Source organism: Schistocerca piceifrons, chromosome 3 (genome assembly GCF_021461385.2).
Source record: "Schistocerca piceifrons isolate TAMUIC-IGC-003096 chromosome 3, iqSchPice1.1, whole genome shotgun sequence".
Classification (NCBI taxonomy): Eukaryota; Metazoa; Arthropoda; class Insecta; order Orthoptera; family Acrididae; genus Schistocerca; species Schistocerca piceifrons.
The window spans coordinates 487,799,922-488,376,637 of record NC_060140.1 but is presented as its reverse complement, the minus strand read 5'-3'; the positions used below and the strand labels follow the sequence as shown (position 1 = coordinate 488,376,637).

Genomic DNA, 576,716 nt, shown 5'->3' with positions numbered 1-576,716 from the left:
TTTTGTTGTAATTTCTCTGCAATACCTGTCAAAAGCTCACCCTCAAAGTATGCTAGCTGGATTGGATAATAAAGCATAGTAAGCACACTATGCTTTTCTCTCTTTCCGTTTACGGATACCCAGACTGCTTTTTTATTTTCTGCATTGTATATTATTTTGTCATTAAAGAACTTTGTTTGCTGCAGTCAACACACACTTACAAATTATTTTATACTTGCAATAGAAATTTAGTGACTCTGGCTCACAGCACATGCATAGAACTGACATAAGAGGGTAATTCCGAAAGTTACACATTGTTATGGCAGGCCAATGAACTGTTAACTGAATGGTGCACTAAACTTCAAAGTGACATAGATATACGACACTATTTTCCAACATAGTCACAAAGTCTGCAGCTTGTGGTGTAGGGGCTAGTGTTGTTGTCTTTGGGCCATGGGGTCCCGGGTTCAGCTCCCAGCTGAGTTGGGGATTTTCTCTGCCCGGGGACTGGGTGTTTGTGTTGTCCTCATCATTTTGCCATCATTGTCATTTGTGAGGGCGACTAGATTGGATTGTGAAAAAGGAAATGGACTGTGTAAAAATTGGGACTTTGTACGGGTGTTGATGACCGCACAGTTGAGCACTGCACAAACCAATAATAATAATAATAATAATAATAATCAGATCCATGTAATAATAAAAAATAACAGGATACCCCAGTCAGAATTAGAAAACATCAAACAACAAGTACAACAAATACTGGAACAAAATAATGTGCAATCAGAAGAAGAAGAAAATACAGTAATGGACTCGAACATCCCAGAGCAAACAAACAAAGACCAACACGCATCAATTAAACAATCAGAGGAAAACGAAATCTTAAGACAGCCACCAGAACAAGCACAAATAGAACACGAAGAGACACACGTGTTAGATATAGAAGAGAAATTTCAGCTGACATATATAGAATACAAAGACACAAATACAGACATCAGACCATTTTTGCATAGACCGCCAAATAACCCACAAGTCGAAACAATAATAAAAACTATCAACACAATCGTACACAACAAAATAAATGAAAATACAACTATGGAAGAGTTACAACTACTGGTTTATATAGGAGCACTCACTACACTAAATATACACACTAGGCAGAGATCAGAACCAACCAACACACAGAAGAAACCCACAAAACCAGCATGGCAACACAGGCTACAGATCAGAATAGAAAAACTGAGAAAAGACATCAGACAGCTAACACAATTTATAAGAAATGAAATATCAGACAAAAAACGAAAAAGGTTAGGTAAAATCTCACAACAAGAAGCGATAGAGCAATTACATGAAAAGAAGCAGAAATTACAAGCATTGGCCAAACGACTTAAAAAAGTGAAAACAGAAGGAAACAAAACCAAACCTTCAACACAAACCAAAAGAGATTTTACCAGACAATAGATAACACACAGATTAAAATAGACAATCCACCAAACATAACAGACATGGAACACTTCTGGAGCAACATATGGTCAAACCCGGCACAACATAACAGACATGCAAGGTGGATACAAGCAGAAACAGACACATACAAGATGATACCACAAATGCCTGAAGTGATAATTTTGCAACATGAAGTCACCCGAGCAATTAATTCTACACACAATTGGAAAGCCCCTGGAAATGATAAAATAGCAAATTACTGGCTAAAGAAGTTCACCTCAACACATTCACATCGAACTAAATTATTTAACAGTTACATTGCAGACCCATACACACACACATACACATCCCTGATACACTTACACATGGAATAACTTATCTGAAACCTAAAGATCAAGCAGACACAGCAAACCCAGCTAAATATCGCCCCATAACATGCCTACCAACAATCTACAAAATATTAACTTCAGTCATTACACAGAAATTAATGACACATACAACACAGAACAAAATTATAAATGAAGAACAAAAAGGCTGCTGCAAAGGAGCACGAGGATGTAAAGAGCAACTGATAATAGATACAGAGGTGACATATCAAGCTAAAACTAAACAAAGGTCGCTACACTACGCATACATTGATTACCAAAAAGCCTTTGATAGTGTACCCCACTCATGGTTACTACAGATATTGGAAATATACAAAGTAGATCCTAAATTGATACAGTTTCTAAACATAGTAATGAAAAACTGGAAAACCACACTTAATATTCCAACAAATTCAGATAACATCACATCACAGCCAATACAGATTAAGCGTGGAATATACCAAGGAGACTCATTAAGTCCTTACTGTTTCTGTCTTGCTCTGAACCCACTATCCAACATGCTAAATAATACAAATTATGGATATAATATTACTGGAACATACCCACACAAAATCACACATTTGCTATACATGGATGATCTAAAACTACTGGCAGCAACCAATCAACAACTCGACCAATTACTAAAGATAACAGAAGTATTCAGCAATGATATAAATATGGCTTTTGGAACAGACAAATGTAAGAAAAATAGCATAGTCAAGGGAAAACACACTAAACAAGAAGATTACATATTGAATAACCACAGTGACTCCATAGAAGCGATGGAAAAAACCGATGCCTATAAATATCTAGGATACAGACAAAAAATAGGAATAGATAATACAAATATTAAAGAAGAACTAAAAGAAAATATAGACAAAGGCTAACAAAAATACTGAAAACAGAATTGACAGCAAGAAACAAGACAAAAGCTATAAATACTTATGCTATACCGATATTGACCTACTCATTTGGTGTAGTGAAATGGAGTAACACAGACCTAGAAGCACTCAATACACTTACACGTTCACAATGCCACAAATATAGAATACATCACATACATTCAGCAACAGAAAGATTCACATTAAGCAGAAAGGATGGAGGAAGGGGATTCATCGACATAAAAAACCTACATTATGGACAGGTAGACAATTTAAGAAAATTCTTTCTAGAACGAGCAGAAACTAGCAAAATACACAAAGCAATCACTCATATAAATACATCGGCTACACCACTGCAATTTCATAACCACCTTTACAACCCTTTAGATCACGTAACATCAACAGATACGAAGAAAGTAAATTGGAAAAAGAAAACACTACATGACAAGCACCCATATCATCTAACACAGCCACACATCGATCAAGACGCATCCAACACATGGCTAAGAAAAGGCAATATATACAGTGAGACAGAAGGATTCATGATTGCAATACAGGATCAAACAATAAACGCCAGATATTACAGCAAGCATATTTTTAAAGATCCCAATACCACAACAGATAAATGCAGACTTTGCAAACAACAAATAGAAACAGTAGATCACATCACAAGTGGATGTACAATACTAGCAAATACAGAATACCCCAGAAGACATGACAATGTAGCAAAAATAATACATCAACAGCTTGCCTTACAACATAAACTTATAAAGCAACACGTTCCCACATACAAGTATGCACCACAAAATGTACTGGAGAATGATGAATACAAATTATACTGGAACAGAACCATTACAACAGATAAAACAACACCACATAACAAACCTGACATCATACTCACCAATAAAAAGAAGAAATTAACACAACTAATCGAAATATCCATACCCAATACAACAAATATACAAAAGAAAACAGGAGAAAAAATTGAAAAATACATCCAACTGGCTGAGGAAGTCAAGGACATGTGGCATCAGAATAAAGTTGACATTATACCAATTATACTATCAACTACAGGAGTCATACCACACAATATCCACCAGTACATCAATACAATACAGCTACATCCAAACTTATATATACAATTACAGAAATCCGTAATTATTGATACATGTTCAATTACCCGAAAGTACAGTTAAAAGGAAGTGACGCTTGATCAAGGTCCGCGTCACGTCCCATTTTTAACCAGACTTAACGTCTGAGAAAGTAAAGAAATAATAATAATAATAATAATAATAATAATAATAATAATAATAATAATTGTCACCATGTCTCTAGGGTGGGGGATGGGGAGAATGTTCTACCAATCATTTAGTTCTTCTTGTTCATGAATCTATTACAGAACTGCTGTGTGAATGTTCTCATCATTGGAAAATCTCTCCCACTAGATGTTCTTTCAGCTTGCCAAAAAGGTGGAAACTGCTTGGTGCACAGTCTGGATTGTATGATGGGTCAACATTGCTGCCAAGGCTGGACATAACATTTTGTTTGCTCCATATACCACCAGGATTTTATGGTGGTTCAGTGCCCAATTGAGACTTTTTACCTCCCCAAGAATCACATAGTCTCACGAACTTCAAGTTTGGAGTGAATTTCCAATTGCTGCTGCACCATTTCACTCAACTCTAATGCACTGTTCATATGTACTGCAGCAGAACTCTCTGCAGGAAACCGGAACATGTACTCTCTTCTGACAATGCACCAGTGTTGTTGTGCAGTCATCTTAGCATGGGATGACGTGTGACTTACTTACAGAAGTCCCTACATACTTACAAGCTTCGGAGGAATTTCTAATATCTGCTGTTAACAGTTTGTTTTTGTGGTACAGTGCTGCTGATAAACTCTCGCCAAAAAAGATTTTGTTAGTTTTTATTGTTGAGACTTTATTTAGAATTTCTGTAAATGGCATTGACACTACAGCTAGGCGATCTCATGATTAGTTTCTCCAGAGTGTCGAGTCCTGTTAATTAAATAGCTGATACTGATTTAAATTGTGTTCCTTATGTTATATAACTGCATATTCATCCCTCCTTCGATGAAGTCTTGTGGTAAGTTTGCCCCCAAGTGCTCAGGGACAAAAACTACAGTAAAATCCAAAGATTGAAGTTCAACTTCAAATTGCTGTATTTAGCTTCGGGTCTGTTGGACCTATCTCCTTCATTATGTGGTATAATGTCATGCACACATAAGCATGAAGAGAACAGAATGCAAACAATATTTCTTTGCACCTATATTATTTTTATGGAATGAGTGGTCTGATGACATACTAATCTATATATATATATATCAACAACCTGCAATCAAACTGTTGCATTTCCACCGGTAAGTAATACTGGGCATCTCACAAACTTAACGTACTTTCATCAAAACATACTATGAACAAAAATAATTAAGGATTAACCATATATTGTAGGCTTCAATTAACCTTGAGCTGGTGTTCCTTTGTACAAAGTAAGCCAACCACAAATAACATTGTCTTGTACCATTCCATTGTTGCTTTACAACTGCAAGCCCATACCTATCCCTTCATTATTGCTTCAGCTAACCCAATGCTAAGTTGTGCTGGTGGATGTCCATGTGAGCAGCAGTAATATAAAATAAAACAGCATGCTAGGTGAGAAAAAAATATATGATCTGTGCAAGAAAATGACCCAGATTCCAAGCCAGCAGCAACTTTTTCACCATGTGTCAATTGTATTAGAGACAATCTGACACATGGTTGGCTATAATCTGATGCAACTGCGCAGTTTAATGCTTAGTGTGTGTGATCACTGTGGAGTAAGACTTGTACATGGCATCGGAGAGGTATAATGAAAGTTTCTTTTACTATTTTTTAATTAAACAGTGATTCATCTCCTTAATGAAAGTTTGTTTTATTGTTTTTAAACTGTGATTTTGCTCATTCGTATTTACCTTGGTAACATGAAGACAGCTGTTTAAATGTGTAAAAGTGTGCCATGCGCCTGCTTGTGTTACAAAAATCGGTGTGCCCACTCAAAGGTTAATCCTTAATTTTTTTTATTCATAGTATGTTTTGATGAAGGTATGTTAAGTTTGTGAGATGTCCAGCATTACTTACATGAATGAAAAATGCTTGCAGTCTTTGTTCCCACAGTGACCTGTAGAACATCTGCAAGAGAGGAGGTGGTAAAGTGAACAGAAATACATGGCTTTATCGAAAAATTAAAGGTCATGAGTTTTGACTTAGCTGTGCCACCACTTGTTAATATGTAGGTGCTTGAAGAGCGTTGGATGGGCTACCATAGTTTATGGAAGGAAAAGTTGTGTGTAATATGCGACATGACAGACTTTGTGATGGAAAAAAATATGGTAAATTGGAGTAATAGACATAATAGACTGGAACATGTTTGCTTTTATAATAAAGGTAGTAGCAATGTAGGGGCACAGTTGACATGAAATGACAGGTTGTTTGGGGGAGGAGCCAAACAGAAGGGTCATTCGTCCCATCGGGTTAGGGAAGGATGGGGAAGGAAGTCAGCCATGCCCTTTTGAAGGAACCATCCTGACATTTGCCTGAAGTGATTTAGGGAAATCATGGCAAACCTAAATCTGGATGGCCGGACATGGGTTTCAACAGTCATCCTCCCGAATGAGAGTTCAGTATGCTAACCACTGTGCCACCTCACTTGGTGAAATGACTGGTGCACAGCATTAAGTGGAAGTGAATGACGCACAGTAGAAAAATTGCAAAAGAAGTTAACTGAAGTTTCGTTTTTGTAGTACTGAAGGTACAATAAAAATGTTTTTGCAGAATTGGTGAAAACACTAACTGGAAGAGGGGATAAGATGATGGGACATTTAAGATGTCAGTAAATAACATCTATAGTACCAGAGTAACCAAAGAGGCAAAATTGTTGGGGAGGACACAGATACAGAATATAAAATTTGTACCAAAACCAGGATTCAAATCTGGGACTCCTGATTACTGGGCAGATGTGCTAACTTCCGTGTCACCCTGGCACAGTGGCTTTGCACAACTGCATGGACTACTGTACCATGCCTCTCTCCTCAATCCAGTCCTTGGATAAACCTTTTCAGTGCTATACCTGTGCTTAAATCAGTTAACAATAGAAGGTTGGGTATTGAAGCAACATGCAAGTTCAGAATTTTATGACTGTCATAGATGTCACTGGACCTGCAATGGTATTCATCTAATAAACAATGCCTCAGTGCAATTCGTACAAGTTGGATCTCCCAGCTACCTCTTGCACTTGCAGCATCAACTGCAGCCGTACTGTCAATAAATGCTGAAGATGCTGTTGTTAATAATGTACAGGGAACGTCTATGGATAGCAGCACTAAGATGAAAGCAAAGGAAATTGTAGTTGCTTTGTTTTCCTTGTGTTGCTGTGGTTTTTGTAAATTGCCCAGATTTTTAAGCACCAAATGGCATTGAAAGTCAAAGAATCTGAGAGTGCAATAGGTGTGCAACACCATATTAATGTGGAAATCGTATTGTTCGTAAAGTATAAGTTTTGAAAAATTTCTTGTAAGCTACTCAAAACAGTTTAGCACTACAAGCATATTTGTGACACATGTGGGTGTAGATTCAAGAGGTGCAGGGTATAAAAGTACAACCTTTAAAAAACTTCAGTGTAAAATTTTTCATCATTATTCTGGCTGCAATGTTACTGGGGTGATCGTGTTAAAGCTTGCCACAATCTGATGGTAGCCCTTGTGTAGTCACTCAGTAGGTGAGGAAGGTTTGTTTAGAAATGTGCTGCAAGCATCAACATGCCCTAAGCATGCCAAATTAGATTCATGTTGGCAGGTACTGCAATCCAGTCCATTCCATTCCTTTCAGTTGATTCCTGCCTGCTGGAGGAATCTGTTGAGAGATAGAGATGATGTGCTCTGCACTATTTTGAAAGGAGGATACACTGCCAAAATGTTGCAATAGGTTGGAAGATTGTCCCAATACTGCACAGCTCTCAAATTACCCTTAGTTGTTAAGAGGCGTCCAATGTCCACATATAATACTGGACGAAAAATTGGTTGGCTGACCTTCCTGCCAAGAGCCTGGGACCAAATGTCATAAGATGTGCATTGGTACTTGGTAGACTAAACACCATTCTATGGAGATCACCAAGCAGCAGACAGGTCCTGCACTCATCAGAGAAAAACTGATGCAGTTGATCCAGATTTCATTCCAGTATTCCCTCGGCCATTTTCTTCATGCACTTTGTTTGTGGCATGCGCCCAGAGGCCAAAATCATCTAGTGGAGACTGTTGCTTACTGTTTGGGTCAATACATTCCTGCCATTTGCCTTCAGAAAGGCAGCGTGCAGTTCTATAAAGTTCTGCTTGGGGCACCTATGGGCCTTAATTTGTAGGTAGCAATCATCAGCTGGTGTTGTTGACTGGGAGAAGACCACTAAAAGGCAGATTTACAGTGTTTTGTGTCGCAGGATACTGGTTGAGTGTTTGAGTGATATTGTTGCGGTATAAGGGGAATTTCCCATGCGGACAATCCTTCTTATCATAAAGTTACGGTGTGCACACAATCTAAGCTCATAATGGTCCTTAGAGGCATCTTGACAGACTGATGGTACATGAGCTGCATGGTCTATCACAGTTGGAGAGACAGCACATACTGCTGAACTGCACTGTGAGTACTGGTTCACTTTCACCTCCATTCCACAGTTGTCTGTATGTAGTGATTTGCTGTGATCAACAGCGCTGAGAAAGAATTTCTTATCAGTAAAACACGAACTACACAAGTTGTGGAGTGTGCAAAACTTCCTAGCAGTTTATTGTGATGATTATCTTATCAAAGGGGACAGCTTTCACTTTTTTTATATGAGATATGGTATCTATGGAAATTTTACCAAAGTTGTTAAACTGACATTCAGTTGATGTTTGCAAATTTAGCTGTTGAATATGAAAACTGTTGGATTTGGCAAGTTGCATGAGCTTTGTTGAAGTGAATTACCATTTACTATCTGGTGTAACAAGTTTCTTGTTTGATATTTACATATGAAAATTAGGGTACATCTTATCCAGTTGCTGTCACTTATTTTTTCCTACTCTTTTAATTTAGTTCATACCTTCTTGGTTGCAAAAACAATCAGAACTGTGATGTAAAATATTACACGTTATTGCTTTACTTTCTTCTTGTTTGTTTTAGGCTCCCAGAAGTCGCCACGTTCAAAGCGGCAAAGAACTACTTCACTGTCACAGTCGTCAAAGAAAACGGCATCTGAATCAATACTTCGCAGTCATAGGCGCACTATTTACACTGCAGGCCGGCCACCATGGTACAACTCAGCTGGTCAGCAAGTAGAACCCTTTGTGATTGGTAAGAAATGATGATTAATGTTAGAACTTTGATGGTTTTTAACAAGTACACTATCTGACAAACAGTGTCTGGACACCTGTCAGTGGACATTAATATGGGATGTGTCCACATTTTGCATTCATACGCTCCAGTTTCTCATGCATGTGACCGAAAAGTAGTAGAATGAAATTTTTGTATAAATTAGGAATTGTCATATTCTTCCATAGTTTGTGTGATGTCCCATTTCGTCTCCTTCCTCATTCTAACAAACAGTCTTGTCATCACTAATTCTGTAACTATTGCTACCACTGTCAAAACTCATTCTCCGGTTAACTTCACTAACCCTGCCACAATCACCAGTTTATTTATCCAGTGATTATTCTCCGGTTAGGCGTTATTACGTGTTCGTACAATGCGTTTTCCGCACTACTCCCAGAATGGAACTTAAGCGGCTGGTAATCTGGGACAACTGGCCCTGTCTCATGTAGTGATCTGACCAAAAAATTTCTGTCAGAATTTCACTTTCTTGGTTGCACCGAGAAGATAATACATAATCTTTTTTTACCTGTTACTCCTGTTAGTCATTTATTTCCACTCTGGTAGTCTGAATCTACGATTTTGCTAGTAATTATAAATAACGCTGAACATTCGCAAACCGAATCAACCACATAAACAAGCAGCACTTGGCAGTCACTGGTTCAGCTTTATTCCGCTCTATAGCCGCATCCCGTTTTGTCTGCAGGAAAGTTTATTTCTAGATGTGATGAGCATTCCCCTGGCAGAGACATCACGTACACTATGCACACATTCACAAAAATCAACTTATAATTCATTCAGAAATTAACTTAGAATGTGTTCAAAAACCAGCAGGGGTGCATTTCAAAATCATATGAATAAGAGAGAGACCGACGTGCGCTGGAAAGGTGCTTTGTGAAACAAGTTTCTTTCCCCCCCTCCTTCTTGTCAGGAATATGAATATGTCCTCTCCTCCCGAGATTGCCACCCAGTTCAGATACCCTGGTTTGCCCCCTCTCCCCACTAGATCCGGCCTGCTGCACACGTGTGAATCTGGCAGCTTGGGCGCGCCAGTACAATTATTCCGGGTACCATGTGGCTGGTTGCTGCTACTGCTGCTTACACAGCCAACAGCCACATTTCTGTACCCAGAAGTGGGAGAAGGTACTACTCATACGCAACTCAACTGCGCGTGTGCATGAGCCCGCTTGTAACTGATTAAATGAGTCTAATGTAAACAGTTGTGACGTCAACACTCGTCAAAGGTAATCTGTTGTTATGAAGCATTGCATAGTTTTCCGAAAGCCTTTGACACATTTTGCTGTTGGTAGACGCTTGTACGAGCACTGTGTTATTTTATATGGCGCATTTCCTTTGCAATTTAAGTTTTATTTTCATTTTTTCCTCTCGATGTTTTAATGCTGCAGTATTATTCTGCAATAGCGGGATACAGTAATATCCTATGTTAGAGTAACAGTTCTTACCAGTCAAAATTACAAAAATTTAACTGGAAACTAAAACAACAAAAAATTCCCGAATTTCTAAAAAATCCTGGATTTTTCCCAGTTTTCTCGCAGATGAAAAAATCCCGTGTTTTTCCTGGATCTCCTAGTTGTCTGGGTTGTATACACCCTGAGTAATGACAGACAGGCACCATCGAGCATTGTGAAGGATGGTTATAAAAAATTTAAAAACACATGAAATCAGTGGAAGGAATCGCTCATGCCACTGAAGTGGCACCAGTAGACTACCTAGCACAGTCACTGTGTAGCATAGGGAATTAGAAAAGAATGGGGTACAATGTTCGAGCAGTCCCTCTACAAGTCTCTGTAGCCAACACTAAGTGATGCTTGAGATGTGTAAACAGCACTACACAGTGGATGATGGAAATGAGTGATTTGGAGTGATGTAGCATACCATACCCTGAGGCAATCTGATGAAAGGGTTTGGGTTTGACAAAAGCCTGGAGAGCATACCTGCTGTGTGTGATATGGAGGTGGTGGTGTTACAGTAAGGGGATGTTTCTTTCAGTTAGGGCACGGTTCTCTTACTGTACTTAAGAAAAGACAGTATCTGGAAGGATATGAACATGTTTTACAACATTGTTTACCACATACAGTAGAGGTACAGTTCAGAGATGATGACGGTATTAGTGTGACTATGCACTCTATCGAAGCAGCATAAGAGAGCTAATTGTTTGTGGACTTAACTTTTTTGAAATGGTGTGCCTGCTCTGAGCCCTGACCTGATCCCAGTGGAACACCGCTGGGACGAGTTAGAATGTTTACTTCATACCAAGCCCCAGCATCCAACATGATTATCTTTTCTGGTTTCAGTTCTTGAAGGATAAGCTACCATTCCTTCAGACATTCAGACCCCTCATTGGAAATGTCGCCAGCAGAATTTGAATGTGCAGACCAGAACGTGTGTTTTAGAAACTAATTTTTTTTCTTACCTCACTCATAACAAGTCATTGTGCTCAGTGCTGAGTGTCATGACCCCATGAATCAAGTATCTCCATCCCAAATGGTTACCAGCTTCTCATAGGGCCTCTTGAAGAGGTAGACTGGAAATCATCTTGATTTGATACATCCAACTGCTTGCTTGTTACTCTTTCCCTCAGCCTCTTGTGCTCGATCTTCCCTTCCATGATTATTTTCTCTAGATTTTCTCCATCTCTTCTCGTAATACGGCCAAAGAATTGGATAATTTTTTGGCTGGCGCAAAGAAAAGAAAGGCACGTAGCGATATTGAGTTGCTCAATAATGGAGACATTTGTTCTTCTTTTGGTCCAGTTTGTGTGCAGCCCTCTGCACCACCACAAAGGCTTAAATGAAGCAATGCACTGCTTGTCTCTGGCCATCTTTCGTAACCATAAAAGATGAAAGAAAACATGAGTGTTTCAGTGAATCAGACTAAAATAATAATAGTGAATTTCTGGATGCATTTCACCCTTCCCATTTAAGGCATCTACAGTATTTTTCTGTGATAGCATAGTGTTTACTCATATTACTTATGAATTTGAAACAGTTCATTCCATAATTTTTACATAAATCAAATGTTAGAGCTACTTTCCACCTGTTCTAAGAATTTTCACATTTCTACTCATTTGATCGTAGGCTAAGAGGTGCGCTTCCATTTCACTTCTGGAAATTTTCAGTTTTTTTATTTTTGTCACTTTTACATTATATTTTCTGCACGACTGATTAAAAGCTTCTAATTATTTTCAGGTATTTGTGGTGGGACTGCTTCAGGAAAAACAACTGTGGCAACAAAAATTATAGAGTCATTAGATATTCCTTGGGTCACACTACTTAGCATGGATTCTTTTTATAAAGTAAGTATTGTCAGTTGAAATTTATTGGTGCATTAAAAAATGAAAACTACTTAAACTTTTAAATTAACTTGTTTTATGTTTAATAGGTTTTAAATGAGAAACAGCATGAACAAGCAGCCAGAAATGAATATAATTTTGACCATCCTGATGCGTTTGACTTTGAGCTATTGATAAACACACTGCAACGATTAAAAGTGGGAAAGAAGGTGGAAGTTCCTATTTATAATTTTGTAACACATTCGAGAGAGAATAGAACGGTGAGTAAACTGAAATGAATAGTACTGTCTCTTTGTATGACAGTGGAGCTCAGATATAAGAACAGAAAACCTTGGTCACATTAGCTTTTAGAGCACTAGCTCGTATTCTGTAAGAACTCAAATTACTTCAACAGCTGCTTCACTGCGCAGTCTGTTTGGATACTACCTTCCAGCACAAGTTTCTTTGAACCATGCAGATGGGAACTCTTGAAGCACATCTTGTGCTCTCGCACTCCTCCTATCCTAAATCTGTGCTAACTTGTCCTCACTGTACCTTCTCTCTTCTTTCCACACCATTCCTTCATCTGTATCATGCTCTGCCTTCTTCCAGCACTCCCCTTTCGCTCACTCCTCCCCCCTTTGTGGGCATTCTCCCCCCTCTTCTTCCTTTCTCTTTCCTCATCTTCACTTTTCTCTCTTCTCTCCCCCCTCTTAATCTCCTTCCCCCTCCCCCTCCCATCTTCATACATCTCTTTTTGGCTACCCTCTGTACTCCTTCCATCATATTGTGCAGCTGCTGAGTCACCTGGCATAAGACCTCATTCTTACCCACTACCCCCTCCTTGCATCCTTCTCTATTTCCTCCTCACCTTCGTCAACTTGGTTAGCAGCTTTCAATAACTGATATCAGTAATCGGTCTTAATGCGTGCGTGCGTGCGTGTGTGTGTGTGTGTGTGTGTGTGTGTGTGTGTGTGTGTTTCATGTTAGAAAAAGAAAGTGATAAAAAGTGTATGTGAAAGCTATTCTTCTGTTGAGTGTTTCTGTGCTTCATAAATTAATCTGTTACAGGTGAGTGGTTGCCTATCCCTTATTTTACATACCACTAGATAAATGTGTGAGAAGAGTACATAGAATGGGTTTATTCACCCATAAGCACTTAGTATTTATGGACACAGTTAACATGATGCTATTGAGACAAGATCAGTTATGTTTGTGAAATGTCTTTGGGATGCCAGTAATAGTGATAATGATGCTAAAGTGCTAACTTATGGTATTAAGGTGACAAGCAAAGTGGCAGAAAATTACATGAATGTCCAATGGAACTGCACACAATACATTTTCTTTTTCAGTTCACAAATATAATCTGGACTGTAGGATGCTCTCTTTCGCCTGTCTGTCCAGTAATGTAATATGCACAGAAGAGTGGCTACACCAACAGCAACAGTTTAAATGAACACGCATAAAGTGTTGTAAAAGCTTGGTTTAACAGTTTGAAAGATGTTTTCCATGATCTGACTTTGAAATCTTCATCTGAAACACTTGTTGAAGAGCTGGTGAAAGGATAAGTGGATTAAAGGTCAAATGTGTGAACATGTTGATGCAGCAGACTAGTAGGTATATGTAGAAGTTGGATGTATGTAAAGAATATGAAAAAAAGTCACTGATTTTTATTTTCAGTTGAATTTAAATTATAGTACATGGTGGACATTGGATTTATGCAAAGGTTTGTAGTAATTTTTGGCCTTGATGAAAGCTCTTATTTGAGATTAAGGACCAGGAATTGATCATGAATAAATACGCACCTGCATTATGTATTACTCTGACAGTGCTGGAGGAGCTCCTACGTTTTGTGTCTGAAGAAAATTTCTGGTTTGTAGTTGAATCTTTTCAAGCCAAGATTGGAAATCATTTACAGTTTTAGAAGCACTTCAGAGTCAATGATTAGGAAAGGGACAGATGTCCGATACTGTAAGATTAGAAGAATATCGAATAAACATTTAAATTCTTTTTGCCATTTGAGCATATCCAGGAAACCCTACCGTAAGCTGCATACCAAGATTTTAGAGGGGATGAAATTGCACATCAAAAATAATAGGAAAAGTATAGATTACTACTCACCAAAAAGAGATGTTGAATTGCAGACTGCACAACGAAAAGACTGCTATAATTTAAGCATTTTGACCAAAAAGCCTTCTTTGGAAATAAACGGACATTCTCACAAACACAACTGATACACACATGACCATCTCCGGCTACTGTGGCCAGACTGCAGACTACAGCTGAGCCTGACAGGAACAGCAATCTGGTATGATTGGTGGGGGTAAGTAGTAGCCTGGGGTGGGGAGTGGGAGGATACCAGGGTAGGGGCACAGGAAGGCATAGTGTGTTTTTGGGAGTGTGGAGGACTTAGTGTGCTTTTGGGAGCATGCAGACGTGTTGGGGGCAGGCTAGGGCTGTAGAGCTGCTAGGTGCTGTCAGTTGGGAGGTTTGGGGAATGGAAAAAGATAGGAGTAGAAAAGATAAGGACTACTGTGTGTATTGGCATAATGGAGGATATTGTGTAGCTCTTTAATGGGGGAGGGAAGGAGATAGGTAGATGGACAGGTACTAGCCAAGGTTGAGGCCAAGGGGTTATGGCAAAGTGGGATATGTAAGTCTGCAGTCAAAGTGGGATATATTGCGGGCAGTTCAAAGAAGCTCGTGTTTGTTGGAAGGATCCAGATGGTGTAAGCTGTGAAGTAATCATTGAAGTGCGTCAGTGGCCAGTCAAGAAGAGAGACAGCATGTTAGTTGTCATATTCACTTAAAGCAGCACAGTGGTTGTGACTTAGTTTGTACCTCACATGGCTGCCTTCACAGGTAGCCCTGCCCTTGATGGGACAGGAGATGCCTGTGACCAGACTACAGTAGATAGTTGTAGGAGGCTGTACGGAACAGTTCATGCATGCAGGGATATGAGTAATGAGGCAAGAGGTTGAGCACAGGTTAGAGTAGGGATGGATGAAGACGTTGCCTAGGTTTGGTGGACAGCACAATACCATTGTGGGAGGCGTATTCCTCATTTCAGGACACAATTAGAGGTAGTTGAAACTCTGGCAAAAAATGTGGTTCAGTTGCTCCAGTCATTATTGCTAATGAGTTAAGAGAGGAGTGCTCGTTTGTGGCCTGACAGTGGATATGTGGGAGGTGGTAACTGTTAATGTATGAGTCCGAGAGGGCAATTTTGTTCTGTGAAGGCCTCTGTGAGACCTTATCATAATTGGATAGGGACTGCTTGTCGCGACAGATACAGTGACTGCAGATGTCAAGGCTGTATGGAAAGGACTTCATAGTATGCAGTGGATGGTAGCTGTCAAAGTGGAGATATTAGTTGTGGTTGGTAGGTTTCATATGGATGGAGGAACTGATGTAGCCATCCTTGTAGAGGTCATCATCGAGGAGCTGGCTTGTTTGGACAAGGGCGTGTGAAGCAAATGGAGAAAAAGTTGTTGTTCTGGAGGAATGTGGATATGGTGTCATCAACTTAATTGGGATGAGGATTTTGTTGGTCATGGTGACCGGGAAGGATGTCATAGTTTTGGAGGCAGTTGGTCAGGTAGCATAGTGTTAAATAGCGGCAACACCATGGGCGTTGATGATGTTAGTGTAGAGGAAGTGGCCTAAACAGTGATGGTGATTATCTGGTAAAGAAACAGAAAATGTGGAGAAAATGGTTAGTGTCTCTTGTTTAGGAGGGTATGTTGTGGGTAACACGATGAAGATGTTTGTCAACGAGAGCAGAGATTGTCTCAGTGGGAGAACAGCAGCCGGCCACAATGAGGCATCCTGGGTGTTTAGGTTTAAGGAAGCATGTAGAAGGTAGAAGTGCGGGGAGTGGTAGGGGTGAGGAGGGAAAATCCAGCAACTAGAGCAGCATCCATAATTCAGAATGGAACTGTGACAGTTTTTGGTATGGCTTCAGTGTTCAATTTCCTTTATGTGATCTGTATACCTCTTGTATATATCAGCAGCTTATTAAAGATTTGTGAAAGTCGCCTTTTCATGATGTTTCCTGAGATGGACACAGCTGTGCTCCAGCAATCTTCACAGAACTTCATCTCCTTGTGCATGTATGGGTGCTGAAAGAGTGTTAATTGCTTTTTACTTGCGTGATGTACGTAATTGAGCTTTAAATTTTCTATATATATCAACATAATCTCCTATACTAACTGGGTTGACAGATCATCTTAAACATAGCTTTAGCAAAAGCAAGAAAAGAAATTTTTAAAATAAGCCAGCTTGACAGTAATTTTTTTTGGCATCCCTTGTAACGAAGACCTTTCCTTTTTTTCTCATTTTCTTTTGAAACACCTTCAAAACATGACGCCAAGGGACAAGTAACCCCATACTGCAGACAGACTCGTGCAGTTAGAAGTTATAGGTTCAAGCTGCCACCCCATCTGCACATATTGTTATAATATCCCCTGCAGAGGGCATTCCAACACATCTTCCATCATGGAGGAGGTTGAAAGTGGGACATTTTAAAAATATCATGTCACACTTCGTATTCCTGCTGCTATGACAAAATATGCCATTTAATGCACCTTAAGCAACTAAGTACAACAACTTGGAACATGGTGATTTTAACCCTTTGACTGCTGGAGACATAACATCTGCTTGACACAAGGTGTGGTCTGTGGCATAATGCGGCTACCTGTGCTAACTGCCTGTTCCGCGCTGCCTCGCTTGCCCATGCTGAATATGTCTGGAGTGACTAAGACTCCAGGCGAAGCACTATTCCCTCTCACAACTGATACGGAATAATGCTCTCACTACATAGTATGTATTACTGCAGATGTATTACTGCACAATCAAACTGAATTGTTAAAACTTATTTTCCGTCACTAAGAATTATGACAACAGGTTGGCAGCTTTACATCAGATCCCTTTTTGCTCAATCATGGGCCACCTCTTGGGATTCTAACCCCATGTCTGATAGATTTCATACAATCCAGGAGACTCCCACCAGGTGGTGTTCTTTCCTCTGCCTCTCCAAGTGGGAATCTGCCATCTTCATATTGACCATTTGTAGTTGGGGGGGGGGGGTGTCCATGTTTTGCTGGACTGCCCCATGTTTTGCTGGACTGCCCCTACCTTCTGGCTCTTCACACTAAATTTGCCCTCCCACCTTCCTTGTCCCTGGTGTTAGTGGACGACTTCTACATGGTTACTTCTGTTCTCGGTTTTCTTTGTAGAAGAAGGTTTAAGTCCTTGAATTGGAGTCCTTCATTTAGTGTTTTGTCTGGTCTTTTGTGCAGTTTTGTTTCACCTTTTCCTGTGTCTTCTTCCTCTGGTGTTGTCCCCATTGTGTTGAGATCATAGATTTTTGCTTGGGGATTGGGCTGTGCTGGTTTCCCAACACACAGTGTTTCTGGGGCACCTCTGTTTTCACTATTTCCCTCTATCCCTATTTTGTTCTTTCCTCTTCCTGATGCCCCGACATTCCTTTTACCTCTTTGTTTTCCTACTTTCCCTTCCTCTTGACTGGACTGCACTGTTTGTGTTGCCCCTCCCTCGGTTTTTGTCACCTTAAATTATGGAACTGATGACCTCGCTGTTTGGTCCCCCCCCCCCCCTCCCCCCCAACCAACCATCTCGTACATTGACATCATTTTTATTTGTGTTGAGAGAGCTAGTAGACTGTGTTGTGTGTCAAATTAAAAAAAATATATACAAAATATAAAAAATTTATCTTACTCATTTCTTGTAACTTGTTGCTCAATATTTTCCATGTGTGTGCCCCATGACTTGCCAGATATATGGTATGCAAGCTTCACTTCATTTAGGTGCAGGTGATCCAAATAGCAGTAGGTATTTTGCTCTTCCATCGTCTTATCTTTGTGTTCATTCACTTTTCTTTCTTCTGGACCTCCATTCTTCCAATTTCTTTGTGCTTCTTTTAATTCTTTTCTTTTCCTGTATCTATGTTATTACTCATCTCTGGTGTCTTCTTCGTATCCTAGTGTTCTTTTTTTTCCCTCCTTTACTCTACTTGTCATCTGTTTTTTTTTTCGTTTTCTTCTTCCACACTTTGTAATTGATTCAGTTTATTAGCTCGGGCATCAGGGATGAGATGTACATTGGCATTCCTTCTATTAACAATGTGTTGCCATTCCTTCTATTAACAATGTGTAATACGTTGTCGGAAGGACTGTCTGAAGTGTTTGACACTCGTAATTCTCAAGTCAACTGCAGCTCATTTGGTCTAAGGAAAATATTATCTGATACAAAATAGTTCAATTAATGACCCACACTTGACATTCGTATACCTTAAGTATTCTCTGATTGTTTGGAAAGACAATGGAATGTTCTCAAAAATTCAGAAAGGCCACTGTCATACTTGCAGACTATGTTGTTCTTGTTAACGTATCTTCCAGGTTACTCAGTTTGTTGTCAAACCACTGCCTATTTCTCTTGCCCTATCATCTTCATTTGTAATAATAACTTAACTGTACATCTTCATCTCTCTCGTTCTACACCACCTCACTGCCTGGCCATTAAAAAGTGATTTCATCTCAATTATACATTTGCTTTAAACTATGCTTCTGGAACTCGATCTTGCCTTTGCTTTTAGTCATTATCATCTGTTGAGGAACTATACTTTCGAACTAAAGTAAATCCTTGTGTATGTCATCATGGCTATTGTCTGATGTAGACTATGAAGTCTGGTTTGATCAGATTTCATGCCATATATATATATATATATATATATATATATATATATATATATATATATATATATATATATATACAAAGATGAGGTGACTTACCGAACAAAAACGCTGGCAGGTCGATAGACACACAAACATACACACAAAATTCAAGCTTTCGCAACAAATTGTTGCCTCATCAGGAAAGAGGGAAGGAGAGGGGAAGACGAAAGGAAGTGGGTTTTAAAGGAGAGGGTAAGGAGTCATTCCAATCCCGGGAGCGGAAAGACTTACCTTAGGGGGAAAAAAGGACAGGTATACACTCGCACACACGCACATATCCATCCACACATACAGACACAAGCAGACATTTAAATATGTCTGCTTGTGTCTGTATGTGTGGATGGATATGTGCGTGTGTGCGAGTGTATACCTGTCCTTTTTTCCCCCTAAGGTAAGTCTTTCCGCTCCCGGGATTGGAATGACTCCTTACCCTCTCCTTTAAAACCCACTTCCTTTCGTCTTCCCCTCTCCTTCCCTCTTTCCTGATGAGGCAACAATTTGTTGCGAAAGCTTGAATTTTGTGTGTATGTTTGTGTTTGTTTGTGTGTCTATCGACCTGCCAGCGTTTTTGTTCGGTAAGTCACCTCATCTTTGTATTTATATATAATTTTTCCCACGTGGAATGTTTCCTTCCATATTTTATATATATATATATATATATATATATATATAAAAAAAACAAAGATGATGTGACTTACCAAATGAAAGTGCTGGCAGGTCGACAGACACACAAACATACACACAAAATTCAAGCTTTCGCAACAAACTGTTGCCTCATCAAGAAAGAGGGAAGGAGAGGGAAAGACGAAAGGATGTGGGTTTTAAGGGAGAGGGTAAGGAGTCATTCCAATCCCGGGAGCGGAAAGACTTACCGTAGGGGGAAGAAAGGACGGGTACACACTCTCGCTCGCGCGCGCGCTCGCGCACACACACATCCATCCACACATATACAGACACAAGCAGACATATTTAAATATGTGTGTGTGTGCGCGCGAGTGTATACCCGTCCTTTTTTCCCCCTAAGGTAAGTCTTTCCGCTCCCGGGATTGGAATGACTCCTTACCCTCTCCCTTAAAACCCACATCCTTTCGTCTTTCCCTCTCCTTCCCTCCCTCCTGACGAGGCAACCGTTGGTCGCGAAAGCTAGAATTTTGTGTGTATGTTTGTGTTTGTTTGTGTGTCTGTCGACCTGCCAGCACTTTCATTTGGTAAGTCACATCATCTTTGTTTTTTTATATATATATATATATATATATATATATATATATATATATATATATATATATAATGGAAGGAAACATTCCACGTGGGAAAAATTATATATAAAAACAAAGATGAGGTGACTTACCGAACAAAAGCACTGGCAGGTCGATAGACACACAAACAAACACAAACATACACACAAAATTCAAGCTTTCGCAACAAACTGTTGCCTCATCAGGAAAGAGGGAAGGAGAGGGGAAGACGAAAGGAAGTGGGTTTTAAGGGAGAGGGTAAGGAGTCATTCCAATCCCGGGAGCGGAAAGACTTACCTTAGGGGGAAAAAAGGACAGGTATACACTCGCACACACGCACATATCCATCCACACATACAGACACAAGCAGACATATTTAAAGACAAACTCTTTGTCATTAAATATGTCTGCTTGTGTCTGTATGTGTGGATGGATATGTGCGAGTGTATACCTGTCCTTTTTCCCCCCTAAGGTAAGTCTTTCCGCTCCCGGGATTGGAATGACTCCTTACCCTCTCCCTTAAAACCCACTTCCTTTCGTCTTCCCCTCTCCTTCCCTCTTTCCTGATGAGGCAACAGTTTGTTGCGAAAGCTTGAATTTTGTGTGTCTATCGACCTGCCAGCGCTTTTGTTCGGTAAGTCACCTCATCTTTGTTTTTTTATATATATATATATATATATATATATATATATATACACACACACACACACACTCACACACAGAACAGTAAACTTGTTTGCTTCCCCTTTTTCCAATATTTGTCATTGAGGCAGTCACACTTGAAATGATTATATTCCCTGTATCTACCTACTCCAGCATTTGGTGTGGAACTTTACCACTCATGACCAAGAGATTGGTTTATCTGGCAGTCAATAAGTCTCTAATCTCTAGATAAAGCCATTGCCAGATTTTCTGACAGCTAAGACATTTGTGACATCAAATACTTTCTCTGTTACTGGATCTTTCAGGTGTACATTATTGTCCTAATGATTTTTAAAATGTGTTGAACATGTTTTTGCGACATGAATACTGAGCTAGATTTTACATTTACATCACTCCAATTGGTTAGTTCAGAACCACTTTCAAAGTCTTCATAGTTATTTTACTCTTCTGCAGCATTGACTCCACACACATTCTCATCTTCTCACAGGTATAAGTAAATCTTCATTTTCTAGGTCAGCAAACAACCGGAAGGCACTGTAAAGCTGCTTTACAATTACTACAGTCTGAATGTTATCAAGTGCCTTGGAAGCTTTGAAACAAGTACACATTAAAGTAATCTGTATGAAGCATGTTCAGAATGTGTACTAGATATTTTTTTAGAAAAAGTGCATTTGAAAAAAATTACAGAATGTTGTTGATGCACTTGTTGACTATTTTTCCACATAATTGACACCATTCAGTGCAGTTGATGAGCCATTGCACAAGATTTTTTATTCGCTGTAAAGAACTCTCCTGCCAGCTCATTTTCCATTTCAGAACCTCTGCAGTACGTGCTAGTCAATTGAAAATTTAATTCCACTCATGTGTGCATTCATGGTGGTGAGAAGATTATAATCTGAAGATGCCAAGTCAGGGGAATATGGGGGTGGTTCAAAATATTCCAACCAAATGAGCCTAAGAGTGTATTAGTGGCTAAGGACGGGTGTTGTCGTGCAACAAGCACACTCCTCTCATCAGCATTCCCCTCCTTTAGTTTTGAATGTTCCTTTTTTTCATTTTCTCACAACATTGCTGTCATTGATGGACTCCCCACGAGGAAGAAATTTGAACAAAATGATGCCATTTCAGTACTCAAAACATTGATGCTTTGATTCTTTTGCCCGAAATTGTGGTTTGGAATCGTTGCCTTCCAACTCAAGTCACTCAAGGAACCCTTGGGTGCTGTTGACCTGGTTTTGTGTGTTAGTTAGTTAGTTGGTTGTGTGTTCCATTGATCAGTCGCACGGTACGGTAGCCATTATGATGGGGAATGTGTCAAGTGCACAAGAAATGCACATATGAAACAAGATTTTTTAATATGTGTATATTACAATACAGAGTTAAGGATTAATATTTCTATTATTTACCCCATTACCTTAAATGGCACAAAATGCATATACTATATTTATAGATTTATTTATTCCTATTCAAGAATTCATCTATAGTATAGGAGTTGTCAAGGAGATGTGATTTCAATTTATTTTTGAAGCTATTACTGCGGTCTGTCAGACATTTTATTTCATCTGGTAATTTGTTGAAAATTTTTATAATAGCATATTTTACCCCTTTCTGTGCCAAAGATAGGTTGAGTGAAGGATAGTGGTAGTCTTTCTTTTTTCTGGTATTAATCATGAATGTTACTGTTGTTTTTAAACTGATCCATGTTGTTGAGAACAGATTTCATTGGACTGCTGTCAACTGTTTTGGGACTTACCTTGTGTACAGTTTTCAGCAGCCCAGTGTTTCTGTGAGTGTCTCGTATGAGAGAGTCCGGAAGTGTTCTGGAAAAATCACAGAAATTTTGTGCACTGTCAATCAATGGTCTTCATCAACAGTTTCCTATTCCCCCCCACCCCACCACCAATTCAGCAGTCAAAATGGAAAGTCTTCCACTTCTGTGTTAGTCATGAACATTTGTTCTGTCTCCACTAAACTCCCTGCTCCACCTACACACACTCATTCTGCTCATAGTTTTGATTAGTGAAAAAATTTCAGTGAGTGTTATTCCTTCCAGATGTGGAAAGCGGATAACAACACTTGCCTCATGCTTCATGGGGTTTGTAATTGAAATCTTTCATGCAATGGAGACTGCTACGTGAGTTTATGTACTACCATGTTGCTGCTATGCTTGCTCTGGTCAGGGAACCCTGTCTTCTACACAGTTTTGCCAGCCCTCTAAAAACAAAAAATCAGTCAGTTACGCCCACAGTACTCTTACTTTCTGAACATACCTTGTAACTGTGCAACTGGTTGATGACATTGAGAGTGCAATGTCATGGTTTTCAGTAAGACCTTACTTTTCCAATGGCAAGTCCTTTCAGACATTGTGCAGTCTGATGCTGCGAACTGTGGATGCTGCTGTGCTATATCTGTGACTTCAGAAATCTGATCCATTAGTATCTTCTAAAGCCCTCCATCTTTTTCCTACAGATTCAGCAGCTTTTATACCAATAGGACTTGTTTATCATCCTGATTTTTCCAGTTCTCTGTTTTCTCCATCAGGATATACTGCTGCAGCTCATTTTGAGGCGATCATTTATCCACCGTCTTTTGGTAACTTTGTTTTTGTTCTTGCATTTGCTGTTTAAAGTTCTGCAATTCCTTGGCAGTCTCTTATGAATCCTTACTAATTCCCTTAGCTCCTGTTTCTGTTGCAAAATTTTAGCTCCTGATGGCTATCCTTATTCAGTTCCTCTAATTCCTATTTCTTTACAACTTTCTGCTGCTACTCTTCTTGTTTGTGGTAGAATGCCATCATTGGTTCCTTACAAATGTGCTATGTCCTTTGCATCTTATTGTTGTTTATAGTTTCTTTGTTGAGCTTGTTTCTTGGCTGCCCATCCCACTCATTGTGATAATTTTGTGCCCTTCTTCCAGTCTTAGATTAGACATAAATATGAAAAAAATTGTTTTTTCTGGATTTATTATTACCTGGTTATTTTCACCTTTGTGAACTCTGCTTTAATCTTCACTGCTTACTAATCTGCATCCTAATTGTCCTTGTGAAGATTTCCTACAAATCTTGGGGAATTGTACAGTAGAAAGTTCTAGTCATAATGTGCTGCAAGCATTACTGCCTCAACATACTCCACTTAGTCATTGTTGTTATTATCCATAGATGTGCCAGTTTCAGGCATAAGTTGTCTGGTGACGTTGACTGCTGGTAACATCTGTCATAGCATCACTCTAGATATACCCAGAGTAATTAGGGTCTCTTGTTGGTTGGAACTGTTGATGAAAATTCTGCTGTCTCAGTTAATGAAACACACCTGTTTCAAAGCTCCTGTGATCAACTAGCATAAACTGAAAACTGTGGTGCACATGCATAGTTTCTCATCTCTGTCCCAACTATCTATCTGCTGTGGCATTAAAAGGGAGCTGAGTTGTTGTTTGAAAGCAATTGATACCAGTGCCCAGGTTGATGCTGTGTTCTTTGATCTTCAGAAGGCATTCAGAACATTTCCACAGTGCCACCTAGTGAACAAAATATGTGTATTGAATATTAGACCCATTGTGTGGCTAGATGAAAAGTTTGTAGCAAACAGAACACAGTGTGTTATTCTCAATGGAGAGATCTTCCACCAGAACAGTGGCCATTCTGATCCAGCCATCTCTTCAGACAGGAATCGAAAGTTCAGTGGGAACATTTACAGCCCTACTGTTTTATCTACCCTGGCTACTCCGTGGGAAGAGAGACAAGCCAGGTGTTTGGGAGAAAAACAATTTATTCGATACTTTATATGTACTCGAACCGATCTGATACTTTCACTGCGATAAAGCCATAATTTTTTGTGGGGCATATCGAAGAAAAATTTGGAGGAATTGAGTCATTAGGAATACTGTCCTATAGATCACTGTTGATTAAAGCCTTGTCTGCTGCACAACCTACATCTCTTCACACATGTGACGGTCTGGGAGACAAGATACTAGTGAGAATTGCCCAACACAAAACTTTGACTGTGGTCCAAGGAATCATATTCAACTGAGAGCTTATGCTCCAGACGAGAAGCTATAGGCTAATTGTGAGTGATGAGGCACACATTTTGTTAGGTGCATTCAAAAAGGTAGCTACAGACACTTTTATCTTAGCATTTGTCCTACCGTAAAAAGTTAAGTCGTGGTGTACAGTTGTGACAAGAAACCTTGGGTCCCGCTGCCCTTGAGGTACTTTTGACACTTGTGCTTAGGTCGTATGTCATCTCGTAGCACAGTGGACCCAAAAATGGGTAAGCGCAGATAACCACTCGTTGCGAACAACTACCTTTGTGTGTTAAGATTGCATGGAACAGCACCTCCATGTTCACCAATTTGCCTAGTCTTAACACTTTTGAGCACCTGTCATCTACTGAGACTGTAAAAACCTACATCCTGTTGATATGATGTCCAATTATGTGAAAATCACAGCCATCATTCCCACTACCTCAACTTTTATGAAACCATTTCTCCCAACATCTTCCTCTTTTGAGCTTCCTGTGGCACTGTCTTTCGGAACCACTTCTCACACCTTGCCAGAGGAGCAACTTCCTCCTCCATTGTATACCAGTAACAGGGCTCCCTCTTGGGATCCCATGAACCCACAGGTCAGAGGCCCGATGCCAGTCTATGGCTGAAGAGCCTGTCTCACTCTTCGTACATCCCCACACTCATCTCAGATAGGCCACTGCCAGAATGCTGGCCACCAAAGGCTGCAAAGGACAACAAGAAGAAGAAGAATTGGGATAAGGCTACTCAGAGGCACCAGGACACCCCACACCGTTGGATTCCGAACCAATGCTCATTAATGTACTTCCACTGCACTGGTGGCAGATAGTGATCCTGGTGGGACCACTCCTCCTGGTCCCTTTATGCTTAACCTGGACACCAATAACAGGATCATTCAGTGAAACTGTAATGTGTATTACCTTCACCTGCTAGAACTATAACACTTTATTTCCGCCTCTCAGCAATTTGCATTGCTCTACAAGAAATGTCTTCACTGATGACCATTCCTCAACACTCTGTGGTTATTGTGCATTCTGTCTGAACCATGCTGGTCCTGAGAGGGCATGTGGAGGGAACTGTACATAGATTCACATAGATGGGGCTTTTAAGTGGATACCGTGTTGGAAGCAACAATGGTGCTAGTGCAGGTGACCTCAGCAGTGTTTACACACCTCCAGGCAGGCAACTTACTTACCTTCAGTTGATCACCTTAATCCAAAAATCCAATAATTTTGTCCCCATTTTCTCCTACGTTTGGCTTTCAGTGCATCTACCCCTGTGGGGAGAATATCACTTTCTGGTTGGTGCCTTCTACAAGGATACAGGGTACTTATAAATGGTGGAAAAATCGAATTTTTTATGACTTCATTAAATTCTATGGTCTTTCCTGATTACATTGATATATACATTATAGGGTTTCAATAGGAAAAATTACATATATATACCAAATTTTAAGGTTACGGTCATGTATGCCACCACACCCCCCTTTATTTCTGTTACACAGACCAGTATTATTTCAAAAAGAACTGTGAACTTTCTATTTCCAGTGATTATACATGTGATACGTTGTATATGTTGGTCACAGTGCAGGTTTCTAGTGTCTGTAAATGATTATTTTTGCTAGTATTTACTTTTGTTCTACTGAAGCAGTTTGTTCATGTGTTACTGAATGTATGTTGCCCAAGTGCTACATATATTTGTGGAAGTACATATCCTTTGGTGTGCAATAAATACAAACTACGCCATGCATCAAGAAATTCAATAAAAGGAAATTCTGTGGTAACCAGTTCACAAACAAAGCAAGCCACACTTTTGAAAGTAACCCATGTATCAGGTCTTCAGGGAAGAAACTCCCACATGGTACGTCTCCTGGAGATTGAAATTTTTTTGTTAACAGTGACGCTGTTTGTAGTGGATTTGTTTTTGTTGATGTGGGCATCTTATCTTTGATAAAGGAAGTGGCGAAATGTAAACAATGTGATGGTGTAGGCTGTCTGGAAATGACTGAAAAACAAAGTAGCGGGAAGGGTTTAGCATCAAAATTAGTTGTTCTGTGTAGATCCTGCAGTAAATCTACCTCAAAAATGACTTCGAACGTAATTCGTATGATGTGAATTTGAAGTTAGTGTATGGAGTGCGTGCAATAGAAAAAGGAAAAACGGCTGCTCAAATGTTTTGTGGTTTGATGGACCTTCCTCCTCCTCCTCCTCCTCCTCCTCCTCCCCAGTAGGTTCAGCAAGTACATATACATACTTTTAGGTGCCTTGATGGTTGTGTCTAAAGAGTCTATGAAATGTGCAGTAGAAGAAACTGTAAGTATTCGTGGAACCAGGGACATTGCTGTTGCACTTGATGGGACATGGCAACATTGATGACATCGATCCTTGAATGGTGCTACTTCTCTGGAGAATGGAAAAGTTGTTGATGTTGAGTGCTTATCTAAGTACTGCCACACCTGCCATGGTAACGCTGAAGGACATATTGAACATCGGTGTTCTAAGAATTATGATTACAGTGGAGGTATGGAGTCTGATGGAGCTCTACAAATATTTCAGGTTATAATGTTAGATATAAGAATTACCTAGGCGATGGGGACTCTAAAGCTTTCACTAAAATTAATGAGATCAAAGTTTATGGTGATACCTTGGTAACAAAACTGGAGTGTTGTGGACATGTGCAAAAGAAGATGGGTGCTAGTTTGAGGAAGCTACGAAGAGAAATGAAAAGGGGAAGCTATGAAGAGAAATGAAAGGAAGAATGCTACCTGATGGAAAATCTGCCTGGCTGAGGCAGATTGACAAACTGAAATAACCTCCTTCAGACTTATTATGGACTGACGAAGAGGAACTGCACCTCTGAATGATGATACAGCAATGAGAAAAGCTGTATGGGCCATCTACTTTCATAAGTTGTCCACAGATTACCACCCTGTTCACGGACTTCGCCCTAAAGGAGCAAAAGAAAGTGGTCAAATATACTATTATAAGCATTCTCTTCCTGAGCCTGTTATGAATGAAATAAAACCAATTTTTAGAGAGCTGAGTGACTGTTTTGCTCATAAATGTCTTCATGCAGCCACTCAGAATACAAATGAAAGTTTCAACCACTACACATGGGGAAGATTACCCAAGAATGTTTTTGTAGGACTAAATACATTAAAAGTTGATGCACTAGTTGCAGTGATATGTTTCAATGATGGAATGATAGGAAGGTTGGAAGTCCTGAGAAATTTAGGCATAAAATGTGGCTCTAATATGGAAGATAAATTGCTTGCATGTGACAGACAATAGGTGCATGAAGCTGAAAGATTTGCTCTTAAAGTTACTAAAGAAGCAAGAAATGCTAAAAGGAATGCCAAGAGGAAGCTTGAAGATGAAGTAGTGCTGCGGGATGAAGACTATGCTTCAGGAATGTTCTGAGGCACAGTTTAATTGGCCTCATATCTTCATTCGCAATTTTGAGAGATTTGTATTCAGAGACAAATATTTCGTAAAGTTTATAAAGCATTGCTCTGATTTTATTTCTGTAACTTGAAATAGTCCGTACCTATGTAATAGACCTACGCTTTATTGCAGAATCAACTAAATTATAGAAAAAATACAATTTTTATTAGAAAAAATTATAAAAATTAAAATGTAAGATGTGATTTTTTTTTTTTTTGTTCTTTTAATGTACATAATAGGTGGAATTAAATAGGTCAAGTACCTCAGCCATCATGTCATGCATATCTGGTAAAAATTTGGTCTCTTTCAAATGTATAACATTGGAATAAATGGTACCTAAATTTGAGGAAGCATTTTGGAAAAAACATTGCATCAATTTCTTTGTAAATTATCAACCCTAAGCAGGTTCAAAAATATTCAAAATACTTGTAATTTGTTTAGAAAGTGTGCTGCATTACCTGATGTAAACAGAAAATCTGTGAAACATTTGCATTAAAAACATATACATTATAAACAGTGCCTGAAAGAAATAGGTGTTGGTTTTTATATAACATTGAGCCAGAAAAGTACCCTGTATCCTTAACTGACTTCTTACTGCCCATAATCTGTGTTTCCTCAATAGTGATACTGGAGTGTTTGTTGGTGACTGGTGACTGCTGTATTTAGGCAATGTGGCAATGCTTTCCATGCTTGAGGAACATATGTTCTAGAGCTATTATTCCATGCAGCTGCACCTAACATCGCTACCCTAACTGTCTAGTATTAGATTGGTGGAGATATTGAGCCTTGCAAATCTTGTGATTTACCTCGAGGTCCAGCTATGCTGTGCCCCATTCTTCCTTGGCATCGGACTTCTTTCTTCCATGTAGATTTCTGTAAGTGAAGTGGCTAAAAAACAAAACATTGCTTCTCTACTTAAATAAAGTTTAGCACTTAACTTTATATATTGTCACAAACTTTCACAAAAGATTACATGTTAAATGGGAACCAACTAATATTACTGTCTCAAAGACTTCTTGTTAAGGTTCTGTGAATAGTGTGCAACAACAATTGCTTATGTACATCATATTTGTCTTCCTTGGTGCTGGAAATCTGCCATGATACCAGAGCTCCTGTTTTGTGCTCCATGGAGATTGCAAATGCTTTCCAGCAGGTAGACTCCGTACCTGTTGAGTAATACAATCCTATAGTATGTGGCTCGATGTTTACAAACTAATTGTGCATTGAAGGCTCTCTTTCGAGGGATCCAGTACTCTTTTCCTCTTATTTTGAAGGTGCACTTGGTGTGATATACCTCTCCTTTCCGCTAAAGTGGTTGGGGTCCTCCTTTCCTTGGTTTCACCTGGACCTGACATAAGCTCCCTTCTTTATGGATTACCTACCTATAACTCCCAATTTAAAGTACCTCCCCTCCTTTTCTACTCAGAGTACTTCAGTGCTTTTCCCCTTTAGTTTACCTCTTCTTAAGGCTGCATCCTCTGTGAAAATCCAGCTGTCTACTACTTTTCAAACACGAGTTCTCCAGTCTATTTTCCTCCCTCCAAACCTCCTATTCCTTCTTAGTTTTGGCTTGTCATTTCTGTATCAAGCTTATTTGTAGGACACCCTGTCCTATTCCTCCCTCCCCTTGAAACAGCAACAAGCCAAGCAGAATAATACCCACAAATCACAGTCTGTAGATATGTGTGTGTGCACGTGATGTTTAGTACACACAAATCTCTCATCTCCCCTGTAAAAGCTAAAAACAAATCCACTCGTAACACATCAGATTACTACAAAAGTTAACATAATTGCTAAGGGATGTCCTCGATAACAATGACATCATGTCATAAGAACAGTTCATTTTTTCATCATATGTGAAATATCCCCAGTGCAATCATACTGTTGTAGGTTGTAAATTCTCTATATAGACTATAAAAAGAATGGATCCTGTGATAGGACGTTTGCATGTGGAAAGAGGGAAGAGAGATTTGGTACTCCTGATTGAGAAGTAAGAAAAGGGGATAGACAGGTATGTTAGGATCAAAGAAGAAAAGACAGTAACCCCTAGATGGATTCCCTTACCACCCCTACCCCAGAGACACCATCTGGTAAGGTACTTCACTGAGACACTGAAGGGAGAAATTGTTCGGCATGCCCTACAGAACGGACTTGCGACTTGCCACAGCTTCACTATCCCAGAAACCCCAAAAATTGATCCTAACAAACCCCTATGAAATGCAATGGAATATGGAAGTACATTCAAATCTTAAATGGTCAGTATAATTTCTGTAGTCAGTTTACTCATCAATCAATACCTAATAGGTGATATCACTACCCGTGATTAACCTCCCGTAAAAAAATTCACATACAAATGCAACCCCTGTTTTTACCATATGATTGTAAGTAATATGCTTCTTTGGTCAGCAATCTTACACTAAAGGAATACTTAACAGCCGATTAAATAACAGTTGACATTATTTATTTACACATTTTCACCATTAAGAACGATCTATGTTGTTACTGTATTTCCTTGACAAGTTTAATTTGTCGTCGTCTTACAATGCTTCTAACATATCAATATTATATTATCCCTTTTCTTGAGCGGCTCTGGATTGACCAAGAAAACTGGTTCGGGTCGTGGTACATTTAAAAATTAGTAAGGACCACTATGTCAAGGTAAAACTTGTGTATGCCTTTCTTCAGATTTGAGCTTTGGTGTACTTCCTTAATTAGTACCAAGATGGGCACATCAAAGGTATGTGTCATATCTTTTTCATTATATTTACGTGGTCGAGTATCTGCTGCTTCTGGTAAATTTTCTTTTACAACATCGCTTAAGTTGTCTCTGTGTATATTATCATCGTCTGGTCATTTAGATAATTTAAACAGTGGCTCGCCTATGAATTTACCTCTTATTATTTCGATGGGAGATAAACTAGTAGATAAATGTGGAATTTCATAAAGTGTTGTTTGGAATTTTGGTATTTTTTGTGCCCAAGTTGTATGTCTGTCTGAATAGTAGGTCCTACATAACCTACAGATTTTTTTCGTGATACATTAACAAGGGGTAGTTTGTGGACTGTGTTTCAAGATAACAATGTGTCTTAACGTTTTCCCATGCTAAAAGCAAGGCTTTACTCACAAACTGTCAACAATCTGTGGCTTTCTTACCCACTAGACATCTAACCACCATCTCTGTGTTGGATTGCGTAATAGGATAGAGTTTAACATATTTAGACCAACACTCCACTAATACGAATATTTAAGTTAGCCCCTTTACTTGTTGGTAATTAGCCAAAGAAATCAGCAGCTGTGAGGTCATGTAATTCTTTAGGTATTGTTCGGTATAATTTAAACATTATTTCTTGATTGTTGGCTTTCATCTTTTGGCGAGTTTCACATGTATGTATTACAGAAAGTACTTTCTTACTTAAGTTCTTAAAGAAGTAAAATTTTACCATATGTTGGACACATTTTGGTATCGCAAATTGTGTCCGTACCCTTGATGAATAAATGTAATTAAAGTTCTACAGTTTTCAGTACACACAGTCTCCCTTCGTCTAATTTTCTTTACTCTCCAAAACAAATCCACCTGTCTAGAATCTTTCCAATCTTGTGGTAATGAACTGGAAAACACTTGCAGGAAGTACATTGGATGTACTTCCCCATCTATTTTAAACTTTGGAAAATGCTTATAAGAGTTCATTCCAATTCCCAACTGTAACTCGTCTAATAGTGCTGTTACTTCTAAAGATTTACCTTTAACTTGACCTTCTATTAATTCCCATCTAGTTTTTGCCAATTTGTCCCATAGTCTTTTAAACTAATTGGTGGTGTTAGTGACTTCCTCCTGGCCATTTCCTGAAGTATGTGAAGTCTTCTGAAATTTGTGATCTAACAGTGCTGATAAATTTGCCTCCAAACCTGAATGTATATCATGCAAAGATATGGAATCTCTTGTCACTTCTCTGTTCTAAAATGTCTATGCGCATTTGTGTATCTGACATCTGATCTTTTACCAACTTACATTCTGTTTGTGCAAAGTTACATAAACTATCTACGTTTGTATGTAAATCTTTAGTACGTTCATGTATCTCTTCCCAAACGAAGTCACATTGTTTCAAGACTTTGGTGTGTGTTTCATCTCTTTAACATGTTGAGGCTTTGATATTGCTTATGTCCTAAATGCACCTCTAATGCTTCATGAGTGTCTCTAATCTGAGTTTCTAATTCTTTCCATTACGTGCTTGTGAGTGTCTTTAATCTGAGTTTCTAATTCTTGTCTGTCTATTTTGGTTTTCCATTACTTGCTCATCATTGTCCTTAATCTGATTTTCTAAGAGTGAAAACTTTTCGTCCAGTCTTTTTAGTAACATTTCCATATTAACTTCTGTTGGCATTTTCCTTGTTATCACTGGCATAAACAAACACTTAAATATTACCGAATTACTGCACTACACCCACAAAAACAATTTTGAAGTGATATATTGGTGTAGCTCACTGTAGTCATACTGTGTGCTGGCAATGGTCTGGTCATCGATGATTGTGTGATGATGATGATGATGATGCAGTGGTTTAGAGCACATGCTGGGGTCGCTGTGGTGCAGACAGCATGCTGGTGTCATGATGGTGTAGACTGCACTCTGGCAGTGGATCAGTCGTCGATGGCTGCATGCTGGCTGGATGTCGCTGCTTGTGTGCTCGCTTTTGATGTATCATGTAAGGCTGCATGTGTTGTCAATTTAGATGGATGCTCTTAGCCTAGGTGCATAGATGGTGCTGTTTAAGCTTCCTGTTGCCCTTGGAAACACTTCTCTTTGCTGATTTGTTATGGAATTGTGTCCTTTCTGTCTGTTATTTGTCACTTTCCACTTACAACCGTATGGTTGCCATGTGGTATGTTTATTAGTGGCTGATGACTGCTGTATTTAGCTAGTATGGCGATGTTTTGAATGCTTGACTAGCGTAGCGTTTGTTATAGACCTATTACTTTATGCAGCTACACCTAACACTACCGCCTTATCACTCCCTTATTAGATTGGTGTAGATGTTCAACCTTGCAACTCTTGTGAGTCACCTCAGAGTCCAGCTATATTGTGCCCTGTTGTTCCTCAGCATCAAACTTCCTTCTTCTGTGCAGCTCTCTGTAAGTGAAATGGCTAAAAAACAAAACACTGCTTCTTTATTTAAATAAAGTGTAGATTGGTTCCAGTTAACTCTGTATATTGTCACAAACTTTCACAAAAGGTTACACTCTACATGCAAACAAACTAATATTACTGTCTCAAAGACTTGTCGTTAACATTTTATAAGCAGTAGATAATAACAATCTTCCACGATACTAGAGCTGCTTCATTCCTCTGTGCTCCATGGAGTTTACAAATGCTCTCCAGCAGGTAGATTCCACACCTATTGAGTAATACTTTCCTGTAGCACGTGGCCCAATGCTTACAAACTAATTGCGATCATGCATATCTTTTCTCTGAGCTCTATATTTGATGTAAGTGATGCATACCCTTCTGTGAATGTGATGGATCACTAAAATGCTACTACCCACATCAGTGCAGCCCATGATGCCTTTATAGCTATCAATCTAATGATCTCTTACCCAGTCTTGTGGCTTCACTGCATTGGTTGCTACCTGACGATCTTCGCAGTCTGACAGTGACCATTTTCGGGTGATCGTGTCACTTCCTTACCATCGCCAGATGGACCAACTAGTGCATTGGTTGCTTCAAACAGCCAACTGGCAATTTTGTGCCTCTGCTGTTACCTTTGTCCCTGTCAGATTGTGTCAAGTTGTGCAAGACATCTCCAATGCAGTCATCCATGCCGCTGGAACAGCTGTTCCCCTTTCTACAGGTCCCTTCCGTTGCTGGAAAGTTCTGTGTGGGGACCAAGATCTTGCAATAGCTGTTCAGGATCACCGAAGAGCCCTGCAATGTTTTAAGTGACGTTCTTCACAGACAAACCTTCTCACTTTCAAGTGACTTCATTCCTCCCTGGAAACGTATGCCTGTTCATTGCAGGTGTGGCCCAAGCTGTGTAGTCTTCTGGGTCTATAACTATCCACAACTGTTGGGGGTCTTGTCCTTCAGGGTGGTCTTTGTGCTGCTTTGTGTGTCGTTTCTTGCTGAACATGTTGTGACCCTCTTGGCAACCACATTGGCATCCTCTTCTTATACGACTACCTTTCTACTACAGAAATGACAAGTTGAAGACTTCCCCCTATGTTTCATTGACCACTATGGCAAATCGTATAATACACCTTTCACTGACTAAGAATTGTTTCAGGCTCTTGCCTTGTCTCATGATACAACCTCTAATTTAATTCATAATATGATGATTCAACACCTGAATGCAACTCCAAGGTTACACCAATTGAATGTCTTCAACCGTATTTGGCTCGAAAATGTCTTGCCTTCACAGTGGTGAGATAATATCGTTGTCCCAATCCTTAAGCCAGGAAGAAACTCCGCATCTCTCAACAGCTACTTAGCAATTAGCCTCACCAATGTTGTCTGCAAACTTCTTGAAAGGATGGTTCCCTGCTGACTATGTTGGCTTATTGAGTTCAGAGGCCTTTTGTCACCCTATCATTGTGGTTTCTGGGAGGGACAATCCATAGCTGTCCATCTAGCTTGGTTGGAAAAAGCAATCCGACAGGCTTTTTCTAAATGTCAACATCTTATTGCTGTCTCTTTTGACCTACATAACACATATGACTCTGCTTCACACCATTACATTTTACCTACCCTCCAGGACTGAGTCTTTCGAGGCTCCCTTTTTTATTCATCAGTTTTTTTTAGCCCACTGTTTGTTGTGGATCCAAGCTCGTACTTCACTCAGCTCTCCACAGGTCTCAGAGCACTCTGTCTTGAGTCACTCTCTTCCTCATCACCATCAGTGGGCTAGTATCTCTGTTGGACTGCTGATAACCCCTGCACAATATCCCAATGATTTTTGCATTTGGTACAACTCCCACTCATTAACCTCAGCTAAACACCACCTCCAAGGTGCCCCCTGACAGACCTCTGTATGGACCCTTTCCCACGGTTCCCTGAAAAATTGCAGGTCATGCATTTCTGGCATTTGACCACCATCCATCTTGACCCAGACTTGTACATGGGTACCCAGCACTTGGAAGGAAAGGTGTTGCAGAATCTCACTTTTGGGCCTTCTTTTCAACAAAATGCTCCGTTAGTTGCCCCATATTTGTCAGCTAAAGACTAGTTGCCTGTGGAAGCTTAGTACCCTTGCGCTCCACTCTCAAACCTCTTGGGGTGCAGATTGTGCTGCTCTTCTCCTTATTCACCGGGTCCTGGTCTCATCATGGCTTTAGTATGGTTGCCAGGTTTGTGTCTCAGTAGCATCCTCGACTCTGAAGTAGTTAGACCCACTCCATCTTTGTAGCATGAGACTGACCACTAGTGCTTTCTGGGTTTGTACCATGAATATCATCCTTGCTGAAGCTGGAATCTTCCCTTTCAGTTCCAGTGGCACCATGTTAGTCTCCTGTGCAATTGCCATTTGACAATTTCCTGATCATCCAATGTATCCCCTTTTTACATATGTGGTACCTCTGCCAGTATCTCCACCTCTCCTCCCGGGAATGTACTCCCAATGTTTCCTTGTGCAACCCTCCTACCCCTTCTCTCACCAAGGTTGTTGCCGTAGCCATGAATTAGACACTTTATATCAAGGTCTTGAAGTCTGTTGCCCTTAATGATGTTTTGGCATTTGTAACAATCAATTCTTCAGGAATTCCAGTATGCTACCATCTTTTACACACATGGATCAAAAACCTCGAATGAGACAGGATATGTTTTTATATCCCCTGTTGGTCAGTGACACTGTCAGTTGCCAGGGTCTTGTTTCTTTACAGTGGAGCTGATTCTCATTAAGAGAGCCCTACACTTTATTTAATAAACATCTGTTGACTGCAATTTAATATGTAGTAGTTCAGTGACCACTCTTCAGGCCGTTGGCTGGTGAAAATGTTATTCCCCAGCGGTATCTGCTATTAAAGACCTTCTTGCAGAACTTAGTCATAATGACTATTCACTTGTCTCCATGCGCACGGAGTCATGTAGGTATTGCAGGGAATGAATTGGCTGACCATTTGAATGGAGGAGTGATTACTCACACCACATGTGCTTCACTGGTACGAGGTGCAGATTGACGGTGCAATAAAAGACCTCTGCTCACTCAGAGATGAAATGACATGTTGTTGGCTAATGCCCCCTTTAACGAACTCTGTGCTATCAAGGAGACTACTGCTGCATGTGCTCATCCTTCTGTTCCTCCTGGAAGGAATTCATTGACCTATGTCACCTCTACATTGTTCTTATCAGGCTAACCCACAGTTATATTTTACATAATGTTTTACGTAACGGGCCATCTCCACATTGTAGTTATGGAGCTGTACAGGCAGTAGCTCAGATCCTGGTGGAGTGCCCACTTCTTGTGGCCCTCCATGCAGAGCATGGCCTTCAGACTACTTTGCCTCAAATGTTCATGGACAGTTGAGCTGGACATCAGTTTTCATGTAAAAGTGGTTTTTATTTTTGGATATAATTTAAGCTAAATTTGGGGCAGTGCCGAGATATTTGGAATTAGGGTGTCTCAAGCTGCATGCTGTGTCTGGGGACCCTCACCCCTACCACCTTGACCAGGTGACTCAGCCTTCTGTTTTAATTGCTTTTCAGTGTGGTTTGTCTCATTTTCTGCTGCACCCTATTTCCTATTTTAGAGCTAACCATTTTGATTTAGCAGTAGTATAACAATATTCATGTTTTCAATTCTTTTTTGCTTTTGTTGCAGAAAACAATGTATGGTGCAAATGTGATCATATTTGAAGGAATTTTAACATTCTACAATGCAGAAGTTTTGAAGGTTAGTGTTTTACATTGCTATTGTATTTCATATTTTTTGTTCCACTTTTGTAATCTGTGAGATTTTGAATAATGCAATAGTAATACATTACCATATGAACTATCTGTGCACTTCTTTATTTAGTAATTTTGTAGGGTTTAAAGGAGGACAAATTTCTCTTTTATATGTGTGTTATGTGAATTTACCACAGAAAAATTTGTAGAATTTTGATTTTGTATGTACTTTTGATGCATTCTGTGCTTGTATGATTGAAGAGACAGATATACCAATACTAAACTGCATTGTGATTTTACGTCATTGCATTGGGGGCATAACAATGGGAATAATTTAACTGGAAGTATGATGTCCTTAATATTACTTATTGTTAGTTCTATTCAGTTGTTCCTCCCTTCTGTACAACGGGCAGTTGTGGATGATATCTAGTTCATGAGGTACATTTGTACTTTCGAATTTTATGCTATTACAGTGAAAGCCCACATTTGCACTTTTCAAGAGATGAGAAAAATGGTGTAAAGTGCGGGTAAATGTAAAATGTGTGAAATAATGTTGTATCTATTAAAAGTTACATATAGGATCTCCCTTGCATTTTTGTACTTTGTGACATATATGTACATAATAAGAACCAAAATATTTATCAAAGACTTGTTTATTATCTAATAATAATTTAGTATCTAATAAAAACCTCCAATGTAACTGGAACTGATAACTGTCTGGCAAGTAGAAACATTTGACTTAATACATCAAAATTGATGTTTTTGGAAAGCCTGCAACTGTCATTCAGTAAGCAGATAATGAAATATTGCATCCGTTGTGTACTTTTTCATGCTTAGCATGACATTGTTTAGAGAATTTGTTCTTGTTGTCAGCTGCAAATATTTGCTTGAGTATTTTATGTGGTGGTTGCTTATGTGTTGTTCTGTGTCTTTGTGGTACTGTAATCATCATTTTGAGGTTATCAGGTGCCATGCCCCTGAATTATATAGAAAACCACACACGCAAAATATCACTCAGTTTGTGAAACATCGTGAAAAAATACTTAAGTATTTGTACTCGGCAATGACTAAATTCTCGGAATGCATGTTGCTAAGCGTGAAAAAATACGTAACTGGTGCAGTGTTTAAGCCAAAAACATATGTCTCAGAGTGAGCAAATGTGTTGATAGCGCTCAAAGTGGCTAGACAATGAAACACATTAAATTTGGTGTGAATAACATATTGTTGTGATCACAATAATTACGAAGGTGCGCAGGCGCAATGGAGACAGTTGGAAAATGGTTGAGATTGGTCGTGATACCTCTATTCGAATGTACCTAGTTACTCCCATCAGCCACCACACTGAATAGCACTTGGCGGCGGCAGCAGCAGCAGCAGGAGATAAAGCATGAATTCTTCAGGCTTTTACCTATTTACCGGTTCAGTTCTGCTGGGTAGAGTGCCGTGGTAACAATTGTAAATACTATTTGATGGCTAGCACCATTCACTGTAATTTAACATCAGTTACGTAAGTTGTTTTTTCCATGAAAATGTATTCATGAAGTGTAAATTGCGGGAAGATATAAGTGTGGTGACACAAAATTGGGTGCAAATTAACATTGTGAACATAGGAAATTGATGGGAACTATGTCATTACCCACGGGAAAACATTAATTCCATGAATGTAAAAGTGGGGTTTTACTGTACTTGAAATCCTCGTCATATATTTGGTCCTTGACAAATGTAAACTTTCTTATGCAAAATGTGACTTTTATCTTTCAAAGTAATCCATATATGTTAAAAATGCCATGACACATTCTGGTTTGGATTCAGAGTTAAGCTGTAGGTTCATCTGTGACTGCTTGCAGGAAAGCTAGAGTATCCCACATTCTATAGGAGTTAGCTTGCGAACCAATTTCATAATATCTACAATACATAGATATTGGATAATCCATTCAGCTGTTTTCTTGATGGGATTTAACTTGTTTGCCTGATTCCAAATTATACAATTTCATCTTCACATGTGCTTTTGGCAGTGATCTTGTGCTGAAAGTTTGAAGTACCTAAAGTGATTCAAAAACTTAATTTTTTAAACTTTGGTTGCTGTGTGTTTGCCCTTCATATTGGGTACTCACAAAAATGACCAATTTTATGCTTACAGTAGCGTATTGATTATCCTTGTGATTGCTTTTGGATCACTTTATATACTCTCTTTATTGGTTAAGTGTGACTGCCACAAGCATGTGGAAAGATGAAATTGATCATGTGAATTAAATACAATCAATAAAATTACTGAATGGATTATATAAAAATGGCATGTTAATGAAATATGTCTGAAAACCCCTATGTTTTATCAATGAATGTGAATCTCATGAAGATAATAGCTTCCCCCACTCCCCATGAATGCAAAGAGGTCGTAGATTTTTGTGACTGGTTGCATGTTCCACTGTTCAGATTTCCCAATGAAACAATCCTCTGCCCATCCTGCCATCCACACCTGTATACATTGTGTTATTTCACATGTCGTGCCACAATACTGTACCTGAGAGTCACACTATGTGATCAAAAGTATCCAGACACCTAGCTGAAAATGACTTAAAAGTTCCTGCGCCCTCCATCGGTAATGCCGGAATTCAGTATGGTGTTGGCCCACCCTTAGCCTTGATGACAGCTTCCACTCTTGCAGGCATACGTTCAGTCAGGTGCTGGAAAGTTTCTTGGGGAATGGCAGCCCATTTTTCATGGAGTGCTGCGCTGAGGAGAGGTACCGATGACTGTCAGTGAGGCTGGCACAAAGTCGGTGTTCCAAAGCATTCCAAAGGTGTTCTACAAGATTCAGGTCAGGATACTGCAGGCCAGTCCATTACACAGATGTTACTGTTGTGTAACCACTGCACCACAGGCCGTGCATTATGAACAGGTGTTTGATTGTGTTGAAAGATACAATCGCCATACCCGAATTGCTCTTCAACAGTGGGAAGCAAGAAGGTGCTTAAAACGTCAATGTAGGCTTGTGCTGTGATAGCACTATGTAAAACAACAAGGAGTGCAAGCCCCTCCATGAAAAACATGACCACACCATAATACCACTACCACCACCTTCAAATTTTACTGTTGGCACTACAAAAGCTGGCAGACGACGTTCACCAGGCATTTTCCATCTCCACACCCTGTCATCGGATCGCCACATTGTGTACCGTGATTAGTCAGTCCACACTAAGTTTTTCCACTGTTCAGTTGTCCAATGTTTATGCTCCTTACACCAGGCGAGTCATCATTTGGCATTTGCTGACATGATGTGTGGCTTATGAGCAGCTGCTCGACCATAAAATCAGTTTTCTCACTTCCCACCTAACTGTCATAGTACTTGCAATGGATCCTGATGCAGTTTGGAATTCCTGTGTGATCATCTGGATAAATGTCTGCCCATTACACATTACGACCCTCTTCAACCGTCAGTGGTCTCTGTCAGTTATCATATGAGGTTGGCTTGTACGCTTTTGTGCTTCACGTTTCCACTTCACTATCACATCGGAAACAGTGGATCTAGGGATGTTTAGGAATGTGCAAATCTCACGTACAGAAGCATGCCACAAGTGGCACCCAATCACCTGACCACATTTGAAGTCTGTGACTTCCGCGGAGCACCCCATTCTGCTCTCTCATTATGTCTAATGACTACTGAGGTCGCTGATACGGAGTACCTGGTAGTAGGTGGCAGCACAATGCAGCTAATATGAAAAACATGTTTTTGGAGGTGTCCGGATACTTTTGATGGTTTCTGAAGGTAAAATTTGTCACTTCAAAAATGTGGAATAATTCAAAGATATAAGAACTGTGATCAGTGAAACAAACAACTGTTGTATGGTTTATATTGAATTCAGCAGACTGTGTTTTTGTCGTTTGGCCTGGTATTAGTTGATGCAGGACTTGCCTTGTTATTCCTGTGCTTACTCATTGCCAGCAAATGTGCTGTGGTGATAAAAAAATTGTTGAATGGTTTATTACTAGCTTCTGATTAGCATTTCTTATGACCAAATAAAATGGTTGTGGTTGAATGTCCAACTCTACTTACTTCAACCTGTTCAAAATTTGAGCTACTTCTGATCTGCAATAGCATGCAAAACGTTCTTGGCCAGAATTGCTTTTCCATGTCTGCTAGGACCATAATTTACTGTTCATTAAAATATTAAGAATTTTTAGTTCTTTTGAGTGAACATCCTGCTATAAAAAAGACAAAATAAGGAAAGGAACTGTCAAGTATGTCCAAATTCTTAAAGTATAATTTATTATCATACAGTCTCATGAATTATTGTTTTCATTTAACATGATCTCTTTTACAGTTGCTAGACATGAAAATTTTTGTGGATACTGATGCTGATGTTCGGTTAGCGCGACGATTACGTCGGGATATTTCACAAAGGGGCCGTGATCTCGAAGGTGTTCTTAAGCAGTACTGCAATCTTGTGCAGCCTGCATTCTTCCATTACATAGCACCTTCCATGGTGCATGCAGATATTATTGTTCCTCGTGGTGGTGACAACCAAGTAGCAATTGAGCTCATAGTTCAACATGTCCATACTCAGCTTCAGCTTGTAAGTAGAACATATTTGTTTACTGGTATTCACACTACTACTTACTGTCAAATTTTCTGTTGTTACAATGTTGCAGAAAGGAGTGAGAACCATACCTAAGTACAGTTATTGAAGTTCAGCAGAATGTTAGATTAGCTTTAGTGCACAGATAACTTGTTCTCTTAGTAAGAATTAATTTTCTCTCTGTCTGTCTGTCTGTCTCTGTGCGTGCGTGCATGTGTGATATCAAATCATAAAAAAGCAATTGTAAATCAATGCATCGACAATAGTATCACATACGTTCAAATATATATCAGGAATTGTCTGATTGTGGATGTACATAAACATTCAGGAGACCTTTTACATTTTGAAAACGAATTGCATTGAAGGAAAGGTTGGATTTTGCTAATGTGACAAATCATCAGTTTGGAAGTTTGTGTTTTTTACTCTGGACAATCATGCAACATCTGAAACTAAGGCTGATGTAAAGACCGTGAAAAGGTCGTGTATGTTGTAACATAAATTGCAGATGTTTATTTTTCACATGCAGGTATCTGTAGAATTGTATTCTGTCAAGCAGCAGCAACTGTATTGCACTCAAAGTAACAGTTAAAAAGTTCATGAACTTTTATGCTGGAATCTTACCTAATGGTATGGCTCATTATGCTTCCTATTGTAGCTAATCACAGTAAAGGCCACCCCTCATCATGAGGGTGCCAGATCAAGTTAGTTACGTGAGCAAATTCTGCTGTGTTGTCAGTGATTGTCGTTTGTCAGCGCTGTGCTAATGAGGAGAGCAGAAACTTTTGAAATGTGCAAGGGAACAATGTGGAAAACCAACACTGAGCATTACTGGCATACGGAGAGCTATGTTACAATAATTCTACAAATTTGTGTGCTGAGAAAATGTTGAACTCTTTGAGAGTTGTAAGTACCCACATAGTGGTAGCCCCTGACTAAGCAGGGAATACACTATTGCTGCCTGAGCTGGTACCTCCCACAGCACCCTGAGGATTAGGTGCCTGGTTTAATGCCCTTTCTCTCAGTATATTCAGAAGTTACCCAAATTTTCAGTTCTAAATTGGAATCTTCTCAATTAATAAATAAGATTGTTGAAAGCCTGGTAGGCTTTAGAGCAGGAAACGAAACATTAATTGTGTAACTTCAAGAACACATAAAATAAGGGAATGGCAACAGCAACAACTCATCTATTGCGGACTGATGCGCAAAATGCAGAAACAGACAATGGAAAATAGTATTCACTGTTGTCTTCCTTAAGCCTACTATGAGTGAGTGGGTTACCTTTGCCTTATTTTTTGTATTTTTTCATCCATTTTGTAACTTGAAGAATCGATGTTGATGACAGTAACTGACGACAATTGTCATTCTTCTTCATTGAGAAAGTGCTAGTCCAACTTTTTGGACTATTTTATTTTTTTATGTGAAAGTGGTGTATTTAAAAATAATTTTGGACACCCAAGATTCATATTTTTTCATTTATTAATAATTTTCCATTCCAACATGCCAACAAGTGTTGGTACTTAAATGCTTACTGAAACTACCACCAATGTAATGCGTAGCAACTGCTTCATAGCAACACTCATTGGTGCGGTACCCATTCTTATATGGTTATTGACAATGGCAACTTCTTACAATATTGTAATTATAATTTCGTATGATTTGCAATGGAGATTATTTGATGTAAATGGTGAAATATATTCAATGGAAACTAGTAACATATTTCAAATAAATTTTTGTTGTAAAATACAAAGCTTTCCTATACTAAATTTCATAATGGATAGTTTTTAATAAGTAATGTTAAAGATTTCATTAATGTAAATTGAGCATTTTAGTTCCCCACAATAGTAACAACTGAAATGTTAAAAAGTTCTGTCATTTTATACAGGGTACTTAGTTCTGTAGAAAACTAACATGGTGTTAAATGTTTGGATGTTGAGCACTTGACTGGATCATTTAACTGTTTTCTACTGTAGATTATATGTTGCTACAAATGTTTCTGAACAATGTTTAGTGAAAATTGAAACCACACGATTGTAAATACGCAGCTAAGAAAGTAAAATTATAGTGTATTGTGTCCCTCACCTAAAGCATGTACCAAAAATTTCTATTTGAAACTCTAGTTCTTCATATTATACTGTCAGTTTGGGGGCTCTGGGACTCCTAGCAGTAGCCATCAAACCAGGTGATCATTGCTCCAGCTGGATTGTGCCCATTGGGATAGCATCCATCTGGAGTAGTGTTATCATGATGCATATCTGACACAGTGGAAAATACCTAGATAATCAGCCAGTGGCCAGAGGCTCTGGAAGTCTCTTCAGAAAGACCAAAATTTCTTCAGTGCAAATCATCATCTTTCCTTCATTGGTCACACTAAGAGATAAAAGCAAAACCGGATGAACAGCTGAAATGTACACCACTCACTCACTGGTTTGCACCCACACAACAGGCGGCTCATTTCTATCTACTGAGCCAGTGTTTTTTGTTGAGAATATTGAAAATTTGTGAGGATAAATCTCTTCACTTTCCAAATTATGAAATAGTTCTCTTAATTAAAACGCTGTATCCTACCTATTCCCAGGTGCTGCTCACTTCTAAGAGACTTGGTGATGCGTTTGTTACTGTCACACCCCATGAGAACCTAAACATGCTAAAAGATTTAACTTTTCACTGCACTTAATTCTGCAGATGGATGAAGAACCATGAGAACCCACAGAGAAATGTGAGAAACATAGATTCACCCTGGAATGTCCAGTGTCTGTGTCTAGGGGATTAACTTCCTGAGAAAGTTAAGATTGTGGTCTCCCACTGAGATGACGCTGTATTTCCCACTCTCGATGTGATGCTTCACATGCCAACACATTGGGTGTATGTCTTTTTGTTGTATGTGTGACGCAAATTGTGAACACTATGGTCAGCAATGTGATGAAAATGTACTACCACCTGTTCATGTCAGGTGGTGGAAGTGACCACCATCCCCAAGTCCTGAAGCGTGATACCCTAATTATGAAATACTAAAATCCATAAATGCAAGGTCTCCGATTGTCACTTGAATTTTGAAGCTATGAAAAAGTACCATTGTTTCTATCATGTTCCGTGATACTGACTGCTGCAGCTACAATGGCCACGCCAGTGGCAGTACCTAGATGTCAACCTGTGGTAGTCATGCAACTATATTAGACCCTAGGGGAGATAACACTCCCCTCTTGTGGTTCCTGCAGCACCAACTTTTGGGACCTCGACTCCTTGCACCTAGTAGAAGTGATATCCTCCTCCAGTTTCTGATGACAGGTTTCCCTTTCAGGAACCCTTTCCCAAGAAATTGATAGACCATTGACATGATACCAGCTGGGAAGCAGGAGGAGTCACAAACTGCCTGTCTTAGGTCTGCCTACTTCTATTCAGTTCCTCCTATCGCAGCAGATATATCCTTGCAAGAGTCTGACCATCGTAAGTACTCAAGGAGAAAAAGAAAAAAAACTCAGGAGGAGGCTATTCTGGAAGCACTAGATCTCCCTCATGCTGTAGGTCTCTGAACCGATGTTCCTTGATATTATTCCACCTCCAACGGTGACAGAGAATGATGCTGGGGCATGCATGAAGTGAAGTGTCATCTTGGACACCTCGCACCTAACCAGGGCGACCTTACATGCTATTTCAATGGGACTGCAGTGGATAACACTGTTATCCACCAACACTATAACTTATAATGTCTTCTTCAGTGACCTGTGTTGCTACCAAAAGAAATACATTTCACCGATCGTTCAGTCTCTGTGATTACTGTGTATTCTGTTGGAACTGTAATGGCACTGGCACTGAGAGAGTGTGGAGAGATCAGTACATTGGTTCACACAGATGTCATCAGTGAATGGATTCCCCTCTGTATCGCATTGGAAGCAATAGCAGTGAAAGTGCAAACGACCCCAGCAGAAGACCATTGTAGCTTTTATTTACCCCCAGGAAGGGCATTTATTTACCTTGAGATGTCCACGTTGACCCAACAACTACTTTGGGATTTCAGTACACACCATTCCATGGTGGAGTGCCATATCGCCTGTTAGGGGCCTTCCAGTTGACAAATTTCTTTACAGTCCTGATCTGTCCCTCTGTGGGGCAACCTCCTTAGTTCTGTGGGGCAACCTCCTTAGTCTGCTGGGACATCAAGCTCAATTACTGTACCAGGTTTTCTTCTTCGCAGTGGTATTTTTATCAGTGTGTTAGTTATTGCTAAACACCTCATGACCGCTTTGCATAGGTGTTGGTATCTTCTTCTTGTCCGTCTATCAGACTATCTTTTGAGTGCTTAAAAGAAAAGTTGGACATACCCTATTCTTTATCCCCATCCCTGTAGTCCTCAATTAATTATAAACATTTATCACTGGAAGCTGCTTCAGGCTATTGACTTGTTGCATAAGGTTCCTGGCCCTGCATTTAGTCGTAATCAGATTATCCAACATCTGACTGTTACTCAGAGGCTCTATCTACTGATCTCCAATTATATTTGGCTCAAAGGCATTTTCCCTTCACAAAGGAGAGATAGTGTCATTATCTCAATCCTTGAGCTAGACAAAAATCCGACAGCTACACACACACACACACATTAGCCTCACCAACTTGCTTTACAAACTACTTGAAAGGATGGCAGCAAGAGAGCTATGCTGGGTTCAAGAAACATTAGACCTCTCTTCCCCATTATCAGTGTAGTTTTTTTGGAGGGGGGGGGGGGGGGGGATGATGATCTACATCTAGCAATTTAAAAATGTCGTGATTGCTACCATGAACTGCTGATACAATCTTTATTTAAATAACCAGTTCTGGTCGACTGACAATCAGGTTCTTGTATACCGAGCTTAACTATGCCTACATCTTGTTATGTTGAGAATAATCATCACACAGGATTTTGCTAAATTTCAACAACATTGCAGTTTTGATCTACGTAAGTCATATGACACCGCTTGGCACAGTCATTCTTACCTATCCTCCATGACTGGGACTTTTGAGGCTCCCTACAAAATTTTGTTCATCTGTTTTTATCACATCTATTATTTAGTGCCAGAGTTCATACATTGCTCAGCTCCCATGGATCCAGGAGAATGGCACTTTTCGAGACTCCATGCTGAATGTAAAGCTTTCTAATTGTCATCAACAAACTAGTGATCTTTGTCAGAATAATAGTTACTCTCATGCTATATGTGTTTGGTATAGCTTCAAATCTGTAGCCTTTGCTGAAAACCAGCTTCAAGGAGCCATCCAAAGAGTCTCTGCCTGGACCCTTTCCCATGGCTTCCACTTCTCTTCCAGGAAACCATGAGTTGCACATTTCTGTTGTAACATAGTTCATCCTGACCCAGCTTGGCTACCCAAATCTTGGATGTTGTTGCACAGTCCTGATTTATGGTGCTTGCCTTCTATAAAAATGTACCATGGCTGCCCCATGTTCCTCGACTGAACACTAGCTGTGTGTGAAAGCTTAACTCTTTCTGCTTCCTCACCCACGCCTCTTGAGAAGGGGCTCATGCTACTGTGCTCCATATTGAATGGAGACTGGTCCCATCCAGACTGGACTATAGTTGCCAGTTTTATGGCTGAGTGACACCTGTGGCTTTGAAATTTTTGGACCTAATACATGGCTGTGTAATAAGATTGGCTCAGCACCTATTGGACATAGTCCAGTGGACAGTGTCCTTGCTGAAGTGAGGATCATATCACTTCATTTCAGATGCTGTCAGCTCTTGCTCTTTTATGCAAGTACCATACAACAATTTTGTAATCATCCAACTTAAAAATATTTTTTTGTACAAGGGCATAGACCCCAATACTAATCCTGCGGTGGGATTAGTTGTTGGAATGTGCCACGAGACCATCTGCCAAAGACCCCCCACCCCTACTTTTTCTCTCTTTCATTATGACCCAGACCATGAATTAGGACCAATATATTTAAAGGCTCTAAAAGTTTCAGTTGCCCCAATTGCCTTTGGCATCTTGCTCTGTAAATTAATCCGGAGTATTAGGGGTGCTTCTGTCATTTGCAATGATGGCCCTAAAACCAATCAATTGGATGGGATATACTTTTCAATCTCCTGCCAGTCAGGAACGTTCGCTGCTAGGAACACGTGGTGTTTTTATAGTGGGGCTGATTGTCATTAAGAGCCCTCAACCACATACTAATTTGCAGTGACTCAATGAATAGTCTCCAGGCTGTTAATCAATGTTACAATTCTCATTTCAGCCTGTGATATTTGCAAATAATAATCTTTATCTGGTTTCCATCTTATTACCTGCTCAACTGTCTTCCTCTGGGTCCCAAGTCATGTGGGTATCTCGGTGAATGAACTGTCCAAACATTTGGCCAGAGAAGAAATTACTCGCCCAAAATTCACTTTGACGATTCCAAGTACAGATTTGCTGGTGCAAAAAAGACCTCCACTCATTCAGAAATAGAACATTTGGTGCATCACTGCCCTCTATTAAATACTGCCCTCAGGGGCTCATCATATGTTTGCTGAGTAAGGATTGGTGACACCGGGTTTCCTGACTTGGGGACTGATAAGTGCTGCCAGTCTTCTGTTACCATAAGCTATGTGCATGCATCAGCGACCACTGTATGGTGCGGCAGTGGAACATTGTGTGCCACAGGGAATGGAGATCTTGGCTTAGACTGCCTGGATAACGAGGATGGTAAAAACCTTTATAAAAACCCTTCAATCTCAAGGTGTGCTGCATGTTGATGAGATGCATGGCTGTTGAGGTGGAACAGCTGTTAGTGGGCAATCTCAGGGGAACCTGCTGCACCTCAGTTGTATAAGGCTTACTCAGGCATGCAGGACTCGGTCTGAGTGGACCCTTGTTTCCCTAGCTGCTCGTGAGACTGAGATGGAACCCTCGAAATCATCATCTCCTCTTCCCAGTGGGCACCGTGTATCGCCTGGGAGAATTCACACCCAACCCTCCAAACAAATGAGGGAGGCTAGCCCTCTTGGTAACATGCATCTCTTGAATTTTAGTAACAGGGCTTAAGGATTCATAAATCAAATTGTGTTTTTGGCCACGAGAGGAAGGAGGGGACGTTCAAAAAAGTATATCCATAAAGGTGTGGAAGGACTTGCTGGAACCCTGAAGTCTATTAAGCGGACGTGAAATAGTTCCCTACTGGTTGAGACTAACAAGGCAAAGCAGGTGCAACTACTTATGAAGCCAGAAAAATTGGGGGGAATATGATGTAACTGTTGAACTGCATAACTCCCTTAACTCTAGAAGGGTGTGGTCACATACCGTGACATTGCGGAGATCCACATAGGGGAACTTAAATAGGAATGGGTATTACAGAGGATAGTGGACATAGAGCAAAGGATGCATAGGAATAATGGAGAAATTGAGAAGACCTTCATTGTGACTTTTAATTCTCCTACGTTGCGTGACCACATCATGGCAGGTTTCCTCCGACTTAGGGTTAGGTACATAAGGCCTAACCCTAAGTGGTGCTGCAAATGCCAGAGTTTTGGTCACACAACGCTGAGTTGCGGGGGTGAAGTGACTGGTGGGAAATGTGGAAAGGTAGCCCATGAAGCTGGGATTGACTGTCCATCTCCAGCAGTCTGCGTTAACCGCTCTGGGAGCTGCCCAGTCTGGAGCTGAGACTGCCCTGTTTTTGCAGAGGAATAAAAAATTCAGGACCTAAGTCACCCAGCTGATCTTCTAGGCTGAAGCCAAAAACTTCCCGTCTTTACCACTTCTTATGCTTCCATGGTACAGAAGCCTGTTCCTGCCTCAACACAGACATTGTCCAGTGTACCACCATCTATTATCAGCACCTGTGTACTTGGATGTGTACATGCCTAGGCAAAACGAGTAAGGATAAAGCAGTCCAAGCAGCTGCCACAGAAAAGACCAGCAACAGTTCTACAGTGAGTGTCAAGAAGGCACACTAAAAGCAGAGTGCCTCTCAAGACCCCTTTTTCCCTTCATCCTCGAAGGGACAGAGTGCAGGGAAAGGTTCATGACGTTTGTGTCAAAAGCTGTCCTGAACCCTGTCAGATGTCATTCTTTCATGTCTGACTGATGACGAGGACATCATGGAGTTAGATGCCTTAGCTCCAGGAGCCCCTCCACTCCCCTCGCTCTACAAGTGCTTCACCTTCACGGTGCAAAGATAAGGCTAAATTAAAACCACATCGATGAAATGGCTCCCATCCTACAGTGGAACTCGCAGGGGTTTAGAGTGCATGTGGAGGAACTCTGTCTCTTATCTCAGGGTAGACCACTGTCTGTATCTCCAAGAGACTCATTTCCATCAATCATACACCCCTGAGCTGCGAGGCTATGTACCCCACAAAAAGGACTACCTGAGTGGAGAGAGAGCTAGAGGAGGTGTAGGTATTTTCGTCAGTACCGATTACCACTCCTCGCCTCTCTCACGTACAACAACTTTACAAGCAGTTGCTGTATCACTGCTTGTGCGCCATCCATTGACAATGTGTTCCCTTTACTTACCCCCACATGATGTGCTTGATGAAGAGGCCCTAACTGACCTTATTACACAGCTCCCCCTCCCCTCTCTGTTAATTTTAATGCACACAATGTGCTTTGGGGCTCTGCAACTACCTGCCCCAGGGGTAGAGCAATTGAGAGGCTTCTCATGTCACCATGCCCATACTTACTAATTGCGGGACAGAGCACTCACTTCTGCACAGCAACTGGGTCGTTCTCTGCAATTGATCCCTCACTTTGCTCTCCAGCCCTTGCTCACACTGCTCATTGGGAAGTGGTCTAGGACTTGCATGTAAGTAATTATGTCCCAATCTGGCTTCATCTGCCAGATGGCTTGGAATCCGAAAGGAAACTGCTGTGATGTATGCTCCATAGAGCCGACATGATACTTTATAGCCAGTTAGCCCAGTTCGAACATTGTGTGAATGTCGAGGCATGGGTGGATCGTATTACCAAAATGATCCAACATGCTGCCTGCAGTATCCATTCCACAGTCCACATAACAGAAGAGTCAACGTGTCCCTTGATGGAGTGCCGAATGCTGCTCTGCAATCAGGACCAGGTGTGTGGCTCTGCGTAGGTTCAAGTGTCAGCCAACTGCAGAGAATCTTTCAGCCTTTTGGGTGATGAGGTCAAAGTGTTTCCAAATTATTCGAGAGAGCAAGAAGAGGTCATAGCAACAGTACCTGAACACCATTAGTCATTCCACAAAAATTTCTGTTGTGTGGGAGACCATCAGGAGAATTTCTGGGAGAGGAGGGAGGGGGGAGTGGGGTCACTTCAATCCCTGGTTGCTCCCTCACCACCTAGCTCAGGAGCACTGTCCCCCCAACCATCGGGGACACCAGTCCCCACTTCTCAGCCAGAGAAGCATAAGTCCTCTTAGGCTCCTCTTGCTAGGAAGGGGTCCCTTGGGTCTCTACCTTCCCAGGTGTCTTGCTAGTGGGAGAGATGACACCTGCCAGTGGCTGAAGTGCCCTAAAGCAGCTGGTTGTAGGGCCTATGATCATCCTCAGTCCTGAAGACTGAATCAGTGAAGCCCTCCCAGCCGGAGAAACCCAAAGATAAGCGAGAGAAATCCAGGAAGAAGACCTCAAAGACCAAGGGAATTATGATGACACACACACACACACACACACACACACACACACACCACCCCTACCTACAAGCTCTGCGTCTGAGGATGAAGTGAAGATTCTGGCATCCACTGAGGACCTAGATCTTGCCAGACCCTCAGACATAATGGATATTGCCTGTTCAGGAGATAAGTCAGTGGCAGCAGATGAACCTGACTGAGTAAACGCCTTCCCAGTCTCACGATCACGTCATCCTCCAGAGGAATTGCGGCAGTTTTTTTCCACCACCTGGCTGAGCTACGGCAACTGTTAAGTTTACACCTGCTTTCTGCATTGCCCTCCAGGAATCCTGGTTCCCAGCAATGTGCACCCCTGCTCTATGCAGCTACAGAGGATATTACAAGAAATGTAGCGAATATAATAGTGTCAGGTGGAATTTGCGTTTGAGCTGAACTCGGTAGGTAGTGAACTTGCGCCCCTTCAAACTCCTCTTGAAGCTGTGGCTGCCAGCATACAGACGACGCAGAAAATAACTGTCTGCAACGTTTATCTCCCTCCAGATGGAGCAGTACCCCTGAACGTATTGGCTGCACTGATTGATAAACTCCCTAAACCTCTCCTACATTGAGGAGATTTTAACTCGAGCTCTGTCTCTTTAATACTTGAGCTGCCACACATTTCAGTGTGGCTCATGGTAGGTACTCAGCCATTGATTTACCAATTTGCAGCCCAGGACTGCTTCCATCTGTCCACTGGAGAGCACATGACGACCTGTGTGGTAGTGACCACTTCTCCATCTTCCTGTCACTCCCCTGGCTTCATGCCAATGGATGCCTACCGGGATCGGATTTCAACAAGGCAGACTGGGTAGCATTCATCTCTGCTGTCACCGTGGAATCTCCTTCACCTGGTGCCATCAGTGTTGTGATTGAGCAGTTCACCACAACGATAATTTCTGTGGCGATCCCTCGTTCTCTAGAGTGCCCTGGCGAAAGACAGTCTCTTGGTGGTCACTGGAAGTTGCTAAGGCAATTAAAAAGTGTTGGCAAGCTCTACAGCAACATAAGTGGCACCCTTCCGTAGAGCACCTAATAACCTTTAAGTGGCTCTGTGCCCTCATTCACCTGCTTATAAAACGAAGGAAACAGGAGTGTGGCGAGAGACATGTCGACCATTGGGTGCCATACGTCACCTCCCCAAGTCTGGACAAAGATCAGACTTCTTTTTGGGTACCAGATCCCAACAAGTGTCTCTGGAGTTAACATCAATGGCGTGCTCTCTACCGACGCAAATGCGATTGCTTTGCTAAGCACAACGCTTGAGCCTCTGAATTGGGGAACTACCCCCTCTCCCCCCCAACCCCCTGGCCTTTTGCGCCCTCAAATGGCGGATGGAAAGTCCTCTTTCACTAGAAGCCACAGTGAACCCTATAACACCTCATTTACAGAGTGGGAGGTCCTCAGTGCCCTTGCGCATTGCCACAACACAGCCCATGGTCTGTATCGCATCCACAGTCTGATGGTTAAACATCTCTTGTCTGACTACACGCGATATCTCCTCGTCATCTTCAACCGGATCTGGTGCGATAGCGTCTTTCCATCGCAATGGTGGGAGAGACCATCATTCCAGTGCTAAAACCCAGTAAAAATCTGTGTGATATGGATAGCTATCGGCCCATCAGCGTCACCAACATTCTCTGTAAGCTGCTGGAATGTATGGTGTGTTGGCGGTTGGGTTGGGACCCAAAGTCATGTGGCCTACTGACTCCATGTCAGTGCGGCTTCCGCCAGGGTCGCTCTACCACTGATAATCTGGTGTCCCTAGAGTCTGCCATCTGAACAGATGCCAACACCTGGTTGCCATCTTTTTTGACTTGCGTAAAGCATCCGACATGGCCTGGTGACATCATGTTCTTGCCACATTCTATGAGTGAAGTCTCCGGGCCCCGCTATAGATTTTTATCCAAAACTTCCTTTCGCTGCGTACTTTCTGTGTCCAAGTTGGTGCCTTCCATATTTCCCCCGTATTCAGGAGAATGACATCCCGCAGGGCTCCGTATTGAGTGTTTCTCTACTTTTAGTGGCCATTAGCAGCCTAGCAGCAGCTGTAGGGCCGTCGGTCATCGCTTCTCTGTCTGTATGCGGATGACTTCTGCATTTTGTATTGCTCCTCCAGTACTAGAGTTGCTGAGTGGCACCTACAGGGAGCTGTCCACAAGGTGCAGTCATGGGCTCTAGCCCGCGGCCTCCAGTTTCCAGGCGTGAAGTCGTGTGTCATGCACTTCTGTAGGGGTCATGCCATTCATCTGGAACCTGAACTTTATCTTAACGATGATACACTCACTGTAGTGAGACATATTAATTATTAGGACTGGCTTTTGACACCCGATTGACTTGGCTTCCTCTCCTTCACCTGCTTAAGTGGGAGTGCTGGCAGATCCTCTGTGCTCTCCACTGCCTGAGCAACAGCAACTGGGGTGCAGGTCGCTCTAAGCTGCTGCAGCTCTACAGAGCCCTTGTTCAATCCCACCTTGACTATGGGAATCTGGTTTACGGTTCAGCGGCGCCCTCAGCGTTGTGTTTTCTTGACCCAGTGCAACACTGTGGCATTCGCCTAGCAATGGTAGCCTTTAGAATGGGTCCGGTGACCAGTGTCCTGGTGGAGGCCGGAGTCCCTCCATTGCCAATCCGATGTGTGCAACGGCTCGCCAGTTACTTTGCACACATTCGTAGTTCTCCTGAGCATCCGAATTACTGTCTCCTTTTGCCACCTGTGGCAGTTGATCTCCTGCATTGGCGGCCTGGGTCAGGGTTCAAGATTGCAGTTCGCGTGCGATCCCTTCTCTCCGAACTCTGTTACCATCTCTACTTGAGGTCCCTTCACATACACCTCCGCCGAAGCTTGATCTAGAAGTTTTGCATGGCCCTAAGGACTCTGTCAACCCCACCACTCTCCACTGTCACTTCCTCTCAATTCCTTACATGTTCTGGCCTCTGAAGTTGTTTACACCGACAGCTTGATGGCTGACGGTAATGTTGGCTTCGCCTGTGTCCGCAGAGGCCCAATTGAACAGCATTCCTTGCCCGCTGGATGCAGTGTATTCACTACAGAGCTTGTGGCCATATCTTGTGCCTTTCAGTACATCTGTTCCTGTTCTGGTGAGTCGTTTCTTCTCTGTTCTGACTCCCTTAGCAACTTACAAGCTATCGACCATTAGCAACTTACAAGCTATCGACCAGTGCTACCTTTGCCATCCTTTGGTAGTGAACATCCAGGAGTCCATCTCTGCTTTGGAACAGTCCAGTTGTTCAGTGGTATTTGTCTGGACCCTCAGAACATGTTGGAATCCTGGGCAATGAAATTGCTGACAGGCTGGCCAAACAGGCTAAGCAGAAACCACTCCTGAAGATAGCATCTCTGAAACTGAATTGCGTTCTGTCTTATGCCGCAAGTTTTTTCGACTTTGGGAGATGAAGTGGCATAACAGTATGCTCAACAAACTGCGTGTCATTAAGGAGACTGCGAATGTGTGAAAGGTTTCCCTGTTGGCTCCTCACAGGGAATCAGTTGCCCTTTGTTGGCTCCGTGTTGGCCATACGTGGTGAACGCATGGTCACCTCCTTCGTCACGAGGACCCACCTCAGTGTTACTGTGGCTCCCAGCTGACAGCCGTCCACCTCTTGGTGGACTGCCCACTTTTAGCCGCTCTGTGGCAGACTTTTAGCCGCTCTGTGGCAGACTTTTAACTTTCCCAGCACCCTACCTTTGGTGTTGGGTGGCAATGCCTCAACAGCAGCTTCAGTTTTATGTTTTATTCGTGAGGTTGGGTTTTACCATTTGATCTGAGTTTTAGCGCATGTCCTTTGCCCCTCTGTGTCCTCCACCCTAGTGTTTTTAGAGTGGAAGTTTTAATGTGTTGCAGAGTGGCTGGCTTCTCCATTTTATTTTCGTGATCGGCCAGCCATGGTCATCTGCTCTCTCGTTTCAATCCCTTCTACCTGTTTCTTGCATCTCTCCTGTAGTTTTCTTGTCCTGTTTTGTCCATTGTATTGTTTGTTGTCCTTCTGTCATTCTTCTGGTTCTTCCTTTCTCCTGTTATTGTGCCGTACTTTGTCTTGTTTTCTTCTTTCCTTGGGTAATTGTTCTACTGGGAACAAGGGACCGATGACCTATGTTTGATCTCTCCCCCTTTTAAACTAACCAACCAACCACCTCTGAAGATTACAACTGTCCATTTTCCATATGGGTGCTGGATTCTGCATTGTTTGGGGCTCATGACACATCCCCTGGTCAAGACAGGATCCATTACAGTATGCAGTGGCACCTCACAAAGCGAAACAAAGATATCCTCCTCACAATTTTTAATGCCATTTTGGGCGTGAGGTCACTTAACGAACTTGTGGTGTGAGGCAATTTTAATTCCTCTTAAAATCTGGGGAAGACTGTACATGCGAAACTAGTTACTGTAGTGTTGCCCTCACTAGCTGCATGGGGAAGACCTTGGAGTGGATGGTAAACTGCCACCTCACCTGGATCTTTGAATTCAGGCAACTCAGGCTTTCAGTGTGGGTTCAGAGGTATTGCTCGACCTTTGATAACCTTGCCCTCCTAGAGACAGCTATAGAACATGTTTTCCTATGCTGACATCACCTTCTAGGAATTTTTTTTTACATTGAGAAGGCCTGTGATACTACATGGAGGCATCATATTCTGGAGCAGCTTTTCGAATGAGGTTTTCATGTTTGTCATCCTGTTTTTATGAAGTCCTTCCTCTCACCACGATATTTGATACTGAGTCAGTGATATCCTGTCTGATGCTTTGAGTGGGAGAATGGTGTCCCTCAAGGTAGTGTCCTGAGTGTGACTGTCTTTGCTATATCATTAAATCTGTAGTGAAAAGTCCTGTCTGTGTTTTGCTCTTCTTCAAGCCTCACAATGACAGCAGATGAGTTACAACTAACTCTTTAACATTTGGATTAATGGTCGCAGAAGAGTGGTTTTTAAGTTTTCTACTGTGTTCTTTTCAACCATTCTCATTACATTTTTAAACTGAGTTGAGGATGAGAGGCACTGTCCTTACTGTGAAAGACACAGTGAGGTTTCTGGGCCTCATATTTGACTCTAAGCTTATGTGGTTACCATCTGAAAAAAGGTCACTTTAGGCTTTAAGTATTTTAAAATGTCTTAGCCACAGTACATGGGGAGCAGACAGGACTTGTCTGCTCCGGTTTCACAGGTCATTTGTGCAATATCAGCTCTATTATGAGTGCATGGTGTATGGGTCTGCGAGACCCTCTTATTCAAAGATGTTGGCTGTGGTGCACCATGAAGGGATTTGGTTGGCCACTGTGTCATTCAGAACAAGTCCCATGGCAAGCCTCTGTGCAGAGGCTGGTGAACCGCCACATCACTTCAGGCAATGAATACGTATGGTGCACCAGGCGTATAAACACTGTCCACACCATACACACCCACCTACCATACAGTTGCTCGGCCTCCACTGGAAAGGCTTTTTCATAACAAGCAATGAGGCCCTATGTGATTTGTGCACAGGATTGCCTTCTAGAGATGGGTGAGGCTGGTCTTCATGTTTTACATCGAGGTGGGAGCAGATTTCCACCTTGGCTTCTCCGGACACCCTTGACGAATTTTAAGAAAGATCGTACGTCTGATTTTACATTTCAATCTCCGTTTTTTTAATATTGTAGATATACATCACAGTTTCACAATAGTGTCCACCGATGGTTCCAAGCAAGGAAATTCCCGTGGCTACTCTTTCGTGTTCCTTGACCATGTCACCAGGATTCGCCTTCATGATGAGCCTACTGTTTCCTCAGCGGAGCTCCAAGCGATCCCGAAGGCACTGGAGCAGATGTTTCATATTCGGGGCAAACGGTTACTCATTTGTTCCAATTCCCTTAGTGTCTTACCATCGTTACAGAACTTGTACCCAGCTGAGGAGTTCGTCCGGCTGATATATGACCAACTGTACTTACTCCAACAGCAGAGTAAGCAGGTGTTGTTCAGCTGGGTGCCAGGTCATATAGGGATGTGGGGAAATGAACAGGTAGATCGGGCTGCCAAGGAGGCCTGCAGAGGATAGGTTGTAGCATAGTGTCCTATTCCCTTGCAAGTTGTCGTTTCTGCACTACACAGAAAGTGCATGCAGTTGTGGAATGAGGAATGGCTGGCAGTGATGGGGCATTGCCCTCTCACACTTAGATTTATACTACGGCAAGAGGATCCCCCGTTTTGTGATGCTTGTGGTGTGCATATCTCTATTGGTCATATTTTAATGGGGTGCATTTTATATCGTGATGCAAGGGCAGAAGCAAATATTGGTGGGATCTGCTCTCTATTTTAGCTGATGATGTGATGAGTGTGAATAAGGTTTTAATGTTTTGTGATATGTCTAGACTCTGGCCTAAACTTTCAGGCTGGAGGTTGTAGTGTGTTCCAGAGTAGCTGTCTTTTTTTTTTGGTCAGCCAGCCATGTCCATCTGCTATATTATTTTAGCTCCTTATAGCACTTTCTTCCTATGTTGTCCCTCCCAGGAGGTCCACAGCTCTTTTATGGTATGTGCGTGGTGAGCACGGTGCCCTGAACTAGTGCAGCTCTTTTTCCTATCCAGGCTGCATACCTTCCCTTTGCACATCCCTCCCTGTCCCTGATCCTTCCCGCCCGTCTTCCCCTTCTCCCTCTCTTTGGGAGTACGTTTTGTGCCTATGTCTGGAGACAGATGTTTGTGACTGTTAGATGTGGTTTCTCTTCTTTTATCTCTTTACTGGAAAGTCTCTATCCTTACTTTGACCGAGCGAGGTGGCGCAGTGGTTAGCACACTGGACTCGCATTCGGGAGGACGACGGTTCAATCCCGCGTCCGGCCATCCTGATTTAGGTATTCCGTGATTTCCCTAAATCGCTTCAGGCAAATGCCGGGATGGTTCCTCAGAAAGGGCACGGCCGATTTCCTTCCCCATCCTTCCGTAATCCGAGCTTGTGCTCCGTCTCTAATGACCTCGTTGTCGACGGGACGTTAAACAGTAATCTCCTCCTCCTATCCTTACTTTGTCCTTCTCTTTTCCGTGATTCTTCTCTTTACCTTTTCCTCCACTGTGGCATTTGAGAATTCTTCTCTCCTTTCCTTTCCTTTTCTTTGTTCCTCCCTTTTCCTTTTCCTTCCTCCTGTGTGTGTCTGAAGGCTGACCCATGCGTTACCACTCATAGCTGGTGGTGGGATAACGTGTAAGTCCCCGCCCCAGGTAGACAAATAGGACACTTATGTACCCCCTGGTAAAGGCCAGGTCCAGGGAGGGGTGGTGACCCGAGCTAGTACCTTCCAAACGTGCCGATTGGTCCCTCCATCCGTTTCTCAGGAGGTGTGACCTGAGGTGTGGACAGTTACCTAAGTTGGGAGTGCCCTCAGAGAGGGCCCCCACTAGGAAGGAGCGCACGATCGGATATGCTGGTAATCTTGGGGGATATTTTCACAATTGTTTCTTTAAATTCTACAACTTCTGCCCACAAGAGAAAGCTAGACAAGTCTCAGCCATGGACAATTCTTCTGTCAGTGCCATAGTTCCTAGTTGTTTCTTGGTCTGACAAAGGTCAAGACTTCTCCACAGTCAACCCTTTCATTATTTAGAAAGGTGTCGATGCAATTGCTGGTCCTGTAAATTCTTGTTCCTGGTTACGAAATGGCACCTCGTTAGAAACACAGTGCCCTCCAGGCACACAAATTGCTTCGAACTACACTGCTACATACCTTCCCTGTCCGGGTGGAAGTGCACCGTACTTTAAATTCATTGTGCAGGATAGTTTATACGAGATCACTTGGTGGATTATCCTAGAGGATATTGAAAATTACCTGTCTGATCAGGACGTCATGGCCATTCATAGTCATGAAAAAGGTTGAAAAGAATTGGTACCGACCCACACTCTTCTTGACATTTGGCTGAGTTCAACTTCCATTGAACATTGAAGTGGGATATGATATAATTTCAGTTCGTCTTTACATTCCCAACCCTACACGTTGCTATCGGTGTCAGCATTTTAATCGTACCAGCCAGTCGTGTTCCAATACGGCCAAATGCGTTACCTGTGGCAGGGATGCCCATGAGGGTGATTGTCCACCTCCATTCCCTTGTGATCTCACCCTTTGTGCCACAGTTGTCAGATCGGCCAGACTAAAGATCACCTGTTCAACCTCCCCACTGTCACCTGCTCACTCTTAGGCTCAACCTTCATTGGCTCGTGCTAAATCATGGGCCCCAAAATCCAACGCCTGGACTTCCAAAAAAGAGATTACTCGTGAAAATTTTTTACATACCCAGACCTCTCAACCATCGACTCCTCCCTCATCTCAACGTCCTGCTTCCAAGAAGGCTCATAAGAAACAGTTTCTCTCCTTCTCCACCATGGTGTGTCACTTCTACAGCATCACACAGTGGTAGCCACCCCCGGCTGTCTTCCATGTCGCCGAGATGCATCGATGGCAGCCGATCAACCAGCCGATCACTGGTGGTAGGATCTGCCCCTGAACAGCCTATGGATCAGGATCTTCTGCCCTTGGCTGAACGCTGTTCCACGCAATTGGCCGCCACCTGTCAGTGGTCGTTGAGTTGGCGGCAGCCGTAGTGAGATTATCTATTGGAATAGCTGTGGAACTCGCTCCAATTGGGGTGAATTGTTGATCCTCTTAAGATCCTTCTCCCTGGTGGTCTTCTGTCTTCAGGAAACAAAGCTACATCCACATGTTTGCTTTGTCTTCCCTCATTTCCAATCAGTCTGTTTTGACCTCCCCTCTGTTGATGGAGCTCCGGCACATGGGGAACTTATGATTCTTCTTCATGATAATATCCATCATCACCCAATCCCCTTAAACAGTTGCTTCCAAGCTGTTGCTGTAAGTCTTTCTCCTTCTGGATACAACTTCTCTCTGTACCATATACATTCCATCGTCCACAACAATGGCAAGAGCCAATCTCCTTCATCTCCTTGGTCAGCACCCACCCCCCTATTTGCTTGTTGGGGTCCCCTATTGATTGACATCTTCCACCAAGCAGATCTTGTTTGCCTCAACACTAGGGAACCTAGTTTTTTTGTCTGGCTTCACATCAACCTACTCTCATTTGGACCTTCTGGTCGGTGCTGTTCAGCTAGTTCGGCACTTTTAATGGTTTGCTCTTGCTGGCATACACTCAAGTGACGATTTTGCACATGTCCCTAGATTAGAGCACACAACTACCATACATGTGCCCAAGACGCTGGCAATTTGCCCAAACTGATTGGACACTTTTGTCTTCTCTAGCAACATTTGATGACAGTCAGTTTCCTAGCATAAATGATCAGGTCAATCATGTTGCGGAAATTATTGTTACAGCCACAGAACGTTCAATACCTTGTACCTGCCCTTTGTCCCAGAACCCACCAGTTCCTTGATGGAACGAGGTGTGCCATGACGCAATATCTGAGTAGAGATGTGCTCATAGTGTTTCCCACCATCATCTTACGTTGCTAGTTGTATCTGCTATAAGCAGTCACATGCGTGTTGCCGTTGCATCATCCGCGATAGCAAGAAGGCAGGCTGGGACTTCTTTACCAGCTCCTTTAGCACATTCACTCCCTCGTCTGTAGGTTGGAGTCGAACTCTGTGGTTATCTGGCACATCTAGTTTCTCCCCCGATCTCTGGGCTAACTGTCACGCTAGATACCTTAGTGGATCGAGTTGCAATTTATAACTCATTGGGTTAACACTTGGCTGACATTTTGAGCTCTTCAACTTGCCCACGACTCTTTCACCTGCAGAAACGAGCAGCAGAAGTACGACCTCTTGCTTTCCCCTCTCAAAATTGCCAATGCTATAGTATCGTTTTTTCCATGCAATAACTCCAACACGCACTCTCTTCCTCTCGCTCTTCTGCCCCAGGAACGGATGCCATCCACATCCAAATGTTGCTGCATTTATCAGACCATAGTCCGCAGTATCTCCTTCACCTTTATAATCGAATCTGGACTGACAGTACCTTTCCCAGAAGATAGGAAAACCTGGAAAGGACAAATGTCTCCCCTCTAGCTATCATCCCATCTCTCTCAAAAGTAATGTATGTAAGGTTTTGGAGTGCATGATAAGTTGCTATTTAGGCTGGTGGCTGGGGCCCGAAACCTTTCAACTCCTGCCCAATGCGTATTCCAAAAACATTGTTCTGCATTTGACCATTTTGTTGCTCTCTCCACTTGTATCATGAACAATTTTCTCAGGAAATGCCAAATGGTAGCTATGTTTTTTGATCTGGAGAGGGCATACGATACCTGTTGGAGGACCGGCATCCACCGCACACTGTTCTCTTGGGGCTTTCGAGGTCGGCTAACCCTTTTCAGCCATGAATTTATGATAGAGCATACATTTAAGGTGCGGGTGAACACTACTTTCTCCCGTACTTTCACCCAAGAAAACGGGGTGCGCCAGGTTTCCATGGTAAGTGTTGTACTGTTTGCCACTGCCATAAATCCAATTATGAATTGTCTCCTTCCTGATGTCTCAGGCTCCCTCTTTGTCAATGATTTTACAATCTACTGCAGATCTCAAAGGACCAGCCTTCTTGAATGATGTCTTAAAGGATGTCTCAATTGCCTCGACTCGTGGAGCATCGAAACCGGCTTCAGATTTTCTTCCAGTACGACCGTCTGTATAAATTTTTGGTGTTGTATGGAGTTTTATCCACCTTGCCTACATCTAAACCCTCTTGACCTTCCATTCATGGATGCTGCCAAATTCTTGTGACTTATGTTTGACAGAAAACTGTTCTGGTCTTCCCATGTTTCATATCTTTCGGCTCACTGTCTGCGATCCCTCAACACCCTCTGTGTTCTGAGTGGTGCCTCCTGGGAAGCAGACAGAGTGGTCCTCCTCCACCTATATCGCTCCTTAGTCTACTCGAAATTGGACTATGGAAGCATAATCTACTCCTCTACATGGCCATCTATTCTTCGGCGTCTAGACCCTGTCCACCACTATGGATTGTGTTTAGAGTCTGGAGCTTTTTGCACCAGACCCGTGGAGAGCCTTTATGCTGAGACTGCTGAAGCCCCACTGTCCAATTGGCGAGCTGTCCTTTTTGAGTTGTTACGCTAGTCATCTATCTTCCATGCCTGCTCATCCGACCCATGCCCTTTTTTTCAACGCCGCCTTGAATTTAGGGTATGCAGGCTGCCCTTCCTCTCTACTACCACCGGGAGGCTGCTTCCGTCAACTGCTACGTTCCCCTTCCTTCCAATCCCCTAAAACTTTCTTGACAAAAGGGGGATTGGTGCCACCTTGGCTTCGCCCCTGGACCTGCCTTCTCGGTGATCTTTGCCAGCTTCTCAAGGAGAGTACACCCCTCTCCCCCATAGTTTATCGTAGGACATTTGCTGTTCTATGCGCCTAAGTGGTGGATGCCACATTTATTTATGCTGACAGCTCAGAGACCACCTGCAGTGTTGGGAGTGCCTATATTGTTGGCGACACCCCTATTGGATTTTAGCTTCGTGACCAATGTTTTGGTTTTGCTGCAGAGCTTTATGCTGTTCTCCACGCTGTCCAATACATCCTTCACCATAAGCTGATACTGTATATTATATGCTTGAAATCGCTCAGCTCTCTTCTAAACATCCAAGCTCTTTATGCCGTACACCCTCTGGTCCACTGGATTCAGGACTGCCTCCACGTGCTCCTCTTGAGCGGTGTCTCTGTGGCATTCCTCTGAAACCCAGGGCATGTTGGTATCCACGGAAATTAGGCAGCCTATATAGTGGCAATGGCTGCAGTCTCCCTTCCTCGGCTCGCTGTTCGCATGGTTCCCTTTGCTGATCTCCAGAGTGTTTTATGCTGCCATGTTGCTCTTTTATCACACAAGCATTGGTCTGCACTTCCCGATAATAAATTACGGGACAGAAAACCTCTTTCCTGTGCTTGGACATCTTCCTCCCGGTCTCGGCGTCGGGAGGAGGTAATTTTAACTAGACTCTGGATTGGGCACTATGTTTGTAGCCACTAACATCTTTTAAGTGGTGATCCTCCTCCGCTTTGTCCCCACTGCTCTCAACTGTGGACAGTGAGACACCTTTTACTTCAGTGCCCTTAATTTAATCTGCTGTGCTCCCATTTACAGCTGTTGCCTGATATACAGGGTGAGTCAGCTAACATTACCGCTGGATATATTTCGTAAACCACATCAAATACTGACGAATCGATTCCACAGACCGAACGTGAGGAGAGGGGCTAGTGTAATTGGTTAATACAAACCATAAAAAAAAAATGCACGGAAGTATGCTTTTTAACACAAACCTATGTTTTTTTAAATGGAACCCTGTTAGTTTTGTTAGCACATCTGAACGTATAAACAAATACGTAATCAGTGCAGTTTGTTGCATTGTAAAATGTTAATTAAATCCGGAGATATTGTAACCTAAAGTTGACGCTTGAGTACCACTCCTCCGCTGTTCGATTGTGTGTATCGGAGAGCACCGAATTACGTAGGGATCCAAAGGGAACGGTGATGGACCTTAGGTACAGAAGAGACTGGAACAGTACATTATGTCCACATGCTAACACCTTGTTATTGGTCTTTTTCACTGACGCACAAATACATTACCATGAGGGGTGAGATACACGCACACACGTGGTTTCCGTTTTCAATTACGGAGTGGAATAGAGTGTGTCCCGACATGTCAGGCCAATAGATGTTCAACGTGGTGGCCATCATTTGTTGCACACAATTGCAATCTCTGGCGTAATGAATGTCGTACACGCCGCAGTACATCTGGTGTAATGTCGCCGCAGGTTGCTGCAATACGTTGTTTCATATCCTCTGGGGCTGTAGGCACATCACGGTACACGTTCTCCTTTAACGTACCCCACAGAAAGAAGTCCAGAGGTGTAAGATCAGGAGAACGGGCTGGCCAATTTATACGTCCTCCACGTCCTATGAAATGCCCGTCGAACATCCTGTCAAGGGTCAGCCTAGTGTTAATTGCGGAATGTGCAGGTGCACCATCATGCTGATACCACATACGTCGAGGCGTTTCCAGTGGGACATTTTCGAGCAACATTGGCAGATCATTCTGTAGAAACGCGATGTATGTTGCAGCTGTTTGGGCCCCTGCAATGAAGTGAGGACCAATGAGGTGGTCGCCTATGATTCCGCACCATACATTTACAGTCCACAGTCACTGTCGCTCTACCTGTCTGAGCCAGCGAGGATTGTCCACGGACCAGTAATGCATGTTCCGTAGATTCACTGTCCTGTGGTTTGTGAAACCCGCTTCATCGGTAAACAGGTAGAATTGCAACGCATTCTCTGTTAATGCCCATTGACAGAATTGCACTCGATGATTAAAGTCATCACCATGTAATTGCTGATGTAGCGACACATGAAACGGGTGAAAGCGGTGACGATGCAGTATGCACATGACACTACTTTGACTCAGTCCACCGGGTCTCGCAATGTCCCGTGTACTCGTGTGTGGGTTCATGGCAACAGCAGCTAACACACCAACGGCACCCGCTTCTCCTGTGATGGGCCTGTTACGGACCCGTTTGCGTGCTACGACCATACCTGTTGCATACAGTTGGCGGTAGATGTTTTGCAATGTGCGGCACGTTGGATGCTCTCTGTCCGGGTACCGTTCTGCATACACCCTGCAGGCTTCAGCTGCATTTCGTCGACACTCGCCATAGATGAGTATCATCTCCGCCTTTTCAGAGTTCGAATACACCATGGTCACAGTTCCTACAACACTACACTATCACAGACGTCTGGTAACACGGTGTACTACAGTTGGTCTGCGTGCGGAGACGAATGCAGAATAACAATAGCAGCAAGCGCAACATGCGGACATTGCGACAGCTAGACCAAACCACAACAGTGCACTACAGCCACACTTGTAAACACGGTTGTCATCGTAAACATGTCCCTGCAGATGCAGCTCGCCGACCGTGGCCCGTGTTTGTTACAACACGCAACTGAACGTCTTGAGGTTTCAAGCGTCAACTTTAGGTTACAATTTCTCCGGATGTAATTAACATTTTACAATGCAACAAACGGCACTGATTACGTATTTGTTTGTATGTTCAGATGTGCTAACAAAACTAACGTAGTTCCATTTAAAAAAACATAGGTTTGTGTTAAGAAACATACTTCCGTGTGTTTTTGTATGGTTTGTATTAAACAATTACACTAGCCCCTCTCCTCATGTTTGTTCTGTGGAATCGGTTCGTCAGTATTTAATGTGGTATACGAAATATATCCAGCAGTAACGTTAGGTGACTCACCCTGTATATTCCCTTTTAGCAGATGACATGTGCTCAGCTGATTGCATACTTGAGTTTGTGTCAGTGAGATGACATCAATATTCAAAGCTCTTTTTGGGAAAACAACCCCCCTTAAATCGCAGTTTTCTAAGATTTTCTTCCGTTTTTAGTTTCTCTCCTCCTTGAGTTTCACTCCCATTGCTGGTGATTTAAATTTTGGTGTTTTGCCCTTCACTAAGCCGCAGAACTGGTGCTGACCGTAGCAGTTTCGTGCCCTAGAACCGTATCCTAAAAATAATTCCTATGTCATTAATGTTTTACTATTGACACAATAATTTGTTCCGTGGTTCTGTGCGGGCATGCACATAGTTTTCCCAACTTTTGCTACCTGTCTTTTATGTGCTGTTTTAGCTTCATGTTTTGTGTATTTTACTGACACGCGTCTCAATCTGTTTTCACGCAGTCGCTAAAGACCTTGTCGTCGTGCACCCATACAAACATGTCCACTGTCCTTTATTAAATACTGCAACAACAAGAAGATTACTTGGCATTCCTCCTTCCTTTCCTCATGGAAGGAATCCACTATCCTACATCACCTCCATGTAAGTTGAACTAGATTTGCCTATACTTTAATTTTATGTAATGCACTGCCCCAACAATGTGGTTGTGGAGCTTTATACGCATTATCCCACATACAGGTGGGTATACCCCATCTTTCTGGCTCTTCATTCAAAGCTTGCTCTTCTGAATGCTTTGGCTCTAATATTGACAGACAACATACAAAGAGTTGAAATAAATAAAAATGGTCTGTGATGTTATCATGATGAAATCCTGGCCTACATTATGTTTTGATTAATTCAGACCATTTTATGTAGGTGATGCAATTTTAATAATGGTCAGTGTACTCTAGCATAAGGAATGTTGCAGCATTGCAGCACAGTGCATTCTCTTTTCCAAGATTAAGGGGAAAACTTAGAAAGGGAATGAGTAGTATGTTGAACAACTCCAACATAGTAGATGAGTAAACATTTAGTCTTCCTGCTTTTAGACAAAAAGTTTCTGCATTTTTGTGATTCAATCTTTTCAAATGTAATTATATTCTAATATGTTTCAGAGAGGATTCAAAGTAAGAGAACAGCTGGCACATTCATACATTGGACAGCCACTTCCAGAATCTGTTTTCTTGCTTCCTTCAACACCGCAGGTGAAAGGATTGCATACATTTATTCGTAATAAAGACACACCAAGGGATGAATTTATATTTTATTCAAAGAGGCTAATTCGTCTTGTCATCGAATTTGCATTGTCACTGCTACCATTTAAGGTAAGAAAATGAGAGTTGTGAAATAACATCTTATAATGTGATGCTAAACAGAGGACTTCTGTTTTCACTCCAAATGTGTAAATGTAGGAAACGCCGCAGTTTTCATGGCACTAGTAGAAAAAACTGAGCACAACACATACATAGCAATGAAACATTTACAAAACAAACGTAAGCACAAGATAATGAAACTAACAGTAAAAAAAGACGCAAAAATACATTTACATTTTAAATGTGAAACCACATGAACACCAACACTCATTTCATCCATGCTTAGTTAACCTAACAGAGACAGAACTACACGAAAACGAAAAAATGCTCTTGGAAAAAGGTTTGAAACACTGCACCAATAGCAAGGTAAACAATCAATACATAGAAAATCTCATAGTAGAAACCGAACACATCCTCACACGTGAAGAACAACAAAATAATTGTGAAATAAACATAGGACTGACAAGAGAACTAGTAAAAGAAGAAATAAAAGGCGTAATAAAACAAACACAGCAGATACACAATAAGAACAACCAAACAGAAGCAGCTACCATGAAAAGGTTAAAACAAAAGTTAACAAACAACAACGTATTAATAACAAGAGCAGACAAGGGAAATGTAACAGTACTCATGGATAAAGAGCAATACATCACAAAAACCAAGGAATACATGAACACCAACGCAATACAAAAACTGAAGTCAGATCCAACTACACGATTCCAGGCAAATGTGAAACGAACACTGAAAAACATTGAACACACACTCACAGACAAACAAAAATACTACTTAACACAGAAAAACCCACAAGCACCAACACTCCGCAGTCAACCGAAAGTACATAAAGACGGAATGCCAATGAGACCTGTTATCAACTTCAAGAAAGCCCCAACATACCACATAGCCAAACACCTCCAAAAGTTAGTTACAGAACACTATAAAGTAGAAAACAACAGAACAGTGATAAACACAGGAAACCTAATAGAAAATATACAGAACATACAGGTACCACACACAGCATCACTGATTTCATTCGATATAGAAAATATGTATTCCTCCATCCCTATCACAGAAACAATAGAAATCATAGAACAAAATCTCTCATCCCACAGCAACCTCACCACAGACGCAATAAAAGAAATAACAGATATGCTCAGACTGACAACTGAACAAAACTACTTTCAGTTTGAGGAAGAATATTATCTACAAACTGATGGACTGCCCATGGGATCCCCAATATCAGGAACACTAGCAAACATTTTCATCAGTCACCTTGAAAATCAGATATTTGATAAGATAACCACAAATGAAAGTTTCAAAATCATATATTGGTACAGATACGTGGATGACATTATTTGTTTGGTAGACGAGCCAAGTGAAAAAATAGATGAACTCCATTCAGAAATAAACAAAGCTCATAAGAACATAAAATTCACACTTGAAAAAGAAAAAGAAAATCAAATAAATTTTCTTGACATTACAATTAAAAAAGAAAATGGAAAACATACATTTAACATCTTTAGAAAACCAACAGCCACGGACACAATAATACATTCCACATCCAACCACCCCCAAAGCCAGAAATTTGCAGCACTAAGACACATGTTACATAGATTAAACAGAATCCCACTCAGTAAGAGAAACTATGAACAAGAAATGAACACGATCATACAAATAGCTAGGAACAACGGGTATGACACACATGTGGTACACAGGCTCAATCAAAAAATAAAAACACAAATAAAAAACAAACACAACATTTCCACAATACAAAAGAACTCACAAGCTGAAAACTTACAAACACACTCAACAAACACACACAATGACAACACCACACAGAAAAGAACCAGATGGTACACCATGACCTACACACATAAACTAACACACAGAGTTGCAAACATCCTAAAGAGACAGGGCTTCAAAATAGCATATAAGCCTGGGCAAACCCTTCAATCACACCTAAGCCAGCCAGCTACCAAGAGGGACAAATTCCAACAATCAGGAATATATAAACTTGAATGTCAAAGTTGTGATGCTGTATACATAGGCATGACATGCAGGAATTTTGAAACAAGATACAAAGAACATATCAGATGTTGGAAGTATGAAACAAACCATTCCACATTTGCAGAGCATTTAAAACACTACAACCATCATCCTACAAACATGGAACAAGAAATGAAAATAATGAGAATAAGCAACCATGACAAACATCTTATACAAATGCAAGAAAACTTCCACATCCAGAAAGCCATAGCAGAAAACAAACATGTGATAAATGAACAAACACACATCAGCACAGGCTCCTTACTACACTTAATAAAGGAAATGATAACATAAAAAAAAGTATATAACACCAAAATACACACACACACACACACACACACACACACACACACACACACACACACACACACACAGCCCCCCGTGAAAAAAAAAAATTATATATATATATATATATATAAAACAAAGATGAGGTGACTTACCGAACGAAAGCGCTGGCAGGTCGATAGACACACAAACAAACACAAACATACACACAAAATTCAAGCTTTCGCCACGTGGAATGTTTCCTTCTATTATAATGATATATATATATATATCACATACACAGGACATAAACAAAAATAAATAATTAAATACAATAAAATTAAATTAAATTAATATGACACCAAAAAACACACACACACACACACACACACACACACACACACACACACACACACATATACACAAGCGCACACACACACACACACACACACACACACATATACACAAGCGCACACACAAATGCATGCACGAACAGACCACAGATACTTCGATAGTTACACTCATAAGTTTGGCAGTAATATTCGATCTTTGGCAAAAACATTTGACAGTCGGCAACAGAAACCAAAACATTGCATTAAAAAAAGCGTTCAGTGCATAGTGCTGTGGAATGCAGAAAAAACAGCAAATTGACGCTCAAAGGAAGAAGAACAAGACCAAAAATGCAACAGGAGCATAATATGTAAGAAACTGTCTACGCAACCTGTAAGTACAGTTCAAAACATTACTACTTAATAGGAAATACCAACCACCAGAACTGTTTATAACCTATAGGCACAGTGACAAAAATGTAAATAAAATAGCTAACATATGTACATATTACAGGCCACTGATGATGCCTTGCAGAAAATAAAGGCGAAACGCGTATGGCACTAAAATTGTGTTTTATTCAGTTGCTGTCAGACGGTCCATAAGTGAAAATCATCAACATACCGTAGTTTTTTTTTCTGTAGTCTATGGCATGCAGTCACAAACAATGTGAGAGGATTCTTTTGCAAGAAGTGTTGTGCTGTGGTGAATAAAGTGTTGTGCTGTGGTGAATAAAGTGTTGTGCTGTGGTGAATAAAGTGTTGTGCTGTGGTGAATAAAGTGTTGTGCTGTGGTGAATATTTCACTTGATATTGGACACATCAGAACAAACTAAGATCTGTCGTTTGTTTAGTTTTCTAGAGCATACGTTCTGAGTAACTAGAAAATAATGTGGGAGAAGGTAGCAAAACTTTGTTGATCTATGTTGTGTGTCAACTGGGAATAAGTATAATGGGTTAATCGAACATGCTTATTGGCATGTGTAGAATAAACTGTAAACAGAGAGAAGTTGTGTGTGATATTGTGGTGACTGTTATTGGTGCGTGTGAAGGAAATTGTGTGGGATTTATTTTAACTGGTGAGCATAGTGCTACCTTACACAGGAGGCAAGGAGATAATTACCCACATCCCAGAGGGCAAGAATACATGCCTGTCACTAATTGTTGTGCAAATAGGGGGGTGCAAACACTTAAATCTTTCCATGTGAGCTCTTATTTTGTTGATGATCATTTTTGCCTACGTAATGGGATGTAAACAAAATATGTTGATTGAAATTTCGTGAAAAGATATCATCACAATGAAAAAGACATTGTTTTAATGACTGCCACCCAATTCATATATCATTTGTTACTCCCCCTCCCCACCATATTGCACTAATACAAAATGAGCTGCCCTTCTTTGAACTTTTTCAGTGTCCTCCATCAATCAAGGGTCCTATATCATGCAGCAATATTTCAGAAGAGGACAGACAAGCATAATGTAGGTAGTATGTTTAGAAGATCTGTTGCCTCTAAGTGTTCTGCCAATAAAATTGCCTTAGATTTGTCTTCCCCACATTATCTGTGTGATCATTCCAATTTCAGCTCTTCGTAATTGTAATCCGTAGTATCCAGTTGAACTGATAATCTTTAGGTTTGTGTTGTTTATTGTGTAATCAAACATTAATGGATTCCTTTCAATACTCATGTGGATGACTTCACATTTTTCATTATTTAGAGTCAGTTGCTGTTTTGTGCACCATATAGATATCTTGTCCAAATCATTTTGAAATTGATTTTGATCTTCTGACGACTTTACTAGACAGTAAATGACATTGTCTGCTAACTCATTTATATTGATTAGGAGTAGCAGAGGCCCTATAACACTTCCTTGGGAACACCAGATATCATTTCTGTTTTACTCGATGATCTTACATTGGTTTCTATGAACTCTGACCCCTCTGACAGGAAATCACAAATCTGAGACAGTACTCCATAGAGATGCAATTTGATTAGGAGTCGCTTGTGAGGAACTGTCAGAAAGCACCTGGAAATCTAAAAATATGGAATCAATTTCAGATCTCTTGTCAATAGCACTCAGTGCATGGTGTGAATAAATAGCTTTTGTTGTGCTTCACAAGAAAGATATTACTGAATCTGCATTGACTATTTGTTAATAAATCATTTTCTTCAAGGTAATTCATAATGTTTGAACACAGTATACATATTCCAAAAGCCTACTGCAAATTGACATCAGTGATATGGGCCTTTAATTAAATGGATTACTCCCATTTCTTTTCTTGAGTATTCGTATGAGGTGTGTAACCTTCCACTCTTGAAGTGTGGATCTTTCGTCAGTTTAGTTGTTCTCTTGGCAGTTAAGCAAGGAGTCTTCCATTGCCGTACTCTGAAAGGAACTTAATTGGTATAAAATCTGGACCAGAAGACTTACCTTCATTGAGTGATTTAAGTTGCTTCACAACACCAAGGATATCTAGTTCTAAGTTACTTATATTGGCAGCTGTTTTTGATTTGAATTCTGGAATATTTAGTTATAAATACAAATTATTGGTAATATAATATAAAGGAGTCAATAAAAAAATCAACCAACCAAGTGGCAGCAGTGGCACACACACACACACACACACACACACACACACACACACACACACACACACACACAACTGACCGAGTGGGAGTGTTTGCACGCGTGCCCCCTAAATTCTACGTGCACAAAAGTTATTACCCTGTTAAAGCAAATTTACTAGAAAAGCGTTAAATTTATGGCCTGGTATTAAATAAGTGTTTCGTTTATCTTATTGGCTCCTGAATTATTTGGAAGTTTTCTTGTCGTGTTAGATGGTTTCTATTACTAAATATGACTATTTTCCTGTCTGTTCCTATAGTGGTAGAGTGGAGGGAAAATTCCCAATTCAGAGGACAATCACACACACACACACACACACACACTCTGCACGCAAACAAAAATTAGCTGTGGAAGGATATTTAAACTAATGAAGCATGTAGTTAAGTAGCAACTGCTCTAGTGCCATGTAAACAGTACCTCATTAAACAACAAATATACATCTAGTCGTCCGCAGCTCGTGGTCGTGCGGTAGCATTCTCGCTTCCCACGCCTGGGTTCCCGGGTTCAATTCCCGGTGGGGTCAGGGATTTTCTCTGCCTCGTGATGACTGGGTGTTGTGTGATGTCCTTAGGTTAGTTAGATTTAAGTAGTTCTAAGTTCTAGGGGACTGATGACCATAGATGTTAAGTCCCATAGTGCTCAGAGCCATTTGAACCATTTGAACAGCCAGTCACCACAGTACTAGTTTGTGCCAATTTTCCATTACAACACTCATTTCGAACATGTACTGGAGGTGAAAGTGAAACAGTGTGGTCGTAAGCATGCTGACATATTGTGCAAGTCGTTCTATCAGAATAGTGACTGTTATGCTACAAAATGTATCCTGATGCACATTTTAATGACCTTTCGGCTGCTAGAACTGTATTATCGTACAGAAAAAAAAAAGAAAACTGCAAAAACGACAGAAAATAAGGGCATAAGACAGTTCCGTAGATCTTATTCATCTGTGTGAGACTTCTACATCTACTATATTTACATATATACTCCACAAGTCACTGCACAGTGCATAACAGAAGGGTACTTCAAGCAAATTTAGCAAATTGTCATACTTCAGTTATGTATGGAGAAGGGAAACCGATCGTCTATATGCTCTCATTCCGATGTTCCTGTGGGATACATGAGGGTGGTTTGAAAAGTTCTTGGAATGAGATAGAAAAGAGTACTTACATCACTGAATTTGTTTTATTTTTCAATGTAGTCTCATTGTAGATTAATACACTTAGTCCAACAATGTTCCAGTCCCTTGATCTCATCTTGAAAATGAGTTTTCTCCAGACCTGCAAAGTAGTTGTCAACTCTGTCTATCAATTCTTTGCTTGAATTTAATCTTCATCCACCAAGAAAAATTTTCAGTTTTGGGAAGAGATGGAAGTCTGATTGGAGTCATATCAGGTGAATAATGTGGGTGTGGCAACAATTCATACTTTAGTTTGTGTAATTTGCCATGGAGATGGCACATGTGTGCAGGCGCACATTGTCTTGATGGAAGATGACCTTTTTCCTCACTAAACCTGGCCTTTTTTCGTGTATCTTTTGGTGCAATTCGTCTAGGAGGTTAGGATAGTATATTCCAGTAATTTTTTGCCCAGTGGGGAGATAATCTTCAAACAGAACCCCTTCACATCCCAGAACACCAGAACATTTGATGCTATGACCTTTCCAGCCAAAGGCATTGTCTTTGCTTTCTTTGGTGGCGGAGAATCAGCATGTTCCCGCTGCTTTGACTGTTATTTTGTCCCTGGGGTATAGTAGTGTACCAAAGTTTCATCTGTGGTCACTGAGTGGTGCAAAAAATCTTGTTCCTTTCTGCTAAAATGGGCCAAATATTGTTCTGATACGTCAATTCTCATGCGTTTTTGATCCTGCATCAAGAGTCGCAGCACCCATCTTTCAGATAATTTTTTTCATTTCTGATTCTTCAGTTAAAATGTGATATACCCTTTCAGATGACATTGACAAGCATGAGGAATTTCACACTCTTTCAATCAGTGATCCTCCATGATCATTTTGTGCACTTTTGCAATGATTTCTGGAGTAGCGACATCTTGGCCGACCACTGCGCAGATCACCATCTAAGCTCTCCTGACCAAATTTAAATTCATTTGTCCACTTGGCAACAGATGAATATGAAGGAGCAGAGTCCTCAGTGTATTCTGGAAAATTGGCTAAATGTCCTTTGCTTTCATACCTTTCTTTACGAAGTACTTAATCAATACTAGAATCTAGATCCCCCCCCCCCCCAATCTTCTCAAATCACTATGCAGGAACAACAACAGAGCCACATCACCGCCACAGCTCTCTCCCAAGGGCACTGATGTGGCACGTGTTTCCAGGCAACAGACCAATGAATTCACGTGAACAACTTGTTGCGCTAATGTCATTTACTCATATTTGCTGGTTATCAACACCCAGAGTGGTGGAACATTACTGAATGTAGTCAGGAGTGTATTATAGGAACTCTAGTGCTGCTGTCTTCAATTTTTCAAGGGGTTTTTGTTTCAGGCCCCTTGTAGTGCTGTTTCATCAAAGACGAACTATAACAACTTGCATTTTTACTGAACTTTACCACTTGGGATTTAATCCTTTTTTATGTTTTATTTTTTTAAAAAAAGGGTGGAGATGCCTGAATGTTCTTTCAGGGACAGTAGTGGAAGAAATTGAAACTAGCATTCTGCTGCTAGTTAGGAAAAATAACCAATTGTGATTGGGTATGCCATCACATGTTAATTTGCTGCTGATAAAATATACATAGGTTTATTAGTTTTAGAATTTTGTATGAATTCTGAGGCCAACTTTAAGTGATTATAGAGAAATATACCCTAAATAGTGGTTGGTGAGTTTAATTGATTTGACTGAATTCAAAATCTGGTAGTGAAATAAAATTTTACTCTTTGCATTTCAGGAGCATATAGTTGAGACACCACAAGGAACACAATATACTGGTAAAAAGAGTGCTACTGAAAAGATATGTGGAGTATCGATTTTGAGAGCTGGTGAAACGATGGAACAAGCCGTCTGTGATGTTTGTAAAGACATTCGAATAGGAAAAATACTGATACAGACAAATCTGAACACTGGAGAACCTGAGGTTTGTGTTAAAATTACGTGTGTTGGGTTCTTAAAAATATGTTGTTTAATGAAATGCATGTTCTTGGGATAACATTACATGGCATGCTCTTATATACACTATGTGATCAAAAGTATCCGGACACCTGACTTAAAAGTTTGTGATGCCCTCCATCGGTAATGCTGGAATTCAGTATGGTGTTGGCCCACTCTTAGCCTTGATGACAGCTTCCACTCTCACAGGCATACGTTCAATCAGGTGCTGGGAGGTTTCTTGGGGAACGGCAGCCCATTCTTCACAGAGAGCTGCACTGAGGAGAGGTATCAGTGTCGGTCGGTGACGCCTGGCGTGAAGTCAGCGTCCCAAAACAACCCAAAGGTATTCTGTAGGATTCTGGTCAGGACTCTGTGGAGGCCAGACCATTACAGGAATGTTATTGTCGTATAACAACTCCGCCACAGGCTGTGCATTATGAACAGGTGTTCGATCGTGTCGAGAGATGCAATCACCATCCCCGAATTGCTCTTCAACAGTGGTAAGCAAGAAGGTGCATAAAACATCAATGTAGGCCTGTGCTGTGATAGTGCCACACAAAACAACAAGGGGTGCAAGTCCCTTCCATAAAAAACACGACCACGCCTTAATACCACCACAGCCTCCGAATTATACTGTTGGCACTACACACGTTGGCAGATGACATTCACTGGACATTTGCCACACCCACACCCTACCATCGAATCACCACATTGTGTACTGTGATTGGTCACTCCACACAACAGTTTTTCCACTGTTCAGTCGTCCAATGTTTACGCTCCTTACACCAAGCGAGACATTGTTTTGCGTTTACCAATGTGATGTGTGGCTTACGAGTAACAGCTCAACCATAAAATCCAAGTTCTCTCACCTCCCGCCTAACTAGTCATAGTACATGCAATGGATCCTGATGCAGTTTGGAATTCCTGTGTGATGGTCTGGGTAGATGTCTGCCTATTATACACTACGACCCTCTTCAACTGTCGGCGGTTGGTCAGTCAACAGACGAGGTCGACCTGTAAGCTTTTGTGCTGTACATGTCCCCTCCCATTTCCACTTTACTATCAAATTGGAAACAGTGGACGTAGGGATGTTTAGGAGTGTGGAAATCTCATGTACAGACGTATGACACAAGTGAAACCCAGGTACCTGATTACGTTTGAAGTCTGTGAGATCCACAGAGCACCCCGTCTGCTCTCTCACGATGTCTCATGACTACTGAGGTTGCTGATATGGAGTGCCTGGCAGTAGGTGGCAGCATGATGCAACTAATATGAAAAACGTATGTTTTTGGGGGTGTCCGGATGTTTCGCATCACATAGTGTATGATGATCTTTTTACTTTCATTTGATTCACATCCAAATGCATTTCACAGTGGAACATAGATTATGAATTTGGTTATAACACATGTTTCTTGGTTTTATGATGACACACATGGAAAAACCTAGTCTTGTTCTTTCACTGTTGCCATTTGTCATTGTTGGTGGTTTGAACATGTTGCTCATAGGTTCTGTTATCACCTTCTGGACTTTCAAAATGATATTAACACTATGCCATCCAGTGACACCACAGTGGTGTCGTGCGCGAAATAGTGGTAAATGGCCGACGAAACAACAGTGGTGTCATCTGCATAGTATCGCGCAGTGGCTGGTGACAGCACGTTAGTATCTTTTGCATTTTGTTGGTGTTTTGTTTAGGTAGCAATAAGTTACCCACATCAACAAGTGTTTTCTTTTTATAAGTACTTGTGCCCTTTCATCATGGCGGACGAAAGAGACAATAGGATTATTTATGATGAATGTGCGGACGTCTTGTCTGATGTTCTGGACGACTTGGCCGATTGGGAAGAAGACATTGCATATTAAAAAAAAAAAAGAAAGTGAAGCAGAATCATAGGAAGATAGTGAAATACGTCCAAGAAGAATTCGGCGAACGCTATGATTGCCAACTGATTCGGCTGAATCAGACGAAGAAGACAGTGCACAGTGGTCGGACTTTGATTTACTGAGGACCAATAATAAATTTGAAGGATCCCCAAGTCCAAACATATTTCCCAAAGATACAGTGTCGAGGGTATATTGTATGATTATATATTGGGAACAATCTCATTGAATATATTAGCAACGAAACCAAAAAGTACTACAGTCAAAATTGCAGTAGAAGGAAACTGGATTATAAAAATACCAAATTTCCCGATGTTACTGGACCCGAACTTAGAAAATGGTTTGGGCTTGCTATCCTTATGGGAATTGTAAAAAAAAAAAAAAAAAAAAAAAAAAAAAAAAAAAAAAAAAAAAAAAAAAAAAAAAAAAGGAAGGAGCAAGGATCAATGCTTATTGGCCAACGAATCCGTTGATAGACACAGCTATATTTGGCAAAAAGATGTCCCGCAACCAATTCAGACAAATATTCCACAAGATTTTGGGATTGCAGCCGGATCTCATTGACTTCTTTCCACGATATTTCGGCTGACAACCTTACAGCCATCTTCAGGCGAGTGTTTGACACTGGAGATTGCTAGTGCAAGTCGCACTATTTATACGTAAAAGTGCCGCAAGACGCGCATGCGCCAGTTACTGTAGCATGCGCGCCGCCTGTCGATTCCAAGGCCCTCTACAATATTACTGCATCTATGGAGTGCAAACGAATGCGCGAAACAAGTAAAACATGCACGCAGACGTGTCCAAAACAATAAAATGCAAAAAGTGCAGCCTTATTACTGGCTGCACTTCACAACTTGTGGGATTTTCAATTGTGGCACGCATTTAAAACTTTTTTTAATTTTTTATTTTTTTTTTTTATTTTGTGAAATAGTGGGAACAACACGGACTTCATGCTGGCATGGCTTGATGCCAACTGAACAGACAAATGCACAGACAACAATATGGCTGCACTAGTTGTGCCCAGTGTTGTTTCAGATGTTTGTGTAAATCACTTTACAGGATCAATAATTGATAATTGGATCTTAGATAATAAAGTAATATCACATTAGTATTGTCTTGTGGAAAAAGTCCAGCAACAAACATTTCTGCACGTAGTTCATTCTCCAGTCTTACGTGTTGCTATAGAGCAAATGTGAGGTGCTGCGGGAAGGCAAGTTGCTGCACATAAACCCCCTGCCTGTACTGTCTTATGCTATGAGCTATGCAAAAAGAAAGCAGTCACTTCCTCTGAAATTAACACAGCCATGACTGTTGTTGCACATACCTGTGTATTGGCTAAAGGTAAAAACCACTAGAACTGCCATTACATTTGTTATACTGAACACATGGCCAGTGTTTCAAACATTTATTATTCTGAACAGAATTTCTTATTTTGGATTCTTAATTTCTTTTTTCTTCACATTAAACGTACATTTTATTTTGTCTTTATACAAACTAGAATGTATGTGATTAGTGTATCATCTTTTTGGGAAGATGGAGTTCAGATTTATTGAATAAAACATGTTTGGATCTGTTGACTTTTGATACTGTAGTTATTTGTAGCTTAACCTAGACCAGTGAAGGGGGCAAAAGGCATGTCAACTTTTATTTTTGCAATAACTAATTCAGTTTTTAACATTTGGCCACAAAACCTTCCAGAACATTTCCTCCTTTTTACAGTAGTGTACTACAGTTTGCTGAATTTTTATGATTTCTTGAATGATGTGTGCATTGTCAGAAAAGTTTCCATGCTGAAAATTGTATCATAAATTTCAGACGTATTATGTATGTGTTTGTTGCTCACCTCATCAGAAAATGTTTTTTGCCTGTACAGGCATTATTATTTATGTTATCAGTGTGATCTTGCTAATGAAGAGATTTTTGGATTTTGGAGAACTCGCATACTGAATTGGAAAGTGGCTTACGGGGTTCATATGATTTTTCTACCAAAGGCAACTGAAAAAGATAGCCAGATTGATGAAGTGTTACCTTCAGTAGATGGCTCCCCATCTGAATCCTTTGAAGAGCCAGCAGGTGCAATAGTGAAAATGGAATGGAATGGTAGATTGTTGACATGCTGTTGCCTTGAGAAGGGGTGATTTGAACATACTGAAGAAAAGGGCCTACTGCATACTCCTACCACAAAGTGCAGATCACTACATCATCGGTGCCTGTGGACTTCTGTCTTATGAGTTAGTGTTGTACATTCCAAAAGATACATGTAACAATACTTGTTTATTTAGTTGTTCGGCATTTACAAAGGCAATCATCACACAATTATTTGTGTGTGTGTGTGTGTGTGTGTGTGTGTGTGTGTGTGTGTGTGTGTCCTTGGCCTCCCTCACACTTCATACACATGTAAATGATCCATTGGCTAGATTTAACCTCACACACATTCAGGGTTGTCTGATAGACTCCATTTGTTCATCAGTTGTTTACATCTATGAACACCTGTTCTGACACAGTTCAAAGTATTCCATGATTTCCAAAAAGGGTTGGATCCATTGATCATCTTGTGGGGATTGTCCACCAAATTTGGTTCCACTTACAGCCATAGTTCTTTCCAAGCTGTCGTAGAGTTGAAGTCTTGCAGTTCTTTGCCGATTTTCCATGAAAGTGATCTGAATTTGTCTTTTTGTAAGTACTGCATCTTGGTGTATAGGGAATTATAGGTTGTATCACCCACACTGTAGATAAGGCTAGTACTGAAATCATCAATGTGCTAGCTCCACAACCCCATGCCGTTCCAGTCTGTTATGACGGAATAGCATTATGGGATTTTTATGTCTGTTTTCTATCTTCTAGATGCGAGTTATACATTAGAATGCAATCTGATTTCATTCTTATGTCTTATGCATTGGTCATTCATAGAGAGCTGCGGTTTTGTTTCTGTGTGTCTATTGTTCAGGTGTATTATGGCTCTGGTCATTTTGGTAGGGTTTGGATGTAAATGCACTTGGAGTGGTAGGTGTTCCATACTTCTAGGTCTGCATTCAATATTTTGTCAAGATCGTCAAAGTTTTTACTTTGATGATTGATGGCAGGGTCATGTGCATATGACAATTTGTGTAATTTGGTTCTTACATATGAGCAATATATAGATAAAAATGAATGGGTGCTAATGCCGAACCCTGTGGCTCGCCATTAGTCAGAGCTTTGTTTTATGAAGTAAAATATTGATTGTTATGTCTCTGTAACACATTTTTGAGTAACATTTCATTCTTACTGCATTTATTTAACTTAAGCAGTAGCCCCTCGATCCATAATCAGGGTTATATGCCCAGGACAACTGTCCCAGGAAAACCACAGAAATTTTTAAAATTCCACAAATTTTTCATTGTTTTAGTTTTCAGTGGAATTTTTGCAACTTCCACTGGTAAGAACTAATACCCTAACAAAGAATTTAACTTTAGCCTGCTACTGCAGAATAATACTTCAGCAATAAAACATAATGAGGAAATAACATCAAAGTCACAAAGAAAGTGTGCCATTTATGACGACAAAACACAGTCCACACAGAAGTGTCTTTCAAAGCAAAATATGTCGAAGACTTAAGGAAGAAGACTATTTAATACTTCGTAACAACAAACTGCTTTCAGAGTTCTATGCCAGTGTATAAAACCTTTACCATTCAAAGGATTGACAAGTTTTACAGCTCCAGAGGGAAGTCTCTGTCAGATGACAAGGGAAAAGTGTGTTTTCACGTGGGAAAAAGTGCATTTGTAACTGGGAAATGTGGGGAAAAATACTTTCCTCCTCCCCCCTCCTCCTCCCCCCTCCCCTGCATACATACCATGATAATGTGTCATAAGCTGGTGTAAGATCTAAGAGAACCAGGCCTTTGAAGGATAACACTTGATCACAATTTCCACCTGCTCAAAAACCCTCTTTATGTGGGGAGGTTGGCTTCCATATATGGAGTTAATCCCGTCCATAATATTCTCTTGAATATTTCATAGGAAGTGCATCGTAGGCTGTTAGTCTTCTTGGGTTTCAGCACTTGGATGCCTTTTACTTCTTTCCGGGTATTAGGGAGGGCTCCCTTTCTGATGCATTCCCTGCAGAGTTTGGCCACCCACCTTCTTCCTAAAATTGCCAGTTCCTTCATGAATTCTAGCAGGATTTCATTAAGTTAGGCTGCTTTTCCTGTGTTCTTTTGCTTCAAGGCCTCGGTAATAGCTTCCATTTCCACCTCTTTCACAGTGCCCATATTGGTTGGATTATTAAGCAGTATACTGTTCAGGTGTTTGGAAATTCTTCTTTTCAGCTGATTTAAGTGGGATTGTAGAAGTCTGTTTCAGGACAGCTGCTATTTCAGGCGACTAGAGCCAAGGATCGGCTGTGAGGTTCCATGGCACTGCCTAATTTCCACAGCAGGCCCAAGATCTTTCTGCTGGAATGCATAAAATTTAGGCTATCCATTGCCTTCTTCCACCTGCTTCTGCATTCTTCATTCATAACATTGACCAGTTGTTCTACGGTCTTGTGATCCTTGCTCTTCCAAAGTGCACATTAGTATTTCACACTCTTCCCTCCAGCAGGGGTGTATTCCTTTCTAACCTCATGAAGAACAGCATTTAGGGCCACTTTGTGTACCAGATTTGTGAATCTTGTGTAGTTCTCAGGTGTCGTTGGCATTAGATGTATCGTCTTCTCAATGTAGGTTTGATATTTATTCCAGTGTGTGTGATTGGGGGGGGGGGGGGGGGGGTCTGGCTTTTATGTTAGAGATTGATTGCCCAAGCTCTAAAATTACCAAGAGGTGTTGGCTCCTTGGGAATGCCTTGATGATCCTTGTAGCTTGCATGGGGTGGCTCTGCAAATGGCAAAGGTAAGATCAGGTATCAAAGTTGTGCCTCACACATTTGATTTAAAGGTCACTCCATCCTTGTGTTTGAACAGGAGGTGTAGATTCTGGTTGTCTGCCCAGTCAGTTAATGTAATGCCTACAGCTGTAGATCTTGGATAGCCCCATCTAGTGTAGTGAGAATTAAAATCGCTGGTGTACACTGCCGGGTGTTAAGCCTTGGATAAAACACGTGAGGGTCATTTCTGTGGTGGAGGTTTATAAACATTACAGTGTGTCAGCCATACCATTTTTTTATGTATCAAATGCTCTGCTGGTGTCACTTTTGTGTCTAAATTTTCTAGGAGTGTGTTCTTCGCTGGGATGGTCATACCATGCTTATCAGGATCAAATGCTTGGAATGAAATAAAAAATATCGCTTGTACCATATCATTGAAGAAATTTGAGACAATGATTGGCATCCTGTATGCCAGAGGTGCCTTTTGGGCTAAAGGCATTTCCTTGCGTGACATTTCATCACATTCTTGAGGACCTAATTTTATCAGGGATACAATGACAACAGACAGAGCTTGTGAAGATATCAGATTCCACTGTTTTGATGAAATGTTGTTCCGAGCTGTGGTGCTCTAGTACATTTGCAATGGCTTCCTTTATATTGGTAATGAAAGAGGCCTACCTCATGACCAGCCATTAGAAGAGTACATAATTCCTTATCTGATGGAGCCATCTATAAATCAAGAAGAGAATGTGGGAATGTGACAACAGATAACTTCACATCTCTTCAGCTAGCCAGAAACTTCAACAGAAGAAAACATTGTTAATGAAACAATGAGAGAGATTTGTCCAAAAGTCCCCAAGTGGATGAAGAGCGACAATTCTGACTTATATTCCATCATAATCTTGAAAAAGACTGGTAAACCTGTATGCATCCCCACAGTGCTGCCGGTGAAAAAGAATAAGGCTGTCATTATTCTGGCACACTTCATCCTGAAGTAGCAGTCAGTGAATAAGGAAAGAAGAAACCAGGAACTGTTAATTTTTATCATGTTACAAAGTATGGTGTACACATCATTCAAATGATTCACAAATATTCAGTTAAGGTCAGGATGTGTACAACCTGGGAATTTTTTCATCCAGGAGAAAACCGGGAAAAACCTGAGAATTTTATAGAATTCTGGGAATTTTTTGTTGTTTTAGTTTGCAGTTAAATTTTTGTAATTTTGACTGGTAAGAATCGATACTCTAACAAAGGATATTACTGTTCCCACTACTGCAGAATAATACTGCAACAATGAAATGTGAATGAGAAAAAAACGAAAGTAAAACATAAATTGCAAAGGAAATGTGCCATATACAACAGAAAAACACAGTGCTCATACAAATGTTTGCCAACAGCAAAGCGTGTTAAAAGGCTTTACGAAGACTATGCAATGCTTGATAACAACAAATTGCCTCTGATGAGCGTGATGTCACAATGGTTTACATTAGATTAGTCTTAGCAGTTACGAGCGGGCTCGTGCACATGCGCAGTTGAGTGGCGTATGTGTAGTACCTTCTCCTGTTTCTGGCTGCAGAAATGTCTCTGATGGCTGTGTAAGAAGTTGCAGCCAGCAGCTAGATGCTACCGGGGAAAATTTTACTGCCACGCCCAAGATGCCAGATTCATGCATGCGCAGCAGGCCCGGATCTATGAGGGAGGGTGGGGGCACCAAATTTATATTCTTGAGGAGGAAAAAAAGCTTGATTCACAAAGCACTTAGCATCCAGCCCATGTTGGTCTATAGATTACTCATATGATTTTGATTCGCATCCCTGTTGATTTTTGAACACACCCTATAAGTTAATTTCTGAATGAATAATAAGCCGTGCGGGGTAGTAGCCGTGTGGGGTCTGAGGCGACTTGCCATGGTTCGCGCGGCTCCCCCTGTCGGAGGTTTGGATCCTTCCTCTGATACGGATGTATGTGTTGTCCTTAGCGTAAGTTAGTTTAAGTTAGGTTAAAGTAGTGTGTAAGCCTAGTTACCGACGACATGAGCAGTTTGGTCCCATAGTAAAAGAAAAGAAAAAAAATCATAAGTTGAGTTTTGAATGCGTCCATAATGTACATGATGTCTGTCAGGGGAATCCTTGTTGCATCTAGAAATAAACTTTCTGCAGGCAAAAGGGCATCGGGGTATACAAGCTGAGTAGAGTAAAGCCGAACAAGTGAACGCCAATCGCTGTCTGATTATGTTGTTTGGGTTTTGCGAATGATCAGCGCTCTTATAATTACTAGGGAAATTCATAGAGTCAGACTACCAGAGTGGAAATAAATGACTAATAGGAATAACAAGTAAGAAAGATTATGTATTATCTTCTCGGTGTATCCAGGAAAATGAAATTTTGTCAGAAAATGTTTGGGCAGATCGCTACACTAGTAAGCGCCAGTTGTACAGTCCCCTTCTAGCAGCCGTGTAAGTTCTGTTCTGGAAGTAATGCGGAAAATGGTTTGAACGAACATAACGCCTAACTGGAGATTAATCAGGGATAACTAAACCGGTGATTCTGGCAGGGTTAGTGGAGTTAACTGGTGAATAAGTTTTGACAAAGGCAGAAATAGTTCCAGAATTAGTGATGACAACACTGTTTATTAGAACGAGGAAGGAGAGGAAATGGGGACATCACACAAATTATGGAAGAGTGTGACGATTCTAAATTTATATAAAAATCTCGTACTACTACTTTTCGATCTCGTGCTCGAGAAACTGGAGCATATGAATGAAATGTGAAACTATTTTCTAACATAAAGCTTTTTGGTTGTAGTAGGCCTAATAGGCATTTTACGTTGGTCTTCGTGAATTATATTCTGTCGTGTTATAAAAATGACCATTTGTGCCAAAATAGTCTCATTTATTTTGTGTGTCTTACAATTTCTGCAGTGTTAGAAAGGCCTATTTTTTTTTCCAGCAGACAGTGACAAAATAGACGTAAGCATATCAAGAAACCATACCAGTCTTGGATACTATTTGTATTAACAGCTTACGCAGTATTAGACAACAATATTTCGATTTTTCATGTAGCAAAATGTTTGATGAAGTTTGATGAGGTAATAGGTCCTTTCACAGAAAGGAAAGCACGCCATGTAAAGCTGTAGCAAGATAAGAAAGAAAACAATGCTAGGAGCTAAGGGTTGAAGAAATGTGTACTGTATTGCTTGCCTCTTGTCTCCACTGGTTTTATGTATCCTATATTTAACAAAGTTATAAGCTAACAGGCAATAAAGAGTGCAAATTTTCTGAAGAGTTCTTGTTCTCCCGATTACACATAATCCCATCCAGTAGTAATTGCGAGATTTTTTTAAGAGGGGCAAGATGTCGAACCAGGCAACTGGGAGCAGGAGAGGCAGCACAGGACATTTTAATTTCTACTGTTGTGAATATAGTTTGATGGCATCCAGTACAAAATATACATGTTTCAATTCCATGGAGCGAAATAGTGACGTCGATAAAAGAATGCTGTGTGAAGCGGGGCGGTATTGCACTCTGGCACACTAAAGACCAAATAACATGTCTTACATTTCCTCAAACATATATGTTTTGTGTATCAGACTCTTCAGAAAGATGTGTGCTACAAAATGAACATAGTTTTGAAAATTCGATTTTTTAAAATTTTTGACGTGTATCAAACACGATGGAGGGGGGGGCTGGGAAGGGGGTCACCACAATCTTAGTATTCCCCTGGCTTGGAAATATCGTAGATCCGAGGCTGATGATGCGCAGAGCAGTCTGAGTTGTAGTGGGGAAGTGCGTAGTCTCCGTGTGACCCGTGTTTACATTTAGTGATTTTGCTGTTTCCTCTTCGTTTACTGCTCTCATGTCAAATGAAAACAAAATGGATTTCTGTGGCCGGGAATTAAAATATGTTCAGATAATTACGGAAGGCTAATATACGTTATTAGCTCCAGATTTTATTTTATTTCCACTTTTCTGACAGCCATGCATTAATCGCCTTGTAGAATGATGTAGTTATTTTTATTTTTGTCAGTTTTCTAAAGAAATTTGGTTTTTATTAATCTTTTACTCTGAGGCAGTCGATGTGTTTGAAACAGTGTTTAGTTCCACACTATTGGCTAATTTCAACTGCTCGCTGCATTTCAAGTGCACATTTTCATCTTCTAGCATGTATGGCATTATGCCATAATAAAGAATCAAAAATAAATTAATACAGTACTGGTACTCAAAGAAAATAGGTCGAGGCCTACTTCATTGGGAATCTGGACTTAAGAATGTGCTCTTTAAGTATGCACTTTACATGTGCAATTTTAATATGGTTCACGAAATTCCGATGCTCTTGGAGTATCCTCTGAGGTCTCTTTTCTTTTATGACATAATGTAAGATCTTTTAATGTTTTACACGTATGAACATATGGGCTTCCTGCGTCATAGCAACTGCCAAAGCATGGTGGCGCCTGTTATCTGGCGCTCTGACGACTACTGAAATGAGCCTATTTCTAACAGGTCGCCGGAAAATATTGTGAATGAATGTTGGTTTGAAAAGTGTTATTTTCAAAGTAAATTTCCTTTTACGCAAGTTGAACTACGTGCGAGAATGTATGATGAATTTCTTAAATCACAGTGCATTTGATGACTAGCCATTTAGAAGCATTTCGAACCCAGAAGATCAGACACTCATATAGTTATTAGGAGCAAATTGATGTAGTGCTATGGGAAGCTCTCTCCCCTCTGCAGCAGCTAATTTATTTATGGAAAACTTTGAGAACAAGTCACTGGACTCTGCTAAAAATTTTACTGGCACATTTGTGTGATATATCCTAAAGTGTAACATGCGCAACAAATTTCAACTTTATATGTGAAAGCTTTGCTTCTCTTGCAGCTTATTAACCTTAGAGACCAATATGATATGTGAAAGCTTTGCTTTTCTTGTAGCAACACTATGCATATTAATTTAAAACATTAACATTTCCTGTTTGTGTATCCGTGCTACTTAACAGTGATGTTACTATTAGCTGACTAGATCACGTGTCTAGTGGTCTGAATAACCACTGTCATCGGCTGGCGCGATCACGTGTCATGGGCTATAACTGGCTTACAAAAGCGCATCGCAATCTCGATTACAATGGTTCGGAAAGTAACATGCGGTGTTTGGTGGAATTCGAATTTATACTTTCGTAATACGAAAATATGCAGCGTACATGTTGCTGCACATCAAAAATCTTTCCAAGGAGATGCCCAATGCATATCTTTTTATAATATCCTAGACATGTCAGCAATAAAGGTATGAATATTCTGCAATCAAATAACTAAGAATAAGCTGCAGGGAAGTGTTCATTCTTCATCTAGTAAATGAACTCATAAATGGGAAGCAACAAAGAGCAAGAGGACAACAAGAAAGCTAATCAAATGAAGGGCCAAATGTAGAACTGAACGAATCAGTAAAGCAACAGAAGTGCCAGGGCAAATGTGTGCAAAGGATTAAGATGGACGACGACATTGAGAAATGGGAAAAGTTGCCTGCAGAGAATGAGTATGAAAAGTGTTAATAATCTGCACAAAGTTAGATTTCAGTGTTAAGAAAAAGCAACTGAAGTAAATAAAGAAATGTTGGGAACTTCAGAACTTGGGCACACATCTGAGTGGTCATGTGAAGTTTTGTATGCAAAGCAGCAATCTAAAAATGTTAGAACTTTGACGTAAAGCTTTATTGAAATGTGTACTTATCATACAGATGAGTGGAAAAAATGCGTGTATCATGTTACAGATTTTAATGCAGATCTCATTAGGGCTCAAACGAGCCCTTCCCACTGTTAGAGGTCTACCACATTTTCCACTTTTCTGTTGTTAACTACAGTAATGTTTTCTACCTATTCCAAACTACAAATTTGAATACATATTTTACATTGGTATGTGTATTGTTTATGATGTAGTTGAGAAATATGTATGTGTATTTCTGAATTTGGAAAACATGGTTAAGAAATGAAAATCAGAACCCATGTTTTTGTTTGATTTTTTTCTATATGTAGGTGTTCATTAAAGATGTTGTTTCCCCTGTTTAATTATACATTTTCAGTTTGCGTGAAAGTGGAAAATGTTGCAGCATGTGCACCAATGAACTGTGTTGCATATTTGGAAGAAGTCACTCAGATTAATAAATCTGCTTGCAGTTTGATGATAGGTTTGATTTGAATGGATTATTTCCAATGTGCCTTATCTATTGGACCAGCTCGTTTCCATTCATCTTAGCACCAATTTATGCAGAGTTCTCTTTTTTTACCAGTTGTACTATCTGAGACTTCCAAAGGATATAAAGGATTACAAAGTAATATTAATGGATGCCACAGTAGCTACAGGTGCAGCAGCTATGATGGCGATCAGAGTTCTTCTGGATCATGATGTTCCTGAAGAAAATATCCTCCTGGTGTCATTGCTGATGGCAGAATCAGGTAGCATTTACAGTAACCATTGAAGTATTTTAGTGAAATGATTAGGCTGTATTTATTACATTTTCAGTAAGCTCATTTAAATTAAACACTGGTGTACACCGCCAAAAAAGTTTGCATTTAAGGTAGTCCAATAGTTGTGGTAAAATTTTCTTTCAGAAATATTGGCTGAAAATTAATGTCTCTGTAGAAGTCAATTTAATAACGCAGGAAAAAAAATGCATGGATATTTAGCTTGTGACTGTTATGTAGTAAGGGTAAGGGTATACTAGTCATTATAGTGTCTTTTAATCATGACTGTCTGCAGCTTGACATGCTTTCTTTATGGTAAGTAGCGATCTATCTTTTCCTACATTGTTGATATAGTAGTAATTATTTACTTTCGTCGTCTCTTAAGTAGCATGCTTTACTTTTTGATTCTGTTGCTAAATGATTCGCCGCTGTTATTTGTTAGAAGAATACTCAAATGAAACAAACAATGTGTGCAGAAGAAAAGTGTCTTTGACCTTCGTAACTGTCCAAGATCAAGACTTCCACCCTGTACTAGTTTCATGATTCAGTGCATGTCCTACCTTATTTGCTTATCTGGTTTTGAAGATTATATAAGGCAGTGTCCCTTACTCCATCTTTTGTGTATGCTGTAGCTGACATGGTTTATTTACTGAGATCTAATTTATCCTTAGCTTTACATTTAATTCTTCTCCTGTGTTTAGGATGCTATCTTAAAGATGATCTTTTGACAGTCCTTAGGAACTCCAAAATTTTAACAGCGGAAATTTTGTTCTTATTTTTGGAATGGTCAAAGTTCCAGAACCATATGACAATGTTGAAAATGCTGTAACTTAATAGAAATTGATTTGCGTGTTTCTGATTTTGTGCTATAATGTTTCTATTATTGTTCAAATAGTGAAGAGTCCAGAATGTAATAACAATATGGAAAGGATAGATCCCTCCTTACCACATAGAGGGGACGCTGAATCACAAACAGGCACAATGAAAAGGCCTGCTAAACATTTAAGCTTTCAAAAACAAAAGGTCCTGTGAAGTGGTTAACAACTTATACACACACGACCACTGTCTCCAGATGCTGGGTGGGACCCAACTGCGAACTGCTGTGTTGCCTGATGAGGGCAGTAATTTGAGAGAGTGGGGTGGTGGTGGTGGTGGTGGTGGTGGTAAGGAGGCAGCATTGGGCAGGCAGGCAGGGATAGCTGAAGAGGCTGTGCTGCCTTTGGGGTCATGTAGGGACACAGTGCGGACAGGATGGGCTGCTAGTTGCAGAGTTGTGGGGCTATGCACTCACTCTATGCCCTGCAAATCTCCATCATATTTGAGCATTCTGCCGTGTTTCACATGTGCAAAACTGAGTGATACCTGTGGTATTCTGTGAGTTTTGTCTTAATAGCTGAAACCCCTAGACAACATTTTGTGTTTCACAAACAGACGAGAAACCTTATTTTTAAACTGCTGCTGTTCTTAAAATGTACAGCAGATTCAGATGAATTGGCCTGCAGGCTTGCCAAGAGGCAGGAATGCAGTGCAGTGGTCTGTGGTGATATTGATTTACGAGCTGTCAGGCGCATTGTGCAGGAGGCCAAATTGTCTCGGCAGGCAATTGGAAAAGAGAAGTTTGTCTCCAGGAAAGAAACATAGCATGCCTAGGTGGGTAATAGGAATCAGCGACTTCAGTTGAGAGGAGAGTTCACTATGACAGTGAAATTGCTCGCTGTTATGCCTGTAGCAGCTGGGTTTGAAGGCAGTGCAATATCAGTGCAGAAAATATTGGAAAACATCAAATTTAAACATGTAAAATCCAGTGACTGATGCTGCTCCTGGGATGACATTTCTAAGAACAATGCGTGAAGGTGAAGTATTATTAGGGTGAGACTTGGGAAAATTAAATCCACACTAGAAATTGTCTTTGGCAAACAGATGGACAAGGCAGCTTGAAATTCTTGTGGAAAGAAAGTAAACTAATATTCAGAGCAAAATCAAAAACAATCTCTACCATGCCAAAATGAATGGAGAAGAAACATGTTGAGAATGGTTTCAGAATCAGCTGTTGCCTTATTTGGATCCAGGCTGTGTCATTATGGTCAGTGCAAGCTATCACTCTGTAGTTCTTGCCAGGTCTCCCACTACAAAAATAAGAAAAGGTGATATAATTTCATGACAGGGCAGTAATGACATATCACATATTGAAACACAAACAAGAGCAGAGCTGCTGGACCTCGTGAAGATTTCAAAAGGCAGTGGTAAACGATACAAAATTGATTTCATAGCTCTGAAACATGGTAACAAAATGAGAGGAGTACCTCCTCATTATTGCCATTATAATCCTGCACACCATTGGAGATAAATGACAGATAGAAATTCTACGTTTAAAGTAGTTGACACTGTAAAACTGATCCATGAGGCAGTAGACAAAATCCCCATTGCTAGTTGGGAAGCTTGAGTACGTAAGTGACAATCAACAGGAAGAAGATTATTGAAAAGAAGTTGTTCCAGAGAAATAATGCAATTGATAATCATTAGTCTGGCATTCACATGTGACGATTCGAGTTCTGAAAGCAGTGACTATGAAAGATCAGAATAAAAAGATAGTGAGTAAACTAAATTTATTTTCTAATTTCCATGGAACATTTACTTTCTTGATGAAATCAAATAATTTCTGATATAGGCCACAGTTGGACACTGAAATGAATTCAGTGATGGAGTGAAAATTTGTTCCAGATCGGGACTTAAACCTGGATTTCCCACATCACACTAGTGGTCGCCTAACTGCTTCAGCTATCCCAAATTCCCAACCTGTTGCGCCCCCCCCCCCCCCCTCCCCCGTCCATCATACTCATTGCTCACTGCATCATGCCGGGTTCCAGCAAGAGTTCAGAAGAGTGTGTGCATCTACACTGAAGTTATCTGAATAGCCGTGTCCCACTTTCTAAAGAACAGACACCATTCTTGATCACTCAGCTGCATGTATACAGAACACACACCACACATGTGTAAATATATATGGCTTGATGGCCATTAAGATTGTTCCGGTGCAGATGCACTCTGTTGCCTGAACTGTTGCGAGAATCCAGCGTGATGCAGCAAGTACTGTTTACATTGGAGAGGGCACACTATGTAAATAATGTGTGACAAGTTGGGAATTTGGGTGATATGGAAAGCATGCTCAGTGGTTGAAATGACTGCAGCCTTAAAGCGGGAAATCCGGGTGAGAGGCCAGGTCTGGCACAAATTTTCACTTGTCACCATTGAATTCACTACAGTGCCCAATTGTGGACAATGTCAGAATTTATTCCATTTCATCATGTATACATATGGCTGAGGGATCAGTAATGGTGTCTGTTCTTTCAGACATGTCTGAAAGAACATACCAATTAATCTGTGCAGTAGAGAAGTTCAGTGCATGATATGTTTTGTAACAGGGATTTTATTTTACTTATTTCACTATTCTCTCTGCCAATATAATGTCGTTTAAAATGCTATTTGTTGTGCTGTGGATATTTTAAATTCTTTTCTCATTTTGGTAATAAAATAAGGGGCAACAGATGGTGTGATTCAGTCCGTAAGGTGCAGTTTATAATAGAATCCATTCTGTAGTGCAAGACTGTATCGCTGGTTTTTCTTCATGTCTTCATGGCTGGGAAAGTTTAAATATGTGTACTGCTGGAGTGGAAGCAGAGAAGAGGTGACACACATTAGTGAACATTGAGGCCAGGTGGTTTTAGGGAAATAAGATATATTGCAGGGAGAGTTGCTGCCTGCGCAGTTCAGAAAAGCTGGTTGTGGTAGGAAGAATCCAGATGGTGAGTGCTGTGAACTAGCCATTGAAGTGCAGCACATGTATTGGGTGGCATGTTCAGCAACTGCATGGTCCAGTTGTCTCTAGGCCTCAGTTTCCTATGCACAGACAGCTCGTTATGCATCGTGCCCATGTAGAAAGTGACACAATTGTTGCAGCATAGTTTGTAGATCACGTGTCTACTTTCACAAATAGTTCTGCCTTTGATAGGGTAGTAGAGGCTTGTGATAAGACTTCAGTAGGTGGCAGTGGAAGGGTGTATGGGACAGGTCTTGCATCTAAGTTTATTGCAGAGCCATGGACCAAGGGGTTGGAAGCAGAGATTGATAAGGATATTTGATAGGTTCATTGGGCGGTAGTATATTACCAGGTGTACCGTTATGAAATGAGCGAGTTGTGAAAATGAAACACTAATTTTGAATTGAAAAGAAAAAACATTTTATTTAAAGTACTGACCATTGCTTTCTATACATTTTGACCACCTTTCTGGCAGTTCGTGGACACCATGCCAATAGAAATGTTAGTCTTTTGAAGCAAACCAATCAGACACGCAATTTTCGACTTCTTCGTAGAAATTGAAGTGTTCTTCAGCCAATTCATGTCCCATTGATGAAAACAAATGGTAGTCGGAAGGGGCCAAGTCTGGTGAATACGGCGGGTGGGGTAGCAGCTCCCAGCCAAGTGTTTTGATTGTATCCTGAACCAGTTTTGCTTTGTGTGCAGGTACATTGTCGTGTAAAAAAAAAATTACTTTGCCATGTCTTCTGGCCCATTCTGGTCTTTTTTCGATCAATGCATAGTTCAAATTGATCATTTGCTGTCTGTAGTGATTAGTATTCACAGTTTCACCGGGTTTTAGAAGCTCATGATACACCACACCTTTCTGATCCCACCAAACACAGAGCATTGTCTTCTCGCCGAATCGATCTGGTTTTGCAGTCGATGTTGATGGTCGTCCTGGATTAACCCATAATTTTTCCCGTTTAGGATTCTTAAAATAAATCCATTTTTCATCGCCAGTAACAATTCGATGCAAAGTTGATTTTCTTTCATGTCTTTGAAACAAAATTTGACAAATGGTTTTTCGGTTTTCCATCTGTCTTTCATTCAGCTCATGTGGCACTCATTTTCCACACTTTTAGATCTTTCCCATAGCTTTCAAATGGTCAGAAATTGTTTGTTGTGCAACATTTAGCATTGCTGCCATTTGCTTGTGACTCAAAGTATCATCTTCATCCAATATTGCTTGCAATTTGGCATCTTCGAACTTTTTCGGTGGTCTTCCACGTTCTTAATTTCTTACATCCAAATCATTATTTCTGAACCGTTGAAGCCATCTTTTGCATGTTGCTTCTGATAGAGCATGATCGCCGTATGCCTCGACAAGTATTCGATGCGACTCTGCAGCACTTTTTTTCAAATGAAAACAAAAAATTAATGCTTTCCACAAATCATCACCTTCTGGTACAAAATTCGACATTAACACGATGAAAACATATGATGTTGTTTGTTCCTTGACTTGATGTATACTAAATATCTTTGACAGATGTCATACCAACCAAGCAAAAAAAAAATTAAGGCTCGTTCACAACAAATGTTCCCTATCGACTCGTATGTATCTTAATGCTCATTTCATACTGGTACACCTGGTATATTAAGAGGGGTGGAAAGGATAGTGGACAGGATATTCCTCATTTCAGGGCGTGACAAGAGGTAGTCAAAACCCTGGCAGAGAATGTGATTCAGTTTCTGCAGATATGATTGGTACTGTGTCTTGAGAAGAGTGCTCTTTCGTGGTTGGACAGTGGGTATGTTGGATGTGGTAGGTGACCAGAAAGACAAGGCATAGCAGCCCGGTTTTTGGACAAGCTTGGGAGGACAATTTTGGCCTATGAAGGCCTCTGTGGACCCTTGGCATATTTGGAGAGGGACTACTTGTCACTACGAAAGTGACAGCCTTGAGTGACTAAGCGGCATGGAAGTACAGACACAGTGGTCGTGTGTGCGTGTACGTGTGTGCATGCACGCGTGCGTGCGTGCGTGATGTAGAATGTTTGTAGATTGTCTTCTGAATACTTAAAAACTTACGGTCTCCCTGCTTCATCAAGATTACTTTGACACAATTTTCACATTGTTGTTGTTCAGTGTAAATTATTTACAGCTTAAATGTGATGTTAAAACAGATGACATAAACATCTTAAAGTGTACATTGTAACAGTTTTAATGTTGTATTTGTTGTTACAGGTGTTCATTCTATAGCATATGCGTTCCCCCATGTCCGTATAGTCACCTCTGCTTTGGATAAAGAAATTAATGAAAAATTTTATGTTGTTCCTGGTATTGGCAATTTTGGTGACCGTTATTTTGGAACTGAGCCATCAGAGGAGGCTTTCTGATACTGTGTATGAAATTGTTGCAGTTTGAAATAAACAGTATTTCTGTAACAGTCAGCGACAAATAGTTAACTGCAACAAAAGAAAACGTGCTCTCCAGAATTGTTCAGTGGAGCAGTGTTTAATGATACAGGGTTTTTGTAATTGTTTTCAGTACTTAATTATGCTTTTATCATGGAAGTGAGAAGCTGTGTGTGTGTGTGTGTGTGTGTGTGTGTGTGTGTGTGTGTCGTGTAATTAGATGTTATGTTACTGGTTATTTTGTCCCTCACCGTGCTTTCACCTGTGTATAATATCATTATTTATTTATTTACTTTCTAAAAGAAAATGGAATGAATTTTGCAATGTCAATTTGTTGTTCAAATGTGTACAAATATGCAATGCGGTGTTGCCAAGTGAATCGTGTGCCTGTTGAGGGGAACACAGTGCCATGTTATACTGTGGTATGAAATATTGGAAGCTATTTTGGTACTTGGCATAGGGCAGAAATATAATAGTGACAATAATCTTTAGTAGTTGGCATTTTTTCTGCTTCCCTATAAAGAAAGCCAATGTGTAAGAAACACAGACAGCTTAGGATTAAATGCTGAACACCTCAATTTATTTGAAAAAGCAAAATCTTCATTTGCAATACTACTGTACAAGCAGTTACTTTACTGTTCAATCACTCTTTATTGTGTTGGATACGTACATTTCTAGTTTGTCACAACTAGCTGTATATACTCTGCAGAAATGTTTGATCACTTATTCCAGGCACACTCTTTGCTTGATGGGGCTGGCACTGCATCTTTTTGACACTGAGTCAAATCCTAAAAATGTGAAAAGTGGTTTTTTATTAAGGGCAGTGTTTCTGTTGAATAAAGAAGTATTGTTACTACATTTTCAAATTTAAAATTTATTTAGCATGTACAAAGCATTTTATTTCCTCTTCATTATAGAGGGAACTTAACTTCTAGTAAGATAACTTTTTGTTCAATATTAATTGATGTATTTTGTCTGACAGATAAAGTGAAGGTTTTTTTTTTAATGTATGATTGCATCAAGAATAGAGCCATCCTTAAAGAACATAGAAGACATAAAGGAGTTGAACATTACATTCAGTTCTGTTAGTGATACCACCTCCTCCTCCTCCTACTACTACTACTACTACTACTACTACTACTTTATCATTAGGAATTTGTCCCCCCCCCCCCCCCTCCCCCGCACCAAAAAAAAAAAATTAATTGCGTGTAATACTGTTGATTCCGCATCACAAGAAATTTCTATTTGTACGTACTTTACTGACCTGAATACTCTGCTGCTTTCGCGAACAACAGTTCTATCACAGTTGATATTAAATTCAAACAATGTGAAAGATGTAATTGCTTGTATATGCAATTACCACATATTTTATACTCAGTTATTCTATCATTATAAAACAGCCAAAAGGCAACTACCCTCTATAGCAGAATGACATGATGCACTATTGTCGTTGTTTTAAGTATAGCGTTTGTTTAAATGCCATTGTCATGGCCCTCACTAGTTCCTCACGATTATGGGTTTTATTACAATTATGTTAAATGCTAATATCAGATATTCTTGTTACAGTTTCCTAGTTTTAGAAAATGTTATTGTAAAAACTGCTGAGTGTAGTAGAGGTCTGCAAATTGGACATTTTGCTCACTCTTACTAGCTTAAGTGCACTGCGCTCATGCATGGCGTGTGCAAGTAGGAATGCTTGGACCAAGCAGGCTATGGTTGAACAAGGCACAATGGGAAGGAGAAGGCAGAAGCCCCCTGGTTTGGTGCACTCACCGATTTGCGTGTCTGGAGGTTGGTGTTGCTTCCGACATACTCCCACCAGATAATGGAATTAAACTCACATTAACTTCGGCGATGCAGTAGACGTGTACTGCTGCATAGTAGTGTCTAATCATGACATTGGTCCATAAGAGAAAATAGCGTGTTTTAAAGAATAATAAAAATTTGGAAAGAGTTTAAAGTTTCACCAGACAGCTGAGTAAATATCAACTTTTGTAATCGTGGTCACACACAGAATGAAAAATCATATTGCTGTCTTTCACAATGACGTCTGCTTTATCGATTCAAAATTATGTATGTGAATTTTATCACGTAATCATTTGAAAATCTAGCAGGAACAAAATTGTCTCCTAATTATATTCCGTTAGTGTTGCAGTTTCAAAGAACTGTCTGGATATCATCTATTTGTTTCCAGTCAAGTCTCCTTTGTCTGCTTCGTCTGTCTGAGATATATATTTACAGATATCACACAGACAGAGTAAGATTACTGTCATATTATAATTCTGTTCTAGCTTACCTGAATTAATATTTCATCACAAATTTGACACTCTTATGTTTCAAAGGTGTTTTAATTTATTTAAATTTGGTTGTTAATGCTTTGATTGTTAATTGGTTGAGGCCTGTTTAGTAGAAGGTAGGTTTGGGATGGTCTTGCAGAAGTATTCTTTATCAGATAAACTACAGTTATCTGAGCTTCTGTATATAATCGTATTCTATAAGTCCACAAATAATCCAGCTAGTTTTTTCAAGATAATCTCAGGGCTTGGAAAAACTCAGACACAAATGTTGTTATTATTCATAAACTTTCTTAACATGCCTCAAGCACGGTTGTAATTGAAATTATTTGCATGATGCATAAGCAAATGGGGTACTCAGTCCAGCTAAAATTAAAGTATTGTTATGCAACTTATTGAGGTACACGCCTTTCTGTCAGGACTACACTTTAGTTGAAATGAAATAAATTAATGCAGCAGTGCTCCTCTGCAACGTGATGCTGTGAAAGAAAATCTGTAAATTGAAATGCTCTTATTGCGGCTGTTAGCCACAGAAACGGGTCAAGATTGTTTTTCTTCTCTGCAGTGCTAAAAGCTGAAATCTTAAAGGATTTGACACGGGGAGTGCTAATCTTATAGATAAAATGTGTTGTCATTTAACAATAATAATATACATTCTGAAAATGACTGAATGAAACATTAGTACTTTATCAACGGATCTGAATACAGAGCTGTTCATCAAATGGTGGTCACAAAAGAAGGAAGATGAAGAATATTATCTTTATACCAAGGAGGACAAAGATTATACCCTAGGCTAGGACATCGCATATATTCTTTTTTTAAACATTATCCTTTTTTCCTCCACACGAATAATTAAAGAAATAATTTTCTAATAAAATTATGGGTAAACACACAGAATTTAACATCCCATCTCTGCCAGAAATGGACACAATGTTTTAATAATCTGAAGAGCCACCAGATAAATGTTACTATTCTGTGCATCATCCAAATTTAGACTTTCTCCTGTGTGAGAAGGAGATAGAACTCTTTCAGCACTCGTAGTTTCTATAGTTATCAGACGAGAATATGGCAGTTCTATTGTACTGCCAGAATACCAATGACATGGGAAATAGTGTTCTGCAATTAAGTGAAAATTTCATTTTATGCACATGCAGCGTGTATTGTACAAGGAAATTGGGTCTGCAGTAATTTAAATGTGCCTCGGTGTCTACCAGCAATGCATTAGTGTCTTTTCTTTTTTTATACACCTCTAATAAAACAAACTGAATTGTTGGATACCTCTTGCCTTCACACCATAATCCTGTAGCAGGCAACTTAGTGGTGATCAGGTAACTAGTGGAAACCATGGAATTCTCAAACGAGTGTGAAGAAAGTAGAATGTAATAATATAATGAAAAGGATAGTTGCTATTCACTATATAGTGGAGATGCCAAGTCAGAGATGAATGACAAAAAGGCTGTCACAAAACAAGCTTTTGGCCAACTAGGCCCTTTCTCCAAAAATACATGCACACGTAAATGCAACTCTCTCTCACACATGACTGCAGTCTTTGTCAGCTGAAGCCATTTGCTGTGCCTATCTGTGCCTCAGCATCTCCGCTGTATGGTGAATAGCATTGTCTTTCCTTTTGGCGGTATATACTACAGTGAAACATACATGCTTGTAGCAAATGATATTCTCATGGAAAACATATGTAGGCATTGGTGTGCAACTTTGCTAAAGATTTGTTTTTTAATTTGAACAAGGCTTCTAGTGAGTGTGGATGAGCAAGAAACTCTTTAAGTGCGTGTGCTGGGAACAACTTTTGATATTTCACTAAATGTTGATTGTGACAATAATAGTACACACACAAACACTGGATAGGATTAAGAAAATGCACTTTAATTAAGTTGACTCCAGTGAAAGTGTAGTATATGTTACTCTTTCAGTTGGGGAAGACGGAGGAGCCTGATTTCACTTTTTCTTGTTCAGAAGTCATCTGTTCATGTATTGATATGTTAAGATGTTTGTTTTATCCACTGTTGACTATTTATTATTGTAATTAAACTATAAGGACATGGGAAAAATTTTAATACATTTGCAAGACAAGTGCATCATACCAGTCAGTAAAATTCAGTATGTGACAGCTGTCACACGTAAATGAATTTTTAATAAACCATTATGAATGTTTCATACTTCCATGATTCATATTAGAATTGAGCTATAAAGTTACTCTTTACAACAAACTGCACCAGAGTTATTTTTGTGATATTTTTTCTGCAAGAGATGTAATTTAAAATTTATGTAAGAGGTATTTGATACTGCATATAGCTCATAGACTTGAGAGGTCAGCAGCATTAGCGGATCGCGGAGAACTAAAACACAGAGATTTTCATGAGATAGCCCACTGTGCTAGTATGTTCATTATAGGATATACGGTTTTGTCAATATTGTTCCGATAAAAGTAGTAATTCATTGGTACATTTGTTTCAGAAAATTATTGTTGGTTTAGTTATAAATATTGTGTGGCAGCCACAGTTGCTTCTGATTAGTGAGCTTCCACTAAAAAGAATGGTAGTGTAACAATATTTAATATGAACAGTATACCACAAAATGTATCACAATTTTAAATGTTGTGATGTGTACTTGAATAAGAGGTATAACTTTCATGAGCCATTGCAGTTTAGGTGGAGAAAATGCTCTTATCAGAACACTACTTTTTATCTGAATTTTGTTTGCAAATGCAGTTACATCATAAATAGTTCATAAAAGTAATCTATATTGGTGCTCACTATTGAAGGATTGGTGTTATTGTAAAATTGATTGTAATTGCCCACTGTTTTCGCTGTAGTGCTGAACAGTTATATGTAACCTCTGTGTGTGGTGGTTTACATTTAACTGCTCCAAGTATTAATATCTTAACTGCAAATTGTCAGTTTAACAGAAGCAGCAAAAAAGTTTAAATAAACAGTATAAATCGAAATTTATTTCAATTTCATTGAAATCTCTTAGATTAACAGTTACAAATAGAGGTTTAAATGTCCTATACTAATGTTCTCTACCGGTTTTGAAAAATGGACTTTGCAGACAGTGTTTCTCTGTAGAAAATTCTGCAGTATATTTCTATTGTAAGTTGCACAACAATAGCTTTTTGATAACAGAAACTGACAAAATAATGTATTATGTCCTTTTGCACTTTTCATAAGAAATCCTCATTCATCAACACTTGATACATCATCTGTAGGTAGAGAGGAAAATGTGATACGCGTGTTTGACAATGTCATTGTATGATAGCTGCCTTCCTCTAGATTGCTTATGGACAAATATACACTTTCCTTTCACCTGGTAATTGTACGTTAAGTACACTTTGTATGATCATCCTTCTAAGGCAGCAATTTCCTGTACTTTACTCCACATGACCTTATTTTTACTGGTGTCACACATCCACTGTTGCTTGTGCACAACTTTCTTGAAGTTGTGTATTAAGCCCTGACCTGTTTTGTTAACTGTGTATTGTTTACCAATGACCTTACTCCTTATAATTAAAGTGATCAACTGATCCAGAATGTACACAGATAGGTTCTTCTTTGGCTCAGTGTGTGCATTGAGTAACCCTAATTTTGGGAGTGCCCCTGTTCTCAAAGCAATGTGTGATTCATGTTACAAAGTTATTGATGCAGTGGCGAATATTGAAAATAGGAATCTGTTTGTATTTTCCCTCCACAGCTATCTGAGTAGAGTTTTAATATTTTGCTACCTTTATCAGCTTGCAACTATAAGAAATGGTAGACAACTGGCTCTTTCATTTAGACTATGATGGCTAATGGCCTCATGCCAAACATAGCATTGCCGTTCCTTGTTTTCCATGTCATATACCATGACACTGAATGTGGAATATTTTCTTTTGTAGTAATAAAGGCTCGCATCACACAGAGTACTGGCCAACGTATTCTGCAGATCGAAACATGCACTGATAATGAACTGTCTAAGATTGAAGTCATTTCATCTTTTTCTTTCAGTTCCTTGTCAATAGCTTTATTTGCATTGTGAGAGGGATACTTGTTTCCCAACTTTGCTTTCTCCTTTCCAGAAGAACTAGTGTAAAGTTTGCATATTTCACTCTTAACCTTTTTAAGCTGAAAGAGTGAAAAATTATATAGTTGGTTGAATATATCAGTATATTGCATTAATGTGGCAGGATTCAAGGAGACTTACTTACATTCCTTGATTCATTCCTGGTACATTCTGTGCATATTTGCAATGCTCACTTTGGCATCAAGGTATCTGCTGCATGTTTCTTTCCTTGTGTGATGTAATTCTACACAATGAATGCTGCTGTATTTATATGCTCTTGCACTGTCTACTTTGTCAGATTGTTTTGTTTTCCACTTTTGGAATGCTTTCCCCTCATATCAGGTAACAAAATTCCATGTGCTCCCACTTTTTTCATTGTAATACTCACCAACATATCTGTAATAGAGTGGATATGCAGCTTTCCTTGGTTTGAGAACCATGCTAATTATCGTTAATGTTCTAATTGAGTACATAATTAGTTAAGAACTTAATCATTGATACCAACAATAAAAGTAGTAGACTTGGAACCTGTTCATACAGCAGATTATTTGTTATTATTATTATATGTGAAATCACCGGTTACACTCTTACTTAGGACCATGTTTACCGTAAGTATAGCTATTATTGGCTACAATCAATCTTAGATGAGAATGCTTTTAACTTAATATGAATAAACGTATCCATTGTTAATGAAACAGTTATTTATGAGATAATTACCTATCCTACTGAATATCCCATAGTGGTGACCCTGCAAAAATGAAGGAAAACATTGTGGAATCCAGGATGGAATGTAACAATATTATGAAAAGTTTGGCTTCAGCTGCCTGCCTGCCTGTCTGTGTGTGTGTGTGTGTGTGTGTGTGTGTGTGTGCGCGTGTGTGCTTGTTGGCCAAAAGCTCATTTTCTGACGATATTTTTATTGTATCTATCTGCGACTCGGCATCTCCGCTGTATGATGAATACCAACTATCTGTTTTCTGAAGACAACATGGTGCTTAATTACTGAACAATTCCAGGCTGTGATCCCATACCCAATATGACTGATTTTAACAGTACCATTACCTATGCTAAAATATTAAGTGTTATATATTGTATCAATGCATTTTCCCTAATTCCCATGGCTCCATGCACTATCAAACGGCAGTGATCATACCATTCAACTTGTTACTGTAAAATTTTACACATATGGCCAAAGAAAGACCACCAAAACTTTGCAACAATTTATGCACGAGTTGCTTTGTGAATTACCATTTGTATTCTGCTACATAAATGACATTCTAGTAGTCTCCACTTTAGCAGAACAGCAGGTCAGACACCTGTGACAATGTTTATGCTGCCAATAAGAATATGGCATAATCGTTATCACAAATTGCACATTGGGGAGGCATTACCAACATCACTTTCCTAATTTAGGGCTGACTGCACCACGTGTCAATTAAAAAGCAAGTCTCAGGGATCCCTTAACCATGATTAAAGCTTAATTGTGATATCTCTCTCTCTCTCTCTCTCTCTCTCTCTCTCTCTCTCTCTCTCTCTCTCTCTCTCTCTCTCTCTCTCCCCCCCCCCCCCCCTCTCTCTCTCTCTCTCTCCCCCCCCCCCCCCCCTCTCTCTCTCTCTCTCTCTCTCTCTCTCTCTCTCTCTCTCTCTCTCTCTCTCTCTCTCTCTCCCTCTCCCCCCCCCCCCAACACCCCCACCTCACCCCATTAGCAGAATGCATTCAGCTGGCTGGGAATTTGACCGTGGTTAACTTGGTGTGTTACAAAGGAAGGCACCCATTAGACATGTAGAGTTAATGGTGAGTGCTGTCTGTGGTACATACCTCTAACCACCTTGGTATTTACATGCAGTTTATAGTAAGTATGGAAAGCAAGAAAAAGAGACCGAATTTCTCAAATTTTGAAATTGATGTCTTTTTAGAGCTTTGTTGTTTTTAAAAAAGATGGATGTAGGGTTGGGGAGAAACTGGAGTTATCGTAAAATACAGTAATACAGTTTAATTCCCTTCCAGGCCACCCAGTAGCAACGTTCTGTATTATTAAATTTTGATCACTGATGGTTTGGCAGGTAAATGGAAAAATATTATTTTCTTTTGCGGATAAGATCTGCATTGTGTCTCAGAGGAGCGTGAATCCTTAGGTGAATATAATCCCCTGTACCAATGACTGCAGGAAATCCACCCAGTATGCTGAAACCATCATTCATGGAGTTTAATGCTGCTTGAGAAGAAAACTTTGTGAACTGTGGAGACATTGTGTATATGACCCTCGAAATATCACAGGTAATTCTTTGCACTGTTGTACTATGTACATTAGCACGGTCACCAATAACTGTATTAAATGTTTTAGTTGCCTGTGCTCCTAATGTCATCAGGAGTCAGATCTTTTGTGAGACAGGGTTCTACCAATAAGTACAAAATTCCAACCTCTCATTGATGTCTAATAAACACCACTAAATCTCTCTTCCAATTTTGTGTCCCGATATTCTGTGAAAGGATTTCCCCTTTCCACAAGTACACCAATATGGTTGTCATTTTAACCACGATCAATTAAAAATTAATGAACCTCTGACGTTGGTCAGCTGTAACCTTGCTTAACTCCCTCATTTAACCAAGGCTGGCGTAGTTGAATTTGGTGTTAACCACGATTGAATGCCAACTTAACTGCAGTTAACTTTTGATTAACACTGGTGTAGTCAGCCCTTAGGTGGTGTCCAGGAGCCACTCATTACACTACTCACCGGTAAATATACTACAGGAAATTGTAAAATACCATGGAGTCCAGCTTTCCAAGATCTCAAAAAAACGATGGCAAACAGCTGCTGCCCGCATTCTTTCCTAAAAACTTATGGCACAGCTGCAAAAACAGGGTGCTATTGATCATGAGTAGTGTGTTATCTACTCATCTTTCGAGCTTTTCTGGCCATCTGTTGAAGGGAGATAAAAGCCACTAGCAGCTACCTTTCAGCAAGGCACAAACCTCTGTTTACCACATCAATGCAGGCATGCGGAGTATATAGCACAGTTCATAACTGATGTGGACCTCATAGCAGGCAAGAACAACCTCGTTGCTGACTGCTTCTCTTGGATCTGTGACAGGTGCTACCTAAGCTAGGGGAAGATTCTATTTTGCACCATCTTATACAGGAGCAGCAAGCAGCATTGTAGATGAGATGAGTATTAACTACTAATGTGCTGGCCATATTTACTGTGATTTAGTAAAAGTGTTGAGTGGTACTTAAGATAGGTGAATAAATTAGTGAAACCAATGTGAAGTGAAGTAGAAATCAGAAAATAAATGGAAAACTTAGTTTAGAATTATTACATACTGGCAAACAGCGGGCAGAGCAGCAGTGACAGAAGAGCCAATGACCGTGAAGTCAGCACGTTCCGGAGAAGCCATCGCCCTCCCCACATAAGCGGACGCTGTCGATTCACGATTCAGCTTACGTGTTTCTCAATTGTCACATGTGATCAAAGGCCCTCGCCTACATTCCAAGAGCCAATGACCGACGTTTAGAAGATTCTTCGAGAAGCTTTTCAATGTGACAGAAGAGGCAATGACCGTGAATTCATTCACCTCCAGTGAACTGAAGTGAATAAATACGCGAAGCGCAGTGGGCCCGACAAGAGTAGTAGTTTTCAGTTCAGTTTCGGTGCTGAAGACCGTCATGCAGGAAGAGACTACATCATACACAGAAGCACAAAGTCCGCTGCTGCGATGGAATAGCAAGCCGCAGCCTTGCCGCCAGAGGACAGAAGTTAAAAGGTATTTGAAGGCTGATTTTTACGTACCCGGGTGACTCGTGAGGACAGGAAGGAGACGGCCTCACATCAGCAGTCACCTGTGAGCTGGGATGAAGATCGGACAGCCAAAGACTGGCAAGCTGGAGTCCGTTGTTTGAGTCCGGGACACTGGACTTCCCCCGCCGCGCCGCTCCGCTGGCCGACGCACAACACTGACACACGTGGCCGCATAGAGAAGAGAAACATTGGGACGCCACATCCAAGGTATCACCGTCCAATTCACGACTTTGTTCTCAATAATTAAACGGGCCACAGCACACTGTGCATCTCCAGTCAACTGGGCGAAACGGCGACATGAGATACACATCGCCATGTGTAATCAGACGACGACGCTGCCGCAGCAGAAGGCTTTGCGAACGACACAGCTGCCGCTCTCCGAGCCAGAACATCCAGTAAGGAAACAGTTGTACAAAACTTTCAGTAAAAGTTATCTTATGTAAAAATGCTGTTTCATTCTACCTCATACCCGAGCCAAGGAAGAACCCACTCTGCGCACATGTTGTTAAGAGAGAAAAATTAATTTATTTAGTATTTTCACCCTGACATAATGCTTTAGAATCAAATGCCCTTTGCAGTAATGCTCATCCTGACAAGTGACTAGCATCAAAAGAGAAAACCCAGTTACATTTAGTATCAGAAGTGTTACAAAGGGGAAGCAGTGACCCTACGAACCAGAACATCACCATGTTTTCATTGCACTGCATAACCTAGTCCACCCAGGAATTGAAGCCACAGCCAAGTTTGTCTCCAACAGTCCTGTGGCCTAAAGTACAAAAAGACTGTCACATGTGGGCATATGCAGCGTAACAAGATTGGCATGCACGTTTGTGTTGATCGCTCGCTTCCTAAAGTCAACAGCAAGATTTCTGTGTTATACGTGGACATTTTGGGCCCACTACCATACTCTTCATGGAAACCATTGGATAGCCAAGTTTTCCGCAGACTACTTCTACTGTGCAGCTGTCACCACCTCCGCCCACAGTATAACCTGCCATTCCACCAGCAACAGAATGGTAGTGATTACATTGGTTGCTCAAAATTGCCCCTCTGCCCTTGGTCCTACTCAAATTGCGAATGATAGTGAAGGAAGACTTACAATGCTTCAGGTCTTATTGGTCTCTGCTGAGCAGCTGCAAGTTCCAGCAGATTTTATCCCACTATCTTCCTTGCAGCTAGCTGTCCCTGAGCTATGTACACAGGGTGTGCAACAATTCTGTACCAGAATGGGGAACATCCAGCCTATAAACCCTGTCAGACTTGGAGATGGAGGTTTTTGTGCAAAAAGATCTGCAGGAAAGTTCTCGTGTGTGGCTTAGGGATGATGTGCTGCATCCACCACTCGTTTTGATGTGCTCTGGACTTACAGGGTAATATCAAGAGAAAGTCACAATTTTAAAATTGACAAATGGGAGACAGTTTTAATAGTGGCTCACTACATACACCTATGAGGTTATGTTTGTTCCTCAGACCACAACACTGCACTCCAGTGTTTGAAGCTGACACTTCCGCAGATAGCTTAGCTCAACCCCTGGCACCAACGGAACCTTCAGAAAAGGAGCTGTCTATTATCTGCACTATTGTGAAAACTGGCAGACAAGTCAAGTGCCAGTTCCCCCATGCACTAGGGCACGTGGTGGTTATTATTATTATTATTATTATTATTATTAAAAAGGTGTGACTGATATGGTGGCATCATGGATTGACTTCAGTGGTACTGACCCCGAGTGAGCGAGCTTGTCTTTGCTTCACTCTGCATGTGTTACATACAGTTTCTCTCTCCATGAGAGTATCTAGTTATTCATAATGAAATTACTTACTGTGCTGAATTTCCTGTACTGTATTCTAGCTGAGACTGAACAAGCAAAACATAACATTTGCGTGGAAGAATAACTGTGTGTCTACCTGTTTTGTGAGGTCAAGGAAATTGCCGCCTTGCTAGCTGATAGAGATAGTGTGATTGTAGTATCAAATACTGAAGATTACCAACACAAATTCTTACTGCTACTCAGTGATGAGACATGACCCTGTTCAGAGAGAGGGAGCCTCTTTAAGGAGTCTGTTATGCCAGATGAGGTTAAATTGATGCATGCCACCCAACTACCCAGGTTAGATGGCATACTCAAGATTAGTGAAGCCCGACACTGTCAGGAAGGAGACAGCAATCCCAAAATAATTTATTAAATAAAAAAAATTAACATAAAAAGCTTTTAATGCCTGTACTGCTTGTTTCGTTAAATAATTAAAGCATGAGGACTAGTTTTTGTTGCTTTCTACAGCCCTCTTCAGATCTGTAAACAAGTTGAGAAAACGTAGCCTAAGAAAATTTTATACAATAAAGTAGGATGCAAAACAGTGTATAACAGCTGAATAAAATATGTAAGGAGAGGCAACTCCAGCAGTAAAAGTGAACATGTAACAAATCTACCTTGCTGTTACTACTTTTAAAATGACTTACCATTCAAATCATACTCCCCCCCCCCCCCCCCCCCAAGGGGAGCTCATATCTCTTTTGTGAGTACATGCTTAGCCACCATGGGGCCCCAGCCCATGCAGTGCTACTTTCCTTTCTGAGATGCAAGCTATCTTCTTCCCATTCCTCTCTGCATTCCCATGGAACAGTTTTCTTGGTGCTGACTGTGCTTGGATCAAGTTTGTGTTTTGGAAACTTTTGTTCTTACTTTCCCGGCCTTCTAAAGCTTTTTGTTATAAATCATATAGTCCCCTTCTTGGGCTTGATTTGCTAGTCCTTTTCTAAATTTTACAGAACTGTGGATCATGTGGGGAAGACCACCTATCCAACTTTTGGGCCTTTCTGCCTTTCTTTCTTTCTTTCTTTCTTTCTTTCTTTCTTTGCACCCTACTTTCTGGCAACAGTACAATGCCCAAAACCCGGAAACTCCACATGCATGCCAAGGAGTATGTACCCATCATGGCTGGGGGATAGGGACTCTGAGCAACAGTTCACTGGCTGCTGTGGTCGGGTGGCCCTCATAGTGAGAGCCCCCATTCAGAATGGGTGGTACTATGGCAGAAGATTTTCCAATGAAGTGAATTAAACTTTCTTCTGCTGGTGGCTACGTGGCTCCAGTAGTCTCTTCTGGAGCTGACATATTATATTATGGAGAGGTATGACCCCAAAATGTTCCCTTCCCTGGCTACACCAGGGGAGGAACATAGGGGACAAAGAAAACACAAGAATTACTCCCACTAATACTTGGTTTGTTCTAGGGTAGGCAGGGATTCCTCTTTGACTACAAAGTGATTGTTCTTCATCGAACACCGTAAAGACAGGTTTGGGGAAGAGACAGTGATTTCAAAAATGAAAAGTGGCTCTGTTCTGCATAAAATGGCCTCTCCTGCTCAGTCACAGTCACTGCTTGCTTGCTTGTGATAAGCTGGATGACATTTCTGCCAGTGTAACCCACCTAAAAATGTGAATACGGTGAAGAGTATTTTTTCCACAGAGATCTCCTTTCACAAACTGATGCCAAGTTTCTAGCTAATTTGAAGTAACGATGTGTGCATTTTGTGTCATGCTCAGTGGGTACCAAATGACAACAGAGTGGGTACTGGAGCCTTCTTGTTGACCTTTGACAAGGTGACTCGTTGCCTGATAAGGTCAAGGTGACTGAGTACACTGTGAAATAAAGCTGTGTGTTCCTTCTTCCACGCGATGCTACAAATGCATGCGGTTTGGACACGTATTTGTGTTTTAACACCAGTCCTGTTTGTAAGGATTATGGCAGTCAGTTGCACAAGAATGCTCCTTGTGCCTCCCCTCATCTGTGTCAACTGTGAGGAGCACCGTTCCCCCTATGTTTACCAGACTGTATCATTTTCAAATGAGAAAAGAAAATCCAAGAATACAAAATCTTATAGGTGTCTCACATACAAAAAGAGGCCAAGAAGAAATATGATTGCCTACATCCTACACATACAATGATGTCTTATGCTACTGCTACGATGATGTCATCATCTTGAGTGACTTTTCCATCACTTTCTGTGTCTTCTAAGTCTGGCCTTTGGGGCCAATTGAGTACACCTGCCCCTCTAGTGGTTGGGGGTCCTCCTCCTCCTGCTTCCCCCAAAGCCCCTTTGGGAGTATAGACTCATTTGCCAGGCTCATCAGTCCGCAACCCCCACCTGAGAAGCAATAACCTCCTCCAGCACTTCTTATCAGAAAGGGATGCTCCATGCACAGGACATTGCTGACCTGCAACCTGATGCCAGCCAGGGGCTGAAGGAGCTACAGATTGCAGTTCATAGACTTATTCATCTATTCCAGAATCTGGGGCAGACAAGCCTTTGCAGAAGTCTAAATTTTCCAAAGACAAATAATAGTCCTCCAAAAAAAGAGGGAGATTCTGGTGGCCTCCTTGCTGCCAGACCCCACATGTACCCCCTCTGCATCCAAGGCAGTGTTCCAGGTGGCCCCTCTGGCCCTGAAACCCTCATGCACCCTGATTTGGAACAAATGTGTGTTGATAATCTTCACAACCAGTAGCAGCAGGCGGCCCTGACACATGACCTGCCTCCTTGTTCCCTTCACGCCCCCACAGGAAACCGATAGCATGATCCTCCAGTGGAACTGTTGCAGCTTTTTCTGCCACTTGGCTTAACTACGACATCTATTGTGCCTTTCCTCTGTTGTTTTTTTTCGCCCTACTGGAAACTTGTGTCCCTGCAATGTGGACACCTACCGTCCATGGCTATTGGAGCTAGGAATCACACTGACCATGAAAGAGCATTGGTTGGTGTTTGCACATACTTTCGTACTCCGTCTACAGCAAACAAATGTCACTCAATACGTCCTAGGAGGCTGTGGCTGTTCACATGAAGACATCTCTGGGATTTACCATCTATAATGTGTATCTCCCTTCTGATGATGAAGTGTCCCAGAATGCATTGTCTGCACTGCTCCTCTGCTCCCACCACCCTTCCTAATACTGGGTGACTTCAGTGGCCACAACCCTTTGTGGTGTGGAACTATGACCAATGGCCATAGCAAAGCTGTCGAAAAATTGCTCACAGAGCTCAATCTTTGCCTCTTCAATACTGGAGGTATCACACACTTTGGTGTGGCATATGTGTCTTTATTTGGCCATTGCTCTTTCCATTTGCAGCCCAGGTCTTCTCCCATCCATTCATTGGAGAGTCCGTGATGACGTTTGTGACAGTGATAACATTCTGATTGTTTCGGCCCTCCTTTGGTGGCCTTGCCTGGGCATCCACCCAGATGGACTCACTCTCCAAAGGTGACTGGGATGCTTTCACCACTGTCATTGCCCTTCACAACCCACCACATGTAGCTACTAATGTGATTGTCCAGCCCCCAAATGCAGCAATTCTTTCAGCAGCTGACACTTCCTTGGGATCCCCCTTTGAAAGACAATGCTGTGGTGGAACCCCCCCCCCCCCCCCCCTACCTTGCACAAAAAAAAAAAAAAAAAATTGCCATGGCCATTATAGATTGCAGACAGTTTCTACAATGCCATAAGAGATGTATACCAATGGAGCACCTCGTTGCCTTCATATGGCTACGTGCCCACGTCCACCACCTCATAAAATAACTGAAAGGAGAATGCTGGGCACGGTATGTTTCTACCATTGGACCACTGGTGATGTCTACACTGATTCAACTCTGTTGCCAAACATATTGTTCCCCAGAGGGTGCACAATTCTTTTATGAGTTAGTGTGTGATGCCCACGGGCCCCCCAATCTGTTGCAGCCCATTCTCCCTTCTTGGGCTGCATTTCCTTCCCCGTGCCCCTCCCTTCCCATCTTCTCTCCTTCCCCGCAGTCTCCTTCTTCCTCTCTCGGTGTTTATACTTATGTCAACCTGGCTATCCACCTGGTTTCCTGTTTTTCTTACAGTTTTGTTCCTCATGCCTTTTATCTTTCATCCTTCTTCTATCTATCTAATCTAACCTATCTATCTAATCTATCTATCTAATCTAACTTCAAGTGGTAACAGATTATTGAATGCTTCTTCTTATGATCCTGAAGCCTTCCCTTCCCTTCCCTTCCCTGGCTACACTCTGGGAGGAGGGCTAGGACTGCCTAGGTGAGGTGAAACACTTTCCCCACTACCTGCTCTGTATTAGGTCAGACGGGGACACATTCATGACAAAGCCTTTTATTTTTTTTGGTGGAAAATATGAAAGGCAAGTTTGGCAAAGTGGAATCCCGCAGTAAGATGCAGTCAGGTTCCCTGTTGATTAAAACTACTTCTGCCATCAATCTGCAGCGCTTTGTGCTTGTGATCATCTTAGAGATGTGGTGTCCATTACACTTCACTAGTCTCTGAATGTGGTTCAGGAAGTTATTTTTCATAGGGAACTCGTACTTTATCAATTCAATACCAGCACCTTCATTTTGGCTTCTGAGGGAGATACCCTCGCAGAGATGGTGAAGGTTATGTGTTACTGGTGTCATGTGAAGCCATACATCCTGCTCCCCTTGTGATGCTTTTGGTGCCTGTGTGTTGGGCACGTGTCTTCCAGAAGATACAAGAGTCCTTGTATCATTTGTCTTATACTGAGGCTTGTCAGAAATTTGACTGACTTCTTGTTGTGTCGATGGCTTCTACTTTTGCCCTTTTTACATCTTATCCCCCACCTACCCCTTCCTAACCACAGTCATGTCCCCCTCTCCTCTCCCACTCCCCTATGGTTCCCACGCCCTCCCCTCCAGGTGCCGCTCCCCCTCCCCAGTGGAAGAAGTGCGCCCTTGTTCGGTGCCTGCCAGTGATGAGACTTCCTCCCGGGACCACTCCCCCCCCCCCCCCCCCCAGCGTCTTTCAGGCTGGAGGCCTTCTACCACAACTTGGCCACGGGACACACAGTCTGTGCGTCTCAAGGTAGCCCACTTTCTTTCGGTTCTGGATCTTGCAGACGCCTGCTCTCCCTCTGTGCCCTCCCTTCCTCAACCTATGAAAGGAAGAAGAAGAAACGTAAGTCTCTGGACAAGGATCCCCGCCCCCTCCATCCCCCTGATGCCCCCACAATCCCCCTGATGCCCCCACAGATGTGCTGTCTCCCTCCTCACAACCTGAGTCTGACATTTTGTATATGGGTATCACCCCATCCTTGTTGGTGACGGATAGTGACCTGGCGCCTTGACTGGCTCAAGCACTTTTGCCTTCCATCTGGATATCCACTCCGTGCTTATTCACTGGAACTGTAATGGGCACTATCGTCACCTCCCAGAGTCGCAATCTCATATTTTCTTTTACTCAGCAGCTTGTGTCATTTTTGAGAAATTTAATTTTACTGATGATGATCACTTACTGACCCTTCATGGGTTTTGGGCTTTGTTGCTACTGGGTCAGTCCTTTGACGGTTTCCAGTGGTGTCTGTGCATTGGTCTGTATGGATATTGTTTGTACGTGGATCCTTCTCCGTACCTCATTGGAAGCAGTTACCATCTGGGTCCACTTGGACTCTGTGGTCATGGTTTGCAGTCTCTTATCTCCCTCCTGACAGACCACCTACATCTGCTGGCCTAACTGCCTTCCTTCGGCATCTCCCCCTTCCCTTCCTCCTCCTTGGAGAATTAAATGCCCACCACCCTTTGTGGAGCAGCACTTTTTCACCTAGTCCGGTGCTCCTCATTGACCATTTTCTAACGGACGATGACCTGTGCCTTCTTAATGATGGTTCCCATAATCATTATAGTTTCACACATGACACTTTCTCTGTCATTGATCTTTTGATCTCTTCCCGTCCCCTTCTTCCTTCCATACAGTGGTTGCCAAACAATAACCTCTGTGATAATGATCATTTTCCATTGATTCCCTTGCTCCCTTCTAGCGTCCTGAAGCCCAGGTTACCCCATTAGGCTTTCCATCATGCTGATTGGCCTCTATACCTCCCAGATCATTTTTCCACCCTGGTTATCAGGTTGCATTGATGAAGTCATCTGTGAGTTATCCAATAAGATAATCTACACTGGTGGTTTTGACGTGCCCCACTTTACAGGCCTCGTTCACCATCAACCAGTTCCTTGGTGAAGTACGGTCATTGTCAGTGCTATCTGTGATCGGTGTTGCACCTTGCAATATCTTAAGTGGCACTCATCCTCCTGTTGTCTTATTACCTTTAAACATCTTCCCACCAAACCCCATTACTTAATTAAATAGAACAACAGGTGCATTGGGAGCACTTTGTCTCATCTCTAGGCTCGTATGTCCCTTCATCATGCATGTGGGCTACACTCCGCACCCTGTATGGTTGTCAGTGGCAGCTTCCATTCCAGGCCTTGCCCTTCCAGGTGACCTTGTACAGATCGATCAGTTCTTGTGGAATACCTTGCGACCCATTTTGCGATGGCATCATCATCAGCCTCCTATCCAGCTGCCTTCCTCCTCTGGAAACATCAGGCTCATGCGCCCCCCTTATATCTTACCCCTCATCAGCCAAAATTCCGCAGTGGACGTTTTACTGAATGAGTGCTTCCTCTGGCCCTCTCTTCTTTCCACGATTCAGCTCCTGTCCCTGATTCCATCCATAACCAATTGCTTCAACATCTCAATGCTCCACAATGACAATATCTTCTCCAGGTGTTTAACCATGTCTGGCATCAAGGCACTTTCCCTTCTCAGTGGAGGAACAGTATTGCTGTTCCTGTCCTTAGGTCTGCCAAGTATCTGTCATCCCTTGATAGTTAATGATCAGTCAGCTTGACCAGTGTCCCCTAAAGTTACTAGAATAGTTGGTGGCTTGTCGGCTCAGTTGGGTCCTCGAATCTTGGTTCCTTTTATCTGCTTACCAGTGCAGCGTTCAGGTGAGACAGTCTCCAATCAATCAACTGCTTCCATTGGAAACTGCAGTTTGGCAGGCCTTTTCTGAGCACCACTATCTTGTTGCTGTTTTCTTCTCCCTTAGAAACTGCAGTTTGGCAGGCCTTTTCTCAGTGCCACTGTCTTATCATGTGACCTTCATAAGGGCTACAACACAGCTTGGCACCATGGCGTGCTCCTTATGCTCAGAGTGTGGTCTTCGGGACCCCCTCTGATTTTCATTCACGAGTTTCTGTCATATCAGTCATTCAGAGTGTGGTTTGGTCCTGTTCTTAGCTTTCCATGGACCCAGGAGTATGGCATTCCACAGGGCTCTATATTAAACACCCTTTTTCTTGTCACCGTTAATGGACTTGTAGCCACTGTTGGACCATTGGTCACACCTGCTTTGTATGTGGATGATTTCTGTATTTGGACTACCTCCTACTCGGTGCCCATTGCAGAATGACAGTTCTAGGGTGCCATCTGATCCGCTTCTATATGGAAAGTCTGACATAGTTTTCAATTCTCTCCCCTTAAGTCAGGGTGGTGAATTTCTGTTGCTGTACTACAGTCCATTCTGATCCGGAGCTCTATCTCAGTGCCCAACACCTAACCAAGGTCCCCCAGTTCCATTTCTTGGGTCTTCTTGTTTGGTAACAATCTTACTTAGCTGCTCCATAGGTATCATCTGAAGGTTGGCTGTTTTCGGAAAGTCAGTGTTCTCCACTTCCTTGCCCACACCTCTTTTATCATGGATCATTCGAACCTTCTCTGTTTTTACCGGACATTAGTTCCATCTCATCTGGACTATGGTTGTCAAGTTTATGGGTCAGCTGCTCCTTCCACACTGCTCCTCTTGGACCCGGTTCACCACTTTGGTATCTGCGTAGCCATCGTTGCCTTTCACACTAGCTCTGTCTTCTGATTGACGCTTGGGTCCCTCCCCTTTCAGTTTGGCAGTCCCAGCTTTTGGTTTCTATCCAGTTGTCTCCTGCTCACCCTTCATATTCTATTCTTTTCACAGCTTCAGGCCATCACCCACCCCCAGGTGGGTCTATCAGATGGTTTCTGCCTTGCTGCTCTCCACCGTCACTTCCATCTCCCCTCCTTGTTCTCTTCCAAATGTTCTCTCTTGACCAACCCCCATAGGTTAATTCCTCTGCCCCGGATTTGGGTGGATCTCTTCTGGGATCCAAAAGGCTCCATCGCTCCAATGATGTTCTGTTGTTTGTTCTGAATACTCTTACGGGAGTTTTAGGGCGCCATTGTGTTTTACACTGATGGCTCTAAATCCACCTGTCATACGGGATATACCTCAATGCCTTCTGTTGGCACGGGACACCATCACTTGTGTCCCATGTGTGGGCTGTTTCCTATGGAACTGTTAGCCACCCATCAGGCCCTCTGCCGTATTAAACAGTCCTTCCTCACATGAGTTTTGTTATGTACAGACCCAACGAGTGGCCTTCAGGCTATTGCCACCCCTTCATCTCTGCCCTCCACGACCTAGTCACTGGTATTGGCCGTGCTGCTTGTTCAATCGGTTTCCTTTGGGCTCCTGGTCATGTTCGTATCCCAGGTAATGAACTTCCTGATTGTCTGGCTGGGGGGAGGGGAGGAGGCAGGGTGGTCATCTACCTACTGTTCTCCATGTGTGTCCCCTCCCGGGCAGATTTGCTGCTTTATGTCAAATTCGTTTTTGCTGAGTCGTGGACAGACAGGTGGGAGGCTATCCCCCTGTCTAATAAACTTTCCACAATCAAGGAGACACCCACCACATGGTGTTCTTTTCTCTGCCTCTTCCAGTCATCCTCTGTCACCCTTGTATTGGCCGTGCTATGTTGAACTAAGGTTTTTTACTCTGCAATGAGCTGCTCCCACTTTGTAATTGTGGGGCTCCCCTGACAGTGATACACGTTTTGCTGGATTTCCTTGAATTTTGAACTTTTGCACTAAATATGACCTCCCACCTTCCTTGTCTTAGATGTTAGCGGACGACCCTCACATGGTTACTTCTATCCTCAGTGCTCTTCATGAAAGTGGTTTGTACTCTCGGGTGTAAGTTATTGAATATCCCTCTGGAATGTGAATCCCTCAGTTAGTATAGGCATTGGTTATGGAGGCCTTGACCGTACTCCATATTGACCAGGTTTTTTCCACCTTTTCCCTACATTTTATCTAGTCTGTTGTGCTGTTTTGTTTCACATTTTCTTGCATCTTCTTCCCCTAGTGTTGCCCCAGTTGTATCATGATAATTGTATGGTGTGGGTGACGGTTCGGGTTGTTGGTGGTGGTGCTGGTGCCCCATCATGTGTAGCATTTCTGGGGCACCCCTGCTCTCCTCCTTTCCATCTACTCCCATCCTGTTCCTTCCTCTTCTTGCTGCCCTGACATTCCTTTTCCCTCCTTGTTTGCATGTTGTCCCTTCCCCTTGACTGGACTTTGCTGTTTGTGTTGTTCTTTCCTTGATTTCTGCCATCCTAGATCAAGGGCTGATGAGCTCGCTGTTTGGTCCCCTCCCCCAAATCAACCAACCAACCAAACATTTTTCTTTTACTTATGCTTGAGCCTCTACATCTGAAAGTCACCAGTGTGCATTTTGTGTCCTCAAACAGTGTGTAGAGCAATTTCCTTCAACATTTACTGCACATCACCTGGAACATTATAATGCTATGTGAGTGGGAATTTCTCATTGCCCTAGCCTTTTGCCCCAACACGGCTCCAGGGCCAGACCATATACACAGCTTAGTGCTGAAAAACGTTATCAGTGGATTGGCAATATCACATACTTGTCATTTTCAATTGTTTCTCGAATGGGGTAGATTACCGTCTCAATGGTGAGAAACTGTGATATCCCATTACTAAACTACATGAACACCCCCTTGGGATGGACAGTTATGACCCAACTGGCCTCACTAACATTCTCTCCAAGTTTCTTGAATGTATGGCGAGCCGATAACTGTGTTTGTACCTTGTATCTTAATGTCTTTTTGCTCCATTTCAGGGCGATTTTCACCAAGACCTTTCTATTGCTGACAGTTTGGTCTGCCTGGAGTCTGCTATTCATTCAGCTTTTGCCCAGTGTCAACATTTTATCGCTGGCTTTTTCAACTTGCGTACAGTTTGTCACCCACAAGGCTTCAGTGCATTCTCATTTACCCACCATGAGTGGGATCTCTGTGGCCAGATCCCAATTTTTGTCCACAACTTCTTGTCTAGCCGTACATTCTGGGTTCAAGTTGGTGCTTCTCGCAGTACTTCCCATCTACATGACAATGGGGTCCCACAGGGCTCTGTAGTGAGTATGCCCATTTATCTAGTGTCTAGCTTCACCTGTGCCGTCTACTGTGTTACCCTCCCTGACAACTTTTGAATTTACTGTTGCTCCTCAACTCTAAGTATTGCTGAACACTGACTGTAAGGTCCCTTGGGAAAGACACAGCTGTGGGCTCTCAACCATGTCTTCCAGTTTCCTGGTGCCAAGATGTGGGTCATGCACTTCTCTCACCATCGTACTGTACGTCCCCAAGCAGATCAAATTCTCGAAGACCAAATTCTCAGTGCGGTGGGGTCTTATAGTTTTGTGGGATTGGTTGCCGATGCCCAGTTGACGTGGCTTCCCTATCTTTGCCAACTGAAGTGAGTGTGCTGGCCATGCCTTAATACTCTTTAATGTCTCAGTAACACCAGCTAGGATACAGAGCTCTACATTTTTGTGGCTCTACAAAGCTCTGACTGGTAGCCTGACATATGGCGTAGCCTGACATATGCCTCAGCATCACTTTCAGCATTGCAAACACTGAACTCCATACACCATTGTGGGATCTGACTTGTGACAGATGCCTTTCAGACCAGCCCTGTGAACAGCCTACTCGTGGAGTCTGGCATTCATCTCCAACAGATCAAGTGCCAACAACTGCTGCTCAGCTATGCAATACACATTTGTTGCTCCTATGAGCATCCAAACTACTGTGTCTTTTTTCCTGGTATGGAGATCTACCTGCCACAACAGAGACACGGTCTGGAGTGGAGTCATGATCGCAGTTCACATGTAGAGTATCGATTCTGAGCTCCACCTTCCCATGTTGTTGCCTCTTGTCAGGGAGAAATCACGAGCACCCCCATGGTGTGCATCTTGTCTCGGATCTGCCTCAACATCTCCTTTGAACTGAAATACTCAATAGACCTTATGGTTTTTCACCGCCTGTTCTTGGAAATTTTAAAACATTTCTGGATTCTGGCATGGTATACACTGACATGATTGATGAACGAACCAGTTTTGCTTACATTCATGCAACATGCATTGAACTATGCTTCCTGGTGAATGGATGCAATGTATTCACTCCAGAATTAATGGCCATTGCTCGAGATGTCAGCCACCTTCACTCTTGGACTGTTGAGTTATTCTTAATTGTCAGTGATTCCTTAAGTAATCTACATATACATATATACTCTGCTAGCCACCAAGCAGTGTGTGGCAGAGGGCACTATTCACACACCAAAGTCATATTCCCCTCCCCCTCTGTTCCACTTGCGGATTGCACAAGGGAAAAATGACTATCTGAACGCCTCATTACAAGCACTAATTTCCCTTATCTTTGAATGGTGATCATTGCACGATATGAAAGTTGGTGGTAATAATATATGCTCTCCATCCTCGGTGAAGATTGGATTTTGGAATTTAGTGAGCAGCCCCTTCCATTTAGCGCGTCATCTATCTGCAAGTGTGTCAAACTTTCTATGAGATATGTAACGCTTTCGAGATGGCTAACTGTACCAGTCTAGAATCTTGCTGCTCTTCTTTGGACCTTCTCAATATCTTTACTCTGAACCAACTGGTAAGGTTCCCATACAGACGAACGAAAGTATTGTAAGCAATTTCCTTTGTTGAAGGACTGCATTGCTTCAGGATTCTACCTATAAACCGCAATCTAGAGTTCGCCTTACCCGTTACTTGTGTAATCTGATCATTCCATTTGAGATCATTTCAAATAGTCACACCCAGATATTTGACGGATGTTACCGCTTCCAAAGACTGGACATTTATTTTGTACTCGTACATTAATGGGGATTTTTGCTTTGTTATATGCAGTAGGTTCCACTTACTAATATTGAGAGATAACTGCCAGTCATTATACCACGCATTTATTTTCTGCAAATCCTCATTGATTTGTTTACAACTTTCGTGTGATACTACTTTCCTGTAGACTACAGCATCATCGGCAAACAGTCTAATGCCGCTGTCAATACAATCAACCAGATCGTTTATGTAAATTGTAAAAAGCAGCGGACCTATTACGCTGCCCTGAGGCACACCTGATGTTAATCTTGTTTCTGTTGACATCTCCCCATTCAGGACGACATACTGCTATCTGCCTGTTAAAAAAACTTTCTATCCAACCGTGTATGTCATCGGATAGACCGTAAGCACACACTTTTTGGAGCAAGTGACAGTGCAGAACAGAGTCAAACGCCTTTTGAAAGTCGAGGAATATGGCATCAACTAGGGAGCTGGTATCTAGAGTCTTTTGTATATCATGCACAAGGAGGGCCAACTGTGTCTCACATGACTGCTGTTTCCTAAAACTGTGCTGGTTTCTGCAGATGAGCTTCTCAGAGTCTAGAAAGGTCATTATGTCTGAACACAAAATATGTTCCATAATTCTACAACAAATCGATGTCAGTGAAATTGGCCGGTAATTATGTGCATCCGATTTTCTACCATTTTTATAGATTGCTATGAGCTGGGCATTCTTCCAGCTCCATGGAACTTTCCGCTCTTCCAGTGATCTTTGGTAGATGATGGATAAGAATGGTGCTATATTTGTAGCATAGTCAACATACTGTCTGGGCCAGATGCCTTCCTGGCAACTACGGATATTAACTGTTTTACAATCCCAAATACACTAAACACTATGTCAGCCATCCTTGCATTTGTTAAATAATTGAAAGGGGGAATGATGCTGCAGTCCTCTACCGTAAACGAGTTTTTGAAAGCTAGATTTAGAATTTCGACCTTCTGTTTATCACCGTCCGTTCATTACCCACACTGTCAGCAAGAGAATATATGGAATTATTTGTAGCATTCATAGATTTTATGTATGACCAAAATTTTTTGGGCTTATTTTTAAAATCTGCAGATAAAATATTGCTTTCAAATTCATTAAAAGAATCTCTCATTGACCTTTTGAGAGATGCTTTCATTTCACATAATTTCTGTTTGTCAGCAGGGCAGTGACTACGTTTAAAATGACTGTGCAAAATTCTCTGCTTTCTCAGCAACTTCCTAATATGTTTGTTGAACCAAGATGAACCCTTTCCCTCCGCTATATTTTTGCTAGGCACATATTTCTCTAGCATGTAGTGGACAGTACCTTTAAATTCCGATCAAAGATGCTCAATATCTTTGTGTCCTGTGGTGAATGCTTGGAGCTGACTATGAAGATATTCATTAATGACACTTTTATTTGCCTTCCCAAACAAGAAAACTCTACACTGTTTCTTTGATTTTTTTTGCAGCTTCCACTGACATAGAAGCCACAATGACATTATGGTCACTAATACTTTCTTCTAGATTAACTTCCTCAAAAAGATCAGGTCTATTTTTTGCCAAGATATCTAGTATGTTCCCATCTTGAGTTGGTTTTCTAACCAATTGCTCAAGGTTGTATGTTGAGAGCACTCCTAGAACAACTTCACACACCTCTTTGCTTGTGCCCCCTGTGATTATTATGTAATTTTCCCAGTCTATGGACACCAGATTAGTGTCTCCACCTATAACTAATGGATAATTTGGATATTTATTTCCTGTGTTCTCAAGACTTTCCCTGACATTTGTTGTGGATGCTGTTGGTCTATAAAAACATCATAATACAATGGTCACTCCTTGTCTGATTGACAGCTTTATCCAGAGTATTTTACAGTCCGACCCAGTATCGATCAAACTTTAGGCTGTCGAGCAGTGTTACCCTTGACCCCCATTGTTTGTGACTAACCAGAATCTCCTGTACGAACTTCACAGTGCTGAACAGGTGGTGATATTCATATGGACCCCTGGTCACATTGGGATCCCAGGGAATAAACATGCTGATCAACTAGCCAAGTTGGCTAACAGGACGATGACTTTGGAGATGGGGGTACCAGAACTGGACCTCAGTTGACTTTATGCTGACAGTTGTGGAGACTTGGAATGCTGATGGTATGACCTGGTTTCTCTCAATAAACTGCAAACCATAAAGGAGACCACTGCCATGAGGCAATCTTCCCTTTGTGCTTCTTGTAGGGAATCTGTTGGCTTCGCATTGGCCGCACTTGGGTGACCCACAACCATATACATTGATGTGAGGATCCGCCCCACTGTGAGTCTGGTACCCATCTCACAGTGGCCCATATTCTACTGGACTGCCTTAATTTTGCCACCTTATTGGGAAACCTTAAAGTTGCTGACACGCTCCCCCTGATGCTAGTAGACGACATCAAAGCAGCTGATTTGGTTTTATGTTTTACCTGTGAAAATGGATTTTACTCCTCTCTGTGACATAGGGAACATTAGCCTTGTCTGCCACATGAGGCATTGGAGGAGTGCCCCATCACCTGCTCTGACTCAAGGGGCCATTGGTTGCCCTCATTCGGTGGTCTGGCCTGGCTGCTGCCCTTCCCACAATTTTAATTCTTCTTATTCTTTTACATTTGTTTTTGGATGACAGACTCATCATTGTTCTCTTTCCTGAGATTTTATCTTGTCTGTGTAGCTAGTTTTCTTGTGTCTAACAGAGGATGTGAAAGCACAGGTTGAATCCAGAGAATGTGTCTCCAGTCGCATAATGTGTCCCAGGGCCTCTAGCTGCTTTCTGGGTGGGGCAACTCTTCAACCTTCAACCTTTTGCCCCTCTCTCACTTCTACTTGTTTCTGTCCTTGGTTTTCCTCATTTTCAGGTACAGTCGAGTCCTCTGTGATTTATCTTTTGTGCCCTTCCTCTCTGGAAACTGTTCCTACCTTGACACGAAAATAATTAAGGGACTGATGACCATGTGGTATTGTCCCTTTAATACTATCAATACATCCATCCATTATTGAAATCATACAACAAGAGTTGAATGTGCATTAAAAAGCATCATCATTAGCTTGAGGCATGTAATAATATGCATTTGTATTATGAGCCAACAAGACTGTGACAGTATGTAATTAAAAGATTCATTGTGAGCGAGCCAGTTTGTAAACCTAATGAAAAAATTTAAGACCAAAAGTCTTAAAAAGCATATACCTAAACCCAAGTAATTTTAAAATAATGAAAATAACAGGAGATGAAGTTACAATTACAGGAGGAGGAAAGGTGTGTTATATATTTAACTGGCAATGTGCCATATGTAAAAGACAAATCCTACGTAACTATCAAATGATAAAAAACATCAAGTTAAAGTGTAGTGCTTGTAATATCAACCCCATACCATAATCTGGGAATATGCAGGTAATAAAGAAGGAAAAATGCCAGTTGTTCAAAAATGTGGTGCAAGAATAATATGTGGTGTTCACCCACAATCATCTTGGAGACATCTGTTTAAGGAGTGTGGCACTTTCACCCCTGCTTCACAGTATATTTGAGGTGCTCTGGGCTAGATAATGGTAAGCCACAAAATGAGCAAAATGGACATTTTTACATTTTTTGTATTTGCTAGAGATGTCAAGCCACTGGTGGAGTAGTATTTGAATAAATCAAGAGATGGCAGCACACACTTGTTGTTTTGTATTGTGCCAAGACACAGCACACCATATTTTTGCTTTAGTATGGTAACTCACAGCCAAGACGGTGACTTGTTTGGATCAGGAAATACATTGTGGAACTGATAGTGGAGCACATGATTTTGAGAGTGAATCTTCATGGTCTGACAGTGTTGCAGATGTGGATTATCAGCCAGATACATGTGATATCTCATCAACATCAGAGGTAAGCATCACAAACTGTAATTATGTGGCATTCCATATTATATCATGTGGCAAAGCGCGTTATCATGGCAGTGGCACCGTGAACTGCGGGACACTTGCTAAGATACTTACATAGAGGCCATTAAACATAAATGATTGTCATACTTGCGATGGGTATCACTAGGTGCCTGCTGTAGGGTTTGTTGTGGCTTGTCTTTATAAAACTGTTAAATTTCTGTATTGTTGTAGGGGTTACTGTAGGTTGCCACTATACAGCTGTTAAATTTCAGTATTGTTCAGTGTAGATACATAGGATCATACTATTAGCAACTTTTGCATTCTTTTTGTCTTCCGTAAGGAGGGAGGCTTCACACCTGTAGTTAGAGAGGTGCCCATCTCCCCTGCTAAGGATGGAAGGTGTTGATGGCGACAGTGGACACCAGAGTCGTGTAAAAGCACTAAACATAAAAACCAGTGTAATCTAGTATATACTAAAACATAGCTATTAAACAGAATCAAAGAATATTAGAAAAATGATATAATTTTACTTAGATAATACCAATTATTATTATTGTTATTTTGGAGATCCAGAAGAGAATAATATTATTGTAAGTAACGCAATTTTTTCATAAACAAGTTGCAACATCAACACCATTTTTATTTTTAAGCATCAAGAGTATACGAGTGATCCAACCAAAAGAAAAGTAGCCGCCAGAGAAATGGAACCTCCATGTGACTGCCATTGGAAATGCATGACAAAGATAGAAGCAACTTCCATGATATTCCATGACTTCTGGGATGTAGGGAATTTTGATGCACAAAACAACTATTGTACATCTTTTCATGTGTCTCAATGGCACCTCTAAAATGCTCATACCCGAGAAAAAGGAAAAAAGAGCAGCCTTTTCGAAAGATAATTGGTACGTACTCTATTAAGATTCAAGGCGAAGTCATCAGTGTCTGTAAGAAGGCATATCTCTCTGTTCGTGGACTACACAGATCAAGAGGAAGAGTGCAAACATCTTATAGCAACTAGGTTGTGGTAAAGAGTTTTTAAAGAAAGATCAAATGGGGTACCATAAAAATCACCAGAGATATCCAGCTGAAGTGACAGAAGATGATCTCGAGCATGTATGAAGCTTACCCACTTACTTATTATGACCTTAACATCAAAATATCGTAGACCTATTACGATACAGCATAAGAAACTATCTGACCTCATGGACCTGCTTCCCTATACATCTGTGGTGCATCGTGGATATAATTTATCCCTGACACACTACCAAGTCACAGAGCAAGTTAATGAACCAGAAGTAATTGATGACAGTGTCTTAGATTATACTGAGAGTGACAAGAATTGTGATCAGTGAATCCAAATGTTGACACTCAAACTTTGGTGGTATACAATGATAAGCCAAAAAATTATATGTATTCCCTATACTTAATATTGTTTTTCCATTAAGTGCAGTAATTAAAAAAAGTGTCCTATTTCATATGAGAGAAATACCTTAATGTATGTAGTATCTCATAATGCAATAAACATGTCTCTTATGTTCAACACCTGATTTGATAAATTTTCTGAACTTTCAAATGTCTCTCATGTAAAATTTACTTAATGTGGTTTACCATTATCCAGCCCCAAGTGCCTCATTTATTTTTTCATGAAGTTTGTTGTAAATAATCCACTCCATTTGAAAAAGAACAATGATGTGCATAATTACAATACTAGAAGGAAAAATGGTGTTAATCAATCCTCATTAAGGTTGTCGTTGGCACTAAAATGAGTGCACAATGCTCAAACAAAATTTGTTGATCACTTACCTAGGGATATAAAATGCCTGATAGACACCAAAGTAGAATTTGAAAATAAACTGAAAAAAGTTTCTCCTTGACAACTCCTATTTCATAGAAGAATCAGTATTATTGTAACATGTAAAAGGTGGTAAGTAAGAATTACTATCTCACATCTGTATACTGAAATAAATAAAATGAAATAAAAAATTGAAAAAAGAACTCATAAAATTTCAGGATGTAACCATACTCACAGATTAATTTTCATTGTAATGTAAAATGATTCATCCACATCATTATGATTTATTATGAAAAAGATCCATGGAACACAAAACTAACATTAGTAAAAATTGCATCAATTGCTCATTTTTGCAACTGTGCAGCATGTAATATAGAGAGAAGAGTATACGCAATGGTAACAAAAATTGTCAGCTGTCCCTTCATTGTGAACATAGAGTACAACAGTGTATATGTAACATTAGAGAGAAATACCGTCCCCAAGCTTTAAAAGGAATGATCCAGCAGAATGTATTAAATAATCATCCTTATAAAATGTGCAGAAACTGAAGACTAAAAGTAAACTGCCAATCAACCTAGCAAGACACTTCAAAACTAACTGAGATATGGAAGGGCTCCTGCTGGTTAATGGGAACAAGGCTAATATTAATAACTCTGTATCATTAATTAATACTATATGTCCAAAAATCAATTTCACATTTTAAACAAAACAGGAGTGTGCAGTCAGTTACTTAGAATATACTATTACCAGGCAAAACAACAAGCAGATATTTGGTTGTTGTTGTTGTTGTTGTTGTGGTCTTCAGTCCTGAGACTGGTTTGATGCAGCTCTCCATGCCACTCTATCCTGTGCAAGCTTTTTCATCTCCCAGTACCTACTGCAACCTACATCCTTCAAGAATCTGCTTAGTGTATTCATCTCTTGGTCTCCCTCTACGATTTTTACCCTCCACGCTGCCCTCCAATACTAAATTGGTGATCCCTTGATGCCTCAGAACATGTCCTACCAACCGATCCCTTCTTCTGGTCAAGTTGTGCCACAAACTTCTCTTCTCCCCAATCCTATTCAATACTTCCTCATTAGTTATGTGATCTACCCATCTAATCTTCAGCATTCTTCTGTAGCACCACATTTCGAAAGCTTCTATTCTCTTCTTGTCCAAACTATTTATCGTCCATGTTTCACTTCCATACATGGCTACACTCCATACGAATACTTTCAGAAATGACTTCCTGACACTTAAATCAATACTGGATGTTAACAAATTTCTCTTCTTCAGAAACGCTTTCCTTGCCATTGCCAGCCTACATTTTATATCCTCTCTACTTCGACCATCATCAGTTATTTTGCTCCCCAAATAGCAAAACTCCTTTACTACTTTAAGTGCCTCATTTCCTAATCTAATTCCCTCAGCATCACCCGACTTAATTCGACTACATTCCATTATCCTTGTTTTGCTTTTGTTGATGTTCATCTTATATCCTCCTTTCAAGACACTGTCCATTCCATTCAACTGCTCTTCCAAGTCCTTTGCTGTCTCTGACAGAATTACAATGTCATCGGCGAACCTCAAAGTTTTTATTTCTTCTCCATGAATTTTAATACCTACCCCGAATTTTTCTTTTGTTTCCTTTACTGCTTGCTCAATATACAGATTGAATAACATCGGGGAGAGGCTACAACCCTGTCTTACTCCCTTCCCAACCACTGCTTCCCTTTCATGTCCCTCGACTCTTATAACTGCCATCTGGTTTCTGTACAAATTGTAAATAGCCTTTCGCTCCCTGTATTTTACCCCTGCCACCTTCAGAATTTGAAAGAGAGTATTCCAGTCAACATTGTCAAAAGCTTTCTCTAAGTCTACAAATGCTAGAAACGTAGGTTTGCCTTTCCTTAATCTTTCTTCTAAGATAAGTCGTAAGGTCAGTATTGCCTCACGTGTTCCAGTGTTTCTACGGAATCCAAACTGATCTTCCCCGAGGTTGGCTTCTACTAGTTTTTCCATTCGTCTGTAAAGAATTCGTGTTAGTATTTTGCAGCTGTGACTTATTAAGCTGATAGTTCGAGATATTTGGTATCTACAGGAAGTGGCATTAATAATTACATCAGTAAGTTTCCTGTAGATATTTGGTATCTACAGGAAACTTACTGATGTAATTATTAATGCCACTTGTCACAGACAGTGGTATAAAATGTCTTCATTCCAGTCCATGATTCATTGTCTATTGTGGCTTCCTTTACAACAATGTGGATAAAGAAATTGCCATCCTTAAGAAAATTTCAGTGGCCAATGGCTATAAAACATCTGACATCGTGAATTGTTCAGTAAGATAAAAAGACAAAAAATGTCAGGTCACAATAAGAACTTCTCTAAAGTCAATAACAAAGTAAAGTTAAATTTATGGCTATGAACTACACTGAAGAGCCAAAGAAACTGGTACACCTGCCTAATATGGTGTAGGGCCCCAGTGAGCACACAGAAGTGCTGCAACATGACGTGGCATGGACTCGACTAATGTCTGAAGTAGTGCTGGAGGGAACTGACACCATGAATCCTGCAGGGCTCTCACATAAATCCGTAAGAATATACGGGGTGGATATCTCTTCTGAACGGCACATTGCAAGGCATCCCAGATATGCTCATTAATGTTCGTGTCTGGGGAGTTGGTGTCCAGCAGAAGTGTTTACACTCATAAGAGTGTTCCTGGAGCCACTCTTTTGCAATTCTGGATGTGTGGGGTGTTGCTTTGTCCTGCTGGAATTTCCCAAGTCTGTCGGAATGCACAATGGACGTGAATGAGTGCAGGTGATCAGACAGGATGCTTACATATGTGTCACCTGTCAGAGTCATGTCTAGACATATCAGGTGTCCCATATCATTCCAACTGCACATGCCCCACACCATTACAGAGCCTCCATGAGCTTGAACAGTCCCCTGCTGCCGTGCAGGGTCCATGGATTCATGAGGTTGTCTCCATACCCATACACGTCCAACCGCTTGATACAATTTGAAACGTGATGTGTCCAACCAGGCAACACATTTCCAGTCATCGACAGTTCAATGTCAGTGTTGATGAGCCCAGGTGAGGTGTAAAGCTTTGTGTTGTGCAGTCATCAAGGGAACACGTGTGGGCCTCTGGCTCCAAAAGCTCATATGGGTGATGTGTCATTGAATGGTTTGCATGCTGACACTTGTCGATGGCCCAGCACTGAAATGTGCAGCAATTCCCAGAAGGACTGCACTTCTGTCACAATGAACAGTTTTCCTCAGTTGTCAATGGTCCCATTCTTGCAGGATCTTTTTCCGAACACAGCTGGAGATTTGATGTTTTACTGGATTCCTGATATTCACGGTACACTTGTGAAATGGTTGTATGGGAAAATCCCCACTTCATCCCTACCTCAGAGATGCTGTGTCCCATCAGTCATGTGCTGACTATAACACTGTGTTCAACTCACTTAAATCTTGATAAGCTGTCGTAGCACTAGTAACCAATCTAACAACTACACCAAACACTTCTTGTCTTACATAGGCATTGCTGACCACAGGACCTTATTCTGCCTGTTTACATATCTCTGTATTTGAATACACATGACTATACCAATTTCTTTTACACTTCGGTGTATAATGGTTATGTGTCATAAAAAACTGAGCGATGCTTCTGCAAGACAGTTGTTGGGACTGGTATACAAACTACTAAGTTGTGTGACACCAGATGGGCCCAAAGCTCAATAAGTTCCATAAACCAGGTGTTCAGTTGCAGTGACTGTGCCGGCTATTATGCAGACCGGATTGGCTGCTTTTTTGATATCGTTTTAGGAAGCGTAACTATTCTCAAAATAAAACAGCTTTTGGTTTACACATTAGCACTGGAAGACATACGGTGCAGGATGTTGATCAATGGCTAGAAATATTACATTGTGCTCCAAACGGAAGAAAACTTGATTTGCTCAAAGAATTGGAAATTTATTCCAGTATGTACAACGCTGCTGATAAGGTTTTGAATGAGCAAATGGAGTTCAGCCAGAACTATTTTTTTAGTGTTTTTGGTGAAATGTTGTAAAGAATTTAGTCATTACTAATCTACAACTGCACATCTTCTGGCCTGGACTGTGAGTACGTTGCAGCCAACAGCCATCTAGCGACACTTTCCTGTAAGGGTGATAGCAAAACGAATCCTGTTTTATGCAAGGTGGTGCCTATCATCATCAGCTGTCATCTAATTTTGAAAGATATTTTTACCTTTCATTGTTAAATTTTATGAAAAATAACATTGTAATGCCTGCTATTTATAGCCTTATGACTGTTTGGGTATTTTGCTTTATACACACAACAACAAAAATTTTGCATCACCTTGGTTCCGAGAGTTCTGGAACCTGTACAGAAAATTGGAATAGAGATCATCATAAACATCATTTTGGCCCTTTTATTGCTCAACCAGATGTTGCTTGTTGTACTACCATAAAGCGCGACCTTCAGTGGTGGTGGTCCACATTGCTGTACACACTGGTACCTCTAAAACCCAGTAGCACATCCTCTAGCATTGATGCAATCCTGTATTCATTGTGGCATACTATCCACAAGTTCATCAAGACACTTTTGGTCTATATTGTCCCACTACTCAATGGCAGTTCGGTGTAGATCCCTCAGAGTGGTTGGTGGGGCATGCCATTCATAAATAGCCCTTTTATACTATCCCAGGCATTTTCGATAGGGTTCATGTCTGGAGATCATGCTGGCCACTCTAGTCGAGTGATGTCGTTATCCTGAAGTAAGTCAGTCACAAGATGTGCACGATGGGGGCGCAAATTGTCATCCATGAAGATGAATGCCGCGCCAATTTGCTGCCGATATGGTTGCACTATCGGTTGGAGGATGGCATTCATGTATCATACAGCCGTTATGGCATCTTCCATGACCACCAGCGGCATACATTGGCCCCACATAATGCCACCCCAAAACAGCAGGGAACCTCCACCTTGCTGCACTCCCTGGACAGTGTATGTAGGTATCCAGCCTGACCGAGTTGCCTCTAAACACATCTCCGACGATTGTCTGATTGAAGGCATATGTGACACTCATCGGTGATGCCAATCCTGAGCGGTCCATTCAGTGTGTTGTTGGGCCCATCTGTACTGTGCTGCATGGTGTCATGGTTACTAAGATGGACCTCATCATAGTTGTCGGGAATGAAGTTGCGCATCATGCAGCCTATTGCGCACGGTTTGAGTTGTAACATGACATCCTGTGGCTGCAGGAAAAGCATTACTCAACATGGTGGCGTTGCTGTCAGTGTTCCTCCAAGCCATAATCCATAGGTAATGGTCATACACTACAGTAGTAGCCCTTGGGCGGCCTGAGTGAGGCATGTCTTCGAAAGTTGCAGTCTCTCTGGGTCTCCTCCATGTCCGAACAACAACGCTTTGGTTCACTCCGAGACGCCTGGACACTTCCCTTGTTGAGAGCCCTTCCTGGCACAGAATAACAATGCAGATGTGATCAAACCACGTTATTGACCATCTAGGCATGGTTGAACTACAGACAACACAAGCAGTGTACCTCCTTCCTGGCGGAATGGCGGGAACTGTTCGGCTGTCGGACCCACTCTGTCTAATAGGCGCTCCTCATGCATGGCTGTTTACATCTTTTGGCTGGTTTAGTGATATCTCTGAACAATCAAAGGGACTGTGTCTGTATTACAATATCCATAGTCAACGTCTGTCTTCAGGAGTTCTGGGAACCGGGGTGATGCAAAACTTTTTTGATGTGTGTATATACACTTGTATTTCATTAGTGGTGATTCAGTCTCTGGTTTTTTAATAATTATTCCCTTGTGGTATTGCGTTAAGTATACATTAAATATTAATTCATTTTTATTTGTCATTACTGTGTTCTTTTGTGCGAACATTGCGCATATGATACAATCTGTTATTCATCGTGTCAACCTTTGTAAATGCAAACTCTCCTATGCCACATATCAGCCTTGTGGGCTAATTTGGTTGGCCAGCAGGAACCCTTGCATAATTCAGATAGTTTTGATGTGTCTTGCCAGGATGGTTGGGCTTGTAGCATTTTACTTTTAATCTTCAGTTTGTGCAAATTGTGTAAGGATGACTACTTTATATGCCATCATGGAGCTCTACTTTTTAAGCCAGGGTATAGCATTTCTCTTTAATTTCATGACTGTCTTCACATAGCTTCATTTATAAAATTACAAATTTTAAAAAAATGCACCATGAAGCAATTATCTGAATGAGATTGAAATCAGTAGATGTGATGTAAATGTGCAGACAAACAAATGATTACAATTTCAGAAATATTAGATGATTTATTAAAGAGAATAAGTTCACAATTAGAGCAAGTCAATAATGCATTGGTCCACCTCTGGCCATCATGAAACCAGCGATGCACCATGAGTCCTGCATCAAGAGGTTCGAAGCTAACTAGAATAATTCATGTGACCCATGGAGGGGTAATCCAGAACCAGTATTTTCCATACCAATATCCAAGCACAATAGCGGTAACAAGAAAATAATGTACGTAAATTTATGAATGTTAAATGCTGACTATATGTATTAAATATTGAAGGTCTGTCTATATTTGAGCCAGTTAAAGTTTACTCAGGATAAGTGTACCTCCCAATTTTTTTCAATCATTCTTCCAAAATTTTAGTCCCCCCACTCCTATCCAGTGGAGACCATTCAAAGGATGGTACCGAGCATAATATGAACAGACCTTTCAATTGTTGAGAAAAAAAAAAAAAAAATTTCAGACAAATGATCCATTTTATCGTTTCAAGAAATTAAAAAGGCCTTTGCTGCATTTGTTACATCTCTGTGAGATTGAAACTATTAACAACTTGAAGAAGCAAATTAAAAATTAAATGCTGCCTACAAATGAGACATGCAGGGAATGCAGATTTCAGCAGTTAAGGTAGGAAGCTGCTATGCTGTATGCTTATATGGCTGTACTTGGCATCGTCTCCCTTGCAGTAGATAATCTCTTTTCCTTCCAATTAATATCCTTCATGGAAAATGCATTTCTCTATAAAAGACAAAGATCTGTTTAAAGTCTACATTAAGGTGCAAAATAATTCTTTCAAATTCTGTTAGGCTGTATCAATAGGACTGTATCAGAGAATAATTAGGCCCATTAATGAAAACGCACATAAAACTGGTTTAATTGAAAGGTACAGATACTAACAAATTTCATGTTTAAAATTCTTTTCTTTTCATAATTTTGTTAAACACTGTTCACAATGAAGTCAAAGGAAATGGCCATTGTTGAAAATTCGTTGCAAAATGCAATATGCCAAGATTGTGGAAATCCAAACTTGACAACAGTTGAGGTAACACACCAACTTGTGAGCTGGCCAATGGCTACCAAAACAACCAGGTTGGCGTCCCATTATTAAAAAATGATGACACTGGTAATATAACTAGTTATGATGCCACTTTTATGATGCTCGATGAGACAGTTTCTCAGGGCTCACCGGGAAACATTTTCTCAAATAGTGAAACTGAAGCGTGTGACAGCAAAAATTCTTTCAATTATTTGCTCACGATGTTGCGAATGCAAGCACGTGAAATAGTTCACAAAAGCAATGCAAATATTAGTGAGGCACACACTTTGACACAGCTCATGCAACTAATAACACAATGGTTTGCACATCAAAACCCGTCATTTAACGATTTCAAGAGTAGTGTTAGTCAACAGTTCAGTGAGGTGAGCAAAACTATAACCACTGAATTATCTGGTAAGTTCACAGTGCTCGGTAATCAACTAAAGCAAGAAATAATTACTGACATGTCCTGCAATATAAATACATTAATGGAAAAGGTAACATGCGTAGACTATAAACAGGAACAACTTGCATGTGAGTTACAAAACCTTAGTGAAGCATATTCTCAAATTCAGGAGACACTACTCCAAGTGGATGCATTGGTAAAAAAAATGACGAATGCAGTCAGCGAACTGCAAGATGTATGCAAAAACCTAACTTCAGAAATACACAAGTTGAGTCTAAGAGTAGATCAGCTAAGTTTAGTCAGAATTTGCCAAAAAACACAGAGATAACTTATGTGCAGATGTAAAGGAAATAACTGAAAAAGCTGAAGCCGGGATGCTGGATAAGGACAGCATCCTTGCTGAAGAGGTAGTGTCAGAATGCAAAATTTATGTACATACTGTAGAAGAAGCTCTAAAAGAGAAGGAAAATCAACTTATAGCTAAAATAGACTCGGGTTTAAAGGAAGCAGAGTAAAGGTTATGAGGCAGTGTTGCTAAAACTACTGACATTACAAAACAACATATGGCAGTAAACAAACCTATGCTCTTAGAGTAGTTAGATACCTTCGCTGGTTACCCACAATATGGGGATAGCCTGTCAAAGGAAAATATCAAAGGCTCCACAATGCAACAACACTTGCCAGCAGTTGCACCTGTCGGGCAAGTGCAGTTGCCATGCGCTACCCCCCACAAGTCAACATAAACACACATGTCCCTGACAGCACGGCATGTTTGTCAACATTACTTGCAATGAGAGATTACGTAGGCATCGACTATTCCCGATATTTACTTCTGAAGGGAAAAGAGCACACCCTATGGTCTTTATCTGAGCATTTTTAAATGTTTTACCTCTTATCTGGACTGAAGCCCAGAAAATTAGATTTGTTGTTGGATACATAGGGTGATGTTCTGCTATGGGCTATGGACATGGTGGAATGTTATCACTATTATGAACAGTTTGAGAGAGCATTTCTGGATAAGTATTGGTCCGAGGCCATACAAGAGAGGCTCAGACGTGAGGTCTTCAACCCAACTCTGTTCAACAGCAAGTAGGGAAGCCTAAGGGGCTATTTTGAAAAATATTTGAATACAAATAGATACTGGACAAACCCAGTATATGAAGTAGATGTATATAAAGTACAAGTGCTGAAAATTTTAAAGAGCCGTATTCCTGCCCACACTAGGGAAAAACGCATTGCAATCCTGGAACATGACACCAAATACTTTCTATCTGTACTGGACTCAATAGATTTCATATAAGAAGAGAGACCAGTACAACAGAGGCCTGTTAATAAGCTGATAGTGACACAGAGGTTTATGGACCAACAAGTAAACAACAGATTCATAGTACCACACAGATGGCAACCTTACCCCACACAGACCTATGATAATGGTAACGGTGATCACAACAGCAATGGAGAAAGCTGTAAATACAAAGGTGAATATAAAAGAAATGGCAAAAAATTTAGGAAACACAATTGCAATGGGTGAGTAGCATATGGCCAGCCTGTAGAATATGTACAGACTCAAGCTACCGGCAATAATCAACTGATCGATTGGCAAATGCTAAACCATAACAGACAACTGATTAACCCACAGACAGCAGAATTTGGCCAGCAAAGTAACTTACATATGCCGAATATCACACAGAGGCAAAGAAAATTTCAGTCGAGAGCCTCTCAGGACAATAATTGGCGTAACCAAACACCAAGGGTCAACACAGTGGAAGTTACACCTAATCTAGAGACTGATGCCACCATGATACAGGAAAACTTAAACCGGTCACAGTAGGCCCCCGTTCTGTGACCTTGGAGGGGAGTTGGGGAACGAGCTTGATCAAGACTTGATTCATCAGATACAATCACGGTAATGATATGAGAGATGATCTGTATCAAGGTAATGACAGAGAGCAAGGTGCAAGCTATTAAAGCCAAAATATTTGACCTTGATATACCCATTGTGCTTGACACTGAGGCTATGACTAATTTGGTGTCACAGGGATTTTTTCAAGAAATGAAGAAACATGGATGTATACCTACACTGCCAGTGCAAAGTTGCAAGGGACAAACTACCACCGGCCAGAAATCGAAAGGAGTCAAGATACAACCCTTAATTCCCGTGCTATTAGGACAGTTTTCTGTATGATCCAATTTTTTGATAGTAGATACATTTAGGACATACCAAGTGCAAATTTATATAGGAAAAGGCCAATGTCATTTCACTGTAAATATCCAATTATTTATAATAGACCTGATCAGGGGAAGTACTAATAGATGTAAAACTGAAGTTATTCACGACCTTGAAGTTCAATTGGTAAATTCCATAGATATGTTTGTCAACACATACAGTAACAAACAGTTGTCAGCAGAAGAAATAAACATCGGCACAATAAGCATAAAGGTAAGTGAAACAAAAAGTGCTTGTCTAAGGAACAGGAAGCGGAACTTAGGCTTGTGATACTTGCTTACGTATAGGTATTTGAAAAAATACCAGGTATTATTAAGGATTTTGTATACAAAATGGAAGTGTATCCGCATGAAACTTTTTGTTCTACCTCATACTCTATACCATGGACAAAGAGGGAAGCAGTAAGAAAAGAGATTAACAGGATGCTTGAATGGAACATAATACAACCATCATTTTCCCCTTATTGTAGTACTATCTTGGCTGTGAGTAAGCCAGATGGCAAGGTGTGCTTGGCCCTCGATGCATGTAACATTAATAAGATTATTGTACCAGTCCGAACATGTCCAGATAATTTAGAGGAATAGCTTATGAAATTTCATAATGTTAAATTTTTTACTATAATCAACCTCCAGTCTTCATACTGTCAAATAAAACTACATGAAGGAAGTTGGAAGTATACTGCTTTTGTATGTGGGGGCAGGAGATTTGAATTTCAAGTATTACCATTTGGATTGAATTTAAGTGCAGGTGTATTTATCTCTGCGCTTGACACAGAGGTAGGGGCGAAACTTTTGAGTAAGGTAACAGTGTACTTGGACAACCTTTTAGTCACTACATCCACCTGCGTAGAAGATTTAAGATTAATTGAACAAGTATTGAGCCATTTTTCTGAATATGGAGGAACAGCAAATCTCAAGAAATCTAATTTCGGACAAGAAAAGGAAAATTTTTAGGAGACATACTCTCTTCAGAAGGCATTCTGCCATATCCTAAAAAACTTGATGCGATTAGGAACTGTCCTATTCTGCAAAACAAGAAACAATTAAAGGCATACTTAGGCCTAGTGTCATTTTTCAGGAAAGTCATCCCTAACCAACTTATGAAGAGTGAAGAGTGATGCTTCACTCAATCTTCTCTGGAAAAACAGCATGGGACAAGCAATGTCAGACCGATTTTGAAAACATTAAGTGAGCCTTATTAAAAGCTTGTATTTTATCTCAACCATACATGAAAAAAGATTTTTGTTTATGCACTGATGCATCTTCTCATGGTCTGGGTGCATGCCTTTTTCATATGGTAGAAGAAGAATGAAATCTCATCCCTAAAGTAATTAGCTTCACCAGTTGCACCTTATCCAAAGCTGAATGCTCATCTTCAGCCATGGAGTTAGAGGGTTTGGCTGTAATTTGGTCCTTTAAAAAGTTTGAATATTTCCTTTGGGGTAAACACACAAAAGTGTACCATGACCATCATTCCCTGTTATTTTTGTTAACTTGTAAGTTGCTCCACCGACGAACAGCCAGATGGTGTATGTATCTTCAAGAATTCGACTTTCAAATAGTATACATAAAAGGAAATCAAAACATAATAGCTGATGCTCTTTCCCAGTTACCACAAGGCTTAGAGGAATTCAATGATCTTTTAGAGCGGGAAGGTGAAATGAGAGCTATGTTGATGGAGGACAAAACGCTCCGACCATACTATGTCCACATGTGTAAATAAATCGAGCAATTACAGCAGGAAAACTCACACTGGAGTATTGTAAGAGCAAAACTGACACACAATGGTGATGAAGAATTAAAAAGGTTTTTTAATATTCACAAAGGTGTTCGTTCCACAGGGACCCTCCCAAACCAGAACAGTGGCGCATGTGTTTGCCAGAGGAATATGTAGATGATTTTATCTTATACACACACAATACTTGGGGCCATTATGGCACTGCAAAAGGCACTGATAAAGTAGCTAAATATTGTTATTTCCCCAATCTTAGACGAAGAGTACCACAGGGGGTAAGAAAGTGTATTCTTTGCCAGAAAGCAAAACATTCTAACATCTGCAAACAGATAGAACTACATCCCATTGTGGCTAAGAAACCTCTAGAAAAGGTATCGATAGATGTGGCTGGACCCTATCCCAGTGGTATAGGGGAAGTAAAATATATAGTAGGCCTGTATGATATTTTCACTAAATACGTAAAACTGTATGCTATACATAAAGTTACAACCTGTTCAATTATAAGACGAATTGAAGAGGACTATTTTGCAAGAGTAGGAAAACCAGAAGTCATGTTAACAGAAAATGCCTCATATTTTGTGGGATGCAAATGGAAAGAGTTTGTAGATTCCAACTGAATCAATAACATTTTAGTATCTAAATTTCACCCCGAAGTACTCTCCATAGAAAGGGTGTTTATGGAATTCAACAGGTTTGTGAGGACCAGTATACCTCGTAAACATACCAAGTGGATTGAATGTGTCACTCCTTTCTTGCAAGTTGTTAACAACTTTCCCCATACATAAAATGGATTTACACCAAGTGAGCTTATGTTCAATTGCAAAAAGGCAGACAAATGGAAAAAAAAACATTTACCCAAGATACCATACCAGAATTATCATTGGATGATAAAATATGGCAAGCAGTAGGTTAGTGAAGTTAACCACCGGATAAGTTTTGATAGTGGCAGGAATAATTACAGAATTAGTGATGACAAGATTGTTTGTTAGAAGGAGATGAAATGGAGAAATCACACAAATTATATAGAAAAATTTGACAATTCCAAATCTATATAAAAATTTTGTACTACTACTACTACTACTACTACCACCACCACCACCACCACCACCACCACCACCACTACTACTTTTCAGTCTCATGCTTGAGAAAGTAACGTGTATGAATGAGATGTGACATTATTTCCTAATGTAAAACTTTTCACTTGCACTAAACCTAAGAGGTACTTGATGTTGGCACTTTGTGAATTATACTCTGTCATGTTATTTAAGTAAATGAGGTAGATAAAAATGATTATTTGTACCAAAACAGTCTAGCTTATTTGGCAATTGCCGCAATATTAGAAAGACATATTTCATTTCATTTCATCTAGCAGACAGTGACAAAACAGATGTAATCAAATCAAGAAACCACACGCGTTTTGGGTACTATTCATATTAACAGCTTTTTCAGTATTAGACAATGACATTTTGATTTTTCTTGTAGCAAAACATTTAATGAACTCCGATGAGGAAATAGATTATTTTGCAGAAAGGAAAGCACACCATGTAAAGCTGTAGCAAGATTAGAGAGACGAAAATGCCGGGACCCAAGGATTGAAGAAATATGTACTGTCTTGCTTGTCTCTTGTCTTTACTGCTTTTATGTTTCCTATATTTGATTTTGTGTCACACAAAAGAGAAAGTTATTAGCTTTAAACACTCAAGTGTGTGTGGGGGGAGGGGGTCGCCACTGAGAAATATCATAGATGTGGGCTGAGGGCTGTTACTGTACATATTTTCTTTGGGCGTGTGGGCTTGGAAGGTATTGTATTTTTGTTTGAACCAAAATTTATGGAACTGTCAGAGTTATTACCTGTTTCTTCTAACCTTTATGCAATTTCTAATGAAATGTGTACATCATTCAAATGAATTTCCAAGAAGTTAACAAATAAAAAACACATGTGTAGGTCTTCAAAAGTAGGTGGTTTTGATTGCATTCCATGTTCTTCATATTTTACCTTTGCAAGGTTTAAAACATTATTGGATTCCACATTGCTGGGAAACAATGGAACTTGCATGGAGGTAGATGCTATTAGCAAGTATATACAAAGAAACACACAGAAAACTATTTCATTTTCATCTTCGTTATCAACACTTAGTAATATCACAAAGGGAACTGCTAGTTGTTATGGATAATAAACGGGTTGTGAATTCTAGTGAACAGTAACAGTGAACAACTGTAGAGACAAACTATCAATGAAAACTAAAATTCGCTTTACATAACAGTGAACAACTGTAGAGACAAACTATCAATGAAAACTAAAATTTGCTTTACAAATTACGGTTGCATCATGCCGTGTTACATGTTTACCAATGGGTTAGCAACCAAGGATATGTGCCTGCTGTGTTGTGCATGTGCAGCTCCAACTATGGTAGTGGTGAACAATTTTCCAGCCACCTGGTGAGCTATGAATTTAGTGACAGCTAAAATTTTGATACTGTGTTTCTTTTTCTGTATTCTTCCTCTATGAAAAATTTCAAGGCTGGTTCCAACATTTCGGATTGAACCATTTCCTTGAGAGAAGTGTCAAATTTTTACACAACCATAGATCTTAGTATTTGACAAAAATTTCAACTTGATATTTCCACTCGTTCCTGAGAAAAAGGGGTATTAACATATGTACAGACAGACAGATAGACAACAAAGTGATCCTGTAAGGTTCGTGTTTTGTACTGATTGAGATACAGGCCTCTTAAAAATGAAAAAGAATTATGTATCTGTAATTTACAATGTTGTGCTGTAGCACTGACGTACGTTTGTATTTGAGAGCTAAGTATATATGCATCTGTATCTGTGACAACAATAAATTGTGTTGCACTGACAAAGGTTTTCTCCTACCCAATGCTGGTAGTTCCTATAAAAAATGAAATAGTTTTTAACATAATATGAAAATTCAGTTGAAGTATTTCTGTACAGTAACGGCTTTCAGCCCTAGATCTATGATATTTCTGAAACCAGGACAAAAACTTGATAGTGCCCCCTTCCTCCCCTCCCCCCCCCCCTCCCCTGCCCCCCACCCCTCCTGAGGAAATGTAAGACATGTTATTCGGTCTTAAGAGTGCCAAAGTGCAGTGGCACACCTCTTCGCACAGCATTCTTGTATCACGTGTCACTATATTTTGCTCTGTGGAATTCAAATGTGTGTATTTTGTCATGGAAGCCATCAACCTACATTCAGGTCAGTGGAAATTAAAATGTCATGTGGTGCTCTCTTGCTCCCAGACAGCTAGTTTGACATCCTACCCCCCCCCCCCCCCCCCCTTAAAAAATTAATCCTGGGAGGGGTTATTTCTGACTGGGAGAATAAGAACTCTTCAGAAAGTTTGCACTCTTTATTGCCTATTAGCTAATATCTTTCTCTTTTGTGTGACATAAAATCAAATATAGGAAACATAAAAGCAGTAATGACAAGAGACAAGCAAGAGCTTAAACAAGGTACCAATATTGTAAAGGAATCTGAAATGGTTGCAGAAATCTTCAACAGGCACTTTTTGTCAGCAGCAGAGAAGACAGGCTGTAAAGGTTCTGTGGATGAGTCATTGGCTCTTCTACAGAAAGCTGTCAGTAATAGACCCCCAGAGGTATCCTTATCTCATGTTACAGTAAAGAGATTGAAAGAATTATTACCTCATTAAAAATAAAAAGTCTGTAGGTGTGGACAGTATTTCCTGTAAAATATTGAAATGTTGCTATCAATATACAAGTCCAGTCTTATGCAACATATTCAATGCTTTGCTTCAAGAAGGAATTGTCCCTGACAGGCTAAAACTAGCTGTAGTGAAACCACTTTTCAGAAAAGGTGAGAAAGACATGTTATAAATCATTGCCCAGTCTCTCTTTAACAATCTTTTCAAAAATTCTTGAAAAACTGATGCACAGGTTGACTGTCAATCATCTCGGCTTCCACAACATCCTAAACAAAAGTCAGTTTGGTTTTTGTTATATCCTAGCCAGTAATGCCACCCGAGCCCGCTGCCAAAAGGTTGGCAGCATCAAAGTCCGGACACCGTCCGCATAAGCAGCGCCAGCGAGACAGGAAATCGCTGCAAGCCTGCGCGCGCCACCGCTGGCTTCTGGCTTCTTAAGCGCTGGAGTCGCGAGCGCTAGGACAGTTCTGTATTCGCCGCTCAGTTGTATACTTGCCACCGAATTGCGTACTTGCTAGTCAGTTGTGTGTTCATCGCAGCAGAGTTGTTGTTTGTCGTCAGCCGACGCTGACCTAGCCGCTCCGACTCGAACTAGACAGATTTCTGTAGACACGAGTTCACTATTGTGTTTCTGTATCTTCGTCAATAAAGATAAGTACCGACTTTTATTTAATCAGAGTGTTTGGGTTTTCATCTTTCTGTTCACTGTTCCAGCGGACCGGTCGGCCCGCTATTAAAAGTGTGGCGGTGACTTCGTAAGCCGTTTCTACCGCGAATTGTTTGTCGCTACGAACACCGCCACAAAAGTTTTCATGTCGGTCTTTGTACAGAACAAGCAATATTCTCTTTCACCAATCAAGTTCTGGAAGCCATGAACAAAAAGATGTCTCCAGTAGGTATTTTTTGTGACCTCTCTAAAGTCTTTGATTGTGTAAACCATCTTAATTCTTTTGAAAAAAACAGAATATTATGGTTTGGGTGGTACTGTTGGTTCGTGACTCCAGTCATCCCTAAAGGACCGAAAGCAGACTGTAATGCTGAATGGCACATCTGGAGAACCTGCCTCATCTGAGTGAAGCACAGTAAGTTGTGGTGTGCCACAAGGCTCTGTTTTGGGTCCACTGCTGTTTCTCATCTTCATTAATGATCTCCCGCTTTGTTCTGAAACAAAGAGTAAATTTACAGATGACACTACGATTCTGATTGATGATTTTACAGACAACAGTCTTGAACAAACTACAAACAAAGTTTTCAATGATATAGTAAAAAAACCCTTTGTATGAGATACCATACTCCCAAAGAAATCTGGAAGAAATTAACATAAAGTGTAGAGATCAAGCAATACAAAAAGTTGAGGTTACAAAATTCCTGGGTGCTTATATAGACAGCAAATGTAATTAGTTGACACACATTCTTCATCTTTACAAAACACTTAGCTCAGCAATATTCGCACTGCGGGTAATTGCTTCAGTGGCTGATGCAGATACCATTAAGGCTTCTTACTTCAGCTATTTTCATTTATTAATGTCATATGCTATTATATTCTGGGGGAACCAACCTCTTGCAAAGAAAATTTTCACTGCACAAAAAAAAAAGCCATCAGAATAATGAGTGGTGCCCATCACATACACTCTTGTAGATGCTTGTTTCGAAAGATGGGGATCCTTACCACTACCTCACAGTGTATCTTTTCTTTGTTGATCTTCGTCTGTAATAACCCTTCTATCTACAAAGATAACAGCCAATTTCATGACTATAATACAAGGACCAAAAACTGTCTGCACATGGAATTGAAAAGTCTCGCTATGGTTCAAAAAGGAGCTTACTACTCCAGTATTAAGCTGTTTAATGCTCTCCCACCACACATCAAATGCCTTAACGATAGATTGGCAGCATTCAAACAAACTCTCAAGGAGTACCTGATGGAGAAATCTTTTTATAAAATTGATGAATATGTGAAAGAAAATGTATATAATCACTAAACTTGCAAGTGTTGTATAAATAGTGTAATTAATTTTGTTTTGAATAGGCATATGAAAATTGTTTATTGGTATTTCTGTATTTCCCTTGCAATAGTGAACTTATCTTGATTCCTGTATATATTACTCATCCTTAACATGTGAAACCAAGACTTTCTGTTAGTTGAATGTGCTGTTGTTTAGTTGGTATCTTATTTACATTGTATCTTTTTGTTGCATTTATGTAAGATATATTTCAGGTGTGTACAATCAAACACATGCCATATCATATATATATTACTTATCCTTAATATGTGAAAAACAATTTTCTCTTTATTGATTGTGCTGTTGTCTATTGATTTTATTTACATTTTATCTTTATTGTATGTATTTATACAAGTTATGCTTGAACTATGTACAATTTGACACGTTCCATATACTTGTGATTCACTCGCTTCCAGGATCTACAGAACATGAAATAAATAAATAAAAAATAAATAAATAAAGATGGTACATATTTCTCCAATCCTCGGGTCTCGGCTTTTCCTTCTCTCTAATGTTGTTACAGCTTTACATGGTCTGCTTTCCTTTCTGTGAAAGAATCTATTTCCTCATCAAAATTCATTAAATGTTTTGCTACATGAAAACTCAAAATGTCATGGTCTAATACTGAAAAAGCTGTCAATACGAATATTACACAAAACGGGTGTGGTTTCTTGATTTGATTACGTCTGTTTTGTCACTGTCTGCTAGATGGAAGAAAGTATGTCTTTCTAATATTGTACAATTGCCAAATAAGCTAGACTGTTTTGGCACAAATGATCATTTTTATCTACTTCATTTACTTAAATAACGTGACAGAGTATAATTCACAAAGTACCAACATCAAATACCTCTTAGGTTTAGTACAAGCAAAAAGTTTTACATTAGGAAATAATGTCACATCTCATTCATATACATCACCTTCTCAAGCATGAGACTGAAAAGTAGTAGTAGTAGTGGTGGTGGTGGTAGTAGTAGTAGTAGTAGTAGTATGAAATTTTTATATAAATTTGGAATTGTCATATTTTTCTGTATAATTTGTGTGATTTCTCCATTTCATCTCCGTCTAACAAACAATCTTGTCAGCACTAATTCTGTAACTATTCCTGCTGCTATCAAAACTTATCCAGTGATTAACTTCACTAACCTGCCAGAATCACCAGTTTAGTTATCCCACATTTATTACATGTTTGTACAATGCATTTTCTGTGCTATTTTGAGACTAGAATTAAACAGCTGCTAACCAGGAACTGTACAACTGGCCCTTAATAATGTAGCGATCTGGAAAAAAATTTCTGTCACAATTTCATTTTCTTGGATACACCAAGAGGATAAAGTGTAATCTTTCTTAGCTGTTACTCCTTTTAGTCATTTATTTCCATTCTGGTAGACTGTACCTACAGATTTCACTGGTAATTATAACAATGATTGTCATTTGCACACCCAATTAACCACATAAACAAACAGCAATTGATGCTCATGCATTTGGCTTTATTCAGCTCAGCTTGTACAGCCCTGTCCCATTTTTATTTCTAGATGTGACAGGGATTCCCCTGGCAGACACCATGTACACTATGCACACAGTTTCAAAAACCAACTTATGATTTGTTCAGAAATCAGCTCAGAATATCTTCAAAAATGCTCAAAAACCAATAGGGATAAATTTGAAAATCATGTAACCAATCTACAGACCAACATGCACTGGATGCTAGGTGCTTTGTGAAAATGGTTTCTTTTTATTTTATTTTATTTTTTTTTTTTTTCTTCAAGAAAATGAGTTTGGTGACTCTTCAAATTGTTGCCTGGGGTGGAAACCCTGTTTTGCCCCCCGCCTCCTAGATCTATGCCTGACAGCTATCAGTGACAAATGAAAGAAAAGGAAAGAGAAAGCACTTGAAAGTTAAGCAGTGTGCAAGGCCAGTTTCATTTCATAAAATCTTAATGTAAATTATATGAATGGAAGAAAAATTTACACACATTATGAAATATGTACCAAAATGAAACTCACAAAATTGTGAAAGAAAAACAACTCAGAAATTTAGAACTGTTCATGATAGTCAGTTTGCCATCAGTGATGGAGATCTATGAGACTGTGTTCTCTGGTTACACAGACTCAGGAAAATATACAGAAAAGGGAGTCGCAAAATTATGAAGTTTATGTAAAGTAAATGTGTAGATACGTCATTAAAAGGTAATACTGTAGAGAAATCCGTAGTTGGTGTGAAGTTGAAGCTTCTTGTTATCCCTTAAAATGCTGCATATAAAGACAATCAGTCAGGTTTTGTGTGAGATCCAAATGCATACTGCAGAAGACTGAGTTACTTGTGCAGTTGACGAATGCTATGACACATCCATATACAACAATGACAGTGACAAGTATCAGTGGGTTAATGTTTCTACAACTTTATACATGTCTTTATGACCCTCAAGGCAAATTAGGACCAAAAATTAAAAAAAAAGGATTGTTTGGTTGCAAAAATCTAGTAATTTTGTAGCAAAATCTAGAAAAAATGGAGAGAATAATTTTCAATATTGCAGCCAAAACATCTTCTTACCATTTACAAAAATTAATCAATTGCTGTTGTTGGATTCTTGGCTGGGACATGACACCTTTATCTTTAGGAGGATGACTAAAAGACCGTTAATATAATTTGGATTCCATTCAGAACTAAAAGTGTGATTCAGTCTCTTGGTAAAGAAATGTTTCCACAATGTAAGGATTTTTAGAAAATTATCAGATACATATAATTTCCAATAGTATTTTTACACATCAGTCATTTGTACATTGTCAGTTTGCATCACTATGTTTAATGAATTTAATGAAGCATGCCTAGTACGCAGTACTATATATGCAGAATGGCTGTGACCATTTCTTACTTCATCCCAGTTCTGTCTAAATAAAACTCATAATTGCAGTGAAGTGACTGAACGCATTAATTTTTATTTTATGAGGCGTGCCAGATATAAGGAAAATGTTTGTTTTCATCATCCAATAGACATTTTACATTTTTGTGATGACTGTAGGAAACAAACAAGCAACTGTTACATTGTTAGTAAAATGTGCATTATCGAAAAATGATCACAAGGACTGTGCTACAGCAAATGTTATAAAATATTTCTGGTCAAAAATTAAAGTTCTGATTCGTGGAAGTCTTCTGTAATATAGCATCATACACTGTCTTGGTTTTCTAGTCACTTGTGTAACAATTGGACCTGCAACAGTTTAGATGTGGATATAAAATGCAAATTATTCAAAAAATTTATGATTTGATCGTTTTTGGTATGGTTTAAGTGCTCAAAATTCATGTGCAAGCACTTCGGACTTAGCGATGTGTGGCGCTTCATCCTCATGTCATGGCTTCATCTGCTTACTTGCTGACTTGTGTGCTAGGTAAGAAGGGCTGTACAAGCCACTGTTATAAGCAGTTCTTTGTATGGCAAAAATGAGTAACTTCAACATTTTTTTTAAGTACTTGCAGTGCACCTTAGCAGCTAAAATTCTGGCAGTGCATTTATTTTAGTATATTCTTCCTGTGAGAAAAATTTCAGGGTAGGTTTTAATATATCAGATTGGGCCATTCCCTCATGAGTTGATGCAGTCAAAAGATATGGCCATCTATGTCACATATTTTGATACTTGCAAACTTACTCATCAAAACCTATACTGAAAATGATTAAGTTTGTACAGTCCTACTTTCACTTGTCTGTTTTTTCTTTTTTTTTACTGCAATGAATTTTTACTATTCCCAATAGTTAATGGTCTTAACATGAAACAGACATTTATTAAATACATTCTCATATGTTATTGTATCACACAAATAAAATCATTTAGATTCACATAAACTCTTTAACATACATTACATTACTGTTGTGGCTTCTCACAAGTATTTGCTTATAGGAAAGTACAACAGTGTGAAAGCTTCCAGTACCTTTTCACAGTACAATAGTGGCACCTGGATTCCAACCAGACTGAAGTAGTGTTGGTGGCACAGTGCTACTTATAGTTAAATTATCTCCTGGCACCGTTTATGGTCTTTGATGCTCATACATTTGTCAGTGGGCATATGTGAAGCATACTGCTCTGATATGCTTTGAAGCAAATGCACTAGAATCCACCAAGTTCAAGCCAATATTTTTCTGTTGATACGTAGATGACACTTGGTGGTGTGGTCACATGGAACAGAAGAACTTGAAGAGCCTCTGGAACATGTAAGCTCTATCTGTACTAATATAAAATTCATTTTGGAACTTGAAAAAGAGAGCCAGCTGCCATTTCTTGATGTGTTAAGATGAAAATGGAATGATCCCTGGATAAAAGTGTGTCCAGAAAACCCACACATTCTGACCTGTGTCTCCACATCTCAAGTCACATCATCTGCACCAAGAAATTCCATGCTAAAAGCACTGTTCCAGGTATCCCACACACTGACAGACAAGGTAGCCTCCCCCATGAGTTATAACATATACAGATAATGATCCAAAGGAATGGACATTCTGATGGACAAACTGAATGGACTTTGCAGTCATAGTCAACAACAAATGAGGAAGACAGTGATACTGAGAAAGAAAGAGACAAGTGAAGACTCATTTATGTCCCTTTTTTGGCCCAATCTTCAAAAAGTTTGATAGATTTCAAAGGAAACATGGCACCCTTTGTAATTTGTTCTCATCAACAAAGATGTTGTTGTTGTTGTGGTCTTCAGTCCTGAGACTGGTTTGATGCAGCTCTCCATGCTACTCTATCCTGTGCAAGCTTTTTCATCTCCCAGTACCTACTGCAACCTACATCCTTCTGAATCTGCTTAGTGTATTCATCTCTTGGTCTCCCTCTACGATTTTTACCCTCCACGCTGCCCTCCAATACTAAATTGGTGATCCCTTGATGCCTCAGAACATGTCCTACCAACCGATCCCTTCTTCTGGTCAAGTTGTGCCACAAACTTCTCTTCTCCCCAATCCTATTCAATACTTCCTCATTAGTTATGTGATCTACCCATCTAATCTTCAGCATTCTTCTGTAGCACCACATTTCGAAAGCTTCTATTCTCTTCTTGTCCAAACTATTTATCGTCCATGTTTCACTTCCATACATGGCTACACTCCATACGAATACTTTCAGAAATGACTTCCTGACACTTAAATCAATACTGGATGTTAACAAATTTCTCTTCTTCAGAAACGCTTTCCTTGCCATTGCCAGCCTACATTTTATATCCTCTCTACTTCGACCATCATCAGTTATTTTGCTCCCCAAATAGCAAAACTCCTTTACTACTTTAAGTGCCTCATTTCCTAATCTAATTCCCTCAGCATCACCCGACTTAATTCGACTACATTCCATTATCCTTGTTTTGCTTTTGTTGATGTTCATCTTATATCCTCCTTTCAAGACACTGTCCATTCCATTCAACTGCTCTTCCAAGTCCTTTGCTGTCTCTGACAGAATTACAATGTCATCGGCGAACCTCAAAGTTTTTATTTCTTCTCCATGAATTTTAATACCTACCCCGAATTTTTCTTTTGTTTCCTTTACTGCTTGCTCAATATACAGATTGAATAACATCGGGGAGAGGCTACAACCCTGTCTTACTCCCTTCCCAACCACTGCTTCCCTTTCATGTCCCTCGACTCTTATAACTGCCATCTGGTTTCTGTACAAATTGTAAATAGCCTTTCGCTCCCTGTATTTTACCCCTGCCAAAACAAAAATGAGAATGAGCAAAACCAATAATCTGCAACCTGAGTTTCTCCCAGCATACAAAATTTTCAAATAACTTAATGGAATGCAACTGGTTGACATCATTAAAAACCGCTGATATTTCAATAGATGACTACAAGGTCATTTTCAAGGCAAAGCTGCAGCATTAAGAACTGTGCAAGGGAACCTCAGTTTGCGGAGCATTTTATTTATTGTATGGCAATACAGACACATAAGAAACAAACAGAGAAATCAATAATATAACAAACGTTAATAATTGCAAACCAACATTACTAATATAACAAAGTTTACAGATTATAAACAAACATCAAGGCTATTAATATAATCTATTGACTCTGGAGTTGCGAGCAGGAAGTCGTCGGAGCTGCCATTATAGGCTCTTCTGGAACACTCTTCAACAATGTGGCTGATGGTCTGACTTTCTCTGCAGTCACACTGAGGGGATGGTATTTTACCCCATTTATACAGGGAGTAGGCACATCTGCCATGACGAGTTCTAATCCTATTTAGAGTGGACCACGTTTTGCGTGGTAGGTCAAAACCAGGTGGCTTTTGTGTGACGCAAGGCATGTTATGATTTTGCCATGCATTCCATTTTTCAGACCATGCGTTTGTGATACTGAAACCTTCTTGTACACAGTTCCTTGCTGTTCTTGTTGGCGGGGTCCTAGATCAAAGCCTATTAGTGTTTGCAGCCTCAATGTCTTGGTGGATTGGCAGGTCTTGATTTCCCATGATGTTTTTGTATTCACACGTACAAGGGCGTCAGTACGTCGCAGGTGTGGCGGCGGGATGTGGCTTCATATTGGGAGCCATTGCGACGGGGTGGGTTTAATTACTCCAGAAATCATCCTTAGAGCGTTATGCAACTGGACATCCACCTTTTTTACATGTGGGCTGTTTAGCCAAATCGGAGCACAGTATTCAGCAGCCGAGAATACAATTGCTAAAGCAGAGGTGGGGAGAGTGGAGGCCGTTGCTCCCCAGGTAGTACCACAGAGCTTTTGAATAATGTTGTTTCTTGTCTTTAATTTTTCGGCAGTCTTTGTTAGGTGCTCTTTAAAAGATAGTGTTCTGTCGGGCGTCATGCCCAAGTACTTCGGAGTTTTATTATGCCTGAGAACGGTGTTTTCAAATCGAATGTTGAGTTCCTTTCCAGCGAGTATGTTGTTCAGATGGAAGCAACTAACCTCTGTTTTGGAAGCATTTGGTTGACGTCTCCACTTACGGAAATATTTACCCATTATCTTCAGGTCTTTCGTTAGGATATCCTCAGATGCTTCAATTGTGCTACATCTTGTAGCAAGGGCCCAATTGTCAGCATACCTGAACTTTCTTGATTGTGTTTCCAGCAGGTCTGCAATATAGAGGCTAAACAGCAGTGGTGCAAGCACTGATCCTTGTGGTAAGCCATTCTTTAGTTTTTTGATGGAGCTGTAGTCAGTGTCCATACTTATTTGGAATGCCCTATCATTGAGCATGCTGTCTATTAAGCGTGCTATAGATTTGCAAGGAATTACTCGAAGAATTTTGTACATGATGCCTTCTCTTCACACAGTGTCGTAAGCTGCTGAGAGGTCAATAAAGGCGACTGATGTTTTCAGTTTTCTCTGGAATCCCACCTCAATGTAAGCAGTGAGTGACAACACCTGATCAGTACAACTTCTTCCTGGCCAAAAGCCTGCCTGTTCAACTGGGATCGACCTGAACAATTCTGGGCTAATTCTGTTATATATAAGCCTCTCTAGTAATTTGTAAATTACAGACAGCAGGGCAATTAGTCTGCAGCTTTTTGGGTTGTCAGCTGGCTTCCCAGGCTTTAGAGTAGCTATTACCTTAGATCGTTTGAGTTCTTGAGGGATATTGCCAGTTTGCATTATGTTTGTGAAAAATTGAGCCAGCCATACTTTTGTATAATTGCCACAGTTTATTATGAATTCAGGGTGAACTTTGTCGAAACCTGGTGCCTTTGTTGGTTTGACATCTTTCAGAGCTTTTTCTATGTCTTTGCTAGAGAAAGGGCGAGAGTGATCAGTTTCTGTGGCTTCATGTTTTAAGATTTTGAGTTCTCGCTTCACTTGGATTGTATGAGTTTTATCCTTTAGTGTCCTAGACGTGTTAACTAGATGTGCAGCTATGGCATTTGGTCTTACAGCTGTTTTTTGTTGTTGTGCTAGTGGGCTGCTACCTAGTTTTCTCAGCAGTGACCATGCTTGCCTGCTAGAAGTTTGGAAATTGAGGCTTTCTACAGTTTCCGTCCACTTTTGTCTTCTGGCAGCATCCAAGCTGTGAAGCAGTTCATCCGCTATTTCCTGATCTCTGGATTCAAGTAAGCTCTGGCGTAGTTCTTCGCTGGTTTGGGACCATCCAGGGATGAATTCTTTGTGGTACCCTCTTGGTATGTGCTTCTTGGCCGTGCTTATCATGGCACTAACAAATCTTTGGTAATTTTTGCTAGTAGGTGGTATCCATCCCAAACATTTGTCCAGATCTGTGGAGAAACCAGTCCAATTGGCTTTTTTAAAATTCCATCATGGGCGAGGAATAGAGATAATTAGGGGAATTTGAGTTCCTACCTCTATTATGATTGGACGGTGTTGATTGTGTGGAAAGTCGGACAAAGCTCTACGCGAGGCCAAGAGAGGTTGGTCTCTGTTGTTGCACAAGACAAAACACAGGTCAGGGTTGTATTCCTGTCTCCAGGCAGCTGATCTAAACGTAAATCGATCCTTAGCATCGAATACATGGTATAAGTATTCATCTTTGGCCCATTTTCCTTGTGCTTCTCCATTTGCTTCATTGTCTTTATACTTCCACTGTCCATGATGACTATTGAAATCCCCAATGTATGCAGTAGGATGTGGCTGAGTTTGAAGAATGTGGGCTGGCCAAGGTGTAGCAGGTGGCTTATAAATATTGGAGACAGTAATGCTTCCAATTTTTGTGACAACATTATGAATGTCTTCGTTGGTGGATGTAGAAATTAGGAAACTGTTTTCAATATCTTGTTTGACATATGTGGCTACTCCATAAGACCTATGATAGGTCACTCCCAACAGTTCATAGCCTGGTATTTTGCCCCTTTTATTTAGTTGTTGTACTGTATCACAATGAGTTTCCTGTATAGCAAACAAGTCAATGTTGTCATTTTTAATAGTTTTGATAGAAACTGGCACTTAGCATAGCTTATGCCTTCTATGTTTATGTGACAAATTCGAACCATGGGTCCGAGTTTCCTGGTCAGAGGGACCTGAGAAGGGCCATTTGGTTTGTCTGGTGACGTAACTCTTACTGAAAGTGTCTTATAGTCAGGAGATCCTCAGATTATCTGACTGCCAGTATGTGCTAGTTCATTTAGCGTTACCCGAGGTGCACGTGTAGTGTTACACTACGGACGCAAACTAGCTTTGTGGAGCAATTCTTGGAAGATACACACTCTCTCTCTCTTTCTCTCTCTGTAAACACTAGCAGCACCATACAGTTGAAATGACCAATGCAAGAAGTTATAAATGGTGAAAATTACTAAACAATGGGTGATGTAACATTAATTCTGTACTTCTGTTTTTTGACATGGGGAGGAGCATCATTACATGCTGGATTTAAGCAAAAACCTCCACCTCTATTTACAAGGTTACTTGCTAATTTAATCTCAACTGCTTCCTTAATTACACTATCCCAATCGCTGGATGAACATGCCAGAATCCCTGTGTTGTTACATTTCATAGGATGATCAGTGCCAAGATGATGTTCTGCAATAGCCAGTTTGCTCGGTTGTTGTAAGCATGTGTGATGCTTATGTTCAGTACACTGGTCCTCCATGGACCTGATAATCTGATAAATATATGACTTACCACAACTGAAAATATGCAATAGACATCTGCCTTATGCAAACCAAGATCATCCTTAAAGAAACCTAAAAGGACCCTAATCTTAGATAGACATCAGAAAACGTATTTGACATCATATTTCTGTAAAATATGACCAATGACTCCCTTCTAAGACAGAAAGCCTATAGACATGGGTGCCAACTCAGTATTATCAACACTCACCCAGAGCATGGTTGGTCAATAGTGCAATGCACACCTGATCTGTCTTTCACCATATCCATTCTGATGGAAGGTGATGTCAAGATGGGGTAACAGCTGACAAAATCTTAGGGTCTGAAATGATGTGGGTGCTGTGAACCAAGGTATGAAGTACCTCTTCCCACTGAGCCAGAGGGTGACAACTATCAGCCTGCAGATACAAATCATTGGGAGTAGACTTTCCATCAACAGCATTTCCCAACATACTGTCAACCTTACTCCTCACCAACACATCATTGAAGGATGGCAGCCACCCTTTTCCGTCCCCCTCATGAAATGAATTTTTTGGTGAATTGAATTCAGGTGTTCCACTCAGGGAGTCACACCTAGTGATACGTGGCTGGCGACCACGGGGCCCCGAGCTGAGTCCTGGCATTGCTTCCACTTACTTATGCCAGGCTCCTCACTCTTATCTTTCCTATGTGGCCACCCTAGGCCAGCTCTTGTTCTTTTCCGACCCTGACGCTATTAGGTTTCGAGGGCTAGGGGTCTTTCATTTTCCAACCTATACTTCTCGTGCAGTGTCTGACCCGGAGCGGGCGGCTGCAAAAGGCGTCTGTATCCCATGTTAGGGGCGGCCTCCAGAACTGCGGAAGGCAACGGAATACCACTGCAGATTATCTTCCCTGCATAATGCAGTCTCCATTTTATGCACAAAAAATGGCTTCCTCTCATGTTAAATCAGTGTCCGGAGGTAAAATAGTCCCCCATTCGGATCTCCGGGGGGGACAACTTGAAAGGAGGCAAAAAATCAAAACGAGAATTGGTACCTGGAATGTCAGAACTCTGCTACAAGCAGGAAAACTTGAAAACCTTAAAAGAGAGATGGAAAAGAATCATATGGACCTCGTAGGAGTTGCTGAAGTAAGATGGAATGGACATGGAGAGTTGCAGTCAGATGAATATGTATTCTACTATTCAGGAGGAGAAGTAAAAGGAATTAATGGAGTAGGAATGATTATGACAAAGGAATTGGCTAAATGTGTGGAATATATAGACTATGCAAATGACCGGGTTATTGGTGTAAGGCTGAAAGGAGCACAAAAAGATTTACTGATTGTCCAGGTGTATATGCCAACTTCAGAACATGATGACCAAATTGTAGAGGAAACATACAATGTAATAGAGAGAATAATGGACGAAAATAAAAAATGCTGCAAAATAGTAATGGGAGACTGGAACGCCATTGTGGGAGAAGGGAAAGAGGGAAACATAGTAGGCAGTCATGGTATTGGAAAGAGAAATGACAGAGGTGAATGGTTAATTGACTTCTGCAGGGAAAGGCAGCTGATAGTGGCAAACACATGGTTCAAGAACCATAAGAGGAGGCTCTACACTTGGAAATCACCAGGGGATAAATATAGAAACCAAATCGATTTTATACTGGTAGAAGAAAGATACAGGAATGGAATCAAGAAGGTGCACACATTACCAGGTGCAGATATTAATAGTGACCACAACTTACTTATGGCAGAAATAGAAATAAGAATGAAAAAACTGAAAAAGGCGACAATGGTGAAGAAATGGGATCTAGAGAAGATAAGGTCCAACAAAGAACAAATTACAGAAATGCTGTCTCGGGACTTTCTAATCACATTACGAGACAAAGAAGCACCTGATAATGCCAATGAGTACTGGAATATGCTGAAAGAAGGAATCATTAAAGCAGGACAGCAAAATATAGGATATGTAAAAGGGAAAAGGTAAAAAAAACCATGGGTCACACAAGAAATGATTTCCAAGATGGAGGAGAGAAGAAAATTGAAAAACAAGAACACTGAAGATGCAAGAAAGATATACCGAAGGTTAAATAACGAACTGCGAAGAGAAACAGAGCAGGCTAGGAAAAAATGGCTAAAAGAGGAATGTCATGAAATTGAAGAACTGGATAGGAAAGGAAGATACGACTTACTATACAACAGAGTGAAGACTATGACATGGGAACAAAACAGAGCAGGAAGTGCTACTATGGAAATTTTGAGTAAAGACGAAGAGGTAGTGTATAAAGATCATGACGATGTCCTCCAGAGATGGGAAGAATATATAAAAGAGCTATATGACACAAATAGCAAACCAGAAACTCTAGAACTTGAACCACACAACAGTGTAAGTGATGAAGAGAAAGGACCGACCATCATAATGGAAGAAGTAAAGTCTGCCATTGATGCAATGAAAAATGGCAAAGCAGTAGGTACAGATACAATACCGGGAGAAATACTAAAATGCTTGAACCACAATGGAATAAGAGAAATATTGAGGTTATGTAATAAAATATATGACAGTGGTGAATGGCCTGAGGACTTTTTGACAACAGTAATGATTCCATTGCCGAAAAAACAAGGAACCAAGAAATGCAGCAAGCACAGGACAATCAGCCTCATTTCACATGCAGCCAAAGTGATGTTAAGAATAATTAATAAAAGACTTGAAAAAGTAATAGAGGAGAATCTCGGCGAGGAGCAGTTTGGCTTTAGACGGAATACGGGCACCAGAGATGCAATAGGGCTCCTACGAATCTTGGGAGAAAGGTTTATTGAAAAAGGAAGAGACCTATATATGTGCTTCATCGATTTAGAAAAGGCATTTGACAATGTGGTTTGGGACAAGCTGGCGACTATTATGAGGGAAAAGAGAGTAGACTGGAAAACCAGAAGACTTATAAACTCATTGTACCTTAATCAAAAAGTTTCAGTTAAAGTGAGAGGAGGAAGTACAAACTGGATCAGACTAGGGAAAGGAGTAAGACAAGGATGCTGTTTATCACCTACTCTTTTCAACCTGTACTTGGAAAATATGATTGACCAATGCTCATTAGATGACAAAGGAGTAGAAATTGGAGGAAGAAGAGTAGGGTGCTTGAGATTTGCTGATGACATGGTCCTTCTAGCCACAGGGGAAAAAGAATTACAGGATTTGGTGGACACCATTGCAACTAACGGAAAAAAATATGGAATGAAAATTAACACAAATAAAACAAAAGTATTGGCAATAGGAGGAAATAAGGAAATAAAAATTGTGCTGAATGGAGAAACACTAGAACAGGTGCAAAATTTTAAGTATCTTGGAAGCAGGATAGACACCGACTGGAAGTGCACCACAGAAATTAAAACAAGGATAGCATTGGCAAAAGAGGCGTTTTATAAGAAAAGGAGAATCTTCTGCAGCGGTATGGACAGAGAACTCAGAAAGAGACTCATAAAATGTCTTGTATGGAGTGTTCTTCTATATGGTGCTGAAACATGGACTATGAGGAAAAAAGACAGAGAAAGGCTGGAGGCTTTTGAGATCTGGACATGGCGGAAGATGGAAGGAATAAGTTGGATGGACAGAGTAAAAAATGAAGAGGTACTGAGAAGAGTGGGAGAGAAAAGGCAGTTACTAGATGTAATAAAGAGAAGAAAAAGAAATTGGATTGGGCATATATTAAGAAAGAATGACGGACTGATAAAAACAGTTTTAGAAGGTTATGTAGAAGGGAAAAGGAAGTGAGGAAGGAAGAGATTCCAGATACTGGATGACATGATGGACGGTACAACATACAGCAGCCTTAAGAAGGAAGCAATGGATCGCAGAAAATGGAGAGGCAAAGGACCTGCTAATATAGCAGATAACTGATGATGATGTTCTAAAAGGTCGTTCAAATTCTCGGAGCCATGAGGACAAACAACAAAAATTTCATCTACATAACTGGAAAAAATGCAGGTTTCAAAGCTGCTGACTGCAAGGCAAGTTTCTCAAATTTGTCAAAAAATAGAGGGACAGAGGTAATGCTGCCTAACTTATTTAGCAGTTTGCACTATCAACAAGTTCTGTTCTGGCCTTGGGCATCTTTGGTTGTGTTCATAGTGTGTGTGTGTGTGTGTGTGTGTGTGTGTGTGTGTGTGTGTGTGTGTGTGTGTGTGTGTGTTTGTGTATCTTTCAGAACTGCTTTGCAAACCAAGGTTTTAAATTCACTTGCACAGCACTTACTTGCTGCAGTTTTGCCATGAAAATGTCAGGGTGGCACCTATTGAACTATCAGCATTTGTTGACATTGGCTGGATTCCTGTAAATTATTTGGACAAAGACCATAGTTTGGTTGGAGTCCACGCAGCAAGTATGCATAATAAACATGGCTTGCAGCACCTGAAGATGATGACTGTTAGTCAATACTTCATGCAGAAAAACTGACTCAACAATTTGGGTGAACACCCAAAAGCTGTGAGATCAGCACAGCAGAATGCTATGCAGGAGTCTGGGTTAGATTCCTGGGCAGGTTGGAGATGTTTCTTCTCCTCTCAGGGACTGGTTGTTATGCTGTCTTCACCATCATTTCATCCTCATTGACAAGCAAGTCACATCAGCTAAGTGCAAGTGGCATCAACTAAAAAGACTTGCACCAGACAACTAGTGTTCCATGACAGGAAGTCCTAGCCACACATATCATCAGTCTTGCTGAGGGAACATAAGAGGCCAGGAAGTTGTGATTTTTTACAAACCTGACATTTCTAAACTGAGCAAAGTTTGGATTTTTTTTTCAAAAACTGACAGCTCTTAAACTGGAATTAATACACAGAGGTCTGATATTTAGATATCTATCCTACAATTACTGATTTGTAATTTTCAACTTTCAAAGTTTTACAACAGGGGTATCACAGCATAAACAAAGTAATTCAGTTTATCTTAATGATATTTCTGCTCAATTTTCTGCCTCCCTAATACATTCTTTCCACTGTAGATTTGCATCAAGAAAACTCTTAAAGAACTGTCGAACAATGTTGGATCAGAACATTGTATTCCGTGAATGAAAACTTATAAAATGTTAACACAATCAGTGATGTGATTTTGTCGGTATGTTGTAGTTAGTCTCTGAATTGTTGTGTAAGACATCACTTTCGGTAAAGCGATGTGTTAACCATTGTCCATGTAAATCTATGAATTATGATCATCACAGTGAAAGTATTTGTCATTAGATAATTAGTTTAGAATTACAAACTGTTTGGAAGTTTGTTATTGTTAGTTCGTGTGCTCCAGCCCAGTAGATAGCATATGTCTTCATGGCAGGATAATGAGGGCAGTTTTGTTAAATGTTGCAGTACCTGCTGGTCTGGCATTTATTGTGTGCTATCATGTCCTAGCTCAGAGAAGTGGGGTGCGCCATCAAGAAAACATGCATGCTAGAGTATGGTGCTGATTGTCAGTGGGCGATGGGGAGAGGGGTCAGGAGGGGAGGGGAGAGGAGGGAAGGGAAGGGGTGGAGAGGAGAGGGCTTGGAAAGGGTTGAGAGGGGAGGGGAGGGGAGGAGGAAGTCTAATTCTATAGATCACTGCGTACAGAATTGTTATCTGTGAACGTCGCACAAAATTAATGTCAGTTCAATGTATGCTAACAAAATGTATAAGAAGTGTTACTTTACATACAATATTGTAACTTAAGACACAGTCCATTTGTAACTGTATTGAGAAGAGGAACTTTCAATTATTCAGCTTGAAATTTAAGCTTTGATAACAGTTTGTGAATGCCAGTACAAAACAGCTGAAATGTTCAAGAAGTCCACATCAATAATAACTAAACATTTTGTCTGGGTAATATTTCAAGAGGTAGCATTTCAGAGTTTGAGAGCAACAATTTTCAAAATCTGAACATATACACACTAATATAGAGACTGGAGTCATGTCAGAGTATACTTTGGTCTGATAAAACTGTTAATAAACTAATATTCAGCTGCATGATATGCTGGTAAATGGAAACATGAGTCTGTACTGTAAGAGTGGAGTTCATTCTAAACAAAAAAAGAATTATGTAAGTTACTAACTACCAAAATAAAAACCACAATCTTCACTAGAACTCTGATATAGAGGTGGAAGTTTGATTACAGTGTCAATATTGGTGATTAACTGAAACAAAAGGCAGTATGCACTAAAAGGCTGGAAAAGCCTACACATACTGTTTCACTTTAAGTGCTTTTTTTCTAGTACAGGCTTAGCTCCAGCCTTCCTTTTTTTTGAGGTAACATCATCATCTTGTAAATGCTTTATCACCTAATGTTGAGAAAGAAATAAAGTCTACAATAATGTTCATATAATATTATTCATAGAACAAAGATGTTTTATGGAAATAATTATGTAAATATATACTGCAGCTAACACCAAGTTGAAACAGAGTTTTTGGATGCAAAATTCTGTTTCTGATAAGATTATATTGAAAACCATATATCACAGCTACATAAAGTGCCCTTGAAAAAACATTAATCAATCAGTTAACAAGCACATATTTCATACTTCATGAAGGAAATTTCATGCAAGTAATGCACATTGGAAAAGTAGGTATAAAAAGGTTGTGTTAATAGGTTTTGTAGAAACAATAATGGTATCAAATTATTTGCATGATAAACAGTGGACTTTTTTTTAGGATGTCAGAGAGTTTTGTCATTGCAAGTGTTTTTAATAAACTATGCAAATGGCAATTTTTGGGGAAATATTGTTTATTTGTGTTTTTCTGAACAAATTGTGATACTTTGATATGATTTGTAACATTAGAGTGTCACATTTTATCAGTATCACAAAAATTCAGCTTACAAGCTGGATAAAATGACTCATCTTGAGAAACTTTTGATTTGTGCAAATGGAAAGTCATAACTTTGAGGTTTGCTGATGACATTGTAATTGTGTCAGAGACAGCAAAGGACCTGGAAGAGCATTTGAACAGAATGGACAATGTCTTTATAGGGGGGTACAAGATGAACATCGACAAAAGCAAAATGTGGGTAATCGAATGTAGTCAAATTAAATAAGGTGATGTTGCAGGAATTAGCTTAGGAAATGAGACACTTAAAGTAGTAGATGAGTTTTGCTATTTAGGGAGCAAAATAAATGATGATGGTTGAAGTAGACTGGATGTGGCAAGGAAAGTGTTTCTGAAGAAGAGAAATTTGTTAACTTCCAGTGTAGATTTAAGTGTCAGGAAGTCTTTCCTGGAAGTATTTGTATGGAGTGTAGCCCTGTATGGAAGTGAAACGTGGATGATAAATAGTTTAGACAAGAAGAGAATAGAAGCTTTCGAAATGTGGTTCTACAGAAGAATGCTGAAGATTGGATGGGTAGATCATGTAACTAGAGGTACTGAATAGAACTGGGGAGAAGAGGAATTTGTGGCACAACTTGACTAGAAGAAGGGATCACCAATTTAGTACTGGAGGGCAGTGTGGAGGGTAAAAATCATAGAGGGAGACAAAGAGATGAATACAGAAAGCAGATTCAGAAGGACGTAGGTTGCAGTAGGTACTTGGTGATGAAAAAGCTTGCACAGTATAGAGTAGCATGGAGAGCTGCATCAAACCAGTCTTTGGACTGAAGACCACAACAACAACAACAATAACAACAACATGACATAGGTGAAACTGATAGAAGTTATGTTAGTTTTCAGTTCAACTGTACAGTAGCATTATGTATTATGATAAAAGTGAAACAATTAAAGAGGAATAATAATAACAGTGTATCCCTCAGTACAACCATTCTGGTTTATGCAGAGAAAACTTCTAGTACCAAAAATGAGTTTCTACTGAATTTTAAAAACCTTCCTCCAGAACAGAAGCTGTAACAAGATGCAATAAAGCTTGCTTCTTCTCCAAAATTGAAGATGATTAAAAAATATTTGTTTTTATATTTCAAACAATTTTGACAAAGTGAGTTATTTGAGTCTTTTCTCCTCTTCCTCTTCATTCTCGAGATTTGATGTTTTGGATACATACATGCAGTTATAAAACTACTATTACTGTTGTGGCTACAACTAGAAAATTTTATACACTCTCAATGCATGTTTGTTTACCAAGGAAAACATGATATGTTGTGTCATTGTTGGCTAGATCACTGAAGATCTGCTTCATGTTACAGAAAAATTCATCAACAATAAAACTAAAAACTGATATTGTTAGTTATCTCTTCCTTACTTAAAAATATGAAGTATACAGTGTTATTTAGGTTTTCAAAAACTTGTGCTAGAAATTCATGTGCATGTTGCTGGAAAGGTTTAGAATGTATATTCAATTTTAGAATGTCTTCATGAATGAGAAGGTCTAATAATCACATCTGTTTTTTTTCTTAGTTGAAAGGACTGGATACACTGTAGCTAACATTGCCAGAGAATAGGTCCCCATGACTAAGCTCACATATTGCCTTTCACAGTTCATCAGTAATATGTCACATTTGAAGCTGAAGTACTTGCTTCTTGAGTTGCTTCTTCAAATGTAGTGGAACTGACATATTGCCTGTTGGCTTTTGTCATTGAATCTTCCACCACCAACGATAGAGACATGGACCCTCAGCAAGGTCAGTCACTCATATTGATATAGTGTCAGAACAATCTTTAAACAAATGTCGGCTGAAGATCCCGAGACAGAATCCAACAATCGGTATGTTAGTAAGTGGCCATAAAAGCCTTAACAATTTTGCACAAGGATTCTTCTATCCAAAGGCACCCATGTACAGTGGCATGGGGGAGGGGGGCGGGGGGGACTGACCCACCTAGCTCTCAGGGGTAGGTAAAATATAGTACAGTCAGCTGTGATAGCTTTGTCATTTCCTTCATAATCATCATGCATTGTGTGTGGGTTGTCCAGGAGGAGTCATACAAGTAGGTGGCTTGGATCTTCTTCAGCCTTGCAGTCGCAAGAGGTGTCTGTGCTTGCTGGAAGGATTCCCCATTTCTTCAGGTTGTTCTTGCATCGGGGAATGCCCACTCATAGGTGGTTGAGGGGCCTCCATACAGGGTATTGTAGGTTTGTGCCAGGAGCTAGTTCTTCTTTTGGTGATACGTCTACAGGCAGTGAGCTCTTCCATGGTGCAAGACAAATTGCCTTTGGTGCTTCCTCCAGTGGCACAGTCCCAGCAAGGAAACTCTTGTGGGATTTAAGGTGGAATCTTTCTGCCTGATGACCATACAGAGGATGTTGTGGTCATTCTCCTGCTTTGTTCTCTCATTGTCTGAAGCAGTGGCCCTCCGGATACTGGGTAGGGCTACTCCAATAATCGGGTACATTGGCTTCAAGCATCCTGAGATGATCCTTGCAGTATCATTGTCCGCAATATCAACTTGCTTAACAAGAACTGAAGCGTTACACACAGAAGCAGCATACACAGCAGCTGATACACAAAGCACAAGTGCAGAAGTCCTTAGGAGCTGCAGGTTGGCTCCCCAGCTGCTGCCAATCAGCTTCTTAAGTATCCTATTGTGAGCAAAGACTTTCTGTTTCACGTTTAGACATTACTGCCTGTACATTAGAGCCCTGTCCAGTGTGACACCTAGGTAGACTGGTGTTGAGCAGTGTTTCAGTTGCTCTCCTCACCATGTGAGGTCCTGCTTCTGCTATGCTTTCCTGTTTTGTAAGTGGAAGGCAGTCACTTGAGTTTTACTGGGATAGGGCCTCAGGTGGTTGGTATAATAGTACTTGGAGAGTTCATCCATTGCTAGAGACAGTTTTCCGTCTACTTCTTTGAAGGTTGACCCCTGAGCAGCTACTGCTGTTTCATCAGTGTAGATGAAGAGCCTAGTACTTGGTATTGGTTGATCATTTGGTAGATATTGTACAGTGCTGAAGTAAGCACACTGCCTTGGGGGAGAACATTCTATTGCATTCACCATCTACTCCTCTTACCCTGTAATGAAACTTGGCATCTTCTGTTCCAAAGGAAGGTGCTAATAAGGGATGTTAGTTGGTAGTCCTTAGTAAGGTCATACACTTTCTTTAACAGTTTCCTATGATTCACAGTGTCGTATGCAGCAGTCAGATCAACAAAAGTGACTCCAGTAATCTCACCACTCTCAAAACCATCCTCGATGTTTTGGGTTAGATTCAAGATCTGAGTGCAGCATGATTTGCCAGCACGAAATCCTGCTTCTTGTGGGATAAACTTCTCTTTGAGGGTGATGTGTATAAAAGAGACAGGTCAAAAATTTTTTGAATTGTTTGGTTCCTTCTCAGGCTTAAGTATTACAAAGAATCTGAATCTGAATCTGAACCTGATGTGTATAAAAGAGAGACAGGTCAAAAATTTTTTGAATTGTTTGGTTCCTTCTCAGGCTTAAGTATTACAATGACTCGAGACTTCTGCCACATTTTGGGGATGTGTAGTTTGGTGAAACATGTGTTCATTAGGCTTAGTAGCCACTCTATAATTTTACAGCCAAAGTTCTTTATCTAACTCTAAGGTCATCGACATCTGCAGCCTTATGCATCTTCAAACTGGAGATGGCAGCTTCATGTTCAGCCTTGGAGAAAGGATACCTAAGAAAATAATGCTCTGTTTCTGGGTCACGCTGAAGAGCTTCTTTGGGCATCCTTCCTTTTATTTTGCCATTCTGCAGGAGCTGGGTTGCCACTTTATCAGGAATCACACTCATAAAATTGTCTTGTGATTTTACAGGGTTGCCACTCAGGTTTCTAAGCAGTTTCCAGGCTTGTCTACTGTCCTGTGTCATGCCGAGGTTCTTACCAGATTACTCCACTTGACCTTGTGAGTTGTTGAAATGGCTTGCAGCAATATTTCACTAGCTTGAATTATTTCTTCTGCTACTGGACCCTCTTCACAGAGAGTCTGGTATTTTTCTAACAACAATTTGCCATCACTGGACATGCCTGGAACATAATGAGTTCTGCATCCTCTCAGAATAGTTTTCCTCGAAACTTGTTGGACGCATTTGATGAAGGTTTTGTACATTTCAGGTTGTGCTGGAATGTTTATCACTTTTGAGTCAAGCTCTTCACTGAACTTCTGCAAGTCAGCCTTCTTGAAGTTAAACCTCCTCTTGAATGGTACCTCTTCAGGTGCCACTATAGGATTCAAATTGCATATGACAGGTCTATGTTGGGTATGTTGGGTACAGAGGATGGGCTCTCCTATAGTCTTCATACATTGTACAGCTACCTTTGAAGAAACAAAGATGTTGTCTGGATTGTAGCCTCTTTTCCACTTGCCACTGTTAAAAGAAGGTAGGAGCTTTGGATCACGGATCAGATGTAGGTCATGAGCCTCAGCCCATGTTTCTAGACTCATTGTGTTTGTGTTGGTATCTAGGTATCCCCATGATGCAGCAGACCTCAGCAGTTACGGTGGCTAGGACAGTTGCAAAGTCTAAGAGAAAGAAGAAGGTTCTGCTGTTAGGTAGTTCTCATGGTAGAGGTGTAGGCCACCAGTTGCAGGAAGTTTTGGGGAGTGAGTACCAGGTCACCAGCATTGTGAAGCCTAATGCAGGGTTGGCTCAGGTGACTTTTAACATAGGGGGGTTATGTAGGGATTTTACTAAAGAGGATCAGGTAGTGATTGTGGGTGGGGCTGGTAATAGTATTGGTAGGGATGGGGAGTATGACATAGATGGTGACCTGGAAAAGATAGCCACTCAGACTGGCAACACGAATGTGCATTTCGTGGAACTGTTTCAGCGTCATGATCGGCCTCATCTTAATACAGCCGTCAGGCGTAATAACATGAGACTTGGGGGTGCGCTGATGACAGAAAGCATGGGTCACATTTCAGTGTCGGTGGAGTCTATCAGTAGGATGGGTTTCACCAGACATGGCCTGCACCTCAACAGGTATGGGAAGGGGAGGTTGGCAAAACTTATAGGTGACAGCATAGGTGGGGGTGGTGGGATCACTCATGGGAAAATACCGGTAGTTGTGGGTGTTAGAGCTGTACCTTTTTTAGATTGAAGTCAGCTGATAGGTATTCCTGCTTAAGGGAAGTCTCTCTAACAAAGAAACCACTTTCTACAAAGCATGGGTATCCAATTAATGAGGGAATTAGTATATTTCATCAAAATATACAAGGTATTAGAGATAAAGTTAGTGAACTGCTTATAGATGTTGACTCTGAAATTATTGGTATATCTGAACACTTCTTAAATAAGGAGATAATTCAGAGGCTTCCTTTACCAGGATACAGGTTGGCTGTCAGCTTTTCTAGGAGCTCTTTGCGGTGTGGGGGAGTAGCCATGTATGTGAAAAACGGTATCCCATTTGAGTCAATTGATGTTTCAAAGTACTGCACTGAAAAGGTGTTTGAATGTTGTGCAGGTGTGGTTAAATTTAGTGGAGCTAAACTTCTTACTGTTGTTATTTATAGATCCCCAGACTCCGATTTCACAACATTTTTGCTAAAGCTAGAGGAGGTTCTTGGCTCACTTTATAGGAAATACAAGAAGTTAGTTATATGTGGTGACTTCAATATTAATTGTATAAGTGATTGTGCAAGGAAAAGGATGCTGGTAGACCTCCTTAATTCATATAATCTTATGCAAACCGTATTCTTTCCAACGAGAGTACAAGGGAACAGTAGAACAACCATAGACAATATTTTTGTTCATTCGTCATTATTAGAAGGGCATTCTGTTAGCAAAAAGGTGAATGGCCTTTCAGATCATGATGCACAAATTTTAAGTCTAAAAGATTTTTGTGCTGCAACACATGTTAAATATAGTTACCAACTTTTTAGGAAAGCTGATCCAGTTGCTGTACAGACTTTTGTAAACCTAATCAAGGAACAAGAGTGGCAAGATGTTTATAGTGCTGATACAGTAGATGATAAATATAATGCCTTCCTCAAAACTTTTCTCGTGCTCTTTGAAAGTTGCTTTCCATTAGAACGTTCAAAACAGGGTACTAGCACAAACAGGCAGCCTGGGTGGCTGACTAAAGGGATAAGAATATCTTGTAGAACAAAGTGGCAATTATATCAAAACGTTAGAAACAGTCAAAATCTAAATGCAGCAGCCCATTACAAACAGTATTGTAAGGTGCTTAAAAAAGTTATTAGGAAGGCAAAAAGTATGTGGTATGCAGATAGAATAGCTAAGTCTCAGGATAAAATTAAAACCATATGGTCAGTCGTAAAGGAAGTGGCTGGTCTGCAGAGACAGGTCGAGAATATAGAATCAGTGCGTAGTGGGGATGTCCGTGTTACTGATAAGTCGCATATATGTACAGTACTTAATAATCACTTTCTGAATATAGCAGGTGAACTAAATAGAAACCTAGTCCCAACAGGGAATCATATAGCGCTCTTAGAAAAAAGTGTTCCGAGACTGTTACCTGAAATGCTCCTCCATAATCCTGACAAGAGGGAGGTTGAGTTAATAATTAAATCACTAAAGACCAAAAACTCTCATGGATATGATGGGGTATCTATCAGAATACTGAAGTATTGTTCCACGTATGTTAGCTCAGTACTTAGCCATATCTGTAACTTTTCCTTTAGGAGTGGTCGGTTTCCTGACCGATTAAAGTACTCGGTAGTGAAGCCACTTTATAAAAAGGGAGACAGGGATAATGTTGACAATTATATACCTATTTCTATGCCATTGGTGTTTGCTAAAGTTATCGAGAGGGTTGTATATACAAGGTTACTGCAGCATTTAAATTCACATAATTTGCTGTCAAATGTACAGTTTGGTTTTAGAAATGGCTTAACAACTGAAAATGCTATAGTCTCTTTTCTCTGTGAGGTTTTGGACGGATTAAATAAAAGGTTGCAAACGTTAGGTGTTTTCTTTGATTTAACGAAGGCTTTTGACTGTGTTGACCACAAAATATTACTGCAGAAGTTGGAACATTATGGAGTAAGGGGAGTAGCTTACAATTGGTTCGCCTCCTACTTTAAGAACAGAAAGCAGAAGGTAATCCTCCGCAATATTGAGAGTGGTAATGATGTTCAGACCCAATGGGGCATTGTTAAATGGGGCGTTCCCCAAGGGTCGGTGCTGGGGCGACTGCTGTTTCTTATTTATGTAAATGATATGCCTTCTAGTATTACAGGTGATTCAAAAATATTTCTGTTTGCTGATGACACCACCTTGGTAGTGAAGGATCTTGTGTGTAATATTGAAACATTATCAAATAATGTAGTTCATGATATAAGTTTGTGGCTTGTGGAAAATAATTTGATGCTAAATCACAGTAAGACTCAGTATTTACAGTTTCTAACCCACAATTCAACAAGAACTGACATTTTAATCAGACAGAATGGGCATGTTATAAGCGAGACGGAACAGTTCAAGTTCCTAGGCGTACGGATAGATAGTAAGCTGTTGTGGAAAGCCCATGTTCAGGATCTTGTTCAGAAACTAAATGCCGCTTTATTTACCATTAGAACAGTATCTGAAATAAGTGACATTTCAACACAAAAAGTAGTATACTTCGCATATTTTCATACGCTTATGTCATATGGTATTATTTTTTGGGGTAATTCTTCTGATTCAAAAAGGGTATTTTTGGCTCAAAAACGGGCTGTTCGAGCTATGTATGGTGTAAGTTCGAAAACCTCTTGTCGACCCCTATTCAATAGTCTGGGAATTTTGACATTGCCCTCACAGTATGTATTTTCTTTAATGTCATTTGTTGTTAGCAATATTAGCTTATTCCCAAGAGTTAGCAGCTTTCACTCAGTTAATACTAGGCAGAAATCAAATCTGCATGTGGAATGCACTTCCTTGACTCTTGTGCAGAAAGGAGTGCAGTATTCTGCTACATCCATTTTCAATAAGCTACCACAAGAACTCAAAAATCTTAGCAGTAGCCCAAACACTTTTAAGTCCAAACTGAAGAGTTTCCTCATGGCTCACTCCTTCTATTCTGTCGAGGAGCTCCTGGAAGAGCTAAAAAATTAAGCAAATTCCAGTGTTACATTCTTGATTTTCTTTATTTAAACTAACGACTTGTCACCTGAATATGTTTCTTATATTTCATTTTATCTGTTTCTACAATCGTGTTATAATTTCATGTATTGACTCGTTCCATGACCATGGAGACTTCTCCTAAATGTGGTCCCACGGAACAATAAATAAATAAATAAATAAAATAAAAAATGTGCTTCCGCAATTGAAATCGCCTATGACAAAGCCCACGTCCTGATTGTTGAAGTTGGCTGGTGTTTTAAAGCTGAAATTGGCATCGGGTAGTTTGTAGACAGATGTTACACATAAGAATGGAGTTCGCACTGTGAGGAGCTCGACGTTGTTGTCTTCAGTCAGTGAGGCTGATGTGATATTCATGTTAGGTCTGGCAAAGATGGGACTGACGGATTTTAGTACTTCCCCTGTATGTTTCCTGGACTAACAGAATATCACAAGTGTATTTTTGACATAAATTTGCTACTAAAACTTCTTTCTCTTGGGAGAATCCCTCAGTGTTTATGGAAATAAAACCAAATGGTCTTGAGAAAGACTGGTCGGAATGCAGTCCATTTGAATGGAGACAGGTTGTGAAAGGATCTGCTGTCAGTGTGCTTCCTAGCATATCCTAACATTGCCCAGGGTACACCCGATTGCTACTCATTTCTTGTTCTTCTCTTATTGCAATCTTCATGGTGGTTTCTTTCATGTACCCCCATGCTCCCTAAGTGAGCAATACATAGGGGATTGTAGTATATTCCTAGGGTAATCATTTGAAGTTGGTTCTTGAGACTTTGTTAATAGACTTTCTTGGAATGGTTTATGTCTATCTTCAAGAGTCTTCCAGTTCAGTTCATTCAGTATCTCTGTGACAATCTCCCATGTATTAAACAAACCTAGGACCATTCATGCTGCCCTTCTCTATATAGATCCAATATCTCCTATTAGTGCTATCTGGTATGGTTCCCAACATCCTAGAACCAGTAACACCAGCGATTTGTAAGCAGTCTCCGTTGCAGACTGATTGTACTTCCCCTGTATACTACCAATAAACCAAAATCTTCCACCTGCTTTACCCATGACTGAACCTATGTGATCAGTCCAGTCCATATACCTACAAAGTGTTACACCCAGGTATTTGTATGAGTTGGTCAATTCCAACAGTGACTCATTGATTTATAGTCATGGGATACTACTTTTTTTGTTTTGTGAAATGCAAAATTTTAAATTTCTGAACATTTAGATCAAGTTGCCAATCTCTGCACCACATTGGAATCTTATCAAGATCTGACTGAATATTTATGATGCTTCTTTCAGATAGCACTTCATTATAGATAACTGCATCATCTGCAGAAAGCCTGATTGTACTAATAATATTGTCTGCAAGGTCATTAATACACAATATGAAAAGCGAGGGTCCCAACACCCTTCTCTGGGGCACACCCTAAGTTACTTCTACATCTGACAATAACTCTCCATCAAAGATAACATGCTGTGTCCTCCCAACCAAAATATCATCAATCCAGTCATAAATTTCATTTGATACCCCTTATGATCATACATTTGACAATAAACATAGGTGTGGTACTGAGTCAAATGCATTGAGGTAATCAAGGAATACTGCACCTACCTGACTGCCTTGATCCAAAGCTTTCAGTTGTCATGTGAGAAAAGTGCAAGTTGAGGCGCACATGATCAATGTTTTTGAAATCCATTCTGGTTGGCACTGAGAAATTCATTCTGTTCAAGATACCTCATTATGTTTGAGCTTAGCTTCTTCCTATTTTCAAGCTTGATCTGTGTTCAGTTTTTGATGGACTACCCACTGGGACATCTTACCATTAAATCTCAGGGGGGTGTGATGGGGAGTTTCCCTTCTATGAAGAAAAATAAGAAGACTATCACTAGTGAGCTAAATAAGTAATTACAAAAGTTCAAAAGAGTCTTCAGTAGATTAAGCCAGGATATACACTTACAGCAACAGTGAAAGTAGCTCCAACAATTGCCTCACAGGTTGCTACAAAGACTACCGTAGGAAAAAACCGGCTCAACAGTCAGTGCATAATATCCCATCCCCAAACTCAGTTAAATGTTACCTTTCATTCTAATATGTTCTGCTTTATTGGCACTGGAAGGTTTAGCTGGAGCATCAGCCATGAGTTAGAAAAACTGTTAATGATGCCAAAATGGCTCATAATGAGTTTTTATTTATTTATTTATTTATTGTTCCGTGGGACCAAATTAAGGAGAAGTCTCCATGGTCATGGAACGAGTCAATACATGAAATTATAACACGATATTAGAAACAGATAAAATGAAATATAAAAAAACATATTCAGGTGACAAGTCGTACGTTTAAATGAAGAAAATCAACAATGTAACACTGGAATTTGCTTAATTTTTTAGCTCTTCCAGGAGCTCCTCGACAGAATAGAAGGAGTGAGCCATGAGGAAACTCTTCAGTTTAGACTTAAAAGAGTTTGGGCTACTGCTAAGATTTTTGAGTTCTTGTGGTAGCTTATTGAAAATGGATGCAGCCGAATACTGCACTCCTTTCTGCACAAGAGTCAAGGAAGTGCATTCTACATGCAGATTTGATTTCTGCCTAGTGTTAACTGAGTGGAAGCTGCTAACTCTTGGGAATAGGCTAATATTGCTAACAACAAATGACATTAAAGAAAATATATACTGTGAGGGCAATGTCAGAATTCCCAGATTTTTGAATAGGGGTCGACAAGACGTTCTCGAACTTACACTACATATAGCTCGAACAGCCCATTTTTGAGCCAAAAATACCCTTTTTGAATCAGAAGAATTACCCCAAAAAATAATACCATACGACATAAGCGTATGAAAATATGCGAAGTAGACTACTTTTCGTGTTGAAGTGTCACTTATTTCAGATACTGTTCTAATGGTAAATAAAGCAGCATTTAGCTTCTGAACAAGATCCTAGACATGGGCTTTCCACAATAGCTTACTATCTATCCGAACGCCTAGGAACTTGAACTGTTCCATCTCGCTTATAATATGCCTATTCTGTCTGATCAAAATATCGGTTCTTGTTGAATTGTGAGTTAGAAACTGTAAAAACTGAGTCTTACTGTGATTTAGCATCAAATTATTTTCCACAAGCCACGAACTTATTTCATGAACTACATTATTTGTTACTGTTTCAATATTATACACAAGATCCTTCACTATCAAGCTGGTGTCATCGGCAAACAGAAATATTTTTGAATCACCTGTAATACCAGAAGGCATATCATTTATATAAATAAGAAACAGCAGTGGCCCCAGCACCGACCCTTGGGGAACGCCCCACTTAACAGTGCCCCATTGGGACTGAACATCACTACCACTCTCAATATTGTGGAGAATTACCCTTTGCTTTCTGTTCTTAAAGTAAGAGGTGAACCAATTGTAGGCTACTCCCCTTACTCCATAATGGTCCAACTTCTGCAGTAATATTTTGTGGTCAACACAGTCAAAAGCCTTCATTAAATCAAAGAAAACACCTAGTGTTCACAACCTTTTATTTAATCCGTCCAAAACCTCACAGAGAAAAGAGAATATAGCATTTTCAGTTGTTAAACCATTTCTAAAACCAAACTGAACATTTGACAGCAAATTATGTGAATTTAAATGCTCCAGTAACCTCGTATATACAACCTTCTCGATAACTTTAGCAAACACTTATGGCATAGAAATAGGTCTAAAATTGTCAACATTATCAATGTCTCCCTTTTTATAAAGTGGCTTCACTACCGAGTACTTTAATCGGTCAGGAAACCGACCACTCCTAAAGGAAAAGTTACAGATATGGCTGAGAACTGGGCTAACATACATGGAACAATACTTCAGTATTCTGCTAGATACCCCGTCATATCCATGAGAGTTCTTGGTCTTTAGTGATTTAATTATTAACTCAATCTCCCTCTTGTCAGTATCATAGAGGAGCATTTCAGGTAACAGTCTCGGAACACTTTTTGTAAAAGTGCTATATGATTCCCTGTTGGGACTAGGTTTCTATTTAGTTCACCTGCTATATTCAGAAAATGATTATTAAATACTGTACATATATGCGACTTATCAGTAACACGGACATTCCCACTACGCACTGATTCTATGTCCTCGACCTGTCTCTGCAGACCAGCAACTTCCTTTACGACTGACCATATGGTTTTAATTTTATCCTGAGACTTAGCTATTCTATTTGCATACCACATACTTTTTGCCTTTCTAATAACATTTTTAAGCACCTTACAATACTGTTTGTAATGGGCTGCTGCATTTAGATTTTGACTGTTTCTAACGTTTTGATGTAATTGCCACTTTGTTCTACAAGATATTCGTATCCCTCTAGTCAGCCACCCAGGCTGCCTGTTTGTGCTAGTACCCTGTTTTAAACGTTCTAATGGAAAGCAACTTTCAAAGAGCATGAGAAAAGTCTTGAGAAAAGCATTATATTTATCGTCTACTGTATCAGCGCTATAAACATCTTGCCACTCTTGTTCCTTTATAAGGTTTACAAAGGTCTCTACAGCAACTGGATCAGCTTTCCTCAACAGCTGATGACTATATTTAACATGTGTTGCAGCACAAAAATCTTTTAGACTTAAAATTTGTGCATCATGATCTGAAAGGCCATTCACCTTTTTGCTAACAGTATGCCCTTCTAGTAATGAGGAATGAACAAAAATGTTGTCTATGGTTGTTCTACTGTTCCCTTGCACTCTCGTTGGAAAGAATACAGTTTGCATAAGATTATATGAATTAAAGAGGTCTACCAGCATCCTCTTCCTTGCACAATCACTTATACAATTAATATTGAAGTCACCACATATAACTAACTTTTTGTATTTCCTATAAAGTGAACCAAGAACCTCCTCTAGCTTTAACAAAAATGTTGTGAAATCAGAGTCTGGGGATCTATAAATAACAACAGTTAGAAGTTTAGCTCCGTTAAATTTAACCACACCTACACAACATTCAAACACTTTTTCAGTGCAGTACTTTGAAACATCAATTGACTCAAATGGGATGCCGTTTTTCACATACATGGCTACTCCCCCACACCGCAAAGAGCTCCTCGAAAAGCTGCCAGCCAACCTGTATCCCGGTAAAGGAAGCCTCTGAATTACGTCCATATTTAAGAAGTGTTCAGATATACCAATAATTTCAGAGTCAACATCTATAAGCAGTTCACTAACTTTATCTCTAATACCTTGTATATTTTGATGAAATATACTAATTCCCTCATTACTCGGATACCTAAGCTTTGTCAAAAGTGATTCCCTTGTTAGAAAGACTTCCCTTAAGCAGGAATACCTTTCAGCTGACTTCAATCTAAAAAAGGTGCAGCTCTAACACCCACTACTGCAGGAATTTTCCCATGAGTGATCCCACCAACCTCACCTATGCTGTCACCTATAAGCTTTGCCAACCTCCCCTTCCCATACCTGTTGAGGTGCAGGCCATGTCTAGTGAAACCCGTCCTGCTGATAGACTCCACCAACACCACTGAAATGTGACCCATGCTTTCTGTCATCAGCGCACCCCCAAGTCTCATGTTATTACGCCTGACGGCTGTATTAAGATGAGGCAGATCGTGATGCTGAAACAGTTCTACGAAATGCACATTTGTGTTGCCAGTCTGAGTGGCTATCTTTTCCAGGTCGCCATCTATGTTATACTCCCCATCCCTACCAATACTATTACCAGCCCCACCCACAATCACTACCTGATCCTCTTTAGTAAAATCCCTACATAACTCCCCTATGTTAACAATCACCTGAGCCAGCCCTGCATTAGGCTTCACAATGCTGGTGACCTGGTACTCACTCCCCAGCACTTCCTGCAACTGCTGGCCTACACCTCTGCCATGAGAACTACCTAACAGCAGAACCTTCTTCTTCCTCTTCGACTTTGCAACTGTTCTAGGCACAGTAACTACTGAGGTCTGCTGCATACTTCCTACATCTACAGCTACTAGAGAATCGTCTCCACTAGACTCTGACAGTTGGTCATATCTATTGTAAACACCAATAGTAAAACTATCTGAAAATCTTCTTCTCCTAGCAGATCTCCTGCCAACAGCCAGCTCCCATTCCCCAACCCCCTTCTCCCTCCTCATCCTATCTAGCTCCTCCTGTGCGTTTTTCAACTGCACCTGAAGGGCACAGATCTTACGCTCCTGCTCCTCTATCAACTTACTCTTGCTACATAACCTGCAGTTCCAGGAGAGGATCTCACCAGAATGCCCACTGGCTTCCCCACTGCATTCCCCCCAGTGAAAATACTTCGAACAAGTCTCACACCACAATCCACTACTCACGAACCTACGGCAAAGCCCACACTTCTCACTCATGGTAAAATTTTACTTTTTCTAAGTTCCGCTACTACAATAAGAAGATGTTAAAAACCTGACTACAATAATCACAAACTTACTCTACAAGGGAAGTAACTACTATTATTAACAGTATTAATAAACAACAAATGTGAATATAACAAAAGACTAATACAGAAAGAGAATCAAACGTCTAATGACACAGTAACAAAGCTGAAAACAGTTCCCAAAAGGTTCTTCTGAAATTATTTCACCAGAAAACACCAAGGACACCAGTTGAAGACTACTAAAGTTCCTAAATAAACCACTATACACAAACAATTAATTAGTACTTAGCTTTCAATGCGCCGCTACAGCTGCAACTCATCAGCGCGGAATGTAAACACAGGCAAGAGGTTAAGTTGCTCGATACGAAACACTCACAAATATCAGGTCACAACACAAGAAAGGCAGAGGTGAATGAAGAAACCACTAATACGCCACTAATACGTCACTTATATAGTAAATATTATCACAAAAACCGTTAAAATATGTATCTGAAACCTAAAAATATACGAAAACTTAAGAGAGCGATCTCACACGCAGTCACTCGCTTAGATGAAAGGCAGTGTCAGAATGAAGTAACTCAGTCAGTGGCACTTTGTGACGGACAAGGTCTGTATGTGGGACCTTTCAGAAGGAATTCCATCTGCTTAGCTGACTGGTGACATGCTTGCCTCCCATGCAGTGGGCCGGGGTTTGATTCCCAGACAGGTTGGAGATTTTCTCTGCTTGTCCTCATCATCATTTCTCTGCCTGTCCTCATCATCATTTCATCCTCATCACCGGCATGTGAGTTGCCCAATGTGGCATCGACTGAAATAAGACTTGCACTTAGTGGCCGAACTTCCCCGGATGGAGACTCCCAGCCAGCAATGCCATATGAATATTATTAATTTCATTTTTTCAGAAGAAAGCAGGTTTGGTTTGTCTCTTACAATTACAACTGGAGTGAAGTGGAAAAGCAGCTTCTTGAATAGTCTTCCTACAAAAGCACTTACCAACACTGCCATAATTTATTATGCTAAAAAATTAGGACTACCTCATTTTCTTGTAGTGTTTATAAGAGATACTTCACTGTGTAGCTAGCATAGAAAAAAATAAAGAGTGCATAATTTCATGACTTTTTCCATTATTAATGTAATGAAAATTGTATACATGTAGGTGCAAACTGAGCAATATTGATAACAGTTATGAAAATTACTATGGAAGGATTAAAGAGAAAAGATTTGCTATTGAAGACACACCCACAAGTTTCAAATAAGAACACTTCAGTGATGTGAAAATTCTAAATATATGTATTTCCATAAATCGTGTTGTTTGATACAACTGTATTCTACACAAAAATTAGAAGTAAAGAACTCCCATTGCTCCACATGTTTGATGCAAATTGCACATTTGCAATTGATATTTCATTTGCTATCTATTAGTGATGACAGACACTGTGTAATTCATGTTATGCTACAATTTTTCATATGATCACTATTGTTCATTTAAATTAACTTGGTGATTGATACTTAAGTAAGCAAAATTGCGATGGCAGTCCATAACCAATTACAACTTCCTTTAATCTTACATACTAATATGTTACCTCTTCTTCAAGGTTATACAGGTTGTTCAGAAATTACCATTACATACTTCTAGGACTTGTAGTGAGCAGTGAGTACAGCACATTTTGAATAGGAACCCATGCCGGAAACATCATCCATCGATGCTACAGAGCATCCAAGTTATAGGTTCCAGCACCTGTAGATGTATGTATATACTGGGTTATTCTGTGATGATGTCACAAATGATGTAAGATGTGGAGAAGGATAAAATTATCAATTTGAGGCAAGAGTCCCTGCACTGGAAATGAATGAGTTGAAAGTTATATACAAAAACCATTGTGATACATCTGACAGTGGAAGAGATGTATCAGTACTGTTGTTGCAAAGACTGTAGGGTAGGCAACTTTCAGAGGAAAAATTTCCAATAAATATCGGTTCCGAAATGTATACCAGAGGAGCTATGAACACTTGTTCATCTTTGCTACTGTGAAACACATCTCCTTTAGTCAACAAGTTGTCATAACTCTTAAGGTATGCATTTTAGAGCCCATGTTTACTGGACATTTTTTTCCTTGTTTTGGTCCATACTACCAACTCTGAAAGCTGTCACCCTACAACCTTAGCAACAACAGTACCGGTACATGTACTCCACTGTCAGAGGTGTCAGAATGGTTTTTGCTTATAAATTTTGACTTGTTCATTTCCAGTACAGTGACCCATTTCTCAAATTGGTGCATTTGTCCTCCTCCATCATCCTAGGAAGTTTGTAATATCATCACGGATTCACCCAGTACATACATGCGATTACAGGCACTGGCGTCTTTAACTTCGAGGCTCTGCAGCATTGTTGGATGACGTTTCTGGACATGGGTTCCTATTGAAAATATTAAGTACTCACTCCCTTCTACAAGGTCTAGAAGTTTGTAACAGAAATTTCTGAACACCTGGTATATGGCCCTGAAAAAAAGCAAAATAAAAAAAAAGAACAGCATCACTGTACTCCACTCTGTGTGGAAATGTACTTCCTAGCTCCAGTCCACTATACTTCCACTATCAATCACTAAGTTACTTTCAGATTTTTGTACACAAGGTATTGTATTCTACTATTTCATTACATTGTCAGTGTGTTATTTTGCTTTTGTTTTCAAAAAGTGACAGCAACTGCACATTTATTTTCATGAGACTAAGATTTATAAATTGTCCTGTAGCTGACATTCCAGTAACATCTGTATGATGTTTGTTAGTGAGCCACAAAGTTAATTTTTACTGATTTAATTTTATTTAGCTAAGTTTTCTTAAACATCAAGATAGAGAACTAGTAAAAAGAAGAAACAAGCTTGTGATTTTATAAATCTATATTGCTAACATCATAACTGCTATATGAAACTACACGTATCTGTTGAAAACAGCTTCCCAGTGCTCTGTCCTTCCAGATGTAAACACTGTTTCACCATGAGTTTTCCGAGCCTGATCTTCACAGTCTTCAAGAGTAGCTTCACCACTTGCTATGCGACTCCCAAATCCCGTATGAAAACTCAGGTATCTTTGCTGTAAATTAAATAAATTTTAATAAGTGCAGTTAAGCAGCTACATAAATTAACTTTGTAACTAAAGGATTGATCTTTGTGAAAATACACTCCTGGAAATGGAAAAAAGAACACATTGACACCGGTGTGTCAGACCCACCATACTTGCTCCGGACACTGCGAGAGGGCTGTACAAGCAATGATCACACGCACGGCACAGCGGACACACCAGGAACCGCGGTGTTGGCCGTCGAATGGCGCTAGCTGCGCAGCATTTGTGCACCGCCGCCGTCAGTGTCAGCCAGTTTGCCGTGGCATACGGAGCTCCATCGAAGTCTTTAACACTGGTAGCATGCCGCGACAGCGTGGACGTGAACCGTATGTGCAGTTGACGGACTTTGAGCGAGGGCGTATAGTGGGCATGCGGGAGGCCGGGTGGACGTACCGCCGAATTGCTCAACACGTGGGGCGTGAGGTCTCCACAGTACATCGATGTTGTCGCCAGTGGTCGGCGGAAGGTGCACGTGCCCGTCGACCTGGGACCGGACCGCAGCGACGCACGGATGCACGCCAAGACCGTAGGATCCTACGCAGTGCCGTAGGGGACCGCACCGCCACTTCCCAGCAAATTAGGGACACTGTTGCTCCTGGGGTATCGTCGAGGACCATTCGCAACCGTCTCCATGAAGCTGGGCTACGGTCCCGCACACCGTTAGGCCGTCTTCCGCTCACACCCCAACATCGTGCAGCCCGCCTCCAGTGGTGTCGCGACAGGCGTGAATGGAGGGACGAATGGAGACGTGTCGTCTTCAGCGATGAGAGTCGCTTCTGCCTTGGTGCCAATGATGGTCGTATGCGTGTTTGGCGCCGTGCAGGTGAGCGCCACAATCTGGACTGCATACGACCGAGGCACACAGGGCCAACACCCGGCATCATGGTGTGGGGAGCGATCTCCTATACTGGCCGTACACCACTGGTGATCGTCGAGGGGACACTGAATAGTGCACGGTACATCCAAACCGTCATCGAACCCATCGTTCTACCATTCCTAGACCGGCAAGGGAACTTCCTGTTCCAACAGGACAATGCACGTCCGCATGTATCCCGTGCCACCCAACGTGCTCTGGAAGGTGTAAGTCAACTACCCTGGCCAGCAAGATCTCCGGATCTGTCCCCCATTGAGCATGTTTGGGACTGGATGAAGCGTCGTCTCACGCGGTCTGCACGTCCAGCACGAGCGCTGGTCCAACTGAGGCGCCAGGTGGAAATGGCATGGCAAGCCGTTCCACAGGACTACATCCAGCATCTCTACGATCGTCTCCATGGGAGAATAGCAGCCTGCATTGCTGCGAAAGATGGATATACACTGTACTAGTGCCGACATTGTGCATGCTCTGTTGCCTGTGTCTATGTGCCTGTGGTTCTGTCAGTGTGATCATGTGATGTATCTGACCCCAGGAATGTGTCAATAAAGTTTTCCCTTCCTGGGACAATGAATTCACGGTGTTCTTATTTCAATTTCCAGGAGTGTATCACATAAAATTAAAACAATATCAACTTTTAGGTTATTGTAACTCTAAAACACATTAAATGTTCCTAAATGTACTTGATTAATGCTGTGTTAGAAAAACTTTTGGCAATCACATGCACATACTATTTAAAGATTGCATATTTGCGCCACTCTTATTGCTGGAAGATTTTACACTGCACGTGAATTGTGGCATTTCTTACATTTCAATCTATAAAGCTTGAACTGCTTTCAAGTGTCAATTCTGAAGTGTTAAACCAAACAACAAACACAGAAATTGGTATCATTCAATTGCTACCAGCATCAAAGGCTATTGCAGTCTAGGAATGACATGTTTGTCATACTGACTAGTGATCATTCAGTTTATGAGCAAAAATGAACAAATTATTGAATACTCCACTGAACTTCAGAAAGAGCCACACTATATCATTTCCTAGGCATCGTTTCAATGAAAATATTTGTGACAAAGATGTGAGCTAACAAATAAGAGCTAACAAATAAGAAAGAACTGCAGCAGGACAAACTAACAAAAATGTTATTACAAAGTAGAATGTCTATAATTAAACTTTTAAAAATTTATTCTTAGTGAGAAAGCAGACAGAAAACAGTAGGGTATTCTGCCAGGGGTATTCTGGGGAAAAGCGGACAAATCAAGAGGCTAATATAAATTAAGAACAGCTTGCTTGTAAGAGCAAGCAGCCATTTCCCACTTCTGGAGCCAAGAGGCTGGAAGATGACATGTATGGTGAATCAGTTATGGGTGTCACTGCTGTTATGTTAAGTTATATGATGAGAAGCAACTTTCCATCTCATAATACTGAAAAAGACAGTTTGCTATTCACCACATAGAGGAGGCATTGAGTGACAGGAAGGTGCATTGAATAAACATTTCCAATATTATTTAGCTACTGTACCCAGTTCTTTGTCAGATGAAGATTAAACACACACAGGGTACAGAAGATGCATGGGGCAGAGGGAGGGGGGGAGGGAGGGGGGTGTTAGCGGAATAGAGCTGGGGAAAGATGCTAGTGCTGTCTGTGGAGTGCGCAGAGATATGGGAGGAGGGTTGGGGACAGGATAGTGAACTGCACTGTGCAACATCAGTGTGCTTAGAGGGGGGAGGTGGGAGCAAAGAGGAGAGGAGAGCTGAGAAGTATAAAATGGGAAAGGACTCTGCAGCTGTACTGGAGGGATAAAGATGTGTGCAGGACCCTAGCAGGGAAGCAGATGAGGCAGGTGGAGGTCAGGGACTGGGGAGGTTTGAGACCAAAAGAGATATGGGAATGAAGGATACATTGCAAGTAGAGTTCCCACCTGCACATATAAAAAAAACTGATGTTAGTCAGAGGAATTGAAATGGTTCAGGCTGTGAAGCAGTCATTGAATGCAAGCACATAATTTTGGGCTGCATGTCCAGTCACTCAGTGCAAGTACTGTGGGTCATTCAATGTTGGCATGATCACCAACAAGCTGTCTGTCAACATGACTAGCCACCACTAAATTGTGGCTAAGTTGTGCTTGACTTTAATGACTACTTCACAACCTGTTCCATGTGGATTCCTGTTCCATGTGGATTCCTCACACCAAGACTGGTTTATCTGAAATGGCCATGTGGGAACATATTCATGATTCCCTTATCTCCCCGTCCTCAAACGTCACTATAGTCTGATCCAGTAATGATGGCAGTTTGCACATGTCAAGGCACAGATGGGGATGGCATTATTGATGATTCCAAGTGACAGTTGCAGTATGCATGTGTGCATGCTTTCCACTTGAATGAAGTGTATATCCTGCAAATGATGTCCCTTACTTGCTTATGCAGAATTTATCACTTACCTCCACCATTGGCGATAACAACTCGCAACAAATGAAATAGAAATTCACTAAACAACTTGCTATAGTCGCATTTAATGCTTGCATTAACTACAGCGTTCAGAGCAGAGTGCTCAGAACACTATTGAATGTTTATTGGCTGTCGGAGTATGCGTGATGTAAGTGTGCAGAACAAGACTAAACTCAACCACCATCATTCATGAGGTGTCATAGTCCCTGTCCTCCATGTGTCTCATCCTCTTCCCTCCTCCTCCTTCCTCATGCCTCCTACATCTACCCCTATCCACCCCAGCTCAGATGCAGCTGCAGTCAAGGTCATCACCGAGCCTTAGCAGCTGGAGATGAAAGTGGCCATGTGTGTGTGATTTATGATTCTGTGAATGTGTGTTTGTTTTGTCTATGTCTGACAAGGGACTTAGTCTGATAGCTAAATAATATCAGCAGCCTTTACTCAGTGTTCCACCTGCCAATGAAAAGTCCATATAGTAAGTAGCAATCCATGATTTCATATTGAAGTCATGGATATAAGGAGAAAAATTAGAGATTTCAGAGTCCAAGTATATTGTGCAAGTTTGGTGTATAGCAGAAGGTTCTTTTGTAGGGGATAATCATATTTGTGACATTTCAATATGATGTAGAAATTGTCAACTTATTTCTAAGAATAAAATATTTTCTCAGAGAAAATGTTACCACATGAATTTCTTGTAGTTATACTTTCATTAATCAAGGTTTTCAACAATTTGTTAAGGAGTAGTGACTGTGATATGATTCTTCTATGTTCTGTGGAGTATATGCTATATTATTAGAAGGAAAAATGATTTTATGTTGTGTTTTAATTTGTCAACACTTTCACACAGCAAGTTCTAAATAAGGAAATTTGGCAAATAACTGAGTTTTGGCATTTAGTATTACAATTTCTAAAGGCTACATGTTCTGTTTGTAATTTTATATATTGCTATAAGTTATCAGAAATAATGGCATTAATTTTAAGAAAATAGCAGTAGGAAAATGTGCTTTACCTGCAAATTCTTGTTAAACAAGCCATCTTCAACTATTTTCACAGCATTTCGTAAACCTCTTGCCAATCTGTCTATTTGTTGAACGTATGCTACGAAGAGGTCTTTCGTTTCAGTTGATTCACGGGCCAGAGAAACTCCAATATTGAGGCCACCAGGCTGTATTCCTCCCTTGACAATAAATAAATGACTAAAATAGGGTTACAAATAAATCAACACAAAAGTTACATGCATTTGTCAATGGCATCCAGGCTACACAGTGCTACTCCTTCTTGAAAAACACTAAGACTATTCTGATTTCATCTTTTTGACAAATTCTGTTCTCTCTGGAATCAGTGTTAATGATAAGAGCAGTCCTGTAGTGATGAACCGATAGTTTTTTGTGTCTGTCTTCCTTGCTCATTGTTATTTTCTATTACACAAGTAAAGTGAAAATAGCTCTCTGTCTCTGATAATTGTATTTATTGACAAGTGATGTCGTAAGTGATCTTCTACTTCAAAATATAAAAATTATTGGTATTTGATTGTCAAGTTAAAGCAGATGCAGGTAATCTCTTACAATCACTGGATTTCTTTGCAAACTGCCTATATTAATTCCAGGTGGTTTTAACTTTAGCTTATGTTAGTTGTATCACATCACACTTGACCTATAAAGTAGAAGAGGCTGTGATACATAGTTTCTGATCATCAAATGCTACACAATTAACTTTACTGTTAATTGTTATTTTTCAAATGTTGGACTTGGAGGCTGGCATGTTTCATTTCACAGAAATGGTAATTTTCATTCCTTTCATTGTATTTGACCCTCTTCTGATGAAAAATTAAACTGCTGCTTCACTGTTCAAATAACTTATGGGACTGCAGCTGGGTAATGATCCAGTAAGTTATTTGATCTTTCAATATGCCAAAAGAAGCTCAAGTTCCAATTGCTTAAATACATTTAACATGGATTTTTGACAGTCAGCTGGAACATACACTGAAGTACTTGCTTTAGGAAATATTTTTTTCTAGTTCGTATACAGAAAGAGTCAGATATCTGTCTTAAACTTGGAGGTGTTTTTATTGCTGATGACTGGAGAGAACACAGTTCATTGACATACATTTTCATAACTATATCTTTTGAAATATGATTTACACTCTTATATCTTCAATACTGCTTGTCTGTGTAGTAGAAAGCAATTAGTCGTTGGTTATATAGTACTGAAATGTATAATACCAGGCCCTTTTAAAATAAAGAAGTGACAAAATCAATTACATAAGAGAAAAAATTGAATTTTTGAACAAAATTGTACACTGGGCAGTATGATAAAAAAATCTCCTACCCATGTTTGTAACAGATGAAGACGTATGTTTCATTGCTTGTACATTTTTGTGTAAATTATGGAATGTTACTTAATTAATTTGACACTAAATTTTAAAGAGGTATATCAATCAACAAAGACAGAAGGATAATAATTACTAAATTAAGAAACTGCCATCAATTAACAACAGGAAAGAAATATTTCACCAGCTTTAATCCTTTCTCTGTAAAAAAATTATCCCTTCTATATCCTCAGTTTACTAGACCTCCAATGTATTTATTAATTACACTTTCTTCACTTTTATTCTGAGGTGTCCACCTAAAAAGATGGTAAAAATGTGGACTTTGCACAAGCAGTCACTGCTGTGATGTGTAGTAATCTTCAGAAGATATCATTCTTCCCATACTCCTTTCTTAAGAATGGGGAGAAACCTTAATATATGACACAATATAAAAATATCCTCTACCATGCACTTCATAGTACTGCAAAGCACGTATGCAGATATAGTGATTAGATTCAATGAAGTCCTACTTATAGCTCTGTTTATTTGACCTGTTGTGTTAGTTTGTCATGGTAACCAGATTTCTGATACTTGAAATGTTGCTGTTTCTTGCCTATTACTTTATCGTTATGAGCTGAGCTTTCAGAGGATAGGGACTGATGACTACAATGTAATGTATGTGTAAGCTGATGGATGAGATATGGATCACAGCATTCTCTGCTTGTCTAAACACATGAGTCACTTCACACTTGTTTTATTTCATGCGAAATTCTCCAGAATGAGTGTCCTGGTTCTGATGTATGTACCTTCCAGTTTCTATAAGATTATTTCACAATGGAATCAGTTTATCTTTCAGTCAGACCATATATTTTCTGTCATCAGTCTTCTGACTGGTTTGATGTAGCCTGCCATGATTTCCTATCGTGTGCCAAACTCTTCATCTAAAAGTAGCACCGACATCCAATGTGCTCAGTTATTTGCTCTACATATTCTAATATTTGTCTTTCCCTATATTTTTTGCCCTCTGCAGATCCCTGTAGTACCATGGAACTCACACCCAGGTGTTTTTAGATGTCAGATGTTAGTGTTTTCTGTTATAGCTTTCCTTGTTGATTCTGTGAAGAACCTCCTCATTTCTTATCTTATGAGTTGATTTAATTTGCAGTATCCTTCTGTACACCAAATCTGAAACACTTTGATTCTCTTCTTTTCCAGTTTTCCATCAACACATGAATCACTTACATACCACACTGTACTGCAGATATACGTCCCCAGAATTTTTTTTTTTTTCAAATTAATGCCTATGTTTGCGACTAGGTGGGCATCTTTTAATGAGGAATGTTATCTTTGCCTGTGTTAGTCTCTTCTTATAGCCTCCTTGCTTGACCTGTCATGCAATATTTTACTTCTCAGATAGCAGGATAGCTTGTGATCGTCTATGGTATGGTTTGCAGTTTTGATGCTGAGTTCGTTGTTAATCTCGTTTCCAAGCCTATATCCCCCAGTAATGCTGCCTTCTGTTACTTTCCCTACTACAGCATTCCAGTCCCCCATGATCATTAAATTTTCATCTGTCTTTTTACACTACTGGCCATTAAAATTGCTACACCAAGAAGAAATGCAGATGATAAACAGGTATTCATTGGACAAATATGTTATATTAGAACAATTACATTTTCATGCAATTTGGGTGCATAGATCCTGAGAAATCAGTACCCAGAACAACTATCTCTGACTGTAATAACGGCCCTGATATGCCTGGGAATTGATTCAAACAGAGCTTGGAAGGCATGTACAGGTACAGCTGCCCATGCAGCTTCAACACGATACCACAGTTAATCAGGAGTAGTGACTGGCGTATTGTGATGAACATGTTGCTCAACCACCATTGACCAGACATTTTCAGTTGGTGAGAGATCTGGAGAATATGCTGGCCAGGGCAGCAGTCGAACATTTTCTGTATCCAGAAAGGCCCGTACAGGAACTGCAACATGCGGTCATGCATTATCCTGCTGAAATGTAGGGTTTCGCAGAGATCGAATGAAGGGTAGAGCCACGGGTTGTAACACATCTGAAATGTAATGAACACTGTTCAAAGTGCCATCAATGCGAACAAGAGGTGTCCTAGACGTGTAACCAATGGCACCCCATACCATCACACCAGGTGATACGCCAGTATGGCGATGACAAATACACGCTTCCAATGAGCGTTCACCATGATGTCACCAAACACGGATGTGACCATCATGATGCTGTAAACAGAACCTGGATTCATCTGAAAAAATGACGTTTTGCCATTCGTGCACCCAGGTTCGTTGTTGAGTACACTGTCGCAGGTGCTCCTGTCTGTGATGCAGCGACAAGGGTAACCGCAGCCATCGTCTCCGAGCTGATAGTCCATGCTGCTGCAAATGTTGTCAAACTGTTTGTGCAGATGGTTGTTGTCTTGCAAACATCCCCATCTGTTGACTCACGGATCGAGACGTGGCTGCATGATCCATTACAGCCATGCGGGTAAGATGCCTGTCATCTTGACTGCAAGTAATACGAGGCCACTAGGATCCAGCACGGCATTCCATATTACACTTCTGAGCCCACCAATTCCATGTTCTGCTAACAGTCATTGGATCTCGACTAACACAAGCAGCAATGTCGCAATACGATAAACCACAATCGTGATAGGGTACAATCCAACCTTTATCAAAGTTGGAAATGTGATGGTACGCATTTCTCCTCCTTATACGAGGCATCACAACAACGTTTCACTGGGCAACGCTGGTCAACTGCTGTTTGTGTATGAGAAATAGGTTGGAAACTTTCCTCATGTCAGCACGTTGTATGTGTTGCCACCGGCGCCAACCTTGCATGAATGCTTTGAAAAGCTAATCATTCGCATATCACAGCATCTTCTTCCTGTCAGTTAAATTCTGCGTCTGTAGCACATCATCTTCATGGTGTGGCACTTTTAATGGTCATTAGTGTAATTGCTCGTTCAATACCTCTGTATACCCTTTCTATCTCATCATCTTCTGCTTGTGATGTCAGAAAGGATACCTCAATAGTATTTATTGGTGTTCATTTGTTTTTTATTCTAACAATAATAACCCTATCACTGAAATGTTTACAGTAATTCATTCCCAGATACAGCTATAAAGACATTTTACTTCACTTAGTTATCTCTATTCAAAACTCAATGTTTTGTATATGAATGTCACTCTTTCTGCACTTACAGTTCTCCAGTTATAAACATCACATTTTTATGGAAATGTTGAACTGTTATTTTTCATAACTGTGTATCATTTACGTTTAAGAGAATACAAAAATCTCAGACATACCTGTTCAATCACAGTTTTGAAGAGTAATGTGGCTTCAGAAATATCTGAAAGGTGTTTCAAGTTTGTTGCATCGATTGAACCCAGAAATCCATACCTATAATTAATAAGGTAAATTAATTATTTTGTATAATTAGCATCCTATTTTCAAACCATTACCAAATCAGAAATAACTGAGTGGCAATTAGCAAAACGAAAGTAGTAAAGCAGATGATGGTTTTAGTTCACTATTAAGGGTTGTATACAGCAGGTATACTGAAGATTCCCATTTGTACATAAAAACTGCTAACTTTAATGAGAGATATATTGAGAAAGAGCTGAATCACATGTCCTAAAATCCTTTCATCAGTGAATCACTGTGCATTATTATGACATTCATGGGCTGTTTGGAACTGGGAGGGCTGGAATCAAGGGCTGAGATCAATGTTGAGGCTGAGCAAGGCAAACTCTTTCGATGGTTATTAAGTTGATATTACGGGAGAGGAGCATAGTGAAATAGTGAAGTAAGGCAAGCTCTATTACAGCTGTCAGACACTTCTTACATAAACCACAAGCTTGCAGTATGAGAACCACAATAGTTCATTACAATAACGGTGCATCCACTGTTGACGTGGAAGAAGGATACATTAGGGTCCATTGCACAGTGTGAATAGAATTTGTTGCAGTCACCATGAGCTGTTATCATGGGGAGGGGGTGTCTTAAAGAAGAAGGATGACACACACACTTAACCAAACACTGAGGGAACCTCAAAGAAGTTTGGTTACTTTGCTCCCATTGGATTCTGTCCTTGTGTACCAGCATCTTCTGGCATTCTACATTTTGCATTTAGACACACATTGATTTAGCGTGTGCATGAGTGTCATGGAGATGCTTGCAAGACTCCAATATCAGATGCTGCAAGAGATATTTACTATTAAAAATTCTGAGAGTGTACACGTTGGATTGCATATACAGTGATTTGGATAAATAACCATTATTGTTATTGTTGTTGTTGTGGCCTTCATTCCAGAGACTGGTTTCATGCAGGTCTCCAAGCTACTCTACCCTGTGCAAGGTTCTTCAGCTCCAAATAACTACTGCAACCTACATCATTTCTGAATGTGCTTACTGTATTCATATCTTGGTCTCCCTCTATGATTTTTACCCCAACAGTCCCCTCCAGTTCTAAATTAGTGATCCCTTGATATCTCAGACTGTGTGTTACCGCTCCCTTCTTTTAGTCAAATTGTGTCACAAATTTCTTATCTCCCCAATTCTGTTCTGTATCTCCCATTAGTTACATGCTCTACCAATCTAATCTTCAGCATTCTTCAATAGCACCACATTTTGAAAGTTTTTATTCTGTTCTCGTCTAAGCTATATATCATCCACATTTCCATACATGGCTACACTCCAGACAAATATCTTCAGAAGTGACTTCCTAACACTTAAATCTATATTCGACTGTGAAAGATCTCTTTTCTTCTGAAATGATTCTGTTTCCATTGCCCATCTAAATTTAATATCCTCCCTACTTTGACAATCATCAGTTACTTTGCTACCAAAACAGCAGAACTTGCCTACTACTTAAACGGTCCCATTTCCCAATCTAATTCCCTCAGCATCACTGATTTAATTCAACTATGTTCCATTATCCTTATTTTGCTTTGTTGATGTTCATCCTATATTCTCCTTTCAAGACACTGTCCATTCCATTCAACTGCTGTCTAAGCCCTGACAGAATTACAGCTTCAGCAAATCTCAAAGTTTTTTATTTCTTCTCCTTGAATTTTAATTCCTAGTCCAAATTTTTCTTTGATTTCCTTTACTGCTTGCTCAGTGATAACATCATGGATAAGCTACACCCCTGTCTCACTCCCTTCTCAACCACTGCTTCTCTTTTATTCCCCTCTACTCTAACAACTGCCACCTGGTATCTGTACAAATTGTAAACAGCCTTTCATTCCCTGTAATTTACTCTGCTATTTTCAGAATTTCAAAGAGAGTATTCCAGTCAACATTGTCAAAAGCTTTATCTAAGTCTACAAATGCTATTAATGTAGGTTTGCCTTTTCACAGCCTATTGTCTATGATAGTATTGCCACATGTATTCCTACATTTCTCCAGAATCCAAACCGATCTTCTCCAAGGTCTGCTTCTACCAGTTTTCCTATTCTTCTGTTAAGAATTCATGTTAGCATTTTGTGACCGTAACTTAGTAAACTGATAATTTGGCAATATTCAGACTGTCAGCACCTGCTTTCTTTGGAAATGGAATTATTACATTTTTCTTGAAGTCTGAGGATATTTCACTAGTCATGTACATATTGCCCCCACCCCCTTCCCCCATGAACTGCGGTGGGGGGAGGGGGGGGGGGGAGGGGGCAGGGGGGGCACTTGCGTGCCTCAGCGATACAGATAGCCGTACTGTAGGTGCAACCACAGCAGAGGTTATCTGCTGAGAGGCCAAAAAAGCATGTGGTTCCTGAAGAGGGGCAGCAGCCTTTCCAGTAGTTGCAGGGGCAACGGTCTGGATGATTGACTGATCTGGCCTTGTAACATTAACCCAAACAGCCTTCCTGTGATGGTTCTGTGAATGGCTGAAAGCAAGGGGAAACTACAGCCGTAATTTTTCCCGAGGGCATGCAGCTCTTTACTGTGTGGTTAAATGATAATGGCATCATCTTGGCTAAAATATTCCAGAGGTAAAATAGTCCCCCATTCGGATTCCCGGGTGGGGACTACTCAGGAGGACGTCATGTGAGATCCCTTAATTGGGCAGATAGGTTAGAAAATTTAAAAAGGGAAATTAGTGAATTTCAGTGGCAGAAAGGTGGAAGGAGTATACGGTGGGTCTATACAAGGGTGATGTACTTGGGGGCAATATTATGGAAATGGAAGAGGACATAGATGAATATGAAATGGGAGATATGATACTGCATGAAGAATTTGACAGAGCACTGAAACACCTAAGTCAAGACAAGGTTCAGGGAGTAGACAACATTCCATTAGAACTGCTGATATCCTTGAGATAACCAGCCACAACAAAAATCTACCACCTGGTTAGCAAGACGTGTGGATCGTGAAGTACCCTCAGACTTCAAGAAGAATATAATAATTCCAATCCCAAAGAAAGTAGGTGTTGATAGGCGTGAAAATGATTGAACTATTGGTTTAATAAGTCATGGCTGCAGAATACTAACACAAAGTCTTTACAGATGAATGGAAAAACTGGTAGAAGCCGACGTTGGCGAAGATCAGTTTGGTTTCCGTAGATGTGTTGGAACACATGAGGCAATACTGACCCTATGACTTATCTCAGAAGATAGATTAAGGGAAGACAAACTTACATTTCTAGAATTTGTAGACACTGACTGGAGCACTCTCTTTTAAATTCTGAAGGTGGTAGGGGTCAAATCCAGAGAGTGAAAGGTTATTTACAATTTGTACAGAAACCAGAAGGCATTTACAAGAATCAAGGGGCACAAAAGGGAAGCAGTGGTTGAGGAGGGAGTGATACAGGGTTGTAACCTATCCACAATGTTATTCAATCAGTATACTTAGCAAGCAGTAAAGGACTTGGAAGAGCAGTTAAGTGGAACGCACAGTGTCTTGAAAGGAAGATATAAGATGAACATCAACAAAAGCAAAATGAGGATAATGGAGTGTGGTCGAATTAGATCAGATGATGCTGAGGGAATTAGGTTAGGAAATGAGACACTTAAAGTAGTAGATGAGTTTTGCTATTTGGGGAGCAAAATAACTGATGATGGTCAAAGTAGAGAGAATATAAAATGTAGTCTGGCAATGGTGAGGAAAGAGTTTATGAAGAAGAGAATTTTGTTAACATCGAATATAGATTTAAGTGTCAGAAAGTCTTTTCTGAAAGTATTTGTATGGAGTGTAGCCATGTATGGAAGTGAAACATGGACAATAAATAGTTTAGACAAGAAGAGAATAGAAGCTTCTGAAATGTGGTGCTACAGAAGAATGCTGAAGATTAGATGGGTAGGTCATGCAACTAGTGAGGAGACACTGAATAGAATTGGGGAGAAGAGGAGTTTGTGGCACAACTTGACTAAAAGAAGAAGGGATTGGTTGGTAGGACACATTGTGAGGCACAAAGGGATCAGCAGTTTAGTATTGAAGGGAAGCATGGAGGGTAAAAATCATAGAGGGAGACCAAGAGATGAAAATGCATATCAGATTCAGAAGGATGTAGGTTGCAGCAGTTACTTGGAGATGAAGAACCTTGCACAGGATAGAGTAGCATGGAGAGCTGCATCAAACCAATCTCTGGACTAAATACCACAACAACAACAACATACATCTCACACACCAGATAGAATATTTTGTTATGACTGGGTGTCCCAAGCTATCAGTAGTTCTGACAGAATGTCAACTACTCCAGGAGCTTGTTTGGACTTCAGTCTGTTCAGTGCTCTGTCAGTTTCTTCTTGTATTATCATATCTCCTGTCTCATATTCACCTACATCCTCTTCCATTTCTATCAGATTGCCTTCAAGCCCCTCTCCCTTGTATAGACACTCTATGTATTCCTTCCACCTTTCATCTTTCCCTTCTTTGCATAGTACTGGTTTTCCATCTCAGCTCTTGATGATCATACAGTTGCTCCTCTTTTCTTCAAAAGCCTCTTTAATTTTCCTGTGGGTGGTACCTGTCTTTCCCCTAGTGAAATATGCTTCTAAATCCTTACATTTGTCCTCTAGCCACTTCTGGTTAGCCATTCTGCATTTCCTATCAATATCATTTCTTAGATGTTTGTATTCCATTTCACCTGCTTCATTTGCTTCATTGGTATGCTTTTTCCTTTCATCAGTTAAATTCTGTATATCCTGTGATATCCAAGGATTTCTATTAGGCCTTGTCTTTTTACCTACTGGATCCTCTGCTGCCTTCACTATTTTAACTCTCAAGGCTACCCATTTATCTTCTACTGTATTCTTTTCCTCTGTTCTACTCAATCATTGTCTAATGCTTCCTCTGAAACTCTCAGCAGCCTCTGGTTCTTTCAACGTATCCAGGTCCCATCTCCTTAATTTCCTACCTTTTTGTGATTTATTCAGTTTTAATCTATAGTTCAGAACCAATAAATTGTGGCCACTAGAAATGTCCTACAATTTAAAATTTGGTCCAAAATCTCTGTCTTAACATTATATAATCAATCTGAATCCTTCCAGTGTCTCCAGGTCTCTTCCACTCATACAACCTCCTTTCCTGGTTCTTAAACCAAGTGTTAGCAATCATAAAATTATGCTCTGTACAAAATTATACCAGGCTGCCTCTTCTTTCATTCCTTTCTCCCAGTTCATATACACGTACCATTTTTCCTTCTCTTTGTTTTCCTACTATTGAATTCGAGTCTTTTGTCAGAATTAAATTTTTGTCTCCCTAACTATCTTAATAATTTTTTTTACCTCATCATACATTTATTCAATCTATTCATCATCTCCACAGTCAATTGGCATATAAACTTGTACTTCTGTGGTGAATGTGATTTTGGTATCTATCTTGGCTATGATAATGCATCTACTATACTGTTCATGATAGCTTACATGCATTCTTGTTTTCTTATTCTTTCTTAAAACTACTCCTGCATTACCCCTATTGGATTTTGTATTTTCAACCTGTAGACACCTGAGCAGAAGTCCTGTTCTTCATGCCAATGCACTTCTCTAATTCATGTACATCTAACTTCAATGTACCTATTTCTTTTTTATCAAAATATATTGTTGTACAAGGAGATGTTACTGTATATTATCATTCTTAATAAAGTTTTTTTAAATTCCTTATCTCTCTTGTTTTATTTCTTATCTCCTTTCAAAATCCTTATCTATAAACAAAATCAGCTACTGAAGCATCTTTCTCTTCTGTGGGTTGCAGGGGTCCCGACCCCTGGGGAGGTGGGTGGGTTATTTCTATGGCTGTGTGCGCCGCCCAATTAAGGGATCTAGCATTCCACCTTCCAACCCATAGAACACCAGTTTTGTTTCTCCTGATGACAACATTCTCCTGAGTAGTCCCCACCCCGAGGTTCAAATGGTGCACTATTTTATCTCCAGAATTTGTTACCCAAGAGGATCCCTTCACCTTTTAATCATACAGTAGAGCTGCATGCCCTTGGAAAAAATTGCTGCAGTAGTTTCCCTTGCTTTCAGCCATTTGCAGCACCAGCTCAGCAAGGCCATTTTGGTAGATGTTACAAGCCAGTCAATCATGCAGGCCCCCTGCAACTACTGGAAAGGCTGCTGTCCCTCTTCTGGAACTACACGTTTGTCTGTCTTTTCAACAGATAACCATCTGTTGCAGTTGTACCTACAGTATGGCTATTTGTATTTCTGAGGCACCAACAGCGAAGTCCATTGTTCATTACCACATATAAAGAAGGGGACTGCAGATGATTCCAGCTCACACAGTCACAAATATGTGAAATATCTTATGTAACAAATTTTTAAAATGAAAATCATAAAAAAAAATGAGCTACACACATTCAATAACAAGTTTTCAGTCACATTCAATAACAAGTATCTTTAGGAATCTTATGTAGTTCTCACTATATTGCTCTTTTAGGCATCATGAAGAAAAATTGGATTAAATTTAGCTCATAAAAAAGCATCTCAATAGTCAGTCTTGTCATGCATCTCTGTAAATATAATGTAAAAATTCATTAATATATTGTACAATCAATCCTGTTATCTGCCATGTAATCTATAGTTATTTGTAGAGTATATATAGATATGTTCTGAAGCACTACATGAGCACATAGATATGTGAGCATATAAAAATATATTCTACTGTAGATGCTACATGGCTAGGTACCTTCTGAAATTCTGTATGTTGTTACAAGCTTCAAAGCTTTGTTATGTGTGAACTCTCTAGACAGAACTATTCAGCTGTATGACTTCTCAGTTAAACAATACAAACTCCAGGTTCAAATATCAAAAATGTAAGGAGAAGGTCAAAATGACACATTAATTTGTAGACAGGCACAATTAAAATTCCATTCTGGTCCAAGCTGCTGGAGATGACAGACATGTGTGTGTAAGGTGTGATTGCTTATGTGAATGAATGTGTGTGTTTCTCTTTCCTGTCTACAACTTACTGTGTCATCCTTACGGTAAGTAGCAATCCATCTTTCTCTTAAATTGTTGACTATTCAGTTACACAGAATGCATAATTAAACAGGAATAGAGAAAGAATTCTACTTTCATAATCAAATATTGACCAGGTAATGAGATATAAAGATCAAGTTTAAAATACTGGAAGATAGATTCACGAAAAAGACAAATAACTATAACTGATGCAAACCACATATTTCATTTTTTGGAAAATGAGAAGACAGTTCATAGAACAATAAACACTCAAAATTTAATACATAGCACCTTGAGCTGAATGAACAAATGCAAACCTTAGAAAGAGTGGGTAATATGAGGCCAAGGCAAAAAGTCACTTAGCCTGGCAATTTATGCTATGCTTTTTGGGAACACTTATTTTTCAAGGTAGGTCCATTTTAGGTCTTATTTTTCCAGTGTGTAAATTCCATCCTTGAAGTACAGTTCTGGAATTTCTATAAAGTATCCTATATTTATTGGGCTCAAAATGTTTTACAGCCACAAATTTTTTATATATGGAAGTCACATGGTGCCAAATCCGGTGAACAGAGTGAGTATTCTGACAATTTCTACTTAATTCCCTTCAGTTTTCCAACAGTCAAATCACTTTTGTGGGCTGGTGTATTGTCCTACTGAAATACGAGTTTCTGATTTTGCAACCGGTTTCTCTTATCATTTGTTGTAGCATCTAGTTGGTTCAGAAGATTTTGAAGATTTGCCAGTTAGCGGTTTACTCTTTGCAAAACATTCAATATGAATAATTCTGTTTGCATCCCAGGAAACACTGGTAGGTGACATCAATTTCAGCTTTATTGGTGCAAAGCCACTGGATTCCACATAGAACTTTCATTAAAGTTTCATTTCTAGCATGAAGTTGAGTAATTGCATCTCACTCACTCAACCAAATTAGTTTGTGCAATCAGTTAAACCATCTTGTAGATGTATGAGACAATTGCTGACTCATTTTCTCAAAGTTAATTCTTCATGTAAAATGATCTCAACCTTTTGCATCTCACTCACTCAACCAAATTCGTTTGTGCAATCAGTTAAACCATCTTGTAGATGTATGAGACAATTGCTGACTCATTTTCTCAAAGTTAATTCTTTATGTAAAATGATCTCAACCTTTTCTTTTGATATGCATATGTTATCAGTCATTTCATACATCTTTAACTGCTTTTATTGAAAAAAAGAGTACTTCTATGAGCTTCATTTCTACCATTCAATCATATGACTATTCTATATTTTTTAACTAGCCCTGAAATTATACTGATCTGTCACAGAAGAGAGGGAGGGTATATGTGAGACACTATTTATGGATTTTGGATCTCACTGATTGTTAGTATCCTGCTGAAAATTGGCGACAAGCATATGGGAGCAATGTTTTTCTGTCATCGGCCACACAGTTACAAAGCCAGTCCTGATTCTTCTGTTTGTTAACACAGTTGCAGGGGTGATCCATGAGGTCATTGCCCAGCAACCACTCACGACATGCCATACACATATTATGTGACCCCAATCACACACAGTGTTTGTGCTCTGGTAGGTGGCACTATCAGGTACTTCAGTATTTTATATTATCGGATGGTAGCACATCCAGGAGGATTTTAATGAAAATAGATGCTGCAATTATTAATTTGCAGTCACATTTGCTTAATTATTAATTCTTAAGATAGCACTGAGTGCTGTAAATAATTCAAGAGGATCAAGTTTTTTAAGCTCTGTCCGCTGAAAGTTAAATAACATAATGCAATTACACAGTAATTACACAGCTTCAGTTACAAATGAGTTCTTCAAATTGTCACAGGAAAGTAATGCAAAAATAAACAAATGTTGAACACTTACGCTGCTGCCATAAAAAGCTGATCTCCTGGGGGCACACTGAGCTTATAATGTCGGTCTAAATTATAATGTTTTAGGAAACTCAGTGCACTTGTGATGCTATGTATGTAGTTGTGTTGAAGAAAATTATCATGGTTTTTACTATTATCATAATTATAGCATGGTTCCAAAAGCAACTGCCCTCTATATCCAAGTCTTTCTTTATAATCTGGAAAATTAAGCATGGTAGGTTAACTTACTGCTACTGAATACTTAGAGCAATGGGGAAAAAAAAATAAAAAATAAAAATAGAGAGGTTTTATAATATTGCTTTCATGTCACCTAATCTAAGGTATATAGCCATAGAGTCACCAGATTCTTAAAAATGTATTAGTCTCCCAATTAACATAGCTGCTTCTGAATATATCATTACCCATTATTCAACAGAATTATTTTTCAAACCATACTTTCAGCAAGCAAATAACAACATCTGACATTGTGGGCCTGGCTTTTGTATAAAATATCACACTGAAATATTCAGAACAAAATAAAATAAAGATAAATCTACTTTTCTCAATGATACATTTGTCTCTCTTTGTCATAGGGGATAGGATTCTCACTGATCATAAAACAGCAGATGAAAAATGTTACAACTATAATGAATAGTATGAACTCTCAGATTCAGGAGATTTTAGAGAGTTCATTCCCTGTCAGTAGTAGTGAAGATCAATGAAAAAGTGCAATTTTATTGAAGAGGAGACAATATAAGGTAATATTGGACATTTTGCAAGAAGAAACCAAGAGAAGGCAGCAAAATTAGGTCCATACAGTTGGCAATGATTATTATCAAAAGTAAGATGGTATGCTCACACAGTATTGGAAAATTATGGTAGCAGTGTGGTTGGACAACACTCTGTGTGTGTGTGTGTGTGTGTGTGTGTGTGTGTGTGTGTGTGTGTGTGTGTTAGCTTCCATGAAAACTAAGTGATTCCTTTCTTTGAAATTTAAGTAGTTTTCCACATTTTAGGTGCCTGGCTGCTGCTCCTCATCTCCTGTATTTATTGTCCAATGATCTAAAGTCTTATAGACAGTACAATTGTATCTTTCCTATTGCAGAAGAGACCAATGAGAAGTTTGAAACATTGTCTTAACACTATAGAATCATATTACAGTCCCATTACTGATGTTAGTTATACAGGATGTTTCTGGAGGGATCATAAATATTGTTCAAAAATGTGCTGTAATAATAATATGTGGTGCTCACCGATGATCATCTTCTAGACACATGTTTAAGGAGTTAGGCATTGTGACTACTGCTTCACAGTATATTTACTCTCTCGTGTAGTTTGTTGGAAATAATAATTAGGCATTTTGACTAATACATTGCTTTGCAGTATATTTTTTCCCCTCATGAAGTTTGTTGTAACTAATCCACTACAGTTCAAAAGGAACAATGATGTACATGACTACAAAACCAGAAGAGCAAATGGCATTCATTACTCCACATTAAGGTTGTCTTTAGCACCAGAAAGGGTTGCACAATGCTACCACCAAAATTTCTGATAACATACCCAATTATATGTCTGAGAGACAGCAAAGTTAAATTTGAAAACAAACTGAAAAAGTTTCTCCTTGACAACTCCTTCTACTGTATAGAACAATTTCTAATTTTGTAATGTGTAAAAGGTGATGGGTAGGAATTTTTATTTTACAACAGTACTATAATAATAATTTATAGATGATCAAATGTAGTTATATTTACATATCAGTGCATAATGTGAATGCAAAATGATTTGTTCTGCATCAATATGATTAGTAATACAAATTATTAATAGAATATGAAACTAACTTACTAGCTAACTAATAGATTCATTTGAATAAAACATTCCATATAACACATGCTCAATTTTTCTTTGTTACAGAGATACAGCTGGTTACAGAGATAAGTTATCATTTCACATATTGATACTCCGGTTGCTATAGAGTATATATCAAACATAATTTTTGTTTTAAAGTTCATGTTGTTACATGTGTTGGCCAGTCCACTGCATCTTTTGATTGTGCTGCACATAATCAAATTCTGAGTCTGGTAATATGGTATTTGTGTACAGTTTTGTAATGGAAACACTGTTGCCGTTGCTTGTAGAGAATGCAGCAGATTGTTTCATAACCACAGAGTACCAGGTTCAAGGGTGTTTACTCATGAATGAATTGAATTGAATTGAAAACTGTGTAAGACAGTTGTAGTGTCCAGGAGTTATATTTCATCTGAGGGAGCAAATGACCAGAGTGGGGGTAAATTGGAAGACACTATTCACTTGGTAGAAAATAGTCCTTCAACAAGCGCACACAGAATTTCTATACCTATCAGTATATACTTGGGCTTTATAATTATCATCCTGGATACACCACCTTCAAGGAGGAGATAAAGCTAGATGAATGGAATTTTGTTGTTGAATAATTGGAGGTTGCCAAGAAATCCCATTGCCACTTTCACCCATGATGGTATCAGTATCACTCATAACTTACATCATCAGTCTGATGGAAACCCATATGCCTTTGTGGAGACACATTTTCAAGGACACTTCTCTGTACATGTGTGGTGTGGTATGATGGATAATCAGTTTATTGGGTCTGTTGTGTTACTGCATCATCTTACAGGGCTCTGTTATGTAGAGTTTTTTTGAAAACGAGTTTGCAGCATTATTGGAAGAGGTTCCTTTGGCTACAAGGATGGAGATATTCTTCCAGCATGATAGGACCCCTGTACATTCTAGTCATCAGTTGACACATCATCACACTTCCCTGGGGCACTTCTGGTGATACCTTTGTTTTCAAAACACTCACTGTTGAGGACAATGTACTGAGTTCTATTATTTACAAAATCCTTAAAGCCACTCACATATCTGGGAACTTATTACACCGAGCAAGGTGGCGCAGTGGTAGCACACTGGACTCGCATTCGGGAGGACGACGGTTCAATCCCGCGTCTGGCCATCCTGATTTAGGTTTTCCGTGATTTCCCTAAATTGCTCCAGGCAAATGCTGGGATGGTTCCTTTGAAAGGGCACGGCTGACTTCCTTCCCCATCCTTCCCTAATCTGATGAGACCGATGACCTCGCTGTTTGGTCTCTTCCCACAACCAACCACCACCACCACCAACTTATTACATATGCTCAGACTTCCATTAACAGTCTGCAGTGGGGCACTGTGTCAAACACTTTCTGGAAATTTAGAAATATGGAATCCGGCTGGTGCCCTTCATCCATGATTCGCAGGGTATCATATCAGAAAACCAGTGTTTTTTTTTTTCCTATTGCTCAGTGCAGTTTCCCTTTGATAAATAATGCTTTATACAGTGTAAGTAATGTAACAAGACGATGTTATTTGGAGTCATGGTCCAATTGGTTTATGGTAACCTTTACAGTGAATTAAAAAAAAAAATTATCACGTTGGGGATTTTCTGCAGTTCACAGCTATGGCTGTGTAGCCACAATGTTATTCTTTTTATTTACTTTTTTTAGATGAAATTCAGAGAGAATTCAGCTCAAGTTTCTACAAGTTAATGAAACAAAACTGTTAACAGAAAAATTTTCACCTGGCTACTAAAGAATCCAGTGTCCCTTTCAGGAATGCAATGGAGTTAAAGGAAGATGAAGACATGATTGTTGAAAATGAAGATGATGCTGATGATTGTGGTGATCATGATATTCTGAAATAATTCCATGTGAATATGAGAAGTATTCAGTCTTTTCTTCAGAAGTTCAATGAAGTTGGAGTAAGTTGAAGACATGACTTGCAAAGATGAAGATGATGCTTATGATTGTGACAAAGGTTGATAACCTATAAGCTGATTGATTACAGCACAGATATCATAGGACACAATTACCAGTTACCAACACAATGCTGATGTGATACACATACAGTAAATTTGTGCACTGCAAGTGATGCTAATTGTGTTGAAAACCATGATGAAAATTAATACATAGTACTAGTCCAAGTGTACTGCAAAACCACAAAAATGTATTACTTTGTGAAACACTGTTGTCCAAAGTCATTTGGGAATGTTTTAGGAGAAGCTCAGAGTAAAGCTGGCATTACAAGATTGAGTAGTTGTTATCATGCAATGAAAATAATTTATTTAATCTGAGAAAAATCTATGCAGTTACAGACATCTTTGTGCTTAAAATTTTCTGTAAGAGACAGTTTGACTACATGAAAGAGTTTATAATATGTTATACCCTATTGCTGAAGCTCTGAATATACTGTGAGATGGAAAATGTGTAATTTATATGGACTTTTAGTACCATCCTTTATGGCTCTATTTAAATTTTATGAAAATTGGAGATCAGTTCCCTTAAATACTGCAGAGCAATGGAAAATTCCCACCAAGAAAGCTCTTTTTACATCAAAGGTGTAAGTATAGGTGGGTATACAGCAAATTACAGGAAGAAAATAAATGGAAAAGTAAAATTTGGTCTGGACTGATTTTGAATAACAACATGAAGTTTTCAGAACTAAGCTTCCTACAAGCCTGAGAATGAAAATGTACAATTTAGTGTGTAAAACTAGTTTTGACTTGTGGTAGTGAGATATGGACATTTAAACACTAAAAAAAGTTGAATGTTGGTGTGTGAACAATGGATAAGTGGGTTTGCTAGTACAGACTGTAAAACAAATACATGGATCAGGGAAAAAACTAGAGTGGGAGATATAAGTGTAATGAAAATGAAATGCAGGTGTGCAAAAACATAAACCAGGTCAATGATTGGTAGACAGGCCAAGGAAGTTCTTAGCAGAATTCCAAGAGACACAAAAAGGCTGAGCTGATAATGAAACAAAAGGTGGGTTGATTACTTATGACAACATATAGGAGCCACATAGATGATTATATACAAAACTTGGATGGCATGGAGAGGTCTGGAGAAGGCCTTTATCCAGCAGTGGATGTCAAATCACTGCTGCTGCTGTTGCTTCTGTTGATGTTGTTAATGATGATGATGATAATGATGATGATTATGGGGCTATGAACAGGTAAACTTAAATCATGTTTATGTTAAATTCTTACCTTCCTCTGTTTCTTTAAACAAAGTCAAGGTATAAAAATAACTAGGTTTATCATAATAACACATATGCAAATCTCAAGCATATGGAAATATTTTCAGGCATATAGAAAAACAATGAAACAAAAAAAGTGTTTCAACAGTGAACAACAAACAGTTCAGAAAGTGTTATGTCTCTTGGGCCCCGTGATTAAGAAACAGAGATAAATTTTAATATATTTTATGGCTTTTCAGTGTCTCTCTCATTCTTTCTTTCCATCTTTGCTCTGCAGGAGAGGAATTATAGGCTGTGAAACCTTGACATTTGAAATTCATCCAAAAATTCCTGCTGCTTCCTCTGAATTTACATTTTTATTTATATTAGAAAAATTGAAAGTGTGGACAGCTGGTGCAATTATATGAATAGATAAATCATTCACGTTTAAGTAAATGATTGCCTTTTCTGAAGATTCCTACCCCCACTATGTGTTAGAACATCAATGGAATGCTTCTTCTCTTCATTGTCAGAAGAGAGTACTCAGCAGCACGATTGTTGTTCTGCACACACACACACACTCTTTTCTATCTCTTAGGTAATATCTTATCCATATGACTATTTTTATCAAATGCCTTCAATAACAGTTAATGTCTCCCCATACCATTTTGTCACTGATTAGAGAGGTGTTGAGCAGGAGACAGGTATATACAGAGTGTCCCAGGAGGGATGATCAGTATTTAGTGATATGACAGGAACAATTTTTTGAAGCAAAGAAGTCTAGTAAATGTGGGTTCTAAAGTGTAAACCATAAGAGCTGTGAGCAATTCTTCATCTTTGATACAGTGAAACAAATGTGTCAAAGTGCAAGCTCATTGCTTTCCGTATTTTTGGAGGAGATAGTATGCACCAAACCAAGAAACAATTGTCTAGTAAACATGAGTTCTAAAATGAATACATTAAGAGCTATGAGCACTTGTTCTGTAGAAGAGGTGTACAGGGTGCGGCAGTCAAATGTGCATTCATTATTAGTGCGTGGAAGCGTTGGAAGTAGTCGGGGGTGAGTAACCAAGGTCACCACATTGCATTCCCTAACACAAAGCATTTCAGTAGCCATGGATCAGTGGACTAAGCAACAACAGTCATTTGCAGTGAAAGCATTCTACCAAAGTGGTAGTTATGTAGCCACTCAGCATCATTTCCGGGTGCATTTTCAAATTAATAATAAAAGGCCGATGCCTTCAGTTAACTCAATAAAAACTTGGGTTGAAAACTCTGAAAACGTCAGTGAAACAAGAAGGAAAAGAGGTAGCAAAGAGAAGACAGTGCAGACTCCCAAGAATGTGGAATGTGTAAGTATTGCTGTGGGAAGAAGCCCCTAGAGATCAGCATGCAGACAGAGTTTTGCACTTGGAATTTCTGACAGGACTGTCCAAAGGATTTTGAGGTTAGAATTACATCACTACTCATACAAAATCCAGGTGATTAACTCTTTGAATAATAACGACTCTTCTATTCAGTAAGTAATAATGTATCCTCATGCAGACATTCGTATCAACCTATCCACTTCTCATTTACGAACCTAACAGAAACTTACAAATTACTGATGGTTACCTGCTAAAAGTGATGTTTAAATGACTGTGAGTGATGCAGTTATCCAGAAAATTTTACAGTCTGATTGATGTTTGGTTACAATAAGATTACTAACAGGCTCTAATTATACTATGAAATTAGTTGCCAAAAATTATATTTAATCCTCATATTCATAGTTCAAATGGCTGACATTTGCAACTAAGCTAAGAGGATAGACTGCTACCAGAGGAAGCACTGAGTAGCACACAATGAAGAAAGTCTGCTGGATATTACTAGCAATCAGTTTAATTTCTTGAATGGTCTTGTGTCTTTGAGTTGTGCTTGCTTGTGCTGTCTACTTTAAAAGAAGGCCTTTTGGCTGAAAGGTCACTTGTTTAGCAGTCTTTTTGTTGTGTCTGTCTGTGACTCAACATCTCCACTATGATGAGTAGCAATCTACCCTTTTCATAATATTGTCATTATTCCACACTGGGTTTTCAACTGTTAGATTAATTACTCCATCATATTACAATAAAACACACACACATTCACACAGGTATGGTTTGGAAGATACTAGAGCAAGAAAGTAATACAATATATTACATCATACTTGCCTACAATCATCTTCAAAACACGTGAATAGATGCGTAGTTCACGAGGAATGTCTGTGTTCAGTATGCTACTATATCCCTCATAAAACCCCTTGAAAAGAAAATTTTCTGCACCCAACTTATGTGCAATATCAAGAGCTTTCTTGAGTTGTGCTCCTGCATAGCCAGTTATGTAAGCCTCTGGGCTTGTGACAGCTCCACTCACATATCTGAAACACAGAGTGTGCCATATATAATGTAATGTTAACTGTCGTTATGGTTATTCCTTCAGGCCCACTGTTTTCACTTATTATCAGAAGTTCAAATTAACTACAAAATGAGGTGTATGTCATACATATTCATTTGTTTCCACTTGTTTTTATCTACCTGATCTTACACACCTAGTTCCATAGGACCACACTGAGGAGCAAACCTCCATGGTCATGGAATGAGTCAGTGCATGAAAATAACAACAGAAGTTAATAACAGATAAAATAAAATTTACACAAATCCTACACAAACAATGAGCTGCAGAGTATATATTAGCATAATCAACAATGTAACACAGAAAGTGTTTATTGGATTTTTTCCTAGTATTAACTAAATGAAAGCTGCCAATTCTTGGGAATAAGTTCACATTGTCAACAAAATTTAACATCAAAGAAAATCTTTCAGAATAAAATGCATAAGTGTGTTACATAATTGGTTTCAAAAGATTAATGTGCCATCTTCAGAAGTCTAAAAAATTTGGGATATTACAAATCATTAGAATTGGGCCATGTATGTATGTAAAGAATAAGAAGCAGATTACAGAAACTTACTTAATATTAGTTTAGTCAAGTTCTATTGATTTACAACATTCCAAATTTTATGGATTACTGACAACAACAGATTAAGATGTTGAAACTGATAAACCGAAACAATTTCCTAGCTGTGCAACTGGTAATTGAATTTTATTCTTATGTACAACAGCTACCAAGAAAATGACAGCTAGGTATGAAATCATTAAAGAAAATACAGCATGATTTATAGAGTGCTGAAATTATATCTTAGATTTGTCTTTTTTATTTACAGCATTTGAACCATTAATTCTAGTAAAAAGTAGTTTAAGAAAAGGTTGTTGGAAATCTGTAGTTCAACATTCCAGACTTAATAGTTTATTCACAAACAAAAGTTTTAAAAGAAATATCAGATTGTATGCCAGAGAGGCAACAAGAAGAAACAACTATTTAGGGATTCATGTGAACTCACCATCCCTAATCATAACACCCTTTTCACTTCTACTAATATTTTTTATGTATGGGAAGCTGCATAAAACAAAATAATGACATTCTTATATGCTCTGATTACAATCAATACAGCATATAGGTAAAGAAGCATGTTAACTTATTAAACCTTTAAACCTTTGCATGAACTTGGTTTTTTTAATTAAGTGATCTCACCTGCAATTGGTCCTGAGGTCAGCAGCAACCCAAAGTGGTCTTATACCAGTACGCTGTTGTAGATCAAGTATAACTTGAGTGGACTCATCTATGAAATGATGTGTTTCTTCAAGAGTGTCTCCTTCTGGAGCAATATCAGTATCATACAGTGTCCAATATTTAACACCTAAATCAATAAGATTGAATTATTTACATATAATTCTTTGTTGTAGTATAATAATAACTCCCTCAGTAGAAACAGCAATTCAGACCTTACCAAGTTTGGAATAAAGCTCAAAGGCTGCCTTCAAACGCCGCTTGTAATTTTCTTCTGTATGAGACCCATCATCCCATGATTTACAGAGTGTTGAATTTAAGGGGTAATCTCCACCTATAATGCAAGACTTTGTCAGCATTCACTGTAATAACATTTGAACCAAACACAAAAAATATTCGAATAAAAATTACAGGTCTCCCAAAAGGTCTAGTAGGAAAGTGGCAATTTTTACAACATATCCCATGTAAAATCTTACTGGAATTTGTTCAAGGCATAGTGCTTGTTTACTTTAAGTAGTCTTAATTGTTTTTCAGTCCTGAGTGAGCCCATATCAATATCTTACATTTCTGAATATGTGCAATTGCCAAATATTAGTACGGCAGTATCCTGATGTGTATTGTGCATTTTTAAATGCTGAATTTAATATTTCGGTATTCTATATTTTGTCATTAGTTTCAATATCAAATTGATCAACAAGAGATTAAATGGAACATTTGGATTTGATATCGACTTTACATGTTACCAGAACTTCCAAGAATTTTAAGAGAGATCCTTCACCAGGATCTTACTGCAAAAATTATTGCAAGTTTCAAGCATGGCCCTTCTTACAGATGCAGTAGTTGCCAATGAGTCTTCTCTATCAGTTTTCCTGCAGTATCTTTTGTAGTTAATGTGTTGTTGTCTCCTGATTTGCAACATTCTCGAAATCAGTCCATTAAACCAAGGTGAGTCCTTGCTGTCCTTACTTAGTTTAGTTGTTATGTATTTATCTAGAACACAGTTTGCAACATTTTTGAGCTGTAATCACAATTATTCTGCTGCTCACCACAAACAGGAGGTGTTTAGTAGCAGACACCCACATTGGAAAAAGATTGATAGCTATTAAGAGCCTGAATTAAGCCATTTATCGGAAACAGTTCAAACACACTAACCCACACATGTACAACTTGTACACCAAGGCCACGGTCATTCTGGCCGCAAAGGTAATCTTTTTTTTTTTCATTTTACCAATCTGTCTCTCAATGTCTCCTCTATGTGGTGAGTAGCAGTCTATCCATTTCATTCAATAAAACACAAGTGGTGCACTAGCTTCCTTGATGACCTTTCTACCTTTAGTGACTATGCTCGTGTAATAGCATCATCTATATCTCTGATTTGTGACACTCTAGAAAATATCAAGTTTGTCTGTAGCAATGTAGCATCCTGCGGTCAGCAAGAAAGAACTAACAGTCAATTTGAACACACTTTATTATAATTAAAGAAAAATGCCTTCTTGGCATACACTAAGTTTTGAACACAAGAACAACCAGAAAATCCCACAACTCTTGTAGCGGCAAACCAGATAAGGAAACAAGACAATGGAAGAAAATACTGACCAAAATCTACTTTACAAAATACAACATGCTACTACAATGCTATGATGAGTGAATAGAATGCTAGAGCCAGCATAAGTACTGGCCAGAGCTGTTCCTAGCAGTTGATAAACACTGCCGGTCTGATGGTCTATGCATGCTTATAAAGCCAGGTCTGCAGAGTGTTACATGAGTCATACGAGTTCTGATTGATGGAACACTGTCACATGGTGTTTGGTGAAGTAGTTCCGTGTTTATTTGCAAAGTCTGTTATTGTTTCTGTCTTTCTGCCTGCTGGTTATGTTTCTCTCTGTGCTCCTGAAAGGGGTTTGGCAACCCATCTTACGTGTCAGCTGTGTTGGCCCTCTAACTAATAAGAGGCCGCTACAACAAGGAAAGTCTAAAATATTTCTTTTGCATGGTGGTTGTCAAACTAGTTCTTCTAGGCATTTGTCTGCAATCTATTCACTTATACTTCACAAGACTGCTTGTTCATACCAGTGATAACATGTAACTTTTCCAGCTAACACTCTTGTATTCCCTGCTAATGGTGACACAGGCTCAGACTCCAGTATTGATACAGATACCACATTATCACTGACCTATGTCACAGTCCATGCTAGGCTGCACTCACAAGAAAATGCAGCCCATACCAGGGGATGCTCACAGTATGTTCAGTGGAGTTCTCAGTTATGGCACATGGACTATATTTATGGACCCACATAGACCATACCAGGCATTTCATATTGTCTAGCAGTACTGATTGCGAAGAGCCGCTAAACTTAGATTCTACCATATTGGTACATGGAAAGAGTTTGTTCATTCTGTATGATGACTTGGCTGTGGAGTCCTGAACTTTCAAGTTAAAATTTCTGGGCATCATCAACATACCGTAGTAAAATTTCTGGCTCTGGCCTTGCTGTACTGGACTTTGATTTGGTACAAACAGGTTAAGATCTATTTTACTCATTGTATTTTGTTTTAGCTGTGAATAACTCAGAATATAAATCAAGTCTGTGTTAAATACTTCAGATACTCGGCACATTAAAGTCTCTACATTGTGCTACAATATGATGGTATTATTAAGTTTATGCTTCCTTTTGGTGACCCCTCTATCAATGTATCTTACTTTTACGGATGGTAGAACATGTCAGATTATTAATCTAAATCGATCAACCATTGTTATGCTTGTCAGTACTCAGTCATACTCATTCTGGACCTTGCTAGACCCAATTTTTCTTCTTGTAACTATAAGAACTTGTGTCAGATACTTAACTTCAAATCCTGCAGTCTAATCTATCTTTCTGCTATAAATTCCATCTGCTGTCAAAAATTTCCCTACACTCTACTTTGTGTTTCAACCAACTCTTAGTTTCCAATATTTTGGCACGGGAAAGGGGTAGAGAGGGTGGGAGGAATCAACTGCATTTCACATGTACTCTGGTGCCTGAGAGGCTATTTCTAACATACAGTGCACTCTTGACTTACAAGAGGACATTACGGACTGGCACTCTTCAAATGCCTTTATACTTACAGGATTTGAAGTTAAGTATCTTGACACAAGTTCCCAACATCAATACATGATTTCAGAGTGCTGTTAAGTATAAAACATTTGCAGCTTATTAACACATTTGTTGGTTGCCAAGTGCTTAGTGTAAAAGCTTGTAGGTGTATCTACATCTACATCTACATCTACGTCTACATCCATACTCCACAAACCACCTGACGGTGTGTGGTGGGGGGTACTTTGAGTACCTCTATCAGTTCTCCCTTCTATTCCAGTCTCGTATTGTTCATGGAAAGAAAGATTGTGAAGTCGGTATTTCAAATCTTGACTGTGACAATACTTTTTTACTTTTATTAAAAAAACTTATATTTGTTAACAAACAGAATTGTTAATTAGCAAGTACTGAATCATAATTCTTCAGTAATTACTAATCACAGTAAAATGGCAGTATTCACAATCAATTGAAACTTGGTGCATAAATGCAAAAAGTCATACATAAAATCAAATAATTTTTATGTCTAGAAACTGAACTGCATTACTGATGAATGTATTTTTTTTACATGTAACAGTAAGGCATTTTGCATATCTGTATCAAATATTAATTTACAATTTTTGCACGAGCAGCAGTTTAAAAAATTTTTTGTCAAATATATTACAATAAATTCATTTTGCAAAAAATGTACAACCCATTGAAATTTCAAACTGATGATGCTTTTTTAGAATATAAATGAGCTAACTCTATCAGCAGACCAATATTTGTCATCAGGAATTATGACATCCTCTCACACATTTATGCCATGTAGTTTCATTTTGGGACCAAGTTAGTTTAAGCAGACAATACTCCAATACAAAATGTGCCCTATCCAAAGGAACAATCCTGGCATTTGTCTGGAGTGACTGAGGGAAATAATGGAAAACCTAATTATGGATGGCTAGATGAAGATCTGAACCATCATCCTCCTGAATGAAGTCCAGTGTGCTAACCACTGCACCTTCTTGCTCAGTGTTAATAGTAGTAGCAATAATATTAGTTGTTTGCTTTTTTTTATCTTTTGTCTGAAAATTATTTTGATGGTGTTCTCTCTCCTACTATATCCTATGCAAACATCTTCATCTGTGTACAGAAATTGCAGTCTACACCACTTGAAGCTGTTCACTGCAATCAAGCCACTCTCTCTAAATTTGAGATTAGATGCCACTAATTTGAAAACAAGCTCTTGCTTGCTCAGTTTTATTAAATAGCTGCTGTTCATCTTGCAGTGACTGCTTAATATTTTTCTCCTCTATAAATTTAGTCCTATAAGAATGATTGTATCCTTTTGCCAGTCATCACAGACATAGCTGAAATTATACAAAATGGAAACTTGATTCCATTGATGTTATTCAAAGAAAATAATTACCTGTATTTGTAACTGCAGAGGATTTTTTACAATAAATTACTGCTTGCCAAGTAGTTTCACAGTGATCACCATCATATGCCATGCAGCTAAAAGGAATCTAGATAATCAAATAATTTGTAGAAGAAGTTGATAATGAGGTATGATTCCTACAAAAAATTCCACTCTGAATTCTAGATAAGAAGGTGAAGTCTACATGAAAATATTTTTTGTGACTTTCATTGTGGTTGTTCAACTTATAGTTTAGCTCAAAATGTTTTTTTATCATCAGCTAAAAAACTGATCAAAGAGTGAATATAACGAGAAGTGATCATAAGAATTTCCAGAACCTTAAAGAGACCTCTACAACAGTTTGGGTTATCTACTCTAAGTAATGGCTTATTCAGTACTGTGACAAAAGAAGATGACAGCACCAGACTGATTGTGAAGCTCTCATGACCGGAACTTCCACCTGTGAACAGAACTATCAGAAAACCTAGACATATTATCATAGCAGGCTGGGATGGAAGAAGCAATTTGATTATTAGTTGTATGATAATGTACAAACACATTGGAGGAAGAATAAGAGATGTAAAAATCATAGCAACAGAATCATTGGATAATGATCAAAGGTTCTTTATAGCTGATCTGAAGGAAAAAATGACAATCACAACCTGTTCAAAAAGTATGACTAAGATAAAAGAATGGATACTAAAGGAAGCAGAAATGAAGAACATCTATCAGTCTGATAACAGCAAAGTTACCAACAAATGAAACAGGAAGTGCAAATGAAGAGTGGGGAGCATTTAAGACAAGATTAATTAACTGCACTGTACAAGTCTGTGGCAGAACAAATGGTAAAGTAAAACAGAAGGAAACCAACTGGTGGAATGATAGATGAAAGGAAGCTATTAAAAAAATGGAACATAGCAAAGAAAATTAAAGTGTGCAGAAACAAAAAGAAACCCATGGAATCAGGTCAGTACATACTGAAGTACTACCCACATTGGACCAGGTATATAGGTAGAACAGACTTAAGGTCAAAAGTTTGTGAAGGAAGAAAAGGAGAGGAGTAGGGAAATATTCACCCAAAGACTAGAGGAGGTCAGCAGTTGAAACAAAAATATGCTACAGGGATTGGTAAAAGGTGGAAGATGAGATAGAGAAGCTATAGTACAAGATGCAGAAAGGATCAGAGAGGAATGAAAAGATACTTCAAAACTTTACTGAATGGCAAGAAAATGATAAAAGAGGAACAGGAAATCAATAATGTACTAGAACCTGAAATGGAACAATTGCCTATTATGTAGGCAGAGATGTAGAATGCCTTGAAGCAGATGAAAGGAGGCAAGTCAGCTGGGCCAGACGAATTGACAGCAGACTGATAAAGGCTGCAGGCATCCAAGGAATACAATGTTTACATCAAACACTGGGAGTCTTGGGAGGGAAATAAAGATGACTGGAAGAAGGCAATTATAATACCACTGTTAAAGAAAGAAGCTAGGAGAATGTTCTAATTATAGAGGAATCAGCCTGTTATCTTACTGTCTTAAGAAGTTGGAAAAGATTATTCAGAGAAGATTAAGATCATTGCCAGAAAACCAGTTTGAAGGGGAACAACATGGAGTCAGAACAGGCAGAGGAACAACAAACCTCATATTTCCCTAAGACAGTTAAAGGAAAAGGATTGGGAAGGGAGTAAAGATCTCATAATTGTTTTTCTGGTTTTGGAAAAAGCATATGACAGTGTGCCAAGGTGAGCAATCTGGGAGTGTTCAGGAAAACTAATGGTTCCAAACTCCTTAATAAGGAGAGTGCAAACGCTATATGAAGGCTGCAAAAGTTGTGTGCCAGTGGATAATGGCAGGTCATTCAGGACACAGAGATAAGTGCTATAGGGTAGTGTTCTTCCCCCTGTTACTTTTTATTGCATTTATGGATGTGATTGTAAAAGAAATCAAGGTGATAGGAAATGGTGATATCAGAGTCTTAGTCTTTGGTGATGTAGCTGTTTTTGGGGAAATGGAACTAGAGGTACAGAGAAGATTGGATGAATGAAACTCCAAGTTCAATGAGTACCGGTTGACAGTAAGCAAGAGCAAACCTGTAGCAATGATGATGATCAGTACATCTGCCCAGAGCAGCCTGATGCTAGATGAAGAGAAAATTGAATGTGTGGAAGCTTTCAATTACCAGGAAAGTACAATATCAAGGAATGTAACTACCAGACCATAAGTGTACAACAGAGTAACAACGGAATCTATTTTTTTTTATGAGATGCAGAACCTTGTGTGAGACAAGGGTGTTCCTATGAGAACCAAACAAACCATGTTTAAAACATATGTCCTGCTGATGATTACATACAGCTTGGAGTGGTGCATAATCAGAAAGGCAGATACAAGCAAGTTACAAGCATGCAACATGAAGTTTCTGTGGTTAGCCTTGCAGAAGACTAAACAAGATAAATTTAGGAATGAAGACATCAGAGGACAGGTGCAAGTAGAATCCATCATTGACTGAGTGCTGCATGACTCAACTGGTTTGGACACGTGAAGAGGATGACGCATACAATAGTCTGTAATGAGAAGGGGGCTAGATCTTTATTTTTGATGTTTTTGAAGATGGATGACAACTTGTAAGTAGCCATACTAAAGTTCCAATTATGACCCCATTGAAAACCTGTGTAATACTGATTTTTAAATAATTTTCTTGAAAGAAAAACTCCTGGCTACACCAGTTTTCTCTTTCCCCAGGAGCTGGGGGAGGGGGCGGGGGGGGGGGGGGGGGGATCCCCACACTTGCCCCCAGGTATGGGTGTCTTTAGAATGAATGATAACTGCTTGCCAAAATAATACTTGCATACTTGTATAGAAATGTGCAGGAAAAAAGACCCATAGGACAATCCATAAAAAAATGGCTAGCTCACATTAAGGAAAATTTGTAGACTAGAGGAAAGAACTGGGAAACAATATCAAGACAAGAAGAGTATCAAGACCAGCCAAAATGAAGGCAAATTGTTCTTAAATATCTCACTCGGCTCACTGGAAGGATACAAATATGATGACTATTACAGCAGCAGTTCACTACTTCACTACTTTCTCAGGTGTGATTCACATGTAACTATTGGTAATTTAATCTTCCAGCAGAATTTTCCAAGTGTACAGCATTTTTGTAAAACTGAAACTGTCTTGACATTTTAAAATATTTTGACTCATTTTCACCTTTCTTTTGTAATCTACACAAAGTAAATAAAAAGAGTTGCTATTGTTTATAACACCATAAGCACACACAAGGAACACTTCCAAAAAAAAAAAAAAACACCACTGCATTTATTATAAGATGCATAAGAGAAGCTTCAATGTAGTTTAAAGCATTATGTTAATAACATGGGTGCAAGCATATACTGTGATGGGCTGAGATGTTCCCATTTTGTAGAATATCAGCTAAAATAGGGATTATTTGTTTGGATGACATATATTTGTGAAGGCAGATAATAAGATACAATCTTTTCTTGTGTCTCATCTTACAGGATATGTATTACACTTACAACAATTTAATTACTTGCATGTGACGGAAAATTATCAATGTGCAGAGTAGTGCATATAACCAAAGGTAGGAAAAACTGCAATGAGCTCTGCAGTGTCACCAATTTAGCTGTCTTTGTCAACAACTCTATCACTCCATCATCACACTAGCCACTGTCTCTTAAAAACTGACTGGTAATGCTGGGATATGCTTCTTGTAGAGACTAAGATTATGCTTCTTATGCACTCTTGAAAAAGTGATATGCAAACAAGCAAGGTAGGTAGTATTCATATGTAACACTAGGTTTGTTTCCTTAATGTGACCTGCAATAAATGTCATTACATAATTGCTGTCACTAAAAAAAGTAACTGTTCAACAGCAGCTATGAAGTGACCATGACACATATGAACAGCAAAATGCCCAATTAGCTGACATGTCACTTTGTAGAATCCGTGTTACTACTAAGCAGATTTCCCTTAACCACCTTTGTCTCAAAGTGTGGGATTAGATTGATTAATACCCTTATAAAAGATTAAAAATTCATTGCAGTAAGTGTATTCAGAATACAGTCAACAAAAATCTATTTCCACCCTTAAAAATGGTTTGGCAAAACTCTGGTAAAATTCATATTATTCTTATCTTCAGAGGATGAGTATGAATAAATAAAGAACTATGGAACAGTGATACCTAGGATATACAGTACCAGTAGTTATGTAGAGGTCAGAATAGTATCCCATATTATGATATGAAAATCGTTAACAATCTCCCATCATCTTCTACAAATTACTCCATTATTTATGTTTAAGTATTGAAGATTCCTGTGTACTACACGTCAAGTAGAAATGCTCAATGTATTAGACTAATATTTTTAGAGAATGTAGAATCAGTTTACTCATGTAGATACTAACAGAATCGTGGAAAGTAAACAGAGAAAGCATTACCTTTTTCACACTAGCAGGTTTCCATTAACCACTCTATGTTAAGTTTGATCCAAGAAAACACAAATAACTAAAAACAGTTAAAAATAATTATTTAGTAATGCAGTTTCTGACAGATGCTTCTCTTAATTAATATATACTCAGTACACATCAATGAAGGTTATCCTTTATCATGAGCTCCTACGTAAAGGACAAATTAATCAATCATACTTTACTGCTATTTATCTGGGTACCCACATTGACAAAGCATGCTGTATATTATTGTATTTGTTGTCACTTGTATGCAAACATCAATACTCTTTTTTAACAGATACTTGCCTGAATGGCAGAATGCATTTCTGAATGAAATACATGGCCGAAGCCAATCTTCCATAGCTCTCCCATGAATTCGCTCAGCGGCATTATAATACTGATATGTAAGTGTATCTTCATATGCAGCATCTGCATGAAACTCTACTCGATTCAACCCTGTAAAATCAAGTGTAATGTGACATGTAGACATCTGATACATGACTAATAAAAGAAAACAACACAACTACACATATAAGTCATCATCTCCAATGAATGAAAATTAGTTAATTGAAGTTATTTATAATGTTAAACCAGATATAACAATACAACATAGGGTTAAGCTAAGCAGGCAAGTAATTGAATTTATGGTTCAAGAACTGTCCAGAGGTACAATCATATCCTCCATGTTATACTTTATACGAGAGGACTTCAGTAGGTAAGCTACACATGTTACACCATGCTACGGCCACTGCACAATGAGAGTGCTGCATTGTCAGAAGAGATTACATGTTTAGGGTTTCCTCCACAGACAATTCTGCTGCAGTATGGATAACAGAAGCATCACAGTGTGGGAATGAAATACCATAGCAACTGGAAACATAATAAAAAGTTGAAGTATGCAGGATAGTACAATTCTTGTAAACAAAATGTCTAAATTGCACATAGATTCACCATGAAATTATTGCAGTATGTGGATCAATTACAATGTCATGTTCATAGTGACAACAATCTGACCGAAGGTACACTGGCATGGGATATGCTGATTGGGAAGGAAGCTATCAGTGTCCATCACAGATGACAACATCCAGGCAGTTGAGGAACTGATTTGTGACACTCTCAGATTTCCTGACAATGAGGGTGTCCACACAGTGGCTCTCAAATGACTCCATGACAATGGAGTGAGTGTCTATTGTTGAGGAATTGAATGATTGATAGAACATTCTGACCATTGTTTGCAGAGATGATGACAATGCTGAAAAATAGTGTCATGTATCTGTGCCATTTAGAAGTGCAGTGGAGTATTAAATGAAAGTTACTTGGCCTGCCATAAAATGTGTAACTTATTTTTTTAACTTGTAGTTGTTATTTCATTGTTACTATCATTACCTGCATACTGTGTGCTTTCTTACTCACAATTTGAAGAAACTTTACCACTCCTTTAGTATAAGTGTGAATATTTAAAATGGAACTGTATTTTTAAGTTTTATTTTTCAGCTTTGTTTCAGTAATTTTGGTTTCAGGCTTAGTATGTGCCCACCCTTCCTCTGTCAATATTATAAAACTAAACAGCTTATGAACATTAAATAAGTGATTCATAGAGTTTGGTGAACCTGTCCATAAAAGACGACGTCTACTGACATACACACACTTGTATATCACATTCTGAAATTACCAGCCTTCAGAGATGTAACTTAAGGAATTATGCTGAAGCACATGGTACAGAGACTTCAATGTTAATTTAAATGATCACATATTACAACAACTGAGAGCAAATATTTGCTTATCACTTTGACTAGACCTACCATGATAACAGCTATTACCCTAATGAAGTCTACAAATAGGTCCAATATGTTTCATTAAACAGCTTCATACATCTAAGAGTAGGTGTTTTTTGTAGTATTTAATTTTCAAGGAAACAAAAATGGCTAATTTTTTCTGACAAATCAAAATATAAAAGAAAAAAGACAATTTGGAAGAATGTTTTTGCTTAAAATGGCATAAATTTCAATGATAAAAACAAGTAATTAATAGGGGCAATTTCTTGGTTTATTTGTTCTACTTTGGTGCTAATAATGAAGCACAAAAATGAAAACAAAATAGCAGTCAGGAACATTTGTCTGACCAATACAACTGAAACCGAATCTAAAAGAGGATGCTTATAGCTATGAAACAGCACATCCACTAAAAAGAGAACATGACTTTCAATTTGCTATCAAACAGTTGATAGATTGTAATAAAATGGTGTGATATTGTTGAAAAAAGATGAATAATTGCATAATAATATTAAAAAACAAAAAGTTGTTAAGAGAGACAGAGAGAGAGAGAGAGAGAGAGAGAGAGAGAGAGAGCGAGAGGCACACATTAGTTTGAAGAAGGATTCTTACCGGGAAAGTAGTCATTGGCCTCCAAGTTTCGAGCTGTTTCTCGACTGTTGATTGTCTTCTGGCGCTTGTTTGTGCTTTGTGCGTACATTGCTAAGGCTTGCTTCCTACTGAGGCGAGTAGCAGGAGAATGAATGCATAATCTCTCGCCTGGAGGAACCTGAGAAACTTGATCCTAGGTCTCAGGTGTCGAGAGGTATCACCCCATTGTCATGGATATCGTCTTTCTCCACACTCTGTAAACAGTATCAAAAGAGACATGTTGTATAAAGATAGTTTACTCCAGTATTTTAATGTGATTTTGAGTTCTGTATAACAAGAATAATAAATTAGAATTCAATGGAAGGGGAGAGAGAAAAGGGGGGGGGGGGGGGGGGAGTCCCTTAACTTGTGTTTTCTTTCGACGTAATTAATATGATGCCAATTAAGTACCGCTAAATTTTGTCTGCCATATTAGTAAATAAACAAACAAACTGAATTAAATTTACCTTCTCTGTGTATTCTGGATATTTGGAAATTCACAAGAGCAATAACTAAGTACTTCCACCTTTACTTTGAAATGTGTCTTCAGAATACTAAAATCAAGCACTTTGAATCCAGCTTCTTCCATTAAACATATAAAGCTGCAATGTAAAACAATGGAAAAAGTTACGGAATGGGATCTTCTTGAGACATGATTTCTATGAAATAAAGACAGTAATCTTGACACTGTCAAAAATTCTGCAAAATATAAATGCATACAAATGAGATATACAGTTGTTTAGTGTGCTGACTGCAACAATTTATCTGTGTGACTTGTATATCATTGCTGATGGTAAACATTGCAACCCATTACAGGAAACTAGCATCAGAAATTTTACAAACAATTTTTTAATCAAATGAGCATCATCTTTCTTCTACCATCTGGTAGTATGGATATTCCAAAATTCCTATGAGAGACTTGTGTGAACAGTGGTATCTTGTGAACCACATCATCACTTTTCTCTATCATTATTAATTCACCCTCATTATGTGTCCAACCACACAAAGATTACTCATAATTACGTCATGTACTTTCACTTGCAATATTATTACTGTTGAATTCCATGCACAAGACTGTTGTTTGCCTTTCTACAACATAGCTTTATTTTACTTATTCATTTCCAGTCTAGTTTTCTTGATAATTTTCACAGTCTTATTGAAACATGCTAAAATGGTAATCACAGGTTGCAAAATAAAAATTCATATACTGTACATCACGTTCCTTTATCTTTAAGAGGTGATACCAGTCCTGTTAACGAGTGCCTATGTCACACCTATTCAAGATGATCTGGTGAGTCCAAGGTGTCAAGAAATCACCACTATGCTCACATATGTACTCTTCATAAAATTTGGGATATTTTCTTCATAAAAAAAAAATGCATTACAGTTTAGAAGGTTACTTAGTGATTGTGGTTGTATCTGTTTTCAACAGAAGCCTCTTCCTCATTTCACGCTTTTTCACAAAATCATCCATGTTGACAGTAGTGTAGCCTGTAATACCTGTTCCTTGCCAGTCTAATTTAAGAAGAATGAAAGATACATACAATGTAAGTGATGTTGGTTTTACAATACAATGAAAAAAATGAATATATAAAATACCTAAATTAAATTTTGTTTAATCAAAATTACTAACTTAATTTTAGATAAGTTTTCAAAAAGCTGCTTAGTTACTGCAGGGAACGTCATGACAGGTGTGGTACTACACCGAAATTATGTTAACTAAGCTTGAAGTGATTGGGGTATATGACCCACCAAATCTACATCTACATCTACATCTGCATTTATACTCTGCAAGCCACACAACGGTGTGTGGTGGAGGGCACTTTACATGCCACTGTCATTACCTCCCTTTCCTGTTACAGTCACGTATGGTTCGCAGGAAGAACGACTGCCGGAAAGCCTCCGTGTGTGCTCGAATCTCTCTAATTTTACATTCATGATCTCTTCGGGAGGTATAAGTAGGCAGAAGCAATATATTCAATACCTCATCCAGAAATGCACCCTCTCAAAGCCTGGACAGCAAGCTACACCGCGATGCAGAGTGCCTCTCTTGCAGAGTCTGCCACTAGAGTTTGCTAAACATCTCTGTAACACTATCACGCTTACCAAATAACCCTGTGATGAAACGCACCGCTCTTCTTTGGATCTTCTCTATCTTTCTGTCAACCTGGCCTGGTATGGATCCCATACTGATGAGCAATACTCAAGTATAGGTCGAACAAGTGTTTTGTAAGCCACCTCCTTTGTTGATGGACTACATTTTCTAAGAACTCTCCCAATTAATCTCAACCTGGTACCCGCCTTACCAACAATTAATTTTATATGATCATCCCACTTCAAATCATTCCGTATGCATACTCCCAGATATTTTACAGAATTAACTGCTACCAGTGTTTGTTCTGCTATCATATAATCATACAATAAAGGATCCTTCTTTCTATGTATTCGCAATACATTACATTTGTCTATGTTAAGGGTCAGTTGCCACTACCTGCACCAAGTGCCTATCTGCTGCAGATCTTCCTGCATTTTGCTGCAATTTTCTAATGCTGCAACTTCTCTGTATACTACAGCATCATCCGCGAAAAGCCGCATACAGATGTAATGTGCTTTATGGATAGACTTAGTAGGGTAGCTGGCCAGACTGGTCCCAATGATCTTGCTATATTTTACACAGACACAAATTTAAATAGTATAGTAAACTGGAAGCTCACATAACCTTCTAAAAATAGTAAACTCAGACACTAGTGTAATGGACACATGCTCCACTGGAATACATTATGCTACAATCAGCTGAAATGTTATAGATAAGATAAATTAGTATGTTAGATTTTCTTTATTGTTACCAATTTTGTCAGGTGATAAGAATAAATTTCAGCTATGCCAAAAAATACCAAAGGTTGTTCTGAAGAAGTAAACTTTCAATAGACCAAATTATAATGCCTTTAAATGCAAACCAGCAGAGAAGAATTGAGTTTGAGGATCTGACAACAAATGGAATAAGTTCTGTTCATGGTCCTGTCAGAGTAATCCAAAAGGTAGTTAAACACTGCCAAAGTGGAAATAATCCCAGACTGAAACTGCCACCAAATCAGATGAGGCTCGTTTAGAGTACACATTATCTAAACCTGCTTTATAAAGCTGCTGTTCTACAAATTTTAAGGAAAAATACAACTAGGCAAAGAAAACTTCTAAAACTTAAATTGTTAATCTTTGAAGCAGGCTAACAACATAAATAAAGTGTCTTGGGAGGTCTCAAGATAATGATCATGGAATCATTCAGCAGAAGACACGATGGTAACATCGTGAAAAACCAAAAGACTACATGTAATATTTTAAATAGCTATTTCAATACCCTTATTGACCAACCAAACCATATTATAGATGCAGTTCAGGCCAAGTTTGAATTTACGGAGGTATATGAGTTTTGTGTTGTCTTGTTGTCACTGTTGGCTTCTTCCACGGGAAGCAAGGAGAAGATGTTGTTTGGTGGCCAGTATCATCTTTCTGTAACACAACTGCATGCATGTATTAATAGGGTTCTTTATTCATAAGAACAAGAAGTTACTTAATTTAAGATGGTTCAGGTGTTGTGGTACAAGCCCTTCCATAATAGTCCATGTTAGCCCTGCTGCTGGTGAAGTACAAGTCCACTATGTACACTACTCTGGTTGCTGTGTGCTGCCTGAGACTGAGACTCTGTCTGAAACTGCAAGTAGCTATATTGGTGGCTGAGAGGGCATTGGCGGCACATTTCTTGCAAGTCTGTCTTTGGCCTCTATCAATCTTCTCGCAACCTCTTTGCCACCTGGTGTGCTGGTTACAGCTCATGCCAGCACATTCCTCCTCTCTGAAATGCAGCACTGTTATCATGTAGAGAGCCTAGGAATGACAACAGGAAGGGAGGCAGAACATTGGATGAAGAGATGAGCTGGGTGCCATTTCTGTGGAAGACGGTGTACTACTGACCATACCCTGCCATCTGGCTTGCGAGGTAATAGGAATATGCTCTGGAAAACTGCTGCCAGGACACATATCCCGGCCTGAGGGGCTGTCATGGGGTGATGACGGCAACGGTGATGGCGATTGCGAGTCCAGGTCCATTGGGTCAGTGAACGGGGATGGCAGGGGTGAGGGTGCATCATCCATCTGCTCCTCCTGGGGTGGGCGGATGTGTCTGCAAAGGTCGTGTGGTCCTGTGAGGCCGAGAATCTGGGGGAATAAAAGCAGCAGAATCACGGGGCAAATGTCATGCATGAATTTGGTTCTGTTGGTACCACTGCAGACCATTAGGACCTGCAATCAAATATGTAGAAGAGCCAATATGTTCCTGGATGATGCCTCTTTCCCAGCACCCATAGTTGCTGTAAACCCTGAAAAGAACAAGATCACATGGCACAAAGTGATAACTTGCATGCCATTGGTGGCGCCAGATGCTGCAGTGGGTGTAGCAAGTGGAGCAGTGACTGATGCCGGGGGTCATGCAGAAGTTCTGCCGGTAATGGTCTGTCTCATGGGTGGGAGCGATGGGAGGTGAGAAAGAGTTGCAGCACCTGTTCCCATGTGTGGGTGATGTGAAGCTTGGCAATGTGTTGTTTGAAAGTGCGTACAAAGTGTTCTGCTTATCCGTTGGACTGCAGGTGAAACGGAGCACTTGTTAAATGACAGATACCATTGCACTCACAAAACTGTTCAAAATCACGTGAAGTGAACTGTAGTCCATTGTCTGACACAAGTACTTCCGGCAAACCTTTTATGCAAAATATGGAGGATGGTGCTTGAATGATGTTATGTGATGTGGTAGAATCACTAGGCACTGCACATGGGAACTTGCTAAAAGACTCTACCCCTCTGAGCCAACGAGTGTTCCAAAATGGTCCTGCAAAGTCAATGTGCACTCGTCACCATGGCAATTGAACCTTAGGCCAAGCTGGGAAAGTCTTTGGAGGAGTTAATTGGTTTTCCGTGCATGCAAAATACTGTGCCATTATCTGTTCAGTGTGGGCATCGCACTAAGTGTTTAGTGTGAACAATTCCTTGGCGGAGCAATTGCAACACAGCCTTCTGCAACACTTTGGGAATAAGCTCACACGATTGTTCACTGTCATTTTGAACTAGAATCATACCCTGTTGTACTGAAAGGTTATGCTGATGAGCAACTGAGTTCTGGATATTGTTCAATGAATGAGCCCAAGTCATGTGAATGTAATGCAACAAAATCTTGAGATCTGAGTCTGCTTCCATGGCCTGTGCTATTTTTCTGTAGTGCAAGGGAAAAGATTCCAGCAATTCAGAATCCTGTTCATCAATTTGGCAACAAGATGTGGCAGAAGCATCAAAATCAAAATCTGGGCCAATCAGAAGGCGAGATAGGGCTTCTGCATTGCCATGCTTTGCTGTAGGTGTGTATGTAATTTCATAATGATACTGTGAAAGAAGCAAAGCCAATCATTGCAATTTTTGAACAATGCATGTAGGAACTTGTTTGACAGATGAAACAAGGACTGCAAAGGCTTGTGATCTATCGTTAAATAGAACTTGCAACCATACAAATAGTGATGACATTTTGTCACACCATATACAATAACTAGAGCCTCTTTTTCAGTCTGAGAATAATTGCACTGAGTTTGGGTTAGCAACTTTGAGGCAAAAGCAATAGGTCTGTCTTGTGCATCAATTCTATGTGAAAGCACAGCACTGATTCCATAGAAAGAAGTGTCAACTTGCAAAACTACTGGCTTGGCAGGATCAAAATGTATTCAACATCTGTCATTGAGCAAGGCATTTTTGTGTTTCTGAAATGCATCTTGACAGTCTTTAGCCCACAAAAAAGATACATTTTGACAATGCAAGTGATGCAATGGAGCCGCGGTCTGAGAGGCAATCGGTATGAATCGAATGTAGTACATCATCTTGCCTAATACTGACAGCAGTTCAGATACATTGCAAGGAACAGGCAGGTCACAGATTGCAAGCAAATGAGATTGGAGGGGGTACACACCCTGACTGTTTACCACATGACCGAATTACTGTAGTTCAGTTTGAAAAAAGTCACACTTTTCCAGACGACACTTAAGTTCTGCTTCTGACAACACTCGAAAAAGAGTATGCAAATTGGCAATGTGTTCCTCAAGAGTATGACCTGAAATGACAATATTGTCAAGGTAGTTTGACCAGACGACACTTAAGTTCTGCTTCTGACAACACTCGAAAAAGAGTATGCAAATTGGCAATGTGTTCCTCAAGACTATGACCTGAGATGACAATATTGTCAAGGTAGTTTGAATAAAACGGCACTTTTACAGTCAGCTGTTCCAAATAACATTGAAAAATGGTGGGTGCAGAAGCACTGCTGAAGGGAAAACACAAATACTTGAACAATCCTAAGCATTTATTTACAAAAAAAACTTTCTGTGATTCTTCATCAAGTGGAATTTGCAAGTAGGCATTATTTATTTATTTATTTATGCATTTATTTTTCCTGGCAAGATTAGGGCCTTCAGGCCCTCTCTTACACCTAACCAGGCATACTCAGATTCAACAAATTTCAGTTTCTACAGAACATTAAGGACATATAACATGTTAAACAGTATTAATGTTAAAGAAAAAAAAATAGAGATTATAAAAGTAGTACAATGATAATTATAACAATCAAAAAATAATTATAACAATCAAGAATAATAATAATAATAATAATAATAGTAATGACTATGTATATGAAAGTAAACATATTTTTCGTTTATGAATGTCAGTCCTATTGCTAGTTGGGAATTTTCTCGTTATATTCTTGCAGCTTGTGAGTTATTCTCATCAAGCAGAGACATAAGATGATAGAATGGGGTGAAAGAGATATAGAAGAGGTAGATAGGTTAGAGGAAGAGAAATAGAATGGTGAAATTCGAAGCTATGATGGAGAGGAGAAAGAAAGAGATGAGAGGGGCACAACAATGGTGGCTATACCGTCCCTAATATGTAAGTCTTGAGTTCCCTCTTGTGGTTCTGGATAAGACGCAGATCACAGGGGAGTGCGTTCCATAGTCGTATGGCTAAGATGGAGAATGACACGGAGAAAGATTTTGTGTTATATAAAGGTACAGCCAAGATGCTAGACGTATCCGATCTGGTATTGCGGTTGGGAATGATGATAGGTGTTTAATGTGAGAAGATAAGTATTGGGGGCACCAGTGGCTAAGAAACTGATGAAGTAATCACATCATGTGGAGATCGCATGCCTCATGTGGGCATATCCAACCTTGCTGGGAGTATGAAGGACTGATATGATCATACAACCGTATATTGCATACGTATCTAACGCAAGCATTCATCACTAGCTTGAGGCATCTCGAATTTTCACTATTTGTGCCGTGTTGAACTACATCACAGTAGTAAAGATTAGGCAAGACTAGTGTTTGGACTAATTTTTGTTTAACATGGGTTGGAAATATTTTTCTAAATTTTTTAATTGCATGTAGGGAGGAGAGCGATTTCTGGCAAGCTGTGACTGTTTGTTCTTCCCAGTTTAGGTGTTCATCCAAGATTATTCCAAGGTCTTTTACTGTTTTTTTGGTATGGAAGTTGGGTACCATTGAGGAGTATTTGAGGGACTGTTTTGCGAAAGTACCGGCTTATTAACTTTGGATGAGATATAAGTATGACCTGGGATTTCTTGGGGTTTAGTTTCAGACCTAGGTTCTGTGCTCATCGAGAAACAGAGCAAAGATCTGCGTTCATACTCGCTACTGCGTCAGCAATGTTCTTGGGGCTTGCACTTATGTACAGTTGGATGTCGTCAGCATATAGATGGTAGTTGCAGGAGTGAATCACTGAAGAAAGTTCATTAATGTACAGTGAGAAGAGTAATGGACCAAGGACGGAGCCTTGGGGAACTCCAGAGCGCACATTTTTCCATGATGACTTTTCCGACCCACAAATGACTTGTTGACTTCTGTTTTTGAGGTAGCTGTCGAACCAGTGTATTGCACTGTTTGAGAAATTCAGCTGCTTCATTTTAATTAGTAATATATCAAAGTCAACTGTATCAAAAGCCTTGCTAAAGTCAAGCAGTGTTAGGATGGTAGCTTCACGTCTGTCCATAGCATGTTTAATTTCATCAGTTACTTTGATTAATGCAGTTGCTGTACTATGGTGCTTTCGAAAGCCTGACTGATATTTGTTGTGGATGTTATGAGTTTTGAGGTAATCCGTCAGCTGTTCATGGACGATGTATTCTAGGGCTTTAGATATTGCAGGTAGTATGCTAACCGGCCTGTAGTCACCTGGCGACTTAGGGTTGTCAGTCTTGGGTATAGGTTGAATTAAACTTTGCTTCCACTCAGTAGGATATGTACTACTGACAAGAGACAGGTTGAAGTTTATGCAAATCTATCTTAGAAAAGTAACATCCTGCACCAAGCCTGTCCATGAGTTCTCCAGGGTGAGGTAACAGATAAGTGTCACTACTGTCTGTGGGTTGACTGTAGACTTGAAGTCAACACAAATGCAAATGTGACCAGAAGGCTTAGGCAACAAAACAAGAGGACTTGCCCATTAACTAGCTTGAATCAAAGCAATTACACCATCATATTGCAATTCTTTCAATTCACTGGCTACTTTGTCTCTCAAAGCAATTGGATTGGGGCAGGCCTAAAAAACTTAGGTTGTGCATTGTCTTTCAATGTAACATTTACAACAAAACTATTAGCCTTTCCCATTCCTCCTGAAAATAGTTCAGGAAATTCTTCAAGCAATCTAGTGACATTGTCTTTTGGATCACAAGCCGATATGGAAAGTACATTGTCTTGGATGCTAAGGCCAAACAAATCAAAGGCATCTAAACGGAATATGTTCTCACTGTCTCTTGATTTCAACACAGTAAAATTCACTGTCCTAGAGTGATATTTCTAAGTGGCAGGCAAATCAGGCTCTCCAAGCACTGAAATTTCCTGTCCATTGTAAGCAGTGAGCTGCTTGTCAGATTAAGAAAGGTGTGGTGAGACTAACTTTTTGTACATGGCACAATTAAGCAAAGCTACTGAGGCACCTGTGCCTAACTGAAAGTTCACACAATGCCCAAAAATTCGTAATGAGACAAATAATGTGTCAGAACATAATTGCATAGCACTAGGGTGAGAAGAAGGCACAGCCTTAATCTTACTTTTGTCAGAACCTGTTGTAGGTTTGGAAAACACAGGATTCACTGCATGTGCAGGAGCCTGCCTTTACTTGGAATGAGCAAAATTGGCGTTTTTGTGGTCTTTCAAACAAACTGCTTGGACATGGTCTTTTTTTTCCACATGTGTAACATATTGCATTACATGATGGGCAATCCTGTCTTTTATGGCAGCAAAACATCTAGGGCAAGACTTCACTAAGTTCACATGTTTGTTTACCTGTTATGTGGCTATTCACGTGACTGTGTATGCGCTTCTTGTTGTGGTTACTTGTGGTGGTCATGAGCAAGAGGTGACTTGACATGACAAATCGGGGCCTAGTTGAAGTTATCGGTCGCTATGACACCTGAATCATATTGCTCTAAGATTTGCAATACTTGAGGAAATAATGGCTCAGAGTACTTTAAGATCTGTTCCTATATTCTGCTATCAGGATCATTGAATTCTATTGCATCCCTTATCATTGATTCACTGTAAAAGTAGCCACAACTACACTTCCTAGTCATGCCCGTTAACTCTGTATACCACTGATGATACGTCTGTTCTGACTTTTTCTTCAAGCAAAAGAACTTATATCTGGCTGCAGCCACTTGCCCTTGCTGGTCATAGTACTTGGTTAATCCAGTGATTACTTCATCATAACTGAGTTCATCAGGAGATGAAGCTGGAAATAGTTTTTTTATTGACCTAAACACTGGGGACCCCAAAATCAAGAGAAAGTATTGTAGCTTTACTGTATCTTGAACTTGATGAGCTTCACAATTTGCTTGGAACTGTGTCAGGTATTATGTGATACATGGTTTATTCATCTCACTATGTACAATTTTCGGATCATTTGATTTGATGTACAGGAGACATGTCAAGGTTTACAAAAGAAACTTTTTTCACTTTTTTGAGAGAAATACAAAAGTTTACTATATTTTACATTTCTAAGTTACAGCTACACATGTACATAAAATAATACATGTAATACAATCCCTGAGTTGTTAAATTGCCAGAATGGTGGTATGCCGGTCAGTGGCACTTGTTGGGCTATGGTTGGTCTGTTGTTGTTGTGCAGCTGATTGAGCTTGTGTAGCCAGAAGCTGTTGTACTGTCAGCAAGGTAGCAAGTTTTTGGTTCTGGAACTGAAAAGCTTTCATTAGATCGATCATATTGGCCCTCTGTGGCTGTGGCACGGGGGCAGGGGGTGGAGGGGGTGAGGTAGCCATGATTTACACAAATACGTTATAGCAAAAAGAAAGCAAAGCCTCTAAAAGAGAAATCTGATTAGTTCTGTGGGTCCCCTCCTGAAATACATGCAAGAACACAAGAAATTAGCAATTAGAAACGAACGCCCTTGCAAGCTGAAACAGAAGAGAAGCAAGCAAAACCTGCACTGAATTATTCTCATCACCATTTTTTGTGCCATCTCATTGTCACTGTAGGCTTGTTTGAAGGGTAGCAAGAAGAGGATGTTGATTGGTGGCCAGTATCCTCTTTCTGTAACACAACTGCATGTATGTATTAATAGGGTTCTTTATTCATACGAACAAGACATTACTTAACTTAAGGCAGTCCAGGTGTTGTGGTACAAACTCTTTCGGAATAGTCCACATTAGCCTCACTGCTGGTGATGTACAAGTCGCTATGTACACTACTCTGGTCACTATGTGCTGCCTGAGACTGAGACTCTGTGTGCAACTACAAGTGACTGGGCTGCGACTGAAGACTTGAATTGGTGACTCACTGGATGACTGACCAACTGGATTTGACTGGGCCCTCCGGCCCACTGCACCAATCTCAATACTGGCAGCTGAGAGGGCGTTGGCGGTGCATTTCTAGTGCGTCTGTCTTTGGCCTCTATCAATCTTCTCACAACCTCTTTGCCACCTGGTGTGCTGGCGACAGATTACACCAGCACAATGAGCAGGAAGTTTTCAATGTAATATGTATTGTAAAGAAAAAGACTTTTGTCTGGATGGGATGGCATTCCAGTGCAATAATTAAAGTGTACGTAAAAGTAATCTCAAAATATTTTACCTATATGTTTAATTATAGCATGAGAGAAACCATGTATCCATCCGACCTTAAAATGAGTATTGTGAAACCAAAAAGAGAAGCAAGGAAGATGTCTCCAACTACAGAGCATTTTCACAAAACACAAACTGCTTATAGAGTATCAGCAAGGTTTTAGAAAAGTGCTGAACTTGACAATGACAATTACACAGTTCTTCCATGAAATGTACTGTCTGTTGGGCCAGAGGATGCAAACTACAGCTATATTTTTAGACCTGGCAAAAGCATTTGACGTAGTATACGATAGGTTACTTATAAAAAAACTAACATCATATCGTTTTGGGGGTCCTCCTCTGCATCTTATAATAACATACCTCTTAAATCATAAGCAGTGCACTGAACTTATAAACAAATTAGATTAAAAAATTGTAAACTTTCAATCCACCACTGAAACTGTAATACGAGGTATACCTCATGGCTCAATGCTTGATCCCTTTCTCTTTCTCATATATATTAATGACACAGTACAAACTATTAACTCACCCTTTATAAGTTACAATGATACCTCAGTCTTATTCTATGGTAGAGAATACAAGGAGCTAGAATTTTTGCTACTAGCGGGCTAACAAAATTAATGAAATATTTCAATGACCAGAACATCAACGTAAATGTCACCAAATCTCAGTTATTGGCATTTAAACAAACAGTTATTACCACACCATTGTAAATAATGTATGTAACATCTCAGCATCAGAAACTGGCAGCCGTAAATTTCGGAGTGTGTATGTCGCTGAAAATCTGGGATGAACAAACGTCAGCCATGAACATAAGAAAGTCAGTAGTGGCTGACACCTCCTTAGCCACATGCCAAAGACAGTTCCATTAAAAATAGTTCACTATGGAACAGTTTATCCTTTTCTTAACTATGGGACTGAATTATGAGGCTGTGCAGCTAATGTCTGCTTAAATGCTATGTCTGCTAAAAAGAATATTACTGTTACAGAAATGAGCAATATTGTGAAATGTTTGTACAACACAAATACTTAACAATATATTCTTTACATATATTTCAATTAATTACATTTTGTACAAGCCAACCAACTGAAAGCATCAAGTGCAGTGATGTACATGTTCACAACATCAAAATATAATTACCGTCAGAAAGGAAGAAAATCAAAACACACAGATCAAAGCCCATACATCAGTATTTGATCTGGTTCAGCAACCTACTGTACCATTGAATCCTGAGATCAAATCACATGAGCTGTCTTATGATCAGCTTGAAAATAAATTAGCACAGTATTTTGATTCTCAAATTCATGTGGCCACTGCCTGCCACAAGTTCTTTAGTCAGCACAAAAAAAATGGTTAAACCTACCAGCAATGGATAATGCAGTTACAGAGTCTTTCTCAGAACATCTACATCTACATCTATACTCTGCAAACCACCATGAAGTGCATGGCAGAGGGTATGTACCTTTGTACCGGTTATAAGGGTTTCTTCCTGTTCCATTCATGTATGGAGTACGGGAAGAATGATTGGTTGAATGCCTCTGTGGTCACACGAGTGATTTGCAAGAAACCTCTTCTGTAGACTGATTGCACTTCCCCAGTATTCTACCAATAAGCCAAAGCCTGCCACCTTCTTTACCCATGACTGACCCTATGTGATCATTCCATTTCACATTCCTACTGGGTGTTACACTCAGGTATTTGTATGAGTTGGCCAATTCAAGCAGTGACTCATTGATATTATAGTCATAGGATACTACATTTTTTCATTTTGTGAAGTGCAGAACTTTACATTTCTGAACATTCAGAACAGGTTTCAAATCTGTGCACCTTACTGAAAGCTCATCAAGATCTGACTGAATATTTATGCAACTTCTCTCATATAGTACTTTATTATAGACAACATCACCATCTTCTAAAACCTGATTTTACTATTAATATTGTCTTCAAGGTCATTAATATACAACAGAACAGCAGGATTCCAAACAGACTTCCCTGGGGCACACCCAAAATTACTTCTACATCTAATGATGACTCTCCATCCAAGATAACATGTTGTGCCCTCCCAACCAAAAAGTCCTATTATTTTCAGTGCACCAGTTCCAACTGTAAACAACTGTAGGGTGATTCTTTGGTGAGAGATATGATACTAGTCTATTCACACAATGAGACTCTCAAAAATAATTTCAAACTCAATGACTCCTCATTGTAAGTGTGTCTTCCACTCATCCAATCATTTGAGCAAACAACCTTACAGGACCCTTCGCAGGTGCTCTCCTCCCAGCAATCTTGCAAGACCTAGGCCCATCCCTGCTGTGCTGGAACCACAGCTTCTCCCAACAACACTTCCCACCCTCAGCAAGTTTCAGGATGCTGCTGTATGAGGAAGTTGCAATCCTGTAGTAATTGTTTTGTTACTCACCAATGGCAACAGTGCTATTATCAGAACAAAATGTACATTTTGTGGTAAATTGGGCCACAAGGAAGTAGAATGTCACTCTGATAGAAAGATGAATCTGGATAGCATGTGCCTCATTGTCATGGACTCTGATTCAGAAGCTGATAAACTGGATTCAGGTTCAGACACGTTAAGCATTCAAACAGTGTTACCTACTTTGCCTCAGCTACTGACATTGGAAGCGCTGATTAACAAAATTCCAGTCACATTACAAAATGACACAGAATCTTCCACAACAATCATTAATTTGGCAACTTACAGGCAGCTTGGGTCACTGCCATTTCAACTGTTTGCCAATCAGCTGAAGAGTTATAGTGAAATTGACCTGATGGGTCAAACTGTATGGATAATTCCAAGTGTTGCAAGATGAGTGGCCCTTATAATGTTGGTGAATAGTTTATGGGCTACTCGAACTGTTGTAGTTCAGAAACCTGATGAGAAGTGTGGAGATTGCAAGTCAACAGTGAATTCACAGTCAGTATTTGACACTTACCCCATTCCATAGGTGGAGGATATCATGTCTAAATTTGCTGGAGGTACCAATTTTTGAAAATCGATCCCCAGAAGGCATATTTACATATTTACAGTTATTGTTGGACATGAAGTCCAAATGCACCTTGGTGATCAACACACCATTTGTACAGTTTCAGTACAACTACCTGCCTTTCAGAACCAGTGTCCAGCTACCTTATAATGTTGCCTGGAGCAGCTAACTCAAGAGGTCCCCAGAACTGCCAATTTACTTAGATAAAGCACTTTTCAGGGTATGAATACCACGGGCTTTGCAACGAATTTGGAAGCTCTCTTCTGTGTTTTGGGAACAGTCAGCCTGTGTTGTGACTCGCCGATCATTCAAAGTGCTGCCGCGCAATTACGCACATCCTCTATGTGCGGCGCTGTCTGCCAGCCATGCAGCTGCTGCACCACCTAAGCGGCCAGCCGAGCAGCGGCCGCTAGACTGAGACTCAGTGCTTATTCGAACGCTAACGTGTTCACATGTCAACTTACTCCGTAACTTATATGTGTTGATGTGTCGTTCCTAAGTATATGTGTTAAACTTGAAGTTCTAACAATTGGCGACGAGGTAGTGGATTCTTCCTTTTCACCATTGACTCACAGGGTTCCATGGCTACTGTCGAGCAACTCTTGCAAAATATCCTTGAACAGCAAATGCTTCTAACAGCGGCGATTTGCGATTTCGTCGCGGCATCAAATGCGGGGCATTTCTCATCGTTGGCTGTACCTCCTTTTCCTCCTTACGATGAGACGGCGGAAGACTGGTCTGATTATGAAAAACGTCTTCGACAGCACTTCTTGGCATTTCATGTCACGGACGAACAACCATGTAAGTCTCTGTTCCTTTCCTGGATTTCACCTCAAATGTATTGGTTGTTGTCACAATTGGCTCCTTTGAAGGATCCTGCATCTTTGTCCTTTGCTGAAATGTGCTCACTTCTGTCTGTCTATTTTCAAAAGCAAACTCATGTGGTAGCCTCTCGTGTTGCCTTTTATCATTGTCAAAAACAACCAAATCAATCCTATCACGTTTGGGCTGCTGAACTTCAAGGCCTCAGTCGAAAGTGTCAATTTGTTACTGACGTTCACAAAGAATCCTATGCTGATTCCATGGTACGGGATGCTATTATCTGGTCAGCACCCGACAAAGAAGTTTGGCAACATGCCCTTCAGTTGGCGAATCCGACTCAAGATGAAGTTCTCTCCATTGCGCAGTCTTTCGAAATTTCTCGCGCTGCTGGGGTGCAAATAGAAGTGTGGGGTGATGTCGGGGAAATACAACCTCTGTGCGCTGTTGACGACGCGTGCGGCACGTCCCCGCCGACCGACGTGGCCGCAGTGCGCTCCCACGCGCAGCCTCGGCCTAGCCGTAAACAACCCATTAAGAAACTGCAGCAAAATCCCCCGGCAACTTCCTTCATGTCCGCGGTGTTTTACGAAACATTCACGCGAGGATTGTCCCCAACGTTGGGCTGTGTGTCACAATTGCAAAAAGAAAGGTCATGTGTCTTCCGTTTGTAAATCCGACCGCATACATGATGTTCATGAACATGACGCTGATTCTGATTCTGTGTTGTCTGTCAATTGCACTTCTTCCCTTTCAGGGAAGTTATTCCTCACTGTCTAAATCCTTGGTCGAGATGTTCGCATGCAAGTGGATACCAGTTCTGCTGCCACTATAATTAATTCTCAGATGTATCTTCAGCTGGGTTCTCCACTCCTGTCCCCTGTCACTCGGCAATTACGGACGAACAATAAACAGAAGATTTCTCTCTTGGGACAGCTTAATGCTGACGTATCTTACAAATCCGTCGTTCGCACTGTTCCCATATTTGTGGTCGACCAGAGCAACGAAGAAAATCTTTTTGGTTTCGATGCCTTTCGTGTTTTTGGGTTCTCCATAGATGACTCTGTCAATATTGTCTCTGACGCTATTCCTTATGCTCAACTGGATTCCTTGTCGACGACATTTTCGTCCCTTTTTTCTCTTGGGTTAGGCCGTGCAAACGACTTTGAAGCTCATATCAAGCTCAAACCCACTGCTTGGCCTAAGTTTGTTCGGGCTCGGCCCATTCCTGTGGCCCTTCGTGATTGGGTAAAACGGGAGTTGGATCGTCTCACTACTTCAGGGGTCTTGCTTCCTGTCACTTCCAGTGAGTGGTCCTCTCCTGTCGTTGTAGTTGTTAAGCCCAATGGTGATATTCGTCTCTGTGGCGATTTCAAAGCCACTGTAAATGCTCAATGCCTCATCGACGCTTACCCTATGCCCCGTCCTGAAGAACTGTTCGCTACACTCGCTGGAGGACAGTATTTTTCTAAACTTGACCTGTCAGAAGCTTATCATCAACTTCCTCTTGACGCTGCTTCCCGGCAGTTTCTGGTCCTTAACACGCCTTTTGGCCTCTATCAATACCAACGCTTGCCATTCGGGGTTGCGAGCGCCCCTGCTCTCTTTCAGCGATTCTTGGAACAGTTATTGCTCCCTGTCCCTGGATGTATCAATTACATGGACGACATTGTTGTCACTGGCTCCACCACTGAAGAACATCTTCAAAATCTCTGCACACTTTTTAATGTCTTACAGACTGCCGGTCTTAAGTGTAATCTTCAGAAATCACAATTTTTTCAGGCCTCTATCACGTACTTGGGGTTTCAACTCTCTCGGGATGGTATTCGTCCGCTTCAACAAACTGTCGCTGCGATCGATGCCCTTCCTCGCCCTACATCTGTTAAGGAACTGCAGGCCTTCTTGGGGAAAATAGCACACTATCACAAGTTTTTACCGTCTGCGGCGTCGGTGGCACAGCCGTTGCATCGCCTGTTGCATAAAAACGTGCCTTTTCACTGGTCCGCTTCATGTGACGTGGCTTTCCAGAAATTAAAGACTATGCTGAAACAGGCCCCATCCCTGGCTACTTATCGACCTGGCCAACATCTTGTTCTTGCCACAGACGCCTCTCAAAACGGGGTTGGGGCAGTCCTTGCGCACCGTTTTTCTGACGGTTCGGAACAACCCATTGCTTATGCCTCCAAAACGCTCACGGATGCCCAACAAGCATATTCTCAAATTGAGAAAGAAGCTTTGGCCATCATTTATGCTCTTCATAAGTTTGGTGTTTTTCTCTATGGCTCAAAATTTCATCTTGTTACGGATCACAAACCACTTGTTTCCTTGTTTCATCCATCAACGTCACTTCCCGACAAGGCTGCACACCGCCTCCAGTGTTGGGCTCTTTACTTGTCCAGTTTCAATAATGAGATTCATTTCCTGCCAACGGCTCGACATGCAAATGCTGATGCTTTGCCTCGCCTTCCCATGGGTCCTGATCAGGCATTCGATAAGGACGAACTTTTGTATTTCCACCTGGAGGTTGCCGAGCAGTGGGTTGTGGACGGGTTCCCCATCACTGGGGACAGGCTGGCGGCTGCTATGGCTTCTGACCCTACCCTCTCCCGGGTTTTACGCTGTATTCAGAAGGGTTGGCCAGATCGCCCGTCCGCTAAGACTTCTGATCCGTTGCGGAACTACTACACTTTGCGCTACCGCCTCACGGCTAGGGATGGTGTTATCCTCCTCTCCACTGACAATGCTTCGCCGCGTGTTGTGGTCCCTGCATCTTTGCGTGCTTCGGTCTTGCGCCTCCTTCACCAGGGGCACTGGGGTGTGTCTCGCACAAAATCTCTGGCGCGCCGTCATGTGTACTGGCCTGGCATCGACTCTGAAATAGCACACATGGTCGCTGCCTGCGGCCCTTGTGCGTCACAGGCCGCTGCCCCGAAGTCATCTTTGTCAGTGTGGCCTTCGCCTGAGAAGCCCTGGGAGCGCATTCATGCTGATTTTGCAGGACCCTTTTTAGGTACTTATTCGCTCCTCGTAATTCACGCCTACTCTAACTTTCCTTTTATTGTCCGTTGCACGTCACCTACCACCGCGGCAACCACCAGTGCTCTCGCCCGCATTTTTTCTTTGGAAGGCCTCCCCTCTACTCTTGTTACTGATAATGGTCTGCAATTTGCCTCTTCCGACTTTGCGGATTTTTGTGCTCGTCATGGCGTTACACATGTCACGGCCCCGCCGTTCCATCCACAATCCAACGGTGAGGCTGAACGACTGGTCCGCACATTTAAGGCTCAGATGCGGAAACTTCTGACTTCTTCTGCTGCTGCTGATGATGCGCTTCTCCAGTTCCTGGCGTCTTACCGTTTCACCCCCATGGGCAATCACAGCCCGGCTGAGCTCTTACATGGCCGACAGCCCCGCATGCTACTTCATCTTCTGCGGCTTCCCACCTCACGGCCGCGGGTGCCTTCACTTGGCCGGTTCACCGCCGACGACCTCGTCTGGGTACGGGGATATGGCAGGCGGCCAAAATGGAGCCCGGGCCGCATCTTAAGACACCGTGGCAGACGCCTGTATGAAAGCCAGATGGACACGGGTGTTGCAGTGCGTCATTTGGACCAGCTTCGGCCTCGGGTGCCAGCAATGCCTATTCCGAATGCCACCACACCACCTTTGGCTTTACCTGATGCTCGGGATCTTGGCATCTCTCAATACTCACTACACAGCCCTCTCACCGTCATCGTGATGCCAGCACCAGAACGGACGCCACCAGGAGACGTGCCCATGCAGGAACCAGAGGACCATCCTTTGTCAGAGTACATCTACTCGCCTCCTCCTCCAACGGACGCTGACACATCGCCCATGTCTCCTGTCATATCAACTGGACTTGCCGCAATGGGCAGATTGGTGCATGGGGCCCCAGCAGATTCGACCCCTACGTCTCCTGTCAGCTCGACCCGTTATCATCGGGGACACTTCTGTCCGTACGGGAAGCCTCCTCCTCGAGACTTTACGGCGAGTCAAACAACGCCTATGGATGTTAGCCATCTCCAGGACACCTCCATCAAGACCAGTGCAACAATTTCAAAGGGGGGAAAAGTGTTGTGACTCACCGATCATTCAAAGTGCCGCCGCGCAATTACGCACGTCCTCTACGTGCGGCGCTGTCTGCCAGGCATGCAGCAGCTGCGCCACCTAAGCGGCCAGCCGAGCAGCGGCCGCTAGACTGAGACTCAGTGCTTATTCAAACGCTAACGTGTTCACATGTCAACTTACTCTGTAACTTATATGTGTTGATGTGTCGTTCCTAAATATATGTGTTAAACTTGAAGTTCTAACAGCCTGAAATGCATCAATGATAAGTGCACATCTTTTGTACGTAAGCCATATATATAGCACTTCTGGGATCCAGCCAACACCACACCATGTGGAGGCTAGCCAAAAGTAGCTGGCACCATACAATGCCAAACAGTCAAACGTCAGTACTGGGACACCTCAGTTACTACTGCAAGTTTATCCCCCACACCACTGCTATTGCAGAACCCCTGCACAATCTTCTCTAAAAAGCCAGACTGTGATGTTCCGTTACTTCTTTACCAAGATGTTGGGTGGCGATGTATAGTCTGATCAGGAGCTACAACTTACCATTATTTAATCTTGCTCACCTAATTATTTCTGCACACTCAACAACAGGTTCTGATCAAACTTCATTTCTCAAAGTGCTGCAGTTACTGCTGGAAGTTAAGAGTAAAAATCTAAAATCTGATTCTTTAAATAAATAAGATGCTTCCCATTAACAACATGTAGTATATTGTACTCTTGTTCACAATGACTATGTACTACAAGCTTTTTTTTTATTATTTGGAACTTCACAATTATATTGATAAGTACTAAATCCAAAAAGGTCTGTGTTAGTTAACAGATTCCAATTGAGTGAGCATATGACAAATTTTCTCTTGTTGCCATGATATCAGAGGCATTGTCACAGCTCCTCTTCCTCCACAGTTTGCACCACGTCTCCAAGACTGGAGCCAACAACATGGAATAAACTGACCAACCAGCAGGTACCATGAATGAGGTATGAGGTTTATCATTATCATGGTTTGCAGATATTCTGCATCCATACATTTCACAAAACATGTGCATAAATAAATCAGACATCCAAACAGTAGGCTATACTAATTCATTACAAAAATAAACTTTTATATTGGTGATCATCATTTTTCAGTTCAGAAGATGCTTGTGCACCACATCACTTCACCAAAGTGATATATTACACTCCAGATTTCTTTCCTTAGGTGAGTCACCACTACTGTAAAATACCAACCAAACAGTAAACATTTAAAGTTCAAAAATAGTTTTAAACTGATCAATTATAAGAATCAATATCTTGTGTCTATTTGATGTATAATCACAGTTCTATTTGCATCTCATTTATAATGAATATTCTTATTCATGTTTATTATATGTTGAATGCCCCACAATAAATTAAAAACCATCAATCATGGACACGTACATGCCTCAACTTGTCTTTGATTCAGTTTCTTAACATTTCTATCAGGAAATCATTCTTTAATGATAGATATGGGCCCTCAGATAACAAATATTTATTACTAATATGGACCATTAAACTGATTTACAATATTTCTTTGTTTTGTCTCGTGAACTGCTCATTACCAGGGCCTACAGTCCAGTAGCAATTTAGTCTTATCGTCTATATTTCATCTAATCAAATATGTTTCTTCCATAACTCAGGCTTTTCCGGCCATGCTTATCTCTTTTTTGGAAACTGCTGGACTGTGCTACACTTCAAATTAAATCAATTCCATGGACTAAATTACCCAAAACCTCCAGAAGAAAATTCTTATCAAACCACCTCCAACAAAAATAGATGTTCCTTGTGGAAGAATATATGAGACTCTACACAACTTACAAAGTTATACTAGGGTACTGCCCTGTGCAGCTGTTACAGAGAACACCACATCATTTGTTGTGAGTCCAGTTCCCTCATTAAAAACTTTCAGCACTAACTGCCATGGAACCTGACAAGTTACATATTTTGTAAAATCAACAAGCATTCTATAGTCAGTTACATATTTTTCCAAACCAGAAGAATAGCATACAAAGCTTAGATATTTGCCTCTTTATTGTGTTATCTTTAAATTAGCATATGGAACAGAATAACAAACTCAGGTAAATTCATCTACTTTGCTACTTTGGAGGAACCTTGAAATTAACAGTACCAACTTATGTAGTAACTATACACATACTATTGACCAACTACATTGATAATAAAAGGAATGCAGACTACTTGGACTGTATTCTCATTCTCAAAACATGCTGAGGCTGTGGACCACCACCAAAATAAAATTTTAAGAACATCAAGATTCTCTTTCCTCAGAAAGATCTTCTTTACACAGTCTTTTAATTTTCCACAGTGGCAGGGTCCCTATTTATGTATTCTCCTTTTTCTCTCAGGTATGGGCTATCCTTTTCCTCTAGGTCCACCTGAAGCCCATACATATATAGATTAAGGTAGAATATCATGTTGACAGCATTTACAACTCTACCTTCTCCTTCTATACATATATAACAAGGTAACCTATTCATACCACAGCCTGTATTCATACCTGGTTTTCAATCTGTGTTATGTACTGTATTTATTTTACTCCTCTGTACATATCACTCACTCCTGTAACCCTGAATGCTCTCCTGTTATATGTTTCAACAAATGCCCTCCTGTTATGTGGTTCAACAATCATACCTGGATATTTGCCTGTCATGTTTAGATTTCATGGCTGAGTGTATGTCCCCCTTTATTCCCCCTTCCAAAAATGACAAACCAAACACCAAGCTTTTCTTTTTTTTTTTTTAAGAAAAAAAACCAACCTCCAGGACTGTTGAGAGTAATTAAAGTTCTAAAGAAGATAGGAGAAAAGTTACTCTACATGAATCTAAAGTTCAAAAAACATAGCAGACAACTCAATACTTAGTAGGCATCAATCTGTTAAATTCACTCAGAATGTGTATTTACCTGTGGCATGTTTCTTATGTATTTTTTGATAATGTCTATATTATGTTCCATTGTCATACCCTGCCCCAGCTCCAGAACTTTTCTGAACACCATACTACATATTAAATAAAATAAATTAACAGCACAGCTGTATTGCCTCATATGTACAGTAATAAGGTAATAAAACCACAAACACAACTAAATAAACTGTAAAATCTTGTTAACTAAGTGGATGTTTCCATAGTCTTGCATCAGGTTATGCAAGAGAGACACCACAGTAGTGATGCTCTAGGATGCTTCAGTGTTCTTCTTCTGCATACCAGTGTAGGTGTGTGCACAGAAACAGCTATGTAAAAAAATCCATTTAGGTCATATGGGTGAGTTGCATTTGTGTGAGAGTAAATGTGTAAGTTGTCGGATTCTGACGAAGATCTATTCGGGCAAAAGCTTCATAGCTTACTTCTTTGACAGTCGTTTCTTTGTGCCTATCTGTGACTCAGTATCTCCACCATTTGATGAGTAGTAATCTATCCTTTTCATAATAAGTAAAAATCCAGGCAATACTCATGTTTATTTATACATACAAGATGACTTGTACAAGAATCATGATCCAATTTAAAGTTCTAACATCACATATTTTAGTGTTCATGTGGCTTCTGCATTCATTGTATCAATACCTGCTCAGATTTTGACATATAGTAAAATTTCAAACATTTGTGATAGCCACAATAAACAGTAGGCATATCTTCATTCAAAACAGTAATTCTCTAATTTTGTTGCATAATTACTTGAGAAATAGGTAATTTTGGGAATTTTTGGATGCTTGCACAACTATATTTTTGTAAGTTACCAATAAAAGTGTTTTGTATATGTAACTTATTTCACAGAAAATCAGCATTTGTGGTTCACAGTTACTACCAAAGAATAAATCATCCCTGAATTTCATTGTATATCAAAGCAAATAACTGTGTGCTTTTGAGAATTTTCAGAAACTACCATTATCCTTTGCATAATCTGCAAGTAATTTGTAGTAAATCGACATTTGTGATTTAGTTATAACTAACATATTGTGCTACATCTAGTTTTACCTTAAAGAGGAGTAGCCCTGTATATTATCTACATTTGTCATAAATTAACTATGTTTCTGAGTTTGCTAACAGCTATGGTTAACCCCCAAACATTTTAGGAACCTAGTAATTTTTACCACAGGTTTTTATGTTGCCTTAATAGAAATCTCATTTTGTGTATTTGCTTCATTTCTTATAGGGAATTAGCAACATCCTAGCTCTACAGATTAAAAGATAATCAGTGTACTTAACATAAAGTTATTTGTTCATGGCCTTGTAATACATTGCACCAGCCAAACTGGTGCCTCTCTGTGAATTCTGTTCTCAAACATAGGATGAGTTGGTGGACCTTGGTAAGGAGCTGGAAATCACCCTGACTGCTGTCAAGCAGTTGGCAGCTGCTGTGAATTGCTGTGTTGGAAGAGCTCCTGATAATCATGTGCCTGTGATATCAGTACCAGAGGTACCTCAAGTTCTTTACGCTCCTGTGGATCCTGTCTTCTCTGCAGAAAGTACGGGATCTGTCATTACTTGTCCACTTGACTTCATGTGGTGCGTCAATCTAGGCATCATGTACAGGATGGACGAGGACCAGGGAGGACTCTGGGTGTTGTACTGATCCCCTAACCAACATGTTTGAGGTGCTGTCTTTCACTGAAACTGATCCTGTGGGACTCATTTCACCTGTTTGGGGAAACCTGTTTTTTCTGGTGCCAGGCAAACAAAAAAGGGTTGGGGTCTCCTATCATTGGCAGTTCAAACATACAGTGAATGATGGTACCCCTTATGGGAAATGGCATCAAGGAACACAAAAAGACACCATGTGCACTCAGTGTGCACACCTGGGGACCTCATTCAACATGTTGAAGCAGCTATTCAGCAGCCACTGAGAGAACAGGATGCAACCAACTACAGATTGTGGCACAGGTCGGAACAAATGATACCTGTTGTCTGGGCTTCTAAGTCATTTTTGGGTCATTCCAGCAACTAACAGAGAAGTTTGAGAAGACCAGCCTTGTGCGTGGAGTCCCAATGAAGCTCACAATTTGCAGCATTGTCTCCAGAACCGATTGTTGCCCTTTGGTTTTGAATCAAGTGGGTTTTGAAGCAGAGACTTCTGTAACAAGGCAGGCTGCACCTTCCTGGACTTGTGCCTTAGTGCTGAGACTTGCGGGGTCCCCCTAAATGGGTCAGGTGTGCACTACACATCAGAGCCTCCTACTCACATAGCTGATTGTGCTGGAGTGCATGTAAGGTTCTTTAGATTAGGTGACTCTCCATTCAATCCAGGTAATGATAGTGTTAGGATACCCAGAAGTATCAGTGTAAAATAAAAACAAAAAAAAATAAAAATGCTTCTCACAAGGGAGAATATCAAAATCCTAGTGAACCACAACAAAGTGCCAGAGTTTGAAGTACTCCTGAAAAACTGTGAAGCTCGCATGATATTAGGTACAGGAAGCTGCTTCAAACTTGAAATTGAGAGCAGTGAGATTTTTGAGGAAATTTTAACTGTATATCAAAAGGATAGAAACTGAATCTGCATGTGTGATTTTTTGGCTAGATTCACTATCAGGGGTGGGGATAAAATGATAATTGGAACCTTCTATCACCCACCAAACGCATCTCCTGATGCAACCAAGAACTTAGAGAAAACCTCACTTCACTTAAGAGTAAGTTCCACAGTCGTAATATAATGATCAGTAGAGACTTTAATCATCAATTAATTGGGAAAATTACAGTTTTGTTAGTGGTGGGCATAATAAGATATCCTGTAAAACATTACTAAATGCCTTCTCTAAACTCTAACTAGGATAGGTAGTAAGGAACACTCCTCATGATGAAAAAATATTGGATCTAATGGCAACAGATAGACCACACCTCTTTGAGGATGTCCACATCGAAATTGGTATCAGTGACCATGATGCGGTTGTGGCAAGCATGATTACCAAAGTACAAAGGACAACTAAAACAAGCAGAAAGATATACACTAATTAGCCAGAACATTATGACCACCTACCTAAAAGCTGGTGTGCTCATCTTTGTCACAGATTAAAGCAGTGACACATCATCACATAGAAGCAATGAGGCCTTGGTAGGCCACTGGAGGGAGTTGGGACCATGGCACCACATCTGCACACACAAGTCACATTATTACCATAAATTCTGGGGACGGCGGCAATGAGCTCTGACACCACATTCAATCACATCCCAGATGTGTTTGATTGGATTCAGATCTGGCAAGTTGGGGGGGGGGGGGGGGGGGGCGGCGGCAGAACATCAATTGTAACTCACCACTATATTCCTTGAACAACTCCATCACACTTCTGGCCTTGTGACGTGGGACATTATATTGTTGAAAAATGCCACTGCAGTTGGGAAACATGATCATCATGAAGGGGTGTATGAAGTTTGCAACCAGTGTACAATACTACTTGACATCATGGTGTCTTGCGTGAGCTCCACTTGACTAATGGATGCCCACACGAATGTTTCCCAGAGCATAATAGAGCTGTTGCCAGCTTGTCTTTTTTTCCACAGTACGGATGTCAAGGAGCTGCTCGCCTGGAAGACAATGAATCTGTCCCCTCTCATCAGCATGATGAAGAAGTTATCAGGATTCATCAGACCATGCAACACTCTGCCACTGTGCCAGTGTCCAGTGCCAATGGTCACATGCTCATTTCAGTTGGAATTGCCTATGTCATGGGGTTAACATTGGCACATGCATGGATTGTTGGCTGTGAAGACCCTTTGTTAGTAGTGTTCAGTGCACTATGTGTTTAGACACACTTGCACTCTGCCCAGCGTTAAAGTCTGATGTTGGTTCTGCCATAGTTCACCACCTATCCTGTTTTACCAGTCTGCCCAGCCAACGTCAGACATCTTTAATGAGGGGTTGCCGCCCAACTCCACGACATCTATGCATGGTTTTTCCATGTGTTGAAGACACTCACCACAGCACTCTTTGAACACTGAAGTTGTGCAGTTTCTGAAATGTTCATGCCAAGCCACCAGGTCATCACAATCTGCTCTCGGTCAAACTCAAAATGATCATGCCAAGCCTCCAGGCCATTACAATCTGCCCTCAGTTAAACTCAGATAGATCGTGCACATTCGCCATTCTACACATGGACAGTGTATTCACTGGTACTACATGCTCCATGCATGTTTATGACTAGCAGTCATTTCTCTCCAGGTGATGCTGCTTTTGCATGGGTGGGTTTATATCAATAGAAAATGATCATGCCAAGCCTCCAGGCCATTACAATCTGCCCTCAGTTTAACTCAGATAGATCGTGCACATTCGCCATTCTACACATGGACAGTATATTCACTGGTACTACATGCTCCATGCATGTTTATGACTAGCAGTCATTTCTCTCCAGGTGATGCTGCTTTTGCATGGGTGGGTTTATATCAATAGTAGGTCACTGGTTATAATGTTCTGGTTGACCAGTGTATATATTCAGTAAATTAGATAAAAAAAATCATAGTGTCACATCTCAATGAGGAACTTGAAACTTTCAGCATAGAGCAGGAGCATTTAGAGGAACTATGGCTCAAGTTTAAAAGAATAATCAAGTGTGCACTGGATAGATATGTACCCAGTATACCTGTTCATAATGGGAGGGATCCCCACAGTATACAGTCACAGAGTTATAGATAGAGGGATGTTGAACAAAATGTGTTTGGCTGTCAAGAAAGCAACACCTGTTGGATTCAATAACTATGATAGCAGAATGTTTTCAAATGATACTTCACAAAACCCAAAGAAATCCTGGCCATTTGTAAAGGGTGTTAGTGGCATCAAAGTTATTGTCCAGTCCTTAGTGAATGAGATAGGAACTGAAATTGAAGATAGCAAAGCAAAATCTGAAATACTTAACTCCATTTTCAAATGTTCATTTACAATGGAAAACCCAGAAAAATTGCCCCAATTTAATCCTCATACCACAGAAAAGATGAATGAAGTAAGTATTAGTGTCAGCGGTGTTGAGAAACAGCTAAAAGTGTTAAAATTGACCAAAGCTCCAGGGCCTGATGAAATCTGTCAGATTCTATACTGAAATTGTGGTTGAGTTAGCCCCTCTTCTAAATATAATCTATTGCAGGTCCCTCAAACCAAAAACTGTGCCCAGTTCTTGGGAAAAAAAACATAGATCACACCCATCTACAAGAAGGTTAGTAGAAGTGATCCACAAAACTACCAACGAATATCTTTGTCATCGATTTGTTGTAGAATCTTGGAACATATTCTGAGCTCAAACATAATGAGGTATCCTGAACAGAATGACCTCCTCGATGCCAACCAGCACGGATTTTGAAAACATCAATCATGTGAAATCCAACTTGCACTTTTCTCACATGACATACTGAAAGCTTTTGATCAAGGCAGTCAGGTAGAGGCAGTATTTCTTGAGTTCCACACCTATGCTTATTGTCAAAAGTATGATCAAAAGGGGTATCAAGTGAAATTTATGACTGAATTGAGGACTTTTTGGTAGGAAGGATGCAGCATGTTATTGTTATCTACATCCACATCTACAGAGATACTTCACTCACAAATAGAGCGAAGAAAAAACAAGTGTCTATATGTCCCCATATAAGCCCTAATTTCTCATATTTTATCTTCGTGGTTCTTGTGTGAAATGTATGTTTGCAGGAGAGAATCATTGGTAGAGAGCTTCAAATGTCATTTCTCTAAATTTTCTCAACAGTGTTTCTCAAAAAGAACATTGCCTTCCCTCCAGGGATTCCCATTTGAGTTCCTGAAGCATCTCCATAATACTTATGTGTTGTTTGAACCAGCTCGTAACAAAGCTAGCAGACTGCCTCTGAATTGCTTTGATGTCTTCCTTCAATCTGACCTGGTACAGATCCCAGGTACTCAAACAGTACTCAAGAATAGGTCACACCAGTGTCCTATATGCAGTCTCCTTTACAGGTGAACCACTCTTTTCTAAAATTCTCCCAATAAACCCAAGTCAACCATTTGCCTTCTCTGCCACACTTCTCACATGCTCATCCCATTTCATGTTGCTTTGCATCATTGTGCCCAGATATTTAAATGACTTGACTGTATCAAGCAGGATACTAGTGATACTGCAGCCAAACATGACAGGTTTGTTCCTTCTACTCATCTTCATTAACTTACATTTTTCTACATTTAGAGCTAGCTGCCATCCATCACACCAACTGGAAATTTTGTCTAAGCCATATTGCATCTTCCTACAGTCACTCAACTTTGACACCTTACCATAAACCACAGCATCATCAGCAAACCACAGATTGTTGCCCAACATGTCCACTAAATCATTTATGTATATAGGATGGAGAGCCATCATCAGATGTAGAAGTAACTTCAGGTGTGCCCCAAGGAAGTGTGTTGGGACCCTTGCTGTTCATGTTGCATATTAATAACACTGCAGACAATATTAATAGTAAAACCAGGATTTCTGCAGATGATGTATTTATCTATAATGAAGTACTATCTGAGAGTAGCTGCATAAATATTCAGCCAGACCTTGATAAGATTTCAACAATGTGTAGAGATTGGCAACTTGCTCTAAATGTTCATAAATGTAAAATTTTGCACTTCCAAAAATGAAAAAAATGTCATATCCTATGATTATAATACCAATGAGTCACTGTTGGAATCAGCCAACTCATAAAAATACATGGGTGTGTCACTTTGTACAAATATGATATGGAACGATCACATTGGACAGTCATGGGCAAAGCAGGTGGCAGACGTTGGTTTATTGGTAGAATACTGGGGAAATGCAATCAGTCTACAAAGAAGAGTGCTTACAAATTACTCATGCAACTGGTTTTAGAATATTGCTCAAGTGTGTGAGACCTGTGCCAAATAGCACTAACAGAGGATACTGAGAGAAGGGCAGCATGAATGGTCACAGGTTTGGTTGATCTGTGAGAGAGCATCACAGAGATAGTGAAGGAACTGAACTGGAAGTCTCTTGAGGACAGATGTAAACTATCCCGAGAAAGTATTTAATAAAGTTGCAAGAACAGACTTAAAATGATGAATCTATGAATGTACTACAACACCCTACATATTGCTCACATAGGTGTAGAGAGGATAAGATTAGAATAATTACTGTACACTTAGAGACATTCAGATAATCATCCTTCCACACTCCATGCATGAATGGAACAGGAAGAAACCCCAATAACTAGTGCAATGGAACGTATTCTTTGCCACACACTACACAGTAGTTTGCAGAGTATAGGTGTAGATGTCTCTAGACCAAGTACTATGCCCGCCTTCAGGGTGAGGAATGTAAATTGCTCTTAAATCTATCCCCCAACTATTATTATAATACTGTGGGTCAAGAAGCTTAAGTTTCAAGTATTCTTGAGTACTAGGAGACCAGTACTTTTTGAAACTTCCATCAAACCAGGACATAAATTCTTTGGCATGAGCAGTTCCTCAATCCACCACATCACGCTCTAAATTACTTAGTCTGAAATCAATCATCTTTGAATCATCCTATTGTTTGGGTAAATATTTAGTAAATACCCCTAGAAAATACATGGGGTGAACATCCTTTTCTGGCTTAAATATAGTAAATTGTTTCAATAGACAAGTTCCATTTTCTAGCTGCAATTCTTCTATTATCTCAGTTGACAGTCCACTATTTCCAATAAACTTTTTTTAATTTTATACCTCCTTAGTCTTATTTAATTCTACCCCTATTTTCTGTAGTTCACTCTTCATTCTGTTTGTTTCTGTGTTAGAATGAGGTGTATCTATTGATGTCTCAAACTTTTCCATACTAAATCAAACAGACAATCCTCTGTTAATGTGGATAGTGTTGTCTGCACTTGTGATACTAATGTATCTGTTGTTTTTACTTCATTTTTTAATTCTGCTACTGCTACTGCTACTGTACTAGCAGTTAATTTTCTTATGTGATTACTAAGTTGAGAGCTAACTGTTCCGATACCATGCCGGCATATCTGCATCAATTTTTTTTTGTCAGCATGAGTATGCAATGTCTACAATAGCACATTTTTAATTAAACTCAGCTTAATTTTATAATAAGGCTAACTATGCTGCTGTGGTATGCTCACAAACTCTGGTTGCAAAACTACTTGCAGTTCATCCCACAACACAAACACTACCACAACAAAAAAATTTTTAAAACTAACCAACTCAAATTTGATACAGGTCACCAGAATTTTGCCACAACTAGATGCTGGCAGGAAGCTGGAAGCTGGACTAGTACGATGCCATGTTGCATTGCCAAAATTGAGTGTGCCACAGATACTGCTGTCTCTGCTGGCTGACAAGACATAGCTGCGATCAGTGATGACTGTTGTAGAGTCATCTTGTAATTAATATAACTGAATCCCTCTGTAGTCATAGTCAAAAATCTTCCAACTCATAGAGTCGTTGGTTTCTTCTCCATCATAACTGTACTTGACGGGTTTAATAGCTATTTATTGGTTACTCAACCTCTTCAAAATTGTTAATTCATAGTGTTATCAATTGATTTTGCATTGCAGTGTAATCCTGGCTTTGTTGCTATGGACAACAGATATCACTCCATATCCTGGCTTGCAGATATGCTGCCATTTCATAACAAATGTGCATAAATAACATATGCATCCAAACAGTAGATTATACTAATTCATTATGAAAATAAACTTTTTATGGCTGCAATCAGTATTTGTCAGTTTGGAAAATGCTTGTGCAACATATTACTTCACCAAAATGATATGTTACAGTACAAATCGCCAAAAAGCTTTCCAAGACCTGAAGCTGACTCCTCTACAACCATCATATTTAATGGCACATTGTGGCAGCAGTGCATAAGACTGTGGCCTCAGGGTGGCTCTCTCACATAAGGTACATGTAGTAGAACATACTTGACACCAGCACAGCACAATGCTAGTCATTGAAAGGAAGGCCCCAGTCATTATTTTTGCCTTAAAAATGTTTTGTGTGTATGTATAAGACTAGTGATTTCTTCTCCTCACCAATCACAAACATTTGTTGACCTTGTCTAGTGCCAGAGTGGCCACATCCATCAAAATGGCAACACAACCACAGCATTTGGTCATGTTTTTATCTGGATATATTTATGATATTCAGTGCTAAAGAAACTGGTATAAGCATGTGTATTCAAATACAGTGATATGCAAACAGGCAGAATATGGCACTGCGATCAGCAGTGCCTATACTTGCAACGTGCTCTTCGGGAGAGATCTCCACCCCCACATGCTTTTCTGAAAACTCTGCAGTGCCTCATTTCAAACTTACTCCATCAAGGTCATTGGCATGCAGTAACCACAGCCTGCAAACACATTTTCTGGAGAGGTACTGATAAAGATGTAGAATGTATGCTTTCAACTTGCCAGCAGTACCAGTGCAATCAAGCAGTTCCAGCACGTAAATATTCGCCATAGCCTCCAGCAACACACTCGAAGTCCAGACTCCATTTATACTTCGTAGACCCATTCATGAGATAATATTGACTTACCTACACAATGAACCATGGACCTTGTCATTGGTGGGAGGCTTGCATGCCTCAGGAGTGCAGATATCTGTACCGTAGGTGCAACCACAACAGAGGGGTATCTGTTGAGAGGCCAGACAAATGTGTGGTTCCTGAAGAGGGGCAGCAGCCTTTTCAATAGTTGCACAGTCTGGATGATTGTCTGATCTGGCCTCTTAACATTAACCAAAACGGCCTTGCTGCGCTGGAACTGTTGACAGCTGAAAGCAAGGGGAAACTGTAGCCATAATTTTGAGGGCATGCAGCTTTACTGTATGGTTAAATGATGATTGCTTTGTCTTGGGTAAAATATTCTGGAGGTTAAATAATCCCCCATTTGGATCCAGGTGGGGACTGCTCAGGAGGATGTTGTTATCAGGAGAAAGAAAACCGACATTCTACAGAGCAGAGTGTGGATTGTTAGATCCCTTAATTGGGTAGGTAGGTTAGAAAATTTAAAAAGGGAAATGTATAGGTTAAAGTTAGATGTAGTGGGAATTAGTGAAGTTCAGTGGCAGGAGAAACAAGACTTCCACTCAGGTGAATACAGGGTTATGAATACAAAATCAAATAGGAGTAATGGTTTAATAATGAATAAAAAGATAGGAGGCAGGTAAGCTACAACAAACAGCATAGTGAACGCATTATTGTGACCAAGATAGACACGAAGCCCACGCCTGTCACAGTAGTACAAGTTTACATGACAACTAGCTACACAGATGACGAAGAGATTGAAGAAATGTATGATGAGATAAGATAAATTATTTAGATAGTGAAGGGAGAACAAAATTTAATAGTCATGAGGGACTGGAATTCGATAGTAGGAAAAGGAAGAGAAGGAAAAGTAGTAGGTGAATATGGAATGGGGTAAGGAATGAAAGAGGAACCTCCCTGGTAGAATTTTGCACAGAGAATAACTTAATCGTAGCTGACACTTGGTTTAGGAATTATGAAAGAAGGTTGTATACATAGAAGAGGGCTGGAGACATTGAAAGGTTTCAGATAGATTATGCAATGGTAAGACAGAGATTTAGGAACCAGGTTTTAAACTGCAAGACATTTCCAGGGGCAGATGTGGCCTCTGGCCACAATCTATTGGTTATGAAGAAACTGCAAAAAGACTGGAATTTAAAGAGATGGGACCTGGATAAACTGAAAAAAAAAACAAGAGGTTATAGAGAGTTTCAGAGAGATTATTAGGGAACGATTGACAAGAATGTGGGACAGAAATACAGTAGAAGAAGAACGGATAGCTCTGAGAAGTGAAATAGTGAAGGCAGCAGAGGATCAAGTAGGTAAAAAGGCGACGGCCGGTAGAAATCCTTGGGTAACAGAAGAGATAGTGAATTTAATTGATGAAAGGAGAAAATATAAAAATGCGGTAAATGAAGCAGGCAGAAAGGAATATAAACGTCTCAAAAATGTGATAGAAAGGAAGTGGAAAATGGCTAAGCAAGGATGGCTAGAGGACAAATGTAAGGATGTAGAGGCGTATATCACTAGGAGTAAGACAGATACTGCCTACAGGAAAATTAAAGAGACCTTTGGAGAAAAGAGAACCACTTGTATGAATATCAAGTGCTCAGATGGGAAACCACTTCTTAACAAAGAAGGGAAAGCAGAAAGGTGGAAGGAGTACACAGAAGGTCTATACAAGGGTGATGTACTTGAGGGAAATGGAAGAGGGCGTAGATGAAGATGAAATGGGAGATATGATACTGCATCAAGAATTTGACAGAGCACAGAAAGACCTAAGTCAACGCAAGGTCCAGGGAGTAGACAACATTCTATTAGAACTACTGACGGCATTGGGAGAGCCAGCCCAGACAAAACTCTACCATCTGGTGAGCAAGATGTATGAGATAGATGAAATACTCTCAGAAGTCAAGAAGAATAAAATTATTCCAATCCCAAAGAAAGCAGGTGTTGACTGGTGTAAAAATGCCCAAACTATCAGTTTAATAAGTCACAGCTGCAAAATACTAACACAAATTCTTTACAGACGAATGGAAAGACTGGTAGAAGCCAACCTCAGGGAAGATCAGTTTGGATTCCATAGAAATATTGGAACACGTGAGGCAATACTGACTCTACGAATTATCTTAGAAGATAGATTAAGGAAAAGCAAACCTACATTTCTAGCATTTGTAGATTTAGAGAAAGCTTTTGACAATGTTGACTGGAATACTCTCTTTCAAATTCTGAAGATGGCAGGGGTACAATACAGGGAGTGTAAGGCTATTTATGATTTGTACAGAAACCAGATGGCAGTTATAAGAGTCTAGGGGCATGAAAGAGAAGCAGTGGTTGGGAATGGAGTGAGGCAGGGTTGTAGCCTATCCCCAATGTTATTCAGTCTGTCTATTGAACAAGCAGTAAAGGAAACTTTGAGGTTTGCCGATGACACTGTAATTCTGTCGGAGACAGCAAAGGACATGGAAGAGCAGTTGAATGGAATGGACAGTGCCTCAAAAGGAGGATATAATCAACAAAAGTAAATCAAGGATAGTGGAATGTACTCAAATTAAATCAGGTGATGCTGAGAGAATTAGATTAGGAAATGAGACAATTAAAGTAGTAGATGAGTTTTGGTATTTGGTTAGCAAAATAACTGATGATGGTCGAAGTAGAGAGGATATAAAATATAGACTGGTAATGTCAAGGAAAGCGTTTCTGAAGAAGAGAAGTTTGTTAACATTGTGTAGAGATTTAAGTGTCAGGAAGTCTTTTCTGAAAGTATTGATATGGAATATAGCCATGCATGGAAGTGAAACATAAATAGTTTAGATAAGAAGAGAATAGAAGCTTCCAAAATGTGGTGCTACAGAAGAATGCTGAAGATTAGATAGGTAGATCACGTAACTAATGAGGAGGTACTGAACAGAATTGGGGAGAAGAGGAATTTGTGGCACAACTTGACTAGAGAAAGGGATCAGTTGGTAGGACATGTTCTGAGGCATCAAGGGATCACCAATTTAGTATTGGAGGGCAGCGTGGAGGGTAAAAATCATAGAGGGAGACCAAGAGATGAATACACTAAGCGGATTCAGAAGGATATAGGTTGCAGTAATTACTTGGTGATGAAGAAGCTTGCATAGGATAGAATAGCATGGAGAGCTGCACCAAACCAGTCTCTGGACTGAAGTGCACAACAACAACACATCTCACAATAACTCTACAACATCAGCCGAGACCAGCTAAGCACTGGCTAGGATTTTTGTCATTGAAGGCCTTCCCGAAATGATTGTTACCAATTATGAACCTCAGATTACATATCTGGAATTACACTGATTTTGTGAATCAACGCCTATTCATCTTGTGCAAACAGCCCTGTTTCATTCATCATCCAGTGGTAAAGTGTAACACTTCATCAGAACCTTCAAATCCCAAATCACGAAATTTGCAGTACGACTGCAACATTGTTCATGTTCCCACAGAGTCCTTGCCAGTATATTGATCAACTTAATAGGATGGAAAAGCTATATGGCTGCCCTTGGTGCTTCCAGCTCTCTATATTGAAACCATTAGCCCATAACAAATCTTTCCCACGGCCGTATTACCATTACTATTGAAAACACAAGGAGGTGTGGGCAATGGTTTTTTATTGGGATGGGTGTCAATGGTGCCAATCATGCGTCACCTGTCTCCTGGGCAGAGCTATGGTGATGGCCAAGCTGCTGTCATTGTTCCTTAACTATATTAATCAGCTTTGACCTCACAGGTAAAATGGTTCTACTGACTTCTCCACCACTATCTCTGTTCAGGTCCTCTAACATCCAGTGTTTGAGCTGGAGCATCCACACTTGAAGCAGCAAATCTTCTGGAATGGGAGACTGCCAGTCAGCACAACACCATCATTCAAGACAGTGCATTGGCTGCTGCCAACACCTCTCATTGTCACAGACATTGATGGCGAGGGCTCTGGGACTTTGCTTCCAATGTTGACTTCTCCAAACTCCATCACATCAAGAAATGCAAATGTCTTTCCTCCAGGGTGGAGGGGAATGCAGTGTTGGGACACATAACCCAGCAGCATAACAGGCCAATGCAGCATAACAGGCCAATGCAGAGGGTAGCCAAAGCAACCACCTGCTGCACTGTATCTATAAATAATAAACAGAAACAGTCCCAAATGACAACAGCAAAAACGACGTGTTTTCATAGGCAACTCTGGCAACTGTGACTGATAGCGCCAGTTCTGCCAACAAGCAGCATCAACTTCATGACAAGGAGGTTGTGACGATTACATCCACAATGTCATGCACCCACAAGTACGCCATGCTGTGTATCTCTAGAGACACAACATTTAGGTCGCTGTATGGCAACATCAAAGCCAGTTGAAGCTGACACATCATCCTGGACACCATCACCTTTGAAGGTTTCTATGAACCATCAGCTGTCTGCTATGAGCCATATGCACAGACCTTGTCCTCTCAGGACTCTGGTGGTTGGACTTGGTATCCAACAGTTTATAGACTTTTGTGACTATGGTTTGCAGACAGCCATACTAAATCTGGTCTTTCTGGACATGGAATGTATGCTGTTAGCACTCACAGTGATTGCGGTCCACTTTGGACATATAGTTCCAATTTGTCATCAATCATCTCACTACTAAGACAGTATTCAGAATGCTTTTCAACTCCAGAAGTTTCTGTAGTGTTCCATTGACCAAATAACTGCAGCAGTTGTGGATTTATGAGGAGTTCTCTTTTATGTTATAGCAAATAAAGTGTTTCTTGTTTTGTGTCTACCTGGGAGGTTTTTCTTGCTTAGTGAGCCCTTGTAATGTCAGTGTAGGCAGCACTTCTCTTTTCCATTGTCACACCTGCTCTGCATTTCTCTTCTAGCTATTACTGGTTTGCCAACTTGCACATCAAGCAGTCTCAGTTTTTAGACATTTATATTTCCTTTTGTCAACTTCATTTTTATATTTTCTTCTTTCACCAAATAAATTCAATATTTTGTACATTATCTAAGGATTTCTATTTCTATTGCCTATTTGATCCTTTATTGTTTCAGCATTTCATCTCTGTAAGCTACCCATTCATCTTTTATTTTATTCCTTTCCCCTGTTCCAGTCAAAAGTGTTCTAATGCTGCTTTTGAAACTCTCAAGAACCTCTGATTCTTTAAACTTATTCAAGTCCTATCTCCTCAGTTTCCAAACCTTTCTGTAAAATAACAAATAGTAAATTTTGGCCAGAGTCCACATCTGCTCCTAGAAATAGTTTGCATCTTAAAATCTTGTATCTAAATTTTTATCTTGAAATAAAAAATAAAGAAGAAATTAAGGAAGCATGCTAATGAGGAGGTACAGAATAGAACTGGGGAGAAACGAAATTTTTGCACAGATTGATTAAAAGAAGAGATCGGTTGATAGGACACATTCTGAGACAACAAGGGGTCATCAGGTTTCATATTGGAGAGAAGTGTAAGGGATTAAAATTGTAGAGGGAGACCAAGGGATGAATACAGTAAACAGGTTCCAATGGATGTAGGTTGCAATAGTTATTCACAAATGAAGATGCTTGTACAGGATAGAGTAACATGGAGTGCTGGCACAAACCAGACTTCCAACTGAAGACCACGACAGCAATAAAAGCAAAAATTCTGTTAACTTCACTTTTGATTGCCAAAGTTCAAATAACAGCAAACATAAAGAGTGGAGTTTTATTTTGGCAAGAAATTTGTGTTTAATGTGACAATTCAAACATTTGCATGACATGAAGTTTCATTTCTTGATGACAGGAAATAGTGACACTGCCTTCAGAACATGAAAAAAGATTGAAGTCAAAAGAAATTTAGGACATGCCTGAAGTGGATGAATATTTAGTAGAAACCACACCAGATTTCACCTGAAGTGCTTCAGTTAAACCACCTAAAAGTTAAATTTGGTTGGCTAGGAAAGAATTTGAGTAACTCTTTCTGAATATGAGCACTGCATCAACCAGTGCACCACCTTGGTTCATGAGCAGAAACAATAAGTCAGTTAAATTTCTGCGAGTGCTCAGTAAATAGCCACATATTCATATTATTTAGCTTATTTATTCATTATTTACTTCTACCAATCACAAATAAAAAAAATCTCCACACCGAAGAAATTGCGTGATAAAAACGAAAGTTGGTAGGCATGTTTCTACATCTGAAAGATGATGTCTATTGCTAGTAGCACCACTAAGAAGATGCAAACTAGGTTTGCTTTAAGTATCTACTATAACGGTCATCAGTGTTTGTTAGCTTTGAGCTTGGACATAGTTATCTGATGTTAGCCAAGAAAGCCTTTAAGACAATGAAGATGCCATTATCAACAGCTCACTGAGTTTGAACCTGGTCGTGTAACATGACTAAGAGAAGCTGGACATTCCCTCCATGATACTGCAGAAAGACTTGGCAGGAATGTAGCCACTGTATATGGTTGCTGGCAGTGGTGCTCATGGGAAGGTACAGTCACAAGAACACCAGGCTTCAGGTGCTCACAAGGCACTACTGGGAAGGATGACCATCATGTTCAGTGTATGGGTGTGGCACAATGTACTGTGTCTCCAGCAAGTCAAGCAGCAGTTGGCACCACAGTGACACAACAGACTGTCACATATCAGTTATTTCAAGGATAGCCCCAAATCAGTTGCCTTGTAGAATGGATTCCACTGACTTCAAACAACTGCCATTTGTGATTTCAGTGGTGTCAAGTGAGAGGCTGAGTGGCAATCTATTGGGTTTTCTGATGAAAGCTGGTTCTGCCTCAGAGCCAGTGATGGCCATGTGTTAGTTAGAAAGAGGCCAGGTGAGTGCCTGCAACCAGCTTGTTTGTGGCCTAGAGACACTAGACCTACACCTGAAGTTATGGTCTGGGGGCAATTTTTTATGACAGCAAGAGGACTCTCATGGTTATCCCACGTACCTTGACAGCAAATTTGTATGTCAGTCTGGTGACTGTGATACCATTCATGATCACCATTCCAGGAGGTGTTTTCTAAAAGGATAATGCTCACCCACATACCACTGTTGTAACCCAAAACATTCTACAGAGTGACAACATGTTGCCTTGGCCAGCTTGATCACCAGATCTGTCTCCAATCAAGCACATATGGGATGTCATCAGACAACAATCTCAGATTCATCCACAAACAGCATTAACTGTCCTTGAATTGACTGACAAAGTGCAACACGCGTGGAAGTCCATCTCACAAACTGACATATGACACCTGTACGGCACAATGCATGCCCATTTGCATGCTTAAATTCAACATTCTGGCAGTTACACCAGTTATTAATGTAGAAGCACTTCACATCTGCAATGACTTTTCTCATCCTTACATTAACCTGTGATCTTGCAATGTTAGTCACTTAAATATGTTACCTAGAAAAACGTATCCCTGAAATTTAATTACTTTGTGTTAATCAAACAATGGAAAATCCAGGAGGGAAAGTAACAATATTATGAGAGGGAAAGCCACTACTCACCATATAGCAAAGATGCTGAGTTGCAGATAGGCACAACAAAGAAATTTTCACACTTAAAGCTTTTGGCCAATGGCCTTTGTCAACAACAGACACACATACGCACACACCCTCACGCAAACACAACTCTCACACACGACTGCAGTCCCAGGCAACTGAAACCACATTGGCATTCTTTTTCTTGTTGATTCACTAAGCTGTGTCACTATTTGATAGTTTATTACAAGCAACATCATTTATTTTTTGCAGTGATTTGGTTTTTATGGAGTCTCCTGTGATTGGCAAGTCATGAGGGTTGGAACTTTAATAGCGGCAACTATTTATTTACAGCTCGTACAAAATAGATACGCGTTTCAAAGTTTTACTGATCTTCAAAGTAGTCACCAGCATTGTGTATAACCCATTGCCAGTGATGTGGAAGTCGTAGGATACTCTTAGCAGTGCCAGTTGTGTCGACAGTTTGAGCGGCGCGGTCTATTGACCCATGAATTTGTAGCAGTTCTGAAGCAAATGCCGTGAAGTGTTTCCTTCAGTTCAGAAATCAAATTGAACTTACAAGGGCTTAAGTCAGGGTAGTGCAGTAAGTGGTATAGCACTTAGCACCTCCATCAGTCAAACAAATTAGTAACAGCTTGCGCTGTATGTGCTTGAGCATTGTGCTCCAAAATGATAGTCAAGTCCTGCAGAACTTCTGTAGAGCGATGTGTGCAGAGTCATCATTCTTGTAATACAGCATCCTGCATTGAGACAGTCATGGTGAACATCGCAGATGTGAAAGGAGGAAACACCATGTACACGGCATGTTTATATCAATTTCAATGGGTCGTGTGCATGACAGGTGTTTTCATTTACACATTCTGACACATACAGCGTCATCTATTGATCAATTTTCACATTTTTTTTCCCTTCTGCCATACTTTTTCCCCCTTCTCCGATAATATTCTGTTGCAATTTGATGTCATTCTGACCAGTGGTGATATTTCTACAGCATTTTGAAAGTTTAACTTTAATTATAATCACCTTGTAAATGAACATATGTGATGGGTGGCATGCTCCACAGATCTTTACCAAAATAAACTGGTGAGGTATATTTGATATTCCTGCAGGAATTTCCAGCATGATATGCAATAAATTTGGTTTCAGCATACCACTCTGCAATTATGAGGTCATCAGTGCCAAACATTTAAAACAACAAAAAAAGTTCAAAAGAAAAAATTGTTTGACCCTACTAGTCATTGGACTTAACACTGCAAAAATTTTTCTGTGACACCACAAAAAGGTGAAATTTACAACACATACGATACTTGAATGAATTTAGATAAAGAAGATGCAATGTTTGCAATGAGGCTTTTTAATATTTTTAATGGGCTAGCAAAAACTGCAGCAACTACTAGAATTGCATAAAGGTGAATATGGAAGTTAATAGGAATATAAAAAAAGGGAGGAAGGTTTATCTGTTTAGCAAGAGTAATAGAAGGCAGATTTCAGACTACCTAACAGATCAAAACGAAAATTTCTGTTCCGACACTGACAATGTTGAGTGTTTATGGAAAAAGTTCAAGGCAATTGTAAAATGCATTTTAGACAGGTACGTGCCGAGTAAAATTGTGAGGGACGGGAAAAACCCACCGTGGTACAACAACAAAGTTAGGAAACTACTGCGAAAGCAAAGAGAGCTCCACTCCAAGTTTAAATGCAGCCAAAACCTCTCAGACAAACAGAACCTAAACTATGTCAAAGTCAGTGTAAGGAGGGCTATGCGTGAAGCGTTCAGTGAATTCGAAAGTAAAATTCTATGTACCGACTTGACACAAAATCCTAGGAAGTTCTGGTCTTACGTTAAATCAGTAAGTGGCTTGAAACAGCATATCCAGACACTCTGGGATGATGATGGCATTGAAACAGAGGATGACATGCGTAAAGCTGAAATACTAAACATGTTTTTCCAAAGCTGTTTCACAGAGGAAGACCGCACTGCAGTTCCTTCTCTAAATCCTCGCACAAACAAAAAAATGGCTGACATCGAAATAAGTGTCCAAGGAATAGAAAAGCAACTGGAATCACTCAACAGAGGAAAGTCCACTGGACCTGACGGGATACCAATTCGATTCTACACAGAGTACGCGAAAGAACTTGCCCCCTTCTAACAGCTGTGTACCGCAAGTCTCTAGAGGAATGGAAGGTTCCAGATGATTGGAAAAGAGCACAGGTAGTCCCAGTCTTCAAGAAGGGTCATCGAGCAGATGCGCAAAACTATAGACCTATATCTCTGACGTCAATCTGTTGAAGAATTTTAGAACATGTTTTTTGCTCGAGTATCGTGTCATTTTAGGAAACCCAGAATCTACTCTGTAGGAATCAACATGGATTCCAGAATCAGCGATTGTGTGAGACCCAACTCGCTTTATTTGTTCATGAGACCCAGAAAATATTAGATACAGGCTTCCAGGTAGATGCTATTTTCCTTGACTTCCAGAAGGCATTCGATACAGTTCCGCACTGTCGCCTGATAAACAAAGTAAGAGCCTACAGAATATCAGACCAGCTGTGGGGCTGGATTGAAGAGTTTTTAGCAAACAGAACACAGAATGTTGTTCTCAATGGAGAGGCGTCTACAGACGTTAAAGTAACCTCTGGCGTGCCACAGGGAAGTGTTATGGGACCATTGCTTTTCACAATATATATAAACGACCTAGTAGATAGTGTCGGAAGTTCCATGCGGATTTTCGCGGATGATGTTGTAGTATACAGAGAAGTTGCAGCATTAGAAAATTGTAGCGAAATGCAGGAAGATCTGCAGCGGATAGGCACTTGGTGCAGAGAGTGGCAACTGACCCTTAACATAGACAAATGTAATGTATTGCGAATACATAGAAAGAAGGATCCTTTATTGTATGATTATATGATAGCGGAACAAACACTGGTAGCAGTTACTTCTGTAAAATATCTGGGAGTATGCGTGCAGAACGATTAGAAGTGGAATGACCATATAAAATTAATTGTTGGTAAGCCGGGTACCAGGTTGAGATTCATTGGGAGAGTCCTTAGAAAATGTAGTCCATCAACAAAGGAGGTGGCTTACAAAACACTCGTTTGACCTATACTTGAGTATTGCTCATCAGTGTGGGATCCGTACCAGATCGGGTTGACGGAGGAGATAGAGAAGATCCAAAGAAGAGCGGCGCGTTTCGTCACAGGGTTATTTGGTAACCGTGATAGCGTTATGGAGATGTTTAGCAAACTCAAGTGGCAGACTCTGCAAGAGAGGCGCTCTGCATCATGGTGTAGCTTGCTCGCCAGGTTTCGAGAGGGTGCGTTTCTGGATGAGGTATCGAATATATTGCTTCCCCCTACTTATACCTCCCGAGGAGATCACGAATGTAGAATTAGAGAGATTCGAGTGCGCACGGAGGCTTTCAGACAGTCGTTCTTCCCGCGAACCATACACGACTGGAACAGAAAAGGGAGGTAATGACAGTGGCACGTAAAGTGCCCTCCGCCACACACTGCTGGGTGGCTTGCGGAGTATAAATGTGCATGTATTGTCATAGTTTCATATCCAATGACTCAGCTCCTCATCCTTTACAAGCACAATACAAAAATGTTTTAAATTAGAATCAAAACTCACATCCCACAGCAGAACTGATAGCTTCATCTAATTATGTTTTAATTTTTTTAAAACTTATGTACATTGCATTTTCTTACAAATGTTGTACTTTCAGTATACATTGCTTGTCTTAGAATTTTCTAATCCCTATTTTAATTCTTTATGTTAATTCATATATCCTCCTTTTTCATTTGACAATACATTATTATTTTTGGTTTTATTTCCCTCTTCAGTATTTTTCTGTAATCCATGACAACATTCTTTTCATTCTGTCTTTCCTCTTAGGTCCTGCTGATAGCGACACCATTGCAGATGGAACACTGGTTTAGCTGTAAAAGAGTGTGGTAGGACATTGGCATAGGCTTGATGAAGGAACAACCCCAGAATGTATCTGCATGGAACCAGGAAAATCTCAGGTAGCCTAGACTGGGAGGGCTGGACAGGGATCTAAACCAAACTTCTTTGGTTGGTTGGTTGATTTGGGGAAGGAGACAGCCAGGTCATTGGCTCCATCAGATTAGGGAAGGATGGGGAAGGAAGTTGGCTGTGCATTTTCGAAGGAACCATCCCAGCATTAGCCTGAAGCCCTTCAGGGAAATCACAGAAAACCTAAATCAGGATGGCCAGACATAGGTTTCAACCATCATCCTCCCGAATGTGGATCCAGTGTGCTAACCACAGCACCATCTTGCTCGATACACTCCTTTTGGATAAGAGTTCATTCTCAACAAATTTAACACTTTGATTGATATTATTTTCTAAAACAAGTTTTCATTTCCATAAAGTAATACGCAAAAATAAGTTTTCACTATCGTTAAATAATTCTGTTCAGTGTGCTAAATTTCTCCTGCTGTTTGTTTTCATCTTCAGTATCAATGTGTGATTTAAAAAAATGCTATTATTAACTAGATTAAAGATCAAAAAATCACCCATGGCATCCAAATTATCCAGTGGCAAGATTAAAAGCAACACAGAAAGTAAAAAAATGACTTTTGCTCTTTAGCAATTAAAGAAGAAATTTTGATGGCCCTTAGTAGTAATTTAAATTTAGGAATAAAAATATGTGCATATGGACTGGAAAAGTTCTAAACAACATCACTCACACACACACACACACACACACACACACACACACACACACACACAGTCAGAGAGAGAGAGAGCTTAATACAGTAAATTCATAACAAATGTTATGCATGGGATACACAACAGAACAAACCCAGCAAAATTATACAGCTATATACTGGCCATGTACAAGTTTTTCCTGTAAAAATGACTGATTATATCTATTTCAGATTTCCTCTATAGTATAGAAGGAGTTGTTAAGGAGAAATAGCTTTAGTTTACAACTGAAAACATTTCTGTCTGACATTTTATTTTCATTTACTCATCAAGTGGCAGCAGGAGAACACACACATAAAACAGGTAATTTGTACGAAACTTTCGGAGCCAGTGGCTCCTTCTTCTCGCAGAAGAGTTGAAGGGGAAGGAAGAGGGGTGAAGGAAAAGGACTGGTGAGGTTTAGGAAAAGACGTACAGTTTGGGAAAGTCTAAAAGAACCCTGGGTCATGGGGGACTTACTGGACGAGATGAGAGGGAAAGACTGATTGTTGGGGACTGCACTGGGCAAGATTTGAAAACCTGAGAGCTTAAAGGTGATAGACAGGGTAATATGCAAGACAGAGATTAGTACTAAACCATCGTGCATGAGTCAATAAGAGTAAAAAGCTAAGTGCATTTTGCCCCTGTCAAACCACAGATTCATTAAAGGATAATACAGATCATTTTTATTTTTAGTGTAGTGCTCATAAATGTACCTGTTACTCTCAAACTCAGATGGATTGTTGATAGTAAATTTCATAAGATGCTTGAAGAAATGATAGCAATATGTATGTAAGTGAACCCTAAACATAATTCTAATTACTTTCCTTTGGGCAATGAATACTTTTTGCCTGATCTAAGAGTTACCCACAATACTACACAGTAAATCAGTGAATGAAAACATACCAAATATGTTAACTTACCAACTTTTATACCCCAAAGCTGGCATTTATTCTTATGGCAATGCAGTCATACCTAAATGTTCTAACAGGTGTACTGTTTATAGGGTGTCTCTCCTAAGAGTCATCAGGCACATTTCCTCTGGCATTTTGACAGACATTTGCAATTTCTTTTTTGCAACATGTAGCTGGATTCAGCCCAAACAAAGACTGCTTATCACATCTTTAACGCATCTCCCAGTGCCTATGGAAAGCATTGGTTTGTTTCCCATTACAAACAATTTTTTTTTAAGTTTAATTTGATATGTCCAATCAACAGAATGGTCCCAAATTAGTATACTGTGATATTTCTTTTATTGGTGTGCCTTAACTGGGACAGTAAAACAAGGAGAATAAGCAGCAACAGAACCATCCTTGCCTGCACTGAATGTAACTGCCGTGCAGAAGTGCTGCTCAAACGCTGCTGGACTACTCATTAGTCTTAGTATTTTACTGCTCGTGTTAATACATATCAACAGAATGTACAATGCACTAGACTAATTTGGGACCACTCCATTGAATGGGCATGTAAAGGTCCACTTTCAAAATTGTGTTGTTTGTAGTGGGAAATAAACCGACACTTTCCATCGATGCCAAATGGCGTATGAAAGATGTGCTGAGCGGAATTTTTTCTGCAAAAACAAAATTGCAAAACACCAAAATTTCGAAACACCAGAGAAAATGGGCCTGACACCCCACAGGATAGACACACAGTATACTAAGTATAATGTAATACGGTTTTCCAGTTTACATTTTCATGAATATGCTCACCTAAGAACTAGAAGCTTTTTACCCCGTTTATTATTTCTTGTTTATGTTTTAGGCTAATAGAAGTTGGGATGTTTTCTTACAATACAAAATTGAATGAGCTATTTAGAAGCAACTCATTTGTCCAAAACAAGAAAGTAACTTCAACAAAAACATTATTTAATGTTTTCTCTGTAGATGTTTCTTTGCTTGGCTTCACAGCAGTGCTCATATCATCTGCAAAGAGGGCTAGTTCTGCCACTGATTCCAGTAAAATGGCATATCATTGACATGAAGAAAGAACGGTAGCGGGTTAATGATTGAACACCATGGGACTCCAACTGTAATTTCTCTCCATGCAGATGACGTGACAATCCTCTTGCTATTACTTGAATAGTCTAAGGTCAGTTTCTGCATACTGCTTCTTAAATAAGAACTAAATCAAGTATGTACTGAAATATGTTTTTCATAAAACCTTAACGTCTCTAATATAATATTATGAATGACACAATCAGATGCCTTCAATAAACCTCAGAAGCTCCCAAATGGTGATATTGTACTATTTAAAGGTGCTCAGTAAAAGTATAAATAGGTGAGTAGTCGAGAAGCCCTTTTGAAATCTGAACTGTGATTGGCTAAGTATTCTATTACCACACAGATGCGTGACAACCCCTAAAAATATTACCTACTCAAAAATTTTAGAAAATTATGTAAGGAGGGACATGAGTGGTAGTTACCGACATCTGTGGAGTCAGCCTTTTTATATTTATTCCCGCTACTTCAGTTTTCACAACCAACTACCATCCCACAATTAACCAAAAGCTTTAGTGATTTTTATTTACCTCTGTGGAAAATGGATCTCAACTGCTGCACCCACTTTTAGAATTTTATTGCGTCTTGTGTCTTCTAAGTTGACCAAAATTCAGCTGATTTATTTCTGTGCTTGCCTATTCTACCTACTTTTTGTCCTTGTCTATTGAAATTTTGAGACTTTTAATCCATAATTCCCTTATCTGAATCTACTGAAAGCCATTTAATGGTTTTGTATTGTTAAATCTCCATTTATTTTCAAATTATTTGATAAATTTAAGCATAGCAATGAGTAAGTTTTGCATAATTTTCTTATTCCCTAAGGAGTAACAATTATTTGTTATAACTGTTTTCTCCAATGGATGAGATGAATTTACAGTTTCACTGAAATCCATAAAAACATTAAAATTTTACAGTATAAAGAAAGTGTTTCAGTACAGAATGTAGTACAGTAGTTATAATACATCTGGGAAAGTAAACAAAATAATTAAAATTAGAAAGTGGAACCAAAATAAAACATGAAACCTGCATTAAGAAATAACAGTACAGATAAGGTAGCTGAGTTTGCCTCAGAAAAATAAACATAGGAAGTACTGTAATAATGAAATAAATCACCCGACCTAAACATTTCAGGAATGTGCCATTCCCTGAAAATATGAGAATGTATATGCCATGCATACAAGTCAATAATAACAAAATATTACTGTGATAACAAGGGTACTTCAGGAGATGATGATGATGAAATTGCTATACTTAAAGAGTTCTTCTGGTTTCAAGTTTCAAGAATCAGGAAGAGGTAGCACATGTAATTTGATATACGAATGTTGTGCACTTAAAAATGTATTAAAATATTTAATAATTTTGGACAGTACAAGCCTACAACACCTTATGTTACTTCAATATACAAGGACTCTAGTGATGGTTTGGGATGATGAATTAAATTACAATATAACATGTAATCTTTCAGAAGAATACAATCTCACATACCACAATCATAGCATAATTACAAAACACACATCACTGATGAACATTTCAAGGATCTTTCAAAAGTATGAAAGTGTGAAGTGTTTCAGACTGTGGAGCGTATATTGTAACTGAAGCTTTGTTCTTTGTTTTGCTCCTACCATGTAAGATGATCATAAGTAACATAATATCCAGCCTGGCACATGATACTTAATATCCAGCCTGGCACATGATACTTGCACGCACGCACGAAGGCTTGTGTGACCTGTCCCCCTTCCCCCTCACCACAGGGCTGCAAGCGTGTGCATGCGCACACACATGCACGTGCGCAAGTGCGCCCCCTCTCACCCCTCCACACACACACACACACACACACACACACACACACACACAGAGAGAGAGAGAGAGAGAGAGAGAGAGAGAGAGAGAGAGAGAGAGATGTACATCTAACAGGTACACATATTATACATTGCAAGTCAGGTAACAATTGGAATTTATTTGTGTCACCAAATCCCAAAAAAACTTATAATGCAGTTGGAAGATTTGCACCTACATTACAAGCTTGAAAAAATTTTCTGTCAGAATCTAATACTTCACTCAGAAATTATTACATGTGCCTCAACAAACAAATGTGAAATGAAATTAAATAAGAATTTTGCTCGTGACTTCAAAACTACTCATTGTTATTTTAGTGCACATACTATTGAGTTGGAACAGGATTGTGGATAATTGTTTCAATAAAACAGAAATAAAAGGAAGACTAAATTACTTAAAATAATATAGTTATTGTAACTCATTCACAGATATTAATGAAATAATCAGCAATCTTGTTTTTATGCATACTTTCCAAGTCATGGTCAACTGAGAGCAAGCAATGTGTTCCATGTATAAAAATATGAAAACTACCCATTCAAACATGTAAGCATTTGGGGTTTGTCCTTGTGAGCCAAAAATTGAAAATGGCGAATCTTTCTAAGTAAAAGTGGAGAAATAAATCACGTACAAAAAGTAGCTAAACTGTAAATAAAACAACCAGAAATTGTATGGAAAATTACACGAACAAAAATCTTTACTGCAAAGTTCAGAATAAGAAATGAATACAGACATTTCAAAGCAAAAACATCATAGCTAGCTGTGAAAAATGACCAATTAAATAATAAGGACAACCTGGAAAAGAATGTGTACAGCAAGAGATTGATAAAATATGTGCATAAAAAGGGCCCATGAAGCCTCTTAAGTGGTGCTGGTAGTGTTAAATATGCTTATTACCATTAAAAATAAGTGTTGTACTATCGTCACAGTCTCTTTTGAATGGTGAGGAGGATATCAAAAATGTGAAGTGAAACGAACAGTATGGGAACTGAAGAACACTCAGGTTCCTATTTGGGTGGGGCCAAAGATGAAGCTGACTATGCGATCTGAGGGGTGTTTTGGTGAGCCTTTATAATAAGATTTTTTCTTCCAGTTATACTGTAGGTACAGTTCTATGATAAACATAAAATCGTTGCTCTATTAATAAATCAAATTTTTCCATCATTTTTAATTTGTCCTACTTTTTAATGATTTTCATATAATATTACCAATTCACTCCTGTGCTAATTGTGTATTAAAAAACTACTTTGAAGTTAAAACATATTTCTCTACATTTTAGCCTATAAATTACTGCACAACTAGAAAAATTTCATCAAACTGTTGTTATTACATTATAGGCCTTCTCATATCAAGTTACCAATGTCGCATATGTAGATAAAATGGCAATCTTACTACCAAAAAATTTTAACAACTCTACAGTTAAGGGCATTTATCTTTTAAGCAAACAGTCAATGTCACTTAAAATGATCAGTGTTCAGGTAATCAAATTTTTTCATGCTATGTTACGTGCTGTTGGTCCACAGTGATGGTGAGAAAATTTTACATCTGATTTGCTGTATAGTAGTCTACTAGTAGCCACCCACTCCCAATTCTTTAAAGTATCAAACTCCCATGAATAAAACAACTTCAAATGGAATGACTGGAAATGAGTTAGTGTGTTAAATATTTGATATTCAGCCTGTAAGTGAGAAAAAGTTTAGAATACATTTGAAATTATATTTAAGGTTTGTTGGAAGTCACTAGGTGTTCTCATTATCAAATGCTGGACGACTATAGTCTGGATAATTTGCAATCTGTTTTAAGTAAACCCACGTGTTTTAAGTTTGTCAATGTTTATGATGTCATATATACCAAACTGTGTGTTGTACAATATTCTCATAATTCTGCAGGGATAATGCCTGCAGAATGTGTTGTGAATAAAGTTAGGAGTCAAGAAGTAATAGATTAAAATGCCATGACCGATTTTGAAGTTATAATGTATGAACAGTGAAAATGTAACAACCAATAGACTTTTTTGCTTTCCTTATTTTGGGTTAGGTGTCAGTGAGAAAAAATTTCATACATGTTTGAATTATGTGAAAAGTTTGTTGGAAGTTGCTAAGTGCTCTCGTTCTCAAATACTAGATGAATATGCAAGGTGAGTGAGCATTGAGAGTTATGCTGCCGCAAGACAAATATCCCAGTTTCTAACTGTAATACTTGTCTTACTGTGCTAAACATTTAAAATAAGATTATTCTTCTTAATGAGTAGATGATGACAACATTTTAAATTTTTGTCAATAACTTCACAAAATACTGAAAGCCAAATTTTTGTTGCCCCTGGAAGCCATTATAAAGGCAACCTGCAACTGCGATTGTGCACATTGGACAGGGTTAGCCATTTAGTACTACAGATATTTAAGGAATGCTCTCTGGCACTTCACTTAATTGAGTCAATCCAATGAAACCATGTACTATCTCTTATTTCCTATTTTCCTCCACAGGGTGCTACAGCTAATTCTTATTGAGAGAGAGAGAGAGAGAGAGAGAGAGAGAGAGAGAGAGAGAGAGAGAGAGAGAGAACAGACGGCCGAGATGTTTCGTGTCATTCTCTCACAAAACCTGGCAACCCTTTAAGGCTATTGACGAACAAATGAGAGAGGAGTATAGCATTTTCCTTCTGTTGCTGTTGTTGTTTTTATCCTGTGCATGCCTCTTCGTCTCCTAATAAGTATTGCAACTAACATGCTTCTGAATCTACTTACTATATTCATCTCTTGGTCTCCTCCTACAATATCCTACACTTCGTTCCAGTACTAAAGTGGTGACCCCTTGATGTCTCAGAATGTCTCTCATCAACCAGTCCATCCTGATAGTCAATTGTACCACAAATTTCTTGTCTCCTCAAGTCTGTTCAGTACCCCCTCATTAGTTGTGGAATCTACCGATCTAATCTTCTGCATTCATCAGAAACAGTGCATTTCAGAAACTTCAATTTTCTTTTTGTCGATACTGTTAATCACTCATGTTTCACTTCCATTCATGGCTACAATTCATACCAATACTTTCAGAAAGACTTCCTGACGCTTAAAACTATATTTGATGTTAACTACTTTTTCTTCTTTGCCACTGCCAATTTACATTTTATATCCTCTCTATTTTGGTCATCATCAACTATTTGTTGCCCAAATAACAAAACTCATCCACTGCTTTAAGCATCTCGTTTCCTAATCTAATTCTCTTGAGATCACCTGCTTTAATCCAACTACATTCCATTATCCTTGTTTTGTTTTGTTTATGTTCATCTTATATCCCTCTTTCAAGATAATGTCCATTCCGTTCAGCTGATCTTCCAAATACTTTCCTGTGTCTAACACAATTACAATTCCATTTGCAACCTCCAAGTTTTTCTTTCTTCTTCCTGGACTTTCATTCCCACTCAACATTTTTCTTTGGTTTCCTTTACTGCTTGTTCCATGTAGATATTGAATAACATTGGGGATAGGCTATAGCCCTGTCTCACTCCCTTCTTAACCAATACTTCCCTTTCATGCCCCTTGCCTCTTATAACTGCTGTCCGATTTCTGTGCAAATTGCAAACAACCTTTCACTTTCTGTATTTTATTCTGCTACCTTCATAATTTCAAACAGAATATTTCAGTCACCATTGTCAAAAGCATTCTATAAGTCTACAAATGTTATAAATGTAAGTTTGCCTTTCCTTAACCTGTCTTCTAAGAGAACTCATAGGGTCAGCATTGCCTTGCCTTCTTCTAGGAAGGCAAAATCATACAAATCAACTACCTTGCAGTCCCTTTGCTACTAATACTTAGAGTGGCCACTTATTGGACCACAGAGTGACAACAATCTCTCCAAGATTTAATGTTTAAATTACAAACAAGATGATCAAAAGTGAAGGTTACAAAATCCATTCGATGAATATATATACAAAGACCAAACTCGGCAACAATTGTTTTTGTTCTATTATTCATTATGACTATATCTGTCCTATCTGAGGTTTTTGTTGATCATTTTCAATATGACATAATGTTCCCCGTTGCATAAGCAATGTGGATTTCACTTCAGACTTTCTCCAGCTCATTGGCATGGAAAGACCAGCACAGTCAGTAAGAAATGAAAATTATACCTGGCTTCACTTCTTAATATGTGAGGAAGATTGGAGATACGATTTGCTTAGAATGTTTATGGTTTAGGCACAACAAGAAGACAATCCTTTCACAGGTCAACAACAAAATGGAGGAAACAATTCAGTTCCTTGTTTTAAAAATGTTACATGTGGCTTGTCCCTGCATTTGTCCACGTCCTTCTCACTGGCATCCAAATCTGTCTGATCTATCATGACTGTTGCTATTATTTTTCCCACTGCTTCCCCATAAATGAAATCTTGATCCTAAAACCTCAAGGTTCTAGTTTCAACATTTTTCCTGCTGTAGCTCTTGACAAAATTTAAATGTTTTGATAATGATTGTGCCTAATGTTACTTCAGCATGCAATATTAAAATTAAAACCAAAATTAGGGGACAGACTAAATTATAAAGTTGTCTTTTATTACCTGATTCAGTGAGATTACAACATATTGTCATATTTCACATAACAACAAAGCACCATGCTTATCACTGATGGAACAATCAACAAAACCAAACTTTCGCAAAGCAAACCTTTTCCCAAACTGGAAGCATCAACGACACACAGCAACAAGTGTTTCGAGAGACACAGGGTATGCAACAATGTATATACTATTGTCATGTCCTTCTAAAATCAAGTTTAGAGCATTCTGTGACACATCAACTTTATCACATTCATAATGATACAGTTCAATTTTTTCTCCTTTCTGAATGGAAGATCCAACTTCAGTTTGTTACATTACAGATGTCCAAATAGGTAGGGCAGAAGCCTTTTGTTTGTCAATTCTGACATGTAGCCAATGGCAGATAGTCATATTTGTGGAACATGTCAACATAACAAGCATATCCCACACAATTCCTCTACAGACTAGGAGGAGAAAAACATTTAATCTACATTTGAAAACATTTCTGCTACCTGTCAGACATTTTATTTCTGTGATTAGATTGTCCATCAGTTTTATAGCCTGCATATCTCGCCCCTTTCTGTGACTAAGTTGGACTCATTACATGGTAACAAACAGCATTTTTACTTTTGTTGTAGTTCTTGTGACCAACTCCGTTACTCTCAAACTCAGATGGAAATGTTGATTATAAATTTCATAAGTGAATAAATTTCCTACAAGGTTGTGTTTAATGCTCACAGTATCTAGATACTATATCTGAAAGAAGTACATAAAAAAACCTCATACATAATTCTAATTACTTTCTTTTGTGCAATTAATACTCTTAGCCTACGTGAGGAATTACCACAAAGTATTATCCCGTAAGACATCAGTTAATGAAAATATGCAAACTGTATTAACTTGTTGACTTAAGTTGGAAATTACATTAAAAGTAGCTGAACCTAGAAATTTGAACAGGTCTATTACATGGTTTTATCAAATTAGGTGTTCATCGATATACACACGTAAGCAGAATTTTCTACCCTGTTTTTCACATCTTCCTGTTTTTAATAGGACAAGGGATTTTTTGACTCTACAAAATGGGATGAGCTGTGTTTTTTCAAAGTTTAAAGCTATCCTGTTTGTGTGAAACCAGTCGGTAACTTCCACAAAAATGTCACTTGACTATTTTCTCTGCTGTTGCTTATTTGCTTACCCTTAGAACAATGCTTTTATAATTTGCAAACAGAACTGAATCTGTCTCCTGATTCAAATAAAATGACAGATCATTAAAATAAAGCACGAACAGCAATGGGCCAGTGATCAAACCCTGTGGGACTCCCACTGTAATTTCTACATTTCTACTCATCCAGATGATGCAGCATCCCTCTTTGTATTGGCATGCCAATCTACGGTAAGTTCCCTCATCCTACTTACTAAATAAGTACTAAACCTGGCATGTGCTGAATTACATATTCCATAAAAACGTAATTTCAGAAAGGGTTGAACACACATCAAGCATGAAAATTATGCAGCTATCTTCAAATAACTATTACACACTTTACAGCAACAAAAATAATTTTTTAAAAGTGTAAGAAAATATAAGTAATTTAATAGATAACTATTCCTTTCTTCACTCCCTTTTAGTTTTCTACACATTTCATTTTCTGACTGCTTTATTTTTCACTGTTCCCCTCCCACCTCTATCACATACAATGCACTTAGCTTTTCACTCTTATTAATTGAAGCACAATGTTTTAGCACTAATCTCCCTCTCTTGTATATTACCCTACCTTCGACCATTATGCTCTACAGTTTACAAATCCCATCTGGTGCAGTCGCCAACAATCAGTTTTTGCCTCTCATCCCATCTGGAAAATTCTCCCTAATTTGGGGTTCTGGGTAACATTTCTGAACTCTAACCCTTTTCCTAAACCTAACAAGTCCTATTCCTTCACCCCTCTTCCCTCTCCTTCAACCCTTCTGCCAAAAGAAGGAAAGGTTGCAAACTATAATGCCTTTTATATGTGTGTTCTCCTGACAGAGTAGATTATCTATCTAACTTATGTTACAAACTTTAGTTACAAAGACTTAAAAAACATTTTAAACTGAATGACACTAACTGCTGTGCAGAATCGTCTTCACTTTAAAGAAGTCATGACATGATTGTGTGAAATTTGACTTTCTCTTCAATTGTGTGACATAGGAAGATATTGACATACTATGAAACTGACAAAAAGAAGTTTTCATTCTATAAATGAGTGTTTTCCAAAACTGAAATCATTTACTGCTTTAAAAAAAAAAAAAACTGCTTAAAATGCTCGAATTGGGACTTAATAGCAATCAATTAGCTCGTGAGGTAACTGCAAGAAAGCTGTTCAGATGTCTAACACTTTATTTATTCTTAGTTGCGCAGTTAATATCATTAAAGAAGAAATCTTTCGTACACTACTTGAAGACATAAAAATGGATTACAATTATGATTTCTGAGGTATTTACAGCAGACTGATGGAAGATGTTAGTCAGACAACTCTATTTTTATGGTCAACATTTTGTTGAATGACGCAGCAGTTCTCGTCAGTCCATGTGAGTCATGGTATTTGATACAGGAAGAAAGTCTGCGCTTGGCAAGGATGAAGAAGGATAAGGAAATCAGCTGTTTTCCTTCCAAAGCAAGTGTCCAATCATTCATCTTATTCAAGTTAAGGAAATCACACAAAACTTACATCAGGTTTGTTGAACAGTGCTTTGAACTCTGCCATTGATGAATATGAATCCAGTGTGCTAACTACTCACTCAGTTACTGTGGTTACTCCAGTCAGTCTGGTGGACCACTTTATGTCACCTACAGAAACTGGAGAGAGAAATAGAATTTCAACTTATAGGAAAACATACTGCTGTATCGATCATTATTTGCCCACACTTTGAGATCTGATTGTAGTAACATTCTGGTTCTATATGGTGCCCATATGAAATCCATGCAGCATACAACTTAAGATAAACTAAACTGGAGTTATTTAAACTCACTGATTGCATAAAAAAATAACAACGTTATTCAGACATACAAATATTTCTGTCAAGTATTTTAGCAATTCAGAAAGTAAGTTACTTTTTTAAATTGTATGCTAATAACACTTTATTGCAAACAGCACTATAAAACAATATGAGGCCTACATCTACATCTACAGCTACATGATTACTCTGCTATTCACAGTAAAGTGCCTGACAGAGGGTTCAATGAACCACCTTCAAGCTGTCTTTCTACCGTTCCACTCTCGAACGGCACGCGGGAAAAACGAGCACTTCAATTCCGTGCAGGTCCTGATTTCTCTTATTTTATCATGATGATCATTTCTTCCTACGTAGGTGGGTGCCAACAGAATGTTTTCGCAATTGGAGGAGAAAACTGGTGATTGAAATTTCATGAGAAGATCTCGTCACAACGAAAAACGCCTTTGTTTTACTGATTGCCACTCCAATTCACGTATAATGTCTGTGACACTATCTCCCCTATTTCGTGATAGTACAAAATGAGCTCCCCTTCTTTGTATTTTTTCAGTCCCACCTGATGTGGATCCCACACCGCACAGCAATACTCCAGAATGGGGTGGACAAGCATAGTGTAAGCAGTCTCTTTACTAGACCTGTTGCACCTTCTAAGTGTTCTGCCAATGAATTGCAGTCTTTGGTTTGCTCTACCCACAATATTATCTATGTGATCATTCCAATTTAGGGTATTTGTAATTTTAATCCCTAAGTATTTAGCTGAATTTACAGCCTTCAGATTTGTGTGATTTATCGCGTAATCGAAATTTAGCTGATTTCTTTTAGTACTCATGTGAATAACTTCACACTTTTCTTTATTCAGGGTCAATTACCACTTTTCACACCATACAGATACCTTATCTAAATCATTTTGCAAGTCGTTTTGATCATCTGATGACTTTACAAGATGGTAAATGACAGCATCACCTGCAAACAATTTCTCCTATGTCGTTAATATAGACCAGGAACAATAGAGGGCCTGTAACACTTCCTTGGGGAACACCGGATATTACTTATGTTTCACTCGGTGACTTTCCGTCTATTACCATGAACTGTGACCTTTCTGACAGGAAATCACGAATCCAGTCGCACAACTAAGGCGATACTCAGTAGGCACGCAGTTTGGTTAGAAGATGCTTGTGAGGAACGGTGTCAAAAACCTTCTGGAAATCTAAAAATATGGAATCAGTTTGACATCCCCTGTCGATAGCACTTATTACTTCATGAATATGAAGAGCTAGTTGTGTTTCACAAGAATGATATTTTCTGAATCCATGCTGACTGTGTGTCAATAAATCATTTTCTTCGAGGCACTTCATAATGTTCGAATACAATATATGTTCCAAAACCCTACTGCAAATCAATGTTAATGATATAGGCCTGTAATTCAGCGGATTACTCCTACTTCCCGTTTCGGGTATCGGCGTGACTTGAGCAATTTTCCTCTTTAGGTGTGGATCTTTCTGTGAGCAATTGGTTGTATATAATTGCTAAATATGGAACTATTTTATCAGCATACTCTGAGAGGAACCTGACTGGTATACAATCTGGACCGGAGGCCTTGTCTTTATTAAGCGATTTAAGCTGCTTTGTTACACCGAGGATATCTACTTCTATGTTTCTCATCTTGGTAGTTGTTCTTGATTGGAATTCAGGAATATTTACTTTGTCTTCTTTGGTGAAGGAGTTTAATAACTCTGCTTTAGTAGCACTGTCATCAGTGACTTCACCGTTGATATCACGCAGTGAAGGTATTGATTGCGTCTTGCCACTGGTGTGCTTTATGTATGACCAGAATCTCTTTGTGTTTTCAGCCAGATTCCGAGACAGAATTTCATTGTGGAAATTATTAAAAGCATCTCGCATTGCAGTACGCACTATATTTCGAACTTCTGTAAAACTTTGCCAATCTTGGGGATTTTGTGTTTTTAAAATTTGGCATGCTTTTTTTCGTTGCTTCTGCAACAATCTGACCTGTTTTGTGTACCATGGGGGATCAATACCATCACTTATTAATTTATGTACTATATATCTCTCAATTGTTGTTGATACTATCTCTTTGAAAACATTCCACAACTTCTCTACACTTACATGAGCAGATAGGAAGCAGTGAAGACTGTCTCTTAAAAAGGTGTTAAGAGCATTTTTATCAGCTTTTTTAAATAGATATACTTTGCGTTTCTTTTTGATGGTTGTAGGTGTTACGGTATTCAGCCTACCAGCAACTGCCTTGTGATTGCTAATCCCTGTATTCGTCACAATACTCACTATTTGTCCCGGCTTATTTGTTGCTGAAAGGTCAAGTATGCTTTCGCAACCATTTACGCTTTGAGTGGGCTCATGAACTAATTGTTCAAAATAATTTTCTGAGAAAGCACTCAGTACAATTTCGGATGATGTTTTATGCCTGCCACCAGCTTTAAACATATAATTTTTCCAGCATATCGAGGGTAGATTGAAGTCACCACCGACTATAATTGTATGAGTGGGGTACTTATTTGAAATGAGAGTCAAGTTTTCTTTGAACTATTCAGCAACTATATCTTCTCCATCCAACGATCCAATTAATAGTTTAGTCCGATTGTCAGGTATAACCTCTACCCATACTATTTCACACGAACTACCTACTTCAATTTAGCTACAAGGCAAACTATCTCTGACAGCAATAAATACTCCACCACAAACTGTATTTAATCTATCCTTTCTGAAATAATTTCGGTTGAACTTATTTCTGGCTTTAGCCAACTCTCTGTACCTACAACTATTCGAGCTTCAGTGCTTTCTATTAGGGCTTGGAGCTCTGGTTCTTTCCCAACACAGCTATGACAATTTACAACTACAATACCAATCGTTTCTACAACTACCTTACTGTGGTTCCCGGAGACCCTCTAACCTAAAAAAACCGCCCAGTACCTTCCATACAGCCCCTGCTATCCGTGTAGCCGCCTCCTGTGTGTAGTGGACTCCTGACCTATTAAGCAGAACCCGGAAACCCACCACTCGATGGCGCAAGTCAAGGAATCTGCAGCCTACATGGTCTTAGAACTGCCTGAGCCTCTGATTCAGACCCTCCACTCAGCTCTGCACCAAAGGACCACAGTCGGTTCTATCAACAATGCTGCAGATGATGAGCTCCACCTGAATCTCGGAAGCAAGACTGGCAGTCTTTACCATTTCCACTAGCCACCCGAAACCATACAGAATCTGCTCCAATTCAAAGTGACACACACCATGTCATTGGTACCGACGTGAGCCACTACCTGCAGCTGACTACATCCTGTACTCTTCATGGCATCCGGAAGCACCCTTTCCACATCTGGAATGACTCGCTCTGGAATGCACACGAAGTGCACACTGGCTTCCTTCCCCTCCTTGGCAGCCATGTTCCTAAGAGGCCACATTACGCGCCTAACGTTGGAGCTCTCAATTACCAGCAAACCCGCCCTCTGTGAATGCCCAGACCTTGGGGAGCGAGAAGCTTCCTCTGGAAGAGGGTGGACGACTGCATCCAGCTCAGAGACATGGTGAGCCATAGATAACGCTGAAACCTGTTCGTCAAACAAACCGAGGAGGCCCTATGATTGGCGCCTCGCCAAGTTTTTCGCTGCCTGCCAGACTTTGGAATGATCTCCCACTCGACCACAGGTGAGGGGTCAACCTCAGTACAGGCAGTACCCGAGGCGGTCACGGCAGTGGACCGATTGGACACGTGGGACGTGCTCGACATCTCACGCATCCCCGCATTCAATCGCCCACAGTGACGCCCCTTGGCAGCAGCCTCACACACTACTCACGAGGTGCCTCCCAGTTCCGAGCATCAATGCCAAATTGCACTCACACAGCTGGGACTAACTTCTACTTTCCCAAAGTGTCCATCAGCATTCTGTATGCATCCATTTATAGTATTGCCATATGCCACAGTGAGCACATCAACCATGGACTACATTGCTTCTGCAAAGTATGGCCACAGTTGGAAACCATGCCACCAAGAGGCACAGAAGGAGATGCACAGCTGACATTAGCCGCAGTTCCTGCAGTTGTTATGGAGCCCTGTTCCTTACTGAACCTACTACAGTACCGTCCCTTCTACAAACACATCTGATGTCTTACAGTGACTTCAATTTCAACACAACAGTCACTATTTATAGAGCAATAACAACAGTTAATTGTTAGGGTCTACAAATTAACTTCAGTCCAAATGACTAACTCACAGAACACCAGAGACAGAAAAGTTATTTAGATTAAATTGTATTAGGTATACAACATCTTGAAGTGCCATCCATGAAGCTGTCAATAAAGTTAAGTACATTTATTGTAACTGTTCAATGTAATAAATGATATCTATCCTTTTAGATTGTGTTGCCACTTTTATTTTCTAGTGCTGCCCTTTCAAGCAAATGTATGTTCAGACATTTGCAAGCACACATATACTGCCAGCTTGCAGTGAACTAAAGTAGGAAATATGTTTTCTGCTGCCATGGATGTTGGGCTAGATTAACAATGGCATTATTTACAACATCTGCACAGTAAAATAATTGCAAAATTTCCTGCAGATGGAAATCTGTGTGAGACAAAAATGTACTCAGTTAAACAAACCTGTAAGTTGAATTTCTGGTTGTACTTCTCAGAGTTCACCCACAACTGCAGCTACAACCCCAGCTTTTCAACCTGCAAGGCTGGTAGAATCTATGAGGTCATGTGCAAGGCTTCAATAAACAAATGTGTGTGTGTGTGTGTGTGTGTGTGTGTGTGTGTGTGTGTGTGTGTGTTTGTGTGTTTCACAATGCACATAAGGAACATTTGACTTCTTTGATTAACACTTCTGTGGTAGTTGTGCATCTTCAGGATGCTAGTTGCATAAATTCAACCTTCTGCTACAAAAGCTATTTTCTCCCTGAATACGCCTCATTCTATACATATAAATTAATGATTCACAAATCTGATATCATGCACAGCAGCGTCAACTGACTTTTAATAGTCAATCAGGACATTATTTTTGTTTAATAGGAGGTTCTGGGGCTGTCACAAGTATACTATACGTAGAAAAATAAAATATTTAAATATCTTTAGAATATTTTTGTTGTTATAAGTGTATATCTCCTGTCAACGGTATCTGTTAAACACCAAGACCTCACTGGAGTAATATCAAAGACTGTGAGGGAGAATAAACAGGAAAATTCTTTTGTACTTAAAATTACACATATGATACCGTTTTATCTACTGTATTTTGATTGGAATATTCTACTGGGGAACCAATTACACAGGCTATGATATAAATATACAGATACTATAAAATGCTTTGGATTGATGTTTATTTTAAAGTCATTTACAATGTAAACCACATCATCCTTGCCACAATTGCTAAAATGACAAACAACAGTGTGTAAGGTAATAAGTTATTAAGATCCTTAGGCACTTTCTCACTAGAACAGTTATGCTTCACATGTGCAGAAGTGAAAATTTCTTCTACTGCATCTTCAAAAGGTTCTGCTATCATGCTATGCTTAGTTGTTGAAATAATCTTCACGGTTATCACCTTTCCAAGAAGTTCAGGTCGCTTGGGCACCAAAACCTACAATAAATAATAAAAAAAAGTATACATAATACTTTTTCCCATGTCTTTTTGTTTACTGGATCTGCTTGATACACAAATGAGTGTATCTACTGTCATACACCTTTGTACAAATCTGTTACTCTACAGACCATATTTGTATATTTAAATTACCATATTCAATACTCTATAAATATCAGAGTACACCTGCTACTAACATCCCTCCTCTATCAAAATTAAGTAGAGACTTTTGTGATTATATCTATATTTAGCTAGGCATATTCTGTACATGAAATATAACTGTATGTATTATTTAGAGTAAGTGTCCATTTGTAAAAGGCACAACAATGTATATGACACACTTCATGACTATTACTTACTTAAATGGCGTACACATAAACATATCTTCTGGTAAACCTTCCGGGATGTAAGGTCGTGGTCCATGAAACTCTTCAGCTCCTAACATTTTGTCAAGAGCTGCGCTGGACATCTTCAGAGGGGTGTTTCTGTGGTGTCACCGCCAGACACCACACTTGCTAGGTGGTAGCTTTTAAATCGGCCGCGGTCCGGTAGTATAAGTTGGACCCGCGTGTCGCCACTGTCAGTGATCGCAGACCGAGCGCCACCACACGGCAGGTCTAGAGAGACGTACTAGCACTCGCCCCAGTTGTACAGCCGACGTTCATAGCAATGGTTCATTGGCAAATACGCTCTCATTTGCCGAGACGATAGTTAGCATAGCCTTCAGCTACATTTGCTACGACCTAGCAAGGCGCCGTATTCAATTGATGATTAATATTATGAAGCATGTACCGTAACAAGAGATGTTCTACAATTATGGATTAAAGTTAAGTATTCCAGAAGCTACATACTTTTCTTTATAGCATTCATTACGTATCCTGTTTCAGACCTCATGCCAGCCTGCGTGAGTTTAAGCGCGTGCCTTTCGGCTTCCTCTCATTGTGTCTAGGCTGTCTTGTCTAGACACAACAGTTTCTCCTCCGGTGAGTCTTGCCGACTGACGGGTCGGACGTCTGAGAGCGACTTATATATCGTAGAAAGTGGGTGTGACCAGAGTTGCACGTGATGTGCAGAGATAATCTTTGTCAGAGATAAAACTTAACTATCGATCATAATCTCGCCACGGATAAAACTGTCTAGCAATTCTGTAGTGCTACTGTCCAAATATCACTAAGTTTCATGGTCTCTTCTTTCCGATTAAAATTATCCCTATGTTTATGTATTTCAAGTTTCATGGACCACGACCTTAAATTCCGGAAGGTTTACCAGAAGATATGTCATCCGGTCGTGAAAGCCTTCATAGTACACATAAACAACTGACTGTTTCCCTTCATCTGTGTGAAGTGTACATTCTTGGCTGTTTGTTGTATGGTTTCCATACGGAGAAATAGTGTTAAGTGGGACTGAAGACAAAGAATTCTAGCACACAACTGTTGAGGCTCTCTTGGGCATTTGTTGATATATGGCCTGTTGGCTTTTCTGTTTCGATCTTCAGCTGACATTAGTTTAATGATTATTCTGTGGTATTGCCAGCACAATTAGCTGGTATTCTCAAAGATTCACTTTCACTTGCTGGTAGTGCTCAGTCCACCACCAATAATGGAGAGGTGTATCTTTGAGAATAGCAGCCACTTGTGCTGGTGAAATGTCAAAAAAGTCATTAAACTAATGTCAGCAGAAGATACCAAGTTCAAAATTATTTGGGTACAATGCATGAGAGAGACCGGGGGGATCAATATATAATGGCAATTAGGATTAATACTTAAAGAAGGGTGCAATTGAAAGAGCATTCCATCTGGTGAAAATGTTGCACCATAGTTCAATAATCTTTTGCAATAAATTCAATATTTCAACTTGAATTGCTACGGACAACAGAAATTTGAAGATATTTAAATAATAATAATAATAATAATAATAATAGAGCATTAAAGCAAGAAACAAGTGATGAAAGCACTTACTTGTTAAGCTAAGTACGTGCAGCAGAATGGAAAGATTGAATGAAACACACGAGTAAATAATATCTTTCATAAAATTAAGAGACAGAAAATACAGCAATAGTAGTTGAGCACAAAGTTGTGCCCACACTAGAACACACATCTGTAAACCTAAATTGTGCCATCTGAGTACACATTCCGGGGACTGCCACTGCCTATTCAGCTGGCACAATGCAGCTGTACAGGTGTGTGTGTGTGTGTGTGTGTGTGTGTAAAAAGGGGGGGGAGGGGGCACTGTAGCTTTAAAAACATATTCATTCAAAAGCTAGATTCTTATCTGTGTGCCAGTCAAAAAATTCAATGCTTACGTTTACTCCTAAATTACCTACTTTCTGCCAGCACTTGCCATCCATATTTAAATCAAAAATATATAAAAATAAAATGAAATAATAAATAAAAGGCGATGGAAATGCAGTAGAAAAAGTAAATAACAATACAAAAACATAGGTAAATTGATAGATAATATGGAATATCAAAGAAGAAAAGTAATGGGGAATGCAGCAAGAAGTAATTAGATATTTAGGACTTTTACTAAATAAGGAGAGCAAAGGGGGGATAGAGGTTGGGGGGAAGAAGGATTGAACCATCAATTCCACCTCTAAACATATACCCTTTCCTGTTCCATTCGCAAATGGATTGAGGGCAAAACGACTGTCTATACATGTCTGTACAAGCCCTAATTTCTCTTATCTTGTCTTTGCAGTCCTTGGGTGAAATATACATTGGCAGAAGTGGAATCATTCTGCAGTCAGCTGTAAATGCCAGTTCCCTAAATTTTCTTCATAATATTTCACAAATGATCACCATCTTCCCTTCAGGGCTTCCCATTTGAGTTCATGGATCATCTCCATAATAGTAGCATGTTGATTAACCTACCAGCAATAAAACTAGCACCAGCTTCTGAACTACTACCATTGGTGGGGGTCCCAAACGCTTGAGCAATACTGAAGAATGAGTCCCACTAGTGTTCTATACGTGGTATCCTTTGTACATGTGGTACACTTTACCAAAATTCTCACAATAAACCACTTTTGACAGTAAATGTCATTTGGACTGAGGCAAATGTGTTTCAGAAGCAGTGGCGGCTGCTGTGTAAGAGCACAAGAATACCCTAACTTTTGACACCTTGAAGATTTATTTGTTATTTTTCTTTGAATGCTGTTAAACATAAGACAGATGCTGCAGTCTGAAAGATACGACAGTTAAATCTACCACACCACTGCTCTTCTAGACTCTGTGAAACTTGGCAACACGACTGTGAACACGCCTTCAATTATGCACGTTTTAAGGAGCTTTTGCACATGCGTGACTTGCATGGGCAAAATACATACAGATTTGATAAACAACGTGCATGTGTCATGCTGTGCACATCTAGCCCTTGCTGGTTAACTAGAAGTTTAAATCAGTGCCACCCCAGTGGTGTAGCACATGCAGCAGATTTTTATCCTCATTTGTTTGGCATAAATCCTGCTAGATGATAGCACACTCCTCAGATATGCTAATTCACTCACTATATAGTAACAGTAGATAGGACATCAGTATATGTTGAAGTTGTACTGACAATAAACCTATTTTGTGGGTTTGTGAATGAGGTATTGCATATGAAGTTATGAATTTAGTCATACAGTAATCCGTTCAAGGCATTGATAATCATAAGGGCCTAATGCACGTCACCATCATTTGTGAGTTTGTAGCATTTACTCATGCTTCTGAAATCTGTTGATATTAAGGTGAATAAGGTTTATCTGTGCTGTAGGCATATGAAAATTTACAAAGAGCTGTGTCACTGGTTTCTCTGATATTCGCTTAAATGTGGGATTGAGGGTAGTGTGCGTTAGGCTCTTACGAATCTCAACACCTCACTTGTATTTTAGTCAAGTGACCATGCTGGTAGACATTACTACTTGAGTTTAACCATTTCCACAAATAGTAGTTTGTGTTTGGAATTTGTTGTTTATTGTGTGGGAATCGTCTTTCATGTGCAGCGTGAACACAAACTATGTTGAATCTATTTTAAATGCTAACAGAAAAGTGAAGCTGTGAGTACGGGTCATGAGTGGTGCTTGGGTAGCTCAGCCGGTAGAGCAACTGGACACAAAAGGCTAAGGCCCTGAGTTCAAGTCTTGATCCAGCACACAGCTATAATCCGCCAAGTTTCATGTCAGTGCACACTCCACTGCAGAGTGAAAATCTCATTCTGGGAACAGAAAAGTAAATTACCAGCAAAAGTTGGCCACAAAGGAACTAGGTTCTCCAAGAACAAACCCTTTGTTTAAGAGAGTGACTACATCAAATAAGTGTGACTACAATCAAACATTTGACAAGGAAGTGTACAGCTAGCACAAGTTGTTCTGTGGATGCAGTGCAAGAATATCTGGTTTTCAGCCCAGAAGTAAATTCGTGAACTAATAAATTTGTTACGGATCTTGTCCATGTGTCTCAAAAAATGGAAAAGCACAAAAACTCTCATTTATGCAGAAATGTGAAATGGAGAACTGCAAAATCTCACACATTATTTCGTTATCGCCCTAAACTGTACTTAATTATGTACAAAACAACAAAAATCCACAAGAGCAATTCTTTCTTTCATCATGTAAGTTATGCGTCTTCTTCTTCTTCTTATTATTATTGTTATTATTATTGGCAGTGCCTGTAGTTGTATAAACTTGTTGATAAGCATAACTGTTATAATGCAGATGCTATTTCATGTTCTCAAAATTGTCTGAATCAAAAAATTGTGAACACCCAGAATGTATAATCATGAGGAATCACTGTTCAGAAGTCAAGAAGCACTGCATCTATATGCCTGTCTTGATACATGGCTTTCAGGATGTCATGTGAGGTAAGCACACGTTGGACTTCACATGATTTTTTGGACTCCGTGCTGACTGGCACAGAGGAGGTCATTCTGTTCGAGATACCTCATTATATTTGAGCTCAGAATATGTTTTAAGACTCTACAACACCTGGATGTCAAGTATATTATAAGGTAGTGTTGTGGATGATTTCCTCTGGCCTTCTTGTACAGGTTTTTTTCTTTGACGGTCTTCAGTAGGTTATTTTTAAAAGTGGGGCTAACTCAGCCACAAATTCAGTAGACATTCCGTTGGGCCCTGGAACTTCGTTCAATTTTAATTTCAGGTGCTTCTCAGTGCCACTGACACTGGTACATACTTCACTCATCTTTGCATAATGATAGCCAAACACATTCAGCATATCTATATCTACAGCAATTTGGTTTGTTTCACATCTATCATGCAGTAGTATTTGTTTCTTTAGAAGTTTCTTTGCAGCGAGTCCTATCATGAACGCTTCTATCCAACTTGAGCCATAGTTCCTCTACATGCTCCTATCCTAAGCTCAATGTTTCAAGTTCCTCAATAGGATATGATGCTACTGCCTCTTTAATCTTAAATCTTTCTACTTGTTGCTCTCTGTATTTTGGAAACTACTGTTACCACAAGTGTTTCATGATCACTGTTTCAATATGTACATCCTCAAACACGTCAGGCCTATTTGCTGCCATTAGACTGAATATACTTACATCGTGAATTAGGTTCCAAACTATCTCTTCTAGGTGGTTTTAGAGAAGGTATTTAGTAATGTTTCACAGGATGTTTTGTCATGCCAATCACTAACAAAACTGTAATTATGACAGTTTATTGTCAGGTGATTGTTGTCTCCTCTGATTATTACAGTATGACTGGGTAACTTGTGTACTAGTGAAGTGACGTTTTCTGTACAGTTTTCGGTTACATCAGGGAGTGAGTCTGGTGGCCGATAAAAGGATCAAATCATACATTTATGCTAACCCTTAATACAGAGCCTTACCCAAACTATATCGCATGTAGCTTCAACTTCTGTCTCAGTGGATGTGAGTGGCTTGTCTACCGTGACAAATATACCACCAACATTTCCCATTAGCCTACACTTTCCACGCATGCATAATTTTCCCCACAAATATCACTTTTATATAAGAAGTTAGTTTTACACTAGGAGAAACCTGGCAAACAGGACAACAACTAGACAGGAGAAACAGCTGTTGGACAACATGTGTTATGAAAGAAGTTCTGCATCTTTTTTCAAACAAATGTTGGCATTTCTGAGACTGAGGGTACCGATGAAATAAAGTTAACTTGTGAAATCATTAACTAAACTGTGGGTCTGAAAGTGATCAGTCTTGCTACTGATGCTCTATTAGTTTCATGTAGAAAAGTGCAGTTAACCATTTGGTGAATGGGTAACAGACGCTGAAAGACAGGGTCACTTATAAGAATGAAATTTTATCAGAAGCAAAATTATGCAAGAAATATTGTGTAATACACTAAAAGATTATAAAACATCAATGCTATCAAACTCCTACATGATCAAATAAGTAAAGGATTTACAGACAACGAGTCTGTAATGTCCCTACCAGTCAATCAAGGACATAAATAAGATTGGAACAAGACAAATTCAATAGGAGCATACTTTGAGAGTAACAATGTTATTAAAACAATCTTGTTCACAGCCAGGTAACAGTGGAGTCAGAAGACAAATTTCATAGGAATGTAATGAAATTCCACAAAATCATAGGAATATAAAATGTGAATATAACGATCAGCAATGATTATGTGAGGAAAATATTTAAAGAGGATGGAAATGGTAGTAAATGAGGAAATAATGCAACAGATAATTTTATTTAAATATTTGGGCTGCATTATAAATATTAACGGGGTTAACTCTGATCTAGAAGACAATATCCTTATATACAAGAAACTCAAAAGGTCCATTAATAAACACTTTGGCAAGCACATAAGTAATGATTTCAAAACCACAATGTATGCCATTATCTCTAAACCTATTCTGTTTTATGGAAGTGAGAAGAGGCACATTAAGGCACCAACGTATGAGAAGGACAAAAACACTAGCAATGAGAGTATGTCTTATAACAGACCAAGTGAGTAACTTTATGAAACAAAATTACAAGTAATGATACCTAATGGGAATTCAGTGTTAACAGAATGACAAGTTAAGAACACAATTACTGACGGTAATGACATTCTAATTTGTAACAGATAACCCAAAGCAAGATGAGATGTTGACTGACTACAAATAAGATGTAGCCAGCAGTTACATCAGTTTTAGAATGGGTTTCTTTTATCCAATCTTGTATGATGTAAGAATAAAATTTTAAAAAAACTGTGAGAAAGGCCCATGCTCAGTTAACGACTTGATGCACATGAAAGCCAGAATACATCTTGTTAACATTCATCGTCCCTGTCTCTTCCTGATAGTGTATTTTACAGAATTGGGATGTTTAATAATCAGAAACAAACAAAAATTTGGTTCAGTGCTTAAAAGATGATCAGTAGTGTAATTACAATGTGCCATTACAGATCTTACTTTCTCTAACCTGAACCCATAAATATTTGACTACAGGGTTCACATTATTTTTGACATCCGTGTGCATTAACTTCAGGGTAGTGTCACATTTTTTCCTCCCTTACACAAAATGGACCAATGGAGAGCACTGCTACAGATGAGATCTGAAAGTCATGATAGTCAAAATACAGTGCAAAAGGAAAGCAGTCACTTAGTCAAGAAGGCTGTGGCCATAAACTGATATGGAGGTACACACAGAAAGAGGGGAAGTTTTATAAGCTTCTCTCATTTGTTCCTTGGGGTAAGTTTGGTAATTTCTCACCTTACATCTCCTAGATACATTCATTTTTCATCTTTTTCTAACATCTAGAAAGTGAACTTTTTGTTTCCGTCTAAATAATCTACTTGTACCTATGAGACTTTGTGTCATTATATCAAGAACATCAAAGGAAAAAGTATGGATCTGACTAGAGATCCTGCTTCTTCTACTTCTCGTTGCATTTGGATTTTATGAAACTAATTGTAAAAACAAAAGTAAAGTCTCATCTTCATTATCAGCAGCAGCAGCAGCAGCAGGAGGAGGAGGAGGAGGAGGAGGAGGAGGATACTAAAATTTTGGTAATGAATGATGTACTATTAGTTTGAAACAAAAAACATTTGCAGAAAATAATACCTGCTCATAAGCTTTGGTGTGACCTACGTAATGCTTCATATCATGAGACAGTTCTGTAACAAGAACTTTGCATATCTCTCCACATCTCCCTTCATATGGGAAGTACGATTGAAAAAGCTCTGACAACTGTTTTGTTCTTTTTTTAACCTGTGAAAGAATGCAAAAATTCAATGACTCATTAATTAAAAAGAAACAGACATCAGAATAAGAAACAAGGTCCAACAGGTGCAAGAGATTCCTAAGGCCAAGATAAATTAAATCACTTCACTGTGCAAGAACTGTAAGTGCGCCGTACACCATGGGTATTACTACTGAAACACAAATATGGATAGCAAATAACAAAATTTTATTTATAGTGCATATACAGTATAGTGGCATAGACAATAAAATATGTATTATGGAAAGGACAGACTGCCACCTACCACATAGAGGCAGTGATGGGTTGCATATAGGCACAATGAAAAAGACTGCTTAAATATTAAAGCTTTTGAACTAAGTCCTTCTTCTGTAGTAGAAAACATGCTCGCACTTCACGGGCACAGCTCGCACACACATGGCCATTGTCTCAGGGTGCTTGAGCCCAACTGTGGCTGTGTCTGATGGAGCAGCAATCTGCTGGGAAGGGTAATGAGCTTAATGAGGGGACATGAGGCACTGATGTAGAAAGTGGCACAATTGGTAGACCACATAGCTTCTTTCGCAGGTGGCCCCGCCTTCGATGGGGTAGGAAACTGTGACAGATCTGCAGTAGGTGGTAGCAGGATGATGTATGGGTCAGGTCTTGTGTCTGGGTCTATGGGAGGCATATGAAACATAAGACAAGGGGCTGGGAACAGGGGTGAAGTAGGGATGGACAAAGATATTGGGTAGGTCTGTTGGGTGGCGGAATAGCATTGTGGAAGGGGTGGAGAGGATAGTGCACAGCAGAATAACAGGTAGTTGAAACCACAAAGGAGAATGTGATTCAGTTGGTCCAGTCCTTGGTAGTACTCAGACATGAGAGGAGTGCTCCTTTGTTTTCAGACAGTGGGTACGTGGGATGTGACTGCTGGAAAGACAAGGCACATGAGATCTGTTTGTGTACTGGGTTGAGGGGGCAATTTCAATCTATAAAGGCCTCCGCAAGACCTTGGCATATTTAGAGAGGGACTGCTCATCACTACAGATGTGACAACCTTGTGTGCCTAGGCTGCGTGGAAGGGACTTCTTGGTATGGAATGAGTGACAGCTGTCAAAGAGGAGGTATTATTCATGGTTGGTAGGTTTTACATGGATGGAGGTACTGATATAGCCATCCTTGACGTAGACATCAACATCAAGGAAGGTGGCTTGATGGCTTGAGGGGAGCAGGTGAAGCAAATTGGGGAGAAGATGATTAGGTTCTGGAAGAATGTGGACAGGGTGTCCTCACCCTTGGTCCAAATCAGTCTGTGACTCAATGTCTCCACTATGAGATGAGTAGCAATCAGTCCTTTCTGTATTGCTGTTATTCCATCCTGGACCTCTGCTTGATTAAATATGTAAGTGATAAGGAGGTACAAAGGATGCAAGATTTAGTTACAGAGCTGCCACCACCGGTAGCAGAAACGAATTCAAGCAGGCTGGGCATCGAGTCAAACTGAATTTGGATGACTGATGAATCATTCCATGCTGCTTCAACTCTCTATCAGAGTTCATTAAACACTGTGGTTAATGGGTGTTAGTGTGCCAGTCTCTCAGTAACCCACGAGATGTCTTCAACAGGTGGGAAATCTAGAGAATGTGCTGGTTCGGGCAACCATCTAACACACTGGATACTAAGGTAAGTCAGGACAGTAAGAGCAGTGTGCAGTCTTGCATTACTTTATTGAAATATGACATCATGGCAACCTCAAAGATAGGGCACAGTCATCAGCTTTAACATGTCAGAAAGTAATGCTGCAGTCCACATTACAAGCTACAAGAAACTGAGGTAGCTGTGTTGTGTTCTCAATGGCACCCTATACTATCACACCAGGCATTGGGCCCAGGTGATGACGACAAAAGCTATTTGTGAATGGGCAAATCCATTGTTATTCTGACCACAGAACTGGGATTGAAAAGGCAATGTGCTGCCACTGCGGTGTCAATGTTATTTTGGGCACACCATTGTTGGTGTGCCTCTTTCAGCTGCTATCTCAAGGAAAGTCCCAACAATGGCCGCAGTGCAGGCTGTCTGTGGTGTTCAAAGAGACATCACCCTGTCCATAGAGATACAACTATCTTACTGCAAACAACCCCATTACCTCACTTGAAGTGAGGGTGTACAATTCTGAACCAGTGAGCAAACAATGTGTCTGCCTTCTCGGGCAATAGTCACGAGGGGCCACTGTGACCCTGCTGGACTTTAAGAATGGCTCTTTTGAATCCACTGATTCCATATTAGGACAACAGTTGTGGAATCCTGACTAATGCGAACAGCCATACTGCATAATGATAAACTATAGTCTCCTTAGGCCTCTATCCTGCCTCCTTAGGGCTCTATTTTGCCACTGTTAAACTCAGACGCATGCTAGTAGACATTTACCCTTCTTACAGGAGGCATAACATTATCTTCGCACAAACAACCAACAATGACATCTGATTTCTGAATGAGAAATCCAAAGTATAATCATTCCTTACATACAAAACATAGTTGAAATTACTCCTGCCTACTGAAATCTTAATCATTTGCATTTCTGAGCAAGCACTAAAACTCAAGCAATTGTGATGTCTGTTGCATACCACTGCCATAGCTGAGAAAATTTAATGACCAGAAGCGTATAATTGAAAGCTTACCTCGTGTGGTGGAATCCTGCGCATTCGTGCGGCAGGTGTTCCAGGACGGGGGAAAAACTGATTTATGAACAGACTAGGAAACTTGTATTTTTTACATAAATCAACTGTTTCTTGAAAATCATCATCTGTTTCTGTTGGAAAGCCACAAATTATATCTGTTGCAATTGTAACACCAGGAACTCTGAAAATTTGTAATAATAAAGGCAAAATAAGAACATTTTTATTTTTGCACAATGTTATTATATTGTATTGTTATACAAAACTATATTCCAAACAGCCTTCCACAAAATTTGGAGGTGGGTGACACAATGTATGAAAGCAGAGCAAAAAAAGGGACATATGCTGTTACAAAGTACTCTCCCAGAGCATAAAAACTAAGAACCCCCTGTAGCTTCCTGCTAACACCATTGTGCAGATGACGTCCTGAAATGTTAGGTAATTCTATGCAAAGAAATGTTTTTTGTATTAAAATTTGTTTAGTACCCTCAGGAACTAAAGAATAATTTAGTGGATGCACTTTATTAATTAGAAAATCTGAAACGTTCATAAAAATACAAAATAAAATGAAAGGGTACTATATATAATTGCAAACAATAAGTAGGAGAAAGGTAAATAGAAAAAGAAGCTGTGCAAATAAGTATAACAGTATTAAACCAGAAATAATCGTAAAGAGAAAATACTGACTTGAATCAAGTTTTCAGCAGAGAATTACAATCTTGTGCTGATCTGAATGGGCCATCACTGTGCTATCTTTGTAATCAACTGGTGACTCAAAGTATATTTTCTGACAATCTTAAATATGTAATAGTGACACTCATTCACAAAAGTAGTGATAAGAAAACTATTTCTTGTTACACACCAGTATCATTCCTTTCTGTTTTTCAGAACTTTGGAGTCCTATCTTTGTAACAGAAGGCAGGTCACACCAGAAAACTAAATTCAGGAGGAAGGAACATAAGATGCTCTGTCTCACAAGGTTTGATACTGTGTCTGCTGCTGTGTTTAAAACGATTTTTCAATAACTTTAAATGACAGTTCAAAAACTGAAATGTATATACATTTATCAGACACAGCTCACACGATAGGTTTCACAGTGAATAGCATAAGTCTTTATCTCACAAAGATTAATGTTTTGTATTTTCAAAGAACCAAAAATAACCTATTGGTACAAGAAGCAGATACTGATGAGCTTGCCTTATATTTAGATTTATTAGGGACCAGATGGATGGCAAGTTTATCTTTTTGTAATGGAATTTATTGGCCATCAGCTTACATTATACAGCCAGTCTACTTACAACACACAGCTATTGATAGGACATAGAGTGTTACAGATAGACAAATACCCTATAACCAGTATAAAACCAAATGTTATATAATACTTTTGTGTAGATCACTGTCAATGATATGTTGGTCTTAAGATGCAGCAACAATGAATCTGTACATTGCATGGGAAAGTCTATGAGTCTGTGTTGCTAAAAAAAGCTGTCACATGTGCTTCACATGTTCATGTAGGACTGTAATACTTCCGTGTAGTCTGGTGATTGGTGTCCGTTTCTTCTCCACATAAGCAGAAAAAAGTCTCTATAATGATATTTACATAAATATCTGTATTTAAATTCGAGTCTGACTGTTAGGGAGGTGAGGTGGCTAGGCACTGAACTGATATAAGATTTCACGGGATAGAGGACTGGCAGCTGAATTGCTGAATATTTATTGCCATTGTATCTCACTGTTTCTTCCTACTTCTTTTGCCAGTATTCTCTCATGCATCTACATAGGATATATCAGTAATCAGGACTTGAGATTGCAGTCTAGGCAGTAAGTCCTATAAAAACAGTTCCTTTGGCCAAACGGTTGACAGCTTCATTGCCTGTGATCCCGTAGTGTGATTCCATCCAAGCGAAATTAACAGAATAGCCTCTATAATGCATCAGTTCCAACACTTCAAAAATACTGTACACAATGGGAGTTTTTAGTCAAATAGGTTCTAAAACTGTTTAAGTACTGCTGTAGCAGCTAAAGAAGCAATGAGTAGAAAATATGCTGTCATCTGCAAGCAGAAATGAAATGCTTCTAGTATAACAATTTCTCTGGTCATGATACTTCCCTCTGTTGGGAATGTGAATAGCCCAGAATTCTGAAAATATGGTATGCAGAATGCATTTCCATTAGTCATTGGTTTTGGAGATATCAGTATACACACATCAAAAAAAGTTTTGCATCACGTCCATTCCGAGAGTTCCAGAACCTGTACAGAAAATTGGAATAGAGATCAACATAAACATCATTTCCGCCTTTTTTACTGCTCATGAAAACCACATATTGTATGTTGCACCACCATACAGCGAGACCTTCATAGGTGGTGGTCTAGACTGCTGTACATGCTGGTACTTCTAATATACAGTAGCACGTCCTCTTTCATTGATGCATGCCTATTTTCATTGTGACATATTATACACAAGTTCATCAAGGCACTGTTGGTCCAGATTGAACCACTCCTCAACGGCGATTCGACACGTGTCCCTCAGAGTGGTTGGTGGGTCACGTTGTGATACAATATCTACAGTCAACATCTGTCTTCAGGAGTTCTGGAACTAGAGTAATGCAAAATTTTTTTTGATGTGTGTAGACATACATTGCGCCTGAATACTGTCTTAAAAACTGAAACAAAGTTTTATTGTTAACATGAGCCTCATTGTCAAAGGTAATACCAGATACTAAATTCACTGTAAATTTCAGTGGGAATGTGACACTAAAATTATTTAGTGTAGGTGCTCTAATGATCTTCCTTGAAATCTCCGGAGTATCTAAATACTCTTGGACTAGGAGAGGAAGACGTCTAGTGATCCGGAAGTGTCCAGTTAAACACTGCATGGTTACATTTGAGGTGATTGATTTCAGATTACTTCCTTTTAAGAAGAAATCTGGAGCAGAGAACCACCAGTGTAGATGGATTGGAGGTTCATGTGCTTCACCAAGAGTACATTGGTAGGGTGGCACTCAGCACTTCATGTTACCATTCATTTATTGTGTTGAGGTAATTGTCAGTTGCAGTTCCATAACAACCACTCCCATAATCAATAATTGGACATACCATTGTATGGTAAAGTGCCAACATTCAAGTCCCACCCGAGTCCTGTCATAGCTCTAATTATGCTGCGAGATATCTCGCATTTCTTAGCCACATATTTTGTGTGCTCCATCTAGGTAAGCATATGGTCCCAGATGTTTGACTACAATCTTTGAAGGAAAGATGTACGAGGCTACATCTATTACCGCTAGCAGATTCAGTCTGTGCCTTGACTACAATACTGCATTTCATTTAGCTATGGATACATCCAGACTGTTTCTCGTGAGCCACTGTTGGAATGCAAATATTGGTGGTTATAATTAAACTTTCCCTACTTAGCACATTATGACATGGAAACTAATTACCGTACAAGTACCAATCTTGGTACCATTAATGTCAAGGACATTGGGAAGACAAATAAAGTAGAATCAATTCAATTGAAACACTTTTAATGTGCTGCTACGGTACACCATACCATTACATACTGGTATCACTACCACTACAAAAGGGGCTAAAATGGCGCACATCAATGTCCAGAAGAGTCTGAAAGTGCAGGATTGCATTCTGCACAGTAGAACGAAGCATGTCCGTAGGTATACTGGCTACACCTCTTGATATGTTGCACTTCAGATCAGCACATGTGTGAATGTTACTCTGGTAAACCCTGTCCTTTAGGCAGCCCCACAAACAGAAATCACAGGGAGTGAGATCAGGTTATTGTGCTGGCCAACATTTGGAAACAATAGGCTGACAATTCAATCACTTCCAAATGTGTTTCCGAGAAGCGGGTGAACTTCATGAGCAATGTGTGGTGGGGCCCCATCTTGCATGAAAACTGTTGAGCTCCAATGCATCTCTCTCCTGTAGGGCAGATATGACAAGCTGGTGAAGCATATCGCAGGAATGGTGGCCAGACACACTGCACATCTGTGGTTGTTGACCACCAACCTGTTAAAAAAAGAATGGGCCAATGACGGATGTAGGCATGAAGCCACACCATATGGTGCCATGTTCACCATACAAAGGAACGTCATGCACAGTGACTGGAGGTGGAGACCTCATACTCAGCAGTTCTGTGTGTTCACCTCACCCATCACAGAAAAATGAACTTTGTCTGTCCATCCATATAACAGCCCTCATCAATTTCAATCTTTGCAAGAAAGTGGAGAGCAAAGTCAACACATTGTTGTGGGTCCCATGGTGCAAGCTGCTGTACAATATGGATCGTGTATGGATACCATTTGAAAATGATTTGAAGCGCCTTCTGTACAGTGATCCATGGGATGTTTAACTGTCGTGACACAGCATTGTCTGCCATAGCAACAGCGATTTCATCAACCACTTGTGGTGCAACCGGTCATTGGCCTCTTCCCAGAGCAATGTCCAGTTCTCCAGTTGATTCAAACTTCGTCATGCTCCAAATAGCAGATGGAGTAACAGGACTCTTCCATAATCCTTTCAGCCGGCAAAATTCTCGAAGTGCAGCTGCAACATTACTGCTGTTTTGATAATAGAGCTCCATCAATAATAATGGCCTGCTCCTTTGTCCAAGCTCATGTTGATGTGTCAACAAGTGCACTGCGAATGGTCAGATGCGTGAGAATATTAATTACAATCACTGATCACGGCAGCTGGTGGCCATAATTGGAACTGGACAGTGACACTGTGATGCATGGAAATCTTGCACCCCATACTCTCATCATTAATGCTGTCAAGTTTGGTACTCATATAGTTATCATCTTTCATGTTACAATGTGTTAAATACAGAAAGTTTAATTAAAACCACACGGTATTGTGATTGTCAGTTGTAACTTGCAGCCTTTCGAGAGGTACTTTACATGTAAATACATATATCATATCTGTATCGCAAAACTTTCACCATCTACAGGAATATCCTAAGCATGTCAATGGTGTAGCTATAAGGTGGATGAGGTGCCAACACAGATCCTAGTGGCAATCCAATACTCGTAGTTTACAGTCCTATTGTTTGTAAGACTAATGGCAGTCGATTAAAGAGAGAGAGAACAGGTGTTTTTTAAATGTGTTGGGTATGCCTTGTTCCTTTAGTTTTGTGCTACCACTGGGAGTATTATGTTATCATAGGTGCTGCTTGGATCCTGAAATAAAGTCAACAGATACACATTTCAGTTGAAGCAGAGTTGTATGTCACTAACCAGATGTAAGACATTATCTTCAATAGCTTTCAGGAGGGGGGGGGGGGGGGGGGGGGGGGGGGGGGGGGGGGAACTTGATTGCTAGGGAACACGTCATAGCATACCAACCATCTCTCTGACCCAAATCTGACCATGCTTTCCACCTGTTTGTAGAGATATTACAGTAATGCTATTGGTCAGTCAGATTCCCTGGTTTGAGTGCAGGTGTCATCCTGCTGTCTTTATGGGATCAATGTTGAAATGTTCAGAAGACATTTTATTGTAAATATGGGGTAGGTATTGTTGTCCCTCATATCATAAAAGGTAGTGTTTTGTAGTGACTATTATCTGGACCGATGGCAGTATTTTTAGCAGAGGAGAAAGCTCTCTCCAGCTCGACCACTGAGAATGGCTGTAGAAGAGGGTGACTGTCATTGGGATTCAGATCCTCTGTACTAAGCGGGTGCTTGACTGGGAAGAGGGGATCTGTTTTAATGGTGGGGTATCTACGATTTCTTAAACCTACTTTACGTGTGCTAAATATAAACAGCTCAGTTTGGCATGTTTCGCACTTAGAAGACCTCACATACTCCTAATTTGAAGAAAAGTGTGTTGGCTTATTTGAAATTCTTTTCATTGTTTCTTACATAGCTACCTTTTAGAAAAGAAGAGTTTATTCAGCAAAATAAATGTGGGTGCATGCTCATCACCTACAATTTCTTTTCACACATTACAAAGTTAGAAATTATTATACAGAATAGAAGGAGTTGTCAAGGAGAAAGTTTTACAGTCTGTTTTCAAACGAATTTCCAAAAATTATCCGATAATGTAGATACAGGGATCAATGAGTCCCATTAGCTGAAAATAAACTGAAGTGCTTGGAGGAATAAAGTGTTGACCATCAATTTAACGAGAATTAATTCACTCAAATTATCTATTGAGGTGTAATATACCACTTAAGTGAAGTGATGAGCTGTACAATGTTTACAGCAATGATGATCGGCAAACATGCAATTAATTTTTATTACTTTATTTACTAACTTTTTACGTATCTACTGCATGGAGATTTTGTGTTATCTGTGCTTGTAACAGAGTGTGGATGGACACAGTGTTTCTTCAAGATGGGTGACATTGGCAGTTTGGTCACACTTAGTGGCACCTACTGGTTTGGGGTTGGTTGGGTTGTTTGGGGGAAGAGACCAAACTGCGGGGTCATCGGTCTCATGGGGTTAGGGAAGGACGCGGAAGGAAGTCGGCCATGCCCTTTCAAAGGAACCATCCCGGCATTTGCCTGGAGCGATTTAGGGAAATCACGGAAAACCTAAATCGGGATGGCCGGACGCGGGATTGAACCGTCGTCCTCCTGAATGCGAGTCCAGTGTGCTAACCACTGCGCCACCTCACTCGGTGGCACCTACTGGTTTGGTGACTACTTCATGACCTGCGCCGCTGCCCCAGTGACACACTGTGCTCCATGGAACAGCGCACACAATGACAACGAACTACATCATGAAGGAAATGGAAGAGAAGTCAGTCTGCATCAATGTCTTAACAGAGAGTTGGATCTGAACTGCCTATCAATTTGTATTACTGGGTATAATAGCCAAATCATAATCACAGAAGGTTATTGTATGGGATGTTTTGACTTTGTATGAGCTGGAAGAACATATGTATGTCTTCAAAGAGTGACTTCTGTTACTTAGTAGCTTACTGGAAATAAATAAGCACAATTCCATTTCCAGAACAGGTCAAACTGCACAGTAGATGGATTCCCTAGAAAGAAGATAGTGAGAGGGGAGATGTACTCTGAAAAAGTAAGTCAGTAATTTCAATTAATACGCCAACCCCCCCCCCACCCCCCCCACCCACCCACCCAGTTCCCAAAGCAACCATCAAATACAGCAGGGAACATACCACATACCACTATTGTTTTTTCAAATAGACCACCATTAATTACAAGTTGTTCCACTACAATACATTATCTGATATGTAAACTACTATGTCTTATTGTATTTACGTTCTCGTCTTTCTATTTAGCCAAATATTATAACATGCAGTACCAAAAAATGTGCTTTTGTGTGTTAACCCTTTCTTCTGCTGACCCCATTAATTAGCAAGCCTCTATTGTTACAAATGCTGTTAACTGTTGTTCTATGACTACTAACGATGTAATCATATATACTAGTGACACAATTAATAATTAATGCTGTTTGTATGAGCTGGTTTGGTCAGAATGCATGTAACTTCTTGTTCCACTTTTCTGAAAATAGTCTTTCTTGAGATCTAGGTACTTCTCTTGTCCTGAAATTCAATGTTTTTTAATCCAACTGAACATACATATTAACTGTTTGTGTCCTCCACTATACTCAGTTCAATAGTTATGGGAAACATTGTAGACAGCATTGCTTGAGATATCCATGGAGACCTATTAGCACCTTGAGTCACCTGCAGTACATAACATTTATTGAAGTCAGTACCCTAATTTAATTACTGAAAAAGATTGACTAAATATCCATTTAGATGTCACCAAGGTTATTGATGAGTAAGGTGCAAGACACGGGATTTTTAAAATGCACAAAAAAATCATAATAAAAATATAAATTAAACATGCTGCACAAAATTACATATAACAAATATGCTCTTGTACTGTGTATTAAAAACAAGCTTTATAACACACCTTTCAGAGAGAAAGTCTACAACCTTCTCAAAATCAGCTCTGCAATATTCCCGTTTCATGTCACTTAGTACTGAATCACTTCCTGATTGTACAGGTACATGAAGAAAGCTGTATACTCTTGGATGATTCAGAATATTTGCTATTTCCTAGGAAACAGATATATACTTATAATATATACACACAAATCATATCGTTCAAGTAGCAACTAAAATGCATCTTATCTAACATTAAGGTACTATATTTTCCTTTTAGTATGAAGCTGTTTATTAATTTTTTTCTTTTCAGTTTTAAATCTCTTTCCAATCTCATACCTTGTTGTGATCAAGTTATTAAATACAAATATATTAAACAAACAAAAACTTGTAACACAATATATTCAGAGAAAAATGCATAGTTGTGTACAACTGTTAACATATGTCCCATAAAGCTCCAGTATAGCTTTAATAAATTTGCAATGTGGGAATGACAATTTTATTTGAAATCTGGAATCTTATGGACAATGGGGTACTTCTCATTGACTGTGTTCTTTCATCCCCTTTTCTGTTATGTACCACCTGCTAACACAAAGATGTTGCTCTGATTGAAGCACAGAGAGTATTCATTTCTGCCTTTTGCCTTTTTATAATAATAAACGAATGAAAGAAATAAAAATTTACTTTGTGAAAGGAGTAATACAATTATTTTTAATTACCTCCAAATGCTCCAGGATGTAAGGAGGATTTGTCATACCAACACGCATCATACAACCTTGTGGAACGATTTCTACTAATTGCCATAACAGCTCCGGCAGGCTGGATCCAATGTCTCTACCATAAGTGCCAGTATCTTCAGAAGTAAGCCATAGTTCACACACACCTTCACTGAATGACTGCACTGCACGGGCAACAATTTCATCTAGAAAGCAGTGACACAATGCAAAGGTAATAAAATTTTATGAAATGTGTTACCCCTTTAACAGGCATTTTGATATTCAAAGGTGTATGCAACATGAACATGATTTGTTTTAAATCAATTAAGCGAAAAAAGTAGAAGATAGGCTGTTTACAACTTTAAAAATGGAGCAAACTATAATTACATAATATTATTTTTCAAAGTGATACACTTACTTTGAGATGTGGTAAACATATTTTATCAGTACTTTTTATTGGTGGCATAGATTTGAATAACCACAGGAATGTAGAATTTTTATGCAAAGCAACATTCAGAAGGCAATTGAGATCACCATAAATGATTAGGCTAGCATTTGAGACAAACTAATGACCATGAGGAAAGACTTACACATGAGAAGCAATGCTCACTGAACACTGGTGGTATGATTATACAAACTATTTTTCATTGAGGATTTCTGTTCCCCTTTTAGCTCTTTTCACCAGACAATTCTTACACTCTGTGCATCAGACAACTCAAAATAGGAACTCCATCTTCAAGGTGAGTGATGTGATTTCATACCAGACAAAAATGCATGTTCAGTTATCCCGATTACCTGTAACTTCATCACGCATTTGGAATATGTTACAGACATAAGCCTCAAGCCACGGTCTGATGCCCACAAAACAAAATTCACCAATACTGGCTGTGAACACCTACACTGAATGAAAAATAAAATCTGCCCTGACAGCATGTGAGAAGCAAGGAATATAATATATCTACCTCAATTTGTTGAATCATACGTACAACAAGGCTACCAGCTTCCATTCCAGACAGGAGCCAGCAATGTGAACACGGATAAATCGGCAGTAGCAGATCATGCACTTGTATCAGGAAGGAAGCAAATGTGTTTTTCCAATACTATGGTTTTATTAAGATGCGATCGTTACTATGGTAGGATGCATAGAGAGGCTGTAGAAATCAAGAACACAAAAACAACTTTAACAGAAAAGAAGGAATGAAATTATACAAATTGTGGGCCTTAGAGCCAAATAAAGTAAACACAGCAAACTCTTCCCCACTACAAGCTCCATAACACACACATTGACATGACTGTGATCTTGGGCAATGGAGTGATGACATCACAATGCAACCACTGCATTGATCTGTATAAACAGTTTGGCTTACTGAGCTCGTTTAAGTCTAAAACTGCTGTCTGAGTTTCTATACCCTCTGACGATGTATCCAGCATTACAAAATCAAGCATTAGGCACAGAAATAAGCCCTGCACCATGGGCTGATACCCATAAAACAGGTCTTACCAATACTGGCTGTGAACACCTACACTGTAGGACAAATAAAATCTGTCCTGGCAGCATGTGAGAAGCAAGGAATATAATATATCTCCATCAATTTGTCGAATAATACATCCCACAAGGCTAACAGCTTCCATTTCATTGCATCAAATGAGAGAAAAGTTCAGAACTGAGACAAGAGCTAGGCAAGATGATTCCATTTCACAAAAACTATTTTCTGCAGTCTTGGAATAGGTCTCCAACTCATTAAACTGGAATGCAAAAATTGGGACCCCTTTTAATGTGCAGATGAGGTTGTTTTGTTTGCTTCAGATCTGCAAAACCTTCAGCAAAGGACAGAGGAACTGAACAGAGCAAGTATGACAGCAGGACTGAGGATTAAGTACAGTAAGGCCAAAATAATGTACAATCAGCAAGCTGATTGGAAAGTAGCAAAGATTATTGATGAAGATACAAAAACAGGCAGGTCACATAGTGAGATAAATGATGGAAGATAGACTAAGGAGATCCTGCATTGAATTTTTCATGGGAAGAAAGGACCTAGATGACAACTCAATGAAATAAAGAAAGAACCAAGACAAACTTGGACATAGAAGGTTGAAGTCGAAATGTACAGAGAAGTCTGAAAGGGGCCTACATCCAGCAGTGGAAGATAAATAGCTAATGATGAGATGATGATGGAGTCTTATAGTTTCCAGAAGTCATTACAGGAATCTGTCAAGCTACCTTCTCTGGGTTTGGATATAACCTTCAATTAGATTCTGGCAGTTTTTTTTTTTTTTTCCAATGCTCATTTCCTCTTTACTGAGAACTCACACCACCTGTATACACTATATTTAGCATGTCAGAACACCTTCACTATAATTAAGTCTAGAGTGCAGTTTAAGTTAAAATGGACAATATTACAAAAAGGATAGATTGCTACTCACCTAAAGATGACACAGTGAGTTTCAGACAGGCAGACCGTAAGGACTGCTGCACATTTATCTTTAGTCAAAGCCTTCTTCAGAAAAGAAAACACGCACAAATTCACACAAGTAAGCACACTTCATGCACAACTGAGCGCAATCTCCGTCAGCTCACACTGGAATGCAGCTGTAATGTTGAATGAAAACAGCAATCTGAAGTGGGGCAGGGAGGGGGGAGGGAGAGAAGGGTACAGGTGGGAGGAAAGAAGAGCACTCTCTGGCAATGTGTGCATGGGCTAGACGGAAACATGACAAAATTGCAAGGTGCAGTGTCGGAAGACTGTGGGACAGGGAGGTGCGAGAGGCACAGAAGGAGAGAAGCAGAATAGAGGAATGATGGATGGGGAGTTGGGAGAGGGTGGCACACAATGAGGGTGTGAGACATGAGTAGAAAGGAGGTGATAGGACAGAGGGGGCAGAAACTGTCGGATGGAGAGGGTGGGGATGGTAGGTTACTGGAGGTTGAGGGTGGGATAATTTCAGCAGCAGAGAATGTGTTGTAAGGATAATTCCCATCTGCACAGTTCAGAGAAGCTGGTGATGGAGGGGAGGATCCAGGTAGTCCAGGTTGTGAAGCAGCCACTGAAATCAAGCATGTTATGTTCAGCTGCATGTTGTGTCACAGGGTGGCCTAACATGCTCTTGGCTGTAGTTTGGCAGTGTCTGTTCAACCTGGTTGACAGATGGCTGGTAGTCATACCAATGTATAAATGGCTGCTTTCCATGTAACATGGCCTCTGTTGAGGTAGGATTAGCCTGTGACAGAACTGGAATAGGAAGTGCTGGGTGGGTGGACTGGACTGATCTTGCACCTGGGTGTTTCACAGGGATATTATCCTTGCGGAAGGGAGTTGGGATTCGGAATGGTATAGAGATGGACTAGGATGTTATGGAGGTTGGAAGGGCAACAAAACACCACTTTAGGAGTTGTGGTAAGGATCTTGGGTAGGATGCTCCTCATTTCAGAAGATGGTGATAGGTAATCAAAGTCCTAGCGAAGGATGTGGTTCAGTTGTTCTAGTCTGAGGTGGTATCTGGAGATGAGGGAGGCACTCCTTTGTAGCTGCTTCTTGTGGGTGCTGGGAGAATTGGGGGTGTGTGAGGTCTGGGGGATAGTGCCCGTTTTTGAGGGCCTTTGTAACAACTTCAGCATACTGGGCAAGGGAGTTCTTGTGAATGCAGATATGCCATCCCCAGGTGGCCAGGCTGTATTGGAGGTGTTTTTTTTTTTTTTTTTGGGGGGGGGGGGGGGGATGACAGCTGTCAAAATGCAGGTACTGTTGGTGGTTGGGGTGTTTAATGTGTACAGAGGTCTAGATGGAATCATAAGAGAGGAGATGGACAATGTCCCAATGTCCAGGAAGGTGGCATGCTGGGTTCAAGAGTATCAGGTGAAGTGGATGGTGTTGGTGTGGTGGACGGTGGAAGGTGTTGAAGTTGTTAAGGAATACAGACACAGTGTCTTGGCTCTGAGTCCAGATCATGAAGATATCATCATCAATGAACATGTACCAGACCAGGGGTTTGGGGTTTTGAGAGACCAGGAAGGTTTCCTTTAGATGGCCCATAATAAGTTGGCATAAGAAGGTGCCATGCAGGTGCCCATGGCAGTTACATGGATTTGTTTGTATACCTTCCCTTCAAAAGAGAAGTAGTTATGTGTTTTAGAATGAAGTTATTAAGGTGAATGAAGAATGAGGTAGTGGGTCTGGAGTCTGAAGGACATTGGGAAAGATAGTGTTCAATAGCAACACAACCATGGGTATGAGGGATGTTAGTGTACGGGGAAGTGGCATTAACAGTTGTGAGTACGGACCCAGGAGATAAAAGGGTGGGGATGATGGAGAGACAGTGAAGGGAGTGGTTGGTATATTTGACATGGGAGACTAGACTTTGGGCAACTGGTTGGAGGTATTGGTCAATGAGGGACAAAATTCTTTTAGTGGAGGCACAATAACCAGCTACAATGGGGCATCCAGGATTGTTCGGTTTGTGGATTTTGGGGAGCATGTATGAGGTGGGTGTGCCAGGTGTCATAGGGGTGATGAAGAAAATGGATTCAGGGGAGAGGTTCTGGGAAGGAGCAAAGGCTCGAAGCAGGGATTGGAGATTTTGCTGGACTTCCCCAGGTCTCTTCCTAACACCAGCCTTACAGAGGGAGAATGGACAGTCTTTTTTTCTGGTATGGGATCACTCTGACAGAGTTTATAGGTGAATTAAACAGATACCTATGGTCCAGTGGTAGCATCTCTAATTAGTAATGAAAACGTTCTCGGTCCCAGGTTCGAAACTCACCAACACTTCAAAGTGTGGTTCATAATCAGCATTGGCGAATACTTCTGGCATAAGAAGTCACCCTCATTCTGCCAATGGCCTTGTTGAAGAGGATGGAAGAGTGGACAGAGGTTCAGGGCACTATCTTGTGCTTGGGGTGGGAAACTGCCTCTAAAGGTGGAAGAATCAGCAATGATCAACAGCATGAGGATGCACAAGGCAATGGAAACCACAGCATCAAAGACACATAATATGTATCCACAGGACATGCAGCCTGTAATTGAAAAAGTGTCATGATGATTTCTCCAATGGCAAAAGATTCCAGAATAGTCCCCCATTCAGATCTCCAGGAGGAGACTGCCAAGGGGGAAGTGACCATGAGAAAAAGATTGAATAATCAATGAAAGGATAATGTTCTAGGAGTCAGGGTGTGAAATGTCAGAAGCTTGAATAATGTTGGGAAGCTGGAATATCTGTAAAAGGAAATACAAAGACTCTGTCGAGGTATAGTAGGGGTCAGTGAAGTGAAATGGAAAGAAGCAAGGATGAAGATGAATATAGGGTAATTCCAACAGCACCAGAAAATGGTATAACAGGAGTAGGAATCGTTATGAATAGAAAGGTATGGCAAAGAGTGTGTTACAGTGAACGGTTCAGTGATAGGGTTGTTCTTGTCAGAAATGGTAGCAAACCAACACCGACAATGATAGTTCAGGTGTACATGCCGACGTCACAAGCTGAAGATGAAGAGACAGAGAAAGTATATGACGATACTGAAAGGGTAATACAGTGCGTAAAGGGAGATGAAAATTTAATAGTCATGGGGCACTGGAATGCAGTAGCAGAGGAAGGAGAAGAAGAAAAGGTTACAGGAGAATATGGGCTTGGCACAAGGAATGAGAGAGGAGAAAGACTATCTTCTGCAATAAATTTCTACTAGTAATAGCGAATACTCTGTTCAAGAATCACAAGAAGAGAAGATATACTTGGAAAAGGCTGAGTGATATGGAAAGATTTCAGTTCGATAACATCATGGCCACAATTTCGAAAGCAGACACTGGAGTGTAAGACGAAGTCAGGAGTAGATATAGACTCAGATCACAAAGTAGTAGTGATGAAGAGTAGGCTGAAGCTCAAGAGATTAGTCAGAAAGAATCAATATGCAAAGAAGTCGGATACAGAAGTACTAAGGAATGACAAGATACACTTGAATTTTTGTGAGGCTATAGATACAGCAATAAGGAATAGTTCAGCAGGCGGTAAAAATGAAGAGGAATGGACAGCTCCAAGGTAATGGACAAACAAGGTAACTGAGCAGAAACCATGAGTAGCAGAAGAAATACTTCAGTTGATTGATGAAAGACGGAAGTACAAAACTGTTCAAGGAAACTCCGGAATACAGAAATATAAGTCGCTGAGAATGAAATAAATAAATAAATAGAAAGTGCAGGGGGGCTAAAACAAAATGGCTGCATGAAAAATGCAAAGAAATAAAAAAAAGAAATGATTGTCAGAAGTTCTGACTCAGCATATAGGAAAGTCAAAACCATCTTTAGTGACTTTAAAAGCAAGGATGGTAACGTTAAGGGTGCAATGGGAATCCCACTCTTAAATGCATAAGAGAGTGCAGATAGGTGGAAAGCGTACATTGAAGGCCCTTCATGAGGGTGAAGATTTGTCTGATGTGACAGAAGAGCGAACTTGAGTCAATTCAGAAGAGACACGAGATCCAGAATTAGAATCAGAATTTAAGAGAGCTCTAGAGGACTTAAGATCAAATAAGGCAGAAGGGATAGATGACATTCCATCAGAATTTCTAAAATCATTGGGGGAAGTGGCAACAAAACAACTATTCAAGTTGGTGTGTAGAATGTATGAGTTTGGCGACACACCATACGACTTTCGGAAAAATATCGTCCACATAATTCCGAAGACTGCAAGAGCTGACACGAGTGAGAATTGTCACACGATCCAAGATGCTGACAAGAACAACATACAAAAGAATGGAAAAGAAAATTGAAGATGTGCTAAATGATGATCAGTTTGGCTTTAGAAAAGGTAAAGGCACAAGACAGGCAATTCTGACATTGTGGTTGATAATGGAAGCAGGACTAAAGAAAAGTCAAGACACGTTTATAGGATTTGTCAACCTGGAAAAAGCATTCGACAATGTAAAATGGTGAAAGGTGCTCGAAATTCTGAGAAAAATAGGTGTAAGCTATAGGGAGAGATAGGTAATATGTAATACGTACAAGAGACAAGAGAGAATAATAAGAGTGCACGGCCACAAACGAAGCACTTGGATTAAAAAAGAGTGTAAGACAAGGATGTAGTCTTTCCCCCTACTGTTCAATTTCTATATCAAAGAAGCAATGATGGAAATTAAAGAAAGGTTCAGGAGGGGAATTAAAATTCAAGGTGAAATGACATCAATGATATGATTCGCTGATGACATTGCTATCCGAAGTGAAAGTGAAGAAGAATTACACAATATGCTAAATGGAATGAACACTCTAACGAGTACAAAATATGGATTGACTGTAAATCGAAGAAAGATGAAAGTAATGAGAAGTAGCAGAAATGAGAACAGCATGAAACCTGCAATCAGGATTGATGGACACGAAGTAGATGAAGTTAAGGAAATAGGCAGCAAAATAACCAATGAAGGACAGAGCAAGGAGGACATCAAAAGCAGACTAGTACTGACAAAAAGGGCATACCTGGCCAAGAGAAGTCTACTAATATCAAACATATGCCCTAACTGGAGGAAGAAATTTCTGAGAATGTAAGTCTGGAGCACAGCATTGTATGGTAGTGAAACATGGACTGTGGGAAAATTAGAATAGAGGAGAATTGAAGCATTTGAGATGCAGTGCTACAGGTGAATGTTGAAAATTAGGTGGACTGATAAGGTAAGAAATGATGAGAGTCTGCGCAGAATCGGAGAGAAAAGGAATATGTGGAAAGCACTGACAAGGAGAAGGGACAGGATGATAGGCCATTTGTTAAGACATCCGGGAAGGATTTCCATAGTACTAGAGGAAGCTGTAGAGAGAAAAACTGTAGAGGAAGACATAGATTGAAATACATCCAGCAAATAACTGAGGATGTAGGTTGCAAGTGTTATGGCACAAGAGAGGAATTCGTGGCAGGCTGCATCAAGCCGTCAGAAGATTGACTAAAAAAAAAGGGCAGGGGCCTTCTGCTTGGTAGTCACTAGCATTTGTAGCAACATATTGTCTATGGTTGTCCTTTCTTCTGCTGAAAGGCTGGTGCTTTACGAAGGGACCTGGGGAAGATTGGTTTTGTTTAGGGTTCAAAAACAACTATGGTCATATGCATGTATGTCAGAACCATAGAACACGAAGACAAAGGGAGGAGTTAAAAATGACTGCATGTTACACCCAACTGACGGATGGAAAGACAACTAAAAACAGGGATATGGAGAAAAGGCTAAATAAGATGCCATAGAGAAATGGAGGTTCTGAACTAAAGATTAAGTGTCCTTTGCCATATTTCTATGACAGATAAAAAGTAAAACGTGGTCAAAAGCCTGTGCATCGTTCTCTGAAACAGCCGATAGCTCAGGCAGGAAACACAATGGTAATGTAAGTGGTTAAAGAAAAGGGCATTTCATCAGCAAATGGCAATCTGTCAAAGGTTGAGGGCAATGAGCACAATGTTGTGGGGGAGCACCACTAAAAATTGGCAATGGCTACAAAGACAGTGCACAATACAAAACCTACCTAAAATGATGTCCTCATGGTGAGAGGGCCGAGAGAAGGTCGTCCAAGCTGTGGGGAGAGGGTTAATTCCCTGGAGCTTGTTCCCATGAAGAGAGGACAAGTGGAGTGGTGATGTCAGAGTAACACCACCTGCTAACAGACGGCAACACAGAGGTCATCAGAGGGAATGGAAGAACCAGCGGGCCGAAGTATGAGGACTGCAGCCTTGGAAGCAGTCACGGTGGCCTCATTTCCTGTTTGACTGATGTGACCAGGAACCCACATAAACATCACAGTGGCTCCGTCATGAGTGAGCAAGTGACAGCTTTCCTGGATCCGTTGCACTGAGGGATGGACAGTGTACAGCACATAGACGTTTTGAAGGGCACTGAGAAAGAGCACATAGACACTTTGAAGGGCACTGAGAAAGTTGGAGCAGAAGACACAATTAAAAAGGCAGTGCTGCCAGATGTACTGCATAGCCTGATACAGGGTGAAGAGATCTGCTGTAAATACAGAGCAGTGTTCCGGAAGCTCATACCGAAATACATCGGTGCCAATGGCAAAGGCACACCCGATACAATGGTCAGTTCAAGAGCCATCAGTGCACACAAAGTTATTATCGCGAAGTTCCATGTGCAGGTCATGAAACTAATGATGATAGGGTGAGGCTCGAACAGTGTCCTTAAGATGCAAATGAAGGCAAAGGTGAACAAGGGTCGCTGCACGAAGCCAAGGTGGTGAAGGATTCACACCCATCAGGAAAGTGGCAGGTAGCCTGAAATTAAGCTGCTGGGGCAAGAGCCGAAAGCAAACTCCAGGAGGTAACAGAGAAGAGGGACGCGCCCCACACTAGTCATCAAAGGAATCATTGAAGGAGGAGGAATAGGATGGGTGGTCAGGCATGGCAGACAAACGGCATGCATATCTGTTGAAAGTCACGGTGGTATGGCAGTGGTAGTTTGGCAGCTTCTGCATAGACTCTCAACCAGGCTACTATAAAAGATGCCAGTGGCCAAACGGATGCCATGGTGGTGGATAGTATTCAGACGGCATAGGAGGGACACACGTGCAGATGCAGAAATGAAATACCCACAGTCTGGTTTAGAACGGACAAGGGACTGGTACAAACGGAGGAGGGTGGTTCAATCTGCTCCTCAGGTAATGCCATTGAAGACACATAGGACATTGAGGGAACACGTAAAGCGAGCTGACAGGTAACACACACGGGGAGAACCAAGAAAGATTCCTATCGAGCATGACCCCAGGAAATTTGTAGTTTCAATGTAGGAAAAAGAGCAACAGGCCCATGATGCAAAGACGGTGGAAGAAACAAACAGCATTGCCAAAAATTCATACAAATGGTTTTGTCAGTGGAAAAATGAAAGCCAGTGCCTGTGCTCCATAATATAAGGTGATCAAGACATCACTGAAGACACTGCTCAAGGAGACAAGTCTGTGGAGAAGTGCAATAGACTGCAAAATTGTCAACGAAAAGGGAGCCAGAGATGCTCACGGGAGACAGGCCATTATAGGGATCATGGTGATAGCAAAAAGGATGACGCTCAGGACGGAACCCTGAGGCACACGGTTTTCCTGGATAAAGGTGTCCGACAAGGCAGAACCACACATACCATGAAAACTAAATCTTTTAAAAATTCCTGAAGGAAACGGGGCATGCGGCCATGGAAGCTGCATATGCAGAGTATGGAGGATACCAGTCCTCCAGCAGGTGTCATAGGCTTTCTTCAAATTGAAAAGCATGGACACAGTCTGGTATTTCCGCAGAAAACCATTCAGGACATGGGTTGACAAAGAGATGTGATGATCAACTGTAGAACGGCACGCTCAAAATCCACACTGTGCAGTGGTTAGTAAATTGCAAGATTCAGGTCAACATACCAGCCAGGCATGATTCACATGTTCCATAACCTTGCAAACCTAGCTGGTGAGAGAAACAGGGCAGTAGCTAGAAGGAAGTTGTTTGTCCATGGCGAGTTTAAGTATGAGTATGACAGTGGCTTCATGTCAGCATCTGGGAAACGTGCATTCTGCCCAGATGCGATTGCACATATGAAGGAGAAAGTGATTGCCCGCAAGGGTATTGTTCTGCAATGTCTGAATGTGAACATCGTCCAGCCCTGGGGCGGAGGATCAAGTTGAAGTGAGAGCATGATCTACTCCTGCATAGTAAAAGCGGCATAGTAGCACTCACGATTCTGAGAAGAGAAGGGTATCGGCAGAGCCTCCTCGACTCATTTCTGATGGAGGAAGGCAGGGTGATACTGCATGGAGCTCGATATCTCGGCAAAATAGCAGCCCAAGGTGTTAGAGATAGCAGTTGGGTCGACACTATGACATGGTCTGCTACTGTTAGGCCAGAAATTGGGGAATAGACCTCAGTTCCAGAGAGCCATCAGAGATTTACCCACGTGAAGGAAGAGGGAGTCGAACTGTTATGAGAACTAGTAAACGAAATCCAGCTAGCTTTTTTGCTGCCCCAAAGGACTCAATGACACTGTCCATGCTGTTTATAACTAATGCAGTTTACCATCGTAGGATGATGGTTAAAAATGCGGAGAGCACGTCTCTGTGCACAAACTGCATCGCGGCACGCCTCAGTTCACCGTGGGACTGGGACACAGTGCGATGAAGAGGAAATGCTGAAGATAACACGCCTGATTTCAATGGCTGCTTCAGAGCCATGGCCATCTGGACCCTCCCCTCCACCACTAGTCACTCGAAACTGCACAGATGGGAGTCATCTCTACAACTCATTCTCTGTTCCCGAAATGCCCCTCCCTCATCACTGAGTGCCACCCTCTGCCACTCCTTGCTCCAGAGCCACCCGATGTGCCTGCAGGGTGTATACGTGGACAAGGAAAAAAAATTTCCAGATTTTTCCCAGATATCCCGGATAAAAACACACTTTGTCCCATGTGCAAACACACTTTTCCAAGTTAAGTGACAGTATATTTTTCCTCAAAACTGCAAAACTTACCATTCCTTTGAATGGTTATGCTTTTCTACATGGGTGTAGAATTTTCCGGCACTTTAGAAAACGAATCTCAGGGAAAAAGACACGTTTTGGAGATATCTTTGATGTGCAGCAACATGTACGCTGCGTATTTTCATATTACGAAAGTATACATTGAAATTCCACCAAACATCGCATGTTACTTTCTGAATCATTGAAATCGAGATTGCGATGCGCTTTTGTAAGCCAGTCATAGCTCATGTCACGTGATCTCACCAGCCCATGACAGCGGATGTTCAGAGCATAGGACATGTGATGTAGTCAGCCAACAGCAACATCACTATTAAGAAGCACGAACACACAAACAGGGAAAGTTTAAATTAATATACATAGTGTTGCTGCAAGAAAAGCAAAGCTTTCACATATAATATTGGTCTCTAGGGTTAATAAGCTGCATGAGAAGCTAAGCTTTCGCATATAATGTTGATCTTTTACGTGTGTGTTACACTTTAAGATATATCGCACAAATGTGGCAGTAAAATTTTTAATAATGACATAAATGTCTGATCTTTAGGGTTTGAAATTCTTCTAAATGGCTCATTATCAAACAAAGAGTTGATTTTTAAATGAGAGTGAAACGGTCTGTGATTTAAGAAATTCATGATACATTCTCGCACATAGTTCAACTTATGTAAAAGGATATTTACTTTGAAAGAAACACTTTTTAAACCACCATTTGCAATATTTTCCCACGACCTGTTACATATAGGTTTGTTTCAGCAGTTGCCAGAGAACGCCAGAAAACAGGCGACACTGCTCTTGTGCAGCTTCCACGATGCAGGAAGCCCGTATGTACGTACGTGTAAAACTTTGGAAGATCATACATTATGTCATAAAAGAAACAAGACATCAGAGGATACACCAAGAGCATCGGAATTTCGTGAACCACACTAAAATGTGCACATTTAAAGTGCACACTTTAAGTGCACATTCGTCTGTCCTGATTCCCAATGAAGTAGACTTTGACCTGATATTAAGCTTTTCAGTTTGGTTTACGGCATGTAAATTTTCTTGGAGAACCAGTACTGTATTATATCGTGTTTCGTTCTTTATTATGGCATAATGCCATACGTGCTAGAAGATGAAAACGTGCACTTGAAATGCAGTGTACAGTTGAAACTAGCCAGTACTGTGGAATTAAATATTTCCTTTCAAATACATTGACTGCCTCTGTGGAAAAGGTTAATAAAGGTCAAATTTCTTTAGCAAACAGACACAAATAACTTCATTGTTCTACAAGGCGATTAATGCTTGACTGCCAGAAAGGTGGAAATAAAATAAAAATCTGAAACTAATAACATATTTTAGCCTTCCGAAATTATGAGAATGTATTTTAATTCACCTGATAGCTCCCAGCCACAGATATCTGTTTGGTTTTCATTTGAAATGAGAGTAAACGAAGGGGAAACAGCAAAATCACTAAATGTAAACACGGGTCACGTGAAGACTACCCACTATAACTCAGACTGCTCTGCACATCAGCCCCAGATCTACGATATTTGCGAACCGGCTCAATGCTTAAAAAAAAAAAAAAAAAAAAAATCAAATTTTCAAAAATGTGTTCATCCTGTAGCGCACATCTTTCTGAAAAGTCTGAAACATAAAACATGTGTTCGAGGAAATTCCGAAGTGCGCCACAGTGCAGTGCCACGCCTCTTCATACAAGCATTCCTCTATAGTAAGTCACTGCATTTCGCTCTGTGGAATTGAAGCCTGTATATTTTGTAATGGATGCCATCAAACTATATTCAAGACAATGGAAATTGAAATGTCCTGTGATGACTCTGTTGCTTCCAGTCTGCTGGTTTGACAGACTGCCTCCCCCCCCCCCCCTTTTTTTTTTAAAAAAAAAAAATCTCGCAATTAATAGCGAATGGGATTATTTGTAATCGAGAGAACAAGAACTCTTCAGAAAATTTGCACTCTTTATTACCTATTGGCTAATAACTTGCTTTGTGTGACATAAAATTAAATATAGGCTACATAAAACCAATAAAGAGACAAGTAAGAAAGTACACATTTCTTCAATCCTTAGCTCCTAGCATTTTTTTCTCTGATCTTGCTACAGCTTTACATGGCATGCTGTCCTTTCTGTGAAAGAATCTATTACCTCATCAAAGTTCGTCAAACGTTTTGCTACATGAAAAATCAAAATGTTGTTATTTAATAGTGAAAAAGATGTTAATACAAATAATACCCAACACTGGTGTAGTTTCTCGATCTGATTACGTCTATTTTGTCACTGTCTGCTTGATAAAACAAAATAGGCCTTTCTAATATTGCAACAATTTTGTAACACCCACCAAATAAACAAGACTGTTTTGGCACAAATGGTTATTTTTATAACACTACAGAATATAATTCATGAAGTACCAATATCAAATGCCTATTAGGTCTACTACAAGCAAAAAGCTTTATGTTAGGAAATAGTTTCACATTTCATTCATACGCACCAGTTTCTCAAGCATGAGATCGAAAAGTAGTATGACGAAATTTTTATATAAATTTGGACTCGTCTCATTTTTCCATAATTTGTGTGGTGTCCCCGTTTCTTCTCCTTCCTCGTTCTAACAAACAATCTTGTCATCAACAATTCTGTAGCTATTCCTGCCATTGTCAAAATTTGTTCGCCGATACAGGTTTAGTTATCCCGCGATTATTCTCCGGTTAGGCATTGTTACATGTTGGTACAACGCGTTTTCCATGTTACTTCCAGAATAGAATGTAAGTGGGACTGTACAACTGATCCTTGCTAGTGTATCAATCTGGCCAAACATTTTCTGTCAAAATTTCATTTTCTTGGATACACTGAGAAGATCATATGTAATCTTTCTCACCTGTTATTCCTGTTAGTCGTTTATTTCCATTCTGGTAGTCTGAATCTATGGATTTCATTAGTAATTATAAGAATGCTGATCATTCGCAAACCCAATCAATCACATAATCAGACAGTGATTGGCATTCATCTGTTCAACTTTACTCCGCTCAACTCGTATAGCCCCGTCTCCTTCTGTCTGCGGAAAGTTCATTTCTAGATGTGACGAGGATTCTCCTGACAGAGGCATCATTTACACTATGCACGCATTCAAAAATCAACTTATGATTCATTCAGAAATCAACTTAAAATGCATTCAAAAATGTTCAAAAACCAACAGGGATGGGTTTCAAAATCATATGAATAATCGATAGACCAACGTGTGATGGATGCTAGGCACTTTGTGAAACAAGAACTTGAACTTGGCACCTCCTTTTCCCGGTAGCACCTAGCTGCCTGCTGCGACTGCTTGCACAGCCAACAGTCACATTCCTGTAGCCGGAAGTGGGAGAATCTACTAGTCAAACGAGACTCAAGTGCGCATGCGCATGAGCTTGCATGTAACTGCTAAAACGAATCTAATGTAAACAGTTGTGACTTCACACTCATCAGAGGCAATTTGTTGTTATGAAGCATTGCATAGTATTCCTAAAGCCTTTGACACCTTTTGCTGTTGGCAGACGCTTGCATGAGCACAGTGTGTCATTGTTATATACGGCGCATTTCCTTTGCATTTTAAGGTATTTTCGTTTTTTTCCTCTCTTTTATGTTTTATTGTTGAAGTATTATTCTGCAATACCGGGTTACAGTAATAACCTATGGTAGAGTATCAGTTCTTATCAATCAAAATTACAAAAATTTAACTAAAAACTAAAACAATGAAAAATTCCTGGAATTCTAAAAAATTCCTGGGTTTTTCCTGGTTTTCTCCCGGATGAAAAAATTCCCGGGGTTTTCCCGGATCTCCATGGTCGTATACACCCTGGCCTGGCATTCTTGTCACGGCTCCATCTAGCCCTCCTGAGCACTTCACCATACAACATCCCCCCCCCCTTTCTCCGCCATACCCTGCTATCCCTCCCCCTTCACTTCAGACTGCTGCTTTTGTTCACCATGACAGCTGCATTCTGGACCGATCTGCTGAAGATGGCAGTAATGTGCAGGTGAGGAGTGCTTGCCTGTGTAAATGTGTGTGTTTTCTTTTCTGAAGAAGGCTTTGGCCAAAAGCTAAATGTGTAACGAACGATCTTTTTGTTGTGTCTGTCTTTTCCTACCGTTGTAGACATTCCAGCCTGGAGTTTTTATTGTTTCATTTAAAATGGGTATTGTCCAAGCTTTTTAACTTTCATAAAGTTGCTCTGTTGATGAGAAGAATATGTTTTCACAGTCACTTAATAGATTCCAACAGAACAGCCAGAGCCAAAACCTTGTTTGTAAAATATGAAGAGAATTTTCAAATGAACCTTCCACGTTTTACAATTATAAACATATTCCGTATTATGGTACATATTCTGTTATTGTCACTAAAGGAAGCTTTATGAGATCTCATCTATTTGGGCATCTTTTTCCTCCCTGATGACACACCCATACTGCTAGGAGCTTTTTCCTTAAAAAAAAAAAAAACACCCTCCTGAAAACTTCTCTTAAAACAACTAGGGATCTATGCAAACGACTCGTGCAGAGCCTTGCTTGGCACTGGGCAGCACACGCCCCAGGGGTTGTCTTTTAACAACTGTTTCGCCTTAACAGTTGTCCCCCCCCTCCCCCCAATCAGTAAGTTGTACACCTTGAGAATGAACATAATATATAAGTTTGGGCTACTCTTGGGATCTATATGGTTACGCTAAGATCTCCACTCCTTGTAACACATGTAGTTGTTGAAGCATGTGCAAAGATCACAGTGACAGACAGCTGGCAGCACTAATCAATCACCATCCTCATCAACACATTATTGCCAAATGAATACTCTCTGGATATGTTGGTTGAGTATACTACTTTAGTTGCTTGCCATCTGGAACAACCCAGGGGGTATACGCTGTTTATCATGTGCCAGGGAAGCTTTTTATTCTTTCTTCTATGTTTTTCAGCTATTGATACTTAGTACTGAAAGTAATTATTGTTAAGTTCGAGTCTCTCCTTTCTGGCTCCCCTCCCCCTCTTATACTCGTTTAAAACAACTACTATTTCTCCCAATGTCCTTTATTTTCTATACATGAGCAAATTTTCAATTACTCTAACACAGTTTTATTCCTACTGTGCATCTTTTATCTAAGTCATACTCCCATGGAAGGAATTTTTGTTGTTTTCTGCTCATTTGTAAGATTCACTGTGTTCATTACAATTTATTCAATATAAATTTTAATTTTTATACTGTGGCACAAGATGTATGAATAACAATCTCCTCAGACATAACAGAATAGGTGGAAGATCGGTTACTACAAAAAAACTGCGCACACGCGCGCGCGCGCGCGCACACGCACACACACACACACACACACACACACACACACACACACACACACACACACACACATTCTTTCTTTGAAACTGAATTTCTCTTTGATTAAAGGAGGACAGAAATACAATTTTTGTGGGTAAAAATCTAGAAGGGGATGGAAAAAATAACAATGCTCTCTTTTGTTCCAGGATCGTGAACAAGCATGAGGTTATTGCTGGATCAACGGAAATGGGTGCTAAAGTGTTACTGGAAAAAAGAGAGTGTCAGTGAGGTACGATCACACTGGAGGGTTGAATTTGGAACATCACCACCTACAAGGGCAACAATTACAAGAATCCAAGATAAGTTTGACATCACAGGAACATTGCAGGATATGAAGAAGAGACACTGCGGAAGAAAGAGATGTTCAACAGACAATGAAAGCATTGATGCAGTGATCCAGGCGTACATGCAATCCCAAAAGAAATCTGTGAGGCAAAGCTCTCGTTGACTGGGATCTGCAAAAGCAGTGTTCATAAAATTTTGCAGGCTCAGAAATTTAAGCCTTACACCTTGAGATTTTTATATGCTCTTAAGAAGGACGATCCCAATAGATGATGTGAATTTGCTGAGTGGTTCATTAACAGATGTGAAGAAGAGCAATGTTTTCAAGATCTGATTTTTTTGGTCAGGTGAAGCTTCGTTTAAACTTAATGGAACAATTAACTGCTACAACTGCATGTACTGGAATAGTGAGAATCCATACGTAACTGAGGAAGGGCATTTTAATCTATTAGTAGTATCAGTCTGGTGTGGTCAGTCTTCTACAGGGTTAATCGGGCTGTACATCTCTGAGAACACTGTCACAGATGACTCTACTTAGAAATGTTCTTTATGATAACTCCTGGTCTTAATGATTTTTGGAAAATGAAGATTATTACTTTCAACAGGATTGGGTGCCACCTCACTTTCGCAATGTTGTGAGGGCATTTCTCAATCAAAAATTCTCTGTCAGATGCACAGGATGAAGAGGGAGTGGCGAGTTTCCATCTCAATCTCTAGACATCTATCTGTAGGGTACTCTCAAGAACAGAGTTTACACTGCATGGCCAGAAAAACTGGATGATTTTAAAGAGCAAATTGAGCAAACCTGTGATGCTACTTCAAATGGAACAATACAATTGGCATATTGTTCTGTTCTATGTCGTTGACAGTGTATTGTGGTGGAAGGAGGCCATTGAGTAATTAGAGTGTATGAAGGTTTTTTTCTTTCTTTCTCCTCACAATGAGCCACTTTGGTTCCAGCAGGGGCCCTTTAAGACTGATACAATACTTTTTGCCAAAGAGGGAGGGAGGGGGCAAGGAGGGAGGGAGAGGGAAAGGGAGAGGGAGAGGGAAAGAGAGAAGGGAAGGCGCTACAGCACGAGAAATGAGGAGAAAAATACTGCAATACCTCAGGGCCCCACGTTTGCCCCTGACATAGCCATGAAAATGTTTTGGGCCCTCTTGAAGGGGGTATCTCTTTGTAATTCACGTACCAATCCTCTTTAATCATTTTGCACGCAGCATCAATGTTTTTTGGAACAACAAGCAATCTCGGTCGACTTCCAAGAGATTCATCATTGACACAATGGCCTTACTCAGCAGCATTGCTTTGCTCAACACCACCTTCAGAAAAGTGTGTTTACAACTTAAAATAAAGAATTACAAAAATCACACTCAGTAGCCAGAGACAGTATTTGTGTGTGTGTGTGTGTGTGTGTGTGTGTGTGTGTGTGTGTGAATTGTTTTTGCATGAAAGTGTGTGTGCATATGTTATTTCATTCAGAAGAAGGCTTTTTGGCCAAAAGCTTAATTTTTTAGCGATACTTTTGTTGTGCCTGTCTGCAACTCAATATCTCCACTATGTGGCGAATATCAATCTATCCTTTTCACGGCGTTGTCATTATTCCATCCAGGATTTTCGGTTGTTTGAATGAAATTTTCATTTTTTCATGTCACTGTTTCTTTAAATGCTCTCTGTAAACAAACAACATAACTAACTACTGAAATGCCATTGTTATAACAACAGCAAATGATGAATTTCAGAACAATAGTTATGCCAGGTCTCAATAGTCCTGTCTAGAGGTCATTTGTAAAAAGCTCATAATTTCTCTTATCACACTGGAATGAAACTACTTTATAATAGAAAATATTGTTTACATCTTCTATCACTACCAGGTAACTTTCATATCTTATGTGCTATGGTCTTTAATTTATGCTTGTGCTGGAGAAAACACTGTGCAATAATCTATAGACAGTTTTCTCCTCTGCTGTTTTATCACATAGAACATATGGAATACTTTGGAGCAAAGGAGATCATTCAACAAATAGCAGAAGCACTGAGTTATCAACAAGCACAGTTTTTCCAGAACTTTCCTTACTAAAATTAAAACATGTGGAATATTATTCCATTGTCAGTGCGTTACTGCAAATTTCTTTGGAGAGCACATGAGGCAAATCATGGTATTCCATCCTGGATTTTCCATTGGTTAAATAATGCTTTAATGATGTAGCAACACAACTGTATTGGAATTTTCATATTATACTACAGATTGATTATGGTCAATTTACGGCCACTGGATAATCTAGGTTCTCTTAACACATTTTCCTGGCTATTATATTAATAAATATGGCCCATATCTACAAACATCTAAGATCCACAGTATCATTCATTATCACCAAAATAAAACTGAGGAGCTGTTTATGGCAACAGCAAAATGGCTTTTAAGAAACAATAGTTTAAAAATGTTTTCCATAAGATATTTTCATTACAGAAGGATCAACTATATCCATGCTTAAGAATGCATTTTGTATCAACTCTTAGTAAATACAATACACACAATTACAAATCACATTCACCTGTGAATACACGAGGGAAATGAACTGCAAGCAAATTTTGTTGTATTAACACAGTTTCACTGTTTCCAGTTAAACAAACAAAAAATACTAAATTTAAACATAATTTACAGAACTTAAGATAAAATATGGAGCCATGACATCTGCTATTACTTTACCTGGCGAATAACTTGCCAGCTCGCCTCTTGCATGTTTTGTCTTGCAGTAAGTGCACTGATTTAAACAACCAGTGTTAATAGGTATTATTTCTATAAGTGGGTTTTTCCGTATTTTGGGAAGCAGTAAAGAAGCTCCACCTTTTTTCTTGCCACCTTCTTTCTTTTGTCCTAATAATCTTACAGAGTGCCCTGCAAGAAAGCAAGCAAATGGTGAAACTATTTGATATGCATGATATAAAATGTTTGATTCAAAATATGAAATTATACACACACCAGAAGTAGTTTTCAGAACTGCACAAGAGCACTGGACTCAAATAGTATAAGTATAGACTGCGAAAAAACTATATAGTAAATGATTTGTTTGATTACAGGTGAAATTCTTCATACTGACTCATTATTGTAGTTTGTGTTTTTATTTCCGTAATTTGTAATCCATGATCCTCATTCATGAACAGAATATTAACTGCTAAACAGTCACTATTACTGTCAATTTCAAAGCTGTCAACAACTAGTGGGAATTTTCAATTAGGTATATTTTCAGTTTAAAATATTATGTGATTACCCAGGTCACTAAATTAAAGTAATGCTGTAGTACTGAATTTATATACTGCTGCTTTCTCTAAAGACAGGCTGTCCAAACTTTTATTTTTGTAATTTTGTAAGCAAGTGGGTTGTCAGTGGCAGATACACACACCAAAAAAGTTTTGTATCACCTCAGATCAGAGAGTACCAGAACCTGTACAGAAAATTGGAATAGAGATCACCATAAACATCATTTCCGCCCTTTATATTGCTCATGAAAACCTCACATCGCATGTTGTACCACTGTACAGTGAGACCTTCAGAGGTGGTGGTCCAGATTGCTGTGCACACCAGTACCTCTAATACCCAGTAGCATGACCTCTTGCATTAATGCATACCTGTATTTGTCGTGACATACTATCCACAAGTTCATCAAGGCACTGCTGGTCAAGACTGCTCCACTCATCAACAGTGATTCAACGTAGATCCCTCAGTGTGGTTGGTGGGTCACGTCGTCCATAAACAGCCCTTTTTTAATCCATCCCATGCATGTTTGATAGGGTTCATGTCTGGAGAAAATGCTGGTCACTCTAGTCGAGCGATGTCATTATCCTGAAGGAAGTCATTCACAAGATGTGCACGATGAGAGCACAAATTGTCACCCATGGAGACAAATGCCTTGCCAATACGCTGCAGATATGGTTACATTATCGGTCGGAGGATGGCATTCACGTATCATACAGCCGTTACAGTGCCTTCCATGACCACCAGCGGTGTACGTCGGCCCCACATAATGCCACCCCAAAACAGTAAGGAACCTCCACCTTGCTGCACTCGCTGGACAGTGTGTCTAAGGCATTCAGCCTGACCAGGTTGCCTCCGAACACGTCTCCTGCAAAGATGGACCTTGCCATGGACGTTGGGAATGAAGTTGCACATCATGCAGCCTACTGTGCACAATTTGAGTCGTAACACGACGTCTTGTGGCTGTACGGAAAGCATTATTCAACATGGTGGTGTTACTGTCAGGGTTCTTTCAAGCCATAGTCCGTAGGTAGCGGTCATCCACTGCAGTAGTAGCCCTTGGGCGGCCTGAGCGAGGCATGTCATCGACAGTTCCTGTCTCTCTGTATCTCCTATATGTCCGAACAACATCGCTTTGGTTCACTCCAAGACACCTGGAACTTCCCTTGTCGAAAGCCCTTCCTGGTACAAAGTAACAATGCAGATGCGATCAAACTGCAGTACTGACTGTCAAGGAATGGTTGAACTACAGACAACGCGAGCCGTGTACCTCCTTGTTGATGGAATGACTGGAACTGATCAGTTGTCGGACCCCCTCTCTCTAATAGGTACTGCTCATGCATGCTTTTTACATCTTTGGATGGGTTTAGTGACATCCCTGAACAGTCGAAGGGACTATGTCTGTGATACAATGATGATGATGATGATGATGATGATGATGATGATGTCCCATACTCCGAGGAGCATAGAGGACGATGCGGGAGACCCGCACCGCTGTACTATGCAAGATCCTTGTGGAGGTGGTTTGCCATTGCCTTCCTCTGACCGTAATGGGGATGAATGATGATGATGACACAACAACACCCTGTCATCTCTAGTCAGGAAAAATCCCCGACCCCGCTGGGAGTCGAACCCGGGACCCCGTGCGCGGGAAGCGAGAACACTACCACAAGTCCACGAGCTGCAGACTTAGAAACATTTGATGTGCAAACCATGAGTAACCCGCCAGATGTCAATACGGTAATCAAATTCTTGCAATATCTGTCCCAGCATGGCATCGTTGACCGTGGCAGTCACTTCCCGTGTTCTCTCCCAGAGCTCTGCTACATCACGTGGTAGAGGCGGTACAAACACCAGATCTTTAATGTGTCCCTACAGAAAAAAGTCACACAGAGTGGGGTCTAGTGACTGAGGAGGCCATTTCATGAAACAGCTGTCCCCTTCTGTTGCAAGGCACCTGCACTCACCACGTTTGTGACTAGTGCTGACTATCAGCAAATTACTAAACTACGCTGTGGTGGTATACATGGAACGAAGAAAGAAAGAAAAAAGAAAAAAAAATACAATATCCACACTCAAAGTCTATCTTAAGGAGTTCTGGAAACTGGGGTGAAGCATAACTTTTTTTGATGTGTGTAAATCAAATAAATACCTACATTCTGGGAGCTTTATTTGGAATCTTTGTTGCATATGGACTGAATAGCATACACTGTTGATATAAGATGTGTGTTATATGTGAAGATAATACTGAATACCCCCCTCCACCTCCCAGACACACACACAAACACACAAATAATATATTATTTTTTATACAGAATTCAAGAAATTATGTACTGCTATCCTGCTTTTTTCTTGCCCAGTCCCCATCCTTTCTGATTAGGTTTGAATGGAGTTGTTATTCTATACACTAGAAACTATTTTGTACTCTACTTTCAAACTATAAGCCTAGTAAAATAATTCTGAATGTGTGGTTTTAATTATTGTATAGGGGGAAAAATGACACAAACTCAACTGTCAACAGCTAAATAAGCAGAACACATTATCAGTGAAAAGTCAAGTTGAAATCTGTTTCGATAATGTGTTTCCACAACTAAAGAATTTATTACATTTTGTACAATAAGAAAATATTCAAATCATAATCTTTTCTGACTAGTGTTTCCACTACTAAAGCATTTATTACATTTTGTACAATAAGAAAATATTCAAATCATAATCTTTTCTGACTAGCTTAAATGAGATCGTTATCTGGAAAAAAAAGAGGATTTGACAGAAACCAGAATATTACAAGAAGTCCTCTGTTTACTATTACTGACCCCTCTCTCAACACTGCAAATGTGGAAGTACTTAACATATTGACCTACTTTTGCATATTTCTGCACACTCAAATCCAAACCCTTAAGTCTGACTTATTTTACACTGGAGACATCAGTGTCACATTCTTCAATGCGTGCTTCACAAATCTGTGCTTAACAGTTCCCTCATCAAATGCATGCCAGTCTTTAATGTAGGTGTTATAAACAATTATTTCAACAGTCTCCTTAATAAGGTGATACATAAAGATTTTTGTCTGGTGTATCGGTTAACCTCTTGTACAGAAAACTTTCTAAACTTGTTTCCTCTAAATTGTCATTTCTTGAAAATGCCTTAATGTTTTGTCATCTTCAATAAACACAACAAAACACAAGTAAACAAGCACTGTAAACGTAAGTATAACAACTACTCGCAATCACACTTGAACAAAACTAACCGCGTGTTTGAAAACGTGTTGATTACAAACAGCAGAAACAAAAGAATACCAACTGTTGCATTACAAGGAGAGCCAACACACTCGGGAGAAAAATCCCCAACGTGCATTGTAAGGGATATAAAGATCTAAAATATATGCAGAAAAGTGGGTGACAGAATAGTGGGTGTGGCACATAAACAAGCGTGGTAGGAAAATGCTCTTTAAATGTTTGAAAACAATTTTTTCAACAAAATCCTTTTCAGAGTACTTAAATAAAACCTTAATCTATGATGAAAACCAAAAATTGATTTTTTTCGACCTGAACCACGGTATGGTCCCCTTAAGCTGACGAAGATGGGGAAGCCAAGTGAAGCAGGCGTCGAAGACCAGTCCCAGGAAGCGGTAAGTCTGCACTACATCTAGTAGCTGGTCATCTAGGTAAAGTTCTGAATGGGGGTGGACAGTGCGACGATGACAGAAGCGCATGATGCAAGTTTTAGCGGTCGAAAACTGAAAGCTGTGAGTGAGGGCCCATGACTGCGCCTTCTGTACAGTTCCCTGCAGCTGGCGTTCAGCCACAACAATAGAAGAGGAGCAGAAGGAAATACAAAAACTGTCAGCAAATAGGAGGGGAGATACTGATAATCCTACTGCTAATGCAAGACCACTGATGGCAATTAAAAAGAGTGGAACCCTCAGAACACAGCCCTGTGGGACCCCATTCTCTTGTATATAGGGTGCACTGTGGAAGCACCGACACGTACTCTGAAAGTGCAGAGTGACAAAAAGTTCTGCATAAGAATCGGGAGTGGGCCTCGGAGACCTGACTTGTGCAGAGTAGCGAGGATGTGGTGTTGCCAAGTGATATTGTAGGCCTTCGTGAGGTCAAAAGAGATGGCAGTAAGGTGTTGTCGGCAGGATAAAGCCGATTGAATGGCAGACTCCAGGTGCACCAAGTTGTCGATGGTGGAGTGCCCTTGGCGAAAACCGTCTGGGGACGGAGCCAGAAGATCCTAAGACTCAAGAAGCCAACACAGCTGCCAGCTCACCATATGTGAGGCTGATAGCTATCAACATCTAGTGGGTTCTTACCAGGCTTTAGCACTGGGATGATAATACTTTCTCGCCACTGCGACGGGAATTTGCCATCGCTCCAGATGCAGTTGAAGACAACAAGGAAGTGGCACTGGGAATCTGCTGACAAGTGTTTCAACATTTGCGAATGGATTTGGTCTGGGCTAGGGGATGTGTCAGGGCAGTCAGCAAGTGCACTGATAAATTCCCACTCACTGAAGGGAGCATTATATGGCTCAGGGTGGCATGGAGGAAAAGAGAAGTCATTCCATCCACTGTTTGAGGATGCGAAAGGCGGTTTGGTAATTCTCAGGCACAGAGATGCGAGCATAATGCTCAACAAGACATTCTGCAATTATGTCTGGATCAGCAGATACAGCTCGATCTGTGGAAATTCCAGGTAAACCTACAGGGGTCTGATAGTCGTAAAGTTGGTGGAGCTTCGACCAAACCTGGGAGTGGGAGGTTTGTGTTCCAATGGTGGAGACATAGCATTCCCAACACTCTTGCTTCCTTTGTTTGATGTGGAGGCGAACCTGGGCATGGACTTGTTTGAAGGCAATAAGGTTCTCCAGGGAGGGGTGACACTTACGACGTTGGAGGGCCAGCCTACAGTCTCTAATGGCCACAGCGATTTCAGCCAACCACCAAGGCACTGACTTCTGCTGGGGGCATCCGGAAGAACAAGGGATTGCCAATTCAGCTGCGGCAATAATGGTATTAGTGATGGTATGACTCATATCATCGACCGTGGCATGCAATGGAAGGCCAAAGGTGGTAGTGGATGTGAAAGTGTCCCAGTCAGCCTTGGGAAGAGCCCACCCGGGCAAGTGTTGAGGTGAGGGATGGTGGGATAGGGACAGGATGAGTGGAAAGTGGTCACTACCACACAAGTTGTTACGTGCACTCCAGTGGATAGATGGGAGAAGGCTAGGACTGCAAACTGAGAGATCAATGGCCGAATATGTGCCATGTGCCACATGTGGGGGCACCTGTATTAGGAGGCAAAGGTCAAGTTGAGTTAGTAGGTCCTCAATGTCTTTGCCATGGCTAGTAACCTTGGCTCCATCCCACAATGGGTTACGGGCGTCAAAATCACCCATAAGGAGAAATGGTGGGAGGAGTTGCGAAATCAGTGCAACCAATACATGGGATGGTGTGTCACCATCTGGAGGGAGCTAGATGTTACACATGGTAATTTCCTGCATTGTCCTCATACTGACAGCCACAGCTCCTAAAGGTGTTTGAAGGGGTACAAGTTTGCTACAGACAGAGGTAAGGACAAAGATGCAAACTCCACCTGACGGTCTGCCACAGGCAGTATGGTTTTTGTAGTACCCCCGATAGCCACAAAGGGTGGGGATCCGTATTGCAGGAAACCAGGTTTTCTGAAGGACAATGCAAAATGCAGGTGTAACGCTTAAAAGTTGATGTAACTCAGCCAGGTGGGAGAAAAAACTGCCGTAGTTCCACTGGAGGTCGATCATCTGCCACCACCGCCTGAATGTTGGCATCCAGTACCATTCCATCCTAGGCATCAGTGAGATCTAGGTCCTCAGGGGATGCCAGAATATCCACCTTGTCCTCAGACACAGAGCTGTGGGGCAGTGCTGGTGCGGGGGCCACTGTAGGCTCCTTTTCCTTAGTGGACTTCTTCTTTGGTGGTTAGCCCCATCGCTGCTCCTTAGGGGCTTGCTGGAGGGCTTTTTGGAAGTAGCTTCAGGGACAGTGGAAGACTGTGAAGCCCTTTGACCAGCATCCAATGGCTCTTTCAGCCACTGGTTGGTGTCCACTTGGCAACTGGGGCAGGTGGGGGGAGTGGAAGGTAGAGTCCCAAGGGAACCATTCTGGTTGAGAGGAGCTAGAGGAGGCTGTTTCTTCTCCAGCTGGGGTGGGGATCAATGTTCTCAGCAATTTGGGAGAGGGGGGGGGGGTGCACATGTTCCCAAAGTTGAAGCTTTGGGAGCAACAGAAGAAGACTTGCCCCCACCTAGCTGGAGGGGGGGGGGGGGGGGGGAGGAAGATGGACAGCCCTGAGTGCTAACTTGAGTAACGTTAGATGATCCTTTCATATTTGTTCGGGGTCTTGTACTCCATAATTTTCCACTCATTTTGGGGTACCAGGTAGTCCGGTGAGCAGGGGGAGTGATGTTCTCCACAGTTCAGAGAGGTGGGAGGAGGCACACATGGAGTATTCAGATGCAGCGAATGTCTGCAGTATCTACATGTGGCATTGCATTGCACCAGGAGAACATGTGCCTGAATTCCCAGCACTTAAAAGTACTGCATAGGGGGAGGATTATGAGGTTTGGCGTCACAGCAGTATACTATCACCCTGAACTTTTCAGGTAACGAATCACCCTCAAAGGCCAAGATGAAGGCACCGGTAACAACCCTATTGTCTTTGGCTCCCTTGTAAATGCACTGGATGAAACGAACACCCCATCCTTCTAAATTGGCATGCAGCTCATCATCAGTTTGCAACTGGAGGTCACTATGAAAAATAATTCCCTGGACCATGTTGAGGCTTTTATGGGGAGTGACCAAAACACAAATATCACCAAGCTTGTCACAAGCGAGTAACACCCAGGACTGGGTGGGGAATGCTGTCTGAATCAAACTGACCCACTGCGCATTTTGGACAGTGCTGTCACTTTCCCAAACTTATCCTCCAAGTGTTCAACAAAAAGCAGAGGCTTCGTATCCAGAAAGGAGTTCCTATCAGTTCTGCTGCACACTAAGTAACGAGGCGAATATGGATGGATCCTGTCGTTCTGAAGCCTTACGTTCCTCCCAGGGTGTTGCTGGGGAGGGGAACAATTTGGGATCACACCTGTCAGCATTGAAATCAACCTTTCCTTTCTTAGAGACTGCTGGGACCATTCGGTCCCCAGAAAAAGATGACTTGGTCCACTTCATTGCGGGTCATCCACCCTGATGCCACCCACTCTGATAAGGGGCTTTCCCCACAGGCACCACCCAGCCACAGCAAAGGCCACCTGGCATGATGGCCATTGCTGGGAGTCCTGATGACCCAGGAAGACAGGCAGCTACTCCTTGGCATACATGGGGAGTTTACAGCTAAGGCATCAGCAGCATGATCCCTGTGTTGTCAGGGGGGCTACCACCAAATGGTTACATTAGGGCCCCACCACAACAGACTAGCTGCCGTGCTGGACATTGGGTGCAGAGAAATCCAATATTGTCATGGGACCGAAAGAGGACAGGAGACTACAGAATTAGATGACATACCCCCAAAGGTGTTGTCGGCAAATAGTTGAATTGCAGGTGGAGATGCAAAGCCATGACAAGAAAAGGTGCAGGAGATCAAATCTAAAGGTACTGTGGATAACAGGTGTACCACGTAAGGCGTCCTCTCCAAAATTTCCTGCACTTCTGTAGAATTTGAGAAGCTGGAGGTCAAACCATAAAATGGGACCTGAACTTGTAGGGCCAAAAAGTGGGAGACTCCTTTTAGTCGCCTCTTACAACAGGCAGGAATACCTCAGGCCTATTCTAATCCCTGGACCCGGGAAGGAGGGTAGTTCATGTTTGCATTTCTTCAATAGATAGGGAGAAATTTAATCTAATCCTGCTATTTTTTGTTTTTGAGGCTATGAATAAGCTACAGAACGTCATATGTGTTTACCGCAGGCAGTGTACTGCAGTTCTGTTTGTTACTGGACTCAAATGTGTGCTGTATATCCTGTTTCAGAGAGACATCATTTTTGACAATATCTATGAATTAATTATTAAAAATATTGCTAACTAGAAGGGGATCAGAGATATCATAATTATTAACAGTTAATTGTACATTATTAATTTTACTTTCTGTTTCATTGTTTCCGATCTTATTACAACCGACCAGCAAGGCTTTGAAACATTATCAGAACCTCGTATCTGTTGGCTGATTCTTTCTACTTTTGATATCCTTATTCTTTGCGGAACTTATATTTGTACTGCTCGTAGTGTTCTTTTAAGTGGTTTTCGATGAATGCTCTCTCTTTCAATTTCATGCAGATACAAAATATTCAGTTCTGCATATCTAGAGGTACTACATCAACGATTAGTATAATACTTGGTGAGAAAATAATAACTAGGGTGGAAACATAAAAAATTTTAAATGTCAATATTGACAAAAATTTAAATGGAGGAAAAAATTGTGGAACTTCTAAAACAACTTAGTTCAGCTACATTTGCATTTATAATGATTTCAAATCTTGTGGAGAGACAAATCAGTAAGGTGATATACTTTGCTGTTCAATAATGTCATATGGAATACTGTTCTGGGGTAGATAAACTTTACGAAAGACAGAGTGCATTACTAAAAAACATCTGGTAAGAAACGTATATCATGCTCAACCATGGTCATCTTGCAAACATCTATTTAAGGAGTTATGCATTCTGACAACAGCCTCACAGTATATTTGTTCCCCCATGAAGTTGGTTGTAAATAATTCCTCCAGTTCAAAAGGAACAATGGTGTACATAATTACAACCAGAAGAAAAAAAATTACATTCATTATTCCAAATTAAGGTTGTCTTTAGCAGCAAAAGAAGTACACAATGTACACACCAAATTTTTTTTCATCACTTCTAACAATGACATAAAATGTCTGACAGATTGTTTTCAAATTTAACCATACTAACTTAAAAAATTTCCTTCTGGACGACTACTCTACAGAAAAGTTTCTAATTTTGTAAAGCGTAAAACGTGATGGGTAAGAATAATTAACTCACCACAGCACTACAAATGATTAATTTGTTGAGGCTCAGCATGTAGCTATATTTACATATGAATTTGTAATGTGAATGTAAAATGACTCATTCCACATCATTATGATTAATCATACTAACTGATCCATGGAATATGAAATTATCAACTAACTAACTAACTTTGTTAACCTGGTGAATTTTGTACTGAGTATCCACCATAGGCAGTTATTTTCTTGATCACTACAACATAGAAAAGGATGAAACATTCTTTGAGTTTGTGTCACTTACTGACCTGTACAAAGACATACATGTGTTATAAGCTGATCAGCAAACTAAATTGTGCCTTATTAAATTTGAAGAGAAAATGAACACCAAATTATACAGTGTTGTGAACATAACTGAATAACAGGTCATCACTATCAATAAGCATAGGAAAGAAAAATATAGCAGAAATTCTATGAGACTTATGACACAAAGGCATATGAGTCAGGTTGGTATGCTACAGGTAGATGAAAGTGCTGACTCATGAAGGAATATTTTGAATTACTGCACATAATATGTTTATTTAAATTCTAAGACAAGAACGTAAGTATAATAGGAAGACATTTTATAAAGTAAATAGTGTTTTTAAGTGTTTGTGTGGTACTACTTATTTGCGGCATGTGGTGCAGATAGTGCGGTCAGACTAATCCTTACTAAACTAAGGGTTAGCACTTTCTTCTGCCGACCCCTTCACATATGAATAGCAACAGGAGATATATTTGCTTTGGGCCAATCCATATCAAGTGGTTCAGCACTGCTTGCTTAACCATCTCAGAAAAAAAATTATATTCATTGGGTGAATTCCCTCATATTTGGTGGACTCAAAAATATTTTTAAAATTTTTTTATTGTTATCATTTAGAAACAGCAGCCACTTTTGTTTCAGGCCAAAGCATTCTTTCGCACTTACAAGAAGTCCGCCCCGGTAGCTGAGTGGTCAGCGTGACAGACTGTCAATCCTAAGGGACCGGGTTCGATTCCCGATTGGGTCGGAGATTTTCTCCGCTCAGGGACTGGGTGTTGTGTTGTCCTAATCATCATCATTTCATCCCCATCGACGCGCAGGTCGCCGAAGTGGCGTCAAATCGAAAGACCTGTACCAGGCGAACGGGAGGCCCTAGCCACACGACATTTCCATTTTTTTTTTACTTACAAGAATCTGTCGTTTTTTAAATTATTCAGTAATGGGTTGCTCCAGACATTTCAAATAGAAAGCATGTAGTTCAGCACACACTGGACTATATATTAAAACCATGAGTACCTAGTTGAATGTATTCCTTAATATATTTTAATGGCTATATTTATGAACAGTATTATTCCAAAGAAAGAGTAATTTCTCAGCCTTGATATTTTTTGTTCTACTACACTACAGAGTACAGCTACTTTATATAAAGTATCAACAACGAAAAGCTTACACTTTAAAAAAAAAAAAAAACTATTTAAAAAGCCAGATGTTTTGAATTTTTTCATTCTTTGGCCTGCAATATCATTGTTAGGGGACCAGATAAAAATTTGAAAATTACACTCTTAATATATCTTTATGATATCATACTTCAGTATAAATTTCATCTTTGAGATTTATGGAGAAGTTAAGAAAAATATTACCAATACGAATCAAAAATATGTTTCATAATATCTGCAATATCTGTACTAATGGATAAAGTGTGTAAGTTACATAATTTAAACATATCTATGAACACTTTTTAAAATGAGTCATCTATGAACACTTTTTAAAATGAGTCAACTAATTAGCTTATCTTGTTCTTACCTTACTTGTTTTTACTACGCCATTCATTGACCAATGAAGAAATTTCTTCACAGAGTTTGGGAGTTATTTTAAAAGTTCATCCAGTTGCAGTTGTAAATTCCAGGGGAGACTGCTTCCTCAGTACATTTTTAACAGGCATACAGACTTGAGCCTTTTAAACTTTTTAACTTGGCCCTGGTATGTGGTATAATGTAACCTGCATGTCTTGGTTTTGACAATCAATATTATCAACTTCAGTAATCCACCACTACTTGCCATAAACACAAGCCATTATGTCATTATTTTGAAGTGTCAGTGGTACAAGTTGTCCATATTGATGAAGTTCACTATCAGGGGATGTTGATGTGAACTTACACTTGAGCAAGTTGTGTGACTGAAGTATGAAACAATGAAAAGATTGGGAGCCTTTAATCTTCTGACAAGTGTTGAATCTATCCTCCAAGACATGCATAGATTTCTTGTACTGTCTCATATTTTACAAAAACATAAATAATCCCTTTTAGCTGTTCTTTACAGAATTGAAACATTTCTTGAGGTGTCAAGATGTGGTTTTCATAGGTCCGCTGCAGACAAGCTTTTGTGACAGGTCAATTTGTTGTACCCCTGACACCATCACACACATTCTTCCCACGGCACGATGGAAAAAAGGCCATTCTGAATCAATTCTATGGTATTCTTTGTGAAAGGGGTGTTAATAATTTTTTTTGTTTTTGTTTTTATACTGGGTTGCAGCACCATCAGAGTAGTACATCAGTTTGCTCATGGAAAGGTGGTGGTGTTTCATGTAGTTTGTTAATCATAGTTTAAGAGCATGCACCACTATAGCGTTGTGTTCAGGGTAGCCACTTATGACATAAAAACTGTATCTCTTTAGTTTATCTTGATCTTTATAATAGAACACAAATGGGTGAACTAGGGGCTGTTTGTTTACCCAATGGTCCCTTGTACTTCATCTTGAACAACAAAGGAATAATTTTCAGAAAAGCCAGCAAGAACTAAACATTTATCAACTGCCAAGGTTTTCTTTTTGTTTTAGAAATTTACTCTGAGCTTCGGCAATAAAATTGTGCATTTTAATATTTTCAAGGATAGCTACCAACATTTCAAAGAACTCTTCTCATGGTTTTATAATTGTCACTATTTCCATTTTGTACTGTATCACCCATTGTTCATATTCTATACTGTCATGCATTAAATCGTCTTCTTCCGATACTTCTGGTATCAAGGGCAGCTTGCTTGCCTGGACAGACTTGACATTTTCCCATGATCACACAACTGTAACTGTCAATACTGCAAACCAGAACTTCCAAAAGATCTTTATAGTCAACTCTAAGACTGGCCCAACCTATCATCAACTTTACATTCTGGTGATACAAACAAATGCAGTCACTATGGGTGCCATCTGCCCCTACAACAATACACTATTTTGGTCTCAACTTGCAAAATTCTAACCTTCCAGTTTTAATTTCAGGATTTTCTTTTTTGAATTCTGTGAATAGTTCATTTAAATTAAACAATATTAATCTTTTTTGTCTCTGAACCTAGTGGCATTTTCTTTAACAAAAACACAATACTTTTTTGCTAGGCATCAAACGGCTGTTATTGTCATCTTCGTAAAACCTAATACCCTATTTGATCATGTTTTCATCTATGAAATTATATGCATTTTTCTTTTTAATGAAGGTAAAATTCCCTACTTTTACTAACTGCCTTGTTAATTTAACCAAACATTCTGACACATTAAATTCATCCCTAACTTTTGCTCAACTTCAAGGATTTGATGGTAAACCGATAATTTTAAATTTATCCTCTTTGTTTGAAATATGACATTTAGTTTTTCTATCAATCATCATATTCGGTCAGAGAATTTTTAGAACTTTCATCTGGCTTTGTGCAACTTTTCTTTTTAAGTGAAACAAAAGGTCTTTTCTCTTAACTTAGTTTTCTAATTTTACTAGCAGGAAATGCACTTAGGATTTCACAAGCTAAATCCACTTTTTTTTAAATAGATTCTGATGAGTGACAAAATTACTTATCTGAACTATCAATATCCCTTTCTTTGTTAATGACAAATATCTTAGAATAACATGATGGACACAATCACTTTCCTGATATTATATAGATAAAAGGGCTTTTATCTTTAGAATAATGATCAAACGTTATTGCTCTCAGATCTTGCATATGTTACAAGGGTCTAAGCAAGACTGGTCAAAAAGGTGATTAAATTTCTTTAATTATTTAACTTCATGGTGATTGCAAGTTGATTTAACTTCTGAGCCAACTCGTAAGCAAAATAACACTTTCTTCTTCACTGCAATCTTGTATTAAAGTAATGTCTTTAGGAAACACTTCATATACACATTTAATGTCAAGCTTCATTAATAATAACAACAACAACAACAGAACAAAGATTCCATTGTTCAACTGCACACTTCAAGAGCTAATTGTTAACTGAGTATGAGTGAACAGATGTTGGTGGAAGGGGGAAGACAACACACTGACTTGTACAGACAAGTCTGTGAGCCTGTCCAGACTTGCAGATGCTGTCTACTAGCCTACTGAAACTTCCTGCAGAGGATCGTTCAACAAATAATGTTTCATTACTTGAATTTTCTGTGTTTTTCCATGTATTTAAATTATGTAATTGTTATACTTTTCCCCATTAGTCCAGATATTGCAGATATTACAAAATGTATTTTTTACTCATACTTGTAATTTTTTTTCATAACTTCTCATTGAATCTCAATGCTGAAATTTATATTGAAATTTAATATCATAAAGGTCTATTAAGTGCATATTTTTCAGATTTTTATCTGGTCCCCTAACACAGATATTGCATGCAAAAGAATTTAAAAAATTCAAACAAATCAGATTTTTTTTAAAAATAGTGTATTTTTAAATATTAACATCTCACCATTGATACTCTAAAGTAGCTATCCGTGTAGTGAAGTAGCACAAAAAATATTATGGCTGAGAAATTACTCCTCCTTTGGAAAAATACTGTATAAAAAGAGTTTTTTTTTTTTTTTTAAATTTGGGACCAAAAACTTTGAGCCTTTAAGAATATATTAAGTATTAAATTCAGCTAGGTGATCAAGATTTTAATATATAGTCCAGTGTGTGCTGAGAACAAATAAAATTTTTTAAAAATTATTTTTGAGTCCCCCAAACATAAGGGAATTCATCCAGCAAATATCAAATTTTTCTGAGATGCCTGATCAACCTTTTCTTTTTCTTTTTTTTTTTTCCTGGCCCACTTGGTATGGAATGATCCACTTTGTTGGTTAAGCATTACTAAATGTGTCAGGTAGAATAAAAATTAGTCAAACATCTTGTAATAGAAATCAGAAGATTGAACAAAATTTACCAGTTGTAAAGGAATAGTTCAATTTAGCACAAGTGAGTAAATTCATGTGCAGAACAAGGCACACCACTACATTCTAAGGCTTTAAATGTGGCAACTCTACCACAGCAAGAAACGGTTTAAGGATAAAATAACAATGGGACTGCTGATGCAGCCATTCTGGTATTCATAGATTTACATAAATAAATGTAACAAAGAAAACTTTGAAACTTCATAGAACAAGAAACTTTTGAAATATCAGCATAATGATCATCATCATCCGCATTTCACCATTATTTCTTGGACCTCTTGCATCTCCACTGATTGCAGGAAACTTTCTATTTTATTACTACTCCTGGCTGATTCATTTCTTTCTCTCCACTTATCACCTCTAAAACAAGAAGTAATGGTGATTAAAGTCTTAAAATTTGATGCCAAGTTCTAACAGTTTCTACAGGTCCACCCACAACTTTCCAGTGCAATGATTAAGCTCATCCTACCACATTGTCTTCAAATTTTATCATAATTTTTAAGAACTTAAAGCTACATGAAATACTGTAATGAACAAGTACCCATGAAGTATACAATACCTTTTAATGTTTCTTCAACTACTTCTACAACACGATCGATTTGTTGCACACCAATTACACTTAACCCAGATAGAAAATCAGACTTTGGAGCACCCTGTGGAACACAGCCAGCAACTACAATATGTTTTCCTAGTTTCTGACCTGCTTCTATTTCATTCCTGAAACATAAAGGAAAATATAAACACATAAATAAAGTAATCATTTAAATCACAATAACATCACAGTTGTCAAAGTTACTCAGTAGTAATCAATTCAGTTTCGACACAATGATGACAGTACAACGCAGTAACCATTCCTCTATCAAAGTTTACAGGTGGTGCTTACTTCCTTCCAGATGGACTACAAATTTTTGTTACACTGAAACATCAATTCTCATTATCCTTATCACACTCCTCATTAACCAACTTCAAGTAGATGAGAATGTTATGCAACTCTATTCTACAACAACCATAACTGTTCTTGGGTGTACTACCAGACAATAATGACTTGTTAACACGAAACTGCCATCTTTGGGTACCACTGCGCATACTTGGTTCATCTCTGAAATACTGTTTGCATTTTATGTAAGCTGTTTCTAAACATGCTCCCTGTTGTTCCCCCTTTCAACTACACACATATTTTGTAGATCAAGGAATTCATTGTACTGTTTTCTTCCAAAATGTGTATCTGCTTGACAGCATTAATTTTCACGATAAGTACAGTTGACACTGAACGAATGAAGCCTGTTTAACTACTTCTTTTATCTAAATTTATCAGCTGAACTTGGACAAGATAGTAACACACACACACACACACACACACACACACACAACACAACACAACACCTTCATCTACTCCTACTTAGCGCAGCTGTGGTATAAGTTGAGTTTTTCACTTTAGTTTTTAATGGCTATGGCAGTGAGGAGTGCTTTAAACCTAAAATGCACTACTTGGCACCAGGGCAAGGAATATCTGATGAGGGAAAATAATCAACAAATACAAGGCCTCTGTTAGTTTATCTGTACACGAATTTCAATACTAATAATAATAATAATAAAACATAACCATCACTCACAGATTAGGTCTTAGACTTGTTTCAACTAGCTGAATGCTGCCTACAATGCAGTACGAGCGATCTATCATCGTGGGACATGTGACTGGTATACCACCAGTCCCCAATGTCAGTAAAGATGTGAGGATGTACCATAAATCATGCGCAAGTCTTTCTGCTCTAAAGACAGTGACACTAACCATTCAGCTACGAAAGTGGTAATAGTAGTAGTAGTAGTAGTAGTAGCAGTAGTGATTATGATGATGATGATGATAACAATGCGACCTCTTGGATGCCTATGTAAAATATAGCTTAACAATATTCCAAGTGATATGGAAACAAAAAGACAGTGGACAATTACTTCTGATGACTTAGCACAGTGGCTCATATTGCCCACTCTATGCCTAAGAACCTTTATGGCTTAATAATAATAATAATAATAAATTTGTTGCTGAATTGAGCAACACTATAAGTGTTTAAAGATCCTGTTTATTGTTAACCATAAGTACTATGTCAACAGCACATAAACTATTGATTTTTCACTCTAGCTCCAATGTTTATCACTGCTTTCTGCAATATTTTCTTAGGGGAAAAAATTGAACATTGGGGACAATACAATGTAGCCTTGAACACCTCTGTGGATTCAGAGAATGTTGGATAGTTAATCATTAATGTTTTACTGAGCTTCCTGGCCCCACTACAGATTTAATATACACTTTACCTGTCTCAGTAATATTAAGTCCTGTAAGAGTTTCGGTTAATTGACTCTGGTGCACTGTCTTACTGCCATTCTTAGTAACAGTTAAATAGTGCGACTACAGCACTAAATTGTGTGCTGTCTCTGCAAAGAAACTCCTAAGGAAACAGTAACTCTTGAACAATAGGTGTAGAAGAAAGTATACAGTTATAGGTAAAAACCAAACAAAATGCATATACCCCTCAGCACAACAATGCGTGAGGCCTGTAACAACTGCCACAACAGAATCTGCTCACTTCTCGCAAAGCTCAAAGGAATTCTGGTCATAAGTGAACACTGCCAACAGCACCAGTATTGGCTTCCAGACACACATTCATATTCTATAAAGAATTTGCAGCTTAATTAGCCCCTCTTTTGGCCATAATATACCTTAGATCCTTCGAACAAAAACTTGTGCCCAGTGGTTGAAAGGAAGCGCAGTTCACAAACCTGTTTACAATACGGATAGAAGAAGTGATCTGCAAAACTACCATCCAGTATCTACAACAGCCATTTTTTGTAGAATCTTAGAACATATTCTGATCTCAAATGTACTTGGGTATCTTGAATGGAATGACCTGCTCCATGACAACCAGGTTGGATTCTGAAAACGTTAGTCATATGAAATCTGGCTTGCATTTCTCTCAAATGACATCTTGAAAGCAATGGATTGAAACAGTGATATATAGTGTTTCTTGACTTTCAAAAGGCATTGGACACACACACACTTTTGTTTAAAGTATGGTCATATGGTATATCAATCAAGATTTGTGACTGGACTGAAAATCCCTTGATGGGGGGGACACAGCAGTTACCTCGGATGGAGATCACTGACTGCAGTAAAAGTAGCTGCAGATGTGTTACAGGGAAGTGTGGTGGGATCCTTATATCGTACAGTATGTTAATGTTTGCAGAGGATGCAGTTATGAAAAGAATGGCACAAATATCATCACATTGTGATCAGATTTAAAGCTGGCAATTTATTTTAAATGCACTTCACAAAATACAAAAACATTGTATGCTATGACTACAAGATCAAAAAATTATAGTCTGAATCAGTCAACTCATACAAATTTCTGTATGTAACAACATACAGGGATAAAAATTTGAAATGATTGCATAAGCTCAGCCATAAATAAACCAGATGACAGACTTCAGATTTTTGGTTGGGTACTAGGAAAGTCATTCTATAGGAAAATGTAATCGATCTGTAAAGAACATTTCTTGCAGTACGCTCATTCTAGGATTTGCGAAGCCTGAACTTCAGGATTGTTTGATTCATGGGAGTGTGTCACAAAGATACTGAAAAACATGAACTAGCAGATGTTTGTAGATGGGATGCAAACTATCCTGTAAGAGCCTACTCAAATAGTTTCAAGATCCAGCATTAAGTTAGAAATCTAAAAATATACTATAACCCCTTATTACGTATAAATCCCGTAGGAAAAACAACAACAAGGTTAGACTTATTATGGCGTACACAGAGGCAATTGAGTAATCATTCTTCTCACATTACATAGGTGAAATGGTAAGGCGAAAATTTGTGATAAGGTGTAAAATGGGAATTATCCTCTGTCATGCACTTTACAGTGGTTTGCAGAGTATATATGCAGATATAATGACTGTTGTTTCCTTGTACTTAAATTTTTTTCTAGGCCAAATTATGAATCACTAACAAAATTTCACATTTTTATATGCTCTTCAGGCAGAGACTATTCAGAGGATGTTACCATCAAGAGAAACAAAACTGGCATTCTACGGATTGGAGTGTGGAATGTTAGATGTCTTAATTGGGCAAGTAGGTTAGAAAATTTTAAAAAGGAAATGGATTGGTTACGGTTGGATGTAGTGGGAATTAGTGGAGTTCGATGGTAGGAGTAACAGGACTTCTGGTCAGGTGAATACAAGGTTATAAATACAAAATCAAATATGGGCAATGCAGTAGTAGGTTTAATAATAAATAAGAAAATGGGAATGTCAGTAAGCTATTATGAACAGCATAGTGAATGCATTTTTGTACCTGGAGTTTGCTTGTTTGTTGTTGTAGCCAAGATAGACATGAAGCCCACACCCACCACAGTAGTACAAGGTTATATGCCAACTAGCTCTGCAGAAAATGAAGAGATTGAAGAAATGTATGAGGAGATAAAAGAAATTATTCAGATAGTTAAGGGGACAAAAATTTAATAGTGATGGGGGACTGGAATTAAATAGTAGGAAATGGAAGAGAAAGAGAAACACTATGTGGATATGGACTGGGGGGAAAGGATTGAAAGAAGAAGCCGCCTGGTAGAGCTATGCAAAGAGCATAAGTTAATCATTGCTAACACTTGGCTTAAGGGCCCGTAACCCTCCTGGCCTCAACCTTTGTTAGTCAATGTCCTCACCCATCCAGCCTCCTCCCTGTTCCCATTCCAGCACTACACATCCGTCATTTCACCGCCACATCCAGTCTTTTAATTTCTTTTATTTTTATTTCTCTCCTTTCTGCTACCTACCCCTCCCCCCTCCATACCTTCTCTCCTACCCTCCATCTAAACCACAACACTTCACTGTCCGCCACTCCAACCATGCTATCCCTCCCCCTCCCCACCCCATCCTCCTCCTCACCCCCACTCAGTTGCCACTCCCATCATGCACTGGTGTTGCTGATCACAGTGTAATTTCAGCTCTCTGAGACTGCAGATATGTGTGCAAGTTGAGCATGCATGAGTGTGTGTGCGCGTGTGTGTATGTGTGTCTACTGCTGACAAAGGACTTAAGGGCCAAAAGTTATGATTGTGTGAATCTTTTTATTGTGCCTATTACGGCTCAGCATCTCCGCTATTTTTTTTTTTTTTTTTTTTTTTTTTTTTGTTTTCCGATTTTGGCCGTCTAGGGACCGCGTTAAACAACTATTTTTCAATGTACATTTCTCCTATTGCGCTCCTCCTCTTTTCTCTTCTGCCAATATGTCTTCATCCTCTCTCTGTGCTGCTCCCTTCGGTCTTCTGTCCACACTGTTCCTCCAGTTCTTCTCTTCTTCACTTCAAATCCTTCAAAATGTTGAACTTTGTCTCTCATTAAGTCTCTGTTGGTTATATCATCTTCTCCTATACCCATCTCCTCTAAGTCTGCTTTGACTTCTTTGAACCAGGTAATTTGGGTTCTGGGGTTCTTGTCAAAAAACATGAATATTTTCTTTGTCAGCCTTTCATCATTCATTCTTTTCAAATGGGCGTAAAAGCTTACTCTTCTCTTCCTCATAGTATTTCCCACTTTCTCAATTTTGTCATACACTTCTCTATTACTTCTAAGCTTCCAAGTCCCATTCTCAAACCTCGGCCCAAGTACTCTTCTAATGATTTTTCGCTCCTTTTTTGCTATAGCTTCCATTTCCTTGTTAGTGTTCATTGCTAAACATTCAGATGCTTACAGACACTCTGGCTTAATCACAGTGTTGTAGTGCCTTATTTTTGCGTTAATTGATACTGACTTCTTGTTGTACACATTCTTTGTTAGCTGGAATGCCATTTCCATTTTTCTTGTTCTTGTTTTATTTCCTTCTTTATCTGAAGCATTGGGCTGGATGATTTCCCCTAAATATTTGAAATTAGAAACCTTCTTTATCTGGCCATACTTTGTAATCATATTGTTCGGTGCCTCTTTTACATTGGTTAGGTACTCTATCTTTTCAAAGGAGATTTTCAGTCCTGTTTTTTCTGCTGTTTCATTCAGAATATTGATCTGTTTGACTGCTTCTTCCAAACTTCCTGCCAGAATCGCTAAGTCATCAGCAAAAGCGAGGCAATCTACTTCTAATTCATCCTTTATTCTTCCTAATCTGATTTTTTGTATCCCTTCTTCAGTCGTTTTCATCCTCCACTCTCTAATAACTTTTTCTAACACACAGTTGAATAGGGTAGGTGACAACCCATCTCCTTGTCTTAATCCTGTTCTGATTTTGAATGGTCTGGATACCTCACCACGGAACTTTACTTTTGCATAGGTATCCGTAAGTGTTTCTTTGACGATTGCGACTGTTTTCTTGTCTGCTCCAAACTCACTAAGGATGTTAACCAAGGTTGTTCTGTCAACGGAGTCGTACGCCTTCTTGAAGTCAACAAACGTGATAAAGATGTATTTTCCTCTTAATCGTCTATATTTAATAATTAACTTCAAGTTTAAAATTTGCTCCACACAAGATCTTCCCTTCCTAAAGCCTGCTTGGTATTCACCAATTTCTTGATCAAGTTGTTTCTCCAATCTGTTTTGTAGGGCCTTAGATAGAATTTTATACGTTACCGGAAGTAAAGATATCCCTCTGTAGTTACTTGCATCGGTTTTATCCCCTTTCTTGAAGATGGAGTGGATTAATGCAGTTTTCCATTCTTCCGGTATACGTTCCGTTCTCCAAATCTCATTGATTATTCCCAGTAGTTTTTCTTGAGTTGTATTATCCACACTTTTCCACATTTCTGCAATTATCATGTCTTCCCCTGGTGCTTTATTGTTCTTAACGTTTTTAATGATTTCTCTGATTTCTATGAGGCATGGGGGTTCAGAATTATTGTTTACTGTGTTTGGGGTGTTGGCTGGTAATTTTTCAATAGATTCCTGACAGTTGAGGAGTTGTTCAAAATATTTTGCTAATATTTCACAATTTTCTTCATTATTCATTGCCAGTTTTCCACTGGTATCTTTAAAACACAGATTTGGTGCTACATATTTTTGTAGTTTCTGTCTGAATGTGCTGTAAAAGGATCTGTTATTGTTTCTCTTAAAATCTTTATCCATTTGTGTAAGTTGGTTCTTTTCAAATAGTCTTTTTACTGATCTAATTAGTTTTGCTGTAGAAGATCTTTGCTGTTTGAACTCCAGGTAGTCCTTATCACTTTTGGTTGAGTGCCATTTCTTCCAATCCTTCATCCTTTGTTCTATTGCTTCCTCACATATCTCATCCCACGATTCGTGTTTCTTTCTCTTTTTCATTTTTGCGACTTCTTGAGCAGATCTTATCATTCCTTCTTTTATATCTTCCCATTTATCCGAACATATAACTATGTTTTGACAGAATTATTCTCTTTTCTCTTTCAAGATGTTTGCGTCTATCTTTTGAGTTTTCCTGTTTTGTATTTGTTTCTTTCTTTGTGGTATGAAATTTAATTTGATTGTCGATAAGTAGTGGTCAGTTACAATGTTTGCCCCTTTCCGAACTCTCACATTCATTATTTCTTTTTGATTATAGTGTGTGATCGCTATGTGATCTATCTGGAACTCTCCAATACTTGTGTTTGGTGATTTCCATGTTTTCTGTATCTTAGGAGGTTTTTTGAAATTTGTAGACATTAATTTTAAGTTATGACCCTTGCATAGTTCTATTAATCTTTCTCCATTTCTGTTTGTCCTTTTGTGAGCCGGGTAGTTTCCTACTGTTTTTTTCTATTTTTTTCTTGGCCTATTTGTGCATTGAAGTCCCCAAACAGTATTTTCACATTTGATGTTGGGATTTTAGAAAGTTCGTGGTCTAGAGATTCCCAATATGTATCTACTTTCTGAGGGTTTTTCTTATTGTCATTGTTGATGGGTGCGTGACAATTAATAAGTGTACAGGTTTTATTTAGGGTGCGGAATGTGAGAAAAGACAAGCATTCATTAGGTGACTGGAAGTCGGTTATTGAGTTTACCCAGTTAGATTTCACGATCTCCGCTATATGGTAAGTAGCAACTTTCCTTCTCTCGTATTGTTATGTTTCATCCTGGATTTTCCATTGTTTAATTAATCAGAAGTTTGTAGTATGAATTACAATACACTTAATATAGTTCCCAACTTTGGAGTTTCGTTCCAATTTGTCTTGTAATATTCTATGGTCCTGAGTTTCCAAAATGAAAAAGGACACCAATCTAGCAGAAAGTGGAGAAAATCCATCACATATGGTGAGAAACTGAAGGGGAGCAGACGTATACAGTGACCATGGTCTTACCATTCCACTACAAGAAAATGCCTCCTCACTCAAAGGAAGAGATTTGATGTTGGAAAGCTGAAAAATGAAAGTAGCAAAGAATTCAAACTAGGACTGAAAAACCTGTTTGAGGGCCTTTGTGGGATGAAGAAGTGGATATTGATGAACACTGAAAGACGAACAGTAACAAGACACGGCTCCAAAAGATTGAACCACACGAGGAATATAAAGCTAAACACACAAGAGGTGAAAGTGTTAATGGTGATCGCAGGAAGTGGGCCTCAGAAATGGCTGAGATGGCAGCAGGTGCTGGTAACTAAAAGCAGCTCTACAATGTCATACGGACCCTCATCAAAAAGAAAATCACATACAGTCAACCGGCAAAGAGCATACAAGGACATCTCCTCACCAATGATGATACCCAACTTTCAAAATGGCGTGAGAACTTCAAGTAAGTGCTGGACAGAGATAATGAGAGACAGTCACTACAAGAAAGACAAGCCGAAGACGAAGGTGATCTGGAAATGATAGAAAATATGTTTGTTTTGCTTGGAGCCACTTTCAAAGGAAAGGGGAAGGGAGGGAGGGAGGGAGGGAGGAAGAGATAGATAGCAATCAAGTAGCTAAAGAATGAATGCCCAAGCAGTCGATAACACTACACAAGAACTTCTGACCACCGGCTGAGACACAGCTACTGGTCTTCTTCACCCTTTTTTGATAAAGATTTGGAACTTTGGGAACATGCCACATGAGTGGAGAGAAAGACTCCTCATCAAAGTGTCCAAAAAAAGGAGTCATCACCAACTGCCATAAAAGTGTTGGTGCCAATAATCCTTAACAGAATCAAGATGCAAGTTGAAATGCAGATAAGAAAGGAGTAAGTCAGTTTTAGAAGTAAACTGTTGTACAGATCAAATAAACATGCTTAATCATTTTCAAACAATCAATCAAATAATTTCATCACTAGTCTTTACATTTGTACAGTTGGAAAAGGCATTTGACTCCATTGGAAGAAGTCATATGTGGAATCTTTGAAAAAGTATGCAATACAACAATGTATTCCACGTCAACCTTTAAAATTCTTTTGCGTGTCGGTATATATTACTTTTGGGCAAACGTAACAAGAAACTGAATCTCAGACATGTGAATGAAAGAGATGCTGGTTAATGCCTGTGCTCCCCTGAAGCTCTTATTGAACAGTGCTATGGAATTTCATGTTACAATCAACCATTTTTTCCCTTACCCTCAGTTTTGTTTCTAAAAGTTTCCTTATTGTCATTTCAATAATGGAGTTCTTTCTAAATAAGAGCCTCAATATCAACTGAACTTTTCCCAACCAAAACTGCTTTAGCATGCAAATACAGCACACCTCTCCTGGCTGCAGCCTAACTCTTTCCATTTTGTGGTTTTAGGTATCATTTTCATAATATTTTTTCACATAAGGTATTCATTGTTTTCATTTAGACACTCAATTGAGCGATTCTATCCCTCCTGCTGTCTCATTTTCACCTGTCTAAAAATAAAGAAAATCAGACCTAATCTGTCTTCTCCTGGAAGTCATGGAACTGAGTGGACACAGAGGTGTGCTCACGTCTTTCTACCATATTTGTGAAATAAACCAGTGATTCTTACAATATGCTGGTGTGGACATTATTGACTAAACCACTTAAACTTCTCCGTTTATTAAGAGGAAGAAAGAGAGAATATTGACAAAACTCAGTCACAATATCTCTTCTACCAGGTTCAGTGACCATTACGCAAAAGATACCAAATGAGAGATTTCGGAGCAGATGATCACTCTCAAATTTTTAGCCAGTTTCAGGTCATAACAGTGCCTGAGTAATGGATGATATAGAAAACATCCAGAGACAAATAGCACTACTGGTCATGGGATTTTCTAATCTGTATGAATGATTCAATAAACTCATTTGTAGATGCTACCAGAAAGATCTTTCATACTGTCACATATCACTTTGGCTGCGGTCTAAGGCAGACTTTAACACAGCGTATTGTTGCTCCCAAAAAGTAACAATGATAAAGAGTATTATTACATCACAATTATAAATATCTAATCTGTAATATTATGTACAGGGTTATTACAAATGATTGAAGCGATTTCACAGCTCTACAATAACTTTATTATTTGAGATATTTTCACAATGCTTTGCACACACATACAAAAACTCAAAAAGTTTTTTTAGGCATTCACAAATGTTCAATATGTGCCCCTTTAGTGATTCGGCAGACATCAAGCCGATAATCAAGTTCCTCCCACACTTGGCGCAGCATGTCCCCATCAATGAGTTCGAAAGCACTGTTGATGCGAGCTCGCAGTTCTGGCATGTTTCTTGGTAGAGGAGGTTTAAACACTGAATCTTTAACATCACTATGCGTGAAACTTGCCCGCACGCGTTCAACAGTTTCTTGGATCACTGCAGGCCGACCCGTTGATTTCCCCTTACAGAGGCATCCAGAAGCTTTAAACTGCGCATACCATCCCCGAATGGAGTTAGCAGTTGGTGGATCTTTGTTGAACTTCGTCCTGAAGTGTCGTTGCACTGTTATGACTGACTGATGTGAGTGCATTTCAAGCACGACATACGCTTTCTCGGCTCCTGTCGCCATTTTGTCTCACTGTGCTCTCGAGCGCTCTGGCGGCAGAAACCTGAAGTGCGGCTTCAGCCGAACAAAACTTTATGAGTTTTTCTACGTATCTGTAGTGTGTCGTGACCATATGTCAATGAATGGAGCTACGGTGAATTTATGAAATCGCTTCAATCATTTGTAATAGCCCTGTACATTTAGGTGTAATAACTACTTATGTTAAAAATCTGCAACCGTGCTGATGTGTAACCAGCCAGCCCAGAATATTCGTATACTTTAGGAAGACACTTCAAGATAATATGAAACTCAAAACTGGCTCTTAATTAATAAAGACCATAATTGTGTAACAATAACAAGGATTACTGAAGACAGGAAAAGCACTGTTTGTTGGACACATGTTGTAAGGGTATTATTATTGATACCTTGCCACAAATATCGATACGAGCAGCTTATCACTGCAACATTGTTGGTGTACACAAAGATCAGGAAGTTGAAAGTACATGCCAATGGCAGGGGAACACCAAGGAAATATCTTGAGAGTGAGGCAGTCAGAGGCAAGCGGCCAAGGTGGTTGGTTGGGCTGAGGCCAAGAGGTGTGAATAAAAGTTGAATTCTGAAGTATATTGAGTCTTCAAGTGAAAATAGTATAATAGTTGTGTTCATGATTAAATATTTGAAGGAAGCAATTTGTGAAGTGAAAATGAGACAGTGGAAAGTATTGGACACCTGTGGCTGTATGTACTTCAACTGAGAGAATCGAGAGTGAAACTATGACGTCTGTTTTTTTATTCAACCTCCGATCGCTTAATATAGAAGCTACGCGAGCAGAAGAAAACGGACATGCACTGCAGGCTACTGCGCAACTATAACACTACACACACCACCATTGCCGACCACAAGGCATCAGTCTGTGTTGCACTACAGCCACGTAAACATGGCTGCCGTCATTGCTGCTCCCCCCCAAGTGTGAATTACGAAGTGTAATTCGGTTTCTGCAAGCAGAAGGGAATAACACAGCAGAAATTCATCGGAGAATGAGCCGAGTGTATGGCGATAACTTCATGACTAATGGTGCCGAAAGCTTAAAGATGGCCAAAATGACGTGCATGATGAATGAGGCCAAGGACGCAAGTCTGTTGTTACAGCCGAACTTGCTGAACAAGTTGACAGAAAGGTTAGAGAAAATTGTAGGTTCACCATAACTGCTTTGTCTACAGAAATTCCGGAAATTTCAAGGTCTGTCGTACCCTCTATCGTTAGTGAACATTTAAGCTACAAAAAACTTTGTACTCACTGGGTTCCAAAAATGTTGACGGACACCCACAAAAGTCACAAATGGCGTCAGATTTGAATTTCCTTGACCGTTACCATGATGAAGGAGAGAACTTTTTGAAATCAATTGTTATTGGGGATGAAACCTGGATCCAATACGACACACCAGAAACAAAACAACAATCACAACATTGGATGCACATCCAAATTCACCAAGCAAACCAAAAAAAGTCAAACAAACATTCAACAACAGAAAGGTTACGGCTACCGTGTTTTGGGACCAAAAAGGTGTGTTGCTTGTAGAGTTTATGGGACCCGGAACCACTATCAATGCAGCTGCTTATTGTGAAACTTTACAACGTTTGTGGAGAGCAATTCAAAATAAACGAAGAGAAATGCTGACTTCAGGAACTATGTTGATCCACGACAACGCTCGTCCAAACACTGCTGGCACAACTCAACGGCTCCTTGAACAGTTTCAATGGAACATTTTCGATCATCCGCCTTACAGTCCTAACCTGGCACCCTGCGCACTTTCACCTTTTCCCTGAACTGAAGACGTGGCTAGGAGGGCAGCACTTTCATACCAATGAAGACCTTCAAAACATCAATGCTCACCTAACATCATTGCTGGCAACATTTTTTGAAGAGGGTATTGCAAAGCTTGTCCACTGGTTCGATAAATGTCTCAATCTTTCCGGTGATATGCTGAAAATTAACCATACGTGTACAAAACTTTTGGTAATAAAATAATTGTTTTCAATGAACTTGTTTTTTATTTATAGCCTATCGGAGATTGAAAAAAAGATGGCCCTCATATTAAATTGTCTGTGTGGGAATTAATACATTGTATTCACTCAAAATCAAGTACAAATATGAAAGCATGGTTGTCAATGTAGCACAAAACTTCACATCATGTTAATAACACGCAGTCTAGGGTGTCATCAATGTACGGCAATGGGTAGACATTTTTTTCACGATTTTGTTCATTTGTCGATGCAAAAATGCTATGTGCCATCATTCTTCTTCACAAGGACCACAGCAGAGGACCAAGGACTCTGAAGGTTTAATGATGCCATCTAGCAGCATCATCTGCACTTGCTTCTGGATCATCCCTGTTCAGCCGGTGATACCATATATCAGCGCTGGCTAATTGGTGAATGATCCCAGTGTTGATACAGTGTCTTACAAGGGCTGTTTGGTCCATATTTACTCCACTCTGGATTTCAAACCATCCAAAAATTGGCACAGAGCAGCTAACACTCACCGATGTTCTTAGGTCAGGCCAGGAGCCATTGGCAGTTCTATAGTAGGTTCCTCCCCTGTGTTGTCTGTAGTGGTAGTGAAGTGTGAGTATTGACACTGGCACTACCAAGAGGACCAAGCTACTGTAATCACCAATTCTGCCAGATCTGTAGTATGTGCAGGGCTTGGCCAGAAATAAAGTAACTGAAGTTGGAGCTCCAGATGGCCATGTTGTTGTTGTTGTGGTCTTCAGTCCTGAGACTGGTTTGATGCAGCTCTCCATGCTACTCTATCCTGTGCAAGCTTTTTCATCTCCCAGTACCTACTGCAACCTACATCCTTCTGAATCTGCTTAGTGTATTCATCTCTTGGTCTCCCCCTACGATTTTTACCCTCCACGCTGCCCTCCAATACTAAATTGGTGATCCCTTGATGTGTCAGAATATGTCCTTCCAACCGATCCCTTCTTCTAGTCAAGTTGTGCCACAAGCTCCTCTTCTCCCCAATTCTCTTCAATACCTCCTCATTAGTTATGTGATCTACCCATCTAATCTTCAGCATTCTTCTGTAGCACCACATTTTGAAAGCTTATATTCTCTTCTTGTCCAAACTATTTATCGTCCATGTTTCACTTCCACACATGGCTACACTCCATAAAAATACTTTCAGAAACGACTTCCTGACACTTAAATCTATACTCGATGTTAACAAATTTCTCTTCTTCAGAAATGCTTTCCTTGCCATTACCAGTCTACATTTTTTTTCCTCTCTACTTCGACCATCATCAGTTATTTTGCTCCCCAAATAGCAAAACTCCTTTACTACTTTAAGTGCCTCATTTCCTAATCTAATTCCCTCAGCATCACCCAACTTAATTAGACTACATTCCATTATCCTTGTTTTGCTTTTGTTGATGTTCATCTTATATCCTCCTTTCAAGACACTGTCCATTCCATTCAACTGCTCTTCCAAGTCCTTTGCTGTCTCTGACAGAATTACAATGTCATCGGCGAGCCTCAAAGTTTTTATTTCTTCTCCATGAATTTTAATACCTACTCCGAATTTTTCTTTTGTTTCCTTTACTGCTTGCTCAATATACAGATTGAACAACATCGGGGACAGGCTACAACCCTGTCTTACTCCCTTCCCAACCACTGCTTCCCTTTCATGTCCCTCGACTCTTATAACTGCCATCTGGTTTCTGTACAAATTGTAAATAGCCTTTCGCTCCCTGTATTTTACCCCTGCCACCTTTAGAATTTGAAAGAGAGTATTCCAGTCAACATTGTCAAAAGCTTTCTCTAAGTCTACAAATGCTAGAAACGTAGGCTTGCCTTTCCTTAATCTTTCTTCTAAGATAAGTCGTAAGGTCAGTATTGCCTCACGTGTTCCAGTGTTTCTACGGAATCCAAACTGATCTTCCCCGAGGTTGGCTTCTACTAGTTTTTCCATTCGTCTGTAAAGATGGCCATGTGTTTAGAAAAAAATAGCATTTTTGGTGTGGCTTGGGAGAAGCTTGAGCTACTTCTGTTAGCATAATATCCAAGCAGCAGTTGATGAAGAGGAAAGAGTACAGAATAGTAATCCTAGGGTCTGGGGTCAAGTACTCACTTGGAATTTTTTTTTTATTTTCAGTTTTTATAATCCTTACATTGCAAATAAAACGAAAAAATGCTCAATGTATTGAATTTATTAATATTTTCATCAAATGCATGAAAAGGAAAGGCAAAGGTAAATTTGGAAATCAAATAAATTTCTAGGAAGGGACAGTGAGGCATAAACAAGAATTTTGTATATAAAATTATGTTTATTATTTTACAGTTGATGTTTTACACGCGCTGGCGTGACACTGATTGTAGATCTTGTACACTTTATAAATGACACATTTTCACAATTATATGGTTGTTTTAAAGTTTCTATAGGAAGACAAACTTGGTTTCATTTATAAAAGGTTCTCTCTCATTGCACAGTCTTGTTGGGGGGCGGGGGTCACTTTAATACCACACAATGGCAATCCTCCTCCATCTTGACAAATCTCGTTGTACAACTCTAGAATTGTTTCTCCTCTGCACGAGTCACTCAACAGAAGAAATTTGTTCTCCGCTTTATCACATAATTAATGAAGTAATGACGACCTTGGTAAATTTTTTCACATACTCATCCACTGTTTCTAAAATTCTCAGCGCAAGAGAGACAGTACTCTGTTGTAGGTGCATGTAGACTTCTGGCAATTATTTTCCAGAAAATGCTATAGCATATTGCATTGTATACGAGTGGGATACTTAGTTCATATCCTACTGTTTCAGGAGAATTACTTTTGCCCCTTGATGGTCCATGGTCTGGTTTTACGTCGACTGGTACTGGCAATCTATAAAGGCAACACACGAAAGTAAGTATCATATTATGGATGGCATTAACAAGAGTATTTCAACTGGCGTCAATGAATGAGAGTTCTTGACTAATCTGTTGTTTGGTTGCTTTAACTGCAAACATTTCCAGGAAAGTTATTTGCAGAGTCCTCGTGGATGTTGCAAGTATAATACTTTCCTGGAAATTTATTTGCAATCCAGAATTTTCCTTTGCCTTTCCTTTTCATGACTTTTATGCAAATATTAGTAAATATAATAAATTGAGCATTATTTCAGATTTTTGTTGTTGTTCTTCTTCTTCTTCTTCTTCAGTTCTGAGACTGGTTTCATGCAGCTCTCCATGCTACTCTATCCTGTGCAAGCTTCTTCATCTCCCAGTACCTACTGCAGCCTACATCCTTCTGAATCTGCTTGGTGTATTCATCCCTTGGTCTCCCTCTACGATTTTTACCCTCCACACTGCCCTCCAGCACTAAATTGGTGATGCCTTGATGCCTCAGAACATGTCCTACCAACTGATCCCTTCTTGTCAGTTGTGCCACAAATTCCTCTTCTCCCCAATTCTATTCAATACCTCCTCATTAGTTATGTGATCTACCCATCTAATCTTCAGCATTCTTCTGTAGCACCACATTTCGAAAGCTTCTATTCTCTTCTTGTCCAAACTATTTACCGTCCATGTTTCACTTCCACACATGGCTACACTCCATACAAATACTTTCAGAAAGGACTTCATAACACTTAAATCAGTACTCGATGTTAACAAATTTTTCTTCTTCAGAAACGCTTTCCTTGCCATTGCCAGTCCAGATTTTATATCCTCTCTACTTCGACCGTCATCAGTTATTTTGCTCCCCAAATAGTAAAACTCCTTCACTACTTTAAGTGTCTCATTTCCCAATCTAATTCCCTCAGCATCACCCGACTTAATTAGACTACATTCCATTATCATTGTTTTGCTTTTGTTGATGTTCATCTTATAACCTTTTTTTCAAGACACTGTCCATTCTGTTCAACTGCTCTTCCAAGTCCTTTGCTGTTTCTGACAGAATTACAATGTCATCGGCGAACCTCCTCTTCTCCACGGATTTTAATATCTACTCCGAACTTTTCTTTTGTTTCCTTTACTGCTTGCTCAATATATAGATTGAATAGCATCGGGGACAGGCTACAACCCTGTCTCACTCCCTTCCCAACCACTGCTTCCCTTTAGTGCCCCTCGACTCTTATAACTGCCATCTGGTTTCTGTACAAATTGTAAATAGCCTTTCGCTCCCTGTATTTTACCCCTGCCACCTTCAGAATTTGAAAGAGAGTGTTCCAGTTAACATTGTCAAAAGCTTTCTCTAAGTCTACAAATGCTAGAAACGTAGGTTTGCCTTTTCTTAATCTTTCTTCTAAGATAAGTCGTAAGGTTAGTATTGCCTCACGTGTTCCAACATTTCTACGGAATCCAAACTGATCTTCCCCGAGGTCCGCTTCTACCAGTTTTTCCATTCGTCTGTAAAGAATTCGCGTTAGTATTTTGCAGCTGTGACTTATTAAACTGATAGTTCGGTAATTTTCACATCTGTCAACACCTGCTTTCTTTGGGATTGGAATTATTATATTCTTCTTGAAGTCTGTGGGTATTTCGCCTGTCTCATACATCTTGCTCACCAGATGGTAGAGTTTTGCCATGACTGGCTCTCCCAAAGCCATCAGTAGTTCTAATGGAATGTTGTCTACTCCTAGGGCCTTGTTTCGACTCAGATCTTTCAGTGCTCTGTCAAACTCTTCACGCAGTATCTTATCTCCCATTTCGTCTTCATCTACATCCTCTTCCATTTCCATAATATTGTCCTCAAGTACATTGCCCTTGTATAAACCCTCTATATACTCCTTCCACCTTTCTGCGTTCCCTTCTTTGCTTAGAACTGGGTTGCCATCTGAGCTCTTTATATTCATACAAGTGGTTCTCTTCTCTCCAAAGGTCTCTTTAATTTTCCTGTAGGCAGTATCTATCTTACCCCTAGTGAGACAAGCCTCTACATCCTTACATTTGTCCTCTAGCCATCCCTGCTTAGCCATTTTGCACTTCCTGTCAATCTCATTTTTGAGACATTTGTATTCCTTTTTGCCTTCTTCACTTACTGCATTTTTGTATTTTCTCCTTTCATCAATTAAATTCAGTGTCTCTTCTGTTACCCAAGGATTTCTACTAGCCCTCGTCTTTTTACCTTCTTGATCCTCTGCTGCCTTCACTATTTCATCCCTCAAAGCTACCCATTCTTCTTCTACTGTATTTCTTTCCCCCATTCCTGTCAATTGTTCCCTTATGCTCTCCCTGAAACTCTCTACAACCTCTGGTTCTTTCAGTTTATCCAGGTCCCATCTCCTTAAATTCCCACCTTTTTGCAGTTTCTTCAGTTTTAATCTACAGTTCAGAACCAATAGATTGAGGTCTGAGTCCACATCTGCCCCTGGAAATGTCTTACAATTTAAAACCTGGTTTCTAAATCTCTGTCTTACTATTATATAATCTATCTGAAACCTTTTAGTATCTCCAGGGTTCTTCCATGTATACAACCTTCTTTCATGATTCTTGAACCAAGTGTTAACTATGATTAAGTTATGCTCTGTGCAAAATTCTACTAGGCGGCTTCCTCTTTCATTTCTTAGCCCCAATCCATATTCACCTACTAGGTTCCCTTCTCTTCCTTCTCCTACTGTCGAATTCCAGTCACCCATGACTATTAAATTTTCGTCTCCCTTCACTACCTGAATAATTTCTTTTATATCATCGTACAATTCATCAATTTCTTCATCATCTGCAGAGCTAGTTGGCATATAAACTTGTACTACTGTAGTAGGCGTGGGCTCCATGTCTATCTTGGCCACAATAATGCGTTCATTATGCTGTTTGTAGCAGCTTACCTGCACTCCTTTTTTTTTTTTTTTTTTTTTATTCGTTATTAAACCTACTCCTGCATTATCCCTATTCGATTTTGTATTTATAACCCTGTATTCACATGACTAAAAGTCTTGTTCCTCCTGCCACCGAACTTCACTAATTCCCACTATGTCTAACTTTAACCTATCCATTCCCCTTTTTAAATTTTCTACCCTACCTGCCCAATTAAGTGATCTGACATTCCATGCTCCGATCTGTAGAATGTCAGTTTTCTTTCTCCTGATAACGCCGTCCTCCTGAGTAGTCCCCGCCCGGAGATCTGAATGGGGGACTATTTTACCTCCGAAATATTTTAGCCAAGAGGACCCCATCATCATTTAATCATACAGTAAAGCTGCAGGCCCTTGGGAAAAATTATGGCTGTAGTTTCCCCTTGCTTTCAGCCGTTCGCAGTACCAGCACAGCAAGGTCGTTATGGTTAGTGTTACAAGGCCAGATCAGTCAATCATCCAGACTGTTGCCCCTGCTACTGAAAAGGCTGCTGCCCCTCTTCAGGAACCACACATTTGTCTGGCCTCTCAACAGATACCCCTCCGTTGTGGTTGCACCTATGGTACGGCTATCTGTGTCATTGAGGCACACAAGCCTCCCCACCAACGGCAAGGTCCATGGTTCATGGGGGGGCATTTCAATTTATTTATGATATATGTAATATTGAAAAGCCCTATGAATCAAACCTATGACCTTTGATTACTGTTCTGTACTCTTTCTGCTGTGCCAATCACTCCCTGGAAACTACACTGATGTGAATTACTCATGCCATGTGCCGAAAACGCTAATTTTTCGCAAATGCTTGACTATCTGCAACTCCCACTTCTGTCACTTCCATTTCTGGCTGAGCTCAGCATATGCCACACATCTGGACAAAATTGGTTATGACATGTAGGTGCAGTCCCTTTGTAAACTGACCTTTCTGGTCTGGTTTGGCAGTCCTTATGCATGTACCTTTAGTGATGAGTTGTGGTTGTTCATAACAGTGATCCAACGTTCTCCTTGACTGCCCACAATACTTTTGATCATCACTTGCATGTAGATTTCTTTTGTAAGTTTGAGCAGCTTTTTTTGCAATTGACAAAAGCTTCACAATAGCAACTAGATTGACAAATGAGACTTGTCCCGTTGATGACGGAGAGATACAATGTCTTCAACAGCAAGCGACAACACAATGCAATCTTTGTTATGTGCGCTTGTTGGAATAGCTTCGACAATCTGCAGCTCTGATCATTCACAGTGTACAACTGCTTGTGATATCTTCAAAAAGTCCCACACAAGAATAATGTTGAAAATGTATTTTGTTAAAATAACAAATTGGAAGGGTTGTGTTCTGTCATTGATAGTTAAGCTGGTACTACAGGTTCATGTCAGCTGGACATATTTCCCATTTGTGACTTTCAGCACAATCACTTTCTTATCAAGGGGCATTGTCTTCTTCAGCTGGAAACAATAAGCATTTGACATTACAGAAAAGTTAGCTGCTGATCATCAGATCATCTTAATAAAATAAGAGAAATCAGAGTTTGCACAGAAAGATCTACATGTTAATTTTTCAGTACACTGTTTTAAGAGTGCAACAGTACAGAAACAGTGTGAAAATGGTTTGATTAATTCTCTGCCCAGAGGAAAGTAGTTATGTAGGTGTAGACGAGTCGACTGGCACCTAGAGAGGCTCGCTGTCAACAGTGCTGTCAATGATATTTTTTGACATCTTGGTATCTTTTGTCCATGGAGGATTTTCAAACATGTTGGTCTCACCCCCATAGAACTTGGCAGCTAAGAGAGCAGATGGTATCTCTGTATGGTGACAGGACAAGTCTAGGGCACGTTAGGTAGTGCTCTCATCCAGGGTAAGGTGATGGACTTTGTCCCACGTCCCACAGTTGAATGGCATACATAGAATTTTTGTGCTGATTGATATCTGGAGACAACATCGTCACTGAACACTTGTCTTCTTTTTCTGCAGTAGTGTACAATGTGTCCAGGGCATCAACAGTACAAACATACTGGTTTGTTGTCATGTGTCCTCCAAATGTACATCCTTGTACAGGGTGTTATACTTGGCGAAGGAGTCAGTTGTACCTATATTGGCTGGGTGATGGGTTAATGTTTGATGGCTTCGCACAAGTCCGAACTGGCTAAATCTGTTATTACCTGTGTGTTCAACTGGTGGCAGAGATTTGTGCTACATATCAATACACCTCTTCTTCAACATTCTCTTTTACCTCCTGATGTAAGGGTTTAAGATTCATGGCTGCTATCAATTGCTTGCTTGGTCTGACAGTTCTGGCTGCCATAAACTGTTGTAGCTGTTCTCTGGAAACAATGTCATAACCACAATCAAGACCAAATGTAAAAGCTGGGTCATCACTGAAAATCAACATTTAGCAATGAATGTGATATCTACAGGAAGGTAGCATATTAATGATGTTATTTACGGTATGTATGTATATTTAATAATTGAACACAAACACACAGACAAATTTCGAGCTTTCACAACCATGGGTTGCGAAAGCTTGAAATTTGTGTGTGTGTTTGTGTGTTTTTTGTCTCTATCAACATACCAACGCTTTCGTTTGGTAAGTTACAGCATCTTTGTTTTTAGATATATTTTTCCCACGTGGAATGTTTCCCTCTATTATCTTCATATTTAATAATTGAGTTATATGTAACTCTAATGTGCTGTAGATTGTTCTGTTGTTCCGAATTATACGCACAGCAAGTAACGTTCTTGAATGTAACAAACAAATCTTGAATTCTGACACTTATTGAAGTCGTTGACACACATAGTAGGGTATAGTAATGTCATGCTACAATGATGTATTGTGCTCACTGCAGTCTTCCTTACTTATCTTGATCTAAAGATGCACTGTATCATGTGCAAAGCTCTGTGTGCAGCTGTTTGAAAAGAGCAATCAGCCAATCATGCCATGTCATTTTAGTGTCCTCTGATGGTGTGTATGTATGACGTCACCCACAGCGAACAGCGAGTGATGGAAGAGTGATGCTCGCCTGGTGGCATGCTTTTGTAGGTTAGAAAATTTAAAAAGGGAAATGGATAGGTTAAAGTTAGATATAGTGGGAATTAGTGAAGTTCGGTGGCAGGAAGAACAAGACTTTTGGTCTGGTGATTACAGGGTTATAAATACAAAATCAAATAGGGGTAATGCAGTAGCAGCTTTAATAATGAATAAAAAAATAGGAGTCCGGGTTAGCTACTACAAACAGCATAGTGAACGCATTATTGTGGCCAAGTTGGACACGAAGCCCACGCCCACTACAGTAGTACAAGTTTATATGCCAACTAGCTCTGCAGATGAAGAAGAAATAGATGAAATGTATGACGAGATAAAAGAAATTATTCAGGTAGTGAAGGGAGACGAAAATTAATAGTCATGGGTGACTGGAATTCGTCAGTAGGAAAAGGGAGAGAAGGAAACATTGTAGGTGAATATGGATTGGGGGGAAGAAATGAAAGAGGAAGCCGCCTTGTAGAATTTTGCACAGAGCATAACTTAATCATAACTAACACTTGGTTCAAGAATCATAAAAGAAGGTTGTATACCTGGAAGAATCCTGGAGATACTAAAAGGTATCAGATAGATTATATAATGGTAAGACAGAGATTTAGGAACCAGGTTTTAAATTGTAAGACATTTCCAGGGGCAGATGTGGATTCTGACCACAATCTATTGGTTATGAACTGCAGATTGAAACTGAAGAAACTGCAAAAAGGTGGGAATTTAAGGAGATGGGACCTGGATAAACTGAAAGAACCAGAGGTTGTAGAGAGTTTCAGGGAGACCATAAGGGAACAATTGACAGGAATGGGGCAAAGAAATACAGTAGAAGAAGAATGGGTAGCTCTGAGGGATGAAGTAGTGAAGGCAGCAGACGATCAAGTAGGTAAAAAGACGAGGGCTAATAGAACTCCTTGGGTAACAGAAGAAATATTGAATTTAATTGATGAAAGGAGAAAATATAAAAATGCAGTAAATGAAGCAGGCAAAAACGAATACAAACGTCTCAAAAATGAGATTGACAGGAAGTGCAAAATGACTAAGCAGGGATGGCTAGAGGACAAATGTAAGGATGTAGAGGCTTGTCTCACTAGGGGTAAGATAGATACTGCCTACAGGAAAATTAAAGAGACCTTTGGAGAGAAGAGAACCACTTGTATGAATATAAAGAGCTCAGATGGCAACCCAGTTCTAAGCAAAGAAGGGAACGCAGAAAAGTGGAAGGAGTATATAGAGGGTTTATACAAGGGCAATGTACTTGAGGACAATATTATGGAAATGGAAGAGGATGTAGATGAAGACGAAATGGGAGATAAGATACTGCGTGAAGAGTTTGACAGAGCACTGAAAGATCTGAGTCGAAACAAGGCCCTAGGAGTAGACAACATTCCATTAGAACTACTGATGGCTTTGGGAGAGCCAGTCATGGCAAAACTCTACCATCTGGTGAGCAAGATGTATGAGACAGGCGAAATACCCACAGACTTCAAGAAGAATATAATAATTCCAATCCCAAAGAAAGCAGGTGTTGACAGATGTGAAAATTACCGAACTATCAGTTTAATAAGTCACAGCTGCAAAATACTAACGCGAATTCTTTACAGACGAATGGAAAAACTGGTAGAAGCGGACCTCGGGGAAGATCAGTTTGGATTCCGTAGAAATGTTGGAACACGTGAGGCAATACTAACCTTACGACTTATCTTAGAAGAAAGATTAAGAAAAGGCAAACCTACGTTTCTAGCATTTGTAGACTTAGAGAAAGCTTTTGACAATGTTAACTGGAACACACTCTTTCAAATTCTGAAGGTGGCAGGGGTAAAATACAGGGAGCGAAAGGCTATTTACAATTTGTACAGGAACCAGATGGCAGTTATAAGAGTAGAGGGGCATGAAAGGGAAGCAGTGGTTGGGAAGGGAGTGAGACAGGGTTGTAGCCTCTCCCCGATGTTATTCAATCTGTATATTGAGCAAGCAGTAAAGGAAACAAAAGAAAAATTCGGAGTAGGTATTAAAATTCATGGAGAAGAAGTAAAAACTTTGAGGTTCGCCGATGACATTGTAATTCTGTCAGAGACAGCAAAGGACTTGGAAGAGCAGTTGAACGGAATGGACAGTGTCTTGAAAGGAGGATATAAGATGAACATCAACAAAAGCAAAACGAGGATAATGGAATGTAGTCAAATTAAATCGGGTGATGCTGAGGGAATTAGATTAGGAAATGAGACACTTAAAGTAGTAAAGGAGTTTTGCTGTTTAGGGAGTAAAATAACTGATGATGGTCGAAGTAGAGAGGATATAAAATCTAGACTGGCAATGGCAAGGAAATCGTTTCTGAAGAAGAAAAATTTGTTAACATCGAGTATAGATTTAAGTGTCAGGAAGTCGTTTCTGAAATTATTTGTATGGAGTGTAGCCATGTATGGAAGTGAAACATGGACGATAAATAGTTCGGACGGGAGGAGAATAGAAGCTTTCGAAATGTGGTGCTACAGAAGAATGCTGAAGATTAGATGAGTAGATCACATAACTAATGAGGAGGTATTGAATAGAATTGGGGAGAAGAGGAGTTTGTGGCACAACTTGACGAGAAGAAGGGACCGGTTGGTAGGACATGTTCTGAGGCATCAAGGGATCACAAATTTAGCATTGGAGGACAGCGTGGAGGGTAAAAATCGTAGAGGGAGACCAAGGGATGAATACACTAAGCAGATTCAGAAGGACGTAGGTTGCAGTAGGTACTGGGAGATGAAGAAGCTTGCACAGGATAGAGTAGCATGGAGAGCTGCATCAAACCAGTCTCAGGACTGAAGACCACAACAACAAAAAAATCCACAAATATTAGAAATTTGAGAAACTTCAAAAAATGATAAATATTAAATAAGAGATAATTATTGGTGATCAGCTTGAACTATCAACCCGCAGCCTGTGCCAACCATGTTAAATACTACACCCCAGTGCATGCACCACAGCTTGCAGATATATATGTTGTGAGCAGGACCTTAGTCTCACACAACATGTGGAGGTTGCTGTGAATACGGACAAATGACTGACATTGCCCTCATGGACAATGGTTGTGACAGTGTCAACCTAAACAACTTATGTAAAACGTGTATCAAACAACAACCAGTGCACTAATGCATAGATGCATACAGTGCTTTTGTCACTTTAGCTTATCAGTTGATGGCGTCAAAGTAAATCTGATAATATGGAAACACATTTTAGATAGGAGGAGTAAAGCAAGGGTAGCCAGATCATGATTGAAGCAGAAGTGCCATTATTTTTGTATGGTAGAGCCCAAGTGTGACATAACTGAAGAGGCTTTTTTAAAGTTTTGTTATATGACTCATGAAGGCAACTACACATAGAAAGTAAATGTGGAATTTTAATTTATTCATGTATAATTCAAATAGCTTCACCACTGACATAGCTAAATAAATAATCTATTAAGTTTAGTATCCTATTCAATATATGTTCTCACTGTAGTGAGCCAACTTGGTTAATCAATGGTTTTTGAGCTAAAACTTGTTTTTGTGACTAATTTCAACTTTTAACTGTAAATGGCTACTTACAATGCAGCATGAGAGTGGGTTGAAAAATATTATACACTCCTGGAAATGGAAGAAAGAACACATTGACACCGGTGTGTCAGACCCACCATACTTGCTCCGGACACTGCGAGAGGGCTGTACAAGCAATGATCACACGCACGGCACAGCGGACACACCAGGAACCGCGGTGTTGGCCGTCGAATGGCGCTAGCTGCGCAGCATTTGTGCACCGCCGCCGTCAGTATCAGCCAGTTTGCCGTGGCATACGGAGCTCCATCGCAGTCTTTAACACTGGTAGCATGCCGCGACAGCGTGGACGTGAACCGTATGTGCAGTTGACGGACTTTGAGCGAGGGCGTATAGTGGGCATGCGGGAGGCTGGGTGGACGTACCGCCGAATTGCTCAACACGTGGGGCGTGAGGTCTCCACAGTACATCGATGTTGTCGCCAGTGGTCGGCGGAAGGTGCACGTGCCCGTCGACCTGGGACCGGACCGCAGCGACGCACGGATGCACGCCAAGACCGTAGGATCCTACGCAGTGCCGTAGGGGACCGCACCACCACTTCCCAGCAAATTAGGGACACTGTTGCTCCTGGGGTATCGGCGAGGACCATTCGCAACCGTCTCCATGAAGCTGGGCTACGGTCCCGCACACCGTTAGGCCGTCTTCCGCTCACGCCTCAACATCGTGCAGCCCGCCTCCAGTGGTGTCGCGACAGGCGTGAATGGAGGGACGAATGGAGACGTGTCGTCTTCAGCGATGAGAGTCGCTTCTGCCTTGGTGCCAATGATGGTCGTATGCGTGTTTGGCGCCGTGCAGGTGAGCGCCACAATCAGGACTGCATACGACTGAGGCACAAAGGGCCAACACCCGGCATCATGGTGTGGGGAGCGATCTCCTACACTGGCCGTACACCACTGGTGGACGTCGAGGGGACACTGAATAGTGCACGGTACATCCAAACCGTCATCGAACCCATCGTTCTACCATTCCTAGACCGGCAAGGGAACTTGCTGTTCCAACAGGACAATGCACGTCCGCATGTATCCCGTGCCACCCAACGTGCTCTAGAAGGTGTAAGTCAACTACCCTGGCCAGCAAGATCTCCGGATCTGTCCCCCATTGAGCATGTTTGGGACTGGATGAAGCGTCGTCTCACGCGGTCTGCACGTCCAGCACGAACGCTGGTCCAACTGAGGTGCCAGGTGGAAATGGCATGGCAAGCCGTTCCACAAGACTACATCCAGCATCTCTACGATCGTCTCCATGGGAGAATAGCAGCCTGCATTGCTGCGAAAGGTGGATATACACTGTACTAGTGCCGACATTGTGCATGCTCTGTTGCCTGTGTCTATGTGCCTGTGGTTCTGTCAGTGTGATCATGTGATGTATCTGACCCCAGGAATGTGTCAATAAAGTTTCCCCTTCCTGGGACAATGAATTCACGGTGTTCTTATTTCAATTTCCAGGAGTGTATCTCAATTTTGTACGTGAACACTCTTGTAGCTTTTTAAATAAAACAAACTTTATTAACATTCTAAATCTTTATTCTTCACGCCTACATATTTATTTCTCAACATATTCACCCTGACGACGATCTCACTTCTACCAATGAGAGTCCACTTTGTTGACACCATCACTGTAGAATGTGTCACTCTGTTAATGGAGCCACAACCTTATCTTTGCTGGTACTGCTTCATCGCTATCATAGTGAAGTCCTCGAAAGTGTGCTTCAGATTTTGGAAAGAGAACCCAAGGCACTAGATTGTTGCAGATGTCACAGCATTCATGTGTGGTCTGGCAGTTCCATGCAGAACTCTTCAACTTTGAAACTCAGTTACTGCACACTGTTTCTCAAACACCATCAAAGTTACATTACACACTACAATTCAAAGCCCTATAGTGGTAGACAGCTGCAAATATATACACAGGAAAAATACTTTATTTGTTTGTTTTATTTAAAAAGCTTTATGACTTATCACATAAAAAAGTCAAAAGCTTTACTTTTCAGTGCACCTTCTCATATTTTCGCTTATGAATAGTATGGCAGCCGGATTGGAGGCTTCAAGAATGAAACAAATTAAAATGGATCTGGAAATTTATGAACAATATGTCACCACTTTCCAAATTTATACATAGTGGTGATACTTAATGACACTGCTTTACTGATGTTTGGCAAAGGGCCCAACGAAGCAAGGCATTTATGACCAGTCACCCAGCTGTGCCATTTCTTCAAAGTTATTGAAAAAATGGTATTCAACTGCATCTTCCATCTTCACTGGTATGTACATACTTCCCAACAAGCTGGAGGCTGACTAAATAGTCATGTTGTGAACTAGATCTTAATCTCAGATAAGACATGGAGGATGCTATGAATGAGGATAAATGACGGACACTGCCTTCGTAGGCACTTTTTATGACAGCATCAACCATTAACAACTTACGTAAAAAGTGTCTCAAACAAGAAAGGTATATTTGATGAAATTTGATGACTTCATCCTGCAGAAACAACACTCCCACATTTCACTCTACGATAAGAGCAGCCAGTGTCGTGAAACAAATTTTAACCACTGTCTCATCAGTATTCTCATTGCCCAATGTGGACAAGTGAGAAGACATAACAGTGTAGTTACTGACTTATAATGCAAATGAGTTAATGTTTATTTGAAACAACTTTATTTATCATTATTGCTAGTACAAAAATGTTTATTTTCTTATTTTGAATGACAAGAACAGAAGCACTGTAATATAACACAACCAACATCTTCATCATTGCAGTCAGAGAGAATAAGCCAACCATCACTACTTCACAGTGAATGCCAGTGAATTGAAGAAGATCCTACCACATGTCAAACTGTTAATGTCTGTGATATGTCAATTGTATACGTTAAGTGTAACAAAACATGAAAAGGTGAAAAATTTATTTGTTGCCTACCCAGTCTTGAAGTATTACTGAATTTATAAATTTGTGGATGAAGACAGCAAGTCAAATTTACTGGATGTTTAATTGAATTTATCAGATTAACAGAAAATTTTCTATCAAGTTTGAATTTTACAAAAATGTAGTCATTAGACCTGAGATAATTTATAACTTGCAGCAAAAAGTCGAGCAATATCCAGCAATTTTACAAGGAAAAAAGAGAGCAATTTTCTCCAGTTTACCCTCTCTTTACAAACAAACTTGATGAACGAATTTAAAGAGGATATAATTAAACATCATTAAAATTTTGGCTGCAACTTACGATCTGGTTACAAGAATTCCGAACACGCTCCAACAGATTAATTGAAAGTTATAAATACCCAACCTTCATTCATCAAACCCAGGAGACTGTAGCACCACACCGTTAGAGGATTCAGAAGCATGGTCTAGCTCAAGATAGAGATTTTGTCCCCTTCTCTGTGACATATACACCTATCAGTTCATTTGGAAGTCAAGCAACTGACCTGCACTCAGTAGCATATTGGCTGCACTTGATGACATATTTAAAAAATTAGAGAATAATATGAGTTGATTCCTGGAAGAACTCTCAACATACTATGAGCATAACCATAAGCATACGAAGTCAAACACCACAAAAAGCAGAATATGTTCTCTTCACTTAAGAAACAAACCAGCTTGGAGAAAACGGAAGATAAAACAGAAACAATATGGAGCGAATCTTATGAGATCACCTCCAAGAGTACATCGAGTCAAGTTACAGATCATACTTAAAACATTTCAATTTATTATTACTATTTTTTTTCCTTTCTCTATGGCACCCAAAACACCACCAAGCTATGACACCAAAGCATAACTGACCCCCTCCACACGAGGTGGAGATCCTCAATTGTCATCGTGCTTTGCCGATGTCCTGTGCCTGCACTTCATTCATCATTTCTGCATATATCAACCTAAAGTGCATAAAGCTACATGCTCGCTCCCTACAAACTACCTAAAAAACGTTTCCTACTTTCATGAGCATGTTTCGTCGGCCTAAGAGTATAACATTGGAACATGTTATTCTGGAGAATTTTGTGTTACATTTGATAGTGTCTAATAAAACTAGAAAGAACTTTGTCTTTCAAACAAAAATGTCTAGATGGTTGAAGAACACTGTCATATGGAAACTATGTTGATCTAAATGGAACACAGGTATCTGCCTTTGATTAGCCATGACACTCTGTTCACCTGTTGTTTGCAGCAATTCCACCTAAGGCAAGCAGATTTACTGTTAAATAGACTTGGTTTATTGTGTCAGATATTTGAGAACTGGCCTTAATGAGATGATTTACTATCTAATAGGCTATACTGTAACTCCTACAAGGGAAGTTGTAGCAGCAGAAGTTGAACAGAGAAAGTATGTCACCACGGATGGGAGCCACTGTGATACATTGGTTTTTATGTTCTGTCAAAATCATATCCACAGTTTGGTTTACTATTAGTCTTATTAAATAATTCTGAAAGTGCAGCTGGACACTGAAAATAAACAAATACTTTTAGTCCACATTTTGAAAACTCCTAAAAATGATAAATACAGAATTTTACCAATATTTCTTCTTATTAAAAAGTTATATCACAGGTGAAAAGATCGCTAACTAATCGAGGAGTACTTAATGCTCAAACTACAGTCTGCTAGAGACAACTGTGTAACTGATGGGTGCCAAGGTAGCTTTTCAAATGTGCATAGCACATAATGTCTCAAAACTACTTAGACCACTAAGAAATGCTTTCCTCCATTGAATTGTGAAAGGAAATGAATTTGGACACTAAATACTAAATGACAATGTTGTTGTTGTGGTCTTCAGTCCTGAGGCTGGTTTGATGCAGCTCTCCATGCTACTCTATCCTGTGCAAGCTTCTTCATCTCCCAGTACTTACTGCAATGGCAATACTTCTTGGTTTTTTGATTACGAACTCAAGCCAAATTTAAAAGCAACTTGGCAGTATGAGCCCACTTTTCAGTATGATGCTGTGCCCCCTTTGGCCTGATGATGATGTTTGGTTTGTGGGGCATTCAACTGCGTGGGAGTCAGCGCCCGTACAAAGTCCCAATTTTTTCACAGTCCAATCTAGCCACTCTCATAAATGATGAGGATGATGGATGATAAAACGATGAGGACAACACAAACACCAAGTCTCCGGGCAGAGAAAATCCCCCCCCCGGGGAATCAAACCCGGGACCCCGTGATCAAGAGGTAGCAACGCTAGCCACTAGACCACGAGCTGCGGACTCTCTCTGATATGATGCATGCACTGATGCAATTGGGAATGTGTCATAAAGTCATTGCATACTTTCCTGAGGTGATCTCACCCACAACTGTTGTAGCTCACCTTTATATGCTGGATACTGGCACCAGGACAGAGTTGACACGAGCGCTAGCCCCGCACATTATATGAGAGACCTTGCTGGCCATGGGAGTACCTCAACACCACACAGACATTTTATGAAGACACATGCCGCGTGTAGACAAGCATTGTCTTGCTGAAAATTGGCATCAGGGTACTGATACATGAGCAGTAACACATGAGGACGCATGATGTGCCACTATGCCCTGAGAGTTCCCTTTATGACATCAACAGCATCTCTGTCAATTGCAACCGGTGTACCACTCACAGCTATGCAAGAGAGAGCTCTTTTGAACCTCCCACCAGTGCATCACTACCACCCTATTGCTGAATTCTGTTGGATGGTGCCATGCATACACATCACCGGAGAACACTTAAATCACAAGAGCTCACTGCAAATAGGTTTGACTGGACAGCTCACCCTTTTAAGCAGTTGCAATTCCGAACTCAGCTCCAGGTCAAGTGCAGGTACAGACTTACAAACATTAGTGTGGGAAATAGTAGTGAGGAACAACACATTGAAGTAGCGCTAAGCTCTTAAGTGCTATTAATATTCAAGGTATTACGCAAAATTTATAAGCTTCAAGATATTTGTTACAATTAAAAACATTGATATGATCTGTATATCACTTGTGCATCACAAAAGAACCTACACTATACAAAATTATATATAACACAATTATTAAGTGCACATAGTGTAAGTAATCTTATTAATGTGTTACCTTTTTGCAGATGTCTGACTGTATTTAATTGCAACTTGTCCACCAACATAATAGCCTCACTCACTACCAGCTGTGACTTGGAGTCACACCCAATACCATGGCACCATGAGTAACACTGCTATGCCCCCCCTATACCCCCCTCCCCCCCCCCCCCCAAAAAAAAAAAATAATAATAATAATAATAATAAATCCCGTGGAGGCTCGGGAAAAGAATAGGCCTCCGGTATGTTCTGCCAGTCGTAAAAGGCGATGAAAAGAACAAACCACTAATAGGGTTAACCCCCCTTTTAGTGTAATTAGTTGGTTCAGGACAGAACTAATGAAGCCTCAGACAAGCACTGTCATGGTCGGGGACGACGCTTGAACCCTATGCTCATCCACAATAGTAACGACACTGCTAGCCACACAGAAAATGATTTAAATCCAAATAGAGGTGTTTTGCAGGCTATGCTTCCTGCAACCACTCTAGAAGGAAAACAAAGACAGAGGATGAGATGGTTACATGAAGTTAACCGACACCTCATGTTCTGTTATTACAACTTAGGAGCCAACACAACTGGATACAGATCACAAGTATACGCAACATTTATTACCAGATACCCAGAATTAAAATTTTTAACAGAACAACGACTAGCTGATCAGATCCGTGTAATAATCAAAAACAACAGGATACTCCAGTCAGAATTAGAAAATATCAAACAACAAGTACAACAAATACTGGAACAAAATAACGTGCAGTCAGAAGAAGAAGAAGAAGAAGAAAATACAGTAATGGACTCAAACATCCCAGAGCAAACAAACCAAGAGCAACACGCATCAATTAAACAATCAGAGGAAAACAAAATCTTAAGACAGCCACCAGAACAAGCACAAATAGAACATGAAGTGACACACATGTTAGACATAGAAGAAAAATTTCAGCTGACATATATAGAATACAAAGACACAAATACAGACATTAGACCATTCTTGCATAGACCACCAAATAACCCACAAGTCGAAACAACAATAGCAACTATCAACATAATCATACACAACAAAATAAATGAAAATACAACTATGGAAGAGTTACAACTACTGGTTTATATAGGAGCACTCACTACACTAAATATACACACTAGGCAGAGATCAGAACCAACCAACACACAGAAGAAACCCACAAAACCAGCATGGCAACACAGGCTACAGATCAGAATAGAAAAACTGAGAAAAAACATCAGACAGCTAACACAATTTATAAGAAATGAAAAATCAGACAAAAAACGAAAAAGGTTAGGTAAAATCTCACAACAAGAAGCGATAGAGCAATTACATGAAAAGAAGCAGAAATTACAAGCATTGGCCAAACGACTTAAAAAAGTGAAAACAGAAGGAAACAAAACCAAACATTCAACACAAACCAAAAGAGATTTTACCAGACAATAGATAACACACACATTCAAATAGACAATCCACCAAACATAACAGACATGGAACACTTCTGGAGCAACATATGGTCAAACCCGGCACAACATGACAGACATGCACGGTGGATACAACCAGAAACAGACACATACAAGATGATACCACAAATGCCTGAAGTGATAATTTTGAAGCATGAAGTCACCCGAGCAATTAATTCTACGCACAATTGGAAAGCCCCTGGAAAAGATAAAATAGTAAATTTCTGGCTAAGAAAGTTCACCTCAACACATTCACATCTAACTAAATTATTTAACAGTTACATTGCAGACCCATACACATACACATACACATCCCTGATACACTTACACATGGAATAACTTATCTGAAACCTAAAGATCAAGCAGACACAGCAAACCCAGCTAAATATCGCCCCATAACATGCCTACCAACAATATACAAAATATTAACTTCAGTCATTACACAGAAATTAATGACACATACAACACGGAACAAAATTATAAATGAAGAACAAAAAGGCTGTTGCAAAGGAGCACGAGGATGTAAAGAGCAACTGATAATAGATGCAGAGGTGACATATCAAGCTAAAACTAAACAAAGGACACTACACTACGCATACATTGATTACCAAAAAGCTTTTGATAGTGTACCCCACTCATGGTTACTATAAATATTGGAAATATACAAAGTAGATCCTAAATTGATACAGTTCCTAAACATAGTAATATCCAAACAAATTCAAATAATATCACATCACAGCCAATACAGATTAAGCGTGGAATATACCAAGGAGACTCATTAAGTCCTTTCTGGTTCTGCCTTGCTCTGAACCCATTATCCAACATGCTAAACAATACAAATTATGGATAAAATATTACTGGAACATACCAACACAAAATCACACATTTGCTATACATGGATGATCTAAAACTACTGGCAGCAACAAATCAACAACTCAACCAATTACTAAAGATAACAGAAGTATTCAGCAATGATATAAATGTGGCTTTTGGAACAGACAAATGTAAGAAAAACAGCATAGTCAAGGGAAAACACACTAAACAAGAAGATTACATATTGGATAACCACAAACAGATGCCTATAAATATCTAGGATACAGACAAAAAATAGGAATAGATAATACAAATATTAAAGAAGAACTAAAAGAAAAATATAGACAAAGACTAACAAAAATACTGAAAACAGAATTGACAGCAAGAAACAAGACAAAAGCTATAAATACTTATGCTATACCAATATTGACCTACTCATTTGGAGTAGTGAACTGGAGTAACACAGACCTAGAAGCACTCAATACACTTACACGATCACAATGCCACAAATATAGAATACATCACACACATTCAGCAACAGAAAGATTCACATTAAGCACAAAGGAAAGAGGAAGGGGATTTATCGACATAAAAAACCTACATTATGGACAGGTAGACAATTTAAGAAAATTCTTTATAAAACGAGCAGAAACCAGCAAAATACACAAAGCAATCACTCATATAAATACATCGGCTACACCATTGCAATTTCATAACCACTTCTACAACCCTTTAGATCACATAACATCAACAGATACGAACAAAGTAGATTGGAAAAAGAAAACACTACATGGCAAGCACCCGTATCATCTAACACAGCCACACATAGATCAAGACGCATCCAACACATGGCTAAGAAAAGGCAATATATACAGTGAGACGGAAGGATTCACGATTGCAATACAGGATCAAACAATAATCACCAGATATTACAGCAAGCATATTATTAAAGATCCCAATACCATAACAGATAAATGCAGACTTTGCAAACAACTAATAGAAACAGCAGAGCACATCACAAGCGGATGTACAATACTAGCAAATACAGAATACACCAGAAGACATGACAATGTAGCAAAAATAATACATCAACAACTTGCTATACAACATAAACTAACACATTCCCACATACAAGTATGCACCACAAAATGTACTAGAGAATGATGAATACAAATTATACTGGAACAGAACCATTATAACAGATAAAACAACACCACATAACAAACCTGGCTTCATACTCACCAATAAAAAGAAGAAATTAACACAACTTATCGAAATATAATACAACAAATATACAGAAGAAAACAGGAGAAAAAATTGAAAAATACATCCAACTGGCTGAGGAAGTAAAGGACATGTGGCATCAGGATAAAGTTGACATTATACCAATTATACTATCAACTACAAGAGTCATACCACACAATATCCACCAATACATCAATGCAATACAGCTACATCCAAACGTATATATACAACTACAGAAATCTGTAATTATTGATACATGTTCAATTACCCGAAAGTTCCTAAATGCAATGTAACATATACCATACAGTTAAAAGGAAGTCATGCTTGATCAAGGTCCGCATCACTTTCCATTTTTAACCAAACATAACGTCTGAGAAAGGAAAGAAATAATAATAATATGCTATTCATATACAGTCCATGCTTCCTGTCCTTCACAATGATCACTCAACATCTGAGTGCTGTTCGCACCTCTTATATACTTTACCAGGCCTAGTAACAATGCACTAAACATGAACAACACTAATGCACGCTGGCAGCTGTAGTACCTGTCACAGAGGACTTCAACTCCAATAATTTACATGACAATTGAGGGCGTTTACACGTATGGAGTTACAATGACATTCGATTATGTCCTCTGGGGGCTTCACTTTTTTTATCAGGCAGTGAAAATTACAAACATCTTCTAACAAAACAAGAGTGAAAAATCAATGTATGTTGCCTGATATGTATTTGTAAAGTTCACTGTAGGTCATTAGCAAAAAAAAAAAAAAAGTATGATGTCTCAATAAATACAAGGATATGTTACAACGTTTTCCAGATTATACATGTATGAAAATGATTCACAGAGGACCAATTCCAGAATTTTTCTTCTTCATTTCAACAAAAGTTGAATACTTGCAGCTCTAGAAAGTGGGTTATCCAGAGCAGACAGCTGAATTCTGGTGATGGACAGGTTCATGTTAGATTTCCCACATGCTGCCTATCCCTTGCCATTTGTAGTGGTGTGCCCACGATGCTAATACTCCCCGAGATAAAAAATTTCACAATACAAAAGAGTTGCTACACAAATTAGTAGAAAATTCATGTTCATATAGATATTGAGGGAAAATGCAAAACTGTAAATTTTTGTGGCCAATGGATGAATGTGTGATGCTGCAGCGCAATACCAGGGCATAAAGTCTTTGCGAAAGTCATTCCATGTACTCACTTGGACAGTAACTATGGCTCACAGGCAGGCGCATGAACAATATATGCAGATGTCAGCATTTCAGAAAGGACGTGTAGAGGCTCAAAGAAGCCAGTTCGAGCAATCGGCGCATACTTGAATCTGACTAGGAATGATGCCACTACTTGACAATATTGGCAGGAATGGGTGAACCATGGCTGAACACAGCATCAAGAAGGAAGCAATCGACCTAGAGAGAGGACATAAAGATACAGCTATTATTTGTCTTCACACTTGGCAAACCCTACCTCGACCTGCAAGATTGCTGGGTCCCTCCCCAAATGAGAATGTTTGGAACATTATGGACAGGTCCTTCCAACCAGTTTGGGATTCTGATGATCTAACACGCCAACTAGACAGAATATGGCACAATATCTGTCAAATAGACATCCAAAAACTCTATAAATGCCAAGTTGAATAACTGCTTCCCATTAGGGCCAGAGGTGGACCAATGCATTATTGACTTGCTTTTTCTCTTGAATAAATTTTCTAAAACTGGTATCATTTGTTTGTCTGCACATGTAAATAACATCTACCAATGTCCTTTCCATTCAGATAATTCCTTCATGATGGCTCCTTTTTTGTCTTGGAGATATTTCACTCTGTTGGGCAAACAGATTTGGATTTTAAGATAGTTAAAATTAGCCTTGGCATATTCAGCTAACTCTGATGTTTTGAAGCAGGGCATAAATGCATCTATTTTCTCAAGCTTAGTATTAACCACTTGGTTATTTCTTATGTCAATAACACCTTCTTCTTCTTCTCATTCATATTTTAACTCCTGAAAATCCACCCCCACCAGGTCTCTGCATAACATGACACCCTACTGAAATTCATGGTTTTATGAAGCTCCGTAGTTATCACATATTTATCCAGCAATTTTTGATTTCATAACCATGTGGCTTACTTAGATGAAGAGACTTCTATAACTAGTACCATTTTTTAAGTTATTTTAATGACTTGGTGGTTTCTGCTGTATTCTGCAAAAATTTTTAAACATGGGAATGTAAGAATTTTTTTTTCAAAGGATCCTCTGCACAATTCACTATAAGGAAGACAACTTTTAACACAGTATACATTCTGTTAAAAGTTCACGGATTTCTTCAGCACTGTCATTCTCAGAGAACTATTATCAGCTCCCAGCTACTTTTTGTAAATTTATTATCTTTGGTTTATTTATGTTTTTGGTTGTGTGTTTCTGCCTAAGGCACAGTAGACTAAATATAGAATAGGGACACTTACCACATTTCATGTGCAGCATTAATTAACACTGCACGGTTTGATCCTATTGCACACACTTTTATTGTTGTTTAGCTACTGAAGTAAACTTGGAACCTAGAGATTATTTTAAATTTTAGCTGTTTTATGTTCAAAACACGAGTATAATAATCCTGTACTGAAGACAACCACATGTACGAGTTAAATCATTGTTTACTTCCACACACATAAGATCACTGTGAGAGTGTAATCATCATACGCAAAATAACAGCTACTGATAGATGAAAGGTAGTGATCATTGTCCAGTTAATTCAACTCTCTGTTACCCTTCTGCAATAGTGTAATGTGGTCAGTGAACATGTGCACAATTTAAACTTGTTGATTACATTACTTAACTTGCAACTCATCTCTCTTTACTTACCATTAACATTGCCAGAAACTAATTATTCTGGGTACAAACTGTCTATTCAATGAACATTTCAAAGGTAGGGTCCTCATAAAACAATGAGACTTCTAAAAGCACCAGTATACTCCTCTAACTTTGAACTGAAATATCAAGGAAGAAAACTATGACTGCATAGCACAGGGACACAAGATGTGATCTCAGTTAAATCCATTATTGCTCTCAGACCTCATAACTTATTCAGTATCCATTTCTGAAAGTTGTTGATAATGTTTCAGCACTTGATACACTAAATTTGTAGTTTTAGTTATGTCTCCCAGTCTGCTGTTGCTAAGATAGTTTTTCCATGAAAATTTCTGAGGATACTACTGAATAATGCATGTAAACTTTCAGTCTGCAGCATCTTAACCACTATATACATCAGAACTCACCGAAAATGATCCTCTGCTGGACTTTTTACTGTGCAGCTATTCAGCAGCCACAAATCAGCCTCCATCTTATTATCTGTGAAGGTTCAATAACTATATTATCTTTGGAAACACTGCAAAACAACAAGAATGGTAAAGAAGGTGGATCTGAATAATGTAAGGAAATAACCTGTTAAGTGATATCCATATGCAGCTAGTTGCCCAGCCATATATTCACTATCCGAACTGTTGTGTGTACATCCCCATGTCTTCAAATATATAGTCTGCGTGCCTGGGATGACACTATCAAGATGCGTATCAGGCTTTAGTTCTTCTTTGGCAGGTGGTTGTACTTTTGTTCTCTTGCGTGCACGTAGAGTTACTGAGCTCTTATTACTATACCGTTCCTTAGGAGTAATGTCTTGTGACGAAATTAAATCTTCTATGTCATCTATGATTTCAAAACATGGGGCAGGCATCTGAAAAACAATTTCAATAAAATGAAATTATAGCATTGTTTTTAAATTACAAAATAAATGCATTCACTGCATTAGTATAAAAAGCAACCTTAAAAAATGAAATTTTTCAGAGGATAATTGTACGATATAATGTTTTTTGAGTGAATTATAAATATGAGCCTACCACAACAGGCTGGACATCTATTATACAGTTGCTCTCCAGCAGAGGCAAAGCACAAGCTCTGTGTATTCTTTCTTTTTATTTCCAGACAAGAATTTTGCAACCGAAAAGACAGAAAAAAGAACAACTTGAGTGCAAGCAGGTTGTCTAGCTGTTAGGATGCTGTGCTTGGAACTGTCAATGTACATTCTTGTGGCTGCCCCTCAAACTACACTAACTCTCCTTTTCTATCAGGACAACAACAAAGATGCATTCTCCAGTACAAGAAATTAATTTTAATACTTTTCATGAATTGGAACATGCCAGGCAGGTAACGGAACACTCTTGGTTCAGTTCTTGACACCAGCATATACAACTTCAACAGATATTTTTTAACAAAGACCAACCCATGTCTTGCATCCATTCTATTACCATATTCACTGTTCGCCTGACTTGTGACACCCATGGCCGGCCGAGGTGGCCCAGCGGTTCTAGGCGCTACAGTCTGGAACCGCATGACCACTATGGTCGCAGGTTTGAATCCTGCCTCGGAAATGGATGTGTGTGATGTCCTTAGGTTAATTAGTTTTAATTAGTTCTCTAAGTTCTAGGGGACTGATGACCTCAGAAGTTAAGTCCCATAGTGCTCAGAGCCAGTTGAACCATTTTTGTGACATCCAGCAATCACCTTGTGTCAAGACAGACTTACTCTTATGGGCACCATTTAATAATAGCAGTTTAATAAAATTCGTGACAATACTGTAGACTGTTTCACCATCATGGACAGATATGTGTCTATAACAAATATCTGCCAAAAGAACTCCAAGTGCGTTAACTTAGAATTGAAACTATCCTACCACTAGGGTCATTAACCCATCACATCAAATGATGAGTTGTAGTTGCAGAAGAAAAATAAGTGAAAGTGCATGGCAGTGTAAAAACTGTTGTGTTACTCTACAATTAGAAGAATGTCCTGAGGTCTACCACACCCAACGATCAGAGTAGCTGATATGTAGTGAATCCCATTTCACAGTACCCTGTAGGGGTATTTCAATATGACATCATTGGGTTAAGTTACCACTTTCTGGGATCTAAAATACAAACTGCAAACATAAATGTTAATATCATGATTTCTTTTACTCTGCTGTTAGAAGCTGCATCAATAATTAATTATCATTGAACTACTATAATTATTACAGTTTACTCAATTTAAATTAAGCTTGACAATACTACTTTGAAACATCTACTGTTTCATTATTTGTATTAAAAAGCTGCTGTTTATTTTGTACTGGTAGCTTAACATCTACATTATCATATTGATATTTATGTCTAAAGAACTGGATACCAGAAGTGTTGCTCAACTGAGAATGCTATTTATACACACTGTCACCAAATATTACAAGTGTTAAATAATAAAATATCACTGGTTGTTTTTTGTGATATTTCCAAGATTTCTGAATGAGTAAACCATGTTATTCTTTTAGAGAAACTTAAGTTTTGTGGAATTGATAGCTTTACACTGTATGAGAGATTACGCTGAATAACTCAAACAATGTGCACAATTGGCACTTCTTGCAGATGATACTTGTGTTGCAATAAAAGCAACAGAAGAAATTGTTAACGATATTTTTCAAAGTTTTTTAATTAAATTGTACGAAAATGAACTTTCCCTAAATTTTGAGAAAACTTGCTGTATTCAGTTCTGTACAACAAAAATGGTAATACCAACAATTGATCTAGTATGTGAACAGCAAACAGGGAAGAACATTCCAAATTATTGTGTATGCATTCCATACACGTTATTTTAGGAGGAGAAGGCGTTCGTGTACAGTGTATAAAGCTATTGATAATATAGCTATTACTACAAAGAGTGGAGTTGGTGCACAAGTTATTCTTCCTGGTCCTTCAGTGTTTTGTGGATGCGTACCGAATTTTATACTTACTAATGCTGATGCTAGTGCACATGGTGATGGTTGGGTTACTGTGGCTCTAGTAGGTGGTGGTAAAGTGGAGACTGTACCAGGACTGGAGACTTAACAGCCAAGAAGTTATTGCTTATCGTACATTTCAGATTTGTGAAGTGTATAACAGAGATCTTGGTACTTCTTATTATATGTCTACAGTGCCATTGGTTTTTGGTTTTATATGTGCAGATATGTGAAGTGTATAACAGAGATTATGGTACTTACTATATTTCTACAATGCCATTGGGTCTTAGGATGAGGAATTGTCGTAAAGTAAATGAATCGGAATCTGTGACCGTATGGGTTACAGGTGCACTGAATTGTTTCACAGTATCAAAGATGAAGTAGTTGACCATTCCTTCTGATAAAAAGAGTTCTCCTCCCAAGTACAGTGCCCCGACTCTGTGCCTAGCAGCCTTATCCTATATCCTGTTACCCACCACATCACTGCTTCCTCTCAATCTCATAGACAGCACACCATCTTCTCCTACCCCCCACTCTGCTATCCCTTCGTCTTCCTGTTGTATGTTGCCTCCTTACCCCCTCCACTCACTTTTGATTGCTGCTCATGTCAGATGCAGTTCCAATCCGAAGTCAGGTCACAGCAGCCGGAGACAATGGCCACAAGAGATCGTGCAATATATTCGCTAATGCAATTTGCCATAAATAATCCAATTGAATTTAAAAAGAATAGTGATGTGCATACCTATAACACTAAAGCAAAAGTGGCCTTTACTGCCCACTATTTAAGCTGTCAGTAGCTCAAATAGGAGTTCAATGTGCAGCAACAAAAATCTTTGATTATTTGCATGATAACATAAAAGTCGTGACAAGTAGCAATCACTTCAGAAAATAATTTAAGATGTGTTGTTATCAACTTCACAATATTTATATGAGAATGGATCACTACTCACTAATCGTTGGTATTGCTGAGCAGCAGAGATGATTGCAAAACAGTCAGAAAAATTACTTAGCTTTAAAAAACACAGTCATTTCCCTACCAGCAATCACACTTGCACAACCACTGTTGTTGCCCAAGTGTGTGTGTGTGTGTGTGTGTGTGTGTGTGTGTGTGTGAGAGAGAGAGAGAGAGAGAGAGAGAGAGAGAGAGAGTGTGTGTGTGTGTGTGTGTGTGTGTGTGTGTGTGTGTGTTTATTCACCCAGTGGTCATCTCACGATGTTATAAGATTTGTCATCATGATGCTATGAAAAAAATAACTCGAATGTACCTACAAATAAAATATACAGCCGTGTTTTTATGAGGTTAGGACAGGTGGTAAACAACAGCCTTGCTGAAGGAACCATCCTCACAGCTGCCTGAAATGATTCAGGAAAACCATGTATAACGTAAAACAAGATTGCTGGATGGAGAAAACTCCATCCTCCTGAATACAAGTCTCTTAACTACTGCACTGCCTAACACAGTTTGTCCCTGTTACGCAATGTTAATTTGATCAAAGAACTTGCACATAATGTCAGCAATCAGTACTTACAGCAATAGACATAAAGCTATATGGAATGCAATGAAATGAGAAACAGGACAACCAGACACAGAACAAGACATCACTAGTGAACTGAGAGGAAGGGCTATAAATGTTGAGTCACAGGTAGAAAATGCATTTAATAATCATTTCTTAAATGCAGTAGAATGCATAGGGACAAACATTTCAAGGGCAAAATCACAGCAATACATTCAAAATGCAACTTTCATAATATTCAATCATATAAATGTATCAATAAACTTCTTCTGAAATTAAGAAAATTATACAGTCTCTCAAAAATAAAACCTCATCTGGTTTTAATGGTGTCTCCAATAGAGTACAAAAAATTTGTTCCAATGTAATAAGACCAGTCTTATCTGAAATATGTAACGCAAGGCACGAGTCTGAAATAAGCCATTGTTGAACCCCTCTTTAAGTTGTCAATAACAACTGACCAGTTTCACTTCTGACATCATTCTCCAAAATTTTTGAGAAGGTGCGTGATGTATTCTGGAATAGTATCTCACCTCAGCAACAATAGTATCCTTAGCAAGTCACAGTTTGGATTTCAGAAGGGTTGCTCTACTGAGAATGCCATTTACACGTTCACTCACCAGATTTTACAAGTATTATAGTGCAAGTTGGTATTTTCTGCGACCACCCTAGGGCATTTGACTATGTGAATATCAGTATTCTCCTACATACATTGACAATTTATGGGTGCCAGTTGGTATTTTCTGTGACCTCTCTAGGGCATTTGACTCTGTGAATCACAGTATTCTCCTACATAAATTGACAAATTATGGGAGTGATGGTATAGCCAACCAATGGATAATGTCATATCTAACCAAAATAATGCAGAAAGTTGTACTTAGTAATTCAAGCAAAATAGTCCAGGGTCATAATTCTAACTGGGGAGAACTCACGTAGGGGGCTCCCCTAGGTTGATTTCTAAGTCCACTACTGTTCCTCATGTATGTCAACAATCTTCCATCTAGTACACAACAAGCAGAATTAGTCCTTTTTGCAGACAGTACTAGTATAGTAATCAGTCCAAGCTTACACGTAGGAATAGAAAAAAATGGTAAACAAAGTTTCTGACACGAGACTGGATCATTTTACAACACTTATGATAATGCTGTTTTTTCACCTTGGCTACAGCTCATTCAATTAGGTAGAGGGTTCTCTTCCAGGCACAAGATACTTTAAACACATTTGTTATAAATCATTTGTTCTTGATTCTGTTTAACATTATCCTCAATTTGTTTTAGGAGAAACCAGAATCAAATTGCTGACAGCACTTGGTTTACAGACAGTAAAATTTCCAACTACTGCGTTCACTTTGTAAATCTCTTCCCAGTGCTCTATCTGAAAGTTTTCTCTAAACACTTTGAGTCATTGGTTAGGGTACTGTTATGTATTTTACACTTCCTTTCCCCCACGTTCAATAATTGTGATTCATTACGTATTCATTTCTATCTCTCTTTTACATCTCCATTTACATCTATACTCTGTAAACCACCATGAGGTGTGTGGCAGAGGGTACGTCCCACTGTACCAGTTATTGGGGCTCCTTCCTGTTCCATTCACATATGGAGCGTTGGAAGAATGGCAGTTTGAATGCCTCTCTGCATGCAGAAATTATTCTAATCTTATCTACACAACCCCTAAGTCAGCAATATGTAGAGGTTTGTAGTGTATTCTCAGAGCCACCATTTAAACCAAGTTCTTGAAACTTAGTTAATAGACTTTTTCAGGATACTCTACGTCTATCTTCAACAGTCTTCCAGCTCAGTTTCTTCAGTATCAGCTCAGTTTCTTCAGTATCTCTGTGACACTCTCCCGTGGATTAAATAAACCTGTGAGCATTCAGGCTGCCCTTCTCTGTACATGCTCAATATCCTCTGTTAGTCCTATTCGGTATGGGTCCCACACACTTGAATAATATTCTAGAACCAGTCACATGAGTGATTTGTAAATAATCTCTTTTGTAGATTGATTGCACTTCTCCAGTATTCTACCAATAAACTGAAGTCTACCATCTGCTTTACCCACGACTGAATCTATGTGATCATTCCATTTCATATTTCTACAGTGTTACACCCAGGCATTTGTACGAAGTGGCTGAATCCAACAGTTAATCACACTGATATTATAGTTATATGAGACTACATTTTTTCATTCTGTGACGTGCAAAATTTTACATTTATGAACATTTAAAGCAAGTGGCCAATCTCTGCACCACTTTGAAATCTTATCAAGATCTGACTGAATATTTATGCAGTTTCTTTCAGGTAGTACTTCATTACAGACAACTGCATCATCTGCAAAAGGCATGATTTTACTATTAATATTGTCTGCAAGGTCATTAATGGACAACATGAACAGCAAGGGTCCCAACACGCTTCCCTGCGGCACACCCGAAGTAACTTCTAGGTCTGACAATAACTCTCCATCCAAGATAACATGCTTTGTCCTCCCCACCAATAAGTCCTCAACACAGTCACAAATTTCACTTGATACCCCATATGATCATACTTTTGGCAGTAAGTGTATGTGTGGTACTGAGTCAAATGTTTTTTGAAATCAAGAAATACAGCAGCTAGCCAACTGCCTCACTCAAAAGTTTTTAGTATGTCTTGTGAGAGAAGTGCAAGTTGAGTTTCACATAACTGATATTTTTCAAAACCATGCTGGTTGGCATTGAGGTGGTGATACTGCTCAAGATACCCCATTATGTTTGAGCTAACAACATGTTCTAAGATTCTACAACAAATCAATGTCAAGGATATTGGATGGTAATTTTGTCGATCACTTCTGCTGTCCTCCTTGAAGACAGGTGTGACCTGTGCCTTTTTCCAAGAACTGGGTAGTTTTTCATTCGAGGGATCTATGATAGATTATAGTGAGAAGAGGGGCTAACTAACCAGCAAATTCAGTATAGTATCTGAAAGGGATTCCAATCGGGGCCTGGAGCTTTGTTAAATTTTAACGATTTCAGCTGTTTCTCAACACCACTGTCACTAATACCTATTTCATTCAGTTTTTCAGTGATACGAGGATTAAACTGGTGCAATTCTCCTGGGTTTTCCATTGTAAAATAACACTTCAAAATGGAGTTAAGCATTTCACCTTTTGCTTTGCTACCCTCTATTTCAGTTCCTGTCTCACTTGCTAGGAACTGGACACTAACTTTGCTGCCACTAACAGTCTTTACATATGACCAGAATTTCTTTGGCTTTTGTGAAATGTCACTTGCAATATTCTGCTACAGCAGTCATTGAAGGCATCACACATTGCTCTCTTGGCAGCCAAAAGTGTTTCATTCAACATCTCTCTATCTACAGTGCTACGCCTTCTTTTACACTCATTATGCAGTAATCTCTGTCTCTTTAGAAGTTTCTTTACAGTGACTGTACACCACAAAGTTCACTCCTATGAAGTACTCTTCTACTGGGTACATATCTATCCAGTATGTGGTCAACTAATCTTTTAAACTAGAGCCAGAGTTCCTCTAGATATTCCTGCTCTGTGCTGAAAGTTTCAAGTTATTCGTTGAGATATTACATTATTGATTTTTTATCTAGTTTACTGAACATATATATCTATCTGCTTGTTTTAATTGTCCTTTGTACTTTGGTAATCATTGTTGCCACAACCACACCATGGTCACTGATACCACTTTCTATGTGGAGATCCTCAAATAGATCAGGTCTATTTGTTGCTATTAGATCCAATATATTTCCATTATGGGTAGGATTCCTATGTATCTGATCCAGGTAGTTTTCAGATAGGGCATTTAGTAAAGTTTCACAGGATGTCTTATCATGCCCACAACTAGCAAAACTGTAATATCCCAGTTAATTGTTGGATGCTAAGCATCGCCACCAATGATTTCAGCATGATTGGGGAACTTACGTACAAGTAAGCAGAGGTTTTCTCTGAAGTTTTTGGTTACATGAGGAGAAGAGTCTTGTGGGCGATAAAAGGATCCAATTATCGTTTTTGTGGCGCAGTGGTTAGCACACTGGACTCGCATTCGGGAGGACGACGGTTCAATCCCGTCTCCGGCCATCCTGATTTAGGTTTTCCGTGATTTCCCTAAATCGTTTCAGGCAAATGCCGGGATGGTTCCTTTGAAAGGTCACGGCCGATTTCCTTCCCAATCCTTCCCTAACCCGAGCTTGCGCTCCGTCTCTAATGACCTCGTTGTCGACGGGACGTTAAACACTAACCACCACCACCACCCACCAATTATCGTTTTATGCACACCCTGATACTGAGTCTTGCTGAAACAAACTCACAAGCAGATTCAATTTCTATTTTGGTGGATCTGAATTTTTTGTCCACTGCGACAAATATAGCACAATTTCCCATTTGCCTACCCTTTCAATATACACTTAAATTTTCCCCCAAAATCTCATTCCTATAAATTTCAGGTTTTAATCAGCTTTCTGTACCTAGTATTATGTAAGCTCCACTGCTTTTCATTAGCAATTCAATCTCTGTTACTTTGTTGTGAATGCTTCGGCATTTTACCATTAGGATTTTAATACTCTCACCTGTGGGAGGCATTTCTTTCAATCTTACATTGATACTTCTGAGTTTCCTACAGCTATCATTATCTGGATTGGATGGAGATTTGCCTAATCTAAAATAAAAAAAACCTTGTGAGCACCTCATACACAGTCAGCTACCTGAGTAGCAGCTGTGGATGTGTGGTGCACACTTGACCTATTTAGGGAGACCTTTCAGTTCACAACACTATGGTGCAAGACCAGGAAGTCACAGCCTTAGCTTGTCACACAACTTTTGAAGTCTCTGGTTCAGTCTTTCCACTTGACACAGAACCAAAGGGCAAGGCCACTGGCTTACAACTGATGTATTTAACTATATTCCCTTCTCATGTTTCTGCCATTACTTATTTACAATAACATGTCTAAGCAGCAATACAAAATGTTCCAATATTACCTATAAATATGTGCAAATTTCCAAAACAAGCTATGAAATAAGAAGTTGTTAAGAGATTTCTGTCGCAGAATATAATGGCATTTATATCTGTGTTTTGCTCTACACAGTAACTGTGTGTGACTGTTGTTTGCAATGTATTATTGTTATTTACATCCAACAGCTCCTTTTTCCTCGATGCATCTGCAATGCTAAGTTGCTGACATGCATATGGCAACATTTAACATCTAGACTGTAAAATTTAAATGGCAGGCAACAACTGGAAAATTTGTCTTTCTAATTTGTTCAAGCTGTCAAGAAGATTACTGCTTACTTTTGCACACCAGATATATTTTGGTAAATATTATCTTTATACATCTTTTACATCTAGATCTATACTCTGCAAACCATCTTATGTGTGTTTTTGAGGGTATTCTGTGTACCAGTCAACCCCCCCCCCCCCCCCCCACCTGCTCCTTTTGCTGTTTCAGACCACAAATGGTGTGCAGGAAAACAACTGTTGGTCAGATACATCTATGCTCAAATCTCTCTAATTTTACTTTCATGGCCTTTTCATGGGCTTTAAGTAGAAGGAAGCATTATATTGGATGGCTGTTCTCGGAACAAAATTTTTCAGAATTTTAACAGAAAACCCCATTATGATTCATTTGTCACTAAAATTGGATGCACATTTCTGTAACACTTTTGCAAATACTAATAAAGTGATAAAACACACTGGTCATCTTAGGAACTTCTAAATTTTCTCTATTAACTATTTGTCAAAAGTCTTAGACTGTCCAGCAACATTTAAGTATTGGCTGAATAAGCGTCTTGTAAGCTATCTCCTTCACTGATGGCCTACGACTCCTGAAGATTTTTCTGCCGCCTGCCTTTCCCATGACTACATTTATGTGGTTGATCCAATTCAAAACACTCTGTACACTTACTTACAGATATTTAATGAGTATAGCTACTTCCACTGATCATTTGGCAATCATGTAATCAAATAATAAAATGTCTTTCCAACTATTTATGCGCAATACATTACATTTGTTTATGTTGGAGATCAATGCCTGTTTCTGCACCAAGAGTTGATCATCTGCAGGTTTTCCTGCATAATTTTCTAGCATTGCACCTTTTCAATATATAACAGCTTCATTAATGGAGAACCTCAAGGAGCTTCTGGAGTTACCCAACAGGTCATTTACATATACTATACACAGTATTGGTCCTGTAACACCCCCTTATAGAATCCTGTAAGTGCTGCAGATACAGTACAGAATTTCAACTTCCAACAAAAAGAAACTTATGTACGATTTCAACAGTGCCATCCTCCTAAGAATCTTTCACCACAAGGGAGGGTAAAGAGTCAAAAACTTACGCAAGCTTCAACAAATGTGCACTTTAATGCGAACAGTGAGTCCAAAGTCAAATTGTCGGTTCAAAACCAGTTATAGCACTATATTTGTAAATAAATACCATTATCATAACATTATCAATAGTGACTAGTTGCTGTCTTCTTCCTTGGAAGTATCAATCTATATTTTGCACACAGCCAGTCTCAAAATGTTAGTTCTTGATAAAACAGTAACAAAAATTTGTTTTGATGAAGCTGGTGCAGATATGTACTGAGGGGACAGCAGGGCAGGGCAGAATGAACATAATTTAGAAAAACTACTTTTAAAATTTGAATATGTGCTACGTAAATTGCGTAAGATCAACTGTATAATGACTGCCAAAGCAGGGGTGACAGAGAAATAGCAGATGAACTCACACACAGCCTTGATACTGCATGACGACAAAAGTGGAAGGAAACTACTCAGGTTATTCACTTTAAAGTATCCAGCAGAAAAGCATGGTCCCTGCTTCGAAAACTAGGAGGAGCCAGCCATATCACTCGAGAAGAAAACCCCACAACACCAAACTAAATTGCTTTGCACATTGTTAAAACATCTAAAGGGGTAAACCACCAAGAGACAACAAGACGCATTAAACGTGAACTTAGAAAGCTAAAGGCAACAGCCAGTGTTGACACTAAATATTCCTGCGACATCACCCCCGAAGAGATCTCGGCAGCAATAAAGGACACAAAACCAGGTAATGCCGCTGGCTCAGATGAAATCCTCCCAGAGGTTCTTATCAAGTCTGGCAAATATATGAAAATATGGTTAGCAAAGTTCTTCACATCACTACTACAGACAGGAAACATACCCCAAGAACTTAAACGTGCCAAGATAATTGCCCTCCTATAGACAGGTAAAACAGGAAATATTCCGCAAAACTACCGCTCCATAGCACACTGTTTAGCATAGTGTACAAACTTCTGGAATGAGTACTACTTAACAGGATCGGTCAGACAATACTCACGGCCATCCCAATAGAACAAGCCAGCTTTCGTCCCAACCGAAGCTGTGCAGACCAAGTCTTGGCCCTTACAACACATATTGAAGTGGGATTCCAAAAGAAATCAAAAACACCTGTGGTCTTCATTGACTTGTCATCAGCCTATGATACTGTATGGAGACAAGGCCTACTCTACAAACTGATGAAAATAATTCCCTGTCAAAAAGTGACAAAGCTTATTGCTAAGTTGATTGGTAACAGAGGATTCAAGATCGCCATGGGAAACAAAGTCAGTAGCCAGAAATTCCTTCAAAATGGCTTACCTCAAGGCTTGGTGTTAGCCCCACTGCTTTGCAGCCTACACATTGCTGACATGCCAGAAATAGCTTGTAGGAACTTTGGCTATGCTGATGACTGGCCCAGTGCAACAAGCACAAAGATTTTGATACAATGGAAGAAACCCTGACATCCGATCTGTCTGCCCTGACAGCATACTTCTGTAAATGGAGGCTTAGGCCTAATGCCACGAAGACAGAAGTAACTTGCTTCCACCTCAATAGCAGAGAAGCTGATAGAGTTCTGGAAGTATACCTTGATGACACACGCCTCAACCACAAGGAGCCAAGGTACCTAGGGGTCACGTTAAACAGAACCTTGCCATTTAAATCACACCTTACTAAAGCATCTGTCAAGATGAAAACAAGAAACAACCTCATCTATAAACTCTACAGAACCACCTGGGGACCAATGGCAACAACTCAGGATGTCTGCGCTGAGCCTGGTATACTCTGCGGTGGACTACTGTGCACCAGTATGGCTAAACAGTAGTCATGTGTACAAAATTGATGTCAAACTTAACAACACCATGCGCATTATTTCAGGAACCAATAGGTCTACATCTAAGATATGGCTACCTGTCCTGAGTCATAAACCACCCCCAAAAATACGACGAGAAGCAGCCTTGGTCAGGGAACGCAACAAGATCAAAGCGAACCCTGAACTACCGGTACACATCAATATACCTGATCTGAGTATCAAGAGGCTCCGTTCAAGACATTCTCCTCTTGCTCTTGACAGCCTCACTTGGGCTGACATCAACTCTTGGAGAAAGGAATGGCTCCAAAATGCCCCAACAATTTGCCACCTAAAGCCTTGTATTACTGAGGCAGTTCCTGGGTTTGATCAGCCCCACAAGATCTGGTCAACTTTGAACCGACTAAGAACTGGGCGTGGAAGATGTGCTGACTCACTCTTCATATGGGGACTGCTGTCTTCGTCAGCATGTGACTGCGGCGCACCTAAGCAGACCATCCAACAAATCAGAGAAGAAGGAAGTGCCAGAGCATTCAGTGGGGACTTTGAAGAATCCCTCATGGCATGCCAAAAACCCACTGGATATATACCAGGTCTAGATGTTTGCCTGTGAACATATGTAGTGTTATGTAATGTATAAATATATGATCCAATACTGAAATGTACTTAGATGCCATACGCTAAATAAATAAAAAGAGTCTTGAGCCATCAGCCCTTCCTTCACTGCTGCGAACAAGTTTAAGCACCCTGAGTTGCAGGTACCTGTATGCTCTGAACGTGTAAACACGCAGAGCTGTATTTCTGCACCATAAGTAACTGTCAGAGCTCCAGCTGCATAGTTCGAGTGTGCACCTATGTTTTCTGTTGTTCCTCATTGCGAAATTTGTCTTCACTTTGAAAATTTTCAGCAGTTTTAACTTTGCATTCTTCTGTTCTATGAGAGAAATGTAATGTCATTACGGTTGCTCAGACAAAGAGATTCTGGAGATAATAATTAGGAATAACAGTGAGAACAAATTATCTGATGTTGGTGGTAGTGAGGAGGCTTCAACGTAATCACAATGTAGTAGTCACCAGCCCTGTACAACAGCTGATACAGTACACCATTTTGATGCTTCTTCACGAGGTGCAGTAGACAGTTATTCAGAACCTGAAGAGTCAAAAAGTGACAACAAAATGCTTCAGAAAAGAACTCCTCTTAGGGAAATTTGAACCGAAAAACAAACTGATTTCCACATTTCCACTTATTAAAGGATGTGTCTGATGACTCAGCTTCAGGACACAAGTCAGGTGGTTAATGACTCAAGCATTCAGTCATTTTTTATGATATTTATGTCAGAAGACGCACTGCAGTTTATAGCACAAAAAATGAACTGATTTTATCCAGAATGCATTTTCACCCTCTAGCACAGTGTGCGACAATATGAAACTTCTAAGTAAATTAAAACTGTATGGTGGATAGAGACTTGAACCGGACCTTGTCTTTCATGGGCAACTGCTCTACCGACTGAGCTATCCAAACATGACAACTCACGTTTTACTTCCACCAATTCCCCCCACTCCTGGAACAGGGGAATTAATTTTATGTATACAACTGTGCAAATAGTCCAGAACCTGTGCATTCTCAGTTGTCAAAGTAAAAAGATACTGGGTCTGAGGAACTTTATTATTTTCTTGCTATTTACTTTCTCATGTCTCAAGTTCAAAAGTTGGAAATAAGTGATTGCTGGTTTTACACAATCCATTTCAGCAAAATTATCTCCTGAGACCATTTTGAGAATACTAAATTTTAGTGACAACTCAGTGAGTACTGGCGGTGACAGTTTGTTTAAAATTAGGAATATTATCGGTAAAGTCCACACAAAGTTTTGCAGTGCGAAGCGAAATCAGTAACCTTGCGTTGACAAAAGCCTCTTGTTCAATGGCCAATTACCTTTTAAACAATTTGTTCCATGTGTAGTAGTTTCAGAATAGACATTCATGTTGTGCGAGTACATTTTGGATTTCATTGTATATGAAGGCACAACAACAAAAATTAAGTTCCACAATCTAGGCCAAAGTGGCAATACTTATGAGACCTTATTTGAAACAGGGAAATACTATGTATTCTGACAACTGGTATTCCAACCCAGACCTTCTAATGGTTTCTGACAACACGAGACAGTGTGGTACTGGGGTGCAAGACTCGCACGTCTCTTGCAGTTGACTTAACATATTCCGTGCAGCCAATCTTCTTCTTGGGTCAGACGGCTGCGTCGATCTACACAAACTCTTCTTCCCCGATGACTATACCTGGTTAAAGGAATTTCAAAATAGACTCTTTTCTACTCTTGAAATGATTCTGTACTCTCAGAATACTTTTTGTTCAACTCTTTATTTTTTCATCTCCACAATAAAACAATTTTACAAGTTTCACATAATCGTTCAACTCTCACCACTCAACCCTGTTTTGGACCATTAGACACTAACAGATACAATTACAATATGTTTGGTTTAAACCACTATAAAATCAGTTCTTGCTTCTAGCAAGTGCAATACCAGAAAATCAAATGTAAGTGTCTTTAGTTCAATACATAATTCATTTGTTCACAACAAATACTGTCATTACACCATCAAGGAACAAAGCATGTTTGCTCCTTGTACTGGACATACGGCTTTTATGGTGTGAGCAGCAAACATTTGTCCGTGCCGATCAACCGTCACTATTGCAATATTCTCCCAATACATGTCCATCCTGCACACACAGAAACTGGCGGGGAGGTAGACGTATCTCCTCTCTCTCACCTTCGTACTTAAAATATCAGGTGTTCAAGACGGTGGAAAGCCGAGTGTCTCTAGAACTTACACCAAAATTCTCGAGGCACTACAACCTGCTTCTCTGGCTTCACAAGTATGAGGTACCATGGTGCATGTGGCACTGTTTGTAAGAATAGACACAATACGACAAAATTGCACAAGAAATTGAAATGAAGCTAAGTGTAAGTCACCTGACAAGATGCTTGCTATCAATTGGTGTGATGAAAGAGAAATGTGGATGTTGACCACATGTAATACAACAGAAACGGTTGAAGCAGAGAAGACTGACAGAAATACAGACAAAAAATCGAGAAAACACGATGTATTGTAGGTTACAATTTGAGCATGAGTGCAGTCAACTGCTGTGACATGTTACTGAACTCCCAGCAGGGTCAGTGTACAAGACTGACAAATGTTATAAGGAGAACTTTTTTTCTCATTCTGAATTTGTTCATTTTAAATGCTCAAGCATTCCACATGTCAGTTACAATGTGAAAAGTGACACTTGAAGAGTTTCACCTACCTCTCATTAGGGAAACTGTAGGATGGAACAAAGCTGGCACAAAGGCACTCCAATGATGAGAATCCTCTATGATTTACAGAGAGGTATGTTCCAGATCTTAGGGCGGGTAAATATTCAAAGAAAAATACATTAATGTGCAGATATGTAGTTTGCGTGAAACAGAAAATATGCCAAGGAACCAGATACCAATGCAAAACTTGCAACACACCATTATGTGTTGTACCCTGTTTCGAGATGCATCATACAAAGATACATTACTAATCTTTGGGAACCAAACCTGATGTTGCAATTAAATTATCTCAAAAAAAAGAGTGTCCTTAACGTTGCCAGTGCCATTACAAAGCCCAGATAAAAAGAAAACGATGGAAAATAAATACAATGGGTGGAAAAAAGTATAAAACCTATTTTAACCCTCAGTTAGAAAGGTGGGTTGCAATGTACCCCAGGGGTTTTACTTTTGTTTACAACATCTGATGAGTTTCTGAATAACTATCAATGCAATTAACCAAGTGCACCCCATGTGTTTTTCTCATTCACATGCTAGAGCTTGACGAACAAACATCTCTGTTATCTCCATTGGGGTTGACGGCATCCCGTCTTCCTGTGCTTTTTATTGGAGTACGGTCAACCACACCCCACTTTTCTATGCGTGTTTCCTGGTTTTTCACTAATTATGTGCCAGTCTTGAGTGACAGATGGTTTTACACTTGCACTATTACATGGTAACATATTATAACAATATTACTACAATCTCAGATATGTATAACAGTTGTTGTCTTATTTCTGAGCTACTGGTATTTTTTAATTGTATTATAATTATTGTGTTACAGTAAATTATATTACAGATGTGGTCCTATGAATCCGCTAGGCTGATGGAGCTACTGCAAAAGAGTGGAGGAAGAGAAGAATGCTGCCGAGAATTTAGAGAAAGGCCAAGAGAAAGAACTGCTACCTGATGATGATGGGGGTCAGGAGTCTCATGTTGAAATTTCAGAGAGGGAACACAACACTTGACTCAAGTGAGGATGCCAGTGATGATGGAACTGATGACCAAAACGAATGTGGAGACTTCTACCTTGAAAATGATGGGTTCACCAAGTGGGTGAAGAAACTTCCAGGCCTGCAGAAGGTCCAGACCACACCACATAATATCATCAAAGAGGCCCCTGGTTTGATGAGAAACACAAAGAATGCAAAACTTTCAAGCAAATCCTCAATTTTATCACTTCCCCAAGATTGTCCACACCATCATGAACTCTACCAACAAGAAGATTGGGAAGTATGCTGAAAAGGTGGGAAGCATGTACAGAATGACAGAAAAACCTGAAGTCAAGTCCCGCTAACTGAATCCAAGGACTCTGTGAAGGATGAATTTAGGCACAAATAAAGAACTAGCAATTTTTATTGGAAGTTGGGTTTATTATGTAAACAGTGGTTTATTCCTTGTGAAATGTTATAAAGATGAAATAATGTGTAAAAAAGCAACAAAGAAATGAAAACAACATAATCATAGAAGTCTTATATTGAAAATAAATGACGCAGGATATTTCCGGTATTAGGATGCACTGCACTCCGCCTTTGTGTCAGCGGTACATAATCCACCCTTCTAATGCAAGGTTAACTTCGCCAGTGCTGTTCCAAAGCCTGGATCAACAAGAAGGATGCAGAATACATACAGTGAGTGTAAAAAGTATTCAAACTGTTCTCGACTTCATCTTCAGAAAAAATGTTTGAGAAGTTACAATATATATTCTGTACATAATGTAATTAGCAGCATATATTAAGCCCGTAAAAAAAACTTTACATCTTCATTTACTTACGAATGTTAAAATTTTCACCACATAAAATTGACAATTATAATCGGATGTCCTGATTTTTGACAGCAAAATTTGCCTAGGAAAATAAAACAGCACTGAAAATACACAATGCTTGTTGACACAAGTATTCAAATGCTGAAGGTTCTTGAGTTTGAGGTGCCTCTCCAAATGATGAAATATGCTGGCAGACAGACTTGGTGCTACACAGTGTCTATACTGTAGTACGAGGGTGAGTCAAATGAAAATCTAAAACATTTTTTTAAATATTGTATATTGTGCAGAAGTGGTACAAAGCTGTATCACTTTTCAACATAATCTCCCCCACACTTGAAATGCAAGTCCTCCAGCACTTACAAAGTGCATAAATTCCTTTACAAAAAAATTCTTTGGTAGTCCGCACAACCACTCATGCACTGCATGGCATACCTCTTCATCAGAATGGAACTTCTTTCCTCCCATTGCATCATTCAGTGTCACTCGGCAGTTTTCCTTGACTATGGCTTCAACTGCTGCAATGTTCTGTGGAGTCACAATTCGCTGTGCCTGATCTGGACGAGGAGCATCTTCCACTGAAGACACACCATTTGCAAACTTCCTACTACATTCGTAGACTTGCTGCTGTGACAAACATGCATCACCGTACTGAACCTTCATTTGTCGATGAATTTCAATAGTTTTCACACCTTCAATACGCAAAAACCGAATAATAGAATGCTGTTCTTCCCTGGTGCAAGTCGCAAGTGGGGCGGCCATCTTTATACTGATACTGCGATGGTATGTGTGCATCTGCACTATGCCCCCACCTACAGGCCATTCTGCACGCTGTTTGTAGCACACTTACCAACTTACAGGATAATGGCACGAAATATCGATTTGTTATTACAAATTTAAGGTTTTCATTTCACTCACCCTTCTAAATACACAGGATTCATTGCCCTTGTTAAATAAAAACTGTACATGTTCATCACTTTTTCAATGTGGTGAAATTATTCCAACACTACAGAAAAGATTGTATTCGAGTACCATGATTTTTGGGCCATGAAAATAGAAGAAGGATATAAGCAAGGATTGAAAATACACACTGCATATTGTAAGAAGTATTCAAATAATAAAAATTCCTCATTTTGGAGCATCTCACCAAATGAATAAGTACGCTGGTAAGAAATAGACTTGTTGTTTCAGATGATGCTATATCTATTTTGTACATGCTGTATTATGAAACAGATAGATTGCTAGTCGCCATATAGTGGAGATGTTGAGTTGCAGACAGGCACAACGAAAAACTGTTAAACATATGAGCATCGGATCAAAAGCCTCTCTCTTTTTAGTAGGTAAAAAGACACACACACACACACACACACACACACACACACACACACACACACACACACACACACAGCCACTGCCTTTTGGTCAAAAGCTCATTTGTTTCACAATCTTTTTGTTGTGTGTGTGTGTTTGTGACTCAACATCTCCAGGGCATGGTGAGTAGCAATTTATCCTTTTCATAATATGATTATTATTATTATTATTCCATCCTAAATTTTCCGTTGTTTGATTTTATACAATGTAATTACACAGCACACACTGAGCGAGTAAAACATGAATTGTACATATTATGAAAAGAAAAATTGCTGGTCACCACATAGTGGAGACGCTGAGTCGCAGATAGGCATAACAAAAAGACTGTCACAAATAAGCTTTTGGCCAACAAGACCTTTGTCGAAAATGGACGACCTACACACATGCACGCGTGCCCGCACACACACACACACACACACACACACACACACACACACACACACACACACACACACACAATTGCAGTCTCTGGCAGCTGAATCCACACTGCAAGTAGCAGCAGCATGATGGGGGTGGCAACCAGATGGGGGTAAGGAGGAGGCTGGGGCAGGCAGGGGGAGGGGATAGTAGGGTGGTGAGGGGCAGTGAAGTGCTTGCTGGGGAGTGCGCAGGGACAAGGTCAAGAGAGGATAGGGCAGCTAGCAGGAGATTAGATGGAGGGCTTGGGAGAGGTGGGGGTGACCAGAAAAGGAGAGAAGTAAAAAGACTGGGTGCACTGGTGGAATGTGGGCTGTGTAGTGCTGGAATGGGAATGGGGAAGTGGCTGGATGGGTGAGGACAATGACTAATGGTGGTTGAGGCCAGGAGGGTTATGGGAACATAGGATATATTGCAGGGAAAGTTCCCACCTGCGCAATTCAGAAAAGTTGGTAATGGTGGGAAGGATCCATATGGCATAAACTGTGAAGCAGTCATTGAAATGAAGAATGCCGTGCTTGGGCAGTGTGCTCAGCAAGAAGGTGGTACACTTGTTTCTTGGCCACAGTTTGTCGATGGTCATTCATGTGGACAGAGAGCTTGTTATTTGTTGTGCCCACAGAGAATGCAGCACAGTGGTTGCAGATCGCATGTCTGGTTTCGCAGGTAGCCCTGCCTTTCATGGGATATGTGATGTTAGTGTCTGGACTGGAGTAGGCAATAGTGGGAGGATGTATGGGAGTGGTCTTGCATCTAGGTCTATTATAAGGATATGAGCCATGAGGTAGGGGGTTGGGAGCAGGGGTTGCGGAGGGATGGACGAGAATTTGTGTAGGTTCGGTGGACGGTGGAATACCACTGTGGGAGGGGTGGGAAGGATAGTGGGCAGGACCTTTCTCATTTCAGGACAAGACGAGAGGTAGTCAAAACCCTGGCAGAGAAGGTAATTCAATCACTCCAGTCCTGGATGGTTCCGAGCTATGAAGGAAATGCTCCTCTGTGGCTGGACGGTGAGATTTTGGGAGGTGGTGGGAGACTGGAAAGACAAGGCATGGGAGATTTGTTTTTGTACAAGGCTGGAAGGATAATTACAATCTGTGAAGGAGTTAGTGAGACCCTTGGTATATTTTGAGAGGGACTGCTCATCACTGCAGATGCAACAACCACGGTGGCTAGGCTGTATAGAAGGGACTTCTTGGTATGGAATGGGTGGCAGCTGTCAAAGTGGAGGTATTGCTGGTAGTTAGTATGTTTGATATGGACAGAGGTATTGATGTACCCATCTTTGAGGTGGAGGTCAACATCTAGGAAGCTGGCTTGTTGAGTTGAGTACAAAAAGGTGAATCAAATGGGGGAGAAGCTATCAAGGTTCTGGAGGAATGTGGATAGGGTGTCCTCACCATCAATCCAGATCGCAATGATGTTGTGGTGTCACCGCCAGACACCACACTTGCTAGGTGGTAGCTTTAAATCGGCCGCGGTCCATTAGTGCATGTCGGACCCGCGTGTCGCCACTGTCAGGGATCGCAGACCGAGCGCCACCACAAGGCAGGCACAAGGCAGGTCTCGAGATACGGACTAGCACTCGCCCCAGTTGTACGGACGACTTTGCTAGCGACTACATGGACGAAGCATTGCTCATTAGCCGAGCCAATAGTTAGAATAGCCTTCAGCTAAGTCAATGGCTACGACCTAGCAAGGCGCCATTAGTAACATGGCATGTATCTAAAGGAGTCTCACTTGTATCGCCACAATCTCCAGATGTACCAAAAGGATGGATTAAAGTTAAGTATTCCAGAAGCTACGTACTTTTCTTTATAGCATTCATTACGTATCCTGTTTCAGACCTCACGCCATCCTGCTTTAGCTTAGCGCGTGCCTTTCGGCTTCCTCTCATTGTGTCTAGGCTGTCTTGTGTAGACACAACATTTTTGGCGACGAGTCAACGGAAAGGGTCTTGTTCTTTCTAATTGCTTACATTTACTTGTGTCATGGCTTCGCCAGATGTACTGTCCGAATTTTATCGCTTGCAGAATCAGCAGACGCAGGCGTTATTGGATGCCCTTGGACAGCTCGTCCAGGGTCAACGTGCACTGCAAACCGATGCGGCCGCCGCCGCTTCACTGCTCCCGCAGCCACAACATGCAGTTGCACCCCCATTTCGTCCCTATGAACCAGCTAAGGAAACATGGACGGAGTGGTCACGCCAGTTTGGATTTCATCTCGCCGCCTACAGAATTCAAGATAACGAGCGGCAGCCTCATTTATTGTCGTGTGTAGGGGTGCAAACGTACCGTGTGATAGTGAAATTATATTCCCGACGCGACGTAGCAACTCTGTCCTACGAAGAAATTTTGTCTGCTTTAGATGCCTATTTCAAGGAAACAGTCAATGTCGTTGCAAAAAGGTATACTTTCTTTCGTACAAAACGCACGGCCGGTCAAACTAATAGGGAGTGGGTTGCAACATTGCAAGGCCTTACAAGGGATTGTGCTTTTGAGTGTGAATGTGGACTCCCTTATTCAGATACTATGGTACGTGATGCAATAGCACAAAACGTTTCTGATGTTCGCATACGTGAACAGATTTTGAAACTCGTCAATCCCTCCCTTCAACAAGTGATAGACATATTGGATAGACAAGACACGCTTGACTTTGCTCAGGAATCATTTGCAACTTCGCCAGCCGTGTGTAACATTAACCGGCCCGCCGGGCGCGCTGCACGGACCGGTAAACTGCCCTCGCGCATGTCCACGCAGCTGCCGCCACGTTCTAAACCAGGTGTGCCGCGCCAGCATACAAATGCAGTGAAATCATGCCCGCAGTGTGCTACTAGACAGTCGCGTGAAAATTGCCCGTCATGCCAAGCTATTTGCTTTTTCTGTAATAAGAAAGGACATGTTCAAAGTGTTTGCCAGAAAAAGCTCAGATCAGCCAATCACAACCATTCCAGGCCCTTTGCTTCGCGCCGGAATCGAACCAAGAATACTCAGGATCGTGAACCTTCGCCCATGGACATTCATGTAGTTAATTCCACTTCGTCCAGTGCCACTGTCTCTAACAGTGACTGTGTTCGTCCCACAAATACTGTGCGTCGACGTCGCCGGAAATCGCGTCAAGTCGCAAGTGCTTCTGTACCAGTGTCAGTTCAAATTGCACAAGACAGTCGCTCTTGTCGTCAGCAGGACAATAAACTTTTTGTAGATTTGGACTTTAATGGCAAGGTGATACCATTCCAGCTCGATACCCGAGCTGCAGTTTCATTGCTCAATCATGACACGTACAAACAACTGGGCAAACCTCCGTTGCATGCCGCAAATGTTCAGTTAAATAGTTATTGAGGTCAGAATATCCCTGTTAACTTGTCTATTGTAAATCAGGTCCTATCAGTGAATCAGACTGTGCCTTCCGCCAGTGTTTCTCGGCTATGTGAAGAATTTGCAGACATTTTGCACCGGGCCTTGGTTGCGCTAAGAACTATGAAGCACATTTGGAACTGAAAGTAAATGCGCAACCGAAATTTTTCAGAGCGCGCAATGTTCCCCATGCATTGCGTGATGAGGTAGCAAGAACATTACACGATTTGGGATCACAAGGTGTGATTGAATGTGCGCAATGCCTCTTCTCTTTCAGCTCCGCTTCATCGCTTACGCCGTACGGGTGTTCCGTCCGTCTGGACGACGGAATGCGAACGTGCCTTTCAACAGTTGAAATCGGCGTTGCTTTCTAATACTTGCCTTACGCCATTCGATCCCCAGAAACCCCTTTTGTTGCTGGTAGATGCATCGGATTTCGGGATCGGTGCTGTGCTTGCGCACAAAGATGGATCGCATGATCGCCCTATTGCCTTTGCGTCCAAATTGCTCTCGTCTGCGCAAAGCAATTACTCGCAGATAGAGAACGAAGCTTTGGCTCTTGTGTTTGGTGTTACTAAGTTCCATGATTTCTTGTATGGTCGTCACTTTACCATCATCACAGACTACAAACCTTTGACGTCGCTTTTTCATCCGAACAAGCCTGTACCTCCGCGTACAGCGCAGAAATTCATTCGCTGGTCTATATTCCTCTCGCAGTACCGCTACGATATCTTGTATCGGTCCACTGCTAAGCATGGAAACGCCGATGCGTTGTCCCGTTTGCCTGTTGCTGAGGATAGAGCATTCGATTCTTCCGAACTTGCTTGCATGTTCCTTGATTCGGAAACCAATGAAGTGGTCGAATCGTTTCCGATTGATTTTCGTCGTGTAGCTACAGCCACAGCTGCTGACCCGGTCCTTGCTACCGTTTTGCGTTTTGTTGCTACACAATGGCCTTTGTCAAAGTCTCGGATCGAGGATCCGTTGGTTCGCCGATTTTTTGCTCACAAGGAGAGACTTTTTGTTCGATGTGGTGTTTTGTTGTTGCGTTCTGATAATGATCAGTCCAGAGTCGTGGTCCCATGTTCGTTACAGTCCTCTGTTTTACGGCTTCTTCACCAAGGACATTGGGGTATCGTGCGAACGAAACAACTTGCTCGTCAGCACTGTCCTTGGTTCGGAATCGATGCTGCGATTACGAATATGTGTTCTTCTTGCATGGCGTGTGCCGAACAACAATCCGCACCGCCGCGGAAAGTCTTTGCATGGCCAAAAGCCACTTCCCCTTGGCAACGCTTGCACATCGATTTTGCTGGTCCATTCTGGAATGCTCGATGGTTGGTTCTGGTAGATGCCTTCAGTAATTTTCTTTTTGTTGTCCGGATGTCTTCCACGACGTCCTCTGCCACCATCCAAGCGTTGTCTGCTATCTTTTGCATTGAAGGTCTTCCACACACTATTGTTTCCGACGATGGCCCACAATTCATGTCCGCAGAATTTCAGTCATTCTGCCAGGCCAATGGTATTCAACATCTGACATCCACGCTGTTTTCGCCTCAGTCAAACGGTGCCGCTGAACGATTGGTCCGGACTTTCAAGTCACAGATGTTGAAGTTGAAAGAGTCGCATTCTCGGGAGGACGCGTTGTTGCTCTTTTTGTCATTGTATCGCTCTCAGCCCCGAGATGATCGCTCGCCGGCTGAGTTGCTCCACGGTCGTCCTCATCGAACATTGATGTCTTTGCTGCACCCGCCGCATCAGGTTCCTGTGCAGCGGCAGACTTCTGCTTTTGCTCCAGGCGACGTTGTATTCTATCGCAACTATCGAGGTTCACGGCGTTGGCTCGCAGGGCGCATTCTTCGCTGCCTCGGCCGCGCGATGTATTTGGTTTTGGGGGCCTCTGGTGAGGTGCATCGGCATCTCAATCAGCTGCGCCTCTGTCGTCGTACGGGTTCTGCCGCTCCTCGTCTGCTTTCAGCGACGGTGCCGTCAGGTCAGCGCCCTGGGGACCCATCTACTGGCTCGCCTCATCCCCAGGTGTTACCGACGATGCCTGCCATTTTGCCCCAAGGCGACGCGCCGCTGCCGCCTCCGCCGCATGTCCTCCAGCCGGCGCCGCCCGCAGTGGACGATTCGTTGCAGCCGCCAAGCACCTCCCTGGGTCACGTGCCGCCGATCGCTTCCCGTGACCAGCTGTCCTCCGCCATGGAACTCTTGCCCGCTCCGGACCACATGACGTCGTCATCGCGTGTCGGATACCCTTCGGCCCCTCCTGTCTCTTTACGAGCGCATACACCGCATGTTGACGTGCACCCTGGACTAGGTTTTCAGGCGTTTCCTAGATCCCCTCGGACCGAATGGCCGGGTGCGGGTGGCACAGCCTTGCCTGTTGTTAGGCTCCCCACCTCATCGCATACGTCAACATGGGGTCCTCCTCAAGGCGGGCGGAAGCCTTATAACACGACCGTTCGCCGATTTGCGGGGGAGGAATGTGGTGTCACCGCCAGACACCACACTTGCTAGGTGGTAGCTTTAAATCGGCCGCGGTCCATTAGTACATGTCGGACCCGCGTGTCGCCACTGTCAGGGATCGCAGACTGAGCGCCACCACAAGGCAGGTCTCGAGATACGGACTAGCACTCGCCCCAGTTGTACGGACGACTTTGCTAGCGACTACATGGACGAAGCATTGATCATTAGCCGAGCCAATAGTTAGAATAGCCTTCAGCTAAGTCAATGGCTACGACCTAGCAAGGCGCCATTAGTAACATGGCATGTATCTAAAGGAGTCTCACTTGTATCGCCACAATCTCCAGATGTACCAAAAGGATGGATTAAAGTTAAGTATTCCAGAAGCTACGTACTTTTCTTTATAGCATTCATTACGTATCCTGTTTCAGACCTCACGCCATCCTGCTTTAGCTTAGCGCGTGCCTTTCGGCTTCCTCTCATTGTGTCTAGGCTGTCTTGTCTAGATACAACAGATGTCATCAATGAATCTGAACCACGTGAGAGGTTTCGGATTTTGGTGTTTAGGCAGGATTCCTCAAGATGGCCCATGAATAGGTTGGCACAGGATGGTACCATTTAAGTGCCCATAGCCCCTGAATTTGTTTGGAGGTAATGCCTTCAAAGGAGAAGTAATTGGGGTTGAAGATATAGTTGTCATGGCAACTAGGAAGGAGGTTTTGGTTTGGAATCCATCGGCCATTGGGAAAGATAGTGTTCAATAGCGGTAAGGCCGTGGGCATTAGGGATGTTGGTTAGGGTAAAGAGAGAAGAACTGTGGAGAGTCAGTGGAGGAAATTGTTGGTATCTTTCATATAGGAGGATAGGTTGCAGATAATAGGTTGAAGGTGTTGGTCTATGAGAGCAGAGATTCTCTCAGTGGGGACACAGTAAAGGCCGCAATGGGGTGTACTGGGTGGTAGAGTTTATGGACTTTAGGAAGCATGTAGAAGGTAGGAGTGCAGGGAGTGGTAGAGGTGAGCAGAGAGATGGACCCTGGGGACATGTTCTGGGATGGGCCTAAAGATTTGAGGAGTGACTGGAGATTCTGCTGGATTTCTGGAATGGGGTCACTGTGGTAAGGTTTTTAGGTGGATGTATCTGGCAGCAGGTGGAGTCCCTATGCCAGGTAATTCAAAACTGCAGGGATTACCTGGCAGAAGGACTCCTCCATTTCAAAGTCATCATCACTACAGTGTCTGGAAAGAGAGCTTTCATCCATCTGCTGATCTAACACAAGACCAGAACTTCTTTCGATTGTTTTGCCAGAATGGTAGACAGAATTTTATTTTCAAATTTCTTGTTCTCATTTTGGCTTTTTTCAGTTTTTGTCTGTCAATAAAGCTGTAGCTATAAGTCCAGGATGAAATTCACATTGCTTTCGGAGTAGCTTTCTAATACGGCTATCAAACCACAGTATGTCTTTCCCATTCATCAGAATTTTGTTCACGACACACTTGTTTAAGGCATACTGTACTATACTCTGGAAATCGATTCATGCATACTCAACATTTTCTGCCTCAGAGAAGAACATTTCTTGATGACCACTCAGCTAATCTGAAATCTGTTTTTTGTCATACTTGCTAGGTAGAAATATTTGAGTTAATGTGTGTGCAATAAATAATTAATGGATCTCCAACTAAAGCACAAAAAACAAGACAAACAAAAAGCTGGATCTTCGAAATCTCAAAACCCTGGATGCGAGATCTACGTTCAAAATTTGGGAGCAAGTAGACAAAAATGGGACAAAAGAAGTATTGCGCTAATCTTGTAGGGTGCTCTGAAGAATCAACAGCTCTGCCATAGAATCATAAAAATAAGGTGCATTACTTTTGGTGCAGGTACTTCTAAACTGTATAAAGAAGAAATTGAGTCACAGCAACAAAGTGGACCGTTCATCCCTTTCATGGAAAAGAAACAGAATGAAATAACAATGAATAAACTAGAAGAAAGTTATCTTGATCAGGACACACTTGTTTAAGGCATATTGCACAATACTCTGGAACTTGGATCATACATACTCAACATTTTCTGCCTCAGAGAAAGCAGAGGTTCAATGGGTAATAGTTGCAATCACGAATCAAGCCCAAAAAATGAAAATAATGATAGTGTGCCAAAACAAAAGTCATTAAGAATTCAAAAGCCAAAGAAACTGCATGATTTCATTACTATCAGTCTAAATCTTCAACTGACTTACATCCTTTGTCACTGCAGTAAGTGATGATGCCAGACAACACTAAAAACTGATGGTAGTCAATTTCACAATAAGAGCTGCACATTGGAGTTTCCCAGGAATACATTAAAGGCCAAAGGGGCCTTAAAACTAAGATCCACCTCTACAGCCATGTGTATTAGCATGCCATTTTTGGGGTTTTGATAGGCCTGCTGGCTCCAGATTACATCTGGATGTGGTTTTAGATGGTTTCCCACATCTGAATTTGCGAATACCATGCTCGCTTCCACTTCCCATATCAGTTGCACAATTTGCAAACATTTCAAAACTGTTCACACACTTTAACATGGGATAATATTAGACTTGAGCAGATAGGGTACACAAATTCTATTCCAAGGGGAAATGGAGTGGGAACAGGGAGGGTGCCCAGCCATCCTCTACCACTGACATTGCCAAATCCAGGTTAACATGTTGAGCCTGTGAAGATATTGGATAGGGCCCAGAAAATGAAGGAGGTTTTTAAAATTAAAAAATATTTGAAATGCTCCACTGTATGTTATAAAGCATGACTAGTAATAAAAACTTGTGCTCAGAAGCAAGCCCTAGACAATGATGAAACATATGCATTAGTTATAAGGTATAGCTCGCTAAGATATTTATTTGCTAAAAATGATTTTGACATCAATCACCTAGATGTTGCCATTGCTTTCTTACACGGTGACTTAAATTCAAATTGAAAGATCTTGGTGGAGCTTCTAACTGTTTAGGTGTATGAATTACTAGGAACCACAAAGAAGTTCATTTGTTGATAGACCAGACACACTATGTGGAGAAGAGTGTTAACAGATTCTGTAAGCTCATAACTATGTCACTGGACAATAACTGAGTGCTGACTCATGCTGTGTGTCCAAAAGCAGAGCAAGAGTAAGAAGCAACAAAGACCACTGTTTATTGTTACACAATAGGAAGTTGAATGAATGCTAAATTAGGAATGGCGCCAGAGCCAGCTCACTTGACTGGAATTGCTAGTTGCTTTTGTAGCAACCTGAGGTTACCCCAAATGGCAGGCAGTCAAAAGGATCTTTAAATATCTAAAAGGTACTAAGATATGAAGCAACTGCTTCTACAGCAAAGGACAGCCACATAAAAGATTATTTTGAGTAACGAAAGTGAACAACTGCATATTTGTTTAAATCTTATGGAACAATGATATCAATGATATCCTGGCATAAGCAACAGATGACAATGGCCTTTTCCATAAATGATTCAGAATATATGTCCTTGACCTAAACATGGCAGGAGATTCTATGGCTTCAAAGGTTAAGACAGTGAAATATATCCAAGCCACAAGAAAGATTTGCACAAAATACTATGTGACAACAAGGCAGCTACCGACTCGTCAAACTATTGACTATAAGAACCAAACCAAACTTATAAACACAAATGAACTCCTTAAAAGAGAAAAAAATGGAGTAACTCCAAGTCACTGTGGATCACGGATGTTTGGACTGAATCCGGGCTGACATAATGACAAAACTCCAGACAAAGACTCTCCATCATCTGCTGCTACAAGGTTTTTGAAACTAAATGTTGCATTGCTATGATGTAACTATATGGACACATTGAGGTTTTTTTATTCCATATAACAGCTCACACAAGATTTCATGCTACACATTTATCTTGTAAATGTGTTTGCAATAAATTTATTTGCTCCAATCAGACACCAACTATAAATTACTCTAACAAATATCTTCATTTTTACATCTGTATTCAGTGATGCTATAATGGTTGGACTTATTCCCTCCCCTACATGAACTGAGTTCAAAAGTTCAGGCCTGTTTGTAACCAGGAGAGCTGAGATGGTGCACTTTCACTAGGTGTACTTGTATAACCTCATAACTACTCAAGGTAGATTTTAGATAAAGTCTGTTGAACAATTTCACATGATTCTCTCCCTATTTCCCATTCTAATTACTTGACTCTTTCAGTCCCTAGCTGCTAAATTAAAAACTCTACCTAGTAGTACATGATGATCAGCAAATTTATGTACAATCTTCTCAGCTTTCACTGAATTGTTCCACCATCCTGCTACAGAGGAAAGGGCTCTTGTCACCCAAATTACTTTGCTTTCAGAATCTGTACTAACCTAATTCGATATTATTTATGCCAATAAATATGGCTCCACCATTGGTATCCAGCTTTGTTTTCCAGGCCAACGGAAGCATCCAATTCCATCCATTTGATTTGACTCCTGACATAATGGTGGTGTGGTGTGTGACGTCACTATGGCGAGGAGTTTTTGAGTTGGTTGTGTCTGTAGACGGCATGTTGTTGTGTTTGATGGTTCCCTGTGATGGTGTATGTACACACGCTTAAGTGTATGGCGTTGTATTGGGTTAATTTGAGGTATGGTTTTGAGAGTGCAGCACTGCTGTGAGTGTTTGTGGTTGGTGGTGTAACGTGAGTTGGAAGAGTTTTCAGTGTGTCATTAAGGTTCTTCTTCTTCTTCTTCTTCTCCTCTCCCTCCCCCCCACCCCCTGTTGTTAAGTATGGATATAACCATGAAATTTAATAGTGCTTCACTGTGTGCCCAGACAAGCGAGGAAATAATGTCAGTTATTAAGTTCCTGCAGTTATGAACAATGAGATTTCGGGATTGCAGCCGGATCATGTTGACTTCTTGCCACGATATTTCGGCTGGCAATTGTCCAGCCATCTTCAGGTGAGTGTCCGTCACTGGAGACTGCAAGTTCCCAGAGTCAACTTTACAGCAAAAAAATTGGCGTGAAAAGGCATGTGCATTGGCCTCTGTCACAGGAGCGTCCTCTATCAAAATCCGCGGCCTCTGGAGCTACTGTTCTATATGTGGCGCGCAGGTGCATGCATAAAGGTGAAAACTAGATGTCCGCCCTCTGTCGGAATGCGCACCTGCGTCGCCACAGCATGCACTTCATGCCATATTCCTGTTTACTTATGTTTTAGGTGTACTGTAACGAGGAAGATAATAACTAACATGGGTATTAAGTGACATCCTTTATCAAACAAGTGCGAAAGGAATTCAGGTTGAACCAGTGGCCAGTCTGAATAAACAAATCATTTGAGAATTAGCATTTTCAAACCACGAATATGATCGTAAGAAACCGCCGGGTGAACAAAAAATCTCTGAACACATTTTCATACTCCACGTTGCCGAAGAAATCCTAGTCCACGTTCATCTATTTTTGACAATGCCCCCAGAGTTCTTGAAGTACTTCGTGAACTGGAAAGGTTGAACTGGTTAGGTGCTTTTATCCAAACAGTGGCAATATCTACAAAACTGACTTCCATATTTTAACAATTCATATTAACAAAATTATATTCTTTACTTTCTTTTAAGGACTGAACATTGAGTGAGTCAATATTTTGAACATAATGATATACTCACCACCTCACAGTATGGATTCAGATCCAACCTTTCTACAGTCAAAGCAGTTGAGAGTATGGTCGCAAAAATATATAATTGTTTTGAAGATAAAGATATTATCTGTGCAACACTGTTGGACCTCAGGAAAGTTTTTGATATGGTCTCCCACAATATTCTCATAAAAAAGCTCTACCACTATGGAGTGAAAGAGAATGCTCTATGCCTAATGCAGTCATACTTGGACAATAGGAAACAGTTAGGTAAGGTAAATAATGAAATGTCAGAATGTCTCCCAGTTGTAAAGGGCGTATCTCAAGGACCTGTTCGTGGACTTTTTCTTTTCATTATTCATATAAATGATTTACTTGCAGTTGTATCATGTGATGCAGTGCTATATGCTGATGACACAACACTCATCACATGTGACATCAATCTTGAAAATGGGCAGTACAGCATAGCAGTGGCAATGGAGAGGTGCACTAGTTGTTTTGAGGCAAATGTACTGCAGAAGAATGATAGTAAAACTGAAGCTATTGTTTTCAACCTGAATGCTCCCAGTCATGATAACAAAACAGTAAAATTATTAGGATTTCATATAGATCAAAAACTCAACTGATATACCCACACAGGGAAGATATGTGGCAAATTGGCACGTGCCATATATCTGCTGTACAAGCTGAGGAACAGTGTAAGTAAAGAACTCCTGTTATATGCATATTTTGCATTCTTCCGTTCACATAAGTTATGGAATACTATTATGGGGCATTTTTGTAGGTTCAAACTGGTGTTTAAACACTAAAATAAAGCCATAAGGTGCATATCACAACTTAACCCATATGAATCATGTCAAGATTATTTTAATAAACTAAATAATGACAGTGCCTGGCCTATATATTTACACTGTCTTGTCTTCATTAAAGAGAATGTGTAAATTTGACTTCAGAAAAACAGTTCATTACCATTACATAAGAAGTGGACATACAGTTAATGGGAGCCGGAACGATGAAAATCACAAAATTAACATTTTTCTTTTTTTTCTAAATGAAACAAATCAAGTTTCACCTTCTAAGTGTGTTTTTTATCGCTGCAAAGTTGATGTGCCATGTAAACGGTTGTAGCAACTTGGTGTGTCACCTCTGACGGCACCGCTCACTGGCTGCAAGCAGGGTATCTTTGCGGAATTAGACAGTGTTTTGTTTTCCAATGTTGTATGGCTTTATCTCTTTGACAAGTGACTGTTCATATCGGTAAACATAAACGCTATACCATGTGTGTTGACTTGCGGAGTTTGCTTTGTGTTGTTTAGCAGTTCAATTTTGTGTATTTGACAAATTTTGCTTGAACCTGTTTTACATATTTGGTTTGTGGATATCAATATGCCCCGCATCAGCAATCAAGTGTTTAAGAAAAGGCACAATGAATGGAAGAAGAAATCTTTTGTTGTTTCGAAGGGAGATGCTGCTCAGACTGCTTCACTGACTACTCCAAATGAATGTGACAGAACTTCTTCTAGCAAGAAACTTTGTGATAGCAAAGAAAAATTTGAAAACTATGAAAGTGATAGTAATGATGTGAATGAAATAATTAACATTTCCTTGCTCTCTAATATTTTGAAGCATAACATATTATTGAAAAAAAAAAAAAAAGAGGAGGACTGGAATTCAAAATAACTTCACACATTGGTTTGGCATGTAAAATGTTATTGAAGACCAACAAATGTGTTGCAGAAGTTTCGTTTTGTAATTCTAACAGTATCCCTTGTAGTAGTAATAGTGGAAAGAAAGTGTATGATATAAATGTTAGGCTAGTGTATGGCTTGCATTGCATTGGCAAGGGCAGTGCTGCAGGGACAATGTTATGTGGAATTATGAACTTGCCAAAAACATCAACCAAGTTTGGATTTTATAATGAATTGGTGGCATCTTCTGCTGAAGATATTGCTCAAGCAACAATGAAGAAAGCAGTTGGAGAAGCTACGACAGATAATGGGAATTGTAGAGATTTAACTTTTGCTTTAGATGGATCATGGCAACGTAGAGGTCATAAATTTCTAAATGGAGTTGTGACAGCTACCAGTGGAGACAGTTGGAAAGTAATTGATGTTGCTATTCTCTCAAAACATTGTAGCTATAAGGGCAATACCAAGGACGAACATAGTGAAAGTTGTGAAGCAAATTTTAACGGCATGAGTGGACCGATGGAAGCAGAGGGAGTGAAAGCAATTTTTTCCACATCACAGGAGTGGTATAATGTACGATACACTATCTAGGAGATGGCGATTCTAAAGGATATAAAGCTGCAGATGAACTCAAACCTTATGGCAATGAAATTCACATTAAAAAACAGGAGTGCACTGGATATGCGCAGAAGTGCATGGGGGCTCGCTTGTGCAAACTAAAGCAGACATTAGGATCCCAGAAGCTTGGTGATGGTAAGACCCTTGGAGGAAGAGCAAGATTGACAGATGAAGCAATTGATGGATTGCAGAGGTATTATGGGTGTGCAATTAGGCAAAATACAAGAAGCATTGAGCATATGAGGAGAGCAGTATGGGCATTATTTTTTCTTACTGCATTAACAAATGAGCACCCACAACATGGACTGTGCCGCACAGGGAATGACTCATGGTGTAAGTACCAATCAGAAAAGGAATATGCCCATAAAAACAGTTCGCCAAATGCTGTAATTGATGTAATTAAGACCATATTCAGAGATTTATCACAGCCAAGTTTATTGGAAAAGTGTTAAATGCGAAAACACAAAAGCAAAATGAAAGTGTAAATAATTTAATTTGGATTACAATTCCCAAAAGTGTTAGTACAGATAAAAACATTGCATTTTGGAGTGTATGGTGCAGTGGCAACATACAATGAAGGAAACATTATCAAATGTGATGTGCTGAAACGTTTAGGTTTCCAATCAGGACACAACACTATTTCCACAATGTGCCTAATTGATGAAGAAAGACTAAGAGATGCAGGAAAAAAAGAGACAAAAGCCTACAACATGCAGCAAAAGGGAAGAAAAGACCAGTGAAAAGGAAACTAACACTGGAAAAAGAAGAGGATGCTGATAATCCATCATGTGGGACAGGAATGTATTAAAAAACTTTGGAAGCCATTACCCGTAACTTTGAAGTTCTCATATTTGAGGAACATTTTCTCAAAAACTGCTGACAGTATATCAATGAAATTTATACACAATAATGTTTACTTCTTTTCCTTCATTTTTATAACAAATTGTAAAAAATATTGTATAATTCAAGAGTTATAGAAGAAAAAGTGCAAAATTCTAGAGAAAAAAATATACATGTTTTAAAAAAATTGTAAAACAAAAACCAATAAATATTTCTTAACATGGCATTATAACTTTGCAGAGAAATATTCACTTAACATGTAGACCAAACTTTAGAGCAATATGTTTAATGATTTTAGAAAAAAATGTTCCATCTATTTGCTAAAATTAACATGAGGTGATGGATCGTTCCAGCTCCCCTTAATATGCCATATGCTAAGCCTGCAAAGACACATAACAGTTACGAATGTCTTGGTCCTGTCTTTTTAAACAAATTACCTGAAAATGCCTACACAGTGCCGGTAACTAAATTTAAAACAATTCTTTCGAGGTGGATGAAAAGTAAAGTAGGCTAATTTGCTATGCTAAAGAGTTCCTTGAGTATGTGACAAATGACTCACTTTCCTTATGAGAATTAACTATAAATTAACTGCAGACTATACATATACCACGCTGTGCAACTATTTCATTACTGTTTCATGTATTTGTTGTTAATTATCTGTTTGATTATTTATTTGTCATGCACTGAACTAAGTAATTCATTTACCTTGGAATTCATCTGTTACGAAACTACTTGTTGTTATTGACATTTGCACAAATGTGTATTGTATCCATCTTGGATTATTATATTGTAGTTAATAAAAACTGTCATGTCGAAGTTTATATTATTATTACTATTATTATTGTGTTAACACTGACGACACCAATTGCGTGTAAATATGCTCAACGGTGGAATAAAACATTTGCATCTGTAAATACTTCATACCCATTTTCCCTTCGTATCACTAACCTTTGGATAATTTCATTACCCTTTTCCTTTGCTGATGATAGCTGCACTACACACCACACAACACTTTCGCAAGTTCCGCTGACTGTAATGTTGCTTCTAGCGACAACAATAACAACGTACTCGTGAACAGTGAACACTGAAAGGTGTTTATATCTGCAACACATGCTACGAAGTAGACGGAAAAGTGTTGAATATCGAATGGCTACCGTGTATATGTCTTTGGTGTTGCTATACAATCTTTGGTATGTTTTGTATTGGTACGTGTTGCTTATGTTTAGTAATAGACACGAGAAGAAAGCAATGAGTAAGAGAGGATGGTGTGTGCGAACAGACGTGTATGGAACAAGTACGCATTAACGGGAAACTATGTTTTCAAAAGCTGTGTTTATGAGTTCGCTGTATCTTTTGAAATCTGTGATTTTTTCATTCACAAGATATAGCGCTGGCGGATAATATACGATTTCTTTCTGTCTGACATTTTGTAATGTCTATAGAACTCGACTGTTACAACTTCTTGCATGCACCGTAACACGAAAGGAATAGTACCCATTCTGCAGAATCAGCTTTCGAAACATTGTCAGGTACTGTACAAATTATACTGCTTAATAGTAACTCTTTGTGTGTATGTGTGTGTGTGTGTGTGTGTGTGTGTGTGTGTGTGTTTTGATAAATGCTCCCAATGGTTTTGTTTAGATTGTATCATGCATTGCTATTTCTTCCAATTCCATTAAGAAAGAATCCTCTTGTATCAATTCTTACTTGTCCACACGATACTAGTAGGAGAAGTATGTAGGACACTTACTCGTATTCGTAGGTTTTGCACAGAAAATATGCCGTTTCCCTTGTGAGTTCTCACGAGATATTATCTGTATTTCTTTGAGTTCCACCAAGTTCAACATTTATGTCACCCTCTACAGTGTATTAGACAAGCCTAAACATGAACATTGGCAGAGTAATAGACATTTTTCCGTTCCTTGCATATCCAAACAACACTTTTGTGCAGTATGCAAATTAAAATCCTGCTCTTTCGTATTTAAATATAATGTACCAGCATCCTACCAGTTAATCAAAACTCATGTGGTTCATTCTCAAATATATAGCCTACCTAACATTAGCAACGTATGCAACAAATTGGTGCACTTTACTGCATTCCCTGTCAGCATAATCTTCGGTCTTCTCAGTGTAATCTCCAGTCTATGATCTTCTTTTACCGAAGCCTCGTGGATCCCATAAAAGTTTTCAAGAATTCTGTCTCAACTCCACTGCTATTTTTTGTGCCATATTACAGTGTGATCATACTTGTTAAGTGATTGTCAGACTGTTCAGAGTACTCTATATATGTAATAGGTAGTCAATCATATTGTTAAGTCAAACTTCTGCTTTTTATATTGGCAGTGCATGGCCCTCGAAGTAGGCCTAGGCCCTACTTCATTTAAATTTTAGTTTGATTTGTTCCTTTCATTGATGTGCTCTTTATGTCACTATGTAGATCTAACACATCAGTTTGCCATTTTCCTTTAAGGGTGCAGTTATTAATTGGCATATACACTGCAAGGTTGCAGAAGTTACTCTGCTTAGAGCTCTGCTGAACTTTAGCCCTGTTCTCTTGCCTTGCCAAACTTTAAGGGCCCTGACAGATTACTGTAGTATGGATTGGGTTGTTTTAGGCCCTGCTGCAATGTGTAAAGTTCTGGGAGATCGGCCGTCCAACTCAGGTGAAAGAACATAGGAAGTAACAAACTAAAGGAACCTTGGCAGTGGATGTGTAAGATCATGGGGCATTACCAGCTTGCTGCATAAAATTTGGCTGCATAGACACTGTCATTTACCATAAAAACCCAATTTTTCTGAGGACTTTTTGTTTAGTAACAATTGCAGTAAGTATCTGAAGATGGGTCAGTAGAGTTGTCAGTTGACTTATATAAGATCAAATACGGGAATATAAAAATAATTAGATGGTCAGGAAAAAAACTGAGATTTAGTATATTAAAATCAGTTCTAGAACTGGAGAAAATGTAGCTGTGGGTTGTATTAGAAAATTAAAAGCAGTGTTACACATATTGAAGGAATCTCAGACCGTATAGAAAGATATGTTGAAAATAAACATAGACCCAAATCATTTAAAGTATATGCTTTAGTGTGCTTGTACTCTGCTAAAGAGATAGAGTTCCTATACAAAAACCTACAGAAGCTGATAAATGACAGCAAGTGGCACTATAGGATGACAGTGTGTAATTTCAATGTAATAGGACAAAAAAATGGCCTTTCTTCCTTAGGGGAGGCCTAATGTGAGTGGGTGAAAGCAAAGGGAAACTATTTATGTCTTAATGATGATGGTCTCCTCAATAGTAAAATATTGCAGAGCTAAAATACTCACCCATTTGGATCTCCAAGCAGAGACCACACAGGAAAAACAAAACTTGTCTTCTGTGGGGAATATGGAGTGTTACAGCCCTTGATCAAGTTAGTAGGTGCTCACATCCACCCTTTGGACATCAACCTGCCAAGCCAAGACTGAAGTCCAGGAAGAGTTTCCTAACAACTTCACAGCCCTTAGAAGAATCAGCCGTGGCAACCTGACTCACCAAGTGGAAAGAAAGATGCCAACATCTGTCAAACTGGATGATACCACAAGAATCCTTGCCGCCTGAACACATGCAGAAGTGGGTCATCTGGAAGTCCTCAAACAGATTGCGGACCAAAGTCGCAAGATCGAGGGACAGTCTCCTTAAGTGGAACTTCCAACTGCCAACACAACACTGTGTGAATGCAGTGAATTGCAGACAACCCGGCATCCCTTCAAATGTAACTCATGCCCAACCAGCTGTAGCATGAAGGACTTAACATCTGCGGCACCCATTGCTATCAAAGTTGCCCAATTCTGGGTGAATACTGTATAGTTTTCTTTGTGTGTATCATAGATGTGTTCATTTTAGTGTACTTCTCACACGAATAAAGAAAGAAGTGAGTGTATTAGAGAATTTAAGAAGAGAAATGGCTGGATTGAGATTAGATATAGTGGGAATTAGTGAAGTGCATTGACACAAAGAATAGAAACTATGTTTGGCTGAGTATTTTGTCATAAATGCAAAATCAAATAGGGGAAATGCTATAGTAGATCTAATAATGAGTAAGAAAACAGGAATACAGGTAAAGCACTGTGAGCAGTGTAGTGAACACACTATAGTATCAATGATATACACAGAGCCAATATCCACCACAGTATTGCATGTTTATATGCCTACTAACTCCACAGATGCTGAAGACATTGAAAGAATGGATGATGGGATAAGATAAATTATCCAGATAGCTAGGGGGGAAGAAAATTTAATTACGTGGAGAACTGGAATTTCATTGTAGGAAAAAGAAGAGAAGTGATCAACATACAAGTGGAATCCTGAAGATCCCAGCAGAGGAATCAAAACTTCAAGCATTGGAGAAGTTTTCAAAAGAATATTCTAACAGTTTCGGCAACAAGAGAAGCTGTGCAAAACTGGATTGCGAACTTCACACTTCCCTTACTACAGTTGACTTACTTGAAACATTTAGCGGATCCTATTCTCTGGATATGCGGCTGTGTCTGTCTCCACAACTTCTTCTCCAAAGAAATAATGCTGGTTAGAGGAATTAAAAAAAAAGACTCTCTCTCTCTCTCTCTCTCTCTCTCTCTCTCTCTCTCTCTCTCTCAATAATGCTGGTTAGAGGAATTAAAAAAAGACTCTCTCTCTCTCTCTCTCTCTCGAAATAACTCGGTACCCTCATAATACTTTCAGTTCAGTATATTTTCATTGCCACAAGGTTCGCACAAGCATACAAACTCTTGCAAGTCAACTGTGTCATTAACCAATTCTGTCAGAGACAGCAAAGGACTTGGAAGAGCAGTTGAACGGAATGGACAGTGTCTTGAAAGGAGAATATAAGATGAACATCAACTAAAGCAAAACGAGGATCATGGAATGTAGTCGAATTAAGTCGGGTGATGCTGAGGGTTTAATCGTTGCTAGTACATGTTTTAAGAATCATGAAAGAAGGTTTTATATGTAACATAGACTTGGAGACACTGGAAGATTTCACATATATTACATAATGATAATACAGAGATTTCTAAACATTTTCAGGTGTGGATGTGGCATCTGAACATAGTTTGTTGTTGAGTTTCAGATTAAAATTGAAAAAATGTAGTAAATTAAGATGGGGTGTTGATAAATTGAAAGAGGCAGAACTTACTAAAAGTTCAAAGAGAGATTAAGCAACAACTGACTGAAACAGGGGATAAGAATACAATAGAAGATGAGTGGGCAGCTTTGAGAGATAAAAGAATGCAGGCAACTGCCAATGAAATGGGTAAAGAGACTAGGCCCAGTAAAAAGATAACACTAACACTAAAAGTAGTTGATTAATTTTATTATTTGGGCATAAAAATAATTGAAGGTGGTCAAAGTAGAGAGGATACCAAATAGAGACTGGCAATAGTGAGAAAAGAATTTTTGAAAAAGAGAATTTGACATCACATATAAATGTAAATGTTAGAAAGACTTTTCTGAAGGCATTTGTCTGAAGTATAGAGTTGCAGGGAAGTTAGATGTGGATGATAAACAGTCCAAACAAGAAGAGAATAAAGAGCTTTCGAAATTGGTGCAACTGGAGAATGCTGGAGATTCAATGGCTGAATCTGATAATTAATGAGGGGATACTGAAACGAAAGACAGTTGTGGCTCAACTTGGCTAAAGTAAGGAATTACTTTTATGGGACACATCCAGAGGCATCAAGGAGCTGTCAATTTGCTACTGGAGAGAAGTGTCGGGGTTAAAAATTGTAAACAGAGACCAAGGCTTGACTACCATAAGGAGATACAAATCACTGTTGGTTGCAGTTATTATATTGTAGGTGAAGAGGCTTGCAAAGGGTAGACTAGTGTGGACAGCTGCATCATACATGTCTTTAGACTGAAGACGACAAGAATAAATAAAAGTTGAAGAGAAGTCATACTTTACCTGTTAAGATAGCGCAGTAACAAATGACACAGAGAAAATACAGTGTTCAGATATTTCTTTCAGTTTTTGTGTAGTTTTAGGTATTAATAAAAAAACACGATTAGGTGAAAATAAATTAACATTCCATAAGTAATACATTTTGAAACAGAATTGCTCAGCAGTAATTTCCATCAGGAATTCAACAACTCATGGATGCTCTTGAAAGTCTGTAAAAGTGCTGGATCACTTCCAAACTCAAGGAACTAATTGTTCCTTTCTCAGGAAGGAAAGAAGGATAGGGCTGGGGAAGGTTAAAGAAGAAGGGCAGGTCAGTCAGAACCCAGGATGAGATGGACCCTCCTGTACTGAAAATGAGGGTAAACAAAGGTGGGGAGGGGGGGGACTTCAGAGGGTGATCTCATACATGGTACACTGGTAAGCATTGTGCTGCCTTCAGTCCAGATACGATAATGATAAAGTGGGCATTAAAGGTAGGTTAGGGAGAAGAGCAGTGAATAGCGTGATTGAGAATGACGAGGAAAAAGAAAAAAAGACTTTTGAAGATAGATGAAAATTATCCAAACGAAGTCTACGAACGAAGTTTCAAGAAGCGGCTGTAAATGATGATTCCCCTAATTATCGCTCGCAGACATATCGTAAGGATAAGAATATGTTAGTTACAGCATGCACAGAGGCATTTAAACAATTACTTTTCCCATGCCCCATGCATGAATGGAATGGGAAAAAGCCCTAATAACCGTTATATGGGATATGCCCTCTTCCTGGCACTTCACAATTGTTCACAGAGTATAGATGTAAAGTTGTTAATTGAGATTGAATCCAGGACAAAGTCAGGATGCAAGGATGGAGTAGTCCACCCCCTCCCCCTTTTTTTCTTGTAATACAGTCTCTCATTTCTGACTATCCTCCCTTCTCTTGTTCTCTTTGTCACGATGACAGCCTTTGATGTCGACCTGACTATTCCCTAGGTACTACCATCCTTTCTTTGAGTATTCTTTCACTCAACACCTTTTGGCTTAAGTAATTTGTGGTTCCCTTCATGGTTTGACTGTCACTTTCCAAATTTTCCTGTATTGTGGACCGGCTGGGGAGGAACACCTTCAGTAGCACCTACGGTATGCAGTAGAGAAGATCGTCGCATTCACTACCTGTGATGACTCTTATTTGCACTTCAAAGGGAACATGGTGGCTGATCCTGTGTGTTAGGGTCCATTATGTACCCTCTCAGTTGAGCCCCTGACAACACAGGGATCACACTGCTGATGCCTGAGCCCCTAGCTCCCTATGCATGCCAAGGAGTGGATGTCTGTTTTGCTGGGGCATCAGGACCCCTTGCAAAAGCCATCATGTCAAAAGGCTGTTACTGCAGCTGGGTGGCACCCATGAGAAGACACCATGATCGGTATAGGTGGCATCAGGATGGACATTTTCCACATTAATGTGGCTGGGTGGCACCCATGAGAAGACCCCGTGATTGGTATAGGTGACATCAGGGTGGATATTTCACACATGGAACATACTAAATTACCTTAGGACAATGGCTGTTCTGATCTGGCCATATCTTTAGACAACAACTGAAACTGCAGTGTGGATAGATACAACTCTACTGCTTTCCCTACCATGGCTACCCCATGGGAAGACAACAAACCAGCTTTCTGGGAGAAAAACAGTTTATTCAATATTTAATATGCACTCAAACTTATGGGGACATTTTTACTGCGACAAAGCTATTATTTTTTGCGAAGCATATTGAAAATAAATTTCAAGAAGTTGAGTAATTAAGAAAATTACACTATAGATCACTATCAATTAAAGCCTCGCCTGCTACATGATCTACTGCTCTTTGGGCATGTGAAAGCACTGGGCAACATACCAGTAACCAGTGCTCCATACAAAACTTTGAATATGGTCCAGGGAACGATCTTCCACTGAGACCTTATGCTACAAACAGAGCTAGAGACTAATCTTGGGTGGTGAAGCAAGTGATTTTGTCTCATATGTCCAAAAATGTCCCAAGGATAATATAATAGATACAGGTGTCCTTATCTTAGTCTTTGAAGGAAATGTCCTTCCAGAAAAAGTTAGTCTGATAACAGGTGTGGCATGAAACCTTATGTCCTACTGCCCGTGATTTGTTTCTAATGCTTACACTTTGGTCATATGTAATGCTACTGCATGGTGGACCAAAAATGTGGTGACTGCGGATGATCAGTCCACAAAGAAGTCCTTGTGAACAATCACCTTTGTGTGTCAATTTCACCAAACAACATTCTCCACATTCACTGATTTTCTCAGCCTTCAAGAAAGAAAAGAAAATTCAGGAATATAAATGTGTTCAGCACCTGCTGTATACTAGGGTATGTAAAACATGTGAACACCTACATCCTGTTAATATGACATCCAATTACGCAGAAGTCACAGCCTCAGTTTTTTTCGAAATAAGTTTTCCCATTTCTCTCCTCTCTTGTGGTTTCTACAACATCATCTTCGAGAACCATTCCCTGCACCTAACCGGACATTCAGGTCTTCCAGTTTGTACTAGTGACAGGGCTTCCTCTGGGACCTCTTTCCCCAGAAATCCACGAAAAGGAAATAGGGCAAGACTACATTCATGACCTCGAGGTACCAAATCCTTCATGCTCTTGGTTTCTGAACTAATGCTCACTGATGTGGTTCCACCCCATTGGTGACAGGCAGTGGTCCTGGGATGTGACCTGTCCTCCTGGCACCTTCACACCTAACCTGGATGCCTGTAACATGATCATCACTGGGGGAAGAGATCATTAAATCAATAGCTGGAAAGGTGCCAAGTGCAGCACTGAAGTTGGTAGGAGTACCATCACTGAGGAGACGTAGATCATGATCAGTAATGGATATTACAGTCACCTACCAGAACTGTAACATCTTTTCTCCTCGTCTGCAATTTCTGTTTCTCTACAAGAAACACACTTTACTAATGACCATTCTCCAATGCTCAGTGGCTATTGGGCATTCTGTTGGAATTGTGCTGGCTCTGAGATGACATCTGGAGGTGTGCTGTACATTGGTTTGCGCAAATATGGTCAGTGAGTGGATTCCCACATTGGAAGTGACAGTGGTGTGATTGCAATTGACCTCAGTGATCCCCATTTACAGTGTTTACATGCCTCCAGGTAGGCCACTTATTTACTTTGGATTGGCCACCTTACTCGAACGGCATTCCCTTCCTTTTCCCTTACTAGGGGATTTCAGCGTATGCTGCTCTCCTTGTGGGGAGTACACTTCACTTTGTAGAGGGCTTGTACTTGGCAAGTTTCTTACTGACCATGATCTATGTCTCCTCAGTGATGGTACTCCTACCAACTTCAGTGCTGCACTTGGCACCTTTCCAGCTATTGATTTAATGATCTCTTCCCCCAGTTTTGCAGCTTCACTGCTTTGGTCACTACATGACAATCTTTATAACAGTGACCACTTGCAGGTGATCCCATCACTTCCTTGCTGCTGTCAGATGGACCAACTACCACATTGGTTGCCTCAAAGAGCTGTCTAGCAGATGTATGCTTCTGCCATTACCTTTGTCCCGTCTCTGTCAGATTGCTACGATGGGATTGCGCGAGACGTCTCCACACAATCTCCCAACCCCGCTGGAAATGCTGCTCTCCTTTCTACAGGTCCCCTCTATTGCCGGTGCCATGGTGGACCAAAGACTTTGCAATAGCTGTTCAGGATTGCCAAAGAGTGCTGCAACGTTTCAGGTGACATTCTCTGCAGACCAACTGTATCACTTTTAAGTAACTTTGCGCTGTGACTCACTATCTAATTGAACATAGTAAGAAGGAATACTGGGAGTGCTATGTCTTCTCCCTGGGAATGTGTGCCTCTTCATTCCACCTGTGGGCCAGGCTCCATAGTCATTCTTGATCCTTGCACCAGTGTGTTGGTTATTGCTGAACACCTTGTGATCTGGTTTGTGGTAGCATTAGCTTCCTCTTTTTATCCGGCGGCACACACACACACACACACACACACACACACACACTCACACACTGACAAGATGAATCATATAATGAATCTTTGCCTGGGAACTGCTTCAGGCTCTTGTTTTGTCTTGTCTTATGGTGCGGCCTCAGGCCCTTATTCAATTCATAATCAGATGATCCAACACCGGAATGTTACTCAGAGGTTACATCTGCTCAGGGTCTTCAAGTGCACTTGGCTCATGAGAGTGTTCCCTACGCAATGGTGAGATAGTGTTGCCATCCCAGTCCTTAAGCGAGGCAAAAACCCATCTCTTGAAAGCTGCTGAATGACTAGCCTCAGCAAAATGATCTGCAATCTGCTCGAAAGCATGACTTCACACAGATTATACAGGGTTCTCTAGTCTTTCTTGAAATACGAAAACCTCATTGTAGTATTTTTTTTTTTACTTGTGTCGTACGACGCTGCTTGGTGCCATCATATTTTACTTAACCTCCATAAGTGGATCTTTTGAGGCTCCCTGCCTAGTTTCAGTCATCAGTTTTTATCCTACCAGTCATTCCAGGTTCAAATTGGTACTTCACTGTGCTCTCCACTGGTCCAAGAGAAGAGTATTTCATAGGGCTCTGCTTGGTGCCATCATATTTTACTTAACCTCCATAAGTGGATCTTTTGAGGCTCCCTGCCTAGTTTTAGTCATCAGTTTTTATCCTACCAGTCATTCCAGGTTCAAATTGGTACTTCACTGTGCTCTCCACTGGTCCAAGAGAAGGGTATTTCACAGGGCTCTGTTCTAAGTGTCACAATCTTCCTCATCGCTATTAATGGACTAGTGACCTCTGTTGGGTCACCTTCACCAAGGTGCCTTCTGACAGGTCTCTGCATGGACCCATTCCCATGGTTTCCATTTCTCGCCTGCAAAATTGTGAGTCACTCATTTCCCTCATCATGCCAGTGTCCATCCTGTCCCAAAACTCTGCTTGGTTACCCACCACATTGAAATTGTTGAACAGTCCTGTTTTTAGGCCTCCTTTTTGATAAAAATCTGACTTGGCTGCATGATATTTGTCAACTAAAGACTAGTGGCATTCAGAAGCTTATCACTCTCTGTCTCTATGCCCATGCCTCATGGGGTGCAGATTGAGCTATTCTTCTTTGTATTTACCAGGCCCTGGTCTCATCCTGACTGTATTGTGGCTGCCAGGTTTATGACTCATTTTGGCTTTGAAATTGATAGACCCAGTCCATCATCGTGCCATGGTGTTGGCCTTCAGTGCTTTCTGCATTAGTCTCATAGGTAGTCTCCTTGATATACTGTGGATCTTCCCTCTTCAATTCTAATGGGACCAACTATAGGTCTCCTATGCAATCACCATTCAACAACTCCCTGATCATCCAACTTATTGATGGGTCTAAACATGGCGACTCCATTGGTTGCTCTGTTGTTTTCTCAGATTGTGTCCTCAATGTTCAACTGCCTCAAGGATTTACTGTCTACGATCCAATTGTATACTATCTTGCGGGCCCTGGAACAGATGAGACGTTCTTCCAGTGCTAAATTTCTTGTATGTCTCGAATTTCTTAGTGCTCTCTCTCCAACATTTGTACTCAGCAGAAAAAGTTGTCCAGAATATCCAGGATGCCCTCCCCCAACTACAATGACTGGGGAAGGAGGTGTCTTTCTACTGGGTACCAGGACACATGGGTATTGCAGGGAACGAAAGGCCAGATCTAGCAACCAAGGATGTATGTCATGATACTCAGTTATTTCAGTGTGTCATTCTCTTGCGTGCTGTAACCTCGCTGCTGAGGTGCAAAGTCAGGCATTGATGGGAAGACGAGTGGCTGGAAGTTACAGACAATAAGCTCCATGTAGTAAAGCCCACAACACATCCATGACGTAACTACTTCCAGCCATGTCAATGCGACAAGGTCCTCCTTACTCATGTACGCATAGGCCACAGCCCTATGTTGCATGGCTTATGGCCCAGCAAGAAGATGCTCCAATGTGTGCTACTTGTGGTGTAGAGATCGTTGTGCACCATATTTTATTGGACTGTGTGTTATTTTCCGCGTAGCAGGTCACGGCAAATTTGCCGGTGGGTCTGCCCTTTGTTTTAAGTAAAATTCGCTGCCAGGAATGTGTAGAGTTTTTACAGCTCAGCTGACAGCCATTGACAGAGCACTCCATTTTGTTAAACAGGGCTCCCTTGACTGAATTTCAATATGTACCAATTCAATAAGCAATCACCAGACCATTGACCAATATTACTCTTATCACACTGTGGTCTTTGCTATTTGTGATCTTTTTACTGCATAGTTGTCTTTTTCTGCGATCCACATAATTTAGGTATGCCATGGAATAAACTGGCAGCTGTTTGACCTTCTCCTTCCCCAATATCCTTCGCCATTCTTAGGTGCAGATTTGTAGGTGCAAGTGTCCTCTGTTCAGTCAGAGACGAAATTACATCCGATTGTCTACTGCACCCCCCAATAAACTCCCCACTGTCAAGGAGACTACTGCTGCATTGCTCTCTTCCTTCTGTTCCTGCTGGAAGGAATTCATCATTCTATGTCGCCTCCACATTGGTCATACTCTGAAAACCCACAGTTTTATTTTGTGTAATGAGCCACCCCTACACTGTTTTGGAGACTTACAGGCAGTAGCCCATATCGTGGTGGAATGCACTCCATACTAAACATGGCCTTCCAAATTCTTCATCTCAAATATTAGCAGACAATTCATGGACAGCTGAACTAGTTCTCCATTTTCACCATGAAAGTGGTTTTTATTTTAAATTACCTTCAAAGGCAGTGGCAAGGTGATGGGTTGGAACTTCTCCAGCCACGTGCTGGATCTGGAAGACCCCCAACCCTATCTCCTGGACCAGCTTACTCTTTCATCCCTCTCTTACTCTGTTTTAATTGCTTTTAGATGCAGTTTTTTCTCCTTTCCTGCCACACCCTATTTTGTATTTTTGAGGTAGCTCTCTGTTGAATAGTGAGTGCTCTTTAGCATCTTCACTACAGTAGAGCTGGTATTAGAAGGCTGTGGATGGGACACCTGCTATCTTACCTATTTCTCTCCTCTTGCTTTTGTTACTAGTGGTCCAACTGACATCCATTACATTTTTAGTCTTCTTAGTTTTACTGTTCTGAATCTGTCAACCAGAAAACATCCTTTGCTGTGTAACCATCTTTTCGCTTTACTAGGTTGCCAGGGGTCAGATGCGAGGTGGGGTTTTTTCTCACCATTGGATGGGCCTTGCGAGACCCCTTAACTGCTCTATGTACCGACCCGATGCGTACACTTCTCCATAAATTCTTACACCACTAATTCTGCTCCAGATTAACTTCCCGTGGATCAGTTGATTACCTTGCGTTTTAGTCCCTTAATCCGCAGTCAACCAGTCAACCAACCACTCAACCAACCAACCAATCAAGTAGCCCATGTGGTTTAGCAAGCATTGAAATCTCTTGAGTCATGCTGTAGAACATGTTCGGCACAGTTCTTCGTGATTGTGCACCAGCCAGTTCAGTGGGGGTCATGTTTATATAAAATGTTGTGCAGTGGGCACAAGTTACTCTGCCTTTGATATTTTAGGATTTATCAGTGCTGGTGCTGGAGTAGGGGGTAGTGTGAAGGCACATGGGGCAGGTTTTACAGTGGGGGTAATTGCACAGGTAGGAACCTTGGATTAGGGATAATGATTTTGGTACATCACGAAGTTTGACTAGCATATTGCAGAGACCAGGACGACGGCTAAAGGCGGCAGTGGGTGGTGTGAGGAGAATATCAGATTTAGAGGCTCTCATTTCATGACTTTTTTTAAAAGTGGAAATGTGTTCATCACAGGGTGAGAGGAGACGGTCCAGGATATTTGTGTGTAAAATCTGTGGTTAGAAAAGCTTGTGATGAGTTTTTTCTTTAGGTGTTGGAAGAGCTGGTGTTGGAACAGGTAAGTTTTCCTTGAATGCAAGTTTTCTTTGAATGCATAAGCTGTAGGGAAGGGAGCATTTGATGTGCAAGGGATGGCAGCTGTAGGCAGTGTAGATATTGTTGCTTATTTGTTGGTTTTATATTGACTGTTGTTTTGACGTAGGCTTCAGTGAGGTGGAGGTCAACATCAAGGAAGGTGTCTTTTAGTTTGGAAAAGAAAGGGCTAAGAAGCTATGTATATGTCCAGGATGTCTGTGTGAAATAATATTTCAGTGATTATGACAACAAGGTTTTCAAGTGAGAAAGTGGTGAGAGACATTCCAGGAAGTTATTAATGGCTGTTATTTAGGACAGGAGCTCTGTACAATGGATTGAAGGTGGTGGTCAACCTGGGTTGACAAGTGGGAATTGTTTGATGGGAAAGCCTATTAGTGTGGGGTGATGAGGATGGTTGCATTATGTATATTGTGGGAAAAAATGGGGTGGGGGGAAGGACATGGATCAAAAGTGTTAATGAGTTCTATGAAAGCAGTTTGTGAGCCCTTGTGGATGGCTTCTTTGGGTTTTCAGGATTTCCCGCAGGGCAGTCTAAATGGAAGGAATGGAGTAATTAGGAACAATTTTGTGTGTTTAGGTGTCCAAGAGGTGGTGTGTGTCTCTACCACATTCTCCTTATGGCCATGTACTGCAGTAGTCATCTGCTGGCCACAGAGAGGAGGTTGATCAAGAGGCCCATCTTCAGATCATGGATAGCTCGGGATTTGTCCCATGTAAGGTTTGGAGTTCTGGTGATATTTCTCAGTGAAGGACTGAGAGACAATGCTGAAAGTGAGGAATTCCTTAAATACATTAGGGATTTAGGTCAGACTGTTGTAGACAGACTTCTGTGCTCACTGTATTGGTAGTGGTTTCGGAACTGGGTGGGTATTTCCAGTTCGTGATATATGTACATGGCTGCAAATGTGTAGCTGAATTTGGGTTTTGGACAGGAGGTTAGGTATTTGGAAAGAACAGATGTCTCAAGATTGGAGGGGTATGTAGATGAGATAAGGCCTGAACAGTGGCCACAGTTGTGAGGTGTTAGAGTTTGCTTAGGGTTATGGTTGGGCTGGGGTGGGAGACGTACTGGAATTGGAAGGTTAACTCAGAAATTACCCCCACCTCCATTTGTCACCCAGCACCACCAGGCCGTGAGTGTCTCAGTACTTTACTGTGCCATGGCTATGACTTTCACAAGTCTAGCGCTGAAATGAGATCATCTACCTCTGATATTCTCCCTGAACCACCTCTGATATTCTCCCTCACTGTTGCCCTCCTAATCTCAGTAATATCCTACTCAAATCTCATGACTTTCCAAAACCACTATCCTTAGGTTCTAACCAGTGCAATTGTCTCCACAGTAAAACCTGCATCTGCACTTGTGAACTATTGTCTATTCCAGAAGCCCCCTCCCCCCCCCCCTCCTTCCTGGCAAATCCTATCACACACATGATGTTTATCAACTAACTTGGGTCCACTGCACAGTGTTTTCTATAGGCATGACTAGCACTAAACTGGATGAGTAAAATAATGGACATAGACAAACTGTCCACTTTGAGGACATCAAGTAAGCAGCTGCTCAGCATGCTCTACAGAATGATGAAAGAGACCTAAATGCTTGCTACACTACACATGCTATTTGGATCCTCTTATCTATTTTCCCTGACCTCTGGAGATGAATACATGCCCATCAGCACATTCTGTTGATCGGAACAACTGTGTGGACTTAATCTACATTAATGCTGACTCCTCCCCCCCCCCCCCTCCCCCCTCAAACCTTTCTCTTTAGTTTAGAGTTGTTGTGTTTTGGAAAGGCAAATAATTTGCTACCTTTACCAAAAATTTATTTGTATTTCTCATGATTGTTCTTTCTGTTTTCATTCATTCTTAAATGCAATATTCATTTCTCTTCCCCATGACCTATATTTACTTCTCACTCTGTTTTTATCATATCTGGACTCAAGTTGGTACGGTGCTTATCAGTGTACCATCCCTGACCTATACTCTTTGATGCCTCTGCCTTCACATTTGTCTACCCCTCATCCTCACTAAGGATGGGTCCCTCTCAGCCTGGGACCTGAGTGACCTGCCATTCCTTTTTAACCTTTCCCAGCGTACACCACTCTTCTCCCCAAGGAATGAACAATTAGTTCCAAAAGTTAGGAAATGTATCACTTTTAAATTATATGTATCTATTGACAGCTCTACATGTAGTGAAACCCCCTTTTTACACTTTCCAGTGGATTGACCCCAAAAAGTGTAAAATGCAGGAAAGTATGAAAAACACGAGAGCATAGGAAACACAACAAGTGAAAATGAATAAAGTACACTTACTGGCATCTCTTTATATTGTTCAAACAATAGAAACTCCATGTAGGAAAAAATAGATTGCTACTTACTGTAAAGAGGACACATTAAGTTGCAGACAGGCACAGTTAAAAGACACTTACACAAAGCTTTCGGCCGTAGCCTTCACCAGCAAAAGAGAAACAGGGAAACACACACCATTCATACACACAAAGAAGCACACCTGATTCACACATGGCCACCAACTCTGGCAGCTTAGGCTGGATTGTAACTGTTGTGTGGGATGGCAGCAGCAGTCTGGAGGAGGTGGGAAAGGGGAAGGGATAGTAGTGTACTGGTGGGGGGAAAGAGAAGCACTGTGTGGCAGAGTGTGCACTGACTAGAAAGCCAACAGGTGCTGTGTCAGGAGTTTTTGGGGCAGGTAGGTGAGGAAAAAAGGAATGGAAAGGAAAGCAGCAGGGAAAGAGGGGCATGTGTGTTTGCAGAGGGCGGGAAACGAAGAGGCTGGGAGATGAGAACGGGGAGCAGATGATAAGGACAAGAAGGGGGAGGGTGTGAGGATGATATGTCATCATAGGTTGAGACCGGGATAGTTATGGGAATGGAGAATGTGTTATAAGCATAACTCCCATTGCACAGTTCAGAAAAGTTAGTGGTTGAGGGGAGAATCCAAATGACTTGGGAAGTGAAGTAGCCATTGAAATCAAGCATGTTACTCTCAGCTGCATATTATGCCACAAGGGTGATCTACTTTCCCCTTGGCCACAGTTTAGCAGTGGGTGTTCATCCTGGTGGACAGCAAAATAGACCACCCTGTGGCACAACATGCAGCTGAGCATCTAGATCCTCCCCTCCACCACCAGCTATTCTGAATTGTGCAGATGAGAGTTATCCTTACAATACAATCTCACTCCTTTAGTTATCCCAGCCTCAGCCTATGGTAACATACTGCCCCCACATCCTCCACCCAACAGATTCCACCCTCTCTGTCCTGTCATTTCCTCCCCATTCTTGTCTCTCACCTTCTTGGTTTGTCATCCTCTACCAATGCACCAGTTCATCTTTCCCCACTCCTCTCTTTCTCTCCTTATCGCTCCTTTTTTTCCTCACTTCCCTGCCCTACAACCTTCTGACACTGCGCCTGTTGGCACTCCAGCCCCTGCACACTCCACAGATAGTTGCTTTCTGGCCTGAACTACCAGTTGCATTCTGGCCTGAACTGCCTGAGTTGGAGGTCATGAGTGCATGAGGTGTGCTTGCTTTTTTGTTTTTTGTGTGTGTGTGTGTGTGTGTGTGTGTGTGTGCGTGTGTTTCTCTTTTGCTGATGAAACCTGTGGCCGAAAGCTTTGCGTGTCTTTTAATTGCGCCTGCCTGCTACGTAATGTGTCTTCTTTACAATCAGTAGCAATTTACCTTTTCCTACATTCTTTATAGTGTTCAAAGTATGAAATTAAAACAATTTAAATTTTGTCTATTAAAAAAAAAAATCTGAAACACAGAAGCAAAAGTCTTTCATGAAGCCACATTAAAAAGATGTTTGTGTTCTAATGTGAAACTTGTTATTGAAAATCATTATAAATTACAGTAATTAAACTTGTAAAACACTATTAATTAAAACACTAAAGTTGCAGAGAACAGAGGGCACTAAATCTATAGCTTGTTGCCGACAAGGAGGTCATTTGGTTCAGGGACACCCTGTGTGGGAAACAGGGTGGAAATTGACATGCTACTACAGAGCATCTTGAGGAGGAATTCTTATGTCTGACATTAGGTTGCACCAACCAGAGACTGCGTTACTAGCATGCCTCAGCATATTTCATGTGGAAGTAGCGACAGTTTGTAAAACCCCATTATAGAGACGGCCATCTTCAAAAGCTGTTTTTATTTGTATAAATGACTGTCAAATTAAATCAAAGCTGTTGTAATACAACACAGAGTGCAGAAGGAAGGTTGCTACTAGAGTCACTGTCGTCAAATCGTGATTATCATTAAGGCATTGACTCAGCATACTTTTCCAGCCTTCCAAACACTGCACCATAACTGAACACGCCAACAATGAAAATCTTGCCTACCATGCTAATGGTATGTTACATGATCAATAACAGTGTATAGTCTGTGTTTTCTGCTTTGTTCTAAGATTGACTTTGAGCAGGAATAAGAAGCACTTTTTGCAGAAATCTGTATGAAAATCAGTGTTAAAGGTTGCGATATTTGGATTGAGAGAATAGGACTTCTGTTGGAACCAAAAAAAAAAAAAAAAAGTGGGAAAACATAAAATGTGGGAACATAAAAATGGGGTTTTACTGTATTTCATCTCCTGAATGCAACTAATGGTCAGAAATTGTGTGTCATAATTTATTAGTTTTCTTGATTGCTTTTTCGTTTGCCGTTTGCTGCGTTCCAGAAATATGCCAGTTGAGGTGTGTAATACCATTTGAGACATGAACAAATGAAATCTGCCTGGAACTGATGGTGTTTTGGTATAAACAGTTAAAACTGGAGGGAAAATAATATGAGAGGAACATGGAAAATTGTTTTCAGAATTTCTGTGGCAGAAGACAGATGGACCAAACTGGGACAGTGGTATAATTGCTCTACTTCATATGAAGAGAGACGGGCAAGAGATTTTACAAGCAGACACAGCAACAGAATTATTAAATTGGAACAATGAGTATGGTTTATCTCTGTCTGATATTCATAGATTTTGAAATGCTATTGACTTAGTTTCAACAAAATCTACATAACAGCCCTTAAAAGAGCAAGACATTTAAAGAGGAGTCAGTCATGGAGAAAACTCCAAGGCACCAAAACTGTTCTCCACTGTCATAGAGCAAGTTTTTAGATTCTTAAATAGGAAAAAAAGGAATATATGTTAGTGGAACATATCTATTCCCCCTTTGTTTTTTAGGCGATATTATACAGTTTCCCCACATGAACCATGGATGTTGCTTCAGTGAGTAGGTGTGCATGCTTAAGCGATACAGATTGCCAAATTGTAGGTGCAGTCATGTTGTAGAACAGATGAACATGTGGATATTGAAGATGGGCAGCAGCCTTTTTCAGTGGTATGCAGCAGTTTGGATGATTGACTTGAAATATGGTTGACTTGGTACCATTTAGCAATTTGATGTTAATCAGCATAAAGTCTGCCATAAAGGAGGATTCTCAAGTAAATTATTTCAGCAGTGTACATACATAGGTTTACACCAATAGAAAGAACCAGTCAAAAAACTCACTTGTGCACATGCAATACAGAACAACCTACCTGATACTGTGAGCAGAAGACTAACAGAGGTACATGATTTAGTTGCAACATAGATCTACCTACTGATGCTGCTTGCTAGATGTCCAGCCGCACATATTCAACCTGTTAACCAACATGCCCATGCCTTGTGCTGCTGTTCTTACATTGCACTCCAATATGTGAAATCTTATTGAACTTTACACAAACGCACACTATGGAAGGAATCAGTACAACATGAGAGAAAGCACAAACTAATCTGGTAAAATCAGATATATTATTGAGGCCCTTTGTTCCAGTTAAGTTGGTGTACATGTGGTACAACACTTACTTAAAGTTGACAGTAGCATTCATCAGAAACCAAGGAGCTTGCATGACTGTAACTAGTTCTGAATGACAAGGTTATTCTGTCCTATCAAATTAGCTACTCGTGCATATGGTTACAATCACTTTGCTGCTCAGTTACACAAGACTCAGACATGAAATGCCAGGACAGTTTTGGATCTGCCGGCAATAAGTCACACAATTTCTCCAATATACAAAGTATGCTAACTCCACAGTCGCAACCAGATCGACATCAGTGACAATCAATTGCAACAGTGATACTTACGTAACTAGATAATCAACATTGCTGAACTTTCTTACTTTTGATTGAGTGATGACATACCATTCATCACAAGCTTTGTTCAGTCAGCACCATTTAAAAGCACTGCGTATTTGACTGTACATATTCAGACTTAATCAAAATCACATGAACAATTGCAGAGCTTATGATGTAACTAAGGTGGACTGCCATCTCACATACAAGGTTATTATAAAGGACTGAAGTGATTTCATAAATTCAGTGTAGCTACATTAATTAAAATATTGTACAAAATTCAACACTCATATAGGAAAACTCAAATAGTTGTGTATTGTTGCAGCTTCATTTCAGATTTTTGCCACAAGATCACAGCAGTGAGTAGTTAGGCAAGATGGTGACAGGCGCTGAGAAAGCGTAGGTTGTGCTTGAAATGCATTCACACCAATCTGTCATAGCAGTGTAATGACACTTGAGAAGAAGTTCAACAAAGATCCACCAATTGTCAACTCCGTTTGGTGATGGTATGCACAGTTTAAACTTGAGGATGCCTCTGCAATGGGAATTCAACATGTCAGCCTACAGTGAGTGAAGAAACAGTTGAGTTTCCTACATAGCCACAAAAGTCAAAGAAAAGAGCAAGCAGAAAGCTGAACATACCACAACCAACTGTTTGAAAGATTTAAAGCAAGTGAATGAACCTGAAGTCTTAAGACTTGCAATTGCTACAAGCCCTGGCTTCCAATGACAAAGTAAGACCTTTTGAATTTGTGGTATAGTTACAATGGCGTATCGAAGGGAATGGCTTTTGTGAGAGACTCGCCTTCAGTGATGAAGCAAAATTTTTTGTGAATGGCACAGTGAACAGGCACAGTGTGCAAATCTGGGGAACAGAGAATCCCCACACTATCATGCTGCATGTTCGAGATTCACCCAAAAGTTAAAGAGTTCTTTGCAGTCTCCAAGTTTAAAGTTTACAGTAACTTTTTCTTCTGCGAAAAGATCGTTACAAGATACATGTGTCTGGACATGCTGGAAAATTGGCTCATGACACAACTGCAGACTGACTGTGCGGATTTCATCTACCAACAGGATGGCGCTGCATCTCACTTCCATCATGATGTTTCTGAATTCTTAAACAGGAAGTTGAGAAACCGGTGTATCAGACAAGGTTGGTTTGATGATCAGCAATTCGTGTTATTGCCTCCACACTCTGCCAACCTAACCCCATGTGATATTTTTTAGTGTAGGGTTACGCCGCCTCTGCCAACAAACATACCAGAAATGTAAGCTCACATCAAAAGTGCTTTTGAACAGATTGATGTGGACATGCTGTACCGAATGTGGGAAAAACTTGATTATCAATTTGATATCTGCAGAATCAGGAGGGGGGTGGGAAGGCTCACATATGGAGCCCATGTATTATTGCCCCCCCCCCCCCCCCCCCCCAAAAAAAAAGAAAGAAACACACTTTTTGAGTTTGTCACATAGGTGCGAAACCCCTTGACAGTATGTCAAATAATATAGCTACAGCAAAACTGTGGAATTGCTTCAGTCATTTATAATAACCTTGTAGATGTGGCTTCAGGCAAGCCTCGATGCAATCTCCTCTACGTAATGGTCTGTCACTCCTTATAACTTTGTGTACTTTTGTGACATACAATGGTTCAATTTCCTCATAATATCTCCATTAAAATTATAGTGTCCTACATAGGTTCCTCCACTGGAAAATCTTCTGGAACTCTATTTGAAATATTACTCCCTTCATTCTTAGTCATATAAAATGTGTGTTTCTGATGGACTGTATTTCTTTTATTGGTGATCCGTACTTTGGATTTGTCCCCCTGCATATTGTAAAAGGATGTCTGCTCCCACAAATTGCCTCTAACTTGTAGTTCGGTCCTTCACATTCTTATGCCAGGTCCCTGAAAAATTTCTGACAGCATGCTCTGAACTCCACCATGACTTGGCATTATTGGACACTCTGTTGCTCCAGCTCATAACAATGGCTGTCTCCAGCCTCTGTGCACAACCATGAATTTTAATTTCAATAGTTAATAATCACCGTGTGGTTTTCACTAAATGGCCGTAAATAAATGAGCACACCGAACACCTTATGTTCCAACCACTTTCTCCTGTTATACAATTCTTATGGTTCCACAACCAAGTAAATCAGCAATGAACGAGGTCAGTGTTGGCGTCTCACTCACTTCTTTCCCTACTCCCCTTGGTTTTGAAGCACTAGTAGTTTTAAACAGCATTACATGTAAATTCATTGTCTGATCTCACATCAAATTTTTATCTCGAAAATCTTCACCACTACACTTAACTACAGACTCTTTTAAAATTAATACATTCATCACTTAGCTGCTGCATGGCCTATTGTTTCATACTAATTCTCTATATGACCATTCATCTTCTGCATAATGCCAATTTGCCAGATAGGAATGCTGGAGATATATGGGCTGGCATGATTATAGCGGCTGGTGGGAATGACATGAATTGAGAGGGGGAGACAGGACGGTGGAAGGAGAAACTGTTGAATGAAGGGTATGGGGACAGGGAAACACTTCTTTGCCACGGAGTGGGGGTGGCACAGTGGTTAGCACACTGGACTCACATTCGGGAGGATGACGGTTCAAACGAGTGTCCAGCCATCCAGATCTAGGTTTCCATGATTTTCCTAAATTGTTTCCAGGAAATGGCAAGGTGGTTCCTTTGAAAGGGCACAGCAGATTTCCTTCCTCACCCTTCCCTGATCTGAGCTTGTGCTCCATCTCTAATGATCTCCTTGTCAATCAGACATTAAACACTAATCTCCTCCTCCACTTCTATGCCACCAGTCCCCTCATCCAAAGCCAACATGTTCCCAACACTGAACCTTGCCTCTCCAAGTTCATACCACCACCCAACCGTGACCATCTTCCCCTCTCATCTAACCATCCCCTAATCAACTCCTATCATTTACTTACCTCCAACTTATTCTCTCCATCCTTCTGCACGTCCCTTCCTAAGATCAAGGAAAAGAGCCATACATGAGCTAAAAACAGATCCAGACCTAATCATCCTCCCTGCAGACAAAGGCTCCACCTCTGTAGTCATGTGTCGTAGTGACTGCCATCTGTCTGACCCTTCCACGTAAAAGCTCTGCCAAAGTGAACCCATCCTGGTAGTCCAACATAGCCTACAAACCCTACTGAAATCCATAGGTCCTTACCTGAACCTCTCCCCTGAATCCTTCTCCACCCATATGATATCCCACACACACACCTTCTACATGCTCCTCAAAATCCACAAACACAACAATCCTGGATGCTCCATTGTAGCTGTCTGTTGTGCTTTCACTGAAAGAATTCCTGCCGTTGTTGACCAACACCTTCAATTGGTCAAAACCCAGCATCGTACATTGAAGATACTAACCACTTCTTTCACTGGCTTTCCACCATCCCAATTCCTGTACCTCCTGGATCCCTACTCTTCACTGTTGATGCGGCATCCCTGCACGCTAACATCCCTCAGGGCCACGGCCTTGCTGCTGTCGAACAATACCTCTTATAGCACCCTTCAGACTCTTAACCCACCACCTCATTCCTTATACAATTTATCAACTATATCCTGACCTACAATATCTTTTCTTTCAAAGGGAAGGTTTACAAAGAATTCTGCAGCACAGCCATGGGCACCCGCATGGCACCCTCCTATGCCAACCTGATTATGGGCCATCTAGAGCAGTCCTTCCTATCATCCCAAAACTGCCAACCCGTACTCTGGTTCAGATTCGTTGATATCCTCATGATCTAGCAATACCCCCAAACCTAATCCACAAACAGATTTCCTATGCCATGTCGTCCCACACCCTCAATCCTCTCACCACCCCCAAGAATCATACCCCTCGCACCTCTCTTTCAAGTTCTGTCACAGGCATTTTCTAACCCATCAGACACTGAGCCACCTGTGAAATCAGCCTTGTCATATACCAACTCTGCTGTTAACACTGCGCAGCCTTTTATATTGGTATGACTCCCAATCAGCTGTCCGCCAGAATGAATGGCGACCACCAAACTATTGTCAAGAACAAAGCTGACCACCTGGTGGCACAATATGCATCTGAGCACAACATACTCAATTTCAATGGCTGCTTCACAACTCGAGCTATCAGTATCCTCCTCTCCACCATCTTGTCTGAGCTATGCAGATGGGAGTTATCCTTGCAACACATCCTCCACTACCATAATCGTCTGACCTTAATTTCGGGTAACTGACTGACTCAGCACCCTCCACTCAACAGTTTCCCCTTCCCCTTCCTCTGTCCTGTCACCCCCTCCCAGTTCATGTACCCACATCACCTCAGCATGCGCTGCTTCTCACTGGCCGCTTTAATCATGGCAGCCCATAAACCTCTTACCGGTTTGTCCTGCATTCCTAGGCAGCAAACCGGCTGCTTCCGTGTGAGCCACTACCCAGACAATCCTAGGCCCTCTGCCTCCCTCTCCCTTTACCTATCCCACATGTCATTAATTCTTCCACAGCCAATCCACCTCACCTGCTATAAAATAGCATTGGCACTGTGTTAGTCTAGCTGGTACCTTTTAGGGGCATAGGCGCCTGTGTGTGTGTGTGTGTGTGTGTGTGTGTGTGTGTGTGTGTGTTTTTTGTTTTTTTTTTTTTTACTTGGCTCATCAAAGGCTGACTCTGAAAGCTAGCAAGTTTTCTTTCTCTTGTGTATGCTTTCTGCTTTTTGGTGAGTTGCCTCCTTTAATCCTAAAGTATTTACATTGTACAACAACTTTCTTGCAACATTTACACTGCTATATTAGGCACAAACACAAACATGATTCAGTAATTCACTGATTTGCATTAATACATTTCCTTAGGTTGTTTAGATCTCTGTACTCTCCTCTATTGAATAGGATTGAGGAGAAGAGAAGTTTGTGGCACAACTTGACCAGAAGAAGGGATCGGTTGGTAGGACATGTTCTGAGGCATCAAGGGATCACCAATTTAGTATTGGAGGGCAGTGTGGAGGGTAAAAATCGTAGGGGGAGACCAAGAGATGAATACACTAAGCAGATTCAGAAGGATGTAGGTTGCAGTAGGTACTGGGAGATGAAAAAGCTTGCACAGGATAGAGTAGCATGGAGAGCTGCATCAAACCAGTCTCAGGACTGAAGACCACAACAACAACACACTCTCCTCTAATGATTTTTGTTACATTTTTGACTCATTTTAGCACATAGGGCACTGTTTCACCACACTCACTTGGGTGTTTCTCTTTTAGAGATGGGTGTGTGACTCTGGGTTTTTCGTTGGGTCTATATCCTTCAGTAATAACACTTATGGGACAGGAGAGAGTCCTACTGCTTGCCACTTTGTTGCGATGTTGTCACCTCGTGCCTCATGTGTCTGCTGTGTCCAGTAAGTGTCTCTCTTTCACAACTGTGGGCTGGGTTCACACATAATTGTTCACATCTTTAGTATTAACCATTCTATAGCACTTATTGCTAATACATCACATACACTTTGGACTGTTACCTCAACTCCAGTTTTAATATAATTTTTTAACTTAAATCTTTCCACGCTCTTGTACTTTACCCTGCTCCAATCGTATTCATAGTCAGGATCCTCTGGCATCATTACTGTCATTTCAGATTTGCTAGTTTTCTCACTACTTTATTTCTTTAGTTCATGTTATCCTCCTATTAACTCCATACGTATTTTTATTTATTCCTAGTACATTTTTTGTCTTTCTCATAGACTCAGCGCTTAATATCTTCCATGTAATTACTTTCTAGTTCTCTTCTCAATTTTCATCTTTCAACTTCTCTTAAGACTGCCATGTCTAACAAACCTCCGGAAATAATTTAAAAGAAGGAAGAGACAAGAACAAAGAAAAGGAGAATTGTCCTAAACAGCTGAGCTGTGGACAGTTGCCTTAATGTGAAGTTTCTCAAAGAGTGAGAAACTTTATACACTTTCCACAAACAAACAGACAGAAAGAAAATAAATCATGGTAGAGAATAGAACAAGGAAAGGATGAACTGTTCTAAACAGTTCAAGTGCACACATTTACTCCAAGGTGAAGTTTCCTAAAGACCAGATCTCCTATGCTTTCTACCTCAGTCCATTACCAAAAGTATTTCTCCAAATTCAACATGTTCCATAACACAAAAATTCTTTTGGATTTAGGATGGATCAAGTGATAAACATTGGCTTTTGGTGAACTTCCCACCGCGAACGGATCATAATAAATGAGTAAAAACATTTCAGTTTCTTGAAGCTCTTTATAAGGTCTCTCTTTAGTTTTGACCAACACCAAGTCACCTGGCTTGAAAATTATTGCCTTGATCTTGTCATCAAGCCATTTCTCCCTTTCCTTGGCTCCCTTTAACATTTTCACCTTAACCAACATCCCTCTCTCGTTCCGAGTGAATCTTGATCGCCTAACCCTAATTCGTATCCAACAACATTTGTGTTTTCCTTCCAAACATTAATTCACATCGTGCGAAGTCACATCTTCAAGTGCTGAAATAAAATTTGCCCATGTGTTGTTATGTCACTGACAAAAGATACAACGCAATCAGTTTAATTCTTTCATTACTCACATGCTTAGGGTACACTGTGGAAAATATGGAGAAATATTGATGTGTCTGATCAGGTTTCTTTCTGTAATTTCTTCGAACTAGTGGACCATAAACTGCGAACCATTGTCTGACAATAATGAATTCGGTTTCTCAATTTGGATAAGATAATCTTTCTCCATTTTCTCCACAAATACTCTGGCATTCACACACCAGATCAGATAAAACAAGCTTTGAGAAAACATACAGGATAACAAAAATGTAAGTACACTCACCTCTAGGTAGAGGCAATGGACTCAAAGATCAACAGCAATTAATTGCTTCAGTGCCTCAATCCGTCAGTGTGCTTGAATTGGCACAGAAGCCGTGTGTGTTTCTGGCACTGATCGCACACAGTGATCCTGTTTTGCACCCACCTTCACACACTGTCGAAAATCACAATTTTTTTGTAATTTAAATATGCAATTTCGTGTCTATAATGTCCATAGTTTCCTTGGATTAGGTTTATCAGAGTGTCTACGTGTTGATTAGGAAAGCATAATTCCCAATCTTCCCATCTTTTTTCCTTCTGGGAATTAGTGTATGTTGATGGATCTTATCATTCATCATCATCTTAGGTTCTTTTGCGATCCCAAAATCTGCTTCATGTACTGCAGGATTCATCTCTATTTTGCTCGTGACACTTTTTGCGGCATATTCGAGGAATTCCAACTTCATTGTTGGTACCTTTCGTAAATAACATCATTATCCCTTCTGAAATATTCACCGTCTCTTGTTGCTTTCCCTCTGCAGGCAGTCTGGATAAAGTGTCAGTGATAATATTATCCCAACCTTCGATGAATCTGACCTCTATGCCAAATTGATAAAGGCCCTCTGAGAAAGTCTTGGTTATCTTAAGGCAGTATCTCTACATAAAGCTTAGGACTGTACAAACTTTTACTATTGAGCACTAAGGATTTGAGCTCTAGGAATGCCACTTCAGTTCCTCAGTCCATAACCATTCCGCATTTTTCTTGAGCAGTTGTTTCAGATTCAGATTGTTGAAGGCTTTTTACAGTATATGCCTGCAGAAACCAAAGAGACTGAGCTTGGCCATCAATCTTCTTCTTCTTCTTCTTCTTCTTCTTCTTCTTCTTTTCCAGACTAGGGAAATTCCTTATTTCTCATTACTGTCCTTCTTTAGCTATGATGCTGTGCACATTTATGGCATTGCCTAAAAATTTTATCTCGTTTTTAACCAGTTTGGTTTTATGATGTTTGAGCTTCATCTTCCCTTCCTGCATGGCTGGCAACATGTTCTCCAATAAATTACAGTGTTCTTTCCAAGTGACTGTAGCTAAAAGCATGTCATTGAAGTATACAGTCAGTTACTGCATCAGTTCCGGGCCCAGTACCTTATGCACTGCCCTGACAGAAACACAAACCAATATGTTTAACCTGAACGACCCTACAAAGAATTGGCAACATAAACTGCCATACAAAATACAGCACATTTTCTTGATTCCTGTGTTAACCTAAGATCCCCATATCCACTGGTTATGTCTGTGGATGATAAAAAGCTTTGCTCCATGAAAACATTGTAGTAGCTTGTCAATTGAAACGAATCTGTTGGTTTGTCACTCGAATATATTGTTTAGCTTTTGAGCATCCAGAGTGAGGTGTACACTCCTATCCTTTAAAGGGATGCAAATAATGGATTAATATAGTCACTACAGGCCCTCTTGATAATACTCCACTCTACCATTAAATTCACCTCTTTCTGCACAGCTTCCCTCTGCACAGAAGGCACAAAGTAGTTCTCTGCAGCAAACTTCTTGTGAGGCTTTATATTTAACGTACATTCAAACCCTTTAACTCCAGGGAATCAGAAAACATCATACTATTTTTCAACAGTTCCCTTCTGTAATACCAACATCATCACCTTATCCTTGACTGTCTTGAATATCATTTCTAATTTGTTGTTGCTCCTTGCCCAACAGTTTTGACTGGCTGGCAGATCTTTCATTATTCTCAGTCATCGTATGTTAACTAGCTTGCTGCTGTGCTCTCTATCAATTTCTTCTGGATATGAACTCCCAAGGCTCTCATTTCCTCGCCCTTTTGCTCTGCAAAAGGCACCACTACACCTTTCCCTTTATGTACAGTTTTATGTAACATTTGTCAAAATTTGCTCCACAACAGTACATATTAAAAAAAAATCAACCCCAACAGGTATGTTAATACTTAGCTGGGGAGTAATTAAAAAGCATGTTCAGTTACCACATCATTAAATTTCACAGGTCATGTGGCTTCATACCTAATTTCCTTTGACATCTTTCCTGTAGCTCCAAAGATTTTATCACTTGACACTGACAGCATAACTGTGTTTATTTTGTTTGGCAAGGCTTTCAAATATCCTAGGGAAATCTCTGAACCACTAGCTATGAGTAACTCGTACACCAATCCCTCTACTAATACTGTTACAACAGGATTAATATCTGCTAAAGTTGGCACCAGATCTGCTTCAGAGAAAGAATCTTTAATTACCTACTGTTTTTCTGTCAAATTCTGGTTTAACAAGTCAATTATCAGGTTTCCTTTTTCATACAGGTGAACACTGAATCACGCTTGAAACATCCAGTTGTGAAGCGACAAGTCACACATATCCTGTGCTTCACACAATTTCCCCTGTGAGTCTAAAACGAATGCATTCTCTTTGGACAGTTCATATTTGGAATTACCATTGAATAAGAATTTGTAGATAATGTCACTTTCCTCCAGAGGGACTGTTGCACTGTCTAAATTGTTTCACTTCTTCATGTTTGTTAGTCTGTTTCTCAAAATTATTTTAGAACTTACTCTCCTCCACGTTCTGTTAGGAATCCGCAATTGTCATATTTGCATTAACTTTGCATTACTTACAACAGCGCTATCTCCAGTTAAGTTGGGGTACATATGTTATAACACTTATGCAGAGTTGACAGTAACACTTATCAGAAATTGAGGAGCTTGCGCAAATGTAGCTAATTCCGATTGACAAAATAATTTTGCCCTACCAAATTAACTATTAGCACATACTATTACAATCACTTTACTGCTCTGTTACACAGGACTCAGTCATGAACTGCCAGGGTAGTTTTGGATCTTCTGACAGTGTCACACAATTTCTCCAAGATACAAAATATGCTAATCCCACAGTCGTGACCAGATGACCATCAGTGGAAATCTATTGTAACACTGATAAATACTTAACTAGATAATAAGCATCATCAAACTTACTGACATTTGTCTGAGAAATAATGTTCGACATGCCATAAGTTTTTTTCAATTAATCTGTCTCTGCCAAAATCTGTAGATAATGTCACCAGCAAGAATATACATTGAAGCACCGGTCAACAGCACAGCCCATGTGACTGTACATATTCATACATGATCAACGTCGGATGAACAAATACAAAACTTATGATTTAACAAAGGTGGACTGCCATCTGATGTAAACGTGACCTCAGCCACCCCTGAGTTCTCTCATCTACGCAGTAGTCTATCATTCCTACTTACTGCTTTGTGGACTTTTGTGGCATCAGGTAAGCCACTTTCCTAATAATCTTTGTATTATACTTGCAATGCCTTACATCTGTTCCTCCAGTGGAAACTCTTCTGGAATGTTGTCTGAAATGATTCCCCCTTCATTCTTAGTCTTCTAAAACGTGTTTTTCTGCTGGGCTATTTTTCTTTCCTTAATTATTCAGGTTTTAAACTTATCCACATGCTTGTTGTGAAGGGATGTCCTCCCCGTATTCTTATACCAGCTTCCAAAAAAAGTTTCCAATGGCGTACTCTGAACTACACCATTGATGACTTTGCGTTGCCATGCATTCTGATTTCAATACTTAATTAAATCTGAAGAATGTTGTGATCCAAACACTCTTAAATAAACAACCATACCCATACATCTTCTGTACCAACTTCCTCCTCCTGTTATTCAATTCTTATGACTGCAGAACCAAGTACATCAGCAGTGAGTGAGTGTTGATGTAACTACCAGATCTCTTGACTGATCTGGCTATCTGGCCATGCAACAGCAGCCAACATAGCTTTTCTGTGACCCATCAGGTTTTCTCGATCCATTGTAATAGTTTTCCTGTGTTGGTACTGTGAAGCAGTTGAAAGTAAAATGAAACTACAGCTGTTGTATTATCTTATGATAGGCAGCTATACTGTGTGTTTTAATGATGATGACAATCAGCAAGGTAAAATTGTACCCCATTCTGATATTCAGATGAGGACTACTCAGGGTAATGTCTTTGGAAGAAAAAACAGATCTGGCTGAAGAATGGAATTTTAAAAAATACAGACAAGGAGCTAGAGTCGGATTTTAAATGTGATGTTACAGAAGAATGCTGAAGATTTGATGAAACAGTGGCAAGTCCAGTTTGGAACATCAACAGTATTATGACAAGGATAGATTGCTACTCACAATAAAGAAGACACATTGAGTTGCAGACAGGCAAAATGAAAAGACTGTTTCACATTTAGCTTTCAGCAAAAGCCTTCTGCAGAAAAGAAAACAAACACACGTTCACATGAGGTAGCATACTTCATGCACACAAGACTGCTATCTCCAGGCATCCTGGCCAGAATGCATGTGTCGTAGTGAATGAAAACAGTAATCCGGAGTGGGGCAGGGTAGGGGATGGGATAGCAGGGAGGGTACTGGGGGGGGGGGGGGGGGGGCATTGTCTGGCAGAACCTGCTGGGTCTAGGCAACAGTAGGACAAGGCTGCCATGCACAGTATTGTCAAGTGATAGGGGATGAAGGGAGTGGAGGTAAATGTGGAGCTGTAAGGAGAGGAGCAGAGAGGGGTCATTCCACGCCAAATCATCCAGAAGTTTTTGGAAATGACACCAGTCATCAAGCAAATCCTTGAAATTTTGGGTAGTGGAAGTTTACCTAGATATATTCACATTTCCAAAATGTAAATGTTGCAGGTCAATTACTTTTTCACTTATGATAAAAAGAAGTTGTATAGATTCAGGAATTTAGGCTGTCATAGACGAGCTGCTTTATACTTTAAAAATGCAATAGTTCCTACAGTTTTTGCAGTGGAAGCTTGAATTATTATTATTATTATTATTATTACTATTATTATTATTAGTTAAAGAGGAAGGTTTATGTTTTTGTAGTCATGCTTCTTGTAGTGAATATCCATCATCTACATCTCAGAAAAAATTATAAATAATTTCTTTTAAACAAAATCCATTATAATTTTTTTAAGGTATTGCCTCCTCATAGATACCTGTGAAACATTTACAATATTATTATAAATATTCCATTATGTCACACAAAAGAATCAGTTTGTAGAAATAATGGAAAGTTTGAAAAACAACGTAATTGTAAAAGAAATATTGAAGTTGCTAATTCATGACTACCATGTCGCCACTAAATTGCTGAAGTTGGCTACACTGGATTTCCCTAAGAACAAATTATATCTAAGAACACTGTTTTATTGCCACTACATGTATTGCATCATCCAGTTCTTTTGTTTTGAGTCGTGTGTTCACTGAGCATGCAGTTCTGAGCTCTTGTATTGAGTTGTACCCACAGTCAATTATTGGCTAAAAATTCAATTGTTGCAGTTTTTAACTATTCATTCCAAAACAAAAGTAAGTCCCCTAATGTTACAATAATAATGTGAAGTACTTTTGTAATGAAACAATGGGATAGAATGATTTTTCATTATTTAATTACTTTTCAGGTTACACAAATCATCTTTTGAATTATTTATGACAAATATTGGTTTTGTGACTGAAGCAGTATGGAAAGTACAAATAGGCAGTGTTTTCTTGGACAGTATCTGCAAGATATATGCGATAATGCCCTGACTTGTGTGAATGAACTGACCACTGAAGAACTAGAACTTTTATTATAGCGAAGCAACAGTCACTCATACTGTGATTTAAGTGTTTCATGTGTGTGCATTAAATGCAAAGACAGGTACCTGCGCAGATTCTCTCTGACATAAGAAAATTTTCTGTGATTCCTTCAAGTGCCATAAACGATCTGTTTCATCCGGATTGCATGAAATTAGTTTGGAAAAGGCAAAGACCTTTAAAATGAGAGGCTTTAGCGTTATTCCTGGGGAGAAGATGTGCCCAACCTGTATCAAACTTATTAATGAAAAACAAGCCAGTGACAACTCATCGCCAGACTATATAAATGACAGTACTTTGAAGGTGCAGACTCCTGATAAATCTATGATCAGTACTAGCTTAGGAGTATCTCCTGCAAAGCTGCATTCAGTTGCGGAGCATAGTTGGTATGCAGTAGCCAAACAAAAATTGGAATCAGCAGCTGGGGCTCTGAAAACTAAAATTTCACATACATATCAGGTTGAGCTGGCTGCTGATGTAAGCACTATCCCTGACAATGATTTAACAGAACTGGAAGAAAAGGCAAAACATCATGATGAACTCATGGAGAAAATCAAACAGAAAATTGTATATGCAAGTAAACGTGAAAAAATTCAGTTACTTACTCTTCTAAATTTCAAGTTTCTGAATATTTGGTACTACAGGCAAGAGCTCTTTTAAAGGAGAAGGGTATTTTATCGATGGATGAACAGAAAAGAGGAAAGACATTGCCACATGATACAGTGCAAAAAGTGAAGAGTTTTTATTTGGATGATGAAATAACAAGAATAATGCCTGGGAAAAAAGACAAAGCGAGCACCAGCAAAAATACTTATGAACAAAAGCGTCTTGTTTTAAGTAATTTAACTGAACTGTATTCTCTTTATATATATAAAAAAGTATTAACAGAATCTTCCGTCGGTTCTTGGTAGAACAACATTATAATAATAAATGAAAAGCACCAGTTTGCTTTCGTTCTACAATATTATTTTTATTGCTAACCGGTTTTCGGCTTACAAGCCCATCTTCAGGCATTTACTGAGTATTATCACCAAAGAAGTTAAATGTTAGCAGACAACATTGGAAGAGAAGTAACACATCTAGAGTGAAGTAGAAACATACAGTGAGTAACATCTTTGCAATGAAATAGTAAAAGCTGAACAGTACATAAATAACAATGGAGTTGACAGGAAAACCTTTAGCACAAAATAAGAATAGCATGCCTACATAACAGTTTCTATTGATAAACAAAACTATTGAAATAAGATAAAATTAGTACTAGGCAAGGCTGCATCAAGAGGTATGAAACATGGAGAGTGATACACAACCAATTAAAAAAGAAGAGACAGTTGTCAATGTAAATACAGAATACACGAAGAACTTAAGCCATATCAATACGATAAACAGAAATTAATAAATGCAGGAAAATTGAGGTGTTTGAGGGAACCTACAGTTTGAGAGTGTGGTGGTACTGCATTTTAACATTAACATTATAATCAAAGCAGTCGCTGTATACCAGTTTACATTAAATAAATGAGCAAAGTAAAATATGAACAGTATTTGATGAGACAACTGCAAGGGGAGTTAAACATGGACAGTAATACAAGTACAAGTTAAAAGCAAACCCTTAACTATTGAAACTACAGCATATGTGGAATAAGATAAAATTAGTACTAGGCAAGGCTGCATCAAGAGGTATGAAACATGGAGAGTGATACACAACCAATTAAAAAAGAAGAGACAGTTGTCAATGTAAATACAGAATACACGAAGAACTTAAGCCATATCAATACGATAAACAGAAATTAATAAATGCAGGAAAATTGAGGTGTTTGAGGGAACCTACAGTTTGAGAGTGTGGTGGTACTGCATTTTAACATTAACATTATAATCAAAGCAGTCGCTGTATACCAGTTTACATTAAATAAATGAGCAAAGTAAAATATGAACAGTATTTGATGAGACAACTGCAAGGGGAGTTAAACATGGACAGTAATACAAGTACAAGTTAAAAGCAAACCCTTAACTATTGAAACTACAGCATATGTGGAATACAAAGACAACTGCAACAAATAAAACAACTTAATGACTACAGGAAAATGGGAATATGTAGGAAGAGAGAGTGTGGGAAGTAATGAACAACAAAGATGATTATATGAAGTTTAGGAGAGAGGAAGTGTTGAGTTGTGTCTGGTCATTTAGGATGAGATCTGGACTGTGAGCAAGATGTTTGTTAATTTCCAGGGCTTCCAGCAGGTTGAGTTTATGGCCTTTGTTTGCTAAGTGAAGTACATGGGACACTGGCTGGTAGTTGTGACCCTCACTTAGTACATGCTCAGCAAATGCAGAGCCTGAATTCTGCAACCTCCAGGTGCGTTCATGTTCAGCCAGCCTAGTTGATATGTCTCTGCCTGACTGACCAATGTAAAATTTGTCACAATCAGAACAGGTGATTTTGTATACCCCACTGTTGGCTAATAACTGGATCTTATCTTTGCTATTAAAAACAAACTGGGCTGTAGTGTTCCTGACATAGTAGGAAACCCTATACTTGCAGGATTTCAGTGCTTTGGCTATAGTCTGTGATACCTGACCTAGAAATGGTAGAGTACACCATTTCTTGCAGACAGTGGATGGGGAAGCAGGTGGGGCATAGAGGAGGGGTATAATTTTCCGTTTTTGTTTCCTGCGCAAGATGTGGTCAATAAGAACTGGATTGTAGCCATTGGCTGAGGCAATAAATTTTATTGTATCTAACTCTGCTTTAAAATCATCTCTGGACATGGGGATGGATATGAGACGGTGTACCATTGAGTGGAAAGCTGCATGTTTGTGAGCTATGGGGTGTTGTGAGCAAGAAGGTATTACTGTGTCTGTAGTTGTTGTTTTTCTGTAAATTTTGAAACAATGTGTGTGTGTGTACTGATGTCAATGGTGAGATCTAAGAAGTTTATGGATTTGTTGCCAATTTCCATAGTGAGCTGGATATTTTTATGTTGACCGTTTAGGTTTTTCAAGAATGTGTTGAGTTGTCTTGTAGTACCAGTCCACATACACAGGACATCATCTACATATCTAAACCAGTATTTGATGTTTGCACTCAAAGGTTCTGTTTTTAGAAAATTTTGTTCAAAATGGTCCATAAATATTTCAGCCAACAGTGGACTAAGAGGGGAACCCATAGCTAAGCCATCTAATTGTTTATAAAGAGTGCTTTGGAACTGGAAATAGTTCTGTGCAAGGCAGGTCTGTGTGGCCAGTCTCAAGTCATTCAATTCCACAGGATTGACATTAGACTTGTGCATCAGCTCTGTCAGAATGTCAATACATTCTAGTACTGGTATGTTAGAAAACTGCTGACATCAAAGGATACTAATTTATCACTGTGTGAGACAGATATACCTTTTAACTTGTTTACTAGGTCCACAGAGTTTGAAATACCATGCTTTGGTTTAAATTTAGTCTTGCTCTTAATTAGGACATCAAGTTTACTGGCTAGTTTGTAAGATGGAGCAGCGAATGATGATACAACTGGACAAATAGGAATATCTTGTTTATGCAGTTTAGAAAGGCCGTACATTCTAGGAGGCAATGGGTTCATATTAGTTAACAGTTTTACTTCAAATTCAGAGAATATGCTTTTGCATGAAATGATTGCATATTTAACATCCTCTTTGAACAATTTAGTAGGGTCTTTAGGAAGGACTCGGAAGCCTGTAGTATTCAGAAAATCATTAACTTTATCCACATAATCACATTTGTTCAAAAGCACAATACTGTTGCCTTTATCAGATTTTGTGGCAACGATACCTTGGTGTTGTAATTTCTGTTTTAAGGACTTGAGGGTGTGAAAGTCAATAGACTGTGGGATGTTACACACGAATTTGGTTTCGTTCTTTAGTGCATTGGCAACTATATATTTTGCAGTGGTGTCTTTCGTTAAGGCATATTCAATATCAATTTTCATAACTTGTTATGAAAGTTGATGCAATCATTTCATTAGGGGTACCATTGGAACAATGGCAGCTCCACTCTTCACACTGCCCATGTATATTACAAAAAGAACAAACAGTTGCATGCAATAGTATTTGTATTGTTTCTGATTATCTAGAACCTGATGTTGTCTTGGTGTACCAGACTCAGAAGACTGCATTGAATTTTTTTAAGTGTGAATTTCCAGACATTCATCTTGTGTATGTTGAATATTTCACTGATGGTTGTGCTGCGCAATAAAAAAATTGTAAGAATTTCAAAAATATCTGCTACCATGAACACGACTTCAACATAAAGTACAGCTGGTCCTTTTCTGCTACCAGCTATGGCAAATCTCCCTGTGATGAAATTGGTGGCACTGTTAAAACTTGTCACAAAAACAAGTTTGCAGAGAATTTTTAAAGATCAAATACTTACAGCTTCACAGGTATTTGAATTATGTCGTGAGAACCTGCGAGGCATTTCAGCTCTCTTTGTTTCAAAAGATGAAATGGTACAAGGCAGACATTATCTTTCTCAGTACTTCACAAGTGCAAAAACAATTCCTGGAACATGCTCTTTGCATCACATTGTACCAATATCACCAACCAAGATTGGAGCAGAAAGTCTGAGCTGTGATACAGATTTTAGCACCATGTATGATTTCTCAGATGCACTTCTGTCATGAATGCCAGAATGCACTGTGCAGCTTAACTGCTGTGTTGCATGTGCATATGACTCTTCTTGGTATTTGGAAATTGTTGAGAAGGTGAATTGTTAAGAAGGAGATGTTACAGTAAGGCTCATGCATCCTCATAGACCATCCCCATCCTTCTATGGCCTGATAATGATGTTTGTGATGTTTCTTTCTCTCATATTCTGTGTGAAGTTGATATCACCACAGCAACAGGCCATACCTATCCTCTGAGCAAAGAGTCCTCAAAGCTGGTGGAAGAAAAGTGGTTCTCATACAAAAAAATATTATCTAAGCATCAAAGTGTCTCATCACATGTGTAGTTCCGAATCAACTTGAATGCAGATTGCAGCACCAACATTTTCTGCAGTGTTGACAGTATTGGCTTTTGACAATATGCTTAAATATTATAAACAAAATGCTATGTATTTTTACATTGAGTTAATTTGGTTATGGCAGAGGTAAGAAAGTATTCTTATATATTTTTTGTGTGTGCGTAATTTTTTTCCCCAGCGCCATTCATTTCTCAAAACTGATAGTAGATAATTTTATAATTTTCTCAGTGTTTTCCAGAGGGGAGCAATTGTCCAAAATATGTTTTTCTAATTTAACAATAGAAATAAATAAAATTAATTTACAGAAATTTAATTGGACAATTTCAAGATGTTTTCAGAAACTACATGCCTGAAAGGATATTCAGGGAAGAAAATGCCAGCATACCATTTTTTGTTTAAAAACTGCAGCCAATTTTCAAATTTTTACAGTTTGCTTTGAAGTAATACATTACATCAAACTTTCAGCAATTGCTACCAATGGAATGTATATAAAGCAATAAAAATTGGCAGAAGTTCATGATATTAGATACGAAATCAGCACACAAAATCTGAGTTCACATCTAAATAATGGGTGCCATGGCCTGGATTACTTGACATGGAGTGACCCAGAGGGGGGAAAAGATGGATGGGTGCATTGGCAGAGAGCAGCACACAATAAGGATGAGGATACATGAATTAAGTACAGCTGGAGGAATTTCATTGTTAATAAAAATTATACCAACTGTGTCCCACCTTCATCCAGTTTAAATGTGGATGTACGAAGACATTATACCATGGTCAGGCAGAGATTCCAAAATCAGATACTGGACTGAAAGGCATACCCAGGAGCAGATATGGACTCGGATCACAATTTAGTAGTTTAAGAGACTAGTCAATGTGCAAAGAAGTGGGATACAGAAGTACTAAGCAATGAAGAGACACTTGGCGTTCTCTGAGGCTATAGACACTATTATAAGAAATACCTCAATAGGCAGTTCAGTTCAAGAGGAATGGGCATCTCTTAAAAGGGTAATCACAAAAGTTGAAAAGAAAAACATACGTAAGAAAAAGGTAACTGTGAAGAAATCATGGGTAACAGAAGAAGTACTTCAGCTGATTGACGAAAGAAAGAAGTATAAAAATGTTCAGGAAACATGCAGGAATACAGAACTACAAGCCACTTAGGAATGACATAAATAGGGACTGCAGAATAGCTATGGTGAAATGGCTATAGGAAAAATGTGAAGAAATTGTAAAAGGAATTAGTGTCAGAATGACTGGCTCAGCATATAAGAAAAGTCAAAATAGCCTTCGGTGAAATTAAAAGCGAGGGTGATGACATTAAGAAGAGAGAGCGTGTAGGTGGAAAGAGTACATTGTAGGCCCCTATGAGGGGGAAGACTTGTTTGATGACATGACTGAAGAAGAAATAGAACCTAATACAGAAAAGATAGGAATTCAATATCAGAATCAGAATTTAAAACAGTTTTGGAAAACTTATGATAGAGAGATAGATAACAAATACTAACAAAGAGATAGAGGGGCTGGCCAGTACTTACCTCAGCTCAGTACAGCCGATAGATACACATAAAACAGAACTGAAAATTTACATTCCTAGCTTTCGGAACTTTGTTCCTTCACCAGGGAGGAGAGAGGGGAAAAAAAGGGAAGAAGGGAAAGTGGATTCAGTTACTCACAACCCAGGTTATGAAGCAACAGGGAAAGGTAAACAGGGAGGGTAGCAAGGATGGAGGCATGGTTGTCAGAGGGAAGCCAAAGATATTCTACTGTAAGTACTGTGCCAGCTTCAAACCAAAGAGGATGCATACAGAAGTAAAGTATAAAGATAAACACAACTATGTAGGATGAAAAGATGCGTGAATGGCTAAAGAGGAAAGGGAAAGAGGAGAAGACTGAAGAGTGAATGGGAGTGAGGTTCTTTAACGTAGGTTCAGTCCAGGGGGATAGCGGGATGAAAGGATGTGTTGGAGTGCAAGTTCCCATCTCCGCAGTTCAGAGGGACTGGTGTTGGGTGGGAGAAGCCAAATGGCACATACGGTGTAGCAGGTTCCTAGGTCCCTAGAATTATGCTGGAGGGCATGCTCCGCTACTGGGTATTGGGCATCTCCTAGGCGGACAGTTCGTCTGTGTCCGTTCATTCGCTCAGCCAGTTTGGTTGTTGTCATGCCGATGTAAAAGGCTGTGCAGTGCAGGCACGTCAGTTGATAAATGACATGTGTAGTTTCACACGTAGCCCTGCCTTGAATTGTGTATGTTTTACCAGTAGCGGGGCTGGAGTAGGTGGTTGTGGGCGGATGCATGGGGCAGGTTTTGCAGCGGGGTCGGTTACAGGGGTAGGAACCGCTGGGTAGAGAAGGTAGTCTGGGAATATTGTAGGGTTTAACAAGGATGTTACGGAGGTTAGGGGGGCGACGAAAGGCAACTCTGGGTGGTGTGGGGAGAATTTTGTCAAGGGATGATCTCATTTCAGGGGTTGACTTGAGAAAGTCATATCCCTGGCGGAGTAATTTGTTGATGTTTTCGAGGCCAGGATAATACTGGGTGACAAGGGGGATGCTTCTGTGTGGTCTGGGGGTAGGAACATTGTTGTTGGACGGGGAGGAATGTATTGCTCGGGAAATCTGTTTGTGGACAAGGTCTGCAGGATATTTGCGGGAGAGGAAAGCACTGGTCAGGTTATTGGTGTAGTTGTTGAGGGATTCGTCACTGGAGCAGATACGTTTGCCACGAATACCTAGGCTGTAGGGAAGGGAGCGTTTGATGTGGAAAGGATGGCAGCTATCAAAGTGAAGGTACTGTTGTTTGTTTGTGGGTTTGATATGGACTGAGGTGTGGATGTGAGCTTCAACAAGATGAAGGTCAACATCCAGGAAGGTGGCTTGGGTTTTGGAGAAGGACCAGGTGAAATTCAGATTCGAAAAGGAGTTGAGGTTATGGAGGAAATTAAGGAGTGTTTCTTCACCATGAGTCCAGACCACAAAGATGTCATCTATAAACCTATACCAGGCCAGGGGAAGCAGCTGTTGGGTCTTCAGGAAAGCCTCCTCCATGCGGCCCATGAAGAGGTTGGCATAGGAGGGAGCCATCCTGGTTCCCATGGCCGTTCCCCTGATTTGTTTGTAGGTCTGGCCTTCAAAAGTGAAGTAATTATGGGTGAGGATGAAGTTGGTAAGTGTGATAAGGAACGAGGTTTTTGGAAGATCTTCGGGTGGGCGTTGGGAGAGGTAGTGCTCAAGGGCAGAGAGACCATGGGTATGTGGGATGTTTGTGTAAAGGGATGTAGCATCTATGGTGACAAGAAAGGTTTCAGGTGGGAGAGGAGTGGGAATGGATTTGAGGCGTTCTAGGAAGTGGTTTGTGTCTTTGATGTAGGATGGGAGTCTGCGGGTGATAGGTTGTAGGTGCTGGTCTACCAGAGCTGAGATACGTTCGGTTGGGGATTTGAAGCCTGCTACAATGGGACGGCCAGGATGGTTCTCTTTGTGGATTTTGGGTAATAGGTAGAAGGTAGGGGTACGTGGCTCAGGTGGAGTGAGTAAGTCTATGGAAGCCGTTGTGAGGCCTTGTGAGGGACCTTGGATTTTTAGGATTTTTTGCAGCTCAGTCTGGATGGAGGGAATGGGATCCTGGGTAACAGCTTTGTAGGTCGAGGTGTCAGAGAGTTGACGCAGTCCTTCTGCCACATACTCCACACGGTCAAGTACGACAGTTGTGGAGCCTTTATCCGCCGGGAGGATGACAATAGAGTGGTCTATTTTCAGCTCTTTAATGGCACGGGATTCAGCTGGGGTGATGTTGGGGGTTGTCGGGATGTTCTTCAAGAAGGACTGGGAGGCAACACTGGATGTGAGGAATTCCTGAAATGTCTGCAAGGGATGGTTTTGGGGGAGGGGAGGAGGATCCCTTTGAGAAGGCAGTCGAAACTGTTCTAGACAGGGTTCAACACTGGGTCTAGTGCTTGGGGGCTGTGTTTGGGTAGTGAAGTGATATTTCCAGTTGAGGTTCCGGGTGAATGAGAGGAGATCTTTAACCAGGGCAGTGTGGTTGAATTTAGGTGTGGGGCTAAAGGTTAAGCCTTTTGATAGAACAGATGTCTCTGGAGGAGAGAGGGATCAGGATGAGAGGTTTAGGACTGAATTGGGACTGGTGATATGTGGCATTTGACTGTGGTTATAGTTGAGATTTGGTCTGTGTGGGGTATGTGCTGGGATGGGGAGATTGAGTAGGGTGGCTAGGCTAGGTTTGTTGGCTATGAGGGGGGTTTGTTGAAGGTTCTGTTGTGGTTGGTGTTTGTGAGGGATAGGGAGAGGGACCCCACTTCTTAGGTGTTGCACTAGCACTGTGGATAGTTTTTTCAGGTGTTGTGTGGCATGGAACTCAAGTTTGCAGCTGGCTTCTAGGATGATGTTCCTCAGTGTGTTCTCCAAGCAAGGGTTTGAGAGGTGGAGGACTTTGAAGAGAGATAGGAGCTGTTGGGAGTGGTGGTTACATGAAGTAGTGTAGAGATTCAGGACAAGTTGGGTAAGGGCTAAGGATTGAAGGTTCTGGAAGTCCAGGAGAGACTGGTGGAAGGAGGAATTGCACCCAGAGATGGGAACTTTTAAGGTAAGCCCTTTAGGGGTAATTCCAAAGGTTAAGCAGGACTGGAGGAAAAGTATGTGGGATTGCAGTTTGGCTACAGTGAATGCATGTTTCCGGAATGAATGTAAATAATGTGGTATAGGATTAGGGTACATAGTGGGTAACTGGTGGATAGGGAAATTAGATAACTAAAGTTGAGATAGTAATCATAAGAAGGAGTAAAACACGGAGGGAAGGACGAGAAGGAAAGAAATTGTGTTGGTAATGTTCAATACCAAAGGAAGACCAGTAAATAAGAAAAATACGGAAAAAGTTAACCAGACCAAGCAAGTACGTCCAGATCAGGTATCATCCATTTCCGTCGATTTCTTGTTGCTGGCGATATTTTTGTGCCATTGGCTATCTTTCTCTGCCACAAGAAAAATTTTTTGGGACATTTCTGCCCCACCCGCGATCTTTTTTGCGGCACGCGCGATCTTTTTTGCGGCACGCGCAATCTTTTTTGCGGCACGCGCGATCGCTTTTGCGGTACGCGCGATCGCTTTTGCGGCACGCGCGATCATTTTTCGCCACTCGCTATCTCTGTTTTTGAGCTACGTGTGTTTTTTTCCCCCTGATCTGGACATACTTGCTTGGTCTGGTTAACTTTTTCCGTATTTTTCTTATTTACTGGTCTTCCTTTGGCATTGAACATTACCAACACAATTTCTTTCCTTCTCGTCCTTCCCTCCGTGTTTTACTCCTTCTTATGATTACTATCTCAACTTTAGTTATCTAATTTCCCTATCCACCAGTTACCCACTATGTACCCTAATCCTATACCACATTATTTGCATTCATTCCGGAAACATGCATTCACTGTAGCCAAACTGCAATCCCACATACTTTTCCTCCAGTCCTGCTTAACCTTTGGAATTACCCCTAAAGGGCTTACCTTAAAAGTTCCCATCTCTGGGTGCAATTCCTCCTTCCACCAGTCTCTCCTGGACTTCCAGAACCTTCAATCCTTAGCCCTTACCCAACTTGTCCTGAATCTCTACACTACTTCATGTAACCACCACTCCCAACAGCTCCTATCTCTCTTCAAAGTCCTCCACCTCTCAAACCCTTGCTTGGAGAACACACTGAGGAACATCATCCTAGAAGCCAGCTGCAAACTTGAGTTCCATGCCACACAACACCTGAAAAAACTATCCACAGTGCTAGTGCAACACCTAAGAAGTGGGGTCCCTCTCCCTATCCCTCACAAACACCAACCACAACAGAACCTTCAACAAACCCCCCTCATAGCCAACAAACCTAGCCTAGCCACCCTACTCAATCTCCCCATCCCAGCACATACCCCACACAGACCAAATCTCAACTATAACCACAGTCAAATGCCATATATCACCAGTCCCAATTCAGTCCTAAACCTCTGATCCAGATCCCTCTCTCCTCCAGAGACATCTGTTCTATCAAAAGGCTTAACCTTTAGCCCCACACCTAAATTCAACCACACTGCCCTGGTTAAAGATCTCCTCTCATTCACCCGGAACCTCAACTGGAAATATCACTTCACTACCCAAACACAGCCCCCAAGCACTAGACCCAGTGTTGAACCCTGTCTAGAACAGTTTCGACTGCCTTCTCAAAGGGATCCTCCTCCCCTCCCCCAAAACCATCCCTTGCAGACATTTCAGGAATTCCTCACATCCAGTGTTGCCTCCCAGTCCTTCTTGAAGAACATCCCGACAACCCCCAACATCACCCCAGCTGAATCCCGTGCCATTAAAGAGCTGAAAATAGACCACTCTATTGTCATCCTCCCGGCGGATAAAGGCTCCACAACTGTCGTACTTGACCGTGTGGAGTATGTGGCAGAAGGACTGCGTCAACTCTCTGACACCTCGACCTACAAAGCTGTTACCCAGGATCCCATTCCCTCCATCCAGACTGAGCTGCAAAAAATCCTAAAAATCCAAGGTCCCTCACAAGGCCTCACAACGGCTTCCATAGACTTACTCACTCCACCTGAGCCACGTACCCCTACCTTCTACCTATTACCCAAAATCCACAAAGAGAACCATCCTGGCCGTCCCATTGTAGCAGGCTTCAAATCCCCAACCGAACGTATCTCAGCTCTGGTAGACCAGCACCTACAACCTATCACCCGCAGACTCCCATCCTACATCAAAGACACAAACCACTTCCTAGAACGCCTCAAATCCATTCCCACTCCTCTCCCACCTGAAACCTTTCTTGTCACCATAGATGCTACATCCCTTTACACAAACATCCCACATACCCATGGTCTCTCTGCCCTTGAGCACTACCTCTCCCAACGCCCACCCGAAGATCTTCCAAAAACCTCGTTCCTTATCACACTTACCAACTTCATCCTCACCCATAATTACTTCACTTTTGAAGGCCAGACCTACAAACAAATCAGGGGAACGGCCATGGGAACCAGGATGGCTCCCTCCTATGCCAACCTCTTCATGGGCCGCATGGAGGAGGCTTTCCTGAAGACCCAACAGCTGCTTCCCCTGGCCTGGTATAGGTTTATAGATGACATCTTTGTGGTCTGGACTCATGGTGAAGAAACACTCCTTAATTTCCTCCATAACCTCAACTCCTTTTCGAATCTGAATTTCACCTGGTCCTTCTCCAAAACCCAAGCCACCTTCCTGGATGTTGACCTTCATCTTGTTGAAGCTCACATCCACACCTCAGTCCATATCAAACCCACAAACAAACAACAGTACCTTCACTTTGATAGCTGCCATCCTTTCCACATCAAACGCTCCCTTCCCTACAGCCTAGGTATTCGTGGCAAACGTATCTGCTCCAGTGACGAATCCCTCAACAACTACACCAATAACCTGACCAGTGCTTTCCTCTCCCGCAACTATCCTGCAGACCTTGTCCACAAACAGATTTCCCGAGCAATACATTCCTCCCCGTCCAACAACAATGTTCCTACCCCCAGACCACACAGAAGCATCCCCCTTGTCACCCAGTATTATCCTGGCCTCGAAAACATCAACAAATTACTCCGCCAGGGATATGACTTTCTCAAGTCAACCCCTGAAATGAGATCATCCCTTGACAAAATTCTCCCCACACCACCCAGAGTTGCCTTTCGTCGTCCCCCTAACCTCCGTAACATCCTTGTTAAACCCTACAATATTCCCAGACTACCTTCTCTACCCAGCGGTTCCTACCCCTGTAACCGACCCCGCTGCAAAACCTGCCCCATGCATCTGCCCACAACCACCTACTTCAGCCCCGCTACTGGTAAAACATACACAATTCAAGGCAGGGCTACGTGTGAAACTACACATGTCATTTATCAACTGACGTGCCTGCACTGCACAGCCTTTTACATCGGCATGACAACAACCAAACTGGCTGAGCGAATGAACGGACACAGACGAACTGTCCGCCTAGGAGATGCCCAATACCCAGTAGCGGAGCATGCCCTCCAGCATAATTCTAGGGACCTAGGAACCTGCTACACCGTATGTGCCATTTGGCTTCTCCCACCCAACACCAGTCCCTCTGAACTGCGGAGATGGGAACTTGCACTCCAACACATCCTTTCATCCCGCCATCCCCCTGGACTGAACCTACGTTAAAGAACCTCACTCCCATTCACTCTTCAGTCTTCTCCTCTTTCCCTTTCCTCTTTAGCCATTCACGCATCTTTTCATCCTACATAGTTGTGTTTATCTTTATACTTTACTTCTGTATGCATCCTCTTTGGTTTGAAGCTGGCACAGTACTTACAGTAGAATATCTTTGGCTTCCCTCTGACAACCATGCCTCTATCCTTGCTACCCTCCCTGTTTACCTTTCCCTGTTGCTTCATAACCTGGGTTGTGAGTAACTGAATCCACTTTCCCTTCTTCCCTTTTTTTCCCCTCTCTCCTCCCTGATGAAGGAACAAAGTTCCGAAAGCTAGGAATGTAAATTTTCAGTTCTGTTTTATGTGTATCTATCGGCTGTACTGAGCTGAGGTAAGTACTGGCCAGCCCCTCTATCTCTTTGTTAGTATTTGTTTCACATCTTATATGAGATTTTCCATTAATCATTTAGATCACCTATATGGTCCACATCCTTCATTGTTTTGTCCCTTTTGTTAGCTATCACTTACGTCTGTTATCTTAACACTTTCTCTCCTTCAGTGTTTTATATATACATAAATAAATATTTTCGTCACCAACTGTGCTAGTTTCATCTTCCTCCTATTATCTTGTTCCGTTTATAGTCCTCTTCTCTTTTTTATTTATTGATTTATTTATTCAACATTCCATAGTTTTAACGTTCGTTATTCGCTGTTTCCCAGCCAACAATCACTGCCAACAATCTCTTCCACACCTACCAGTATCATCCATTTCCGTCGATTTCTTGTTGCTGGCGATATTTTTGTGCCATTGGCTATCTTTCTCTGCCACAAGAAAAATTTTTTGGGACATTTCTGCCCCACCCGCGATCTTTTTTGCGGCACGCGCGATCTTTTTTGCGGCACGCGCGATCTTTTTTGCGGCACGCGCGATCGCCTTTGCGGCACGCGCGATCGCTTTTGCGGCACGCGCGATCCTTTTTCGCCACTCGCTATCTCTGTTTTTGAGCTACGTGTGTTCTTTTTCCCCTGATCTGGACATACTTGCTTGGTCTGGTTAACTTTTTCCGTATTTTTCTTATTTACTGGTCTTCCTTTGGTATTGAACATTACCAACACAATTTCTTTCCTTCTCGTCCTTCCCTCCGTGTTTTACTCCTTCTTATGATTACTATCTCAACTTTAGTTATCTAATTTCCCTATCCACCAGTTACCCACTATGTACCCTAATCCTATACCACATTATTTACATTCATTCCGGAAACATGCATTCACTGTAGCCAAACTGCAATCCCACATACTTTTCCTCCAGTCCTGCTTAACCTTTGGAATTACCCCTAAAGGGCTTACCTTAAAAGTTCCCATCTCTGGGTGCAATTCCTCCTTCCACCAGTCTCTCCTGGACTTCCAGAACCTTCAATCCTTAGCCCTTACCCAACTTGTCCTGAATCTCTACACTACTTCATGTAACCACCACTCCCAACAGCTCCTATCTCTCTTCAAAGTCCTCCACCTCTCAAACCCTTGCTTGGAGAACACACTGAGGAACATCATCCTAGAAGCCAGCTGCAAACTTGAGTTCCATGCCACACAACACCTGAAAAAACTATCCACAGTGCTAGTGCAACACCTAAGAAGTGGGGTCCCTCTCCCTATCCCTCACAAACACCAACCACAACAGAACCTTCAACAAACCCCCCTCATAGCCAACAAACCTAGCCTAGCCACCCTACTCAATCTCCCCATCCCAGCACATACCCCACACAGACCAAATCTCAACTATAACCACAGTCAAATGCCACATATCACCAGTCCCAATTCAGTCCTAAACCTCTCATCCAGATCCCTCTCTCCTCCAGAGACATCTGTTCTATCAAAAGGCTTAACCTTTAGCCCCACACCTAAATTCAACCACACTGCCCTGGTTAAAGATCTCCTCTCATTCACCCGGAACCTCAACTGGAAATATCACTTCACTACCCAAACACAGCCCCCAAGCACTAGACCCAGTGTTGAACCCTGTCTAGAACAGTTTCGACTGCCTTCTCAAAGGGATCCTCCTCCCCTCCCCCAAAACCATCCCTTGCAGACATTTCAGGAATTCCTCACATCCAGTGTTGCCTCCCAGTCCTTCTTGAAGAACATCCCGACAACCCCCAACATCACCCCAGCTGAATCCCGTGCCATTAAAGAGCTGAAAATAGACCACTCTATTGTCATCCTCCCGGCGGATAAAGGCTCCACAACTGTCGTACTTGACTGTGTGGAGTATGTGGCAGAAGGACTGCGTCAACTCTCTGACACCTCGACCTACAAAGCTGTTACCCAGGATCCCATTCCCTCCATCCAGACTGAGCTGCAAAAAATCCTAAAAATCCAAGGTCCCTCACAAGGCCTCACAACGGCTTCCATAGACTTACTCACTCCACCTGAGCCACGTACCCCTACCTTCTACCTATTACCCAAAATCCACAAAGAGAACCATCCTGGCCGTCCCATTGTAGCAGGCTTCAAATCCCCAACCGAACGTATCTCAGCTCTGGTAGACCAGCACCTACAACCTATCACCCGCAGACTCCCATCCTACATCAAAGACACAAACCACTTCCTAGAACGCCTCAAATCCATTCCCACTCCTCTCCCACCTGAAACCTTTCTTGTCACCATAGATGCTACATCCCTTTACACAAACATCCCACATACCCATGGTCTCTCTGCCCTTGAGCACTACCTCTCCCAACGCCCACCCGAAGATCTTCCAAAAACCTCGTTCCTTATCACACTTACCAACTTCATCCTCACCCATAATTACTTCACTTTTGAAGGCCAGACCTACAAACAAATCAGGGGAACGGCCATGGGAACCAGGATGGCTCCCTCCTATGCCAACCTCTTCATGGGCCGCATGGAGGAGGCTTTCCTGAAGACCCAACAGCTGCTTCCCCTGGCCTGGTATAGGTTTATAGATGACATCTTTGTGGTCTGGACTCATGGTGAAGAAACACTCCTTAATTTCCTCCATAACCTCAACTCCTTTTCGAATCTGAATTTCACCTGGTCCTTCTCCAAAACCCAAGCCACCTTCCTGGATGTTGACCTTCATCTTGTTGAAGCTCACATCCACACCTCAGTCCATATCAAACCCACAAACAAACAACAGTACCTTCACTTTGATAGCTGCCATCCTTTCCACATCAAACGCTCCCTTCCCTACAGCCTAGGTATTCGTGGCAAACGTATCTGCTCCAGTGACGAATCCCTCAACAACTACACCAATAACCTGACCAGTGCTTTCCTCTCCCGCAAATATCCTGCAGACCTTGTCCACAAACAGATTTCCCGAGCAATACATTCCTCCCCGTCCAACAACAATGTTCCTACCCCCAGACCACACAGAAGCATCCCCCTTGTCACCCAGTATTATCCTGGCCTCGAAAACATCAACAAATTACTCCGCCAGGGATATGACTTTCTCAAGTCAACCCCTGAAATGAGATCATCCCTTGACAAAATTCTCCCCACACCACCCAGAGTTGCCTTTCGTCGCCCCCCTAACCTCCGTAACATCCTTGTTAAACCCTACAATATTCCCAGACTACCTTCTCTACCCAGCGGTTCCTACCCCTGTAACCGACCCCGCTGCAAAACCTGCCCCATGCATCCGCCCACAACCACCTACTCCAGCCCCGCTACTGGTAAAACATACACAATTCAAGGCAGGGCTACGTGTGAAACTACACATGTCATTTATCAACTGACGTGCCTGCACTGCACAGCCTTTTACATCGGCATGACAACAACCAAACTGGCTGAGCGAATGAACGGACACAGACGAACTGTCCGCCTAGGAGATGCCCAATACCCAGTAGCGGAGCATGCCCTCCAGCATAATTCTAGGGACCTAGGAACCTGCTACACCGTATGTGCCATTTGGCTTCTCCCACCCAACACCAGTCCCTCTGAACTGCGGAGATGGGAACTTGCACTCCAACACATCCTTTCATCCCGCCATCCCCCTGGACTGAACCTACGTTAAAGAACCTCACTCCCATTCACTCTTCAGTCTTCTCCTCTTTCCCTTTCCTCTTTAGCCATTCACGCATCTTTTCATCCTACATAGTTGTGTTTATCTTTATACTTTACTTCTGTATGCATCCTCTTTGGTTTGAAGCTGGCACAGTACTTACAGTAGAATATCTTTGGCTTCCCTCTGACAACCATGCCTCCATCCTTGCTACCCTCCCTGTTTACCTTTCCCTGTTGCTTCATAACCTGGGTTGTGAGTAACTGAATCCACTTTCCCTTCTTCCCTTTTTTTCCCCTCTCTCCTCCCTGATGAAGGAACAAAGTTCCGAAAGCTAGGAATGTAAATTTTCAGTTCTGTTTTATGTGTATCTATCGGCTGTACTGAGCTGAGGTAAGTACTGGCCAGCCCCTCTATCTCTTTGTTAGTATTTGTTTCACATCTTATATGAGATTTTCCATTAATCATTTAGAGATAGATAACAGTCCATCAGAGTTTCTAAAATCAGTGGGGGAAGTGGCAAAAAAATGAATATTCACATTGGTGTTCAGAGTATATGTGTCTGCCAATATATCATCCACACAATTCCGAAGATTGCAAGAGCTGACAAGTGTGAGAATTATTGCACAATCAGCTTAACAGCTAATGCATCCAAGTTGCTGACATGAATAATATACAGAATAATGGGAAAGAAAATTGAGAATGTGTTAGATAACAATCAGTTGGCTTTAGGAAAGGTAAAGGCATTGGAGGGGAAATTCTGATGTAGCAGTTGATAATGGAAGCAAGACTGAAGAAAAATCAAGACACATTAATAGGATTTGTCGACCTGAAAAAAGTATTTGACAATGTAAAATGGTGCAAATGTTTGAAATCCTGAGAAAAATAGGGGTAAACTATAGAGAAAGGTGGGTAATTTACAATATGTAGAAGTACCAAGAGGGAATAAGGAGAGTGAGAGACAGAGATCGAAGTGCCCAGATTAAAAAAGGTGTATGACAGGGATGTAGTATTTCAACCCTGCTGGCTCAGTCTATACATAGAAGAAGCAATGATGCAAATAAAAGAAAGGTTCAAGATTAGAATTAAAATTGAAAGTGAAAAGGTATCAATGATAAGGTTTGCTGACGACATTGCTATTCTCAGTGAAAGTGAAGAAGAATTACAGGTTCTGCTGAATGGAAGGAACAATCTAATGAGTACAGAATATGGATTGAGATTAAATTGAAGAAAGACAAAAGTAATGAGAAGCAGCAGAAATGAGAACAGTGAGAAACTTAACGTCAATATTGGTGATCAAGGAGTAGATGAAGTTAAGGAATTCTGGAGCAAGATAACCCTGATGGTCGAAGCAAGGAGGGCGTAAAAGCAGACTAGCACTGGCAAAAATGGCATTCCTGGCCAACAGAAGTCTACTAGAATCAAACAAAGCCCTTAATTTGAGGAAGAAATTTGTGAGAATGTATGTCTGGAGCACAGCATTGTATGGTAGTGAAGCATGGACTGTGGGAAAATCAGAAAATAGGATCAAAACATTTTAAATGTGGTGTTACAGAAGAATGTTGGAAGTTAGGTAGACTGATAACATAAGGAATGACGAGGTTCTCCATAGATTCACCGGGGAAAGGAATATATGGAAAACCTTGAAAAAGAAGAAGGGACAGGATAGGAGGACATCTGTTCAGACATCATGGAATAACTTCCATAGTAACAGAGGGCGATGTAGAGGGTAAAAACTGTAGAGGAAGACAGAGATTGGAGTACATCCAGCAAATAATTGAGGATGTAGGTTGCAAGCGCTACTCTGAGATAAAGAGGCTGGCACAGGAGAGAAACTCGTAGCAGGCCACATCAGACCAGTCAGAAGACTGATGACTCAAAAAATAACTAATCTCTGTGGTAAGGCATTGGCATTTGGGGTGGGCGTGACATAGGGCTGGACTAAATTCTTGTGGAGGTTGGGTAGGCGACGGAACACCACATTAGGAGTGGTGAGAAGGATCCTGGGTAGGATGTTTCTCATTTCAGGGGATGATGATAGATAATCAAAGCCCTGACAAAGAATGTGGTTGATTTGTTCCCATCCAAGATGGTGTTGGATGATGAAGGGGGCACTCCTTTGTAGCTGGTTCGTGGGGTTGGTGGGACGATTGGGAGTATGTGGGGATATGGCACAGAAAATCTGTTTGCAGACTTGATCAGGGGGTTGGTGCCTGTCTGTCAAGTCATTTGTGACACCTTCAACCTACTGGGCAAGGGCATCCTTGCCATTGCAGATACTCTGTCCACAGGCAGCCAGGCTGTATGGGAGGAATTTTTTTTGTATAGAAGGGATGACAATTGTCAAAATGGTGGTTGGTGGGTTTAATGTGGATAGATGTATGGTAGGGGAGGTAAACGTCCAGGAAAATGGCAAGCTGAGTTGAGGAGGCCAGGTGAAGTGGATGGGAGAGATGATGTTGAGGTTATAACATTTCTCTAACTACTCGTAATAATGGAGTTGATTATAGTTACTCTTTGTCTGCTGCAGTCCTGGTCCTGAGAACATTGCGGTTACTGTAACACAACTACTGGAGAGTTGGTTTAGTTTAATCTTGTATTAATTTCATTCATTTTTATTATATCTTCAAAACAAAATAAAAGTGTTATTACAAAGGCAAACAATACTTACAATACAAAAGGAGCAGCTACATGCTCACTGCTCAAAACCCAAAACCAGACTGACTGACTCTGCCAACGTAGCAGTTAGTATTTATACTTTCTTAACAATCCTGAACAATCCTCGGCATTGTTTAAAGTTATTATTTCATTAATTAACAATTAAAATTCTCTTCCCTAAACAAATGTCACATTTTGAAGATTACCTAGATTCTTATATATTAAACGCATGAGTAAATTCTAGTCTATATACTATTTATATAGTGTATAAATGCTTAGGTGTTAAGTGTTAACAATACACTTGTTATATTTACTAATTACAGAAGATTCATATCATGTAAAATGTTCCTACCAATTAACAGACTTCTATACATTAGTGTAGGCCTAATTAAGATTCCATACTTATTTCCTTCATAACTTTTTCACACGTACATATTTCCATACAACTCTATGTCAGAAATTACTGATCATGGTTAAAATTTACGTGTTTGAATTGATCTTAATTAGACTGTTACGTTTCAAGGTTGTGAAGGAGTGAGGATAGGGTGTCTTGGACCTGAGTCTAGATCATGGGGATATCACTATTGAACCTGAACCAGATCTGAGGTTTGGGGTTTTGGTAGACTAGGAAGGTTTCCTTAAGATGGTCCATAAAAAGTTTGGCCAGAGGGTGCCATGTTGGTGCCTAACTCAGACTTGTTTGTATACCTTCTCTTCAAAAGAGAAGTTGTGTGTCAGTATAAAATTAGTAGAGTGTATTAGTAATGAGGTAGCGTGTTTGGAGTCAGAAGAACTATCCTGCCACAGTGGTCCTCCTCATTAATCCCTCATAGCATCCAAACCCTGCCTATCTGACCTTTCCAACTTGCCACAGCCCCCCCCCCCCCTCCCCCCCAACTTCCCATCAACACTCCACCAAATCCAGAGCTTAAACAATTCCAGAACACTGTTGATAACCTTTCCACCAAAATCCTCAGTCCCATAGAAGTTTCAGTCCTATCCAAAGGACTCATCTTCAGCCTTAAATGCAAATTTAACCATGTCCAACTTGTCAAAGGCCTACTCTCCTTCCCCAGATCCCTGCAATGGAAACACTTACTTGCCACCAATCTTCCAGTGCACAGCCAACATTGAACCCTGCCCTTCCCACTACATACCACCATCCGACTGTGATCATCCCCCCATCCCACTTAACCAACCCCTTGCCACTTTCCATGAATTCCGTACCTTCAACTTCACCCAGGTCCCCTGCTAAGAACATCAAGCCTTCATTGGAAGAAAGGGCAGCCATATGCAACTTCAGAACAGATCCTGACCTTGTCATTCTACCTGGAGACAAAGGTTCCACTACTGCCATTATGAATCACATTGTCTGTCTGGTGAATTTCCTTCCCAATTGTCTGTCTCCACCACTTATAAGTCTGCCAGAGCTGTCCCGGCCCAGAAGTACAACATAACATCCAATTCCTGCATAAAGCCTTAGGCCCCTCTCAGAACCTCTCCTCTGAATCCATTTCCCTCCTCACTCCTATGATACCCCACACACCCACCTTCTACATGCTCCCCAAAATCTACAAACCCATCAACCTTAATAACTTTATCCTAACACATTCTCCTTTATAGGAAGGCACACAAACATTTCCATAGCATACTCATGGTCACCTGCATGGCTCCCTCCTGTCAACCTGTTTATGGGCCATCTAGAGATAATCTTCCTAGCCTTCCGAAACCCCAAATGCCCGGTCGGGTTCAGGTTCATCCTAGTCCACAAACACATTTCCCATGCTATATTCCCACATACCCTCAATACTCCCACCACCCCTCAGGACCATCTACTACTTAGCTCCCCCTTCATCACTCAGTACCACTTCAGACTGGAACAACTGAATCACTTCCTTCATCGTGGCTTTGATTATCAATCATCATGCCCTGAATGAAAAACATCCTCCCAAGATCCTTCCCACCATTTCTAATGAGGTGTTCCATCGCCCACCCAACTTCCACAACAATCTAATCCATCCCGAGGCCACTCCCGCCCGCAATCCTAATCCCTTGCCACAGGGATTATAACCCTGTGGAAGACACAGGTGCAAGACCTGCCGACCCGTCTACATAGCACTTCCCATTCCAGTCCTGTCAAAGGCTTATTCTACCACATCAGGTGCCTGTCCACCTGTGAAAGCAGCCAAGACACACACCAGATCTGCTGCAATCATTGCACAGGTTTTTATATTGGTATGATTACCATCCAGCTGTCCACCAGGATGAACGGCCACTGCTAAACTGTGATGAAGAACAAAGTGGACCACTGTCTGGTACAACATGCAGCTGAACATAACATGATTTCATTGGCTGTTTCACAGCCAGAGCCACCTAGATCCCCCCCCCCCCCCCCCACACACCGCCACCACCACCACCACCACCACCACCACCAGTTTTTCTGACCTATGCAGATGGGAGTTAACCTTACAACACATCTCCATTCCCAAAATTGTCCCAACCTCAACCTACGGTAACCTAGTATCACCATGCTCTCCATCCAACAGTTTGCACTCCCACTGTCCTATCACCTCCTCCCAATCCATGCACCCTCACCCTCATTGTGTACTGCTCTCTGTCAATGCACCCATTGGTCTTTTCCCCTTCGGTACTCCTCCCCCCGCCGCCCCCGTTCACCCTCCATCCTTCCCTCATTGCCTACCAAAGCTGTGCCTTACAGCCTTGCCGTGCCAACATCTAGTATCTAGTCCCTGTACACTCCACCAAACAGCGCTGTTTTTACTCCCTATTTGTAACCTGCTATCCCTCCCCCTTTCCCACACTCTAGACTGCTGCATTCATTCAATCCGACAGATGCATTCTGGCCAAAGCGTCTGGAGATAGTGGTCATATGTGCATGAGGTGTGCTTGCTTGCGTGATTGTGTGTGTGTGTGTGTGTGTGTGTGTGTTTTCTTTTACGAAGAAAGGTTTGAGCAAAAGCTAAATGTGTAACAGTCATGTGCCTGTCTTCAGCTAAATGTGTCATCTTTTCAGTGAATAGCAATCTAACCTTTTCAAAATATTGTTGAAGCTAAGATTGTTAGAAAAGATAACTAACGAAGAATTGTTGAATAAAGTCAATGAGCAACGAGCATTATGACATAATTTGAGTAAAAGAAGAGAGAGGTTGTTATGGAGCATCCTTAGGCATCCAGGAAGAGTTAATTTGGTAATGGAGGAAAATGCGTGTGTGTGGAAAGGTAAACATTGTTGGTGGTGACGAAAACTTGCGCACAAAAGCAGAAATTAAGAGACCTGCACAGAAAAGATTAATGTGGGGGAACTTCATCAAACAATTTTTTTTACTAAGAGCTACAGTAAACGACATCGTACTTTTTACCTCTACTGCAAATTAGCTTCAATAAAAAAGTGGGACAATATAATACAAAATATGTGATAGTGAGTCTGATGATCAATTGCAATAACCTAAAATAATGTACTGGCAACACAATGAAAAGTTATATTCTGCGCAGGGGGCACTTAAAAAAAAGAAGACACTGTCACCGGTAAGCTGCAGCATGACAATTTATTTATGACTAGTTTTGGCAATGCTTTCATCTGGTCGATGTAATGAAGGCATGCTAGTTAAGGAAAGTCAGTGTCATCACATACCCATGAAACATTGAACACTGTAAAAATCTTTTGTAAATGTACCAATATAATTGGTGCACCCTAATAATGCACACATCAAAAAAAGTTTTGCATCATCCCGGTTCCCAGAACTGCTGAAGATAGACATTGACTGTGGATATTGTATCACACAGGCCCTTTGACTGTTCAGAGATGTCACTAAACCTGCCTAAAGATGTAAACAACCATGCATGAGCAGCACCTGTTAGACGGAGGGGGTCTGACATCTGATTAGTTCCAGTCATTCCACCAGGAAGGAGGTACACGGCTCATGTTATCCGTAGTTTAGATGGTCAATACCATGGTTCAATTACATCTGCATTGTTACTTTGTGCCAGGAAAAGCTCTCAACAAGGGAAGTGTCCAGACATCTTGGAGACGAACTGTCAATGACATGCCTTGCTCAGGCCGCCCAAAGGCTACTACTGCAGTGGATCACCACTACCTGTGAATTATGCATCGAAGGAACCCTGACAGCAACGCCAACATGTTGAATAATGCTTTTCATGCAGCCAGAGGACGTCGTGTTATGACTAAAACTTTGTGCGATAGGCTGCATTATGCGCAACTTCACTCCCGATGTTGTTGCAACTGCGACATGGTGGAGTGCGGTACAGATGGGCCCAACAACGTGACGAATGAACCGCTCAGGATTGGCATCATGTTCTCTTCGCCAATGAGTGTCGCATATGCCTTCAACCAGACAATCGTCGGAGACGTGTTTAGAGGCAACCCGGTCATGCTGAATGTCTTAGACACACTGTCCAGCGAGTGCAGCAAGGTGGAGGTTCCCTGCTGTTTTGGGGTGGCATTATGTGGGGCCAACATATGCCACTGGTGGTCGTGGAAGGTGCTTGACTAGACTGACCAGCATGATCTCCAGACATGAACGCTATCGAACGTGCCTGGGATAAATTGAAAAGGGCTGTTTATGGATGATGTTACCCACTAACTGCTCTGAGTGGTCATCGCTGAATCGCCTATGAGGAGTGGGACAATCTGGACCAACAGTGCCTTGATGACCTTGTGGATAGTATGCCACGATGAATACAGGCATGCATCAATGCAAGAGGACATTCTATTGGGTATTAGAGGTGCCGGTGTGTACAGCAATCTGGACCACCACATCTGAAGGTCATGCTGTATGGTGTGTTTTCCATGAGCAATAAAAATGGTGAAAATGATGTTTACATTGATCTCTATTCTAATTTTCTGTACAGGTTCCGTAACTCTTGGAACCAAGATGATGCAAAACTTTTTTTGTTGTGTGTACTGTGAAGCTGCCAAACTTTAAAATAAGCATGTAGATCATTATTTAATAAGAGTATGTTGTAATATACTCTGTAAATATGAATGGTAATGAGTAGTGTTTAAACTCAATTTTAGACTGCAGTGTTGAGTTCTATCCTTTATTATTTAATGATTTAAATGCTTATCATAAAGATCACCTTAGTGTTTCCAGATTGTCATTTGCATAGGTACATTTACAAAATTTTTGTTCAGTGGTGAATGACGTAAGATGTATGATGACACTGGCTTACATTAGCAAGGCAGTATGACTTGATAATCTCAACCAGAAGATGATTCTATTAGGGAAACTAATTGTGAATGAAGTCATATTACAGCATATTGGCAGTTATGTCTTCTTTGAAACAATGAAAGAAAATTGTTGAAATTAGCATTGAGATCATAACACAAGCTGATGAGAGGTTGAGAGCAATTGAATGGTCAGGAAAAGAAATAAACAGAAGATTAAAAATGGACTGCCTGTGTCTGAAATGTTAATTTTGCATTTACTGTGTGTTACCAGCTTTTACTTATGAAGGTGAGACATGAACTTAAAATGTGAAAATCATTCAAAAAGCTGAGGGTTGATCAGCATTTAATCAAGAACCCCATATTGGTGCAACAGAAAACTAACAAATACATACAGTTGCAGAGTGTAATGTGAAATGACATCTTTGATGAAAATGAAATGTAGGTAAGTGGGTAGTAGGAAGACAAAGAAAACCTTCTAAACAGAATGGCAAAAGGCCCAATGAAAGGCAGGTAGAAAAGATACGGCATGGGCGCATGGCACTAAAGGCCATAGCACATAATGGAGTCTGCAGGAGCTTTTTATCCAAGAGTAGATTTAAAGGCTGGTAATGATCACAAGAAGCCCAGGTCAAAATATAGTGATGAGGGAAGGCAATTTGTACAAATGTAAACTCCTTCCATTTAAGTATAAAATGTGGGCAAATGACTATATATACTTCTTAGAGTATCCTAATATTTTTATAATAGTTTAATGATCTGTACATATGATATTTTACAGTGTATGTAAAATCCCTTATGTGCAGCTGGGTAACAAGCCAAAATTGAGTTAGCACAAAGAAAAACTAATCAGCAGGCTCAATTCAGCATGTTTTGGACCTAGAAATATCTCTCATTGCATTCCCTATAAAACTGCAATAAATGAAGAAATCATTCATCAGATTAAACAGCAAGAATGCTGCATAAAGTGGATAACTACATAACTTGCAGTGGGCACTTCAAAGGTCCTGGAATTCTTACCACAATTTCTTAGTATTTTTCTCCATTAATGGCATCTGTTGCCAGTTTAAAAAAATAATTTCAGTGGAATTGTCATTTGCATAACCATAATACCATGAAGGGAAATTATTTCCAGGCTCGTCTTCCTTCTTTGTGTAGGGTTTTGTGTGTGGTTCTGTTGTCTGATATCAAAATTTTCAACAGGTTCTTGTATCACATAAACCAAGATATTGTGAATATTTGTGTGTTGAATACAGTCTTTTGTAAATGAACCTCATTAGCAGGCTTTCAGATTATCTGATTATCTAGATTCAAGTATTGAATGTCTTAGTTATCTGCATAAAAAGTAGCAGTGCTCACCATGAACAGGTCTCTTTTCTTGCGACACACAAATAACTGTAACTACGAAAGTGAATTTAAAAATGCTGGTAGGTTGCGTAATTAATACAGATCCAGATGATACATACTGAATCCTTTATTATACTCACGACGTGTTTCGGGCATAGCCCATCATCAGGTGTCCTGGTAATAAATAATAAAGAAAAGTGCAAGTAATGATATCATACATTACAGCTTTATAGAAGAAATGCAGTTACATAAATGTCAAGTGAAATTAAATGTACATAGTTTTGAAGAACATAAGTACATACCATCTAAGATCATTACATGCATTGACAAGAATGTTGAATAATGTCTGTACAAATGTCAAACAAAACATATGGTGGCATATACAAGAAGTAGACCCAGCCAGTAGCTGACTACAGTTACAGTTTCAAGGCACCGTTGACAGAGTCATAACATAAGCTCGTATCTCTAAAGAGCATTTCTGCTGATGTGTAAATTCAAAACGGTAATATAAAATAATAAAAGCTCAGTCAGCACTAATGTGAAAAATGGTCAATTGTAGAAACAGTAATAGTACAAGACATTCCATTTACAACAACATCATATAGAACCATATTCAGTATGATTTGTTCATAATTTCAGTAGAGGGCACCATGTCTGAAGGTAATGTAATTATTTTTCAGTAAAAAAATAATTAAAATAATTATTTCATTTTTACCAGAACAGTTGTGCAAGAAAATCAACAGTAAAACACAATGCAATGTTGCGGATTTCATAAAATGAACATACTTTTACACATCATATTTACATTTTCAATATAAATTATGAAAAATAGTTCATTAATAAAACTGTGTCGTCACTGAGAATTCCATACAACAGAAAGAAAGCTGAAAGAAAGAATAGCCGGATGGGGAGTCATTGTTTTTTTCCTACCCACAAATAAACCATTGAAAAAAATCAAAAACCAGCTATGACTGCTTGAAATCTGCTCATTTGTTATAACTTCTGGATCTGTCTCATATATTTTAATTTCTTCTAAAATGTCCAGTACTATACCATTATTATCAAAATGCAAAATGGACATGTCGTCTTCAGTGTCTTTAAGCTGATGTTGCTTCTCCTTGAAATGATATCCCAATGCACTTCCACTATTTGTGTATCCATGTTTGTGAAATCTAGTTTGAAACTCCCTTCCAGTTTGCCTGACATAATATATCTTACATGAATTGCAGAAATTTTTTTGGATACCTGCACTACAGAATTTATTTCGTGGTGGTTACAACTATTATTTGTTTGGAACCTCACTGTAATATTATGTGTGTGAAAGACATTTGCTATCCTATCTGACATGGCCCCATAGTATGACAGCAAAATATACTTTTCCACCTCCTTGTTGCCCACTACTTTCTTTTCCACTCTATTAAAAATTTATCTTCCAATCCTAATTGCTGCATCACAGAAGCTATTACCAATTTCGACCAGAACAGTCGAGTATGTTTTCTTCTCAGTCACAACTTTGGAGGGAAACCTAACCTAGTTAGCTGATAAAACATCAATGTAAAAATGCATTCTTTTGAGCTGGTGGGATGTTATGAATGACTGCTGTGTATAAAAAGAGATAGGAGTGTCATTATATGTAATTTTTTGAAATAAGGCATACTTAATAATGTTGTTTTTGGTAATCCCTGAGACGATCCTGATACTTTCATCTGTCATATAAAACATTTTCTGCTCTCAGGAGAATTAGCCCATAAACTAATGCCATAGCTTAGATGACAATGAAAGAAGGCATAATAAGAGTTAATTAGCAATTTTTCAGAAACAGATGTGTGTAATTTTTTCAATAGCCAGAAAACTTATGAAAGCTTTCAAGATATTTAGTCATTGTGACTCTCCCAAGCTAATTTTCTACCTAGGTAAATCCCAAGGATTTTGTAGAAATGGACTAAACATCAACATTGGATAAGCTGAAAGGAATGTTTACAATATTTTCCTAGTTAATAACTAGCTCATTGGCTTCAAACCACATATTTGATAATCCAAGGGAATCTTTACTTTGCTTCTTCAGTTCATTCATGTTCTTCCCAGACCTGACAAAGTTGTGTCATTTGTGCAATGCATAGATTTGCACGGCATATTACTGGGCAGGTCATTTATGACTATTATAAACAATAATGGTCCAAGCACTGATCCTTGGGGAACACCTCTAGCAGTGTTCAGGAGCTGTGACCTTTGAGCATTGTAACGAACAATTTGTTACCTGTTATTGATCTAGGACTTTCTGAGGGAAAGTTCCAGGTCCCTAATGCCATAACACCATTGTTTCTCTAGTAATATCCTGTGGTTTACCGAATCAAACGCCTTACTCAAGTCCACTAGTGTGGCTTCTGCAGATGAGTTGGATTGAAAAGAGGATTGCACAGTAGAAATAACATTTTCAACAGCTTTAGCTTTTGATAACTGGAACTTCAGGGACCTAAAACCATATTTAGACTTAGTCAATATATTGTTCTTTGACAAATTCATGCAAATTTGCTTTTATATACAACCTTCAATTTTTTTTTAATTTTTAAATAGGTACTATAGATATTGGATGATAATTATTAGTGCAGGATTTATCACCCTTTTTGTGTGATGGAATGACTACTGTCTTTTTAGACATTCTGGAAAAATATCACTATGAAACATCCCATTTATAAGCGTGCAGAGAGGGACTGATATTAACTCCATTAATTTTTAGATCGCAAAGTGTGAGAGGCCATATATAAACTCAAAGACAAAAACAATCCACCACAAAGGAATTGTCTGAATGGGCTTAGTTTGACATGGAATCTCATTGAATAGAATTGTCTTCAGTGGTAAGTCCCAATGACCAGTGAAGACATGTCTGGAGATGCCACAGACAGCAGTGGGATACCAACCTGGCTGTCTCCCACCATAAGGCCTGACAACAAGAAGTGATGGTGTGGGTGCCATTTCTTTCCATAGCAGGAAACTTTTGGTTGTCATCCATGACATCCTTACAACACAACAGTATGTCGACAGTATTCTACACTTTATTGGATTATGTTTTAGCAAGCTGCCCACACACAACAAGAGTGTGTACTGCTTGTCTTCACGTTTGCCATATCCTACCTTGTCTGACAAAGTTGCCAGATCTCTCCACAAATGAGAATGTTTGGAGCATTATGGGTAGGGTCCTCCAATCAGCTTGAGATTTTGACGAGCTAACACACTGGTTGGACAGAATTTCACACGATATGCCTCAGGAGGACATCCAATAACTTTGTTGATCAATGTCAACCCAAATAACTGCTTGCATAATGGCCAGAGGTGGACCAACGCATTATTGACTTTATCAGTTTGTGTAGCTTGAATAAATTATCCAATTTTTTCTGAAGTTGTAATAATTTGTTTGTCTGTACATGAACATCACATCTACCAATTTCTGTCCTATTCAGATAATTCGTCTGTCCTCTGTTATGACACCATCTTGCCATCATTAAATGCTACCTTCCCAGCATCCTGGCAACTCCAAGTCTGTGACCTCAAATTTTATAATGACAAAAAAACTTTGCTCTCACCCATATCATCGTCTCTTTTGGGGAGAAGATATAACAAACAAATCTGAGACATGACTTCTGGCATTTATATGTCACCCTTAGATGCGTACTTATTTCTGAACACTTGTGGAATCTTTGTTATCCACTACAAATACTGAATTCTTTGCCTACTTGAGAGTCGTTGATAGTGTTTTTTGGGATCCTGATCCAGAGCCAAGCTCTTCTGTCCTCATTCCTTCAGTCTCAGCACCTTCTTGCCTTTTTTGCCTGGTCCTTGATGTCTTATTGCACCACGTTTCTGGACATTACCTTCCACACCTCTGTCCACATCAGAATTGCCGAGAATATACCTACTTTGATACTTGTCATCTCTCCTGTTCAGTCTCTTCGATCACAGACAGTGACAATTAATCCCTCTCACAGTGTTTTTCTCACCTTTGGAAATACTATTTCCCAGATGCAGCCTTTAGACTGACCTCCATAACAATTCTTCCCATACTCCAAATACTGTAAGCACATCCTAAAAGCAACTCAAAAAGAGCACCCTCTTATTAACCAATACCGACTCACACAGGAACAGCTTAACCAAATCCTCCACATGAGATTGGACTTCCTCTCATTGTGCACAGAAATGAAAAATTTTCTTGTCAAAATCCCCCTCCCCCTCCTCTTGTACCAAAGTGGTGTTCAGCCACTCACCTTACCTACAAAATAGCCTAGTCTACTGTTATGGTGCTTTTGCTCCCAAATCATTGCCACATAAGTCATACTATTGTGAAAAACTGAGGTACAAAATATGTCCCTTGTATCCACTCCCTGTTACCACCAACTAATAGCCCTAAGCAAATGCTGCCATATCTCATATAAACTGCTCTGTAACTTTATGTTTTTTCGGCATGTCAGTGCCCAGTGCAGCACAGGTGTCGTGGTTTTACGGCTGACACAATGTACTCCCCCAAGAACTGTCGCCTGACTACCAAAAATGGGAGCCAGCATGATGATGTTACGCCAATCCTCGATCTTATCAGCATGAGATACCTTGAAAAACTGGGTAAGATTCAACACTTCTGCTGAAGACAGCTTCTCACACTGTAGTGTGAATTGGCACAGCCCCTTGTCAGAAGCCATACAAATGATGGTGTCACAGACCATAGAATCAGCATAGGAATCACAATGAGCATCAGTAATAAACTGCAACTGAGGCCATGGTGTTCAGCCACTCAAGCCCAATAGGACTGGTAGGGCCGTTTACAACAACAATAGAACTCTACATGTGCTGAATGACGTGTGCATATGTGGTGATAATTTAACAACAACCTACACATTTTGTTGAAGGAAAGCGACACAGGTTCCTGAAGTGATGCTACTGGCAGGACAACATGTAGATCTGAGGAGAAATCCAAGAAAGGAACAAAGCCTTGTGGATGTATGTGTGACATAAGTTGTGAGGAAGTGTTGCCGAAGCTGCTTCTGATAAGCTTCCCAGTCTTTGGCTTCATCATTGTAAGAGGGGAAAAGGCACATGTAAACTAATTCCTTGGTAGCCTGCATAGTCAGTGTGGCTGACAAGTTATTGATTGCAACCATAAGAGCTTGCTGGTGCTTGAGGAGAGATTTGAGCACTGTCCCCGTGGCCAGACAAATCAGAGAAACAGCCAATAGACTGAACACGTGGAAGTGAACATCACAGCCATTGCCAGTTGTGTTGTAATGCTAGACAAAACCAATAGTGCAACTACTAGAAACAAAAGTTTATTTATCCACATTCAAGTAAACAACCAGCATAGGAAAAGTACAATAAGCAATAGAATACAGTCTGAGAGGGAGTGCTGGCCGCGCTATCTTTATATAGATGAGGGTTCCTGTAAGCAATGTGGCAGACATCATGCCATGCCCACTAGTTTTGTGACCCATGAACCATGGACCTTACCATTGGTGGGGAGGCTTGCATGCGTCAGTGATACAGATAGCCATACCATAGGTGTGACCACAATGGAGGGGTATCTGTTGAGAGGCCAGACAAATGTGTGGTTCCTGAAGAAGGGCAGCAACCTTTTCATTAGTTGCAGGGGCAACAGTCTGGATGATTGACTGATCTGGCCTTGTAACATTAACCAAAATGGCCTTGCTGTGCTAGTACTGTGAATGGCTGAAAGCAAGGGGAAACTACAGCCGTAATTTTTTCTGAGGGCGTGCAGCTTTACTGTATGGTTAAATGGCATACTCTTGGGTAAAATAAATTCCCATTTGGATCTCCAGGTGGGGACTGCTCAGGACGACGTCGTTATCAGGAGAAATAAAACTGGCATTGTATGGATCGGAACGTGGAATGTCATAACCCTTAATAGGGCAGGTAGGTTAGAAAATCTAAAAAGGGAAATGGTTAGGTTAAAGTTAGATATAGTGGGAATTAGTGAAGTGCGGTGGCAGGAGGAACAAGACTTCCAGTCAGGTGAATATAGGGTAGTTCCTGAAGAGGGGCAGCAGCCTTTTCAGTAGTTTCAGCCATGCAGCTTTACTGTATGGTTAAATGATGATGGCGTCCTCTTGGGTAAAATATTCTGGAGGTAAAATAGTCCCCCATTTGGATCTCCAGGCAGGGACTACTCAAGAGGACGTTGTTATCAGGAGAAAGAAAACTAGCGTTCTACGGATCGGAGCATGGAATGTCAGATCCCTTAATCGGGCAGGTAGGTTAGAAAATTTAAAAAGGAAAATGGATAGGTTAAAGTTAAATATAGTGGGAATCAGTGAAGTTCGGTGGCGGGAGGAACAAGACTTTTGGTCAGGTGAATACAGGGTTATGAATACAGAATCAAATAGGGGTAATGCAGGAGTAGGTTTAACAATCAGTAAAAAAATAGGAGTGCGGGTAAGCTACTACAAACAGCATAGTGAATGCATTATTGTGGCCAAGATAGACACAAAGCACATGACTACTTCAGTAGTACAAGTTTATATGCCAATTAGCTCTGCAGATGATGAAGAAATCGATGAAATGTATGATGAGATAAAAGAAATTATTCAGGTAGTGAAGGAAGACGAAAATTTAATAGTCATGGGAGACTGGAATTCGAGAGTAGGAAAAGGGAGAGAAGGAAACGTAGTAGGTGAATATGGATTGGGGGATAAGAAATGAAAGAGGAAGCCACCTGGTAGAATTTTGCACAGACTTAATCATAGCTAACACTTTGTTCAAGAAAAATAAAAGAAGGTTGTATACATGGAAGAATCCTGGAGATTTTAGAAGGTATAAGATAGATTATATAATGGTAAGACAGAGATTTAGGAACCAGGTTTTAAATTGTAAGACATTTCCAGGGGCAGATGTGGACTCTGATCACAATCTATTGGTTATGAACTGTAGATTAAAACTGAAGAAACTGCTAAAAAGGTGGGAATTTAAGGAGATGGGACCTGGATAAACTGACTAAACCAGATGTTGTACAGAGTTTCATGGAGAGCATAAGGGAACAATTGACAGGAATGGGGGAAAGAAATACAGTAGAAGAAGAATGGGTAGCTCTGAGGGATGAAGTAGTGAAGGCAGCAGAGGATCAAGTAGGTAAAAAGACGAGGGCTAGTAGAAATCCTTGGGTAACAGAAGAAATATTGAATTTAATTGATGAAAGGAGAAAATATTAAAATGCAGTAAATGAAGCAGGCAAAATGGCTAAGCATGGATGGCTAGATGACAAATGTAAGGATGTAGAGGCTTATCTCACTAGGAGTAAGATAGATACTGCCTACTGGAAAATTAAAGAGACCTTTGGAGTAAAGAGAGCCACTGGTATGAATATCAAGAGCACAGATGGAAACCCAGTTCTAAGCAAAGAAGGGAAAGCAGAAAGGTGGAAGGAGTATATAGAGGGTCTATACAAGTGCAATGTACTTGAGGACAATATTATGGAAATGGAAGAGGATGTAGATGAAGATGAAATGGGAGATACGATACTGCGTGAAGAGTTTGACAGAGAACTGAAAGACATGAGTCGAAATAAGGCCCCGGGAGAGCCAGTGCTGACAAAACTTTACCATCTGGTGAGCAAGATGTACGAGACAGACAATATACCCTCAGACTTCAAGAAGAATTTAATAATTCCAATCCCAAAGAAAGCAGGTGTTGACAGATGTGAAAATTACCGAACTATAGTTTTTATAAGTCACAGCTGCCAAATACTTATGCAAATTCTTTACAGACAAATGGAAAAAACTGGTAGAAGCCGACCTCGGGGAAGATCAGTTTGGATTCTGTAGAAATGTTGGAACACGTGAGGCAATACTGACCTTACGACTTATCTTAGAAGAAAGATTAAGAAAAGGCAAACCTACGTTCCTAGCATTTGTAGACTTAGAGAAAGCTTTTGACAATGTTGACTGGAATTCTCTCTTTCAAATTCTAAAGGTGGCAGGGGTAAAATACAGGGATCGAAAGGCTATTTACAATTTGCACAGAAAACAGATGGCAGTTATAAGAGTCGAGGCGCATGAAAGGGAAGCAATTGTTGGGAAGGGAGTGAGACAGGGTTGTAGCTTCTTGTTGTGTCTCGCCGATCTTTCAAAGTGCCGCCGCGCAGTTACGCGCGTCCTCTACATGCGGCGCTGTCTGCCAGCCATGCAGCAGTAGCGCCACCTAAGTGGCCAGCCAGCCAGCGGCCGCTAGACTTGGACTCAGTTATGATTTGACTGTTAAAGTGTACACACGTCTTACTCTGTTTAATTGATCTGTGGCTTTCAGGTACTGTGTCTTCCTTGAAATATATTTGTTCAACTTGAAGTTTATTATAATTGGCAACGAGGTAGTGATTTTTCTTTTCCGTCGTTGACCCACATGCTTCCATGGCTACTTTAGAGCAACTATTGCAGGGTCTCATAGTATAGCAAACGCTTCTCACAAATGCGATTCGTGATTTTGTCACGGCATCAAATGCGGGGCGTCTCTTATCGTTGTCTCTACCTCCTTTTCCTCCTTATGACGAGACGGCAGAAGACTGGTCTGATTACAAAAAACATCTTCGACAGCACTTCTTGGCATTTTATATCGCGGACAAACAAACCTGTAAGTCTCTGTTGTTTTCATGGATTTCACCTCAAATGTATCGTTTGTTGTCACAATTGGCTCCTTTGAAAGATCGGCGAGTCACAACACCTCTCCCCGATGTTATTCAATCTGTATATTGAGCAAGCAGTAAAGGAAACAAAAGAAAAATTCGGAGTAGGTATTAAAATCCATGGAGAAGAAATAAAAACTTTGAGGTTCGCTGATGACATTGTAATTCTGTCAGAGACAGCAAAGGACTTGCAAGAGCAGTTGAACGGAATGGGCAGTGTCTTGAAAGGAGGATATAAGATGAACATCAACAAAAGCAAAACTAGGATAATGGAATGTAGTCGAATTAAGTTGGGTGATACTGAGGGAATTAGATTAGGAAATGAGACACTTAAAGTAGTAAAGGAGTTTTGCTATTTGGGGAGCAAAATAACTGATGATGGTCGAAGTAGAGAGGAAAAAAAATGTAGACTGGTAATGGCAAGGAAAGCATTTCTGAAGAAGAGAAATTTGTTAACATCGAGTATAGATTTAAGTGTCAGGAAGTCGTTTCTGAAAGTATTTTTATGGAGTGTAGCCATGTGTGGAAGTGAAACATGGACGATAAATAGTTTGGACAAGAAGAGAATATAAGCTTTCAAAATGTGGTGCTACAGAAGAATGCTGAAGATTACATGGGTAGATCACATAACTAATGAGGAGGTATTGAAGAGAATTGGGGAGAAGAGGAGCTTGTGGCACAACTTGACTAGAAGAAGGGATCGGTTGGAAGGACATATTCTGACACATCAAGGGATCACCAATTTAGTACTGGAGGGCAGCATGGAGGGTAATTATCATAGAGGGAGACCAAGAGATGAGTACACTAAGCGGATTCAGAAGGATGTAGACTGCAGTAGGTACTGGGAGATGAAGAAGCTTGCACAGGATAGAGTAGCATGGAGAGCTGCATCAAACTAGTCTCAGGAGTGAAGACCACAACAACAACAACAACAACAAATACAAAATTAAATAGTAGTAGTGCCCATGCCTACCATAGTAGTACAGGTTTATATGCCAACTAGCTCCACAAGTAGTAGGAAAAGAAGAGAAGGAAAAGTAGTAGGTGAATATGGAATGGAGGTAAGGAATGAAAGGGGAAGCCGCCTGGTAGAGTTTTGCACAAAGAATAACATAATCGTAGCTAACACTTGATTTAAGAATCATGAAAGAAGGTTGTATATGTGGAAGAGGCCTGGATACACTGGAAGGTTTCAGATAGATTTTAGACTGGTAAGACAGAGATTTAGGAACCAGGTTTTAAATTGTAAGACATTTCCAGGAGCAGATGTGGACTCTGACCACAATCAATTGGTTATGAACTGAAGATTAAAGTTGAAGAAACTGCAAAAAGGTGGGAATTTAAGGAGATGGGACCTGGATAAACTGAAAGAACCAGAAGTTGTAGAGAGTTTCAGAGAGAGCAATAGGGAACGATTGTCAAGAATGGGGGAAAGAAATACATTAGAAGAAGAAAGGGTAGCTTTGAGAGATGAAATAATGAAGGCAGCAGAGGATCAAGCAGGTAAAAAGATGAGAGCTAGTAGAAATCCTTGGGTAACAAAAGAGATACTGAATTTAATTGATGAAAGGAGAAAATATAAAAATTCAGTAAATGAAACAGACAAAAATGAATTCAAACGTCTCAAAAATAAGATCGACAGGAAGTGCAAAATGGCTAAGAAGGGATGGCAAGAGGACGAATGTAAGGATGTAGAGACATATATCACTAGAAGTAAGATAGATACTGCCTATAGGAAAATTACAGAAAAGAGAACCACTTGTATGAATATCAAGAGCTTAGATGGAAAACCAGTTCTAAGCAAAGAAGGGAAAGGGGAAAGGTGGAAGGAGTATATAGAGGGTCTATACAAGTGCGATGTGCTTGAGGACAATATTATGGAAATGGATGAGGATGTAGATGAAGATGAAATGGGAGATACGATACCGCGTGAAGAATTTCACTGAGCACTGAAAGACCGAAGTCAAAACAAAGCCCCGGTAGTAGACAACATTCCATTAGAACTACTGATAGCCTTGGGAGAGCCAGCCCTGACAAAAATGTACCATATGGTGAGCAAGATGTATGAGACAGGTGAAATACTTTCAGACTTCAAGAAGAATATAATAATTCCAATCCCAAAGAAAGCAGGTGTTGGCAGATGTGAAAATTACTGAACTATCAGTTTAATAAGTCACGGCTGCAAAATACGAACAGGAATTCTTTACACGCGAATGCAAAAACTGGTAGATGCCAACCTCGGGGAAGATGAGTTTGGATTCCATAGAAATGTTGGAAAACGTGACACAATACTGACTCTACGAATTATCTTAGAAGATAGATTAAGGAAAGGCAAACCTACATTTATTGCATTTGTAGACTTAGAGAAAGCTTTTGACAGTGTTGACTGGAATACTCTCTTTCAATTTCTGAAGGTGGCAGGGATATAATACAGGGAGCAAAAGGCTTTCTTGTACAGAAACCGGATGGCAGTTATAAGAGTCGAAGGCCATGAAAGGGAAGCAGTGGTTAGGAAAGGAGTGAGACAGGATTGTAACCTATCCCAAATGTTATTTAATCTGTATATTGAGCAAGCAGTAAAGGAAACAAAAGAAAAATTTGGAGTATGAATTAAAATCCATGGAGAAGAAATAAAAACTTTGATGTTTGCCGACGACATTGTAATTCTGTCAGTGACAGCAAAAGACCTGGAAGGGCAGGAGTGGGCAGTATCTTGAAAGGAGAATATAAGATGAACATTAAGAAAAGCAAAAACGTGGATAATGGAATGTAGTCAAATTAAATCAGGTCATGCTGAGGGAATTAGATAAGGAAATAATAAAACACTTAAGGTAGTAAATAAGTTTTGCTTTTTGGGAAGAAAAATAACTGATGATGGAGAAATAGAGAGGATATTAAATGTAGACTGGCAGTGTTAAAGAAAGTGTTTCTGAAGAAGAGAAATTTGCCAACATTGATTATAGATTTAAGTGTCAGGAAGCCTTTTCTGAAAATATTTGTATGGAGTGTAGCCATGTGTGGAAGTGAAACATGGCCGATAAATGGTTTAGACAAGAAGAGAATAGAAGCTTTTGAAATGTGGTGCTACAGAAGAATGCTGAAGATTAGATGGGTAGATCACATAACTAATGAAGAGGTATTGAATAGAATTGGGGAGAAGAGGAGTTTGTGGCACAACTTTACTAGAAGAAGGGATTGGTTGGTAGGATGTGTTCTGAGGCATCAAGGGATCACCAATTTAGTACTGGAGGGCAGCGTGGAGGGTAATTATTGTAGAGAGAGACCAAGAGATGAGTACACTAAGCAGATTCGGAAGGATGTAGGCTGCAAAAAGGTACTGGAAGATGAAGAAGCTTGCGCAGCATAGAGTAACATGGAGAGCTGCATCAAACCAGTCTCTGGACTGAAGACCACAACAACAACATATCAAGTATGCAAAGATCAGTAATAATTGGTTATCTATCAGTCTGTAATGAGACAGATAACTGGTTGGCATGAGAGAGGGTTACAACTGGGGCCTGTAAGTGTACGTGTTGGCTGAAATACATCTATGATGCAATATGTAAAGGTAGCAGTGATCATACGATATGACACTGGCTTTCAGTCTGCACTTCTCTGCAAGAGTATTGTTTTACTGTCAATTTTAAACATAAAGACATATCAACTCACAGACTGGCTAAAGGTAAGAAGATGGCCAGTGTCAGCCACTAACATTTTCCTCTACTGCACATAAGTATCTGTTTGGTAGTTTGCATAGCCAGTGAGAGGTGAGAGAAAAGAATTCGGCCATGGAAGTTGCTTGGAAGAGAGACTGTTACTCCGTGGTAGTGGTATTCAATCAAGACACTGGTCTGATGCAGCTCTCCACATTTCTCTGTTGTGTGAAAGCCTCTTCATCTATCCAACATACAAGTGTTCAAGTCTGCTTACTGTAGCCTTGGTTTCCCCTCTACAATTTTTACTCCCCCTTTTTGCCAAAACTTCCTTGCATTACTACACTGGAGATTCCTTGATATGTGAGAATATGTCCTATCTACAAAACCCTTCTTTTAGTCAAGTTATACCGTGGCCTTCTCTTCTTTCCAGTTTGTTTCATTATTAGTTGCTCACTCTATGCATCCAATCTGCAACATTCTTCTGTAACACCATATTACAAAAACTTGTACTCTCCTCTTTTCTGTATTGTTTATTGTCCATGCCTGACTTCCATATAAGACTACATTCAAGAAAAATCCTTTCAGAAAAGAGTTTCTAACACTTAACTTTACATTTGTGTTAACAAATTTCTGTTTTTCAGAATGGCTTTTCATGCTATTATCAGTTTGCGTTTTATACTGACTTTATTCAGCCATTATTTTTTATTTTACTGTCCAAATAGCAAAACAAGTATAGTACCTTCAATGTCTTTATTTCCTAATTCTGTCAGCACCACCTGAATTAATACAGCCATATTCCATTAACTTTGTGTTGCTTTCATTGCTGTTTGTCTTATAACTTCTTTTCAATACATTGTCCAGTCTGTACTACTAATCTTCAAAGCCCTTTGCTTTCTCTGATAGATTTACAGTATCATTGTCAAACCTTAAGTTTTTATTTCTTTTGCCTAAACTGTTAATTCACATTCCGAATTTCTTCATGGTTCCTTTTAGATTTATCAGTGTGCAGTTTTAAATACAATGGGGGTAGGCTATAACACTGTTAAATCCCTTCTCTAGTACTGCTTTATTTGAAACTTACAGCATGTATTGTGTTGTTAATTTTCCCACAGAATTACACAGGAAATCAGTATACTAATAGACAACATTTTTGCAGGTGAATATTTAATCAGTGTTATAAATGTTTTCCAATAGGGAATGGCCTCTCTAAACATGCATCACACTTTTAAAGTTCTGCATATTAATAGTGCCAAAGAAGTGGACTCCCTTAGTTTTCCAGCAATTTTTGCCAGCTGTGTCTTTAGGATTCGTCTTCCCATAAATATATTGTATTTACTGTGGATCTCCATGTGATCCTGAAGGCACTCGAGTGGTATCCAGCCATGGAATTTCTCCTGCCAGTCTCTATGGCAGGATGAAGTGGCCCTCACTCACCTATGCATTTTCACTGTCCCCTAACACATTTCAAATAAATGTAATTTCAAATAAATGTAATTCAAATAAGCGCATTGTATATTGCGATAAACAGGTAGAAGCAAATTTAGGAGCGGACATGCTCTCTATTTTAGCCGATGATGAGTTGAGCATGGTAAAGCTTTTAAAATTTTGTGAAGGGTCTCACTGTCATACTGATAAATGGGGTAAAACTGATTATTTCTTTGCAAATTTGACTCGATTTTGTAATCACTGAAATAACATCACCTACCTTCTCAGCACATGGTGTCTCATTTCATATCCTCATCCCCTTGTAGGTGCTTCACATGTTTTAGCAGGCAGTGCACTTATAGGCAAATCACAATTACCCCATGCTCTGCAAGAAATTAAGAATGTAATTATCTCCCTCAAAACTAAAAACACTCTTGGAGTTTATATTATCTCAAGTGAAGTACTGAAATCCTGCTCTTTACATATACGCTATGTCTTGAGTCATATTTTCGGCATGCCATCATCACAGAGAACATATCCAAACTAAAATATGCTATTGGCTGGCCGCTTTACAAGAAAAGTGTTAAGACACACATTAACAATCTCAATACTTACTACCTTCTTGAAGGTACTAGATAAAATTATGTTTCCAACAATCATAATACGCCTCTTTCAAAATAGGTTACTTAGTGAGTCACAGTTTTGATTTTGAAAGGTTTCGTCTACAAAACATGCTATAAAACTTATAATACAAAATTTTAACGATAAAATCTTGCCATCTGATACCACCTGTGTCTTGTCAAAAGCATTTAATTGTGCAGTTCACAGTATTATATACAGTACCTCAAATATGATGATGTCAGGGATGTTGTGTGTTACTGGTTTTCATCCTATATAACTACAAGGATGCAGGTGGTGTATTCAGAACCTCAGGTAGTGCACGCAACAAAACGGTATCCAAGAAGTTGTCACAAGTATTAGAATCAAGCATAAAGGAGTAACTTCAGCACTTGGAAATGTAAATAATATCTTCTTGAAAATTAAACGGACTTCACTGAATTTAGATTAAACATGGTACATGTAATTCAGGACTGCACAAGGCCTTACTACACCGTATGAAATAACGTATGAGTGTAAATCAGTAAATGAAACAAAATATTGTAAATTTGTAGGTGTTTATACAAAGAACCAGAATTGAAAGTCACATTTTACAGATCTTAAATGTCTAAGCTCTGCAACTTTTGCAGTACAGATAATATCAGACTTTGGAAATAAAAGTGTTAAAACATTGACTTACTTTTCCTATGCATTCAGTAATGTCTTATGGTGTCGTATTCTTGGTTAACTTGATATTGACGAAATTCATGTTCATTGCACAGAAGTGCCTAATTATGGTAATACGCGATGTCCACTCTAGAACCTCTTGTAGAAAGCTCTTAAAACCATTTGGAATACTGACAACAACCTTACAAAACATTTATTCCATATGAAGTTTGTTGTCAATACTCAATCACGCTTTGAAAAACCATAACGTTAATAAATATAGTATTAAAAAGAGAAATGGTTCACACTAGCTGTCACACAGCCCTATTGTGGCATGCAAAGGAGTGAGATATTTAGTCATAAAAAATCTCTGACCATGTGCCCATTTTAATGAATAATAAAATAAACTTCAAATCCAATGTGAAATCATATCTATTTCACAATGTGTGTGTGTGTGTGTGTGTGTGTGTGTGTGTGTAAAAGAAGGAGGGAGGGAGAGAGAGAGAAACTGAACACAGTATTGCTTTATGCATTAAAAAATGCAAGAAATTGTGCAAATGGCCTTTATGCATTAAAAAATGCAAGAAATTGTGCAAATGGCTGGTATGTTGCCATCAGTGCTTTACACTAGAAGATGTAGCTATAATTGTTATATCCAGTCATTCCACAATATAGTGAGAGGCTGCTTTTACAGCCAACAGAACATGCAAAAATTAACTAACCAACCTTCATGTCCTTTGCTTTTATAATACTGCTTATTTATTTAGCATATGTCTTATAGGATTATAGTTTAAAAGTACATAAATTAGATTGATTAAATTAGATTGATACAAGATGTGATAATATGAAACAGAAACACATATAAAACCTGCTGTCTGGTTTCCGTTCAAGCTGTAGATAAGCTTTTACTCCCTGTACTTTATCCCTGCCACCTTCAGAATTTTTAACGCTGTATTCCAGTCAACATTGCCAAAAGCAGAGGGGTGACCTCTGGATTTCTCTTTATGTAAACAGCCAGTATCTTGAAACTTCTGGTGCTATTATTGAATGATTTGAGTTGTAGGAGGTGCAGTGTCGCAATGTCAAAAATTGTCCCTCTCTATTGTAACTAAAATGTACCTGTTAACTGGAGGAGTGCAAAGTGCCTTAAGTGCTGTGTTACTGCCATCTTGACTTGACACACATTAGGCAGTGAACCAGCAAGCATTCTAGCAGCACCAGAGAGATCCCCTACCAGAAAGCACTTTTACTGGCATCTTACAACTGATGCTAAGGTGAACTTATAGTTTCGATGAGTAACTTAAAATTCACTCCGGGTTTCTATATTCATTCATATATAAATGAAATGGTGGAATTGGATGAATCTTCTTGAAGCACCCTGTATTTTTGATGCTAGGTTTTCAGGTTCAGATTTCCATGCACTGTGATAAGCAGACAAGTCTTCTGCTGAGTTCATTTAGCAACTAAAAATTGTTTCCTGATTGCAGTTATTTTGGGTGTATATGGCTGTATGTTCTGTCTGCTTGGCGTTGAACACACCTAATTGAAGGCAGTGTAGAGAGCAAGTCAGTTGTTTATATGTGAGTTGCATTTCAGTATAAATATTGCTAGTGATGGGGTGGAAGTAAATATATTTAAGTGGAACATGCGCAGTTATCATGTAGACAGTGGCGGCTCGTTCTACCAGGGCATTCGTCACTGTCAGAGGTGTCAATGGCAATGTTGTTCCAATTTCACAAGTCTTGTACACGATCACAGCTCAGTTATGTCTGTCTGATTCAATATGGCACATATCTTTGAGAATTGTGGAGCAAGCCAGCTTGAAAGCTTAGAATTACTTTGTCATTTTGGATCTATGTGATACATGATCTTATATGGATTATGTGAAATTAATTGTGAACCTCAGCAAGGATCAGAGTTGTTTCTGCAATAATCATAAGAGGGGCTAATATATCTTGCAACTATACCAAACAGTTAAAAAAAAAGACTGGTATCTGTTGTGACTTGCCGATCTTTCAAAGTGCCGCTGCGCAGTTACGCTCGTACTCTACATGGGTACGCTGTCTGCCAGCCATGCAGCAACAGCGCCACCTAAGCGGCCAGCCAGCCAGCGGCCGCTAGACTTGGACTCAGTTATGATTTGACTGTTAAAGTGTACACACGTCTTACTCTGTTTACTTGATCTGTGACTTTCATGTATTGTGTATTCCTTGAAATGTATTTGTTCAATTTGAAGTTATTACAATTGGTGACGAGGTAGTGATTTTTCTTTTCCATCGTTGACCCACATGTTCCATGGCTACTTTAGAGCAACTATTGCAAGGTCTCATAGAACAGCAAACGCTTCTCACAAGTGCGATTTGTGATTTCGTCGCGGCATCAAATCCGGGGCATCTCTTATCGTCTCTACGTGCTTTTCCTCCTTACGACGAGACGTGGAAGACTGGTCTGATTACGAAAAATGTCTTTGACAGCATTTCATGTTGTGGACGAACAAACATGTAAGTCTCTGTTCCTTTCATGGATTTCATGCCAAATGTATCGGTTGTTGTCGCAATTGGCTCCTTTGAAAGATCCTGCGTCTTTGTCCTTTGCTGAAATGTGCTCACTTCTGTCCGTCTATTTTCAAAAGCAAACGCATGTGGTAGTCTCTCGTGTTGCCTTTTATCGTTGTCAAAAACAAATGAATTAATCCTATCGTGCTTGGGCTGCTGAACTTCACGGCCTCAGTAGAAAGTGTCAATTTGTTACTGAAGTTCACAAAGAATCCTGCGCCGATTCCATGGTACGGGATGCTATTATCCAATCGGTGCCTGACAAAGAAGTTAGGCAACATGCTCTTCAGTTGGCAAACCCACCCCAGACGAAATCCTATCCATCGCTCAGTCTTTTGAAATTTCTCGCACCGCTGGAGTGCAAATAGAGGCATGGGGCGACGTCGGGGAAATACAACCTCTGTGTGATGTTGATGAAGCGTGTGGCGTGTCCCCATCGGCCGACGTGGCCGCAGTACGCTCCCAAGCGCAGCCTCGGCCTAACCGTAAACAAACCTCTAAGAAACTGCAGCAAAACCCACGGCAACTTCCTTCATGTCCGCGGTGTTTTACGAAACATTCACGAGAAGATTGTCCACAACGTTGGGCCGTGTGTCACAAATGCAAAAAAAAGGGTCATGTGTCATCTGTTTGCAAATCCAACCACATACATGATGTTCGTGAACATGATGCTGATTCGGATTCTGTGTTGTCTGTCAATTGTACTTCTTCCCTTTCAGGGAAGTTATTCGTCACTGTCCAAATACTTGGTCGAGATGTTCGCATGCAGGTGGATACTGGTTCTGCTGCCACTATCATCAATTCTCAGACGTATCTTCAGTTGGGTTCTCCAATCCTGTCACCTGTCATTAGGCAATTACGGATTTACAATAAACAGAAGATTTCTCTCTTGGGACAATTTGATGCTGAGGTATCTTACAAATCTGTCATTCGCACTGTTCCCATATTTGACTCTGTCAATATCGTCTCTGATGCTATTCCTTGTCAACAACATTTTCGTCCCTTTTTTCTCCTGGGTTAGATCGTGCAAACGACTTTGAAGCTCATATCACACTCAAACTCACTGCTTGGCCTAAGTTTTTTCGGGCTCGGCCCATTCCTGTGGCCCTTTGTGATCAGGTCAAACGGGAGCTGAATCGTCTCACTGCTTCAGGGGCCTTGCTTCCTGTCACTTCCAGTGAGTGGTCCTCTTCTGTCGTCGTCGTTGCTAAGCCAAATGGTGATATTAATCTCTGTGGCGATTTCAAAGCCACTGTAAATGCTCAATGCCTTATCGACACTTACCCTATGCCTCGACCTGAAGAATTGTTCACTAAACTTGCTGGAGGCCAGTATTTTTCTAAACTTGACCTGTCAGAAGCTTATCATCAACTTCCACTCGAAGCTGCATCCCGGCAGTTTCTGGTCCTTAACACGCCTTTCGACCAACGATTGCCATTCGGGGTTTCCAGCGCCCCTGCTCTTTTTCAGTGATTCTTGGAACAATTATTGCTCACTATCCCTGGGTGTATAAATTACCAGGACGACATTGTTGGCACTGGCTCCACCACTGACGAACACCTTCAAAATCTCCGCACACTTTTTCATGTCTTACAGACTGTCGGTCTTAAGTGTAATCTTCAGAAATCAAAATTTTTTCAGGCATCTATCACGTACTTGGGGTTTCAACTCTCTCGGGATGGTATTTGTCCACTTCAGCAAACTGTCGCTGCGATCGATGCCCTTCCTCGCCCTGCATCTGTTAAGGAATTGCAGGCCTTCTTGGGGAAAATAGCATACTATCACAAGTTTTTACCATCTGCTACTTCGGTGGCTCATCCGTTGTCGCCTGTTGCATAAAAATGTGCCTTTTCACGGGTCCGTGTCATGCGATGTGGCTTTCCAGAAATTGAAGACTATGCCGAAACAGGCCCCGTGCCTGGCTACTTATCGACCTGGCCGACATCTTGTTCTTGCAATGGACGCCTCTCAATATGGGATCGGTGCAGTCCTTGTGCACCATTTTTCTGACGGTTCTGAACAACCCATTGCTTATGCCTCCTAAAGGCTCACGGATGCCCAACAAAAGTATTCTCAAATTGAAAAAGAAGCTTTGGCCGTTATTTATGCTCTTCATAAGTTTGGTGTTTTTCTCTATGGATCCAAATTTCATCTTGTTACGGATCACAAACCGCTTGTTTCCTTGTTTCATCCATCAACGTCACTTCCCGACAAGGCTGCACACAGCCTCCAGCGTTGGGCTCTTTACTTGTCTCGTTTCAATTATGAGATTCATTTCCGGCCGACAGCTCAACATGCGAATGCTGATGCACTGTCTCACCTTCCCATGGGTCCTGATCTGGCATTCGATAGGGACGAACTTTTGTGTTTCCACCTGGATATTGCCGAGCAGCGGGTTGTGGATGGGTTGGCTGGTGGCTGCTACGGGTTCTGACCCTACCCTCTCCCGGGTTTTACACTGTATTCAGAAGGGTTGGCCAGACCGTCCGTCCGCTAAGACTTCTGATCCTTTGCGGAACTACTATGCTTTGCGTTACCGCCTCACGGCTAGGGATGGTGTTATCCTCCTTTCCACCGACAATGCTTCACCGCATGTTGTGGTACCTGCATCTTTGCATGCTTCGGTCTTGCGCCTCCTTCACCAAGGGCACTGGGGTGTCTCTCGCACAAAATCTTTGGTGTGCCGTCATGTGTACTGGCCCGGCATTGACTCTGAAATCGCACTCATGGTCGCTGCCTGCGGCCCTTGTGCGTCACAGATCGTCACCCCGAAGTCATCTTTGTCACCATGGCCTTCACCTGAGAAGCCCTGAGAGCGTATTCATGCTGACTTCGCGGGACCTTTTTTAGGTACTTATTGGCTTCTCTTTATTGACGCCTACTCTAACTTTCCTTTCATTGTCCGTTGCACGTCGCCTACCACCGCGGCAACCACCAATGCTCTAGCTTGCATTTTCTCTTTGGAAGGCCTTCCCTCTACTCTTGTTACTGATAATGGTCCGCAATTTGCCCCTTCCAATTTTGCGGATATTTGTGCCCGTCACGGCGTCATGCATGTCACGGCCCCTCCGTTCCATTCACAGTCAAACGGTGAGGCTGAACGACTGGTCCGCACATTTAAGGGTCAGATGAGGAAACTCCTGACTTCTTCTGCTGCTGATGATGCGCTTCTCCAATTCTGGCTTCTTACTGTTTCACCCCCATGGGCGACCACAGCCCGGCTGAGCTCTTACATGGCCAACAGCCCCCGCACGTTACTTCATCTTCTGCGGCCTTCCACCCCACGGATGTGGGTGCCTTCGCTTGGCCGGTTCAACGCCGACAACCTTGTATGGGTACGGGGATATGGCAGGTGGCCAAAATGGAGTCCTGACCGCATCTTACGACACCGTGGTCGACGCCTGTATGAAATCCAGACGGACACGGGTGTTGCAGTGTGTCATTTGGACCAGCTTCGGCCTCATGTGCTGCCAACGCCTGTTCCGGATGCCGCTACACCGCGTTCGGCTCTACCTGATGCTCGGGGTACTGGAGTCTCTCATTACTCACAAAGCAGTCCTCTCACCATCATATCGGTGCCAGCACAAGAACTGACACCAGCAGGAGACGTGCCCATGCAGGAACCCGATGACCATCATCTATTGGAGCACCTGTACTCACCTCCTTCTCCTACGGACATGGACACATCACCCATGTCTCCTGTTATAACAACCGGACATGCCGCAATCGGCAGATTGGTGCATGGGTCCTCAGCAGATTCGACCCCCATGTCTCCTGTCATCTCGACCCGTTATCATCAGGGACACTTCCGTCCGTACGGGAAGCCTCCTCCTCGAGACTTTATGGCCAGTCAAACAACACCTATGGACGTTAGCAATCTACAGGCCACCTCCATCAAGACCTGTGCAAAAAATTCAAAGGGGGGAAAAGTGTTGTGACTCACCGATCTTTCAAAGTGCCGCCGTGCAGTTACGTGTGTCCTATACATGCGGCGCTGTCTGCCAGCCATGCAGTAGCAGCGCCACCTAAGCAGCCAGCCAGCCAGCGGCCGCTAGACTTGGACTCAGTTATGATTTGACTGTTAAAGTGTACACACGTCTTACTCTGTTTACTTGATCTGTGACTTTCATGTATTGCGTCTTCCTTGAAATATATTTGTTTAACCTGAAGTTATTACAGTATCCAACATAGCTTCATAAGCTGCAAAACACTAGAAATTTACAATATTGAGTGAGGGTGTTACATCCCCAGTACTTTCTTTGACCGTATTGCGATTTTATGCTTGCCAGTGAATAATTTACTGATCCTCTTGCAGGCACTGGAGAAGTTGATACTACGGTCATTGCTGAAGTGGTTTGATCTTAAAGGGTGAAAGTGATACTCATAAATATTGTTGCCAATGGTCTTAAATGCTCTTAATTACTTTATTTATTACAAACGATCAATTGTATTGGCATTAATATATTCACAATAATTCTCTGATTGGTACGAATACCATTTTTTTGTTTTTAAGTCAACAGTCTAGAGATACCGGCAAACAAGTGAGTAAAAGTACGAATACGTACTGATAGGCATTAGGCACTCTCCTTCAGAGCTGGTTTTGTGTTCAGCTAGCATTTATCACCCGTGGATTTACTCTTCTGATATCTTCTGGTATAAACAACAGTTAATTTAATTCACAGCAGCATTTCCTGGATTGTAAAGTGTAAATTCAATATGGGAGTTATTTTTAAGCATATTTATAGCTATTTCTCTTCCGTGCCATACATTTAAGCAAGTAGGTTATCATAAATTCTGTCCCTAGTTACATTTCCTAGTTACATCCAATTTTATGCTATGAAATGCTTCTTCTAATGAAGAATGAACATTGCAGATAACATTGTTTCACAAATTATCTAGAAAATGTTAGCTGCTGAGGTAAAGTAAATGATCTCCATTGACAGTGCTTTTGTAGGGTGTTACTGAAAATATGCAACATAACAAAAACAGTTGATTGCAGTTGTGACTTGAAGTTGTGCATGGGGTATGTGACCATTATGATTAATCCAGGAAACATATACAATGCTGACTGGTCACTAATAATAGATCTTAGGTGTTTCATAGGAATGTTGTGTTGAATTCAGTCTCTTTATTACCTGTTTCAGGTGTAGCCCATCATCAGACAATCTGTTAAAAAATATTTTTATATCATGAGCACAAAAATGCTTCATGACTCACACAGTAAGATAAAAATAAGTGAAAGGCATATTTACAGAATACATACCAGTGTACATATTAAAGAAAGTTGCATAAGCACTGACACATAGTGCACGAGATTTCACAGAGAAAAACAGTCATGTGCAATGGTTAAACATGAAAACTAAAGTTAACAAACCATGCTAACCAGATCAAAGTAAACTAAAAGCCCACCATTTGGCGTGCCAAATTAGTTCATCAAATGATATCAAATACAAAATAAATAAATAAATAAAAAATTACAGAAAGTAACAAAAAGGCTACAGTTAGTGATGATGTTTGACAGTGAATAGCAGCCACATTAACAGCATTAACGTGAAGAACCCATGTAGTACATTAAAATACATATGTATGAAATGGAGATAATAAATAATAACAGTAGCATTTACAAAGCACATGATTCAAACTAAATTCAGGGATACAAGATATGGAGGGAAGAGGATATTTTAAAAAATATTATTTTTACATAAGTACAAGAATTCAAATTTGAAGTCATATAATAAAACCATGGAATAAATCATAAAATCAGGAGTAAAGAAGCTGCCAAATGCTGCTACACAACAGCTTGCTGCACTCAGGACAACATAGATGCAGCCCTCACACTCGTTCTGAAGAGTGAAAAACCAAGATGCAACCTCTGACAATAAGGTTCAGTAAATGGTACTGTAATATTAACGTAGATGAACTGTGAACTAAAGTTACCTTATTTTCTTTTGAAATAGTCACCTCCCATAACCATGCACTGCTGAGCTCTGCGATACATCTCCACCGGCCAGTTTGGCCGAGCGGTTGTAGGCGCTACAGTCTGGAACCGCGCGACCGCTATAATCGCAGGTTCGAATCCTGCCTCGGGCATGGATGTATGTGATGTTCTTAGGTTATTTAGGTTTAAGTAGTTCTAAGTTCTAGGGGACTGATGACCTCAGAAGTTAAGTCCCATAGTGCTCAGAGCCATTTGAACCATTTTTGATGCATGTCCTGGAAACTTTGCATGAAGTTTTCCATTTGGGATGATGTTCAAAAGCTGCGCCACGGTTTATTAGATGTCAGGAATTTCATCAAATCTCTTTCCTTTCAAAGTGAGTTTGAGTCAAGAGAACAGGAAGTCTGGAGGATTGAGATCTGGCAAGTGTGGTGGATGTTCAAGTTGCACCACCCCTTTTTTTGTCAGGACCTGTTTGATGATATTAGCTGTGTGTTGGCGAGCGTTGTCATGAACAAAAAAACCAGGAACCTTGATGTGTGTACTGGGGTCGTGCCCTGTATTGACGTTGCATGAAATGGGTCAGAATTTCAGTGTACCTTGCAGTGTTCAGTGTTGTTCCCTCAGGTAGAAATTCCTTGTGAATAATGCCTTGACTATTGAAAAACGTGATGAGCATCATTTTGAAGCTTGATTTTTCGGCTCTGACCTTTTTCCGACGAGAATGCCATTCCATTCTTTGCTGTTTCGTTTCAGGGTCATAATGAAGACACCAGGTTTCGTCCTCAGTGACAATATGGTTCAAGAAATTGGGTGTTGCATCCACCATTTTAGCAAATTCCTGAGAAGCCTCTAAACCTGCCTGCTTCTGATCATCAGTCAAGTGGTATGGCACAAGACAACACGCTTTCCTCTTCCCTAACTCCTGGGTAAGGATTTGTCACGCAGATTCACGGTTCATCTGCAGTTCACCCACTATCATGCACACAGTTAATCGACAGTCGTTCGTGATTAATGTCCTCACTTTCTCAACGTTTTCGTCACTGACGGCAGTTGCTGGTCATATGCTATGGAGATTGTCGGAAACGCCTTCCCGGCCTCCTCAAAAATGGGTGAACCACTCGTACACACACTTCATGGACAGTGCTTGATCCCCATAAACATGTACCAGCATTGCATGTGTTTCTTCCGGTGTCTTGCCAAGCTTAAAACAAAACTTTAATTTGATCCTTCACTAGTTCATTGTTCTGTTATCAGTTCTGAACTAACGCAGTAAACAAGCACTTCGTCCAACAGGTCTAACACAGAACACACATGATGCTCAACTGTTCTACGGTGGGGACAAGTTGTCAACACCGGCCACTGCGCAAGTGCACCATTGTGAGTCGCCAGTGATGCCCGATTGACCGTTCTGCCTTCATTCACCAAACTTTATTGTCAGAGGTTTTTTTTTTTTTTTTGTGTGTGTGTGTGTGTGTGTGTGTGTGTGTGTGTGTGTGTGTGTGTGTGTCACACAATAATCAAAACTGATGAAAATACACAGGCAGGTAGTAATCTCAATGGGACACCCTTCAATATAAAATCGGTGTGAACAAAAATTATGAGGACAACAGTTGAAAATTATGAGCAAACCACCAAATCTTCATTAAAAAACAGCAAAAAACTGTTGCAGGAGAAGCATGCTGTGCTTAGGGTGGCAGTACCCAGTCACAAGCTATATTTATACTTAAGACAACAAAATTCCAAGTGTTGGGCAAACTAGAAAAGCTACCAGACACACATTTTTACAAATGGTCACATGACCATCGCAAAAACCAGTATGTATTCATATAGAAATAAACCAGTGAAGCAAACAGAAGCATGATAAATGCGAGTCATGAAGGCAGCAGTCCTAAATGAGACCATGAAAGTAACACATAATCAAAGATATTAAAAAACCTATTCCTGTTGCTTGCAATCTGCTCATTAATTACAATGCTAGGATCTGGTTTTTGGTGCGCATATACTTTGAATTCCTCTAGGAATCAATACAGCATTTCTATGAAACACCCAAGATCTGTTGTTTGTGACCAATCAGCATTGTATATGTTTATTGTGAAACAGTTTATGCACACATTTGAATGTTACAGGCATATTACTTAGTCACTTTTGGTTGGTTTTTGTAGTTAGAGGGATTATACTGACATTCATGAATATTTCTTTTAGATCTATAAGAATGGCTTCATGGAGTTGGCACGGTTCCATGGAAGATGAAGTGTTGGCTGATTGCGTAATGAACTACTGGAAAGTGGTTACCGAAGAGCACATAGAAGATTCAGAATTTGGAACAGACTGATGCAGATAACGTAGTTGCTATTCCTACAGTATCAAATACTACTACTAATAAGTGGTGGTATTTCGAGCAACACAGTGTCGTTTGGACCATTGAGTGAAACATCTAGTACAGATACAGCAGGTATGGTAGATTGTATCCTGTGCTTGAAGAAACACTTCATGAAAGTCATGAAACTGATTCTGATACTGAGATGGTTACAAACTGGATTTATAGACATGGTCGAAAGTTGGTTGTGAACCCCAATTCTTTGGGAAATGTCTTCTTCTTGGGGGGGTCATCTATTACTAACAGAAGATAAGATTGCTAATTTCCTGCAGATTTTATCTAACTATTCCAGCATAGGTATTGTGCTCCTGATCCATTGGTATGAATATTTACCATCCCATAAATAATGGTGGACTTAAATACATAATAATTTGAGCAGTTTTATTGATTACTGTTTCCAAACCGTATGTACTGACATGTATTTCATTGTTCTGCTGGACAGAACATTTTCACGTGAACGACACATTTAGCTGCCGGCAACTTGTGGTCCCATTGGTTCACAGATGTTGTTTAAAAGTGTCGAATGTCTCTGAATTTGGAGTTAATAATTACTCTACAAAGTCATCTGTCCTGATGCATAAAGCCTGCAAGAATTCGCAGATGCTTTCCTGTGTGCAGGCGTCTAGTTTTGATGAGTCATTTTCCAGTCTTTGGTGCCAGCATTAAAGGTTTAGTAAGTATGCATGTGCTTCCTAGGCATAGGCCTCGTATCAGAGCATGGGGCCATGAACTAGCTGGAGACTTGATTAGGTCTTATAGAAGCCAATAAATTACTGTTGTTTCTGTGGAAATTCGAAGCGCTGTTTTCTTATGTAGCTTTCAACCTATTGACTTTGAACTGATATTTTAATTTGTCTTTGTAAAGATTATCAATGGAAGTTGCTGGGAATCAGTTTGATACTGTCTGTTGACTGTTAGCAGTATAAGTTTTCCCGTCCAGTGGTCATATCTCTGAATCAGTCTGAACGTAGTTTATAGTTGTTGTTGTTGTTGTTGTTGTTGTCTTCAGTCCTGAGACTGGTTTGATGCAGTTCTCCATGCTGCTCTATCCCGAGCAAGCTTTTTCATCTCCCAGTACCTACTGCAACCTACATCCTTCTGAATCTGCTTAGTGTATTCATCTCTTGGTCTCCCTCTATGATTTTTACCCTCCACGCTGCCCTCCAATACTAAACAGGCGATCCCTTGATGCCTAGCTGGAGCACATTGATCTCAATAGTCTATATACAAAATCTATCAGAGTAAAAAATACTTAACTCCTTTTGATTTCAATATGAAATAAACAAGTAAGATGTTTACTTGGCTCTCAATCTGTTAGGGAAATTTCAAATGTTGGTAATTTTTTTTATTGTTACAAATAAGTGCTGTCAACACTGAGTATGCCATATGTTGTTCCTAGAGAAGCCATTGTGTTTACGTAAATGCTCTCTGTTGCGCTTAGAGAATCTATTTACTCTTCGGCTTCAGTAATTATTTGTGTTTGTAGTTAAATTTTTGCAGATAAATAAGAAATCAAGCCCAAACTTTTATTTATATTGATGTATACAAAAGAAATGTTCATAATCTAATTTTTTTGAAGTAGATTTATTATATTGTAAATAGTCTTCACATGTTTGCCACCGGATCACGTTGTGCAAAGTCCACAATATTTCCTCAGAGCAATTGTCCCACAACTTCAGGTGGTTCAACCTTGCTTGTGGCTAGGTACGACTGACGGTATCCACACACTGATGCCCCATTTTTAGAACACGCATGCGAAGAATGCGCAGTCGTGGAAATTGCGCATCCCCAGTTATTTGCCCTATTCAAATTCCCCCTGTCGAAAATCACAGAGCGGCTCTCCCACATCTGTGCTGACAAACGCTGTGTACAGCACACTTGCGGAAGAGCCACTCTGCGATTTTCAGCAGATGGAGTTTGAATAGGGCAAATTACTGCGCATGCGCGGTTTCCGCAGCTGCACATTCTTCGTGTGCGTGTTCTAAAATGGGGCATTGGTGTGCGGATACCGTCAGTCGTACCTAGCCACGAGCAAGGTTGAACCACCTGAAGATGTGGGACAGTTGCTCTGAGGAAATATTGTGGAATTTGCACAACGTGAACCGGTGGCAAACACGTGAAGACTATTTACAACATAACTCATGAAGACTACTTACAACACATTCACTGGGAAAGTTTGAAGAGTCACAGATTTATTATGTTTACATCTCAGATTAATTCAGCTTCAAGATTTCACGTAATAAACAGTGCGAATAACTTTTGCTGTGTATGGAGTCACCAAAAAGCAAGGCTCCAGGGTTCCGCACTGGAATCGCCTGAAAAAAAATGTGAAAGTGTGTGTGTATAGGCAGTTAGAAAGAGTCTTAATGCCATTTGTTGAAATGAAAAACAATCTTTTTGAATGCAATGATGTGTGTGAATGGTCAGATGGCATCTTTGAGAATGGAACATAATACTGAAGAATTGCTTCTTCAAAAATCTTTTTGTATAAAAAATTAGCCCGTATACGTTTGAACTCATATTTGAAAAGTAGTTGGTTGATTGACGTGCAGTTTGACAGAACGTTGAATGCGAATATGACTGTGGTTTTATACACCTATTTTTAAGTATATATAATATATAAATAAATATATCTAAAAACAAAGATGATGTGACTTACCAAACGAAAGCGCTGGCAGGTCGATAGACACACAAACAAACACAAACATACACACAAAATTCAAGCTTTCGCAACAAACTGTTGCCTCATCAGGAAAGAGGGAAGGAGAGGGAAAGACGAAAGGATGTGGGTTTTAAGGGAGAGGGTAAGGAGTCATTCCAATCCCGGGAGCGGAAAGACTTACTTTAGGGGGAAAAAAGGACGGGTATACACTCGCACACATACACATATCCATCCACACATATACAGACACAAGCAGACATATTTAAATGGTCTTTAAATATGTCTGCTTGTGTCTGTATATGTGTGGATGGATATGTGTGTGTGTGTGCGCGAGTGTATACCCGTCCTTTTTTCCCCCTAAGGTAAGTCTTTCCGCTCCCGGGATTGGAATGACTCCTTACCCTCTCCCTTAAAACCCATATCCTTTCGTCTTTCCCTCTCCTTCCCTCTTTCCTGATGAGGCAACAGTTTGTTGCGAAAGCTTGAATTTTGTGTGTATGTTTGTGTTTGTTTGTGTGTCTATCGACCTGCCAGCACTTCCGTTCGGTAAGTCACATCATCTTTGTTTTTAGATATATTTTTCCCACGTGGAATGTTTCCCGGTATTATATAAATAAATATGTAATATGTAAAGTGGAAAAATTGTTACCAAAAATCTCAAAAAGTTCTTGAACAAATTAATTCTAATTTTTACACCACATTAATTGTAATGAACATACGTGTGTGTGTGTGTGTGTGTGTGTGTGTGTGTGTGTGTGTGTGTAAGCACGCGTGCGCCTGTGTGTGTGTGTGTGTGTGTGTGTGTGTGTGTGTGTGTGAGTGAAAGGGAGACATTGTTACTAAAAATCTCAAAACGTTCTTTACAAATGTACACAAAATTTTACACAATACCCTAATGGACATTCAGACAGACAGTAGGCTGTATATTTTATTGATGCATATAATACACTGAGGTGACAGAAGTCATGGGATTCCTCCTGATATCACAGTGGATGTCCTTTTCCCCAGCGTAGTGTGGCAACTCAACGTGGCATGGACTCAACAAGGCATTGGAAGTCCCCAGCAGAAATATAGAGCCATGCTGCCTCCACAGCTGTCTGTAATTGCGAAACTGTTGTCGGTGTAGTATTTTGTGCCTGAACTAACCTCACGATTATGTCCCAAAGATGTTTGATGGGACTTATGTAGGGTGCTCTGGGCAGCCATATCACTCGCTTGAATTGTCCATAATGTTCTTCGAACTAGTCAGGAACAGTTGTGGCCAAGCAATGTGATATTGTTGTTTGGGAACATGAAGCACATGAATGGCTGCAGATGGTCTCCAAGTAGCAAAATATAACCATTTCCAGTCAATGATTGGTTCAGTTGGACCAGAATACACATTCCATCCCATGTAAATACAGCCCACACAGTCATGGAGCCACCACCAGCTCAGACAGTGCCTTGTTGACAACTTGGGTCTATGACTTCGTGGGGGGGTCTGCACCATACACAAATGCTACCATCAGCTCTTACAAACTGAAATTTCGACTCATCTTGACAGACCATGGTTTCTCAGTCATCTAGGGTCCACCCGATACAGTCATGCGCCTAGGGGAGGCACTGCAAGTGATGTCATGCTGTAGGCACTAGCATTGGTCATCTGCAGCCACAGCCCATTAACACCAAATTTCACAGCACTGTCCTAACGTATATGTTCATAGTACATCCCACATTGTTCTCTGAGGTTATTTCATGCTGTATTATTCATCTGTTAGCAGGGACTACTCTAAGTAAATGCTTAAAGTTAAACATGGCTGCATGTTCAGAGACCATGTCTAGGTTACAATTGCAAGAAATGAGCCCTCAGTCACTATTTTTAGACTTAATTAACCTTGGTTCGACACTACTAAGAGTGCCTTCATCAGAATTGAAAACACTTAAAATGGCCTATAACATAGTCACAGAGTTATAGGGTAAGACATTTTTATATAAAGATTGTAAGTACTGAATAACAGTAAAAGACAGAGGCAGTACTTACATGTCACATATAAAATAATTAACACACCAAAAGGGCTTTAGTCACAAAATATTTAAGATGGAATAAGTGAAGGCGAGCCATTATGGGCTGCTGCTCATACCTGTACAGCCCCAGGATGCTACAGACGGAGGTGTCCTTGTTAAAAAAATAACGCCTTCACTTATTCCATCTTAAATATTTTGTGACTAAAGCCCTTTTGGGGTGTTAATTATTTTATATGTGACATATAAGTACTGTCTCTGTCTTTTACTGTTATTCAGTACTTACACTCTTTCTATAAAAATGTCTTACCCAATAACTCTGTGACTGTGTTATAGGTCATTTTAAGTGTTTTCAATTCTGATGAAGGCACTCCTAGTAGTGTCAAAACCAGGTTAATGAAGTCTAAAAATAGTGACCGAGGGCTCATTTCTTGCAATTGTAGCTAAGTAAATGCCACTGCTCTTGGTCATTAAGTGCAGGCCATCAGCCACTGCGTTGTCTGTGACGGGAGGAAATGCCTGAAATTTGGTTTTCTTGGCACACTCTTGACAGTGTGGCTCTCGGAATGTTGAATTCCCCAATGATTTCCGAAATGGAACGTCCCTTGCATCCAGCTCCATCTTGCTCCAACTACTATTCCATATTCGTAGTCTGTTAATTCCAGTCATGTGGCCATAATCACAGTGTAAACATTTTCACACGAACCACCCAAGTACAGATAACTTCTCCATCAACATACTGCTCTTTTATATCTTGTATATGTGATACTGCTACCATCTGTATATGTGCTTATTGCTGTCCCATGACTTTAGTCACTCCAGTGTATGTAAATAAATAATATATAAAGGAGAAGCATTGTTACCAAATATTTCAAATCACACTTGACTGGTTTACTTCAAAGTTTTACCCATTACTATAATAAATATTTGGACAAATATGGGGCGTAAATTTTTTTAAGTATATAATATATAGAAATGTTTTAACAAAAATCTTAAAAAGTTCTTGACATATTTATTTCAGATTTTAAACCATAGACTATATGTATTTTTTAAACAACAGTGTACAGATTTTCTGTTCCCTGAACCAGTGTACTCCTTGCACCAGAGCAAATATGAGTGATACGGGTGTTAATATCAGTCACATTGAGAAACAACTGAAATCACTAAAATTTAGCAAAGCCCGAGAGTCTAATGGAATCTGTGTCAGCTTGTATTTAAAAACTGCAGTTGATTAGCCCCTCTTTCAGTCTTAGCAGTCTGTAAGAAGGGTATCAGAACTAATATCATTGACATCCATTGGTTGTAGAATCTTATAACATATTCTGAGCTCAAACATAATGAGATATAAAAATATGATTCTATTAAAATTGCCATAATCACACATAGTTCACTGGTTTTCACTGCTAACCTTGCAATTTGTATTGTTAAAAATAAAACTATAAAGTGCATGAATATAAAAAAATGCCCTGTTCTCAGTTTTATACTTAACAGTAGCTGTTGCAGTTTTTAAAAAGTTGTGATGAATACTTCTTAACAATCGGAACTGGTCAATTTTTTTGTTTTTAGTGCCACGGAGACAGTTTTAATAAAAACCTATTTGAATAAATTTGGCTGTGTGCTCCAAATGACGCAGGCTTGTTTCATGTAATGAGGTGTCTTTAGAATATTGGTGAAGTCTTTGGGACACATATTGATTAAAATTAACTGGAGATATTAAATATAATGAAGGGAAGCGTATACTGTCGCAGGTTTGTGTTACTCACAGGAAGGCGTCACAGAAATGCTGAAAAACCAAATGAGCAACACTTGAAGATAGGCACCAGTTATTGTGTGAAAGCCATCTTATAACATTTCAGGATATGATATTAAGTGAGAAATCTACAAATCCTCATAAGTGGTTCAATGGAAAGTGCCCTGTGCCATAAACTTCACAGTGGTTTTTAAAGTATAGATTTAGAGAAGGTATTATGCAACCAGTGAAGTTAGTAATAATCAAAATAATAAACATGTTTACTTGCTAGTAATAAAGTTCCACATAAAACATAAATTTCAAGCTTTCAAAACCAGGACCACCATCTGGTAAGAAAGTAAAATAAGAGAACCTTTTAATAGGCTACTAGGAAAAGTCAGACAAGATAAAAGTGACAAAAGGGATGTAATGAAGTGGAAGAAAAATTAACTTTATACAGAAATTTTAACACATGTTGATACACAAATGAGTAAGACTGCTGATCTAAGTTTGAGAATTTAGTTGAGGGTGAAGTCATATGTGATACAATCAGTGCCTGCATGATGTGACTTACCATACGAAAGCGCTGGCAGGTCGATAGAAACACAAACAGACACATACATACACACAAAATTCAAGCTTTCGCAACAAACTGTTGCCTCATCAGGAAAGAGGGAAGGAGAGGGAAAGACGAAAGGAAGTGGGTTTTAAGGGAGAGGGTAAGGAGTCATTCCAATCCCAGGAGCGGAAAGACTTACCTTAGGGGGAAAAAAGGACGGGTGTACACTCGCACACACACACATATCCATCCACACATATACAGACACAAGCAGACATATTTAGTTTTCCCCCTAAGGTAAGTCTTTCCGGTCCCGGGATTGGAATGACTCCTTACCCTCTCCCTTAAAACCCACTTCCTTTCGTCTTTCCCTCTCCTTCCCTCTTTCCTGATGAGGCAACAGTTTGTTGCGAAAGCTTGAATTTTGTGTGTATGTATGTGTCTGTTTGCGTTTCTATCGACCTGCCAGCGCTTTCGTATAGTAAGTCACATCATCTTTGTTTTTAAATATATTTTTCCCGCGTGGAATGTTTCTGAACAGGGATAAATGAAGGATCAGCAATAAATGAATTTCTGTTTGAAGGCTGTACAGTCCAGCATCCTAATGGCAATCAGGCAAAAGTGCTATGATCATTGAGGCAGTCATCCTACCTTCGCTCCAGGTTGACCCATTTAGTGAAACACCATGCCTTGCTGTGAGAGGTAATCTGTAACTGCCTGCTGCACATCCTATTCCGATAGGAATTGTTGACCCTTCAAGACCTTTTTTAAGGGACCAAAGGTATGATAATCACATGGGGAGAGATCAAGACTATAGGGTGATTGCTCAGGTGTCTCCAACTTGAGTTGGCGTAATTTCCACAGCACGGCATTTGTAGTATGTTACCATAAAGCAGCAGTACCCCATGTTCCATCAACAGGGCATGGTGCCAGATTTCAGTGACTATGGTAGCAACTAACATGTATGCATGTACCATTATAGGACAGTTTGAAGTGTTGTGTGTCCAAAACCATTCCATTTCATTACTCAGCAGATCAGTGGAAGTGTTCATGTGCTCTTTGCAATCTGAGATGGTTGTGATATCTACTCACTACCAGCAAATGCATTGGCAGGTGTGCCACCAGTCCAACCTGTAGTAAACAGTGCTGCAAACTTGTCAGCACTAATATCAGTGCTCCTACTCCAGAAATGAACCAACACAGTCCATTAACACTATGCAAATGAAAAGGCGTCATCCCGTTCTGTGGTAGTATTTCATGATCCAGTATCCCGTAATCAGTTTGCTTGTGACCTTCTCTTATCCACTGGTCCTACACGGGCATTTCTGTCATTACAGGTGACGCAATATGAGCCAGAGTGTCACACTATGACACACACATTCAGTAGAGAACAATCAGTTTGCCCCATTGATCTCTCTTACATTCTTAGGTTGGCAACTCATCAATTACCAAGTTTTGTGTAACATTGACCTTTCCAGTCACCTAAGAAGAGAGGGGTTGGTTATTACTGCTATGTCTGTGTGTGTCTGCCGCATTTGACTATTCTTTTTAGGAGATGAAGCTTTTTTTTAGGTTAGTGAATTATCCGTGTACTGGGAGTGGCAAGGAGGTTGGCAGTTTCAGAATTCCAGTGAATTTGTGTGTGTGTGTGGGGGGGGGGGGGGGGGGGGCATGCACGAGCACACTCTCAAATATGAAATAATTGTTGGTGAAGACAGGATTAAAGTAAGGAGGATAAAGGCTGTTTTCTCTGCTCAGAGATGAAACAATTACTGGTGAGGAGTGGCATAACATAAGGAGGAAAGGTATTATGGATTAACTTAACTGTCACATCCCAAATGGTCAGAAATGCTCAGTGATCTATAAGTTGTGTATTGGTAAATGTTTATACAGAAAAAGATTGTATTTTTGGTGACTATCAAGATACAAATTTATAGTTTGGAGGAAACAAGCCTAATGGTATGATATATGACAAAAGCTGTTTTGAATTGGTGTTGTTTCAGTATTTGCTGTGCAATCTACTGTGTGTGTATGGTGCACCAGTATCAGTATGTTCTTATTCTTGCCTGTTAAAATTCCAAATTTTTAGGGCTGGTTGTTAGTTGTGCCTGAATAGTATTGTGTCTTGCATTTGTGTTGGTGACACTGCTGTCTTTTTCCATGTGAGCAATGGCTGATAAATGATCATATTGGAATTTTAAGACTTTGTGATCCAAGGAGAATACATTATATAGAATTTATTGTAGAAATAAGTGCCAATTGTTTTTCCCAGACTAGCTATGAAATATTGTTACTAAAGAAAAAATTGTCTTTCTGGGAAGTCCTCTAGAATATGTATGAATTAATAGGAATGAAGCTACAAGAAAAAGGAATGCACAAGACATTTCGTGTGAGAGATCCATTCTTTCACACTGTTCCTCAGGCTCAAGTCCATTTTGTACATAGTTGTGAAAAGTCGAGATTGCAGCATTAATTCAATATAAATACATAAAGGGAAATCAAATGTTAAGCCACTCAGTGGAAATAGCCTACCACAGTAAGTTCACTCAGTATGAGCTTGCCCATGAAAGGCATGGTTCCAGTTTTTAGTACCCTTGTGGCACACAGTTGTAATCTGTCACAGTTTCATATATATTGTCTCCCTCCTCCTCAGGAGGCAGATTTCAGGAATTTTGAGAGTAAGCCCTTAATCTCATTTACCTATTTAGTGCTGTTTCTGTAATGTTTAGGATTCACACAAATTCCATTTTTTTCTGTCTTCTTTTCCCTTTATTATTGCAAGTGTTTTAGTATTATTGTACTGAACTCTGGGACCTCTTATAAGCATGTATTAATTTGAAGATTAATTGCATGGCGCAAGCAAGAGGTGTTTTTCTTTTAAATTGCTGCAGTTTGTATGCAGCTACTGTAAAAATCGCCACCGCAGGAAACTTGAATTATTATTATTATTATTATTATTAATGATTACAAGTTGGTCTTTAGTTTACAGTGACATAGTCAGGTGTTAAGCATTGAAAAAAGCTTCTAACACTTTTTAAGTCTGTGTGAAACATAAATTACTACGAATAGGATGTACAAAATTCAGTATCCTGTAAATTTTCTGCTAAAGAACAGTGATAATGTTTATTAATATGGTATGCTATTTTTGTTAGGAAATTACTGTAATCACTGTCACCTTTTGCAATTTTGATAATCTGATTTATTTTTCTTATTAATTGGTGCTTTTACTCATTTTCCCTTTTTCATTTATTTTTAGAGTGGCAATGAGTGAGTCCGTTTTGATGTACACTTTACCAAATGGCACTCATGTGTTGATTCGTAACAATTCACTGGAAGGCAAAGATATTGATAATGTTCCAGTGATGGTTGTGGAAGATGGTGAGTTTTATTAAGCTTTTTCAACAATTTATTGTCTACAACATGAAAGTGTTAACCCTCAGTTAATTACAAATTATGTGAATGCTGCACCCCTTTCCTTGTCCCCAACTTTTTGTCTAGCCTCCCAACACTTCACGTTTCTCAGAATTTTAAGAAAAGTTGAAAATCTCAACAGCAACACAAGGTCACAACCAACCTGAAATTGAAAGATTGCAACTTTATGATATGCTCCTGCCCGCCCCCTACTTTTTATGCGCCGAAGTATCAAATTGAATGACATTGCCAAAAATATCATTATCTAACGTTAAAATAACTGATTATAACTTATAATCTTATTCCCAGAGAACAAATGATGTATCCCAACTTCATATGCTTTCATTAATGTAAGGTGTGAATTTATGGCACTGAAGACAATGTGGCAGTGTCACTACCTGTGTGTATTGTTAACAGAAATTAATGTTTTTCATTGTTTTAATTTGCAGCAGATCTACAGTAGTCAGAAAAGCTAAATACAATGACATTATTACAATTTTGAAATACATACTACACATGTATAAAGGTAGTATGTGTTTTGTCATCATTTTGTTCATGGGCATGTTGTTATTGATGAAGAATGTTAAAATTGCTAATGGGGCTAGACTAGTTATTTTAACATGTAAACAGCACAAAACCAGGGAACTTGGTATCTGATTCAAGGTTTTGGAAGATTAACTTAAATAATCATGTTTAACAGACCCTAAAAACGAAATCATAGCATTAACAGTTTCTCGAATTTTAGGAATAAACATGGTCCATTTTTATCAAAATGAATTGTGGTTCAGATCTGCATATACTACTCTCAGCACCTCAATTGTTTTTGTTAATGGTATTTATTTTTGAATTGGAAAATACTTTAACTCTGCTAATCCATGGGAGCATATTTTTTGTATTGCATGTTAGAAGTTTTCAAAATTCAGAAACAAGAACACAAATACAATAAGACAAAGCAGTTTGTATACCAAACAGTGTTTTCAGGCAATACAGAGGGAACAACTTACTACCACAATGTGATGTATTTGAAAACACAACAGTTTATGTGATCGGAGTAATTTGAAATTAACTGGGTGTTAGCACTTCCTTGCACTGAATCATTCAGTTGTTGGAACTGTAACATTTATTTGTAACATATTTTTTAAAAATATATCATATGTGTGCAAATTTTAATAAAATTGGCTCATTTTAGTTTTTTGTGGCACAGGAGTAGCTACAGATGAAGGTGAAAACAGTGTTATATTACCAAACATGCATATAGTCAACACTGTAACAGTAGAAGCACCATTAGAGCCTGTACAGTTGGTTGAAACTCAACTTCCAGAAGAAAGCAGACAACAGGACTCCCTCCTGTCAGAGGTATATACTTTTTAAAGTGTGTTTTAAATGTTCATGTTGTGTATAAAGTTAAGCACATTCCCAACATCACACTGTGTATTGGCAATAAGCTGATGTGTAATTGTATATAGCATTCTGTATGAACGTCATTTAGATATAAACCTGGTCTTTTTTCTCTTCAAATGTCTTGGCCAAATGAAAGTACTAAAACAATATGCTATTTTTCTATTCAGTTTTCTGGAGGAGGGGAGTATTTTTGGCAATAAAAATGACTGTTCTTCATTCCCTCACAAAAAAGAATGGTTAACCAACAGCGGGTTGCATGTGTACTGCTGAACCTTTCTGCCATTGTTATCAACCTATTATTTTTCAAGAAACTTGTGTTCAACAGCAAAATATTTATAGGAGAAGGCATTATATCACAGACATATTCCAGTTGACATGTGAGTTCTTGCCATCACTGAAGAGCCCCCTTCCATCTCTGCATTCTGTACGCAACCTCTTGTTCTGCAGGTTGTAGTTGTGGACCCATGTTTCATCATAGATGGCAGTTAATTAGAAAAATACCTTGCCTTCCGCAGAAGTTTCAGTAGCTGTTGATATGTCTTTCTGGATATTTTTCTGTACATAGTGCTTGAAACACATCAGATTTTGTTGCATCTAAGATGTGAATCAGTACCCATGCATGTGTCAAGCTGTGGATCTCCGTTATTGTTTAGTTCCAGTATTTTTTAAGCACAGCCATTTTCTGGCTTATTGCAGGCTTAATGCTACACATTTGTAAATAATGTAGCAAAATTAAACCAACATACCAACTAAAGGGCTGAGAGTTGTCACTTTCAAAGGGTTTCTGTCATAATTGCAATTACTCACCTATTGGATGGCTACACAGTCACATTTCATACTTACACTCCCGTCTAAATAGCAGGAAGTGCTCAGTCATACTGCATGAGAGATTTCACTCTGATGATTATTATTAGCTACAACAGTACAACTGTGTTGTGACATAGAACCACAGCAAAAATGCAGCACAAGACAGTGCAAATCCTGCTAAGGCTGATACTGTGCAGGACACAGATGTAAATACTCTGAATAGAAATGAGGTCTCAAAAACAGTCAGCTGACATCTCCTTCTGCAACACTTGCGACAAAGTATGGTATTAATGACTTTTTTTCTCCTACAATGTCTTTTACACGATCATGACTTGTTTTTTGATGAGTAATGTCCCTAAACTGTTTATTGAGACTGGTCAAAATCTCAGTTGGTTGCAGAATTATGACTGTCGTTACCTCTCCTATATGTGGCATTTGAGTAATGTATGTATTCTAACCTACATACCATTCTCCGTTAGTTCAACACTCAAAAATGCTGGTTTCTATTTGAATGTCACATGTGTAATTTAAAGAGCAATAGTAATGCATTTCATAACTCAGCCCACAGACCTTGAAGGACTGGATGACTTCGCAGAAGTTGTGACCTGGTACAAGTGCCGAAAATGTTCTTTCATTGCTGCGCAGTTACCAAGTTTGGTGGAGCACCTAAAATCACACAATATAGATGTGAGTAAAATATTTATTGATGTGAATATAGATTATGTAGCTATCTTTAATAATATCTGAAAATGCTTGTACACAATGTTGTGAATGATTTCAGTTTCTTATCAACAGATGAAAACAAGTGCTTCCTTTCATGTTAATTAAGAAAGCACCACCTTCTAATACATGGATTCAGCATATGTTTCTGGCTATCATAATTTGGAAAGATAAGTGTACATAGCCAACATGACACTTTTCTCATTTGTAATGCACTGTTTGTTTGTGTAAGATAAGTGTATACAATCTACAGGCCAGATGCTGCCTATGGCAAAACATCAATCCTTTATATTGGCTGTGTTAGAATGACAGCAGCCTGTCACATTTATTTCAGGTACTTAATTTATTCCACATATTTGTGAGCAGTGATGATTAGATCCCTATCTAGCCATACTAATGTTAGAGTTCCATGGTTTCCTAAGTCAGCTATGGTGGATGCTGAAGTGATTCTTTTTGGAAAAGATGTAGCCAATTTTCTTCCCCATCTGTGTCATATCTAAACAATAAGAAGTTCTGTCTGCTTTTCACTTAGAAATCTGTCTCATTGTGTTGATCTTGATTTAGGAAGAACTGTGAAATTCACTTGTACAATACTAGAAGTAAAAATAATTTCCATCAGTGTAATGTCTACAGGCTGCCTGTAGACATCATACAGAAAATTGGATATCTCCAGCTATTCAGAGACAAAGTAAAAGAGAGTGTCTCATTAGCTTTGCTTTCTAAAATTCATAAGAATATCTGGAAACGGAGGAGTGTATGCGCCCCTTGGTATCTTGCATCAGAGATCAGGTACCTGTCATCTCACCATAATTGCTACCCAACATCTAACTGCTGTGCCCATCTATAAAACAATAACACTTACAGTCTCCTCTGTCGCTATTGTCTGCCTGTGGAACAAGCTACCCTGTGACAATTGTTGTTCCACTTTTCACCAGTGAATACAACTTGGTTAATTTCTGCTATAGCTATTACTGTTTCTACTGCTGTTTGTGAGTCTAGGGACCAATGACCTCAGCAGTTTGGTCCCTTAGGAATTCACACACATTTTTGTTTCTACTGCTTATGTCATATTTGTTTCAATTGTTTGATCCCATATTCACTGCAAGACCTCTTAAAACGTGTGTTTTAATGTATGAAATGCAAAATATGTAGTGAGAAGGCAGTTAAAATTGTTATTCCTAATCAGAACTTATCATTAACAATCCATACCCTTAAATTCATCCTATGATTCGATTAGAACAAAGATGTAAAGTCCAAAGGAAGGAACTCACACCCATTTATAATTAATTAGGAATGTTAATACAAAATTTTCCAATAAGATAAAGCAAATGTAAAATTAGACAGGTATTCTAGCTGCCTAAAATTGTCTGACTTGCTGAGGTCAAGGTTGGGGTTGCAGATTTAGCACTGAGACAAACCCTATTTGTGGTGAATACCGGAGGGGTGAGGTTCAGGGAGAAAGAGAGAACCTCCTGTGAAGAGCCACAAAGGTTTTAACAATGTCCTTGTTTGCATAGGAATTGTGTAGAAATTCCACCATTGGAGAGGGGGGGGGGGGAGTGGGAGAGAGAGTGTAGTTGGGAGGGGGTGGGACTGCCAGTCCAGCAGAACTGAAAGACACAGGGCAGGCAGGCCTACGTGTAACTACATTACAGTACAGAACTGGCTCCTGTAATGTGTGATGCCACATTTGTTCTTTCAGCAGTGTGTGCTCTGTAATGGCATCCATTACAATGTTATTTGAATGGGTTATGCTGTCACCGAAGAATGTGGCCACTGCTCCAACTCAAATTTGGCTGCATAGCAAACTTTTCTAACCCACCTAGCATAATGCATGAGAAAATATATGATAGTAAGAGGAAATGGAACTGACTGACTTGTGGACTATAGCTTGATATTACAGAGATAAGAAAAGCACACTATGTAAGGGTGTTTTGTTTCAGCAAGGGTTTAAAAGGGCATGAGCACTCATTCGACTCACAGCAGTTGGTCAAAAACCGAAACATTGCACACTTACTTAGGATTCATGTTTTACACTTAGAACTAAAACTAGGAATCCAAGAAAACAAATATGTTGATATATTGTTTTTTAGAGGTTATGTATTGTGGCAGGTGACAGAATAGTTCTCTTTGCCTTGGAATAATGATATTTCCAGTTCGGTAAGTAGCTTTTCCATAGTTCAAGGGCAGAATTTGTGGGTACTGAGGTGAGACAAGAAACAGCTGCAGCTGGAGTGCTGTGTGTCACCAGAGCCCGTATTTGGTTGTTATCACGTTCCAGTGAAAGACAACAAGTGCTGACTGGTGCTGGTCTGTAATGCCCTTGCCCTCTATCCATGTATGCTAAAGAGTTCCCAATGCGTTACAGGTATTTAAAATGCAAAGGCCGACATGTTGCCAGCTGTAAAGTGAAGTTTAGTGACACAGTAGTTGTGTCGTGGTGTTGCTGTCAACATGATGCAATGCTAACGATCCCAGAACAAATAGAAGACCATCGTGGCAATGGATGGATCCCATGGGCAGGCAGCAAACACCAGCTGTGTGAAGCTGGGTGGCAGGTGGACTGTAAGGTCAGGCAGTTAGAGCAGCATGTCACTGTGCGCACCTGTTATTGGCTTGCGGGCAGATGGCGTAGGCAGCAACTGAATGTGCCTGCCCAGTGGTGTGGTGACTAACAGTGATTGGTGCAGGCACCAGCATGTGATGCAGGACTTTGGCTACCGACCCCATCTAACTTTCGACTCTAGTTCATGGCAAAGCTTGCCATGAAAATTACATTCTCCGGGCATCCAAAGGGAGTGTTCTTCAAAATAAAAGAGGGATTTAAAATCAAATTTCTGTATTCTGACTTCATGGGATACAGAATATGTTCCCAGAGCAAAATGATAGAACCACAAGCCAGTTAAGTTGGTGATCATAAGATATAATTTTGTGTCTGACCGAAGTCTGAAAGCAATCAGGAGAGAGAGGAGAAGCCAAAACCAGAGAGAGTGTTCTTACTTGATCCAATGCTCTGGCAAGCCATGCAGCCAACATGTGACCTCTTTCTAACGCTCATCATTAGTCATTCAAGCACAAGGAGCAAACAGCTTCTGCATAGATAATGATTCTACTTGACAAGTAGGCCAAAATATTGGGTACTTGAATACTGGAGGGAAAAATTTAAGTAGAAAATAATTTTGAATTAGCAATAAAAATTCACACCTCCAATTGGTCAGTCGACTTCCACAGAGGAATGCCTGATTTTATGTAAGAATTAGTCAAGTTAAATTAAAACTTAATACAAAGTAATAGATAAAAACAGCATCTGAGTAATGTAAGAGGAGCAATGTTTCTTTCTATAATTGACTGTTTTTTCCTAAAATATCTGTACTTCTATAAAGTAATCTACAAGAAATTCATATAATTGTCTTCATGAGTGGATTAAATCTAGTCATAATTTGTTGTTAGTATGTTTTACAGAAGTTGCTAGCAGTGACTGCTCTTGCCTGTTAACTTGACTCATTCCATATCCCTGAAAGTCCTCCTTCACAATGGAATTTGTGGATGAACAAAACACGTTTTAGGACTATTCTGTTTATTATATTTCAGACAAAACGCAAATCCAGTTCAGCCCAACATTCATTAAAGGGTGAAAATTCTGAAGAATTGGCTTCTACAGCAGAAATACCCAAGGATCATTCTACTACTAGTGGAAATGGTATGATATTGGTTTAAAGGAAAGTTTGCATAGTCATTTATACTAATAATAAAACTGTAAAACCATCATGTCTGTCTGAACATCCTAATCTCCAAAACTGCTAGATGAAATTTCATGGGTTTTTCACAGGTAATTTGAGCCTAGTTTGGGGCAACATACAAACTTTATTTCAACAAACTAAGATCAGGGAAAAAATCATGATTTAAAGTTTTATATTAAAATGTCATGTATGTCTGTTTGTATACGTTAATCTCCAAAACTATTAGACGAATTTTCATGGGGTTTCCACCAGTAACTTGAGCATAGCTTGCGGTAACATATAGGCTTTGTTTCATCAGAATTAGAACATAGAAAAGAATGATATCAATACCAGAGAAGGAAAGTTCCTACTCACCATATAGCGAAGATGCTGAGTCGCGATAGGCACATCAAAAAGATTCACACAATTGTAGCTTTTGGCCATAAATGCCTTTGTCAGCAGTGTCGTTTCAGCTCTCAGAGACTGCAGACGTGTGTGCAAGTTACGTTTACGTTTGCGTGTGTGTGTGTGTGTGTGTGTGTGTTGTGTGTGTGTGTGTGTGTGTGTGTGTGTGTGTGTGTGTACTGCTGACAAAGGCCTTTATGGCCGAAAGCTACAGTTGTGTGAATCTTTTTGTTGTGCCCATCGTGACTCAGCATCTCCGCTATATGGTGAGTAGCAACTTTCCTTCTCTGGCATTGTTACATTCCATTCTGGATTTTCCTCTGTAAAGAATGATATCATTATTTAAAGTTTTATCTCAAATTGTCTGTTCAGCTTAGTGATTAGAATGTTTAATCATCATGACATAGTGCACCAAACAACCAGTAGATGGTGCTGTTAGCTTTTTTAACCCAATGATAGATGTATTTTCGGAATTTACAGCAGTGGCAGAATTTAGTGCCACTGTCTTCATCTTTATGAGTACAAACTAACAGCAAATTTACTTCATTGTGATATAGATTTACTGATTTTGCTTTGTGTGTTAGAAACTTGATGGCATTGCTTTACTTCTTTTGATAGGTTTTTTAGTAACACGATTCACGTTTCCGTCGCATTTCACCTAGTGTAGACCGGGAACTGTCTGCTAGACCTGCCTGATGTGAACTGACTGGGCCCGGCCCGATGCTGCCAGAGTTGTTGTTGTCGTTGTTGTTGTTGTTGTTATGCCGGCAGAGGTCGCGTCCGAATTCTCGCGTGCCCTCTGGTGGACGGGACTCTACTTGCAGCAACTACCGTCCGTGACACGCCGTGCCAATGTGCGCCTCCCGCGATCTTTCTGGTGGCTACAGCACTCCTCCTCCTTCGGGGGGTGCAGCCAGTGTGATCCACTGCGTCGGAAGGTGGAGCGTCGGGCCGGAGCGATGACCTCCACATCCATTGGAGGCCGGAGTCGAGGGGATCTGCCAACCCTCAAGCCGGAACCTTCAAATACGGTTGGAAGTGACCCACACGAAGAGGCCCCCGTCGTCCCACAACCGGAGCCTGGGACAGAATGGGCGACAAGCTGTCGAACGCCGGATCCTGTTCCACCTCGGAAGGGTCAAGACCCAGTGGCGGGGACGAAGGGGAAGGGACGACCCCAGGTGAACCAGCCTCCTGAGAAACCGGGCCTGCTAGGGGGGCCGGCTCTCACTGTGGCATCCCGAACGATGGTGATGCCGGTGCTGAAGCTACTGGAGGCTGCCAAGGCTGAGAACCATCACAGTGCGGCAGAGTCACAGCGGGGAGAGGAGGTAACATCCCCTGTGAAACCAACACAGGTGCCGGCAATGGGGAAGCCGGTGTCCGAGAGGTCGGAGGGTGGGTGCCCGAACGTGGACGTAGCTGATTTTGGTGACGACGTACCACCCGGTCCCCCGCCTGCAAGGTATAGAGCCGGCGGCCATGTCGGCGCAGGACCACTGCCGGTATCCAACGTGGATTGCGACCAAACCCACAGGCCCTGACTGACGTACCCAGTGGAAAGCCAGGCACTCCGTTTTGTGAAGACTGGCGAGGACCAGGCTGGAAGAGGTGCAGCAGAGTCCGAGGTTGACGCCCATGGAGGAGCTCTGCGGGGCTGCGTTCTCCCATTGGTGTGGTCCGGTATGCCGTCAAGAAAAACGTCAGTGCTTCCTCCACAGGAAATTCGTGCACATACTTTTTCATCTGCGTCTTAAATGTGCGCACCATGCGCTCGGCTTCCCCATTCGATTGTGGATGGAAGGGGAGAGAGCAAACGTGCCGAATACCGAAGCGCCTACAAAAATCCTGGAAGGTCTGCGAAATAAACTGCGGTCCATTGTCCGAGACCAGGGTGATTGGCAGACCTTCCACAGAAAAGATTTTTGCTAGTGCCTGGATTGCAACTTCTGAAGTGGTTGAGGAGCAGCGAACCACATATGGGAATCGGGAATAAGCATCAATGACAATGAGCCAAAAGCCATTGAGAAACGGGCCCGCAAAATCGATGTGAACACGTTCCCATGCTTGGGTTGCCGGCGGCCATGAAGAGAACGCTGCCCTGGGAGATGCTTGTTGGCTCGCACACTGGGAACAGGCGGCCACCAAGTGCTCAATTTCTCTGTCAATACCAGGCCAGTACACATGTCTGCGAGCCAAGGTTTTAGTACGGGAAACATCCCAGTGCCCCGCATGTAATAACGTGAGGACCTCCCTTCGTAAACCTGCAGGAACAACCACGCGAGGAGCTGTATCATCGGTAGCCAGAAGGAGAACTCCTTCCAAGACCGAGAGGCGGTCTCGTAGAAGAAAATAATTACGAAGAGGGTCCGAGGCCCGGCCCGGAGGGCGGGAAGACCACCCCTGCTGAATGAGGTGAACTACTTGCTGGAGAACCGGGTCAGCCGCCGTTTCCCTGGCGACTCGAGAACTAGTGATTGGGAAGCCATCAACCGCTTGGCGGGACGCCACATCCAAATGAAAACACATAATCTCCTCTTGATCGAATGTAGGATCCGGGCCCACCGGAAGACGGGAAAGAGCGTCGGCGTTGGCATGCTGTCCTGTAGGGCGAAAATGAATGTCATAATGGTACTTAGAGAGGAACAAGGCCCAGCGCTGTAGTCTGTGGGCCGCCCTATCCGGAATCTGAGAGGCGGGGCCAAATAACGATATTAACGGCTTATGGTCAGTGATTAACTAAAACTTCGTGCCATACAAGAAAGGGTGAAACTTGGTAACAGCGTAAACAATGGCCAAAGCCTCCTTTTCCACCTGGGAGTAATGGGCCTGCGCGGGACTAAGCGTTTTAGACGCAAACACCAGTGGTTGCTCAGAACCATCTGCGTTGCGATGGGCCAGGACCGCCCCCACCCCATACTGCGAAGCGTCTGTAGCCAGGACCAACGGCCTATGGGGATCAAAAGTAGCCAAACAAGGGGCTGACGTGAGGAGGCCCTTCAACGAGGTGAACGCTCGCTCGCATGCAGGCGACCAATCAAAAGGAACACCCTTGTACAGAAGGCAGTACAGGGGGTGGGCTATAGTGAAAGCCCTGGGAATGAACCGGTGGTAATAGGCTATCTTGCCTAAAAAAGCTTGTAACTCTTTCAGCGAAGCGGGCCAAGGAAGGTTGACGATACCTTGGACCAAACTTCCTAGTGGCTGGATGCCGTGCCGAGATATGGTGTAGCCCACATACTCAATGGACGGTTGGAAGAAGGTTGACTTATGCAGGTTGCAACGCAAGCCCACAGACCTGAATTTGAGAAAGAGGCTGCGAAGGTTGTGCAAGTGTTCCTTCGTGCTTCGGCCTGTGACAATTATGTCATCCAGGTAATTAATACAATGAGGGATTGTCGACGTGACATGCTCAAGATAACGCTGGAATATCGCCGGGGCACTGGATATTCCAAAGGCCAACTGCTGGTATTGGTAAAGGCCAAACGGAATGTTGACGACCGCCAGCCGTTTGGAGTCCTCATCAAGTGGTATCTGATGATAAGCCTCCGACAGATCGATTTTCGAAAAATATTGGCCTCCCGCCACAGCAGAGAACAATTCATCAGCACGAGGCAAAGGATAGGTGTCCACCACCAATTGTGAATTAATGGTGGCCTTGAAATCACCACAAAGACGTAATTTTCCCAAGGGCTTCCTTACAATAACGAGGGGCGAAGCCCACTCACTGGAATAAATGGGAAGAACGACCCCTATGGCTGTCAGCCAGTCTAGCTCTTCCTTGACTTGAGGGAGGAGAGCCAAGGGGATCTGCCTCGCATGTAGAAAACGCGGGCGAGCCGACGCCTTCAACGTTAAGTGAGCTTCAAAATCTGAAACACGCCCCAGGCCCTCCTCAAAAATATCTGGAAAGTCTGAGATCAAAGATTCCAATGATTGATAGGGAACGTCTTCGGAGACCAACTGTAGGGTGTCAGTGATAGAAAAACCGAAAGCTTGAAAGGCATCCAGGCCAAAAAGGTTAGCGGAGCTCACAGCACTGACAACAGTAAAAGTAATAGGCTGAGTGACTGATTTGTAAGTCACGTCGGTAGTGAATTGACCCAACAGGGGAATGAACTGTTTACCATAACCGCGTAGACGCCGGTAAACAAATTTTCATGCAAACTTTGCGCCTCCTTTTTTAGAGCTCTGAGTGGACAGCTGTATTCTGGTGCAGAGGATTTCTTGCAAGGCAAGAAGTGGCAATCTTACCAGATTCAAAATAATATTAAAGTCAGTGCTTATTAGCAATGTGTCTGACACATCATTTGTTAATCTGTATTATAAATAGGCCTCTCTAAAAATGTGACCAGGCAACTAATGGTGGTGTTGCTGTTGTGGTCTTCATGCCAAAAGGTTGTTTGATGCAGCTGTTCACACTAGTCAGTTCTATGCAAGCCTCTTCATTTCTGCATAAGTATTACAGCCTACATCCACTTGAAACTGCTTACTGTAGACAAGCCTTGGTGAATGTGCACACATTCTTTCATCCATTACTACAGTCTGATTTCTACAAAAGTTTTATATAACTTTTACTATCTGTGGTTTATCCTTCTTAATGTCAGAGTTTCAAAGAAAGTATTCTAATCAGTGTTGCCTTTCTTGATCCTCTCTCTAAGATAATTGATAGGGTCAGTATTGCCTCCTATGTATCTACAGTCCAGCAAAATTCAAACTGACCTCTTCTCCTTCAACAACTCTGTCTGTTCTTGATGTTAGTAATTTGCAACCAAGGCTAATTAAACTTGTGGTTGGGTAACATTCCCACCTCTCAGCACATGCCTTCTGAGGTACTTGGGTTATTACATTCTTTTTGAAGTTGTAAGCTCCTTACTAATTTTTGGTATTATAGTTTGTTAATATTCAGACATTGAACTGGTTGATGAGTAATGGGCTCTCATCCGTATATTGCATTATTAGCTGAGGCTGTGTGCTTTAACAAATGTCATCATGGTTAGATTCCTTGTTTTAAATAATGTATTACCTGCCCTGGCTTCGCACAGGTAGCATGAAGACAACACCCATGCTCAGATGAGTAAGAAAACTTGGGCTGCCATTACCGAAAAGTGGTTCCAGGTTGATACACCTGCCATATTCTCCTTATTTGACCCCTTATAATTACCGCATTTGGAGCGATGGCGACTTCCCATCGCAATGGCGGGACCGTGTCATCATTCCAGTGCTAAAACGCGGGAAGAACCCACTAGATGTTGACAGCTATCATCCCATCAGCCTCACCAACTTTCTATGCAAGCTGCTTGAATGTGTGTTGACCCGGTCTTGGGACCTTCTGGCTCCGTCCCAGGGCAGTTTTCACCGAGGACGCTCCACTATTGACAGCTTGGTGTACCTGGAGTCTGCCATTCGATCAGCTTTTTCCCAGCGACAACACCTCATTGCCATCTTTTTCGATCTCACAAAGGCCTATGATACTACTTGGCGACACCACATCCTCACTACTCTGCATGAGTGGGATCTCTGAGGCCCTCTCCTTATTTTTATACAGAAATTTTTATCACACCCCACTTTCAGAGTTCGCATCGGTGCTTCCCATAGTGCACCCCATATACAAGAGAATGGGGCCCTGCAGGGATCTGTCCACTCTTTTTAATAACCTTCAGTGGTCTCGCATTAGCAGTAGGATCGTCAGTATCTCCGCTCAGTTACACTGCCAATTTTTGTATTTCGTTCTGCTCCTCGTCTACTGTTGCGGCTGAATGCCATCTGCAGCGAGCTATACGGAAGGTGCAATCGTGGACCCTCACACACAGCTTTCAGTTTTCTGCCACCAAAACTTCTGTGATGCACTTTTGTCATCGTCGTACCGTCCACCTCCATCCAGAACGTTACCTCGATGACCAACTACTAGGTGTAGTGGAGATTTACCGCTTTCTGGGACTGGCCTTCAACACCCGCTTAAGTTGGCTTCCCCATCTTCTTCAGCTTAAGGACAAGTGCTGGTGGCACTTTAATCTTATTCGATGCAAGACCCACACCGACTGGGACGCTGATCATCGTACACTGCTGCAGCTGTACCAAGCCCTCGTACAGTCCCGTATTGAGTACGGGAGCGTGGTATATGGTTCAGCAGTCAGCAGCCCCCTCTACACTGAGTGTACTAGACCCCATCCACCACTGTGGGGTTTGCCTCACGACGGGTGCCTTCCGATCCAGCCCCATGAACAGCCTACTTGTGGAAGCTGGCGTTCCTCCATTGCGGCTCCGGCGGCAGCAGTTGCTCGCAAATTATACCGCCCACATACATAGTTTGCCTTGCCATCCAAATTACAATCTTCTTTTCCCCAACACGGCGGTCCTTCTCCTGCAACGGCGGCTTGGAAATGGGCTTCCCTTCGCCGTCCGTATCCGGTCACTTCTTCATGAGCTCAGTTCTTCCCCCTTACCACCTTTCCTGCAGGCCCACTTCCATACACCTTCATGGTCCTCAGCCACAGCTTCGGCTGGACCTATTGCAAGGCCCCAAAGGCTCATTTCCACCTGTGGCCCTCCATCGGCCTTTTATCTCTCTTCTTGGCCAGTTTGAGGGCTCAGAAATAATCTACACCATGGACCATTGGTTGACAGTCTTGTTGGCTACGCTTATGCTCACGTTGGCCATACTGAACAATGCTTCTTGCTGGATGCCTCCAGCATTTTCACTGCAGTGTTGGTTTCCATCTGTCGTGCTCTTAATCACATCCACTCCTGCTCTGGTGAGTCCTTTGTCATTTGTAGTGACTCCTTAAGCATCCTACAAGCTCTCAACCAGTGCTTTCCTAGGCATCCTTTGGTAATGTTAATCCATGAGTCTCTTTATGCCACCTGCACCAGTGGACGCTCAGTGACCTTCATTTGGACCACAGGCCATATCAGGCAATGAGCTTGCTGACAACCTAGCCAAACAGGCCACCAATAAACCATCTCTGCAGATTGGACTACTGGAGACCGATTTCCAAGCAGTCTTCTGCCACAAAGTTTTCACAATCTGGGATACGGAATGGCGCACTCTTAGTACACCAAATAAACTGTGTGCTATCAAGGAGACTACGAATGTGTGGCGGTCATCCATGCGAGCCATTCACGGGGAATCTGTTGTCCTTTGCCGGCTCTGCATTGGCAATACGTGGCTAACACATGGCTACCTTCTTCATCACGACGACCCACCTCGGCGTCGCTGTGACTCCCTTCTGACTGTCGTGTACATCTTGCTTGACTGCCCAATTTTAGCTGCTCTGTGGTGGACTTTTAACCGTCCCAGCACCCTGCCTTCGGTGTTCTGTGACAATGCCTCAGCGGCAGATTTAGTTCTACGTTTTATTAGTGAAGGGGGTTTTTATCGTACCGTCTAAGGGTGGGTGTTTGGCCTTCTCTCTGGGGCTTCTGCCCTCCCTCCATTTTAACTCTGTCACCCTTTCTTTTCATTTGTTTGTTTTTGTGTTCGTCTTTTCCCTACATGTGTTCATCTCCCCTTGTCCTTTTGGGGCGGACATTTTAATGTGTTGCAGAGTGGCTGGCTCATCCTCTTTTATTCTTGTGATCAGCCATCCCAGACCATCTGCTCTATGGTTTTAATACAATCTTGTGCTTTTCCTTATGGTGTATGTTTTCTCTGTTTTTGTTTGTCCCATTTGTTTTCTTTTTAGGTGTGGTTCTGCATTCATTTTCCCCCTTTCCCTTTTCCAAATGTACTTTGGGAGTTGTTTTACCCTGAGCCTTGTTTGCGTGTGAAACAAGGGACTGATGGCCCTGTAGTTTGGTCCCTTTATTCCTCAAAACAACCAATCTGATATGGACAGACGTGTCTAGCTGGCCCTCGGTGTGGATGAGATCAACATCAAGGAAAGTAGCATGGGATTCGAAATAGGACCTGGCGAAATTCTATTGGGAGAAGGTATTTAGAGAATTTTTGAAATGGATCCGTCATATAGAATAACCTTGTATTGTCAACATTTTATGTAGACTCTTTTGTGTTGCAATTTAACAAGAAGTTTTAATTTATTTTTAGTTGTGCTTTTTATTTTTCCCTTGCTTGTCTATTATTTACAGTGTGTACTTTATAGTGTAAGTTCTACTTATTTTTAATCATGTTATTTGTTATTTTAGTGCATTTTAAAAGCTTTTAATGTAACATGGATGGTATCATTCATTTTTCTGAATTTTGGGAACTTTTTATATAAACTTCTTAACTTTGTAGTAGTGTACCATAAACATAAAATTTTACTGCAGTCCTTACAGAGAGCAAAAAATACTAAAAAAAAAATATTTTTTTCTCACCCATTCTAGATTCAAGAACTGAAGCGAGTGAGTGCCTTATCTACCTCTGTGGACAGTGCACACATGCTTACAGCAGCCTTGATGAATGCAAACAACACATGATGCAGGTTTACTCACCACTAATCAAAATTTTGTATTTTTATTTAGCTGTATTGTCATTTACATAGCTGAACTTCAGCAGGAGCTTTCCTGTACATTTGTATTTTTCCAAGTATTGGAAATTATGACAATACTTGTGAGGATGCCTGGCTGAAATATTTGAGAAAGCCAGGCAACAAAGGCAACTGAAACTTAAGGATGATGCAGTTATAATGGCCAAAAAGCTTCAGCAAACCAGAAGCATCATGAAATTAAGTGTCTTCTGGTGTGCATTGTTGATAAGATTGGTTTTGGTGTTAAGAATGGAGGACTTTCCAGTCTTCATACACATGAGCAACAAAAGACCTCAATATATAGATACTTCACTGCCCATGGATTATCTACTACTGTTGTTGTTGTTGTTGTTGTTGTGGTCTTCAGTCCTGAGACTGGTTTGATGCAGCTCTCCATGCTACTCTATCCTGTGCAAGCTTCTTCATCTCCCAGTACCTACTGCAACCTACATCCTTCTGAATCTGCTTAGTGTATTCATCTGTTGGTCTCCCCCTATGATTTTTACCCTCCACGCTGCCCTCCAATACTAAACTGGTGATCCTTTGATGCCTCAGAACATGTCCTACCAACCGATCCCTTCTTCTGGTCAAGTTGTGCCACAAACTTCTCTTTTCCCCAATCCTATTCAATACTTCCTCATTAGTTATGTGATCTACCCATCTAATCTTCAGCATTCTTCTGTAGCACCACATTTCGAAAGCTTCTATTCTCTTCTTGTCCAAACTATTTACCGTCCATGTTTCACTTCCATACATGGCTACACTCCATACAAATACTTTCAGAAATGACTTCCTGACACTTAAATCTATACTCGATGTTAACAAATTTCTCTTCTTCAGAAATGCTTTCCTTGCCGTTGCCAGTCTACATTTTATATCCTCTCTACTTCGACCATCATCAGTTATTTTGCTCCCCAAATAGCAAAACTCCTTTACTACTTTAAGTGTCTCATTTCCTAATCTAATACCCTCAACATCACCCGACTTACTTCGACTACATTCCATTATCCTCGTTTTGTTTTTGTTGATGTTCATCTTATATCCTCCCTTCAAGACACCATCCATTCCGTTCAACTGCTCTTCCAAGTCCTTTGCTGTCTCGGACAGAATTACAATGTCATCAGCGAACCTCAAAGTTTTTATTTCTTCTCCATGGATTTTAATACCTACTCCGAATTTTTCTTTTGTTTCCTTTACTGCTTTCTCAATATACAGATTGAATAACATCGGGGAGAGGCTACAATCCTGTCTTACTCCCTTCCCAACCACTGCTTCCCTTTCATGTCCCTCGACTCTTATAACTGCCATCTGGTTTCTGTACAAATTGTAAATAGCCTTTCGATCCCTGTATTTTACCCCTGCCACCTTTAGAATTTGAAAGAGAGTATTCCAGTCAACATTGTCAAAAGCTTTCTCTAAGTCTACAAATGCTAGAAACGTAGGCTTGCCTTTCCTTAATCTTTCTTCTAAGATAAGTTGTAAGGTCAGTATTGCCTCATGTGTTCCAGTATTTCTACGGAATCCAAACTGATCTTCCCCTAGGTCGGCTTCTACCAGTTTTTCCATTCGTCTGTAAAGAATTCGTGTTAGTATTTTGCAGCTGTGGCTAACTAAACTGATTGTTTGGTAATTTTCACATCTGTCAACACCTGCTTTCTTTGGGATTGGAATTATTATATTCTTCTTGAAGTCTGAGGGTATTTCGCCTGTTTCATTCATCTTGCTCACCAGATGGTAGAGTTTTGTCAGGACTGGCTCTCCCAAGGTCATCAGTAGTTCCAATGGAATGTTGTCTACTCCGGGGGCCTTGTTTCGACTCAGGTCTTTCAGTGCTCTGTCAAACTCTTCACGCAATATCGTATCTCCCATTTCATCTTCATCTGCATCCTCTTCCATTTCCATAATATTGTCCTCAAGTGCATCGCCCTTGTATAGACCCTCTACTACTGTTAACAAATGAATTAATATCCATTTGAAATTCTGCTTTAAGTGAAAAATGATGTCTTAATCACTTCTTATCTGTGACCAATTCCCTTTTTAATGAAGTACTTAAAAAAAGCAGAGAAGAATTAGTTGGACTCAAAATCGAAGCCAATAAACAGAAGCAAATTCTTAGTTCCTGGCGTGATTCCTGGTATTGAGATAACATTGTTTTCTTTTAACTAAGTGTACACTACAATTAACATTTTTGGAACACATTAAAATTGTGGTCTAGACTAAGTTCAGTGTTTTTAGGAAGCATGTTCTGAATAGTCTCTCTCTCTCTCTCTCTCTCTCTCTCTCTCTCTCTCTCACACACACACACACACACACACACACACACACGCGCGGAAAGTGATGAGGAGAACAGAATCATCATTACACTGACTCATGTTAACTCAGTGTGCTTTGAGTTGTAATAGCAAGAAAGTCATCCTGCTTCTTGTTCCCCTACAGTTCAGCATTTTAAATGAACAGTGCAATTGAAAATTGTGTTAAATGTGTAATCAATTCTGGAATGTGATTTTAGTGTTCGTTTGCTACAGATACTATCCTTGAATTTAAGCCACATCTGGTGTACACTTACATAGTTGGGAAGAATTAGAGACTAACTCTTAGGAAGTTGTCAAATGGATTTTTATCTGCTTTTTTAAATAGATACATTTTGCATTTACTTTTGGTGGATTTGAATGTTGTGATAGTCAGTTTCACTAAAACTACCTTGTACTCACTAACGCCCTGTATCCATCAGGATGCTCCCTATTTTGCTCAGGATTATTTGTTGATAATAGGTCAAGTATTTTTTTGCGATCATTTACTCTTTGAGTGGGCTCCTAGAATAATTGCTCAAAATAATTTTCAGAGAAAGGTAAAATTTCTGACAATGTTCTATATCTGCCACCAGCTTTGAGTATCTGTTTTTCCCAACATATCAAGAGTGGATTGAAATCAGCACCCACTATAATTGTATGAGTTGGGTACCAATTTGAGATGATACTCATGTTTTATTTGAACTATTCAGTAACTGAATCATCTGAGTAAGGGAGTCAGTAAAAGAAACCAGTTATTAATTTATTCCAGTTGTGAGTTATAACCTTTACACGTACTAACTTACAGGATAAGTCTACTTCAATTTCATTACAAGATAAGCTACTTCATCCGCTCCGATAGCTGAGTGCTCAGTGCGGCGGTCTGTCACGTCAAGGGACCCAGGTTCGATCCCCGGCTGGGTCGGAGGTTTTCTCTGCTCAGGGACTGGGTGTTGTGTTGTCCTCATTATCATTTCATCATCATCAGTGGAAGGCAACAGGAAACCACCACTGGAATCACTTCCGTAGACGCTCATGTGGTGGACCTCTCTGACGACGCTTCCCCCATAACAAGACCTGCCGTAAGGCAGAACACGAAGTACGTACGTAAGCTACTTCTGACAGCAACAAACACACCACCTCCAACTGTATTTAATCTGTCCTTTCTGAACACCACTAGGGCTTTGGTAAAATTTTCAGCTGATCCCTGGGGCTTTAGCCAGCTTGTATCTGTAACAATTTGAGCTTCAGTGCTTTCTATTAGTGCTTGGAGCCCTGTTTCTTTCCAAACACATCTACAACAATTAACAACTACAATATAGATGGTTCCTATGTTTTACCCTCTTCTCATTGTTCATTCTGCACTCTTTAAGACTGAAATCTTTTTTTGTTTTCCTGAGACCCTCTACCCTAAAATACTGTTCGATCTGTTCAATACAGCCCCTGCTACCCATGTAGGCCCTTCCTGTGCATAGTGGACATCTGACCTATTAAGCAAAACACGAAACTCCACCACTCTGTGAAATACTAAGTTTAGAAATCTGCAACGTACACATTCAGAGAACGTCTGAGCGTGTACCAAATGTCTGAAATTGTTGCTGTTGACAATGTTACAGATTGTGAACTCTGCCTTTGTCTCGCCCGCTAAGACTGGAAGTCTTTACCACTTCAGCTAGCTGCCCAAAACGAGGAAATCTCTTCCAATCCAAAGCAACCACTTGCAACCACCACCTGCAGTTGGCTGCTCAATGTGCTCTTCGTGGCATCTGGAACTACTTGTTCCAGATCTGGAATAGTATACACAAAGATTTCACAATGGATTTCTGCCCCTCCTTGGCAGCCATACCCCCAAGAGGTCCCATTACATGCCTGATATTGGAACTACCAACTACCAACTACCAGTAATCCCACATCCTTTGTGGATGCCCAGATCTTGTGGGTCAAGAAGCTTTCTCTGGAACAGAGTGAGTGAGTGCACCTGGCTAAGGATCTTTGTCAGCCACAGATAGTGCCTGAAAGCTGTTTGTCAGATGAACTAGGGAGGCCCTTCAGTTGACCTCCCCTGGAAAGTCTTTCATTGCGTGCCACAACTTCCACTCGACCATGGGTGAGGGGCCATCTTCAATGCAAGCAGTAACCAGGGGCATCACTGTAGTGGACTGATCAGGGGCACAAGGGACGTGCTGGACATACCTTGCATCCCCACAGCCAGTCCCTACAGTGATGCTCATTGGCAACAGCTTCAAACTATGTGACTGAAACCAGCATGCTAAAAACTGCAGAAATATGCATTACACAGTTATAAAAGATGCAGACTTGTGACTACTAGATACACAAATATGCAAGAAATGTGAGAGTTCAGACTAAAATGCATGCAGTAAATAAAAGATAAGTCGCTTCTTGTTGTTAGAAGCTCATTTCAACTCACAAACGAAACACTGTGCTCAGATGTGCTGCTTACGACATTGAAGCTGCTGAGTTCTACGACTGTAATTGACTGCTCACACAAAAACAAATAACATCAGTGTAATGACATCAGCTGATGACCATTATCTTCAAATTACGTCTCAAATGTACCTCAATGAAAATGCAGCAGAACTGTGTGCTGCCTTTTTGAAACCAAATGAAAGGGCTGTGTTGACCCAGACTGTGTGAAACCATCTTCACATGATCCATTTGGTCTCTTGGCATCCATTATGAACAATAGTATTGATCCCTCAGCACCATGGCATATGAGTTGGTGGGTAAGGAAATATCTGGAATGGGGCCTCAATTGACTGCATTGGACTATCTTTACTAACAAGTGCAGGATTTGTCTGACACCAGATGTTCATAATAGAAAGATGTAGAGGGGCCAAATACCAAGTATGCAGCTCAGGCATCTGATTCAGTGGGTTCTGCAGGGAGTTGGGTCCATAATGCTTTGGACTGGTACAGGGTGTATATGACCCGGGACAACTGGGAGATCCGTGAAAAACCCGGAAATTTTTTCATCTGGGAGAAAACCGAGAAAAACCCGGGAATTTTATAGAATTCTGGGAATTTTTCATTGTTTTAGTTTGCAGTTAAATTTTTGTAATTTTGACTGGTAAGAATCAATACTCTAACAAAGGATATTACTGTATCCTGCTACTGCAGAATAATAGTACAACAATAAAACGTGACTGGTAAAAAAAAGGAAAATAAAACATAAATTAAAAAGGGAATGTGCCATTTACAGCAACAAAACACAGTGCTCATACAAGCATTTGCCAACAGCAAAGTGTGTAAAAGGCTTTAGAAAGACTATGCAATGCTTCATAACAACAAATTGCCTCTGATGAGCGTGACGTCACAATGGTTTACATTAGATTCATTTTAGCAGTTACGAGTGGACTCATGCGCATGCGCAGTTGAGTGGCGTATGAGTGGTACCCTCTCCTATTTCTGGCTACATAAATGTGGCTGTTGGCTGTGTAAGCAGTCGCAGGAAGCAGCTAGATGCAACCGGGAAAAATATTACTGCTGCCCTAAAGCTGCCAGATTCAAGCATGTGCAGCGGGCCTGGATCTGTGAGGGAGAGAGGGCGCCAAGTTCATATTGTTGAGGAGAAAAAACCTTGTTTCAGAAAGCGCCTAGCATCCAGCGCACATTGTTCTATCCATTACTCATATGATTTTGATGTGCATCCCTGTTGGTTTATGAACACACACTGTAAGTTGATTTCTGAATTAATCATAAGCTGCACGGTGTAGCCATGTGGTCTGAGGCGACTTGTCATGGTTTACGCGGCTCCCTCTGTCGGAGGTTCGAATCCTCCCATAGTAAAAAAAAAAAAAAAATCAATAATAAGTAAATTTTTGAATGTGTGCATAGTGTACGTGATAGCTCTGTCAGGGGAATCCTCGCTACATCTAGAAATAAAGTTTCCTGCAGACAAAAGAGGACTGGGCTATATAAGCTGAGCGGAGTAAAGCCGAACGAGTGAACGCCAATTTCTGTCTGATTATGTTGTTGTTTGGGTTTGTGAATGATCAACGTTGTTATATTTTCTAGGGAAATCCATAGATTCAGACAACTAGAGTGGAAATAAATGACTAACAGGAATAACAGGCAAGAAAGATTACGTATTATCTTCTCGGTGTATCCATGAAAATGAAATTTTGTCAGAAAATGTTTGGCCAGATCGCTACACTAGTAAGGACGAGTTGTACAGTCCCCATCTAGCAGCCGCTTAAGTTCTATTCTGGAAGTAGTGCAGAAAATGGTTTGTACGAACATAACAACGCCTAACCAGATAACAATCAGGGATAACTAAACTGGTGATTCTGACAGGGTTAGTGAAGTTAACCGGTGAATAAGTTTTGACAAAGGCAGGGATAGTTCCAGAATTACTCATGACGAGATTGTTTGTTAGAACGAAGAAGGAGAAGAAATGTGGACATCACACAAATTAGGGAAGAATATGATGATTCCAAATTTATATAAAAATCTCATACTACTACTTTTCAATCTCATGCTTGAGAAATGGGAGTGTATGAATGAAATGTGAAACTGTTTTCTAACATAAAGCTTTTTGCTTGTATCAGGCGTAATAGGCATTTTATGTTGGTCTTCATGAATTATATTCTGTCGTGTTATAAAAATGACCATTTGTGCCAAAACAGTCTCATTTATTTGGTGTGTGTTACAATTTCTGCAGTGTTAAAAAGACCTATTTTGTTTTGCCTAGAAGACAGTGACAAAGTAGATGTAATCAGATCGAGAAACCACAACAGTCTTGGGTACTATTTGTATTAACAGCTTACGCAGTATTAGACAATGTTATTTCGATTTTTCATGTAGCAAAACATTCGATGAACTTTGATGAGGTAACTGATTCTTTCGCAGAAAGGAAAGCACGCCATGTAAAGCTGTTGCAGGATTAGAGAGGAAACAATGCTAGGAGCTAAGGATTGAAGAAATGTGTACTGTATTCCTTGTCTCTTGTCTTTACTGGTTTTATGTATCGTATATTTAATTTTATTTCACCCAAAACAGAAAGTTATTAACTAACAGGCAATAAAGAGTGCAAATTTTCTGAAGAGTTCTTGTTCTCCCGACTACAAATAATCCCATCCAGTATTAATCGTGAGATTTTTTAAAAGAGGGGCAGGATGTCAAACCTGGCGACTGGTAGCAGGAGAGGCACCACAGGACATTTTAATTTCCACTGTTCTGAATATAGATTGATGGCATCCAATACAAAATATACACGTTTCAACTCCACAGAGCGAAATACAGCAATGTGCGATAGAAGAATGCTGTGTGAAGAGTGGTGTCACTGCACTCTGGAACACTTAAGACCAAATAACATATCTTACATTTCCTCGAACATGTGCACTACAAAATGAACATATTTTTGAAAATTTGATTTTTTTTTTAATTCAAGGGAGGGTGCTGGGCTGGGCTGGGTGGGGGGGGGGGGGGTGTACTATCTTAGTATTGCTCCAGTTCGGTAATATTGTAGAGCCGAGGCTGATGCGCAGAGCAGTCTGAGTTATAGTTGGGATGTGTGTAGTCTCCACGTGACATTTAGTGATTTTGCTGTTTCCTCTTCGTTTACTGCTCTCACGTCAAATGAAAACAAAGTGGGTTTCTGTAGTGTGGAGCTATCAAGTGACTTAAAATACATTCACATAATTACAGAAGGCTAATATACATTATTAGTTTCTGATTTTATTTGGTTTCCACTTTTCTGACAACCATGGATTAATCGCCTTGTAGAACAATGAAGTTGTTTTTGTCGGTTTGCTAAAGAAATTTGGTTTTTATCAATCTTTTACACTGAGGCAGTCAATGTGTTTGAAACAAAGTGTTTAGTTCCACACTATTGGCTAATTTCATGTGCATGTTTTCATCTTCTAGCACGTTTTCATCTTCTAGCACGTATGGCATTGTGCCATAAGATGGAATCAAAAATGAGTTAATACATTACTGGTACTCCAAGAAAATTTACATCCCAAAACCCACACCGAAAAGCTTAATATCAGGTCAAGGCCTACTTCATTGGGAATCTGGACATACGAATGTGCTCTTTAAGTATGCACTTTAAATGTGCCATTTTAGTATGGTTCACGAAATTCTGATGCTCTTGGAATATCCTCTGATGTCTTTTTTTCTTTTATGACATAATGTAATATCTTTTAATGTTTTACACGTACGAACATACGGGCTTCCTGTCTCATAGCAGCTGCCAAAGCACGGTGGCGCCCGTTGTCTGGTGCTCTCTGACGACTACTGAAGCGCACCTATTTCTAACAGGTCACAGGAAAATATTGCGAATGGTGGTTTGAAAAGTGTTACTTTCGGAGTAAATTTCCTTTTACGCAAGTTGAACTATGTGCGAGAATGTACGGCGAATTTCTTAAATCACAGTGCATTTGATGACTATCCATTTAGAAGTATTTCGAGCCCATAAGATCAGACATTCATGTCATTATTATGAACAAATTGGTGTAGTACTATAGGAAGCTCTTTGTGGTAGCTAATTTATTTGTGAAAAACTTTGAGGACAAGTCACTGGACTCGGCTAAAAATTTTACTGGCACATTTGTGCAATATATCCTAAAGTGTAACATGCGCAAAAAATATCAACATTATATGTGAAAGCTTAGCTTCTCTTGCAGCTTATGAACCTTAGAGACATAATATTATATGTGAAAGCTCTGCTTTTCTTGTAGCAACACTATGCATATTAATTGAAAACATTAACTTTTCCTGTTTGTGTATCCGCGCTACTTAACAGTGATGTTACTGTTACTTAATTACATCACGTGTCCTGTGGTCTGAATATCCGCTGTTATCGGCTGGTGGGCTATGACTGGCTTACAAAAGCGCATCACAATCTCGATTACAGTGGTTCGGAAATTAACATGCGGTGTTTGGTGGAATTCGAATTTATACTTTCATAAAACAAAAATATGGAGTGTACATGTTGCTGCACATCAAAAATCTTTCGAAAAGGAGTTTTCTTCCCTGACTCGTTTTCTAAAGTGCTGGGAAATTCTACGCCCATGTATAAAAATATAACCATTCAAAGGACAAGTTTTACAGTTCTGAGGGAAAATATGCTGTCACTTAATAACACGGAAGAAGTGTGTTTTCATCCGGGAGAAAGTGTACTTTTAACCGGGAAATCCAGGAAAAATCCGGGAATTTTTTTTCCTTGTCCACATATACACCCTGTGGTATCATGGACTGATATTGGATGCCTCTAGATGTTTCAAGGGTAATCTGACAGCTGTGCAGTATCATGGAAAAAATAGGTTAATTGACCTACAATAAAAGAAGAAAGGTTTGTACAAAAGGCTGATTTATTATTATTATTATTATTATTATTATTATACACCTTCCACGGCTTGATTGGTGATGTTCCCCAACTGTTTGAAAATAAGTGCAAGTTTTTCTTTTTTGATATATTGTAAGATAAATTTAAAATGTTATGGTAAAAATTTGTTCCTGCCATGTTTTTAACAGAGATGTGTTTACTTTCTCCATGAAAGTCCATTTGATTGACTGAGTTTAATCTGCTGTGTTTGCAGATCTCAGTCTGCCTTCTTAGTTTGAAAGTAAAGCTTTGCTCTGCTTTTAAAATTTCTTTAAATTTTTTCGTATCTAGAGATGGGGTGTCAATTAAATACTTGCATTTGCTATATCAGGCAGTATTTGACAGGAAATAGAATGTAGATGAAATGCTTGAAAAACTGCTAATTGCTGCAATCAGCGATTATTACTGTTAAAAATAAATCATTTACAGCAGCTGTATCAGTTTGTAAGCAGTCTTTCATATGCTATAAGTGTGTATGCATTCATTTATTATTGCAATTTAAAAAAAATTGTATGAACAGCTTCAATTTTTTTTCCTTTGTTGCAGGATCATGATTTGATTTTGCAAGAAGAAAATGAAACAGTTACCCAAGAATCATCAGCAGATGAAGCTCCCGTTATGAAGGAAAAACAGGATGTAACTGTGATTCAACAGACTCAAACAAAGGAATTTTTGCTCAACATAAAGAAGAACCAGCCAGAATGTAAATTTGTGTATGTGGCTAAGTAGAAGTTTTTGAGTTTATTTATTTATTTGTTTATTCATACAGGGATCATCTGATAATGATATAAAATTTGAAATCATAATACAACGAAGGTAAATAACTTAGCTACACACACACACACACACACACACACACACACACACACACACACACACACACACAATACAGTGTAACCTTGCTTTTACATTCCCGGAATTAATGTTTTCCCGCTCTTTACGGCATTTTTTTATTGTTCCCATCAAATTTCCTATGGCCACAACGTTAATTTGCACCCGACTTTGCATCAACATATTTATAATTTTCCCGCAGTTTACACATTACAAAAAGAATGTTCGTGGAGAAATAAATGACACTGGCATGATGTTGGCCATCCAATAATGTTTACAAATATTACATGGTTAAGTTTCTTGACACCAGGGCACTCTACTCAATGGATTTGAACCAGTGAACATTTAAAAGTTGGAACAATTTGTGCTTTATCTCCCCCTGCGGCCAAGCTCCACTTGGTGTGGTGGTTGATGGTAGTAACTAGGTTCGTTCGAGTAAAGATATCATGACCAATCACAACCATTTCCAAACTGTCTCTATTGCGCAATTGCAGTTTTGTGATTGTTGCGATCATTGTAACATCTTTGTCGAAGCATACTTAGCGTGTTTTGGTGTTCGGCCACTTGTAGCACTAGCTGACACTGTCATTCACTTTGTTTTGCTCGATGTTTTTAGTTTAAACACAGCACCGGTTACATAATTTTTTCACACTGAGCAAAATGTGTTTCGAGAATTTACTCTCATTGTCAAGTGCAGTATTTACGTATGTAGTTTTTGTGATGTTACACAAACAAACAATGTGAGTGGTAGTTTTCATGTGTGTGGTTGTCCACATAACTAAGAAGGCACAGCACCAGATAACCCAAAAAGACAACTACAGTGCAAGGGACACAGACTAACACATATTCAAAACACCACACAAAATACTTATCCTCATATTTGCCCTTGACAACAAGAAAAAATTCTTGGAACGTGTCATGCTAAGCATGGAAAAATACATAACTAGTGCAGTATTTCATTACTTAAATAATGAATGACAGCTGCAGGCTTTCAAAAACGTCGATTATGACATATGAAATTGAGTCAAAGGTTCCTACTTCCCAGACAGTTATCAGTTCTAGTTACATCAGCAGTTTTTATTAGATAATAAACTTTTATTTGATAATGAACAAGTCTCTGACAAGCCTTTTGATGCATGTTATGTTCATATATCATACATAAAGTGTGAAAATGCAAGGGAGTATCCTATATTAATTGCGCAAACAAAGTTGACACTTGGCGTGGTGATTGATGGGGACGACTGTAAATGGGAAATGCCTTTACGGTCACTCCGATCAGCTACAGTACTATGTGTCAACTTTGATTGTGCGTGCAGTACGTAACTTTTACGGCTTAAAACGTTATTTCCCACATTTTACATTTTCCCGCATTTTACACTATTTTTTTATGTCCCTTGAAAAGTGTAAAAGTGGGGTTGCACTGTATGTATGTGGACGTTTCTCAAAGGGTAGGACAGTTATACCAAGACTGCTAAAACTTTGCACTTGACATATGCATTTCTGGTTGGCAGTGTAGCATTATAACAAGTGAAGAATGAGTAGCGTGAAGTACTGGCATGCGGGACAAACCAATCCTGGCTCAGTAGTTGCTTCCAGTTCTGATGTCAGAGCTCCTGCGTTGCTGGCTTTGTTTTGTGTGTACATAAACAGCATGTGTTGCAGTTGGTTTCTATTGTGTGCTTGAGTTGTTCTGTGCTTTAGAAAATTCTGATAAGTGAAAAATGTCACACGTCTCGCCTAGTGACAATCCTTTACGTCAAAGTGTGCTGCTAAACAACCAGCCACTAGAGTTACTATGGAGGACTTGTGAGTTTTACAGTCAGAAGAAAGAATACGTAAGTATTCATGCACAGCCATCAGTTCCCGCTGATGAAGTAATGGAACACATGTCGAAAGCTCTTGGCCTTAGTGCAAGAACATTAGTAAGTAAGGGAGTTTTACAGTCAGAAGAAAGAATACGTAAGTATTCATGCACAGCCATCAGTTCCCGCTGATGAAGTAATGGAACACATGTCGAAAGCTCTTGGACTTAGTGCAAGAACAGTAGTAAGTGAGTGAGTGTTACTGCAAAACATGAGATATGTAGACATGAGGTATAATGGTTCTGAGGCATCTTGATCTAATAATGTATTTTTAGCGACTTCTGGAAAGAAGAAAAAGTATGCTCATGCTGTCACTGACTTAGATTCTTTCCACACTGATTCTATTCCCAGGCATATTTATGCTTACTACAGCAGAAAAGGATATCTTACCATAGCAAAATTGCTAGTGTCATTAAAAGAAAGTGAACTTTTCAGGGGTGGGAAATTGTCACAAAAAATTGTGCTGAAAAGTATGGGTTTCCATTACAAAATGCCAGACAGACACAAAGTCCTGTTAGAAAAGTCGCATATTGTAACAGCTCGAAGCATATTCTTGCACAAAATTGTGGGCGAGGACATTCATTCCATAATATGGCTAGATGAAATGTGGTTTAACGCTGGGGAAGCTGTTAGTAAGTGCTGGATGGATGACACTCCAAGGAGCACGTATTTGTGGTCATCAGTTGATGGGAACAGGAGCAAGATTAATTGTGGTCCATGCAGGTTCTTCCAGCGGTTTTGTTCCTGATGAACTTTTAGTTTTTCGGTCCAAAACGACAGGTGATTACCATGAAGATATGGGGACTACACATAATTTGTTGAGTGCTTCAGGAACCTTTTAAAACAGTTTTCTGCCCCTACAACAATTGTAAGAGACAATGCTCCATATCACTCAGTGATACTGAGTAAGGCACTACCCACAAATGACCGCAAAGAAGTTGTGGTGCAGTAGTTACAGGCACAAAATACTGCTGTACTTATGACCACGATGAAACTTCGGCTATGTTTGCTTCATAAAGAAAATATATTACGATGCCTACATATTTAGTAGATGAAATCGCCATGGAGCTGCATCATACTGTAATAAGCTGCCACCATACAACTGCCATTTTGGTCCCAATGAGTAAGTATGGACTGGTGTGAAGACATACATAAGGAACAGTAATAAGTCCTTTACAATAACAGACCTCGAAAGCTGCTGTGTGAAGCTCTTGTGACTGTAGATGCAGCCTCGCGGAGGAAAAAGGTCAAGCATATTGAAAACTTTATTTGAGCAGCACAGACAGTGGAAGGTATCATTAGTGACTATGATCAACTTATGATTTGTCTTGGTGATAACAACAATCAAAAAATGGGACTTAACATCTGAGGTCATCAGTCCCCTAGAACTTAGAACTACTTAAACCTAACTCATCTGAGGTCATCAGTCCCCTAGAACTTAGAACTTATTAAACCTAACTAACCTAAAGACATCACACACATCCATGCCCGAGGCAGGATTCGAACCTGTGACCATAGCGGTCGCCAGATTCCAGACTGAAGCGCCTAGAACCGCTCAGCCACAACGGCCAGTATAACAACAATCAAGATGGTTTTTTCATTAATTCCAACAAGAGTGATGATGGGGAGCTGTATGGAATTACCTACAGTGAGAAGTTACTATCTCAGTTATTATTTATTTTCTAAACTATGTACCACATTGTTTTTAAGATACCAGTCATCATCAAATGCTTATTTTGTGTCTTTCTTTGCTCCTTATCAAAAGCGTGTGCTTTGTTGTCCTGATTTCAGTAGTATTATGCAGCTGTTTATTTGATGTCATTGTGGCAGCAACTGAAAAACAAATTTTATTGCTCAGTAGCTTATATTTACAAAGTGGAAAGGAACTCCTTGCAGTCTGCTATGTGTAAAGAGGCCTCTGTTGCAAAGTCGCTGTTGCAGTATAGGCAACCTAACTTGACATAACGCGAACTGTCAAGTGCACTGTTTTGCTGGCGCAGATATAGTCAGCTATGGTCTTCCTTAAGGAACCATTTGCTTAAAATGATTTAGAAAAAGCGTGGATGTGGTTTGTAGGCAGTCTCCCACATCCCACTAGGTGTATAGCGAGCTAGCTCTCGTGTTCCACCTCGCAAACATTTAGAACACTTTCTCACATTTTCACACAGAAATTACTCTATACAAAGACAGATTGAGTACACTGCTTCAGCCCGGAGGGGGAGGGGTGAATAGGAGACTGATCAGATTAGCTGTCTGGTCTCCAAAAAGTGTGGATGTGGTTTGTAGGCAGTCTCCCACATCCCACTCGCAATCAGAATATTATCAGGGTGTCCTGATTCAGGCTTCCGGTAGTTTTCTGCTTCCTAAATCCCTCCAAGTTGATAACAGGATGTTCTTTTTTCAACAAGGTAACATCAGCTTCCTTCTGCCCAACATGATGTGCTTCACTTTATTCACTGCTTCGCAGCCCATTCCATCTGGATTCTTTGTGCCAGTTCCAACTTATCTGTATTGCACAGGTGGAACTCTTATCTACAACATACCCTTCCTTCCCATAACCACCCTTGTAGATAACTTTGTTAGTCCCTGCTTCCCACCTGCCTATCTTTTTTCCTACTTCCACTCCAATACTCCACATGTTGTCTATCTCACCAAAGCACGTACAAATCCTTTCCCCTTCTACTACTCTCTTCTCATTTCTCCCTCCCGCCTCCTCTCTCAGCACAGCCTCCTGACATTGCATCTAATACTCTTATCTACATCTACATATATACTCCGCTAGCCACCAAATAGTGTGTGGCGGAGGGCACTGTTCGCGCCAAAGTCATATCCCCTCCCCCTCCCCCTCACTGTTCTACTCACGAATAGCGCGAGGGAAAAATGACTGTTTGAACACCTCAGTACGAGCCCTAATTTCCCTTACCTTTCAATGGTGATCATTGTGTGATATGAAAGTTGGTGGTATGCTCTACATCCTCGGCAAAGATCGGATTTTGGAATTTAGTGAGCAGCCGCTTCCATTTAGCGCGTCGTCTATCTGCAAGAGTGTCCCACTTCAAACTTTCTACGAGATTTGTAATAATCATGTGATGGCTAAATGTACCAGTCATGAATCTTGCTACTCTTCTTTGGACCTTCTCAATCTCTTGAATCAGACCCAACTGGTAAGGGTCCCATACAGACGAACAATACTCTAAGACTGGATGAACTAAAGTATTGTAAGCGATTTCCTTTGTTGAAGGACTGCATCGCTTCAGGATTCTATCAATAAACCGCAATCTGGAGTTTGCCTTACCTGTTACTTGTGTAATCTGATCGTTCCATTTGAGATCATTTTGAATAGTCACACCCAGATACCTGACGGATATTACCGGTTCCAAAGAATGGGCATTTATTTTGTACTCGTACATTAATGGGGATTTTCGCTTTGTTATACACAGTAGGTTACACTTACTAATATTGAGAGATAACTGCCAGTCATTACACCATGCATTTATTTTCTGCAAATCCTCATTGATTTTTTCACAACTTTAGTGTGATACTACTTTCCTGTAGACTGCAGCATCACTGGCGAACAGTCTAATACCGCTGTCAATACTATCAACCAGATCGTTTATGTAAACCATAAAAAACAGCAGACCTATTGCACTGCCCTGGGGCATACCTGATGTTATGCTTGTTTTCTGTTGAAGTCTCCCCATTCAGGACGACCTACTGCTCTATGTCTGTTGGAAAACTTTCTATCCAACTGCATATGCCATCAATCAAATAGACCCTAAGCATGCACTTTTTGGAGCAAGCGACAGTGCGGAGCTGAGTTGAATGTCTTTCAAAAGTTGAGGACTATGGCATCCAGCTGGGAGCCAATATCTGGAGCCTGTTGTATATCATGCACGAAGAGGGCCAGTTGTGTCTCGCATGACCGCTGTTTCCTAAAACCATTCTGGTTTCTGCAGATGAGCTTCTCGGATTCTAGAAAGGTCATCATATCTGAAGACAAAATATGTTCCATAATTCTACAATGAGTCGATGTCAGTGACACTGGTCGATAATTATGTGCATCCAATTTTCTACCCTTTTAATAGATTGCTATGACCTGGGCCTTCTTCCAGTTCCATGGAACTTTCCACTGTTCCAATGATCTCTGATAGATGATGGATAAGCATTGTGCTATATTTGTAGCTTAGTTAGCATAAAATCTTGCAGGGATACCGTCTGGGCCAAATTCCTTCCTGGCATCTAAGGATCTTAACTGTTTTACAATCCCAAGTACACTAAACACAGTGTCAGCCTTCCTTGTGTTTGTTTGATAATTGTCCCCATCAAGTCCCTGCACCCTCCACCAGGCGGCATTGGCATCTTCCCCCACGCATATTCTGCTATCCCCCCCCCCCTCGCATCATTCTGGCTCCTTACTCACCCCCCCCCCCCCCCCCCCCCACACACACACACACACACACACACACACACCATCCATCCCTGATTGCTGCTCCATCAGACACAGTCGGCGTCTAGCACCCTGAAATAGTGGCATCCTTGTGTAAGTTGTGATCGTGTGAATGTTGGTGTATTCTGCTGCAGAAGGAGGACTTTGTTGCAAAGCTATAATATTTTAGCATTCGTTCCACTGTGCCTATCAGTGACTCAAACCCTCCTCTACATGGTGAGTAGCAATCTGTCCTTTCCATATTGTTGTTATTCAACACAAAACTGTTATTTAAGCCCAATAAGTTAGAATATTTCATGCAGATGTAATATTAAGTACAGTGTTTTAAACAGAAAAAGTATGCTAACATTAATGTCACACACCAAGACTAAACTGTTATTGTTACATTTGGTAGGACTGCTTGTAAACCAGTCTTAATCCTCATTTTGAAGTGGCCACTTAATTTCATTATGGTCAGTGTGGGTAGAAGTTGTTGATGTTTGTTAAATCAACTCTGAGTAATATGCAATTCTGTTGTTGCATTTTTGGTAAAATTATTGTCTGCTTAAAACTAATACTGGTAAGTAAGTGTATCAATTAATAGAAACCAAATTTGCAAACAAGGAGCCCTGAAGCAAAGCAGCAATAAGGAAAAAGTTACCATTGTTACTGTGCTGTGTCGAGTCGCCTCTACGCTATGGAGTAACAATCTAGGGAAACACTCTAGTGGCGCTTTAAATTCAAAATAAGGGCCCTAGAATAATAAAAGGAAATAAAATAAGGCCTTCACAACACTTCACATACTTCTGCTGCTTTGTGTTTATGTAAGAGAAATCATTTTATTTTTTGTAATAAATGTGACAGATAGTGACAAACATTTACAGAGGAATTGTGATGTCCATTACCATAACACCAAACCCAGAAAAGTCATGTGTACAGCCCATACAAATACCACCTGTTATAAGGGTCCAACCCACATATGACTGAAACTTTTCAATAAACTCACTGTGAAAATAAAAGCTATTCAGGATGTAGAGTCCAGTAAACAGTTCTTACAGCCAGATTTACAGTGTCCTTGTTTCTACTCAGTGATTGAATACATGGTTCTATAAATTACAATGTACAATATAACAAATTTATTTACATTGTATGTGTACGAGCTAAGTTTATATCATTCATTTAGTTCTGGTAGTTTATGTTATATACTATTTTATATGTGCTTAAAAATTAATATGCACGTCTTCTCCAATATTTGTAATACACCATATTTTCATAGATTAAAGGGACCAATAAATAAAATCCTGACTAGAAAATCTCCTGATGCATGGTCAGCCAGTGTCTTATGTCCAGGACAAACAGTTTCATAAAGAAAGCACAACATGATGATGACCCTTGCAATACACTAGTAATATGGCACAGTCATGTAGAATCTGGACTTGTATTTGGGAGGAGCTAACAAGTATCAATTATTAGAAAAGACAGTTACTTAAAGTATTGTTCCATTTTGTCTTCAAACTTAATTTCACCCCATATGCTGATGAAACACAAAATGAATTTCGAAACTGTGACTTTGTCTTTGTTCTCCATCAAATGTTGTGTCAGCGTTAGATCTTTTTTTTTTTTTTTCAATACATTGCTCAAGTTGAAAGTACGTAAAATATTTTGTTCAAATCAAGGACACACATTTCTTCATCAAGTAAATTACTTTTATTTACCAGAAAAAAAATGGATGATAGTTTTGAGTTAACTCCTGTCATTTCAGAAGAAAATCAAATAAGATGAGAATCAATGTGAAATATCAGTCACTTATTCCCACTATCAATTAGTTTCTAAAAGTACTGTAGATTTTCAGTATATCAGTTGGCATGTAGAAGGTATAAATTCATTTTACTAGAAATAACATTCTGCTCCTAAAGAAAATTATGACATACCTGTTGCCTATAATTGCACACATTTTGTTTGAGCACACCATGCTTCACAAATTATTGTATCTGTCTTGACATAAACATCAATACACCCAATACGGGATGAAGAACAAGATGATTGTTGCCTTATTTGACTAAACTGCAAGAACATGTGTGATTTGATCTTGCAAAATTGTACAAGGAAGAAATGACTTTCTTCACAGAACACTTTTCACAAATATATTTTGGAAACAAAATTTAGAAGTTGCTTGTATTTACTGTACCCACATTATATGCAAAATCTTTTTTATGGAGCCTTTTAAATAACCACGAAGAAGTTCTTCCATCATTATCACTAAGCAGTAACATCATATTACTATCATGATGCATTGTGAAGGCAGTCACATACTAAGTTTAGTGGATACTCCTGTAATTCACTTCTAGCCTTAAGCCAAAGTTACTGAAAAGACCAACAGTCTTGACCCTCATTCAGGTATTTGTATGACACTACAGGAGAAATATAAGTTACCGACAGGAGACACCACACTGTGCTCATGATTCATAATTTTAGTATGGTAGAATCCTTTGGCTATGATGGCCAGAACAGAATCATACGAATAATGTGAGACATTCCAGCAGACTGTTAGGTAACTGAAGTATAATGCTCATTTCTTGCTTCGACAAGGAAAGCTGTGCATTATTCCTCTCTGCATAGCCCTGTTACTGATGAATGATGTAGTAATTATCATACAAATATTTTTATGTTGCCCAACCAACATGATCTCCTCCTGTTAATTTCTCTTTTTGGTTACCATTCCTTGTATGGTGCCTGTGTATGAAAAGCAAAAAGGGAAAAAAGACAACTTACATGGCACCACACTTTAAAATTGTTTGATAAGAGTCCACTGATACCAATTCTGACTGTGCAAGATATGTTTACATAAAAATTATGCCATTTACATTAGATTTGGCAAATTTCTTCTGAGATGTGTTGATGGAACACTACAATACTCATTTACTAACTTCCGCCCTATCAATGAGTTCTTCTAATTGCATTTTATTTCAGCACTTACAAGTAGATATGCAACTTTTTCAGATTTTTAACTAATTGTTTGCCATTCACAGTGTACTTATGCACTTAAAAAGGAGAAAATCTGGGAAGTTATTCATGCACTTCGTTACACTGCATGATAGAACGAAAAATTGCAAACCTCCCCTCTTTCCAGTTGTGACTTTGAATCAGATATTTGGTTTGTGTGCATGACCTGATAAATAACATACTGATTTGGTTCAAGTAGAATGTTCAGTTAGTCACATGTTCCATGGATCATTTTGCAGATAGGTCGAAATAATGTGGAACAAGCCATTTTACATTCATATCACAAACTGATTTGTACATATGATTACATCCTGAACATTTATAAGCTTTTTCATCACTACTGATTACAAAATGATATCAATGTTATAGTTTCTGAGTGACCGTATGTGTTACACATATAATAAGATAGAAAGAGGATAAATAATGCCTGTTGTGCCATGAAGTAGATTTGAAATTTTTGGAAACATGTGGCATGGGATTGTCTCATTGACAGGCAGTACTGTTACCGTCAACCACATGAAAGTATTTATCTCTATATAATGGCTAGTAAGTACTCTGCCCAAATCTCATAGAGTTTGTACCACTTGACACATTGTATTAAAATATTGTGCCTTGAGACTATATTCAAACATTTATTGTACTTGTTTCTTTTCCGCTAGTAACAGGCAAACTTTTGTTGTTGCAGATGCACGAAAGATGGCTGCCACCACAAATTTGCATCAGCTGAAGCACTTGCTATTCATTTAGAATGTCACATGCCAGAAAGCCGTGTGACTGGAAGCCAGCAACAGTTTCGTTGCACAGAATGTAAAATGATGTTCAACCGCTGGAGAGGATGTGCCATGCATTTGTGGGTTGCACACAGTCAAGATGCTGGGCTGCTTGTGTGCCCTGTTTGTAAGAAGTATCGTACTGCAGTAATTACACGGATGGTTGCACATATGCAGACTCATGGCGAAGTTCGGTCTTTTCATTGTCCAGACTGTGGCAAAGGTTTCAAGCAAGCAGCCCAGTTACGCAACCATCGGGTCATACATATGAATCGCAAGACTGATGATCTTCCTCGTTGGTTGGTTACTTTCAGTGTTTTAATGTAGTTTACTGTTCCGCTATATTATCATACTGTGCAGTTTTGATGGCTAAATAGCAGAATACTATTACAGAAGACAAAATTAGTTCCATGTTCTATGTGATCTTTTTAAATTCTGCCTAATATAATTTTACTATGCTAACATCTTATACAAAATATTTTTGTAGCACTTATTTTTTAACACTTAACAAAGATAATTTTAAATAAATGATAATGCATAATGGACAGATATATTCCAAACTGATTGATGGAAGTAGTATTGGGAAAATGAGTAGATGACATAAAGGTGCATTTCAATGTTTGATAAGTTTTCATCTGAAAGACTGGAGAGAAACTTATTGACTTCAGGATGTGGAATTTAAACTTTTTTGAACTCTCTGTAGGGTTATGGAAGAAGCTAAATTGTATTCAGTTCACTTGTATTTCGTGGAATTAAAATGCTATTCTTTCTCTTGGAAATTGATTTTATGAAGGAAATAGGAATCACAAGTGTCAGGGCCAGTGAAGTAGGATTTGTGGACAGTGATCGTACAGGAAGCCATACAAAAATTGTTCGAAAAGCTTGTTGTCCTTCACAGACACCCAGCTGTCTTTGAAGCATTTAAACTATTCATGTGTTCTTCATTGGTAAATGCTTTTCTTTATCATCTATACTTACTTCCCTCAGCAATACCACCTTGCCAACAACTTTCTCTCTCCCCCTACAAAAGAACAAAAATACTTTTGCTATTTTAGTTCTGTTTGTTATTGGTATGACAGCCTGTATCTCCCATTCCATAGTTTTTGTGTGCCTGTGCCACACATTATATTTTTTTCATCAGGGTGTTTACTTAATCCTTTTTCAGTCATTGTATATTATTCTATGAAGATTTTTACTCTAGTCACTTAAATTTGTTTCTTAGTTTTTTCTGTACTGCACTTAATTTATTAAATTATTTTATCTGCTCCCATTCTTCTGGACAAATTTTTTGTTTCATGAATTTTGTAGAACACCAGTAGAGAATGGACTTACTAGTATTTTCCTCAGTTTTGCATATTTTTTTTAAAAAAAAGGCTAATAATTTAAGCACATGTTGGCTGTTAGCACTCATCTTGGGATCTTCAACCAACATTTGTTTCATGGCTGGCTTTGTCAAAGATTCACCCTCAGATGCTGGTGGCACACTGGAGTTGAGTTCCTGGACATCTCATCAGTGTTCAAGGGCTTTTCCCTGGTTGTTACTGTTGTAGTTTTCTCCTTGTTGCCTGCAATAACCATTCTTTGTAGCAGCAGACTCCAGGTTTTGTTTTTCTTGAGTCTTTCCTCTTTCTTGTTGAGACAATGGTAATGCTTGTGAAGTTAGATGGCTTCCTAGAACAAATGGGCATAACAGCTCCTCTCCACATCAAGTAATTCTTGGTACCATTTGTGTGCCGTATTTGAGGCTCTTCACTCTAAATTATTAATAATGTTTATTTACTGATTGTAGTGTAATAAGTCTCACTGTTTTAGCATTTTACTTCATTTACAGATAAGTTGATTTTGATCAGGGTTTTCTTGGTTTTAAGGTATGCAACCAAACAATGTGACATATGTCTCAAAACATATGCCGATTCAAAATGCTTAAAGAAACATATACAGGCTGTCCACAGCAAGCTGCGGCCTTATGTTTGTCATGTGAGTACATTCATAAATAAACCTCAAATTTAGAATTTAATATCAATGCTGCAAATACATTAGCTTTCAGAGTGCCAATACTTTACACTACATGAAGGGCTGTTTGTATTAGTATCTTGTTTGACCTGTCATTACTCTAGAAAGGTGAACAAATACCACTTTTATTTTTAGGTCATGAGAACTCATCTTCGAAAAGAGCCATTTTAAAATCCCTGTAGAGATGTACTGATTTAGGCATTTTGCATATTCTTTGAATTATTTTAGATAAGCTGAAACAACTTTCTAATCAGTTGTAAGGTGCCACTCCATATTATTTGTTGATTTACACATAATTATTATTCACTGTATTTTGGCTCATTGGAAAATTAGGCATTGGACATTCATAAGTGGCTAGTTTTGAAGGACGAACTTGCTCTCAAGGTAAATATGCCTATAACTGAAGTTCTGGCTGTGAGCATATGATGCAAGCCTACCTATTCTCCTGCAGTTCTATTACTAAGTCCCCTCCAAAATATAATAATAATAATAATAATAATAATGAAGGGTTTGCAATATGTTTTATACAACACGGTTAGTTTATTTTACTTTAATTTCAAGTGTTATGTCCCTACTTGTTCTGATCACACTCACATTACAGTTGCATTCACTCATTTATCATGAGCTTATATGAATTTGTCATTGCTGATTCCTTACAGTTTAACTAATGTATATAACGATGCCCCTGATATGAAATTAATCGTATGCTTCAAAATTATTACTTTAACCATGATCGCACATACATAACACATTGTACTTGCATGATGGTCCTCATGTGACTAACTCACTCTTCACACCAAACGATCTCCAGGTGCCAACCTCTCCCTTCTAGAACTATGGGGCATCTGCATCAGCAATGCTGCTGCACTGTGGCAAAGAAGTTTAAGGATAGATTTGATTCATCAAGTACATGATCGACATCTGTACCCTTACACAGTGGATGGCAATTTACAGCAATATAGAGCTAAAATCAAGCGTAAAATTGTTAAATAGATATACTTAGGGGCAGACATCACAAATCACATGTAATACTCTTCAATACATTCATGTGAATGTACATTCAAGTAATTGTACCATCCTGATTATAATGCAGACATTAGTAGAGCTTATTTCGCTGTCCACTGCCAGTTTTTTGGCCAGTCTTGCCTTAAGAAAGTAGCTCAGATTCTGTAAGTTTTACCAGTACACACTGTTTCTTCCTCTTTTACAAATGCCACCACATAAATTTAATTTCATTTTTTAGCTATTTACAATCAAAAATGTGGTCCACAATTGTTGAAATCTGCTTTCGGCCAAGGTTCCAGTATCCCTAGATCATGTTATACAACTGACATTGCAGTTGTTTCGGAAGGTCATAGAGAGCACCTCTTCACATCATTGTTCATTCTTAACTCATGCTGTGTCTTAAATGACATCTGTGTTTTGAGAACATTAAAATTTTTGAATGTTCCTCAACTGAATTTAACCCTGACAGAAATATATTAAAGCTCGGATAGATTACTGCACACCACATAGAGGAGTCATTGAGTTGCAGAGAGAGACAATGAAAAAAAATGCTATAAATATTTCACCTTTCAGACAAGATTCTTCTTCAGTAGTAGAAAACTTCCACACAATCAGACAAGAACAGTTCACCCATATATGGCCACTAGAGTTGTTGATGCATGACTGTGTGTGTTTTCTACTTCTGAAGAACAACCTTGTCTGAAAGCTGACATATTTATAGCATTCTTTTCATTGTGCCTATCTGGAACTCTGTGCCTCCTCTATGTGGTGATTTGCAATTTATCCATTCCATGTTGTTGTTATTCTGCCCTGGAGTTTCCATTGTTTGATACATTAAAATCCTAAACTTGAAGAAACAAAGCCTACTAGTACCAGCTATGTTTGTTCAGTGGCAGTATGTTAAACACACTAGAATCATTAAGGTGTGATATGACACGAAATCTGCTTTTTTTCATGGGACTGGTTTCAAGCTAAAAGTCATATCATTTGTAATTAATAGTTTGGGGTCAATAATCATAAAAATAGAAGCATGTTTGGCCATCCTGAAAGTCCGCACTTTGTCAGTGTTTCCCACATGATTGTGTTCATCAGCAGAGGCTGTAGTTCAAATATTGATTGCTAGATGGCATGAAAACACTGAAGAAGCATGGATATGCATCATGGCCAGATGCTGTGTGTCAAACTTGCTTAGCATTACCTCATGATTGTGAAAAAACTGACATTATTTTATATGGAATATGATGCAAATGACTATAAAGATCATTCTACCAGACCTTTAGTCCTAAATTACTTACTTTCTGGCAACCAGTCCACCTGCCAAACTGCAGTCCTGACATTGTGTGTTCAGCTGTATTTACATTCTGCCAGAACTTCCCTTGCCATATTTATACTTGACATTTGTACTGAAATCTCAGTTAAAAGTGCATTCAGTACATAGTTCCAACACTATTTTATTTTAAAGTACAACATTTTGTCATAGAATCAGAAGTGGAAGGTGGACATCAAGTCACTTCAGGATTAAGCATTGTCATTATTACACTCTTGAGAGTGTGGAACATCAAATGGAAGGGCAGCTTATGAGGATAACTGATGACCAATAGTCAAGGTTCAGATAATGCTGTATTTTCAAAGTAGTCTGGAAAGCACAGTATAAGTTCACATCAGAACAGCACCTCTTTTTTTTTTGTACTTACCAAATTTTATGATGAAAGACATGAAGGAATAACATAATATGCTATCTTCCACATTATTTCCCCTTTACCCAGCATCATTTTGTGTTTGGGCATTTATGGTACTTCTCCTCTTTCCCCCATCTTTCCACCATTCTTCTTCTGTAACTCTTTTGTTCCAGCCCAGATTCCTCCTTTTTTAAATGGTCTTTATCAAGTCATCCATTTCTCTCTGAGTCTCTCTCTTGCTCTCAAATTCGTTTATTTTGGTTTTCTTTCATCTTCAATTCTCTTTACATGTCTAAACTACTTTAACCTACTCTTCTCTTTTCTGTCATTCAACCTTTCTACTCCAATTTCCCCCTAATGGCTTCATTTCTTGCTCAGCCTCTCCTCATTTTCCCTGACAACTTCTTAGGAATTTCATTTCACTGGTTTGGATTCTACTCCTTGCTTTTTTTTTTTTATCGCTGTCCCAGTCTCGAAAACATATGTCAATATGGGTGTAAAGTACATCACTTACATGAAATGCTTACACTTCATTGGCATTCGCCAGACTAAACCCATCACACATTGGTTGAATGCATTGCTCCGTTGTACCCATTTGCTTATTTCTGCCTTAATCATTGCATTCTCCATTATCATGCATCCTAGATATTTAAAGTTGTCCACAGTTTCAATGTTCTATATTTCAGTATTAATTTGTCCGTTGTCTTCTTCATCTTCTCTGGTTACTAACATGATCTTACTTTTCTCGACAGTGCATTTCATGCCATTTTTTAATATGTCTGTATTCCCAACAAAGCATAAGGAAGTTACAAAGAACAAGCTCCCTTTCTCCTGCCAGTACACTGTCAAAGTGGGAGGGAGTAGTCCCAGTAGACAGTAGAAATGGGTAATGTACTCTCAGATAGGCAAGAAGCTGACTGGTAAAGTATGATGCAAAGATGCAAGTAACTGGCTTAGAAAGAGGAAAATCACTCTCTGTAAGTTACAGAGCTCCAAAACTGATCGTATAAATGAGAAAATTATTCCATAAAAAGTCCTCAAAGATAACTCTTAGGAAAGCTTTTAACCTCATTGTAAATAATCATGTTGCTTACTGAAAAAAATTATGCATATACATTTGGCCAATTTTTCCCCTTCTCAAAAACAGTGTTACAAAAAATCACTTTAGTGAAGTGCATGTTACTTCAAAGGGTGTGCGCGCACGCGTGCGCTCGCACACACACACACACACACACACACACACACACACTCACACTCTCTCTCTCTCTCTCTCTCTCTCTCTCTCTCTCTCTCTCTCTCTTTTTCTCTGTTTAACATAGTAAATATTGAGGAATGGATTGGATGTGTGTTTTTAATGGTTATCAATATAACGGTGAATGTAGTGGGTTTCATTACATTGCGTTATATGAATGTGTGTGCCTATTTCTATTTATTTTGTACAGTGAATTGTGTTCATGGTTAATTTCTGGATTCCATATAAATTAAACAACTTACCCAAAATTTACCTCCCTCACAAAAATAGATTATAGCATGAAGGAAAACTTGCAGGGATGCAAAACAAATTAGGGAATATAGTAATAGAAGCAAGTAGCTAAAATTAATAATATGCCATCTACTATTTCTTGGACAAAAGATTGAGCTGTGTATTATAGACACTTACTATTTTATGAAGCATTTGAAATTTGTGTGCATTCAATCTAAAGTTCACGATATACATGCTACTGGCTACTCCTCTACCCAGAACAGCCTAAAATGAAACCTTCTTTTAAATTAGTTAGTTATATATCAGTCAAAAACCATTTTACAACAAGGAGAAACCGGCTGGCTATCTCTTATGCCATCATTTAGATGGGTCACTGAAAGAGGGCTCCATTCAGTTCCATTTATACTCAGCCTCTCATTTACTTCTAAGATACTGGAAATATTTCACTGTTTGGACTCATGATGAGACTGAACTGCTACAGCATCTGAACTCATTTTCATATAAATACTCACCAGACCCTTTTTTGAATCTTGTGCTACTTTTCTCACTTCAGCGTGTCAGTTCCACCAACAAATAATAGTAATTGCATATTGTCGGATGCTACCCTCTTCCTTTCCCTACTACTTTGACATTTATGACATGTGTATAAGTTCAGAAGCTGGTTACAACATAAATAAGGATCAGACTTCTACCACTAGGAATTACTGAACCAATTTCAGTTCAGAGCAGGCATTCTGAGCCCTAGACGTAACAGCTTTTAGGTGGATACAAGACAGTGTACCTCTTTTTGCTGGGTAATAGTCCAGTCTGAAAACTATTCTCCTACGGGGCTATAATTTTCTGTTTACATTTGTCATCAAAAGTAGCTTTTTTCATTATTCAAACATACTGGTCAGTTTGCCATAAATATATTGTTAGTCGTGAGTGAGGTGACAATCAGTCTTGTCAGCCATGATGATTTTTCCAGGAAAAAATTGCCACATTTTGCATTTCAATTAAGTCACAGCTGGTGTCCATGCATTATTTTTGTTGGGGAGGCAAGAATGTTCAGTGCAGACTTTGCACATACGTTTCTCTTTTTCAGAACATTCTGGAGAATATCTCAAACCTTGACTTAGAGATATTGCTCCATTGTGATATCTGACACAACAGTGTTGATACATTGTCGCAGTATGTCCACTGCTGTATACTGCTTATTCACTACTGAATGGTCAAGTGCACTTTTGCTATTTACAGTTGTTAGTCCAAGCTGCCATTAGAACTATCCCTTTCCTTCCATTTCAATCAGTTTCCCGGACAATTTCTGGTGAGCAACATTTTTTTAAGCACTTGAGATTCCTACCACTGTATAGATCCTTCTGCTTGTGTTTGCATGAGATTTATTTTAAATTATCTGTCATCCCTGTGCTAAGGAGTTGTGACCACCACAGTAAGGATGCCTCAGTGTGACAGAGGTTAAGTAGAAGTGGCTACTTTTGCAAAGTTTGTATGCCACTCTTCTCCTATCTCCCCACCACCAACCCACAAGCAGTGTCTGTAACAGTAAAAATGCATCAAGAAACCATGTTTGATCCTTCTGCCCCCTTATCACCAAATTGATTAAGATGATCTCACTAATCTTTTCAAATAGCTGATTCACCCATTCCTTGTGTGTGTGTGTGTGTGTGTGTGTGTGTGTGTGTGTGTGTGCGCGCGCGCGCGCGCGCGCGCGCTCACGCGCAGGGGGGCAGGGAGATTTATGTCATGTTATGAAGGATTCCACTACCTCCTGTTCCTCAGGTCAAGTTGCTGAAAGTTTCATGTTATGAGACATCTCACACCTCATGGAAATGGGACAGCATTTGCACTTCAGCACTGGTCTAGGGCTGTTTTCCACCATCACCTGCAATATGTTTTCCAAAACTGCTGATTTGGGAGTGCTTGGCAATTTGCAGTGCAGTAATCAGTTCCCAATCTGGGTACACCTATCAAACAGAGCAGTGTCTGTAAAAATCCATCAACGTGAGTGCTCAGCAAGATGTTGTACAGCCAGCTAACTGAATGTAGAAACAGCATCCAGGAATGGGTTAATAGCATTATTTGTATGGATTCACCTTCCTGGGAATGCATCTGTATCAAATTGTTCAGGACAGATAAGAAGGCAGTCTCTTTCATGTTAGTTTGAGGAATGTTACTCTGCTACTAGAGGCAGGTGCACAAGAACGCCTGTGAAGGTTTAAATACAGTTTGATTTCTAAGTACGTCACAATTATTTGGATCAAGAAGGCACAATTTTGATATGTCATTAAAGAGTGCAAGTATAGATCATGGCAACAGTTTGCAAGTTTAATCAATTGTTCCATCAAACCAGAACAGATATGAGAGGCCATGAAGAGGATTTTAGAGATGGTGCCCGATTTATGCTGTGGTGAGGAACAACATTCTTCAGACCAGCAAAGGAGACATAGCAAAAGACTTCAATGAACACTACTGCCTGTCAGAAACCAGCCTTCTATCATCAGTGAGTGAGTGATCACTGAGAGGAGCAGTTGGAATTCCAGTTCTGTAAATGACAAAATGTACAACTTTCCTTCCTCTGTATGGGAACTGGACTCAGCATTGTCTGTAGCAAGCGACATATCTAATGCAGTTAATTATAAAATGCACTGCAGCATTTTGTGATCACTTTTTAACTTCAAAAGCAAGACAGCTTCCCCAACTCATGGGAAAAGTCACTTTAATTCCCCTTCTGTAACCTGGGATGGACTATATATGTTTGAGTACGCATTATAGCATTGCTTGCACCAGTTGTGTGGGAGCAGACCATGGTGCAAAATATCAAAGGACACCTTGTCTGGATCTGAGACAGTTTCTTAGTCTCCATCGGTGCAGCTTTGAAGATCTTATTCTGCCTTAGATATTCTGATGTTGTAGATGGTGGCTGTTATGTGCACTTGGCTGTGCATATATTACCTAATTGGTATTTTCTTTTACCTTGAAAAAGTATACAATGCTACTTCAAGACATAATCTCCTTAATCAGATACAGGGCTTCAAGGGACTTCTCACTGTTATTATATAGCCCTCCCTCCCTCCTAGTTATTTTAGGGTTAGAGCTGGTAATGTCCAAAATCATTTGCCCCTCAAGGTAATAGTTGAAATGGGACCCTTTTAAAAATCACTGTAAATAGTATAAACAACAATAAGCATTCTTTTTCAGTGCTCCGTATTTGTAGATTTATATCCTAATTCTCTATTCTTCTTCCAGTATTCCTGCATCAACATGGTAGTTGTCACTAATAGTTAAGAGGTTGGAGAAGTAGGTGGAAAACACTGGCTTTAAATTTTCAGCTGAAAAATCTGTGTGCTGCTTTTAAACATTCACACTGTGTTTTTAATCTTCCAAAATTCAGAATGAGGCATACAGTTTTAAACTTTAAAGAATCAACAAGGTTTCCAAGTCTCAATTTCAGTGATAAACGTGCCTGGTTGCAACACTTGAGGGATCTGATAGCTTTCACTCGATTATCTCAACATTTAAAAGGGTGTTTGTTGTAAGGTGACGGAAGCAGGCAGCACATCTGCTCCAGTTCTGTAGAACTGTTGTATGGTCTTGGCTTCATTGTGGTTCCACAGTGAATAGGTCTGCTTGGTCATCCTCCCTGAAAACCATTGGTGCAATCCACTATGATGGAGTCAGAATGAAATTTTCATTCTGTAGTGGAGTGTGTGCTGATATGAAACTTCCTGGCAGATTAAAACTATGTGCCAGACTGAGACTTGAACTCGGGACTTTCCTTTCGCAGCTAAGTTCTCTACCAACTGAGCTGTCCATGCATGACTCATGACCCATCCTCACAGCTGTACGTCCACCAATACCTCGTCTCCTTCCTTCCAAACTTCACAGAAGCTCGCCTGTGAATGTTGCAAGGCTAGCACTCCCAGAAGAAAGAATATTATGGAAATGTGGCTTAGCCACAGCCTGGGTTTTTTTACAGAATGAAATTCTCACTCTGCAGTGGAGTGTGCACTGATGTGAGGCTTTCTGGTGAATTAAATCTGTGTGCCACTGCAGAGTGAAAATTTCATTCAGGAAACTCCCCCAGAGTGTAGCTAAACCATATGTCTGCAATATCCTTTCTTCAAGGAGTGCTAGTCATGCCAGGTTTGTGGGGCAGTGATGTTTGAAAGGTAGGAGACGAGGTACTGGCAGAAGTCAGACTGTGAGGACAGGTCGTGAGTCATGCTTCGATAGCTGAGTCAGTAGAGCACTTGCCCCAAGACCAAGGTCCCAAGTTTGAATCTCGGTCCAGCACACAGTTTTAATCTGTCAAGAAGTGTCATGAGGGAGTCAGCTTAGACACTGAGTTATTGAAGACTAGTCTCTATGCTGAGGTCTGGGTCCATCACTTTCCATAAGGTAGCACCTCCTTAAGGTATGAAGAGAGTATAAAATTTATCAGTTCCCATCACAAAGTGATATTGCCTATGCATCCATGCAGTGCCAGCTTAATAAACATTAGTGAACAATGTGGCCCTTTGGGATCCTGCCTAACAGATACATTTTGGAAGTTTCAAACTCCTAATTTAATGGCTTGTGCCAAGACTGGAACAAATCACCACCTTTGCTTGTTACGAGGCCCAGTGTTATTTCAGATTCTACAACTTTTGAAAAGGAAAGCATTCTGAATGTAGTTTTTCTCAAGTGTCTTTTTTAAGTTTCTTATGCAAGCACTGCAATTTTATCACATTGTATACAGTCAGATCTAAGCAGTGGGACATTATTGGCTACACTGTCATTTCTTGTGACCATGACCTCAGGATCTGCCTACCAGACAAATTAACAGTTTACACTGCATAACTGTATGTGATCCTTAAGACATTGGAGCAAGTGAAGCATAAAAAAGGGATGAATTTTCTCATCTATTCTCCAAGCAATTCGTCAAGAGTATTCAGCACAGAATGTGACCCAGAACACTTCTTCCACTTGCTACAAAATTAAGGTGAGGAAATAGCAGCAGTTGAATGTCAGAGCACATCAGTATTCTTAATAACAAGAAATCTGAAATGACATTCAGTGATGTACTGGTGACACGCTATAGAAAATGATGTCCAGTCTCTGTAAGACATTGTCTTTTAGCTGAAAGGAAAGTTATGCCCTGCTAGGTTAATTTGTGGCCTGAATTTACTGTCTATAAGCTCTACCCAGTGAAACCAACCATTCCGCCATACCATTCGTCCATTTGGTCACAGAGATTCAGTCTCTCTCCAAAGGAGGGAAAATTCCTCCATCCATGGCTTTTTACTCCATCATGAGGATTCAGATCTTTGTGGTGTCTATGATGTACATATAGCATATTTTAATGAAGTGCAGTGTGTCAAGAAGGCTGTAGAGAGTTTAATGGAGGACGTGCCATTTATTTTAGCTAACAACACAAGTGTGCTAAGCATTTAAAATTTTGTGAATTTGTTGGAATCCACCCTCGACTATTAGGTTGGAGAAGTTTGTTTCCTTGCAGAGTTTCATTGTGTGTGTGTTTGTTTAGTTTTTGTTAGTGGAAAAGCTTAACCTCTCATGGTTGATGATTGCAGACATCTGTCGTGTGAAACTTCTTGATATTCTTCTTAGACTCGATGTAACCTACAATGGACTGTCATCAAACGGGTTCCGCTTTTTCCATGCATTTGATATATTATCTAACAGAAACTCATCACATGCAGTAGCCTTTTCTCTGTTGAGTATGTGGAGTTATCTCTCATTTCTACACTCGTATATTCTACATCAGACATTTTCATATTCATGCAATGGCTGTAAACAGTAACTGTGTTGTGGGGCTTCGGTAAAGCAAAGTGCTCACCCAGGACTGGCCACAACACAGTTGTACTTGCTTTATGTAAAGGTGTGTGTGTTTTCCTTTCCAGAGAAGGAATTGGTCAAAATCATTGTGTGTAACAGTCGTATTGTTTTGCCTGTTTACAACGCGACATGTCATCTTTATGTTAGTTGCTGTCTATCCATTTCATAATATTGTTGGAACTCCTCCATCAAAACTTGTGTGTTTAATTGATTTTTCTATATCACTCAGTTCACACTTAATACTGTTAAAAACCTGTCATTATAAAAATGGTATTCCACTCTGAAGTACTTTATTGGATATCGTTGAACAGAAAGATTTAAATATATTAGTAATTAAAAATTCTTGCTACACACACCTCAAACGTTTTCTGTTATTACTGTATTATTTTCACATGTTTATTATGGAGAGGTGAATCATGGATCAAAGGGACCAATAAAACTAGCATGAGTTACCAGTGCTTTGCTAGAAACACTTTTATTGCCAGACAAATAACTATATCTTACTGATTGAATAGTTTTCGCAATCTCTGTATTGAAACTGAAACCTTTATTGGTGCAGGTCTTGCCTTTGTCAGTATGTGTAATGCATTTTGTTATATTTAGAAAGAGACCGTTGAATTTGGTTCTAACTGTTTCATTATATCTCTTCATTCTCACTAACCTTCTCAGAAAAGCGAATTTTGTTCATACGAGGGAATCCCAAAAGTAAGGTCTCCTACTTTTTTTTTATAAGTACATAGAACTGTTTATTTCTACAGTGGTTTACATCAGTTTACACCTTGAACATTTAGCTATTTTTTGACATAAGCACCTTTTCTGTCGATGCATTTTTGTAGACGCTGTGGCAGTTTTTGTATGCCCATGGCATACCAGCTTACTGCCACGCTGTTCAGAAAGTTATGAACCTCTTCTTTCACCTCGTTGTCGGAGCTGAATCGCTTTCCGGCCAAATGGTCTTTTAACCTAGGGAACAGGTGACAGTCGCTGGGTGCCAGGTCAGGACTATAGGGTGGGTAGGTGATTATGTTCCACTGAAACTGTTGCAGGAGAGAAACAGTTTGCCGAGCGATGTGTGGGTGAGCATTGTCATGGAGAATGTGTACGCCCTTGTTCAGCATTCCTCTTCTCTGGTTCTGAATTGCCCATTTGAGTTTTTTCAGAGTCTCACAGGACCTGTCAGTGTTAATTGTGGTCCCAGAGATTCACCTTCGACGACAAAGTGAAAGAAGAGGTTCATAACTTTCTGAACAGCATGGCGGCGAGCTGGTATGACATGGGCATACAAAAACTGCCACAGCGTCTACAAAAATGCATTGACAGAAATGGTGATTATGTCAAAAAATAGTTGAATGTTCATGCTGTAAACTGATGTAAACCATTGTAGAAATAAACAAGTCTATGTACTTGTAAAAAAATAGGAGATTTTACTTTTGGGATTACCATCGTATGATTTTATCTGTATTTTTTTCTGTGTTCAATACTAGGAAGAGATTCAACTTTGTTTACACTTCATTATATGAATGTAGTTCTAGATATGTAGTTTGGTATCTTGACTGTAGTGGACTTTCATAATTAAACAGGGGTTCTCCCATCCTCTTCTATGCCATCTTGTGTTAACTCATCTTTCCTAATACTGCTATTAGCTTGATATAGTTGTGGAAGTTGAATCCAAACTATTATAGAAATAATTTAAAGAAGAGCTAAACACCTTGTGCGTAAGGTATCTGCATGTAAATTCTTCCTTTAAAATGTGTTCAGATGTTGCCTGAGAGCAGTCATTTATGGTTGTTTTCTTCCTTTATAATATACCGTTTTTCTGTCTCTGCTTCTGACAAATGGTTTATTGGAACTGCGTGGTCAAAGAAAAGTGTGTGCCAGACTGGAACTCAAAACCTAAACCTTTGAGTTTAGCAGAAAATACTCCTGCTACTGATCTACCCTGGCACAACTCACAACCTGCCCTCACTGCCTTACTTCTGCCAGTACCTCCATGTCAGGGCTTTGACTCGAAACTTTGCCTTTTTGCAGCAAGGTAAGTTTCCAGGTTCAAGTCCCATTCTGGCAGAAAGTTTCAAAACAGAGATTTCTGAAAACAATTTACTGATTTTTTCCAACTCATTAAATACTTTTCCAACTAAGAACTGTCCAAGTGTTGTGGAAATGTCCTTAAAGTGAAGCTTTCTTTTCTTTTCCCTGTTTGTGCCTGTCATTCCATGTAGCTAGCATTCATCCATTCAGGCTATCATTTGTCGTGTTCTGTAGATTCCCTACAGGAGTGTGGAAAAAGTCAAGTTGTTGTTGTTGTGGTCTTCAGTCCTGAGACTGGTTTGATGCAGCTCTCCATGCTACTCTATCCTATGCAAGCTGCTTCATCTCCCAGTACATACTGCAGCCTACATCCTTCTGAATCTGCTTAGTGTATTCATCTCTTGGTCTCCCTCTATGATTTTTACCCTCCACGCTGCCCTCCAATACTAAATTGGTGATCCCTTGATGCCTCAGAACATGTCCTACCAACCAATTCCTTCTTCTAGTCAAGTTGTGCCACAAATTTCTCTTCTCTCCATTTCTATTCAATACCTCCTCATCAGTTATGTGATCTACCCATCTAATCTTCAGCATTCATCTGTAGCACCACATTTCGAAAGCTTCTATTCTCTTCTTGTCCAAACTATTTTTCGTCCATGTTTCACTTTCATACATGGCTACACTCCTTACAAATACTTTCAGAAACGACTTCCTGACATTTAAATCTATACTCTTCTTGCCATTGCCAGTCTACATTTTGTATCCTCTCTACTTCAACCATTATCAGTTATTTTGCTCCCCAAATAGCAAAACTCATTTACTACTTTAAGTGTCTCATTTCCTAATCCAATACCCGTAGCATCACCCGATTAAATTGCACTACATTCCATGGTATAAGAATAAAGTTTCTTGCAGTTTTAGCTGTATATAAGATGTTTAGGCATCTTGCTACTTCAGATTAAAATTCGAGCATTTGGCATTTTCACAAGCTTCACAACAACTGAGGGCATTTCATGTGAACTGAGGCGTACATTAACAAAAACCAGGCATCTCCCACAAATTTGACCTTTACACTATATTAACAATAAACAATAGAATGTCACTATAGTACATAACACTGTGTGAGTTTAGTACTGGATGAATGACATGGAAAGCAATGTATGTGTTGGAATCATCATCCTGTCATGTATTCATAGAGTCTGATATTTGTACATAATTAGATTTTATTTATTTGGTGACATTTGAGTAGGACACTAATTATTAGTAATATTTAAATCTACAGGTTCCATTTTGTAAGAAAATTTATATTACTTTATTTTTTACTTATTTTGTTATTAGAAATTAATTCAGATTTATTATTTTGTTATTATTTTATATAATCACCCATCAAGTTGATACAGTATTGCAATTGTATGTAGAAACACCTGCTAGGTAGGTTGTGGTTCTTGGCATGGTAGCTGTCTTGACTAAAGACTTTCAGAACAAAACTAAAAAATAAATAAATAAAAAATTATGAATTTGCCACATTACAACTCTGCACTTTACTATGCACCAAAGTTATTGCATCTTTTTGAAAAACAGTTACTTTTGTAAACCACCTTGTAAAAAGTTATCCAGCATATGAGGTAAAGAACACACCACAAACTAGTAGATTGAATAATTCTAATTTACTGAAATTAAGCTAGCTGGTCAGATGTTTGGTGTTCAATAACTTATTGTGCTGTCATTGCTCTTTTGGCTAGTTCAAGCCATAAAAATAACATGGGTGGAAAAGTCAGTTATACTGAATTACGCTTCACAGCTGTTGTTCGCAGATCGTATTCCTCAGTCAGTCTTTTCTTTTTTAGGTTTGCGGTCATGCTTCAGCTCGCAGAGCTATGCTGCAGATGCACCTCCGTCAGCATACTGGTGAGAAACCTCATGCCTGCCCTATGTGTGCATATCGGACAGGTGACCACAACTCTTTGCGTCGTCACATAATGCGTCATACTGGCCAGAGACCATATCGATGTCCACATTGCCCATACACAGCAATACAGAGTAGTTCATATAAAAATCATTTAAGCTCAAAACATCCTGGACAGAGTGGTGTGTTTTCCTGCATTCACTGCCCCTTCAAAACTGTAAATCGAGAAGGATTTGTTTTACATGTAAACGATCACAAGAATGGTCTTTTACCTGTTGCAATGAATGGTGACAGTGAAGAGAATGCAAAAAGTAATAATGCATCACTTGCTTCTTAGCAGGACAGGTACTTGAGTGATATTTTAAACTTGACCTTTTGTTTTAGCTGGAGTGATGATTTGAATGAAATTTAGTGATATATTTATGTTTCATACAGCACTAAAGATAAAAGCTCTGTAAAACGGAAAACACATTAGGGAAGAAAGAATGTAAATTCTGCAGTATTGGTGCAAATCAAAGGAAAATATAAAACTGTGATTGTATAGTAGGTAAAACTCAGGCTGTGCAACTTCAATCTACTATCATTTTCTTTCTTATAAAAATTTATTGAAATAAGTACACAGTATTGACTTGTGATGACTTAACTATTTGTTATCACATGTAAATACTTGTGTGTGTGAAGGACCTTGATCTGCAACACTGACAGAAATTATATATCAAGTCATAAATTGCTGATCTTTTATTAGGCATGTTTGAAGGGTACTGCTGGGCACATACAGAAAATTTGTCTGGATGAACATGTCTTTAAAATGCCATTAGTTGAGGAGTTATATTAAGTCTTCTTTTACTGAAATCAGCACTCAATAGACATAATTGTAAAAGTCTCAGATTCTTTTGTAAGTGTTCATTTTTGTCTTTTCTGGAATTCCTAGTAACTCTGGTTTAAAATTTTACTGGTATTAATATACCTTTGCAATAATTTAATCCTGTGTATTGTGTCTTATAAAGAATCAGTTGTCAACGTTTGGAGATAATTAAAGAAAGATTGGAGACATTTCTTATGGCATTTATTTAACAAATGTATCATTGTGCATTACCAACATCTAACATAAAAAAGAAAACATGACAGCAACATTGATGTGAAGAAAAATGTATGAGCACTTTATCTTTTACAAATTTGTTGTGATCATTTATTTATTCCAAATCCAAGCATCTGAAGTTACATGTTGATAAACAGTAATTCTTCACACTCTTTATCACTTACATTGACATGTTAGTGTAAGACTTAACACAGTCTGTAATGCTCATATGAAACTTTTGTGTCTGTTTTCTGGTAAGTAAACAAGTTACTGTTTTGTGTATTAAGCTGCAACAGTCACTTAATAATATATATAGTGCAAATGAGTCAGGATAACAACAGAATGTAAACAGCTCACATTTATGGCTACTGTAAAAATGTGCCTAATAATTATTATAAAGATAAATACCAGTAATTGTACAAGAACAATGCTTGTATGGAAGTTGTTGAATATGAGGTTCTTGGTGTATCAGTCTGTTGGCAACAAGAGATGGTACCTTAAAGAAAAGTGTGCGTGGCTGTTGTCAGTTTACCTGTTTTTCTAAACAGTCTGTGTGACGTTTGAGGTGAATCACATGATGTTTTGTAATGCAAAGAAGTGCTAGGGGCAGAAAGAATTCTAAAGTGGTTTAGTTGCTGTGTGACTAGCATTATTGTAGGCACCAAAACCTGGCATAATACAATGATGTGACCAAATCACAAAACTCAAAAGCAGGTGTTTGTGTGAAGATTGAGGGTGCACCTATAACAATTCAAAAATCCTTACCATTCAGAAAAGAATGACAGTTGCTTTCTTCACTATGCTGGTAATGTTGAAACAACCTTCCCCTAAATCAAAACATTTTGTGCAGTGGCTTTCAAGACACACACATGTTATACAGATTTGGATTGATACTAGACATCATACCCCTTGGTTTGGTGCAGTAGTTAGCCTGAGTGTGGATTTTAAGCAGTTTTCTCACTCTCTCTCACATGGGTAAACACAGTACAACAGTAGGTAAAATAGTGAACCAGGGCCCACCTTAGCTGGCAAGGGACCATGTGCTAAACTTCTGAGCAGGGCTCTCCCGCATTCCCCTCCTTTCTGCCCCTCCTCCAACACAGGTTATACACCTTTGTCGTGTTCAAAAGTACCCCAAGTTTTGTCATCGACATAATACCACTATATCAAAATACTGTTACTGCAGCAAAACTACTGTTGTGATAGGAAAATAATTATTTGGAGATGGAATCTTAATAGGTATGGTAATTACTAAAACGTTAATAATAAAAACCAACTTAGCTATGGGAATCCTTCCAATTTAATGAAATTCAAATTCAAGTAAGGTTCACAAGTGTTATTCAGGGTATATACTTAAATGTTTCCATCACTTGACTGTGCTCTTTATTTACAAGAAATTAAATGAGTTGTAGGTTATTCCTACTAAGGGTTTTCTGCTTTAAACACTACGCAGTTAACCTTTTCCTTGCTTTTTGAAAAGCGAATTCATCCATAATATCTTCAAAATTCAATTTTGAAACCATGTCATGTTCCACTGACAGCATGGTAAAAGAAGACAGATTTCCTTGCGAGATGCTGCTTCTGAAATAATTCTTGATAAGCTTTAAATGTGAACAGCTCCTTTCAACAGAGGCAAGAGTCACTGGCACTTTTAGCAAAATTCTGTAAGGATATAAATGTTAGAAAATGAGTTTCCAGTGAGACAAGTATTTCCATATTAACCCTGCAGCAGGCGCGCTTAAGACTGTTGCGTCAGCGGGCGCGTGCGGCACTCAGTGCCGCCTACATTTAAATACGTAAAAAAGCAGTTTTCTTAGCTATGGGAATCCTTCCTATTTAATGAAATTCAAATTCAAGTAAGGTTCACAAGTGTTATTCAAGGTATATACTTAAATGTTTCCTTATTTTTTTGGTGGAATTAATTATTTATTGTTTATAACATCATTCTTAACAGCAACTTTTAATATGATCTGTACACATATATCCAAGGTGCATGGGAAAATTAAAATTGTTACGGAATATCTGACATACGTTTCCAGGATATTTCCTAAGCGCTACTTTAATAACAAATTCTAAATAAATTATAACCACAGATATGATTCGATTGTTTACCATTGTTAAAGCAAGTTTTACAAAAATGTGTAATATGTATAAAAACTTTGTAGTAATAATAAGGCAGTCAGTAAATACATATCAAGAATCACACATTTTCTTCCTCTGGAAAAGCTCTGCAATCATTACATGTGACAACATTGTGGCATTGTTGCTTGCAAACGAATCTTTTGCAGCTATTGCAAGTGACAGTAGTTTTGTTATTTACTTACCACCACAAATATGGCACCTCCCACACCTTCTTACAGTCTCATCGTAATTGGTGGGAATTGATTACTGAGGTGACAAAAATCCTTGAATATCTCGTGGTAGAGTAGAGAGCTGAGCCCTTTCTTTCAAATGGCAGTCCATCGGAGCCAAGGCCAGGTTTGTTAGGTAGGTTCTTCTTCTGAATCTTTTCTCTGGATTGTTTGCAAAAAACAAGACCTGGGAATTTATCCCAGCAGTATCCACATAACGAAAAAACAATGCTAAGGGCCATCTTCTTGTGGTCTTTTGTGTAGAGTAGGATGTACACATATAATCCACAGTATCGACTCCACCTTTTGTTGCATTGTAGTCCAAATTTACAACAGACTTGCCTGTAGTGGTGTCGATTTCAGCAGTTTCATGCGTTGATGACAGGAAAAGCACAGACTTGTTCCTTTTTGTTTGGCACGAAACAAGACAGAAGTCATCTTGAAATCCGAAAAGACAATTTCCAATTTCTAGCGATCTGTTGGGCAAAAATTCTGGAGGAATTTCCTTCTTGTTCTTTTTAAATGTTCCAATGAACGTTAGCCCATTTTCTAAAAGATGCAGGGCTACAGGGTAACTACTGTAGTAGTTGTCCATAGTTACATTCCTGTGAGTTCCCTTGATTGGCTCAACCAATCTCTTCACAATATCCATTGGCTGGTTAGGTGCAACATATGGTCCAGGTTTCTGTCTGCTGCAGTATACTTCAAAATTAAAAGTATAGAAGGTCTTGCTATCGCACAATGCATACAACTTCAATCCATACTTAGCGGGTTTATTGGGCATGTACTGAACAAAACCACATCGTCCGCGAAATGTGACAAACATTTCGTCTATGGTTGTGAACTCCCCTGGACTGTAATTATTTCTACAGTTGTTGAGAAATGCTGAGTGGAGATTGCGGATGGCAGCAAGTTTATCAGTTGCTAGTCGTTCTTTTCTTGTAGAAGTATCGTCAAACCTGAGTGACCAGAGCAAGAACAGAAGGCGCTTGTAGCTAAATGTTGCCCTTAGAATAATCATTCCTGTTCCATTTGATGCCCACAGTTCTAATACATTTGTGCGTGCTCCTTTTTATACAGCAATGAGTAACAGTGCTCCTAAAAGAGCTGTTGTTTCAGAAGCAGAAGTAGTTTTGCAATCTCTAGCCCTCGAGTAATTCACAGATGATCTCTTGTTATTTATGTACTTGTTTGTGTTTGCAACGACGTAATCAATTATCCCAGGATCAAACAATTTGAGAAAACTTTCAATTTCAGTTTTAGCTTATCTACCATTGCGTTTCGGGCCATGTAGGACTTTGATTATATTCTTACATTTTGGTTTCCCTGATAGTGCTAACGGATTATTTATCCACAAAGTTTCTTGGTCCTTACGAATGTAAAAATGGCAGTAATCATGTGGCATTCCTTTCACTTCATTCCCATCAACACATGACTGCTCAGATTCGCTGGAATGATCTGCAGTTTCAATTATTTCTGCTTCCTCATTGCTGTCAGAGAAATCTGCGTAATCTTCTTTGTCAGATGATTGCAGAAGAAGACACTCAATTTCTTCTGGTGCTAGTCCTTTCCTTTGTGCGGACCTGGGAGACAATAAAATATTTCTAATACCAAAGCAATGTTAATAACTAAATCATCATTCACCCACAGAGTTGTAAAAGAAAGCTTCTAATCATCAAAACATCCAACAGTGGTACAGCTGCATGTACTTACATTACCGGGCGCGTACGGTACGCAGTGCTGTCTCGGTGCAGTCGTCCGCTTCACAGGTAAAACACAGCTGTTATGGTGGGTATAATGACGGCACAGTAATGTGGTTTGGCGCGTGAGTAAACAATCGAAGCATATCTAGCACCACTGTTGTGTGCTCGGCTCACTGATGTAAATATTCAACGAAAACAAAATTGGTGGCACTGTATGCCGCCACGCACCCGCCGCAGGGTTAATATAAGTGTTTTCACATCCTTGGGCACCATTTCTCTGAATACTTTAATTTCTGTCAAAAGGCCAGATGCAAGAATGTCTTTTTAACATTCACCATTTATGTTTACAGTTGGCTCTTTCTTAAGGTTTTTACATAGCATTTTTAGTTCTTCATCTTGTATGTATTTTAAACTTTTCAGAGAAAACAAAAAGCTGAATATTTCAGAATACTTAGCCAGTTGACCAAACCATTCTTTCGAACTTTTTAACACTGTGTCAATGACAGGGTAGAAAAAAATCGATTTTTTATTTCTCCTTTGAAGGTTGAGCTTTGCAAACCATGTCATCACCTTCATAATGAAATTGCTTCACCTTCTTGCCAATTCTATTTTCTCCAAATTTTGGTTCAATTTGTAAACTTTCAGCTAGCTCTTTTGCTGTTATCTGCGCATTAAGAAAACCTTCTTCATGAAAATTCTTGATAAATTTCACCAGACTTTCAAGGGATTTAGTTGTTACTTTCAAACAGTGGAAAATCCAGGCTGGAATGTTACAGTATTATGAAAAGGAAAGTTGCTACTCACCATATAGCGGAGATGCTGAGTTGCAGATAGACACAAGTCTTTTTGTTGTGCCTATCTGCAACTCAGCATCTCTGCTGTACGATGAGTAGCAACTTTCCTTTTCATAATATTGTTAGTTGCTACTTTCAGATCCCTGTTTTCTGCCTGAAGTGCCTTACTTGCTACGGTAAAGGCAAAGAGAAAGTCATACCAAATGACAATGTCTACAGTAAACTTGAAGCTTTCTAATTCATTCACAGCAAGCAAGTATACTTCACTCTTTGTTTTCAATTCAGCAGTGCTGTTACTGACCTCAAGAAGGGAATCTGTGACTTCTCTTGTCTGGTGCATTTTAGCTGCGACACTCTCCACCCTACTTTCCCATCGAGTGTAAGAAAGCTTCTTCACTGTTAAAGATGGTAACCTGTTCAGTAAGATTTCTCTTCTCTGAGTGGATGCACTGAAAACAATGTATATTCTTTGAATTACACCAAAAAATGTGAGTGCTTTTGCTGTAGGTTTTGCCGCACCTGATAACACAAGATTAAGACTGTGGCTGGCACATGGCGTATAAAATGATCTTGGATTGCACTTTAGGATTCTGGCTTGAACATCACTTTGATAACCTTTCATTTTGGACCATTATCGTAACTTTTGCCTCTACAATCATGAATATTAAGACCTAGTTTATCCTGTTTTGACAAAAGGATTTCAGTCAAACTTTTGCCCATTGTTGAAGTGATGTAAAAAGTTGAGGAAATGTTCTTCTACAGTCACTGCGTCTTCTGATAAATATACTAATCTAACAATCAACATCATTTGTTCATTGTAGCTTCTATCCAGAGTACAGTTACGTATGACAGAAAAATATTTGCTTTCTTTACAGAATTAACGATGATGTTTTTTAGTTTGTTGACATACAAATTGATGATTTCATTTTGGATGTTTTTCCCAAGGTAATGGTCATGAATTTGTAGAGTTTTTGCCTGCCTTAATGTTACTGCAAAACAGGGTCAAATTCTTACATCATTTTGATCAAACCAAGAAAATTACCATTATTTTGTTGATAGAGCTTGTTGCCGGTTCCCCTTAAGGCTATATTATGTTCTCTTGGTACCTGATGGCGAGTATAATTATTCTTAGAACCTGAAACCAATGTTCCTTCTCTTTTCCCAGTAGTTAAATGTCAATTTGATCAATACCACTTTTTTGTTCCAACTGTATTCAGTTTATGTGCTTAAATGGTTGTTCAAGCTCTTGAAGCCGATTTCCCAAATGAACCCAGTCACAAAGTCCATCACTTGACAGAGTATTTGAAGGAGATCAAAAAAGTTTACAAAAAAACTTTGTCATTAGATTTCGAATACACAAGTCATTTACGATCCCTTTTTTTTTCTCCATTTGGCAGTGTTCTTATGTAAAAATAAATTAATTTTTTTTTCTATTCTGATTTAAGGGATACTCAAAATTTACAATTTTAGTAGGGCCTTTCTGTACAATTTCATTTATCATGGAGGATGGTGACATATTAGGCCAAGTGCGTGGGTCCGAATTTGTGATTACTTCACCATTGCTGCTACTAGGCGTACCTGAATTTAGAATAGTAGGATGTTTATATTCCAATACTTCATGTGTACTTGTATCTAAAGTATCACATGATGAGAGGCTACTGTTAATGCCATTGTCCTTTAACCACGCATTAGTTTCACTGTCTGAAGTTGTTGGTCAAAGCAATTATTCGAAAGTGCCTTTTTGTTGGTTCAAAAACTGGTCATGTTGTAGCTTTTTCTTGATCTTTTGACCACCTCAATCGTATTTTCTAAATCTTTTCCTTTCACAAGACATTTCCCTGTTGGCACTTTGAACTTCGTAGGACAGGCAAAAACACTGTATCTTCACACAGAAAGCACACACAACATGTGAATTGGTGTGAATTGGAAAAGTACCATACATTTAAACTGATGACAGTGAAAAAATTATAGGCATTATTTTACATTTAACCACATTTAAAGCAACCCAACATTTATCCAAGCAAAAATTTGATCCAAGTCTTCCTGCATTTCCATACAATTTTCCAAGAATGATACTTACCTGTGGAGTACAATGAGAACATTAGAGCCATTTTACGATCCCTGGGGGTATACCCAATATTACTTTCACTTTTGTAGAACATTTGTCATCCATTATAACATACTGCATATTAGTAGCCCAAACTTCGTGGAGTCAGTCATACTTGTGAAGATGAAGATGTATGGTTTTAGAAGAAGTGTGATCATATTTTGGTTATCAGTTGATAATGTGGTACGGTGTTGAAGGCTGTATTTTGGTTATCAGTTGATAATGTGGTACGGTGTTGAAAGCTGTGAATGTAGAATTTACCAACACATTATGTTTCACTGTGGTATTAAACTGTGCTTTTAACCCTTTAACTTGTTGCTTCCACCATGGCAATGATTATCTGATGATTCTCCCCTCTGTGTCTGTTTTGTCTGAATATGAAGAAGTAAAAGCTGAGGAAGAGTTTATTGTGGAATCAGAAGGAATAGACCGTCTGTCGGTGTTACAGCTGCTCTCAGTAAGTCCAACAATGAGAAACGTCCTGGATATAAAATTAATAAAGTATGGCAGATTACAACACAAAGAAAGAGTGAATATTTACAGGTGTCAAAGAAGACTAGTAGTAATGTGGAAAATATACAAAGAAATGTCAGCCTTTCGAAAAAGCCAGCAGAAATGCTACAGTCAAAGAAATTATATAGCAAGATAAAGATTATCAATGAGTCAAAACTTAGTGAAGAAAACGTGATTTGAGGAAAACACACTCATGTATTGACAATGTTTTTCTATATGAGAACTAATTGAAAAGCATAAAATGCAGGCTTTCAGAGCTGGTAATTTTGTCCATGGAGATATTTGTTTTATGGGCATTAGGCCATGTTTCATGGCGTACTTATCTGCCTCACATTCTGTCTCCTTATGCTGAGGATATCATCAGAGACCATAGTGACTCAGAAAACAGTTAAAATCTCAAAAATGATCCCAGGAGACCAAACTGTTTGTACATATTGTGATCGTACAAACTGTGTGGGTCTACCGTATCTTCCTTCGCCGTCGGCGTTGTCGTTGTTACCGTGAGACACCGTTATACAAGAGAAAAGGCGCGTCAATCTTAGAGCATGAGATATGATGACCTTAAGCCATTGACAACACACAACGGTCACGGTAGCACCTGATTCCAGAATAGCTGCAGTAGTTAGGATCTATGAACTATCCCCTCTTGACCAGGTCCCCAAAACTTAACTCGTAATGAGATCCCTTCAAAGCAAATTGTCATAACGATCGTCTATAAAGGCTTCATACAACGAGAAGAAATGTTACAGTTTATGGAATAATAACAGATACGACCAAACTGTCTTGTCTCTTCTGCTTTATTTAACATAACTTAGTTCACAGTTACGTTTTGCGTTCACCACTCATTCACCGAAACCCTTTGATGAACAGTTTTGGTTGCTTGACACCAACAGTCAATGATAATGATACAGCTTTTCTCCTTTTTATAAATTGAAGCCCGCTCTCTGCGATATAATTAAAAAAAACGGTCTCAATACCGCGTCCCTCGTGAGATGCGAATAGACTTATCCCGGAATTGACCGCCCTGTAGGTGTACACACACACACACACACACACACACACACACACACACACACACACACACTTCTGCTTATCCTGTGGGAAACACCTGCTGGCAGAAGAACGTAAAGCTGGATTGTTAGCCACAACAATGAGTAGAAAGAGAATGGTGAATCACATACCTCTTTGAACAGTTCTCGGGTATCCGACCGGGTAGCGTTGTAATTTCTCCACAATATTTCGGCAGACGTACACGCTGGCATCTTCAGGTGGTTCCTGACGAATGCTGTGCTGAAACTTCCTGGCAGATTAAAATTGTGTGCCGGACCGAGACTCGAACTCAGGACCTTTGCCTTTCGCTGTAGCTATTTAAATTTCGCCCCTATATTTTTCACAACACACAATTAGCACTTCATTACTTGTTTATTTCTAAGAGTAAACGGAAAAAAAAGACGCCGTATCATCGGCTTAGTCGATATGAAACAAAACACCTTAATATGCCCAATTTTACCTCTTCTTATAGGATCGGCTACCTTACTCATTAATTTACTACATATTATTTCCAATAACACTAAACAGGTATCGCCATTATATTTTAATTGTATTCCAAAGCATGTTACTATTATTATGTCCGACCAAATCGTAACGAATCGCGCGGCGTGCGTTTTTAACAATAACTTTACGCTATTCAAGTTCCGTTACAGCTATCTTGACTCGTAATGTTACATGGCCCCCCAGACTGTGATGTCTTTAAGAGGGTTCCAGACAGAACAGGCTTTTTTTTTTTTGTGTACTGTGACAGGAGAGGGTATTTGTTTCGGCGAATACACTCACTCTCAGATTCACTCAACAAGTCAGTACATACATTCTACAATATTTAAGTTTAGTTAATGGGCCTAGACAAAATGCCCTTAACTAAATTCCACATTTGTTTATAGGTTGTCTTTGAAACACTTCGCACTAATCACTTCATATTCACACCACATTTTTTTTCTTGGATGAAGCCCTCAGTTCTTCAACCGACTGTGCAAGGCAGGGATCACAGCCAGGTTCGACGATTGGCATCCTAGGCCAAAACCCTTATCAGGCCACTTGTTTAACCAGAGAGGATTTGGTCCTTTTCTTTTCCTCTTAATTCCACTTTTAAATCATCCATCCTCGCTGTTCGGTGAGAGGATAAATCGTATTTCAGCGTCGCCATTGCTGCTGATACAAAGAAGGTATCTCATGGAAATCTTCGGTACATTCTTTAATTTTCTTTGTAAGTTAGTATAAGTATGTATTTATCCACTGGTGCTTTTATTTAGTCCACTCTGAGTGTAGTCTTGGTATCATTCAGTGTTTCTTGAATCTATATTTTGCTCATTATTGATAATACTTCTTCAGGTCTATGTGAGGAAACAAGCCCTTAATTACATCAGTATCACAATCTGCCAGGAGGTAGCTCCCTTCATGAGGTATTTTCATTATTTTGTATGGACCTGTATATAAATATTACCATTTCTTATTCAGTCTTTTCCTGGTTGATGCTTTTGGGTGATTTCTCAATAAAATTTCTACCCCTACATCATATGTGACTACTTTCTTCACATTTTTATCAAAACGGGTTTTTCTCAATTGTGCTTGATGCTTCAGGTTTTCGTAGACCTTCTTCACCATATCTTCTTTCTTGGTAATCTTTTGTTCTATCGCAGGTAATTTCTTCATTCATTCTGGCACAATATTTTCACCAAATACTATTTGGTTAGGTGAATAACCTGTCGATAAGTGTGGTAAGTCATTATACACTTTCTCAAATTCATAAATCCAATCGATCCATTTATAATGTTGTTTGGGTATGTACGTCCGTAAAAATCGGTTCAACTCTCGGAAGATTCTCTCAACCGGATTTCCACAAGGGTAAAATCTTGAGATGTAAATATGCTGGATTCCTTGTTCTTTCATAGTGTTTCTCCATACTTTGCTTGTATAATAAGCAGCGTTGTCTGTCAAGATCATTATAGGTTTGCCGAGCTCAGTTATGTAGTTGTTGATAAATTTGCGTAACATGGGTCGAACGTGGAGATTTTGAAAAGAGATCATAGAAAGCCAAAACATATTTGAACTGTCCACGTGTCATGGGACATGGCCCACAGACATCACATGACACCAACATTAAAGGTTGTTGTGGGATGATCGGATGTAATTCTATCTTCTGACAATAGTTTATGGGTTTTGCCTTCTGACATATTTTGCACTTCTTAAGAATATTTGTAGCTAGACATCCCAAATTTGGATGATAGCAGTATTGTGCTATTTTGGTTGTACCATTAGCGGCAACAAAATGACCCCAATTCAAGTGAGTGTACCATACTAGTGATTCTAAATATTTATTTGGAACACAAACTTTCCATACATCTTCTTCATCCTTCCTCCGATACAATATTCCGGATTTTAATTGATACTGTTCTTGAGAGTGACTTAGCGTTTTGCTTTCAACAGCATGTCTAATGGCTTTCCACAACTTATCATCTTCTTGCAGTTGTGGAAGACTTCGACATAGCTGTGAAATCTGCCTCTCACAATATTGCCTTGATAATTTCATGACTTTAAAGTCAATAGTCCGTTCTTCACACTCGTCATCATTCTTTCTTTTCGGTAGTCTTGAAAGAGCATCGGCTATGATGTTGTCTTTCCCTCTGATGTATTTGAGCGTAATATCATATTCTTGCAGTAGCAAGGCCCACCGGGTTAAACGTGAATGGAACATCCTTCCTGTTAAAATAAAAGATAAAGCTTTGTGGTCGCAGAATACAATGATCTTCTTTCCATATACAAAATAGCGAAACTTTCTAAGGGACCAGACCACTGCCAGTACTTCCAATTCAGTAGTACAATACGCACATTCACAGCTAGAGAGTGTTCTGCTGGCAAACCCAATTATTTTGATGGTACTGATATCTTCTGGATTGTCCATCTGGAAAAGAGTGGCACCCAATCCTGTTTCAGAAGCATCCGCAGCAATATAAAAATCTTGACCAAGTCTCGGATGATGTAACAGTGTAGCATTAGTCAAAGCATTGCGGATGTTATCAAAAGCTTGCGTGGATTCGGAATTCCACTCCCACATGACATATTTTCTTAACAGCTGTAACAAACAGTCTTGGCTTCTTAACTGATTGGCTAAAAATCGTCGAAAAAATGAAACTAAGCCGATAAATGACTTTAATTCCGTTCTATTCTTTGGATAAGCACATCTGTTAATTGCATCCATCTTTTTAGGATTTGGTTTTATCCCTTCAGGAGTAATTATATGTCCAAGAAATTTCAATTGGTTATGAGCAAACTTGGATTTGCTCAAATTTACATTAACTCCGTATTCCAAAAATTTCGCAAAAACTCTTCTTAATAAGTCCAAATGTTCCTCCCAAGTTTCAGAAGCAATTAGCAAATCATCCACATATAAAATAATTTCATTCAAAAGGTCTCTGCCCAGTACGGTATCTAATGCCGATATGAAAACACCACCGCTTATTTTCAACCCAAATGGCATAACGGTAAACTGGTAACTTCGGCCCAGAAAAACGAATGCAGTATATTCTCGAGATTCTTTCGATATTCTAGTTTGCCAATATGAACTACGCATATCCAAAGAAGTTAAGAAGCGGGCACCATAAAACTTTTGTACTAACTCTTCTAGGTTCTCCGGTCGCATTTGTACAGATATAATGATCTTATTGATCTCTCTGGCATCCAACACCAATCTGATGTCACCATTGGGTTTAATTACCGCCACAAGAGGGTTACAATATTCGGAATCTGAGGGCTCAATAATACCCCATTCTAACATTTTATTGATTTCCTTTCTGACTACTTCTTTCTTTGTCCATGGGATAGAATAGGAAGTACGACAAAAGGGTTTATGTGCATACATCTTTATATGGTATTCAAAGTCTTTTATTATACCCGGACGTTTACTAAAAATTGACTGATATGCTTCCAACAAGTAGTACAATTCGTCCCTTTGGATAACAGATAAATATCCTGATTCTAACACCTTTTCCTGCAATGACATTTTATCCATCATTTCTTCAGAACATTCAATAAGGCAGATATCATACACATTTTCATCATCAATACTGACATATTTTACCATTAGATTCATACACAATTGATTTGGAATTACTCGGCCCTTTCTCAGGGTGGCTGTCAAAACATTACCATTGGAATCAAATATACATTCACCTTTCTCTAAATTAATGATTGCACCGGTCTCACATAAAAAATCCAAACCCCAGATACATGGTACTGTAATTTTAGGAACAACTAGGAATGTACTTTCTATTTGAGCCCCCCGTATTGTAACGTCGACACGTACCTGTTTCACAACCTTTTGCATTTTTGCACTGAATGCACCAGCCACGGTACATCCTGTGATAGGAAAAGTGGGCATTTTTACCCCTCGGCTTATCTGTTTTAAACAGTCCAGCGTCATGACACTAATAGTTGCTCCAGTATCAATTAATATTTCAACATCAACATTATTTATACTTGTTGGAATTATTGCCTGTAAAATTTGTCCGCATTTATTAGAAACTTCAGGTTTTTCTTCAATTAATTCATTCCTTATATCCTGATCATTATTGTACCTTAATACTCTCAGTTCAAATTGATGCCTGCCTTCCTTCTCCTTTCCATGCACATTCGCATCACCATATCGAGGTTTACCTCTAGCACAGTAAGTATCTCTTCTATATTTATTATAATCATTGTTTTTATTGCAACCATAGAACGAAGATTGTCCACGCTCCTGTGATGCGGGTTTGACCCGGTTTTCGGTATTATTATTATCATACGTTAAATTATTATTATAATTATTCGTATTACTATGAGTGTGAGTTGACATTTGATTACTACTCATTTGTCTTGCGTCTTCCATAATCATATCTATAGAGTCAATCACCGACAAGAATTGTTCTACATCGTGGTCAGGAACATTTATTAACTTTTCACGTATATTTATGGGCAACCTTCCCTTCAAAATTCTGATCGCTTCCTTGTGAGAAATTGGATCACTCCAATAACGTGTCTTATTTATGTACTTTTCAAAATATTGCCTTAAAGTACTCCTTTTACTGTTAAAATACTCAGGTTGATAAACCTCTTTTCTTAATTTCTCTTGTTTACTCGACGACCAGTATTTAGCCAAAAAAAGTTGATCAAACTCAGTGCAAGTATGTCAACTTTCACTTACTTCGGCGGCCCATAATGCGGCTTCTCTGGTAATTTTGGATACTATAAATTGAAGTCGGTCGTGTTCTGACCAGCTACGTGGAAATATTCTTTTGAAATTATTGATAAATATTTTCGGATGCAGGTTATTCTTTTCAGTGGAGAATGTTGGGAATTGTCTACTTTTAAAAATGTCGTTCTCCACCTTTAAAGAAGACAAATATCCTCGCTGACCAAAAGAATCATCATCTTTACCAACCGAATCATCAACTTCCCAATGCAAATTTTCACCACAATTGTACTTCGTATTGTCACATGTTCAGTTGTTTTTCGACCTATTATCTGAACGTTCGTCCTCTGTCAACAAATTTTGTGATGACTTTTGTTCTAACTCCGCCAATTTATGATTGGTTTCCTTTTTCCATTTAGGTAACTCATCAACTACTTTGTCTTTTATTTTCTGAATTTCACTAGTGAAGAGCTTAATTAACTCATCTTTTCTACTTAGGTGCTCATTGATATTTTCATTTGGCTGGGATCCAATAGTAGTCTTAACCTTGTCTACAATTTCATTTCCTTTTATTTCTATCCATTCAGATAGATCTTCGTCAAGTCTTTTAGTTTGATCTACTAAATACTTGTCAATCCCCTTACGAGCATCGGACTCAAACTCGACTATTTGTTTTGAAAGCTCTTCTATCTGTGCGCTAGCATTGAAACAGCTGCTTTCACACTTAACCATCCTATTGGACAGGCCATCATAACTCTTCGAAACTACCTCATATTTCTTTTCTACGTCATGAAGTTTTCCCATTAAATTATTATATTGCCTTTCTAAGGTGTTAGAAAACTCTGCATCTAGTTCTCCAAATTTCACATTTAATTGAGTCTCCCAGTCCGCCTTTAATTCTTTCTTAGTATTTTCCAGTTTATAATCAAAGGAGTTCAGTTTGCTTTCCAAAGAATCCATTTTAACTTCTAATGAACCAAATTTGGCCTCAAATTTTTCATTTAACTTTTGACTGTCCTCTTTTAATTGCTTATTATCTTTTTCTAGTGAACCAAGTCTTCCATTCATTACACCCATTTGAGTATTTATTGATACCAGCATATCAAACATTTTTTGATTAATATTTCCATTTTGAGGATCAACTTGCTGATCTACTTCCGAAACCTCAAGATCTTTACGTTCTCCCATGCTGCTTACCTTACTTATCATTGTATTTGAATCTCCTAACGGCTCTAAATCAATAACTGTATTATTATCTGTACATGTCTCCTGTCCCACATTGAGCTCATGGGATGCATCATCCATATCCTCTTCACTTTCCTCTCTCTCTCTACTCATTACTCTACTCAACTGCACATTGTCATGTATTCTTTTCGTTCGTTTTGACATGATTATTCACTACCAAGACATACACTTATTTTCACTATGTTTTTATATATACGAGGGCCGTTCAGAAAGTAACCTCCGGTTGATTTAAAAAAATACACCAAGTTAAATAAAAATATTTTAATATATACATCTTACAACTACATCTTTGCACTATTTTTCTACATAGTCTCCATAGCGATTGAGGCACTTATCGTATCTCTTCACAAGCTTTGAAATTCCTTCTGCATAAAAATCACCCGCTTGTGCCTGGAGCCAGCCTGTGACCGCATCTTTGAGCTCTTCGTCGTCATCAAACCGCTGTGACCCGAGCCATTTCTTCAAATGCATGAAGAGGTGATAATCACTTGGCGCCAGGTCTGGGCTGTAAGGTGGATGGTTGATAACGTCCCACTTGAAGGACTCAAGAAGGGCCATTGTTCTGCGAGCAGAATGAGGACGGGCGTTATCGTGCAAAAAAACGATACCGGAAGTCAGCATACCACGGCGTTTGTTCTGTATAGCTCATCGTAACTTTTTTATTGTTTCACAGTACACGTCTTGATTAATGGTCGTACCACGGTCCATGAATTCAACCAACACCCCTTTGGCATCCCAAAACACCGTTGCCATCAGTTTTCTGGCAGAAAAATCTTGCGAGGCTTTTCTTGGTTTGGTAGGCGAATTTGAATGTGCCCACATCTTTGATTTTTCTTTTGTCTCAGGGTTCATGTACTTAATCCAGGTTTCGTCACCGGTCATGATTCTGTTTAACAATGGTTCTCCTTCGTCCTCATAACGTGACAGAAAGTCTAATGCAGAGGCCATTCTTTGAGTTTTGTGGTGGTCGGTAAGAATTTTGGGCACCCATCGTGCACAGAACTTACGGTAACCCAATCTTGCTGTCACTGTCTCGTACAAGAGAGTCTTAGAAATCTGTGGAAAACCAGTAGACAACTCCGACATTGAGAAACGTCGATTTTCACGAACTTTTGCATCAAATGTCTGAACGAGTTCGTCAGTCACGAATGATGGTCTACCACTCCTCTCTTCATCATGAACGTTTTCTCGTCCACTTTTAAATAAACGTACCCATTCACGGACAACTCCTTCACTCATAACTCTTGGTCCGTACACGGCACAAAGCTCACGATGAATAGCTGCTGCAGAATATCCTTTGGCTGTAAAAAACCTTATGACAGCACGCACTTCACATTTGGCGGGGTTTTCTATTGCAGCACACATTTCAAACTGCCACAAAAACTAAACTAGCGCAGGTACGACGTTCACTCGACCACGGCTTGATACCGACTGACCTGTTGAGTGCGTGAACGCACAGATGGCGTCGCTACTCCCCCAACTACCCGCACTGTGACCAATCGGAGGTTACTTTCTGAACCGCCCTCGTATTTATCTACCAAAATCACAAGTCTCAACTTCATTTTTTTTATAATTATACTGTTATTTTAATCATACCTGGTCGTATCGCTCACTTTTAGCGATTATTGAAGAATACCTCTCTCATTGGACTGACTCACTGGCTGCTACAATATTTTCCAACTCTAGGGTTCGTGAATCCGGATGACACTCGACTCGATGCAGCAATCCTCCTCGATCGAGCCGCACGTTGTGGCGCCACTTCTACCGTATCTTCCTTCGCCGTCGGCATTGTCGTTGTTACCGTGAGACACCGTTATACCAAGAGGAAAGGTGCGTCAGTCTTAGAGCATGAGATATGATGACCTTAAGCCATTGACAACACACAACGGTCACGGTAGCACCTGAGTCCAGAATAGCTGCAGTAGTTAGGATCTACGAACTATCCCCTCTTGACCAGGTCCCCAAAACTTAACTCGTAACGAGATCCCTTCAAAGCAAATTGTCATAACGATCGTCTATAAAGGCTTCATACAACGAGAAGAAATGTTACAGTTTATGGAATAATAACAGACACGACCAAACTGTCTTGTCTCTTCTGCTTTATTTAACATAACTTAGTTGACAGTTTCATTTCGCTTTCACCACTCATTCACCGAAACCGTTTGATGAACAGTTTTGGTTGCTTGACACCAACTGTCAATGATAATGATACAGCTTTTCTCCTTTTTATAAATTGAAGCCCACTCTCCATGATATAATTAAAAAAAAAAAAAAAACGGTCTCAATACTGCGTCCCTCATGAGATGCAAATAGACTTATCCCGGAATTGACCACCCTGTAGGTGTACTCAGTTTAATGACCACATTTTGCTATCCGCTATTTTGCGTAACTGAATGTCCATTTGTTAGTCTGATTATACACTGTAGCTATTTAAAATTCGCCCCTATATTTTTCACAACGCACAATTAGCACTTCATTACTTGTTTTTTTCTAAGAGTAAATGGAAAAAAAAAGACGCCGTATCATCGGCTAAGTCGATGTAAAGCAAAACACCTTAATATGCCCAATTTTACCTCTTCTTATAGGATCGGCTACCTTACTCATTAATTTCAATATAATGGAAGGAAACATTCCACGTGGGAAAAATTATATATAAAAACAAAGATGAGGTGACTTACCGAACAAAAGCGCTGGCAGGTCGATAGACACACAAACAAACACAAACATACACACAAAATTCAAGCTTTCGCAACAAACTGTTGCCTCATCAGGAAAGAGGGAAGGAGAGGGGAAGACGAAAGGAAGTGGGTTTTAAGGGAGAGGGTAAGGAGTCATTCCAATCCCGGGAGCGGAAAGACTTACCTTAGGGGGAAAAAAGGACAGGTATACACTCGCACACACGCACATATCCATCCACACATACAGACACAAGCTTGTGTCTGTATGTGTGGATGGATATGTGCGTGTGTGCGAGTGTATACCTGTCCTTTTTTCCCCCTAAGGTAAGTCTTTCCGCTCCCGGGATTGGAATGACTCCTTACCCTCTCCCTTAAAACCCACTTCCTTTCGTCTTCCCCTCTCCTTCCCTCTTTCCTGATGAGGCAACAGTTTGTTGCGAAAGCTTGAATTTTGTGTGTATGTTTGTGTTTGTTTGTGTGTCTATCGACCTGCCAGCGCTTTTGTTCGGTAAGTCACCTCATCTTTGTTTTTATATATAATTACTCATTAATTTACTACATAATATTTCCAATAACACTAAACAGGTATCGCCGTTATATTTTAACTGTATTCAAAAGCATGTTACTATTATTATGACCGACCAAATCATAACAAATCACGTGGCGTGCATTTTTAACGATAACTTTACGCTATTCAAGTTCCGTTTCAGCTATCTTGACTCGTAATGTTACATGGGGAAATTAGAGTGGCAGTTTCCCGCTGCAGAGCATGTTGCTGGCAATTCCTATGAAGTCGTTGCGGGCGGCTAGCATTTACACGGCCTTGGAAAAACCCAAACGGGAGCGAGGCAGGGTCGCGTATGAGTATGACTGTGTTTCCACACTTGGAGGAATTTACATTCCAGAGAAAAATAGATTAAAACAAAACTAAGAGTGACACAGAGATTCGAGTTGGCACTCATGGACAGAAAATTATGTAAAGCTAAATTATCTAGACATGCCACAAAAATACATAATAGTTTAACAGCTATTGTTGACTTAAAGATTGTAAATTTATGAAAGTTCAAAAGCTAATATCTTGGCAATGCTTTGGACGATTAATATGAACAACATGTCTATGAGTGTGGCTAGTAGAGCTGCATTGAGCAGTCATAGCCATTTTTGAATGAGAGGTCGGAATATGGGATTCGACTGAGATAAACTGTGTTGATATTAGTGCCAATTAAGGTCCACTCAGGATATGTGTACTTTCCAATTTCTTTCAATTATTCTTTCAAAATTTCCCTTTTAATTGGCCGGCCGCTGTGACTGAGTGGTTCTAGGTGCTTCAGTCCGGTACAGTGCTGCTGCTATGGTCGCAGTTTCGAACCCTGCCTCGGGCATGGATGTGTGTGATGTCCTTAGGTTAGTTAGGTTTAAGTAGTTCTAAGCCTAGGGGACTGATGACCTCAGATGTTAAGTCCCATACTGCTTAGAACCATGTGAACCATTTTTTTCCCTTTTAATTATTTAAGCAGCAAATTTTTAATCAATTTTCCAATATATATTACAACTTATCACCCTCCCCCCCTCTCCACACACACACACACACACACACACACACACACACACCGCCAATATTCAATGGAGACTGTTCAAAGGACAATGCGGAGAAGAATTGGAACAGACCTTTCAATTGCTGAGATAAAATTTTTTTGAGATAAATGATCCATTTTTTTATTACAAGAAACTAATGAGGCCTCTGTTGCATTTTTTACATGTCTGTTAGATTGGGACTATTAACAACTTGAAGCAAATTAAATTCTGCCTACAAACTAGACATGCTGGGAATGCGGATTTCAGCGGTTAAGGTAGGATGATGATTTTTTTTTTTTTTTCTTTATTGATTTTCAATTCCCCCTGAAGGGGGCTGGCCAGCAGCAGCTTACTACGCTGCTCTACAGCCTACAGACTTTTTTTTTAAATAAAGGAAGAAGAAAGAAACAAGGAAAAACAGGCGATAAAATGGCGATTTAAAGTGAAAAATGGCGTAAAATTGCGGAAAGTTAAAACAGAAAGCAAAAGGGGGTTGGCAATGTAGATAAAAGACACAGGAATCAGACAAGTAACACAGTAGACACACAATTAAAAAACATGGCGACAGTCTGGTTTCTGTTCGCAAGTAATAAAAAGCACACCCAGCGACAGTATGATGGCTGTTCGCTACACTTCCCAAAAGACACAACACGGAGCACACACTGAAAAAACACACTGTAAAACACTGCACGAAAAAGGTGGCACAAAGATGGCACTTCCGACCCGAGGCAGATGGGGTGGGGGGACCTGGAGTAGGGGGAAAAACAAGGAGGGAGGAGAGGAAAAAACGAAAAGGGGGGGGGGGGAACCAAGGAGGGAGAGGACTAATAAAGGGGGAGAAGGGCAGACACGAGAGGGAATGAGAGGAGGCAGAGGAGGGAAATGTAAAAGGACGCGGGGAAGAGAAGGGGGCAAAGAGAGAGGAGGTGGGGAAGAAAGAGGATGGAAGGGGGGGGGGGAGAGGGAGCCTGGGAAAAGGACAGAGGAAAGGAGGGGGAGTGAGGATCAGAGTTGATAGGAGGGATAAATAGAGGGAGAGAGGGCATCATCCGGGAGGGGGAGTTGATGGAAGCCACCTCGGGAAAGGAGATATAGGGTGTAGAGATGGAGGGTAGGGGGAACACAACGGTGAAGACGGGGTAGGGGGCGGGGATCGGAGAGGAGAGGAGCAACCAGGCGGTGAGGGGGTTCAAGACGGTGGGAGGTGTAGAGGATGCGGATACGTTCAAGGAATAGGAGCAGATGGGGGAAAGGAATGAGATCATAGAGGATCCGCGTGGGGGACGGGAGACATATACGGAAGGCGAGGCAGAGTGCATGACGCTCAAGGATCTGGAGGGACTTATAGAATTTGGGGGGGGGGGGGGGGCAGATATCCAGGCAGGACTGGCATAACAGAGGATGGGACGGATTAAGGATTTGTAGGTGTGGAGGATGGTAGAGGGGTGCAATCCCCATGTCCGGCCGGAGAGGAGTTTGAGGAGTCGGAGGCGGTTGTGGGCTTTGGATTGGATGGAGCGGAGATGAGGGATCCAGGTGAGGTGACAGTCAATGGTGAGGCCTAGGTAGGTGAGGGTGGGGGTGAGGCGGACAGGACGGGCACAGACAGTAAGGGAGAAATCCAGGAGCCGGAAGGAGCGAGTGGTACGACCTACGATGATTGCCTGGGTCTTGGAAGGGTTGAGTTTCAGGAGCCACTGGTTACACCATGCAGCAAAAAGGTCAAGGTGATTCTGGAGAAGGCGTTGGGACCATTGGAGGGTAGGAGCGAGGGCGAGGAATGCGGTGTCATCTGCATATTGCAAGAGGTGTACTGGAGGGGCGGGTTGGGGCATATCTGCCGTGTACAGGAGGTAGAGGAGAGGGGAGAGGACAGAGCCCTGGGGCACACCTGCAGAAGGGTAGAATGTGTAGGAAGTGGCATCATGGATAGTAACATAGGAGGGGCGGTGGGAGAGGAAGGAGGCCACCAGACGGATGTAGTTGATAGGAAGGTCGTAGGTTTGGAGTTTAAACAGGAGACCTGGATGCCAGACACGGTCATAGGCCTTTTCGAGGTCAAGGGAGACAAAAATGGCGGAGCGACGGGAGTTAAGCTGGAGGGAGAGGAGATGAGTGAGGCGGAGGAGTTGGTCATCAGCAGAGAAGGAAGGTCGAAAGCCACATTGGGTGTTTGGGAGGAGGTGGTTGTGGCGGAGGTGGTGATGGATGCGCCGGGAAAGGATGGATTCCAAGAGCTTGCTGAACACCGATGTGAGACAGATAGGACGATAGGAAGAGGCATCAGATGGAGGCTTGTTGGGTTTGGAGAACATCAGGATACGGGAGGTTTTCCACAGGTCGGGATAGAAGCCAGTGGCAAGGATGACATTGTAGAGAGTGGCAAGGAGTGAAAGGAACGAGGGAGGGCAGTGTATGAGGTGGCGGTAGGTAACGCAGTCATGGCCAGGAGCAGTGTTGCCTTTGGTGCGGAGTGTGAGGCTGATGTCCTGGGTAGTGATGGGAGTGTTAAGTTCAGATGGTGGTGTGTGGCCCAAGTACTGGAAGCTAGGAGCAAGGGGAGGAACAGAGGTATTTGTACGGTCCATGACATCAGGGAAGAGGGAATAATCAAAGTGGGGATCATTTGGGATGGAAAAAACATCAGAGAGGTGGGAGGCAAAGTGGTTGGCCTTACTGAGGTTGTCAGGAAAGGGATGGTCATTAAGGAGGAGAGGGTACTGGGGGGGTGGGGCGGTTCCCAATAAGGCGGTGGAAAGCAGACCAATACTTGGAAGAGTTTATGGGGAGCGTGGTGTTGAGTTGTGTACATGTCTGGCGCCAGGCACGGCGTTTCTTCGCAGTAAGCAGGTTGCGGATGTGTCGTTGTAATTGCCGGTGGCGGGTAAGTGTATCCCGGTCACGAGTGCGGAGAAAAGAGTGGTAGAGGCGGCGGGACTCTCGAAGGAGAAGGACGGCCTGTGGAGGCAGGGTGGATAGCTTTGGTGGGGATATGGGTGGCGACGGCGTCAGACAAGGTCTGGTGCAGGAAGGCAGCAGTGCGAGAGATGTCATCAGGAGACTGGAGGGTAAGGTCGTGGCCGTCAACCTGGGTGTGAATGGAGCTGGTAGGCATCCCAGTTGGCACGGGAATAATCATGGACAAGTTTAGGAGGGACGGCAGGGCGAGGAGCGTTGCGGGGATGGCGACCATTAGAGACAGTGAGGAGAACAGGAGCATGGCCACTGCCAATGAGGTCAAGGACATCCACGGTGATGCGCCCAAGGAGGTTGGGAGAGGCAAGGACCACATCAGGAGTGGTGTTGGATTCAGGTCGGGTGTGCTGAGGCAGGGGAACCAGGTCTCCCTGGAGAGTGGTGAGAAACTGATGCCACCGCTGGAGGTCGGCAGGATCACGGCTGTGGATATTGAGGTCGGCAGCAATCACGTAGGTGGAGAAGGTGCGGTCAATGTGGGCTAGGAAATCGTATGGGATGGGGGTGCGAGGGCGGACATAAATGGTGGCACAGGTGATTAGGATGATGCTACGCTGTATGTTTATATATCCGGGCTTGGCGCTGTCTCTCTTGCAGTAGATAATCTCTTTGCCTCCCAATTAATATCCAATATGGAAAGTGCATTTCTATAGGAAAGATGAAAATTTGCTTAAAGTCAACATCAAAGTACAAAATAATTCATTCAAATTCTGTAAGACTGTATCAGAGAATAATCAGGTTCACTAATGAATACGAATATAAAATACTTTTCAAAAGTACTGATACAAACAAAATTTCGTTTTTGAAAATAATTTTTTTTTCGTAAATTTGTTAGATACTGTTGACAATTGAGTCAAAGGAAATGGCCGTTGCTGAAAACTCATTACAAAATGCAATATGCCAAGATGTCAGAAATACGAGCTCGGAAACAGTTGAAAGTATGATGTCACTTTTATGATGCTCCATGAAAGAATTTCTCAGGTCTCACTGGGGAAACATTTTTTCAAATAGTGAAACTGAAGCACGTGACAGCGAAAATTCCTTTGATTATTTGCTCATGACGCGAATGCAAGCACAGGAAACAGTTCACAAAAGCAACACAAATACTAGTGAGACACACACTTTGACACAGCTCATGTAACTAATAACACAACAGTTTGCACAGCAAAATCAGGCATTTAACGATTTCAAAGATAGTGTTAGTCTACAGTTCAGTGAGCTGAGCAGAACTATACACACTGAATTATCTGACAAATTATCCGGTAAGTTCACAGAGCTCAGTAAAAAACTAAAATAAGAAATAAGTACCGACATGTCCCACAATATAAATACGTTAACGGAAAAGGTAGCATCCGTAGGCAACAGGAACAACTTGCAGGTGAATTACAAAACTTTAGTGAAGCATATTCTCAAATTCAATAGACGCAATCCCAATTGGATGCGTCGGTAAAAAATGTGACAAACGCAGTCAGCAAGCTACAAGATGTATGCAAAAACCTACCTACAGAAATACACAAGTTGAGTCTTAAGAGTAGATCAGTTATGTTTAGAGTCAGAATTTGCCAAAAAATAGAGAGGTAAGTTATGTGCAGATGTAAAGGAAATAACTGAAAAAGCTGAAGCACAGCAAAATCAGGCATTTAACGATTTCAAAGATAGTGTTAGTCTACAGTTCAGTGAGCTGAGCAGAACTATACACACTGAATTATCTGACAAATTATCCGGTAAGTTCACAGAGCTCAGTAAAAAACTAAAATAAGAAATAAGTACCGACATGTCCCACAATATAAATACGTTAACGGAAAAGGTAGCATCCGTAGGCAACAGGAACAACTTGCAGGTGAATTACAAAACTTTAGTGAAGCATATTCTCAAATTCAATAGACGCAATCCCAATTGGATGCGTCGGTAAAAAATGTGACAAACGCAGTCAGCAAGCTACAAGATGTATGCAAAAACCTACCTACAGAAATACACAAGTTGAGTCTTAAGAGTAGATCAGTTATGTTTAGAGTCAGAATTTGCCAAAAAATAGAGAGGTAAGTTATGTGCAGATGTAAAGGAAATAACTGAAAAAGCTGAAGCCGGGATGCTGGATAACGACAGCACCCTTGCTGAAAAGGTAGTGTCAGAATGCAAGATTTATGTAGTTACTGTAGAAGTAGCTCTAAAAGAGAAAGAAAGTCAGCTTCTAACTAAAATAGACTCGGGTTTAAAGGAAGCAGGGGAAAGGTTACAAGGCAGTGTTGCCAAAACTACTGACATTCCAAAACAACATATGACAGAAAACAAACCTATGCTTTTAGAGTAGTTAGATACCTTCACTGGTTACCCACAATACTGGATTAGTCCACTGAAGGAAAATAGCGAAGGTTGCACAGTTGCCATGTGTTACCTCACAAGCAAACATAAACACACCTGTCACTGACAGCATGGTGCATTTGTCAACATTACTAGCAGAGGAGGGATTACTTAGGCATTGACAGTTCCGGATATTTACTTCTGAAGGGAAAGGAACACACCCTGTGGCCTTTATCAGAGCATTTCGAAATGTTTTACCTCGTACCTGGACCGAAGCCCAGAAAATCAGATTTGTTGTTGGATACACACAGGGTGACGTTCTGTTATGGGCTACAGACATGGTGGAATGTTGCCACTATTATGAACAGTTTGAGAGAGCATTTCTGGACAAGTATTGGTCTGAGGCCGTACAAGAGAGACACAGACATGAAGTATTCAACCCAGCTCCGTTCAATAGCAAGTATGGAAGCATAAGGGACTATTTTGAAAAATATTTGAATAAACCAGATGCTGGACAAACACGGTAGACATGCTGAAATTTTAAAGAGCCATATTCCTGCCCACATTAGGGGAAAAACTCATTACCATCCCAGAACACAACACCAAATACATTCTATCTGTACTGGACTCAATAGATTTAACATACAAAGAGAGACCAGTGCAACTGAAGCCTGTTAATACACCGATAGCGACACACAAGAGATTTACGGACCAACAAGTAAACAAGAGATTCGTGGTACAACGTGGATGGTGACCTTAACCACACACACCTGTGGTAATGGTAATGTAATCACAATGGCAGTGGAGGAAGTCGTAAGTAAAAAGATGGATATAAAGAAATGGGATCGCACGGGGTAGTCGAGCGGTCTGGGGCATCTTGTCATGGTCCGCGTGGCTTTCCCCATCGGAGGTTCGAATCCTCCTTTGGGCATGGGTGTGTGTGTTGTCCATAGTGTAAGTTAGTTTAAGTTAGATTAAGTAGTGTGTAAGCTTAGGGACTGATAACCTCAGCAGTCTGGTCCCATAAGATCTTAAAAAAAGGGCAAAAATTTAGCAAAAACAATTACAATGGGCGAGTAGCATATGGCTAGCCTGTACAATATGTACAGACACAAGCTGTCAGCAACAATCAGCTGATCACTTGGCAAACACAAAACAATAACAGAGAACCGAATAACGCACAGACAGCAAAGTCGGAGAGATGGTACCACCGGCGAGTATTGAGGTCATGTTAAGTTAGTAGCATCTTTGGAAAGAATGCAGATCAAGTTTCATCCATATTGGTCTATTTCTTTGTGTTTGGCATTCATGTGAATCAAGAAAGTCGAGTGATTGTCAAAAAATGGACGGAAAAGAAGTTCGTATGGTGATTAAACATTACTTTATGAAAAGCAAAACGCCTCAGGAGACTAAAGAAAAGCTTGATAAACATTACGGTGACTCTGCACCTTCTATTAGAACAGTTTATAAGTGGTTTCAACATTTTCAGAGTGGCTGTATGGGCACAAGTGATGCTGAACGTTCTGGACGACCTGTGGAGGTTACAACTCCAGAAATCATTGATAAAATCCATGATATGGTGATGGATGACAGAAGAGTTAAGATGTGTGAGATTGCTAGCGCTGTGGGCACCTCGAATGAACGGGTACATAATATTTTGCATAAACGTATGGACATGAAAAAGCTTTCTGCAAGATAGCTCACACTTGACCAAAAACTGAATCGTGTAAAGTGTTGCAAGGATGGTTTGCAGCTGTTCAGGAAGAATCCGCAGGACTTTAAGTGTCCTTTTGTCACTGTGGATGAAACATGTATACATTACTATACTCCTGTTTGCAACAATCTTAACAATGGGTTACCAAGGGAGAATCTGCACCAAAAAAGGCGAAGACCATTCCTTCGGCCGGAAAGGTTATGGCGACTGTCTTTTTGGATTAACGAGGGAGAATCCTCATCGACTATCTGGAAAAGGGTAAAACTAGTACTTGTGCATATTATTCATCGTTATTGGACCATTTGAAAACTGAGCTGCAGGAAAAACGCCAGCGATTAGACCGCAAAAAAGTTCTTTCCCATCACAACAATGCACCAGCACACACCTCAGCAGTTGTGGTCGCAAAATTAATGGAAATAGGATTCCAACTCGTTTCACATCCCCCCTGTTCTCCAAACTTGGCTCCCTCAGACTACTATTTGTTCCTCAATTTGAAGCAATGGTTGACAGGACACAGATTTTATTCAAATGAGGAGGTGATTGCAGGTCCATTAGTTCAGTGGGTGAAGGTATTTTTTTGTGCTTTTGTAGGTTGGCACTGATTATCTGTAGTGTGGGATCTATTGGCATAGAGGAATAAAGGTTTTGTATGTCAAATGAGGCAAGTGTTTTTGACATGTTGTGTAAATTCTGTTGTGTTTTTAAGTGTTCTCTCATTATTGAATGTGTATGCTTCTTTGATAATTTTGAAGAGCATTTTGTTGAGTCTGAGTGTTGGGCTGTTCCTGCAGTTCACTATAGGCCTGATGGGGGTCCCATTTTTCTGTATCTTAGATTGTGATCTAAGGCTAAGTGCTTGTGGGCTCATTGTTACAATATTTCTTGCTTCTTGGATGGTAAGTAGAAAGTTGATGTTGTTTGAAACGTGTTTAATCTCTTTTTGTATTCTGGCTGTTGGATCTTTATGTATCTCTGTTATGTTGTTGATTTGGAAGAAGTCTAAAGTTTTTTCTACATATGTTGCTCTATTCATTACAACAGTTGTGTTACCCTTGTCAGCTTTTACAATTATTGCATTATTCTTGTTTAATTTAGTCTTAATGGCATGTGTAAGGGCTTCTTCTCTTTTCTTGTATCCTGGGAATGGTTTTGCAATTTCCTTCTCAATAATTTTGTTAATTTTGTGGCAGGCTGCTATTCTGTCATTTTGCTTTTTAAGGGCGATGGTCGAGATCTGTGTGGCACTAGTGATGAGCTTTTCTTGGTTCTTTTGGACCACTGGAGCTTGAATGTTGTGTTTTAAACCTTTGCGGAGTAGTGCTTCTTCTTCTGCAGTGAATATTATGTCTGTGTTGTTGAGGAAAGGTGTGTAGAATGTGTGTTTCCTTTGGGTGTTTTGGTTCAGTTTGGGAGATAACTGTTGCTTTATAAGACTGGCTAGCTTTTTCTTCTGTGGAGTTTTTGTTTTCTGTACAATGAACTCGGTGTACTTTCTACCTTTTTTGGTTATGGAATCATATTCTAGTCTATGAAGTAGCTTTCCCAACTGTAATTCTGCATTATAAAGCTGCGTGTTAAACATTTGTTTTTTAATATAAAGTTCTTTCAGTTTGTTTCTCACCCAGAGTTTTTGTGTGTTTTCCAATGTTTTCTTTGCAGTAGTTGTGTAATGACATTATTTTTGAGACAATTTCTACTGAAGTGAATGTGCTGTGTTGTCAATGCAAGCTTTTCTGTGCTGTTTTCGTACTTGAAAATAGCCTTGATTGCCTGACAGGGCAGATTAACTTTAAATGCAAACAGTTTAGGTTAGGGTTTACCAAGACCATTATCAACATTGAATGAAACAACAAGTTTACTGTTACCAGTCACTGTTTATTTATCTCCATGACGCATTTCAAAGGTTTAAACCTCCATCATCAGGTTGATTTACGTTTGTTAATATGACATTTGTGTGTGTGTGTGTTGTGTTAACAAATTTGTGGGGTAACTTCTGGCACTGTCTAGTGGAAACAAAACACCATTTCAGAACATGGTTGTGGGTTTCTGTTGAGAAACAATTAAATGTGTATCTAACGGTAAACATAAAAATAAGTAAAATAAAGTACCTCCAGTGGTCAATGTCAATAACAGTCATGGTAAA

At 40.0% G+C, this 576,716-nt stretch overlaps 4 protein-coding genes across 7 annotated transcripts in view; 2 read left to right on the top strand and 2 right to left on the bottom strand.

Annotated features, from left to right (window-relative positions):
• LOC124787993 (uridine-cytidine kinase-like 1) overlaps window positions 1-95,680 on the top strand; it is a 111,594-nt gene extending 15,914 nt beyond the window's left edge. For both annotated transcript variants that reach the window (XM_047255026.1, XM_047255025.1), the window contains exons 3-11: window positions 8,871-9,041; window positions 12,266-12,372; window positions 12,459-12,629; window positions 37,270-37,341; window positions 41,657-41,908; window positions 66,876-67,085; window positions 75,235-75,420; window positions 88,435-88,600; window positions 94,653-95,680. In XM_047255026.1, coding sequence (XP_047110982.1) covers window positions 8,871-9,041; window positions 12,266-12,372; window positions 12,459-12,629; window positions 37,270-37,341; window positions 41,657-41,908; window positions 66,876-67,085; window positions 75,235-75,420; window positions 88,435-88,600; window positions 94,653-94,804 — 1,487 coding nt within the window. In that variant the 3' untranslated portion in view covers window positions 94,805-95,680. The remainder of the gene's footprint in view (window positions 1-8,870; window positions 9,042-12,265; window positions 12,373-12,458; window positions 12,630-37,269; window positions 37,342-41,656; window positions 41,909-66,875; window positions 67,086-75,234; window positions 75,421-88,434; window positions 88,601-94,652) is intronic.
• A 78,310-nt stretch (window positions 95,681-173,990) lies between these two features.
• On the bottom strand, window positions 173,991-213,885 carry LOC124788261 (xylose isomerase-like). The gene is made up of 9 exons (XM_047255465.1): window positions 213,729-213,885; window positions 211,651-211,800; window positions 202,635-202,748; window positions 202,379-202,544; window positions 200,961-201,166; window positions 193,761-193,965; window positions 184,806-184,899; window positions 180,172-180,339; window positions 173,991-175,813 (listed from the first exon to the last, which is right to left on the bottom strand). Exons 1-9 carry the CDS (start codon window positions 213,814-213,816, stop codon window positions 175,652-175,654), a joined length of 1,353 nt encoding a protein of 450 aa, XP_047111421.1. The 5' UTR covers window positions 213,817-213,885; the 3' UTR covers window positions 173,991-175,651.
• Window positions 213,886-274,190: 60,305 nt separating this feature from the next.
• LOC124789562 (threonylcarbamoyladenosine tRNA methylthiotransferase) lies at window positions 274,191-401,310 on the bottom strand. Of its 2 annotated transcripts, XM_047256965.1 has the most exons (10): window positions 401,119-401,310; window positions 366,704-366,992; window positions 366,538-366,610; window positions 328,994-329,151; window positions 313,690-313,878; window positions 293,886-294,088; window positions 293,195-293,340; window positions 285,295-285,475; window positions 282,499-282,645; window positions 274,191-274,467 (listed from the first exon to the last, which is right to left on the bottom strand). In XM_047256965.1, exons 2-10 carry the CDS (start codon window positions 366,990-366,992, stop codon window positions 274,222-274,224), a joined length of 1,632 nt encoding a protein of 543 aa, XP_047112921.1. In that variant the 5' UTR covers window positions 401,119-401,310; the 3' UTR covers window positions 274,191-274,221. The 2 variants fall into 2 exon arrangements, with proteins under 2 accessions (XP_047112921.1, XP_047112922.1); XM_047256966.1 differs by lacking the exon at window positions 401,119-401,310 and having other exon boundaries at window positions 366,538-366,627; window positions 366,704-366,842.
• Window positions 401,311-401,373: 63 nt separating this feature from the next.
• On the top strand, window positions 401,374-548,371 carry LOC124787970 (zinc finger protein 26-like). Of its 2 annotated transcripts, XM_047254976.1 has the most exons (11): window positions 401,374-401,699; window positions 484,785-485,034; window positions 495,167-495,288; window positions 496,526-496,677; window positions 498,091-498,216; window positions 501,841-501,949; window positions 510,699-510,796; window positions 521,024-521,190; window positions 531,285-531,668; window positions 533,238-533,346; window positions 547,260-548,371. In XM_047254976.1, exons 3-11 carry the CDS (start codon window positions 495,174-495,176, stop codon window positions 547,653-547,655), a joined length of 1,656 nt encoding a protein of 551 aa, XP_047110932.1. In that variant the 5' UTR covers window positions 401,374-401,699; window positions 484,785-485,034; window positions 495,167-495,173; the 3' UTR covers window positions 547,656-548,371. The 2 variants fall into 2 exon arrangements, with proteins under 2 accessions (XP_047110932.1, XP_047110933.1); XM_047254977.1 differs by lacking the exon at window positions 484,785-485,034.
• Window positions 548,372-576,716: the final 28,345 nt, after the last annotated feature.

What these genes read in the sequence shown, in the direction of transcription:
- LOC124788261 (XM_047255465.1), bottom strand. Translation starts at nt 213,816, where the DNA reads ATGTACGCACAAAGCACAAACAAGCGCCAGAAGACAATCAACAGTCGA. An exon ending in GGCCAATGACTACTTTCCCG is followed by an intron (nt 211,801 to 213,728) that starts GTAAGAATCCTT and finishes TTGATTTTACAG; the next exon opens with GGTTGAATCGAGTAGAGTTT. An exon ending in TCAAAACTGTGATTGAACAG is followed by an intron (nt 180,340 to 184,805) that starts GTATGTCTGAGA and finishes TTTATTGTCAAG; the next exon opens with GGAGGAATACAGCCTGGTGG.
- LOC124789562 (XM_047256965.1), bottom strand. Translation starts at nt 366,992, where the DNA reads ATGCCTGCCCCATGTTTTGAAATCATAGATGACATAGAAGATTTAATT. An exon ending in GCAGGATTCCACCACACGAG is followed by an intron (nt 282,646 to 285,294) that starts GTAAGCTTTCAA and finishes ATTCTTTCACAG; the next exon opens with GTTAAAAAAAGAACAAAACA. An exon ending in ACACCAAAGCTTATGAGCAG is followed by an intron (nt 274,468 to 282,498) that starts GTATTATTTTCT and finishes TATTTATTGTAG; the next exon opens with GTTTTGGTGCCCAAGCGACC.
- LOC124787970 (XM_047254977.1), top strand. Translation starts at nt 495,174, where the DNA reads ATGAGTGAGTCCGTTTTGATGTACACTTTACCAAATGGCACTCATGTG. An exon ending in AGTGATGGTTGTGGAAGATG is followed by an intron (nt 495,289 to 496,525) that starts GTGAGTTTTATT and finishes TTTGTGGCACAG; the next exon opens with GAGTAGCTACAGATGAAGGT. An exon ending in CAGCCAGAATGTAAATTTGT is followed by an intron (nt 521,191 to 531,284) that starts GTATGTGGCTAA and finishes TTGTTGTTGCAG; the next exon opens with ATGCACGAAAGATGGCTGCC.